This window comes from Marmota flaviventris, chromosome 1 (genome assembly GCF_047511675.1).
Source record: "Marmota flaviventris isolate mMarFla1 chromosome 1, mMarFla1.hap1, whole genome shotgun sequence".
NCBI lineage: Eukaryota > Metazoa > Chordata > Mammalia > Rodentia > Sciuridae > Marmota > Marmota flaviventris.
Genome location: NC_092498.1, coordinates 44,335,712 through 44,908,259, shown reverse-complemented (window position 1 = coordinate 44,908,259; position 572,548 = coordinate 44,335,712). Strand labels below are relative to the sequence as shown.

Here is a 572,548-nt window from a genome sequence, read left to right as displayed (position 1 = left end):
GCGTTCTCCAGGTCCCGTCCACGACACTCGAGGATAGGAGCACCGGCTCGAGCAGAACCAGCCCCCGCTGGAGCCTCAGGGACTCTCCTACGCACCAGGTTCTTCAGGACCCAGGACTTGGGACCCGCAGCCGCCCTCTTCCCGGAGTCTTCTTCCTCCTCTTTCCTGAGATCCTAACCTGGTTCGTGTTACATCTGCAAGGTGCATTTTGAAAAGGGAATGAAAATATGCCCCTCCTGTATCAAAATACAGCCTTAGAGAGCTGGAAAGTTCTGCGGCAATGTCTGATGCGCTTCCTCTGAGCTTCCTTTGCGTGTCAGAGGGAAGAACCAAGCTTTGTTAATTTCAGGCGTAGGTGAACTCCAAGTGTGGCAAAGACGCCTTATAAGTCGTATTTGCATATTTTTAAAAAATCTGCAAAAGGTAAGAGGAGATATTTCTTTGCCCATTACTTGCCCAGCATTTGTTCGTGGTCTGTCGCAAGTATTTCAGCAGAGCTGTGTTTTTTAGGCGGCTTTGTGTGTCTTAGAGACAATGACAAGCGGACAGTGTGTAAACTAACCCGCCCTCCTATAGATTTCCTAGTCTTGGCCTGCAAAACATCTTAACTAATACACTGAAAGGAATCCAGTCTTTGAAGCAAAGTAGTGTGTTCACTTTGACCTGACTGGGGAGGGGAGGGGGGGGGAGCTGTCTTGAACTCTCTGAGGGCATTTAGGTTTTCCTGGGCAGGCAGTCATCTGGGTGCCTTCTTTCCAAGTTTTCAGTGTGACGACTGTGTGCCTGGCTGCTGTTTTTTTTTGTTTTTGTTTTTTTTTTTTTAAAGAGACAGGCCTTGAATTCCTGAACCCTATTGTGTAAAAGCAAATGTACATTGAGTTTGAATTGAAAATTTCAAACAGAAGTAAAAATTTTGGCCTGATCATTTAAAGGCAAGAGTGTTTTTCTTGTGAATTATCTTATTGTTGACTTGTAATCACCCAAATATAGTACATATAAAACATGTATTCCATAATGCTACAAAGAGGAGAACATGCATTAAATTAAATAAATGTGTCCAGCAAGTTTTTATCTCTCTGTTTTATTTTTCAATGTCATCATTTTTCCTTATCTTAAAGTAAGTTTTAGAAACATTTTAATTTTATTATCTTAATTATAATAGGAAAAGAAGAGTGAAGATATAAAACAAATTGTATAAAGTTAGAGACCAGGAAAAAGCTTCAGTGTTTCTAACTCATAATCCCTTGCTTCAAATCCTGTGCCCACATTTTTTCTTCACCAGCATGACAAAAATTGAGGCTCTATCTTCACTATTGACTTTTCCCAGGTATGTGATTGAACTCACTCCATCTACTCTCCACCCCCACTGTTTGCTTTATAACTGCTAGTGTGACCCATCAAATATAAAACACACATTTTGAAATAAATTGCTAATCAGTTCCTCTTTGTTATCAACAAGCATGTGACAATAAAGAGATTAAGAATTAAGTTCCAAAGATTATAGAAGCTGACTAAGAGCTATGACTCAAGGAGACCCCACATATTTGTCAAGTAATCTCAAGAATAAATAAAATAGTGACAAGTTCTTACTATCTGCCAGGCATCATTTATATAAACCTTAAGACAACCATATAAATATGCGTTATTATCCCCAGTTTTCAATTCAAGAAACATATAAGAGAAGTTTAGTAAATGCCTACAACAGTAGAGTCAAGATTCAAACTCAGGTCTGACTCCAAACCATCTCTTCTATCAGTAATTTATTTCTAATCAAACAATCCTTCCTGTATTTATATATTTATATATTGTCACTTAGACCAGCCCATTTTTTTCTGCCCACATTAGTTTTATGAAGTCAAAACTCTAGCCCTGTTCAGCAATGAGACAGGAAAGCAGAAATCTCAAATAATTAGTCACTGGAGTTACATATTTTTGATGAATGACATTTAACTATAATATTTTATTTTAAGCATGTACATACATACATGCATAGAAAGACCCTAGGTTTTTATCACAAAGTATCCCAGTCTTAAGTTTGTTTGGTCAGAAAAAGACTTCACCATTCAGAACTTTAACATTACTAGAAGACCTGTCCAAATGAACTAATTGAGATATGATACTCAGGATTTGCATCTAGGAACATACCTAATGTAGTAATGCAAATGTATGTACCAGAAAAGTGTTCAAATAGGGCTGAAGGTCATGACTGAAATCCTAAACGTGGATCTCAGAGGAAATCAATAGGCCAGGTGAGGGTGGATGGTGGTAATAAGAAACAGAGAAATTCTTCTTTCCAAGTTACTCAAGTGCCAGCTCATATCATTTTATAACAATATTATAATAGCTTCCATTTGTTGGAAATTTGCCATATATGCTTGGCACAATGACAAATACACAGCATGATTTTCCTCTTTTAATCTTTATAAAACCTTTGTGGAACAGGTATTTTTGTTATCTATATACTGCAGATAAAGAGACTGAGGTACAAGAAGTTTATTAATTTTCCCAAGCAAGTTTCAGAGAATATAATGACAGAAGAAACTGGGGTTTGAACCTAGTTGATTGCCTGAGCACAAGCATTTAATGACTACATACATTTCTACAGAATTTCCTAATGCTTTAGGCAGCACTGACTTTAAATATACAAGAGTGAGAGGCCACGTGTTTGACATCATTTTAAAGATATGTTAGAAGCAAGCAAGGAAGGAGGAGGAAAAAGAAAGAGGAAAAAGGAAGAAGGGAGAGAGAGGGAAGGAAGGAGAAAGAGAAAGAAGAGGAGGAAGGAAGAAGAGGAAGGAGCAGAAGGGGGGAAAAGAAAGTAGACACCTATTTAGTACCTACTGTACATGCATCAATATGCAGGTGCTTCCTACAAAGGATCTCACTGTATGAAAGATTACAAGAGACAATCTTCCTTTCCCATATTGCTCACCTTACCAGATGATAGCTCAATTTTCTCCAGTAAAGATTATGAGAGTGAACTTTCACTACGCTCTATTTATTCATCATGTTCAATTTAATTTGAGAGTGTTCCTCAGATTCTCTCCTGAGTGAGCTGTAATAGTGTTAAGTGGGTAGCAACCAGGAGTGCACTAAAAACTAGAAAAGTAGAAGGAGGATGAAAATGTCACCTCACAGGGAAGAAAAGCTCATCAAAAGAGAGAAGGCAAGGCCTCATCAGCCTCATCTACATAGGCAGCATGATTATAAATTTATCTAAGCTGGACAGGTAGGAGCAGTCACAGCTATTCCACAGTATGCCACAAAAATAACAATGCATGTTACAGTCTTACAAAGATGTTTCAGGACCCAAAAGATGTGCCCTGGCCCATGAATAGGCCAGTTTCTCATTTACTTTTACTGCTTTCAATATTATGTTTGGTCTGACAAGTCTGTTTATAAGCACCTTCATAATACTATATATATATATATATATATATATATATATATATATATATATATATATATATATATCTTCTCTCCAACAACCTCCTTGAGACAGAAATAGTGCCTTGTTTTTCTTTTAACTTACACCTTATTTAGTAATTCAGTATATATAATCTTTTGGGTTACTGACCTAATGGTTGAAACGTCATCCTAAAGGGAAGGTCTGATGATGCTCTAGAGATGAGTCGTTGCTATTAGTCTCTTAGCAAGTGAGAGCATGGTGCTAGGGCAGATACACAGCAGGAGAGCATATCTCTACCCTTCAAAACTCAGAATCTATTCATGGTCATCAGAGCTTCTGGAGATGATAGCAGAATATAAAGAGAGGGTGGGTTTTAAGGCAAGAAAGAACTAGGTTCTCAATCCTGAAACCACAACTTATTTAGTTCTGTGATCTTGGGGATAATTTATATAAATTTTCTGTATCTCCATTTCTCTTTTCTGAAAATAAGGCCAATGATACACATCAAATAAATTATTGAATGGGAAGATTTTTATTATGTCAAGCACTATTGACATTTAGAATTGAACAATTCTTTGGATGTGGGGTTGTCCTATACATTTAGCAGCATCTCTAATTTCCAACCACTAGGTACTAGTAGAACCACCCCTACCCTCGAGTTGTGACAACCTATACTGTCTTCAGAGATTGACAAATACCCTGAGTAAGGGGATGAAAAATCACCTCTAGTTGAGAACTACAGGATAGAATTAGTTAAATGTGATATATTTAACAGGCATAAAGGGTTTAAAACCTAATAAGAATTCAACTAATGTTATAGATTATCATTATACATTATTAGTTGTAAATCAGAAAATAGTAGCATTGCAAAATGGAATGCTAGAGAAATCTGAACTCACTAACGGCTGTCAGAATTCTCAGGAACACTGGGCTTTTCTCATTCACTATGAAGTTATTTTCTTGTATTGAACTAGAAGAAAAAGGGGGTAAAGTCAAGTAACTAAGATAATTTTGATTTAGAGGCAAAATAATATACTATATGGTGGAAATATCCTTACTCCTTTTGCATTTAAATGACATTTGAAAACTCTCTTTAGGTTCCTCTAATTTTCAGCTCATCAACATTGGTATATTTGTAACAACTGTGTCCAGATGGAAATTGGCACCCTGATGGTTCCTCTGTAACTTAAAGGTAGTTCCATAAAGGAAATCTTAAAAAGCTGCACAAAATGGGGACTTTATTAGTGCCACTAATCACTGGAATAATTTTTGAACAACATCCTGAATGCAACTTTGCTATAAATGTAGAAGCTAACAAATATTCTGAGATTTCCTAAAGCTGCTGTTCATGAAATGTTTCATTATTTATATTGGTTCTCTTCTTATTTTCCTACTGAAGCTTTTTTAAAAACAAGATAATCTATAACACCAAATTAAATTTTCATTGGTGATATCATGCTGAAAGCCAGATGTTATCTGTAGAATTAAAATAATGGTTTCATAAATTTGATCCCTAAGAGAAGTGGTGGTGTCTTTCTTCAGGTGAGTTCTGTATTAATTGATATGCTACATCAAAGAGAAAGTTGCATTTAACAAGGCAATGGAGCACACTAAATAATAGATTATTTGCTTATTTATAACTTTTCTCTCTAAACAGGGTGCCAGATTTCATCTGGCCACAGTTGTAATCATAATAAAAACAGGTAACACAACATTTATTCTATAGTCATTTCTTACACCAACCTATTACAAAAAAATAAAACCCAAACAAGAATAGGATATGAATTCAGTTCCCCAAGGCAGGATTTGAGGCCTAAGAAGCTAGAATTTAAGGATTCACAGATTTAGGTTTTCCTTTTTGATCTGCTTTAATTACCCTGAATAGACAGAACCTAGGAGATATTGTTTTAGGGCATATTTATTGATCTCAAGTTCAATGTGATTGGTGCAACTACGGTGAATAATCCATATGGTCAAAAGGACAACCAGTTCCTCGTTCAGTGACTGGCCCCTCTGCATCAGTGGGTCTGACAAAGTGACTGGGATCTGCTCACTTCCAAGACTGCCAAGAAGCAACATTGACAAAAGCACTGACAAAATGATAACAAAACACCTTGGAATTCATATGTGTGTGTGTGTGTGTGTGTGTATATATAATATTTACATATTTATAAATATTATATATATTTATATAATATATATTTTCCCAAAACAAAGACAAGAAATATTTGAAAACATTTGAAAATTGCTTTCTGGAACGAAATCTATAATACCAAGGAAATAAAATTAAATTGATAAATTTGTATCCTGATTTTTATCTAAACAAATTTGACAGTTATGAAGTTTTAACTAAAAATTAGATATAATTTTACTAAAAGCAAATTTAGTATGGTGATATCTTTGCAAGAAAAAATTGTACATTGTTTACTTTTTTCTGTATAAATTGCATTATACACCTGGGCAGGGAGGAACCCTGCATATAAAAACAGCATCCCATTAAACAAACGAAAAAATTGAGGTACAAAAGGCTAAATGCCACATTCAAATTCAAAAAAGAACATGAATGTGAACAAGCCCAGTGGCGTGGCTCCAAAGCTAGACACTTAATCACTATGCTCTGCCTATAACAAGACCACATGGAATGGTTTTGTTTGTTTAACATGGAAGAGAGAGAGAGAAAGAGAGAGAGAGAGAGAGAGAGAGAGAGAGAGAGAATATCTCCCTTTTAGAATTTGTCTTATTGCTTCTCTGTGTAGGTGAAAACAAGACTTATTGCAAAGGAGGTTTTTCTTCTTTTTCTTCATTTCTTCTGACTTCATTGAGCGAACCCTTTTTATCAGAGGAATGGAAAGTAGGGACGTATCCAGGAAGAGTAAAAGAGGAATAAGGTCTTTGCTGTGACTTGACAAAATCTACTTCTTGTATTTCTTTTGAGGTTCAACATAGTAAGAATCTAATTTGATGAACTGAGATGATCCCAGTTGAAGTGTTCAAATAGAGAGACTAAGAACCACCAAGGAGAACACATCCTACCATGAGAGGAAAGATTTCATGCCATGATCTACTCCATGGTGGGAGATAGGTTGCTAGACTTTGTAGCTGAAACTGGAAGCTTGCCTTTACCCCACAGATCTTGGAGTGGGCTTCGGAAACTACAGTAGCACCTTTGGAAGTCCACTTATAAGGCAGTACTGACTGAAATTAAAACAGAATGAGAGAAACTGCTGTGACCTGTGCAGGGATCTGTTCCAACACTGTGCTAATGGTAGCAGTGACCCAGTATTCATTCAACTCTGTGGGAGGACCTATTTTCATCAGTGACACAATGCTGTAGTGACAGAAGCTCCTGCAGCAGAAAATGGGGTGGAGCATATGGCAATAAACTGGCCAGATTTTCCATAGTCTCCACTTCTCTGGTGTTTGGAAACAAATTACCCCTTTGGACTAGGAAAATCCCTGGGGGTTCTTGGACAATTGGGGGGTGAAGGAAATCCTTAAGAAAACATTTCTAGACTTCTTGCTAACTTCAATATTTAAATATTAAAAAGAGATATGACCATATCTGTACCCCAAGAAGTGGATGCATACATATGTGTGGATAAACACTGAAGAAGAAGAAAAGCCTTCTTGGATGTCTGATGATATCATCGTCTTATGACCTAAGTCTCTAAACTTTTAGAATATATATAATATATATTTTCAAAACAAAGACAAGATATGCATACTGTGAAATAGAGTGACTTTCTGATTCCATTCTGCAAATGTTTTCAGAAATCCTTTTATGCTCCAGCTCTGTGCCAGGCAGGGGACACAGTAAACAAGACAGAATTATGCTACAACTTCCAACAGTCTTTAGATCTAAATATGACTAATACTTTGAAAAAGAAAAGCATTAGTTGCCTGAGCCCAAAGGAAATTACCAGCATCAGTGTCTCTTTAATTTATTCTGGATTCAACCTGGCCCTGCAAAATTACATTAACTCCCTAGATCTCCTTTAGCTTTCTCTTCTGTTCCCCATCCCAGGCCTACATTCTTCTCCAATTCCTGGTTTTAGAATTGAATACCAAATGTTCACAGGCACCATTAAATGTAGTCACAAAAACACTCTATTTAGGAGGAAGTAAAATACAATAAACAAAAAATACTTTCATCAGGTAACTTTCAACAATGCTGTGAATCTTATGTATTTTGCCTAAATGTCCGAATTCTACTGCATTTCTTTTTCTAAATATTAAGAACATTATTTTTAAATGTAAAATGCAAAACAAAACATAATTTTTAGAACATATTTTGCCCCTACCCAAAAAAAGTCTAGAAGCCTCAATCCTGTTTTTTTAAAAGGACTCTGCAAACTCCCGCTCATCTCAGAGTCAGACTGAGGCATGTTAAGAGGAGCAACAGTAGGTTCATCAGCCTCTGTCAATGCACAGCCTTCTCCCAGAGCAAAGCAGGAACTCCACTCTGCTTGCCCCTCGTGTCAGACAACCTGCATGCCCTCAACACTAATGGGGAACAGAAACCTTGAACCTTTCTGCACCTGCATCGTGCTTGGCACTGTGGGAACCCAGCGACTGACAGCTCCCTGGAGGAGTGCCAAGCCATGGTGGAACATCCAGTCCCATGCTGCAGGCTCATGGCCAGCCACCAACCCAGCCACCAGCTGCGATTGCACTGCTCTGTTTTTCAAGACCCAATTTGGTCATGATGCTAATTGTCTTTAGGAATTTATTTTGTTTGTTACCTCTCAAATAATAAAGCAAACGACTCTTGGAAATTATTCTTCTCGTCTGAAATGTGGTGGGAAAAACAGTTTATTTGTTTATTACATTTTATCTTGCTTGTTTTCGGGAAAGTAAAGATGTAAAAAAAAACTATGCAAAATTTAGATTTAAACATCTGAGAAAAAAATATAGAACTCTACTTAATCAACTAAATGTGTTCTCATATAAACATGAATAGATTTGGAAATTTTAGCAATTTGAAAATATATTGTCTCCTGGCTAGCCTGGGTAACACAATGATATCCGGTCTCAAAAAAAAAAAAAATTGTCTATCTATCTATCTACATACACATATACATTGTCTATCAAACAACATGGCACAGAGCTTTAAAATTCTTCTGCAGAGTGTGAACTGAGGTTTTCTCAGTTGTAAAACCAGAAAACAAGAGCTTCTATTGCATAGGGTTGTAATGAAAATTGAGTTGACATAAAAGCTAAAAATTGAGCATGTTGACTGATATAGGTAAATGCTCAACAAATTGTGCAATTGTGTGTTTCAAATTTTCACATCCTCACATTAATGAGTCACTGAATGCTGAACTTACTCTTCCAATTATTTTTTTATTTTTATGGTAGAATTAAATAGGTATGGTAGAATTCTTTATGATTTTTAAATGCTTATTTTTTCAACTACTTTTATTTTTGTTTATTTACTTCCTTCAAAAACAAGGGAAAATAAAATTCAACAATAAGAATACAGCCCAATTAGAAAGCAAACAAAACATCTGAACAGACACCACCTCAAAGGAGATATACAGATGGCAAATAAGCATATGAAAAGATACTCTTCATCACTTGTCATTAGGGAATTGCAAATTACAACAACAATGAGATACCCTTACTTATCTTTTAGAAAGGTTGAGCTCCCATCCCCCCAAGAAAAACATTCCTTAATACCAATTGCTGGCAAGAGCCACTGTGAAATACAGTTTGGCAGTTTCTTACATAGCTAAATGTAGTCTTACTACTACAATATAACAGCCATGCTCCTAGGTATTTACCCAACTGATTTGAAAACTTTATGTCCACACAAAAATCTAAATGCAAATGTTTAGAGTAGCTTTATTCCTATTTGTCCCAAACGGGATGTAAACAAGATATACTTCAATCAGTGAATGAATAAACTGCTCCATCTATGTGACAGAATACTAACTTAGCAATAAAAAGGGATGAGCTATCAAGCCATGTAAAGACAAGATGTCCCACCCACAGCCTGTGCCAGCGGTGGAAATGGGGTTCCCCTGGGTGGAATGGGCTGGCTGCGCAATAAAAGCTAAGAAAAATAGAGCAAACAAGAAACCATAGACACAGAAAATATTTTCAGAAAGTGGGGTCAGAATAGGCTAGCCAATCACACCATGGAGCTTCCACACCAAAAAGAACAAAATGGAACCTGCACTTGCTTTATTTATATCAGGGAACATCAAAGGCCTTCCATAGAATGTTCTTTAGCAAAAAAGTAGTAGGCAGCCTATTCAGTTCCCTATGGGTTACTTCCATCTCCAGAGCTACTGTAAGAGATCTTCTTAGTAGAGCAGAGATAAAGGTCAAGTGCATTGGGCAATCTGTTGCATGGGGGGAGCCATGGGTAGTTCACAATGCCAAACCTAAAATCTCCCTGACTGCCATACCAAGTAAAGACCCTCAAGTAATTCACGGTGGCTTCCTGCAATGAACCTTACATATATATTGGTAATGAAAGAATCCAGCATGAAAAGTCTACATACTGTATGAATTTTATTATTTGTATTCTGGAAATGGCATAACTTCATAGAGAAGGTAAAAAGATAAGTGGTTGCCTGGAGATCAGGATGGGGAGAAGAAGGGTTAAATAGGTAACACATAAGGAATGTGATATTTTTAGGAAAACTATACTATATGATACTAACTGGATATGTGGCATTATGCCTTTGCTAAAGCCTATTGAACTACACAGCACAAATAACAATCTTTAATGTATGTGTATCAAAAAAATAATAATTTGGGACATCAGAGAAGTGAGGAACCCCAGGACAGAATTCAGAATGCAACAAAAGAATTTGTGTTATGAGTGTAACACTGAAAGAAGTGGAAGGGAAAGGTTCTGGTCTAAGCAACTTCGAAATGAATAATCTATGAAACTAAAGGTAAGAGAACCTACATGAGGACTATCCCAGTTGATAAAGGTGTATCACACAGGGTAATATTTTGAAATTACTATACACAATACCAGAAATAAAAAATCAAGTAGATGGTTGATGGTAGAAACCAGGTTTATCACTGTTGGAATAGGAAGCTATAGATAAGCGAAGGAAGAAACTAGAATGATCTATGTAGTACTAGATTAGAATTGGAGACACTACATAAATTCATATTTAACTTGATTAAAAAAAAAAAACAGATGACTTCCAATACCAAAAACCAAAGGCTGAATGTTCTCTCTGATATGCAGATGCTGACACCCAATGGTTGGGAGGTGTTCACTGGATTGGACAAAGGGGAGTGGGAGGTAAGGGAGGGAGGATGGGAATGGGAAAGACAGTATAATAAATCATGCATAACTTTCCCATGTTTATATATGAATACACGACCAGTGTAACTCCACATCATGTACAAGCAAACAAATGTGAAGTTATACTCCATGTATGTATGTCAAAATACATTCTATTGTCATGTATAACCAAAAAGAACAAATTAAAAAATAGAAAAAAGAAACAGATGGCTTTATAATGAAATATTTATAGAGTATATGTATGTACAGGTCAATATCCACACATATATCTTGTTCTGTCAACTGAAAAACCTAAAACTAATAATTTATCAGTGACAACCAGTAGACCACAATGCCCAGACCTTGGTTTCTAATACTGTTCTCCAATCAAAGGGACCATAGCTCCTTTCAGGACTGAAGCAGGAATATTCAAGTTGAGCCTAGAACATCTGGTATTGTCAGAAAGTAGGAAAGTAAGAAAATAAAAAACAATCAAAAAAAATTTTAAGGGATATTTCAAAGGAACCCAAGAACCATGTAAAAGTGACCATCCAATAACCAAAGCTGGAACAATTTGTACAATACAATAAATAATGTAATAACATAGCTTTTAATTATAACCCAAAGCATAAAATAGCTATCCAAGAGACAATAGTGACATAAATTATGATTAAATAAGTAAATGGAAGAGAATAAACTAATTTCTAGTACAAGAGAATTCTAAATAATTAAATAGGTACTGCACTATCAAAGAGATAAGACATCTGTCTGTCCCATTACTTAAGTGTGAGCTGCTTATGGTGATTTCCTTCCAAAGAGTACAGTACAGTACTAAGGATGTTGGAAGAAAAACTTTATGGTGGAGAAATTCAACACACTTCCTCTTCTAGGTTACCAAGAGCAACATGAACAGTAATAGGTCGTGTTGGTAGTATGCCTCCTCCATATGATGTGATAAAAATGGCTTTTGATCTTTATGGTCTTCCTATATTCAACTCCCATCTAATCATGATGAAAACATCAGACAAATGCCAATTGAAGAGTATTCTACAAAATATCTGAATAGATTTCCTCAAAACTGTCCAGGTCAGCAAAAATAAGGAAAGTCTGTGAAACAATCCAAGTTAAAGAAGTCTAAGGAGATATGAGGACTAAGTATAATGTGGTATCCTAGGAAAGATCTTGAATTAAGTAAGGACGTTAATTAATGTTAATATGTCAATATTGGTTCATTTATTATGACAATGTAATAGGGGAAACTGAGTGTGAGCTGTACAGGACCTCTCTTAATGTCTTCATAATTTTTCTGTAAGTCTGAAACTATTCTAAAATAAAATTCTTCTGTGGAAAACAAGGGAAATCATTTTATTGATCTTTGGCACATTTTCTATGCAACAAGAAATTAATATTTAAATCTTTAATAATATTTAATAATAATATCTCAAGCCAGGCAAGATCCCTTTGTTTCATTTTTGCAGTTTAAAAATTAATACTCTTCACATTTACATTTCTTAGTTAATTATTTCTCTTGCAAAGATGACATAGGATCTAGGGCTTAGAGCAGGGACTGCATAAAACTAGCTTCAAATTGGGTTACTCTGTGACCTTAAAAAACTTTCTATCCCCAGTGGGAAACATTTCATGTAAAAAAAAAAACACCCCCAGAACAACCAAACTGGTCTTCAGTTATTTTAAAAATCTGTAGTCATTATTCAGAAGATGGAATTCGTCAACCATGCCAAAATTTCAGGAAATATTAACTACTCACTGTAAAAGTTTTATGACTTATAAAATAACAGTGGACTTAGCCATTCTATTTTCATTGTATTCTGTAAAAAATATTTGAATTCTAGAAAAATATTGGTTTAAAAGAGACTTCCCTTTAAAGTTCTCTAAAAAAATTTTACCTAAATAATTGTATTCCATCTATGTGATTTCCATTTCTCCACTCTACACTCTTGTTCTTCTATATTTACCATTATTGACTTACAGTTTTAAATATTCAAGTAGGATTGGTACGAATTAACAAAGAGGTGTCATATTTTGCTGAAAGAGGGTAAATATGTTTTAAAAATAAAACTTTTTTTTTTTTTTTTTTTTTTTTACAACACATGTTTTTTTAGAAGGGTAGGGTTTACTGGGTAGTGAACCCAGAGACACTCAATCACTGAAACACATCCCAGCCACTTTTTTTTTTTTTTTTTTTTTTTTTTTTGAGACAGGGTCTCACCATCTTACTGCATTGCTGAGGCTGGCCTCAAACTTGCAATTCTCTTGCCTTAGCCTCCTGAGTCTCTGGGATTACAGAGACTTACACATGTGCCACTGTGCCTTGTTATTTTCCTTTAAATTATTAACAAGAGATCTTAAATTGTATAATACCTAGGAAATAATTTGCACTAGAAAATTCAACTGTCCCCTTAACATTACACAGATTTTTTTTTTTTTTTTTTTTTTGGCATTTAGCAAAGGTGACTTTGTGGTTGGTTCCCTTAAGTCCCAAGAGGTTCATACTACAGGGCAAAGGGTAAAGAAGGGAGGAATTAAGGAGCAATACCCTCTTCTTACTATGCTATAGTCAATAGGAGCCCAGCTGATGGGGTAGCTCTTATTACAAAGTTCAGATCAGAGATCAAGTCATTGAGCTGTGTTCATACCAGAACTCAAATGATTATCTGTGGTTGGCAGAAAGAGTAAAGGTTAAATTTTATAAGTGGAGTGTAATTTGAAATTTTGTTGGGCTTGAGTATGGAATTTCATGTAATTATCTATAAATATACATACTGGGTTTTATTTTGTGACATTGCACAGACATATTAAAAAGCTTATGGTATTTTAAAATAAAGAACTTTTAAATTCATGTTGAAATCTTTGTTGGCACTATGTTGTATATTTCATAACAACATAATTAACAGGATTTTATATAGAAATAGATGTGTATTTTCAGATACTGTTGACAAGACAAAGTCCCTATTCTCAAGGCGTTTCCAGTCATCATAAAAAGAGAAACAAATATATAAATACCTGTAATACAAGAAAGAATAAGATGAGGGCTCTCTAGAAATAAAAATAGCCACAAGAGTCAGTGGCACCAAAGACAATTTCCAATTAAGAATGTCTTCAAGAGACAATGATATTTAAGATAGATCTTGAAAGAAAGGGGTCATTGATAGGCAGAGAAAATGAGAAAGATATGATCAAAGTGAGGCAGACTTCAAGAACAACACTGCTATTGGTGAGTGAAAAGTAGAGGAGGAAGTAAATGTGGAAAATCAGACTGGGATTATATTGTTTGGAGTCACAAACAACAGGGTAAGGAGTCCTGTTCCTTCTATTGCTTGCAAAAGGAAGTCAATTCAAATACTCCTGGACTTGTGACGGGATCATATACAGATAAACCCATCATAAGCTGAAAATATTGTAAAACAGAAAAAAATTGCATTATTATACCCATCTGACTGAACATTAGAGCTTATCAATATGGTGCACTTAAAAGTACTGGATGTTAGAGAGAAATGATGGGAGAGGAGTGGAGGAATAGGGAGGATAGGAAGGGCAGCAGAATAGCATAGACATTATGATTGATGTATGTACATTCCATGTATGTATTATATGTCAAAATACATTCTGCTGTCATGTATGACTAAAAAAAATAAAAATAAATCGTATGGCAAAAAAAAAAAAAAAGTACTGAATGTTCACATTCATGATCTCATGAAGGTGATGGAGCTCATTGCTGGTACCCAACACCAAGAGAATATCAAAAACTTCATATCCCTAACATGAAAAAAAAAAGAAAAGCAAAATTTTAAATGCAATTTGTACTGAATATATTGTGTTTATATAATTGTAATGTCAAAAAAATTGTAAGTTGAATCATCATAAATATGAGACTGTATAGATTTTGAGTGAAGAAGGAACATTGTATTGCATTTTAGAAAGATGAAGTTGAAATAAAAAGGGGCAGTGGCCTAGTAGAACAGGAAGAGATTGTTTGCAAAATCAGTAAAGAGGTTGGGACAGCATTCCCAGGCTTGAAGCCTTCTTACTCTTTGCCTAACCAGAAAATTTTTATTTTTGTTCAGTCCTCAAGATCCCCTTTTTGTGTCCTCTCCCACTTATGTCCTAAGCTATAAGCATGTCTTCAGCAGGTGATCAGAGGAAGTTCTTTTTAGTTTAGTATTTTGAAGTACTCCTTATTGAGACCAATGGGATTCCTTATTAAAGGTAAAGCTTTGTGGCTGGAGGTTGTGGCTCAGTGGCAGTGTGCTTGCCTTGCATGCATGGGGCACTGGGTTCAATCCTCAGTACCACATAAATAAATAAAAATAAAGGTATGGTGTCCTACAACTAAAAAAAAAAAAAGGTAAAACTTTTTGTTCCCATTCTGTTTTACTCCCTTTCAAGAACTAGATCTTACCCTATCACGTAAGTTATTATTTAGAAAACTCAATACCCATTCATCATCTGGAGCATTTAGTCTAAGCAAATTAAGTGACATTATTTCTCCAGTTTGCTCAATAATGTGTTGAGTCACCCAAGTCAAGAGATTATTTTCATTGATTAAATTTAAATTAGAATTCCAAAGCCAACCCCACCAAAAAAAAAAAAAAAAAAAAAAAAACTACCAGAAGACTTCTAGAGCTGATAAACAATTTTAGTAAAGCAGCAGGACACAAGATCAATACACGTAAATTAATCACTTTGTATACTCCAATAACACACCTACTGAAAAAGAAAATAGGAAAACTATTTCATTCACAATGGACTCAAAAAAGTAATAAAATACTTAGGAATTAATCTAACAAAAGATGTGAAGGATCTCTACAATGAAAATTATAGAACACTTAGGAAAGAAATTGAAGAAGACCTTAGAAGATGGAAAGACCTCTTGTGTTCTTAGATAGGCAGAATCACTATTATTAAAATGGCCATACTACCAAAAACATCATACGGATTTAATGCAATCCCCAATTTACCAATTATGTTTTTCACAGAAATAGAAAAATCAATTCTAAAATTCATTTGGAAAAATAAGAGACTTAGAATAGCCAAAAGCAATCCTGAGCAAAAAGAATAATGCTGGAGACATCACAATACCAGATCTCAAAATATACTACAGAGCTATAGTAACAAAAACAGCATTGCACTGGCACCAAAACAGACATGAAAACCAATGGAATAGAATAGAAGACACAAAGATAAATCAACATAAATACAATTATCTGCCACTAGAGAAAGGTACCAAAAACACTCATTGTAGAAAAGATAGTATTTTTAACAAATGGTGCTGGGAAAACTGGAAATCTGTATGTAGAAGAATGAAACTTGACCTTCATCTCTCAACTTGCACAAAAGTCAACTCAAAGTGGATCAAAGACCTGGAGATTAGACCTGAACCTCTGCAACTGCTAGAAAAAAAAATGTAGGGACAACAAGCCAACATGTGGGCACACAAACTGACTTAAAATGACTCTTAAAGTATAATAAATAAAACCAAAAATCAATTAAAAAGTTGAATGGCATCAAATTAAAAAGCTTATTCACAGCAAAGGAAAGAATTAAGACATTAAAAGAGTGCCTATAGATTGGAAAAAGATCTTTTCCACCTGTTCCTCAGACAGGACATTAATATCCAGATTATATAAAGAACACAAGAAAACTTGACACCAAAAGCAAATAACCCAATTAATTAATGGGCAAAAGAACTAAAAAGACACTCCTCAAAAGAAGAAAATCAATGGGATAACAAAATATAAAAAACTGTCAACATCTCTCATAATCAGGAAAATACTTATCATAACTACACTGAGATTTTATCTCACTCTAGTCAGTATGGTAATTATCAAGAATAGAAATAAATAAGTGTTGGCCAGGAGGTTGGGAAAAAGGTACACTCATGCATTGTTGGTGAGACTACGAATTAGTGCAACCATTCTAGAACACGGTATGGAGATTTCTTGCACCACATGATCCAGAAATTCCACTCCTTGGAATATATCCAAAAGACCTAAAATTAGCTTACTACCATGATACAGCCACATCAACATTTATAGCAGCACAATTCACAATAGCCAAGCTATGGAACCAATTAGGTGCCCTTCAACAGAAGAATGGATAAAAAATACACAATGGAGTATTGCTTAACCATAAAGATAATGAAATTTTGATATTTTCTGGTAAATGGATAGAACTGGAAACTATCATGCTAAGTGAAGTCAGATTCAGAAAGCCAAAGGTCAAATGTATTCTCTGATATGTGGAAGCCAGTGCAAAATAAGAAGGAAGAAAAGAGAAAGGGAAAGGGAGAGGGGGGATTCCATCACAATAGAAGAAAGATTTGTGGACAAGATGAAAGGAACTGAGGGTGAGGGAGAAAGGACATCAGGAAAAGTGAAGAACAGAGGAATTAATCTAACCTAACTTTCATATGTACATATATGAGCATACCCAATGAATCTTAATTTCATCTACATTCAGAAGACACTAACAAAAAAAAATCTAAAAGTAAATAGCAGAAAGTAAATCAGTAAAGTAGAGAGAAGGGAATGGGGTTAAATACTAGGAACTGAATTTGAGCAAATTATATTCCATGCTTTTGAAATTATCTCAAAATGATTCCTAATGTTATGTATGACTAAAAAGGAACAATAGAGAAGATTATCACTTGAAGAATGAGATAGTTTTTCTATTTTCCTTTTGTTGAAAAATCCATTTTTTCAACTTTATATGATTCCCCAGGCTAGTTCAATAAATGGACTAAACTAATGGGGTCTGGTGGCCCATGCCTGTTATCTAAGTGACTTGGGAGCCTGAGGCAGGAAGATGAAAAGTCTGAGGCCAGACTGGGCAACTTTTGATACCTTGCCTCAAAACAGGATTTAAAAATGGCTGAGGGTTTAGCTCTGTGATAAAACAACCTGGGTTCAATCTCCAGTAACGCCACATAGTGAACTAAACTAAAAATAAGTATACGGCTTTATAATAATAACTCATATTTATGAAACACTTACTTTGTGATGACAATGTTCTTAGCACTATAAGTACCCTTCTGTGGGCTTTAAAAAAAAAGAAAAGAAAAAGAAAGATTCTTAAAGATAAGGTTTTCAATAAGAAGAGGAAAGAAGGAATTGCTAGTGTTTGGAGTAAATGTCAGGGAGATATATCTTTCCAGCTATGGAAACTATTCAATTTCTCCCTTCTCTTCTATTTCCACAACAATGGTATTATTCAAGAAGAAAAGTCAAGATCCATGTTGCCAGTTTACTTTTAATTTTACACAGATTACATGCAAACTGCCCTGAGCTGTTGAATTTCGGGATATATCATACTATCTAATGTTTTGAAAAGGATGTTTTATTATTGATTAAACAAATTTAAAGTTTTAAGAGAAAATATCTTAATATACCCACTAAAACTGTATTTAAACATTCCTATGGGATACACTATTGCAAAAGTGAAAAAAAAATCTATTGAATATCATTTGAGCTTCCTTCAGTTGTTTAAGAGACACATTACTTGGTTAATAAACTTCAAACCATGATTAAGAACTTTGCATGTTAAAATAGACAACCAATTTTCTATATTAAAATGTATATGGGCAGGGCATGGTGGTGTATACCTGTAATCCCAGCAACTCAGGAGGCTGAGGCAGTAGGATCAAAAGTTCAAAGTCAGCCTCAGCAACTTAATGAAGCCCTCAGTAACTTAGTGAGACCCTGTTTCAAAATGAAAAATAAATAAAAAGAACAAGGATGTGACTCAGTGGTCAAGAGAATCTGGCTTCAGTTCCTTGTACCAAAAAAAAAAAAAGTATATAGAAAATATTCACCTAAACTTATCCATAATTGAGCTAGAAAATATAAAAGGAAGGTATCTAATTAATAGACGTTACCTCAAATAAAATGGATATTTTAGACATCACTTCAAAATATAAAGAAGAGTCTGATTTTTTAAATGCAATTCTATTTATAAATTTAATTAAAAATTCAAGGTCTGGCAATAAAATTCCATGTTAAAGCACTTGTCTAGTATGCATAAAGTCCTGGGTTCAATCCCCAGAATGGCAAAAGACAAAAGAAAAAGAAATTCCAAGTGCTAATTTTTGGGGAGATTCAGTAATTAAACCAAGTGTATATGTAAGAAATTAAAATTTATGCTTAGATCAATTGTTTTCAAATTCATTAAAGATAAAACACAAAAATAATTACTTTGTAAATATTTCAGAGAAGTGTTTGAATCAACCCAGAGAAGAGGCCTTTTATTTGGTTCTCTTCCTTATCTGCCCTCTGCTGGCAACAAAGAATAGTGAAAAGTAAAGAAGATTTAGATGCAGTGTATTGTGAAAGCACATTCTGAACAAGATATATTTAGTGTCATAAAATTTTTTCATTAGGGACTGGGGATGTAACTCAAGTGGTAATGCGCTTGCCTGGCATGCGAAGGGCGCTGGGTTCCATCCTCAGCACCACATAAAATAAAGATGTTGGGAGGAGGGGCAGAGCAGAGCCACCGCACGGGCCTGCAAGGTGGGCAGACCTGCTACCGACCGGCAGAGCAGGCCCAGCGGCCTGCCGGTGCGGTAGACACATCGCCCCAATTGGAGGAAGGTCCCAGCTGCCGCCTACAAGGTAGGCAGACCCGCGTCCCGGAGAAGGGGCCCAGTGGCATGCCGGCCTAGTTGAAAGATCACCCCAGTTGGAGGAGGGGCACAGCCGCTGCCTGCACCTGCAAGGTAGGCAGACCTGCAAACTGGAGAACAGGCCCAGCGGCCTGACAGAGTCGTAGACAGATCATCCCTATTGGAGGAGGGGCCCAGCCATTGCCAGCAAGGTAGGCAGACCACGTGACTTGCAGAAGGGGCCCAGCAGCCCGCCGGCGAGATAGACAGATCACCCCAATTGGAGGAGGAGCACAGCTGCCGCCCGCCCCTGCAAGCGAGACTTTGCAACTATACAAGAGCAATATAAATATATAGGGGGAAAATTCAATAACACAACAGTTTCACCAAGCAGAAAGAAACGCGAGCAGTATGAAAAGACAAGGAAAGAAAGGACCACAAGCAATGCAGGTCAACTCAACTTTAGAAGAGATAATAGCTGCAGCAAATGGAATGTCAGATAAAGAATTCAGAATTTACATGATTCAGATGATCTGGAGTCTCAAGGAAGACATTAGACAGCAAAATCAGACAATGAAAGATCACTTCGACAATGAGTTACATAAACAAATCCAAGAAGCAAAAGATCAACTATATAGGGAGATAGAGGTTATAAAAAACAAACAAACAGAAATCCTAGAAATGCAGGAAGCAATAAACCAACTTAAAAACTCAAATTAGAATACTACCAGCAGAGTAGAACACTTAGAAGATAGAACATCAGACAATGAAGACAAAGTATTTCAACTTGAAAAGAACATAGACAGCTCAGCGAGACTGTTAAGAAACCATGAGCAGAACATCCAAGAAATTTGGGATAACATAAAGAGACCAAACTTAAGAGTCATTGGGATACCGGAAGGTATAGAGGTCCAAACCAAAGGAATGAGCAATCTGTTCAATGAAATAATAGGAGAAAACTTCCCAGACTTGAAGAATGAGACAGAATCCCAAATCCTAGAAGCCTACAGGACGCTGAATGTGCAAAATCATAAGAATTCCACACCTAGACACATTATAAAGAAGATGCCCAACATACAGAATAAGGAGAGAATTCTAAATGCTTCAAGAGAAAGGAAGCAGATTACATTTAGAGGTAAACCAATCAGGATAACAGCTGAACTTTCAACACAGACTCTGAAAGCTAGAAGATCCTGGAACAACATATTTCAAACACTGAAAGAAAATGGGTTCCAACCAAGAATTGTGTATCCAGCGAAATTAAGCTTCAGGATGGAAGAGGAAATTAAAACCTTTCACGATAAACAAAAGTTAAAAGAATTTGCAGCTAGAAAACCATCACTTCAAAACATCCTTGGCAAAACATTACAGGAAGAGGAAATGCAAAATAACAATGAAAACCAACAGTGGAAGGTAGTACAGTAAAGGAAAAAATAATCAAAGAGGAAAAACAATCCATGTTAAGTAACATAAATAAACAAATATGGCAGGAAGAACAATCCATATCTCAATAATAACCCTAAATGTTAATGGCTTAAACTCACCAATTAAGAGACACAGGCTAGTAGAATGGATCACAAAAAAAGACCCAACAATATGCTGCCTACAGAAGATGCATTTGATAGGAAAAGACATACATAGACTGAAGGTGAAAGGTTGGAAAAAATCATATCACTCATATGGACTTCAGAAACAAGCAGGAGTGTCCATACTCATATAAAATAAAATAGATTTCGAGCCAAAGTTAATCAAAAGGGATAAAGAGGGACACTACATACTGCTCAAGGGAACCATACACCAACAAGACATAACAATCATAAATATACATGCTCCTAACAATGGTGCAGCTATGTTTATCAAACAAACTCTTCTCAAGTTCAAGAGTCTAATAGACAAATAAATGATCTCACACTTCATCTCAAAATCCTAGAAAAAGAAGAGCAAATCAACAGCAAAAGAAGTAGAAGGCAAGAAATAATTAAAATCAGAGCTGAAATTAATGAAATCAAAACAAAAGAAACAATTGAAAAAATTGACAAAACTAAAAGTTGGTTCTTTGAAAAAATAAATAAGATCGACAGAGCCTTAGCCATGCTAACGAAGAGAAGAAGAGAGAGAACTCAAATTACTAGCATACGGGATGAAAAAGGCAATATCACAACAGACACTTCAGAAATACAGAAGATAATCAGAAATTATTTTGAATCCTTATACTCCAATAAAATAGAAGATAGTGAAGGCAGCGATAAATTTCTTAAGTCATATGATCTACCCAGATTGAGTCAGGAGGATATAGACAACCTAAACAGACCAATATCAATAGAGGAAATAGAAGAAGCCATCAAAACACTACCAACTAAGAAAAGCCCAGGACCGGATGGGTATACAGCAGAGTTTTACAAAACCTTTAAAGAAGAACTAATACCAATACTTTTCAAGCTATTCCAGGAAATAGAGAAAGAGAGAGAACTTCCAAATTCATTCTACAAGGCCAACATCACCCTGATTCCTAAACCAGACAAAGACACTTCAAAGAAAGAAAACTACAGACCAATATCTCTAATGAATCTAGATGCAAAAATCCTCAATAAAATTCTGGCGAATTGGATACAAAAACATATCAAAAAAATTGTGCACCATGATCAAGTAGGATTCATCCCTGGGATGCAAGGCTGGTTCAATATACGGAAATCAATAAATGTTATTCACCACATCAATAGACTTAAAGATAAGAACCATATGATCATATCGATAGATGCGGAAAAAGCATTCGACAAAGTACAGCATCCCTTCATGTTCAAAGCTCTAGAAAAACTAGGGAAAACAGGAACATACCTCAATATTGTAAAAGCTATCTATGCTAAGCCTCAGGCTAGCATCATTCTGAATGGAGAAAAATTGAAGGCATTCCCTCTAAAATGTGGAACAAGACAGGGATGCCCTCTCTCACCACTTCTGTTCAACATAGTTCTCAAAACACTGGCCAGAGCAATTAGACAGACGAAAGAAATTAAAGGCATAAAAATAGGAAGAGAAGAACTTAAATCATCACTATTTGCAGTTGACATGATTCTATACCTAGCAGACCCAAAAGGGTCTACAAAGGAACTATTAGAGCTAATAAATGAATTCAGCAAAGTGGCAGGATATAAAATCAACACGCATAAATCAAAGGCATTCCTGTATATCAGAGACAAATCCTCTGAAATGGAAATGAGGACAACCACTCCATTCATAATATCCTCAAAAAAAAATAAAATACTTGGGAATCAACCTAACAAAAGAGGTGAAAGACTTATACAATGAAAACTACAGAACCCTAAAGAGAGAAATAAGATTTTAGAATATGGAAAAATATACCCTGTTCATGAATAGGCAGAACCAACATCATCAAAATGGCGATATTACCAAAAGTTCTCTATAGATAAAATGCAATGCCAATCAAAATCCCAATGGCATTTCTTGTAGAAATAGATAAAGCAATCATGAAATTCGTATGGAAAAATAAAAGACTCAGAATAGCAAAAACAATGCTAAGCAGGAAGTGTGAATCAGGCGGTATAGCGATACCAGACTTCAAACTATACTACAGAGCAATAGTAACAAAAACAGCATGGTACTGGTACCAAAACAGGCGGGTGGACCAATGGTACAGAATAGAGGACACAGAAACCAATCCACATAATTACAACTATCTTATATTTGATAAAGGGGCTAAAAGCATGCAATGGAGGAAGGATAGCATCTTTAACAAATGGTGCTGGGAAAACTGGAAATCCATATGCAACAAAATGAAACTGAATCCCTTTCTCTCGCCATGCACCAAAGTTAATTCAAAATGGATCAAGGAGCTTGATATCAAATCAGAGACACGGCGTCTGATAGAAGAAAAAGTTGGCTACGATCTACATTCGGTGGGGTCGGGCTCCAAATTCCTCAATAGGACACCCATAGCACAAAAGTTAATAACTAGAATCAACAAATGGGACTTACTCAAACTAAAAAGTTTTTTCTCAGCAAAAGAAACAATAAGAGAGGTAAATAGGGAGCCTACATCCTGGGAACAAATCTTTACTCCTCACACTTCAGATAGAGCCTTAATATCCAGAGTATACAAAGAACTCAAAAAATTAGACAATAAGAGAACAAACAACCCAATCAACAAATGGGCCAAGGACGTGAACAGACACTTCTCAGAGGAGGACATACAGTCAATCAACAAGTACATGAAAAAATGCTCACCATCTCTAGCAGTCAGAGAAATGCAAATCAAAACCACCCTAAGATACCATCTCACTCCAGTAAGATTGGCAGCCATTAGGAAGTCAAACAACAACAAGTGCTGGCGAGGATGTGGGGAAAAGGGTACACTTGTACATTGCTGGTGGGACTGAAAATTGGTGCAGCCAATTTGGAAAGCAGTATGGAGATTTCTTGGAAAGCTGGGAATGGAACCACCATTGGACCCAGCTATTCCCCTTCTCGGTCTATTCCCTAAAGACCTAAAAAGAGCATGCTACAGGGACACTGCTACATCGATGTTCATAGCAGCACAATTCACAATAGCAAGACTGTGGAACCAACCTAGATGTCCTTCAATAGATGAATAGATAAAAAAAATGTGGCATCTATACACAATGGAGTATTACTCTGCATTAAAAAATGACAAAATCATAGAATTTTCAGGGAAATGGATGGCATTAGAGCAGATTATGCTAAGTGAAGCTAGCCAATCCCTAAAAAACAAATGCCAAATGTCTTCTTTGATATAAGGAGAGTAACTAAGAACAGAGTAGGGAGGAAGAGCCAACAATAAAAAATAAAAAAAAATAAAATTTCCATTCATCTATAATAAAAAGTTTAAAACTAAGCATTTAAATGTTTCTCAACAATTTCTTAACAATAATCTCTTAGATACCACATTTTATGAAAACTAGTTTTATTGGTTACTTAAAAGTTTGTAAGAAAATGAGGGAGAGGTGTTGAGGCAAGACACAGTATTTTAATAGTTTTATTTTATAAAGTAGAACTTTGAGTAATTGTAAATTCTATGTTGGAAATAAGCTGTAGACTTTGTTGTTATTGCTTGAAAGAAATGAAAACCTTATGAAAATTATTCATGTCAAGTATTTTTGCTATTCAAATGAATCTTTTGTTTCTTGAAATTAATTTTACATTACTTTTCACATTATAATAGGCAACATTTATTTCTTTTGTTTCTACAATGTTTTGTAAATACACAAAGTTGAGATAATTTTTTTCTAAGAGAATTCTCTTAGATGTATAACATCATGCCAAAATAGCTCTGTAGCTCTAATTTTTCAATGGTGCAAGAGTGTGAAAGATATCAATTTAACTCTAGAAAATGGATTTATACCTCATTAGTACCATGGAATGCTCATAAGATAGTTATTTTTTGGAGAGAGGGATTACTAGGGATTGAACCCGGGGGAACTTAACCACTGAGCTACATCCCCAGCCCTTTTTGTATTTTATTTAGAGACACGGTCTTGCTGGTTGCTTAGGACCTTGCTTAGTTGATGAGGCTGCCTTTAAACTTGCATTCCTTCTGCCTCAGCCTCCAGTGTTGCTGGGATTACAGGCATGAACCACCACACCCGGCTAATAAGACAGTTTTATGAACCCAAAGAAAGTGACCTCTGCACAAAAAATACCTTATATTTATTTATATGTATACAATAATTGAAATTAATTATAACCTGCATGTATTTGACTTTAAAGCTATGTTTGGAATTGTCACATAGAAATAGAACAGTGGTATATATGGAATTTTTTGACCTCCAAAAAATTTTTCAGAAACGTGTTTCATGTGATTCATTATTTATAGAACAAACAAGTCCTCAAAAGGGGGCTATTTGAATACTATTTAATATATTTTGGTGAGATAATACATCTTATTATACTTTGCTCTGACCTAGATTTATGGTCATGGCTTTTCTTACGTTCTTACAGTAGCCAGATGGATCAGATGTATGTAAATCATTAAATTGCCATGAGTAAAGAATAGATTTTCTGACGTTTCATAGGCTTATGCTGAGAATAGCAAAATAAAGAGAAAAACAGTTATGGTGAAATGGGATTACCATAAAACACCCATAAAATAAATGTAGGATTTTTTCCTGCTATTTTTAAGTCTGCAAAATACTGTGACAATTTTACATCATCTTCATTTCGCAGTTGTGAAAACTGAGGTTCAGGGATTTTAATTACCTTGGCCAGAATCACTATGTTTGCATGTTCACTGAATCTCTTTTGATCCATAGGTACCCAACTAATATTGCCTGACACTAAGTTACTAGCATTTGAGAAAAAACAAAGGAGGAATATTATGTTGTAAATATATTTTCTGTGCTTTAAATATTACCATTCCTTCAAAGTATCCATTTTCTAGAAAGGGTAGGTACATACTGGTTGAAGATACCTGTAAGAAACATAAAAGCCCTGTGAAACATATCTTAATTGATGTGTCCTCAAGAATCAGACTACAGGTTCTACTCAACATCATGGTGATGCATAAAATATACTGGTAGTTATGGTAGAGAAAGGGCTGAGGTTGAAGGACTGAACTGAATATTCAATCCTAAGAATACCCCAATATTCAATCCTAAGAATACCCCAAACATGAATAGGAATTAGCCAGGGAAATGAAGTGAAGGATATTGAGACAAGGCACAACAAAAGATGACTGTAGGCAACAGGTGACACTCAGCAATAGGTGAACACTGGTGGCTTCTTCTAATCTGGTAGGCTTGGGGAACAGGAGCCAGGCCACAACAGAGGGAAAGCAAGGAGAGGATGAGCAAAAACTAGGCAATGTTCCTCCACTTTTAATCCCCTGTGTCACACATTCCTTCTTCTTCTTGTTACCCTTGTGAGCTTATTCATATTACCTTGCTCATCCTCTCCTTGCTTTCTCTTAAACACACTAGATTCTCTCCTGTCCTAAGTCCTTTGCTCTAGCTGTTCCTTCTGTTCAAATAGTCTCCAAAGATATTCACTAGACTAATTCTTTCATGATTTTCATGTGTTTTCTCAAATCTTACCCTCTCAATAAGGCCTATCATGACCCTCGTATTTAATATTCCAAGCTGCTCCTTCACCATCTGGCACGCCCTTGTCTTCTTATTCTATACCTTTTAACACCTTTGAACATACTACAGTGTATTATTTGCTATTTATTATGTTTATCCCCTACTGAAATATAAGCTCTAATAGCAGACATTTATGTTTTATTCCCTGATGTATCTTAAGACCCTAGAAAAGTGCTTTAGGCAAGTTGACTAAAGTTGATGCCCATCACAAATGTCACTTCTGAGCCTGTACCTATCCTTTCAAGCTAGTAAAACATATGTAGCATCAATATGAATGACAAAGCCGTAGTTTATAGGGATCTAGTCCTATTTTTAGCTAACTCTCACTGTCACCCTCCTTACTATTATAGGGCTTGAATATCATGCATCAGCTGCCTCCCCACACCCTGGCCTAATCACCTTAGCCTCACAAATAAGTTTGGTCAGGTGCCTCATGGATTCCACCATTTTTTCTTTCTTCCCTTTCTACTTTCTTATGTTAAGTGATGGCACTTCTGCCAGTGATTCTGCATCTTCTGGACCAGGCTGCTGTTCCCATAGGAATTATGGCACTTATTTCACCACTTAGGCTTTGTCACTGAAGTTCATCCCTATGTTTCTAGATATTTAGCAACTATATATATATATATATATATATATATATATATATATATATATAGAGAGAGAGAGAGAGAGAGAGAGAGAGAGAGAGAGAGAGAAGAATGTCTTTATTGTGTAATACTTTGCTGGCCAGGCTTCCCAAATATTTCCTTACTTGTGAAACTTTGACAAGAATTATATCTTATTGAAAGAAACCATACCATTCTTTTCATCATTCCTGCCTTCTAGTCCATTTAGGATTATTTAAAGCATCTACTTATTGAACACTTTTATCAGCATCAGCTCAACTGCAATATATGTATTATTACCTTTTATATACTTAGAACAGCTTTGAGGAATGAGGGTAATTCTTGGTTTTATAGATAAGTTACCCAAGAGCAAACAGCTTAAATATTTACCAAGTGTCACATGACTAATGGTTACAGGGTGGAATTCACAGCCCAAACAATTGGGCTCTTTAGTAGATGTTGATGTACAACTAGCTTCATTTTATTCTGCTGGCAATTCCATCCTCCAGCTAATATGACTGTAGGCTGATAACTCAGAGAACTGCTACCTCCTGAGACTATGATTCCTCCCTTTCCCCCCAATATGTCTTAACCAATGACTGAATGACAGTGGGTTACAAAGGGCTGACTACTTGACTCAAGGTGGGGATAATTCTGTGGTTCAATTTGTGTTTAATGGTTTTCCTTTGGGATCAAAATAAAACTAATGTCTACCTGGGCAGCATACTTGCTTCTTCTGACCTATCCTACTTCTTCCACTTATCTTCTTCTGGGAGAGCAGCCAATAAATCTCTTGGACAAGAAAATCATATCAAATTTTCCTAGGGAATTTGACTTATGTAGACTCCTGATTCCATTTTTTAACCACTACAATACATTGCCTTCCTTTTTAAATTGAACCAAGCTTTATTCTCTTCTCTTTTTCCTTAGGATAAATTCCCCAGTTGTTCATGTAAATGAATAGTTCAATAAAGTGAATCCTAATGATGAATGCTTCTTATGATCAGCTTCATTTGATCTTAAACTATATTCTTTTCACTGAGACTATTTTAAAGTTGAACATGGATAAATTTTTGTAATCAGTCATGAAATTTGCTGGCTCAGGCATGTTCAGTGAAAATTTAAGAATATATTCCTCTGAAAAGTATTAGGTTTAATGTTTTGCATTTTTTGATAATAAAATTATATCACTAGAAATAAAATTTGAATACTTTCTGATAATAGAAAACTAGGTTCCATGAAATGGTATACATTTTCTCTATAACAGAGTATTAAGGGTCTTGCCTCTAAAATATAGTTTTTGTTAAGTAAATTGCATGTGCATCCAGAATTTAAAATGTATATAGAAATAAGGATATAATATAGAATGCCTGGCTTGCAATTGGAAACACCAAAGATTAAGAAACAAAATGATCTGCCTAGGTGGTATTATTTTTTCCAAACACACATTAATGTACTACCATTGACTGAAAATGGTACATCTTATCATTACAAATAACTTCTGTGTAATTGATCCACACAAAGCATTCCAGTGGGAGTCCTTGTTGATTACAGATTGTACATTTTTACTTCAAAAACAGGGAAGCAGGCAGAATTTGTAATGAATGGTGTAATTATTGAATATTTAAGTAAACATAATTTTGCTTGGGAATGAATAGTATGATTTACGTAATGGGAAGTCATGCCAACCAATCAACATGAGTTCAAGAAATGATAAATAACTATCTGAAAAAAAGAGGAACAAGTAGATGTAACTTATTAACATTAGAAAAAATACCTTTGACAGTCTCCCTTTCCTCTGCTGTGCCCCTCCAACCCCACACACAACACAAACCCACGTACACACACAAAAAAGAAACCCAACAACAACAACAAAAAAACCCCCTACACCTTAAAAAAGATAAACTAACTACAGGATTGGGGGAAGAAAAGCTTTGTTTTATTTAAAAATTACTTACTTATTAAAAAGAAGATTGTACTTGACTCCCACAGTAAATAGTGCTGATATGAGTTAGAATTTTTATAGACAAGGTACTCATATTAAATTTCTGAGTTAACAATTATGGTATACAAATGATTTTCGGATATGAAAAAATTAACAAAAAAGTTTTTAAATTCTGAAATGCTGGGAGAGAGAACTGAAGAGTTAAACTTTGGTATGATTAAGCATAAGATACATTATATGGCTCTAAAAAATCCATAAATAATGGCTAACATTTAAATTATCTTTATTTTTTGTGGTAAAAATACATAACACAGAATTTACCATTTTAACTATTTTAGGAGCATTAAGTACATTTCAGTGACCTTGAGTACCTTCACAATGTTGTACAATAATCTCCATCATGAATTTCCAAAAATTTTGTTTTCTAAACAGAAACTCTATCCATTTAACAACATCTCCTCACTCTTCTGCCTGCCAGCTCCTGGTAACCCCTATTCTTGACTAATCTAGTTACCTCTTATAAGTGGAATTATAAAATATTTGTCCTTTTGTGTCTGACTTATTTAATTAAGCAATGTTTTCAAGGTTAATTCATGTTGTAGCATGTATCAGAACTTCACTCCTTTTCATGGCTGAATAATATTATATGTACTTTTAAAAAAGAAAGTGTATAACATCAGACATGTACTATGTTGAGTATTTTTAAAAATTTTTTATTTGTTCTAATTAAACATGACAGTAATTCTATGATACATAATACATAAATGGAGTTTTATGTATTATGTTGAGTATTTTATGGTAAATATCTCATGTAATCCTCACAGAAACTAATATAGGAGATCTATTACCTCCAGTTTATAGATTAGAATACTGGGCCTAATTTAAGTGCATGCTTGAGTAAGTTGTATAAATAGGGTCTGAACTAGATCTATCTTGAGTGTCTACTTGTTTACTTTCACATTAGTCTTATGTCCTTTCTTGAAATACTCATATAATTTTGATCCCTGAACTTGAGAAAACACATAAAGCTGGAGTAGAAGGTGTAGAGAATGGCATCTTAGAGTAAACAAGAATTGAAGAATTTTGATGCTGTCATGTTATCAATAAATAATTTTTTTCTTTTTGGATAAATGAAGGTTGAAAGTGACAAAGATTGGATCCTGAATCCTTAAGGCTATGTTTAGGATAAACATAACCATATGAAACATAGAGATCTTCCCATAAAAATTTTCCTTACTACAAAAAGAATTGTTATATTATTTTAAAAGTAGAGATCATACAGAGTTAAAATAGAAATAGTTGTAAATAAAAGTTTATTCATGTATTTTATTAAGAGAAAAATAATTATGTTATGGGAGTTCAACCCTAAAAGTTTAGTTACCTATGCTAATAGGCAACTATACTGTCTCATATCACATACTATAGCTACACCTTTAAATTCAAATAAACTGGCTTAAAGGTTACCTATTATGGTTTCCATCTCCCTCAAAAATCCATCAATCTGTACTTTCACATTTCCAGTGAGAGAAGAACACATAATCTCCTGTTGTCATTGGATAATACAGTCATCCAATTATATGTGGAGACTATTTCTTCCTCCATTTACTTCTCAGGCTATGGTCTTACGTCTTTCACAAGACTATGGAGAATAAGTCAAATGTTTTCATCCCTATGGTAGCCTTTCAAATATTTGGAGACAACACCATGTTATTGCCAACTTTCTTTCTCTCTGCTCAAGATGATTAGCAGACAGGACTTGAAAGGCCAAAATGATAGAGAAGTAATGCCCAAATTAAACCCTTAAGATACTTGTAGATTTCCAAACAGCTACAAGCACTTTAACTGTAGAGGAAAAGATTAATCATGGGGACTTCATTAAAATTAAGAATTTCTTCACATAAGCAATACCATTAATAAAATGGAAATCCAACCCACAGAGGAGAAGAAAATATTTGCAGTATATTTTATCTCATAAAGGACTTGTATCTAGAATATGTGAAAAATTCCTAAAAGTCAATGAATAAGAAACACACATTATAACAGAAAATGAAATTAACTGAAAAAGTACTTTGTAAATAAATACATTTGGTTGCCAATAAACATAAAAATGTACTTAAAATCATTAATAATCAGAAAACCATTTTAAAACTATGAGATACTATTACCTAACACAATAGCTAATATTAAAACAAAGCAAAACAAATGCCTTGACAATTCTAAGTATTATCTTGGATGTGGAACAACTAGAACTCCCATATGTTCTTGATAAGATGTAAATTATGAGTTGATGCTAACACCTTTGAAAACTGTGACAATATTTACTAAAACTGAACATATGCAAATCTCATAACAAAGATTTTTTAACTTCTAGATAATCCCTAAAAAATGCAAAAACTGAATGATCCAAATATTGACAGAGTAGAATGGATAAATGTATCCACTGCATATAAACGATGGATTACTATGTAGAAATGAAATGACTACTTTTACATACAACAACATGGATGAATCTCACAAACATAAATTAAGCAAAAGAAGCCAGAAACTAAAGAGTTCATACTGTGATTTCACTTACTTGAAATTTAAAAACCAGCAAAACAAATCTATAGTCTTAGAAGTAAGAATAGTTCTTTTAGGGTAAATTAATGAGAAAAAAGTGACAGAAGGAAGGCTTCTGATTTGCTGGTATACTCTATTTCTTCATCTGGTAATAGTTACTTGGTTGCACCCTACATGCAAAAATTCATTAAAACACATACATATCAATCGGACACTTTTCTGTATATATATATATATAGTGGATAGGCACTCTTGGGTTAAATCCCTGGCATAAAAAAAAGTGAATTTTACAATGAAAAATAATTCCTACAATTTGGTCTAAAATATCAATTACTTAAATATGTTGCACTGCCATGTTGTACAATTAATGAGTCTGTATATTTATAATAAACACAATATAAAGATTTTGAAACTTATGCTATACTCAACAATTTAAATTTTGTAGCAAGAGAGTCTGAAAATATCAAGAGATTGTCATTTTCTCATCTTCTTCCCTTAGAAAAAGAATTCTAGGTCAGCCTTTTTAAGAATGAGAGTTGGCAATAAATGAGCCAATTACTGATCCAATTTGCATTATTCTGGGGTTTTATAATATATGCAAAATGCTCAATGTAGATTTAGCACATATGGAGCACTCAATCAAGACAGCTATTGTTAAATTATTTTTGAACTTGGTTTACACTATAGATTAATTTTGAGTTTGCTAATTACTTAAACATCAAAGTCTATCAAAAATGTTACCATTGTGAATCTCATGCTTGTGTAAATTTTGAAAATGTGTAGGAATTCCTGCCTTATTTTATTGTGGTAGAATTTGATCCATGTTTATCAGGATCTTTATGGATTGTGATTGATTTTCATTTTAAGCATTGGTGAAAAAGTTGTTCAGGGAGGATTCAAGCTAAAGACCTATAGACCATCCTTATTCTATCTTGGCTCACAGTGATCCAGTGATCAGACCCTTCTGGATGGTCATTCAATCAATTATAAATACTACTAATGGAACTTGTATTTGATCTACATTTACTTTGTCACTAAGAATGTAAAAATAAAATTGACATAAAAAAGCTCTCTAATGACATTTTTAGATGTTGTATCCTTATTTTAATTTGGACATTTGTGCGAATACCAAAATATTTCCAAATTCCATTTTTAAAAATCCAGTTCTAACTCATATAACTAGTAGGCTTCATGTATGAATATTTCTTCTAATATAAATAGTGTATGATGTGATGGCAAGGTAATGTGGTCTAATGAATTTTTTTATATTTTAAAGAGAGAGAGAGAGAGAGAGAGAGAGAGAGAAGAGAGAGAAAGAAAGGGAGAATGTTTTAATATTTATCTTTCAGTTTTTGGTGGACACAACATCTTTATTTATTTATTTATTTATTTATTATATATTAAAGGTTTATTTTTTTCATTTCATTTTATTTTATTTATATTTATTTATTTTTAAATTTGTATTGTTGGTTGTTCAAAACATTACATAGTTCTTGACATATCATATTTCACACTTTGATTCAAGTGGGTTATGAACTCCCATTTTTACCCCATATACAGATTGCAGAATCACATCGGTAACACATCCACTGATTTACATATTGCAATACTAGTGTCTGTTGTATTCTGCTGCCTTTCCTATCCTCTACTATTCCCCCCTTCCCTCCCCTCCCCTCCCCTCTTCTCTCTCTACCCCATCTACTGTAATTCATTTCTCCCCCTTGTATTATTTTTCCCTTTCCCTTCACTTCCTCTTGTATGTAATTTTGTATAATCCTGAGGCTCTCCTTCCATTTCCATGCAATTTCCCTTCTCTCTCCCTTTCCCTCCCACCTCTCATCCCTGTTTAATGTTAATCTTCTTCTCATGCTCTTCCTCCCTACTCTGTTCTTAGTTACTCTCCTTATATCAAAGAAGACATTTGGCATTTGTTTTTTAGGGATTGGCTAGCTTCACTTAGCATAATCTGCTCTAATGCCATCCATTTCCCTGAAAATTCTATGATTTTGTCATTTTTTAATGCAGAGTAATACTCCATTGTGTATAGATGCCACATTTTTTTTATCTATTCATCTATTGAAGGACATCTAGGTTGGTTCCACAGTCTTGCTATTGTGAATTGTGCTGCTATGAACATCGATGTAGCAGTGTCCCTGTAGCATGCTCTTTTTAGGTCTTTAGGGAATAGACCGAGAAGGGGAATAGCTGGGTCCAATGGTGGTTCCATTCCCAGCTTTCCAAGAAATCTCCATACTGCTTTCCAAATTGGCTGCACCAATTTTCAGTCCCACCAGCAATGTACAAGTGTACCCTTTTCCCCACATCCTCGCCAGCACTTGTTGTTGTTTGACTTCCTAATGGCTGCCAATCTTACTGGAGTGAGATGGTATCTTAGGGTGGTTTTGATTTGCATTTCTCTGACTGCTAGAGATGGTGAGCATTTTTTCATGTACTTGTTGATTGACTGTATGTCCTCCTCTGAGAAGTGTCTGTTCACGTCCTTGGCCCATTTGTTGATTGGGTTGTTTGTTCTCTTATTGTCTAATTTTTTGAGTTCTTTGTATACTCTGGATATTAAGGCTCTATCTGAAGTGTGAGGAGTAAAGATTTGTTCCCAGGATGTAGGCTCCCTATTTACCTCTCTTATTGTTTCTTTTGCTGAGAAAAAACTTTTTAGTTTGAGTAAGTCCCATTTGTTGATTCTAGTTATTAACTTTTGTGCTATGGGTGTCCTATTGAGGAATTTGGAGCCCGACCCCACCGAATGTAGATCGTAGCCAACTTTTTCTTCTATCAGACGCCGTGTCTCTGATTTGATATCAAGCTCCTTGATCCATTTTGAATTAACTTTGGTGCATGGCAAGAGAAAGGGATTCAGTTTCATTTTGTTGCATATGGATTTCCAGTTTTCCCAGCACCATTTGTTAAAGATGCTATCCTTCCTCCATTGCATGCTTTTAGCCCCTTTATCAAATATAAGATAGTTGTAGTTTTGTGGATTGGTTTCTGTGTCCTCTATTCTGTACCATTGGTCTACCCGCCTGTTTTGGTACCAGTACCATGCTGTTTTTGTTACTATTGCTCTGTATTATAGTTTGAAGTCTGGTATCGCTATACCGCCTGATTCACACTTCCTGCTTAGCATTGTTTTTGCTATTCTGGGTCTTTTATTTTTCCATATGAATTTCATGATTGCTTTCTCTATTTCTACAAGAAATGCCGTTGGGATTTTGATTGGCATTGCATTAAACCTATAGAGAACTTTTGGTAATATCGCCATTTTGATGATGTTAGTTCTGCCTATCCATGAACAGGGTATATTTTTCCATATTCTAAGATCTTCTTCTATTTCTCTCTTTAGGGTTCTGTAGTTTTCATTGTATAAGTCTTTCACCTCTTTTGTTAGGTTGATTCCCAAGTATTTTATTTTTTTTTTGAAGATATTGTGAATGGAGTGGTTGTCCTCATTTCCATTTCAGAGGATTTGTCTCTGATATACAGGAATGCCTTTGATTTATGCGTGTTGATTTTATATCCTGCCACTTTGCTGAATTCATTTATTAGCTCTAATAGTTTCTTTGTAGAGCCTTTTGGGTCTGCTAGGTATAGAATCATGTCAACTGCAAATAGTGATAATTTAAGTTCTTCTTTTCCTATTTTTATGCCTTTAATTTCTTTCGTCTGTCTAATTGCTCTGGCCAGTGTTTCGAGAACTATGTTGAACAGAAGTGGTGAGAGAGGGCATCCCTGGCTTGTTCCAGATTTTAGAGGGAATGCCTTCAATTTTTCTCCATTCAGAATGATGCTAGCCTGAGGCTTAGCATAGATTGCTTTTACAATATTGAGGTATGTTCCTGTTATCCATAGTTTTTCTAGAGTTTTGAACATAAAGGGATGCTGTACTTTGTCGAATGCTTTTTCCGCATCTATCGAGATGATCATATGGTTCTTATTTTTAAGTCTATTGATGTGGTGAATAACATTTATTGATTTCCGTATATTGAACCAGCCTTGCATCCCAGGGATGAATCCTACTTGATCATGGTGCACAATTTTTTTGATATTTTTTTGTATCCGATTCGCCAGAATTTTATTGAGGATTTTTGCATCTAGGTTCATTAGAGATATTGGTCTGTAGTTTTCTTTCTTTGAAGTGTCTTTGTCTGGTTTAGGAATCAGGGTGATGTTGGCCATGCAGAATGAATTTGGAAGTTCTCCCTCTTTCTCTATTTCCTGGAATAGCTTGAAAAATATTGGTATTAGTTCTTCTTTAAAGGTTTTGTAAAACTCTGCTGTATACCCATCCGGTCCTGGGCTTTTCATAGTTGGTAGTCTTTTGATGGCTTCTTCTATTTCCTCTATTGATATTGGTCTGTTTAGGTTGTCTATATCCTCCTGACTCAATCTGGGCAGATCATATTTTAAAATTTATCATAAAGGATATAAAGAGAACCCTATCACATTATTGGTGGAGATGTAAATTAGTATAGCAATCATGGAGAACGATATAGAAGTTCCTCAAAAAATTTAAAACAGAACTACCATAAAATCCAGAAATCCCACTCCTGGGTATATACCAAAAGAAAATGAAATCATTATGCCAAAGAGACCCCTATAGTCTCGTGTTTCATTTTTAGTACTATTCCCAGTATCCAAGAGATGAAAACAATTTACGTGTTCATCATCAACTGGTAAACAGATAAACAAAGTGCAGGACATATACCCAATGGAATACTAACAGAAATGATTGAAGTGAACCAATATAAGCTGTCAGACTTCTTTTAACATGAAAAAATAAACCATTTGTTTTTAAGTGAATAATATTGAATATTGTTTCTTGCAGCTAAAAGTATTCCTAACTGATACAGGGTTAATACATATAAAATGCGTGGAATAATCCCCAGCCATTGTAAATGCTAAATACATTTTAGCTACAAGTATTATAGCTGCCCCTTGGTATATAAGGAGGGCTGGTTCCAGAACTCCCTGGATCCAAAATTTGTGGGTGCTCAATTCCTTGATGAAAAATAGAATAATGTTTGCATAAAACAAATGAGAACCCTCCGATATACTTTAAATCATCTCTAAATTACTTATTTTCTCTAGTACAATAACAATGCTATATAAATAAGTTCTATGCCATATTGTTTGGAGAATGATGATGAGGAGAAAAGACTATACATGTTCAGCACAGAAGCAATTTTTAAAATTTAAAATTTCTATCTTTAGTTGGTTGAATCCGCAGATACAGAATGTGGTGATAGAGAACCAAATGAATTTTCCAGTTAATGACATAGTTAAGTTTTTAATTTTATTCATTAATCTGTGATATATATTAGTTTAATATCTTGTCTTATAATTTCAACAGTTATAATATTATTTAGAATACATTGTAAATACTTGATTGATTAATTTGATTTCTTGTAGCAAATAATTTGTCAAAAAGCCCATATTTTAGTATCTACTTTAATTCAAGAGCCAGTTGTATATTTGAGCTCTCCTTGGTGTTTATCAATACATTACTAATTTTAAAGTGTCCTGTATTCAAGAAAATTTTTGAAATAAGTTTTTAGAATTTCATTATTAGTTGCTTTTTAATCCAGTTTTTAAACTTGCAATTTTTTGCAGTGTTTCTCACCACAAGAATGCCTTTGTATTGATAAGCCATTTCTATTCCTCAGAGTCTACAATTATAATGTTGTGGTTAAATAAAGGTTAGCATAATCTTAAGGACTGTCTTCTACCATATGTATCTATAAGGCAGCAGGAGATACATTAAAAATATCAAAAGAAAATAATGAATAAAATGAAATAAAATTCTACAGACAGTAAAAAGTCTAAGAAGGTTGCCTTTACAAGTGAAGTAAATAAGTAAATATTTAGTTAATTCAAACAAGAAAGAAACAAAATCAAAGAAACTTATTCCACGAAACAATTCTTTCTAATTGTGAATCTTTATCTACCTTTCTATTTAACATCCATTTTAGAATTTAATTAACATCTTCTATATCATGAAGTCTAAATTGGTACACTTTTTTTTGGGGGGGAGGGTGGTACTGGGAAATGAACCACTAGGTACTTGAACACTTAACCATATTCCCAGCCTATTTTTTCCTTTTATTTAGACACTGGGTCTCACTGAGCTGCTTAGCATCTCGTTTTTGCTAAGGCTGGTTTGATCCTCCTTCCTCAGCTTCCCAAGCCACTGGAATTATAGGTGTGTGCCACCATGCCTGGCTCTAAATTTGTACTGTTACTTTCAATGCCCAATTTATCCTATGCATACATATTCAACTCTGCTTTTTCATCCATTTTCCACCATTGAACACAATCATCATTCTTCAAATTGTTTAGGTCTATAATTTGGATGTCATCCTGAACTCTCTTTCCCTATCATCCTACTTCTAACTTATTAGACATTATTATCTGCTATCTCTATAGAACATGCAAATATCCTGAATTTGACAAGTAGACTCCATTAGATAACTGACAGCCTGCTGCATCCTTCTTCAACAACCATTTTCAACTGTGAGCTCCCTACTAGAATATTTGAAGAAACAAACATAGCACAAACACTTTTATTAACTTGATTCTCCATACTGTATTACTTGATACCCTTAACCAACATCCATTTTCATGAATTCCAGGTGAATTTTTTCTACTTTACCGATTTAGCATGTGCTCTCATCTAAGAATATTCCTTAAAGAAGCAGATAAGAAGTCACTCTTGTTTTAATACCTTAACTTCAACATTCTAAGTACTTTTTACATTTTCTTATTAAAACTGCCCTAGACCCAACTCCTGAAATCTTTCTTTATATTAACTAATTCATGTGATTGGTATGCTTCTATACATATAGCCTTTTCTCCTTGCAAGCCAGTGATATTTTTTGTAATGGTAAATCAGATCCTTATTATTTCCCATCATATTAAGAGAGCAGAAAACATACATTGGAGAAAAGATAGCTTCTTCAACAAATGGTACTGGGAGAACTGGAAAGTCACATGCAGTAAAATGAAACTAAATCCTTATCTCTCACCATGCACAAAACTTAATTCAAAGTGGATCAAGGATCTAGAAATTAGAACAGAGACCCTGTGCCTAATAGAGGAAAAAGTAGGCCCAAATCATCATCATGTCTGATTAGGCCCTGACTTCCTTAACAAGACTACCAAAGCAAAAGAAATAAAATAAAAAAAATAATAAACGGGAAGGACTAAAACTAGAAAGCTTCTTCTCAGCAAAAGAAATAAATAATCAATGAGGTGAAGAGAAAGCCTACATTTTGGGAGCAAATTTTTGCCACATGCACATAGATGAAGCACTAATCTTCAGGATATATAAATAACTCAAAAAGATTAACACCAAAAACAAACAACCCAATCAATAAATGGGCTAAGGAGATGAACAGACACTTCTCAGAAGAAGATATACAAATATATGAAAAAAGTTCAAATCTCTAGTAATTATAGAAATGCAAATCAAAACTAAGAGTTCATCTCACGCCAGTCAGAATGGCAATTATCAAGAATACAAACAATAATAAGTGTTGGTAAGGATGTGGGGGGAAAGGAACATTTATACATTGCTGGTGGGAATGCAAATTGGTGCAACCAATCTTGAAGGTAGTATGGAGATTCCTTAGAAAACTTGGAATGGAACCACCATTTGAACCAGCTATCTCACTCCTCAGTCTATATCCAAAGGACTTAAAAACAACATACTATAGTAACACAGCCATATCAATGTTTATAGCAGCTCAATTCACAATAGCTAAACTGCAGAAGTAACCTAGATACCCTTCAATAGATGAATGGATAAAGAAACAGTGGTATATATATACAATGGAATATCACTCTGAATTAAAAGAGAATAAAATGATGGCATTTGCAGGTAAATGGATGGAGTTGGAGAATATCATTCTAAGTTAAGTAAGCCAATCCCCAAAAGCCAAAGGCTGAATGTTCTCTCTGATAAGTAGATGCTGATCCATAATTGGGGGGGGGGGTCATGGGAAAAATGGAGGAACTTTGATTAGGAAAAGGTGAGGAAGGGGGGGTATGGGGGCAGGAAAGATAGTGGAATGTTTTAATTACCCTAAGTACATGTATGACTGCACATATGATGAGACACTACATTGTGTACAGAGAATTGAAAAGTTGGGCCGCAATTGTGTACAATTAATCAAAATGCATTCTGCTGTCATATATATCTAATTAAAATAAATAAATAATTTTCTTTAAAAAAAAAAAAAGAATACATCTAAGAGAGGCCTTCCCTGAATTCCTATTTTAAATTTCCATTTGCCTCTATTACCCTCTATCCCCTTTACCTTGCTAATTTTGCTTAATAGAAATTATTACCTGATATTTAATATACTTATTCATTTGGTTCTCTGGCTAAACTATAAATATTCTGAGGTCAAGAATCTTACCTGTCTTCCTTACAATTTGTTCCCTGATGCCTAGAAAATACAGTAGCAGCACAGTAAGTATTCATGGACTCAACTAATGGTATATAATAAAAAGATATTAACATAAAAGATATTGCTTATCTTTTACCTTAATTGTCTTGAGAACATAAATTCTAATAATTGAAAAAATATGTATTTTTTGCCATTTTATGCCTGCAAAATTATCTCCAAATGAGAGAATTAACCCAACTGAAACTCATACCAGATTAAGATTTTAGGATTCCCATAGGATATTTTCAAAATTTTGAAAATAATACCATACATACTCCTATAGAAAATAAGAAAGAATTATGAAAATGTGATAAAACTGACAATAAGACAAGTTCCCATGAAATACAGCATCATCATTTGTTATGGCAAAATGAACTGTATTACCTAATCATCACTAATGTCTGAGTCAAAGCTTAAAAGTTAATAAAAAACAAACTCAAGAACTAGGAAAAGCCTAAATTTGAGTAACATTTACTCCTGTGTATAGCTGGTTTCTTGCCCTCTTTGTTCTACCAGTTTCCTGTCATCAGTGAACCAAGCAGAACACTGCAGTCTTTAATGTAGTGGGTAGGTGGTTTTCTGACCCATTCCAGGAAGTCACACTTGGGAAATTCCCAAATGTTTTCAGACAAAACCAAATTATCCATGTCTTATCTGTCCAGGAATAAAACTTGTGATTTACCTGTAAATGAATCACAGTTTATTCTGAGTCTGGTTTTCTAGTAAGAAGATGAAATCTTTGGAAAGGAGTGCTTCCCTCTACAGTGTGGGAATCAAAAAAATGGTACAAACAAGTATCCCCAAAGGACAGAGTGCTTACACTGGCATTACACTTTCTAAGTTAAACCTGAGCACAACTCTAGAACCAAACAACCTGTACAAATTCAGTTTATCCTACTTATCTGATCTTGGACAGTTTACATAACCTTTCTATACTTCTGTTCTCTTATCTGTAAAATGGAGAGATAATGGCATCTGAAAAAAGTATACTGAAAATTATATGAATTAGTGCATATAAAATGCTTAGTGGAGCATTAGAACACATGAAAGTACTGAACCTGCTGTGTCTTCATTTCCCCTTCTGTTACATTGTTTTGTTTTTTTGGTAGGGCTAGGGATTGAACCCATGGCCTTGTACATGGGAGACAAACACTCTACCCAACTGAACTATATCCCCAGCCCCCCTTCTGTTACATTGATACAGCATTTACTTCCATAGGATTCTGTGAAGTTAACTAAGTTAATATAGGTAAAGCCCTTAGGATATTAACTAAAATATAGGAAGCACTATAATATGAATATTATCATTATTATTGATATTATTTGGGTTATAATTCAGTGCAAAATTTTTGAAGCACTGATCTCTCCCTTATCTTCTGCTTATTTGATTACTATTTCTTAAGCCCCTTGTATTGCTCCCTTTCCTTTGGTGGCTTCCTAAAGGAATAGAGATCCCCATAAGGATATATTCCCAGACCCCAATCTCATCTTCTTTCTTTCTTGGTAATCATCACTTTAATATGTCATTGCCTTTTAGGGAGATGACTTCTTATGTGTAACCAACAGCCTAGGACTCTCTGAGGAACTCCACATTTATCTGGACATTAATGTTCCTTAAACATTCATGCTCTTGCCACCTCTTTATTATTTGTTATTTTATTATCTACTTTAACTTCTCTCCTCATCAGCCTTCACATCTAATTACCAAATCCTATTGATTATAATTCACAATAAATTTTGAATGCAACATCTCCTCTCCAGTTTTCCTGCCATTGCTCTATTTCCCAATTATAATAACCTTGTAATTGGACATGCTACCTCATAAAATCATGCTCTGAAATTAATACCACACATAATTCAGCATAAGATGGATATATATTATGACATGGGTCTTGGAAACATTATGCTAAGTGATATATATGGTATATTGAATTGAATAGTGTCATCCAAAAGTTCATGTCCACCTAGAAACTATAAATGAGACATTTGGAAATAGGGACATTGCAGATGTAATCAAGTTAAGATGTGGTTATGAAAGATTAGGGTAAATCCTATACACTAATCTATACCCTAATATCACTGGTATTCTTATAAGAGGGAATTTTTGATACACAGAGAATGCCATGTAAAAAGGGAAGCAGAAATTAAAGTGATGCATCTACAAGCCTGCCAAGGGTCTCCAGCAATCACCAGAAGCTAGAAAAAGACAAGAAAGTAAGTATCTTTCTCCGGAGCCCTCAGAAGAAGCATGGCACTGATGACACCTTGATTTCAGACTTCTACCTTCCAGAACAGTGAGAGAAAAAAATGTCTGATGTTATAAGCCATGTCATTTATGGTAATTTATATCAGTGGCCATAGGGAACAAACACAGATGATGTGGATATAAAACTTTTAATTACCCATTCATCAATTAGTGGATATTTGAGTTGTTTTCTGCTTTTGGAAAATATGAATAACGTTTCTATTAACATTCATGTAGATTTATGATCAATTTGAGTTAATTTTGTAAAAGGCATGAAGGTTATGTTGATATTCTTTTCATTTTTAACCTATGAATATTCAATTGCTCCAGCACTACTTTTTGAAATGACTATACCCTTCCTCCATTAAATTGATCTTGCATCTTTGTCCAATTAGCCATACTGTAATTGCATGGTGCCATTTCTAGGTTCTCCATTCTGTTCCATTGATCTGTATCACAAAGTCCTAAATCAAAAGCTACACATATCGAAATAAAGTACAGCAATTCCTCTTACTTCATTCTTCTTCAGAATTGTTTTAAGTATTCTAGTTCCTTTACCTTTCCATATAAGTTCTAGGATAATGTAATCTATATTTACAAAAGCTCTTGCTGGATAAATCCCAAGGTTTAAAAAAAATACTTGTATGTGGATAACTCCCAAATGCATATATGCAAGACAGGCTCTCTTGAGCTCTTTACCTCTAAACACCCACCTGACAATTACCCTTGGTTGTCTGGTTTTGAATTAATTTTGAGATGCTCATTATATTTTCAAGTTTATTCTGTTATCTTCCCTCATCATAGTAAATGATACCACTACTTATCCAGCTGTTCAAACCAAAAGACTTCTCTATAAAAAAGAATGTCTTTAAATTTTCTCTTTCTCTCTCTCTCTCTCTCACACACACACACACACACACACACACACACACATTTTCAGGACACATCTTTCATTAGCTTAAAAATGTTTCATTTATAAATAGCTCTTAACAGTAAAACCCAAACAAGGGGGAGAAATGAAGGTCAGTAGAGGGGGTAGAGAGAGAAGAGGGGTGGGGAGGGGAGGGGAGGGGGGATAGTAGAGGATAGGAAAGGTAGCAGAACACGACAGTCACTAGTATGGCAATATGTAAATCAATGGATGTGTAATTGATGTGATTCTGCAATCTGTATATGGGCTAAAAATGGGAGTTCATAACCCACTTGAAGCAAAGTGTGAAAGATGATATATCAAGAACTATGTAATGTTTTGAACAACCAACAATAAAAATAAAAATAATAAAAAAATAAATAAATAAATAAAACAACAGTAAAACCCAAACTCCTTACTTAAGGCGCACAAAGTCCTCTCATCTCACACTTCTCCCTTCATGAAGCTCCAAGAAAGGCAAGGATTAGGGTGCCCGAGATACAAAGTTTAAGGGGGCCCTCATTGCATTTACTGGTGAGTACATCCTTAAACTTTGCCCTTTGGGCCCTTATTTATCCACTATGTTTCTAAACCTGGATCTCAACTTTTCCCTGCCTTACAGACTTGCCTAGACATCTTTACTGCCAGGCAAGCTCTACTCTCTGGTTTTTTATGACTAACTAATCTTTGTCATTTGGGACCCTCTTCAAACTTAACTACCCTATCTAAACTTATAATAATAATAATAACAACAACAACAACAGCAGCAGCTAGGATTTATTAACCTTACATTGAGATGGGCCCTATTCCAAGCCTATTTACTTAATCTGATCTTCATAACAATTCTTTTTGGTGAAAATTATCAGCATCTCCATTTTACAGAAAAGTTAACTGGTACTGAGTCAGAAGCAAAGTAAATTGCTCAAGGGTTCACAGCTACAACTAATGATTCCACCAGGAAACAATCTAAGTAATTTGATTACAGAAACTGAGCAACACTAGTTTATTTTCTTTAAGGCCCTTACTATCTGGAAATCTAATTTATTTGCATACTGTCTGTCTCTCATTAAAATGTTAGCTCCACGAGGGAGCTTGGTTTGTCTGATGTTGTCTAGTCAAACCTAGGTGTGCCTGGCTATATCTAGTGATCCATAACATGTACTGAATTAATGCATTTAGAAAGACAAGTGTGAGCCCAAAAGAACTTACTTAAAACTACTTATCTTTGAGAATCCCTCAAGTAAATAATTTCAAAATTTTGTAACAAAGAATCTTCAAGGAAAAAAAATATACTGCTTAGAACTTTTTAAAGACCGGTGCAAGGCTACTTTCCTTTTAAATAACCTTGGTGCATAAATGTGCTCTATTCCCTGAAGAATCGACTTTTCTGTGGTGGCAAGATAATCAATGTGTTATCAACATTCCATCAAGAAGTTAGAAATGGAAAAGTTTTTGACCTCGGGCTTCTTTCACCTGAAGTTATTTGAATTATTTACTTCCTGTCCAGTTGTTTAAATTTTTTCATTCTTTCCAGCTCTTTGGATCCACTGTTCCCCTACACTCTTCATTCATGGCTGTTTTTTCCTCTGGGGCATCTATATTTCACAGCAGCCAAGTGTTCTCACGGTCTAAAGTTTCTAAATCTGAGATCAAGTGAAGTGTAAAGAATTCTTTGAAGCTTGGCGGCAGCGGCACAGGCTTATAATCCCAGGGGCTCAGGAGGCTGAGGCAGGAGGATCATGAGTTCAAAGCCTGCCTCAGCAAAAGTGAGGCACTAAGCAAATCAGTGAGACCCTCTCTCTAAATAAAATACAAAATAGTCCTGGGGACTTGGCTTAGTGGCTGAGCGCCCCCGAGTTCAATCCCTGGTACTCTCCTCCCCCACCGCAAAAAAAAAAAAAAAACTTTCTCCTGGCTCCTTGTTGGCTGGCATTTGTCTGAAGGCATCTTGAGCGTGGGTGGCGCACCAACAACACGAGTCCTCTCCCAGGGTATACACGTTTAACAGCAGGTTTGGCTGGGGGGATAGGAAGAGGATGGCGAACGACCAGGAAAGCCTGGTCGTCTTTGGCTCCAACCACAACTGGGCATTCCACGCCCAGCAAAAACTTTGTCAAACAAATACGAAATGGCGGGAGAATTCCTGAAAGGAATTGGAAGTTCTGGTCTGGATCCTGTCAGCCTGGCTGATCTGGCGGACACGCCAAGAGTTGCCACCCCCATCTCCACCCCTTTTCTCCCTTAGTCCGAGACCCCAAGGTGAAGTGTGGTCTGCGCGCAGATATGCGCCTGCGCCCAGAGGCCAAGGCGCTCGCGCGTGGCTCCTTCCCAACGCTTCCCGCGCATCCCTGTGCGCACACACTGCGCAGGCGCCGGAAGAGCGTCCAGGCGGGCATGGCGGCTGGCACTGCTGCGGGCCCCTTCCGGGGCCTGGCCGTGGCGGGCGGAGGCGAGAGTAGCGATAGCGAGGATGACGGCTGGGAGATTGGGTACCTCGACCGGGCATCCCAGGTAGCAGAGGAAACCTTGTGTCGACAGCAGCTGTTGTTGGCTCCTGGCTTTCGAAGGCTAGGCCCAGCCCGGGGAAACTTACTAACTTCCTTGCCCGTGTTTCCCTTTTTACCTGTGTTTCTAAATTGGGGAGTTTGAACCGAATCGAACCCGCACATTTTCCTTTTGTTCCCCAAATGTGGTTTTCATCGGATGCACTGCTTTGTCTTGTGGATGGAGCTTCTTGCTTGGGTTTGGACCTATCATTGTTCATTCCCTCTAAAGATAGTTTTAGACATGGAGTCTTCGCTGCTAATGTTATATGTCGACCAAAACCCTGACATACCGTGTACCTCATCAGACATTACAATTTCCTGATGTACTGGAAATGAAAAGATGTTTCATTTTGTGCTTTTTTTTTTTTTTTTTAGAAATTAAAAAGGCCGTTGCCTATAGAAGAAAAGAATGAAACGTTTAAGAAAGCATTGACCACTGGAGATATTTCCTTAGTGAAGGAACTCCTAGATTCTGGTGAGAGTTAAGGGGTAAAGTCAGCTGAACACAGTTTTCTAAGTTCACAAGCATTCCTGGTTTCAGGAGGCTTGTGTTGCTTTCCAACGAAAAAGCAACCAATAGTTAATACATCAGTTGTTCTTTTGAGTTCTGTCTGCCTTATTTTCTTTGCCCTTACATTGAGAGTGCCACCCTAATTAGCTTCCATCGGCTCTTCCACTTCGTTCAAGAAGTGATTTTTGTTTTTCAGCATTTACTTGGCTGTAATTTACATTTCTCAAGAATTGTTTCTATTTATATATTTTGTAGTTTTATGGTTTTTCCTCCTTCTGTATTTTTGTTGCGGTGGAATAAGGTCTGAGCTTAAAAAAATAATATTTAAACCTGGATATTTGTTCCAGTTTTATTGCCCACTCACTGTAGTTCCTTAGGAAAATTAAACTTTCTGTTTGTTTATGTAAAACATCAGAATTCTGTCCTGGGTTCCATTATACTCTCCTGTGAATTAAATATTTTAAAAATTACTTTCACATACAAATGTAAATTGTTGATTGTAATGGTTGAAATTATGCAAAGATATAGCAGGCATTTACCATCTAGTTATAGCTACAAAACATTCACACACAAAATAGATGAGACTGTATATAGCAAAATATTTTTATTCAGTGTTAGAGATGATACATGGTTTTTGTAGAAATTAAAACCTTTTGGAAACAAGTCAGATCCATCTTTGATTACTAACCATGAGAATGCATTTATAAAAAAGGGTTGTTGGGGGAAAGATAATTAAAATAAGATAACATGTAAATTAAGGGTATAGAACATATAAACAATATATAAATGTTAGTTATTATTCTTAGCAAATGAAAAAGATGTTTGATTTGGTGGACAGATGGTGGAACTTGGGTTTCTATTTGAAGAATGAACTTGAATGAAATTTGAATAAGGAGAAAGAGACCAGAATAACTAATATGACTATATGTATGGTGTTTGTAGTTTTGGATGGAGTAGAATAGGCAGAAATTTTTTTTTTTTAGAGAAGGAAATTTGTCCTGGGAATTGTGGGACTAGGCACAATGAAGGTGATGGAGGCTCTTGGAGGATTAGGACTGGATATGATTGGTAGCAAATATGGGTTTTTGAGTCTATTGAAAGAGCCTACCGCTAAGTTTTTAGTCAGTCATTTGAAATTTGGTTTTAATTATTAAAACTGAAAACATTTAAAAAAAAATATATAGGTATAAGGTAGAAAGATACCTTTTTGTCCCCACTCTCACCCCTATTACTGTTGGTTTTGGGGTATTTTACCCTGCTTCTCCTTATTTAACATTTTAAAAACTATTTCTGTTATTTTGCCTTTGAATTTATTTCATTTTTTTGAAACATATTTCAATACCATTGGAAAACTTTAATTAAAAGTGAAATCATGCTAGGCAAGATGGCACAATCCTGTAATCCCCGGGGCTCAGGAGGCTGAAGCAGAAGGATCATGAGTTCAAAGCCAGCCTCAGTAACCTAGCAATGACCTAAGCAACTCATTGAGACCCTGTCTCTAAATAAAATATACGAAAGGGCTGGGGATGTGGCTTAGCGGTTACGTGCCTCTGGGTTCAATCCCCAGTACAAAAAAAAAGTAACAGGCATTTACTAACATTTTTAGTTCTCCATGAAGTATTTTACATATTCAAGAAAGGTATAGAAACACCCTTCCACCCACACACACAGATGACCACTTTTCCTACAGTCGAGGTGTATTATTCCTATGAATTTTTATATTTTTATGATATATGTATATATCCATAAACAATGTAGTGTTATTTTGAATGTTTTTGAGTTATATAAGTATATTTTGTTATTCCTTTAAAATACCTGTTTTAAACACTATACCTAGAACTGAATAATTTAAATATTAGAGGTGATGATTGATAAGGATTTTTATACCAAAATGCATTATTTATTTTTGTTTCATGTCTTTTCCTTTTTCTACATTTACTATCACAATTCAAGCAGTACTATCAATAAGAAAAGAATGAAAAAACAATGATTTTTTTTCTGAACTCATCATATGCTTTCAGTTGTAGTAGTTTGAAGAAGAAAATTTGTTAAAGGTGACCAGTTGGGATAGCATTTTATGTAGGTACTAAGATGGTTAAGTATTATTTTCTCCCAGTGTTTTTCATTTACATTATACCAATTAAAGTGAGACAGTTGGGAATTGGAGATACATGGTTTCAGTGAGTTAATGTTTCAATAGAAAAAAGTGATCCCTGCCCCAAGTTTGTATTTTCTTGGTGATAGTCCCTTCATCTTTGCAAGTGGAATAATCTATAGCCACAGACTATAAAATCTGTAAATTATACAATGTTAAAGCCAAGTCCATATTCAGTGGTATTTCCACCTACAGGTATTCCTTTTTTGAAATAAAAATGTTGTTTTCCTTCTTGAGACTAGCAAATACTACTTAGGTTGAAGAGAGAGATTGCCAATCAATCTCTACGACCTTATAAAAAAGGTTTTACCTAAATGTAATGAATTGTGTTCATTACTTTATCCTTATATTACATCTTCTATGCTCTTCCCCAGTCCTATAACACTTCTTTCTTTTTTTTTTTGAGTGTGTATGTAACCAAACCAATCAGTATTATTAGGAAAATCATATAATTTCAAGGATTTTTATCATTAAGTATTTAAAGATTTGAAGGTCATCAGATTCTTGTCCTGGTTAGTATCTATCCCTAATTCCACTCTGAAACTTTATCCTACTCCTAAGGCCTGATATCTGTGAAGAGAATTCTAGCTCATTGATTATTATTCATTTTTCTAAGGTAGAACCTGATAGTAATTTTCAATTTGTTCTTTTTTTTCACCTTCTCAAAGTAATGTTAAATTCTGATGATACTACTTTTGAATATCCTTTAGTTATACAACCCCCCACCCCATCCTGCTCTCTCTCTCTCTCTCCTGTGCTTAGTTTGATGTTTGTAAGTTGGTCTCCCTGCATCCTGCCATTCTCAACAGTGATATATCTGTGTTGTCTTTATAATACCGATATAATGATGTTAATCCCTTGTTCACAAAGTATAGTTTGTATTTTCTAAAAGAGATTTCATAATGTATTTTCTAAAAGAGATTTCATAATGTAACCTATCTTTTTAACTTCATTTTTTTTATCTGATTACCTATGGGCAAGTTTTGTGTTGAAGGGGAAGTTAGGATGTCTTAGGGAAATTTGTGGTATTCACAATCTTGGATATTGCCCGAGTATAATATTCTAATCTAAAAGACATATTCCCTCCCTGAAACCTTCCCCAACTCCCCTAGAGAGAAAAAAGTGGCATAGAAAAACCTATTATACTATAAACTATTTTATATTTATATTTTATAAAACATTGGTCAGGTCAGGTCTCTTAGAATATAGCGTCTATAGTGAAACTAAAGTTAACAAATTTATTAGTCACAATATTACTATTTTTCTAGGACCATTATTACCAAGAAATCCTCTTCTAGAATAAACTATATGGTGTATTTCTCCATGCATATATATGTTACACACATTACAGTGAGGGTCTTCTTGCTATTGTTTTGTTTTTTTATGGTGAGACTTTCAAAACCTTGTTTTTGTGTTGACAGGCATTAGTGTAGATTCCAGCTTTCGATATGGATGGACTCCTTTGATGTATGCTGCTAGTGTTGCCAATGTAGAGATGGTTCGGGTCCTTTTGGACAGAGGTGCTAATGCAAGCTTTGATAAGGGTAAGATGTTTGAGATAACTTAACTGATTATGTCTACCATGAATCTTTGAATCCCAAGCAGCAATTAGGCAAGGGGGAATAAATTAAAGCAGTTTGGGAAAAAATCTTTCTGTTAGTTGAATTGGTTAAATAATATGCAAAGTCAAATTAGAAACCTATCCATTTTGAAAAAGTCTTTCCAAGAAGATAGATTCCAGATATGTATTTTTTAAATTACATATAGGTATGTACATCTAATTTCTGAAGTAGAAGGTTTGGCTATTTTTAAATAAAAAATACATTGAAAAAAATCAAAAGACTGCTATTTTTTTGGAAAAGTACCTGAAAATTAGTTTATGAAATTATAAACTTTGAATTATATCACTTGAAGTTGTTTCAAAAGTAGTTTATTAAATATATTTATTTCTGTTTTTCTTAGTAAATAATTCCCACTTGGTAGTTCTTTGAATACTCTTAAAGAACAAAAGTATACATGCAACTGGGCACTTTGGTGCATGACTGTAATCCTAGAGGCTTGGGAGGCTGAGACAAGAGGATTGAGAGTTCAGAGCCAGCCTCAGCAACAGTGTGGTGCTAAGCAACTCAGTAAAATCCTGTCTCTAAATAAAATACAGAATAGGGCTGGGGATGTAGCTCCATGGTTGAATGACCCTGACTTCAATCCTTAGCAGCCCCCTCCCTAAATAAATAAATAGATAAAAATTAAAAATAAATTTTAAAAAGTATATATGCAAATATAGTTTGTTATATTTATTTAATAAATCACTTTTTTGTTGTTGTTTTGTTTTGCAGTCCTGGTGATTAAAGTCAGGGTGCTCTACCACTGAGTTACATCCCAGTCCTTTATGTTTTTTATTTTGAGACAAAGTCTCACCACCTTGCCAAGGCTGGCCTCAAACTTGAGATTCTCTTGCCTCAGCCTCCAGGTCATTGGGATTACACACATTTGCCACTGTACCTGGCTTAACTTGTTTATAATAGGCCGTTGATTTTACTTCATAATTATTTTAGAATTGATTTTCACATTAGTTTTTTTTTGTATGTACATTAGATACTTGTAAAACTATAGCTGTCGTTTCTTCTTTATTTTACAAAAATCTTTCTTATTTTCATGATTAATCAGGTTTTTTATTTTGTTGTTAAAAATACCACTCAAAGCTATACTTAAGCTTGAGATTTTTAAAAGCATAGAAAATTTTCTGCTCAAAAACTTCTTTTTCTGCTTCTCTTCCTTGTAATCAGAGGAATACATACAGTTATAAGATACTTTCTATTTTTCTCAGAATGTACACATAAAGATTGTAGGTATTAATTTCAATTTACTTATAAATTATATCTAATGAGATATTAAGACATGACTTGACCCACAGTTTATCAGTGGCAGAGCTAGGAAAGATGATACTACCTTTGATTATCCTTTTGTTATACAACTTGTCATATGCTATGTTGTATGCTGTGTCATATGCTATGTCTAATATAAACCATATCTATGGTGACCTTTTTTGAATTACTGAGTTCTTAATTGAGAAGTGTTTTTTTTTTTTTTTCTTTTTAAATCTATCCTCTTTCCCATTGATGCCATAGGAGCCAAGGGAAGAACAGTTTTAGGGAACAAGGTGAGTTCAGACAGATCAAGAAGACAAAGATTAAATGTGGCAATTGTATCAGTTTCAATAGGAAGGTTATAAGCTAGATTTCAAGAACTGTCAAATGGGTGAGAAGAAGTGAAACCAGAGCGTACAGCTCGTTTTCCAGTCATAAGTTGAGGAAGGCAAATTTTAATCAACCAAAAACTGTTCATATTCAGGCAGTGTGGCACAGTCATGTGCCTCATCACTTGCTATTCTCTTGAGGAAATGGAATAGAGGAAGGAAGTTAAGAAATGCATTGTGCATATACTAAATGGGGATGAATGGGATTTATCCCTGATCTCTTGTTTTGGTGAATTAATCTTATGCATAAGATTTGGGAAGAGTTTGTAGAATTCTAGAGTGCAATAAACATATAGAATATTTTAAAGGTAAGGAAGTCAATTAGATATACTTCCTAAAGTATGAGGATATACTTCCTAAAGTATAAGGTTATTTCCTTGTTTTGTTATTCATTGTAGATAAGCAGACTATTTTGATAACTGCATGTTCTGCTCGTGGCTCTGAAGAACAGATCTTGAAGTGTGTAGAGCTGCTACTTTCAAGAAATGCTGATCCAAATGTAGCTTGTAGGTAAGAGCCTTACTGTTGGTTCAAAAATGTTGAAGATACTTTTCATTATCATCCTGTTAAACACTTCATAGTATGAATTTTTAAAAATCATAAACAGTGTTTGTTTACTTGGCCAAATAGTTGATGGATGAAATTAGGTCATAAGTTTCTAGTTCCAATTATATAAGAGTACCAAGAGAAGGGGATATCATAAAAATTGAACTTTTAACTTTTAGAGGAATATTATAGACATCTGGACTGAGAAGGACCAGTTGACATCAAACAATAGTTTTCTATTAATACACTCAAAAGAATATGATGATCAAGTTATAGAAGTAAAGCCTGTTAAGTACTTTCTCTGTTTAACAAGTTTTACACAAATACTGACAATATATTGAAAGTGTTTATATATGCCTAAGACTTCACCAATTAATTAGGTAATAATTTACATGTAATAGTGTCTAGATACATAGAAAATAATCTTGGATCTGTTGAAACATCTGTAATAATAAAAATGAATACTGTACATCTTTAGATAATTACCAGATGAAAACGATTTTGATCTAATTGGAGTGATTTCAAGGGTGGTCTTTGGCTGCCCAGGGGCCATTTGGCAATGTCCATTTGGCAATTTTTGCTTTTCATACCTGACAGACATTACCCACTGTGTTCAGTGGGTGATGTCAGATAGGCTGCTAAATATCCTGCAGTGTATGGGACAGCCCTCCAAAGAATAACCAATCCCAAAATGACAAAATTGAGAAACCCTGATTTAGTATGAAAAAGGCCAAGACTTATACAGTAGATAATCAATGTTTAAACAAATAAAGATTACAAAGAACTGAAAAAGATTCTATCTACATATTTTTAACACATCAATTCACAGAAATTTTTATTCTGTCATTTAATATATCCCTAATTAGGGCTGGGGTTATGACTTGGGAGTAGAGCTCATGCCTAGTTCTTATAAGACACTGGATTCAATTCTCAGCACCACATAAACAAACAAACAAAGGTATTGTGTCCATGTAAAACAAATAAAGGTATTGTGTCTATGTATAACTGAAAGATATTTTTTAAAAAAATTTAAAAAGATATCCCTAATTAGGTGTAACTTGCACCTTGAAATTGGGACATGTACTTCACTAGCTAAAGTACACTTCCAAATCTGTTGTGGTTTTGATTTATACCTTTTGAAGTGGCATAAGACTTGCTTTTCTGGGTTCAATGGAAAATTGGTTTTTGCTTGATGTATCTCAGATTTTAAAATTTCTTTTACTATTTTCCCCAAAGTATTATAGATAGTCAGGTCTTTGCCCTCTCACTTATACCATCTTCTAAATACTTAATATGAAGTTAAGTAAGCCAATGTCATAGGTTTTAGACTATTTGGCCTCTCAAGAACTAGATGGCATCTTTAAGATACATAGAATATATCTGGTAAAACAGATTACATTTGAATTAAAATGACACAAGATTAGTATCTCATACTAAAAACCTTAAAGCTATCATGCTGTAAGGCAATGTTAATGCTGAAAACCCTAGAAAAGCTAATGAACTTGAAAGAGCACAAGATTTAGATTGGTATGTACTCAACTAAAATAGATAATTTTATAGCATGGTTAAAGAAAGAAAGCTATGTATTTAATAGATATGAGAAATAACTTGAAAAGTCAACTTTCAGCTACTTTGTCTTCTTTAATGTTCAAAGCTTGAACCAATACAGTTACTGAATTGTGTTTTCTTTCTTGTCCAGAAAAGAAAATAAGTCATGGTAAATAGTGCTTTTTAAGCTGCAGATTTTATAAAGATAGTATTAATGAATATTCTGGGGTAGGCATAACATACATCCATATAAAAGGGAAAAAATCCTAGAGTACAGTGAAATTTGTGGGATTATATAGACAAATCATATTATTTTTATTTAGTTTCATGTAATATGTGCCAGAAGTTTTTTAGGGAACCATTATTTAGATGTGAGGGAGAAAAACATCTTTAGATTAATTTACTTTCATTCTGTTGACATATTCCCTTTTGTTGAGCAACTCTTTTGCTGAGAAAAATTACCTTTCAAGAAAAACAGCACAAGTAAAGAATTGGCCATAAAGTTTATAATTTTCATGAAAGCTACATGGTCATATACTTACTAGTTGCAAAAGACATTGAACACTAACTTTTTTTAAAAACTAAAATGAGACCCATAGTCTTTCTTCATAAAGTGAAAGTAAGAGCAGTGTTAGCAGTCAACCTCTAAACTAGGGACAGAAGTCCCAATTCTGATATGTAAAAGTAGCATGAAATTCTTCATTCTTGGAAATAGTTCAAAAGACAGGGTCTTAGTTTGTAGATAAATTGAAAGAAACAAAAGAGAAAGATTTATGTGTGTTAGGAACAAAAAGATAATTCTAGGAATTTGTAGATTTTGTAGTGAAAATGAGTTATTTGAATCAAATCACTTGATTCAGTTTGTACTAAAAGCTGGTAAATAGAAAAATAAAAATTAAGAGGAAGCTGTTGAATTTTTTATACTTAATTAGAAATTTTTCTGAGTGGTACTGAAAAAATTTTGTAATAGTTTACAATTTTTAAATTGTATATAATTTATATACATGAAATATTTATATTTTTATTGTTCAGCTAGATCCCTTTTGAATACTGCATACAGTTCTATAACTCACACCTTCTAATCTGTTGTTAAACTCACCAGTTGAATCAATAATTTGAGTTACTTTTTACTTTCTAGAACTGGTTTGCTTCTTTTTAAAATTGTGGTGTCACTTTATAGCTCATTTTTTCCCTGATACTATTTTCAAGCTTTAGATTATAATTTCTGTAGCCAAGCTTGGTGGCCATGCCTATAATCCCAATGGCTCAAGAGGTTGAGATAGGAGGATCTCGAGTTCTCAGCAAAAGTGAGGTGCTGAGTGACTCAGTGAGACCCAGTTTCTAAATAAAATGCAAAATAGGGCTGGGGATGTGGCTCAGTGGTTGAGTGCTCTTGGATTCAGTCCCCACTACATACTGCTTCCCCCCCAAAATTCTTTAATGTGATAAACATATCATTTAGATTGAGCATTTCCATTTCTGAAATCTGTTTGTTTCTGTTAGTAATGTTTATCATGCTCCTCATTCATGACTAGGTGCTAGTCATTAGGTTTAAAATATGCTTATAGGACTAATTATATGGCTTAGGAGGTTCTATGAGAGAGAATTTTGTATATTTTTAAAACATGTTTGGGGTATTATCAATCCAGGACTTGTATAATCTTAAATTTGGGATTGAAGTTCTGGACCATTTTGGAGTATACAACACGAAGAACTGATTTATCCTTAACCCTGGAGAAACAGACCCTTGAGTCTCAGCTTAATTTGTCTTTATGGTTTATCAAGCTTTCTACCTCCTATAGGCCCAGGGCTTTCAGTTTTGTTTCTCCTGATATAAAGGCCACCAAAATGAGCTTTCCATCCGAACTGGCAGATGTCCTCAGGGAAAAAACAACTGTGAATGTAACCTTCACCTCTCTGGCTTTTTGCTATCTAGATTTTGGTTCCTTGGTATCTTAGTTCTACAGTTTTCAAGAAATTGAAATTTGTTTTCATCCACCTCTTTTAGATGCTTTAAAATTTTGGTCCAAATTTTGATCTAACTTGCTATTACTAGAAGTAAAAATCAGTATTTTGGACATTTTTGAATTGTTTGTTTGTATTTTTTTGTGTGTGTGTCAACTCTGTTATTATTTGTTTTCTATGGAAACTTCTTTTTAAAATTTTTGTTTAAAATCTCTTTGGAAATAACATTAATTTAATACCTCACAATGGGCTTTCCATAATTTGTACATAGGTATCTAGCTTGTTCTTTTAATCTTATTTTCTTTTATTATTTTTATTTTCCCTCCTGTGGGACTAATGTTAAAGAACTGGCAACTTGAAATCCATTTTTAAGTTAAACTTGCTGGGACACAAATCACATCTTGTGTTTCTCTTAGATCTTTTTACAGAGGATACTTAGCATAGTATACTGTGTCAAGCCGATATGGTAATTTACTGGTTTATTTATTTTAGCTTTAGAATTTTTCTTTGAGGGCATTAGGTTTTTTGTTTTTAAATCAAACTTTTGTTGAATATTTTCTGTATACCAAGCCCCATGTTAATTGCTTTTAAATATTGTCTAAATAATTCTTATAACTCAGGGGTACAAGGTATGTTATTTGTACAGAACAGAAAATTTGTGCTCAAATATGTAAGTGCCTTTGATGTAGCAGAAGTTTGATAAGGATATTTACAATAATTTAATCCAAACAGCATCTTCCAATAGAATGTACTTATGTTTCCCATCTTTTCTACCTATATTTAGGAGTTCTCAACACAAACCAATTAAACAGCATGACTTTTTAATTGTTACAAAACACATATTTGTGTTAAGCTGCCTATATCTGAGTATTTTGTTTGTTTTTATTGTCTTTCTGTAAATTGTAGTAGGCAGTTGAATATTTTCATTTAAAAAGTCCACAAACTGAATAAGGAAGTATTGAACAGAGTAATGTTTTTACTTAATTTAGCTTAATCATATTCAGGCCTGAAAACAAAGTGTCCTTGATCAAGTTAATTGGAACTTGACATTTATGATGTTGTATGGACTTACCATTTCTTATTTTCTTTTTATATTGACAATGCAATAAAAAATGGTATTATAAGTTAAAATTTTGAGAAGGTCTATATTAGATTATTGAATACACAACATAATTTGAAACACTTCAATTGAGCCTGAAGAATGAAGTTGGCTTTCTTCTTGTTAGAGTAATAATAATATTTTAAAAATTGCATGTAATTAACATTTTTAGAGTTTTTGAGAGTTTGTTCTTCTTCCTCACTGAAACCTTGTATTAAAAAAGAGAGATTTCTTTTCATTTAGAAAGCAATTTTTCTAGCATAAGAGTTTGTTATATTCATATTGTTTAGTCATGAGATAAGAGTTTTGTAAAATGATATGACATTTTAATTTCAATAGATGTTTTATTACCATTGATAAGATAGCACATATTAACTAATGCCCAAGGTTTTGACGTAATAACTGTGTGGTTGTTAACTTATTGAATATTATTACCTGTTTTAATCAACAGAAGATTTCCTGGGAAAAATGTTGCTTTCTTTCTTAGAATATAAATTTGATTGTAAATGTCACTGGAGCAGCTTGGTAGATTTACAGTTTGGCTTTCAATACTAACTTGTTTTCTTTCTTTTTTTATTTTTTGTTCTTTTTATTTTTTAAATATATAATAACAGAATGCATTACAATTCTTATTACAGATATAGAGCACAATTTTTTATATCTTTGAATATAAAGTATGTTAATACTAACTTGTTTTCTAATTGTAGGTAAATATGTGATACGTCTTTCTTTTCAAAATACAGGCAGAAACATTCTTTTGGAAATAGTTTTTTAAAATAACTTGTTTAGAAAATATTACTGGAAAATGTCATTTATTTTGTGATTTTATTCTTGTCCTACTTAAATGTATAAATAGTCGATACATTTTGTCATACAATATTAAAATAATATGTAGTCCATGTGGTAAAGTGCGAGCTTTCCTTGACTAAACAAATTTCTTGAACTTTTATCTTAGAGATATCTGCTTTAATCAGTTTGGCCAGTGTTTTCATTCTCTTTTATTATTATTTTAAATTACATACACACACAGTTCTTTTCACTCAGAAATGTGTTTGGGATCTTTGTTAGTACTTAGTAGTATTTACATTCTTGTGTTGTATGGTAGTTTGAGTAATGTCTCATGAGTCGGATTGCCAAGGTTTGAATCCCTGCTTTATTATTTACTAGCACTGCAATTTGAGTTATTTATTTGTTCAGTTTATTTTTTATAATACAGACATAAAAATGTCACTCACTTCATAAAAGTGTTTGGTATTTAAAACAGTACCCAGTCACAGAGTAAGCCTTAAAATATTTGCCTTAACAAAGATGATGATGATATTCTTGATACATATTAATTCTGCAAAAGACTTGTAGAAATTAAAATGCTGAAAAATTTTGTACATTCAAAATTTTGCAAACGACATCCAAATAGTTGTCTAAAAAGTTTTTCCACTTTACACTGTGAACTATGTGAGAGAGCATCCATTATTATCCATTAATAATAAGTTAGTATTAACATACTTTATATTCAAAGATATAAAAAATTGTGCTCTATATGTGTAATAAGAATTGTAATGCATTCTGCTATTATATATGTTAAACTTTGTGGTTTTATCAGTCTGATGGATAAAAATGAGCCTGTGATGGTATAAGGTTTTTTTTGTTGTTGTTGTTGTTGTTTTTGGAGAGGGACTAATGAGCTACATCCCCATCCTGAGCATTTTTGTAGTTTTTATTTTCTAATTTTCAGTTCACTACAACATCTTTCCTTATATTACTAACTTTTTATATATAGTTTTTATAAATTGCCTATCAATCCCCTAATCTTTTTATTTACCTGTATTTTCCTTATGTGTTAGAACTGATTTTATCTTTGTTAGCAATTTTACATGTATGTAGTAACAACCTTGGTGTTCCATAGCATTAACGTGGCTGTTCATATACTTAGAAATCAGCTGGTGTTTTTAAAAGCAGAAAATGAACAGGACAAAGGTAAAAAAGTAAATTATTCTACTAAAATGAATTCCCTAAAGAATTATCTGTTGAAGGCAGGGAACTAGCATATGAGTTCATAATTTATTATTTATAAATTATCTAGATTTAGTATGTTGATCCTCAACAGTGTAATAATAATCAGAAGTTTTTGATGAGAATACAAAAAATAAACTTAATAAGCTTTAATAAAGTTATTTGTCCTTCATTTGTCATTTTTATATTGTTTTCCTAATTGTAAAATTATAGTATGAGAGTAAGAGTCATAATTTTTCATTATTAAGAAAAAACTGTAATTAGCTACCCTATATTTGGGTGGGCAGGGTACTGAGCCACGTCCCCAGCCCTCTTTTTTATTTTATTTAGAGACAGGGTCTCACTAAGTTGCTTAGTACCTTGCCATTGATGAGGCTGGCTCTGAACTCGTGATCCTCCTGCCTCAGTCTCCTGAACTGCTAAGATTACAGACATGTGCCACCATGCCTGGAAGTTACCCTATTTTAAAAAAATCAAAAATTATTTGTTTGTGCAGTATCTTGGTATCAGAAATTCATGCTCGAGATCCTGTTACTTATTCTTTTTATGACCTTGGCAATCTTGTGAAGCTCTGCAAACTTCTCAAGTTCTGGCATCCTTGTTTTTTCTCTTATACCTTTGTATAAGTCAGTTTTGGTATTTATAATTAAATTCCTAAGATAGACTGCTTACAAAGTAAAGAGGCTTATTTAGCTCACATCTTTGGAGGTTCAAGGATATGGCACCTGTATCATTTTACTTCTGGTAAGGACTTACGGAGTTCATGGCAGAAACAATGGTGGGAACGTGTGAAAGCAGGAGTCATATCTCACACAGAACCAGAGACTGGGTGAGGTGAGGCTTGGGCTTTTATTATAATCTTTTTATGAGAGCTAACCAGGGACACACAGAATACCTTTCAAGGGAATTCACCAGTTGACCCAAGGACCCCTCACTGTGCCTCACTTCTTAATGTTTTCACACCATCTCCTACCTCCACTTTGGAGACCACACTTTCCACACATAAACCTTTAGTGGACTTCCAAACTATATCCAAACCATAGCAACCTTCAGACATATTTTGTATTTTGCCAGATTTTATAGCTTTTTTCAGTGTTAGTTTAATAAAATGACTGATGGCTGGAAGTGGATTTCTAATTCCGAGCATTTTATCATTATCAATAATAGTTTATCATAATTATATCATTAATCTCCCAGATATGATTGTTTTAAGCAGATTAAAAAAGAGTACACAATACTGAAATGTACATAAATACAAATTAACTATTTTACCCTTAGATCAGAGAAATTACACCATTGTCAAGTAATGTTTTTCCCCTTGCCAGGTTGAGAGTTTTGTTTTTACTTTTCTTTGAATGCCCTCTAGTGGAGGTTTTATTGGAATAACCAAAAAGACTTTTTATTAAAGACTGTATCGTCCAGGAAAAAATTTAATTCTGGTTTTACATAATGTACCTAAATTTTCTTTTAAAACAACACTTTTTAAAAACTGTTAAGTAAAATTTTTAAGGAAACATGGTAGAGGAAGAAAAAGTTACTTAATATCACTAGCAAATTCAGCTGGTTTTTGTTAAACACTTAATATGTGTTAAGCCGTAGGGACAGAAAATGGAAGAGCCAGTCCCTGCTTCAAGAACTTGACAATACAGTAGAAAAGATTACTATAGAATAGGCATTTTCCACATAGTAAGACATCCATGTAATAGAGGATGTCTCAATGCACAGAAAGTAGGAAAGCTTAACGAAACTAGATAACAAGTGAAAGTTTCCTAAAAGCTAATTTCCCAGACTTTAGTTTTGGAGAATGAATAGGAGTTAAGTCAATTAAAAGATGGTATGAATGATTATTCAGGAGAGAGGAAGGGGGAAGTAGAGAAAGAGGAAAAATCATGTTTCTTTCAGGTAGTTTTAAATAGTACAACCAAAAATGGGTCAGAATTTGGCATTGGCTAGATAATTACCTCCCATAATCCAAGCTACAAAAAATAGGAATTTGATCCTGAAAGCTGTTGAACAATTTAAGAAGAATGAACTTATTAATGTTTTTTAAAGGTTATTCTGACAGCGGTGAATTGAAACCAGAAGATTATTGCACTTGCCAAAGCCATGGATTGTATATTCAGAATTGTAAACAGCAACTAATTTGCATGAATATGAGCAACACTGGTTTCATTGGCTCCACTGTACTTCAAAATAGAGTTTTTTAATTTTCATTTTTTTATTTAAAATTCTCACAATAAAAATTTCTATTACAATTTTGAAAAATTTTATTTTTCAAAATTTTAATGACTCTTATGCTGATAATTAAAAATAAAAAACTCTGTCTTGAAATACAGTAGAGCCAATGAAACCACTATTGCTCAGGTTCACATGGTTTTACTTGCTGCTTACAACAACTTCAAATACACATTTGGATGGTTTTCAGTTTTTTAGTGTTACACGAAAGTACTATGGAGAATGTTTTTGGCACCTTGCATGGATTTTTTGTTTTTTTTACAGAACACATAAAGTGAAATTACTGAGACAAAGGTTTATGCATATTAAACATTGTGAGAGGTGTTACTAAATTATCTTTTTAAAAAACATTTCTTTAGTTTTATTAAATTTTAAAAAATTTAGTATCTTTAGTTTTAGGTGGACACATTATTTTGTTTTAATGTGGTGCTGAGGATCGAACCCAGTGCCTCATGCATGCTACATGAGCGCTCTACCACTGAGCTACAACCCCAGCCCACTAAATTATCTTCAGAAAAAGTTGAGTAACTATCTGCAAGAGTAGTTGAGAGGCCATACATAGTGACAGCACTAGATATTTTCTTATGCTCTGTTTTACAATCTGATTTGCAAATAATGATGCCTCATTTTTTGCTTACATGCTTTTCAGTAATCTTTGATTAGTGTTAGACATTCTTGTTACATATTTATATTTGTGTATTAATTGCGCATATCTGTTGGGAGTTTATTTGGTGGTCCAAATGTATTTTACTTATTTACAAGATCTTTCTGTATATTTCATCTTACAGAATTTTTTATTGTTATATGTGAGGAAGATGCTGTTTCTAATTTGTTTTGTATGTATACTTTAAAAGAATTTTTATGTTGTGATTTTTATTCATCTTTTGAGAAAAAAAAATTTAGAGACCTAATTTCCAAAAAAAGTATCAGATGAAAATTTAACAAGTTACTTCTTTTAAACTTCCAAGGAACAGATTACACTAATTCTGTCTAAATAGTCCTAGAACATAAAAAACTAGAAGCCTTTCAGTTCCTTTTTTAATAAAGCAACAACACTGTTCTGAGACTCAATTTTAAAAATTATCTGTCCCCCAAAAAACAAATACATCAATCTCAGTTATAAACATAGATACAAAATCCTAAATCCTTAATGAAGTATCAGTAAATTTAATGTTATCAGTAAATTAAATTAATAATATACCATGATCAAATAAAATTCATGTCAACTATGGAAAAATGGTTCAATATTAGGGAAAATATTTTAGGTCAAGGTATTTTTTGTTAAGATAAGGAAGGTTACCATTATAATAGATGCCAAATGGCATTTTATGAAAGTTAAAAATCTATTTCAGATTTCTATTTTTATAACCTTCATAAAATTTGATTAGATGAATAGTTTTTTAATTTTATAAACATATATCTGAAGCCAAAACTAGTCATATGCTTAATGGAAAAACACTACCAGCACTTGCATTGATGTCAGGAACAAGAAAAGATTTTTATAAGCAGCCTTTGTTTTTGCTTTACCATTGTTTTAGGAAAGATTAAGCATTCTAGTTATGCAAAAAAAAAAAAAAAAAAAAAAAGAAAGAAAGAAAATGAAATGTAGTTAATAAAAATAACTAATAATGACAAAGTGGTTTTTTTGTGCCTGGTAGTTTTCTTACTGAACATTATTATTCATTATCACAGATTATGGTAGTATAAAAAATCATTGCCACAAGGGTAGAAAGTATTTTTTATGCATATGTGTAGAAACTGAGGCAATAAAAACTTAAGAAACATGCTTAATATTATTCACCCAAGAAAGGCTGAAAATTAGATTTGAACCTAGTATAAACCATAGTTTGTACTTTAAACCAGAAGTTGGCAGACTTCTAAAGCTTTATTGGAATACAGCTGTGCTGATTCATTTATGTCTTGTCTATGCCAATAGACATGTCATGCTAAAACAGCAAAGTTGAGTGGTTGTGGCATGCATATCCCAGTGTGTTCCACCAGCCCTAAAAGGTATACTCTCTTGCCTTTTACAGGAAAATTTTGCTGACCTCCAACTTATGACATTAAACTCTATTCCCTCAGATTAAGCCATTAGATCTTTTTTTTTAATTAGGAAAGAGAGTACAAAATTATAATTAAGATTATATTGATTATATATTTGGTAAACCCAAGATAATCAACTCAGAAACTGTTAGAAATAAAAAAGTATAAAATGAGATAGTTTTTTAATCCTAAACTTCAAATTTCATTTGGTTTTCAAATCACAAATAATGACCAGTTTGGGAACATAATGATAGTATAGATCCCATTCTAAAGAGCAAAACCAAATATGTAGATACAAGTGAACAACGAACATGAATGACATGAATGGAAAAGAAATAACTGATGAAAGAATCAGATGGGAACTCTGGCAGTATCTAAAAACTGCATTAGTAATAGGCAAAGTGAAGGTTAGTGACTTGAGTCTTCTGTATTTAGAGGATCTAAATGGTGGGTGTACAGCCATAAATCACTAAAATCTAGGCAAGGTAAGCATCATGAAATGAAACAGGGACAATAAATTCTACAAAAGATTGACTTAGATTAGTGAAAATAGAATCTAAAAAGGACTTTATTGCTCTGAGGAATAAAAGAGGGATTTGCCTTTACAAATAACAAATAGGGATTATGAAACAGGTACAGTGAATTATGAAAACCATTGTTGACTATTAAAACTAAATAAAATGAAAAATTGCAGAAGAGACTCAACTGAAGGGTGTATTAATGGACTAGAAACTAGATATGAAGAAATTGCCTAGAGTACAACACAGAGGGTAACACAAGGAAAAGGTAAAAGAAATGAAAAATCTTGGCAGAAACTCTAACATGTATCTAATAGGAGTTCCAGAAGAAGAAAATGGAAGGTATGCTGTATTTGAAGCAATAATGGTCAAGAATATTCCCAAACTGAAGACACAAATCCTTAGGGTTAAAAGATCTATTGTGCTCATGGCAAATTAATACACAAATAGATAGCATATACATTTTAATTTAAAATTACAATAAACACATGTCACAGTGAACTTCAAAATACCAAGAATAAAGCAAAATTCCTTAAAGTTGCTTACTAAAGAGACAGTTTACCTAACAAGACAATTTCTATACAGAAATTTCTATTGTATTTCACAATATAGAAGCTATATATGGAAGGAGACAAATAGTCTGAGAAATAAACTTGGGATCTGTAATTATATCTTTAGTCATATTAAATGTCATTCTGCCATTCAAGAGTAAGGGCAAAATAAAGACATTTTTGCGTATACATCTTAATGTAAAGTCATCATCTTGAGTAGAGGCACAGCTAACATTTTGAGTGCAGTTGTACTATGTGTTGCAGGATATTAAGAGCAAAGAAAAATATAATGTTTAATAGATTTTTTTTGTTAAGCATAGAGTCACCAGATTTTCAAGAGGAAAATGTAATGAGTAGTAAACCAGCAAAAACAGAAAAGAATTTTGTCAAGTATACCAGTCATTATACTAAATGTGAACGTAGTTGATTTATCACCTAAAAGACCGAGATATTGCCCTAAAAACAACAACAACAACAAAAAAAAATAGCTAAATCCTCATCATTAGAATGGTTGAAGAAAAAGAGTGTGAAAGTCACTTTGATATTAAACATTACTAGTGTTAAGTGAAGTAAAACAAAGGAAAATTTCTGATAACGATAAAAGTCAAAATTAATGAAAATACAACAAGCTAAAAAAAAGTTGTTAGAAGGAGCAAGCAGAACCAAATTGCAGTAGTTTGAAAAGAGTAAGACTTCTTTACATTGAATCTTTTTTTTAATATTTATTTTTTAGTTGTAGTCAGACACAATATCTTTCTTTATGTGGTGCTGAGGATTGAACCCAGGGCCTCGCACATGCTAGGCGAGTGCTCTACCACTGAGCCACAACCCAGCTTCTACATTGAATCTTAATAAAATGAAAATTAGCATTGAAAGAGTGTCAGTAGCACAAATAGTTACCATGTTACTTGAATAGATCAGTTAATATAATTTTTAAAAATTTTCCTGTGGAGTTAATGAAATTGTTACTTCATTAAACTTTAACAAGAAGGAAATACTAGAATTACTCTTTTTCCTTTCAGAATTGTCATGCAACATTATTGCTGGTTTCACTTAGACAGTATTAAAAAGTCAATTAATTTTGGATAAGCTAGACTGGATAGGATTTTGCTGTTCCATTTGATAAATTCAGCTTTTCTCAGTAGTCCGAAACCAGTGTAACATTGTTCCCCTGAAAAGGAACAACTTGGCATTTTTAAAGAGAATTAAGTGGACAAGATTAAAAGCATGGAAAACAATTATGAGGCTTTTACGATAATACAGGTCAGAGAAAGATGATATGGTTTGGACTACTGCCATGGCTAACAAGGTGATGAGACGTGCTCAGATGCAGAATATATTTTGAAGGTAGAGCCTGTAGGACCTCCTGATGACTTATATATGGAGTGATAGAGAAGACTCATTAATTAGTCCTGTGCCTGAGTAATGAATTTAATGATGGCTTAGTGAAATAGGAAAGATTTGAGGAGGTTACAGATTTGGGCTTTGTGAGGGGGATGTGGAATGGAGGAGAGACACCAGGAGGTCTCATTTAGATGTAGTAAAGAATTAGAATAATTAGTTGATTCATAATTTCATAAAAAGCATGTACTTTTTATGTTTGCTTAATTATCCAGAAAATCCTATCTTCACTTTATAAAAATGGTCTTTCTTAATAAAACAACTAGGTAGGGAACATTCAAGGTAAAGGAGGGAATGTTTTAAGTTAGCATATAGTTTAAAATAAGACAATCGAATTATACTAGGAAACAGAAGAAACAGATAAATGTGTGAATTGTTTTCTGCTATAAACATTGGTATGAAATAATCAAATTTAGAATATACCTAACACTAATAATCCTTATAGAGAAAATTTCTGTTTATAGGTATTGTAAGTAATAGGAATATCCAACATAAACTTTCTTAGATAAAAATGCAGAATTTTGAACTTATTTTATTTGTTGTTTTCTGAAGTTATTTGTTTGTAAATCAGATATTGAGGGGTGATTAAGGAAGATTGGTCCCAGAATATCAGATCCCCTTTGAAAATAGGCCATGCGTTAAATTCAACCCAAGTAGAACTGATAGAATATTCTAGTGTCCTTTTGAATAGGACTAAGCTGACTAACTTCCATGAGTAGTAGAGGGACTGAATTTCTAATTTTGGGAAATAATAAACTAAAGAGAAACCATTGTTCTCTCCCAGAAAGTACTTTTAAAAAATGTTAGGCATGCTAAATTATTGGACTGATCTCTTTCTTGATTGGAGTAAGCCTTCAACTCAGAATAAAATTATTTTAGTCTTAAATTAAAATAGAATCATAATAAGGATACATTAAAAAATAAGGGAAAGTTTTAAATTTTACATTTTTTGGCAATTTGCCAAATAAAATGTAATAAGCATTTAGAATGAGCAAATCCAGTGAAGTAGGAGCCTTATTTGTGTAATTCATCACTGTATCCCCAGCATAAGCATAGTGCAGGTAACCTAATAATTTCCTAGGTGAATATATAAATTAATAAATCATTAGAAAGTGTGGTTCAGTGATATTTTAATACTTTTCTTCACTAGAGGGTGCTGTGTTAGCATTCAGTACTTTAAGTGTCATCTCTTTTTTTATATTTACTTTTTGCTAGAAATTAAATTTTTAAATCACCTGACTTATTAAATACTTTTATGCCTTTTTTTGCTTTCAAAATAATACTGATAGTATTGTGTATAATTAAATTCATGAAATTGAGCAGTTGTTAATGGCAGTCTTAAAACAAATTTTCTTTTTTTCTTCCTCCTTAGAAGACTTATGACTCCTATAATGTATGCTGCACGGGATGGTCACCCTCAGGTTGTTGCTCTCCTTGTTGCACATGGAGCAGAAGTTAATGCCCAGGATGAGAATGGTTATGCTGTAAGGAACACTTTTACAATATTTCTTTTTAATTTTTGCTATTTTGTTATTATTGTTGATAATCTACAAAATAGATATTTGGTTGTTTTATTACAAAGAGGGTTTTTAAGAAGTAATAATTATAGAAGAGCTAGGATATTATCACTGGTGAAAAACAGCAACAAATGAATAGAAAAAAAGGAATTATTTGACTCTTGTAGTCATTATTCATGACAAAAGTTATAATGTACAACAAAACCTGGACTCTGAATATACTAAGGATTCTTTTTTTTGTAGAAAACATTTTGGTGATTGGCAAATAAATCATTTTGTTCCATAACAGTGCCTAACTTTAAAATATTATTTGGTTTTATAAAATCAGTGAATATTGCAATCTGCTTTGCAATTATAGCGTAGGAAGTATGTTTACATTACAATGTGGGAAATATGTTTATATTATATTGTTAAATGAAAAGATTGCATCATCCTGTTAATTAACCATTTTCTCTTTTTTATTGTGCCATTAATACTCTTGGAAACATTTTCTGTCTATCTCATGTACACTCCTTCTCTTTAAGCAATCCGCTTTTCCTCCCCTTATAGGCTTTAACATGGGCAGCACATCAAGGTCATAAAAATGTAGTTTTGAAGTTGCTTGAACTTGGAGCTAATAAAATGCTACAAACCAAAGATGGAAAGACACCAAGTGAGATTGCAAAAAGAAATAAACATCTTGAGGTAGCCATCTATATGTTAAAGTAATTTTTCTGTAGTATGTCACATTATCTTATGTAGAACTTTTATGTTATTTTGTTGGAATTCACAAGTGTAACAATAGTTTTTCAGATATTATTAAATGTATAAATAATTTTTTATCCAACCAATTAATATTTTTCTACTATTCATTTACTAAATTAAGACATTTATAATGTGATAAGTTATATAAAAAGATATTGCTCTTACTGTGTTGCTAGTAATGAAATTAGACTAACATTACAAACTGGTTTAGATTTTTTTAAAATTAACTTACATATTGCAACAGTAAAGTATCAAGATGGACTTAAAACATTGTTGTATAATTTTAATTTGTAGATGTTAGACAATTTAAACATTAAATCCTTTAAGCAACACTTATTCCTATATGTGTGACAAGCTATGTGGTAAAGTGATAACATACTCGGGTGTATGATCTGCTGTCATTCAGATTTTAAAACTCAATGATAAATATTTGCCATATATTAAATTAGTTTATGAATACAAACTTTTGGTTTATATATTAAAGCTTTAGCCAGAGGTCTGTACTTTCTAAGCATAGATCAAGTACAATACCATTGTAAATTAAGTTCAAGAGTTCATAACACTGAGATTCTGAATTTTAAAGTATATGAAATTCTGCAGGTTCTATCACATAATTGTCAGACCATGCCACTTACATTGCATGTAAAATAACTTTCATTAATTTTTGAGCAGTCTAATAAACATGCATATTATTTTCCAAATAAAATGTACATTTCTAAAATTATTCTAGAGTAGAGACTAATTGCTAAAGTCTTGCAAAATTTCAAAAAGAAAGCCCACAAGGTAGTGCATGCCTATAATCTCAGCAACTTGAAGGCTGAGGCAGGAGGATGGAGAGTTCAAAGGCAAGCACTGCAGATTATTAAGGCACTTAGCAATTCAGCAAGACCTTGTCTCTAAATAAAATATAAAAAGGACTAGGATGTGTCTCAGTGGTTAAGCACATCTGGGTTCAATCTCCAGTATTCTAAACAAAAAAAAAAAAAATAAATAAATCAAAAAGCTGTTTGCATTATTTCTTCTAACCTTTGAAAATTTGAAGACTAAAAATCGGTTTACTACATTAAATTTTGGGCAGATGATACTGAATTTGATATAATAATTAAGAGCGTCACAGGTTATATTGAATCATAAATCATTTATTAACATGAGATTTGATATTATATTTTGACTGATTACATGACATAGCCTTGAAGTTAGATTGTAAAACTAAGAGGTTAGATTGTAAAACTAAGAAATTTTACCACATTGCTTTGAGGTATATAGTTGGGATTTGTATATATTTAAGCAAGTTTATTGCTTCCTTCCCACTTAGCAATGTATTTCAAGTACTACCTTACTACTTAATCATTCTTAGTCATTTGTTAAAGTGGTGTTTTAGTTTTGTATTATGTATTACTAAAAATACTACTTTCTTTCTCTAATTTTACTATTTTGAATTAGTTAAAACTCTTTTCTGGTTATTTTAGGTCAAGAAAGCATTTACTTGATTTTATAAAAGTTAATTCTCAGGGCAACAGGTCATGAAAGTTCTGACCCTTACACCTTGCTAAAATTTTATTTTCCAGTTGAAAATTAATCATATGTCATTCGTTTTAAGTGCAATTGTAGTATATAAAAATATTAACTATATTTGACTAATTTGTGAATCTTTTCAGATCTTCAACTTTCTTTCGTTGACTTTAAATCCTTTGGAAGGAAAGCTTCAACAGCTAACTAAAGAAGAGACTATTTGTAAACTATTAACAGCAGATTCTGATAAGGAAAAAGATCACATATTTGGGTAACATATTTTAGTTCAATGGAATTCCTATACAGAAGTTAAAAATGCATGCTTTTACTACTTATAGTAAATGTGGTGACTTATTTAAGATATATGATATTTTAAACTTTGACAGGCATTTTTAAATATCACTTAGAAATGTCTGGATTTTAAGTGCATTGTTCTTCCTAATTTTAGACGGTTTTATTTATGTGTACTAATATTAATCATATAACGACTTTGGCTTTAAATGTAAACTTTTAGTAAAATACCAATAAAATTTATTTTAAGGGATTCATCTTCTGTGTTAGTATTCAAACTGTATTATCCCTTGCTTCTGAGTATTTTTAGCATATTACTCATTTTTTAAACTAAAACTAAAAATATTTTTTCCTGAATACTATTTTTTGGTATATGACCATAAACTATTCTTTACCCCATTTAAAGCTGATATTTAATTTTTACTTATCACAATTGAAGAGATTTTTACATGCATAAATTTTACAAGGAATATATGTTAATGAATATTTTCATTCTTAGGAAAGATGAACTACATTTTACCATCAGCATTTTCTCTCATATCTTTGTTTAGGAAACCCTGCTTTGGGTTGAGGGTGTAGCTCAGTGGTAGAGCACTTGCTTAGCCTGTTCAAAAATTCCTAGATTCAATATCCAACCCAAGGGTGGGCAGGAAGAATTAAGACTTGCTCATTCCTTTGATACATCATCAAATCTGGAGTGTAAATTTACAAATATATTCTATATAGACTCATTCTTACTATTCTATTTTTTTCTGTAAAATATAAGTATATATTTATTAGTTGTACATTTATGGTCTGTTCTGAAATTGACATTGCTATAAATATGTATAGTTCATACACAGCATTTGGAGATCTGGAAATATTTTTACATGGTCTTGGACTGGAACATATGACAGACTTATTAAAGGTGAGATTTTGGGTAAACTACAATGAGTTTTATATATATGTTGATTTGTTGTTTAACCTAACATTAAATTTCAGTTCATAAAGATACCTATGAATTAATGCTATACCTTTTCTGCATAATTTGCAATACATCTCATTTTAAACTTGTAGTAAGTATCCCCAAATTTTATTATTATAGATATTTAAATAAAGTTTATGCTGGTTGAATTTGACAATTTTTGCCAGCTAAGTCCTCTGTAAATATGTAAGCCATTTGTTTTTGAAGTTGCTGATTTTCTTGTATAGAACTCTAGAAGCATGATTTTAAACCAAACAAACCTGACATCAGATTCTTGCTCTGGTTATTGACTGAAATACGTTACTTAAACTTTTTTTTTTTCCTTAAGAACAGTAGTAGCTAACATAAGGTTTCTTGAAAGTTAAATTAGATCATATGCCAACCATTCCCTAGGTGCCGTAAGCATACATTGTGGATTTGAGTAGATGAGAATTACTGTGAGGATACTGAAGTAGTAAAGTAGTACTTAAAATAGATTCCCCTTAGGAGTGTGCACATTCTGTTCAGGTGTTTTAGAGTTGGGTTTTATTGAACAATTTTGAAACTTTTATCTATTTGGAGAACTCTTCAGTATAAATATAATTTCAATTCCATTTTATAGATTTGTTTTCATGTAAGCAGAATTGAAAAGTAATTTGAAAGTAATCATTTTTTTTGAATCTGGAATACTAGTTATATTTATACTTTTTTTAGTGAATATATACTATCTACCCAATAGTGTAGTTCTCTGTCTACATCTCTATCCCCTCTAGAAAGCTGGAAGTGGTTTAAGAGTACAGCAGTTAACTATCTTATGTACACTTACCTACTTTGCTTTTTACTATTTATATTGAAAGGTGATGGGGTTTTATTTTCCCTTTTCTACAGGAAAGGGATATAACTTTAAGACAACTTTTGACCATGAAAAAAGATGAATTTGCAAAGGTTAGTATCATTTTCAAAACTCCAGATATATTGATTTTTTTTTTTTAAATTGGGCCTCCTTTTATTTTCTGTTTCAAAAATTCTAGGGTTACAGACTGTGATTGATATTTTTTAGGTTCTTGATTAAATATGATTATGAGTAACCAATTCTAAAATCTGATTACAGTATTGTTACTTTAGAAACATTCAAAGACTTAAAGTTTTGGTTTTGTTCCTTCAGGTGGCCATGATATCTCAATTAAAACCAGTGTTTTATTTCCAAATGTGAATAGATTTGTAAAATAGACTTCTTAGAAATAAGAAGTATTTTTTAAATGTTTGTAGGCATAGGTATGTGTCTTCCAAATAGTACCACTATTGTTGGTCTTTCAAAACTATCAAGACATTATTTTGTTCATATATGAATGTACAACCAGTGGAACTCCACATCATATACCGCTACAAGAAGAGGATCCTAATTAGGATAAGTTATACTCCATGTATGTATAACATGTCAAAATATACTCTAGTGTCATGTATATCTAAAAATAATTTTTAAAAGACATTATTTGTTTTCACATCTAATAATATTAAGTAACAATTCAAAAGTAATGTGAGAAATATTAAAGATACTTTAATAGGCTATCTAAAAAGCAATGATTTTGTTCCCTGAACACATTAGAAACTTGAAATTATTAGTATCACTAAAAATCAAAACAAGCATACTACTTAAGTAAATCAACTTGTATCTTGTTGATTTGACCATTATGTATTAAAATCTAGTAATTGGATTTGTTAGTCTATTCCAACTATTATGTATTGCAAAAAAATTACTGTAATTAACGGTATGCCTAAATATTTTAATGATGTAAATATCCTCGTTAGTTACACAATCAAACCATGTTTTAGTATATTATTTTCTAATATGTCTGTTTTTCAGGATGCAAGTAGAAAACTTCTTTGATAATTTTGAAGATTAAATTATTCAAGTATAATTATCTTAACTACACCTTAAAATTATTTCTACTTAGAATGGAATTACCTCTAAAGATCAGCAGAAAATTCTGGCTGCTGTTAAAGAACTGGAGGTAGAAGAGATAAATTTTGGAGAGTTACCTGAAGTGGCAAAGTTGGAAATCAGGTAAAATTAACTTATCAATTTATATTGATATTATTTAGACTCAACTGTTCTTTTTTAGTTTAATTTTGATCATGTCTATGTCATTTGATTTGATAATAATATTTTCCCAAGGAAACAGATTTTGGAATATTCTTTGCTCAGAAATGGGATGCTGTGCTATTCCCGGTATAGTTCTTACTCCCTTTAAATTATTTTAGATGTCATACTGAAAAAATCAAAGTAGTGATAGTTTCTCTTATGTTAATAAGAAAGCATTTCTCATATGAGCATGTTCAGCCTTTACTATGTGAGAAATTGTTGTCAAGCTATAAATTTCATTTCCAATAATATAAATTTGTTAAACACTGATTGTTACTAATCCAAAATCTACTTTGAAAATAATATTTGATTTTATTAATAAATTTAGAGAATTAAATGTTTTTTAACTTAATGTTTGATTTTAAAATAATTGTAGATTCACATGATATTTCATTGATACACAAGGAGGTTCCATGCATCCTTCATGCAGTTTGACCCTCTGTTAATATCTTACATAACTGTAGTACAATATCAAAACCAGAATATTGACATTAGTGCAATCCAGAGTTTATTCATATTTTACCAGTTATACATGCTTTCATTTGTTTGTGTGTGTATATATAATTCTGTGTGATTATATCATATGTAGTTTCATGTAACCACTCTCAATACTTTTAATATCCCTATACCATAAACTTCCTTATCCAACCCCTTTACAGCGATGCTCATCCATTTCTCCATTTTTAACCCTGAGCAAATGATGATAATTTGTTATAATGATATTATTTCATGACTGTTATATAAATAGAACCATACAGTACATGTCTTCTTAAAATTGACTTCTTGCAATCATTGTTAAGTTTAGTCAATATTTTTGCATATATTAGTACAATAGTTTATTCCTTTTGTGAATGAGTAATATTCCGTGGTATGCATTTACCATAGTTTAACCATTTATCCATTGAAGGACATTTAATTAGATTTTAGAATCTGTTTATTCTATGCTATGAATATATATTTATAGGGCTGGGGTTGTGGCTCAGCGATATAGTGCTTGCCTGGCACACGTGAGGCCCTGGGTTTGATCCTCAACACCACATATAAATAAACAAATAAAATAAAGGTATTGAGTCCAACTACAACTAAAGAAATATTAATTATATATATATATACACATATATGTATATGTATATATACATTTATATTTATAAAATTCTTTTATAAAGTAAGTTTTCATTTCTCTGGATAAAATGTTCAGGAGGGCATTTTAAAGGTTGTATGGGAGCTATATATTTAGTTGTTTTTTTTAACTAATCAACTTTTTTTCCAAAATGTCAATATTCTCTTATATTCCCCAACTGTATATTAGTGATCCAGTTTCTCTGAATACTCATCAGCATTTGATGTAAGCACTAATTATTTTTAGCCATTTCTATATGTGTATAGTGACAGATCATTGTGATTTTATTTGCATTTACCTAAAGGGTAATCGTGTTGAACACCTTTTTGTGTCTTATTTGCCATCGGTGTATCCTTTTTGGTGAAATGTCTCTGTCTTTTGCCCAATTTATATTGGATTGATTGTTTTTTAATATTGATATTGGGGCGTAGTCTATATTCAAGTCTTTTGTTGGATATGTGCTAATTTTTTTTTAGCCTGTGATTTTTCTTTTCATTTTTCATAGAGCAAAACTTAAATCTTGAGGACTAGCTTATCACATTTTCCTCTTATAGATCATACTCTGGTGTCAAGTTTAAGAAATTAGGTTCTAAATTTTTTTCTAACCTTTTTTTCCCGGAAGTTTTAGTTTTATATTTAAGTCCATGGTACATTTTGAGTTCATTTTTGTGTTGGTACAATGCAGGCTGAAATTAATTTTGGGGCTATGGATGTCCATTTGTTCCAGCACTGTTAAAAATGTTATTCCTTCTGCAGATTTGGTTTTCATTATTTGTTAAAATTGAATTGGACTATTTGTATAGATTGTTCTGAGTCCTCTATTCTGGGTTCTTGCAGTGTCTATCCCTCTGTAAGTATAGATCGAGTATCTACTTTTATCTGAAATGCTTGGGATCATAAATATTTCAGATTTTGAAGTTTTTCGGATTTGGGAATATTTGCATAGACTATACCTGTTGAGCATCCCTAATTCAAAAATCCAAAGTGCTTAGAAATTTGATTCAGATTTCAGATTTTCCAATTAGAATAATCATGATGATACGGTATTGCTAACTGTATATAGTAAGTCTTAACATCAGGAAGAATGATTCATCTCATTTTATTCTTTCTCAAAATTGTCTTGGCAATCCAAAAACTTTTCTTTTCATATAAATATTTTAATTAAGCTCTTCTATGTCTACAAAACCTTTTTTGAAATTTTTATAGTAATTGTACTAATCCTACACAAAATTGAGAAGATATCTTAACTATGTTGAGTCTAGTAAATCCATGAACATAGATATCCCTACAAGTTTGAGATCTTCATTTCATCAACATTTTATAATTTTCATTACATAGGCATAAATCTAACAAACTCTGTACAAAATTTAAGCATTTTATTATCTTTAGAGCAATTGTTAATGGTATTGGATTTTTATTTGTTTCCACATGCGGTTTATTTCCATGCTCTGATTGTAAGTACTTTATCATTACTGAACTCACTTATTAGATATAGTTTTTTCTAGGTTCTTTGAGGTTTTCTACACAAATCATGTAGTCTGCAGAGAAATAGGTTAATTTCTTCATTTCCAATCTATATGCCTTTTATTTATTTTTCTTGCTTTATTATAGTGGACAGAACTTCCAGTATTTTGTTGAATAAGAGAGGTGAAAAGTGGGCATTCTTGCCTTGTTCTCATTCTTAAGGGAAAATCACTCCACTTTTTTACTATTAACTGTGATTTTAAATACATGGAGATTTTTGTAGTAACTCTTTATGAGAAAGAAAATTTAGCTCGGTTACTATTGTGAATTTTTTTTTATCATGAATGGTTGTTGAATTTTATCAAATGCTTTTTCTATGTCAATTGACATTGTTACACAGATTTTTTCTATAGTCATATAAATGTGGTAAATTGCTTTGTTGGATTTCTAATTATTGAACTAGCCTTTCATACCTGGTATTAATCCCATGTGGTATGGTATTTCTATGAATTGTTGAATTTAATTTTGTCAGTATTTTACTAAGAATTTTTGCATGTAAGTTCATGTGAAATATTGCTCTTTAGGTTTTATGCTTTGTCTAGTTTTGATATCAGAGTAATTGGACTTATAAAATGATGTAGGAAGTTTTTCTCCTTTTCCGAGTTTTCCGGAAAACTCTTCAGTAGGTTGTGTAGGATTAGTGTTAATTCTTTGTTAAACATTTTAATTGGATTTTTCCTGTGTAATCATCTGGTTCTAGTGAACTATTGAAGGAACTTTTTAATCATAAATTTAATTTCTTTAATGGTTATAGGACTATTCAATTTTCTCTCTTTCATCTTGGCTAGGTTTAGTAGTTTGTAGGTTTTGAGGAAATGGTTCATATCTTCTGATTGTTTGAATTTACCAGCATAAATTTGTTGCTAGTATTATTCCCTGAAATCCTTTTGATGACTGTGAGATCTGTTATAATACCCTATTTCATTCCCAGTGTTGGTGATTTATGTCTTCTATTTTTTATCTGTACTTGTCTTGCTAGAGGTTTATTAATTTTATAAAGAACCTATCTTTAATTTGAGTAATATTTTCTATTTTTAATTTTATTGATTTCTGCTATTATTGTTTTTTCCTTCTGCTTACTTTGATTTTTTTTTTTGCTCTTTTTCTAGATTCCTGAGGTATAAGTCTAGATTATTTATTTAAGACATTTTGGTTTTGCTTATGTGAGTATTTAGCCTTTTTCATTTCCCTCTCAGGACTTCTTTAATTGCATTACACAATTTTTAATGTTATATAGTCATTTTTATTCACTTCTATATATACTTTCATTTCCTTTGAGACTTCCTCTTAGATTCATGGATTTAAAAGTATGTCATGTGATCTCTATGTGTTTGGAGATTCTTGTTGTAGTTATTGATTTCCAGTTTGATTCCATTATAGTCAGAGGAAATGCTCTGTATGATTTCAAGGACTAAATAAGATTTTAAAGGTTTTGGCAGGTTGAGGCAAATTCCCCCAAACTTAATAGGATTATATTTAGTAAGGATAAATGAAGAGTTAAAAATTAACTATATTACTACAGGATGGGTTAGATATAACTAAATTCACCTGAAGAATCATCACAATTTTAGTGGATTACTAATTTATCTTGATAGTATCATATGCCTAGCCATGAAAAGCTATCACTCTTAGACTGCATTAATAAAAATATGATGTCCAGAATAAATAAGGTAATTGTTTCATTACACATAATACTTAACATCTGGAGGTTTTTGCTTATAGAAGGATTTAAACATAGACTAGAAAACCCATAAGGATTATTGTGCTTTAGATTATGATTATATATTTAGTAATTTTTGTAAAAATTTTTGTATATAGACATTCCCTATAGTAAAACACCTTGATTTTGGAATTCTAATAATCCATAATAATTGTTTTTCTTTTACCAAGTAATTTTTAGCTTCTCCTACTTAGCAACACTACCTGATAATCAAACTATGAGATTTTCTTTTTTTTATGGTATCTTTCGTCACTGTTTGGAGACTGCATACCAGATATGTTTTCCCTCATCTTCTGTTTCTCATTGTATGTGGTCACATTAATTACATCTTACCCAGTCTCTTTTACTTATGAGTGCTTCTCCTAATTCATTTTTTTTCTGTTGTTCTTTTAATAATTAGAAAATTTTCATCACCATTTCCCTTTTTGTTTGATCTGGGTCAAAAAATAACCATTATTATCCTGGTTACCCAAAGGCTAAAGTAGGAGGAACACAAATTGAGGCCAACCTCCTTAACTTAGTGAGGCCCCAAGTAAATTAGGGAGACTCTGTCTCAAAAAGGATGTAGCTCAGTGGTAGAGCTCCCCTAGGTATAATCTCCAGTACTAAAAACATAAATAATGACCATTATTACAGATACTACATATAGGAATAATGACTTGCAGAGGACAAATAAAAAATTTTTACCTCTAAAACTCTTAAAAGTGCCTAGAAGTAGCTAGACATGATTATAAGTCTGTAATCCCAGCTACTGGGAGGCTGAGACAGGAGGATCACAAGTTGGGTGCTAGCCTAGGTAACTATGTGAGACCCTGACTTAAATTGAAATTTTTTTTAAAAAATGAAATATATAGGTATATAGCTCCATGGTAGATGCTTGCCTAGCATGTAGAAAGCCCCGGGTTCAATCCCCAGAAGCCCCCATCCCTACCACAAACCCACATAAAGTGCCTACAAGTTCCCTTTAAGAAATCTTTACATTTTTCTGCTTCCTCAAGAGTCCTTTAATCTTGCCTTTAATACTAGGTTAGTATTATTTTCAATTTTTTTTAAAAATTGAAAGTATAGTAACAATTTTCCCTATTTATTATTTCAACATATTGCATTTTTATTTTCTCCCCAGAAATAATGTTATAACCTGGCCATATCATCATAATGACCTTCGGAACTTGTTGCATATGTTAGTCTTGTTCTTCATTGCCTGGGACCTAACTGTACAAATTTTATGGAATAAATTGATAGCCAATGAATTACAGTATTCTGTAAAATGTAACACTTAAAAATGGAACAGTATCATCACTAGGGCAGCCTGTCTAAAGCTAACATTATAACTGTTATAAACAAATGGATCTCCATTCCATTTTAGAATTTAGAGAAGTCTTTCAGGGAATAATTTATCTTATTCAGATTTCTTAAAAACTTTATTATGAAGTTTACCTGATAGACATTTCCCCTTCCTTAAAATGTATTGCAAAGAATTCCATTTTTGAAAACTTTAAAATCAGCAAACTTTGAATATGTTTGTTCATTTTCTTTACTTTTTTTCATTATTGTTTCTGTGAAGGAATATGCCAAGTTCTACAAACCAACTTGCAAATTAAATTTTCTGATATCATTTATTTGTATGCTGTCAGAGTTGCCAGTATGAATTTTCTTTGTGGGATTTAATAGACTTAAAGAATGTGCAGAATCCTGAATGGATCACTTATTAAAACTGCTGAATTTTTTAAAAAATAAAACTGGCAGACATATATTCCAGGAATTTGACCTTATTATTAAATCAAAGACTTTGTTTACATGCTGTTATGAAAAATGTTGTACTTCCCATTTGTTCAAAGTCATTCTTTAAAGAAGAAATTTGTCATTAAGTCATAAGAAAACTAACAGCAAGAAAAGTTGAATTGATTGATTATAATCTCTTGGTAATATGACCTCAACAATTTAGCTACTGATTTATTTTAAGATGCTTTTCTTGTATGGGTAAAATCTTTTACAATAATTTCTGTCCCAAGAATGTATATGCTTACTTCATTTACTTTTTTCTGCTTTAGTAGATTTGTAGAATAAAAAGGGCAATTTTAAAATGTTAGTAGCCATTCCACAGCAACTTTGAGATATTTTGAACAGAAACAATCAGTTTTCACATCTGAAATTTTTATCAATTTCTGCCCAGATCTTTCCTCTGAGCTCTGAGCTACCTGACATCCACTTGAATGTGTCAAGTTTCTCAGAATTATGGCTATTAAGAAACTGCTCCTTCTCCAAAAAGAAAAAAATCTACATAGATCCAAAATGTTACATGTAACATATTGTTCACCTCCATTGTTTATAAACATTCTAAGAAGTGAAGGGAGGAGAGAATGTGGAGGTAGGAGGATAATAGAATGAATCATACATTCTGACCCTTTGTGAATATATGATTACATGACCAGTGTAATTCTATATCATGTACAACCAGAAGAATGAGAAGTTATACTCCTTTTATGTATGATATGTCAAAATGCATTCTACTGTCATATATAACTAATTAGAACAAATAAAATATCTATACATTCTACAATTAAAACTAAATATTTAACATCCAAAAAGTAGTTGAATTAGATTACATCATATAATTATTTTTCTTATCAAGATTATTTTGAACCCTGGTGTCATGGAAAAATAGTTAAAATATAAGCATAAAAAGTATGATGTAAAAAACATGAAGTATAATGTCATTTGTGTACATTTCTAAGAACAGTACTGGAATAAAATGTATACTATAAAAAATATGGTACAATATTTTCCACTTATTATCAATTATTATCTTTGGATGGTAAAAATGTTGATGCTTTAAGCTTTTTCAGATATTCTACAATGAATATATAGTACCTAAATATAATAATTTTATTGTAGATTTTAATTTTATCTTAGTGCTTGACTTCAAATTTTAAATATGGACTATCATATTAGTCTACTTACATTGTGTTATAACAAATAACTTCTAAATCTCTGTCAGTTTTAACAGTGAAGTTTATTTCTTAGTTGTTAATGATCAGCTGCAGTGGCTTTCCACATTATTATTCTGAGAACATGATAAAGGAACAGTCCAGTTCTGTGATATGCTCTTTCTATGGCAAAGGGAAAAAAAGAAATAAACTAGACAATCAGCAGAACCAGTAGGTGACTTTTTAAGCTTCTGTTCAAAAGTTACAGTTACTTCCAGTTATATTTTATTTGACAAAGCAAGTCACGTGCCCAGGCTTCATGTTATGGGAACATAAAGTGTAATCCTCTGACAGGGATGGGTCTGGTTGTAGTTAGCTTAGTTAAAACACACACACACACACACACACAATCAAATAAGCCATACCTATGTTATATTTGCTTATTTTGAATTCTTTAAATAGGTGCAAAATTATTTGGGCTGTCATGCAAAGTTGTGTAGGTTATACAACGTATGGTTCTGATGGAGAGACACCATTCACATAGTATAAGATAAAAAATGGTACTCTGAAGATTTTGTTTTGTATGATTTGGCTGTCTATACTCAGTGGCCCTGAAAATTAGTCACAAGATAGGTATATATTTTCTTTACATTTATTAAAACTGTGGTTTTGCTAATAATATTATTTGCTTATTTTAACTGAGTTCCTATTGAGTTCCTTACTGTTTTTAGAATAAGAGCTGATAAATTAATATTCCCCATATATATCTGCAAATCATGTACCGGAATTATATAACTGATATCACTTGATACTTTGAATGGCAGTTCTCAATGGATCATAATTTCCTTGAGTTCATGAAATATATATGACATTAATGAATTACTTGTTGAGTAGTTATTCTTTTTATTTGATAGTAAACAAAATTTGCATATTTAAAGAGCACTAAGTTCTAAATTGTAAGTAGAAATAAATGTTACCTGGAAACAAAAATAAAGTAATTAGTGCTGTTGCTTGGGTAGAAGAAATGTCTTATATTCTTTAAGTTCTATATAAAGATCAGAAAGGAAATGGAATAAAAATTATATGTACTTTGAAAATACTTTTATAAATACTTTTTTTTGCTAAATAGTATAAATTTTTAATTTGCAATTTGCTTATTGAAAGCAACCATAAGGTCCTTTTCATTGTTGGTGATGAGTATGTGTGTGTGTGTGTACACCTATTATGTTCATAAAGTTTATATTTTATAAAACTTAATTTTTCAACCTAATTTTTTTCAAACTAAGAGATAAGACTTTTCCTAAATGAAAATATTATATACATTCTTGTAAGGTGTCTTAGAGAAAAGTTTGCTATTAGTTTCACTTAAGGCTGACCTTGCTTGCTTTGTATAACCTTTCCTCCCAGAAATGGTGTAAAAGAAACTTTATATAGTTTATATTGAAAGAATTCTACATCGAAAAATTTCTGTTTGGATTTAAAAGTATCATTTGGTCCTATAGCAATAGATTTTGTGTCCATTTTTATTTTAGTAGATACTATTAAAGCCTTCTCCAGAAAGGTCAGCTCATGAATTTGTCAATTCTTGATGTTAATGATCTACTTAATTCTTGTCATTTTGGTAGAATGTAGCATTTTGAATTCCCATTATTTATTATCTTTTCAATTTTTGTTTCTTTTTCTCTGAATGGGCTGTTCACATCCTTGACTAACTTATCTATTAAGTTGTGTATCTTTGTACTTTTCATTGTAAATTAGTTTGTTACTGAAACGTCAATAGTAGCATCTTCTCTTAGCCAAAATCAATGGCGTTACCTTATTTAATGTGCTTAACCTTTTCTTCTTGAAATCATCACCTTTACTGGAATTCATAATAACTTTTAACTCCTTATTTTCTTCTACTTCTAAAACTACTTTTCTTTTAATGTCTTTTTTTGTTCACTTCTATCAATTCTCCTCTCTTCATAGTATGCCCTTTTTCTCTGTCTTCTTTGTGACCATAATTTTGATTTCTGTTGTCCAAATCATTATGATTTGTTATTATGTTCACAAGAAAGCCTGAATTCCAATTAATGGTTAGTGAAAATAAAAATGTAATTTTTTTCCCCCACGGAATTCGCTGAACCTCTCTCTGAATTATATCTAACCTCAGGAGTCCGTAGACCTCAGGATAAATACCTTGCCAGACCTACATTATCTACTACATACTAGTGGTTGCCACCTGCCTGTCTTCATTATCATTGCAGTTATTAGCATAATTAAGTCTGCTTGAATGCCAGCTGTTTGCTAGACAAAATGCTTTATATTGCCTCCTGCAGTCCTCCTGAAAGTGCTGTTGTCACCATTCTAGAGATATGGAAACATTTGGCTTGAGATTAGGCTTGCTCAGGTTCATAAAGCTAGTAAGTATGGCAGCTGATTCCAAACAGGTTGACTCTTGATGCAAGAGTCCGTGCTCTTAATTATTATGCCACAGTGTTTTCTCTTCATCCCCTATTCTCCTCACCACCCATCCTTAAATTCAGTTCTCTGCTTAGCACCAACTTTCATTGAAAGCAAATAACTGAGAATTATCCTAGATTCTCCCTTTTATTTCACATGCAATCTATCATGAAATTTTTCAAATTATTATCTTAAAAGTTTGTTACCAAATTTTACCACTCAACCTCCTCCTTCCAATGAGGCTGTCAGATCCTTAGTTTAAGCTTTCCTTCATCATCTCTTAGATGTATCTTTCTATTAGTCTCCCAGCTATTCTCTCTAATTTGATTTTTGTGTTCCTTTAATCCACACCACTCTTTCAATAAACTTTCTTCTACAAAAGTCAGATTTTTTTACTTTCTTGTTTAAAATCATTTAATAACTCAATTATGGATATCTCAGTTGTAAACTAGCATTAACATTAGTGGTTGTTGGAGAGGATTGGAAGAAATAATGCATGTAAAAATAAGTAGTAGAGTATCTTCATATAGTAGATATTTTAGTATTGGTTCCTTCCTTCTTCCTATAAATAACAATTTTATAGTGTGTGTCTTCATTCATCTTGAAGTATGAGATCCTTATTATTGAAGACTTATTTTTTTCCTCTTTTTTAATTGGTGTAATTCAAGGCCTAATTCAGTTCCCAATACATATTACCTAATCTATTTTAAAGAATCTGTTAATTTTATAACTAGATATTTTTTTTGTATCTAGCACAATAGAAGGAAGTAAATTGCTCTTAAGTGATTTCTGTTTGTTTTCTTTCTTTAGTGGTGATGAATTCCTCAACTTTCTTCTGAAATTAAACAAACAGTGTGGCCATTTAATTACAGCTGTGCAGAATATCATTACTGAGTTACCTGTAAATTCTCATAAGGTATTATACCAAAATTATTAAGTGAAAAAAAGTATGAATACTGAAGAAAGTTCATGATAATTCAATAAAAATTACTGATCTGGTAAAATTATATCAGTTGTTCAATGTAATATCCAATTAAGTAAATTAGTTTAATATTATTCCTTTATGTACTGATTAATTGAAAAAATTTGTGTTCTCACCCTCAGGCAAAGGAAAATGAATCAGAAGAAAAATTAAACCAATCTATGTATTGAACTTCCCATTTGTTCTTAGAGTGGATTTAATTGTTTAAAATATAAAGTGACAGGAGACCCAAGTGAAAGTTGAAACAAAACAGTGTGTTGAGTGTTATTAAAAAACTATTATCAATATAAAGTTGTTTTAGTTCAGGGAGTTTTAGAGAGAAAGTGTAAGTGACCAGCTAAAGCAAACTTATTTTCTAGAGTTTTTCACATGATTAAGGTTTTAGATGTTTGTCTTAGTTAAAAAAAAAAAAATTAAATGCATTTGTTTTCCTATGATCTTATGTAATACTAGTATGGGAATCATTTCATGAAAGTTAAAAAACTTTCATGAGTTGATTTGTTCACCAGAAATATTATTACGTTAATTTCTGTGTTATATGTAACTATACTTAGGAAGTGCATTTAGCAATCTAACTATTTGCATAAAATTACTGATTGTTTATATAAAATTACTATTTATATAAAATTACTGACTTCTTTTTGGTGTCAGGATTTATCCTGAAAAACAATTCTTCTCAAATATATAATGTAATGTTTAGAAATTCTCTATAACCATTGTGCATGTAAAGTTAGATAAAGTTGTTTCCATTATTTAAAATGTAATTTTTGAAAATATTAACAGATAGTACTAGAATGGGCTTCTCCCCGGAATTTTACTTCAGTTTGTGAAGAACTTGTTAGTAATGTTGAAGATTTGAGTGAAGAAGTCTGCAAACTAAAAGACTTAATTCAGAAGGTATATACTTAACATTAAAAAGGGGAGTGGGTAATTATGGGAAATGTTTTACAACAAAAAATGCTTGACAATGGAACAGTTCTGATAAGAGTAACAAGTAGAATACTTAGACAAGTGGGAAAAGGACAATATTCAAAGTAAGAAATATACATGGAAAACAAATTTTGTTGGTCATTAAGGAAATGCATACTGAAGAAACAACATATCCTCCTCTTGTGTTTGATTAGCAAAGGAAAGGGTATCACTCCAGGGATATTCTTTCTAAGTGGAGTTTACCAGACTGACATTCTCAATGAAACTTGTAGCACACTTTTCAAAAATGGTCTGGAAAGATGTGCCAAAGACTCTAAAAATATTTCTTTCTTCAGTACTTATATAGTTGCAAAAAGGCCAAAATGAAATATAGCTCTGTTAATATAATGGTGGATGAAATATTTCTTCTATTGGCCAGACTTTCTATATTAACTTGTAATTTAACTTCTGTTTTTTAAAGAGTGTAGGTCTTTTGGGTTCTGTTTTTATATTCACATAGAAGTATATATCTGGTTTTACAGGCAGGTAATTTAAAGAAAATTAGCTATACCAAGATCTGAACTGCTAAAAATAGGAACCTTTATTGAAGGAGAAGAGAGTAAAGGAAAACATTTAGAGGCAACTAAGGAACTCATTTCTGAGTTCTTCATGTCTATTTAATAAATAAATTTTATTTCTATAATGCTTTTGGATGTATATTATGTGAAAGTTAGGTTATATATTAAATTTTACAGCTTCTACTTATAATTCATTCAACATGTTCACTAACAGTATATCAAAAAAGGTATTTTCCTCAGGCTGGGATTGTGGCTCAGTGATAGAGCACTGGGTTCTACTACTGTAGACACTGGGTTCAATTCTCAGCACCACATAAAAATTAAATAAATAAATAAATAGATAGATAGATAAAAGTCCATTGACAACTAAGAAAGATTTTTTTAAAGGTATTTTCCTCAAAATAAACTTTATACATGTTCCAGCTAGTTTTTCATTCTGACTATAACAATGTTTAATCAATAGGAGTCTTTTAAAAGTGGAATAAAAAAAGTTGTGAAGCAAATTTTCTACAAAATAATAGTGGGAAGAAGATATTTTAAATGGGGAAATAAGCAATAAATTTTATAATTTTCTGAGAAAATAACTCTTTAGTCATGAAAGAGGTATTTTAGAAGTTGTGTTCTGACTTTATTCATTCAGCTAACATAGGAGTGCCTGCTGTATGTCAGCCACCTGTTCTGCACAAGCTAGATAGAGCCTGAACTTGCTGACAACAAAAAATTATAGCACCATTCATATTCAATACCTCTAACTTATCTAGAAGAATATTTAACTTAACTTAATATTTTTTGGTGGGGATTCAAGGAAAATTTGGAAGGCTTTGTGTATAGAAACTTCACAAAGAATCAGGTTTTAATGTAGGAAATTCCCTAAGACATATTTGCCTCAAGGTTGGTTATTAATTTGGTTTCTCCAATTCAAAGTTACAAAGATGGAGTGGGTAAGTGGGGAGTGCATATGGAGTCCTGAGATAAAATTGGAAAGAGAGAACCAGAATTTTCTGAAATGAATGAAATTAAGAACCATGGCTTTAGAGACTTACTGACTTTAAAACATAGATAATACATTCAAGTACCATAAATTTTATTTTGATAAAGTGTACCTTTAAAGAAAATTTTCATCTTTCTTTGGCTACATAGAAGGCCTTTTTTTCTGTGACCTTCTCTATCTAGAATTTACAAATTTCTGTATAAGGACTAGCCTTAAGAACACACATTATTAAGGAAATGCATATAATAATAGCATATACAGTTCTCTAGGCAGGAAAATCTTAATTTTTGAGCAAGCTATGGATTTTTTTGAGATAAGTTTTCAAGTAGTAATTATCATAATGGGATTTGACTTAGGAATTATTATGGCTTCCAGGTTTGGAATATATTATTATGCTTGTTAAGTTTGTAACATTTCAAAATTTACCAATAATAACTGAAGGGGATTTTTAAAAAAAGAAACATGAGTTATCACAGATAAATCTATGGAAGTAACAAAGAGAGAGGGTGGGAGAGGTCAAGGCTAGACTTTAACACCACATCACTCTCTTTTGAACCAACACACTGACAGCTCCTGTCAGAAAGGGTCATTCTAAGTAATTGGTTAATAAAAGGAATGACTGTCTCAGGATTCAGTAAATGGAGCATCAGTGTCAAAAAGGAATCTGTTGCTGAATGAAGCCATTTGGAAGTTACACCAAGAATATAGTCTTAATGAGATTGGCATTGAAGTCTGTTTTTCTGCTATAAATTTAAAATTAATTTTGCAGGCTTTTAAAATTAAATATTTACACTGTAGAATTTAGAAGTCGTTATTTCTGCTGATGTTGAAAGTATTTATATCACCACTCCAGCACAGGATGTTTCTAGTAAATATCACTCTATAAATGTGCCTGATTCTTTTTATCTCAAGGATCTTTTGGTTTCTGCTTATTCTCTTCCTCCTGACCCATCCCCAGCAGCCATTTCTCCTTTCCTTTCTTTCTTCTCTTCCTTCCCTCCATTCTCCCTGCCTCCTGCCCTGTCTCCCTATTTCCCCGCTCCCACACTGCATGAGGCTTCTTTAACACATTATTTGTAAAAGGACCACTTCAGTTTTTGTTGACATTTGTTTCTGCAATTATATTTAAATAAAGTATTAAGTTTCTAGCATAAGCATCTGATCTTCCAGTTTTTGTTAAATTTCATCTATTGTAGGTTTGTTACAAGAATGGTTCACTCTTTTTAGGACATTAATTGGTATTTAATATGAAAGTAAATAAATATCAATTGTTATTCCTCACAGGTAAAATACAAACTTTAAGTTAACATTAAAGAAACTTTATCTCACAACTTAAAAACACCATTTTAAAATGTGATAATCTATGAAAGCATTTATTTTTAAAGTAAAACTAATAATTTACAGCAATGGGATAATGGTGAAAGACTGTCTTTCAAGATATGTGTTCACTTTAAATATTCATTAGAATCTTGAGTTGCCCCCCCCAAAATCAAGCAAATTAATATGGATCTATTTTTTCGGATCAAAAGATGTTTTATTTTCAGTTTATTGCATATTAACTCTTTTCTTTTTTCCATTCTAAATATTAGCTGCAAAATGAACGGGAAAATGATCCAACTCACATACCATTAATGGAAGAAGTATCTACATGGAAGAGTAGAATTTTGAAGAGGACAGCTATTACAATATGTGGTTTTGGGCTGATTCTTTTCATTTGCAAGCTAACTTTTCAGAGAAAATAACCCTAATGTTTGTTTTAAATTATGTCTGTATGTCTTATTCAAACTATCCTCATTTGCTTTTAATAACCATCTGTGGTACAACATAACTTCATTCTTTGCCTGCACTCCATAGGAAAATTATGATAATATGAAGCAGAGAGTTTTTCTTTAGAAAGTGATTTGTCAATTTGAGTTGTAAATATAGTTTATAATTTTGTTAATTTTGATCAAGCAGTAAATTACACATAATTCTTTAGTTTGAACATACGACTAAATCACATTCAAAATAAAAGTTTTATCTAATATTCTTTATATTTTAAAGTGTGTTCCTTTGTCATTGATAGTCTTAGAGAATTTGCAAAGAGTTCATAAGTCAGTAGCTTTATTTTAGTCCTTATTTACCTCTTCTATTACTACATAATAAGGAATTTCTTACTGCATTTTTTGAGATATTTTTAGGAAATTATTGATTTTAAAGGCATTTCAGAAAATGCAAAGGATGAAGGTAAAATGTCAAAACTTTTAATTATGGATTAAATATGTAGGAAAAATATTTCAAATGCAAAGTACAAAAGCAGAAAATCATAATAGTGTAAAAAGCACAAAGTACATTAGAATTTTTAATGGAAAATATTTCTGAAATATGACAAATTAGGTATAACATTCTGACAGATATTATGAAAGTAGAATATGGCATATATTTCTCATAATATAAGATGTATTTTATCATAATCAAAATATTGATATTCAGATTTTTTAAATGAAATTAATAAATTAATAAAAGGACAGGCACAATTTAGTAGGCAATATGGTATTTAAATCTTGCTTAATTTAGTGCCATACTTAAAACAGATGCATTTATTTGAAATTGCTTGAGAAGTAAACATCAAGCAAAGGGAGAGAATTCTTGAAAAAAATTCATGATTTTAACTCATATTTCCATAACTTTATTCTGAAAATGTAGAAATTGTACTGCTCAAAAGGAAACTGATTATACTGTAAAAAACTATGGGGAGGGGACTACCAGGGGTTTTCTTGGGGAGAGATGAGTAGATCAATATTTGAATGTCTATGATAAGGTCTTCATAAACATTTTATTTACTTCATAGTGTAGTGTCATGAGAAATATATTCCTATTTTATAGAAATTAAGTCTTAGAGACACCATTGAAGTAAATTGTTGAAATTCACACCACTAATAATAAAGCTGGGAGTTCAGTTTATACTGTTTAACTTTTAAAATCTCATGCTCTTTCCAGCATTCATTCATTCACTTAAATATTTACTGAACACTTCCCATGTACCATCCATTTTTTCAATGTTAGGAAATCAATGATCCCTGCCCTTGTAGAACTTACATTTTAATAGAAATAAACTACAAAGCATAAATACCATAAATGCTTTTTTAAAAAAAGTTATACAAGGTAAAACAGGAAAATACAAGATGAAGTTCGTATTTTAAATAACAGAAAGACCTCACAAATTTCAGATCTTTTGTGAAAAACAAAAGTTTACAAAGCAAGCCATACAGATATCTGGATAAATCCATTCAAGAACAGAAACTATCACTACAAGACCAAAGTGCTCCAGAAACCCAGAATGGCTAGAATCAAGTGAGTGAGTAAAGAAAATATTAACTCAGAAATAATAGGACACTGGATTGCTGGAACCTCTTAGTTTTAAATTAAGTGAGCTGAAAAACTATTGACAGATTTTGAATGAAGAATTAATAGGATCTGATGTATATTTTAAAAGGACCTCTACTACTGATATTTTAAAACAGACTAGGAACACAAAGTGTGGAAGCTATGGGGCTATTTAGAAGGTTACTACAATGAGTTAGCAATGGAAATAGTGAAATCAGTTGTGTTCAACACAGGTTTCTAAAGAACCAATAGGATTTACTTAGAAGCAAAAACCAATAACCAAGGATTACATTTTTTGGCTTGAACAATCAGAAGGATAAAACTGTGACTTACCAAGATAAGTCTCAGAGAAAGGCATAGCAATTAGAAGGGTAGAGAAGAGGTCTGAATAAACAGTAGAATACATTAGAAATTCAGGAGCGAGAACAGATTAAAACTAGGAATTTATAACTTCAAAAATATGGTAAATCTGAGTTAGATACAAGGGAATGATGTCGACAGAGAACTGAGCTTGACAGAGAACTGAACTCAGGGCACCAACATTCATAGGAGGGGAGACAGGAAGAACTGGGAAAGATTGAAGAGTGGCCAAATGAGGTCAGACAAAGGTCAACAACTTCAAGCTCATTGGCCAAATTCAGCCCAACAGGTGGTTGGCAGTATTAGTCACAGAGAAATATAAATTAAAAACCCAAGGAGATAAAGTAGTATTGATACAGAATAAAACTTATACATTGATAGTTAAACTGTAAATTAGTGAAAGCCATTTTTGAAAACTGGTGGTGTCTATTAAAACTTTTAAACATGTTTCCCTGATGAACCAACAGTACTAATCCTAAATATATGCTCTAGAAAAATGAATTGTACACATCCACAAAACACACGTATGAAAGTGTTCATAGTAAGCTTCTCAGTAGCCCAAAATTTCTAACCACCAAAACATTCTTCAGCAGAAGGGATAAATAACAATATTTATACAGTGGAATACTGCCTAGTGATAAAATAGAACAAACTGACTATATATAAAAACATGGGTGAATCTTATGAATTTGTTTTAAAAGCCAAACAAAATTTTGTACTATATGATTATTCCACTTATGTAGAGTCAAAATAGGTCAATCTTATTTATAAAAGTAGAAGTCAAAATATTAACTAGGACAGGAAGAAAGAATGCTGGAAATTTCTGTATCTCAATCTTGCTGGGAATTACTTGGGTATGTGCACAAAAATTCAGCAATACATACAATGTCTAAAATTATTAAGACTTAAAGGGATTTAAAAAAAACTGTTAAAAGGGGTTATGAAGCTTAGTAGAGTAGAAATAGGGGGAACAGGGAGGAGGGAAGGGGAAAAGGGGGCATTAGGGACTTGAATGGAGTAAATGAAATTTCATCATGTGTGATTATGTCAAAATGATCCCAGTCCTTATGTACAACTGTAATGCACCAATAAAAGCAAAAAATAAAACTTAAAATACCTGCACGATATCCTGAATTTGAAAACAAGTTTAAAAGGTAGGTATTATTATTTTTATTTTTTTATTAATATTGGGTTCATTTTGACATACTCATAGAACTATAGAATATAATTTTGCTCCAGGTCAGTTCCCAGTACTTCCCCTTTTCCTCCCCTCTCCCCTCTCCCCTCCCCTTCTTGACCTTTACTTATTGTTCCCTATTATTTTTTTAATTAGTGCAATATAGATATACATAATTTTGAAATGTACTATGGTATATTCATACATGTACATAGGATAGTTTGATCATGTTCTAAAATATACATACTATTGAAAAGAAAATACTAAATATGTTTTAAAGAGAAATGTAAAACATTGATCTACTATTAGCAAGGATAATTTCCCTAGGTATTTTGCTTAGGGTACTAAATATAGAATTAGAAGAGAATTGATATGAGCAAGTTCATCACATTTTTGATATACAACAAAGGCAAAGTTATAAAATATGAATAAAGGATATATCATAAGAATTTGTAAATTATAAATTAAAAATAGTAAATACTATGAAACTATGATCACATATATTTGGTTTTCTTTAGCTATACATGACGGTAGAGTATTTTGACATATTGGACATACGTGGAGTATATTTATTCTAATTAGGATCCTATTCTTGTGGTTATACATGTTGTAGAGTTACCCTGGTCGTGTATTCATATGCAAGGGTAAGAAAGTGATTTTCGATTAATTCTACTGTCTTTCATATTCCCCTCCCCACTCCCTTCCCTTCATTGTACTTTGTCTAATCCTGTGGACTTCTATTCTTCTCCTTTCCAACCTCCCTAGTTGTGAAATCCATAAAGCTGAGAGAATATTTGTATCCACAAAGCAGAGAGAGCTTGTGGCCTTTGTTTTTTTAGAATTGGCTTATTTCACTTAGCGTGATATTCTCCAGTTCCTTCCATTTACTGGCAAATGTCATAATTTCATTCTTTATGGCTGAGTATTATTTCATTGTGTGTCTATATACCACATTGTCTTTATCCATTCATCTGTTGAAGGGCACTTAGGTTAGTTCCATAGCTTGAGTATTGTAAAATGAACTGCTGTAAACATTGATGTGGCTGTGTCACTTGTATTATGCTGATTTTAAGTCCTTTTGGTATAAACCCAGGAGTGGTATAATTTAGTCAAATGGTGGTTCCATTACAAGTTTTCTAAGGAATCTCCATACTGCTTTCCATTACTGGTTGCACCAATTTGCAGTCCCATTAGCAATGTGTAAATGAACCTTTTCCGCACACCCTTGCCAACATTTATTGTTACTTGTATTCTTGATAATTGCCATTCTGACTGGAGTGATCTTATATTGTTAACTAATTTTTTTAAATAGCTTTCTTGAGATTATTCACCCATTTAGAGGGTAAAATTTATGACTCTTGGTATATTTGTTTTCTAGCTATAACCAAAACCAATTTTAGAACATTTTTATTATTGCAAAAAGAAGCACCTCTCCATCATGTATAACAAATTAGAATTTTAAAAAAAAGCACCTCACCATTTACTTCTCATTCCCAACTCTACCACACTATGCCTCCCAGCCCAGGGAACCACTAATCTTCTTTCTGTACAGAGTTACCTATTGTATACCTTTCACATCAATGAAATCATTGGATATGTGATCCTATATCCTTTAGATGTTCTTTAATTTCTCTCAAAAGTGTTCTATAGTTTTCAGAGTATACATTTTGCTTTTCTTTTGTTTTTGTGTTACTTTTTAATTTCATTTTCAGTTGATTGATTGCTACTCTGTGGAAATACAATCAATTTTTTCATATATATGTTGATTCCTTTGACCCTGCTGAGTTTGTTTATTCTTTTAAATAGTTTTTTTAGGAGCTGTCTTGGGATTTTCCATATGCAAGCTCATGTTTTCTACAAATAGACATAAAATTTTACTTCTTCTTTCCCAAACTTCATGTCTTTCATTATATTTTCTTGTCCAATTGCCCTGGCCTAGAACTTCCAATATAATATTAAATAGAAGTAGCAAGAACAGACATTGTTATCTTGTTCTTGATCTTAGAGGAAAAGCATTTAGTCTTTCACAATCCAGTATGATGCTAGCTGTGGGTTTTTCATAAATGTACTTAATAAGGTTCAGGAAGTTCTCTGTTTCTAGTCTGTTGAGTGTTTTTATCAGGAATGGGTGTTGAATTTTGCCATATGCTGTTCTGTATCTGTTCCCAACATATAGTTTTGTCCTTTTTTCTCTTGATCTGGTGTGTTACCGATCTTGAATTCCTGGAATAAGCTCCACTTGTCATGTGTTTAATCCTTTTAAAAATACTTCTGGATATGATTTGCTAGTACAGTCAAGCACCTTATATCAGCGTCTCAGTCAACAACTAACTGTATATGTGACAGTAGTCCCATAAGACTATACTGCCTTGTGAAGTCTTAGTTTGTGTAAATATACTCTATGTTTGCACAGTGACAAAATTTCCCAACAGTGCATTTCTCAGAAAGTATCACTATCATTAAGCAATGCATAAACTATTTTGTTGAGGATTTTTCTATTGATATTCATAAAGAATATTAGTCTGTAGTTTTTTATGATGTCTTTATCTGGTATTGGTAATACCTCATAGAATAAATTGAGAAATGTTTCTTTCTGTTTTGTGGGAAAGTTTGTGAATGATAGATATTAATTCCTGTTTAAATATTTGGAATACTTTGCCAATTAGGCTATCTGGGTTTGTGCTTTCCTTTGTGGCAAGTTTATGATTACTAATCATTGTCTTTACTTGTTTTGTCTTTTCAACTTTTGGGTTCTTCTTAAATCAGTTTCAGTAATTTGTGTCTTTCTAGGAGTTTTTCTATTTCAACTAAATTGCCTATTTTGTGAGATATATATATATATATATATATATATATATATATATATATATATATATATATATATAGAGAGAGAGAGAGAGAGAGAGAGAGAGAGAGAGAGAAAATTCTTTTGTTTCTATAGGTTGACAGTAATATTCCCTTTCATTTCTAATTTTAATAGTTTTCTTTCTTCTCTCCTGTCCTCTCCTCTCCATTCCTTTCTCTCTTTTTCCTCTGGGCCTGTCTGGCTGTTTCTCTATTTGTTGATCTTTTCATAAAACCAAGTTTTTGTTTTGTTGATTTTTTTTCTTTTGTTTTTCTATTCACTATCCTTAATTTCTGCTGCAGTCATACTCTTCTGCTTGCTTTGGGTTTAGTTTGCTCTTTTCAAATATCTCAAAGTAAAAATTTAGGTTGTTCATTTTGGGTAGTTGATCTTTTTAAGATTTGTTTTTGCAACCATAATTCTCCCTTCAAGTACTCATCTAGCTGCATCCCATAAGTTTCATTATTTTGTATTTTCATTTTCATCATCTGAAGATATTTTCTAATTTCCCTAGTGATGTCTTCTTTGACCCATTTGCTTTTTTTAGGATTATGTTGTTTAATTTCCACATTTGTTAATTTTCCAAATTTCTTTGTGTTATTAATTTTTTATTTTACTTTATTATGATTTTAAAAATGTCCTTTGTATGACTGTAGTCTTTTAAAATTTTCTGAGGATCATTTTATGCTCTATCTTATAGAATGTCCCATTTATGCTAAAAAAGAATGCATATTCTACCTTTGTTGGATGAAGTCTTTTATAGATATGTTAGGTGTAGTTTGTATACAATGTTGTTCAAGTCTTATTTCTAGGCGTATTCACCACAATTTAGCCACTTAGAAATGAAGGGGATAGCAGATGATGGTAGCCTGCCTCTTTGGATGAGACATGGTAACTCTCCTGGTTTGGGAACTGTCTTTGTCATATCCAACCAGAGTGAAACTTTGCCAAGTTGGCCTCATGGGGAGTGTAGGGAGGAACAGAGTAGGTAATGGCACAAATATTATGGTCTCATTGTTCTTATAGAATTTTAGTAGATTTTTTCTTAAATAAATGATTATTCATTTGTTCTGTGCCCTTTGGATACTTTCCAAAAACTTGAAATGGTTATATTTTTATGATTTCCTCTAGCTTTTCTTTTTTCTCTAAGGGATGTATCCATGGAACTCGTACTACCACCTTGACAGTGAAACCACTTAGCCAATATTTCTGAGGTATCTGCTTTATATTTAAATATAGTGCTGGATCCAGAACAGTGTGGAATATGCTTTTTTGAAATATGCCAGGTGCTGTGGCACATACCTGTAATCCCAGCAGCTCAGGAGGCTAAGGCAGGAGGTTTATGTGTTCAAAACCAACTTCAGCAACTTAGCAAGGCACTAAGCAACTTAGCAAGACCCTGTCTCTGAATAAAAATATAAAAAAGGGCTGGGGATTTGGCTCAGTGGTTACATTCCCTTAGGTTCAATTTCCAGTATAAAAAAAAAAAAACATAAACAGTTAGCTAAGTAAGCTTTAGGGTTAATACAATAGGATGTTGAAAGTTCTAAGAGCACTTTAGTTCTTTGGAAGCAAAAGGAAAAAAAAAAGACCACCTAAGTATAATTATTATATATTAGGTATAAATAAATAATGAACACTAAACCTATACTCTCAATTCTGAAAGGTTTTCTATAGAAGGTATTTCAACTAACATCTAAATTGTGAATGAATTTATTAAATGCGGAACAAGATACTTAAATGTTGGAAAGGGTATTACTCAAAAATGAAGCCACAATTTCAAGTACCAAAATCAAAACTGATATTGTTGTTGTTTTCATGAACATTTTTATAGGGCTTAAAAAAGCTTTTTTTGATCTTAACACTATGACGACAACTAATCTTTAAGAACCCAGATAACCATGATGACTTCTGTTTTGCACTCCAAGTTACTCTGTCACTGCTTAATAAATAATCATTTGTGCTCTGTGGGGGTGGAAATAGGGTGGGGATTTTCTTTTTGGCACATCCACTAGTGAGTAATACATTTATTTCAAGTGCCAATAAAAATGTTATACTGGACTTATATGACACATTTGTTAGTTACTAGAGAAACTAATTCTAAACTGTTTGAGAAAGGCTCTATTATATTTATCTATTTATCTACCTGTGAATTCAGATTATCTTATCTATATTTAAATGAACAAATTTTAATACTGTATGATATTTTTTGAAGGATAGAAAATAAAGAATAGCACCTTCTCAGGACTTACCTCAATAGATAGCATTTTTAAACTTTCCTTCTCAGCTGGTTTTTCATAATTGTTTACATAAATTTTCTTCCTTCCTGGTACCTTTCTAACACTTTAGTTTTTATATTGGTACATTATAATTATACATAAATAATTGGATTCACACTTTAATCAAAAGACAATAGTCAGTGTCTATGGTTGAATGCTGCCCCTCCCTTTCAACCCCTAATCTGCTCCTCACCTCTTCAACTAACAGTGAGATGGAGCAGAAAGTATCCTTGGTTCTATTAGCCCCATGATCACTAGATTGTACATTCTCTGGGTCTTTGTTTCCTCATCTATAAATCAGATGACCTCTCAAATTAAAGAAATCAGAATAATGCCACCTTTGGAAATGAAACCAAATTAGAGTTCCGAAATTAAAACACAACCATTAGGGAATTTAATTCTTAGACAAATTGAACCCCACATATGATTTTGCTATTGATTTGCACCTTTCGAGATTTTGTATTACTAGAGTTATTCTTAATGTTTGGTTATTCCTCCCCCCCCCCCTTTTTTTTTTTTTTTTTTGGTGCTGGGGATTGAACCCAGAGGTGCACTGAACTACATTGCCAGCCCTTTTCTATTTTTTATTTCAAAACAAGGTCATTCTGTGTTGCTACAGCCTTGCTAAATTGCTGAGGCTGGCCTTGAACTTGCAATCCTCCTGCTCAGCCACCAGAGTCACTGGGATTACATGAATGTGCCACTGTGCCTGCCTATTGCCATTATTTTTAAAATTTGGGTTAATTTACTTATAATAATGTTTCCATTCATTTAAACAATTACTAAGTATTTAGTGTGTCCAAGTGCTAAACCCATATTTTATATGAAATCAGAAAACTTGAGTAATTTTGCTCTTAAGAAAAGCAGAAGAATTAGCATTAAGAATGTAAAACTTTAAAGATAAATACCGTTTTGTAAGACTGTTTCATAGGAGAGTGGTTGAGGGGTCCTTTGTTTTATTCTGTTTTGTTTTTTAAAGTTTCCACAAAGTGTGGCCATAGATTTACTTATCTTTCCCTATGGGAGTAGGGTTCAATCTCAACCTACAACCCTCCTACAAAAACAGCTTTAACAAAGGAAAAATTGGCAAACTTTCCTATGTGTGAAATATTTTAGGGGAGATATAGGCCAGATGTAAAGACAGTTCTGCATCATGAATTCAAAGCTCATTTGATTAAACCAGTTTTTGGAGTTGCTTATTGTATAAGTTCTCCTGCCCACAATGCAAGTTATTAAAATGAAACACTTTGAATTTTCAGCAGTAATACAATTAACTGTATAGTTAGTAGTAATATTACAATGAATTGTCATGTTTGTAATTAATACATTAAAGCTAATTGGTTAGCTTTGCATGCCAAGATTGAACTTGAAATATGAAATGGAAAGTTAGTATGTAAAGTCCTTAAAATATTTTTTAGATAAAATAGGAATGACAGCATAGAATGAAAGAAAAATTATAGATTTTATTCTTAGTAAGGTTTACTGTAGTGGGTATGTTCTGTGGCTCCTAAATCTTCCTTTAGGAAGAAATGATACTTTCCCAGCTCCTGGGAATGCAGCCAGCAAATTGCCCCGACTGGTCAGCTCTCTTTGGGGATTTTTTGTGCTAAAGGGAGCTAAGTTCCCCCAAAGTACGTCCTATTCCCAAGAATGACGGGTCAACATAGATGTATAAAAGCCTACAGTTTCACAGGCCCTAAACTCTGAAAGACCATCCCACTTTAGAATGCCCAGTGGGGCTGGCCAAGGCCTTCTTGGAGACTGCATGATAACCCATCTTATTCTGCCTAATTCTGTTTCTTTCCCTTTTCTTGCATATGATTGCCCATGTGAGCCCTGCCCAATAAAGTTCCTTTATGCTAATATCCACCAGAATTTGCTTTCCAGGGAAACCAACTGTCACTAATCAACAGCATCCTTGTGTAAGTCACAAAATATATGTTAATAATTATTAATAGTTAATAATTATACTCTGTGAAACTTGGTTTCCTAATCTGAAAAATAAATATCATCATGAGCTCAGGTAGTTGTTAGAATGTTTCAGGCATAAATATAGAAGTTATAGAATTTTACAATTAATGTAAACTTGGGGCCTGATGGACCTGAATTCCAGTTTAAGTTCTGTCACCAACTAGCTTTAGAAAGCTACTCAAGCCCTCCAAATTTCTGCTTTGTCTCTATAAGAAAAGAATAAAAATAATCATACTAAAAACAATTACCTTTAACTGAACATTTACTATATGCCAGCTACTTACCTAATTTAGTAAAAACCTATATTCAAATAAACATATAATAAAATTTATAAAGATTGCTCTGGAGTTGTGGCTCAATGGTAGAGAATTTGCCTGGCATGTGTTGGGCCCTGAGTTCAATCCTCAGCACCGCACATAAATAAATAAAATAAAAGATCCATTTACAACTAAACAATATTTTTTTAAAAAATTGTAAGGATTAAGTGAACTAAGTATATAAAGGATTTTCTATAATACATGCCTTATGATATACATTGAATAAACAGTTTATAATTCACAATGTTATTATATAATAAAACATTTATTATTTTGTTATATAATAAAACATTTGTTACAACATATTGCACTAAAAATGATACTCTACATGAGAAGAGTCCATTTTTTCAAATTCCCAGGATCAACATTTTCTATAATGTTGTGACATTTAATTTAAAATATTTAAATTATCTAACCTGACACAGATGATGTATTCAGAATCCACAACAGTTAAAAGATCAAAGAATAAATTAATGAAAAAGACTGCCTTTATTTCCCCTCCCTTTTCAACAAATTGTATGCTAAATGCAAAGATGTGTAATCAATTGCAGAATAGAAACAGAAACTATTTGTCTATAAAACCTAGCTTATTGTACCATTTTGTGATAATAGAGAGAGCTAGATCTGTCATCACATGTCTACCCACATTTTACCTGCCTATTTTCCCCATTGATAAAATTTTGAGTTATATTTTACTTAGTCTTCTCAACAGTAATTAATTGTACCAACATACATATGTTTATACATATATATGACAGTTTCTTTGCCATATTTATCAGTGGAATAACCAGTTGTAGGACAAAAATATTTTTTATTCTTACTGATATTGCCAGATTATCTTCTGTTTGTCCCTTGAGAACTTTTCTCTAGAAAAGAAATCACACAGGGAGGCTGATTCTGTGAACAACATTAATGAGCCCTTCAGTTGCTGGTTGGATTTACCCAATGAGGAATGCCAGCAAAATATCCGATGGAAAGTATTGCCTGGTTATTTTTTCAGTTATTAATTTACCTTGTTCCCTCCCTGCAAGATTTCTTGGGCTATCTGTGGCCCTTAACTGAAGTGCAGTGCTCCTCTTCAGCAATCTCTGGGTTCCAGGAACCTTCACTCCTTCCCTTGTCCCTTTGGCCTGGGAGTGGTAAAGCTCCTCACCTCATACCTTCTTAAAGTCTCTTTGTAAATCAAACCTCCTTGAATTATCCTGCCATCTGTTACCAGGCAAGAGCCAGACTGCATCACTGTCATATTGCTCTTCAAGAGTCTTAGAATAATTTGTAGACCTACCTGAAGTACATGAATGTTCATTACCTTCACAGCATACCTCTTAGTATAACTCTTAGTATTAACTGCCTTAGTTTTTTCTCCTATATGATGGAACCAAAAAAGTTAATTTTTTGGTTTCATTTTGTACTTTTCTGATTACTAACGAGATGGAGCATCTCTATATTTATAGGCCATGTTTCCCTTGTAGTTTACTTTTTACTGTCACTTATTTTTCTACAGGATTGTTTTTAAATATTTGAAATTAATTAATCTGCTGTTACATGTGTTGGACTATCTTATCTACTGTATTTTATCTGTGTGTTCTTTGTTGCCTAAACTTTTAGGATATCTACAAATATTTTCTTCTGTTTTAAAGATGCTTTTCATATTTTTATTCTTAATAAATTTGAAAGTTATTTTTGTACACTGTGAAATACCAGTCCAATTGCTTTCTTTTTCTTATTGTGAACCAATTTTAATAGCACCAGCATTGAATAATACATCTTTTCTTCATTGATTCAAAATGGTGCTCATTGCCTACACCTAATTTCTAATGTACATCCAGATCTATTTCTGAATTTGGTATTTAATTCCATTATCTGTTTGCTGCCAATACCACACTATTTTAAGTACTGAGACTTTAGAAAATATCTCAATATCTAGTAGCATAATAGTAATTTAATACTATATTTAAATTGTTGATTGCTGGCTTAGAAATATGTTATTTCTTCATTTGATCTTGAATCCAGAAATGCTGCTCAATTACCTTAGTTATTTCAATAGTTCTGTACATTGATACTTTTAGGTTTTCTATGGAGATATTCACATTATCTGCAAATAAATATCATCTCTTTCTTTGCATTTCTTATATTTCTTATTTCCTTATTTTAAGATCTCAGTCCCATAATTTATTATGGATGTCCTCATTTCATTACTTTGAGGACTACTTCTACTATTTTATTATTATTAAATATGACACCCATTTATTATTAAATATCATATTCAGTATATTTTAGTATTAAATAATATTTTATTATTAGATACGATATTAGTTAAGAAAGTTTTTTTCTGTTGCTCTTACGTAAAGCAGTTTAAAAACAATCATGTAAACACTGAGTTAATAAAATATTCTTCATATTTCAAAATAATCACATTTTTCATTTTCATGTATTTATACTTTGAATTACATTGACAGAATTTTTTAAATGTTGGAGTATGCCTGAATTTCTTTATTATCATTCACATACATGGTTTAACAATATATAATTTTGATATTTACGTCTATAATCACAAATGAAATTGTTTCCATTCTTATATTGTCCTTGTGTAGGTTTTTTTTTTTTTTTTTTTTTTTGGAGGGGGTGTTTACCAGGGCACATAATTTTACCAGGGGGTGTTTACTCAAGGGCACTCAAACACTGAGCCACATCCCCAGTCCTATTTTGTATTTTATTTAGAGACAGGGTCTCACTGAGTTGCTTTTCGCCTCCCTGTTGCTGTGGCTGGCTTTGAACTCATGATCCTCCTGCCTCAGCCTCCCAAGCCACTGGGATTACAGGCAAGTACCACCACACCTGTCTCTTGTCTAGTTTTGTTATCAGGGTAACAGTTGCTGTATAAAAAATGAGCTGGGGTTCTCTTTTTATAAATCTTATTGAATCTGTAATTATTCTTTTTTCCTAGTATTACATGCCTTTTAAAATTTTTTTCCCTAGATGTTTCATGAAAAACTTGTCTATTTGATTAATCTTTTTTAAGAGCTAGCATTTGTGGAGTTTTTTTTTTTTTTTTTAACATTCTTAATGAATCCATTTCCAAATTTTATAAATTTATATTCTTTCTTATTTTCTTCCTTTTGCTTTCCTGAATTTATTCTTTGTTCTTTTTCTACTTTGAAAGGAGGTTTTGAGCTCATTATTTTACATTGTTCTTTTCTTACATAAGCAAAGCTAAAATTTTTCATCTAAATATTTTTAAATATATTCTAAATATATTTCTATTGTTTTTCCATTTAAAATATTTTATAATTCCTATTATGAATTCTCTTTTGATCAATGAATTATTTATAAATATTTGAAATTTTCTAAACCTGCCTTTTTGAAAAGTTCTCTTGTAACTAATTCATAGCTCCATTGAGTTTCAGCCTGAAAAATAGGGTTAATAAAAGAATAATTCTTTGGTTTTTGCTGAGATTAGTTTTATAGCTTTGTATATAATAAACTTTTTGTTAACTATATCATGCTCACTTTAACAGATAACATATTTTAAAATTCTTAAATACATGTTTTATAGCCATTAATCATATAAAATTGCTTGTTATTCAAATATTCCTATAGTCTTACTAATTTTTTGTCTTCATGCTCTATCAATATGTAGAATGTAAAAAATGACCACAAAATCTTCTGCCCCTGCCACCCACCCTACATTCATGCCCTTGCAATAAAATAGAAGGTACATTAAAAAAAGGAATCTCTTACTCTACCCCTGCATCTAGACAGGTATGGTTTTTTGTTCGTCTGTTCTTTGGTCAATGTCACATTAACAAACATGATGCAGCAAAGCCTTAAAAAAGCCTGTGTGCATTAGAATGTGTGTGCATTAGGGTTTATTCTCTTGCAGTTTGGCTGATCTTTCATTATATGAACTAGTTACAGTAAAGATGAACAGAAAAACTGCCCACTTGGACCAAATCTAAATTTAGACTAAGTCCAAATTTCTGACCCACAAAATAATAGTTAATGAATGATAGCATCTAAATTTTGGGGTGGTGTGTTATATAGCAACCACATACTGATTCAATCAATTACCAAGAGATATGGGTTAGCTTTTCTCACTAATATGTATTTGTCAGTATAATCTAGTATTTCTGTTTATTTTTGCTATGAAGATCTGAGACTACATTGTTGGAAATGTAAAATTATTTAAATTTATCTTCAGGAAAATTTTATTTTATTATTATGTGATCAACATTTTTTCTTCTAACATTTTGTCTTAAAATCTAATTTGCCTCATTCTATTATAGTTATAATTTTATTCTTTCTGTATCAAGTTCTAATATTTCCTTAAGTGTTATATAAGTAGTTTTAGAAGGAAACCTATCTACCAGCCTATGTATTTAAACAGAGATAAGAAGTTTAGCTTGTTTATGTTTATTGTGATTATTGGTCTATTTGCATTTATTTCTACCATCCCATAAGGTTTTTTTTTCTTTTTTTTTTTTTTTTTTTTTTTTTTTACTGGGGATTGAACCCAAAGGTGCTTAACCATTGAGCCACACCCCCAACCCCTTTTTGTATTTTATTTAGAAACAGGGTCTCACTGAGTTGTTAAGTGCCTGGTTAAATTGCTAAGGCTGGCTTTGAACTCAAATTACAGGCATGGGCCACTGCACCTGGCCTCCTTTTCTACCTTCTTTTCTCTGAACTTTTGAAGTTTTTTTATCCAACCTCTTCCTTTCCCCTATTGAACTATGAATTTACATCCTTTTAAATTCTTTTAGAGGTCACCCTTAACAGGGCAACAGTTGCTCTACATGAATTAAAATCTAAAGGGCAACAGTTGCTCTACATGAATTAAAAAGGAGGAAATGTTAACACTTACTCTTTTGTTTTACTTCACCTTAAGCATCTATTCATGTACTTATCAGTATATCATTTGAATGTCCTTTTTTGTGAATTGCCAATTCAAGTTTCTTCTACATTTTATAGTTAGTGTGTCTAGCTTTTTTTTTTTTAACTGATAGTTCTTTATGCAGGATAAAAGTCTTCCACTGATTATAGTATTGCAAAATATGTTCTCAGTCTGAGTCTTTTTCACTTTTTTAATGGTATCTTGAAAAAATTTCTTAATTTTGATTATGTTCAATATATTTCTCTGTCCTTTCATAATGTTTTTTAAGTTCTACTTAAGAAATTTTTGCTTATGTAAAGATCACTAAGGTATTGTCCTGTATTTTATTCTTGAAGCTTGATTGTTTCAGCTTTCACATCTAGGTTTATAATCTAGGTAGGGCTCAACATTAATGTCCTTCATTCAGATATCTAGTTGCTCTATGCCCAGATATCAAAAGAAACTTTCTTCTTTATTAAATTTCTTTGTGTTTTGCTGAAATTCAAGTTGGCACTATTTACATGGTATTTTTTTTATTCACTATTAGGTTTTGTTTGTCTATTTGACTATTCTTGCACCCTACCATCCTGCCCCAATTTTTACAGCTTTATAGTAAGCAACCTTGATATCTCCTAGCATAAATCTTCCAACTTAGTATATCTTCAAAACTTCCATGTTTGTTCTAAGCCTGTTGCATTTTCATATACATTTTAGAATCAATATCTGAGGAACTTTATCTCAACTTCGAATTTATTTGTTGACAAGTTCCTGGACTTCAAGCCAATAACATATTGGAATAGGACTTTGGTGGACTTAGAAGGGAAAGTGAGTGAGTTTATTTTACATGTGGAAAGAATCTGAATCGCTGTGTCCAAGGGGAAGCCTGGAAGATTCTATCTTCCAGAGATGACAACAATAATATTGTTATGTGCTCTTCTTTGGTGTTACCTTATTACTCCTATCAAGAAGTAGAGTCTATTTCTTACCCTCTTAAATATAGACAGGTCCTGTGACTGCTTTGATGAGATCCAAATGTAAGTTTTAAAGTAACCTGGCAATTTTTACTTTCTTTGTCTAAGGAGTTCAAACCAGCCTATAAGAAATCCAGGTGATGTAGAGGATCACAAGGCTGCCAGACATATGACTATAAAAGCAATATGGGCCCTCAGATTCAACTCTCAGATGAATCTAATCCTGACTAAAACCACTACAACTACATGAAGGATCCCATACATGAACCACCAAGCTGTCTAGGCAACCCACAAAACTGTGAAAGACAATAATTTTAGTTAGTTTTAAAAGCACGAAGTTTTGGGGTGGTTTGTTATTCAGCAATAGATAACTAGAACAATTACATATTTTACTTTTTATTGGTTACTTTGGAGATTATAACTAACTATACTCTTGAAATATATATGTCCATTACATCTATATTATGGATTCACAATGATGCTTTTATTTTCTTCAGTTCAAATATATTCTAACATCCCTTGAGGATTCTTTTATTCATAGATTATTAAAAATGCATTGTTAGGACTGGACATATAGCTCAGTGCTACATCACTTGCCTATCATGCATGAAGCTCTGGGTTCAATCCCTAGTAACACACACACACACACACACACACATACACACACACTGTTTAATATCCAAGGATGTGAAGATATTTCTTATCCTCATTCTCTTCTTGAATTCTCATTTAATTTTTTTATAACCCAAGAACATACCTTGGATATTGATTCTTTTAATTTGTTAAAGTTTATTTAATTACCTAGCATACAATCCAGCTTATTGAATATTTCATGTGCATTTAAAAAGAATGTACAGTCTACTATTGTAGAGCAAAGTGTTCTATAAATTTTGATTTAATTCATTTGGTTGATAATATTGTTGAATTATTTGACAACTTGATAACTTTTCTATCAATTATTACTGAGAGAGGAGTGTTAACATCTCCAATTAGAAATTGGTATTTTTTTCTTTCAGTCTTGTTAATATTTACTTCGTGTATTTTGAAGTTCTGCTGCTTAGTGTATACACATTTATTACTGTGTCTTCTTAGTGAATTGACCTTTTTCTGTCATTATGTCCCTCATTATCCTGCATAAATTTATAATTTTCAGCTCTTTTGATTAGTGTTGATACAAACACTAGTTAATCACACTAATCAAAATTTTATCATTTTCTGTCCTTCTCCTTTTTACCTACCTATATTGTTGCAATTTAAGTTAATTTCTTATAGGCAATATCTAGCTGAGTCTTGTGGTTTTAATCCATTCAGATCATCTCTTTTTAAATTGTTATGTTTGGACTATATGTGTTTAAACCATTTTGTTATTTGTTTGCTATTCATTCTCTTGGTTTTTCATCCATTCCACCTTTCTTATCTTCTTTTGGATTTGAATTTTTTGTTTCATTTTAATCTATTGATTTTTGCTCTCTTTTCATAGTTTTAAAGTGATTATTGTAGGAATTATGTTATTCATGCATAATTTTTACAGTCACTTAGAATTAACATTTTACCACGTCAAGTGAAATGTAGAAAGTTTTTACTGTGCAAATCCCTTTCCTTCCTCTTTATATTGTAGTTCCTCATGTACTATTTCTACATGCAAATGAAAACCCTATTAATGGATATTGCAATTTTTTTCTTCAACCATCAAAACAGTTTCAGAAACTAGAGAGAGCTCAAATAATATTATTATATTACCCATATACCTATCATTTCTCTTGCCATTTCTTCACTCAGATTCTTTAGGTTTCCTTTTTGTATCCTTCCCCTTCTTTCTGAATATTTCCATTAGCAATTCTTTTAGAACAGGATGGCTGACAGTGATTTCTCTTTGTTTTCCTTTACTTGAGAATGTCTTCATTTCATTTTCATTTATGAAGGAATTTTTTTACTGAATACAGAATTTGGAGCTAAAGGTTCTTTTCTTTCAGTGTTTTTAAAAAATGCTCTCCCACATTCTTCTGAACTCATTTAAACCATCATTCCCCTTTGTTTTTCATAAGTATTGCATTATTTGTCTTTTTCTGTTTACATAAGATGTTGTCTATGTCTTTAGTTTTTGGTAATTTTATTATGAGTCTTGGCATTGATTTCTTTGGGTTTATTCTGTTTAGGGTTTGTGAGCTCCCTCTCCCCTAGTACTGTTGATTGAACCCAGTAGCACTGTATAGCTGAATTAGTTTTTAGTTTTTTCTTTGAGACAAAGTCTTGCTAAGTTGCCCAAGGTGCCCTTAAATTTGCAAATCATACTACCTTAGCCTTCCATGTACCTGGGATTACAGACATATACCACCATGCCAGCTTTTCTGAACTTTTGAATCTGTAGTTTATGCCTTTGGCCAAATTTAGGAAGGCTTTAAGCATTATTTCTGAAATTATTTTCTTATTGAATGGACTATTTCTCCTCTCTTCCTAAGATTCAAATGAAATATTGTTTCATCTTGTTGTATCCCTGAGGTAATTTCTTTTTATTTTTTAAACTCTCTGTTAAGTTAGTTTCTATTTACTTGTCTTCAATTTAATTATTTCCTCTGTCATCTCAATTAACTCTATCAAGTGAAATAAGTGCTTCAGTTAGTGTATTTTTCAATTCTAAAATTTGTATGTTTCCTCTTTTCATCTTATATTTCTTTGCTGAGACTTTCTATTTCAAGAGTATTCATCCTTAGTTCCTGGAAAGTTTTAATATCTGCTTTGAAGTCTTTGAAAATTTCAACGTCTATTATCTAGGTAATAGTGTCTCTTGGTTATCTTATTTGAGTTGTGTATTCCTATTGTGTGTGTGTGTGTGTGTGAGTGTGTGCGCACGCGCACATGCATCAAGTAATTTTACTGTATCCTGGGCACTTGGAAAAGAATGTGAAGAGACTCTAGGTCTTGTTTAAATCTTACATGTGGGGAATGCTGATATTCTTGTTTTAGTGTGCCATCAACCCAGTTAAGAGTACAAATTCCCACCAGGCTCTGTAGGTTCTGGTTCTAGATCAGTTTTCAAATCCTTTCCAATGGTATCATGACTTTCTTATGTGCATAAAACCTAGTGGCTTATCCAGGACCTGGGTGGTGGTCTATCCTATAGTTCTATTCCCAAAGTCTTTGGTAGGATCTTCTGGCATATCCACATACACACAGCTTAAAGGGTAAGCACAGGAGTTCACATATAACTTTATGGGATTGTTTCCTAAAGATTCTAATTCCCCATGACTTCCTAGATACTTTTTCTGGTTCTCAAGGACTCCTCTTTGTCTTCTGGTTCTCAAGTGCTCCAGCCAGAAACTTTGGTTTTCATTATCTCACTGTGCCATATGTTTCCTGTAACTGTACACACATCTGGATACATGTTTAAAGAAAAATGAAAAAAAAAAGCCATGGAATTATGTACCACCTTCCTACAACCACAGTTTCCCTGGAGATTTTCCCATCTCTCAGAATGTTAGGCACCTGTAGATCCCTACTGCTGCCATTGTCACTGCTGCTAATATCAATACAGAAGGGTTGCAATGTAAAAGAATTGAAGGCAGGCAGGCAGAGGGTTTCTTCCACTCACTCTTTGCTAGTAACCCCTTTCCAAGTCCTTAAATCAAAACTAGTGTACTTCTCTATATACTTTTTCTATAGTTCTCTCTGTCTGTGCCAGGTTTCCACTTGAAAGTTTTGACTGCCTTGGGTCCAGGCTATAGGATCCCAGAGTAAAAACAAACTGGGAGACTCATTACCATTCCATAATACTAGGAATTTTAGTCTTCCCAATTCACCTGTTATTACCATTGTCTTTTCAGAGTCCTGAAAGAGCTTCTTCATGCATTCTGTCCAAGTTTTATGGTTATTTTCAGTAAGAGAGACAGTATAGAGTTTTCTTACTCTGTTTTACCTAGAATTGGAAGTCCCTGATGCTTTTTGTGCTAGTGATATATATTTTTCTTCTATACATTTTAAACTTCAAAAGATATTAAAATCATTGTTTTTACCATCAATATTATTTTATGTTTTTCTACAAATTTACCATTCCTAGTGTTCTTCATTCCTTCTTGCTATTCCATATTCCATCTGGGATCATTTTCCTTCATCCTATTTATTCATCTCTGCTAATAATGGATTTTCTCACCTTTTGTTTGAAAGCGTGTTTGTCTTCATTTGGGGAGGATCTTTATGATGAATATAGAAGTCAAGACTGGCAGTATCCCTTCCCCAAAATATTTATTTAGTCCTATTTTCTCTCTTCTCTTCTTCTAGATCTCCCATTATGTCAGATCTTTTCATTCTATCATACTAATCGTACTTTCTGTATTTTCAGTCCTTTAAATTCTCTCTGTTCATTAACCTGAATTAATATTGACATCTCTTCTGGATTACTAATCCACTATTCTGATTATAGGTAGATAGCACCCCAATCCATCTATCTAATTTGTAATTTCAGCCACTGTTTTCCTCCCTCTCCCCACTTCTGGATTCCAATTCTTTGTTAAAATTATATGCTCTTTTTAAAAATTTTTTGAATTTTAATTTTAGTTATTTTGATATATCTGATATAAATCAGAATTGTAAATTACTTATAGGTACATTTTTTTTTATTTTTCTGTCCCTTCCCCCCTGCCCCAGTCTTCTTTTTGGGATCCTTGGTTTGTTTAATTTGATGCTGGATATAATAGATCAAACTTTGAGGAACCCCTGAATGATGCTATGTTCTTCCAAGTGGCATTTTATTTTTTTTGGCTTACCCCATGGCTTACCTTGTTCTTATCTAGGCTTGGCATTAGATCTTGTTCAGGCTGTTCTTTCATTTTTGCCCCTATTCATGAAGCACAGTCCTAATTCCCTAGTTAAGAGGAAGCAGAAACAACAAAAGAATGCCATCTCATTTTCAAAGGACATTTTCACTGATTATATATTTCCATGTGGACTTTTTATTTAATTCATCATGTTAAAAATGTCATGTCATTGTCTTCTGACTTCCACTGTTGCTGATGAAAAGCCAGCTATAATTCATATTCTTGTTGCCTTGCATTTGATGTATCTTTCCAGCTTTAGATATTTTTCTCATCTCTGTTTTTTAAACTGTTTGATCATGAAGTGTGTAGGTGTGATATACTTTCAATTGAATCTTCATGGGGTTTTCTGACCTTCTTAAATCTACAAATTCATTTTCTGTCATACTGAATGAATTTGGGGATTATTTCTAGAAATGGATATTATTTGCTCTACTTTCTTTCCCTTTTTTCCTGGAATTCTGTGTGTGTGCATGTATGTGTGTGTGTGTGTTTGTTTGTGTGTGTGTGTGTGTGTGTGTGTGTGTGTGTGTGGTGTAGTGTGTATTAGGCTGATTGGTATTACACCACAGCAGATCTCTAAGATTCTATTTATTTAATTATTAATAAGTTTTCTCTCTGTTCTTCAAATTAAATACCATACTGTTAGAAGTACAGATTTTGTAAATTATTGTACTTTTTGTTCTAGGATTTTCTTGTTTCTTGTGACTTATATTTTTCTACTGAATTTTTTCCCTACTGTTCACTCTGACCATATTGTCTTTTAAATACCTGATCATGTTATAATAACTAATTTAAACTTCTTTCCTACCATTTCTTATATCCAGACCATCTCAGCCAGTTTCCATTGACTGCTTTCTCTTAAGTATTGATTACTTTCTTTTTTTCATATATCTAATAATTTTTATTGTAAATTAAACATGGTAGAAAGTCTGCAATATGTTTTTTGGTTTGTTTGTTTTGGTGTACTGAGACTCAAGCCAGTCCCTCACTCATACTACGCAAATGCTCTACCACTGAGCTATAAGCCTGTCCCACTATGTTGTTTTCTTTTAATAAGTATTTTATTCTTATATAATAAGTGTTTTATTCCCTTGACATGTCCAATTGTTCTTATTCTTTATTAGAACATGTGATATAAAGAAAAAATATTTTAAAATTTTGTTTGTTTTTTTTTTAATTGAAAACACTTTTTATTTTTTTAAAAGAGAGAGAGAATTTTTTAATATTTATTTTTCAGTTCTCGGAGGACACAACATCTTTGTTTGTATGTGGTGCTGAGGATCGAACCAGGGCCACACGCATGCCAGGTGAGCGCGCTACCGCTTGAGCCACATCCCCAGCCCAAAATTTTGTTCTAAGACACACTCTTTACACTAAAGCATGGTTTTTCTATCATCTCCCCCAAATCAGTAAAGTACTCAATGAGGTCTCTCTACCCTGCTAGGCTGTCATACAGTGTCTCTTAACACTGTATGACATGCAGCAAGCAATCTGTTAGGCATTACAAGGTCTTTCCATGATATGCAGCCCACTTCTTGCCCAAGGACTCATGCTGAACCTCCACGTAGGTGTCTGGAGCCCCACTTTTCATAGCTTTCTACTTGTAGAAATACTACTCTGCCAATTTCAGCTGTTTCAGCAGCCTCAAATTCTTCTCTCCTTCCTCAACTGAGACTACTGCTCAGCTTGCGTTCTACATCCCCCAAAACAAATGTGCTCTTTAGAAAAACCAAGACATATGATAGGATGTTATGGAGTTCACCTCATGTGTTCTCTTTCTCTTGAGGATCACAGCCATGTGGTGCCTACTCTACAATGCCTGAAAAGATATGCCTTGTAGAGTTTTGCCCAGTTTTACAGTTCTTTTCCTGTTGAACATATTAGATAACTGTTACTCTCTCAGAGCTGGAAACCATCGTTTTCAGTGCACATTAATTTAAATGCACACTTAAGATTTAAATGGCTGAAATTAGAACTTTTCCTTTGGTTTGTGAGTAGCTATACTGAAAGTCAGTACTTTCTTCCTACTGCGTTAGGAAGAAACCAGTTCAGAATGAAAGACAATTGACTATTTGGTTGAAGAAGTAACTCCATTTTTAAAGGGTGGAGATGGTTTGGTAGTAAATTAGTTCTCTTTCTCTGCCCTGGGAGATTGGACAAACAATGGATCTAACTAAGAAAATAGACTGACTCATTTGGCTGCAACACTATACTGAAGTTACAAGCAAACTAATATGAATCTAAAAAAAAATGGGTTCTATATACTGTAAGTGAATCTTATAGTCAATTCTGATATTTCTCATTGAAGAATAAATCATATATTAAATTCATAAAGAAACTCTAAATTCAGTCTTTCCTTACCTCATCATCTGCTATAGCTAGGCTGAAGTCATATGCAATTTGCTTCATTATTTATTAACTCTTCTTTAGACTGGAAGTTTCCATTGCAAAAGAAGTGAAGTTTGCTGTATCATTCTTTCTTCCTATTTTTTTGGAGCATTTCTCAACTACCTGTCCTAGTGAATACCCCATCTTCAAAAGATACAAAAGAGAACAGGTACAGATGAGAAGGGAACAAAGACTACTGGGTAGGAAGAGAAGTTGTATGGGGCTAAGTAATGGCTCATAAATGAATAGGGGTGGAGTAGGGAGGGAAATGGAATCACAGATCTGGAAGAGACAAGTCATCTGGTCCAGACTGCCTCTAGACAGGTCAGGAAGGGGTGTTTGGGTGGAACTTTTTTACATCTGGATTTAGATTTTCCTGAACTTTTTCAGTCTTTTGCCTTTTACCCAAACTGATTTCTTCTCTGTAAGACCTGTGGTAGTTCCCAGAACCACCTGCCCCAGGATGAAGTTCTTTGGAGCAGATTTAACTAGCTTTGAGAATGGTCCATTCTTTTTTCCAGGAGATCTGTTTCAGGTTTAGGTCATTCCATTGGCTTCCATCAACTGAAGGGCAGGTCTCCCTCAATAATTCCCTGAGCGGAAAGGAAGGGCTTCTCCGCTGATGGTAACGCTCCATGTATTTCTAACACCCCTGAGCTGTGAGGACATGATGTGCTGAGATGGGTGGAACTTCGAATTGGAGTTTCTAATAAAGTTTAAAAATTCATTCTCCATAAGAGAAGCATGTAGCTGCCTACCTTTCCCAACATACACATTCACACCCCTGCTTTATTCACTGCTAGAAGTGAAACTTTGGCAAATTATGGTTCCTGAGGGACCAACCATCTCTTCTCTTCGTCCCAGTGCCTGGATTCACGTCAAGAAACTGTGGAACGAAAGCAAGTGGAGGTAAATTTTAGCTTATTTCTCTGCTTCACAGAGGAAGGAGGCTCCTGAGCATCATCATAGAGGTACATAAGGTAATCCAGGTTAGTGCTATCGTGCCCCTCCCCCACCAGCATACACACGTACTGAGCAGAAACATGCCCATCTCCTGGCCCTCGCGACCAGCACAAACCGAGCAGAACTTCCCTTGGGTTGCAGCCCAGCGATATGGAGCGGCGTTGGCGCAGAGCCCTGCTCTTCCCCAGTCGTGGGTGGCGCGGTGCTTGTTTCCCTCCCCTCCCTTTCCGGACCCAAACTGGGATGTATCTGGGTCAGCCTGGGAGAGGCCGGACCTGCCAGGGACCGGAGTGGGGGAAGGGGGTGGCGATGACAGCATCTTTCAGGTTTTTGGCATCTCTGGGTTTTGCCTCCTCCAGGCCTCATCCCGCTAGCTCTGGGCTACAGCTGGCATTCTGAGGGTCCTGGCCCAAGAGGTGGGCGGGGTGGGGGAGCCCGCCCACCCCTGTGCTTCCTATCCGGACGCCCCCGCCCCAACCGGGGAACAATGAGGCACCACCGCCCTCACAGCCGCGCATACACACTCCATATTCCCTAGGGCACGCTCCCCAGGCGGGTGGTGGGTCCCCCGCCCCAGGAAAAGAGCAATGGAACAGTTCATGGCCGCTGCGAGTTCCTGGTCTTCCTTCCTTTCCGGTGATAAACGGCGGGGCTACAAGCCAGATGCTGTTCAAGATGCTCCACCCATGGGCCAAGCCCCCCTCTTGGCTCTACAGGGCTCAGGGGCCAGGGTCAAGGGTGCTTTCACCTCCTCAAGGCACCTGGGCTGAGCACCTGGGCAGTGGGAGGTGGAACTCAACCTGAGGCTTAGACCCCGTGAAGGCTTGGCTGTCTTAGGTCCTCCCTACGTGATCTTTTGCGCTTACAGCGCTGGGGAGGAGCTGGATGTGCGTAAAAAACCGCACCTTCCCCAGCGCTTTGGCCAAAACTGCTGGGTGAGGTCCCGAAGGTCAGGAACCCTCCCGGTTCCTCTCCCTGCGAGCTCCCAACACCGAGGAATCCAGACTATAGGTCTTCATTTCCCAGAGGCCCAGCCCCTCTATCCCCAATCTTGCCCCGCATAGAAAAGGCAGCTCCAAATTTACAAGTGCTCACTTCCTCCCAATGTCAAGGAGAAAAGAGAAGCAATTGGTTGGAAATCATCTCTGGGTTCTTAAATCCTCTACAGAGTAATGTCCTTTACCTCCCCTTCATTGGGGACTTGTTTGCCTTAGGGAAGCCTCGCCGATCTGGAAAGCACGTTTGGAGCCCACTGATGCTCTCTGGTAGGGAGCTTCCCTAAAGGTGCCTGTCTCCCCGGTGTTCTCAGCCACGCAGAGGTGTTCCTCCTCCCCTGCCTCCCCTCACCCCCAGACATCTTTTGCCATCATTTCATCCACCCCTGTACAAAGCTTGGTGCCCCCAGCCCCGCCTGGCGCAGCGCCCCCTCTCTGGGCTGCGCTCCGCGGGGAGAACGGACAGGGGCGCGCAGAGCTCTTGCACTGCCTGTGCTTGCTGTGCCTGGGGAATTGGGCTGTGGGCGAGGCGGCCCGGGCTGCCCTTTATCGCTCCCTGGGCTCGTCTTTTGAAACTTTATCAGGGAGTCTCGCCACTCGCAGCAGACGCGAGCGAGCAGGGGGCGGGGGCGCGGCGAGGCGCCGGCAGCCGTGACGAGGCGCTCCCGGCGCTGAGCGCTTCTGCTGGGGCACGCATGGCGCCCGCACACGGAGTCTGACCTGATGCGGACTCAAGGGGATTAATATGAACGCCCGTCTCGGTGGAATTTGGCTCTGGCTCCCTCTGCTCTTGACCTGGCTCACCCCTGAGGTCAGCTCTTCATGGTGGTAAGTCCATGCATATCAACGGGGAGTGGATTTTTGGGAAATGGGAGTGGGGACCACACTGGTCACACAGACCTCTCCAGTCGATGCTTCCCTGCAACCGTGGCAGTTGTGGATTCGGCCTGAGCCCCCACTGCTGCCCTCTTATTGCTCCCTCCTTCGCTTTTCTGGAAACCCATTTCGGTTTTGACAACTCCAAAGAATCACATGCCCCCTCGAATAAGATCCCTAATGTTTGATTATTTGGATACAGCTGAGCTAGCGACAGCAAAATCGGCCAATTTCTTATCTTAGCGAGTCTCTTGCTCTAGCAAAGGCGTGTGTGTGTGTGTGTGTGTGTGTGTGTGTACTTCATCTTGAAAACTACAACCTCCCCCCCTCATACCGCGTCCTAAAAAAACTGCCTTAAGATAAACCAATTCAGTCAGTCAAGGATTGTAGAGTCCAAAGCCTGTGATTTTGTGTTATTTCCCGTCCTTCCACATTCCTGATGTTTCACCCAGCAAGGCAGAAGAACATGTTGCTGCCTCCAGGTAGAGACTATCACCTTGATGCAAACTACTAACCCTAAGGTATCTAAGACATTATGCTGTTCAAAACTGTCACCTTGAGAGTCTTTTGTTGTTCAGTTGATATGCTGATCTGTGATTTATTTATTTTGCATAATGATGGAATGTTGAATGGTAACAGGTCTTAGCATCATTAAAAGTACTAGATTCCCGCCCCATCCAGACTCTTCCCTATCTTTCCACTTGCTGATCTTGGAAAGAGATGGAATTGAGAACTGTAACTTCCGTGCACCTGAAAGTTTCATAACAGACATTAAAATAATGATTCAGAAAGATTGGTTATCATGGGCTATTTTCTAGACTTTGGCAACAGTAAGGAATGTCAGCCAAATGAAATGCTAAAGAAGAGAACATTTTAGGAAGACACTGGAGCTCTTCAAAGGAGCAGGGAGAAGTACTGATGAGAAGGCGGTTCAATTCCTTTTTAAGCTCATTCTGAACACTAAGACATTTAGCCTTGACATTGCTGACATAGGATCAAAGATTGATTTATCAGACTGACCATTTTTCAATAAAATGACCATTTCTGTTTCCATGAGTGTATAAACATTATTTATTGCTCAGGCATTTTGTCACATTGTCTCTCAGCTGTCACTTATATATATTTTTTGGAAGTCACAGCTGTAACGATTTTATGATCATATAAAATAATGAAAATACAAGAAAAAGACATTCTCCTTGTTTGATCGCTTCAAAAGACACCTATGGCAGCTTGGGTTTATATAAAAGGTACCTTTCTAAACATTTCACAACTAATAGAGAACATCTGGGTAGAGATGATGATGTAATTTTTTGTTAAAGTTTCTTTTCAAAAAGTACTTTATGGAGCTATAACACTGTTTGCTTCTTCCAAACATTTAGTGTCCTTAATAACAATACAAAGAACTTTTTTTTCCCCTAGGTTTTCTATGCAAGCCAAAGAGAGCTAGAAAATGGTAATATTTAAAGAGTTTTTTTAGTAAGGAAAGAGTGGCATGTGTGTGAGCACAGTATGACATAAGAACCCAGCAGGTGTTGATTAGACAGATATAGACGGTTTATTAGACATTAGGTCAAATGAATAGAGCAAGGAGGTTTTAAAGATCAGCTTCTCCCAGAGCCAAGTCCAGACACACTGGTCACTGAGAGTAAAGCCTTCTTGGAAGAAGTTCTGATGTGTTCTTCCCAAGACACACTGCCTCTCCCCGACTCTGCTTTCAGCTTCCCAACTGCAGACCTTGCCTCTGTGACCCTGCCCTGAGCATCATCTGATGGTCCCTGCTTCCTGTCCAAGAGACAGTCACCACTTCATTTGGGGGTGTCTTCCACATCACTCACCACACTTCTCTTGCCTGCTTTCCTACTGATGATAATTAAGTAGTCCTTGCTTTTCAATATTACCAAAAGAATAAGGAATCCATATTTAAACCCTGATTTACTAGGGAACACTGAGCCTCGCCTAGCTGTTTATGTTGTGCTCACTTCTGTGTTGATCCCCCACAGGTACATGAGAGCTACAGGTGGTTCCTCCAGGGTGATGTGTGACAATGTGCCAGGCCTGGTGAGCCGCCAGCGGCAGCTGTGCCACCGACACCCAGATGTGATGCGTGCCATTGGCCTGGGTGTGGCTGAGTGGACAGCAGAGTGCCAGCACCAGTTCCGCCAGCACCGCTGGAACTGCAACACCCTGGATAGGGATCACAGCCTCTTCGGCAGGGTCCTGCTTCGAAGTAAGTTCATTCCCCACTCCTGCCTTAGCCCTGCTTCATGGACTTCTCCTTACACACCCCTGCCCTCACTTGGTCTTTCAAAGGTCCTGCTCATCTTTTTCTGCATCCTGTTTAGTCAGTTTGGTGCTGTCTAATTTTACAGATGAGGCCTGGAGAAATCAAGGAACTTGTCTAAAGCCTTATGGATGCCAGTCCTAATGTAGGAATAGAGTACCTCAGGCAATAGTCTTTTTACTCTTTATTATTTCAACCCTGCCTGTCCCTCCAGGTTCAGATTTTGTCTCCAGAAGGAAAGTGGCAGCCACAGGACTCTTTTCACTTCTGTCCTTAACTTTCAGAATTTGAACTTTCAGGATTTGAATTTTGAGCAGGTCAGGGTTGAATGCTCAAATCTTGTATTAGCCAAAGATTGTCATCATTACAAAAAATACATATTGAAAATGTCTTTTAGAAACAAAGACAAATCACACCTCACCACTTTTGATCTTTCAATTTGGCTACTCAGACTTGCATTGCTCTGTATCCAAATTAGACATTATTTTCAATAGGTTGTCTATTCCATAAGGGAAGAGACTAGCTTGTATTCCTGGTGCCTTGCTTGGAGCAATACACATTGTAGGCCCCACTCATTCATTACAGTGAATGACTGGATGAACTTGTAGTAAGCACCTGTTATTTTCCAGCTACATACAATTTTTTTTATGGAAGATCATGAATACATAAATTTATTTTTCCTTGGTAGGAAACTTAGACATTATCTAATTACAAAATAAACTTCTTCAGACTTCCAATATTGAAAGTAGCTCACTAGCTAGTACACAACCAGAGAACAAACACTAGATGCAAATCAGATTTTACATCTAAATTTACCCATCTATTAACCTGGCATTATGAGTATTCTCCAGGAAATAGCACAGATCATTTACTATTGGGAAATCAGACTGAAAACATGAAAGGTTACATGCAAACCCCAGCAAAAGGGAACTTTACACTTGTTTTTGCCCACCCCCACCCCCATTCCTAAGAAATTCATCTGGGCTGTGCACTTGGTAATGCTTAACACAGGGTGTTTCTATCATGTAATCATCACAGCCCCAGGGTTTTATGAGGCCAAATGCATAACTGAATGTCTCTAAAATCCCCCAAGGGCGTAGTACTCTCACTCTTAGAGTATCCCTAAAGTTAATTTACTGCGATATTCTGCAATTTTATTCTCTAGTTTAAGAACTATATTCTTCTGCATTCCTTTTGGAGTTTCGATATGACATCGCAAATTTTTGAAAGGATAATAGTAAATTTCAGCTTCATGGAATTTTAATACTTCACCTAGATTAGCTCACCAGTGAATCAATTGAAGTGCTAGGCCTTGTCAAAAAGAATTTGCAAATATCTAGAACAAGTCCTCTTGTAATATATTATTTTCAGGCTCTAAATGTTTAAGATGCATGAGATTTTTCATTTTCAAAGTGCTCCACAACCATTGTTCAATGATTTCTAATTGAATGCACTTCTTCTTTATAAAATGATCACTTCTCACTTTTAGATCCATTAAGATGTCTCTATATAAGAAAAAAAAAACAAAAACAAAAAAAAAAAAACCTTTCTATCACAAATCAGAGAAAGCAATTTTGATTTGTGATCCCAAAGATGGTATTTCTGCCAAAGCTGGGGATTCATTCATAAACTACTTTGTAGAGCTGCTGAGAGAGACAAGGTGAGAATTGGAGGCAATGATCTACTCTGACCTACTCTAAGGCCTCTGGAACACAAGAGACTTCAACTTGTGTCTCCTCCTTCAGAGGAGGCTAGATACTTTTCCAAAATACTCAGAACTTAGAACCTTCAGCCACAGAGTTTCTTTCCATTCTTCACTGAAGGCCAGACTCCTTTCCAGAATGTATGCAAACTTCTGTGACTGTCAATGAGGTTTTGTGTTGGTTGTGGGAGGACTGAATTTGGCCTAAAGCAGCTGATCTTGGAAATAATCATGAAATTCCAATGAGGCTATCCAAAGATTTTTTTTTACTATTAATTGCTTGGAGGGAAATTTACATCTAAGAGCTATGAAGAACTCTTCTCTGGAAACCTAAATGTGCTCCCAGATGAATAGGAAAGGCAAAGGGCAGCATCATTATAGGGAGAACATGAGAGTTACTAAAATATCCCATGACCATGGAAAATGGAGAACTTTCACCTCTTTTGCTGTAGAGAGCTAGAGTAAGATGAAACAATTTTTAGGAATATTTGTGATTTATTCTTTCAACAGACAGTTACTAGTCATGGGCAGAGAAAACCCAAACATTTTCTTAGAAGAATATACCTCCAGAAATCTAGAACAGGCCTCAAGAAACAAAAGGTGATTAGGTCTCATCCTTATAAATTAAAAAAAAAAAAAAAAACACCAAAACATCAGAACAAAAATTGTAAAACAGAGTAGAACAACCAACCCATGATCTTCCAGAAACTCCAGTTTCTAGTGTTTGTCTTACCAGGGAATAATCTCCCAACCCAAACAAAAACTGTGCCTATGCACTTAATAGACATTGTGTGATTTATCTTAACCCCCAAATAAGAGAAAATTCAATAGTGACACATGAGGAAGTACAAATATCACCATTTATATTTGGATTTTGTTGTGCTTTGTGATGGCCTTACAAAGAATCATTTTTTTCCCCTTAAGAAGAGGCCCAAGATCAAAATTTGTTTTGTTACAAAGCCAACTCTTGAAATGTGCTACTATTTCACACATAGCATTTTAGTGATTCATCCAAAACACTTAACTGAAAACATCTTAAGGCCATATCTACATCTGGAGGTAAAACGAAAAGTCGAGTCAATGTGCTAAATTTTTATTTAAATAAATAAAAAACCCTAACCATTTAGTAATATATTTGAGTAATAAATTATAAGATATTCAGAAAAGTGATAATTTTCCTTTTGTAATTATTTCTAAAATGTATCAGATTGTGATTTTTTTTTCCTTTTAACCAACAAGTTAACGTGATTTTTTGCAGGTTACGTGAGAATGAACTTTGTTCCTAGAAAGTATATCTCTAACTGCTTTTAAAATACTGTCTGGTCACTAATATAGGCTCATCTACAGCTTTCATTCCTTTCCCCTAAAAGACTACTTCCTAAGACTTCTTTTCTCCTTAAAAAAATAAGAACAGTGTTAAATATATATAGGAATTTCCCCCCATTAGTGTCTCTAAACATGGACACCATACTCTAAATACAAAACCAAACTTCAGAAGATAACTGGGGGTAACTATAAACAAGGTATTTTCCTAAACTTTAAAATGGATATAATACAAATTTTAAGTATTCAAAAGCTACTACCTGAATTAAGCCACATTTGCGTCTATTAGTCACCTTTTAAACACAACAACTCAGTTCCACTTAGAATATCTGCAATCCCTATAATGTGAGCTGAGACCCTTTAAAACAGCTCCCAGGACCATACATTCCTCTCTGGAGAACACAACCTGCTACCTATGGCAAATATTCCTCTAATTGATTTTACCTAGCTATAGGGCACGACGGATTCCTTTTTTGATGGTTAGAGGTTTGGGGGAGATATTTTCTGAAGGCTGAGGTAAGTGCCATTTAATAGGCTGTAGGTATGTTTTCCTTATTTTTAATAATGAGACTAGCAGAGCGAATATTGCAAGGGATGTATAATAAATTTTAGCACTGAATGACAAACGGAAACAAGTAGGGCTTCGATGCGAAAAGGTGGTTTGTTCTCCCAGCTGTGTGGTTCAAAAAGTCACACTCGTCTTGACATATTGAATCACCAAATGCTTCTCTGCTTTTTGCCTAGCATTGGCATTAGTTCATCCAGCTTCTATTTTGATTGTTAATATATTTGCTGCAGAACCATTAATAAAAAGGCATGCTAATAACAATGAAATACAGCTCCACTTGAAAAACGAGGTGCACACAGACCCTAAAGAGCCTTATATCTGTCACTATACCACAACACGGTGTTATGAGTTACTACAGATTATTAAAATAATTTAATGTAGTTATTGCACTGAAATATGTCCCTTTCAGCCTGTAAGTGAAAGTAGCCTGCTCTCTAATAAAGAACAATTCTAAGAAAGTACCCCAAAGGGTTCTTGCCCAAGTCTAATTATAAGCGGTAAATTTGTTTCCTTCCAGAAAAACCAAAGAAAAGCTTTTCACTCTCTTTTACCCAATACCAGTGATTAGTGCAGGTGTTCCAGAAGAAAGTAAATTCACCTTAATAGTTAGACATAGTATGTAACTCGAGGATATTGCATATTGCCTTCAACAATCTCTCAATTACTTGTGAAAGTTGATGTCAAGCCAAAGCTCTCCAGTGTTAACACCAGGGGCTGGTTACTGCCTGAATTCTCTTCCTACTTCAGCCCCCATTTCTTTGAATTCAGTATTTCAGTGTCTGTAATTTAAAAGCACATGGGTGTCCTCAGTAGGGCCTGGAGGTTTGGAAGGGTTTTGTTCAGATTTGTTTTGCCCGGGCTGACCTTGAACTCCTGGCATCCCAACTCAGCCTCTGGTGTAGCTGAGATAATCATGGGCCACCACACCCATCTCAGAAGGTTTTTGCCCCCAGGGAAGCTGTGATATCCTGAATACCAAATTACTGATTGAATGATAGAATTGTATAATTCACACTATATTTTATGAATGAAGAAACTAAGGCAAGAGATGCCACACTCCACTCTTCTAGGACATTTAGGGTTCAAGGTGAATGTTGGGCATGTATGCAGACAAAATTCATTAAAACCAGAAGCTGGGTGAGGCCTTCTTTATATATATATATATATATATATAATTTGTATTCAAGAAGAGTGTCCTGACAGATGTCTAAATTGAAGATGGAGATTATTCATATTTAAAAAGAGCCTTGGCTGTTTAAAAGTGTCCTTCCAGAATACCGGTACCTTCTGTTTAATGGCAGAGGATGTCGGAGGCCCATCGAGGATTAAAAAAGTCACCCACCATATGAAAGATATTCAGGACTAGTGCTCCCAGACCACTTTTAAGAAAAGCATTTTTGTTTCAGGTAGTCGGGAATCTGCCTTTGTTTACGCCATCTCCTCAGCTGGAGTTGTATTTGCCATCACCAGGGCCTGTAGCCAAGGAGAATTAAAATCCTGTTCCTGTGATCCCAAGAAGAAGGGAACCGCCAAGGACAGCAAGGGCACCTTCGACTGGGGTGGCTGCAGTGATAACATTGACTACGGGATCAAATTTGCCCGAGCATTTGTGGATGCCAAGGAAAAGAAGGGAAAGGATGCCAGAGCCCTGATGAATCTTCACAACAACAGAGCCGGCAGGAAGGTATGGGAATGCAGCCATGCTCATTCTGAGGACCACATGGTAGCATGAGTCACTTAAAGCTTATCTTAAGCTTTCCTAGAGAGATAAAATGCTGTGTAGTCACAACTTCCCACTACCCACCCCCCACCCCAGGCCAGAGCTGTTTGTCCTAAGGAAAACCACCAACAGGCTGAGAGATTCCCACCCACACCCCACCTTCTTTCCCATAGCTGATCTGAAGGAGTCCACCCATTGCTTTTGGCGTTATGTTGAGTTGAGGGTTTTATGATCCCTCTGGATACTATCATCAGGCAGTAGATATATTCTGTGGGTTAGGATGACAGTGCTTTCATTCCATATAGCAATGACACATCCAGTGTTTGTTTCTATGGGATGTCAAGATCCAGAGCATCTTCTCCTGCACTTATCATGAAAGTAATTCCTCAGGCATGGTTTGGTGGCTTCTTCTGGACTCAGGGATACTCTCTTTTAAAGCCAAACTCAACTCCAATTCATCAAAGTCCTACTAGGGACCAGAAACCCACTTCGTGGTTTCTGGTAAGAGGACCAGGGGAAGACATGTTCCCTATCCTTTTATCCTGACAAACCTCCTGGACTGTGTCCGGTCAGTAGTCACTCTCTAACACCTATTTGTTAGATGAGGAAACTGAGGCCCTCAAGGTGAGCTGATAGTAAAATCAGGACTAGAACTCAGGTTTTGACTTCTAGTCCAGGGATGCTTTGACCTAGAATTAAACCATTTCAATGCCAATATTCAAATCCATTTACAATCTATGTTTCTCTATGTGGTGGCTTGGCTAGAATCACAAAAGAATCTGGATACTGCATTTCAGGCCTTTGTGTAGAAGGCATAAACTGGCTGAACAAACAAATATTTGGTCAAAACCAATATAAAATAATCTGATTGCCAATGGGAAGAGATAACCATAATTTGTCTTTTATCAACACAACATAAAAATGTGCATGATATTAATATATAAAGAAAAATCAGCATAAAATTGAAAGGCCCCCAGGGGGAGCTTTAATAGGAAAAAGAATAGAAAAGAATGCAGATCTGTTTGGATGAAAACCTTTTTACTAGGCTCCTGGAGAGAACAAATCTCATTTAAAGGAAGTTGGAACGAAAGAATTCTTGCTTAGCAGATGGAGTAAAATGAGTGTGGCCTGAACTGTTTACAAATAGTAACTTTCTTGAACTTTGAAAATCAACATTCCTTATTTTCATGAATTTATGAACTTATAGTGATTACTGCCAAGAATATAGACTACGGTTGAGCAATCCTACAACTATTGGTAATTGCTGTTTGTGCAATGGTTTAGATAAAAAATAATTTGTATTGACCTTTGTTTTGACACTGATAGTGTATATACAAGTTATAAAGTGTGGTGTCTTTGATAGGAGTGTGCTGCTTAATTATTCAAACAGAGCATATAGTTAGATTTCTCTGTTTGGAAAGATAAAGGCATATGGTCTTGCATTGTATCCAAAAGAATCCTGACTTATCAAAATAAATGTTAATTTGTTGTAATAGGTCATTAGATAATGAGTGTTTCAACTCTTCAAGACAATAGGTCTTAGCTATTATATTCTAGGCCCTGAATAAACAGAACTTTTAATGTAAATCACATGATTGTTCACTGTGTAGAGGTGAACAGCTGTCAGACCTCAGATATTCTCCTGCCTACTCTGCAAAACTTAGGAGGCTACTTTTGATTGGAATAAAAATGCACATGCTGACTTTTTAAAATGTGGCTTTAATTAATGGTGGGTGGGCAGACTTTTTCAAGGAGATGCATGATGTCAGTGAATATGAACTTTAATGAGAGTAAATGTATCGAGATAAACATGCGTCTCTAATTCTCTTCTTGCGGTCATCAGACCCCCAGTTCCTACTCCCCCTTCGTACCAGCAGAAGGTCTGTGGAATCAAAATGAGAACAGGCTGGGCTTGTGTTTGAAGGCAGGCCTCCTGAGCTAGGCCTCCAACAGGCCCAGGCGGCAACATCAGTCCTTGTTTTTTTTTTTTTTTTTTTTTTCCCCCTTCACTTTCTTCTTCTTCTTTGTAGTTTTTAGTATTTTCCAAATTGCCCAATATGTACATCTTCTACTTTTCAAACTGGGAGTGGTGATGGTGGAGAGACCAACATATTTAAAAGAAGAGCCGTCTATTCCAAGATTGTTCTATTTGGCCAATGCTAAAAGTCGGAATTCAACATTGCCATTCATACCCGGACTTAATTCCCCCCAATACTTGAATGGTTTCATTTATTTATGACGGTGGCTGGTTAGAGCACCCTCATGTGTTTCTATGCCGTATCATCATTTAGATCCTCTGTGCTATAATATGGCTTAATTTAATCACATTTTCAGTGGAATTCATAACTTTTTTTTTTCTTCATGTTCTCTTGAGACTCATCTTTGATTGAGTCTAGTAATCCACTTCCAAATAGAACCAAAAAGATAAGTCTACCTGGTTTGAAATCACATACTCTTTCAAAAAGGAAATTCCACAGCTCCCCCCAGCTGTTCTAAAGAAGCCATGCTACAAAAACTTCCAAATTGTATCTTAAGGAAGGCTTAACTAAATTACAAGCAAATGTTACCTGGCCAATATCCACCACTTGTTCCCTTTCATGATTTTATAAAGGGCTTTTAAATTAGTCAAATCTTTCCTCTAAGATGAAATATCATAATTTCTTAAATTTCCCTAAGAGAATCTATACAAAAATAATCCATGTACCAAATCAAATACTGCCCATTTAATCACTCTAGAAATTTCCATGATAGTAAAAAAACAACATAAAAACATTTTCTCAATAAGTTTTCTTACTCTAGTGAAAACAGAAATAACATTTGAGATCAGACCCACTTTAATATTAATCTTGCAACACCAGCTCACTGAATTTCAGTTGTTTTTATATGAACTATAGAAAGGTAATGTGTGGGGCTATGAGAAGATAAGTGTAAGGCAAATGACACAGAAACTGGCCTATAGTAGGTGCTCAGTAAAAACTAATTCTTTTCCCATTATTGAAATGACGGTGGTTTGTAATTCAGGCAAGAAATCCCAGCACAAATCATTGTGAACTGCTACTTGGAATCAGTTTGATTGTTCCATCAGTCACTAGACTCATCTTATGTGCAATCCACACATTTATAAAAACAGGCAGATACTATTTTCTAATTTATAAAGTACCATCAAATGTTTTATGATAGGCTTTGCCCAAAACTCTTATAGGAATAAAAATAGCATTAGTAGTTCTACTTTTCAGATGAGAAATGGCTTTAGAGGGATGAAGTGAGTAACCCAGGGTCATATAATCATGAAATGTTGGACTTAGGGTTCAAACCCAATTGTGTTTGCCTGTGGGCACTCCTCTACATTTCTTTATTGTCTCCCTCCCTGGAGAATCTCTATGAAAAACAAACAGTATTTCTATATTTAATAAAAAGAAGAATAAACAGTAGCTGCTGCCCTTAAAAGGGGATTACTTTTTCCCCTTTATGTTTCTTCACATATTTTATAGAATGAATATCTATTCATGTTTAACAACAGGGGGAAACGTTGTTTAAAAGCTGAAAGAATTAACTGCTAGTCATTGTGAGCATGTGCAAAGCACCTTGGCCTTATTTGGAGGATTCACAGAATGTCAATTAATGGCACAGCAAGTTCTCGAGTGCTGTTCCTCTGTGTTGTTGGACTAAACTTGGCTCAACAGATAATTTTCTAAGGAATCACTTTGGGGAAGTCACTATTTTTGGTTCTAATACAGATGCAAAAAACAATGAGACAATGAAGCCCCTTACCACAGGAAACCAACTTTTAATCAGGGATACAAGTGCAGGGCAGTCACAAGGCAAACTATGCTACCTGGTATCATGGTAAAATCAGTTAGAGGGACAGTGAGCCAAGGAGACAAAGGATGTGTCACAAGAGAACTGGGTGTTTGAGCTGGAGATGAAGATTTCCCATGACTGAGACAGGGAAATGCTTTTCAGGCTAAGGGACTGCATGACAAAGGATGACAGTGGAGCAGAAAGTGCTTCATAAAGTTAGGAATGATGGGGGCTCAGGGGTGGTGGTCAAGACAGAGTTAAGGGGACTTGAAACATGATTCTCAGCCAACTCTGGAGAATCTGAAATACCATCTAGTGACATTTAGATGTCTCTGAAAAGGCAAGAGAAAGGCACTGCATCGTGAAGACTTAAATGCTCAAGTTCAATTTTTATGCAACTGTTGATTTCTCCGGAGTCCAGTTTGAAAGAGTAATAGAGAACAAAGTTCAAACCTTGTATCATATATTTGATTAATGACTTACAAAGTAGATCTACTAGGAAAATTGTGAAATTTCTATCTCCCTGAATTTCAGTTTTAGCCTTCAATATGATCTGATGTAGTAAGCTTCCTGGTGTTTATTAATAATCAGCATATGACACCTCTATTGATATTCATATTTAAAAATAATGGTTAATATTCTTATTGGTCACTCTACTCATTAGGAATTCTTAGCTACAGAAGTTATCTTAACTGAGACAGTATAGAGGGCAGGGCTCCGGAATCAGAAAACTAGCTCTGGTGTTGTGTAAAACCTTGGGCAAGTTACCCTAGTTAGGGTGCACAGATGCATCAGGTTTTAACAAGTCTAAAAGCTAGATACCAGTATTTTCCACATTTTGCATATGAAGAGACAGGGGTTTAATAGAGTGACCATAATTAGCAAATAAATTGACATGATCTAGAATTCTAATTTAACTGGCACCCTGTATTTTTTATGGGAGAAACTCATAGGAGGAGGGGCTGCAGAGTTTCTTCTTGCATGCTCTGCCCAAGAAGTACCCCCAAGGTCAATTCTTGGCAATAGTAGGGCCTCTGAGTGAGGCCCTCTTGTGTGCTGGGACAGAGCAGATAGTTCAAAGTTCCATCCACAAGAAATGCCTCCAAAGTAAACAGAAAATGAATATTGTACAAGATGTAAGTGCAACCTTACAGGCAAGGAAATCTGAGTTCTAATAAAGACTTCAAAGAGTAGATCCCTTGATACCACTTGAAATAACTAATAAAGAAGTAATGGGTCTGACCTCAGAGAACCAGAGTATGATTAAAAAGAAATATACTCTTAAAAGGTAAGGAATATCAATAGGAAATAAAATGATAAAACCACACTGGACTATAGAGCCAGGCTGCATTAACTTCCTATTCTTCCTAACCCTCCCTTCAATAATCTTGAACATCTTTATAGGCACAGATTGCATTTAGCAGATATATGTTTTCTGATTGGTCTCTTTAGTTTATAAAATCAATTCTGCCAGCTGGGCACAGTGGTGCATGCCTGTAATCCCAGCTGGTTGGGAGGCTGAGATAGAACTAAGTTCAATGCCAGTCTTAGCAGGTTAGCAAGACCCTAAGCAACTTAGGGAGATCCTGACTCAAAATTAAAAAAAAATAAATAAAATAAAATAAAGGGCTGGGGATGTGGCTCAGTTGTAAAAGTGCCCCTGGGTTAAATCTCCATTATGAAAAACAATCTGTTCTGCCAGCCTCATTCCTGTCCTGTCGGACCCCAAAAGAGTATATACTTGGTACTGTAGATCTTCATATATCATGTGAACAAAAACTAACCAGAAATAAAGTCCCCAAACAGGGAATAACTCTTAACAAAATTGTTACAGTTTCATGTAAAGTTCCAAATTAATGGAAAATGTTTCTTAGACCTGCCTCATTAGTCAATTAGAATTATTATATACGTGGTTAGTCAATGGTAATGTTCTTGAGTTTCACAAATATAAATTCCACACCTTATATTTTCTAGCTAAGCCCACCCACAGTCACTGTTTTTAAAGGATGACAGTGCTCAAGAAAGCACAATACTTTATTGAAGTTAATAAATGTTTGCATAAGCAAATCAACTGCACAGTTTGCTAATAAATACTCCTTGTTTTTCCAGTTCCAGAGCACGAATAGTTGAAGGGTATAAATTGGTCCAGTTTTCAATAACACCTATCTTAGAGATGTGGACCTGTCAAAAGGATTTAATTGTTAATAAATGTAGCTGGCTTTGAGCCAGCATCTGAAAATTAAATAATATATTTTTAATGTGTATTTCCCTCAGGAAATCTGATATGAGACCAGAAACATGTTAGCTGCTTTGTGGAATACACCCAACTGAAAAGTGAAGTACTAACACCTTTTCAAACACTGAAGTTCAACTAAATAGTGTAATTTAAACACACCATGTAAATATCTAAAATAAAAATAAATACTTTTTTTAAGAAAAGATCTAAAATAAATTCTAAATAGGAGTTCTAAGGCAAGGTCAGTTGTTACATTGGCAAATATTTCACACAATATAAAGTGGGTGGCCTGTTGCTCTTAGAAAAGAATTAGTATGTCACAGTACGGCATCCATAAACTCAGCCAAATGCAGGTACCTACTAGAAAAAAACTTCTTATGCTCTGCAAATAAGTTGAAGAAACACCCCAGAAGCTGTTTGGACTCAGTATTCAGAAAAGTTGACTTCGGAAACCATAATTTCATTCTTCTTGGGAGAAGTTTGTCTTTTTAACTGGCAAAGTAATTCTATTCAACAACATTTAAATAGGCAAACATATATACAAAATTATAGGACTCACTGAATTCTGGGAACATGAACATTGGGGGTTTGAGAACCCCAGTATGAGAAACACTAGAGAGTGAATTAGCATAGATTTTGGTGTTGGACAGTCTGTTTGACTTTTCTCTCTGCCTGAAGGCTTCTACTTCTAGGTGTTTCAGTATCCTTATCTGTAAAATGGGGATAGTAAGAATATATATTTTATGTGCTTGTGTGGATTAAATAAAATAGTGAATATAAAGTTCTTAGCATGGTTTGACATATGGTAACAACCTAATGAATGTCATGCCTCATTATTATACTTTGATAGTAATCTGGGGCAGAGAAATAGAAAATAGAATTATTCCACACAATAAATGCATTTCCTTCTTCCATAGATTTAAAACAACAATAACTTCCAGACTTCTGTCTCTGTGGTATGGGATAGTAATATCTAGAAGTTTTTTTTAAGGACTTTAAAAAGTTTATTTTTTAAGTTTTTAAAATTCTAACTGTGGAAAATAAGCTCTGCAGATCAAATGATTAAAATTCTCAAAATCAAAAACTTAAACAATCTGCTAGGATTTTAACATCAATAGAATTATGAGCCTATGGAAGAGTTTTTATTGAGAAAGGTTATACATAAAATTAAAATGGTTACTATGATGCTAGCCACAAAATGAAACCACTGTCCTTAGAAGTCATTAAATTAATTTTTTTAAAAGTGGTCATATCAAATGAGCATGTATGTGTTGACAGGATGTCACAATGTAGAAATTAGATGGGATTCAGGCATATAATGAAGGGATGGGTTGATTAAAAATTGTGCTTCCATATATGTGTGTATAGAAATGACACACTGAAGCCCATTAATTTGTACAAATAATATGCATTAATAAATAAATAAAAGAATTATGCTAGCCAGTTTGGTGATATGAAGAGCCAATGAGGACTTTGAGGGTTAAAGAGAGAAGTATAAGAAAAGTCTGAATGGAATCTTAATGCAACCTGCATTAATAGTTGAAGAAGAGCCAGGCATGGTGGTGCACACCTGTAATCTCAGTGGCTCGGGAGGCTGAGGCAGGAGGATCACGAGTTCAAAGCCAGCCTCAGCAAAAGTGAGGCACTAAGCAACTCAGTAAGACCCTGTCTCTAAATAAAATACAAAATATGGGGTGTGGCTCAGTGGTTGAGGGCCCCTGAGTTCAATCCCCGGTTCCCCGTCCCCTAAAAAAAAAAAGAGTTACAGAAGAATGCAGAACAAGAGACTTTTTAGGAAAGATTTCAGGAAGCAACATAGAAATCAGGACATAACTGTGCAGTGGGCTCTGCCCTAAGATTCTGAATGAAGCTTTCAGCCTTGCACATACTGGAGAGAGAAAGCATTGTAATTGATTCTTTTTGTGTTCTTTCTCTTTCTATTGTAAAAGCAGGTAGTTGCACATAGCAACCAGAGTAACAAATTGAGCAGTGCAGACAGGTATATCATGAAATGGGAACATTTTCTCCCCTCATAATCATCTCCTTCCAGAACGTCTCAAAGTGCAAACTGACTGAGGCTGTGGGCTAGACATATACACAGTTCCATCTCTCAAACCTCATTAAAATGATAGAAATGGGATAAAAATGGTTTAGATCAACAATGGAGAGAATGGTCAAAAAAATGAAAGAGCTCAACAAATTTCTGATACATGGAAAGCAAATGAAATTGTAAATGATAAAGAAGGATGGAGAAGTCACAGTCTAGAAGAATAAAAGCAGATGGGGAAAATCAGATGGGGCAGTAGTCACGGTGGGAGCCAAGAGGCCCTGAGAAAAATTCAGATATGCCTAAGTACCAGAGAGAAGCACAGACCTGAAAATTGAGATTAAATGAAAAATCCATACATGAAATCAGGTGCCCCATCTCCTCCCTTCTGCCCGTGAACAGAACTCCTAGAAATCTGGCTCGTGTGTGTGTGTGTGTGTGTGTGTGTGTGTGTGTGTCTGTATTACTGGGTAATGAACACAGGGGTACAACCACTGAGATACATCTCTAACCCTTTTTATTTTTAAGATAGGACCTAAGTTGCTGAGGCTGATTTTGAACTTGTGATCCTCCTGTCTCAGCCTCCTGAGTTGCTGGGATTACAGAAGTGGACTACATCTGGCCTAGCAAATCTGGCATTTTATCTCCCAGGCATGCTGTCTTTAAAATACCTCAATGTAGGGCCATGTATAGTGGTGCATACTGTAATTCCCAGCAACTAGGGAGGCTGAAGGAAGAGGATCACAAGTTTGAGGCTGGCATTAGCAATTCATCTCCTGTCATAAAATAAAAAATCAAAAAGAGATGTAGCTCAGTGGTTAAGTGCCCTTGGGTTCAATCCCTGGTATCAAAAAAAAAAGAGGGGGGCGGGGGCAAACCACAATACAACAAAATAGCTCCAGAGAAAACCAAATAAATCTCTCAAAAGTAAAACAAATATCTAAAAGAGTTTAAGGAGCTCCATAAACAACTCCCCCCATTTCTCACCTGAGTTTGAAACCAAGTACAAGAAAGTGGACAGATAGATGGCATGAACATGAGTTTCCCTACTCATTAAAAAATTGCACCAAAGACCTGAACAGACACTTCTCAGAGGAGGACATACAATCAATCAACAAGTACATGAAAAAATGCTCACCATCTCTAGCAGTCAGAGAAATGCAAATCAAAACCACCCTAAGATACCATCTCACTCCAGTAAGATTGGCAGCCATTATGAAGTCAAACAACAACAAGTGCTGGAGAGGATGTGGGGAAAAGGGTACTCTTGTACATTGCTGGTGGGACTGCAAACTGGTGCGGCCAATCTGGAAAGCAGTATGGAGATTCCTGGGAAGGCTGGGAATGGAACCACCATTTGACCCAGCTATTGCCCTTCTTGGACTTTTCCCTGAAGACCTTAAAAGAGCGTACTACAGGGATACTGCTACATCGATGTTCATAGCAGCACAATTCACAATTGCTAGACTGTGGAACCAACCCAGATGCCCTTCAATAGATGAATGGATAAAAAAAATGTGGCATTTATACACCATGGAGTATTACGCAGCACTAAAAAATGACAAAATCATAGAATTTGCAGGGAAATGGATGGCCCTAGAGCAGATTATGCTTAGTGAAGCTAGCCAATCCCTAAAAAACAAATACCAAATGTCTTCTTTGATATAATGAGAGCAACTAAGAACAGAGCAGGGAGGAAGAGCAGGAAGAAAAGATTAACATTAAACAGATACATGAGGTGGGATGGAAAGGGAGAGAAAAGGGAAATTGCATGGTAATGGAGGGAGACCCTCATTGTTATACAAAATTACATATAAGAGGTTGTGAGGGGAATGGGAAAATAAACAAGGAGAGATATGAATTACAGTGGATGGGGTAGAGAGAGAAGATGGGAGGGGAGGGAGGGGGGATGGTAGAGGATAGGAAAGGTAGCAGAATACAACAGTTACTAATAGGGCATTATGTAAAAATGTGGATGTGTAACCGATGTGATTCTGCAATCTGTATTTGGGGTAAAATTGGGAGTTCATAACCAACTTGAATCTAATGTATGAAATATGATATGTCAAGAGCTTTATAATGTTTTGAACAACCAATAAAAAAAAAATTGCACCAGAAGATGTGGCTTCAGCTTACAATGCTTCCTGGCTCCCACCAGAGCAAGGCTGACTCACATCCCTGTCATAGGCTGGGCACTGGAATCCCTGCAGGGGGCATGATGGTGGGAGCTGATCCCAACTCATCTTCTCTATAGGCTGGCAGGTCCCCAAAGAGCAGGAACCTGGATTCACATGCCTTACTCCTTCCTCTAAACTCACTAGCTGGACAAGTCACTTCTCCTCTGGGGAGAAGTGAGTAAGGGGGTGGAGAGAGCTGGAAATGTTGCTCTGGTGGAATTACTTCCTCAAGAGGCCAGAAAGAAAGTACTGGAAAAAATATGAGAAAAATTAAAAGAGAAATAGAGGATCAATTCAGAAGGCTTGACAAGTAACTAATTAGAAGGTCATAAAGAAAGACTTTTAAAAAGTGAAGGTGAGGAAAATACTAAAGAGAATGACTCCATGTTAACGGACCCGATAGTCCAGAATGAATAGCCCTGCTGAGTGTTAGGCAGGATTAATGGGAAAATAAAAAATTCCTGAGGTGTGATATTTCAGAACATGAAGAATAAAGGAAAGACTCCAGAAACTTTCATGGGGTTGGAGAGTAGGCAGATGCAAAGTGAAATGAAAACAAAAACAAATCTATTTTCAAAGAATCAACCAGACGTCACATTTCCCACCTGCAACACTAGAGGCCAAAGCTTTCCAAGTCTTGAGGGAAAATTATTTTTAATTCAGAATTCGATGTCCAGCCAAGCTAGTTAATCAAGTGTGAAGGCTGAATGAAGAGATCTTAGACATGAAAGATTCCAGAAAATGTGTCCACCACGTAACTTGAAGGAGTTACTCAAGAATGTGCTGGAGCAAATGGAAAGAATCAACCAAAATGCAGAAAACATGACATCCAGGACAGAGGGTGTCCAGTGATTTGGGGTCTCAGCCTCGGAGACTGTGTAGGTTGAAACAAGAGAATGAAGGATTGCGGAGTACCCTGGTAAATAAGGAGAAGAGATGGAGTACGTAGAATGATTGTGGGATGGAAAACATGAGTCTATAGTCAATACAACTGGTAGCAAGTAAGACTAGAAAACTCCAAATTCCACTCCAAGAACATCTTTCATTGACAGGTTGTGATATTGGATTAGAGATAATAAAATGCAGTCCTGACACAATACTATACTTGGCAGAGCAGTTAACAATATAGTCATCCCTCAATAACTATGGGAGATGGATTTCTGGATCCCCTGTGGATGCTCAATCCAAGCATGCTTAAATTCCTTATATAAAATGGTACAGTATTTGCATATCCTATACATATCTTCCCACATACTTTAAATCATTGCTAGATTACTTCCAATACCTAATAAAATGTCAATTATATGCAAATAGTTGTTATATTAGTGAATAATGACAAGAAAAATTCTGGACATGTTCAGTATAGACACAAACATCATCGGCCTAACTACATAGTACACAAACAAGAAGTGCTCAAACAATGTTCCCACAGTGAGTGCTGGAGAGAGACTGAAGATGTGTGAGACCACCGTGGGATGTGTCTACACATTTCTTCATTCCCCTGGGTTCAGCATAATGCTCTGAATATGCAAATTCAAATTTTGCTTTTTGAAACTTTCTGGTATTTTTTCCCAAATATTTTCAACCTACAGTTAGTTAATCCATAAATATGGAGGGTCTGCTGAATCATATAGATGTTACTGTTTTCCAGTTTTATAATCAACATCTAGAGATATTATAGGAGACTTAAGTATAGTTACAGAACAGAGGTTCCCTGCTTCTCCCACTCATTCTTTTATTGCCTAATAAAATGTCACCAGCCCCTCCATTGGTGGCTGTGAGTGGGAAGCTCCCACAAACCCTTACCTATTGCCTCCAGAGACTCCATGGTATCCCTCACACTGCAGCCTGCTTCTTTGCTGTGGCTCATCAACCCATTCATCCATCCATCAGTACTTACTTTGTACCCTCCCTGACCACCACCCATCTTTCATTCTCCCTACAATCTCTGCATTGTGGCACATCTTTCTTGGAGGTTCAGACATATTTGAAGCTTAGGTTAGGAAACAACTTCTAATTCAGTATCCAGTTTTCCCTGCTCCTGGATACATAGTGCCAGCCCCTGTCACAGGCCTTTCTCATTGCTCTAGCCTTCCCCAGGCCCTCAGAGTCCTGCCATGGTTCAGGGTTTCTTACCTTCTCTCCCAGCGTCCTGGGTTGTGACACAGTCAGGGCTGCAGATTAGAATCACCAGAGTATCTGCAGGTACTCTCCAGACCTGGGCCCCACGCTACCCAAGGTTCTGATTTACTCAATCTGTAGAGGGGCTGGAAATGATCCCTAGGTGATTTTTATGTGTAGCCAGGAATGCAAACCACTGCTCTGCTCTCTCCAGTTACCAGGGAACTGTCCTCAAATTCATGTAACTTTATTATGTGGAGTTCCCTCTCTTTCCAAATCATGCAGTCTCTCCTACAGCAGCCAGACTGTCAAAGAACTTTTCCCCTTCCTCTGTGTAGTCACACACAAATGCAGATCTTTAAAAAGTAGATAATACCACATATATTCTACATTTAGGTTTTATAACTTGAGTTCCTTCATACCTAGAAGACTGATCTATCTCATTATACAAAGACCATGTAATACTCCATTATTATGAAGCATATACCATAATTTACTTAGCCATTTTCCTATTGATGTATCCTATCTCATATCTCATATTTCCTATCTATCTCATATCTCAAATTATCTCATATTTTGCTATTGCTAATTATGCTGCAGTGAACATCCATATTGATGTGTATCCTTTGATATCTGTGCATGTATTTTCAGAGTGTAATTACTGGATCAAAGTTGTGTACATTTAAAATTTGGACAGGTGGGCCTGGTAGCTCAGTGGTAGAGCACTTGCATAGCATGTATAAGATTCTAGGTTTAATCCCAAAAATTAAAAGAAAAAAGAAAAAGAAGAAAAACAGATGGACATATTGCAAAACTGCTCTTATTTAGATGATGTATCAATGTATTATCCCACCAACAGTTTGTTAAAGTATATCTTTCCCCAGACTCTTACCCCATCAAATATTATTAATCATGTTTTACTATTTGCTAATTTGGTAGGCAAAATTAAAATAACAATGTTGTATAACAGTTTTCATTTCTGTGATTACCAGTGAATTGAACATATTTTTGTTAGTACTTTGTATTGTGAATTACCTGTCCAATGAATTTTTGATGACTATTAACTTGGAAAATACAATGTAATGTACTCCTACTTTCCTATTTCTCCTCCTACCACCATTATAACAGGCCTATCATATAATCCAGTCAATTCTTATTTCAAGAATAGAGGAAAGCATATTACATATAATTCAAAATTACAGAAAATCCCAATGTGATTTATATTAGGATTTTAAATGTGTTTTTAGAAATATAGATCTGGGAGTGAAGCATATCTGATTCACATCCTAGTCTTGCTTCTTTCTAGCTGACTCTAGGGATTTTACCTTCCTCCCTAAGCCATGATTTTCCTAACTGTAGAACGGGAATAATAACTTACTTTGCCTAATTGTTATAATGTGTGTATGCCCTTCAGGTGTGGACACTGGCACACAGGTAGTTGATAAATGGTTGCTATTGTAATATTGTTATAATGTTGGAATACTGGAATTCAATATTCATTAATTAGGAATCCTCATTGTGAGGTTCTTGGTCCCATATCTTACCCTTATCTCAACTACTCTGAAGCAGGACACCTAGATTTAGATCCCTTTCTCTCTGCTTCTCTGATTGAGCAGAGTTTTGTTCTCTTCAAGGCTAAGGGTTTTCATTTCAAGTCTGCAAATCAGTAAATAGAAGAGATGGAGGTAGCCTCTGATGTGACTGAGCACTGAACTGGCTATGTTAACAGTGTGGGCTGGAGATGTGACAAACCTATTTAGAGAAGTCATGACTCTCCCACAGGGTTAATTATCAGATAAAGCCCATCACTAATCCACAATCAAGAACTGATCTTGATACCAGGTGGAATACATTCAGTGCAAAGTTTCACACTTCAGTAACAAGGAAAACGGATTATCCTGTTATAAGAAGTTTGGAGGTAGGGCAGTTCCCAGCTGGAAACTGCTCCTTGAAAACATCCTCCAGAACCCAGTTCCTGACATCTTTCAAGACAGCATCTGCAGCTTATGGCCTCATCTTGCATTGACTGTCTTCATGTCCCAAGGAGGCTACCTCAAAGAACCACATTGAGAGACAGAAAAAATGCTTTTTCCCCCTTCTTTCTTACAAATTCCCTTAAGACTTCTTATGATATCATATTGGCCCAAATTGAATCATTGAATTTCCCATGCTGAGAAAAATCAGTGGCACGACAGTGAAATGACTGTTCTTGATTTAGGCCACCCTGAACAGAAAGAGACCATCTCTGGAATACATGGCTGCCTGATACCTGAACAAAACTGTTAGTAAGAAGGGAGGAGATGATGGTTACACAGATGACCAACAGAGCCTGGCACTGCCATGTGGGTTCCTAAGGCTTTATAAGGTGGACTTTGAGTATTTTGAGTTAATATGCAAATCCTTCAATTAATCATATAAAAATCAGCTTTGAAGTTTGCCATCTAGAAATTTAGTGTTACAAGGGGAGGGCAGTCATATTTACTGTCATTCTTAAAAGCAGGAGTATGACTTAGGAGTCAAGAACCTCATTTTCTAGGAATGCACTTAGAATAAGCATAGATGGACTCAACTCCAAAGCACTTGGCATGGAGTGGGTTTTGGGTGGTGCTATCCCAGGTCTTAGGAGGGAAGCTCCTGGGAAGAGGGGGGCCACGTGGGGCAGAAATAGGAGCCAGGAGGGCATTCCCAGGGTGTGTCTGTGCCTGAAGTATGCTGTCCAGGTCATCTGGTGAGCCTCATGCCAAATTCCTGGAATATAAAGATATGAGGAGAAGGACATGTGGGGGAGTGTAATTCCAGAGGAATTTCCCTCTGAGATACCCTTTAAAGACACTACATCTTTGTAACATGGAAAGCCAAGCTGGTGGAGTTCTTCCTGCTTATATCTCAGCTCTCAGGTGTAAGAGTACCACAGTCTATATTAAGAGGCAAAGCTGGAAACACCGTGTGAATGCCAAGGCCCACCTGGGAAGAGTGATCACATCATTCACAGATGAACAGCCTGGGTCCATTGAGGTGTCTGGCCTGTAATTACTCCACCAGCTCTTGAGTGTTTCAGACACATCTCCAGGCACATGAACAAACTGGAACTAACTTCCTGGAATGAATAGCATCCATGCACACCTGGTGGTTGTACTGTAGCCTTGTCAGAAGCTGAGTTTGCAGAAGAGCAAAATGAAGTCATGCATTAGGCCAAATTACCTGGAGCAAGGCTATCAGTGAATGGCAGCCTGGAATATTGAGGAGGGGTGGTGGGCAGTGGGGCATAAGTGAGCATGTGAGCTGCAGGGACTTTCACATGGGCTATATGCTAGAGCCACCCCTCTCATACCCCATACCTGGCCAATTATATTAAAATCTTAGGGAGAGGACAAAGAATGGTTGAATCTTCTGCTTGAGTTTAGGAATATTTACCTTAAGAGTTTGTTCAGACTAGCATTTTGGAGAATGCCTTCAGAGAAATTTCTGCTTCACTTGCCTATGCCCTCATCCCCCATATCCCTGGCTCAGGGATGCAAATTGCTCAGTGGGCAGGCTTCTCCTTTGTTCTGTTACTAAACAAAGACCAAAGCCACAGTCTGGAGAAATCTCCAGGACCAGGGGTCTCCCCCACAGCCCTTCTTTGCATCCTCTGTCTTTGGTCACAATTCCTAATCAGCAGTTTAATATTAATAGCTGTTTGAATGGTTAGTATTATAATAACTTGGGAAACATAAATTGGACAAGAGATCAGTGGTAACTAATGGGGGAGGAAAAGAATATCAATTTCAAGGTAGTAAGTTCTATGAGAAAGAGAACAAGAGGAGTTTTTAATCAGAAAGCATGTTCTTCAAAAACATTTTGAAGAAATTCATATTTGCATGTACTATGAATTTGGGAGACTTCGGAATCAGGATTTGCATCCAGCCATTCCACATCCCAGCACTAGAGCTTGGGCAATCATATTCCCTCCCTGATCCCTGGTTTTCTCATCTGTAAAATGGGAAGAGCAGTCTCAGGGCTCTTTTGATCATGGGTGCTGATACTCTCTTCATTTAGGTGAGCCAAGGACAGGGCAGGACAACTCTGACCAAATGGCTCTGGGGATGGTGCAGTGCTGCCACCTCATCCTGAGACCAAAGCAGAAACTTTCCTGGATAATGCTGGGGCCCACTCGCCCCTCCCCTCATACCTCACACCCACAGAAAAGGGGCCTTCATTTTAGGAGCCAGCCAAGATGGACTTGTCCCAATTTTCATTGCTTCCTCGTTAGGGAAAAATAGAGCAACCTCATCCCATGGTCTGAGCTGAATCACTTGGCGAGAGTTGAGGGATAATCTTCTTCACTTAATGTCAGCCCCAGTGCAGCCTGGCTCTGCCCTTTATTAACTATTTGCCTTCAGACAAGAGCTTTCTCCCTTCTTTCTTGTTCCTCCTCTGCAAAATGAAAATGTTAATATGGGACTGTCCTGACACCCAAGGTCATTGAGATACAGTGTGTTCTGCATTGTCACGGTGCCTGGAACACAAAGCACTCCATAAGTAGTAATGGTTATTATTATTATTGGGTTCTTGAAAGATGCAGACTTACAATTTCTTGACTAATTGGAGTACAGCTTGAGCATCCCTCATTTGAAAATCTGAAACTTGAAATACACCAAAATCTGAAACATTTTGAGCACTGATGTGACACCACGAATGGCAAAGTCTACACCTGACCAAATAGGACACAGTCAAACCACAGGTACACTAAAATATTATATAAAGCCCCCTTAAGCTATGTGTATAAGGTGTATATGAACATAAATGAATTTCATGTTTAGACTTGGGTCTATCCCCAAATATCTCATTATCTATCTGCAGATATTTCAAAATCTGAAAAAAAATGAATCCAAAATTCAGAATTTTTCTGATCCCAAGCATTTTGGATAAGGGATATTTACTTAATGGTAAAGGTATACATTTTAAAATAATAAAGCTACATTTATTTAGAAAATATTCTAATTCATTCCTGCACTCTTTAAACTGGTCACATACTCTATTAAATAGTGAACTTTTTTGTTACACTGATAGCCAGTACGATTAACATCTGAATCTTCCCTTCCCCTCCCTACCCACCACACCTGCCTGCTGCAGTCAGCACAGTGACAAGTGATACTCCAACATCTCCCAGTCATGAGCCCCAGGATCCAGCTCAGTTGCTTCCTGGTTGCTTCGAGATAGGAAAGCTGTGGCTCCCTTGAGGCCTCCTCCTTGAACCTGCCCCTGTCTCTCTGGCAGGCTGTGAAGCGGTTCCTGAAACAGGAGTGCAAATGTCATGGTGTGAGTGGCTCATGCACCCTGAGGACATGCTGGCTGGCCATGGCCGACTTCAGGAAGACAGGCGATTATCTCTGGAGGAAGTACAATGGAGCCATCCAGGTCGTCATGAACCAAGATGGCACTGGTTTCACTGTGGCTAACAAAAGGTTCAAGAAACCGACGAAAAATGACCTCGTGTATTTTGAGAATTCTCCGGACTACTGTATCAGGGACCGAGAGGCAGGTAAGTTCAAAAGAACTTTTTCAACCATCTATATTTTTAGTCTGACATTTCAGCCTGCTGCCTTTAGGTTCTAAGTTCATATTCTTTATAATTCCTATTGAAAATGCACAGAAAGCTTTCCCAGGCGACTCAAGAAACATGTCAATAATGTGCAGATTCTGGAGAAATGAGGACCCAACAAGAATGTACATGGCAAAAAGTCAAAATATGCAGATTAGCAAAATTTTCCAGCCTGGGCAAAATTCTAGTTAGTAGACTAAGACACCCTGTGTGTAGTACCCAGCATCTTTCATGTGATCCTCAAGCTTCAAGGAGGAAAGTTTTGCAAAGAATCTCTCCTCCCTGCTTACCACTCCCACCTCTATCACTATGGAAAAGGGCTTTAAATTTAGCCTCTTTTGAAGTTTGGCCTATTTCACATTCCCTTGCTCTTTTCAATATACTTAGAAGTTGCTAGTAAGAATTTATTCACATCTCTTGGCCATAATTGGTCAGTATGTAAGGGCTGTGTAAGAGTCACCTCATTTATTAAAGCCACACCCTTTCTAAAGGATGGCACCTTCTCCATCTTGAACTCACTCAGAGTGGGCTCTGTTAGCTTCAACATCACAGCTGTCCCCACCTGTCTGGTTATATACATGTGCATTCTCCGCCTCTCACTCCCTGGTCAACACTGAACTCCAGGCTTAGCACCTTCTTTGCAAAGAGTTCAGAGCAAAATAAGATTGAGTCAAAGAAGGAGGTTATGGGAGTCCACAGCCCACTTTGGCTTAGTTAATTTCTTGGTAGAAAACAAGGTATTTCAATATCAGGAAAAAAAATCCTCTGAATTCTTAGATTGCTTTTCATTCCAAAATAATTGCAACAGAAGCAATAAGAAAGCACAGGTGGCAGCTGGCTCCTAAAGTTAGATTGGCCAAGAGGCAAGATTACCTGGGAATACATAAAAAAGCTTTCGCCTCTTTCTTGCCCTAGAGTGATTGAATTTTTTTCAGATTGTGAGCTACTTCTCTATAGCATGGGAGCAGGTTTGTACATGCAGCCTATGGATTAATGACTGTTGAACACAGGGACCAGATGCTATGCCCCACTGCATTCCAGACCTATAACAAGTCATCCTACCTGTCAGGCCAAACTTTCAGCCAAATCACTATGAAACCTATGCTTTTAATCAGAATTGTCCTCAGGGTCTGCCTATAACTAGGTGTTTAACCTCTGCTTCCTTGAACAGGACATGAGAATGACGGTATCTTGATAATTTTAGTTCCTATGACTTGAATACTGTGTGCTGATTACTGGGTTAAGATCAATGTATGCATGGTCCTATTGAATCTGTGGAGCAGCCCTGTGACATTAGCACATTGGAACTTGTTACTGGAAAAAAAATGGATAAAAAGAGGGACACTCCTAGATAGTCAACACCGACCAAGAAATTCACAACTTAATTTTTTAAGTCAGATAAGCAGTCCTAGATATCATCGAGCCCATTGTACCGATAAGAAAAGTGAATGACATGCTCACAATCTCATGGATAGGAGAGGACAGATGTCTGGCCCCAGGCTGTGCTTTGACCCTGAAACCACATATGTGCCTCACCTATCTTCCATGCAGAAAGACTTTGCAAAGCAAAAAAATCTCATGTTGAATAACAGAGGACATGCCTGCTTCCAACATATCTTTTCTGGTTTTTTGGATTGAAGTTGTACTTGATGAATATTTGTTTACTGGATATTCAGTGAAATAAGGGTGAAATAAGGGCCAGACTTTTCTTTGTCCCACAGAGGTGATTCTGCATCTAATCCTTACTACCTTTTCAAATTACTAAATTATTCTTGCATACTTTGCTCTTTCTATTCCCTGCATTAAAATAAATTCTGTTTCTTGGTCTTAAAACAGCAGACATGTCTGTAGTACCCACCACATGCCGCTCTCACAGGGTGTCTGTAATGTTTTGTTATTATCCCATTTTATGGGAGAGGAAACTGAAGCTCCAAGAGACTAAGAATTTTGCCTAATGACTTGTAGTTAGTAAAAGGCTGAACAGGGACTGTCAGTCTGTCCTTTCTACCATTTTACTCTGCCTTCAGCCACATCAGGCACAGAATACATAGTTGCAGGGGCTTTCTGAGGAAAGCTACGTAATTTATTAACTCTTTTATTTTTATTCTATCTTAGACATTTTTAGCTTCTCTTACTTGGAAAGAAGTGAATTTTTTTAGTTTTTGGTTGGCGTTATAACTAGGAGCCACCCTGTTTTCCTCCTCTTCTCCCGCCTCCTTCTTTTCCTCATTTTCTTCGTATCCTTAATTAACCAGCTCCAATATACTGGAGATCAGATCTCCAGGAAGATTCCTAGATTATTTGTAAATTATCTGAACTAAAATCAATTAATACCTTCTTCAGCAGAGGGCAAGAAAAAGTTATCCATGTAAACCTTGCGATGTTTCTTTTTCATTCTGTTGACCACAGATGATAGTTCTAGTAAAAAGATGATTCAGAATGTTTCATATCATGTAGGCAAGAGTCCAGTTTGTTAAAATAATATTTTTTCTATCATTCACATTTGGAGTCCTATACACGTAGCCACAGGTAAGAGATGCTGATGTTCTCTGAGAAAGCCTCAACTCATTTGTCTGCTCAGAGGATGGTGTTTGGTTGTGTGACTGATGGCCTTCTAAAGATGAGGCTTCACTCTGGCTAGGACAAACTTCTGTGGTCAACACAGCTGGTCAACACAGTTCTAGAAGTTTTTGGTATGGAATCATCCTGAAGTACCTTCTAACCTCTGTTTGTTAGGGCATAGAGATGTGACAGAGAATTGTAAGACCTGGTTCTAACTCACAGTGGCTGTGGGAGCCTTTTCTTTCTGTGAAATGAAGGTGTTGGGTCAGTGCTGACGACTGGTCAGTCTACATTAAGGAACCACCCAGCTTATGTGAGCATGTTGAGAAGCACACACTGGGGGCCCCTCTGCCTGCACTAGAATCGCATTAGGAAGGATCTGTTTTCTAGTAAATGGAACTTTCCCATGTTCAAAATGGGTTACATTATGAGTTGTCAGGCTCAAAAACAGGTCAAATATTTGCAGTAAAATTTAACCTCAAGTAATATCCAATTTCTTTTTTAAATTTTATTTTTTTAACTATCATTTATTTTCCCTTCCCTACATTTTATCTCATACTATCCATTCTACTTTGTTGTTTTGTTTTGTTTCTTTTTAAATCATTCACATTTAATATCCAACTTCTTGAGCTCCTTCCACTTGCCCGCACTAGAAGCATAGTGGTGGTGAGCAGGTTGAATATCATCAAGTCATCTGTATTTGGAACTGATTGGTCTTACTCCTTGCTTCCTGCTCAAGTCACTCATGGGCAGACATGAGTCAGCCTGCTTTGTCAATTAGATCTGTGCTGTGGCTAAAGTAGATAAAGTCTTCAGATCTAGTCTACTATTTTCCATAATTAGGGTCTCTTGAAAGACTCATGAATCAGGGTCTGTTCCTGAGATTCTCCATGCTTTTCATATTTAAGCACATCTGAGTTTGAAAAATCAATGATTTAGACAGTGCATGATCCTGGTTTGCCTGTAAGTATTAGGGGAGAAGTCCAGTAAAACATTCTATTTTCTTGGAGTACCCATCTCTTAAAAGGGGGGATTTTTTTTCTTTATTTGAAGAGCTCTAAATAAACATCAGCCCCAAAATACCCCTGCCTTGGCTCACCCAGCATAAGAGGGTCATTCTTTTGCATTTGTGCCCTCCATGTTCAGAAAACCTCTTACACTGCAAGTAATTCATTAAAATGATTTTGGCCATCAAAGCATTCACTGGAATTAGCTTGACGTCCTGAAATGATGATACCAAGACTACAGAGAAGCATCACAGAGTGGAGACCCTGGGGTGTTTGTGGTATGCCCAGACTTCACTGGGATCCATGCTGGGAGCATGGGTTAATTCCCACTCAGAGGCAGGCCTGCATGACACACCTTACATGCATCTCCCTGACTCCTCACAGCACTCTCCTCCATTTCCAGAGAAGGAAAATGAGTCTCCAAGAAGTTATTTCACTTGCCCAAGATCATGTGGCCTGTAAGTGATGAACAAACAAAATACATAAAAATCAAAACAAAAATCCATACCTTTCTTGTTATACCATGTACCTTCAGAAATGTGGGTGGTGGTAGGTGGGAGCAGGGGTCCTCCTTAATAAAGAAGCATCTTGAGGACATAGGAATTTAATGAGGAGAGGTGCCCATAAAGTGATGAGGTCAACAGGGACCAGAATTAAGCACCCAGGTTGCCTTGAAATTTTTTTCAATTAGAAACCCTTTAAGTTTTTAACATCATTAGTGTCTTTAACTGTTCCTAAATAAGAGTAAGCCAAAATAAACAAATAAATAAATACCAAAGAACATATTATTGTGGCAATAATAATAAGCCATTTCCCCCTAGTCTTCAATTGAAAAAAGTGAAGGTTCTGATGGTCAACTATAAATATTCCTTCATGTAGCCCAGATTTGAAGAGTGGGAAACACCAAGTGTCGTGCATGTGACATTTTGCAGGCCAAACTGGAGGCCAGGTCTGGGAAGCAGGGCTTTCTGGGAGGAGTGTAGTTATCTACTCTGGTTATTGCCCCAGGCATCTGTAAATCAAAGAAACCCTTCAGTTAGAGATAGGTGCATCTCTAAGTAAGGAATGCTGCTATCCTCTCACAGAAAGCATCTGTACCTAATCACAGGCCACTTTCACTGTTTATGATGTAAAACCCTGACCTGGGTCAGAGGTCACCCTGAGGTCTCCTCTCCAACTATAGGAAACAAGCAGTCCTCCACTTCTTCTCCAGTCAAGTTCAAAAACACATGGAACTCAGCAGGTGTGCAACTTGTTGCCTGCTGAAAACCTGATACCTGGCTGACAGCTGCAGGCTGCGGATGGTGTAAGCTCTCACGTATCAATGTTTTTCCTACATAAATTATATTTGGCAAACAGAACTCAAAACCCATGAGAACCCAGTCCCAATCATGGTGTTCAGAGATTGGTGTTCTTCACATGCCTTGTGGTGCAGCCTGGTTTGCAAAAAAACTTGTCAATGCAGATTGTGGCCCATGAGCTGATTTAAAAGCAAGAACAACGTGTTAGTCCATGGGTAGACCCTACTTACATAGTAATATTTTCAATTTGCACCACTCCATCGTGGATCCCTCTTCACTGAATACATATTTATTGAGATTCTTCTATGTGCCAGACACAGAAGCCCCAGAAATGCAAAGAGGGGGAAGGCAGGATTGATCCTTACCCTCATGGCTTCATTGCTCTCATGGCTCTTATAGACAAGCCAGGCAGCAACCAGGCAAGGGGACACATTCTGGATGGTAAGGAATCCTCAAGCTTGGATAGAAAGGGTTGTTTCTTAGGCTTCAGTCCTTGATTCATTACTCTGCACAAGGTCTCACCTTGGAGTTGCCATTTGGCAACATAGAAATTAAGTTATTCATCTCTTTCTGATTTAAAACTTACAGAAATCATTGAGTTGATATCTGAAAGGCACCAAGACAGATCCAAAGAGAACTTGATGAAAAATATTTTGATGAAGCTCATAAGTCATTATTTTCATAGGTAATTTTTGATTGTTATTTAGTTAATACTAAACACTGTACATCCTCTTTTCAAACTCCTAAGTGCCTACAATATAATTATTCTTTCCCTCCTTAAAACGCTATTTTCTTGACTTTAATAACACCACACTCTTCTGATTTTCCTCCATCCCCAATAACTAGCCTTCCTCAATCTCAGTGTCTAATTTCTTCTTTTATACATCTACAGTTGGCAAATTTTACAAAGCTCAGTCTAAACACTCTTTCTTTGTGTGTACCTTCTTTTCTTAATTTATTTTTATTCTAATTTATTATATATGACAGCAGAATGTATTACAATTCATATTAAACATATAGAATACATTTTTTATATCTCTGGTTCTATACAAAGTTTATTCACACCATTCATGTCTTTATACACATACTTAGGGTAATGATATCTGTCTCATTCCAACATCTTTTCTACCTCCAACCCCCTCTTTCCCTTCCCACCCCTTTGCCCTATCTAGAGTTCATCTAATACTCCCATGCTTCCTCTCCCAACCCCACTATGAATCAGCCTCTTTATATCAGAGAAAACATTCAGCATTTGTTTTTTGGGGGATTAGTAACTTCACTTATCATTATATTCTCCAACTCCATCCATTTACCTGCAGATGCCATGATTTTATTCTCTTTTATTGCTGAGTAATATTCCATTGTGTATGTATACCACATTTTCTTTATCCATTCATCTACTGAAGGACATCTAGTTTGGTTCCACAGTTTAGCTATTGTGAATTGTGCTGCTATAAACAGTGATGTGGCTGCATCACTATAATATGCTCATTTATTGATTATTGATTTTAATTCTTGCACTTTAGGAGTCTTATTAAGGAAGTTGGGGCCTAAACCAACATGATAGAGTTTGGGGCCTACTCTTTCATGTGGCCTTCTCTATTCCTGTTGCTATCCCTGTCCTCATCTGTGTCCGGTAGCCTCACCCTGTATCCGTTCTCTCATCTGCAGCTTAAATTTCTCACACTTACATCAATTGGCTTCTGTTCAAAACTGAACTCCTGATTTGCCCAATTTTTGAAACTTATTTTCCCCTAGTCTTTCCCTTCTCAGGAAATGGCAATACCATTTACTCTGGTGGTCAAGTCACAAACCTGCAGGTTATTAGTTAAAGCCCCTTCTCTCTTTCCTCCATCACCAAATCTATCATGAGGACCTCTTAAAATGAATGCAGATTCCATCCTCTTCTCCATCTTCACTGCCATCCCCTTGGCCAAAACAGAGCTCAAGCTCTGTTCTTTCATTCACAGCATGTGCCACAGTGTTTAGTTAATTAGTTACCTCTCTGTTCCACTGGACTCCAGTGGGGATTCCATGATGACAGGAACTCTGTCTTATTCACTGAATCTCCATTACCTAGCATTGAATTGAAGGAATGGAAGTTATAAACAACATAGAATATTTCAACTAGATTACCCGGATTCTTAGGTATATTGGTGCAGCTTCATAGCCTAAAGATGGCTTGGTTTCTTTATAGGGAATTACAAAGCATGTCTTCTCATCACCTGATTACCTTTTCACACACAAATTTATAAAACTTCTCATTTACGTGAAAGTGTTAAATGAAAAATTTCCCTCATATTGAAGTGCATTAGTATGGCATTGATAGAGCTTCAGATATTGCTTGCTAGCTATTTCCCTGGTTGAGAAAAAAGGTCCCAAGTAAACACAGTAGCAAACTGTGCCTATTGCTTTTAGTGGCCATCAGATACTCAGTTAATTTACCCTTCATTTACTACTATCATTGGGATTGCTGGGTAGTTCATCTGATTTTATTGTTAACATAAGCAAAAAGAGTTTTTATGTCCATGCCATTTTATGTTATGAGGAGGATCTATAGAACTGTGTTCTTTTTCAAAATATAAATACTTAGAAGAATTATTCTAAGTATATGCTGAAACATACCTTAATTTGAATTGACAGTAGCAATCAGATTAAATTTGGGAAAACTGAAAAAAAAGTAACTTTTAAAAAAATGAAGAGTTCATTTTCTTATTTCTAACCCTTTGACCTAATTTTACTACTAACAATCAAGAATTTACCAAATAGATGTGGTTTGGGGATGGAAGGGTTAGGAAAAAACTAATTTCTAATTACCATATTAATGTGTTACAAACAAATGGATGATATTAATGTATATTAAATAATTAATTTGATTACTTCATTTAAACTTTCCCCACAAAATTAATTTTTCACTTGTAAATCTCTTCTTTAAACTTAGGTAAATTTTACTATATTAGGGATAGAGTCCAGCATTATGGATAAGGAGACTGTGTTGCTACAAATTGCTAACTATTGCTGTTTCTACTGATTAGTAATAGGGTAGCCATGGACAAATTAACTTCTCTGTGTCTCTTAAGATAAAGTACTTTATCTAGTGGTTTTTAAGGTTCTTATGATTCAATAACTAAATGAATTTTAATTCATTATACTCTGCTTACAATAATAGAACCTTAACTTGATGCCACAAACTCCCTTAAGTTATCATTCTGAATTTCTATCATTTAAAAACATGTGCCACATTTCTTTTATGTGTTCTCTATCTACTCAGAGCAGTCATTTGAAGAGACAAGGTTCTGCTTCCACCAGGTGCCTGAGGACTGGGCGATCACTCTCTGGAGAAGGGTACCCTCCCCTCCCTGGGCCAAAGGGAAGCCTGTTCTAGAGTTCTTAAGGAATTGTTTTTAGTTTAATAAATCAGCAAATATTTGTTGATAACCTGAGCATTATGCAGGATATAGAAGAAAGGATAAGATCCAGCCCTTGTTCTTGGGCAAACAAGATGCATGAGAAATAACCAAACATTTCCAGCCAATACTTGAGCCCAGTTGCAGGACACGGGCTTGAAGCAGACGGAGGTGCCCTATGGAAGACACTCCAGTAGGCCCAAATCTTGAAGCATAGGAAGACTTTCCGTGGAAAGGAGGGTGAGGAAAGCCAACATAGGAAATGAGAGTAACTCTTAAGGAGAAAGTCTTCATGGTTCCTTCAGTGGGACAGTGAGGAGATGGCCTGCTTAGAGGGTACAGGTAGGATAGAAAATAACTGTGGGTCGGGTGGGAATGCCAGATATGGAAAGCCTCACAAAGTCCTGCCATAGCATTAATTCCATTAAAAGATGTGCTAATTTAATGGGACAAGGTTTTCCTGTGCCAAACTTTTTCACATCATGAAAATCTTGAATAAAATCATCTGAGATAAGTGCAGATATCGTCTTGCCTAAGTAGCGTTAGCTGTGCAATCCTTAACGTGAGGAAGGGCAAACCTTGCAAGTAGATGAATGTGCGGTCTCTAACATTTGCTCAGTAACATTCCTTTGTTCCCTCAATAAATCTGTGTCATTACTGACAATGTGTAAGTCAACCAGAGGAGAAACAGCCTATTGGATGACAGGCTTAAGTGAATCTTGCTTTATGCCCTAATGGTCAACATATGGGCCTCTGTCAGCCTGAGTGGCAGGAATTTCCAAAGACATGGGCCTATCCAGAGAGAGAGAACACACACTAGAGCGCCCTTCCTCCAGGTCCCAGAGGTATGGGTCTGGGAACTATTAGCCAAAGCCCTCTGTTCCTCCTCTGCTGTCAGGAAGATGCATGTTGGTGGAGACAGAAATGTTTTTACACTGGGAACCCTGACTCCATTATTAATTTTATAGCTCTGGGGACTGTATGCTCGATTCTGTAAAGCTCCCTCGGCACTGCCTCACCAAAGTATGTTATGTGGTCCCTAACACATGTGATTTAGAAACTCAGACTCTTCTTCTCTTTCCCCTGGTGCCTATGTGAGCTCTTGAGTGAGTTGGGATGGGGACAGTATAGATGGGGAGGAGAAACATATATTTGGCCAGAAGCAGCTCCTTCCCCCAGCTGAGGCACTGGCAGACCTTCCAGAGTCCGCCTGGACCTGCACACTGAGTTTAGGTAGAAGATCTCAGTAATTGTTTGGGGTAAAGATGACAAGAGGGCAGTCTTTGTGTCTGGGGGTTGGGCTCTGTCCTGGGCCAGTCTCCAATGGGGGCATACTTCATAGCCAAAGCAATGGGATAGCATGGTACAATGCACCTCACACATGCAAATGCTCCAGACACTTTGGACCTCTACTTGTAAACAAAGAGGGAATAACTGGTGGACAAAGGGAAATAGAGGGCAGAGAATTTGAAAGAAGGAGAATGAAGGAAGATAAGAGGGCAGAAAGGAAAGGGTGAACTTCTATCCTACTCATTTTTGAAAATATGAAAACTTGCCCTTATAGGTTTAAGGCAGTTAGGTATAGCTGGGTTTCTATCCTCTGTGATTCCCATCATGGCCCAAATAGGGGAGTGAGTGACTCATTAAATATATGTTCATATATTATTGGGGGGGGGGGAATATCTAAAATTTTATATGTCCCAAACAAGTAGGCACATCATAAAACTCAGTGGCTCTCTTTCACCAAACACACATACACACACACACACACACACACACACACACACACACAATTTTGATTCTGATCTTTTATTTTAAGCATAATGGTGAAGCTCTCTGACAGGAGGTTGGTAAGACAGTGTAGACCTGCTGCTCTCAATAATAATGAGTCTTTGTTATGATTCCATTAAAGGAAACCAGTACAAGCAAATTTTATATAGATTCTGCACTCTAAAAATGCTCTTTTCAGAGTTTTGATGAAATGGATCTATGTTCTGCTAAAATGGCAGCAAGCATCCGAACTGCCCTTCTGCCCTATAGTTTGTCATTAGATCTAATGAGATCCATATCCCAAAGCAGGGCCAATTTGCAGACTATAGCCATGCATCCTCTCCTACTTCATAGACACCCTCCCCCTCCGCCTCAGCCCATTCCCTGGTATCCTGATACCTCAGGGGGGCCCATTAAGACTCCAGGCTGCGACTTCACCCTTTTTCCCACATCAGGGGCTCTCACTCCTCAAAAATCCTCTCTCATCTTGCTTCTCCTGGGCCCTCATTACACCCTGTGTGGGCAGCCAGCAGAGAGTGGCATGTCCAGATTCCCTGTGTTTCTCTGCATTTTCTAGCCGAGCACTGAACTACTGAGACATTTCATTGCCAGCCTTTGTTTCCTTTACTGAAACCACTTTTAACTTCAACCATGCCAGTGGTTATTGCTGTGTCTGCTCCTCTCTGAGTTCTGATGGTGTTGAGGTCACTTCACTGAGCAATCTCTCCGTTTAGAGTCCAGGCCAATTTCGTGCATTTGGGGAACCCATGAGCATTACACAAGACTGAGTGAGCACACCACTCAGACCTTGTTAGCCTTTGAGCCACTGTGGACTCAGGAATAAGACCCTGGAATCTCTTATCCCCCTAAGCCTCACAGCCCCAAAGGGGATAAATATTCTAACATATAGTAATATATTCATGCTTTGATATTGTAGATCAGTGGAAGTGAAGAATGTTTACTGGTGGGCAAGGTTTATGAACAAAACACAAAAAGCTAGAAATTTAGAATCACCTCTGTTACGCCAAGCAAAAGTCCTTTCTCACCTGTTGGGGCTCCCTCAAACCTATGATTTCAATTACCACTTCTAGATAAAAGTTTCCAAATCCACATCTCTATCCCAACCTCCCTCTTGAGTCCCAGACAGGGTTTTCAGTCATTTCTACCTGATAACCCACAGCCACGGCAATCTCAACATGCTGAAAATTTAAGCTCCTTATCTTTGCTCAAAGTTTGTTCCTTCCAGGCATTTCTCACCTTAGGGAATCCCCAGCATCAATATAGTCACCCAAGAAAGAACCTTAAAGTCACTCCTGATGCCTCTATCCCCCCATCCATCTGTTAGTCACCATGTCTTGTTGGTCCTGCCTCCTCAACTTCTGTTGTTCACTAACCTCTCCCATTGCACCACCACCCTCTCAAGCCAGCCTGCCTCGAGTCCCCCCAGAGCACTTGGTGGGTCCCTGCCCTGAGTCTGACCTGTTTCATGTCACTCAACCCCAGAACATTGATGATCCTTCTGAAACATGAATCATATAGTGTTGCCCTTTTTTTCAACACTATAATCATATAGTGTTGAAACCCTCAATAGAATTCCTTTGCCCTAGCCAGGCACAGTGCTACATGCCTGTAATCCCAGAGGCTGGGGAGGCTGAGGCAGGAGGATCATGAGTTCAAAGCCAGCCTCAGCAAAAGCAAGGTGCTAAGAAACTCAGTGAGACCCTGTCTTTAAATAAAATACAAAATAGGGCTGGGGATGTGACTCAGTGGTTGAGTGCCCTGAGTTCAATTCCGAGTAACCACTGCCTCCCACCCCCCCAAAAAAGAATTCCTTTGCCCTCAGGTTGAAGTTTAAACCCTTTCTGACATTACTCAAAGCCATTCACGGTAAGCCTCTTCTCACCTCTCCAACCTCAACTCTTGATTCTCTCCCCTTATGACATATTCTGGTCTGGGGAATACCTCTCTCCTCATTTGTTTCGGAGAGCTTTCCTGCTTTCCTGGCCTTGGCACATGTGGCCCTCCTCCTCCTCTCCACCGCCACCACCTTCTTGTTATTGAAATAGACCACACATGCAGGGATGTGCACATGCCGCACATACACATTTTCTCAAATGAACATACCCACGAACCTGTGCCCATGGGAATCAAGGAACAGAAGAGGCTCTGCATTCGAGAAGCCTCCCTCATCCTCCTTTTCTCTCTACCCTCCGAGAAATCACTAGCCTGACTTTGAATATCATTGACCAGTTTTCCCCATTTTTGTTCTTCATGTGCAAACCTAGTCTAAAATGAAAACCTTGTGTTCGATGTCTGTTGCTGTGTCACAGACTATGAAGGAACGTTATGGCCTGAACCAACCTTGAATCCTCAGCTTGGGCCTCAGCAGTGCTTGCAGCTGTGCCCTTTTTCATCCACTTCATTATCAAGTTTCTTGAACACTTGGCTCATAGGCTCTGCCCTCATGTCCTCTCCTCCCATTCGCTCTTCTACCACAACACTGTCTGGATCATCCACTGAAACTGTTCTCATCATATGGCACCAGTCATCTCTTGCTGTGGAGCCAGTTTCCAGTATTCCTATTTGACACCTCTACCTCCCCACCCCAAAATTCGGTAAATCACCAAGTTCTGGTGCTTCACCCTGTGGCCTGTCGGGTACTGGTCTACTTCTGTCCACACTCATTGTTTTTTGCCTAGACTGTGACCCAGCCTCAAGGTTTACCTCCCTGCCCCCAGCCATGCTTCCAGACTTACCATTCTGGTATGTTTTCCCTTAATTAAAAGTCTGGCCTAGCTTACCACCCACCAAGGAGTGAAGTACAAGCTGTAGCCAGGCATAAGCTTGCTGTTGCTCTAGTCTCCTTTTCTATGCTTTTTGCCTAAGAGGCATCCTGTTCCTTAGCACACTCATGAACTTGCCCTTGAATCTGCACTCTTGAGAGCTTGTCCTTGGAATTTCCTCTAGGACATTCTCTCTTATTCTGGGATGCCTTTCACCCTGTTTATTCCCTGCAAATCTTATCCTCTGCATCCTGTCTCTAATGCCACCTTTTCTGTAAAACCAAGCAGTTGAGGACCCTTTTTCTGGTCCTGTCTTCTACTATTAATACCAAAAATATAATTATTATAATATGGTTGGCCCATGGCCCCTTGAACATATGTTTTTTGGGGAAGCTAACAGTGCCTAACACATAGTAGGTACTCAATAAACACTTGCTAAGTGATTGGGTGGTTAACATTTATAGAGCACTTATGCCACACGCTTTTATACATTATCTTATTCCGTCCCCACACAAGCCTTTTGAGGAAGGAACTGCTTTTATCCCAGTTTTGCATGAGAGGAAACTGAAGCTTAATGAGATTAAGTAACTTGTCCACGATCACACAATATACGCATATCAGCTCTATGACTGAACTCTGAATTGTCCATGCTCTAAATAACCTCACTGTACCGTCTTTGAGCTTTGTCTGCTGTGCTACTTTGCACATGACTCTACTGTGGTTTTCAGTAGGCCCTGAGCAAATGAAACAATTTTCCAAACGTAGTGGAAGCATCTCTTCCCACACATTTGTCTTGCGCTGTGTTTTGAATCCTCTGAATATAAGAACTCGGTCCTATTTATTTTATTCCCTCCCTCCCCGCAAAACCCCAGGCAGCCAACACAGCATCTTACACATGTTTGTGTTCACTAAATGTTTATTGAATGAAATAATGGGTGTGCTGTTAAGAGGCAGCATTTGGCAGCGAGTCCTTTTTGCACAATCAGTGATTTTGAGGATCATCCTGATGGTTGTCCCCCAATCCAGGCCCAGCTGCTGCTGCTTCTAACCCTTTGCTTCTTCAGCATGATGTAGGTTTGGGGCCACCCCTGGCTGACCCACCCTCCACCCTGGCTCCGGCCCTCTGCCATCCTTCCTGTCCTCATGAAATTCCTCTGCCTGTCTTCCTGCTCTCGGCGGCTGATCAGGCAGAGTTGTTCTGCCCCCACCCCTGCTCTTCTTGACCCCACGCCCTGCTTGAACCCTACAGCTTCCCTGGTCACTCTGAACAGGCAGGGCAACATGACATTTATGTAGATAATTCTAACACAGAGCAGTTTGAGATAAACAGAGTGTCACGAGGCATTGTACAAATTGTGAAAAGGGAGACATTCCTGGTTCAGTGATGGAGCAACTGAACACAAGCTAAATCACCATGTTTTCCATCCTGATATAAGGGTTTTCCCCCCCCCCTAATAAGGAGTTTGGCTTCTCTAGTTTGTCAATTATTTATTATTGTTGATTGCAAGTAATAGAAATGGGAGCAGTTTAAGCTAAAAGGGAACAATTATTAGAAGAATACAGTCTCTAGGAACTCAAAGGTTGGAGACCAGCCAGGCCTCCAGGAGAAATGGAAGCAGAACCAGAAAATAGTCTAGCGTCAGGCAGTATTCTCTTTCCCTGTCCCATCTTTGCTATCTCTGTGTATTCACTTCATTCCTGTCTTTCTCTGGATCTCTGCTAGTCCACAGACCTCATCACAGAACATGATTGCCATGGAGGTAGTGACTATCAAAATCACACAGCCCCATGGAAATCTGCCTGATTAGCTGCACATGAGTCAGGTACGCACCCTTGGTCCACTCATCCAGTGCCAGTGAGGAGGGTAATGTTCAACATGGCTGCCGGGGTGCTGAGCTCCGTGAAAGAAATGGAAAGGGTCATTATTAGCTGAGAAAACTCTCCCAAAATGTCCACTAAACTTGGTTCTGCTGTTTGGTAATGCTATTGTAAAAGACTTATGTGTGTTTCCCCAGAAATAGAGCGAATTAAGAGGCTTTCTGTCTTTTTCATTCTTTTTCAGAAAGCGAATACATATAGATTACCATTTAGCAAACATTTCCCTGATTAGCAAAGATGACTTTCCACTCGTAATTCCTAACAGGTTTTTAATGCAGGTTCTGTTCTGTGAAGGCCATGAATCGTGGCCTCAACAGGTGCCTCCCACATGTCTCTGTAGCCTGCTTGATTGCCTAGGATGGGGGAGATAAACCTGGTCCCTCCCTCCCCAGGGTTTCACACAAATGATGTCTACTTCTCCCCACCAGCAACCAGAGTTCCAGTTTTTTTCTAATAAGCTTTTAGTGTAAGCAGGTCTGGGGAGGTGGATTTTCCTCCCTTTGTGGATTCTATACCCCTACAAATTTGGAAAGAACTAACCTTGGTCACTGCTTCTTTTAATATGGTTTGAGGTTGGGAGAGAGGGAATCAGGATCTGGCTTTGCCCACCCAATGATGCTTTTACCCAAGGCCAGGTAAAACTACTCTGAAATTCAGAGCTGAATTCAGGTTGCCCAAGGCAAACCCAAAGTTTCGTGACCCTCCTTCCTGAATTCTGTCCTCCTGGCCCCTGCAAGCTCCCTGCAGCTTCTGGAAATGATATGATCAGCTGCATGGACCCATAAAGCAGGGTTACAGCACCAGGCTGTGTAGAGGTGGGGCCGGGGCCCTGTACCAGAGGATGGACCTCCTGCTTCTCCTCCTGAGACATATTGTAATCCACTCAAACCCTTTCAATGACACCTCCCTGGGTTGTCTTCCAGGCTCCCTGGGTACAGCAGGCCGTGTGTGCAACCTGACTTCCAGAGGCATGGACAGCTGTGAAGTCATGTGCTGCGGCAGAGGCTATGACACCTCCCGCATCACCCGGATGACCAAGTGCGAGTGTAAGTTCCACTGGTGCTGCGCCGTGCGCTGTCAAGACTGCCTGGAAGCCCTGGATGTGCACACATGCAAGGCTCCCAAGAATGCCGACTGGACGACCTCCACATGACTCCAGAGGACCTCACTGTCCACCTTCCTTCCTGCAAGGACTCCATTGGATCTGCAAGGACACTGGACCTCTGGGTTGTTTCCGGGGGGATATTTCCTAAGGCATGTGGCCTTTGTCTCAACAGAAGTCTTTTCTCCCTTGCTGGGGCCTCCAGGACATAAAGTATATCCTATTCTGTCTGTCTTCCAGCATTCTGGGGTCACCTCTCTTCCTGGTAAGTTCTGTTTGGAAATGGCATGACAGGTTCTTAGAGAGGGAGAGCGATGGGCCCCAACCTCTGTCACCTAGACTCTTTCTCTTTTTTGAGCAGCTGTCCAGGGGCAAAGAGCGTCTCAAAGTAGCTTTCTCCGTGTCTTCCAATAAATGCTCACAGCTAAGAGATTCCATACTTCCCTCTGGGAAATGAGGAAAGTATAATCAACGGCCACCAAATTAACTTTAATTTTTGAAAAGACCAAGCAAAGCTTTTGTCTGATTGAGTAATGTCCGCAGCTACCATGCCCAGGGGTAATTGGCAATTGTTTGAAGAAAGGATGGCTTTCAATAAACTTCAGTTTTAAAATGCATACTTTTCAAGGCATTTATTGCCATATTAAACTCTGATGTAACAAAGTGGGAATGTGTATCCTTTGGTATGATGGTGTTTTGAATCTTCACAATAGCCAAATCCACAGAGAGTAATTGCTATGCATGACTGTCTCCTCCATATTAAAGAATCTTTAGAAATGAGACTTCACTAGGATCTGAAGGGAATTCATAGGAAGATGGACCATCCAGCCATATTCTGTAACTATTGGGTGAATATGGTGGGAAATAATTTAGTAAGTGGAATATCAGAAAAACGTATTTATGCAGATAAAGAAAGGGGAAATTCCTATTCGGTCTTATGCATCTGATCCATGGAATTTTGTAATTGAAACAACTTTGAGAATGAAAACTTCTGGAATGATATGACCAGCAAACCAAAATGCTGACAGAGAGGTTTCCAGAGCTAAGCCATTCCCAGAACAGCCTTTACCAGATGCCCAGGAGAAGTTGGCCACGTATGCTGAGGAGCATCGGCTAGTACCCATCACCCTTCAAGCACATTTTAAAGACCTGTCACTTTTAATTGTGTTCATTTGATGCTTACAAGATGATGTGATCCTGTAGCCTAAAGCAAATGACACATAGCCTTGCCTGTAAAGTCAGTAACCCTACTACATTACTGCAAACAAATCACAAGTTGGAAACTATATTTAAGGAACCCAACTGTAATTATGGGAACATCAATATGCAAATAGTGGTTAGCTTCTACCATCAGCCAAAAGATGACATTTAGGGAAAATTAAGAGGTTGCCTGTCCCATTTTTTATATTCAATGAAAGAAAGGTGAAATCTACAAAGCTGTTTCTCATTGCTTGGTGCAGTTTGGTTCTTGTTCTAATGTAGCTCTTTAAAAAGAGCTACATTAACAAGATGTTTCATTACGTATATCTGGTGTCAGATCATTGATGCTTGCTCATTCTTTCATGCTTTGGACTTTGTGTTTTTCTATCCTTGCTGTAGGTCATTTAGATGAAAACTTATGAAAAACAACCAACTGGACTACTTTGTTATAATTGGTATTTGATTCCTCTTAAAAAATGACTGAATCTGTCTCTTCTCCATCACTCCCAAGTCTCCAAGTTGGTTGTCTAATAAATTGTTCTTTCCTCTTTTTATTCTATAATAGATTCCCAGGGTGGGAAGAGTAGAACAGAACAATAGCTGCTATGACACAGAGTAGGGCAGGCCAGGCCAGAGGACAGCTGCCTGGCCTTCAGTTGTACTTAAGCATGGCATAGATGCCTTCATGACATTTCCATGGGGTCCCAAAGCCATAAGCTCGTCTTATTACCAGGTGATCTGTGAAATCGTAAATCCATGGGTATATTTAGGATGGGGGTGGAGAATCTTAGAGGACATGTCAGCTCTCCCTAGTTAGGGGAAACTGAAACCAAGAGAAATAAAGGAATCTCTACAAATGTTAGCCACTACCCCAGTGATCCATCACAAGTGGGACCACACTGTAAGGGGATTTGAGAAGGTCAAGCACGTTATCCAATCAATGAAACTAGTCTCTCTCAGAATTAACTCAGTGGACTCCAAGTAATTTTAGCTTCGAAGGGGATGCTCACTTTTTTTTTTTTTTATTCTTGGGATATTTAGATCTGATCTTATTTTCATGCTGAAATTCATCCCTCCTAAGATTAGCAAGGGGACTAGGCCTATCCATCCAACTGATCTACACAGATTGTCCCAGTATGTAGGGGAGAGTGTGGCAGTGCTTGCAAGGGGCAGTGGAGTCCTCATTGAGAAGGGCATAAGATGACAGTGAAATGTTTTTAATCTGCTTTTACTTCTGAAAGAGTACATTTATATTTAAAAGAGAAATTTAAGGTAAGTGAAGATAATTTAAAACTCATTTTCTTTAGGATTTGGTAGAGGATCAACATTCTAGGATTCTGAAATACATTAAATTCTTGATTACTTGATGCCTTGAAGTAATTTGTTTGGCACAAATTACCTCCAAAAAAGTAATAATAATGATGGGAAAATCCACCCAGTTCCAATTCCGCCCCCCTATAAAAGTTTTACTATAAATCAAAGTTTTCTAGATCCAAGATAACCCCTTTAGTTTTCCGTAATATCTGAATACATTTCTACAATAGATCTTGATTAGTTCACTGGCATTTTCTATAATCTGCATGTGACCCTGAGATTTAGCATATAAGTTCTGTCTCCAACAAATTTGCTTTACTGACTGGGTTTGTGGTGCTGACTGATATTTGTCTGTATTCTCAGAACAACAGTCTCTGTCAAGATACATTCTATTTACAGCATCCTGGAAGGCCCCTTACTGTCTGAAAGAGTACATGTACTGTCTTAAGAGGCTAGTCTGTCCTCTTGAATGGCTCAAGCTCACTCACAGAAGTTCCCAGTGCCACGGTCCCACCTTGCTCCACCTCTGTGCTCCCTTAGCACCAGACACGTTGCTGATGGAAGAGAGAGAGGCCTGGAGACCCCCATAACACTGGCTTATCCCATGTTACCAGTTGAAATAGACACCAGAGAAGAAGAATCTATCAAATGGCAATTTGATCTGGGTGGGACCAGATGATGGATGGGAGGGGACAGGTAGCTTTTGCCAAGTGAGCAGTGGAGCTCTGTGATCATGGGCAGTGGCATTTTCCACTCTTGTTGGTCACTCCCACCCTTCTTCCTGCGGTTGCTTCCCTGTCCCTGCCGCCCAGCACTTCCTTCCTCAGGCTCAGGGCCCCAAGCCATGACTCAGACCCTCCATCCCCGGTGTGTGGCTTTGCTCGAGGTGACCCATATTAATTTCAAGAGGTGTTTTGAAATTGTCAGAACTATATTCCCTTTTATTGGAATGTTTACAAAGCTTGGAAAGATTCAGGCATCGCGTTTCTAAGACAGTTACTTTAAAGCCAGAAAAATCCAGTTTCACATTGGGTGTTTGCATTGAGGGTTGGGGGTCCACATTAATTTAGCAAGGAGCCTCACCATCAGCTGTAAGAGACCTAACACAGGCTGTGTCAGAAGCGGTGACATGACCGTGCATGTGCTGTGCTTGATGGCATTTGCGGGCCAAGATCTTGTTATTATTTCTCAGTTATTAAAGGCTGGCCTGGGGCTAGTGTTGTTTCACTCAGATAAAAAACATTCATCTCCCTCTTGCCCGCTCTCAAAATAAAGACTCAGAAAAGCATCCAATGGACCAGAAACTTCTTTTGTGTCTATTTACTGTACTTGGTCCTGGGTTTCCTTGTCTTAAGAGCAAGAGTTGTACTGAACAAACAGACCCCGCCAATTCCAAAACTGGTAAACAGCTTTTGTCAGGCCGGTGCTGAACTTCTGAAAAGAAATCTGCTGGTGTGAGGCGATAGGTAAGGTGTGCTGATTTTGACCTCCTTACCTAAGCAGAGAAAATTTTCACTCATCCATGAGCATGTTCTTTACATTTTTCTGAGGATCAGCAAGGTGACAGGTGGTTTGCAAAGCCCAACATGATTATTATTTTTCTAAATCATACTTGTTCCAGCCCTGGCTGTTTTTGTCTCCCTGATATTCACATGGATTCCTGTTTAACCAAACCTCCCACTTCCACAAGCTAATAAAAGTGTCACGCAGATTGTACAAAGAACTATTGTTATTTACAAGTCTACATTTTCTGTGAAATCAAAACATAATAAAGTGAATTTTCAATGTTAACTTTGTTATTTTTAACTTGTGGTAGTCTTGCCAGACCTTCTGGTGAAAAAAAAATCCCTGTAGGTTATGGGAACTATTCCTTCGTCTTTTCTCAGGACCAACCTTCAAATAACTCCATCAAGAAACATCCTCAAGACTTACAGGGGAAACAATTAACTTACCTTATTGATAACTATTCTTGTGAGTGAATGGGGAAGGCTTAAATTCAAGATTGAGAATTATTCCAGATTTTCACTCTGTGTTTTCCTTTGGGTGCCGTCTGAGTGCTGACCCCCTCCCAGGGCTGGCATCCTGTGGCAGTGTTTGTAAACTCAGCATCTCTCCACAGCAGGTAGCCCACTCCTGTCACCTCCCTGAATTATTGCTTTCCCTACTGATGGCTGAAATGGCATTTTTTACAGCTTGATTAGAAACATACAAGATTCCTTCCCCCTTGGAGATCTGTGCATCCTCAATGCATAGGCTGCTTATTTTAAGCAAAAAAAGTTCAGAAAATGGAAATAAACTCTCCTTCAGCAGACAATCCCAAACTCCTTCCCTCTTCCCTAGTAAGCTATATTTTGGGGATGAATGACCTGATTTAGCAAGGCAGGTCCTGCACTCCAAGCATCCCAACATGTCCCCACGGTTAGGCTGCTCACTGTCCCTCTAGGACACTATCGTCCCTTCCAGAAACTCCCACGTCTATCTGTGTAATCAGAAAAAGAGGTGATTCATGTGTCTGTGTGTGTTTTTCAAAGAATATCCCCCCCAAATATTTGGCCATGAAATTTCCCTATTATCCCATCCATTGTGAAAGAGAGTTGTCTGGTGCAGTTTAATCCTAAACAGAAGCAACCATGGTCTTTGCCTATCAGATACCTGAAGCAACTACCTCAGCCCCCAGTTTTGACAACCAAAAATGTCTCCAGACATTGCCAAATGCCCCCCATGGAACCAATGGTCTCATTAAGACTTTGGATTAAGTCTTCAATTGAAACACAAGCCAGTTTCAGTTAGGAACTCCTCACTGGAATATTAGTGTAAAGGGATTTATATTTTCTCAGTATTAATGTATCAGGCCAGCTAGGAAGAAATCTTTTGGAAAATGTGCAATTGTAGAACTCCTTGGCATCATGGAGCAGAGCAAGAAGGATTGACTTGAAGCTCACTCAGGCCTACGTTGTATGTCCCTGGGGCCTGGGGAAGTATGAGGCTCCTGAGTTTCTGAGGAGGGCTTTTACCATAGGAAATCAAACAAACGATGGGAGGTTGATGAGGAGAAACAACAATGCGGTTTTAGAAGCTGGAGGCAGGATTCTTAGGAAATTTTCAATTTCACAATACTCAGTGGGAAAAAACAACAAAATCCCCAAGATGTCCAGGAAGGTGGAGGAGTGAGAGCATTCTTGTTCTGCATTAAATCACTGAATAATTCTGAGTTTTTCAGGACAGCAAGAGAGAGAGAGTAGTAATAAAGAGGAGACATTGCACAATGGAGAAAATCTGAGTTTCAAGCAAAGAGATAAGAGGTTCCAGCATAGGGTCATGATACCAGTTTCCCCTACCACAGGTAACCCCAGCCTTGTGTGGCTGATTCTTAGCAGGGGGAAGAAGTCAAAGAGCGGTCCCAAGTGAGCTGACAAAGCATGGGTCAGCACAGGCTGGAGGAAATCTGGAATGGGAGGAGAAAGCGATAGCCAGAACTTGGAGCAGATGACAACTGGCTTTTTACAGAAGGCCCCTGAAAGCCTGTCTTCTTTGACTTGGTAATTTTTCAGGGGCCAAATTAAATTCACATTATATGCTGCTCAAAGAAGTGAAGAGCAGTCAGTAACCACTTGGGTGAAAAAATAACTCGTGGCCTATTCCTGCATGGTGCTATCTAGCACCATATAACAACGTGATTAATAGCTGATCAGCATGGTCACTTTAACATTTTGACTATTTTTGGACTCAGGTTTGTAATTTCCAAGTAGTGACTGACCCTGTGAAAGCCCCTGTAATTGAATCATGGGCTCTGGATTTCCCCAGACAGTCCACCCAGTCCTATTTTAACAGCATCACAGGCTCTCCTAAGTTCCACAGACGAGAGGAATCACATTACTGCCCGTAAACCCAATTCAAATAATTAAATGACAGAGACGTATCCAGCATCCGCTCAGCCGAATTGCTCACAATGGTTACTGCAGCAGGCTGGCAGGCCTCACAAACCCATCTGTAAATGTTTAGGGGCTTTGTGTTACAGGTGGAGGTCCCACACCAGCCGAACAAGTATCAGGAAATACAGGCAACTAAATCTGAACTGGAGTCTCGGAAAGTCTACCCGCCCATATAAACTTTGGCATCTGCCCCTTGGTCATCATTCTCCAATAGTAAGGGAGGCCTTGAACTCGGAGTCGTCGTTTTGGAATCATGCTTAATCAAGACAAATATTCCCAGCCTCAGAGTACGACTAAGAGAAGGGAGTAAGGGTTTAATTTTCCTATATATTGCTGTAACTATAAACAATGCCTTATCTTCTCAACAATTCTCATGAAATAATAAGCACTCGTGTTTTTAAAAGTATTTACACCAGCCCTTGGAGATTTTATTAGAATCATGATTCACAGATGAGAAATTTTCCTTTTCTACGGAGTTCAGTAATGGGAGTAAGAATTACTCAGTAGACTGTCTACACAGACACATGAATCTGAATACTTGTCATCTAATCATCCATTGGTGAATTTCTTTTAATTTTTCCAAACTGACTAAATGATTGAGTCAAGATGATCCCTCTGCTTTGATTCCTGTAGATGGATAACTCAACAGTTTTTGAAAATTAGGTTGTTCTGACATGAAGATGTGACACTTGAACAGAACAGTGAAGTTACATGACATTTCCCCCTTCTGAGAGGGAGGATTTCTGGAATCACTGAATGTCACATTTGGAAGAAACTTTGTAGATAATTTATTCCAACCACTGAATTTTATTCATGAGAAAACAAAAGGGAAAAAAGAGAGAGAGAGAGAGAAAGAGAGAGACTTCATGGTTCGGACTGTGATGTAAGCAATACACTCTGAATCATCCTCAGGAAAGAACAGTTATTATTCATTCAATAAGTCTGTATTAGCATCTCCTATGAGTCAACCTCTGTGCTATGTCTTAGAAATACTGCAGGGACCAAGATGGACATGCCCTTGCCCAGAGTGTTTTGGAGGGCCACCACCTAGCACTTAACTTTCTATTTTATGAGCACTTTTATGTGTGTGATTGAACTTAGTGCCCAGAACCATTCTTAGATATGGATGTGATTAGCCCCATTTTTGAGTGGAGGCAAGTTTCAGAGATTTAGTAATTTGGCCCAGGTCATAGAAGCCTTTTCTAAGCTTCTAAGAGGCACAGCCCAGATTCAAGTGCATTGCCAAAGGATTTCTGTGATTTTTATTTAATTTATATGAAATCCAGATAGCAAATTATATGTAGATACACATAAAAAAGCCCACCAGGAAGTAGCTTTTGATTATATATATATACACACACACACACACATATATATATATATATATATATATATATATATATATATATATATATATATAATATTTATATTTTAATTGATAGCTAATAAAAACAGACACAATGGCAAAAAATTTATATTTTTAGTTGTAGTTGGACACAATACCTTTATTTATTTTTATGTGGTGCTGAGGATCGAACCCAGGGCCTCGCACTTGCTAGGCGAATGCTGTACCGCTGAGCCATAATCCCAGCCCTGATTATATTTTTTAAAAGGACTTTTATCTAAAATAAAGAGTTTTGAGGAACTCATAGAAAACCAGATTTTCGATCATGAGAAATCTACTTTCTGACATGTATATGTCCAATCTAATTGAAAATGGCTCTAAAATGTGATACATCATCTTAAACGTGATCTGAGTCTTGATTTATTTAAAAGTTCTCCATTCTAAATGCTTGATTACTCAAGTTGAATGAACATGTTAATAATTTTTAAAATATCTTTCATAAGTCTTTTTATAGACTAAGAATGGACATAGAGTTTTCTTAGCAACAATGCCTAGGAAATATTTTTTTTAGAATTGCATTCAAATGTAATAAGTATTTTTAAATATTTTAAAGGCACAAAGTATATGTAAATATGATACTAGCATTTATTAGCAATAATATTTTCACCTTTTTTGACATGAATTATGGATAGTCTTCCTTTCCAAAAAGCAACCTGGAAGGACTTGTAAACCCTGAGTAACAGGATATTGTTTCTAGGGATGACAGGTGATGCCTCCCTACCTTCTGATCCAAAAACAGTTCAGAAGGGCTGAAGTAATAGTGCAGAATCCCAGCATGACTTTCAGTTGACCTCCAATTGACTACTTGCTTTATTCTGGCTTTGTGTTTGGGATTATTTCTGATGGTGGCCAAGTTAGTAAACGAGAGATCTCTTCAGAAAATATGGGAATCAGGAATAAGTCCTTACATGAATCTCTGAGAAGTGTAGAGAGAGCCAAAGAGAGGATCTTTATCTAAATGGAATCTTAAATGAGGGGTCAGGGGAAAGGGTGGAGAATTTTTATTACAATTGTTCTAAAAGTATATGGAACAGATTTACACTCATGTTTATTCATGATTTTTAAAACAACTTTCCCCAGATATGCACTTTACTTTGTGAGAAAGCTGATAAGAAGTGTGAGATTATAGAGAAGATGGTACAATTAATAAATGAATACATAAACAAATAAACAAATAGATAAAATCTTAGGAGTTCAATCCTGCCTAGAATGTGATTAACTCTTTTGGAGCAATAAATAGAGTGAAATGACATCCAAAAGCAATTTTTCCATTTCTTGGACACCTAGCATTTTTTTTGTATAGGAACAATAACAGAGTCATATCCCTATGTAGATTGTGTTGACACCCATGAGGGGGGAAAATCACAATGCCATTTTCTTTTCATTGACTTTGAATGGGGCAAAAAATTCTTGCCTTTACCAATGCTGTCTGGTATTGAGAACTTCTCTTCCAAAAATTTCTTTTAAAATACAAGGATGTTATTCAGCTTTATCCATGAATTCAAGAATTGATTACTCACCATATATCTGGTACAACTTTCCATCAAACATTCCCTTCCAACCCCCACCCCCTTAAAAAAAACCCTCATGATACAATATATCTATGAATTCATCATAAGATCAAATAGGCACCCTTTTAAATGTGTACCTGCACTCTCCCAACCCCTGCTCTTGAATACAGGAATGCTTCAAAGGCCAAAAAAGAAGAGGAAGCTGACAAGTCAAGCCTTGATGGCCCAAGGGAGGTTCACTAATTTATCTAGAAGAATTGTGGTGCAGGAAATAAAGTCTTGGGCTTTCTTGAAGTAGAGAATTGACATTAGGATCTAACCTCTCATCTCCTTCTGCATAAAGTCACTGCGCTCAAAGGGATATACATTCAACAAATGAAAAATCTGATTAACAAGGAGCCATAGTCATACATCACTTAACAATGGAGATACATTTTGAGAAGTGAGCCATCAGGCAATTTTGTCATTAAGCAAGCATCATATGGTAAACTTATTAAACTAAGATGGCTGTGATGTCCCTAGGCAATATAATCTTATAGAGTCACTGTCATATATGTGGTTGACCAATGACTGAAATATTATATGGCACATCACTAGTTTCTTGTGAATTGGGATCGAGGTAGGGAAAATGTATCCTCTAGCAATTTGTAGCTACCAGACTCTTCTTACCTAGTTTGGTATTAGAATTTGCATAATTTTAATACTCCAGGAATTGCCTAGTCAAGAAGTTAGTGTTAGCCAGGCTCAGTGGCACACACTTATAATCCTAGCATCTCTGAAGACTGAGGCAGGAGGATAGCAAGTTCAAAGCTAGCCTCAGCAATTTAGTGAAGACCTAAGCAATTTAGCAAGACTCTGTCTCTAATAAAATATAAAAAAAGGAATGTGGCAGAGTGGTTAAGTGCCCATAGGTTCTATTCCTGGTACAAAAAGGAAAAAAATTAGTCTTTAAAAAAAAAAAAACAGAACAAGCCAGTCACCGTGGCGCATGCCAGTAATCCCAGCAGCTCGAGAGGCTGAGAAAGGTGAATTACGAGTTCAAAGCCAGCCTCAGCAATTTCGAGGTGCTAAGCCACTTAGTGAGATCCTGTCTCTAAATAAAATACAAAAGAGAGCTGGGGATGTGGCTCAGTGGCTGAGTGCCACTGAGTTCAGTCCCCAGTACCAAAAAAAAAAAAAAAGCAAAACAATTCTAGATTGAGATGCCTAGCAGAGGCAAGAGCAAGACCGCTTTGAAAGTCACAATTTCAACCAAGGTGAAGAAGATTTTTCAAATAAATCTTCACCAAACCCGAGTTCATAATCCAAAATAACAAAGAATACCACAAAAAGGCCACCATGATCAAGAGTCATAGACAGAACAAAACATAGAATGAGGCTCCCCAAAATATCAAATAATAAAATTCTAGACAATACAAATTAAGTGTTGAGGAATGATAAAAATGATAAACATGAATAAAGTACATGATCCTTATGAAAAAAAGATTAAATAAGATATTTGAAAAACAACTAAAAAGAACACCCAGAAGTTAAAAATATTACCATGATATTAAATCTCAGTGATTTTCTGTCTGTGGCAACAGCTGAGGAAGCATTGCTGCAGTCTGTCTTCCTGCTCCCATTCTGTCTAAGTAAGGCTCCCTAAGAGCACAAAGAACTGCAGAAGCTCATCTTTAAAGTTTGGACTTGAACATAATCAGTCAGAAACTAGAGAGCCATTGTAAGAACTGGGTTATTTTCACAGCATGCTAAGTAAAGAATCAAGCATTGAGCCCTCCAGAATCTTTGGGTTTCTTCTGTATTCTACTATAGTGCAAGAAGACAGTAGAATGTAATCGTACATAACTTTACTATGTTCACATATGAATGCATGACCAGTGAAACTCCACATCATGTACAACCACAAGAATGAGATCTAATTAGAATAAGTTATACTCCATGTATGTATAATATGTCAAAATGCGCTTTACTGCCATGTATATCTAAAAAGAACAAATAAAAAAAAATATTCAGTTACCAATGGAAGACAACACAAGGCAGAGGTGTTATGAAACCAGAGAAGCCTGTCTTAAAAAAGACTTCCAAAGCCGAGGTGTTCAGTGAACTCTCTGTTAGTGATATAAATTAGTATAGCCATTTTGGGAAAGAGTATGGAGGTTTCCAAAAGAACTAAAAATTGAATTACTATGTGATCCAGCAATCCTACTTCTGGATATATACATACCCAAAGGAATTAAGATCAGTATGTTGAAGAGATGTTTGAATTCCCATGTTTTTGGAAGCATTACTGATAGTAGCCAAGATACAGAATTAACCTATGGATCAATGGATGAATATCCTATCCTATCCACCAATGGATGAATAGATTTTTAAAATGGTGGTCTATATGTTGATGGTCCCCAACTTAACCATGGTTCAACTTCATAATGGTACAAAATTAATATATAATGAGTAGAAATCATGCTTCAAATGTTGAATTTTGACCTTTCCCCAGTCTAGCGATATGAAGTAGGATGCTCTTGTGTGATTCTTGATGGTAGCAGTGAGCATACCTCCTAGTCAGCCACTCAATCAGAAGAAAAAATACCTGATCCTCTATATTGCACTGTTTGCTAAGCTATGATGTTTGGTAGGTTAGTTGTAAATGCATTTTTGACCTCACAATATAAATTTATGATAGGTTTTTCAGGTCATAATCCTGTAGTAAATCAAGGAGCATCTATACACAATAGAATACCATTCAATCTTAAAAACAAACAAATAGGAAATTCTGTCATTTGCAACAACATGAATGAACCTAGAGGACACTATGTTAATTGAAATAAACTATGTACAGAGAGACCAATACCATATGTTCTCATTTATATATATTATCTTAGCCAACTTTCTGACACTATAACCAATACCTGAGATAAATCACCTTATAAAGAGAAAAAGGGTTATTTTGGTTCACAGTTTGGGGGTTATCAGCTAAAGATTGATTGGCCCCCATTGCTTTGGGGCCTATGGCAAGGTAGCAAATCACGGCAAAGAGGACATGGCCAAGCAAAATCACTCACCTCATGGCTGGGAAGTAAAAGAGAAGAAGAGGAAGGGGCTGGGGCCCTACTGTCCTTTTGAGGCATGCCCTAGTGACCTGCATACCTCCTACTAGGCAGTACCTCCTCAAGTTTCCACCACATCCAATAGCACCAAGCTTGGAACCAAGTTCTTAGTACTTGATCTCTTGAGGGACTCTTGAGATTCAAATACAGCTTATGTTGAATCTGATGAAGTTGAGCTCATGGTAGTGGAGATATGGTGGTTACCGGAGGCTGGAAGCTACAGCATGGAGAAGGAAAGGGAGAAGTTAGGTAACAGGTACAAAGGTTTAGTTAGGTAGGAGGAATAAGTGCTGGTGTTCAGTTATACCACTCAGTGACTATACTTAATACTTAATAATAATGTCTTATATATTTCAAAATAGCTACAAGAAGCTGGGCATGGTGGTACACTACTGCAATCCCAGTGGCTTAGAGGCTGAGGCAGGATGATTGTGAGTTCAAAGCCAGCCTCAGCAAAAGTGAGGTACTAAGCAACTCACTGAGACACTGTCTCTAAATAAAATACAAAATAGGGCTGGGGATGTGGCTCAGTGGTTGAGTGTTCCTGAGTTTAATCCCTGGTACCCCCTACCCATGGTAAATATTTAGGATAATAGTTATGCTATTTGGCCTGACTTGATTATTCACAATATATATGTGTATCAAAACAAAAATATACACCTATGTACCATAAATATGCACAAAACATAAAGATACATCTATGTACCTATACACCATAAATACACACAATTGCTATGTATCAATTAAAAACAAAACTAAGTTACCTATGAGAAAGGTATTTGTTTGTGGCATTTAGGAAGACCCTGAAGAACATCATGTAAAAGATTACTTTGAGCCATATGGACTAAAGTGATTGAAGTCATGTCTGATAGGCAGTGACAGGAAAGACTTTGCATTTAACATCTTTGGTGACCATAACACCTGGAAGTGAGAAACAATGAAATTTGTATATGTGCAATTAAATTTAGCTGATACTGAATTATTATTATTTTTTAAAATATTTATTTTTTAGACTTAGATGGACACAACACAATGCTTTTATTTTTATGTGGTGCTGAGGATTGAACCCTCCTGCCCGTGCTAGGCGAACGCTCTACCGCTGAGCCACAATCCCAGCCCCGATACTGAATTATTTTAAAAGTTAACCAGCAATTACTAAATTCTAGTAATAAAACAAAGTACAATTTAAAGTGTTGTCAATAGTATCAAGATAGAAAAGAAGTGATCAAATTTAAGTACTTTAAGGCTTTTTATATTGCTTAGAAGAACAGAAAGAATGATAAACTAACTTTAGACATTGTTTAATAAAAATAAATCTTAAGGTTTCCCCTAAAAACAAAATGCATAATTTCTTATCATGTAGAGAAATGAAAATTATTCTTAAAATTCTTCAATCAAGAGGAATTGCTGGAAGATGGCGGTGAGGGGAGTGCATTGCCCCCGTGTGCTGCTTCACTGTGTGGGAGTATGACAAGTCAGGACGGCTAAAGGCTATCTTTTTAGGAATTTCCAGCAATAGTGGGGTGCTCCGGAACCTGGAGGAAGGATTTCCATCGCACGAGGATCGGCTACGGGGACTCAAACGCGAGAGGTTTGTCGCACGGAGGGTAACACTGCTTATTCAGCAAATCGCCCTGTGGCTAGAGTCTGCAGCGCGCGCTGGGAAACGAGGAGATAGCGACGCAGGGATACAGTGCTGCAGTTTCTGCCAGCTGTGCAAGCACCGTACTCAGGGCTGAATTCTGGGTTCAAGACGGGGGAAGGAAGCGGTCCATCTCGGTTCTCCACACCGGTCAGACCACAGAGGAGGCCAGCGGCCACCATGTTGGAAAGCTGACGTCACCATCCCTGTTTTCGACTGACCGCAGCTCATTCAGCCATAGAACAGGTAATTTCAGGCTGCCGTTCACCTGTGGCTTGCAGACAGATTGCTCGGGCTCAGTGCCTGGGTGCTTCCTAGTGCCTGCTCTTATCGGAGCGAGCACCGAGCACGGGGCGGCCGAGTTCCGGCTCCCAGAACCGCCCTGGCCCAGGGCTGGGGAGCCTACGGAGACTGCTTCTTGGAGTCTGCTCTTATCAGAGCATACACCGAGCACGGAGCGGCCGAGTTACGGCTCCCGGAACTGCCCTGGCCCAGGGCTAGGAGCCCGCGGAAACTGCTTCTCGGTCCGGGTCCTGCTGAGGGCCGGTCAGGACTCACCCGTTGCTTTGGTTGCCCGGCAAGGGGAACGAAATGCTGCCATTCGCATAGGATACCAACATGGCAGAGATCTGATGTCATCAGAAAGCAGCGGAGGAGAGAACTTCATCAATACCAGCGGCGACAGAAACAGTTGGTCTCCTGGTAGGGGGGGTGAGGCACAGACACCTGAGTCTCTCTCGATTTGTCGTCGAGCCAGAGGGGAGGAGCCGGGCCGCTGCCAGCGCCCTGAGCAGGCCCAGCGGCTCGCCGGCGTGGTGACCGCATGACCCCAATTGGAGAGGGGGCGGAGCGGAACCGCCACCTGTGCCCGCAAGGTGGGCAGACCCGCGACCCAGTGGTACACGGGCGTGGTAGGAAGGGCAGGGCAGAGCCGCCACCCGCACTTGCAAGGTAAGCAGACCTGTGACAGACTGGCAGGTCAGACCCAGCGGCCTGCCAGCGTGGTACACACATCACCCCAACTGGAGTAGGGGCAGAGCAGATCCTTCGCCCACGCCCGGATCAGGCCCTGCCGGTGTGGTGGTCACGTGACCCCAATTGGAGTGGGGGAGGAGCGAAACCGCTACCCATGCCTGCAGGGTGAGCAGACCTGTGACCAACCTGCAGATCAGGCACAGTGGTCCGCAAGCATGGTAGGAGGGGCAGGGCAGAGCCGCCGCCCGCGCCTGCAAGGTAGGCAGACCTGCGACAGACCGGCGGATCAGGCCCAGGAGCCTGCCGGCGTGGTAGCAGAGTCGCCGCCCGTGCCAGGAACAGGCCCAGCGACCTGCCGGCGGGGTAGTCACGACACCCCAATTGGAGTAGGGGCAGAGCAGAGCCACCACTCATGCCCGAAAGGTGGGCAGATCTGCGACCGACCAGCGGGACAGGCCCAGTGGCCTGCCGGTACGACAGACACGTCACCCCATTTGGAGTAGGGGCAGAGTAGAGCCGCCGCCCGCGCCTGCAGGGTAGGCAAACCTGCAACCGACTGGCGGATCAGGCCCGGTGGCCTGCCGGCGTGGTACACTCGTCACCCCAACTGGAGTAGGGGCAGAACAGAGCCGCCGCCAGCGCCCAGAACAGGACAGTGACCTGCCGGCGTGGTAGTCAAAACACCCCAATTGGAATAAGGAGAGAGCAGAACCGCCGCCCGTGCCTGCAGGAAAGAAACGCAAGCAGTATGAAAAGACAAGGAAAGAAAGGACCACAAGCAATGCAGGTCAACACAACTTTAGAAGAGGTAACAGCTGCAGCAGATGGAATGTCAGATAAAGAATTCAGGATATACATGCTTCAGATGATCTGGAGTATCAAGGAAGACATTAGACAGCAAAATCAGACAATGAAAGATCACTTCGACAATGAATTACGCAAACAAATCCAGGAAGCAAAGGATCAACTTTACAGGGAGATAGAGGTTATAAAAAACAAACAAACAGAAATCCTAGAAATGCAGGAAGCAATAAAACAACTTAAAAACTCAATGGAGAATACTACCAGCAGAGTAGAACACTTAGAAGATAGAACATCAGACAATGAAGACAAAGTATTTCAACTGGAAAAGAACATAGACAGCTCAGCAAGACTGTTAAGAAACCATGAGCAGAACATCCAAGAAATATGGGATAACATTAAGAGACCAAACTTAAGAGTCATTGGGATACAGGAAGGTACAGAGCTCCAAAACAAAGGAATGAGCAGTCTATTCAATGAAATAATATGAGAAAACTTCCCAGACTTGAAGAATGAGACAGAATCCCAAATCCTAGAAGCCTACAGGACGCCGAAGGTGCAAAATCATAAGAGATCCACACCTAGACACATTATAATGAAGATGCCCAACATACAGAATAAGGAGAGAATTTTAAAAGCTACAAGAGAAAGGAAGCAGATCACATTTAGGGATAAGCCAATCAGGATAACAGCTGATCTTTCAACACAGACTCTGAAAGCTAGAAGATCCTGGAATAACATATTTCAAACACTGAAAGAAAATGGGTTCCAACCAAGAATTGTGTATCCAGCAAAATTAAGCTTCAGGATGGAAGATGAAATTAAAACCTTCCACGATAAACAAAATTTTAAAGAATTCGCAGCTAGAAAACCATCTCTTCAAAACATCCTCACCAAAACATTACAGGAAGAGGAAATGGAAAATAACAATGAAAACCAACAGTGGGAGGTAGGACAGTAAAGGGGGGGAAAATAATCAAAGAGGAAAACAAACCATGTTTAGTAACAGAAATAAACAAATATGGCTGGAAGAACAACCCATATCTCAATAATAACCCTAAATGTTAATGGCTTAAACTCACCAATTAAGAGACACAGGCTAGTAGAATGGATCACAAAACAAGACCCAACAATATGCTGCCTACAGGAGACGCATTTGATAGGAAAAGACATACATAGGCTGAAGGTGAAAGGTTGGGGAAAATCATATCACTCATATGGACTTCGGAAACAAGCAGGAGTGTCCATACTCATATCAAATAAAATAGATTTCAAGCCAAAGTTAATCAAAAGGGATAAAGAGGGACACTACATACTGCTTAAGGGAACCATACACCAACAAGACATAACAATCATAAATATTTATGCCCCAAACAATGGTGCAGCTATGTTCATCAAACAAACTCTTCTCAAGTTCAAGAGTCTAATAGACCACCATATAATAATCATGGGAGACTTCAACACACCTCTCTCGCCACTGGACAGATCTTCCAAACAAAAGTTGAATAAGGAAACTATAGAACTCAATAACACAATTAATAACCTAGACTTAATTGACATATATAGAATATACCACCCAACATCAAGCAGTTACACTTTTTTCTCAGCAGCCCATGGATCCTTCTCAAAAATAGATCATATATTATGTCACAGGGAAACTCTTAGACAATATAAAGGAGTAGAGATAATACCATGCATCTTATCTGATCATAATGGAATGAAACTGAAAATCAACGATAAAAGAAGGAAGGAAAAAGCATACATCACTTGGAGAATGAACAATAGGTTACTGAATGATCAATGGGTTATAGAAGATATCAAGGAGGAAATTAAAAAATTCTTAGAAATAAATGAAAACACAGACACAACATATCAGAATCTATGGGACACATTGAAAGCAGTTCTAAGAGGAAAATTCATTGCCTGGAGTTCATTCCTTAAAAAAAGAAAAAACCAACAAATAAATGATCTCACACTTCATCTCAAAATCCTTGAAAAAGAAGAGCAAAACAACAGCAAAAGAAGTAGAAGGCAAGAAATAATTAAAATCAGAGCTGAAATTAAAGAAATCAAAACAAAAGAAACAATTGAAAAAATTGACAAAACTAAAAGTTGGTTCTTTGAAAAAATAAACAAAATCGACAGACCCTTAGCGATGCTAGCGAAGAGAAGAAGAGAGAGAACTCAAATTACTAGCATACGGGATGAAAAAGGCAATATCACAACAGACACTTCAGAAATACAGAAGATAATCAAAAACCATTTTGAATCCTTATACTCCAATAAATTAGAAGATAGTGAAGGCATAGATAAATTTCTTAAGTCATATGATCTGCCCAGATTGAGTCAGGAGGATATAGACAACCTAAACAGACCAATATCAATTGAGGAAATAGAAGAAACCATCAAAAGACTACCAACTAAGAAAAGCCCAGGACCGGATGGGTATACAGCAGAGTTTTACAAAACCTTTAAAGAAGAACTAATACCAATACTTTTCAAGCTACTTCAGGAAATAGAAAAAGAGGGAGAACATCCAAATTCATTCTATGAGGCCAACATCACCCTGACACCTAAACCAGACAAAGACACTTCAAAGAAAGAAAACTACAGACCAATATCTCTAGTGAACCTAGATGCAAAAATCCTCAATAAAATTCTGGCGAATCGGATACAAAAACATATCAAAAAAATTGTGCACCATGATCAAGTAGGATTCATCCCTGGGATGCAAGGCTGGTTCAATATACGGAAATCAATAAATGTTATTCACCACATCAATAGACTTAAAAATAAGAACCATATGATCATCTCGATAGATGCGGAAAAAGCATTCGACAAAGTACAGCATCCCTTTATGTTCAAACCTCTAGAAAAACTAGGGATAACAGGAACATACCTCAATATTGTAAAAGCAATCTATGCTAAGCCTCAGGCTAGCATCATTCTGAATGGAGAAAAACTGAAGGCATTCCCTCTAAAATCTGGAACAAGCCAGGGATGCCCTCTCTTTCCACTTCTATTCAACATAGTTCTCGAAACACTGGCCAGAGCAATTAGACAGACGAAAGAAATTAAAGGCATAAAAATAGGAAAAGAAGAACTTAAATTATCACTATTTGCAGATGATATGATTCTATACCTAGCAGACCCAAAAGGCTCTACAAAGAAACTATTAGAGCTAATAAATGAATTCAGCAAAGTGGCAGGATATAAAATCAACACGCATAAATCAAAGGCATTCCTGTATATCAGCGACAAATCCTCTGAAATGGAAATGAGGACAACCACTCCATTCACAATATCTTCAAAAAAAAAAAATACTTGGGAATCAACCTAACAAAAGATGTGAAAGACTTATACAGTGAAAACTACAGAACCCTAAAGAGAGAAATAGAAGAAGATCTTAGAAGATGGAAAAATATACCCTGTTCATGGATAGGCAGAACTAACATCATCAAAATGGCGATATTACCAAAAGTTCTCTATAGGTTTAATGCAATGCCAATCAAAGTCCCAACGGCATTTCTTGTAGAAATAGAGAAAGCAATCATGAAATTCATATGGAAAAATAAAAGACCCAGAATAGCAAAAACAATGCTAAGCAGGAAGTGTGAATCAGGCGGTATAGCGATACCAGACTTCAAACTATAATACAGAGCAATAGTAACAAAAACAGCATGGTACTGGTACCAAAACAGGCGGGTGGACCAATGGTACAGAATAGAGGACACAGAAACCAATCCACAAAACTACAACTATCTTATATTTGATAAAGGGGCTAAAAGCATGCAACTGAGGAAGGATAGCATCTTCAACAAATGGTGCTGGGAAAACTGGAAATCCATATGCAACAAAATGAAACTGAATCCCTTTCTCTCGCCATGCACAAAAGTGAATTCAAAATGGATCAAGGAGCTTGATATCAAATCAGAGACACGCCGTCTGATAGAAGAAAAAGTTGGCTACGATCTACATTCGGTGGGGTCGGGCTCCAAATTCCTCAATAGGACACCCATAGAACAAAAGTTAATAACTAGAATCAACAAATGGGACTTACTCAAACTAAAAAGTTTTTTCTCAGCAAAAGAAACAATAAGAGAGGTAAATAGGGACCCTACACCCTGGGAACAAATCTTTACTCCTCACACTTCAGATGGAGCCCTAATATCCAGAGTATACAAAGAACTCAAAAAATTAGACAATAAGAGAACAAACAACCCAATCAACAAATGGGCCAAGGACCTGAACAGACACTTCTCAGAGGAGGACATACAGTCAATCAACAAGTACATGAAAAAATGCTCACCATCTCTAGCTGTCAGAGAAATGCAAATCAAAACCACCCTAAGATACCATCTGACTCCAGTAAGATTGGCAGCCATTAGGAAGTCAAACAACAACAAGTGCTGGCGAGGATGTGGGGAAAAGGGTACACTTGTACATTGCTGGTGGGACTGCAAATTGGTGCAGCCAATTTGGAAAGCAGTATGGAGATTTCTTGGAAAGCTGGGAATGGAGCCACCATTTGACCCAGCTATTCCCCTTCTTGGTCTATTCCCTAAAGACCTAAAAAGAGCATGCTACAGGGACACTGCTACATTGATGTTCATAGCAGCACAATTCACAATAGCAAGACTGTGGATCCAACCTAGATGCCCTTCAATAGACGAATGGATAAAAAAAATGTGGCATTTATACACAATGGAGTATTACTCTGCATTAAAAAATGACAAAATCATAGAATTTTCAGGGAAATGGATGGCATTAGAGCAGATTATGCTAAGTGAAGCTAGCCAATCCCTAAAAAACAAATGCCAAATGTCTTCTTTGATATAAGGAGAGTAACTAAAAACAGAGTAGGGACGAAGAGCATGAGAAGAAGATTAACATGTAACAGGGATGAGAGGTGGGAGGGAAAGGGAGAGAGAAGGGAAATTGCTTGGAAATGGAAGGAGACCCTCAGGGTTATACAGTGGAGGGGGTAGAGAGAGAGGAGGGGAGGGGAGGGGAGAGGTGGGGAGGGGGGATGGTGGAGGATGGGAAAGGCAGCGGAGCACAACAGACACTAGTATGGCAATATGTAAATCAATGGATGTGTAACTGATGTGATTCTGCAATCTGTGTATGGGGTGAAGGTGGGAGTTCATAACCCACTTGAATCAAAGTGTGGAATATGATATGTCAAGAAATTTGTAATGTTTTGAACAACCAACAATAAAAAATTTTAAAAAAAAATTCTTCAATCAATCTAAAAGGAGAGTGGATTTGCAGGTGTGGGTGGATGTGAGGAGAACTTACAGAAACTGGGGAAGTGGACTAGGATTTTATTACTTATATTAGAAACAAAAATACTTAGAAATAGCCAGGTACAGGGGCACGTATCTGTAATTCCAGCTACTTCAAAGGCTGAGGTGGGAGGATTTGTAAGTTTGAGGCCAATCTGCACAACTCAGAGAGACTCTGCCTCTAAATAAAAAATAAAAACGGCTGGGAATGTAGGTTAGAGACAAGAGTGTCCCTGGGTTCAATCCCCAGTACTATTGCCACCACAAGAAAAACAAACTAGAGGGGGCTGGGGTTGTGGCTTAGTGGTAGAGTGCTAGCCTAGCACGCATGAGGCACTGGGTTTGATCCTCAGCACCATATAAATGTAAAATAAAGATATTGTGTCCACTTAAACCTAAAAAAAATAAATATTAAAAAAACTAGAAATAAATAATAATGGCAGTGCAGGACTATAAGAAAAAGGCTATAAAGATTTAGTAAAGAAAATTAGAGACTTTGAATGGAAAGAAAACCATTAAAAATCTAGTATAAAATATCAATGTTTCACTAAAATTAATCTAACCTATAAAGCTACAATTTCAGTAAAAGATCAACTTACTGAAAGCAGGAAGTGTCTTCAAGTAAATCTTTAGGATCACATATATAATGAACCACCTATAAAAGCATCAGAAATTCACATTCTGAATAATTTCCTGTAGATAATGAAAAGGATCACAAAAGCCTACTGGTATCCAAGAGCTGGGTGTCTTAAAATACATAAATATTAACATGTTGCTAAGAATTTTCTTCCTCTATACTCTGTCCCTACTCCCATTACTAATGAATAACTGGAGCTTGAATTCTCTGATAACTGATGTAACCTTCTTTATCAGCTTTACACATTTTCCCCAATTTATTGCTTGTTCGCCCATATATTGCAATTACCAAAAGCCAGGATCACACACACCTCTCAATCTCCATCCCCCTTCCCTCTCAGCTACTTTTGCAAATTGTCCAAGAATCCCCAGGACTCTCTAAATCAAATGTGTCTGTGGGTAGTGTTGCTTCTGCTTTCACTAGGTTCCTTCATTCATTGCATAGGAGTCCCATGGAGTGGCAGGACTCTAGCTCAAAGATCAGGTTGGACAGCCCTGCTAATCTAGACCTCAAAACAACCCAAAGTTCACACTTTTGCCCCAGGTATAGATAGGTCCTATAGTTCTCACTCACATGGGCAGCCATTGTTCTCAGAGTGACAATATTTCCTGGTGATGGATGTAGGGGTTCGGTTCTTCAGTCTCACCTACCTACATGCTTGGTCAGAAGCTCTCCTTTCCCAGGAACCTCCATGCTTATTTGATGAGCCCAAATCCCTCAGAAGATTCTCTAAAAGGAATCCTCCTTTGAGGCCCTTGGGTCCTTTTATGCCAGCAGATATTTGTTAGGGCCACGCTCCTAAAAACAGCTTTCTCTAATTTCAACTCTTGGAAAGAAGAGGGTGGTGTCTCACACGCATTTGCAAACTGAAAAGCCACAGGAATTTTTAAAAGATTGTACTCTATCCTCTCCCTAGGGTAAGAAAGGTCTAGAAGTGCACTCGTATTAGAATAACTAAGTCTGGGTACACACATGTCTGCTCTCAGAAAGAAATTCTGCTCCAAAATGATTTGTGTCTTCATTTCTATGCTTAGTAGGTATCATACCAGATCCATTAGCTTAGGAAGCTGATCTGAGCCTCTCCTTTCAGTAAAATGTAGAAGGTCAGAGCAGGCTAATCCTACCATGACAACCAGAAAAAAAAATGAATTTGAAAAACGTAAAGGCACTCGAGAGTTATAGAAGCAATAAGAACAAGAAAACTTAAAATTCCAGGGAAGGGAGAGTCTTCCTATATGGACTCTTTCCTCACCATTTTCTCCCGTGGTTACCAATTTAGCCTGAGACTTGGGCCAAGAAAAGCGTGATCATGGAAGGTGAGTTTGATGTTTATTTCCATCATCCTAAGGAACAAGAGGTGACTTGAAGCCATTGATACAAAAAGTGATACAAACACACATACCCCACAGTTTAGCCTCAGGAAACAACTACAGAGAGGGGTAATGCTAATTTGGGGACAATGATGTGTATGCATGCTTCATACTCCACATGCTCACATCAGGCTTCTTGACATCAAGTCTGTGCTTCAGTAAGGGGATTCCAGTCCAGCTGGAATACTGTGGCATTGCTGGTGTACATCTGAAACATGTAGCATATGAATTGGGGTGACTAGCCCCTACTTCACCGTTACCTTTCAATAAACTATCTAATATGAGTCCTGTCCAACAGGAAGGTCTTGATAGTTTATGTCTGAAACACAACACTCACAGCATTTTGAAAGACAGAGAGAAGAAGGAGTTGTGGGTGAAAATGTGAGCAAATGGGGCCATTTGGTGAGTGAGCAGGTGAGACATGCTGGGATGTGATCTGCCCGTCCTCAGTATGCCTGCTTCTGGGTGCAACTTCTTTCTCATCTTGAGCTTCACAGCCTTCCAGGTGTGAGTTTTATATTTAAATACACTATATTTAGGTATAAATGGCACTTAAAAAACTCAAACTAACCATCCCTTCAGGGATGAGAGAAGGATAAGCAATGTTTTAACACTAGAGGAAAAACTTGAGTTGTGAGAGCAGAGATCCACCGTTTTCATATCATGATGGAATTTCAAGGGTTGTGTTGGTCAGACTTTTACATTAGTACCTACTATCTAGGTTAACTGGGGCTCTCTTGAACCACTCCAAAATTATGTACTACCCTTCCAGGAATCACAGTCATGAATATAATCTATCCATCTCAGAAAGCCCTATGGCACTCACCAGCAATTAGATACTGGCAGATTCTTGTGTTGGTTTTTTTAATTAAATTCCAGTTGAAAATCTGAATGTCTTCATTTGGGGTTGAAACTATGAAAATCTAAAATGCTCTACTGGGCTCTATGGTTGACCAGAGATCTTTTGTTTCCTGGCCTTTTTGTTTTGCAAGATGAAACTAGTAAACCAGTTCTGGGTGAGATCTCTTCTGCGGACAGCACTTAGACATCAGTAGAACTCCTTGGGGTCAGCTGAGAATATATATAAGCAGGCATTCACATAGATAACCAGAGCTGTTAGTCACAACAACCACAATTGCAACTACAACTACTACAACTACCACTGGTTCCCACTCACACTTTTCAACCCATCTCAAGACCTGCCCTGTACCACCTGCTCCATTCCCAGACCCTGCCCTTAGGGCCACTCTGGGTTGGGGGAAAGTTGGGACTTAGACTAATCGAATCAGACTTTCTAAAGATGGGCCAGATGTTGGAGCTTTTCTAAAGCTCCCTAGATGATTAGAATGTATACTGAATGTTGAGAATCATTGCTATCCATGATTCCAGCGACTCCTCTTAGCCATACTTGACTTCGATAAAGTCAAGTAGCTAGTGAATAACAATAGATTGGTTATAGAATCCAGTTCCCAGGGTTCATTTCAATCTTTTCCCCAACCACATAGCAGTTAACTCTCAATTAATTCTAAATCATCAATTAAAGATGAGAGAGCAGAGAATCCTATGTTCATGATGTGTTGTGGAAAAGGGGCCAAGCTGGGAGGCAGAGGCCAAATTTTAAAAGAAAAACACTCCAGAATGCCCACAATTTCCATTTCTGAAGGCAGTATCATTATTCTTTTAGTTATCTAGCTCCCCAAACTTCAGGATTATCATTGAATCCTACCCTTCATATAATACTTATGCCTAAGCATTTCCATTTATTCTTTCTTCCAAATACTTCTTCCCATCCCCCTTTTCTTCATTGGCACCACCTACCTCATTTCTAAGTTATTGTAAGTAACACACACTATGGCTTGCTAGCACTCGATTGTCCTCTCTTCCCCATAAATCAGTCTAAAATAGTTTCCACCATTTCAAGTCTTCCAAAATCTTCACTAGTTCCCATTGCCTGAAAGGTGCAAAGCCCTTACCCCTCCACAATGAAGCCCAAACTTGCCTTTCTAACTTCATTCCCCTCTAGTCCACACGCGTTGCTGCCCACATATACCAAGCACATTGTTAGTACACGCCAGGCATTTTGCTGTGGAAGGAGCTTTAAAATCAAATACTCAGTTCAGAATGGAGTTCAGACCCCATTCTGTGTGTCATGTACTGGGTAAGGTTGGAGAGTTACTTAACCTCTCTGAGCCACAGTTCTGCTGAGAGGATTAAGAGGTGAGTGGGTAAAATGATACAAAATAGGTTCATGGACCTGGTGGATAATGTTACTATTTTGCTTACCAATTTCTCTGAGTGTACCTGCCCCTGTTTCCATTCCTTCTTGGGCTGGGTATGGAGCTTGTCTCTGAGCTCAAACCACCCTTCTGTGCTGGGCGCTGGTTGCTGGCTGCTGGGCTGAAATTGCAAACCACATTTCTGTTTTGCCCCCAGCACCTTTGTAGGCTCTTTGAAAAGAGTTGCTGGAGGGGTCTGTAAGGCCAGAGAAAGAGGAAAAGAGGGCTCTCTCCTATCTATTGGATATTCCTGTCTGTGTTATTCCAATACCAGAAGCAGGTCCAGTTTACAGCAACCTCCTCCCCTAATCCCCACCAGCCTCTCTGTGGCTCTAACAGATGGACACCAGCACCATCTGGCTAGGGCCCCTCCATCAGCTCCAGAGACTTCGAATTTCCATATTTTAATAGTGCAACCTTTTCCTTTGTCCTCTACCTCTAGGGGAGGTAGCTACTTCATGTACTTCCTAACTCTGTGTACATCAAGATTACCTTTCTGTTTTCCAGTTACTGATTCCTTCTATTGATTTATCTTCGTTACTGTAAATAGTGTAGTGTTTCCTGGCTGAGCCTGCTGACAGCTTCCCAACATTTACCCTCTTCCAAGTTGAGCACACACCTCAGGTAAAGGCCTCCATGACCACTCCATCCTATTAAATGACAGACCCTCAGACTTACCACGGAGCTGGGAAGTATTTAGTAAGTAAACTTCTAATCTGACTCTCTTGCAGTGAAGAAGGTGTTACCAAAGTTAGCATCAAAATCATGAAGTCCACCTGGTTCTCTTGCCTAGCTTCCATGACAAGCTACCCACCTAGACCACTTGAAGCATCTCCTTAATTATTGCCTTAGGATATCACTTGACTGGAGCTGGTTAATATAGCTTCAGGAAGCTCTCTAAAGGAACACTACTGTGTGATTCACAGGTTCTGTCAAGTACTTGGTCTTGTATTTCAAACATCATGTGTGTGGGGGCATGGAGTGAGGACTCCAAATAAAGTTTGGTCAGTGAATTATTTAATTATTCCTGAACTTTGAACAGACAGAAAGGATGCCCATACCTCTCATATGTTCTAGATTATTGCTAGCAATGACCAACATCTGGATCCAATAACATCTTCGAGGCGTAGTTTTACAGCCTTCATGGATGCTGAAAGGTCTTCTGAGTTGTTTGCTCCTTAAATGCAACAAAACAGAAGCTTTCATACAATTTTCTAAGAATGCATAGTCTACAAATTAGACAGGAAGCACGTGTAAACTCATAGCAGTTTTATCAGGTGATGTTTCCTCATTGACAGGATTTAATATTTCAAGTTGTAAATAAAGTCTTAATGGGACAAACGTTTTGAAGAAAAAGTCTAGTTTTCAAATTCCCTTCCATAAATTTGGCTGTAATATAATAGTCTTAAATTATTCAAAGGGGAGCAACTGACCCAGTGAGATTTTTTTTCCCCCAGCAGTTTCTTGGGCAGTGTGTGGCTGTGACAGCCTGCCACAGGAACAGTGTTGAGGATTCAGGGAGTGTGACCTGATGTTGTCACAGTCCTCACCTTCCCTGCAGAACCTCAGCCTCTCTTCCCAAGAAGGTAGGTGCTGCCTTGGGATCAATTTGTAGAAACAAATTGTGTCAACACACAGCTGCTGGAGTGAAGACACAGGGGCCTGGAGGGATCTGAGGAGGGGGCTTCTCTTGCCAAGTGAGGAGCAAGCTTAGCTCGAGTTTACCTTTGGCCGGCTCTTCCTAATTTTTTTCCTATCGGTTTGGGAAATTTCATCGGAAATGAATTCGGGGCTCCAGTTAGACTGAAAGCTTATGTCTTTCTATGCTCTTTTCCTTTGCTTTCGAATTGTTGCCAGCCTCAGAACTTAGGGAGATTGTCCAATGGACCAGAAAAGCACAAGGAGAAAAGATTAAGCAAATATGTATTGAACTCCTTTGTGTGCCAGACACTGGGGGAAGCCCTGAAAAACTAGGGCCAAGGTTTCCAAATTGTCTTGCACATTAGAAATCACCTGAGGACCATTTTGTAAAAAGCTCAATGCTCAGGTTATATTCTGTAGCATTCAATCAGAATGTCTTGATGGAGCGATGGTTTCTAAGGATACCCCACATGATTTTAATGCACCATGAAGACTGGGACCCACTGGTCTAGAAGAAAGAAAGAGCTCAGCTCAGAGAGTGAACGGACTCACCCTCCTCTGGTTCCATAGCTCACCAACTGTGTTATCTTAAGAAGAAATTTAAACCTTTTGAGCCTCAAGTTTTTTTTCATTTCTAGTGGGGCTAGCAATCCCACTTTGAAGAGTTAAGGCAAATGTTAAATTAGGACAAAGAATATGTGTTAATCAAAAGTTGCTGTTAAAGAACTTGTAGACAGGAATCAAGATGATCACAATCTAAGCAAAGTAAATCAAGTGCTAAATGAAATACATGGTCTTAACCCATTTTCTGTTGCTCTACCTGAATACCATAGAATGGGTCATTTGTAAAGCTTAAAGGTTTATTTGGCTCACAGTCTTGAGGCTGGAAGTTCATGATTAGGTGACTGCATCTGCTGAAGTCTTTGTGTTGGTGGAGACTCCACTGCATCTGCTGAAGTCTTTGTGCTGGCAGAGTCCCAAGGCAGGGCAGAGCATCATGTGGAGAGACAGAGTATCCTACCTAGCTCAAGTGTCTCCCCTTCTTAAACAGCCACAGTCCCACTGGATTAGGGCTCCTCACAGCCTCATTTAACTTTAATTACCTCCAAGGAGCCCACTTCCAAACACCATAATTGACTTATTTCCTCCCTCTTTATACTTCAAGGTGCAGATTAAATTTCAGCTTCAGTTTTGGTGGGAACATTCAAGCTATAGCGTACCCTGAGGGAGACAAGAGGAACAACCCTTGTGCAGGGAGGATCAAAGAAGGCTTTGCAGGAGAGTGGCAGAGCAGAGATTTGGCAGAGCAGAGGAAAGCTCTACATCTCATGGCAGCCAGAAAGCAGAGAGTAAGGGGCCATGGACAAGAATATACCCTTCAAAATTATGCCCCCAGTGACACTTCCTCCCACTGGGCACTATATCCTAATAGCCCATTCAGCTTTAGACTCCATTGATGAGGTTAGTGTCCTCCTGGTCCAGTTACTTCCCAAGAGCCCCACCTTTGAAAACTACTGCCCTAGAGACCAAGCCTTCAACACATGAGCCTGTGGGGGACATTTCAGATCCAACCATAACATTATCTTTGTAGGAAATGCACACTGATGTATCAGGAGAACGGGCACAGTGTCAGCAACCAAATTTCAAAAACATGTTTCTGAGCTACAACTTCCAACTTTTCTGGAAGTTTGTGTTTGTTTCAAATGTTTAAAAAAAAACAAAATATAAAAATATTACTCTCTATGTTTTTCAAACATGGAGCTTTGTTTTAGAGTATATAATAGGTTGGATGGGGGACAGCCAACAAAGTATATTCGCAGCTTGGAATGTGACCTTAAATGAGAAAAGGGCCTTTGCATATATGATTAAGTTAAGGATATCTGGATGAGATCATCCTGGATTATCTTGATGATCCAATGACAAGTATTCTTATGAGCTGCACAGGAGGAGGCCTTGTGAGGATGGAGGCAAAGACTGGAACAATGTAGCCTCAAGCCAAGAACACGTGGAGTCACCAAAACTGGAAGAGGAGAAAGGATTCTCCCTAGGGTCTTTGGGGGTGGTGCCACCCTGTTGACACCTTGATTTGGGACCTCTAGAACTGTGAAATAATACACTTCTGTTGTTTTAAGTGACTCCATTTGTGGTAAATTTTTGCAATGCCCTAGGAAATTACTATAGAGACTTTTTCTCCTTTAACTTCATTGGAAGTAGAAAACTTGGTAAAGACTGAAAGAAATGTGTACTTTATATGTTCTCACCATTTTCATCTGTAGCAGCCAGAAGGGGGGCTTCACCCTCACAATGAGACTTGCTGCATGTCTGAGCAAATGACTTCATCAGGTCATGTACCTCCATATCATACTGCATCTGACACTCACCATAGACACTTAGGGTGCCCACATTCTCTGCTTGTCAGGACTCTTCCTAAAGCAGTGGTTCTTAGCCAGAAGTGGTTTAGACCTGGAGGAGATATGACAATTTCTGGAAACCTTTTTTGTTATCCTAACTGTGGGATAGGGTTAGTGGGTGGAGGTGATTATGTTGCTAAATGTCCTATAATGCTCAGGACAGTCCTTCACCACAAAGAAGTGCCTGGCCTAAAGTGCAATAGTGATGAGTGGAGAAAACCTATTCTAAAGAAAAACTTTCTTTCTATTAAGAACACTGAGAGTTGTCTGTCAGGATAAAAATAGAACAAGGAAGTAGGAGGATTCCACAAACCAATATGGATGATTTTTAAAACCCTATTATTGTGGTAAGCACAGATAATTTGAGATCTATCCTCTTACATTTTTAGGTGTGTAGTGCAGTATTATCAACTTTAAGCACAATGTTGTACAGCAGGTTTCTAGGATTAATCATCCTGTATGACTGAAACTTCATACCAGTGAAGAGCAACTCTCCACTTCCCCTCCCCTGCCCCTGGCAAGCACCATTCCCCTCTCTGCTTCTAACGTTTGACTATTTTAGATTCCTCATATGAATGGAATTGTGAAGTATTTGTCATTCAGTGATTAGCTTATTTCATTTAGCATTTCCCTAATGAGTATTATTAGCATTTCATAATACACGTGATTGATTGGTTATATGTGTATTTATGGGTTTATGAGTTTATTTCTGTATTTCTTATTCTGTTTCATTGGCTTATTAAGTCTGTCTTTATGCCAGTACCATACTGTTTTATTGAGTGTAGCTTTTTAATATATTGTGAAGTCAGGAGATATGATACCTTTGACTTTGTTCATCTTTTCAAGATTATTTTGGCTATTCAGAGTCTTTTTTGTGATATTTACTGAATTTTAGGTTTGTATTTTTTATTTAGTTAAAAAAATGCTATTGTAATTTTGATAAGGATTACATTGGTTCTGTAAATCTACAGGTAACAGGGACATTTTAACCATGAATATTGAGCTTTCCAATTTATGAACATAGATGTCTTTCCATTATTTCTGTCTTCTTAAATTTATTTCATCATTGTTTTATATGTTCAGTTTATTCCCATGTATTTTATTCCTTTTGATGCTACTGTAAATGGATTATTTTCTTCATTTCTCTCTTTGGATAGTTTGTTATCCTTCCAAACTCTTTATATGTCTTCCTTTTCCAGCAGTCTGGTTTACAGCAGGACATGCACTATGAAATGAGGTGTGGAGGAACAAGCAAAGGAGCTAGGATTACTCAGATTCCCAGCCTCAGACTACCCTTGGTCTTTACTATTTACACATGGAGAGACTTTTAAGACAGTAACTACTGTAGATTGGGCCTGAACACACCTGATGAAACATTTCAGTTCCATTTGCCAAACTACATTTTACAGAGGATGCTGCGTACTCCAGCCATAAACCCATGGGCTCAAGCTCTTTCATAATTCAGGCTGGGAAGAAAGCACATCTAGGACTCTCACTGCCTTCCTTCCCTCTGTTCTTCCTCCTCCTTCTGCTGGGCATTTGCTGACCTCCTCCAACACAAACACTATGCTAAACTTTGAGAATGCAAAGGTAAGTTCATGGTATGACAGGAGGACTACAAAAAGACCTTAAAATGTGAAGTTCTGAAGGTCATCACAATGGAATCAACAGAGGGAAATTTGGAGGAAAATCTTCCTATTCATGATAGGACAAATCAAATCAGATTTTGGGATTCATATCTTTTACAGGGGATATGGAGAAAACAACCTAGGGAGATAACAATGAAAACAATGAAACAAATACCTCAAAGCTTACCTTATCAGCCCGTCCTGTTACTTAAAACCACCTGTGGGTTAAGTGGAGCTCTAGATTTTTTAAAAATCCAGTATGTTTCTTAAATACCTCGTTATATTTTTTCAGAACTAAAAAACATCTAGAGATATTTTTCAAGGCAACTTTGCATGGGTCCTGAAAATCTACATACATGAAAACATTTGCTACTGAGACCCAAGAGGAACTTGTTGGTCTTCTATGGAAGCCCGAGAGTACCCTTGGGTTTGTCTGTGGATATAATCACAGTTGAACAAGGCACAGAAATTGAGGTCTGGAGCACCTGTCATGTCTCAATTTCTCTGTTCAGATTTGGCTCATGTAGGAAAAACAGACAAATTACTACAATAACCCTTTTGATTCATCTTTGGCTGAAGTGACCATGTTCATTGAGCAAATTTCATTTAAAACTTTCATTAAAACACCAATAGCAGGGCTGGGGTTGTGGCTCAGCAGTAGTGGGCTCACCTAGCATGTGCGAGGCCCTGGGTTCGATACTCAGCACCACATAAAAATAAAATAAACAAAATATTTTTTTAATAAAACCACCATTAGCTTGCCTATTTTTTAGAAACTATATTTTCTGAAGTCTAAGACCCTATGAGAATATGGGTAGAGATGCTCAATGGAGTTGAAAGGAAAAAGTGGGGTCCTTGGCAGCACTTGCATATGAAATCACAATAACTGTGCCATTTGAATAGCTGATACTCCTCTTGACAGCTACTGACTCATCAGAACTGGGGACAGCTCAGCTAATTGAAGTATCCGGTCTGTTCTCTTTGCCCTCAGGAACCTCTCTGATAAATAGCTCTTGACCAGCTCCTTATATGGCTACAGACAGCCCTAAGAGGCTGAGATGTATTTTGGACACAATCTGTTTCTCCTTTGTCAAAGGTCTCAGGCCTTCGGCTTTGCAACCAAGGGAGACAGCAGTGGGCTCCAGGGACACTTGTGTCTTGGTCCCTTTGCAGTCACTATTCTTCTGATGATTCCCCCTTATCTTGAAAAAGAGAGTGCCTGGGGCTCCTCACCCTGTGTTGGGCAAGGACTCTGATAATTTGAAAGAAAGTGTAAGGGGGAATCAAACCAGCAAAGTGGCATGGGAGAAAAGTGGCTCTTGACTTGTTCACCTTTTGAGAGCCTTTGTGGCCCATTGAGAATCATCACATAAGTCCCCTTGGACAGGACATGCAAGCTGTTTGATTTTGCTTGTTTACCACTCTTCTGAGCCACACCAGAGGGGAGAATTACAGGAATAGTCATGTGAGCGCTGCACCTGGGACTGCTCTGAGGACTTCCCCCCAGGGCTACGGACCTCACAGGATGAGCACATTGGAATTTTACTTGTTCACTGTTACATTCCCAGAGCTGGGTGAAACCCAATGTATAATGTATGTCGAGTGAATGAATGAAAGCAAAGAAGAAAAGTGGTGGCTCATTAGAGCTAGGATTCTGCAGCAAATGGAAATAAAAATGTGTTGTCACAGTAGGTTCTACTGAAGAGAGTAAAAAGATTGCATCCTACGAAATCCCTGGAACTGTCTTTTAATGATGCTATGACACAGATGCTTGAGAGCCTGCAAGCCACAGAGACAAAAACTACATGGCTGCATAAAACTCATTCTGATGTTAATGTTGTAGAGGGAAGGTATTGATTGCAGCCTTTTGTCATGATGGTTTCTGGCACCACTGCTCCCCATCTCTCCTAATCCATGTTGCTGCTCTTGTGCCAAACTGTTGCTGGCCAACAGAAGGCTACAAGGACTCCGTCAAAAGGTTCCCACTTCTGACCTTCTCTACAGAAAACTGGAGAAAGAATCAGGTAGACTTTTCTTACTGGAAAAGTGTACAGCAAAAAGAGGAAGAACTTCCAGGGAAAACAAGAAGCCAGAAATGAACGGACAACTCTCTCAGGCTCCACTCATGGCAGCCCATATTTAATGTGGAACTGTAACTGTGGAGTGAGAGCTATTCAGAAATGTATACCCAGGAGTGTAACGAGATGTAATATATGAACTGACTTCGGAGTAACATGTAATATACTTAACATAACATTGCAACCAGGGGAGCCATTTTTTAAGAATAGAACAATGAAGGAGAATAAATATCATTAATATAGAATGAGTGACGTGGGAGTTCCCAGTTAGCAAGGGATTTTCTCACTCTGACATCAGATTTTAATTGCACAGGGATCATCCTATTTGTCAGTAACCTGCTTTTAAAAAATGTAAAATATAATTTGTTAGATATTAGACTCAAAGGACTTAGGGTTGGTGGGAAGGCTCCTGAAAATGCAAGTTGGTGGGGTTTCCACTTAGTGTGGTCTCCAGGGGTGAATGGTCATTACTGATTGGTTGCCATAGTCAAAAAAGCTAGGGTTTTAACAGGCTCTCTCAGAAACAGCCATTGTATTTTTCTTAGGTGACTGGAGAGAGAAGGGAATACCCAGATTTTGACAGTTACCTTGATCCTTAATTTCTCCACTTTGTATTGGTATCCATGGGCAGGTAAAAGGTCCCTAAAATCCTCCTGTGGGGTCCATGACTAACAGTCATGGCCAGCATGAGGGGTCCTCCTAAGCAGACAGTAGTGGACACAAAGCACACAATGCCTGATTAGAAAGTACAGCAGCATTTCAGGCTGTGAGCAATCTGGGATTCTTCTCCAAATTCTATTTGGCAGGCCCCAATAGGGGCAGAATGGATGAGATGCTCAGACTCACCACATGTCTTGTTTGTGGAAACCTCCTTTTAATTCAGTGTTAGTCTAATCCAATGTTTTCCATAGTGAACATTGTGAGATGTTCAAAAGTATTTAGGAAAGAAGAGAGTGTTCTAGGATCTAATTTGGAGGAGAAGTGCTGAGTTAAGCAGGTTTTTTCATTATAGCACTTCTCATTTCTTTTGACATCAGGAATTTCCAAGAGAATGGGAAAGGCTGAAATGCAGCTCCCAAAAAACATTTCATTGGACATTTTTCAAAACTCAATGTGGGAAATACTGGTCTATGTTCATTACAGAATCCTCTTCCTGTTTCAAATCCATAGCGATACACTGGTTTTTATCCTTAAATCTTCTAATCTGAGAACATTAGTTCCAGATCTCCTATCAAAACACACATGATTTGAACATGAAAAAAAAATGAAGTCCACCTTGTCTTTTGAGGGCTGCTTAGGCTCTGCACCTTTCTGGGGTGGTGAGCGGCAGTGTCCCCTGGTGCACTTTTCCACAGTGCTAAAGGTCAGCTGAGGAGGATTCTGTTCCCAGCTGGAAAAAGGAGGTAGACATGGAGTTGGAGACTTGTGAGCAAGCATCCTGTGGCAAATGAACAGTGCCCAGATGCTCGGGAGTCCAACCCCAGCTCCTGGATCAGTCACAGTTCCACAGGGTTGATGACATCAGGCACTAGTTCACAGAGTCACTTGGAGGATTATGAATTACATACACGTGATGATGGGTTTTAGGTGTCAACCCAAGTGGGCCATGGGCTGCCCAGATTAAACATTATTTCTAAATGTATCTGTGAGGGTGTTTCCAGGTGAGATTAGCACCCAGATTGGATTCAGTTGATGGTCCCCCGGATGTGGGTGGCATCATCACACCTGTTGAAGAACTGAATAGAACAAAAGGTAGAACATGGAGGAATTTCCCTCCTTTTTCCTGCCAGTCTGCATGAGATAGGACATTTCATGTTCTCCAGCCCTTGAACTGGGAGTTACTCACTGGGTCCCCCAGTTGTCAGACTTTCAGACTCAGTTTGAATTACACCTCCAGCTTTCCTGGGTCTCCAACTTGCAGACCAAATAGGTGTGTGTGTGAGGAGGGAGTGTGCATGTGTGCTATTGGCCGTTTCTCTGAAGACTTCTGGCTAATATAGCAGAGTCATGTTTTTCATTCATGGTTCCTGGCTCTGACTCTTACTATTTGCTAAATGACTAGAATAATAAGCATTACTTCTGTTAAAGTATTTGGCTTTTTGTCCTTGGTTCCTGAAGCAGCTTCAGAACAGCCTGAGTGGTAAAAGTGAAAGACACTAGTGTCGGGATGAATGAGGCCTCAGAAAGCATAATCTCCCCCCATGACCTTCCCCTGCCTTCCTTTCACCTGCTCCTTTTTCTCTCCAAGGCAAGACACAGAAACTAGAATTTCTTTCTCCAAGGTCAGGAGCTAGCTATAAAGAAATTCTCTGACTCACCTTGTCTGATAAGAAATCATGAGACACCCCTGCCCCCTGCCACTCCACTTTAGAAGGGGCCTACAACATCCCTGGGAGGAAGGAGTGCTGCCCATAGAGGCCAAGAATAATCTAGACACAGAGGTCTTGCTGGGTTTCTCTACTCCTTTAGCATTAGATTATTAGCATTAGTCTATTAGCATTAGGTCATCCCCTTTTCTCAATCATATCTACATGGTTTTGCTAATGCAAGAAGTTTCCATCAAAAACCAAAAGGACAGGGTTTGGAGAGCTTCCGAACTGATGAACACTGAAGGCCTATGGGAAGGTGAACAAGACTTCCTTGTGGTCCATATGCTGGAAGGGTGGTGCCATCAAACTCCATGGGAACAGAAGACCCTGTGCTTGGAATCCTTCCAGATTTTGTCCTATGTGTGTCTTTATCTGGTTGCTTTATTCATATCCTTTAAAACATTTTAAGTGAGTCTTGTGAGATACTTTAGCAAATTACTTGAGCCTAAAGAGGGAGTTGTGGAAACCCCAACTGGTAGCTGGGAGGTCAGCAGTTCTGTAGTCCCAGGCTTTTGATTGGTGTCTGAAGTGAGGGCAGTCTTTGGGACTAAGGCCTCAACCTGCAAAATCTGCCACTATCTCCAGGTACAAACACCACAATTGGATTAGAGTAGAGAATGCCCAGCTGATGCTCAATGTAAAATTGCTTGCTGGTAGGGAAAAATCCTCATTTGACCTGGTCCCAGGAGTGAGCTATGTTATGAGTGTCTAGTACCCTCAGAATATCATACCGTGGAAATCAAATTCCTTGTGGTTCAGTGGAGGAGACAGACAGGTGAATATACAAAGTAAGCATCATGAAAAGTACTGCCATTTAAGGTGCAATTGGAAAGGCATGATGATATTTTTTGCACATAGGAGGTCCTCGATAATTTTAGTGAAGGAATGAGTGGACAAATGAATCTAATTTGCACTGAATGTGAAGGAGTTTATCTGATTTGTAGAGCAAATATTTTAGAGATGTTAATTCATGTTTGTTCTTGCATTTTTCCTTTTGCCATTTCAAGGAGGAGCCCAGAGTTTGCAATGTTTTGTTCCTGAAAGTCATCAGGCAGAAACAGCCTGAAAGAGTTTGTAGTTGGAGGGGCCTGTAGAGATGTCCTATGTGTCTGTGGGGAAGACATCAGAAGCTGAAAGGCAGCACCCAGACCTCAGAAGGGGGTGTCAGGAAACACATAGGGGGAACCTGGTCCCAGGGGAACACTGAGGTCCTATAGCTTGTGCATACCACTAAAGCAGGTAGCCAAGGGCATCAGAAATGCTATGAACCTGAACAATGCAATGTTTTTAGAAGCAACCAGGACATGGCCCTTCTGAATGCAGATCCAGTCTGGGGGTGGACAGAACCCTGCTCACAACTGAGATGAAATTCCCCTGGCTTAGTGGGATGGGGGCTCAGAGCAGAAAGCAGTGTTTTTAAAGAACATTTAAAAATTATTTTCCTTACACACTCTGTAAAACCCCTGTATTGCCCCTTCCCTGGACAAAAACACACTCTTGAGGCTTGCTTGCCTTTTAATGACAGTCAGTTGATAATATAATGCCACAACTTTCTTCCTAAGGTGGGTTACATACATGGTGGGACCTAAGGGCCTGTGGAACCCACTGGGAGTAAACATGACAGGAGACAAGATGGAGAAGAGGGGAAGAGAACTTGCTGCCTGTCTGCCGTCTCTGGTCCTGCTGGAGAGTTGTGGATATTACTCTGAAGGAGATAACTGAAGTCACCTGAAGGTCATCATCCCTCAAGCCTATGCAGCTATCCAGAACATTTCTGGTAGAGGTCCATTCCACCTCTACTTGGGCATTTTCATTTCAACTGTTTCTGTCTGCTCAGCCTTAGCCATCCCAAACCTCAAAACCCAGAATGGCAAGACTAGGTCCTTCAAGCATGGTTTAGACCTCCCAACCCCTAGCCCTCCAGACAGTTCAGCTCCTAGAACAACCAGCCCTAGCTGTCAGTACTGCAAAGCAGAATCAAAACGGCTTCTCCTTTTCAGTACTTACTAAAGGTGCCACTCACCTGCAGCTCTCAGCTCTTGGGGGGTGGGGGGACTCAGCATACAGGTTTGTTTCAGCTTGGTGAAGTGCATGTCATGAGCAATGAGAAAAATGAGGAGAATCCATCGAAGGAGCATAAACATGTCTTCAACACTTTGACAATGCCCTTAAATTTTCACATTTAAGATACAGTTTTTTTAAAAAACATAAAAAAAGGGATCAAAAGTTTACTTAGAAGTGACCTCTGGCTGTGAAGTAATAAGGTATATTGTGCTTTTATGTTTCCATTAGATTTTGTACAATAACATTAAAAACTCATTCCTTAAAGGCAGTAATAGAGAATCAATTATTAGGAAATACTCACATATGATCACTCCTTTAGGAAAAACAAAAACAGGAATTTCTAAATTTCTAGGGAAAAAAATGAAAAGGAGAATACTTCATAGTAAAATGTATGGAAAAATAAAGCTAATTTGTGTATTTTATCTATTCTGTATCTGTGGTAATTTTTAAATGTTCTTTAAAAATACCTCAGAAAACATTAGAGCCTTACACACACCTGTTTTTAGAATAAAATAAAAGTAAACCACAAGCTCATCTAAGAAAATTAGAAAGACTATACTTCTTATAGATAAGAGAAACTAGCATGCGCAAAAATATATAAAAACTGAAATTAATAAATCACATAAAAATAATTGTTGAATGCATTGGTAAATCAAAAACTTGTTTCTTTGAAAGAATAAAATAAAATTTGTGAGGTTAATTAAAAGTGAGAAAGAGGGAACAGCAAAAATACAATCAAGAATGAAAAAAAGAAAAATAACCACAGATACAGAATAGATTAAATACATAAATTATACATCCTGCTACTCTGTGGTAACAGTTAAATGCCTACAGAAAATGGTAATTTCCTAGAAAAACTAAGTAAGAAGTGAAAAATCTGCATAAACTGATCACTATAGCAGTTACAGAGAAATCTACTATTAACAAAGCAAAAATCAGAAGTTTTATGTCCAATTTTATCTAATTTGGAAATCAGATAATAATTTCAGGTTTATTAAAGGCCACATAAAAATAAAAAGGGCTCCCCAATTCATTGTAAAGTTGTAATGACTTTGATACTGGTAAGTACTGATAAAGAAGTTGAAAACAAACCTATAGATCATTGCATTTGGTCATACTGTATTATTTCCTATATATACTGGTAGATTCAATTTGCTTATATTAAATTAGAATGCTTGCATCTGTATCACCAAATACATATTAGTTATAAGTAAAGGACACTTACTTTCCTGTTGGAAGAGTCTTCATAGAAAAGCCCATCAGAAAAGATTTTGATACAGTTTCATGTAGAAATAGAAGCAGAAGGCAGACGGAGACTTGGATTCCAGTTGTCACCTCCATGAAAGTTGGGAACCCTGGACCTTGTGTAAAAACCATAAGAGCTTGCACCAAAAAACATCATCGTTTACACTTTTGCTGTTATTTTGTTTACTCTGGCTTTGTCTCTTCAGAGGTATATAAAACCTTCAAAATAAAAACAGCTTGAACACTGGTCCTTTGGGGCAAGAAAACATGACAGAACTAGAAGACAACAACCTCCATGGCATCCAGGCCCTGGGAGGCCAGCACTGCAAGTGAGTGAGTTATGGGTTTGCTCAAGAGTTGGGTGGAATGGTTGAAAAGGTAGTGGAAGGAAGGGAGAACGGATATAACGGTCTCTACCTGAAGAGCAATCTGGATTATGGGGTGAAGGTCTAATAAATTCATATAATTTGCTTCCCTCAAATTCAGAGATGTCCCCTTTCTCCTCATCTGATTGGCTCCACTTCTGGTCCATGGACTTCTCTTCTTCAGTGATCCCTCCTCTCACTCCCTTGCCTCTGTGTCTTCTCTCTGCTGCATCTGTTTTCTACCTGCACCCCTCCTATTCACTCTCTCTACCCCTTAAAGTCTAACTTCTGTCTCGGCTTCCCATGCAAGTCCAAATTATTAAATTCACTAGGCACATTTAAATCCTTGGCTTACATTTATTTGCTGCATTTCCTGTAATTTGGGGTTTCTATCAACAACTTGCTTTGGGCCATTGCCACTTCCCACAGCCTACAGCTCTCAAACCTTTCACTTAGGTCTTATCACAATCTGGAATTCTGGCTTAAACAGGCCAGAATCTCTTGTTTCCTCATCTATTAAATCATATTAAACATCATATTTAAATTATATTAAACAATTTCTTTTTCTTCTAGCTCTAAACTACAATTCTAAGCCTTCCTGGTCCTTTTCAGCTGCAGCCAATCTCTCTCCTCTAAAAAGATAAAAATGTTAGTACCCATCATGTACTACACCAATTCATTCACCCAATCATTTGAGCATCTACTCTGTCAAGTGCTTGTGCAGGAAGGAGAGGCCAAGAGTTCAACTAGGCAGATATGGCTGCTGCCCCCAAGAACAATATGACTGGTGTGTATATGGGATCAAGCTCTCACCGGAAATTTTCTTTGAGAGGAAAAGCAACCTGTATATTCCCATCAGGGCTTTGCTCAAAAAGGAAAAGTCTACCAAAGTATCAGAAGGCCACATGCTCCTCAATTTCTGCCCTGCTCTTGGGCAGAAACCAGGAACCAATCACAGGTCAGCTGGGAAAGAGCCTGGGTAGAGCTCCCTTGCACACCATTGACCATAACACAGTGTGGAAGGTTCAGGATTCTAAATAAAAGGGAAAACAAACTATGTAAAGGACAGTCCTTTTTTAAAGCACTGGATTCAGATTTTTAAATAGAAGTGCTTTTTACTTCAGTTAGAGGATTCCAGTTTATTTATTTTTCTTCTCTTGCTTAAGTAAAGCCAGATGCTCTGCAAGGTATGAATCATGTGGAAGGCTTTTTAAAGGTGGTGAGGACAAATGATAATTTTGGTTCAGATCACTAAAATGCTCAAAGAATGCTCATATTAAGCATCAGGAATGCAAACACAATTAAAAACTATGAAATGTCCTTATGGGAAAACCTTGGCAATGTAGGTAGTCAGGGTCTACAATAGATGGTTGAGTCTCATCAGAAGTTGCCTTTGCACAACTAGTTTTCAAACAGAGAACACAAAATGATTCCTGGAACTGCAGTGTTGAGTACTGTATAATAAGTAGAGTCTCTGAGCTAGAACCTATGAAGGCACATACCTCTGTTTCATTCATGCTCCCTGACATTGATTCTGGAAGGTTTTCGTGTGTGTGTGTGTGTGTGTGTGTGTCCATGGCCTATGAGGATATTTGATTTGGGGTTAGTAGTTTTGCCATTTCATTTTCTAATCTACCAGCTGTGATGGATTCTAAGGGCCTGCTGAGATGAGTTCCATCAGCAAAGGAAACCACAGGGTGGCATTTCAGTGGATCTGGGATCCAGGGAATTAATGTCAATCCACAGGTTTATGTGGAACACCAACACTTTTAGGGTTGGAAGGAATATATAAGAAGACACAACTGGTTGCTGCAATACACAAAAGTTTATTTTTTACTTTTTTCTTCTTTTCTGGAGGCAAAATAAAATAGAACTGAACATCAATGGATTTTGTACAACAAAAACAGCTTTTAATATGGAACAGACAGTCCATGAACATTTTAAAATCTCGGAATGGCTTCCCTTTTCAAAGTCATGCTTTCTTGCAGTCCACGAGGAGTTGGCACAGAAGAGCCAGTGGCAGCTAGCTGGGCGAGGAGGCTGAAGGATGGTGGTTCCCCTCAGATCCGCGTCAGCTGGTGCCACAGACTGGATGGGAGGATGCTTTCCACTTTCTCCATGACAAAGTTTAGGGGGGCAAACAAAGTGCTGAGGAACTGAAAAGAACACAAAGACCCAGGAGTCAGGGAGGCTTGTTCAAGATGACAGAAGGAACCTCTCCAACCCACGCCTGCATCTCAGGATGTTTCATCATTGTGGGGGGCTCACAGGCTGCAGTCATCTTCATGTTTACAGGAAACATCACACGCCAGTCAAAACTGCATTCCGGCCCCGCCCCAGCACTGGTAGATAAGCGGAGAAGTGTCTGCTGATGGCCTCCCTCCCAGGGAGCTGCCATGGCTCTGAGGTCCGGGATCTGCTAGCTGCCCATGTACATGATGGGTGTTATCAAACAAGAATGTCAAATGGGTAGCAAGTGGGCAGAGGAGTTAGAAAACAGTAACAATTTAGACCATCTGCTTGTCTAGCTGGGTGTAGAACTCATTTCAAATGAAAAAGACAATTAAAAAAAAAAGCAAATCTGTATGTCTATTGTTTTGAGATCCTGTTGAATCCCAAATCCCTGCAAGGCCCAGGTTTGTTTCTGAATGACCCACTTGGTGACATGCATCATGGGAGCCTGGGGAAGGCAGCAAGCTGCTATTCTATGAAGCACTTGTCCTTGTTCAAGGGGGCTGTTCTGAGTAATGCATCTTTGCAGACTCTTTCATTTGGTTACAAAATTCCTTTCTGCTTTTCATGTAGTGAATAATGCTCATTAGATGTGCTTTTAAGAAAGCCAAGCCGCTTTGCCTGAGACTCACTTGTCATAAGTCCATTCTGGTTATATTCTTGTAAAAAATCAACTTCATGGGTTAGATGGATTGGGGTGTGGCTCAGTGGTAGTTTTTGCTTAGCATGCATAAGGCCCTGGGTTTATTCCCAGTGCCAATTAAAAAAAAGGAATCAGCTTCATTCCACAAACCATCTAGCATCTGGCAGAAGTGCCCTGTTCTATTCAGGGAGGAGGAGAGGGATATTTGGATGGTTCTCTTGCCCTCTGTTCAGAGCCAAGGCACTCACTTTCTAGGGTTTAACACCTTGTTCTTTTACTATGAAGTCCTTTGTCCTAATTCCTTATCCTTAGCACAAAAATTTCCCATGCATGTGTAATGCAGGGGGTAAGTACATAAGCAGAGGGGAACGTGGTTTTGAGGGCACACAAGTTTAGCAGACAATGAATTCAGTGAAATTAAAATGGGTTCCTCTCCTGAGCACATGATCTATGGGTTGTAGGTCTTCCAAAAGAGGTATAGTGGATGAGTGTCCCAACTTCACTGGCCTCAGAAAAGACCTTCTTTAAAAAAAAAAAAAAAGAAAGGAAGGAAGAAAGAAAGGAAAGAAGGAAGGAAGGAAGGAAGGAGGGAAGGAAGGAAGGAAGGAAGGACCTTCTAGTTCTTGTGTTGTTGTTTTAAAGGACCTGTAACACATTATAGCTGGATCATCAAGTGTGAGATTTATAAAAGAAAACTCAAGATAGTCTCTCCAATTCATCTTTTACATCAACTAAAACTCAGGACAGTACTGAAGTTCTGAGTGAGATATAGAGGAGTCTAGGACAAAACCACCACTGTCAGGAGGCTCAAAGCTCAGTGGTAGAGGAGGGAAGGCCATTAGGATCTGAACAGAGCAAAGGAATAACCAAAGAGACTATGACAGCAATCACGACAGAAGGCCAGAGAAAGCACCAGGAGGGTTCAGAAGAGGGAGAGAAGCTTTCTGTGGAAAGGGTCAGGAAAAACTCTGTAAAGTGAGGCAAGTGAAATAGATTCTAATGGATGCTGGGAATGCCAAAAGATAGAGATGAGGTATGGATGTTAAGGACAGATATATGAGCACTGTAGGCCCTCTATGTTCAATCAACATCCAGAACAGAATTGAGAAAGCAACCAGTATGGCCAGAAGATAGTAACTGATTCTTTTTAGTTGGAATAGTTAATGGTGGAGTTCAAAAGTGACTAGAAGAATGCTGGGAAGTAATGGTATCAATGCCAGGCTGGATTTGTAGTCAGTGCTTGAGCAAAGGTAGGATGACTCTTTCCTCCAGTGGGAGTTACATTTATAGTGATTTCTGATAACTTTAAATTATCCTTGGTTGAGTGCACAGGCACTTGGGATGTTCACCCTGCAGGATGGACAATATCCCCTTCTCACTTAAGCTGGACTGGCCACCATGAATGCAGTTGGAAGGCATCATGGGGAACACTGGGCCCAGGAATGAGGAACCAGTGCTCAAGCTTCCTCTGAAAGTGTTTGTAAAATCCTGGTTATGAGAGGATAATGTGGAGCAAGACTACTGATCACATTAAACCAATATAACATTATAAGATTTTATATATACATAATTATATATGTGTATGTGACACATACACACATATAGAGAGAGACCACCGAGGCTCCGCAGACCACAGCATTTGCTTATAATGACTCCATAAAAAGGAGCTAAGTTCTAAAGTGGTATGGAAAAACCACTGACCACTGACAGGTGTTAGAAGATGGAGCTCAATAAACAAGGTGATATTGCTGCTGGTTATCATACCCTAAAGACTTGACCCAAACCAGATTTAGAACTGCTGAAGCTGTGATAGAGTGGGGAAGGAACTGCTGAATATAAGCATGAGCAGTGCAGTTAGATAAAAGGAAATGTCTATATGCTGGACAATTCTGCACACTAAAACGTGGGGGGTGTCAGGGAGCCTCACTTTGAGATAGAGAATGAAGGGAGATGATGTTACTAAACTGGTTCAAAATAAAGACCCCTTTTTTGTTTGTTTGCATCATTCTGGGCCCTGGACCTTATCTGAATTAAAACACACACACACACACACACACACACACACACACACACACACACGTAAAGCCTCTGAAAACCAAGAGGATGGCTTTACCCTGCTAGATGCCTACAGCTGCCTCCTCATCCCACATGCACAGCAAGATGCAGGGGTCCCTTCTTTCCTGGACCATACCTGCCTTTTTAACAAGGTTCTAGGAAAGAATGAAGCCCCACTGCCTCCAGTATATGTAATAATTTCTCTCTTGTGTGTCTAAAATGTTCTATCCTTGCGATAACTCAGAAAGGTTCCTTGGAGCTTTTTTCTAGAAAGCCTAGTTTACTCTCTTGTACAATCTAGTTGAGAGGCACCCCCCTGATTACTAAGCCATTTTCCTTCTTAGTGTACCTCTCCAGATCTCTCCCCACCCCATTTCCCACAAGGAAGAAGATAATGTGGAGAGGCAGAGGAAGCCACTAAGCCCTTTCTTTTTGTGACAGATCAAAGTCATTGGCTTTCATCAGGAGGTAGTAAAAAAAAAAAAAAAAAGTTTAGAGGAGCAAGTCCTGCTCCTCAGGATACCTTGGGATGTTTGAAAATTAATACTATTTGGAAAAAAAAAAAAAACAACCACCAATGCACAAAGAGAAACAGCAGTTTTACTTATAGACTTAAGGGAAATTTATTGCCTGAAAAGTTAAGTCTGAGTGAGGAAAACCAGGCAACCTGCAGCAGCCATCTATCTCAATGTCCAAAACTTCTGTCTAGAGGGCAGAGATACATGGTCAAAATTTTAACCAAAACGCTCCATAATTCAATCAGTGTCCTGTGGTGAGAAAAAGCAACTGAACTAATAAAAAAGAGAGAGTGACACTTCAATGGCCTGATCCTCCTTTCCCGAAACACCATTACTTAGAAGAAGGTCATGGCTTCCAACATGCTTCCTTAGCATTAGAAACGCCTCTGCTTATCTGAATAAATTCCAGGTGCCCTATTGCAAGCAGAAAATTGACATCTCACTGTAATCAATATCAGACTTCAAAGAGGTCAGGGCCTATAAGTGAAGATGAGCCAGAAGTCAGAGGGCTCAGGCTCTGGGAAGGAGAGAGACCAGAGGAGGAAAGGCAGGACCCTTGAGAGCAAAGGGGTCAGACTGCTGACCTTCCCACGTTCTGTGAGGAGCTGGGCTTGCAATGATAACTTATTTATATGAGCAACCTTATCTTGGTAACCAAACATTCTAGAAACAGTTAGCCCTAAGTCATTGAGGTAGATTAGATTAGGGAAAAGCCAGTTGAAGCCTCCTCTATTTCCCAGTGGCTTACACTTGGCTATGAGCTTCCTTACTGGCTGCGAGTCGGGTGTAAACACACTGGAGAGTTCTTTCTGTGTCTACTAAAAGTCATTATACCGGGACATTATCTCAGGAGAGGGCTGAGAAAATCACTTTCACAAGCTGCAAATGAGAGCAGGCAGCCTGTGGGGCAGGGCAGCTGTGATAACCTGTGGGTGTGGGGCAGGGGCTTCGGGAGGGGCCTGATGGAGTGACCAGGGTGAGATGTGGAGAAAACCTGAAAGGGGGGTGTTTAGGAATGGAGTGGGATTGTCTCATTCAGGCCATCCATCTTACTTTACCACCAAGTCTCTCCAGACATTTTGGAAATTGCTAGACCTGCATGAAGGGGAAGATGAATGTGATGATCCTCCAGGCAGAGGTTTAAAAGTAAACTTACCAAAATTACATTAAAAAATTCTGGGTAGTTGACCAAATTACTACACTTTGGGGGAATATAAAACAGGAGAACCCTAAAGGTAGATTTATGTTTGGTTCAATTACTAAATTCTAGAATCAAAACCAAAGTTTTGGAAGCTTAAATGAGGAAAGTAGCCTCTTGTCTAACATCTATCAGGAACTCAGTTCTCCAATATTCTGGAATACTGAGTACTTGCAGTAATTATAGTACTGTAGGACTGGACTGTTGTACAGCCACTCTAGAGAATATCCCGTCATATTTTATTAATTCTCTCCTTGCTTCACAATCCCCTTGATGGTTAAAATCATCTCAGTTTATTATATTACTCTTCATTCAATACTGTGATTCTCAGCTCTACTTGCACACCTGAATCACTTAGGGAGCATGTGACAACTCAGATGCCCATGCTGCTCTCAGGTCAATTAAGCAGGAGTTCCTGGGCAGTAGGTGGGGCAGGCATCAGCAATATTTAAGCTCTCTTAATGATTCCAAGACTCAGCTAGGCTGAACCCACTGATTCCTGGAAGGCCTTTGTCTGAACAGCTCTGAGAGCCTACAATACAGCTTCAAATAACTGCTCACAGGTTTGGCCTTCATGAGACTAGAGTACTTAGAAGGGAACATGGTCCTCAGTCCCCATCCTCAATGTCTGGCAGGGTATTTCTTCACAGTATAGACTCCTAGGTGTGAACATCAAGATTCTGAATGTTGGTGGTATGGATGGGTGAACTCTATGCATGTTAGAGGCTGAGAACCTTGGTACTGATCCCAAACTACTACCAAATGCTACTCATTATTTCAATGAGCAATACCAGAATGACTAAGATACTTTTACAAATATGTTTTTAAAATGTTTAAGGGAGAAATAGAAAAGGAGGAACATTTATTGCTTAATGCTGTAAATATATTCTCCCTTTACCTTTTACTAAGTTATACTCTAATTTTCTTAGTGTTTTGGCAACTACTTTTCCTCGAGGTTGGATGGGGAGTACGTGAAAATAATGCACAGCATAGGCCCATGAACAGAGAAACATCCAAGATGGCAGCCTGAGTGATACTGGGTTTAGAAATCACATCAGGTAGAGAAGACTTAAGGAAATTTAAAATAGTCTGCCTGGAGGAAATAGAAGGTAGTCAGTCAGAGGTTAAAGATGAATGAACAGACGAGCTATCCTAAGAATTTGCAAAAGGAAATAGACCTGCTTGACGTACTCTCTAAGGGCAGAATAGAAATAAAAGGTGGAAATTAAATGAAGGCAGACTTTAGTAGTATAATAAGGACCTCTGAATGATCCAACAATGAAATAGACTTATGTTCAGTAGCTGAGCTCCTCATGGCTAACAGTTCAAGATGAGTCTAGATGACTTCCTTTGGAGTTACTATTGAAAGCACTTCATTTAAAATCCCTTTCAAGCCTATGATTACAAGTATAAAGGAAGGGACAAAATATCAAGTAGCATCTGATTTTTACATTGATTTTTTTCCTGCAGAGACCACTACTGTTTATTTATTTAATAACCATTTGTTGAAAGCCTGCTATGTGCCATACTGTGCAAAGATTTGGGGACTCAGAGATGAGAAAGGCACAGTCCTGCTCACAAGGAGCACCCATTCTAAAGGGAGACGGGATTTCCCAACATATAGAACAGTAAATGTGATCATATAAGTTGTAGGATCATGAAGGGAAGACACCTTCACTCAGCTTAGGAGAAATTCAAAGAAAGCTGAGGATAAGAGAACGAAGAGGCATTTTTTTTAAGAGAGAATTTTTTTTAATATTTATTTTTTAGTTATCGGCGGACACAACATCTTTTGTTTGTATGTGGTGCTGAGGATCAAACCCAGGCTGCACACATGCCAGGCGAGCACATTACCACTTGAGCCACATCCTCAGCCCCATGAAGAGGCATTTGGTAGAGTAGACAGTGGGGTGGTGAGGGTGAATGGTATTCCCCATAACAAATAGCACGTGTGAAGGCACTGAGGTGCACAAGGGCCTGGTGCATCTGTGCATGGTAAATAATTCACTATGGCTGAAGAGCAGGTCTATCCAGTAATTAATTGGCAGGGATGAGATTGAAGAGGCAAGCAAGGTCCAGATGATAAAAGGCCCTGCATGTGTTGCTTGAGAACTGGGACTTTATCCTGAAGTAGGTAGGCAACCAACGGAGAAACTCAAGCAGAGAAGTAACATGCTTAGATTTGCAATTTAGCAAGATCATTCTTGGGTCAGTATGAAAGAGGATAAGACTGGAAGCAAGGAGCCCAGTTAAGACAATTAGAGACATCCAGGCAAAAGAACAAGGACCTGAACTATGAGAAATGCTGTAAGAGAGAAAGAAGGGAAGGAGAGGAGGTCAGGTACTGTCTGCCTGGTGGCTCAGGATGTTAGAACCCACAACCCACCCAGGTTGAAGGCTGAGCAGAACAGGAAGCAGGAAGTGAAAAAGGAAGGGCGTAGCAGGCTCCTGGAGGAGGTCAGGAATACAGGAGGGGGAGCAGTTTTGATGGCCGGGCAGGGTGATAAGTTCAGATTTGGAAATTGTGACAGTTAGGTGCCAGTGGGATTTCCAGTTCATCTTCAACACTCATGCAAATACTCCTGCAAATCCAGTCCCTGAACTCTGTTGAGCAGAAAATGTCAATCATCTGGAAAGGGATTAAATCAACCTAGCCCAGTTAGAGATAGTCCTGATTCCACTCGCCTTGAAATCTGAACGGAGTTCCAGGGAAATAACTGACACTCTTTTCCTATTCCCTCTGTTTGAAAACCATCTGTGGCACAATCAGGAACCTTACCCTCATGCATGAGCAGGATGCAATCATCAGTTTTCAACAAGGAAAAAGTGGCTGTCAGTGCAGGAAGCTTTTCTTATTAAAGCTCTACTCCATAGTCCTCCTTCAAGATTTTCACTGGATTTCCCTATTTCTCAATGTCCTGTCAGCATTTTAATACTGTATGCTTCCACACCCTCTCACGGTTCATTCCCAAACAAGTCAAAGGTCTGCAGACATTTAAAAAATACATTTAAATAATCTTTGTAAATGTAAATCTCATCCTTCACAAGGGTAGAGGCACAGTATCCAAGATTAGAACTAATGCCATTTAACATACACAAAACTAAGTAACGACCCCACCCACTTCTCATTTAATAGGATTTCCTAAATTATTTCATGTTTTTGTGCTTATGTATTATTTGGAAATCTATTTTGTGGAAGAAAGCAAGGCATGAATCAACAGTTACCTGTACTTCCCTCTGACCCTTAACCCTTTGGTTCCACTGGTGATAATGAAATTAAATAGTGAACTCTGCAGTTGGTAAACATTTCTGTGTGACAATCCCCCATTCCTCTTCTACTACCTCCCTCAGATTTCCCTGTCCATTCCCTGAGGCTTCCCTTTAGGCAAACACTCACAGCTTTTGCAAAGACCCCCATGAGTTCCGGGAACTGGTGTGTCAGGAGGGCCAGCATGGCTGTAAAGGAGCACAATCCAGCAGTGAAGAGAATAAAGAAGGGAAGCTCCTTCTTCGGGTAAACTGAGACTTCATGGAAAGCTGTGGAGAAGACCAGAGGGAATATTAGGGCTGGAGTAAAGAGCATCTTTGGGGAGTTCCTACCCGGTGGACTGACTATTCAGAGCTCTGGCTGAAACCCATGGGAAATGGAACAGATAGGACACCTGACAACCACAGGTCACAAAGGACCCAGCCTTTTGCTGCTCCAGCTGGAGGTACGACAGGGTTAATTTGGGGATAAAACACTCATGGACAAAAAAAAAAAGCAGCACTAACTATGTCTACTATAAAATATTCCTTTCTCAAAAGTGAACACAAATGAAATGACAAAACTTTATCTTAATTATCAAACATATATACATTGTACAAAGCCTTAGAAAGTCCAAAGTTAGCATACTGAAAAATACCCTGTCTACATTTTCAACTTGTATTTTTTAAGTTATTATAATGAGGCAATGTTAGTTTATCTTGTACTTTTCCTGGCACACTCTAAGTATGTCAGTGGAGAGTGCTGCCCTGATAGACACTTAGCAAGGACCTCACACACTGGCCTGTTCAACCTGCAAGGGGTGAGAGTCAAGGTTGCTAGGGTTATCTGACACAACCATAGAAGACTCCTGATTAATATACTTAGAACAATCACCGGAAAAAGAAAAAAAAAAAAAAAAAGCAAAACTGGTGTTCTTTAGAGTATCTTCATAACTTTTAAACTTCAAACACTATGTTTGAGGAAAACCAAACAGTTGTACAAAAGCCAAGAGAACCGACTCCCTCTTTCTACTCATTATGTGACTGCCTGTGACTGTCTGCATGGTGCAGTGCTGACCAGGGGAGGTATGGGCTATCTGCACGGAGGAGGAAGAACCAGCTGCCAGGGACCCTGGTGGAGGGGGCTGGGGAACTGCAGATGAACAACACTGCCCTCTAACCAAAAGGTTCCAAGTGGTCCATTCCCAGGGATATACAGATCTAAAGGCCATTCCTTGACCATTAGGCAGTTGTTACTCAGAGTCCTCAGCCACGCTGCTAAAAACTGAGGGTAGAGAGGATCAGGGAGGGACAAAGCACAGACAAGCATGCCTACCTGCATCTAGGTGGGTCAATCTGCTGGGATTCAAATATAGGGTAGAGGTGCACTTAGGGCCTAATGTGGCAATATTTTATTTATAATGTGCAAAATAAACAGCCCTCTTCCTATCCTCATCCTCAAAATTCAGCCCAAAGAAGATTTTGGAGGGAGACCAGACTTGAACTATGGCATTCAATTTAATAAATGTGAGCCATAATTTTCTATTTAAGGCTTATAAAGACCATCCCTATAAAGTTTCTTTTAAGAACTATAATCTTATTCTAATAGCTAATCCATCCCCATGGAAACTTAATTGGGCTCAATTAAAACATTAAAAAACATTGTACTTTTCAGAAAACCATCTTTTTTAGCAGAAAATGTAAACTTTAACAAGGATCTCCCTAAAGAGGGGAGTCAAAAGGTAAACTGTGGGCCCACAGCAGGGGATTTCTGAAATCAAATCTAATGTTGGGTGAGGCACCAGACACTTCTTACAATAAAACTTGGACAATGAGAAACACATCACTAACATCTCCAAATTCCCTAGGGAACAAATCTCACATTGGATCTGGCTGGCAAGGAAACATGTGAGGCCCTCCTGCCACTTCATTCTTGTAGCAACCACCATGTAGGAGATACATAGCTGGCATTTGAAAACTGACTGCACACCAGAGCTCCACAGCTACACCATTCCTCTGGGCAAGTGTCTATTTGTGTCATAATTATAATATACTGGCATAACCAGGATTGGTACAAGAGAGAAGGTGGCAGCAGAAAGGACAGAGAGGAGAGAAGAGCCAAAATTTGGAGATTATTATCCGAGGGGGAAAAATATGTCCTAAGTCAGGGCCACATAAAGAGCCTGGACATGATCTTTGTACACAGTATGATTTGATAATAACTATTTAGCTTGGATTGTCAAAACAATGCTGTATTACAGTAAACCAAAATAATACTTTCCACATGTGGTGCGGGTCATTAGCCTGCTGGCTTGTAAGGCACTCGAGGGCAGGGTTTTCCTTGTGAGCTTTCATACAGTGTTGAGGCTGCACGTGTGCCCTGCACATGTTAGCCAATTCATTCCATGCAATCCACGAGGTGCTCGCGGGAAATCCCTCTGGCCAAGAGCATTGCATCACCTCGGAAAGCACACCGCCCTGCCACCCGACTCCGCCTCTGGTGGTAGTGCCAGCATCCAAGGGCTGCCCTCCCATCCACAGCTCGTCTGCAGCTCCTTCTGAAGTCATCCCTTCCTCTTCCATCTCTAGCCTGCACAGACCATTCTGACCTGTGCCATGATGGACCAGCACAGTGGGTCTTGGTCCCACACAGGAGTTCTCTGTGCTCAGACCAATCTGCACATGATGCCTTCTTTTCTACATTTCAGTACTTTGGCGTCTATCCCTTTGATGACTGTGGAGAGACTTTGAGAGGCAGGAAGTCCAACCCACTCACATAATTCACTTTAATATATATGCTATCGAACAAGGCCAAGGGTTGGGAGAAAAGTAATAAAAAACAAAGAACATTATAAACATTTATCATTCCCACTTCTTCCCATCCCCACCTTTGGTCACACCACCTTCCCTGGCTGAAGAGAGGATTACAAAGAGGTGAAACTTACAGGGTAGCAGCTCCCGGTCTGCTGTTTCTGTGCAGATTGGGTATGGATAGAATAGGTGCCCCTTCTCCAAGGGATAAGGGATCATCCGAAAAGCTGAAAAGAAGAGACAATATGTTAGTTTAATGTTTGTCTCATAACTTCCCAGCTTCAAAAAGGACTTTTGAGCATTTTTACAATGGGAACACTCCTACAGGGAAGGCAAGACTTACCAAACTCTGAGTCATGTGCCAGATAAAATGTCAGAGATACACTATGATGTATTACTCACACATTAATCTTACACTATATATTCTGGGCAAACATCACAGAACAGGGTGGGGAGAGAGGTGCAGTGGGGGTAGGGAAGCCATCAATATCAATGCCTAGGGTCACATCATCTTTAAAATATTATAAAAATGTTATAAGCACTAATTCAATATAGCTCAGCCAATGGTAATAATGCAAACCTGGATTGAAATGCTTCCCCTAGAAGCAAATGTAGATTGACTTGTTGGAGCTTGTTACAGATGTACAAGTATGAAAGGCATTCTACCATGTCTATTTAAAAAATATGTCTAAGTGGATTAGAATTCCAACCAAGAGGGATAAAAACAAAAATCTAAAAATACATGACTTGGGAAGTATTTCTAAACTTTATGAAACTTTTAAATCTTCAATATCATGTGGGGAAAAATGCATCTGGAGAGATTGATTATCTGTATTTTGATGAAGTCAGGCCACCTAAATTCTGCTTTTGTGGCATCAGATGACATTAGGCCTCACACTGAATTATGGCTTTCCAATCAATCCATCCTTTCCCATTATCGAGTGTGTTATTCTCCCTGTTACAATGTCATCAGCATGTTAGTCTCACTGTTCCTATGAACATGGAGGTATTTTTTCTTTAACAGATGTCCTTTAACTCCAGCACATGGTAGATGTATAACATAAAAGCTGTACCCTACTCTCAGGATGTCAGATAACAATCCTGGCCTTCATGTGTGTCAGAGAGGAATGGTGGCAATATAGCAATATTTTTTGTTTCAAATGCCACATTTTAAGGAATTGTAGTTGTAGCTACATTCTCAGCTGTGTAATTACGAAAGCCTTCTTAAAATGCTGTCAATGTACATATTTATCTTTTGCATACTTATTTCAAACAGGAATCAGAAACAAAGAATGTTCTCCCTCACAAGAAATGACAAGGTCCCATTGTAACCAGCATCAGTGCACATATGGTATTTATTCTGGTGTCTGAATATTATTTAAAAGTAAAAACATTATGTATGTGATTCCAGCATTTGGAATGCAGTCAATCTACACCACAGTGGTATCACTGTGAGGTTACAGAACATTGCCACGGAGAATATAAATCACTATAAATGTGGGATTAGAGCTGAGCCAGTTTGCTGGCAGTTTGCTGAGGTAAAAATGTTATCAATTTTCCTCTCATAACAGAAACCTCTTAAACAGAGATTAAAACATTAAAAACACCCCAGACTTTAACTCTTCTTAAAATGAAGGGCTCAGCCTCGTTCAATCAGAACTTTCCTTTCACACAAACAAAGATGACTTTTGCCCATTAGAACAAGCAAGAGAAGAGGTTCCTTGCACAGGTTGTTAATATAGAATGATCATTTGAAGGAACTGGCATCTCTCTCAATAGAACCAGGCTTTCAAGAAGATGAAAACAAACCAAAACAAAACCCAAAAAAACAAAAAACCTTTTAGTGACTTTTATAGCGTAAGCTAAAAATCTCTTCTGGGAAGCACAGCTTTTACATTTAAACTATAGTACAGCAGGATCTTAATACCATTTCCCATAAATGATGGCTTCTCTGAAAGCATCCAACAAATGTGGAAAAACCTACAAGGAAGTTTTTTAAAATCCAGATTCTCCATGTGTAACCAGGCTGCTATAATTAAAGAATCTTTTCAGGTTCATATGATATAAATAAACCCTTAGTTTTCAAAGTGGCTATAAATTTGAATGTTAAATTTTATTCAAAATTGAAGTCAGTTTGTACTTCAGGGAACAATTTTTTAAATGAAATATAGGAGCACAAGATCTTGAGAGTGTTCAACCATAGAAATCTAATGGTTGGCTGGTGTCTTTCAGTCAAATGCTAAATGACTTTTTTTCTCCAGTACTTGGTGTGCACACAGAATTTTGTGCATTGATTTAGTCTTTATCTTCTTCTAATTGGTTCTCATCTTTTTTGGAGAGTGGAGGTATTGATTATATATATATATATAATTCAAAGAATAATGAATATCCATCCATCCATCCATCCATCCATCCATCCATCCATCCATCTACATGGCCTGCATTACGCTTCTACTCCCATGATCATAAAGATGTTTATGGTGCTCTTAAGATCTCTTTCTTATGTCAGTTGTCATTTACATTGATTTCATAAAATAATATTAAGGCTTTTGGCTTCACTAAACAAAAGCAAATACAATTTGTGCTTGCAATTCTATCCTTTACCCACCCTGCTGTGCAGGGTCCAACAAAGTGTGAGATAAGCAAGGGAGGTCTGGAGAGAGCCAGGAAGAGGCACTGCAAAAGCTCTGCCAGCCTCACCTCCCACTGCCTGGTCCTTTTCACAGTAAAGACATGCAACGGTTCCATGAGAGCCTCGTGGCTTTAGCCAAAAGTGTAGAAACTTTGCAAGTGCAGGAATTAAGAACACACTGATTTGTTGGTGTAAATAAGAATGACAAAAGGTCATTTGAACAGATCTGTTCTATAAATGACTTCAGACCTCCTAAAAATCTTTGAGAAAAGCCACACTTCAGAGAAACTACAAATACGCATGTATTTGGTTTAAAACAAAACAAAAACATCAAGGCTGTTCCAAGTTGATACAGGGCATATGGATGTCACTTCTGCATTTTCCTTTGTGTGCCATCCTCTCCTCCTACGTTGATCTCAGTTAAAGGGTTCAAATGAAGCTGAGATTTAGTTAATGAACACGTACTGTCCTCCACAATCAAGTCTGAGGCATGACACTGCTTTCTTCCATCCTTGACTAAATACATTTTCTAGGCTCCAAGCTTATCAGTGCTGTCCCAATCAGAGGTTGTCTACCAATACCAGTGAGGGAATCAATAGAACCAAAGAACCGACGGATGGATATGTGAACAAATTAATGACCTCTCACCCTACCCATCATATGGATGGGAATATAAGGTAAATTTTTGATCGTTTGTATATGTTACCTTGTCAAAGAGGATCTCAGAGAATTTTATACAGATTATTTGGAATAGAGAAAACTGAGTTTGAGTCCCAGTTCTACCTCTTATAATTGGTCACTTATCAAAATGTGAGTGCCTTCTTATGTAACCTACACACAGAGAGCCAAGAACACCCTGTCCCTGCACTCACAGAGTTCACGCCTGAGTGCGGGGAACTTGTTCCAATAAACTTCCAAGTAAATGCTACAGTTCCCATTGTGCTGAGGGCCCTGAAGAGGGACAGGCTGTGTGGCGCGTGTCTACATGGGAGCAACAGAGTGACATCTACAGGAACAGGACCTGACTCCACCAAAAAGTGCATGGCTCTAGGTGGGTCATTAATTGTTTCCTGTCTGTCTCTTCAGCTGTAAAATGAAAACACCACAGTCCTCACAAGTCTGGCAAATGAACTGAGGACAACAGCAGAGACGAGGTGGCTATACACAGTGCCTGGATGTGCAGCAAAGATGAGGCTTCTCTTTACCTTCCCTTCTCTACTAAACATAAAGTTTCTGTTTTCTGTGTTCAGTCACACTTGTTAATAAATAAAGATTCTGCTTGTTTGTTGACAATTATATGTACAAATGGTAGAAGAGAAAATTATCATCATTGATGTTCTACTTTTGACTGCAATGCAAATAACAACCATGAAGGCCAAGTGTTTTCATGAGGCATTTTGGTGCAGAAGTGAGGAAAAGTCAAAAGTCAAAAGCCTGATTTGTGATCCACAGTCTTTCACTTTAAAAGTGGAAGAAAACAGCCTTGGGAAAAGAATTTTTCCTTAGTTGGATTTAATGGTGCTCCATCCTAATTTTGAAGAAAAATTCTATGGTTTGATAGTGGACTTGCTAATCTTGTTAGCACCCCTCAGCTCTTTAACCCTCTGTTCCTACTTTCATGTTAGTACTGCATGTATCCACACTATCTCACTCTCTCTCTCCCCCCATACACACACACATACACACCCCCCCCACACACTTGTTTGTATGCACATGTGTGTGTGTACACATGTTAGTGTTTCTCACAAAGCATTTCAGAGTCTTTGTTGTCTTCCTATCCCCAAACACAATGCCTGACACATAAATGAAATAAATATTTGCTCAATAAGGAATGAATAAATTAATATACAATCAGGAAAATACCAAAGTCTCTTTAAAAGTTCAGGTAAAGCCAGGCACAGAAGCATTCACCTGCCTGCAGTTCCACCTACTGGGAAGACTAAGGCATGAGGATTGCTTGAGCCCAGAAGTTGAGGGTCAGCCTAGGCAACAGGGAGATCCTATCTCTTAAGAAAAATAAAAAAACAAATAAACAACTCAGGTATCTGAATACATTCAGTTTTGGAGGCTATCATGCTCACTGAGACAACCAGAAACCTCTTATTGTCAATATCTCTTATCCAATCAAGTTGACAATTCAGATTAACCATCACACTGACAAAAGGGAAGGAGCAAGCTGGCTGTGCTGGGCAGTGGGTGGGGAACTGGCTCAGGGTAAGCTAGCCGTGACCATTCATTCTTCCTCCCAAATTATAAAGTGTACAATGGATCTATTATGCTCCTCTTGAATCTACTGGGGGGCAGGGTGGGTCCTCTCTTTAGTAGTCCAAAAGGTGCCAGCCTTATGGAGGAAAGGTTTGCTTGGAGGAAATGCTTAAGAACCACATGTTACAGTGAGGGGTATTTGCCATTAGGTTCAAAGAGAATAAATTAGAATCACAGTCTCATCCTATGCTTCAACAATGGGCCATTTTCCCCTCTCAAAGGAAATACCCTGCCTTAGTCCCCCTAAAAAACACCATCTTCAAATCTTATACATTATTTAGTGGATATTTAGTGGATTCTTGGTGGGGGGACTTCAAAAAGAATATAATTGGTTAAGTGAAAAAAAGAAAGAAACAAAGGCTAAGTGATTTACCCCATGGCATACTAGTCTTCTGATATATAGAATGAGAAAATTAAAGTTCACAGTTGTGGTCAGGAGATGACCTGGCTTTATAAAATAAATAGAGTCAAAATAGAGCCTTGAAAAGATGACAGTAGGAGGGAGATAAGAGCACATCAGTATTTAATACAGGTGAAGCAGAAGATGTGCCATTTAAAACAGGACCCCATAAGGAGCAATACCATTGTAAATAAGACTGAGTTGAAATGAGACCCTTCATTCATATATGTTTTTTATATTCAGCTCATACTGGCAGGGGTGCGTGTGTTTGAGGATAACCAGAACCTGCAGTGTTTAAAATAAGCATAATTCAGATAAGGTGGCAGCTGTGTAATAATCCAAGAAACATTTTATAAAATCTTATAAATTAAAACTTTCCCCTTTCTTAATTATCTTGACTTTGAGGAACATATTGTGTAATTTCAGGGGCTGGTACAGTGATGAATCAAACATTTTGGAAACCTTTGAAATGCTGATGTATTTGTGATTGAGGATTCAGGATTTTTTTTCTTTAACTACCATATGTTTCAAACCCAAACAATCTCTGTTATACATTAGCAAGACTTTGGGGTTTTATCAAAAATAGGAGTTTTTTAGCTTGATTGATGGAAAACTCACTTAATTACACAGGATGACTAATGCTCTAACATAATAAATTCATTAACAAGCAAGAAACAAAACAACAAAAAACCCCACCACTACCTCTTAACCAACACTTTTAACCGACTGACTTTTTAAAAATTTCCAAAGAATAATCTGACTTTTTTAATGTTGAATCTGCTGAAATTGGGCAGTATTATCCTTCTCCCTATATTCTCTTTCTAATGAAAAATGGAAGTTGGGTGAGAGTTGAGGAATGGCTTTGAATTTCAGGATGAAGAAAAATATGATTCAGAGGACAAAACCTAGCTGATGAGGCTGAGATGTCAAGAGGCACCACCAAGTGGTGCGCTGGGAGAAGTGCGCCTCTTGGGCTCAGGCTCAGGATGCAGGCCAGGCCTGCAGACCTCCTGAGAGGGAGCTGGGGCAACTACTTTGAAGCCACCAAACTGGAGTGGGGTAGGCATTAAATGTCATCAGTGCTTTATGGTTTCCCAAAATTAGGTAAGTTAAGTAAATACTACTAAAGCAACTGAGTCAGAATTCTAATCCAAGTCCTCTAATTTAAAATACAGAACTCTGAACCTCTAATGTAATTCAGAATGAACACAGATCTAGAAGTGAGGTCAAGAGATTGCAGACAATTGTCTGGAGCTTGAGTGGTAATTCTTTCTTCTAAACTGCATGGCAAAAATGCCACAATGAGGTATATTGATTTATACAATTACTGTGTTAAGACTTAAAAAAAATTACTGACTACAAAAAAATTGCATGGCAGACCTATAGCTTTTTTTTTTCATAGTAACCAAGAGCACTTGTAATGAAAGATTATATTTCTAAAACTATAAAAATTATATTTCTAAGCATATATGTGTGTGTGTATATTATATATATATATATATATATATATATATATATATATATATATATATATGCTTGTTGAAAATACATATGCTTGTTGTAGGCAATTTGAAAGGTACAAATATTAAGGAAAAAAAAATCTTATCCACAACTCAGTAGTAACCACTTAAGACAGTTAAGTGTATTTATTTCCAGTCTCTTTCCTTTGTTTATACATATGTATTATTTATTTTATAAAATTTTGTCTCATTCTATATTGAAATGTTTAACTTAATATCAAACAAGAAAATATAATTTTATACAGAATGGTTAACTTTCTAAACACTAGAAGGGAACCAGCTGTCAGAAATATGCCCTAGACTGTAAGTAGTGATGTAAATTTAAATTGTGGGCTTTCTAGCAACTATCTCAGAATTGGCTGATCTTTGTATCCTTAACCTATTCAATGCAATGAAGGAAAAGTGAACCTGGGTTTACCTACTGGCCCTACCAACAGGACTTCAAGACCTTCAACAAGTGACTTTTTTTTTGGTGATGCTGGGGATTGAACTCAGGGCCTTGTGCATGGGAGGCAAGCACTCTACCAACTGAGCTATATCCCCAGCCTCAAATCACTCATCTCAATGATTCTTCTGCTTCTGAGAAATTGAGGTTGACATTTCTGTCCTGCCTAACTTAGAAGACTATCAGGAAGGGTAGGTGAAATGATGCAAATGCAAATCCTCTATAAATCACCCAGTTATACAAATGCTGCTTCAGTGTACATCCTCTGAAGCATTTAGCACATGGTAGGCATTCTCATGGTTCTCATTCTGAAGTCAGATGTCCTGGAAATCTTTGAAAACTGGCAGTTAACTGATTTTGGGTGGGATCACAGCTACCTGATTTTCACAGGAACTTTTTATTGATAAAGATCAAAGGTCAAATTTCCTTTTCCTATAGGTATGGTTTTCTTGACATACAGCTTATGCCTACAAGTTCGCCCCCCTCTTTTTATCCTAATAAAGCATTCTGCCAGTCTAAATTGAGGCAATCACACCTCCCTGATAGTATTCCTCTGCTTGATTTTGCAGATCCCTATGTCTATTCACATTTCCCTCAGTGTCACTATCATTCCCAGTTGATCCAGAGCACCTCCCCATCATTATTGGGTTACTAATTTACAAAGAGAATTTTCAGTTATTCCCCATAGGACTTTAATTTTTTATGATGATATCATTCCTAATACCATATCTTTATCACACCTTGCCTCACCCCTCTTTGGGCTCTTTTTACAGGGTTAAATTTAATCAATCAGATCAAATGCCAATCTCTAAATATGTTCTTATTTGGTAGACCAATTTCTCTATTTATCTTTTCCACAACTAACACTAGATAAGCCTTCTTGTATTCAAAACTGCTGAGCTTTTCAGGAGCTTTCTCATGTTTTGATAAAAAAATTCTTTTGTCCTTTTTGGTTAGAACACCTTAAGTGCAGCAAGTAGCCCAAGCCAGAGGGGATTGTGCATGTACCCACACACTTTTGGTGGAGTGTGCTGTTGTACATATCCAAATATGATTACTGGTGCTGACAAGATTACCTGAGTATGTTATTACACTTACCAATTAGGGGTGGCAACATTGGTAAACTCAACATCCATCAGGTTATAAATAGTAAAATACATAAGTGAACCCACTATTAATTCTCTAAAGAAATATGTCAAAACCACTAAATAAAAAACTTTCAATCTGCTTTGAGTCCCATCTCTCCAAAACTTATTTTTACTCAATCCCATTTTTCTCCCTGCTACCTCCCTTCCTACATCAAGATGGATTCTAGCTGGGCTATGGAAGGGCAGGAAAAGGAAGAAGATTATCAAAATGAAAATGGAAGCAGAAAAGATAAACAGACTGAAAAAGATTAAAAAGACACTTGTTTGTGAGGCAGATCAGAGCAGGGGTGAACTAGGGAAAAATTATCAAAAGATTCTAATATTTATCATTTTGTTTTCCTATGAGAGAAAAAAAATCATGGTACATGTTGTACTTGTTTTGCTTAAATTGATATTAGCAGAATTTTAATGCACATGTTGTCTAATAATCTTAGGGCTTTTCCTAAATTTACATTCTCCCAAACAGCCCCATTTATGACCATTTCTTCACTTTGTGTCCTTGCTTACATTACTGTCCTGGTCCATCAAGGCTCAGTCCAAATCTCATCTGATTCATAAGGTTACCCATGGCTGCTCCACCCTGGAGAAATCACCAGGCAGCTGCCACCTGCTGCTGGTCATTCCTCCCAACTCAACTACACACTTCTCCAGGACAAAGAGACTGTTTAACCTGCCAACAGAGCCTCCTCGCCTTACACAGAATGAATAATATCTGTAGGGAGCTTGTACTCAGACATATTTATTCCCCCACCAACATACCAGGAATATATTTATTATAACAATGCAACACTTCCCACCACACGCCAGAGTCCAGCAGCCTCTGCTCTTGTTCCAAAACATACCTGCCTTGCCCTTGCAGATGGCCAACCTAGCTACAGTGTAGAACTACTGTGGCTTTTATCCACCTCTCCTAGAAAAACCATCAAGAAATGGTAATCAGAGTCTAGCACAAGGCCTAATTCCATGCTAAAGATTTTATGATGTTAAGGAAATGTCCAAGTCTCCTAAGAAAGTTTTTAGGATAGTAGACTGGTTCTCCAGAACAGTCCAGATCTATTCAATCTATTGTATAAATTTGCCTTTCCAAGTCTGAAGAGTTATGTCATTGTTTGATGACACATACCCACCACTACTAGAGAACTGGAGCACCTAAGTAATTAACTGTCTTAGTGATGGGCCTTCATAGAAAACAGAGCAAGACATGCAAATCCTCATTATTCATTAGGAACACTTGGGGCAAAAACAGTTTTAGCACTTTTTCATGTTCTTAAAAAATGTTTCAAAGAAAGAAATTACTTACTGCCTTCCCACGTACAATGCAAAAGATTCAAAGCCCCTTCCACCCTCTTCCAGTGGGCGAGATGAAAGAATGCATATGCTATTGCTTCACTGTCTCCTCTCTTCAGGATATGTTCTGGGGGCAGGATTAAACTTTTCATTTCTAGTAGGTACTGAAATAAAAAAGTCAGGAGACAGATGTGTTAATACATAGTAATTTGGAATTCAATATTGAAATAGGTTGATTTCCCTAAAGCCACCATTTATAAGCATTTCATCAAACCTGCAATCTCATTACTACATTTGAAGGCAATTACTAAAACATCCAGCAATTCAAGGTTTGCTGACAGATGATTAGCCTTGTACTAGTTTCCTACAGTGAAGATCAGAGGCTTTCAGGCTAAGATACTCTAATCAAAGAAATAAATATAGACTCAAACAGCATAAAGGAAAATGTAGAAGACACAATAATTTGGTATAATTTTGTAACCAGAATGAAAATATATAAAATGGACACATGAAGGTCATGGAGTTTTTTGACTCATCAACAGCTCTAGAGATTGGGATTGACTAATACTGCCCATTATTTTTTTATTTTCTGTACAGATATGCCAAAGAGAAGGACTCTGTTCTTTGAAAACACCCATCCATACCTGCTGAGATACAGGAGACAGGAAGGGTGGCGGCCCGAGGGAAAGGTGCAGTAGACCCTAGACTGTGATGTTCTTTTAGATCCTCCCCTAAAGACTGGAGGGGTCTCAGCTTATACTTCTTCATTCCTATTTTCTACCAAGGAGGTGAGAAGGTAGGGAAAGAATGGGAATGAACTGGTATTCTTCCTGGGGGCTGAGAGAAGACTGAATTGCCATTTTTATTCTTTTGTATTTATTCTAGCATTGAAAAGGAAGCAAATTTAGGATATTTTGTATTTGCAAATGTAAACTACTCATCTGGCTGGCATCCTCCTGGTGCTGCATTCTTTTGTATTTTCTTTCCCTGATCCAGCCCCAAAACATCATGGCATGAATCTATGACCACCTCAGACAACCACCACTAGGCTTTAAAAAGGAGATCAGCAGACCACAGCGGAATCTGCTTAATTAACATGAGACAAATTCAACTAAAGGAAATGCCACAAAAGATATTTGAATTTTTTAATGTCAGAATCAATTGTCTGGATTTTTTTCTTTTCTTTCTCTTTCTTTCTTTGTCAATAGAAATTTATAAAAGAAGGATAGAGTAGAAGTGTAGAAGAGTCTTGATATGCGGAATGGGGATTATGATTCTACTATCAGCATTTTGTTGTCAACTAGCTGGGGATTTACACCCTTTGGGCATCACCCAGTTGCCTTTAAGCTTCCTCTCCTGTTGGCACATGTAGAGACTGTATAGGCCAGCAGGAGCTGCGAGGACATATTTGGACTTCTTGGGCAGCAATGGAAACATTTAAAATCTCGATCTGATATTACGAGAAACCTCTAAGCCTCTGGCCTCAAAGAAGAAAGATGAGGAAAGTAGGAGAAAGTTACCCAGAAAGAATCAAGAGAACAGTAATATGGCTGTCACCCCTAGTGGGTAGCTGGGATAGAAAATCCTCCTAGATAGAAAGACTTCACTACAATGACTGCTTTCCAGGATGGTCCATGAGAGGAATTTATCATATTGATGGCAACTCCTCATAGTATGTGTTCCAAAACCTTTGGGTCATTTTCCTTTTTTGACAAACCATTGCTTTCTTTCTGTATCTTGTTTTAAAATAGTACAGGACAAAAATCTTTTGGGAAATGTAATCGTAAGAGAGTTACCTAGCAGCAATCAAACTAGAACTGTATTTACAATGAATATAAATTACAATATAAATATAAATGGTAAAGTTTATGCTCAGAGATACCTGGCCATCTTCTTGTGATTTTGTTGCCTTAAAAGAAGCCATTATAATCTATATTGCTACTGTCAATGATGGTCTTAAAAGACTTCAAGGCTATGAGTCATGAGAAAGATATATAACTTGAAAGTACTACAAATTGTATTAACTGTTTTGAGTAAGTTAGAGAATGAAGATCACTTGTTTACCCTTAATAACAGAAAAACACATGAGAAGGAAAATTTCTTGTCTAATGAGAGCCCCAAATAACATTTAGATCTGTTTCTAATATTTTAATTATTTATAGCTACCCTGCCTATCAAATAAACAACCTTTAAAATAAGGATTATGCTGTATGAATTTTGAAACAAACCAAATATGAAAACAATTAGCTCAAGTGTCCCAAATGTACTGAAATCTCTTCAAGGCCCCTGAGAATCAGATGAGATTGACAGAAAAGGGGAAAGTAGAATGCCTTTTATTGCTATGATAAGGAAAGTTTCAAAATTGTTTCATTAGGTATTTTTTCTCTTGGTCTAAAGAACTTTGAGAAACAGAGGCAACTTGAAAATGGGCCTGGTATTCAAACACATCTGTGGGTTGCAAACAAACTAAGAGGAGGTAGAACAGGGAAAACTTTGTGGAGACAGGGTTCAGAAAATTACCGAAGCAGGGAGACTCTAGATCTGCACTGTCTCTGTTCTATATGGTAGTTTCTATCTATCATGTGTGGCCACTTAAACTAAAATCACACAAAACTTTTAAAATTCAGTCTTCCATCTCACTAACCATTCTTCATGTCTTCATGGGCTGCAGTTGGTAAATGACCACTGTATTGGACAATAGGGATCATTTCCCCTATTATGTAAAGTTCTTTTGGATAGCACTCCTGTAGACATTGGTTCCCAATCTTCAAATAACTGAACCTATTTTTAACATGAAAAAAGTGTACAGATTCCCATGATGGGACTTTGAGTGTAGCATCTACTAGTTGAAAAACACACAGTATGACAATAGCTACAATAAGGGTAACAAAACAAAAATCCATTTAAAAGCATTGCTGAGCACCAGAGCCTCTACAGACATTTGAAAAATAGTGGTGCACATGTGTACGAGACAGAGGGCTCTCTCAGCCGGCAGGCAGAGTGGGCTGCAGATGGCTTCAAGGACATTGTCCATAACCTGAATGCAAGCTGTGAGGTAATGTTTTGCTTCTCTAAGCTCTCTCTGATCTTTGATAAACATGCTTTTATACACCGCCTTATATTACGTCCTCCAAGTCTTTTTCTCGGCTGGATAAAGAACATGAACCTTGTCATCTTCATCTTAGTTTCTCCTACTGCACTTCCTAAAGTACCTTGCACATTGGGGAGTATATTCATATAAAAGGCAAATTAAATTGAAATCTTGCTTCCTAAGAATACTCTGAAAACGAGCATCCCTGACCCTGCCAGCCCACGGAGGCTGACCAAAGCAACTCACCAAGGAAACTTAGCTCTGCTGTCTCATTGTATCTATTTTATGGCTGAAATAGGTTATGCCTATAAAGGAGATTTATACTCCTTTAGAGTTCCAAACAGAATGTTGGCCCTAACCAAAGGATGAAGGCTAATAACAACAATGTGTTATGTTTTTGGCCAAGCTTAAAATGGCTGGCAAGATCAGTTCTCAACATGTGCAACATTTAAATTAGAAAGGCATGGAACAACATTTCACATCCTACTTGTCAAGAGAAAAATAAATGGAAGAGGGCAGATCCCTATCCACAAGTATGCAGAAATCAATTAGAATAACTGTAGCACACAAATCAGAGAACACGCTTTGCCTGTCTGCATTCACGACTTGGCTTCTACTAGCTAAGTGGCATTCTGCACTATCCTGCCGGCAGCCTGCCTCCAACTTCCTTCCCAAATTCTCAATCATGCTGACTGAAGTACAGTGCTTCTAAAGATTTCGGAAGCAACTTTTCAAAATCTATTTGTGTCAGAATCTAGTTCCTTATGCCTAATACAAGAGCATATAAAGCAGGATATACACTGAAGAGCAGAGGCTATGGTCTTACATTTGGAACAGCGACTGCTCACTGTGAGGAAAGCTGTAGAAGAGATGTGGCCCATCAGAGCCTACCCCAGGTGACAGTTAAGGTGTCTTTTGTTAAGGTCTCAAAATTGTAAAATAGTTTGAGTGAAAATGATTCCAAAATTATTCTTCTCAGAGATATTAATGTCCAGGAATTAATTTATGATTTCCAATGCCAATAACAGCACAAGTCATATGAAAATCATCAGCAATAATACAGCAAACAAAATGTGGAAGATCAGGATAATTAAATTACAGCACATTTAGATGATGGCTATCAAGTTACTCACAAAACCCAGTTGTGGAAAAATATTTGTTAACATGGAGAATGTTCATTATACACTGCTAAAGGAAAAAAAAATCAGTGTACTATAAAAAATATAGCAGGTTATTATTTTTGACAATAAAAATGTGTATTGGAAGGCCACAGATCAAAAGTTAATGGTGGCTAGATATTCAATTTTAGGGGAGATTAATTTCTTTTGTGTTCTTTCTGTGCTTCCTAAGTTTTCTATAACAAGCACTACTATTTTTTCCTCCATGTGTACATGTATATAGGTGTGTATGTATTTTTATGATACAAACCTATTTTCTAGACTTGCATCAAAAACACAAAAATTAAACCATACAACCAACAAAAAAGATAACCAGACATAGTAATTTTTTGCACATGTCAACAACTTGCTTTAACAAAAGATTCTAAATCCAAAAAACACATTTTTAAAAACATCAGTAAAGAGTTCAGAGAACAAAACTAGTACCATTTGGAAGATAGGCTATATATTCTCAACTTCAATGTTTGCCTACTCCAAAGGCTTAATAAAACGCACAAGTGGAATAAAATAAAAATATCACAAGTAACTGTGATGATCACAGCTCATGCTGTGATGGAGTATGAGGTGTATGTCCCAGAGGTCCCAGCCTCCTCACATCTGCCATATTCCACTGTGAACTGCTGTCTGGAATCCTGCTCTATCACATAGCTGTAAGACCCTGGACATGCTACTTAATTTCTTGGCACCTCTGTTTGTTCTTCTGTAAAAATGTGGTAACAAAAACAAACATCTTGTTGGTTCTGATTTTGAAGATTACATAATATATGTAAAAATGTAAAAAGTACCTGTACTTATGCATTTATGTATTCACTGAATGGTGGCTATTTTTGCTGACATACATACATACATACATACATACATAGAAAAAGAGAACAAAGAAATGCTCATATTATTATTGTAGAGGTGAGTTGTGTTTTTTGCATGTAGGTGCCCCAAAGATAATTGAGTCTTATTTCTACACATGAGCAGTTTTGCCATAATAACAGATTAGTTGAAGGGAACTGACTACAGGAGGTCAACTGGCCAATATGGAAATAAGCATAAGGTGCATCTGAATGACCAAATTAAACCTGGTGATCTGTAGCATCACTCAGGGGCCATATCACCACATACTTGCTTATTCCTGGTTTTCTCATGTATTCATGATTTGAAAAATATGAAAGTGCCCAAAGTATATCCCAAGGAAAGATATTGCAATGCCATGGTGTGGCCCAAGGACAGAAATATGGTGGTCCCTTTAGTGTATCCCCAGAGTATAAATAGGGGAACACCCACAGCTTACCCAAGGACACAGACATGGGAGTATGTAAAATGTATCTAAAGGACACAGATACAAGTGGTTCGGCGTACCCTGAGGACACCACTATGAGAACATGTACACTGTAGCCCAAGGGCAGAAATATGGGATTGCCACAGTGTGCTCCAAGGACACAGACATACAAGCATGCACAACATGCCCCAAGTATATGGATCCAGGAGCACCCACAGGGTACCTAAACGGCACAGACACGGGCACATGTGGTGTGCCCTCAAGGACACATAAGTGGGAGCACTCAAAATTTATGTCAGGAACATAAATATGCATCAGGTTAAGTCCTACTTTGATGGTTCGTGATCTTTGTGGGAGTGTTGGTGAGGTACAGAAGGAGGAAGAGAGCAAAAACAAGAGTGTGTGTAGTCAAGGAAACAATAAAATTCAACATGATGAGTGCCTGAGGAAGAGCACATTTAGCGGTTACAAAGCAAATGGAAGGCATTGTGTCTGAGAAAGCTTCACAGGAAAAAAAAAAAAGATATGAGTCAATCCAATTAAATGAACAAGACTTTACCCTGCGAAGATGGGGGAAGGAGCCATCTAGGCAAGAGCAAGGCTCAGCACTGACCCCAAAACTTCAAAAGGCATAATGTGGCTATAATCTGGTGAGCATGAGTAATAGCATGATAGCATCTGCCAACATTGGTTAAGTACTAACATATGCCAAGCATTGCCTCAGTGACTCTGAGAGGAACTGATATTATTCCCATTATGCAGATGGGAAAGTGAAGGTTTGGGGAAGTTAGGTAGATTTCCCTGGGCTGCACAGGGTACAAGTAACAAAAAGCCTTGGAACTCAGGCTTTCTACTGTTCTCCAAGGAAGGGAAACAAGAAAAACAGTCGAAAGGCTTCTGTGACTTGCTCCCTGAGTGTGCCCTTTACCTTGAGTTACTATGTAGTTTTCAAACTTTCAAAGACAGAATAAGTTGTACAAAGGAATTAAAAAGGCTATTAGAGTATGTGAATGTGATAAGAAATAAGACTGGGGTGTGTCCAGGGAGGACTTCAGAAAGGTCTTAGGAGAAACACTGCAGCAGCAATTGGGGAATGAGTTGATGTTCTGTGTGGTTTTGAAAGAAATGAGCGAGTTGTGTGTAAGAGCACCTGCAGGGAAGAGATGGGAATTAGCAAAGCCTTGGAAAGCTCCTGTCACACTCTGGGGAGAGGTGACAAAACCAAGTGGGAGGGGAAGGGACTTCCCAGGACTTAGCACCTGATGTGGGTGAGAGAATCTGGACTCAAGGTGACTGTGAAATTTTTAGCTTAGGAAATCAGAATAACATGAGTTCCTTGGCTGGGATACAGATTCCAGAGGGAAAAGAGGCTTAGCAGCAGGAAGTAACAAGGACAAAGAGCTTGCAGAACATCCCTGGAGAGAAGGTCTGGAGGCAGAAGGTCCAGGACTGTAGCATGAGAGACAGAAGGGAGAGACTCAGATATGGGTGTCTAGGCCAGAGTGGGGAGCGGGACTGTGGGAGCCCACAGGACCACCAAGGAGAGGGGAGCCAAGAGGAGAGGGCTCCTTCTAAGACCAACACGAAGAGGTGGGTAGGAGAGGAAAAGATGCAGGAGGATATTGCCCAGAGCTCAGGAGTGGCACTGAGAAGATGTCATGAAACTGAAATGTCCTCAAGATATGAAGTGGTCAGTGGCTGGGGGTTTGGCAAAGTAGAAGGGCATATGTTCAGCATGAGTGAGCCCCTGGGTTCAATCTCCAAGCAGAAAAACAAAAATAAAATAAAAGTGAGAGTTCAGTCAGACACTATGAAGAGATGAAATAGGATGAGGTTTGAGAAGTTGCCAAAGATGGGGTGGCCTCTGTGAGGATGGACTTGATGAGGGTGATCACGGCAGGAGTGGCATTGTCTTAGGTGACCTTTGCATGGGTACCTTTGATGGGAGCAACCGTAGCACTTTTTGTTAAAGAGACTTAGAAAATTTTTATTCCTGAGAAATGTGGCTTATAAACTGGTTTCTGTTCATTTTTCTCTGGGTCATATTTCTTCTACAATACATTCTCCTTACTCTAACCCAAAAAAGCCTTGGAACAAAATATGACTCAATTCACAGAAACTTATATTGAAATAATATTTCTGAAATGTGCCATTGATATACAATATCACAGATAATCTGCCAGGGTATTCTGAATTTCTTCTTCCACGCTTCAAGCATTTTTAAATGCTAAAACCCACTATACATTGTTTCCTAAATTGGATTAAAAAGCAATTTTATACTCTGTCAATCAGCTTTACCAAGATATAAGGGGAGGACTGCTTTAGTGTTTGCATGAAAGAAGAATTTCCATCACTATAACAATGTCCATTCGCATATACAATTACCAAGATGTTTTCCTCCACAAGTCTCTTGAAATCCCCATGAAATTTGAGTCTAGATTAACATTAGATGGGCCTTTTTTTAAAAAAAGTAAATTTTTAATGGGAATGCATTTCTGTCATAACATTCTTAATTCTTTCTATTTTCTCATAACTCTTCATACTTCCAGACTTATAATTTAAAAACTAAATATCTATTAGTTTAATTTTCTGACTGGCCCAGGCTGCCTTGCTGGTAAAATGAGTTTCAGGAGTGGGGCGGCCTCCTTCCCCCAGCAACCTCAGGGACTGCTGGGTGGGACCAGTGAGAAGAACACATGGCTCCATGGTTCTGGGATTTTAGTCAAGATTACAACAAAAGCTATCCTTCTGGGTGCTGGGGGGTTTTCTCCTTCACAGCTTCACCCACAACGCCCAGGCACCTCAAGGAGGAGCTGGTCCTGACCCCTCAGCCCTCTTCTCACTGGGGCCTTCTGTTCTAGGAGGGTCTCAGAGGATTGTGTTTTTGGTGGACTGTAGACATCTGTTATTTTCTAAACTGTATTCAGAGACACCTTGGATTGTTGGGCGCCATAGTTTGGATGTTAAATGTCTCTCAAAGGCCTACATGTTAAAGGTGTGGTTTCCCAACTCATGGTGCTATTGAGATGTAGTAGAACCTTTAAGAGTTTGGGCCTAGTAGAAGGGAGTTGGATTACCTGGTGCATGTCCTTGAAGGGGTTATTGAGACCCTGGCCCCTTCCTCTCCCTTTGCTTCTTGGCTGCCATGAGGTAAAGCAGCTTCCTCTTCCACATGCTCAAACCACGATGTGCTGACTTACCACACACAGGCCCCAAAACCATGGCCAACTGACCATGGATGGAAACCTCCAAAACTGAGCCAAAATGTTTTTCCTCCTTGTAAGCTGATTATCTCAGGTATTTTGTCAGAGTGATAGAAAGTTTACTACCATACTGGGCTCCCAGATATTTTATGCCAGTTTCAACCAGAGAAGTTCTACTATTATTTGATTTATTTATAAATAAAAGCAGTTCTAGTTTTATTTTAAACTGCTTTTATTTTTATGGGTTTTTAGAATCTAAAAATTACTTTTATTTTTGTGGGTGTTTAGAAGTGAAAACTACTGTGAGTGGTCTAAGCACAAGCTGGACCCCCACTGTCTGTGGGGACTGTGCTGGTAGAGAAGAGGACCTGGTACTTGGGAGCCCTTCTTGATGATACTGATTGGGTCAGACTTTCCTATTAGCCAAAAGTCAATTCTGAGAACCACCATGTCCAAGGTTTTCAGAGTTGAGCAAGAGATTTGGGCATTCTGTATACAGTCAGGACACACCCACAGTGCTGCACCCTTGGAGAATATTTGTGCAGCATGCACAGGACCTGGCCTCAGGAAACAAGAGAGTAGCCTGACCATTTACCTGAGCCCTGAGTGAGCTGGCTGTCTCCCTTCTATGAGGTCCTACAGCATAGTGCCTATCTCACAGGGATGCTGGCTGGTCTGTCTTCTCAATAACTGGACATTCCTATGGAGTATGGACCACATTGCAATCAGCGTCCCAATGCCTGATGCATCATAGGTACTAAATGTAGTGAATGCACTATTAGAAGGAAAAAAAGGACACTACTGCAGAATTGGACATCTTTAAAGAATGTGGAAGCTGATGGAAAGCAGCAGGAAGATTATCCCCTCCAGGGGCTGGGGCCGTGGCTCAGCAGTAGCACACTTGCCTGGCATGTGTGAGGCACTGGGTTTGATTTTCAGCACCACATATAAATACATAAATAAACTAAAGTCTATCAACAAATATATATATTCCCTTCCATGAGGAAATAAATTTGTGGAGATGGCTCCTGATTATTCTCTTGGAGGGAAGTGGTACCAGTTAAGTAAAAATAGTTCAAATATGCTATGGTTGATAGGAGACATAGAAAGGTGAGTTAGCTTCCAGCTGAGAGTAGAAAAAGAATTCATGTTCTCTGGTCTTGAGGCCTTTTCCCTCTAATAATAAGAATGGATACCAACTCGGAAAATATACGGACAGGAAGGAAAGGGCTGATGAGTGACTAAGGCTGGAAGACTCCAAAGTCAGTCCTGCTCTGAAAGAAGCATCTGATGACTTTCAGATGGGCCCCTAACTCTCTAAAACTCTAGGCATCTGAAGCCTCTGACCACATAGCTCACACTGGAGGAGATTTCCAAACTACCTCCATCTCTCCCTCTCACCCTGCTAATCCTGCCCTGAGATTGGCAGGGGAACATCATTCTAACAGCTTAATTCCAACTGGTAGAAGACCTCCTAGGAATAAAACAAATAACTGTTTGTCTTTTTACATGAGCCAAAGAAAGACTTGGGGAAGAGTCAGAACTTAACAGTAACTGGAAACACCTTGCTGGAGGAACTAATCACGATGAGTTCCAGAGTGTGTGTTAGGGTCTACTAAAATTGCTCTACAATCTTCTTACCTAGGAAGGGAAATTAAAGTTACATCATGGAAAGAAAGGCATGGCCTCAGCCTTCAGAGAGGGGAAAATGCTATGGATTGGATATGAAATGTTCCCCAAGGCCCGTGTGCTAAAGACTTGGTTCCCTGGTTTGGTGCTACTGGCAAGTGGTGGAAACTTCAAGAGGTAGGGCCTATTAGGAGGCCTTCAGGTCATTGGGGACATGCCCTTGGAGAGAATATTGAGACTCTGGGCACTTCTTTTTTCTCTTTGGCATCTCGGTCATGAGGTAAATGGTTTTCCCATGTGCTGCCAACCATGATGTGCTACCTTATCATTGGCCCAAATGGAGGAGGGCCAACTGATCATAAATTGAAACTTCCAAAACTGTGAGCCCGATAAACCTTTGTATTTGTTACAGTAACAGAAGGTGACTAACACATAGTAAAAGGGGTAATGAAGGTGAAAAAAGCAGCGATGATTGATTGATTGATTTTAGCAGTACTGACTATTGAACCCAGGGCCTCAAGCATGCTAGGCAAGTGTTCCACCACTGAGCTACATCTGTAGGAAGCAGAGATCCTTCCTGCAGCAACCTCATTCATACCTTCAATGGTCTTACAGGCCTGGTCTAACTGAGGAGGTATGGGGAGATAAGCAGAGGAGGAAGGGTCCTGAGATAGGAAAATTTCGTCTTATGCATGAAGTGTGATTCTGGGGTAGAGAACCTGGTGGGAGTAGGGTAGTACCATGCTCATAACAAGAATATAAACACCAAGCAGAAGTGGGCGCTGTTTAAGCAATGGACTTCCCAAGCAGCTATCAGGTGCTGAATTCCAAAAGATAATAGCTACAGCCAGAACATACTAAGACAAAATCTGGAGACCTGAAGGGACCTGAGATTACTCAAGGTCAGAGGTGCCTGTGGTACCAATGTTACATTCTCTGGTTGTCCTTCTGCAGATAAGAGTGGCCCCATAAATACCTGCTAATGCATTTCTAGGAATCCTCTATTTCCCCTACAGGCTGCAAGCAAAGAACTAGAGCTGAAAGGAAAGGGGAAGAGAGATGACAGCAGGGTGAACACATATTGAGCATGTCCTGGGTACATTACATGAGGTAATTGCATTTACTATCATTTGCACTATGAAACTATTACTTTAAAGTATTTTCCTAGTAATGACAGGAATTTTACATAATAGACTTAAGAATTTAGAAAAGAATAAACAAACACCAACAATTTTCCACCTCACTATTAGTGACAAATAAATTCAAATTAAAGGAACAAAATTCCATTGTATTTAACAACTTTATAAATGTTTGTTGTTGCTCTTCCTTCTTTTTAAAGCAAATTGCTCAATGTTAGTGATGAAATGGTGAAGGAGTTACCTATTCATGAAAGTGTAAACTGCTACAATTTCTTTCTTTCTCCTTCTTCTCCCTGCCCCACTTTCTCTCTCTCTGGAAAGCAATTTGGAATAAATACGGAGAGCTTAAGAGCCTTAAAGATATTCCACAAGTGTTTCAGTAATTTCTATTCTGCAAATCTACCCTAAGGACACAGTCCCAAGGCCTGAAAAATATATATATTTCTGCCCATAGAGGTTTACTTAGAAGTTGACCTGTTGTGTCAACCTGATGTCTATAGTGGAGGACTCCAGAAGTGAATCACTCCTCTTAACAAATGGTTCTGGAAAAATTGGGTATCCACATGTCAAAGAATAAAATTGTACCTATATCTTATACAACAAAAACAACTCAAAATATGTTAAAGACTTGAATGTAAGAGCTGAAACTATGAAACTCCTAGAAGAAAATGGGGAAAGCTTCACAACATTGGTCCTAGCATACAATACAAAAAGAACATGCCACAACACAAAAATAAAGTGGGACTACATCAAACTGAAAAAAAATTCTATGTAATAAAGGAACCAACCAACAGGATGAAAAGACAGCCTATGGAATGGGAGGACATTTTTTCAAGCCATTTATCTGACAAGTAGTTAATATCTAAAATATATAAGGAACTCTTAGAACTCAAGAACCAAAACCTTCAATAATCTAATTTTTAAAATAGGCAAAGGACTTACATAGCTATTTCTCCAAAGAAGACATACAAGTGGCCAACTGGCATAGAAAAAGATATTCAACATCACTAAATATCAGAGAAATGCACATCAAACCACAATAAGAAATTTTATCACATAACTGTTAGATGACCACTATGAATAAAAGAACAATTGTTGGTGAATATGTGGGGAACTTAGAACCCTTGTACAGTGTTGGTGGGAATGCAAAACAGTGAAATTCTTTTTAAAAAGTGTATAGAGGTTCCTCAAAAAATGAAAAATGGAACTACCCTATCACCCAGTAATCCCACTATTGGGTATTCATCCAAAAGAAGCAAGAATAGGATCTCAAAGCAATATTTTCATTGCCATGTTTACTACAACATCCAAGAGGTGGAAACAACCTAAATGTTCATGGACAGATGAATGGATATAGAAAATGTAATGGAAGTGCTGGGGTTGTGGCCCAGTGGTAGAGTGCTTGTCTAGCATGTGTGAGGCACTGGATTTGATCCTTAGCACCACATAAAAATAAATAAAATAAGGGCATTCTGTCCATCTACAACTACCAATTTTTTCAAAAAGAAAAAGATGTAATGGAATATTATTCAGCCTTAAAAAGAGGGCATCCTGCTCTATACTACCAATGAAGACTTGGAAGACATTACACTAAGTGAAATAAGCCAGTCACTAATACTGTAATTCTACCTATATGAGATATCTATAGTAGTCAAACTCCCTGAAGCAAAGTTAGAATAGTGGTTGCCAGGAGGTGGGATGAGAAGGAAATAGGATGTTGTTCAATGGGAATGGAGTTTTAGTCATGTAGGATGAAGAACTTCAAGAGATCTACTGTACAACAACATGCATAAGCTAACAGTACTGTATGCTAAGAAATTTAAGGGGTAGAATTCACATTACATGTTATTTTTATTTAACGCACACACACCCATCCCCCACCCCACGAAGTATCCAGAAAACATTTATAGAGACCATCTTTAAAAGAGTCAAAGGCACATAGACAGAAAGACTTTGGCTTTAATGTTAAGTTGGAGGATGATCTTTTTAGGTCAAAATCTCTAGAAATCTTATGATTCTCCCCAAGAAACCATACATATGTCCCTAATACCTACATAGTCCAAAGACTATACATTAATTTTTAAAATATGAAAATGTAAGCATTAAAATGCATAAAAAGACTAAAATAAAATTATTTTAAATATGAGTAGATCCTAGGATCATGAGTGATTTTTTTTAACATAAAAAGAAGTTGCTTTATGACACCAATATCGAGGGAAAAAGAGTATCTAATACTGACTATAACAAATACTTAGCCTCCATTTTTTTTTTTTTTTTTGGAAACTTGACAAAAAGTAAAGGTTTATCTTTGCCACCCTGAAGGAATTAATATAACATGCTCAAAAAAAAAATGTGCCTCCTCACAGGGAAGTGCTTGTGGTGTAGACATAGCACACCAATAACACGTAAGCACTATTTAATCAGGTCTGTATGAAATAATGAGTCACTGACAGAAATGTCTCCCTGACTCTGACCCAAGGGGAATCTCTAAATTGGCAGGTGAGGAAACATATTTGTGGGTAAAAAAAAAACCAACCCAAAATCCAATAAACTATAATACAAAGATGAAGATATTGAATTGAGAGTAGTTCCACATACATCCAGCACCACATGAGTAAATTTTTCTTTCAAAAGTGGAGAATACTCACTTTAAATAAAAATCTTCAGTTTTGTTTCCATTAAATGGGGGAAGAAAACCCTCTAAATAGGTTAAATATTTCTTTTTCATGAACTGTTTACTCAGTTCTTAAAAATTAACAGCATCAAGATCCTAAAACACACAACTGCCATTAAAAAAAAGGTAAACAGCAAGTGCATAATCATGGCAGTACAGCAAGAGACCACAGAGGAGAGAGAATAATTCTGATGATAAGGAAGGACAGGCTTCTTGGTGGTGACTTTAATGGTGGGGGAATGAGCAAAAGTGGGATTTCCCAGAGAAAACAAAGAGGGAAGAAGGGGAGGTTGCTTCTGCAAAGAAACAGAGTGTAGAAGGAGCTAGGAAAAATGAAACACAAGTTGGGTCAGAATATGAAGGGTCCCAAAGGACCCTCTAAGGCATAAAATGCATAAAAAAGCATTAAAATACCTTTTTCTGTGGGCGCTGCGGACACAGATGCAATGTTTTGGCAGGGGAGTTAACAATTGGATTTGTAAGGCTGAGTCCATGTGCCTGCTTCCTCCTTACTAATCTGCTATAACCTAAAACTTCAGAAATCTTAGTGGTTAGCATCTGACTGACTACTTTAAAGGCTCTCCTTCAGAATGGAGATGGGTGGCTATTCGCAAATGTTATTGATTCACCAGTGGCGTAGTGAGGAGCGACACTTACTCCCTACTCCTCATGTTTGCAGATGAAGAGAGTTCCTAGGAGTCACCCTCCTGGGTAAATAATAATGAGCACTGATGGTGAAATATTTCCAATATACCTTTGCTTAATGGGATACCAGATTAAACCATGCTGGAGAGCAATGGCAGGCAGTTCTCAGCTTCTCTATTGGATATTTATCCCTCAGTCTAAGTAGGCTGCAAAAAGAGCATGAAGATATTAAAAATAACTATGGAGGCCCAGGAGAATTCCCTGTGATAGATAAAAACAAGCCATGGACATGTTTACCATCTTGAAGAAACCTGGATTGTCCACAAGGAGTTGAATGCCTTGGAATGCAACATGCCTATCATCATTTGAAGGGTCAGGTCTAGGCTCTGCCCACTGGTAGGATCTGAGATGAAATGAAAGGTGATATTTAAGAGCAGATAACCCTGCTGCATGACCATGAGCAGGTTCTTTAACCTTTCTAACTTGTCCTCATTTTGTAATACGAATAATAGCAATGATATACTTTACCATGTTGTTATGAAAAGTAAATGAGAGGGCCTATGAGGTTCAGTACAGAAATCAATAATTAAAATATCATTATGAGGAGAGAGCTACGTTTAGGATGGGAAGGTGACCAAGATGGTCTTTAAGGTCTTTTTTTACACAAAGTGTAAAGCCTTCACTGATGTCTCATTAGACTTAAGGTTATTCTCTGCCTACAAGTCATCCAATGAATAGCAGAACATGTGTAAAGATGCCTAGAGCATCCTGTATACCATACCCATGCACCAGAGTTCTTGGGTAATTCCAAACAGATGAGGCCAGTGAATCACAAGGACCTTTCCCTGTGGCATGTGAACAGATGAAGAGATTTTTTTTTCCCCTTCCTATGATTACCAACAAAGCAAAGGGTATAAAATCAGTTTACCTAGGTACTCTGACTTCTCTACTTCCTGATTAGAAAATGGAGTGACATCAGATATTTGAAATGTTCTCAAAGAAATGATGTACATCTGAGATGGTAGAGATGCCCTGATCTGGTCACTTTGCACTATATGCATGCATTGAAATGCTTCACTGTACCCCATTAATATGTATAATTACTATGTGTCAATTAAAATATATATTAGTAAAAAATATTTGAAATGTTTCCATTTGTAGGATAATTCTGTTTTGCAGAAATGCCAACTGACTGTGCCAAATTCTTCCAGGAACTATTTCTAAGGGCCTTTTTATAACATTTTAGAGGCTCAATTAACCATTTCAGACCATTATCATAGGATAAAATGACTAATCAAAATATCTAACCAACAAGAATTATACAGATTTTCTATCTTGCACTTGGGATTCTTAGGTTCTAGTTAACATTATTGGAAAAGTTAAAACCTGGTTTCTAAACTTGAGGGGCCTCCAACAAATCAAGTATCAACTGTTTTAATAATTAACAGAAACATGGTCCAGTGTTTTTCAAGAATTTCAAATACATTATCTCACTTGATATTTATCACAGAAGACAGGCAGGGCTTATATTTTTATCTTAATTTGAAAGATGAGGGGAAACTTTTGAGCAGAAGTGCTAAGTCCAAGGTTTCATGTCTGATTAATAACAGCCAGAATCTGAACTCTTTTTTGCCTTAGAATTCAGAACTCTTCTGCTCAATAACTACTTCTAAAAGAGCCTTATTTATGCACATAGACTGGCTCTGTCATTATAGAATGGTATTCAATAAATATTGATGGATGACCTAAGTTTATTGTAACTCAGGACAATATTTTTATGATTAGTTTTAAATTTTAGTCAAAATTCAATAAGCATTTTTAGCTTAAGTAAAATATATGAATACATATTTATAGCACACTATATATAATACTTAAGTCTGCAAATATTTTGTGGGTTACTATCTGCTGGCAATAGAGTGGATAAATGCATCCTTCTGCAAATATGGCACTGTGCATGGCTCTTCAATTTCCTATTATGTGAAAAGATGACCTTGAGTAAAACCTCAGGAATGATATTAGATCACTTATCTCTGTCACTCTAGACACCAACAAAATAAATTACAGTAGGTAACTCCATAAATCATCTCAATATGCACATTCACACACACGCACATTCACACACACACACACACACACACACACACACACACACACACCTTTTGCTTAAGTACTGCAACAACACAAGTAAATAGCTGTCCTTGGTCATTTTTCTCCAGAAAGTTTTCATCAGACAGTTTTCTAAGAAAGTTAGGCCTTATGATACCCGATATGAATTGTAAGAATAGTTTCTTAGAAGTTAGGATGTGCTTAATGTCAAGAGATTGAAATTGACCCTAATCTAGATACCTACCACAGAGCAGGTACTCAAACACAGGTTAATAAAAAATACACATCCATCTCCTGATTCCATTAAAATCTACTTCAGAAAAAAATATGGGTAATACTGGGATTTACAAATTGATGAATCCTATGGTTAACAGCTAAGACAAGTATTCCTAACTACATATACCTAATAGAATGATATCACAAATCAAAATACTACATACTTTCAGGTTTTCCCTATTATTTTTTGCCAATACTGATTAATAACTATTTACTTACAAAGATTTGTCACATTAGTAAGTATTTTTACCAGTTTTATCCACAACAAAATTTATTTCCCAAGTTTGGTCTATGTAAGGTTATAACTGGTGTGAAATTCCTATCAAATGCATCAAACTCTTGGGAGCTTCACTTTTTTCTAATTTCAGACCTGTCCTGCCTAAAAAGGTCTATTTATATACCTTATTAGGTGAGGTCCAAAAATCAGTCCCAAGGTCTCTTGAGTGTAGCTTTTGCTTTAGAAAGAGACTTAATGCCTATAGACTCTACAGGACCTCAACACTTATTGGTTGCAATTCATTTTTTTAAAGCTGGGCATATTGGAGACATGACATGGTGTTAAGTGAACGCTTTCTCTGCTATCATAACGAGCTCCTGTGGGGATTGCACAGACTCACTTTTGGCACGTGAGGATTAAATTCCACAGCTCTGTGAATGGCCTCTACTGCATTCATCTCTGCTGTGCTCAGCCCCCGCCGAGATGCAGCCTCGGGAGAGAATCTGAAAAGCAGAAAGACAAACACCATCCAGTTGGGACCACTGCTTGGGCATCAATCCAGAAAGGCATCTACACATCAAGGGCCCATAAAACCATAGCGAGCCAATGGCATTAGCTCTCCAAACTTCCACTACATGGAACCTCTGAGTGACCCCTCAGATGGAGGCCAGCAAAAACCCCAGCAGAAGCAGAAAGCGTGCTTGCATCTAATAGAGGCAGGAATTGAATTCAGCTGTCAAGTCTCTCTGTCTAAATAGCTAATCTAAATTTTCTATGAAGTACCTGCTTAGGTGAGGGGTGGGGGAAGGACTGACAAGGGCAGATAGTGTAGGAAAAAGAGAAAACCAGGTTACAGAAGAGCGCACTTGGTTAAAAACAGAACTGGGGAGAATTTTAAAGGAGGCTCCCAACCCAATGTCAGTGCTGCGATGGAGGGTTAAGTCTTTGCAGCTTCAGCCGCAGGCGAGCCTGCTTGGGCCTTCCCGGCAGAGGGGGTGCATGCCCAAACTGCGGGCGAGACACCTGCCCAGTGAATGAAAAAAACCAGACCATGCAATCTCTTTCTCACCTCACACCCAGGGCTAACTCCAGAGCTGTGCTTGGCAGGCAGACACCACAGGGGAAGCTGTGACAACCCTGGCCCTGCCCTCCCAAGCTGGAGTCGCTGTGTAGGGAGAAAAGATGTTGCAGTAGGTACTGGCGATCTACAGGATAAAAAAGAATGAAAGAAAATTACTTCGGTCTTAAAGTGCACACACACTTAACAGCAAACCTGTCTGACACAGCAGAGGCTGTTTCCTGTTCTCTGCTTTTCAATGCGACAAGAGGAATTGTATCAGGGAAGTGGAAGCGTTTATGAACTCAAAAACAGTTAAGCCATCTCTACTCTTTCACCTGCCAGTCATCCCTGGATGTTTACAGAAATTCTACATGTCATAGTCACCTGCCTGAACAAAATGGGCACTGCCCCACTGAGATGGCATCTCAAAGGAAACAGACTCTGAGTGGGGAGCTGATGTGGAACTGATAAGGCAAAGACTGTGAGATGACATCCCCTAGGCCACACTGCATTATCCAGTCGTGGACTGCAGAATGAAGAGGACTATCCAAAAAAAGAAAAAAAAAAAAAAAAACAACAACAACAAAAGGACAGCATTTTTGTGTAAGTTCCAAGCAGGCCTTTTGGTATCTACTGTCTGACAAAAAGAAAAAAGTCACCTCAGAAGCACAGGCTTTCAATAATAAATCCTTCTTTAGGCAACCCACACCCTTACAATACCTGCGATACACATTTCCTCCTTCTAGTAGTGAAAGAAAAGATCAGCAGGATTTGGGAAATGCATGCTCATAAGCAGGAGTCTCATAGACTAGGAAACTTCCAGAGAAAGCCCTCAGAGGCAACACAGCTGAAGTCAGGGAGGCCATTGGTACCGCACCAGTCATTGCTCACTTACTTGTCAGAGACAGCTCTTGCTTTGAGCAAGGCAGCTGTGTAGCATATTGTTGCCGACTTTGGTAAGCTTATATCTGTTAGAGAAAAAAAAGCAGGAGCTCTTGTAAGTTTGCCGTAAAAACAACAAGGATTTTCAATACATGAGCATTTTAATCATGCCAATGCAATGAAGTACATATTAAGAATATTTTAATGCACACCTTACATAAGAACTTCAGTTCTTCCTTACTATAACAAAGTGGTACATGAAACTAAGGTAATTCTTATTTTTGTGAACAATTCATATTTCAAATTTGACTCTTTAGAAATCATCTTCTGCTTTTAAATATGCATTTTCTTTCATATGCTGAGTTTAAACAGAGAATATAAATACATAAATTTAATTATTACATGAATACCTGTGATATGAAAGGTAAATAGAAACCTTTTGTCAGTTATAAAAATTAATTTAACATGCATATGAAATACTAATATGAAGAAAAAAAAATATCTAAATTTTTAAAAACCTGCACAGCAAAATAAATTATCCTTCAGTGGTCAGATTTGAGCCAAATTTCCTTTGTATTAAATTTCAAGACGTTCATATTCAGTTTTTAATAGTGCTTATTGAAAACATAAAAGTCAAACTCAAGGAAATATGCCTATTTTTATATATATATATTTGCATTATATATTATATATATATATTTGCATTGTATATTATATATATATTTGCATTATATATAATTTTTGTGTGTATATATATATATATATATATATAGAGAGAGAGAGAGAGAGAGAGAGAGAGAGAGAGTATATATACATGGAATCTTTAGGGAAGGATAAAAGTTTTGCTCATTCATATCCCTGATAAACCTCCTTTCATGTGAAGTTGAATTTCCAACCAGAATAATAGTTCCTTTAAGTTTTTTAGAAAATCTCAGATAGAGTGGCGGGGGCAGGTAAGAGATTCAGATAACAAGTTGAAAAATAAAGTATAGGGTACAACTAAAAGTCTGACATAACTATCCTATGTACATATATGAGTACACCACAGCTAATCTCCACATCAGGTACAACCACAAGACTGGGACCCTAATTAGAACAAGCTATACTCCATATTTGTATAAATATATCAAAATATACTCTATTGTTGTGAGTAACTAAAAGGAACAAATAAAAAGAGTAGATCAACTCAAAGAGGGCAGTCCCTTTGGGGGATATATTTGTTCTTAAATAATAATCTGGGTTTTTTTCTTAAAATAGGATGAATTAGTATTTCTTTAGCACTTATAACCTAATTTATGCTCTGATATAGGAAGACGTTCTTAACTAAAAATAAAAAAAAAAAAATGTTATTTCCAGTTGCTGCAAAATTTACTGTCAGTTAGAGGAGCTCTTAACACCTGGAATGCCCTGTAAGTTTCTTCATAGAGCTGTTTTCAACTTAGAAAGGTTTATACTGCAGTAGGACTGAAAAGGAAAGGCCAAGAATTAGCTGATAGCAGCCTAAGGAAGGAACAACAAGTATTTACCATGAGGTCCAGCCTGAGAAATTTCTCTTTGTGGGAAATATTAGTGACAATGATAAAACACAATTATAGAAAATATTAAAGACAAGCATTGAGAGCAGATCTTGTGGCTGACTTAAATTCACTTGAATATTCTCTTCCATGATAATCAGGTAAATTATGTTTTCTTGCATTAGTGTGAGCCTGGTGATCAGCAAGAGGCTATGGGAGCTGCCCCTATAGCCTGTCTATTGTGTAATGTCAGAAAACTGCATGTGGGCAAGCTCATTGGTGATAAGAATAGCCTGTGGACATAATGATCTTTATTCTTATGATTTACGGAACTGAAAAGCTTCTTGTGACTCAACAGTAAGAATCCAATGTGTGTCATTTGACTGCAAACCTCTACATGTGAGAAGGTCCTCACCATCTTCTACATAAAGCACCCCTACATTAGCCTTGTGGAAGGATGGTTCTTTAAGACAAGATGGTCCTTCATCTTCTGATCAGCTCACTTAACATTATCAAGTTCCTTCTTTGCCACCGCTTTGTCTCCCTCCCCTAATGGGTTTCTGTAGTGCCATAAACAGACAAAGCCTTTGCAAGGTCATAGTACCAGCATAGAACTAAAGGAGAAAGAGGAGTTTGTAGTCTGAATCTCATAAGTTGTATTCAAGCAAAATTTCCCCAACACACACATACTACAGAGTGGTGTGAATGGTGCGCTTATGACCAAGAAAAGAATGTCAGGCTCAGAGGTTTGACTTGCTTTTCTAACATCTAAACACTTAGCAGCTTTCCAGTGTGGACAATCAATACCGGAAACATCTTATTTTCTAGGGTCTCTTAGTGATTGCTATTGAAAGCTAATTTTAAAAAACTGTATTTTTTATACATTTTATATATAAATAGTCTAAGTCCTGTTGCTGCCCTTCCTGGTATGATCCAGGGGTCAAGCTGGTACCTTTCTGTGTAGAGAGGACCACAGAAAACCCGAGGAAGGAGCTGAGGCTGCAACAATGATTATAATCCATTGAAAGTGGAAGAGCTAGACAGAGCCTCACCCAGTAAACTAAAGAAAACCTCTAGTTAATGAACAACTTCTCAATGAGGATAAAATTATGATTACCTAATCAACAGATAGACATTTTTAACCAGATGGAAATTCAGAAAAAAATATAACTGAAGTGTTCCAGCAAGGACTAGAGATGCCTAATCAAAGGAATCTTTAATCCAGAAATATACTCCACACTCTCATACAATGTAAATGTTCCTGTTCCATTTTTCTAGATGTAAATGTTCTATTGAACATTTGTACACATAGGGATAAGTAAAATATGATTATAAAAAATGAATTAATATTCATTTTTAGAAGAATTTATATGCAAAGTAGTAAAAAGACTGAAATAATATATACCAAATATCAATAATGAATTTTTTTTCTGAAAAATAGTATTCTAGGCAATTTTTTTCTACTGCTTTTTCTCTATTTCCAAAGCTTCCTGTGATTTACATATAATAACTGAATTTTTAAAGAATAATAATATGATGATGCTAGAAAGAAGAATTTTGTTCTATAAAATGACTGGAGCAAGCTCATGGGCAAATACACTGGTGAGCCAGACACAGTACAGACAATGGTATGAAGCACAGTCAGCCTGTAGATCTGTCAAGTACACCTAAACACCCCTGTGAAAGTCAGTGTGCGCCTTTGGCAGTGTGCCTGCCCCAGGACATCACCTCATTTACATATTTTAATTTAATTTCTGCCTAACATCCAAATCAGAGCCAGAAACTGATATGTGGCTTACTTTTAAGAAGAACCACATATACTACCTTCTAGGAGAATTAATTAAGATAGGCTGCTTGCCTTCTGAGCCCTACATCTTTTATTCCTACCCCACCTTTAGAAGGCTGAGACTTGATTATTGGTGCCTACTATAATTTTTTAAATTTTAATAATAATTTTTAAATTTATTATGTTCCATGCTCACAAGAATTTGTGAAGAAGTACCAAGAGACCTCTGAAGGCTTCACTCAAGTTCAGCTTCCCCCAGTAGTGAGATCTTATATAATTATAGTATAACATCAAAAAAAAAAAAGAAAAGAAACTATGATATTGGTATAGTACTTGAAGTAAACTACAGGTATTGATCATTTTTCACCATTTTTATATGTGTTCAAGGTGTATCTACATGCAATTCAATTTCATCCCATATTTAGATTCCTAGAACCACCACCACCAAGGTACAGAACAGTTGTATCACAAAGATACTTCCCTGTGCTTCCCCTTTATATCTGACCCTCCTTGAACTTCCTCCTGCATCCACTGATGACTCTAATCTGTTCTCTATATTCTTTTTTTTAATTGGTTTTTGACGTGCTGGGTTGAACCCATAACCTCGTGCATGCCAGCTAGGCAAATGCTCTAGCGCTGATACATCCCCAACCCTGTCCTCTACAGTTTTATCTGCCTGCCATGATTTCATGGCTTTTACCACTACCAAAACGAGTAAATGGTACAAAGAAGAAGGTAGCTTTCAGAAGTGATGAAAATGTTAGTATCAGAAGTTTTCAACAGAGAATAACAAATCACCTGCTTTCCAATACTGCCTGTAATGCGCTCAGACATTTTATTTTGAGGAAGACTCAATGATCATTGTAAGTAGTTAGCTTTGTATAAAAAAGCTCTTAACTCTGCAGTGTATTGTTGCCTTTTGCAAATGGCATTAAGCTGTGATTATTACCCACAAGTCTTAAGAATTATAATTCAGGCTAAGCGTACGCTCAGTGGTAGAGCACGTGCTTAGAATACTCAAGGCCCTGGTTCAATCCCCACAAAACAACACATTCACACACAAAGCTCAAGGAGGAAACAAAAGGAAAGGATATAAAGAAATATCACTTAATTCCATTATTCATTGCAGAAACAAGGAATGCTAAATAAATGTTTCTCACTTAAGCAAAGCTGATCTTCTAGCATTAGTTCAATTTCCCTTTTACTTCTTTGCCTGCTTGTGTTCATACAAGTCCTTTCATGAAGGGGAGAGAAATTTCCCCAAATGTGTTAGGAATGCAAAATCAAATTGTCATAAAAATCTTTCATTAAAAGGTACAATCCTGAACTTCACATAAATTAAATCAGAGAGTATGCATCTGTCAAGGTTTGGATATGAGGTGTCCCCCCAAATTCCTTGTGGCAATGCAAAAATGTTGGGAGGTGAAGTGATTTGATTGTGACAGCAGTAGCCTAATCAGTCCATCTTGGACTGACTTGTCCTCTTCCCTGTGGCTCGTCCCCCGCTTCCCCCTCTCTGCTTCCTAGTTACCATAAATGGAGAAGCGTTCCTCTACTAAGTCCTTCTGCCATGAAGTTCTGCCTCACCTTGAGTTCAGAGAAATTAACTTGACCAATCATGGACTAAACCTCTCGAACCATGAGCCAACATAAACTTTTCCTTCTTTAAATTGTTCCTGTCAGGTATTTTTGTTACAGAGACAAAAAACTGACAATACTCTTTTATATATGGCTTCTTTTACTCAGCTTGATATTTTGAGATTCAGCCATATATTCACATGTATCAGTACAGCATTCTTTTTCCTTGCTAAGTATTACTTCATTGTGTGGATATACTCATGTTTATCTATTCTCTTGGTAATGAATATTTGTATTATCTTCCAGGTTTAAGTTAGATGAATAAGGCTGCTGTGACCATTCTTGTGTAAGTTAAACAACAACAACAACAACATTTCACTTGTCTTGGATATGTAACTGGAAATGGAATTACTCGATCAAAAGGGAGATATTTGTTAAACTTCACTGGAAACTGCTCAACAGTATTCTAAAGTAGTTGCATGAAGTTTGGAAAACTAATATTTGATGATAGAGATCAGGAAAGTTGTTACTTCTGGGCTGTAGAGCAGTTATTGGCTGGAAGAGGGTATGAGGCAACCTTCTGAGATAGTGGAAAGTTCCATGTTTCATTCTGGGTGGTGGTCAGATGGGTGTATACATAAGTACAAAGTCATTTCTCTCTATACTTAAGACTTGTGCATTTTACAATATGTAATTTCTACCTCAATAATTTAAAAATAAACCCTACAACCCCGTATTCACCTGAAGCTGTCTTACCAGTTGACTCTCTGGAACAGTTTTCTGTTTATCATTCTGCCCCACTCCATTCTCTCTATGAATACTTATCCAGAATCACCAATTTGACCTTCTATTACAAAACATAATCCAATTATGTCTCAAGTCAGCCTTTCAAACATTAAGTGATTAAAATATCTCCTCTGTACCACTTTTTTTCCCTAGGATACCTCCAGCTCCTCAATTAACATATTTTTAAGAATTTCTCAACCTATTGTTGTTATTGGACAATGGGTGATTTTTAAAAATGAGAATTATAAATGTAAATAATATTTTAAGTCTCCTAAATCTGAATGGCACAGAGCTTAGAAGAAATGCGTAGTCTGAGGAGCTGTGGTAACTACACCTCTCTGAACACCAGCTAGGATAACCCCGATTTTGAGCAGCTGGGACCCCTCATTTGTTCCTATGATTCTGTGGCCATCAAAACCCTTCAGATTCAATCCAAGTTGATATCAGCCAAAATTTATTCTTTCTTCTTTCATGTAAACCATGAAAGTTTTCTGAAATTTTGAAAACCTATAGGCAAGATTTCACATTTGACTCCATTAAATTTTAAATTTTAAAATTATACCTTTATCATTAAATTCTGAGGGTTTCAGCACACCACTATAGCATATTTGTCATCTTTTTGATTGAGGCTACCACCAGCACCTCTGTACCATCTGTACATTTCACAAGCACACTTCCTCCCATATGATCAGTACCATCATCAAAATTGCTGCTAGTGGGCTGGGGTTGTGGCTCAGTGGTAGAATGCTCGCCTAGCACATGTGAGGCACTGGGTTCGATCCTTGGCACCACATAAAAATAAAAAATAAAGGTCACTATGTCCACCTACAACTAAAAACAAATATTTAAAAAAAAGTGCTGCTAGCATTCATCAAGGGTTCACTAAGGGGAAGTTACTGGTGTTTATCTCTTATACACATTATCCTATTCAATCCTCAGAGTAACCCTGTGAGATAGGGTTCCATAGTAGGGGATAAGGATGCATAGTATGGGTAAGAAATACGTAAATATCACACAGCTAGCATATGTGTGGTGTGTGTGTGTGTGTATATATATATAACTTGTCCACAGCACATTAACTGTGCTGTACTGTCTCCAAGTTCTGATTAAACAATAACAACAATGGTAATACCAAGAAAGAACCTGGGAAAAGGATTCTAGTGATCACCATCAATCTGCAACTATCTGCAATGATACATGTACAACTATTTATTAATTAGGTATTATGACCATATTGCTCCATGTTACCTCAAAGAATAGCATCAAAAATATTATCAAATGGTTTGTTTAAATAAAGATATAAACTCTTCTATGACATTCTTCCAATTTAGATTTTAAAATAGCTATTTAAACTAATAAGATACACTTTTAAGTACTACTGTGTAGACTCTAAATATTTTCACATCCCTTATCTCATCTGTGTTTATTTGCTAGAGCTTCTTTTGTACATTCATGTTGAATCTTTAATCACTTCCTTTTCTCTTAAGAATCCATAAACTATAGAAACATATTTTCTAGAATTTTGCTGGGATTTACTTATTTGCTGAAAATCTAAGAAATGAACCAAAGTATTGAAGGAAATGGAAAATAGAATGAATAGGTATAATACAATATTTTATGCTCCAAAGAATTAGACATTAGCCCAGGACAGCCATTGTCATTCCCTTCAATGTCTTTTTCTTTTTCAGATGAAGAAATACAAGCCTAGAGGAGCTAAGGGATATTCTTAAGAGCTACCAGCTAAACCCCTGTTCCTGGAGATCATGTCCTGCCCCTGTTGCCCCTGTCTAGGACTGCTAGTAATGACACTGGCTTTTACTTTCCCTGACATCTTTCTCATGCTTTCTTCTAGTTCTACTTGGCATGTGGGGGAACAGCTCTCAAGCTGTTCAAGCCTCAAGACTTACTTCCTCTGGACTTTCCTAAACACCTGTGTATAGGTTTTTGCCTCACTTGTATATACTGACTTAGCTACTTGTCATTCCGATGTTTTCACATACTTTAATCATTTGTACTTCTTTTGCATCTTTTCCACTGGGAGTAACCATAATTTCATCATTTAGAGTCTCCCATCTCTCCTGAACCATTTCCCAGTTAGAAAACAAACCTTTATATAGCCTATGTCAAATCATGTCAGCACATAGTAGGTTATATTTATTGAATCTCTATCTATAGGTTCATATTTATGTTTACTTTGAATTAATTAAAAAGAACATGGCTTTAGCTTTTTGTTGTTATTGGGTTTTGTTTGGGTTTAGATTCAAGGAACATATCTATGATTATTTTCCTTTTGTTTATGATTTCTATTAATCTCCACTAATAGTTCTTCTTTTTGTAGAAATTATATCCAGGGTGTTACTCATGGGCTTTGTTCACTTTATCAGGACCTGAAGTGTCAGCAAGGCCAAAGTTGATAGATGCTTTGTTTTAGCAAATGAAACTTGTAGATCTACCTTGACAGGCATTGATATCATGGACTTCACTGTTCAACTTCAACCTTTAATGTAAAGGATAGGTAAATACTCCACCTATTCCCCACCTTTCACATTTTTCCTCCTCATGACATTGTTACGACCCAGCAGAAGTATGTAGGTGTTGATGGATTACGTGGGCACTGGAAGCCTCTTACTCATGTCTTAGTTACTCCCCTGAAAGATTATCTGAGGTTTGTGCTGTGTCTACATCAGCCTCAATTTGCCGGAGTGAAGAGATCACCAGAGAGCAAATGAAAATAAGTGGTTATAGTTTAAAACAGAAAGTTTTCCTCACCCAGGAGACAAAAAAAAGTCTCAGCATTGGAATTCCTGTTTTTTGTTTAAAGAAGAAAAACCAAATTCTACTAACAATTTTATACTAGTGTTGGAAACCTTGCAAATCCTTCCCTCGATAAAACAGTGCTTCAAAACAGTGTCTGAAATCACCTCTGGGCCCTCTTCAATGTGCTCCAGTCTTTCAGGTCTGAGAGCTTTCACATTGTGTTGGACTCTCAACAACTTTGAGCCACACAAGGACAAATGTGAAGCCACAGTGCCACTCTAAATGTGCAGTCAGATTAAAGCCTTCCTTTGCTGAACGTGCTACCAGGTCTCTCAAAGGCCTTTAGAATTAAACTGGAGTTAGACTCAAAGTCCTTTGAGGTCTGGCCCCTAGTTAACTCACCTAAGGCATCTTCGTCCTACAGTATACCCATTCTCCATCTCTCTGCTCTGTGGGATTCAAGGAGTACCCCACGTAAGATACATCAATTGTTGTTATGGTGTAGACATGAAATGCCTCCCAAAAGTTCATATGTAAGACAATGCAAGACTGTTCAGAGGTGAAATGATTGGGTTACGAGAGTTTTAACTGCTGATGTGGATTAAATGGATGGTAATTGCAGGCAGGTAGGGTCTGGCTGGAGGAAGTAGGCCATTGGGGTGGTACCTTTGTGGTTTATATTTTGTCCCTAATGAGCAGAGCTCCTCCTTCTCTCTCTGCTTCCTGGCTGTCATGAACTGGCAGCTTTCTGCCATTACACCCTTCTACCATGATGTTCTGCCATACCTTGGGCCCAGAGCTACAGTCAGCCAACCATGGACTGAACCTCTGAAACTCTGAACCAAAATAAACTTTTCCTCTTTTAAAAGTTGTTCTTCTTAGGTGTTTGAGTCACAGTGACAAACAAACAAACAAACAAAAACTGACTAAAAAAAATTGTGCCCCTGAAATTCTAATGTGCTCTTTTGGCCTATGCATCTTCACTGTCTGGTTCAGTTCAGATAGCATCTCCTTTGGGAAGGTTTCTCTCACTTCCCCTTGCTGGGTGAGGCATCCCTTTATTCTTGGCTTAAAGTCGATCAAATTCCTTATACCTAGGGCAATTGTTCGTTCCCTTATTGGCTACTCCTACTTTCACGGTATACTTTAGGAGTAAATCTGTGTTTCTTTATCACTTTCAACCCACAACACAAAACAATGTTTAAACTATAATTAGTAGTCAGTGTTTGCTGAATGAAATCCTGAATAATGTACTAAAATCTCAAATCCCTTGATAGCGGCATCCTTCTATTTGGAAACAATTTAGCTCCTGGAAACCAAATTGGTCAGTGTTGTTGGGGGTTTTAAGAGAGAGTCAGAAATGCATTATTTCTCAACATGTGTTAACCACATTTGTCTTTGTGGAGTCCCAGCACAATGCACTGTGTTGGTGCACTAGTCTAGATGTTGGTTTGAAACAGCAGTGGAATACTTCCTTCCTGCAGTAGGAAGAAAAAAAATGTAAAAGCCGAAACAAGGTTGAAGAAAAGTAGAAGAATCTTTGGCTAGAACAAGGAAGGCCAGCCACACCTCTCCTTGCTCCTTAAGGACCCTTTATTGGAAGGATTCTGCTGCAAGTAAAGGTCATCATAGGGAGAATTCCTCTGTAGTTTTCAAAACTCATAAATGGCTCATAATAGCAAAAATCCAATGCAATAATCTTGGGGAAAAAACTTGTGGGGTAAAAGTTTAGATAGGATAAAACAATTTTTAGTGATTTTTTTCAGCTAAAAATTTCTTCAGTTCATCCAAACTGTAGCTTAAAATGAATTATTACTGTTCCTATGCATGAGATAAGTCAATTGAGGGTCAATTTTCATATCTATGTTTCTAAAATTTTTTCAGTGGTAGTTTCCAACAGATAAATAAATTTCAAACTTCTTCACAAATGAAGACACTATGCAATAGCGGCATGGACATCTACTGATTCAGTCATTGACCACAGATGCTCCAAATGACTACCCTATTACACAGAGGTCTGAGATTAAAGGACATAGGGCTTACTCTCAAAGAATTCTTTCTTTGAACTGGTTATAGCAAGTTCCTAACAGATACACTGCTTCATCTTCATCAAACACATCACTTGTGTTTGTGTGTGTGTGTGTGTCTAACATCTTTATCCATTAGCATGAAAACATGGTGACACATACTAGGTCATATCTATATCTGCATCCAGAAGCACCTTATAGTATCTTTAACATAAGGATTTGATAGATCTTTGATGGAATAATATGAAAAAAAAATCCTAGTTACTCTATGTAACCTTTTAGGATTGTAAAGTACCAAGTGCTGGTAGAATACCCCAAATTGAAAATCCAAAATCCAAAATGCTCCATTATCCAAAATGTTTTAAGCACCAAAGAAGTTTTGAATTATGGAGCATTTTGATGTCAGATGATCAACTATACAAACATTCCAAAATAAAAAACCAGAAAAACAAAAAACAACCTGCAAAATCGGAAATAGTTGTGGATCCAAGCATTTTGCATAAGGGATACTCAACATGTATCCCTTTTCTTGGCCAAGCAACAAATTGACCAGACATACTTGAAGTTCATGTTAGTCCAACACATGTGTCCTTCACAGATGCTTCTGGAACCATGAAAGAGACAAACAAAAATGGGGGCGGGGAATGAAGACAAAAGCGGCCCACCTCTTCTTCGTAACCTGTTTGTGGATTGTGATGTGCTGTTACTATTCCATTTTTTAATGTGGATGTGCTACATAAATTTCTCTCTTTACTCCTATTTATGATATTATGCAAAGAAGACAATAGAACTACAGAATCCCTTTGCCCCATGATCAAAAAATCAATTCAAGGCCCTCTTTCAACCAGAGGGGAAAATTCACTGAAAAAATAAAAAGGATTGACACACAAGAACCCAGAAAAAAAAATTGCCACCTGGGATTTTGATGATTCAATTCGGAAATTCTACATGACCTTAGTAATTTTGGTCAGGAGGAAGGGCAGGCTACACACGTTCAACTACACCCAGAAAATTTCATTGTATGCTACAAAGCCAAACACCAGATGTTATTGCAACTTTTGGACTGGATTGCCCATGGAGGTCTGTCAGAGGGCCCGCTTCTGTGGCTGGTGCCTTGAAGCCAAACACGGCAGTTTCTGTGGTGCTAATGGCTGGCTGGGGAGGAATGCTACCTTGGTAAATTAGGATAACTGGGCAATAAGGATTACTAAAGCCAACATAAATATACAGGGTTTGTGAATGTATCAACTATGTGAATTACAGATGTATGCATTCATGGAATGTCTTCTCCATCATGAGAGAAGTTTCCCATGCACACAGACCTCATTGAAATGACATTTGTCATCAGAACTCTTATAGTCCTTCACCTGACAGCCTATCATTTGCTTTAAAGTGACCTTTAAGGCTAGTCCTCTTGGCAGATCTACCTCTTGGTGTCCCAAACAGCAGAGTATTTAGCCCAAAGCTTTGAAGAGCTATCATTTCTCAGCAACTCATGATTATTTTCTTCTTAGAAGTAGCAATGTGGTTAATTTGCTCATCTTTTACCTAAGGATTATCTTCAAGCACATTCTTGATCTTTTAAATAACAGCAAGCCCAGAGAAGGGAGCTAGTCTAGGTTTAGAGCTGCTAAAAGGGATTGGCAGCACTCCAAACCTTTTTTTTTTGCAAATGTAGTCTAATTTTATAGTGAATGTTTCCAAAGTTGCTTGTGCCTGTGGCATCAAAATTCACATCTTACACTTGACCAAAAGACACTGTTTTGGAGGTGTGGGCAGCCTGACATGTAGAGTGCTGATTAATACAGATCTCATTCCCTGGTCTTCCTGACATCTCAAATCCCTCTATCCTTGCTTACTCCTCAAACATAAATGGAAAACAGACCAACAAAAAGACAGGGTATCCAGTGACCATTTCAGTGATGATAGTTAAATAACTTTTGCTGATTATAAGGCCTCAGGCCATGAAAAAGGTTTATGAAATTTTTACTTATAACTACATGCTTACTCTGCAAAACAATATCAGCAAAAAGCTTATTCTCTGAATAGTCTGAAAATAGGTTCCCTAATGGCTTTCTTTACAACTTCTGTTTTCAATATACTGTGATGAAAATATTTCCTCCAGTGTTAGAAACACACCCCATTCTAAAAAGTATACCCTTTGCATATGACCAGATGGCAGATAATAATGATAATTTAGGATGAACTTGATGGCATCAATAAAAATGGTATTGATATAGTTGTTGCATTTATATATATTCATGATAATAAAAAAAGACCAGCTGTTCCTTACAAAGAAGTTTTTGCCCCCAAATTTAGGACAATCACGAAATGATTTAATGGCATAAATATCCAAAAGAGCTTGGATCTCTATTTCCATTGGTGCAAATTACTCAAAGGCTGAAGTTGTTCTGAATGCAAAGAAATGATCTGTCTTTTGACCAGGAATAAAAATCCCTGGCATTTCTGTTTTCAGGTTTCCAAAAATTTAAGAATTAATGGAGATAAATTTAAGTATTTGAGTTCTTATGAAATATCAGTATGTATCTTATTAGACACTTGAAATGATTTTAAAAATAGGCCATGACACTGCCTTGTGGGGGAGAACAAAATTGGGCTCTTATTCTCACATTTCAACTGACATTTTGTGTATGGTTTTCTATTTTTTAATTAATTATTTATTTTAATTAGGTTTATATGACAGAAGAATGCATTTTGATTCATGTACACAATGGCAGCACAACTGTACATTTCTATGGCTGTACACAATGTGGTGTCTCACCATATGTGCACTCATACATGTACCTAGGGTAATGATGTCCATCTCATTCCACCATCTTTCCTGCTCCCATTTCCCCTCTCCATGCCTCCCTCCCTTTTGCCCCATCAAAATTCCTCCATTTTTCCCATGTTTCCCCTCAGTATGGATCAGCATCCACTAATCAGAACATTCAACCTTTGGTTTTGGGGGATTGGCTTACTTTGCTTAGCATGATATTTTCCACGCCCATCCATTTACCTGAAAATGCCATAATTTTATTATCTTTTAATGCTGAGTAATATTCCATTGTGTGTGTGTGTGTGTGTGTGTGTGTGTGTGTATATATATATATATATATATATATATATATATATATATACACACTATAGTTTCTTTATCCATTCATCTAGTGAAGGGCAACTAGGTTGCTTCCACAGTTTATCTATTGTGAATTGAGCTGCTATAAACATTGATGTGACTGCATTACTATAGTATGCTGGAATAGCTGGTTCCATTCCAAGTTTTCTAAGGAATCTCCATACTGCTGTCCAGTATGTTGCACCAATTTGAAGTCCTACCAGCAATGTATGAGTGTGCCTTTTCCCCCACATCCTCACCAACATTTATTGTTGTCTGTATTTTTGATAACTGCCATTCTGACTGGTGTGAGATGAAATCTTAGAGTAGTTTTGATTTGCATTTCTCAAATTACTAGAGATGTTGAACATTTTTTCATATATTTGTTGATTGAATGTATATCTTCTTCTGTGACGTGTCTGTTCAGTTCCTTAGCCCATTTATTGATTGGGATTTTTGTATTTTTGGTGTTAAGTTTTTTTTTAATTCTTTATATATCCTGGAGATTAGTGCTCTATCTGACATGCATGTGACAAAAATTTGCTCCCAAAATGTAGGCTTTCTCTTCACTTCATTGATTATTTCTTTTGTGGAGAAGAAGCTTTTTAGTTTGGGTCCGTCGCATTTATTAATTCTTTATTGTATTTCTTGTGCTTTAGGAAGTCTTGTTAAGGAAGTCAGATCCTAGGCTGATGTGATGAAGATTTGGGCCTACATTTTCCTCTACTAGGCATAAGGTCTCTGGTCTAATTCCAAACTCTTAAACCATTTACTTCTCTCAATATGTTTTATATTTTTCTGCTTAACCTATCTTTATTCAAGTTGTTGCTCCTGCCATGAATGCCTTCCAAGTTGTACTGGTATTTGTATTTGCAAATCTGCTTCAAGACTCAGAACTACTGCTATGTCATTAATGAAAACATCCCAGATCCTGATCTCACCTTCTTCCTCTTCTTTCTGTGCCCCATCAGGGTCAGAAATAATCTCACTTCTGCAATTCTAAGATAATCATTTTAAAAATATCCCTAATGTTATTTATCATATCCTATATTTGTTCAGAACATTTATGCATATTTAGTTCCCTGATAAGGTTAAAATCATCTTGAGACCAAGAACCATATTTTAATTGATTTATTCCACATATCGTTATGTATTTCTTAGTTTGAGGATATGCACTTATACAAAATAATATATGAATGAGTACATAACTAATAAAAGGGAATAGAAAGTATCCCTTTACTTTAATTGTAATAATACTGTAGGCTGAAATGGACAGTCTTTTAACATCACGGTTTAATTATAACTGTTTTTGTAGTCTTAAATTATCCACTATAACTGCTTTTAAGTTGCCTTGAGAAGATGTTATATCAAAGTAAGTGCTGGGGATTGAACCCAGAGCCTTGTGCATGCTAGACAAGCACTCTACCAACTGAGCTATGTCCCCAGCCCAGCTGGTTTTCTATTTTTTTTTTTTTTTTGTTTTGGTTTTTAAACCACAGAAGGTAATTTATATCTTGAAAAAAACTTTGTGGCTACAGACTTTACTAGAAGTATTTGTGCTTGTGTGTTCTTTTTTTATTAGTTGTTCAAAATATTACAAAGTTCTTGACATATCATATTTCGTACATTTGATTCAAGTGGATTATGAACTCCCATTTTTACCCTATATACATAATGCAGATTCACATCGGTTACACATCCACTTTTTTACCTACTGCCATACTAGTGTATGTTGTATTCTGCTGCCTTTCCTAACCTCTACTATCCCCCCTCCCCTCCCCTTCCATCCCCTCCCATCCCCTCCCTTCCCGTCTTCTCTCCCTACCCCATCTACTGTAATTCATTTCTCTTTTTTTCCCCCCTTTCCCCTCCCTTCCTCTTATATGTAATTTTGTGTAACAATGAGGGTCTCCTTCCTTTACCATGCAATTTCCCTTCTCTCTCTCTTTCCCTCCCCCCTCTCATCCCTGTTTAGTGGTGATCTTCTCATGCTCTTGAGATTGATCAAGAATCATGAGGTTCAGGAGTAGCAATCTGGGTTCTTTAGAGTAGCTAACAGTTTCTGAATTCTTAATTTGTATATCCCATGAAGTTCTAAATACTTACCAGGAATTAAACTACTTTAATCCTCCCAACAAATTATCAACTGTGGGATCTTGGGCAATTTGCTTAGCCTTTCCAAACCCTGATTTCATTTCTAGAGAACGAAAGAGAGGCTTAGAAGATTGATTTGTTTGAGTTCACTCAGTGAGGACTGGAAGGGCCAAGCAAGGACCCAGTCCACTTCCTCACCACTGGCCATGGCTTCTTTTTAGAATTAACCAGACAGGCAGAGCTGGATGCTCCCAAAGGTACCCTGTAGCCCTCACATTCACTTGCACCATGTGATTCTTCTAAAACTTAAATGCACAAATGATCATGAATAAGAAATGCATGAATCCTTTTCCAAGCTACCACTCTAATCTTTGAGACTGACCCTTCAAACTAGGTGGCCTATAAATGATTTTTGAAAAGCTCATAACAACTGCTACAATGGCTTCAAATGAAGGTTCTGATGAACTCATGATCTTGAAAACATTGCTATCTATCTCTATAACAAATGTATGACTGAAAAAAAGGGTGATAAATCACAAAATAAATGATCACTACACACCAACTTCCCTTTGTGAGAAAAGAAATCAAATACAAATTGACTGAAGATCGTTTCAGGAAAAAAAATAAGCAAAAAAAAAATGACATACATTCATTTCTTAAAGAACGATTAGAAAGAAATCTTACAAGACAATTTGGCATCACCAAAACTCTGCACAACAGCCCTAGACCACGTAATTCATGACTTTAAGGATGAGAGGGGCAGAGCATGTGGCTTCGGCAAGGCTTATGTTTATAGGAAACACATGGGATTTATAGCTGCTGGATCTGAATGTGAATCCCAGCCCTGCAGTTGTCTAGGAATGTGTGGTCTTGCAAGTTACTTCAACTTATAAACCTCAGTTTCTGCATCTGCTCAAAATGGAATTACTGCCTCATGGCAAGTTATTTGATGGTACAGATAATGCCTATGATATGCTTGGACATGAAAGTTTCTCAATAAATTGTAGCTAATAATAACAAGTACAATGGTATTGGTAATTTAAAAATATATATACTGTCAGCAGCAGAGAGAGTAGGTGCTGGTTAGTACCTCAACCTGGAGTGGACCCCTTGGTTTGTATCCTTGGCTCTCCTTTCCTCGTGGCATTCATATTGTATTTAACAATGATCTCAGTTGATCTCGTTTCTCTCATACCATCTACATGCCTTTACTTTAACATCTGAGGCTCTTCCTGAGAGCAAGGTACTTCTCAGCCACACCACAGCTAAAAAGTGGAGCTAACAAATAAACTTATGATGAGGATAAATGGGTTCATCTGTGAAAGCTTAAAATCATATATGACACAGACACATTATAAGAACCAATTAAATGCTAGAAAGTGCTGTTGCTGATGTTGTTGTAATCATTTGGTGAAGGTCATTATAGAACCAGGACCAACCACCTGGATAAAAACTGCCCCATATAATGTTGGTTAATAAATTGGAAATAGAAGAGTATGAAAATTCTTGGCAGTGAACAAGTAGTGTTTCAGACTAATGGCCAGAATAATAAAACACAAGATGTTATCTCAAGGGCAAAACCAAAATTAGGTTGCAGATTATAAGGAGGTTCAATCAATTAACCGGGTAATCCTAGTAGAGACCCAGGGTTTCCAAAGTGCTTCACTATAAGAGGAGTTTGAGAATATGAAAGATTTTGAGACTCAAAGCCAAATTTTTTTTAATGATAAAGAATAATGAGGCAAGGAGAGTACATATTGCTTCTCCCACCCCCCCCCAAAAAAAATCCTTTTTTCCCTGTGTCTTGCCATTTTTCTAAACCCTTTTTTTTTGCCAAGGTTAGAAAAATATCATTGATCCCACTGTGTCACTTCCCCACATACCACTTAAGACATTCAGCTACCTAAACAAATGCAATGAACAACTGCCATTCTTATAAATCTTCCAAGAAACAGCTATGCAACTAGAGAATCCTGGTTTGCAAAGATAACATATAATCCTGTTGCTTTGGGTGTGGCTTTTTGCAGAGGGATGTAGGGGCTGGAATTTAAACCACTGCCTCCAATATCTCAGAGATAAGAATGATGACACTTGAGCCAGGGTGAAGAACAGGGTGTCCCTACAAGCTGTCTGGCCTTCAAACCTTCTGAAGCACCTACTACTTTGCACAGGGCCCGATAAGAGGCCAGCAGCCCAGTCAAGATCCTTTGGGTCTCCAGAAAAAGTAACAGGGAGGAACTTGAAAGAACCCACTTCAGGGTATGGGATGAGGAACAAGAGGCATGTTTTTCAACAGTTGTGAGTGGTTGCAGTGCACCCCTCAAGAACAGTAACTTCAGCAGCCACTTCATTATATTTCTACTGTAAATGATACAGGCCTGAGCCAAGTCAGCACCAAAACTCCCTACAGAATTTAGTGGAGGTTAGGTCATCTGCACTCTATTGACAACTGCTGAACTGAAAACCTCTAACAAGGCATCTCAGCAACAGTATGTGGCCTGCCACTAATGAGGCTCTTTTTCCATGAATAATGAACAAGAACATCATCTCTGTTGCCAGGTACACAACATAAACAAAGCTCAACACAGGCCCTTGATATGGTGAGTTTGTCCATTTGCAACAAAGGAATTTTTCAAAGTGTGAGCCAAGTTTTAGTGGAGGGTGGGACAGGCTGTTGTAACAAATAATACGAACATATGTTATCAGAATCTAATAAATCAGCTTTTGGTTATTGTGGAACAGAGGCTGTGCGATGGGACACAGGGAGACAATGAATAGCTCCAAATGAGTTCATTTCTTTATTTTGCAATCAGTTTTATAACACAGGCTGATGATTTCTGTAATGAACTGAGATCTTCATGAAAGGACTCTTATGAGACGTGTGATCCCCAAGGCACTATTGGTTAAACCTTTATTTCTTACGCCTTGATATATCAGGCTGAGTACTGGTCAGCAATGGGATAGGAACACTGGAATCTTGTTGTGGCATCTGGAAAAGTGCACTGCCACCTGAACCCATGGACATGGGACTAGGTTTCTTTGGTATTAAAAGAAGCTTGGGCTTGGTTGTGGCTTAGTGGTAGAGCACTGACCTAGCATGTGTGAGGTACTAGGTTCAATCCTCAGCACCACATAAAAATAAATAAATAAAATAAAGATTCATTGACAACTAAAAAAGAATTAAAAGAAGAAGAAGAAGAAGAAGCTGCTGCTCAATGTGAGGGCACTGTGGCTACAAGAAAGCCCCTTAGTTTAGGCTCTCAATCTTAGACCACTGTTCAGCAGAACAGTAAAATTCCAGCACGTAAACAGAGAATAAAAGTGAGCTGACATGAAGGCCAAACAATCTTTATTTTGTATACTTTAAAGTGTTCCACAGATACTTTTCTTTTTCTAAAATCAGTTCCATACTAGGTAGCATTTATCTTCTTACACAGGGTGTTCATGTCCACATAGCAAAAAGATGCCATCACTGGCAGAGGGCATTTAGTTCCCACCAATTTAAGCAAGAATTTGAGCAAAACAAAAACAAAAAGTCTCAAAAGGCCTCAATTCGCTCAACTGTAAGGAAAACAGCTCCAACCCATTTCAGAGATTCCTTATGAAGAATTTTGTGAAATTTTATGAAAAATAAGACCTAAATGAAAGTTTGCCCTACATGCTTGACGAATTCCTGAGACTTTGTGATCTGAAAAATTCTTTAAATGAATTAAACATGCTTACTAAAGAAAGAATATCTTATAAAACAAAACAAAAAAGATTATGCAATATAAGTAACACTCCATAATATTCATTTTACATGCAAACACATTTATTTCAGGGAGAAAGTCAACAAAATAAGACAGAATAATATGAAGTTCTGCAGAGCTTCTAGTAGTTAGGTCATGACAGGTAATTATGCAGATAATTTTTTTGTATATGGTATTAAGAATTAAACCCAAGACTGCTTTATCCCTGAGATACACTCCTGGTCCTTTTTACTTTTTTGTTTTAAGACTGGGTCTCGCATAGTTACTGAGGCTGGCAGCAAACTTTCTATCCTCCTGCCTCAGCCTCCCAAGTCACTGTGATTATAGGCATGAGCCATTGTGCCTGACTTATGCAGATAATTTATGTACAAAGAATCAAATGGTGAGTTCACAAATAATGGTAATATGAACAGAAGAGTTTAAAATCTCTAGGACGTACCAGTTAATCTTCTGGTTTTTTAAGAACAGCAACCAGAATGGTGAAGAGACTTTAAAGCCCATTCTAAAAAAAGAAATGGGGATATTCTGCTAGTGAGGAAAAGACCTAGGGTAAAACAGACAGGATTTTATCTTCAAATATTTACTGAGCTGTCACAAGCACAAGGACTACTAGCCATTCTATATTGCTCCAGACGCTCAACATGACCAACAGGTAGTGCTCACAGGGAACCAATGTGGTGCCACAGCAAGACCTCTAACAGTCAGTGCTGTCCTAGACCTCTAACACTCTGCTGCCAGCACAGTGACTCCTGACCATGAAGGAATAAAGCAGAGTGAATATAATGACCTGCTGGGGAGAGAGCACCAGGGGAGTCTGTGGGGAGGGACGGAGAGGATTGGGCACAGGCCACATGATGTTTCTGCCCCTACTAAGCATGAATTTCTAAAGATTCTATAAAACACCATCATGAAACTGGAGGTAAAATTCTTTGAGAAGAGAATTACCTAGCTGCTATGCTACTTGAAATGATCCTTTCAGTTTAGTCACTGGGACATGTCAAGAAGAGAGCGAGTTCTCAAGAACATACAAACAGCCAAGGACTCACCATCATATTTTGCTAAGACTGCCTGAACGTCAGCATATGCTTGAAGTTCCAGAAGGGCTTCTAAAAGATTTTCATGGATGTTGAACATGCTCAGAAGAGGGAACTCCTTCATTAACTAGAAAAGAAGACACCAAGGAATATACAACATGATGTTTGGATATACACAGTGAAATGATTACTACAGTCAAAACATTTTAAGAAATAAATATTTCTCTTTTTAAAAACATTTTTAAACTTTGTTTTATTAGTTTACTTTTTCATATGGTGCTGAGGATCAAACCCAGTGCCTCACACGTACTAGGCAAGTGCTCTACCACTGAGCCACAACCCCAGCCCAAATTTTTAAAAATTTTTTGTACCAAGGCTTGAACCCAGGGTCTCATGCATGCTTGGCAAGTGCCCTACCACTGAACTTACATCCCCAGTCCTTTTCTTTTATTTTGAAACAGAGATCCACAAAGTTGCTGAGGCTGACCTGGAACTTTTGAGCCTCCTGACTCAGTTGCTAGGATTACAGACATGTACCACAGAATCAGGTTTCTTATTTTTTTAAAGCTATTACCGAAGCATAATATTTTTCTAGCATAAAAGTATAATTCATAATACTGGATTATAAGTTTTCATATTATTATGTTTTAAAACCCAAATAATTTTTTTCTATTTTTTTCCTGAAATTTTAGAAAAATGGAACTCTGGCTATAGTTTAATGTGCTTGTGTGTTTCTAGAGTTCAAACTCGGGGCACTACCATGGAGCTATACCCCTAGCCCAGAAAAATGGCAGGTTTGACTTTGTGAGACTCTACTTACAGTGAAGAAAATCCCAAAAAGAAAGATTTTCATAAAAAACTGAAGAAGATGGTCAATAATGACAAAATGTTATAGAGAAACCAAATAAGGTAAAAGCTAAAAAATAACTCACAGGCTTTCCCAGATCAGTGGTAAGCTTGTTAAAAGCAGTTTGGATGAAAGCCAGAGAACAGAAGGATAAAAAATCAGGCACTATTCTTTTGAGCATCCTGGGGGGCAAAGGTAAGGAGAAAAAAGTAGAAAAGTAGCTAGAAGGTGACACAGTTGAGAGAAAATTTATCAGTAGGGACAGGGGTGGTGGTCAAGAAGGAAGTTCACAAGTTCCTGCCTGGTGGCCTCAATAAAATAGGAGTCAAGATTGTCTTCTGAAACAGGGAGTACCTGGTGGGAAGAAGTTTAAAAATAGGAGTGAATTAGTGGCTAATCTAATTCACAAAGGAGAAGAATAATTATGTGAAAATATAAGGATGGTGAAGGCCATCTCCAGGACCCAAAGAATTGCAGACCATGAATTTACAGAGGCTACCACTGCCATGGTTGTTGAGTCCCAGCTAGCAGTGGTCAGCAGTCCAGTGACAGCAAGACATCTAATGATGACGTTGAGTGTGGGCAGACCAGATTAGGTTCCATGAAAAGTCAAGGAGCAAGAGAGTTGGCTGTAATGGTGAAACAATGGTTAAAGGAATGGCCCAAACCTTCTAGGTTAGATGGAGAAGAAGTGAGGTCCAAATGGAGTTAAAATAAATAAAATTAAACTTCATGGGAAAGCAAAGATAAAGAAGAAAGGACCAAGAATTTCAGAGTAAAATCTTATCTTAGAGAAAGGTATCTCATTGTAAAAGACGATCAGATCCTTCATAAAGCACTCGTATATTTATGCTCCTCCATTAATCTCCCAAATGGATCAACTGATTTCTACTATAAAGACTTCTAAACAATTGATGATTCTTTTTTATGTCAACATCTTTAAAGCAATTATGCTGAGAGAAAAACAGGCTAATCCACTGCCATGGAGGAACTAAGTGGATGCACTGCAGGGACTTCTTCCTTTATTAGGAACATTTACCATACTGTTTTGTTTTTGAAAGCCAAGAATCATTTACCATATCTTTAAAAATAAATAATTTTCTGGAACCCCAAAGAGCATCATATTACCAGTGAAAAACACCTATCAAAAGGATCATGTGTTCATGACTGACAGTCTGAACCCCACTGAGGGACCTGCAGTATTTTCATTGTTAGTAATGGAAGTGAATGAGATGACACCACGCATTGTTGCTGTTCTGCAACCAATAAAAGTATTTCTTGTTCTGGTTTTACTTTGATTCTGGCTGACATCACCCTTCAGTTTCTTTCTCGCTAACTAAAGTTTGTTAGAATGAAAGCTCTCTGCCACTCAGCAATTGGCAACACAATAAAGGCATTCTCTAAACTGCAACATTTAAACATTTAGTGGTCTTGACCAATTCCTCAGGTAACATCAAACTTCAAGGAAACCAATCACATTCTGTAATTTTAAAACTGTATTTCCAAATATTAGTTGCTAAAGATTAAAACTTGAGTTTTATTCAAACCCAGTCAGACCCTGTGCACCAATAGGGCAGTCTCAGATAGTCTAAACAGAACTTTTGTCAGGGCTTGAGTAGCTGCTCTTTCACCAGAAGCTTGGACAGAGTATACTGTGCTCCCCCAAAATAATCACCAATGAGAGGCTTTTAAACATGAGGAAGAGCACATGTTGGGGAGTAATCTAAGTCATATGACAATTTGGAGACTTAGCTTTCTTTATTTAACATAAACAAGATGGAAGAGTGAACCTTCTGCTACCTCTATCACTCTCCTTAGCCCTTTGTAATAATCTTAGAAAACAAGCCTATGCAGCACAATTCACAATAGCAAGACTGTGGAACCAACCTAGATGCCCTTCAATAGATGAATGGATAAAAAAATGTGGCATTTATACACAATGGAGTATTACTCTGCATTAAAAAATGACAAAATCATAGAATTTTCAGGGAAATGGATGGCATTAGAGCAGATTATGCTAAGTGAAGCTAGCCAATCCCTAAAAAACAAATGCCAAATGTCTTCTTTGATATAAGGAGAGTAACTAAGAACAGAGTAGGGTCGAAGAGCATGAGAAGAAGATTAACATTAAACAGGGATGAGAGGTGGGAGGGAAAGGGAGAGAGAAGGGAAATTGCATGGAAATGGAAGGAGACCCTCAGAGTTATACAAAAGTACATACAAGAGGAAGTGAGGGGAAAGGGAAAAATAATACAAGGGGGACAAATGAATGTCAGTAGAGGGGGCAGAGAGAGAAGAGGGGAGGGGAGGGGAGGGGGGATAGTAGAGGATAGGAAAGGCAGCAGAACACAACAGACACTAGTATGGCAATATGTAAATCAATGGATGTGTAACTGATGTGATTCTGCAATCTGTATATGGGGTAAAAATGGGAGCTCATAACCCACTTGAATCAAAGTGTGAAATATGATATATCAAGAACTATGTAATGTTTTGAACAACCAACAATAAAAAATTAAAAAAAAAAAAAGAAAACAAGCCTATGAATGCTCTCCTAGCCTGTTACCTCCCCGCTACACCACTCACTGTAGCAGCTCTCCCCACACCTCTTCTCCATCTACTGGTCCTGTCCCACAATATAGCTGACTCAAATCCCTCTTGTGGATACCCTCCAGTCCTCTTCTTGCTTGACCTCTGCACCATTTGACAGTTTGATGAGTTTTTCCTTGAAACTCTTGTCTCTCCTGGCTTCCTTGACACCATTTTTCTCCTGGGTTTTTCCGTACAGTACTTGAAGCTCCCCATCACCTGCTACTTAGGAGTAAATTGGTTTTCAGGTTATGTTCCATTTCCTCTTCTCATAAACAGCTGATGTCTAGAATTACTTTTGTATCCAGAGACTCAGTCTTTATGGGATGGCTCCCACATACCAACATCCTGCTCCAACCTCTCTACTAAGCTGAAGGATCAATTTATAAATGATCTTCCTGACAGGTCAACCCCTGTGTCCTTAAAGGCAACATACCTAACACTGAATTGATAACTTCTCCTTCTCTAGATTAACCCTTCAAACTTATTCTTCCTCTTTGGTATTTTCTATTTTGGAGAACAGTGCCGTTAATGTGCCTGTCACCCTCTTCTACAACACTACAACCACTTTAGAAGTCCCCCAAACACCTTAATTAATATGTAAAAAGTGCTGATATCTTTCATCAAGTTCATAGAAAGCTGTATATGAAAAAAAATTAAAAAGCCTTAAGAATCAGTACCGTCTTGTCTTTTCTCTGATGTGCCGCCAATAACTTAGCTTCTGGCTTTATACTTTGTCTAAATTGCTTAAGTAGCCACCTTAGTTGGCCTGCTTCAGGTTCACCTCTATTGATTAGCTCCTTGCTAATGCAGCAATATTCAAAGGTGAAGTGATTGGACTGTGAAAGCTGTAGCCTCTTCAGTCCATCCTAGTTTAAATGAATAGACTATAGGCAGGTGAGGCATGGCTAGAGTAGGTGAATCAGTGGGGGTGTGCCCTGGATGGATGCACCTTCTCTTCATCAGCCTATCTTCCTGGATGACATGAGATAAGCAGTTTTCCTCTGCCTCACCCTTGGGCCATGATGTTCTGCCTCATCTTGGGCCCAGAGCAATGGAGACTCTAGACTGAGACCTCTGAAACTGTGAGCCCCAAACACACTTTTCCTTCTCTAAATTGTTCTTGTTAGGGCATTTTGGTCATGGCAACACACAACCTCTTTCCTATCTACCCTTCACAATGCTATCGTAAAGGCTTCTAAATATACACACTAGATCAATCATGCCCTGGAGGGCCACAGCTGTCCCACTAGACTATAGATGTGGCTAGATCCATCACAAGGAAATAATCAGATGTGAATAAAAATTTACAAATACCTTGTTTATCACATTATTTCTAATAGAAAAAAATGCAAGCATCTTAAATCTTAACCAATTATTAGACACTAAATTATAATAAGATTCATCCTCTGGACTATTACATGTAGTCAGTAGAATTTCTCAAAGAACTTTTAATAGCATGCCCAGAAATGCTGGCAAACATTTAACATTAGAAAAAACAGGATACAAACTATGTTTTGCAATTAGATCATGCTTTTCTTATGTCTTTATGCATAAAACATACTTTGTTAGAAATATACTAAAAAGTTTTAACAGTGACTATTTATGGTTGGTGAGATTAAAGATGTTTTTTTATTTCTTCCATATTTTCTGTATGTTCTATTATTTTTAGAAGCCCTTTGCATACATTAGATACATTGAGGGGGGAGAGTGAATATTTTTTAAGAATACTGGCTTCATGTCAAATTCAGGATACAATCCAAAATCTTTTGCATGCAAACAGTCCTCCATGACCAGTCCCTGTCGGCCCCAGCAGCCTTATTTCAGTCACTTCATGCACACTCTGCTCCAACAATGGAAAAGCTTTCAGTTTCTTAAATGTGTCATCTTCACTAATGTTTCTATCTCCCAGTCCCCCAGCCTTGGAGCACTTTCCCTTCTTCCTCCTTAGTCAATCTGACCAACTCAACTTTTATGACTCCTTAACCTGCCCCCAACTATTGACCTTTTGCCCTCCATCTGCAAGCAAAGTGCGCCTGACTAAACTACCAGAGTCCTAGTCACAATAGTCTTCTGATCCACCTTCTTCATGAGTGGTCTGGTCAGGGACTGATCCATCATGGTGCTCTATACATACTTCATGAATGGAATGTTTTTTTTTTACATTCTATTCCTTTGGGGACATATTCTATGAGTGCTGCCACAGACCTACTTCAGGCTCTTAGGTTACATATCCCTGAACATGTTGTTCTCCTATTTACATCTTCCATTAACCACATCTTGGAAAAAGGTATAGCTAGAAACTGTAAGTTTTGACTCTACATACAGAAGAAATTTATTTCACAAAAGTGTAAGAAAATATTTACATATTTACATATTACATATTTACAGCTGCCTACATATGTAGTTGATGGTCTAGAGAAGTCCCTACCGCTGAAACTCTTTATGCAGAGAGTCCAGTCACAGGTCAAGGATATAGACCTTTCAAATCCTGTAATTCCAGAGTAAAAAAAAAAAAAAATCCCAGCTCCTAAGCACTATTTTAAGTCCCTTTCTCAGCTCAGTGCCAGATCCCTCTTGCCTCTCCAGTCTTCTGCAGGATTCAACTCTACCCTTGTCAGACCAGACTGTTACACACCATTCCTAGAATTCTTTCTACAGTTACTGGCCACTATGTTTTTGCTCAAGCTGATTTCACCACCTGGAATACCTTTTTCTCTCATTTACAAGGCAGCCTGTCAAAATCACCCCACCCTCCAAAGTACAGATCAAATGCCACCTCCTAAAGTCACAGCAGCATAGAAAGTGAGAGCCAGAAGAGCCCATGGAGATCATCCAAACACCCTCCTCACTTTACAGACAAGTTCTTCCCACCCCCGCCCCACCAAGACACAAGGAAGGCTGCAAATTCAAGTGATTCAGCCAAGGTTAATGCCGGGACAATGATTCAGCCCCAGTCATCAGCACTGCGTCCAACTTTCAACACATCAGACCCCTCCTCTCTGGACTGCCAAGTGCAGGAGAACTAAGCCACTTTGCTTATGCTTCTGATACAATACTTAAATATCTGCTTTGTACTGTGTTTACGTGGATTTAAGAAGTAGCTGTGTCAGGAAAAAACCCTGTATTCAGAGTTATTTCTGAGTTGAAATCCAACCTCTGCCACTTACTACCTGTGTGATTTTATAAAACTTACTCTGGTTTCCTAACCTCCTGGATCTCAGCTCATGTGGCCATCTTCTCAGGTTCTGTCTACCACCCACCCCACTCACACTGCCATTTTCTATAGCTTCTATTATCTTCTGAGATCATTTTATTTGTTTATGTGGCTGAATATTAGATAACCCAAAAGGCAAAACAGAGAAGAATTAAATAGAGAAATAACAGGCAGTAGTATTATTGGAGGGATCAACAAACATTTCTAAAAGGGTCAGGGAATAACTATTTTGTGGTTTTTTTAAGCCATATGGTATCTGCCGCAACTACTCAACACCAACATCATTGCTTGAAAGCAGCCATGGACAATATGTAAATGAATGAGCAAGGTTCTTCTCATAAAACTTTATTTACAGAAACAGGCAATGGGTTAGATTTAGCCCATACGTCTTGGTATGCCAACCCCTTATTCATAGGAATCAGATTCAAAAAACCAAAGAATTTTCATAAGAGTTTCATAGGGATAATGTACTTTTAAAACATACCATCTCTTACACATAGCTGGTTCAGTAGACTGTAGTACTATGGAAGAAAGCCCACACTAAGCCCAACCCAATCCCTTGCCCACCATTTAGCGTCTCTAAGGAGTGACACACTGAGATAAGCATTGAGTAGGAGGGACTGAATTTCTGTAAACGGGGGACTGAATAGATGAAATGGAGTCTACTCACATGAGCAGCAAAAAAAAAAAAAATGAGCTAGAACTGAACTTCTCTGAATGTGGACAAAACCGAGCAGTTCTGAGTGATGAAATACACTGCAAATATGACACCATTTAATCCAATTTTAAAATGCACATAAGACAAAACCACATGTAGTTTACGGGTATATATTATTAAAATGTATGAAAACAAGCTGAAGAAATAAACGCATTAGCACTATAGAGGAGGGAAAGGATGTGATGGTAGTCACAGGGAGGCTGTCACTTACCTATATTATTTCTGTTAATTGAAAAGAAGAGGAATGAAAATGTGCTAAATAAATAAATATTATCAGCTTATTACATGTAGTGTTATTTGTTTTTTAATTCTAGATAGTACAACTGTTATTTTTATGTTATTCTTTATATGCTTTTGTATTTTAAAAGTTTCTTCCTTAAAAATAGTAAGTTCATTAGATGTACTTTTCATGTGTGATTCCTCAGGTCATGAAGAGATCAATTTTCATGAGATGTAGAGTTGTTGTGTTTTCTGTCTTTTGAGGCAAAATTGTATATTCCCATTTGGGGTTTGACCGTATTGCTCCTAAAATTGTTGCTAGTATCTAAAACAAGATGTCTCTGACTAAAGAACATTTAGAGAATTTTCCCCAAAAATATTTTGGGGAAAATAATTTGTTTCAACAGGTTTTGACACACTGTATATGAATTCTATAATGATATCAAATTATTGTTAATATTACATGAATCAAAGCTTAGTAAGAGTTCTACTTTTTCATTCTGAGTTGCAGGGAGTAGGTTCATTACAGATTTGGTATAAGGAACTATGAAAATAACTATTTTATCATGAAGGATACTTCAGAGTTAAACTAACTATAAGTAAGTTTCTCCCTATCTAATCCTCAGCATTAAGATTGGGGTTAGGCATAGACAGACTAATAAATTTTTTTTTATCATAGAATTCCATCTTGTTTCTTACCCTAGAACCACATCAATGACCCCCATGCTCATTCTTTTCAAAATAAAAAGGAATGTATTTTTTATGGTTTAGATATGAGGTATCCCACAAATCTGTGTTAATGCGGGAGGTGAAATTATTAGATTATAAGAGTTGTAAGCTAATTGGTCCATTCTAATTTGACTGGACTAACTGGTGGTAACTGTAGGCAGGTGGGGCATGGCTGAAAGACATGGGTCACTGGGGGTGTGCCCTGAAAGGGTTCACTATCCTTGTGGCCCCTTCCTCTATCTCTCTACTTCCTGGCCTCCATGAATAGAGCAGCTTCCCTCTGCCAGGCCTTTCTGCTATGATGTTCTGCTTCACCTTGGACCCAGAGGAACAGAGTCAGTAAACCTTGGAGTAAATCTCTGAAGCTGAGAGCCAAAATAAACTTGCTCTCATTTAAGTTTTTTGGTCAGATATTTTGGTCAAAGTAATGCAGAAAGAGAAGTGGGGGAGAGAGAGAGTGTGTTTATCATGGGAGAGAAGACACATTTTGGAAGTCAAGAGCATGGCTACCTTTGCAATCAGATCTAGTTTTACGTTCCAGGATGGTGGAGTTTCTGAATCCTGGAGGATGACACCGACTTCACAAGGTACACATGGCTCCCACCCAGACACAGTATGGGGCCATTATCTTTATATGATGTTGACAAAGGTACAGTGCATTTTTGAAATATTATTTGTTTTGCCATGGTGTGACTAATTTCCTTTTTGTTTTTAGTTGCATAATACCATGCAGTATATCTCTACATGTTTATTTAAAAATAATGTATAAAAATGACTTGGTGACATAATTAGCCTTTCTATTAAGAAAAGACTACAGTTTCCATATCAAGCTTGAATGAAAGCATATAATAAATACAGAGGCCTGTTTTCTATAAGCTAAGTCATTCTAAATAAATCTTTAAACTCACTCACTATCTAGCATAGTTCTGTTTATTTATTGCTTGCTATCTTCTCCACACTGGAATTGCTTTCTCCTGGCAGCAAGAAATTTATATGCCCTGTTTTGCCCAAGTATTACAGTTTACGTAGAAGGAAAACACTAACTCTCCTATAATTCCTCTAATACCTATGGGGAAGAACATGGGATGGGCCAAGGATAGAATTTCAGTTTCAATTTTACATCATCTGGCTATTGTCAGTTCAAGTTTATTTCAATGGAAGAATTTGAGGCACTTCTGAGGTTAACATTTATGAGCTCAAATGGAGAGGGGGAGAGGAGAGTTAATTCACTGGATTTGAAATACTCTATGGACATAATTTAGAACTACAGTCTGTATGTTTTTTTCTCAGCTGACTTACAGGATGAAAACAACAGTTTAAAGCTTTCAAGTTTGATTTGTATCTATTTAAACATTTTATTAGTTTAGCTATTCATGTATTGTTCCTTGAGTGAGAAAAGCAATGGGAAAATTCTTACATATTTTAAGGAAGAGGTAATTAAAAGAGAGCCTTAGCCAGATTCCTACTGAGGTCAATGCAGCCTTAGCCTAATTAAAGTTTATAGAATTTGGCCTGTATTGTATTCAAACAGCAGATACTATTTTCTTATAGCCACAAGTTTGACATTATTTAATTACAGTTTCAGATAAAGGCATAAATAGAAAATAGAAAGGACACTCTATATTACTTGGTTGTTATTTTGTCAGTGATTTTTACTCTCACTATGGGACATAAAAGGGAAATACTTGCTTACATTAGAGTCCTCAGAGGCCCATGAGAGTTCCATTTACACAGATCACTACAAAATGCAGCCTTGAGAGGATTAAACACACTAATAAGAAAAGTCATTTTCAGAACTAATTCACAGGCAAATATTAAGCCACTTCTATTGAAAAGTAACAAATTCAATACCTGATTTGCATGGACAGTTAGTGAAATCACCAGTTAACTAGCGCTTCACTGAACTGACACATTATGTAAATGTATCCACTAACAAGAACTAAAGAACCCAACAAGGGTTGCATGCATGAAGATGATCTTAAGTGAGTTCTGTATTTTCCACAGATTCAAAAGATTATCTAAATAATTACCTACTTTTTCCTGTCAAAATTGTGTTCTACTTATTCCAGAAAGGTAATTTGCTTTAAAAATTTCAGTGAACAAGGCAAACTTTTTATTTACATAGCTCCTAACAAAAACACTTTCAGCACAAAACTTCCTTTCCGTTTGTTCCTCAATCAACTAAAGATAAAACAAGCACAACCCTGAGCAGAAGCTAGAAAATCTTCAGAGATTCTCTTCTTTGACCACTGCCTGCCTCAGTGACATTTTTTTAGCTTATATCTAAGAACTTTCCTTTCCAAAACTTTATCCATATTAGGGGGAAATTTCCCTGTTCCAAACTATGGCAAACTATAATGTCAGGATCCCTCAGAGGGAAAAAAAAAGAAGTGGCCTTTGTACTGTTTTGAGGAAAAGAAGGGTTAATACCCTCCTCAAAAACTGATGGGCAACACTTTGAGTACAACATTTCTGTCTCATATGAAATAGCTTAAAATAAGGCTGAAACAGCTGAAAATAGCCCTGAGATCATGAGCAAACCTGGACAATTTGATGCATATTTGAATAGCTTGGAAGCAGGCCATGAACAGGAGGACCATAAGCATCTTTCACTCTGTGATGACATGGCACTGCTCTCCTATTCCAGGAGTGGCCTCGGCAAGCAACTATACACACTGGCCAGCAATTACTGTCAGAAAAGACTATTCATGCCAAAGCCGCAATCATTGTGTTTGGCAAACATCCTTCCACGTTCACATGGGTAATGGTAAATACTCAATTCAGGAGATTAACTTATTAGTTATCCAGGGCAGAGTTAACAAATACTTTGGCAGACATATCACAACAGGGTCAGACTGAAAATGAGCTATAATGGAAGATTCATTCAGGGCAACAAAGGTGGGTACTCACCTGTGACACTCCTCTATAACCTGCACTGTAATCTCTTCTACTTACAGTGCTCTCCTTCCTCACCAGCCCTTCCCCCTGAGCCCTCCTGGAATCTGTGTCCACGATTACACATTCCCAACACATCTATACATTATTTGCAGAACACTAGCCTGAGTTCATCCATTCTTTTGCAGGTGTGGATCTCTGCCACAAACAAACCTTTATCTAGTAGGCAGATGTAGGCCTGACTTCTCCTGGTTCCCCAAAGAACACACATATCATTACTATTTAGCAATTGGGCACCAGTTCCTACTCCTTGGAAGCTCATGCCATGATGCAGTAGCCCCTGTGACCATTCATTGGCCATGTTTTCCACCAAGTAACACACACTGAAGATTTTGATACCTGGCTGTTTTCTTACTCTTGACCTTAAGACCCATTCTCAAAGTAGATGATTTCAGTCCATGTGGACATACTAACTAATAACCTAGACAGATGCTTTTTAAAACAAGACTCTCTCTCCTCTATAATTCAGCAACCCAAGGACATAGCCAAATTCCACAGCTTGACACTATCTAGATATGTCTCACCTAAAGTTCAAATATGCAGTGTTCTGGCCAGAATGTTCTGCTCTCCAACTATCTTACACTATTACTTCCACATTAGACTTCCTTCTCAAATTTTACTAAGATCACCAATGTCTTGCCCTTCTTATTCTTGTTTTTTGTTTTGTGTGTGTTTTTTGTTGTTGTTGTTTTGGTCCCTATCTTTTTCAGGCCACTCCCATTACTCTTAAAATTCTTTCTTCCTTTTGCTCTGGTAAGAGACCACTCTCTTGGTTTTACTCTTAGCTTTCTAGCAGTCCTTCTCAGAAGCCAGCAGATGCTCCTCTACCCCACCTCTCAATGCTAGAGACAACTGGGACCCACTCGTTAACTTTCTTTTTCTCTTCTCTTTCTCTCTACGAACATAATTTAGGAGTTCTAGAGCCATATCCAATTACTGTTCCAAAATCCCACCTGGAGATATAATAGGTATGTCAAACTTAACACAAGTCACACAGAATCCTGCTTTACCATTAGAAACCATTCCTTTCCTGTTCATCCTTCTTTTAGTAAACGGCATGACCTCCACCAAATTGAAAAGGCTAAACACTGCATGTCTAGGTTTTCCTGGATTATAATATTTCTTTTTTTTTCCAATCTACTTAGCAATTCTTTTTTCAAATAGTTATTGAGCAAGTAGTTATTGGGTGTGCTAGGCACTGGTCTACTGGAAAATGATAATAAATATACTTTAAAAAAAACTTTGCCCTCATGCAAGTAAAATTCCAGGGACAGAAAATGAAAAATTTAAAAAAAATGTATGGATTGCCAGATGGTGATAAATTGTGAGAAGAATGAATAAGGTAGGCACAGGGTTAGGGAAGGTGGTGTAGTGCAGGCAGATACAATTTTCAATAGAGCAACTGGGGAAGGCAAGACCACAAAGAAGATGGACACTCCTGTAGGAACTAGGTGCAGGAGCAAGTAAGAGAATTCCAGGGGAAGTTCCAGCCATGAGAAGGTGCTGAGCCTGGGAGTGAGGCTGGCAACCCAAGGTCAACAGACAGCAAGAAGGCCAGTGTAGCTGGAGGAGGCAAGGCAATGGGCCTTGACTGTGCAGGGCCTCACAGGCCACTGTTTGAGCTGAAACTCTAGGTGAGTCAAGAGACCACAGGAAGGTTTTATGTTGCTGAGCAACATTATCTAATGTATGTCTCAAATGGCTCCAGTCTAGCAACTAGGTGCAGTGTGGATGCAAGGGGCCATGAGTGGAAGTAGAAAGTTCAGTTAGTTGCCTTCTTGATATATCCCTATGTGTCAAAGAGATATCTTCTCTCTTGTCTCTTCTTACAAGGCATAACATATTATTTCTAAAAGGCCACATCTCCAAATATCATCACACCGGGGACTGACGCTCAACATGTAAATTTCAAAAGAAAACAGACATTCAAGCCATAGTGTTCCTCCTGTCAATCCTACCCTCCTGATTTGCTGGAATTCATCACTACTCCTAAGAACTTCATTGTCAGTGGTCCTCTCTCTTTTGTATGTGTGTTCAACTTTTCCTTTTCTTCTCAGTCTTTTCCCACTAATGTTTCACATGCTCAGGTCTCCAACTGCTTACAGTTCCTTTCTAGGTACCATAACCATTCGTTCTCTTTTCTTTTTCCATATAACTTACTGAAGAGCTGTCCACTACTCCAGTAGACACGTTACCTCATGTACAGGAGACAATGTGGTCTAAGTTGCATCCTTTACATCCTACTGATCTCGCATTTACCAAAAACCACCAGCTACTTCTTTGGAGTAAAATGTAACAAATGCTTTTCCTCATAACAAATATTGCTGAACACTGTGTAATGAGTCCTGGTCTAAGGACTGTTGCCATCACATGTATATTTTCCTTTCTGTGGCATGTGATACTGTTCCTCCCTCCTGAAACACCCTCTTGCTATAGTTTTCATAACACATTTTCCAGACTTTCTTCCCCTCTCTCTCTGGTCACTAGTTTTCAAGTCTCCTTTGACTGAATTATTCCGCACTGCTATCCTCTTCCTTGTTTTTTTACTGTATTTACTCTTCCTTCCATAATCTCACCCTCACTCATGACGATAATTACCTTCTACGCAGTCCTTACTGGAACTTCAGTACTGGAACTTCCTCCAGTACAGATCTCTCTCCAGACTGTATGTCCTACTGCCTACTAGACACTTTCATTTGGATGATTTGTACTTAAGGTAGCATGTCTTAAATTGAAATAATTCTCCCTATCCCCCAAACCAGCTTCTTCTTCTGCAATCTCAATCCCCACAAGGGCACCATAGTATCCTAGTTTCCCAGGCAGGAAATTCAGAAGTCACACCAAGGTCTCTTCTCCCTCTCTATTATGCAGCACTCAACACAGGAGGCAAAAACAAAAGAACCTTCCAGCTTCTCTCAAGTCTACCTCTTAAATATCTCAAATGGAAACAAGAATCCCCTTAGAGTTGTCCTACCGGACCCACTAACTGAAACCCAGAGTTCCTGTATGTGTTTCTCTATTGCTGAAAAGTAGAAGGCAAGGTTGATCATGAAAAATAAGAGTGTCAATTTCTATATCCAAAAGCACATATGTTGTGCTCTGGAAGCAGCATGAAAAGTCCTCAGACTTGTTAGAGAAAGACATTAAATAATTTCTCCCCTTAAAACCAATAATGAGTGAGAACACCAGGCAGAGTCAATTTATTAAGGAATAAATTCCGAGTCTACTTGCAAAATCTCTCTGAAATTCTCATCAGAGTAGTAAATGAAAACTCAGGCATAAGACTTAAAAATGAAGAGGGAACACTGAACAAATCTGTCTACCCCCTCCCTCCCACAAAAGCCTGTTGGAATGATAATAAGATGGCACACAAGGAGATAAGTATGTGTCTGCGATGAAAGCAGTGAAGGTGGTTGGGGAATGGCTGGCAGTCACTGAACCATAGATTTTAACAAATTTCTCCAAGATGAACTATAAATGGAACTTGATTAAACTACTGCAGAGGAAGCTGAAGAGGCTACAGCATTCTGAGAAGAGCCCCAGAGAGGCTGCATATTTGGAGTTGGAAGAAAGAGTGAAAGTGGGCTGCAGGGGAAACAACCACACTAATCAACATCTAACTACAGAGCAACTGGTTGAGGAGTTGAGTGGAAATGAATCTGCCTCTTTCCAGTTGGGAGGTGCTCACTAAACACACTGAAGGGGAAAGAGCTTTTCGTGTGGGGAATCCAAAGTTCATAGTCAAGTCTTCTTGTTTGGGCATCTAATAAAATGTGGGTTAGAAAATTCTGCCAATCTACTTCCAGTCTGGGTAGTCATCTATCCACTCATTCAATAAAAATTAATTGAGTGATATTTTCACTGAGCCTAAATGTTAAGAAGGAGCCAACCAAGTGAGGAGCTGGGGTAGAGAAATGCAGGGCTCTGAGAAAGGATTGAGCGTGGCATACTCAGAGAAGACCAATGTGGCTACAGCCTGATGAGTGGTAAACGGGAGACAGGGATGAGATCACAGGAGGGCCTGTAGGCTGTGTATAGTTTGCATTTTATTCTAAATGCAATGGTAAATCACTGAGGCTCTCAAAAAGAAAAGTAACACATTCTAATCTGAGTTTTTAAAAGTAGCTTAGATTACATACTAAGTTAATTATAGCATTTGGAAGAATTCATAGACATTGGTAAGATTATTAAGAAATATAAGCCTGGGGCTGGGGTGACGGCTCAGTGGTAGAGTGCTTGCCTAACATGTGTAGGGCACTAGATTCAAGTCTCAGCATTGCATATAAATACATTTAAAACAATAAAATAAAGGTCCACTAACAACTAAAAAAATTTAAAAAGTTTAAAAAAAAACAACGAAATACAAACCCAGATTATAATAAGTTGGGACCACTTGGAAGGCAGGCAGAAGAATAACACAAAAACTTTAAAAATCTTTCCAGTAGAAAAGAAGAAAGGGAAAGGGAAAATATGACATGTAAAAAAAATCAAAGAGACTAAAACAGTAATTATTGTTACTCTGGACAGAATAATAATGTCAACAAACAACAAATGGGGTAAGTGAAGCAACCCAAAGTACAAAAGCCTGAGATTTAAATAAAGAAAATATTCAGCAAATTTTTACAGATCAAAAAAATCTATCAAAAAGTTACAAATGGCCAGGCACAGCGGTGCATATCTGTAATCCCAGTGGCTCAGGAGGCTGAAGCAGGAGGATCACAAGTTCAAAGCCAGCTTCCGCAAAAGTAGGAACTAAGCTAAGCAACTCAGTGAGATCCTGTCTTTAAATAAAATACAAAATAGGGCTGTGGATGTGACTCAGTGGTTGAGTACCCCTGAGTTCAATCCCCAGTAACTCACAAAAAAAATAAGGGGGCAAGGCTGGGGTTGTGGCTCGGTGGGCATAATTACATATGCTTTTACAGTGTTGAGGTATGTTCCTACTATTCCTAGTTTTTCTAATGTTTTGCCTATCATGAATGAAGCACTGGGTTCAATCCCCAGCACCACATAAAAATAAATAAAATAAAAAATTGTGTCCATGTATTATACACACACACACACACACAAACACAAAGTTATAAATATAACTTGAGAGTATTATGTTAAACAAAATAAGTCAGACTTAGAAAGTCAAAGGTTGTATATTTCAATCATACATGGAAGCTACAGAGGAAAAAGGAAAAACAAAAAAAAAATATGGGGGGTGGTCTCATAAAAACAGAAGGGACACCAGTAGAGAAAGAGGACTAGGGAAGAGGAAGAAAGGAGGAAAGAAGAGATACTAGGGAACAAAATTGACCAAATTATATTATTATAGTGTATGCTTGCATGAATCTATAATAATGAATCCCACTGTTATGTATAATTCTAATGCACAAATAAAAAGTTTTTAAAATATTTATCACAAACTGATTTTTTAAAAGTTACAGAAAGCTTGATTTTAAAATTTGTAAAAAAGTATACCAAGCAAGTATGAATCCAAATAATATAGAGATATCAATCTTACCCCAACTTGAAAAAATTAAGGCAAAAAAGAACAAGGGACAAAGGAAGGATATTATATACTGTAAATAAAAATATATCAACAAGATCAATAAGACAGAATAATCACCAATATAAATACATCTAGTAACATAGACTCAAAATATAGAAAGCAACAAGTAATTGAGCATGGAAACAGGAGGGGACTACCTTATCTTTCTCAGAACTTCATAGAGAAAAGAGATAAAACAAGCCAAAATGCAGAAAATTTGAGAAGCATGATTAAAAAGCTCAAAGTAATAAATACATATATACTTTTATATCTAATGGGGAATGTATTCCTTTCAAACACAGTTTATAAAACTGACCTCATATTAGGCCTCCAAGGGAGCCCTCTCAAATCCCCCCATCAATATATAAGTCCTTTCAATATAATATGAAGAAATCAATTAAGACAAGAAGCTAAAACATGCTATATAGGATAAAATGAAATTACAAGTAAGAGAATAAAGAAGTGCTTAAAATCCAGAAGAGCTTAATGTGAACTTAAGAAATCAGTAAAAAGGAAACAAACACACAGAGGAGAGAAAGATGGGAAGGAGAAAAAAACTAATCAAACCTGAGGGGGAAAAACAGTAGAATTACAAACAAAAAGGTTAAGAAAATAATCCAAATCCTAATTCTTTGTAAAAGATTAATATAACAAACTCCTACCAAGATTAATAAGGGAAAATAAAGGTAATAAGAGGCAAATAAAATACAAAATGAAGAGCAAGAAAACAACTGTATGGTACTTTAAAACTATGAAATAACATCATGAAAAGCTATAATGAATTTGAAATAAATTTTAAAATGCATATATTAAGTATACAGAGTGCTAAAACTGAGATGATGGGCATAATTACATATTGCTTTTACAGCGTTAAGGTATATTCCTACCATTCTTAGTTTTTCTAATGTTTTGCTACTAATGAGAATTTAAACACTCCTACACAGCTCTTCTCAGCAGTAAAATGGCAGACACACTGAAATATCATATGTTCAGCAATCTGAAGATCCAGCAATTCCATTCCTGGGTTTCCATCCTATAGAAAGCTTCTCCATGTATGTCAGGATGTTCACTATACTGCTGCAGGGATAAAGGATAGATGGAAAAACCTGGGGTCCTCCACTAGGATAGACTCAGTAAAACACAACTTGGAACATGGAGGATAAAGCAGCAGTGAGAAGCTATGCACTAGACACCCACAGCAAAACCAGACAGACCTGAAAAATCGTGCTGAGTAAAAAGGTAAAATAGAGATCAATAGGTATGTAAATTAAACATACACACACACACACACACACACACCACTACATTATATATTTTGCAAGATATTGTAGTCATGGCTTCTGAGAAATTGATGAGGTTTCATCTCCCTGCAATTATAAGATCAAGTTGTACAGTAATTGAAGATCCTTACCCCCTGCGCTTTTAGAAGGGATTATATAAAATTCAGATGTCCTGTTACTTTCCTACTGTTCAATGATTTCCTCACTTCAACAAAATAAAAATTTTTTTAGGATCTAGAAGGTCAAAAAATCATCATTTAAGGTAAAAATGAAGAGCTATTTTCTCAAATATCGAGTGTTCAAAGCTGAATTCTTTTTTTCTTAGTTCTTTTAAAGGTATACATGACAACAGAATTTATTTTGACATAATTATAGAAGTGGGGAATTCTAGAATTGTTCTAATTCAGTCCCTAGAACTTCTCCTTCCCCTTTCTTTCTCCCTCCACCTGTTCTCTTATTCCCTTACCTCTATGCTACTTATCTTTCTGCTATTTATTTATAGTTTTTTTTATTAGTGTTGTGTGGATGTACATTGTGGTGAGATTCACTGTGATTAATTCATAAATGTACATAGGAAAAGTAGGTCAGATTCATTCCATTGTCTTTCTCTACCCCATCCTTCCTCGCTTGCCTTCATTCTCCCTTGTCTGTTCCACTGGTCTTTCTTAAATCCTTTTTTTTTTTTTTTTAATCTCCCTCCCCTTATTTTGGATTAGGTTCTACATATCAGAGAAAACATTCTCCAGTTCTATCCATTTTTCATCAAACATCATAAAGTTATTCTTTTTAATATATTTCATTATGTATATATACCACATTTTCTTTACCCATTCATCTGTTGAAGGGCATGTAGGTTGGGCATCATAGCTATTGTGAATTGTGCTGCTATAAACACTGATGTGGCTGCTTCACCTTAGTATGCTGATTTTTTTTTTTTTTTGAGAGAGAGAGAGAGAGAGAAAGAGAAAGAGAGAGAATTTTTTTTAATATTTATTTTTAGTTTTCGGTGGACACAACATATTTATTTTATTTTTATGTGGTGCTGAGGATCGAACCCAGTGCCCCGTACATGCCAGGCGAGCGCGCTACCACTTGAGCCACATCCCCAGCCCAGTATACTGATTTTAAATCAATATATACAGAGGAGTGAGACAGCTGGGTCATATGGTAGTTCTATTTCTAGTTTTCTGAGGAATCTCCCTATTGTTTTCCAGAATGGTTGCATCAATTTGCACTCCCACCAACAATGCATGATTGCACCTTTTTCCCCACATCCTACCAACATTTATTGTTATTTGTATTTTTAACAATTGCCATTCTGACTGGAGTGATGTGAAATCTCAGTGTAGTTTTAATTTGCATTTCTCCAACTGCTCAAGATGTTGAACATTTTTTCATATAGTTGTTGACCATTTGTATTTCTTCTTTTGAGAAGTGTCTGTTTAGTTGATAGTTTCTTTGCCCATTTATTGATTGAGTTATATTAATGGCCTATGTAAGGAGCAGCTGGCAAAGATTTTCTCCCATCCTGTTGGCTCTCTCTTCACACTCTTGATTGTTTCCTTTGCTGTAAAGAAGCTTTTTCAATTTGATGCAATCCCATTCATTGATTCTTCATTTTACTTCTTATGCTTTAGGAGTCTTGTTAAGGAAGTCAGTTACTGAGCCAACATGTTGAAATGTTAGATCTACATTTTCTACTAGCAGGTGCAGAGTTTCTGATCTAATTCTAGGTCTTTGATCCACTTTCAGCTGAGTTTTGTGCAGTGCAAAAGGGGTTAAATTTCATTCCACTACATATGGATTTCCAGTTTTCCCAGCACCATTTGTTCAAAAGGCTATCTTTTCTCCAGTGTATGTTTTTGGTACTTTTGTCTAGTATGAGATAACTGTATTTATATAGACTTATCTTTGTCTATTCTGTTTCATTTGTCTTCATGCCTGTTTTGGTGCTAATACCACTCTGTTTTTTGTTGTTTGTTTGTGTGTGTGTGTGTGTTGTTGTTGTTTTAACTGTAGCTCTGTAGTGTAATTTGTGATCTGGTATTGTGATGCCTCCTGCTTCACTTTTCTTTTAAGGATTGCTTTGGCTATTCTAGGCCTCTTATTTTTCAAATACATTTCATAATTGCTTTTTCTAGTTCTGTGAAGAACACCATTGGAATTTTAATAGCAATTGCACTGAATCTATGTAGTGCTTTTGGTAATATGACCATTTAACCATATTAATTTTGCCTATCCAAGAACATAGAAGGTCTTTCCATCTTCTAAGGTCTCCTTCAATTTCTTTCTTTAATATTCTATAGTTTTCATTGTAGAGGTCTTTCATCTCTTTTGTTAAATTGGTTCCCAAGTTTTTGTTGTTGTTGTTTTTAGTCTATCGTGAATGTTATAGTTTTTCTAATTTCTTTTTCAGCAGATTCCTCATTGGAATATTAGAACACAATTGAGTTATGCATGTTGGTCTTGTTTCCTGCAACTTTGCTGAATTTATTTATGAGCTTTAGAAGTCTTCTGGTGAAGTTTTGGGGTCTTGTAAATATATGATCATGTTATCAGCAAACAAATAACTTGAACTCTTCTTTTCCTGTTCATATCCCTTTAATTTCCTTCTGTTACCTAATTGCTCTGGCTAGAGTTTCAAAGACTATGTTGAATAGGAGAAGTACAAGTGGGCATCCTGTCCTGTTCCTCTTAAACCTAAATTCTTAACCTTTTTTCAAAAAAAAAAAAAAAAAACAAAAAACAAAAACAAAACCCTGTTTCACTGCAGGCTTCCTCATGTTAGCTAATAGAAATTCATTTCCTTCTTTCTAAGGCAAAATCCTTATAATCATTCTGATTTCTCTTTTTCCCATGCTGCATATTTGACTGATTAGCAAATCAGCCCTGCCTTCAAAATCTTATGTAGAATCTGATCATTTTGCACTACCTCCTCTGCTACCACCCTGGCCTGAGTCATCTTGGTCTCTTGCCAAGATGAATACAAGAGCCTTCTGATTGACCTCCCTGTTTTTCCCTTACCACAAAGTCAGAATTAAAACTTGTCATGTCACTCCTGTGTTCAAAACTTTGCAAGGCTCCTCATTCCACTAAGGGTAAAAGCTGAAGTCCTTACTATGATTCAAAGACCCTATATGATCTCTAAGCCCCTCTCCCTTCTCTCCCCTGGGCTTACTCTGCTTCATCCACTCAGGACTCCTTGGCTGGTGGGCAAACACTCCAGGTATACTCCTGTCTCAGAGTCTTTGAGCACATATTACATGACTTGCTTCCATGCCTCCTTTGGTCTTCGATTAAATGTTACCTTCTATGTCATTCATACCTGATCATCTGATTGAGAACTGTGACCTCTCTGGGCTCCCATTCTCTGATCACTGGCATTCCTCATTCTTATTCTGCTCTACTTTATCTAATTTATCACTTTCTAAAATATTATAAAAATACACTAATTATGTTTATTATTTTTTGTCTCTCCTCCTTGCTAGAATGTAAGCTAGGTGAGGGAATTGGTCTTTATTTTGTTCATTGATTACACCAACCACCTAAAATGGGAACTGACTTGGAGTGAAAACTCCATGTTTTTGTTGAATTAATGGATGAATGGAAGAATGGGGAGTGGTTTAGAACAAGTGGGCAACAAGACCAAAATCAATACTGTGAGGTAAAAAGGGAGAAAGAAGGTGTGGAATCAAAAAAGCAGTGGAGAGTCTAGAGCCACTGAATGAAACCAGGACAAAATTCTGAGAAGATAAAATACAGAACATCAGAAATGCAGAAGAACTAATTGTAAATAAAAGTGAGAAACAGAAGCCAGAGATCAGTACCTGGGAAAATAGTCCAAGAACAGGAGTTTGGAGGAAGGAAGTCACATCAATCTCTCAGATGCAGGCATCTGGCTAGAACCAGTGGTGGGCCAGCTACACAAACGGAAGGTTCTGGTTAGCAGTAAATGCTGCCCACCACATTGAAAAGACCCTGACTGTGACAGCTCAGGCTGTCAGTCACATAGTTACTATACCACAAAGAAAACTTTCATGTAATGACAATACCTTATGATAAACAAAACAGCAATGTTTTTAGTTAATACTCCCATACCCATCAGGAATTAACACCTGTCCTTCAGGATGCATACTGAACACAAGAATATAATTCTGACAAAACGTGGTTCATTGTTATTGATGTGTTTATCATGAAGCAAACCAACAATTGACAAATTCCTTACTTATTCTACTAAAGGGGCATAGATATTAAACACTTTTCCTTTCTATATGATATACTAATTGCCAGTAATTTATTCAATAAACTTAAACAAAAATATCAGGCAAACCCAGAAAAGCAAATCATAATGAAAAAAAAGAAGAAGACAACAGGGGTTCATATAAAGTCTAACTTTGAAGACGAGTGAGTTTTTTTGTACATAGCATTTACTTTCAAAATTCACTTTTTCTTTATTTGTACCTATGGCAAAGATAGAATCTAGAAATGTCAACATCCATTTCAGAAACAAATAAAATAATTAATATATGTTACTATATAGTTGGTCTTTAGTTTAATGATACATCTGGGTATCTTTAAAGCTTTGAAAGTAAGTTTGTTTAAGTGATACTTGATTATCTGGACATATTAAAGACCATCTTCCCACCTCTCATCTCACATAATGGGACTATACTCTTCCTTCAAAAGCCAACCTTAACAACTTCTAAATCAACTCATCAACCAAGATACTCATAATGACCCATAGCAATTTTAAGGAAAGAAACAAGAAATCTGTGCCCAAAAGAAATAATGCAACTAATGGAATAGAAAGGAGGAGGAAATAACAACACTAGAAAATTTAAGAATGAGGAAAAGAGACAAAAGGGCATAAAAATTTATCATCAAAATATTCATTTAAAATTCTCTTCAAAAAAGATCCTTTCACTTTTATAATAAGAGCAGAATTTCTGTTGTAAAATATTTCCTAAAATATGTTTCACACAAAATCTGGGAAGGGCATACTAACTCTCTATTACACATCATTGATTTTGTGAAGATTTAAACTCATGAACATAGTAGAACATAAGCCTGTCTCAATGTTTGGAAGGTTTTAATTAGTCCCAAAGGTTTATATTTTCTAAGTATGCTTTCGTTAGAAATGCTTCTTTTCACAAATCATTTGAAGGACATCCTCCAACAATTAATACTATTAAGTTATTTGCCAAAGGACAATCACTCACATCCCAGGATACCTCTGACAACCTAGAAGGAATATATTATAATGAACATCTACAATAATTTTCTAAGTAAAACTTATTTTAATTCATATTAATTTTAAAATAAATATTACTACTTTAAAGGGAGGTATAAAAACAGAATTAAACCAATAACAAGCATCATAATCAACAAGAAAGTTGGGACTTAAAGGTCACAAGTGCATCATTAACTAGGAATTTGCAAGGAACAGCTTAGATTTATCAACTCAAATATTTTACTGACTATCTCTATCAAAATGATACTGTTCTGGGTGATGGAAGGAACATACAGGAAAAATATGGTACCTGATTCAAGAAGCTCCAAATCTAGTGAGCTTCAGTTACCATTTTTAAAATTGGCTTTAAAAAACTCATTTTTCTCTGCTCATCCATCCCTAATCTAATCTCCCCTTATTGAACAGGGCCCACAAATAAGTGATTTGAGACAAAAATTGAAAATAAAAATAAAATAAGTGTGAAAAGAGGTCAAGGGAAATTTTTTTAAAACTTGTATGTTTTCTTGAGTATGGGAACCCCTTAGGAGATGCTCAGAAATTCAGCATCCCCATAAAGGCTTATTTCTTTCATGGAACAAAGATTTGTCAAAGATTTGTTAAATTTGATTTGTTAAAATTTCTTTCAAATCAACTTGGCGCAAAATCCTTACGTGATCAGATATGTATATGTATGAGCCAGTAAAGGTGGTGGAAGCAATAAGTGTTGACAATAATAATAAGTGATGCCATGTCAGAGAGATGGCATCATAGGAAGACAGGGCATTGTAACCACCTGATTCTTCAACTTGGTACAAAGAGCATAAATTATTCTTGTAATTTAACAGTATACCCTTGCTCTGTGTGAGTTAAATAAGACAGTATATGTAAATGTCTTAGCAGAATGTCTGGCACATAGCTATAATTGGTATATGTTATTGACAATAAGAACTGAAGCTCCTCTAGTTCTCGGTTGAAAATCCTGGAGAAGGAGATGAAAGTACTAAAAGGCACAACAAGCCCAAGGGTGGGGTAATTGACTGCAGCTTCCTCTGACTACTTTTTACAAAGAGCTAAGAGTAAGAACTCAAAATGAGAAGTTTGCAGTTGTAACTTTTACAGGCTTGGCTGATAATGGGTTGAACAAGGTCGAAGCATATGAAATATGGTTTTGCCTGACCTGATATAGCAGAGAAATTTTAGAAGGAATCAAAGTATATTCAGAGAATATCTATACATGTCCTGGGTTGAATTGTGTCCTCAGGATAGACATACTAACATCCAAAACCTCAGTATCCATCAATGTGACCTTATTTGGAAACTGGGTTTTGCAGACATAATTGAGTTAGGATAAGGTCATAAATCTAGTATGACTGGTACCCATATAAGAAGAGGAAAATTTGGACACACGGGTACACAGGGAAAACATCATGTGAAGACAGAGACAGAGACTGGAGTAATGTGTCTATCAGTTTGAAAAGGCCATAGATTGCCAACAACACTAGAAAAAGAATTCTTAGTTAGAGCCTTTGGAGGGAACGTGGCCCTGCCACACCTTGATGTTGGATTTTTAGCCTTAGTTTAACATGAGACAACAAATTTCTGTTGTTTAAATCACCCAGTTTGATATGGCAGCTCCAAGAAAGGAACACACCTGGTAATGTATCAGTCGCAGGTCTAGTTTAAATCTAAAATTTTAAGTGGGTGAAGTTTCCCTCACCATATCCATGTTTCCCTGTTTTGTCCCTATTTTATACCATTTTTGCATCCACTATTTTGCTCTTTTGAAAGTGTTCTCAGTTTTTATTTTTAAAAATTCAAGAGTTTTCTTATGCAAGTGACTCTCAAGGTCTGATTAGGGAACCATTGTGAGATCCTGACACTATTTCAGGTAGTTCTCAGATCAAAAATGTTACTACTGCTACTACTATTTTATAGAAATATATACACACATATATTTTCCTTTTTCACTCTATCTCATGAGTACACACAGGGGTACCCCCAGAGGCCACATGTCGGGTAAAAACACAATAGACTAAATCCAGAATCAGACATGAGACTCTATCTCCAATTTGATTCAATCAGACACTAAAGAGATTTCCAAAAACATAAAAGCAATGTTATTCCTCTAACTGAATTTTGTCTGAACCATATAGTTATTTTTCACACAAAAAATCATTTGTTAACAATTTGTAATTGTTATTTTAAAGTGAATAGATTTTCTAAAAATTCACAGTTTCAATTGCTAAAATAGTGAATAGAGATAATAAATTCAACCATACAAAAGTTTTGTAGTCCTCAGTAATTTTAAAGGTGTTCTAAGACCAAAAAGTTTAAGAAGCATTGGTCTATATTAGCATTGACTTTTTAATTGCAAAAGTAGAATCAAATTGTACCTAATGTTTACACTTTTCACTTGCCAATATAGCTTAGGCAATAATAGTTAAGAACAACAGCCACCATGAATCCTTACTACGCATGAAGCCCTATGTCAAATGTTTTGTATGTATTATTCCACTTAATCCCTATACCATTGCCAAGAGTTGAGTACTAAACCAGCACCTTGGGCCCTTTTGATGCAGGTGATTGACCATGCTCTCATGAGTGCTCACTACCTGTGTGACCCTGAGCGAGCACCAGAGAATTAAGAGTTTACATTTGTACAGCACTTACAACAATGTCTGGAACACAGTAAATACTACAGAAATGTTTGCCAGCATTTAGACGATGTTTAAAACTCTGAAACTGGATGTAGTTGCCCTGGATTGACCAGGGAACACTTCAAATTTTGGAAATTGAGAAGATGTGGAGACTAAGATTTTAGGAGAAGTAAAATAGCATAGCTTCCTAGAATAAAGTGGATAAATGATTCAAAAAGGGAGTGAGAACCTATATCAAATAGTAGGGCAGGATATGGAAAAAAGTAGTCCTACAGAGAAAGTGAAACAGGAAAGAAGCAAATGGCTCAGAGATCTGAAAAAAAAATGCAAAAAGCAAGGGAAACTGACTTTCAAAGGACCTGTAGATTTTAGGCAAATAAGGCAAATAATGAGCCAGAAGCAGGCTGGAGGAGCACGGGAGACTACTATCCTACATCAGACTCTTTCTCAGTCCTTTCATCAGGACCCCCACAAAACTTCCATGTGATTTACTCTTCTTGCCTTGAGATGCCTCTTTAGGGAATCCCATCTGGGCAAAAGCCTCCTCCTGGCAACCAGGCTGGGTAAGTCTTGGGATGCTTTGGAGGCCAGTGCCTGTACAAGGAGAAGTTCAGACTATACATGGATAAAAACCCAATGTCTGCCTAGAAACATATCTGCTCACCTCAGGATTCCCTAGACCAGTGGATCTTAATGGGAATGGATTTCCCCCCATAACCAGAGACATTTAGCAATGTCTGAAGACAACTGGGAAGTAACAGAGCCATGGGTTACCATTGGCATCTAGTAGGTACAGGCCAGGGATGCTGCTAAACAGCCTACGATGTGCAGAAGAGCCCCCCACAACAAGTGGAAAGTCAGTAGTGTTGTAGCTGAGAAACCCTGCTCTAGACAAAATGACTGGAGCTTTTGGGTTCTTTCATAGGGACTAACTATTCCATCCATACCAGCTAATCCATAGCTGGTCTGATAGGGAATGACCATAGTCTTCAGCCTTATGAATTCCATTTTGAACTACTCAAATAGGCTAGGGAAAGATACAGGAAAACTTGAAGCTACCTAACTGGTATGAGTTAAAAGGCAAAATAAATAAATAAATAAAAGTTGTATTCCTAATGTTAAGAAGGCAAAATCACCAAAGATTAGAAGAAACAAACTTTTCCTTACATTTAAAAAAGTAGAAAATGTGGTGTTCACTTCATTTTGAATAATCAACATCACCGGAAGTTTAAAAGCCAACATGCTTTCTTAGCTTTGCCCAGTGCCAGCAGTAAAGTACTTCAAGATTCTTGATAGCAAATGAAAGCTAATTAAAGTGGGGTTTTTTTAACATCTAGGGGATCCAAAATGATTAATGTATTGCTTTAGAAAATGAGAAGATGTGAATCCAGACACTATGGACTCAATGTGTGCTGACCTTATCAATATTTTATGGACAATATTAATATTTTATTTGAGCCATAGTATAGTCCTGAGTCATAGAAATGTAGGAAATTATGTACAACCACCTTCCCAGAATCCCCTTTCCTCTCTTTCAGAGTATCTCACCAACTAATGGTTTGACCTTCCTTAAGTGGTTTCCAGAGAAGTTTTTTTAAATGCAACTGCATTCTACATGGAAGGCATCTGACTCTCGAATTTCCATTTCCGCTTTAAAATCTGCTCTAGGAAATTTTAAGTCCATGTACATGGAGAGAGGATGGTTGTGTCATTTTTTTTAAATAATTTTTTAGTTTTAGATGGACACAATATCTTTTATTTATTTATTTGTTTGTTTGTGTATGTGGTGCTGAGGGTTGAACCCAGGGCCTCATAAGTGCAACGCAAGTGCTCTACCACTGAGCTACAACCCCATCCTGAGTATGACTGTGTCTTAATGAAAAATTAGATCCTGTGCTGAACACTTTATCAGCAGGCTGCCTGTAATCCATTGTGCTATTTTATCAGAGGAAGTTTTACAGCACGATGTTTCATGTGCATCTTGTTACAGGAGTGAACCCTCTGTGAAGCATGGCCCGCAACCTGAGCAGAGTCAGAATGTCAGGCCTGACTTGCAACTGTCTCCTATGAGGCTCACACAGCTGCAGCTTCTACAGGGAGACCACTCTCTGCTTCTGTTTGGGGTGCGAGGGTTGACAGAAGGAGTGGCAGAAGGAAAGAATACTTTGAATAGTTTTCTTCAAAACATATCATCATGTCTGACAGTGTCTCTCACTAGACTGTCACAACAGCAGGGGCCATATCTACTGGATACTCCAAAGAGAAAAGGAAACATGTATTGGTATTTTAGAAATATGTCAGGATGTTTTATAAATGAAATAAAAGAAGAACACGAATCAATATAGACACAAACAAGCATAAAATATGCATGCATTTGCATGAACACAGAGATAGAAAAAGCTAGAGGTTACTTCATTGAATGACTGATTCATTCAAGAAAAACAAGTCAGTTTGAGGTGAACAGCATTGCCACTTACCCTGGTCTAATCATTGCACATTGTATACATGTACTGAAATATCACAGTGTACCTCATAAATATGTACACTTATGTTGAGAGCCACAGCCGAAGGGGCCCTAGCAAACTTCCAGCTGATTGACTCACAGCGGCCCCAGCAAACTTCCAGCTGCCAGCTGATTGGCTCCTCTGCTGTGATGCTCATTGGGCTGTTTCCCCACCCCTTCAGACCACGGAGCTGCTCATTGGGGGACTCTTTTGGCTCTGCCCACGCGACCCAGCCAATCGGCCTCAAAAGCAGGAGGAGTGGGGGTTGAGAGGCTCGCCGGAAGCCGGTGGTGGCAGTTGGGCTCTGAGGGAATTCCTGAAGAGCTCGTGTGGTGCAGCATGTGTGTTCTAAAAATAAAGTTTGTTTCTGCTTGATAAGTGGCTCGTGAATTGTGCCCAGCCAGACTGTGGCATTTGGTGGCCCGTATGGGGATCAAACCCGCTTTTAAACAATTTTGCTCATCATTTGGCATTACTCATATAACAGGAATCCCATACAATCCATAGGGACAAGGCATAGTTGAAAGAGCTCATCAAACTATTAAAATGTACTTATTAAAGCAAAAAGAGGGAATTGGAAAGGGGTATATATCCCCCAATGATAAACTTAAAATAACCCTTTTTACTCTAAACTTTTTAAATTTGGATTCATCAGGGCTTAGTGCTGCGGAAAGGCATATGTGTCCAAAAAATGTACATAAGCCCAAGGTACTTTGGAAGGATATTCTAACAGGACAATGGAAAGGTCCTGACCCAGTGATTGTCTGGAGTCGGCGGTCTGTTTGTGTGTTTCCACAAGGAGAACAGCAGCCGATTTGGATTCCAGAGAGATTAACTAAAGCGATTTCTACAGACCAAAAATAAGATGATTTGGCTCAAATCCGTAACAGCTGATATCCAGAACTCCAGTTTGGCTATCCTTACATCTGCGACAGTGGTTCTTCCACATCTGGAGGCTAATGAAACCAGGATGCTTTTTTCAATATCTATGTTATTATTGCCCTTTCCCACATCATAAAGTTCTATTTTGTGTTTTGAGCTCATACAGACCTAGGTTAATGTTTTGCTGATCAGTTCTATTTTTTAACTATGGAATTTTTAAACATTGCAATGGAGATTTCACCTGTAAAAAGTTACAAGGCCTTTATTATTATGTTATGTGTTGTATGTATTATATTATGTGTACACACTTGTGTTTTGTGCTGTATGTTTGTATGTGCGTATGTCCATATATCATATATGATGAGGCTCATGAAAAAATGGATTCATTTTTTTTTTCTTATTCACGTGATTTAAATGGTTTAATTTAAATTGGATAAACAGGTGTTGAGGATTGTTTTAATATGTGAACAAAAAAGGAGGTTAACAGATCTGTTTGTTTACTTTCACCTTTCCTTTTCATTATATTTAATAATTCTGTTCAGGATAATGTAAATTGTTCAGAAAATTGTTTTCTTTTAGTGCCTGCTGGAATGTTACATAATTTTTTCTTTAGCCATTATTGCCAGAATTCCTATCTTCATCCCAGTGCCAGTGAAGTCAAAGATAAAACAAATCTACAGATTCTGCAATAGCTATCACTGAACTGATTGCAGAACTTGCCTGGACTATGTATCACTTGTATGCATTGTGAACTATCTGTTGGTGCAGCGGCTTGTGGTAGTGCTGGGGTATTTTTGCTGATGGTGTCATCAGTGGTACAATTTTTCCAAAAGGAGCCGTCAATTGGCTTGGTGTATCCTCCTCCCTTCTGCTTGTGATGGTCGTTCAGCTAAAATTTGGGGGCCAACAGAGGTGAGGCAAAAAACCTCACCCCCCCACTGGTACAAAGGCCTGTCCACAGGTGTGGCTGTATGCTGTACCAGTAGTCAATGACGGATAAGATCCAATTGCAGTGGTACCAACCTAAGACAGGAGGCTGACGCCTTGAGGTCAGCTCATCCGATGACGGGTAAGGACCATATGTAGTATTGGACAACCTAAGGCAGGCACAGTCCCTAAGCCACGTGCTTGTTGTTTAAACAGAGAGGGGGACACTTAAAAATACATTTAAAATGTTTTTTTAATTAAAAGAAGAAAGATATTAGAATTATCCCAAGATGTCCATCAGGCAAACAGGCAAGTAAATTATAGAACAGCTTAAAAAATAGAGGGAAAATATTTTAAGTATGCCTATTATATGCCAGGTGTTTTCACATTATCTTATTCAATTCTCCCTATCAATTGCTCTTTTAGATAAGAATCATCATCTCCAATTTATGGAAGACCAAATAAAAAGGCCATAAAAGGCACCTAAATTGCCCTGAGACACAAAGCCAGTAAAAAGCAAAGCTGAGATTCATATCCAGGTTTTTTGACTCTCTGCCCAGTGTTTCTTTCACTGCATCCCAGACTTTCTCCCAAAACCCATATTTGGACTAGGTCAATAAACAGAATTATAAAGTTATGTTAAATAAAAAACAAAACAGAAGATACATGGTAGATAGATATATTGATTTTAATCCTGAAATTTTATATGCATATACTGAAAATGATAAGCAGAATGAGACTGATAGAAATAACTGAAATTAAAGTAATCAGAACTCGGTTTTTCTCTGAGCTTATTTAAGGATAAAACAAATAAAATCACAAATATTTGATCCTCCATGTATGCCTGCTATTCTAAGTTAATAAGGTTAAAAAGAGGTAATAAGAAAGGTGGGCTGTGATTGTACAAGATTGAGAGAAACATCTTGTCCATCATAAAGTTCCCAGCTCCTGCAGAGCCAAAGTGGCTGTACCGTTTCTTAGTTATATCAAGGGATGGATATATCAAGGGATTTCACTTTGAGAGCAAGTTCATATTTGCAGAAATCTTTTTCTTAAAATTAGCTCATATGCTATATAACATTCTTTAAATTCTTTCTTCAATGAAAAGAATTTAATTCTGAGTGAGCATATATCATCTTCATAATCTTCCTCCTCTTGATGCTTTCCTCAGATTTGGGGGTTACACTGCTGCTTAACGGAGTGGGCAGACCCAAGCATGGTTCTCACCTGGGCCTTCATATTGTGCTGTAACTTGAAGAAATAACTAGGGAGGGCCTTGAGCACAAGTTTCCTCCTCCAAAGAGTATCTAAAAATTCCCATGAGACACTGCCCTTCCAGAGACAAGCTGAGAAAAGGCTCACTGATTTGCACAGTCATATGTGCAAGATGCCACTTTGATCTCACCCCATGGACAGAATTAGAGGATCTAAGTCTTCTAATTCAGGAACACAGTAGAAGGATGACATGTTGATCTAGGCTTTCTGAGATTGTTTTTTTTAAAAGGGAAATGGCTTAGAAATACCAGTGTCAGTTTCTTTGAGGAAAGTTTTTCTTTCTAACAACAACAAAATGGAAGTAAAGTTCTTTAACTTCTTTCCCTTAAAACTAGTTTTGTTTTCATAATAATAACCTCCCTGGATTCTCTTTTGTTCTCAAACTTTTACCTACTTTCATTTTTCTTGATTCTTATGTTGACTACAAGTAATAAAGTGCCCTTATTCTCAAGAATATAGGAAAATGCTTGAAATGACTACATAAGAACACACTCTGAACTTAACAATTTGAGCTATTTTCAAATCTTCCTCACCACTACACACAAAAAGAGTTAGTTAATTAAAATGGCTGATCTCTTACTGCTTGCCAGCTAGAGTCCCAAAGTTTTTTAATAAGGACATCTATTAATTTTTTAATGTGACAGTCACTACATTAAAAGCTTTGCATGAATTATTTCATTTGATTCTCAGAGTAATTTTAAGTTCTTTTGAAGACTGTTATTGTTATGTTATAGATGAGGAATAATGGCAAAGAACTGGAGTGACTTGTCTAAGGTCATTCATCCAGTCAGTTGGGAGCTGGTACAGGCACACAGGGACCCTCACACCATAACTGGCTGCCTCTGCTGGGTCCATTCAGTTGGCTCCCACAGCTCCCAGCCACACACACGGCCACTGACCCCAAACACAAATTCAAACTCACATCTCGCATCATTTTCACTGCTTCCCTGGTCCTCCCGAGCCTTCTGGCACACATCGCTAGCCTTCTTTTGATGTAGACCAAAACGTTGGTGTCTCGTCCTGAATAGGGAGATATAAAACACCAAAAATTTTAAAACAAGAGTTTCAGTTCAGCAGCAAGAAAAAAATGCAGACTCATTTACTTTGCCCTTAAAAAAAAACACCTCAGTGAGAAGAGACTGTGCCTGTGGCTTTTCCTTAGTGCCAGGAGCAATGACAACTTTGTTCACGTCAGGATGGAGACAGACTAAAGTCAAAGAACTCAGACTCTCAAAGGCCAAATCATCTTACTTGTTACCAAAATCCACGCTTTTGAGTTTTGATGCTGAATATTTGATAATAAATAAAATCTTCCGTCACATAGTGCTGAGAAAATTAACATACCCACATTGCATTCGGTTTACAAGCAAGAGTTCTACATACTTCCAGTATACATGCTTTTGTAAAAAATGCAAAAAAGGTGAATCCCAGGTTGCATCTTGATGAACTATTTTTTTTTTATTCTTGACATTTAGTCTGGAGAAGCCTCATGTTGAACTTCTGTTTCATATTATTCTTTCTCTAACACTAGTGACATCATAATCATCTCCAGGTCCCCAAAGCAGTCGATTTTAGATGACAATATAACACATTCCAGATATGACAATAGAGTATGCACCAAAATGAAAAACTACCCTAGTGTTGGAGAAAGCATTGACAAGTTAAATAGTTATAACAATAGTCACTAAAATGGCCCTTAAAAAGTACATTAACAACTTCTTGTCCTAATCTTTTATTTAATTATATGTCTTTTTGGATATGTTTCCAGACTAGTGAGAACATGCATATGCTTAATCCTCAATAAAATTACCGTGTTTGAGAAAAATATGACACACCTGCTATAGATTAAGTACATGTATAATATGCAGCTATTAAAAGATGTTAAGACCAAGTCTGAACATTTCAAATTTTAAACAATGAGATCAAGATGTGTGCTGAAAAACTGCCAAGGACCTACAAATTATTTTAAAGATGTGATTATATTTTTTGGATAGATTTAGGCAACAGGTTGAAAGGATTTAATTTAGAGGGAAAAAAAGAAAGAAAATTTCTTAAGTTGTATCACAGTTTATGTAATTTTACATATTAATTTCCATTTAGTTCATCAAATAGACATTTATTACATGTCTTCAAAAATGCAATGAGTTATACCTTTTTTAAAAAGTCAGATGTAGATGTTAATTAGAGACCTCATTAACATATATACTCACTGCAGAATAAAAAATTAAAACCTGTGTATTGGTGGATTTTATGTATGTGCAGACTGTAATGCAAGGATCTTACTGGCACCTTAGTCATAGAGACTAATACAGTCAGCACCTACAATAAATCCAAGTTCAATATTAACATTTAATTGTATAATCTCAAGTAGAAAGGAGGTACACTTCTATTCTCCAAATTGAAGGAGAGAGAAATGATGTGAGAAATTCCACCTTAAAGAAATAGTGTAAATTTTGGTAAAACCATACAAACTTTTCTCCCACAAGAATCACTGAATTTCTTTTTAAATAACCAAGAAAGATGAGACAGGTGCTTAGGGAATTTCAGAAATAATTTTCTTATTTCTATACTGTTCTTCCAAAATAACACTGGCTCTCAGTTTAGTGTACTAAAATGAAAGGATTCAGATTTTAAAGAGCTATCTTAAATAAAAGAATGTGTTGTTTTTAATGTAAAAACAGTTAACAATTAGGAACTCATGGGTCTTTCTGTCTACAAACCATCTCAAATTTTCTTAAATAAAATTTAAATGCTGATATAATTACCAATAACTGTTGTATTCTTAATGGGCCTATATCATCCCATACTATAGAAGACCTATAATATAAAAACTTTGATAACACTGACTTAAGTTTTGTTTCCAAACTTAAAGGTAAGAGAGAAGCAACTGACAAGCAGAAATATGTAAGAATTCTAGAGCGAAATAAGAATACTGTTAAAGTTTACTGACATCTATTTCTTGCATTGGGAGTCTACAGCCAAGACATTGAATGTGAATGTAAAGAGTAATGAAGCTAACTGTACTCTTATAAGAAGAAGAAAAAAAAAAAAAAACAAGAAAAGCAAAATCCAGAATTTGTCCTCATCTAGAAGAATCAAATTTTGAACTGCAATGAAATTTTGCTCTGATTAAACATTTGCAATTCTGATACCCCAATGCATCAGCCTGAAGGAAACCTTACTATGTTGGGCTTCATACTGGGATCCATGATGCTGTAGCTGCTGAGAACGCCGGTAACAGCCATCTCCAGCCTTCAGGGCCTGCTTAAACAGTTTTTCTGCTTCAGCAATGGTTGTTGCTTCCTCTTCAGCCAAGAGAATATAAGCAGTTGCACACCTGTCCATTTAGATAATAACCACCATCAATTACAAATCCAAGGACATGGTCACAGACTGGAGGAGTTCATGCAGAAGGGCAAGGAGTTACGCCAAAACATGCAGAGTGGCCAACTGGGTCATGCACCTGTTTGTAGCTGTTGACACAAAATAATGGCACGAAGGAAACGTCTATATTTTAGCTTGAGAGGAAGGATGCTTAGTGTTAGGAGCATGGGGCTCATATACGGACGCTGCCCCTTATTAGTGCGTCACTTTGGGCAAGTTATTACTCTGCCTCCCTGATGAAGGGTGATGTGGAATCTGTTGGTTCATTGTGAAGGTTAAATAAGGGGATTCATGTGAAGTGCTCATCAGTACAGTAGCCAGCATGTGGTTTGTGCTCAACAAATGTCAGCTACTAATGGTGAGGATAAGAGTTATTACTAAGTATCTCCTTCTGACACTAAAAGTTAGAGGTATTTCATTAAAGTTTACTTTTGTTTATTAAATGTAAATCCTCTTCAATTCAAGAATTTCATCAGAGTGAGAAATTCCTTAAATCAACTTACTCATTTATGAAAATAGTGCTTCAATGTCTCATAATAGCACTGATTTTTTTTTCTTCAGAAACTACTAGAAAAACCTACATATAGTGTATTGTTTCTAAAGAGCTTGAAATCTGACTCAGCCACAGTAGCTAAAAAGAGTTAAATCTCATGCCTTTGACTACTAGCTGCCATTTGTTGCTTGGTATATATTAAGCACTGTACCAGGTGCTTAACATGTATCATCTCATATAATCCTTTCAACAAACCTCTAAGGTAGGAAGCCAGAAAGGATATGCAATTAACTCATGAACAAGTGGGACTCTTGGATATTTAAACCTTCCAATCATACAAGGAACAACCCATTTCCAAGGAAGGGAATGTAGTAAGGAAATGGTGAGGCCAGAGCAGACCACTCAGGTCCTGATCTGCACCACACAGTCTCCCCTTTCTTCCCCACTGCCTCTTTGCAGCCATTTTCCTGCATATCTCCATCAGACCCCAAGAGACAAAATAAACATAAAGTAAGACCAAATGTTATTTTTACTATTAATTAACTGCCACAGCCAACTAGGAAAAGGAGCATGAACTTAACAGCTAATGTAAGGTTTGGGGTCACTAGTTAATCTCAGTCTTAAGGATAGGTCAGATAAGTTCCTTAGTCAACCCCTCTACTTTCAGGCAGGAACTATTAAGTTGGTTTTAAACTGAATGTGGTGAGGTAGGCGGAAAACAACGCCCAAGGGGATTAAAAAAAAAAAAAAAGCTGGATAACCAGTTACTATGGAGGGCAGCATATATGACTGAGAAAGAACAGGAATGATGCTGAAACTGTCCAGTGATTCACTGGAGAAAACAACTGGGGCAGGCATCAGAGGATATACTTAAGGCTTCAGATGCCGACATGTAAATATGGGTCAAGGGTAATGAAGTGAAAATTGAGCTTATAATACTGAGTGGTAGATAGAGCATCGGAGGAATTAGGTCTAAGGCTGCAGTGGGTGGGATGGGAACTCAAGAATGGTTGGGGCTAGCTTGATTGCTTCTCATATTTATATTTCAAACAGTATTCTTAGGAGGAGAGGCAGAGTAGAACTACTGGCCAAGAAACATACATCTATGTGGAAACTCATGAGTTTGGGGTAGAAACATGCTAAGAGCTTGTGAGTGAAGGAAAAAGGAGAGAGCAATAAAGTGCTAATGGTTGGGGAGTACAGAACAGACTGCTCAGCTCAATGGAAGAGGTAGATGATGCGTCCTGGTCACAACACAATACACAAACAGAAGCAAGAAAGTGTGGTGATGGGGGTGTCAACCATCCAGATGTCTGCTAGAAGTCTCATTTGGTTAGAAGTAGGGCACCCGACAGGTTCTTGACTTACTTTGGTAACAATTTTATCTCCCAGATGGTAGAGGAAGCAATTAGGGGAACTTCAACTCTGGACCTAATTCTGACCAAGAAGAAAAAAATAGTTGGTGAAATGGAAATCCATAGGAACATTCAGAGAGAGTTACTACGTCATTTTGGAGTTCAGGGTAATCAAAGAGGGGGAGGTAGACTTCAAAAAATTCAAAGAAAAGAGGCATGACTTAATGGCATGAGACTCAGAAGGAAAAATGGTTTAAGAGGATTAAGCAGCTTCCAAATGTAAAACTATATAACTACAATCACTAATGACTCTCGGGAAGAAAGGGGTGGCAAATAAGTAACCAAAACACAGCTTCACAGAGATGTCTCCCAGGTCAGAGTTTTTAAAGGACATGTAAAAAAAAAAGATGGAAAGAGGGCATGTAATGAAGGGTTGCAAGAGAGTGGAGTGAATTCATAAGAATAAAATCAGGAGTGCTAAAACTCCAAATTATCTGAGGCTTTGCCCCCACCAAATAAAAAGACAAAAAACACAAATGAACAAACCACTAACACACACACACACACAAAAAAAAAAAAAATAAAAAAAAAAAATAAAAACAGTTTTAAAATAACTAATACAATTATCTATTCCCTACTTTAAAATTAGATTTAAGGCCCCATCTCCATCCCCACTTCTCCAAAACCACAACAAAAAGCAACAGAAAAAGACAAACACCACCAGCAACACAGAGAAAGTTCATGCTTAACAGCAGTAGATACCAAAGAGAAAGCAGACACTCTCTCCCTCCCATCTTGCACCTGGCTTCTCTATCAAGGAGAATGTTTTTCAGACTGAAAAGGGGGAAAGAAATTAAACTCTAAAATGAGTAAAAAGATGTAAGATAGCAAATAACTGATCCATCTGAACAAACTTCTGTATTGGGATGGATGAATCCCAGGAAACCAACAGACCTTGCAGGCAGGCCATGGAATTGCTCCCTATGGATAGCTCCATAGGATAGAAATCACAAAGAATGGAGAGGCACTCGAAGATGAGATGACAAATGTAGTATAGCTTTTCAAAAAGGGGAAGAAGGCTTACTTCCCAAACTACAGAGAAGTAATTTGGAACAATATTCTCATTATTAAAGAGATGGTCTCCAAGCACATTAAAAAGAAAGCAGTAACTACTCGAAGCCAGCTTAAATTCCCTAAGAATAAATAAGTTGTTCTAACATCGTTTTTTGTAGTAGATTTATTATGAATTAAAGATCTACAGCTACAACTGGCATTAAGAGCAAATGGAAAATATGGGCTGAATCACAGTATAACTGGGTGGCTCAGTAATCGTTTGAATAATACCAAGAATGGTGACTCATGAAGATATAGACCTACAACATAGTTTCTATATGTCATGTCACAGGGTTCTACTCTTGGCCCTGATAGTTTGCTCAGAAACATGATGAAACACAGAAGGCAGGCATATCAAATTTGTAGATGACAAGAAAGTGGAAAGTAAATATGTTGCATGACAGAACCAGAAACCATCTAGATCAACTGATTACAATGGCAGAATTCCCAAGTCTCAAGTGAATCTATTTTTCTTTTCTCTTTAAGACCTCTGGAGAAGATTCTGTAACCTTCTTCAGAAAAATCATAAAATAGTTTAACAATGACCACTTGGCAAGGATAATCTCGAGGTGATTCAAGCACCAGATGGGTGGTTGAGCTAAGTGACCTTTAAGGTCTTTGCCAACCCTAAGTTTTTATGACTCTCACTTTAAGAATCTTTCTCATTTTCTGAGATCTCCAGAAGAGATTTCCCAGCCTTCCTTGGTAACCCATAGCATGTTAAACAACACCAAGGACAGCATTTCCTCTTATCTTTTGCCTTGATTGTAAAATAATTTTAATGTTATTTTTTTCACCTTATGACTTTATTATGTCTCCCCACTACTGGAAGTCCTACCTGGAAAATGTGATAGTACAGAGAAGCATTCTACATCTGGAAAAATTTCCCTTTCAAAATATTTTAGACATGTAAAGAACTGTATTTATTTTATCTGGTCACAACATCCCTAAAAGGATTTGATTCAGGGTCCTAAAACAAAGCTACTACACTGCTCTCTAAAATGACTAAAACCACCTCCACATGGCTATCCTTCATAAAAAGAAAACTTTATAAAATAATATCCCCCAAATAATCCTCCAATGTCATACACAGTTTAATGGAAGCATCCCATCAATGGGAACCAAATATATTAAGCAAAAGATGAAAGTTCCTCTTTAACAGCAAGATTTTCCCTCCACTTACTCATTTATCTCCAAGGCTTCATGGGCTGCAGAAATCCTAGCTTGGGGGTTTCTCTCTCTCCAGGCTTTCTGCATTACTATGTTAGAGAAAGAGGAAAAAAGCAAGTCAACCAGTACATATAATTAGGAAGATTCAATGCAGAACAACATAAAAATTAATAGCTTTCAGCTTAAAGTTACAAGAGACTTTCATTACCAATAGGGTCAGCCCAAATTTACAAAGTCACACAAATATATTCTAATTTTCTATTTCATTGCTGATACTGAACTTTTTTTGTGTGCTCATATAACTGTAAAACTAAATCTTATAGACTGAAAAAATCAAGAAAAGGCATCCTAACAGATTTTATTTCTTTTGCATATTAATATAATTTCTTGTTAAGAGAATACATATGATTTTACATATTTTAAAATGTCCATTGCTACTCATTTCTTCATTCTACTTAGATGCAAAATAACTTCTATCTGTCATTTTCCTACATACTTGCTACAGGATCTAGATATTAGAACATTCTGAAACCATTTGAAGAATTAGGAGTTGGGTCAGTAAGAAGTGCATTAGGCTTTTGCTTAACATGTGTATTTATTCCTCAATTTTGTCTGCAAATCTAGTTTCTATATGTCAAAGCAGTATGTGACTATATTGTAAGAAGCTTAATGTTTGGTAACCTTTATACTATGATGTTCCACCATGGCAAAGAGTAACTAAAAAACAAAGAATAATCATCTCCTTCCTTAATTTGTTTGATAAATTTGTATTCTATAAGTCAGTTTTTTTAAGGACATATAGAACTTTCTGTTTAAGAAGCTCTTGTTCACCTATTTACTTTGACTAAGCTTAGCAATACAAATTATATCAGCAGGATTATTTGTAACTTAAGCAGTGTAAAATACATGCTTAACCAAGTCTCTCTAGGAAGGAGAACACATACAGACTCTAGTAGGCAAGGCCACATCCCCACTCAAAATTAGGGGACTTAAATAGGCATTTAAGTTACTAAAATGTATTAATTAATCATTTAGATTCCATGAATCCCAACTTCTAGTTAGAATATCATCAAGGCAATATGACCATTCCATCTCAACCATGAATTTTATTAGCTTCAGGTAAGATTTACATGTTTTCAAAATTTACCCATCCAACTTTGATATATTTTTTAAAAATCATGTTCTAAATTATAATAAGCCTCATTTCTACATTGATACTTCATTGTAGATAAAGCTTTAAGCATTAGAATTCTAGGTTCTACTGTCAATCAGCAATTTAATATTTTATTTATTGGGCTTTTATAGAGCAGATATTCTAAAAGCAGAAACTATGGTTCTTAAACAAGCTGAAAAACCCTCCCTCCCAGTGACTATCTGAAGAATTTTCCATACTTGCATCTGCAGGACGCAGATGGTCCGAGTCACAAGTAAAGAACGTCTGATGGTCTTGCGCAGAAAGATTCATGTCATAGTAAGTCAGAGGCTCTCGTCCTGTTACCCAGGTGTACCTGTAAAGAGGAAGGAAGATAGCCAGACAGTTCTGAGGGAAGAAAGCAAGACCTATAAAATAGTAAGCTGCAGAGGAGTTGAAATATAAACCATTAACTTGTTATGATTTAAATTAAAATGGCTTTGCTAATGAAAAATTTTTAAAAACAATTTAAATCATCTTGTTCTTCCTTCAGGAATTATATAGCAGAAAAGAAGCAAACATTTCCCTCTCTATTTTTGCCTCAAAATTTTACTAGTCCTTGCTATTGAAAACCTTCCCTAATTAGTATTATGAATAGACATTTCCCCAAAGCTACGAAAATTCTGATTTGACTAATTTACTTCACTAAATTAAATTCCAACATAACCTGTCTGGTATCTTTATACCCATGTTCCAGGTAAGCTTAAAAATGTTTTGATTGTATAGTATAATACTGAAATGAATGACTGTAGTAGAAAATATACAAAACAATACATTTTTGTACATCATCTCAAATCCTGTGCTAACCTAATTATGAAACATAAAAATCAAAACATTTTAATATTTTTTTAAAAAATGGAAGCACTAAACACTGTAACATGACCCCTAAATGAACCAGTAAAAACATTTGCTGCTGTCTTTCCTCTCTGAACCAGACTCATTTGTTTCCCAAGCTGTCAAAATGCTTACCGATTATATTCAGCACCCCTAAATAAATTTAGTGGATTTCTCCATACTTTGCATTCTGAAACAAAGAGAAATATGAAAATGTTACACATAAGTTCAGTGACATTACAAGCTAATTAACTTGACAAAACACCCTTCCTGGTCATTTGATAAGATAATTTTATTTTCTATCCTTTACAGGGAAGCTATGTAGAAAAATTCTGACAGGTTAATCAGAAAATGTGGCTTAGGCAAGTTTCACCTAATCTTTCTGGGTCCAAACTTCCTCATTTGCCAAATGAAAGTACATGACAAAATCATCTAGTTCATAATTTCTATAGTTATTTTGAGAAACCTAAACAGATTCTATGAAATTATTTCTAAAATTATAAGCTAAAAGTACAGGAAGAAGTAACATGCCTTTCTCTTGTTCTAAAATATGTCTCACAATAACATCACACATTACAAACTAAATGTCAGCTCTAAAATATAATACACAGAGCTTTAAACTCCTAATTGAGATTTCATGACAATTCACCAGTTTGCTTTGCCTTCCTGGAAAGTAAGAAAATTAATGAAATTATGACTATTTTAGGGAAAATGCTGTAAAAAGAAATCATTTTAAAGCATTTTAATATCATTTACTTACTCAGATACACATGCTAATCATAACTGTAATATCTTTGTTGTTAGCTACTAAGAGATTGCACCTCTTGGTCAAGGACCACAGAAACTTATAACTACAGGGCTTTGACTTAGAAAATCAATCAGGAGCTTCAAGACAGTAAGTGTGTGACTACTAAGCTCCAATTTTTTAAAACACCCTGTGATTAAGACTTTCTATTGATCCATAATAATATATTTCTTTGGATGAATATGGTTTATTAGAAAATAAAAATATCTGTGTGTCTGTGTGTCTCTGTGTGTGAAAATTAATGAAAAACACACCCAAAGACATATGCACACAAAATTACTGCAGAAATCTAAAGAACATTAAAGACCACATGGTGATTACTTAGAGTTCTATCCTCAGTCCTTCACATCCAACATTGACCTTTCATCTATCCCATGGACATTGATGTGAGCACCAAGGGGTTATTGAGTAAAACATCAACTACAATACAGTGTGATAATGACAGGGCATAAAGCAGTATCATCTCAATAAATATTTTTTAAAATAGCGAATGAAGGGTATACACATAACAGAAACATGTGCTTTCATTTAAAGAAGATGCATTTACCTTTAAATCAGGCAGGATCCCACTTTAAATTTGCTTAATGTTTTTAAGTAATGACCCTAAATTTTTTATCATTTAGACTAACCTGCCATTTAGGAAATTATATTTCCTCACTTGGTGCAGTATCTCTGAATTTTGCTCTTGAAAAACTGAGATTTGTTGGCTGTCAGTTTATGTGGCACTAAATAGAAAATTATGTTTCCCTTAAATACTTATTTTTTCTTCAAACATACAGTCTCACAAAGGGGTCATGAACACACTGACTCCAGATCATGGCTAGAGACACACTGGTGAGCCAAACAACATGATCTCTGTCCTTCTGGCTGCTGTAACTCTTTGGACCTCACCACTGCCAACCTTTCCTCAGAAAAACTCTTTCATGATTCAAATTGCTCATCTCAAAGCCTCACAAGTATTTTAAGTTTGTGGTCAGCATATGGTAAACATACCCAGGGATGTATGTACAAGGATGCTCACAATAGAAAAATAGGGATATGTGGGAAGATGATTCCTCCCTATTGAATTTCATTGAAATATCAGTAAAATGGACTATGGCAAACAAATACATTATTATACAGCCTAGAAGGATAAACACTGTTCAAACAATATTTGGCAAATTAGAAAGAAAATTATCTTCAATTAAAGTTTCAAATCTATTATATATCAGATTAAATGTAAAGTATTTCTAAACAAAAATAATTCTAAAGATAAACTCTGTGTGTGTGTGTGCGTGTGCGTGTGTGTGTGTGTGTGTGTGTGTGTGTGTGTATTTAAAGTGTTCACTGAGCAGCATGTAGACATTATTTTTATTTAGGAAGTACCATTGTGTGGCCAGCAGGGGGTGCAGCAAACATTATGAAATACTGCTTTCATGACTTCTTGTTAGAGAACTGAACTTTAAAAAATCCTTGTTGACATTGGTGTCATGTGTATCCTGTATGCAGTTTTTTAACTGTCCCTGAAACTTAGAAATGAAGATATAAATAGCTGAAACAGATATACTCTGTTCAATGTTAAGAAAATATACATAATGTAGTACATAAGAAATATCTTCACAAATTAAAACCTTTAAATTGAAGATGCAGGACAGGTTACTTTCTTTTAAGAAACAAGCAATCTAGAGGTCATATATGAACATAGATCAAAGTTTTGCTTTAAATTAGACCAGTGCATCTTCTTTGTTGTTCTGTTCCATCATCTTATCTTTATTACAAAAGCTCTTAGTCTGGAATCAGTCTAGGGAACATGCCACATAAATATAAGGCTGTCTGATGTGGTTTAGTGATACAGACGAAGGGTGTAAATGCCAAACATATTAAAGTATGAAGATTTAAGAGAAGAAATTAAACTCAGATCTCCAAACAGGAAGAGTTTTTCCACATGAGGTCCTGTTTCTTATCTTATATGTACTTTGAGAAATGAATTCCTTATGTAAAATCAGATTTAGAATTTTACCTCCAAAAGAAATTTTACATTCTCCAATTTTCCATTAACATGCACATTTTCAGTGCCCTTGGAAAGCAATAAATGTTGGTTGGGACCCCAACAAGGGCTTACTAATGTCATTAATAGTTTAGTTATAAATAAGCCCCTGACACAAAAACATGCTTTCCACAGTTCCATCTGCAACGTCCATAGTACAATCTCTACCCACAACTGTTGGCAGAAATGTGTGACCACAATATGCATGCAAGAATACAATTCAAGAGAGATAAACGAGCAAGCATTGAAATAGCACCTGTTTAGTTTCCAATGTCTACAGAGCAGATTCATTCCTTTCTCAAAGTAGGACACATATAAGTTTTGGGGTGGGAGAGAAAGAACATCTAAAAATAATTCTTAGTATGATTAAGGACTTCTAAAAGCAAGCTTGCAGGAAAAGACTTACTTAGCAGGGTTAATTCCTACTAAAACTTTTCACTTCAATCATACTTACTTCATACTTTCTTATTCTTTATGCATTAACACTTGCACTAGGCCCTGACTTGCAAAAACAGATATAGCCAGGTGTGGTGGTGCCCGACTGTAATCCTAGGAAGTGAGGCTGAGGCAGGAGGGGGACAAGTTGAGGCCAGCCTCAGCAGCTAAGTGTTACCCTGTTCCAAAATAAAAAATAAGAAAAGGCTTGGGGTGTAGCTCAATGGTAGAGCACTCCCTGGAGTAAATCCCCAGTATTTAAAAAAAATGCAGATACAGCTTATGACTGTATCTGCATCTAGCCTGGGCAGGAAAGTACAAAGGGTACTGAGCCACTACCTGGCATCCCACCAAAAGAAGCTCTATAAAGCACTAAGTTTTCTGAAAGAACAACAGACTTTCCTCTTTGTCATTGTCCTCAAGAAAAAGAGGAAATCAATTCTCAAAAAAGACAAAAGGCTCAAAGTCATAGGACTTTTAATCACATGGAAAAAAACTAATTTTCTATGTCCAACTTAACTCTGAAACATTTTCTAAAATAAAAATAAATGATAGAGAGCTCCAATTCCTTCAGCTTTAAAACACATAAAATACTAATTCTAGCATAGGAAGATTTCCTTTTTTAATATCTTTTTTAGTTCATTATAGTTATACATAATAGTGAGATTCATTTTGAAAATCATGGAATATAATTTGCTTCATTTCAGTCCCAAGTACTCCTCTTACTTCCTCTCCTCCCTCCTCCATTTCCCTTCCTCTATTCCATTGCTCTTCCTTCTATTTTTTTTTTTTAATTGGTATTTTATAGACACACATAAAATGAAATTAACTGTGGTATACCCATATACATACATAACATAATTTGCTCAATTTCATTCTGCAGTTCCTCCTTCTTCCTGTACCTCCTCCCTTGCCCTCAATCCCCTTCAGCTACTCCACTGAATGGATAAAGAAAATATGGTATCTATACACAATGGAGTTTCACTCAGCCATGAAAAAGAATGAAATTTTGGCATTTGCTGGTAAGTGGATGGACCTGGTGAACATCATCCAAGTGAAATAGGCCAGACCCAGATAGTCAAGAGTCAAATGTTTTTTTCTCATCTGTAGAAACAAGAGCAAAATAAAGAGGAAAAGAGGAGAAGGGGACTCCATGAGTGGGACTAAAGAAAGATTTCTTATAATAAAAACTGACCACTTTTTTCCCCCAAATCTCAAATCTGACAATATTATAAACAGCAGTAGTAGTAATTTTTGTTAGAGTTATAAGCTTAATTGTGTTGATCCTTTCTACAAAAGGGCTTAAAATTACAAGTCATGTTTACCCTTTACCCAAATTAGTAAGAGGCATATGTTAGACCCCTTTTACAAAAGTAAATACTGAAAAGCCAGATAGTATCCCCAAGGTCCACAGCAAATAAGTTGAAAATGCCTGATGTCCAGACTCCTCAACTTTTACCTATGATAAGCAATAAAACTGTCAACCTGAAACACCATATTTGAAAATCCTGTGACTTCCTAATTAAATTTTCCATTAGAGGAATAGTTTTGAAAACTCCTCTGGGCAAATGTTAGTCACTTCAATAATACTGTTAAGCATTTTAGTTCTAAAGTACAATATCATTGGATGTACTCCAATCCTCAAATTAACCCAAGTTAATTTATGGCATGTGATTATGCCTGTATTCATTAGCTTCTAGTACCTCAGACATGAATACCCAATCCTTTGTATCATACAGATCAATTATAAGAAATCCTTAAGAGCAAAAGTCTTCATTTTTTAAAAAAAATGTTTTAAATATTTCACATTTCAAAATAATCATTTTGAAAAAATGATTAGAACTAAAGGCACAAAGTAACATATAGATAGCTTTCAATTCAACAAAATATGTTACTATTTCAAATTCTTTAATGAAATAAGCAAGGGTGTAAGTAAATACAAATTTTGAGCCCATTTTTATTGACCTACTTTATTCAAGATAGCATATTACTTTCTTCAAGAATATTACCAAGATGGTTAAATCTTTAATTTTATCTGTCATATATTTCTCACTGATCATTTCTGACCTAAGTCAATCCACTCTAATAATGTGGAAATTGTGAAATAAGTTCATTAAATAAAAATTTGCCAGCAGCTAAAACTATTTAGGATCTTTACCACTTAGCTAAAAATCTAATCTATAATAAAACATAAATTTTATTGGCAAAGATTTTTGAAAGCTTTAATCAGCATTGGCAAAGACAATTATTTTCAACAAATGTGATAAATTTTGTCTAGTACAAATTGAGTTTGTCTTCATTGAGATTACTAAAGAACAATCCCAAAGGTCATTGACACATGGCAATTTGCAATTTTGCAGAGGGAAATATTTGAAATGCAAGATTCAAATACATGGATGTAAAAGAGTGACTGAGCTAGCAAATAAGCCCAGCTGACCCCGCAGATACATCCTCATGTGCTTGTGGCATTTTCCTTCATCACGTTCACAGAGAACTCAGTTCATCCAGGAGACACTGCCAAACAGCTGTCCTCTGTCTTGATACTTCTGCATGGGCTTCATTTTATTTTCAAACTACATTTGTGATGTAGATATTATTTATTCCCATGTTTCCATATTGAGATACTCAGGCTTAGATATGTTAAATGACATGACCAAGATCACTCACTGTGAAAGTGATGGAGCCAGGATTAGGGCCACATCTGTATGACCTCAGAGGCTATGCTGTCAACCATTGGCCACTGAGCTCTTTTTAAAGATAAGTCAAGTCCAGGCTGGGGTTATAGCTCAGTGCTAGAGTGTTTACATAGAATGTAAGAGGCACTAGGTTAGCCCCTCAGCACCATGAATGAATAAATAAACAAACAAACAAGAGGTATTTTGTCCATCTACAACTAAAAAAAAAATTTTTTTAAACATTAGGTCCATGTCATTTCAGAAATAATGTCATGCATTATAGTACAGGGCTTTAATAACATGATTTTACTTGCTTAATAGTTACATTAAACCTCACTTTTATACCCAGGAGGGTGTGGAGAGGGTTACTTAAATTTTTCAGTTTAAGAACCTGGATTCTGAAGAAAGACTGTCCAGGATATAAGTCATGTGACTTTGGGCCCATGATTTCAGCTTCCCGAAGCAAAAAATGGAGATAATTACAGAACCTGCTTAATGGGGTTGTTGTAAGGATTAAGTGAAATAATATCATGTAAAGCTGATAGCAGGTACCAAGAGTGTTGGTTATTATTGGAACTATATGGCTTCCTAGGGAGAAAAATCGTTCATTCTGTTGTTATGACAGTTTAGGATCTATGAAGAACTTAATGAAGAAACTTCTATGGAGAGAAAAAAAATACATATCTATGAAGAGCTTAATATGTATTTTTTCTCTATATAGAAGTTTCTTCATATCCATTGCTTTGATTTATTACCTTTATTATATCAGTGCTGGAACTGCCTCTAGTGATATAATGAATTTAAAATTCAGAATATACATATTTATGTGGATTAGAATTATTTAGAATTCAGAATCATTAGAATATTTAGAATTTAAAATATCTATCTTATGAAAATTAAGTAAGATTAAAATGAGATAATTTGCGATAGGAAGCCAAATGACTATATCACAGTTTGTCCTAAGATCCAATTCTTTCCAAAATGCTATTAAAGTATTTCTGAGGATTTAAACTTGACTTTGGCAAGGATGCTTAAGTGCTAGAGCACCTTGTACTTTTTCCCAGCATCTGGAAGAAGGTGAATGCTGCAGATCTTTGTCTTCATGGCAACTTATTTGAGAAAAAGGTAAATTATCAAATAGATGCCTACATAAATCTCAATTCATAATGTTATTATGCTGCAAGAATCCCTTCCCTTCAGACAGAGCAGTCGTCCACATTTTAAATCCCTATGCATCATCAGCTCATAAACAGCACTGAATTAAGAAAAGGCAATGAGAAACATGGTATGATAGAAAGATGTATCAGCAGGGTTTATCAGAGACTATACATTTGAAAGAAAAAGAGCAGTTTACTTCTAAACTAAATAAAGCAAAGGAACGCATTAATAAATGTTAACTTTGTTAGACAAATGTTAGATAGTATTAGACAAATATTAGTAACCCAAACATCAAGAGGTGGGAAGACTGAGCCCAAAACATACTTAGACAAGGAAATTCTCATTTTTTGAAAGTAATTATTTAAATATCATTATAAAATCAGATCACCAATACTCTATTATACAGGAAATTAATGGAAATATGAAATGAATTGTAGGCACTCAATAAATAATAATGTAATTGAGTGATAATCAAAAGTTCATTCTTGCCAGATACAGACTAGATACAAATAAAACTGAGAATTCCCACAGTTATTATTGAATACATTTTTTAAATCTTTTTGTTTTATTTTTGAGACTGGGCTGCTCAGTGGTCTAGAATTCATAGGTACCAATAATGATCTTCCCAATGACTTGGGAATACAGGCGCCTGGCTGAATATATTTTTCAAAAGGGCTTAGGTTCTCCTTTATGAAGAATAGCACTGAGATTAACATAATGAATAAGTTTAATCAAGGCATCCACTAAGAAAGAGAGTGAAATTATAGTGGTAACAAGAAGAGTATGAACTCTTTATTACATTAAGGAATATCTAAAGATTTAAACTGGCTAAAGAGAAAGGAAGGACTTAAATGAAAATATAAATGTATTCACAAATGTATTCACTATAAAGAATGCCTTAAATAAGGATGTTTTCTTTTTCAATGTGATAATTTTCTGCAATGTTCTGTGTCACTCAAAGTGTACAGTAACTTGAGTCAGACAACAGCACCTTTAATCCGTGGGGCATTCACAGCAGATGAACAGTGGTAGTGATTATCCACAACTGCTTATGATGATTATGACTGAAAGATCTAGATTCCTCATTAGAAAAACAAGCCACATTTATTAGAGCAGCTGTTAAAGTAATAGTTTACTTTGCTCAGGTCTCTTTCCCTTTCTTTCACAAAGTAGATGAGTTTACAAAGTCCCAAAGAATTTTGTTACCTGGGTGGTGCCAACGCCCATACATGTATCCTTTGGAATGAAATAATGTGTACCGAAAGCTTCCTAGTACCTCTCAGGTGTCAAAATACCACCATTCAAAGTGTCTATTAAAAAGAGTATTGAATCAACATCGGCAACAAAATATATGTACAATGTTCCTCAATGGCTAGACAGTTATGAAATGTGGATTGAGCTGTTGAACAGAGAATGAAAAAAAATCTAGTCTAACTCTTCAACTTCTTTATCCTTCAGGTCTCAGAATTGGTGTCTTTGCCTTCAAGAAGCAATCTCCTTCTCCCAGTTTGGTCCGGGGCCTCCTTGTCTTCTACAGCACTGTATGCTTCCCTCTTACAATCAGAGCACTTATGGCTTTGTTTTCTTCAATAGGCAGAGTGTTCCACTGGGACAAGGACTGACTTTTCATAGTATTCGAAAGAGCCAATACAAAGAAAGGTTCTTACAAAGTACTTAGGAAATGTTTACAGAGTCAATGCAGAGACTCAGTTCAGAGTTGTATTCTTCCCTCTTGTTTTACAAGCAGAGAAAGCACAGATCCTCTTATCTTCTCATTGAAGTGCGAAGATATAATAGATGCTGTGCAAATGCTAAAGATATTAGAACATCTTAAAAATTACAATGCAGTCTGACAAGTGCTACTAAAGGAAAAAATATGAAGGATGAATAAAAGTAGAAAGTGTACACCTAGCAGATAAAGCTTCATAGGAGGTGTGACAGCTGATAGACAGTGATGGGTGAACCAACCCAGGAAAAAAACATTCTAGGCACAGGATCATGGGAAACATGGTGTGTACAAAAAATGAAGTGGCTTCAAGGTAGACACATGAGAAAGGGCATGGACTGTGACAGGTACCAAAGTTGGCAAGATAGATTAAAGCAGCTTGTGCTGTGTGTGCTAAGGAATCAGGGACAGGAGTTTACATTCAATGAAATGGGAACCAAGGCTTTTAAGCAAATGAGTAATCAGATCTAGTTAGACAAATTGTCATAAAAGAAAATGTATCCATTCACTAAAGTTTGAGAAACTACCAGTAATGATGTTGGTCTCTGGTTGAGTACACTGAAATAAATGACCACTAGCTAAAATAAATGGGAGAAAAAGTAAAATTAACAACATACACATTTCCTTTCCCTAGAATGCTTACACCCTACTTTTCTGATAGAGATTTGTCAAATCCTTCAGAAAATTAACTTCATATTTTCCTGAAGCTTAACCCTCAACAGATTCTTGGTATCTCATATTCATAATAATCTTGTAATAAGTTTTCCATACCTGAGACACTCTGCCTGTTGGAATCTGAGTCCCCATTGCTGGAGTTAGAATTGTTGGAGGAGTTGTTGTCAACCCCTCCCAGAAGGGGGCGCAAGTGGCTTACTGAGACTTGTTCAATGAACGATGTTCCGTATTTGCGAAAATACCACCATTCAAATATCTAGAATAGAAAAACAGTAAGGATATTTATATCTCTTTTTACCATTTATGATTTCTGTACATAAAATTTGTTTTCCAATTCTGTCCACCTTCCAAAAATTTACTTAGTTTATCCTAACAGTCAAAGATCTTAATAAAATTAATATACCAATAATATTGAAAGTTCACAAAGTGATTTTCTCTGCTGAAGTCTGGTTTTCAAAAAAGTTATGTAACTATAATCATGGATTAAAAATATTGTATTATTATCCAAAGTACATGTATGAAGACACGAATTGGTGTGGATATATTTTGTATACTACCAGAGATATGAAAAATTGTGCTCTATATGTATAATAAGAACTGTAATGTATTCCACTGTCATATATAAAGAAAAAATATTTTTTAAAAAAACTAAATAGCAGATCACTTTTAAATGTATGTGTATGTGATATGATTTTAAAAGCATGAGAGAGAGAACCCAAATTATAAAATTCAGAATAGCAGTTAATATTTAGCAAAGAGGGATGAACTTGAGGAATAGGGACACACAGCTTCAATGAATTGGTAATATTCTAGGTTTTAAGACTGGTTTGGGATTCTAGGGTCTTTGTGATTAAGCTTTACATCCTACACATGTTATATGTATTCTCATTTATGTACCAATATTTGCATATTTTTAAACCTTGGTTTGCACAATAATAAGGATCTGAAAATGGTAGGAGCCTTGGGAATTGTTCACAGAACTTAATAAATTTGTTTTACTTTTAATATTGAAATTAAAATAAAAATAACAAACACAAAAAAACATTGTTAAGATGTTCTATATTATTTTCCTCCAAATTAATATAATATTCAAATAATAAGATCACGTTAGCTGAAAGACAATGCCAGAAATGAATCCGAGTAAGCCACTTTTCAAAGTATAGCTCACTATAATTCCAATTTTGACATTTTATATTCATGCAAAACCATACTTTCCTAATTTTTTTTTTTTTTTTTGTCCCAGGGCATGAATCCAGAGACACTTAACCACTGAGCCACACATCCCCAGCCCTTTTTAACATTTTGAGACAGGATCTCACTGAGTTGCTTAGTGTCTCAGTAAGTTGCTGAGGCTGCTTTGAATTCTCGATCCTCCTGCTTCAGCCTCCCAAGCTACTGCAATTATAGGCATGCACCTGCCTGAATTTTTAAGAGAAGTCCCCCTCCTCCTTTTTAAAACAAGATCTTAGAGAAATGCTGGTTTTACTGAATAAAATAATAAGAGGCGGGTAGAGACAATGACCCACAACTATAGTCCCAGCTACCTGGCAGGAAGATCACTTGAAACTGAGGAGTTCAAGGCAAGCTTGGACAATATAATGAGACTCTGTCTCAAAAAAAAAAAAAATTAAAATATAAAAAGAGAATGAGAGGGCTGGGGATGTGGCTCAGTGGTAAAGTGCTTGCCTGGCATACATGAGGCCCTGCTTTCAAATCCCCAAGCATGAAAAAAAAAGAGAATGAGAGATCATTTCCTGTATGGATGTCACCCACCTGCTGAAATCAAGCAATGTCCCACTTGTTAAGAAGTATTTTTTTTTAAACGAAAAACAAAAACAAAAACCATTTGCTCTGTACCATTAATGTTTCTTAGTTCTGTAGGTATGAAGAATTGCAAAGCAGAAAAGAAGTAATGTTTATTAATAAAATGAAGGAACAAAGTTAGTTAGTTGACCAGGCTGAAGCCAGGACTTCCTAAGCTGCTACCACTCCATTACCTGCACCCCACCTCTATAGCCAATACTTCCTACCACTGAACAAAGCTGCTCCCTCTCATACTTGCCTCTCCTCCCTTTGACTGGGGACTTGGTCCTTAAGGAGTCAAATTTCTTTCTCAGAATTATTTATTAGAATCCCCTATATCTCAGAAACTTATAGAATAGCTATATTATATTTTAGTACTATAACATGGAAGGTACAATTAACATAGAATTAATTAATTTATCCTTACTTATTTTATAGAAACAGTATTTTGTTATTTGCTCTTGAATAACCTTTAGGCTATTATTTAAAAGCTGATGTTTTGTTGTACCAAAAATTTCTTAAAAGACAAAAAGAACATCTATGAATATGAGAAGAAAATATCAATAAGACCAAATGTTTCCAATCCTATAATAGGACATCTTGATTTAAATTCCAGGGAGTTATTCCTTCCAGCTATTTGAATTTTCACATGTTAAAACATTTAAGTAAACTGGGCACAGATGCACACACCTGTAATCGCAGCTACTTGGAAGGCTATGTCAGGAGGATTGCAAGTTTGAGGCCATCATAAGCAACTTAGAGAGGCCCTGTCTCAACATTTTTTAAAATGCGGTGGGTGTTAGAAATATAGCACAATGGTAGAGCACTTGCTGAGCATATATCCTAGCCCTGGTCCTGGGTTCAATCCTCAGTAAAACAAACATACACACACACACACACACACACACACACACACACACACAGTAACTTCTCTGGGCAAAGAAAGGGCAATAGTATGAAAGTTAAGAAGGGACAGGACCAATCTGTAATGTTTGAAATTCTAGGAATGAGAGATTTTGCTTGAAGGAAAAAAAAGTAAATTTAGAGACCATGGATCCATAAGGGAGTCCATAACCCCAGATGAGTTATTTAAATATCAGTTCCTTCAACTCTGAAGTAGAAATGATATTATTTATCCTCAAGGGTTCTCAATTTTCACACCAACCATATATATATATATATATATATATATATATATATATATATATATATATATATATATATATAAACTACTAAGTACCTGACACATAGTTGGTCCTCAAAAGCAACAGCAAAACTGCCATCTGTTGTCGCAATAATGTACATGCCTCCTATGGCCTATATACACGCACTGCTATGACACACCCTTTTTTTTGCCAGTCCATAGTACAGGTTTATACATCATTGTCTTGCTAGACTGTTAGAGGAAATCCCTGATTAATCATGGTGACAAAGAGTGCAGCTCACCATACAGTCCTGACCTTTCAACAAAGCCTTAAGGAAATCCACACTTTTTCTTCTATTAGAAGGGGAAGAAGACTCCAAAGAACCCAGGCCACTGGTCACAGAGCTAGCAGTGGCTCTCAATTGCTTGTAGGGAAGAGGCTTCTTTGCCCCAACTCTTTGCTCTGTTTTCTATGTCACACTACCAGGGCACCTGCCAGCACTTTATTTGCTCATTCCATTAGGCTCTACTAAGTGTTTCCAACCAGTCATGAGCTAAGTTCCAGGGTTACAAAAATCTGATCCCTGGTCCATGCCACAGACCAACAAATCCTCCCACAGGTTGCTCCTGGCATGCCTGTACTGGTCACAGAGAAAAAAAATGTTGAGATTCTTCAGATTTCTCAGTTCCTCTGGCAGAACCTCAGAATGTCAGTACTAAAACAAACCTTAAAGGACATGTAAAGAGTTCATTTACATTTGAGGAAAATATGTGAGAAAAAACTATCCATCAAGATGCAGACCTGACCAAATCACGCATCTAATTAAACAGCCTTGGCCTGGAGTTCCAGCTCTCTGCCATCACCTTATCAGGACTCTTTTTAGAATGTCTTTGCTTCATGTAAACAACACTGATAATTGTAGCCTACTATTTCCCTTTAAGTTCCCTCTGACACATTCTCTCTGTGCTTTGTTGTTATAAAAACCAATCCAGAAGTAGTCTATAAAGTGGTACTAGATAATTCATCGGAGGAGCAAATGACTCATTTAACTGGACATTTGCATTATAATAGAATAGACCTTTCACCCAGTATTTCTAATGCAGGAATTAATAGACCTTAGTAAAGACTGGGTTATTCAGGCAGCTGTGATGGGGAATAGAGGGTTTCTCAGGCTGTCATATTATATCAGGAGTATTGTCCTTGCTGTGCACAGGGGACACTAGTATAAAAAGGACCCCTGTCCTTCTGGGATTTGCTGAATAACTTGCAAAGGAAGATTTGAAACCTTCTGAAACTTCAAACCACATCTTATAATGTAAGGTCTTAGTATAACTATCTTCTCCTTATCCAGAAACACATCAGATTTTGGATGAGCACCTAGAACTATTTTAGAAAAACTACACCGATCCAAATGGGAATACAGTGTTATTTAATGAACACATTTGGTGTCACTTTGAATTCTTTTCCTTGATGCATACCTACAATGTGAACAGTAAAGCTCTCATAAACAAACTGAGGTTTTAAAAGTAGTTATTGGACAAGTTAGTAGCTTACTGGGCCTGCCACAGAGGAATAAAAAACCTTTCTAATCTGCCAGATAACCAAAAACTTAAATGTATGCATTTCATAGACTGAAAACCTTAATTTCTCCAGTACTGTTATTCTTACTCATGCTCCATTTGAAAACTTATACAGATCAAGTAATATAAGAATTAAAAAGTATCATCTGGGTTTGGCATTTGGGAAATCAACAGTGACCTACCAGCTAGTTTAAAGGTAAAAGGCCTTTAAATGAGAAAACTTGGTTTTGTGACTTGGTTGGTCCTATTGTTTCTCTGAAACTCAGTCTTCTCATGTATAAAATAAAGTCAGAGAAAGCACTCAACTAATTCTGGATGAGAGAAGGGAGAGAGGGATGATTAGAAGACCTGATGGTGGATGCTGGAAGGTTGACAGGATGATAAGGGTGGATGATAAGGGATGCTCTGGTTGATGTTATGGGATACTCTCTGAAGCAACAACAGAATCATGGGAAGTTTTGTGTTTATTTTGCTTGTTGAAAAAGAGGTTCACACATATTTGTGGAAGAGGAAAGAATTCAGTGAAAAGAGAAACTGAAGGTGGAAAAAGGTACAAATGACCAGGAGGCATAATGCCAAAGTCCCGGGAAGCATATTTGCCCTACCTCAAAAAGTAACCTACAATGGAAAGTGGGCAGTGATTTGAGCTGTTACACACGTAATAAGGCAACAAAGGGGGAGCTGGGGCTGTAGCCCAGGGGCAGAGCCTTTCCCTAGCATGTGTGAGGCACTGGCTTCGAGCCGTAGCACCACATAAAAATAAATAAATAAATAAAATAAAGGCATTTTTTCCATCTACAACTACAAAAATAATTTTTTTAAAGAAGGCAACAAAGGAGATAAAGTTGGATGACACTGATCTCTGAGGAGGTACAGCTACGGCTTATCTTCTGGGAATGAGGGACATGAGGGTAGAGTCAGAAATCGGAGGGTTGAGGAAGTGGTTTGGACCTATACCTTGCAGGGCAGGGCTTCAAGCCAGGGCCCAAGTAACATTTAAAACAAAGAGGTTTTTGACAAGGACCTAGTTACAAATGCCCAGTGATCACCTCCATTACTATTTGACAGAAGCTGAGAGGATGACCAAGGAGTACTGGAGCTTAGGGCAGAGATTCAGGTTTGTAGCCAGCAGAAGGTGCAAACTGGTTTCATTTTTACCTGCAAGAAGGGAACAAAAATCTGGCAAAGAAACATAAGCAAAGCATTTCCATCCATCATGCAGACTGCAAAATCTGAGTCTTCCCTGAAGATGCCTAGATTCTTCTCAACCAACAAGACTTCTTCCTTAGAACTGTGTGCTCTCTGCATACAACACGTCTTTTATGAGTCAGGGACTTTCCTAGACCCTACATCGCATTAAAAAATGCTTCAAGATTCCCACATAGCAGAACCTTAGTAATTCTACATCAATTCCAATAAATCTATGGGAAATGCAAAATGTCAAAGTCTGAAATTGGCTAACTGCTTCCTAAGAATTAACGTAGATGGTGATGTTGCAGGAGAATCTGCAAAGTGATGAGAGAGATGGATGTGGAAATAGGAAACTTTCTGGCAGTCTAATCTCAGACAGTAAGACTCCAGACTGACACCTGCTCCCAGTCTTCAAAGCACATCTAGTGGCAGTGTTTTTAGGAAGAAGGAGACCATCTGAGCTTGAATCAGATAAACAAAGGCAATTAGCATACATTATAGTAATATCTGTAAACATTTTAAATTTCTTTTCAAATTCTGAAATTTATTCTTCATATCCAGTGACTCTTTCAAAGTCCTATGTCTTTGAATATCTTTCAAAGAAAGACATTTCCTTCCTTCCTTCCTTCCTTCCTTCCTTCCTTCCTTCCTTCCTTCCTTCCTTCCTTCCTCCCTTCCTCCCTCCCTCCCTCCCTTCCTTCTGTGCTGGGGATGCACTTTACTATTGAGCTACATTCCACTCCTTTTTTATTTTGAGTCAGGGTCTCACTAGATTGCTGTGACTGGCCTTGAACACACAACCCACCTACCTTAACTTCCAAATTTGTTGAGATTACAGTTGTGTGTCACTGGCTAATGATGAACATAACTTTAAAATGAAATTTTAAATCTTCAGCTTCTCTATGTTTTGCTTAAGAATGCTGAATGGCTATCAAGTGGGTCTTGGCATTCTACTTCCCAGATGTTAATCAGACCCTTCTTAGCCACTGGTTAACCTAAACAGTTGTGGGTCTATGTGAAGAACTGGCATTCATGCCCTTCTATCCCCATTCCTGGCTACCTGTTGCAAAGGATTTACAAAAAGAGAAAAGAGGAAGGTGAGGCTCTCTTCGGTCAAAAACCAAGGATCTATCTCTACTTCAGTGTCTGCATGTTCACAAGATGATGTTTTTTCATTGTAGCATCCATTTCTGTGGTCTGATAGGGAAGATCACTCTCCTTGGGGTCATGGAAAACTGGAAGAAAGAACTGGGAGAAGCTGGCCTGTGTCACTTGCCCCAAGCCCTGCTAGCTCATGCTGTGGTGGGACCTTTCCTCTAGAAGGTTCCTCTTCTAGAGATTGTGATTCAAGTGGTGTTCAGAATCCATCATTTTAAACAAGCTCCCCAAATAATTCTGATGCAGTTAATTCGTTAATTCACTGGATCTTCTGTGTAATCAACACATATTCTTTGTATGTGCAGGGTATACAGTAGTACACAAAACCAGAAATATAGCCCCTGCGTTAGTGATACTTCTGATCTAGAAAGAAAGAGGATGGCATAAACAAAATAAAGTTGTAAATTGTGCTAAATGTTGTTCTATGTTCTAGACTGGCCAAATCTGACCTAATGCATGGCCAAATAGGAAAAAGAAAAGAAAAAAATTTCTCCTTGTGAGAAGGTTGTAGTCTTCCTTTTGGTCTCTTTCTTCTTTTTCTTTCCTTTTTATCTTTCTTCCTCAGCCCACTCCTCTCTTTTATATCTGCCTGGCCCATTTCTGTGGGCCTATTAAAATGAAAATATCAACTGCTACAACCTGCTACTACACACCTTCCTAAGCAACACTTTTATGAGGCTAAATGATGCTATAGCAAAGTGGTGGACACTTAAATTCTAGTCTACATTCTACCTTTACCTAGAAGGTAACCTGAGTAAGTAATTTCTGGATGCCTATTCCTTAGGTCTTTACTGGTTTATTGGATGGCTTCTGAGGGTTCCTGCCTCAGCCCCACACTTGAAGGGATTTCAAACCTCCACATTTGTGCTTGAATGTAATCTGAAAAACAAACAGGCAGTTTTGTCCCATCATCTGCCACTGATTTTTTCATCTTCCTCACTTCTGCCGAGGAAGTATCTAATGGTTGACTGGATCCATTGAAATGTTCCTCATAGACTGTGACAGGCATCTGTCTGCTTTCTCTGCCTGGCACTTGGTCTCCTGCAGAGATTCATTAGTTTTCATGGTGAACCCAAGAAATGAGCCTCAGTTTCTCTCACAACCTGCACATCCTGCTGCCACAGGGCTGCCGTAGCATCTCTTTCATACTACGGAACCAAGAGACAACACATTTCATAGTTGACAGAGCTCTAAGAGCCCTTCTAATCAAGTCTTTTTTATGCTTAGCTCCAGAATCTCTGTCATTTGGATGACTCATATTAAAATACTACTTGAAATGCAGGTCAAGTTCTTTAGATGGATGAAAAAGAGTTGAAAGGAGCTGTAACAATCTCCTAGCCTCACTTCCTTACTTAGGAACAGAACGCAAAATAGGGCATGGTCAGAGAGATCTGAATTCAGATATCACCATTTATCTGCTCTAAAACCTTGGTCAAATTACTTAATCATTGTGTCTGTTTATATTCAACACCATAAAGACACAGGTTACATCTACCATTTAGAATTTCAATGATAACTAAGCAAAATAATATATGCAAACCATTTAACACAATACCTGGCATAGAGTGGGAACTCAACACATGGACCTTTTGCTACAATTGATTCCTACCCAATTGTCTTTATCTCTTTTGCCACCCTCTTAAAAACAGACTTATTTTATATCAAATGCACGAACTTACTATTTTATTTGCTATTCTCATTTTCTTTCCTTTTTGTTCTTGATTCTGACTTTTAAAAATTATGCCTTGCATGACTTTTTTTAATAACTCTCTGTATTTAATGTATACATGCAAATCTCCTTTATTAACTTGTATATAGGCATGCTCCTATATACAAGTTTATAGGGATAAAGGGATCTATGTATAAATGTCAATTCAATATAAAGCAATTTCTCCATTTTACTGTCTTTTAAAAAAAAATTAAGAGGACCACTTTCCCTACCTATCCACCTTACCACTGTCAAAAGCAAAAAGGAAACACAGAAATGTTCTCCACTGAAATAAGTATAGCCTGAAGAGGCTTTTTCAAACAAGCGACATGTTCTTGCTAGCAGAAACAAGATTAAATTGGCAGGTTGGAGTGTGAGGACAGGTGCGGTTCCTGTGGCTGGAGCTGGTTGGGGACAGGAAAGATTGTGCCAAGCAGGCAGAGGGCAGCTTAAAGTCTGAAAGGGAGAGAGCTGCCTGGATGGTCACAGGAACCAAAAGAGAGGCATTAGAGAGGTGGTTTATGAAACTCACTACTGCATTTGGCTTGTGAAATGAGAGCTACCAGTGATATCTAATAAAATATACACTTACATTTAAATTTGTTAGTGTAAAAGAGAGCAGCATTTGCCAAATGAATTTTATTTTTATGTATATTTGTTCAGTTAGTTAACTTCTGCTACACAGATAAAATGTCAGGTTTTTACCTCTCTTCTCCTAAGACATCAGATGGTATGATAGTTCTGCCTCCAGCATAGGAATCCTGAGGTCCCTAAACAAGGAATTTCCCCTGAGGGGTATCCACTCACAGCAGGCTCTCAGAACATTGCTCAGGGGAGAGTAGTTAGGTAATTGTTTCCCCAGGGCCAGGAAACGAAGTGCTAAGCATTCTATGCATATAGCTATTTTGCAAAGCACCTGATCATTTACCTGGTGCTGCCTCTCCAGTAGAAAAGAATAGTGGCTGCATAGAAAACTCACCCTGGGTTCATTTCAGGGCCTAGTAAAGCTGAGTCAAAGGCTAGTGTCAAGAATCTCTAAAGCATGAGCTGAAAGTTATCAAGAGCTATTGCCACACACGGCAATTACTGTACTTTCAGTACAGGCCAGCAGTTTTGAGAAAGACCTTTAGAAATCTTCCTACAAGAGAGATTTTCCTCTACTCAAAGTTTCCCATCAGTCAGGAGTATCCTCTGCTTCCAGAAAACGCCTCAAGTCAATGTACCTAAGACAGCCTGATAGTGATGGTCCAGTTTCAGCAAGCTGCACCTCATGCTGGAGAATGCCTTGCCAGCTAGGTATGCTAGGGTGGCCACAGACACCATTGAGGGAAATCCAAAATCTCTTTATTGCTGAGGGGACTCTGTCATCCCTGGGTCAGAAGGAAAAAAATGACCACTAGGCCTGATGCACCAGAGTGAAAGAAAATATACCACATTGTGACAATTAATTTAGAGCCTATGATACAAAACCATGATATTGCTAGAATAAAAGCTGGGCCTGCATTTTTGCAGGAGGCTAGAAAAACAGTGGAAACAATCAGAAAGCCAGTAGTGACAGTGATAAAAGCACAGGTTGCTAGTGTGACTTAAGGCAGGTACACACTTTCCTATTCTACCCATTCAACTAACTTGTAAATAAAATGGAAACAACACTAGCACTTACCTTACTGTAGTGCTGGGAAGAGTAAATGGGTTCACATGGAAAGTGCTTTAGGTCAGCCCAAGAAGGCAAGGGTCTTAAATATCCCAAGAAGAAGAAGCACAAACTAAAGCCTACCTCACCACATCAGAAAGAGTTAGTGATTTCAGTATACAATTGTATCAAAATTAAAAAAAAAAAGTCACTTTGTTTTCTATTTGTTTAATAAAAAAATATTTTAAGATGTTTTAGGAAAAAATATTAAATATTTTTTAAAATATGACTACTCGAAGGGAGCTTGTAATACCTCTCCCATCCCCCCAAAATTAGATATGCTAAAAGATTGCCTTATTTTCAGAAGATACTTACTAAGAATTTGCCAAGCATGTAAAAACATTTTCTAAGTCTGAATTCTACTCAGTCTACTTAAGAAGACTAGTGGAACCAGATATAGTGGCACTCACATGTAATCCCAGCTATCAGGAAGCTGAGGCAGGTGTGTCTCAAGCTTTATGGTACCTCCCCTCACTTTGGGTTGGTTTTTGCAGCCAGTGCTGAGCTTTCTATTTGTATTTTCACTCATGTATCTATACTGAATGATTCTTGCTGATATTCTTCACATTCCTGGCTCAATAACATCAACTCTAAACATCTCATGTCCGAGTTCAGCGGTGCATGTGATAAAACACAGCAAGGTGAGCCTTAATATGCTGTCATCACAAATAGATGTTCCTACACACCTTCCCTTCCATCTTCCATCTGCTTGGAGCTTTCTTCCCTGTATCCCTGTCTCCAACTTTTTTCTCTGGTTCCTCATAAGCTCAAGTTTCTGAAATCCCATATTATTCTAGGTCCATTTGTGCTCTTTGCTCCACGTCTTTGTACCCTTCTGCTTGAAAACTTTTGTTTTCCTCTTTTTTGTCCATTTTTCTCAGCATCAACTCTGTAATATTTTTCTTGTGCCAGTTTCTATAATAATCAATAAAGGTTATGTGTATGAAAAAAAAAATCTATATGAAACTTCATTCTCCTTAAATAGCAATTATGTTAGAGAAGTTCCACCAAGTTTAGATGTATATACATTTGAGGTTACTAAAATGAACTATTAGATATAATTTTGCACACCTGCAACTATTGGAACAAAAGGATATGCATAATATTATATTACTTTTTGCCTTCTGGAGATTTTTTAAAAGGAGGCAATAAAGAAAGAAATGTAAATTTTGAGAGAGAGAAAAAAAAAACAAGAGAAAGGCAAAAAAAAAAAAAGCTTAGAATTGACACAATTTATTTAAATGCATTTAAAGAAACTGAGCTATGATCTATATTTCTACTGATGTTGATTATGTTCAATAATCCATTTTCATGAGGGTTATGGAAAAAATTTTCATTGAACTGAGTAGCATTAATTTTATAATTTCTTAAACATTAGAGTTTGACATAGATTTGTGCTTTCCCTGATTTTCTATTTTATTTACATTTGTTTTAACTTTTCAACAAAATTAACATATGATTGCACAAATACCATATCTCAAATATCTCAAAAGTATGTAACCTGGGTAGTAAAAATCTTAAGTCCATCCACTGAGCATTTACAAGTGTGCAAGATGATCACTGCAAACTGCTATTGTATATTCTTCCAAATTTTTTTCTTGTACACGTACTACCATATTTTAGTAATCAGTACATTTTTCAGTGGGAAGGATTGCATCACTTACCAAAATAAGCCCTGATATTAGTGAAGAAGTACCAGTCAGGGCCACGTAGAACTTCGGTGTTAATGTGTTCAAAAACATGCTCACTGAAAGAAAAAAAGAGAGAGAGAGAGAGAGAGAGAGAGAGAGAGAGAGAGAGAGAGAAGGAATATGTGAATATGTAAGTAAAACAAATCTCTTCTTTTTTCTTTCTGGTGAAATCACTTGTTTCTAACTACAAGAATTCTTAGAACTATACCAAAATCCCATTAAAATGGCAAACCATTACATAGGTCAGAAAACCCGGTGTTAAATTATACTTATGGCTGGAAAAAAGCTTTATGTAAGAAAAAAGAGCAACTTTTTAATTTCTATCTCCCCAAACTATTGTGCATGCTTTCCATGGATTCACAACTCCTAAAGGGTTTAATCAAAGTTGGTTACTGAAACTGTCAGTCAAAAGGGGAAGGTGCTCCTTTGTGTGTGTGTGGGACCTGAAAATCAGGGCCCTTGGCAAGACAACAAGCATTATTTCAACCTCAGAACAAACGGAATCAACTATATCAAAATGCTAAATAGTAATTAAAGACTATAGTATTATGATTATCCCTATGCAGGAATAGCAAATTGAAAAAGTTTGCAAATATCACTAAGTTTTTCCAACTTACTTAAAAGGTTGTTAGACTACTTAAGAAAATGATCAAGCTCAATTTAAAAAAAAAAAAAAAAGAGAGAGAGAGATGAAATAAAACCATTAAAAATGACCTTCCAGCTGGGTTTGTAGCTCAGTGGGAGAGCACATGCCTAACATGTGTGAGGCACTATGTTCAATTCTCAGCACTGCATATAAATAAAGATCCATTAACAATAAAAAATACTTTAAAAAAAATACTTTTAAAAAAATGATCTTCCTTCCAAGACTCTGTTCACACCAACTACAGAGTTAATCAGGTTACTCATTAACTGTATATTTTATAAATATATTTTAATTTATTGTCATTTTCTGTTAGATACTGCACAAAACTGATTATTTCCAAAACAATAACAGATATCATGTTTTTACAACAATATTCATATTTGTTTACTGCTTTTTTTGTGGAAAGAATCACATCCAATCTGATTTCACAATGAACTTCCTTAGAAGTAGGACTGCCCCAAGTTCAGCCCAGAAAGCAAAGTAATATCACCAAAATGAATGCAGATCCTACATTCATTCATTTAACAAATCCTTTTCTGTGTTTATGTATGAGAACATGGATAAAAAAAAAAAAAATGAAAGACTGAACCATAGTTCCCACCATCTAGAAGTCCACAATGCAGTTGGGAAACACACAAGTAAAGAAGTAACTGCTATAAAGTTTGATAAGTGCACAGACAGGCCCTATGCACAGGATGTTATAAAAACACATAAAAGAAATGCACCCCAGAGAGCAGGCCCAACGGCCTGCTGAGGGGCAGAGCCACCCCCCACCCCCCGCGCCTGCCAGGTAGGCGGAACTGTGACCACCAACAGAAAAGGCCCAGTGGCCCGCGGCGGGACAGAGCTTCCAATCACTCCTGCAAGGTAGGTGGGCCTGCGACCCACCAGCAGAAGAGGAACAGCGGCCTGCTGAGAGGCAGAGCCGCCCCCTCCCCCTGCGCCAGCAAGGTAGACAGAACTGTGACCACCCACAGAGCAGGCCCAGCGGCCTGCTGAGGGGCAGAGCCGCCCCCCACCCTCCGCGCCTGCCAGGTAGGCGGAACTGTGACCACCAACAGAAAAGGCCCTGTGGCCCGCGGAGGGACAGAGCTTCCAATCACTCCTGCAAGGTAGGCGGGCCTGCGACCCACCGGCAGAAGAGGAGCAGTGGCCTGCTGAGAGACAGAGCCGCCCCCTCCCCCTGCGCCGGCAAGGTAGAGGGAACTGTGACCACCCACAGAGCAAGCCCAGCGGCCTGCTGAGGGGCAGAGCCGCCCCCCACCCCCCGCGCCTGCCAAGTAGGAGGAACTGTGACCACCAACAGAAAAGGCCCAGTGGCCCGCGGCGGGACAGAGCTTCCAATCACTCCTGCAAGGTAGGCGGGCCTGCGACCCACCGGCAGAACAGGAGCAGCGGCCTACTGAGAGGCAGAGCCGCCCCCTCCCCCTGCGCCGGCAAGGTAGAGGGAACTGTGACCACCCACAGAGCAGGCCCAGCGGCCTGCTGAGGGGCAGAGCCGCCCCCCACCCCCCGCGCCTGCCAAGTAGGCGGAACTGTGACCACCGACAGAAAAGGCCCAGTGGCCCGCGGAGGGACAGAGCTTCCAATCACTCCTGCAAGGTAGGCGGGCCTGCGACCCACCGGCAGAACAGGAGCAGCAGCCTGCTGAGAGGCAGAGCCGCCCCCTCCCCCTGCGCCTGCAAGGTAGACGGAACTGTGACCACCATCAGAACAGGCCAGACCTGCAACCGACAGACAGAACAGGCCCAGTGGCCTGAGAAAGGGTAGAGCCGCCCCCCCCCCCCCGGCGCCTGCAAGGTAGGCGGACCTGCGACCCACTGGCAGAACAGCCCCAGAGGCCTGCAGAGGGGCAGTGCCGCTGCCTGCGCCTGCAAAGTAGGCAGAACTACGACCACCGACAGAACAAGCCTAGCGGCCCGCAGAGGGACAGAGCCGCCGCCCACGCCTGCAAGGTAGGCGGACCTGCTACCGAACGGCAGAGCAGGCCCAGCGGCCTGCTGGCGTGGTAGGCACATTGCCCCAATTGGAGGAGGGGCAGAGCCGCCGCCCGCGCCTGCGAAGGAGACTTTGCAATTATACAAGACCAATATAAATATATAGGGGGAAAATTCAATAGCACAACAGTTTCACCAAGTAGAAAGGAATGCGAACAGTATGAAGAGACAAGGAAAGAAAGGACCACAAGCAATGCAGGTCAACTCAACGTTAGAAGAGGTAATAGCTGCAGCAGATGGAATGTCAGATAAAGAATTCAGGATATACATGCTTCAGATGATCTGGAGTCTCAAGGAAGACATCAGACAGCAAAATCAGACAATGAAACATCACTTCAACAATGAGTTACATAAACAAATCCAAGAAGCAAAAGACCAACTATACAGGGAGATAGAGGTTATAAAAAACAAACAAACAGAAATCCTAGAAATGCAGGAAGCAATAAACCAACTTAAAAACTCAATTGAGAATACTACCAGCAGAGTAGAAAATTTAGAAGATAGAACATCAGACAATGAAGATAAAGTATTTCAACTTGAAAAGAACATAGACAGCTCAGCAAGACTGTTAAGAAACCATGAGCAGAACATCCAAGAAATATGGGATAACATCAAGAGACCAAATTTAAGAGGGGATATAGGAAGGGACAGAGTTTCAAACCAAAGGAATGAGCAATCTATTCAATGAAATAATACGAGAAAACTTCCCAGACTTGAAGAATGAGACAGAATCCCAAATCCTAGAAGCCTACAGGACGCCGAATGTGCAAAATCATAAGAGACCCACACCTAGACACATTATAATGAAGATGCCCAACATACAGAATAAGGAGAGAATTTTAAAAGCTACAAAAGAAAGGAAGCAGATTACATTTAGGGGTAAGCCAATCAGGATAACAGCTGATCTTTCAACACAGACTCTGAAAGCTAGAAGATCCTGGAATAACATATTTCAAACACTGAAAGAAAATGGGTTCCAACCAAGAATTGTGTTTCCAGCGAAATTAAGCTTCAGGATGGAAGATGAAATTAAAACCTTCCACGATAAACAAAAGTTAAAAGAATTTGCAGCTAGAAAACCATCTCTTCAAAACATCCTTGGCAAAACATTACAGGAAGAGGAAATGGAAAATAACAATGAAGACCAGTGGGAGGTAGGACAGTAAAGGGGGGGAAAATAATCAAAGAGGAAAACAAACCATGTTTAGTAACAGAAATAAACAAATATGGCTGGAAGAACAACCCATATCTCAATAATAACCCTAAATGTTAATGGCTTAAACTCACCAATCAAGAGACACAGGCTAGTAGAATGGATCACAAAACAAGACCCAACAATAAGCTGGCTACAGGAGACACATTTGATAGGAAAAGACATACATAGGCTGAAGGTGAAAGGTTGGGAAAAATAATATCACTCATATGGACTTCGGAAACAAGCAGGAGTGTCCATACTCATATCAAATAAAATAGATTTCAAGCCAAAGTTAATCAAAAGGGATAAAGAGGGACACTACATACTGCTCAAGGGAACCGTACACCAACAAGACATAACAATCATAAATATATATGCCCCAAACAATGGTGCAGCTATGTTCATCAAACAAACTCTTCTCAAGTTCAAGAGTCTAATAGACCACCATACAATAATCATGGGAGACTTCAACACACCTCTCTCGCCACTGGACAGATCTTCCAAACAAAAGTTGAATAAGGAAACTATAGAACTCAATAACACAATTAATAACCTAGACTTAATTGACATATATAGAATATACCACCCAACATCAAGCAGTTACACTTTTTTCTCAGCAGCACATGGATCCTTCTCAAAAATAGATCATATATTATGTCACAGGGAAACTCTTAGACAATATAAAGGAGTAGAGATAATACCATGCATCCTATCTGATCATAAAGGAATGGAACTGAAAATCAACGATAAAAGAAGGAAGGAAAAAGAATACATCACTTGGAGAATGAACAATAGGTTACTGAATGATCAATGGGTTATAGAAGACATCAAGGAGGAAATTAAAAAATTCTTAGAGATTAATGAAAACACAGACACAACATATCGGAATCTATGGGACACATTGAAAGCAGTTCTAAGAGGAAAATTCATTGCTTGGAGTTCATTCCTTAAAAAAAGAAAAAACCAACAAATAAATGATCTCATACTTCATCTCAAAATCCTTGAAAAAGAAGAGCAAAACAACAGCAAAAGAAGTAGAAGGCAAGAAATAATTAAAATCAGAGCTGAAATTAATGAAATCGAAACAAAAGAAACAATTGAAAAAATTGACAAAACTAAAAGTTGGTTCTTTGAAAAAATAAACAAAATCGACAGACCCTTAGCCATGCTAGCGAAGAGAAGAAGAGAGAGAACTCAAATTACTAGCATACAGGATGAAAAAGGCAATATCACAACAGACACTTCAGATATACAGAAGATAATCAAAAATTATTTTGAATCCTTATACTCCAATAAATTAGAAGATAGTGAAGGCATCGATTAATTTCTTAAGTCATATGATCTGCCCAGATTGAGTCAGGAGGATATAGACAACCTAAACAGACCAATATCAATTGAGGAAATAGAAGAAACCATCAAAAGACTACCAACTAAGAAAAGCCCAGGACCGGATGGGTATACAGCAGAGTTTTACAAAACCTTTAAAGAGGAACTAATACCAATACTTTTCAAGCTACTTCAGGAAATAGAAAAAGAGGGAGAACTTCCAAATTCATTCTACGAGGCCAACATCACCCTGATACCTAAACCAGACAAAGACACTTCATAGAAAGAAAACTACAGACCAATATCTCTAATGAACCTAGATGCAAAAATCCTCAATAAAATTCTGGAGAACCGGATACAAAAACATATCAAAAAAATTGTGCACCATGATCAAGTAGGATTCATCCCTGGGATGCAAGGCTGGTTCAATATACGGAAATCAATAAATGTTATTCACCACATCAATAGACTTAAAAATAAGAACCATATGATCATCTCGATAGATGCGGAAAAAGCATTCGACAAAGTACAGCATCCCTTTATGTTCAAAACTCTAGAAAAACTAGGGATAACAGGAACATACCTCAATATTGTAAAAGCAATCTATGCTAAGCCTCAGGCTAGCATCATTCTGAATGGAGAAAAATTGAAGGCATTCTCTCTAAAATCTGGAACAAGACAGGGATGCCCTCTCTCACCACTTCTGTTCAACATAGTTCTCGAAACACTGGCCAGAGCAATTAGACAGACGAAAGAAATTAAAGGCATCAAAATAGGAAAAGAAGAACTTAAATTATCACTATTTGCTGATGACATGATTCTATACCTAGCAGACCCAAAAGGGTCTACAAAGAAACTATTAGAGCTAGTAAATGAATTCAGCAAAGTGGCAGGATATAAAATCGACACGCATAAATCAAAGGCATTCCTGTATATCAGCAACACATCCTCTGAAATGGAAATGAGGACAACCACTCCATTCACAATATCCTCAAAAAAAATAAAATACTTGGGAATCAACCTAACAAAAGAGGTGAAAGACTTATACAATGAAAACTACAGAACCCTAAAGAGAGAAATAGAAGACGATCTTAGAAGATGGAAAAATATACCCTGTTCATGGATAGGCAGAACTAACATCATCAAAATGGCGATATTACCAAAAGTTCTCTATAGGTTTAATGCAATGCCAATCAAAATCCCAATGGCATTTCTTGTAGAAATAGAGAAAGCAATCATGAAATTCATATGGAAAAATAAGAGACCCAGAATAGCAAAAACAATGCTAAGCAGGAAGTGTGAATCAGGCGGTATAGCGATACCAGACTTCAAACTATACTACAGAGCAATAGTAACAAAAACAGCATGGTACTGGTACCAAAACAGGCGGGTGGACCAATGGTACAGAATAGAGGACACAGAAACCAATCCACAAAACTACAACTACCTTATATTTGATAAAAGGGCTAAAAGCATGCAATGGAGGAAGGATAGCATCTTCAACAAATGGTGCTGGGAAAACTGGAAATCCATATGCAACAAAATGAAACTGAATCCCTTTCTCTCGCCATGCACAAAAGTTAATTCAAAATGGATCAAGGAGCTTGATATCAAATCAGAGACACGCCGTCTGATAGAAGAAAAAGTTGGCTAAGATCTACATACTGTGGGGTCGGGCTCCAAATTCCTCAATAGGACACCCATAGCACAAAAGTTAATAACTAGAATCAACAAATGGGACTTACTCAAACTAAAAAGTTTTTTTCTCAGCAAAAGAAACAATAAGAGAGGTAAATAGAGAGCCTACATCCTGGGAACAAATCTTTACTCCTCACACTTCAGATAGAGCCCTAATATCCAGAGTATACAAAGAACTCAAAAAATTAGACAATAAGAGAACAAACAACTCAATCAACAAATGGGCCAAGGACCTGAACAGACACTTCTCAGAGGAAGACATACAATCAATCAACAAGTACATCTCTAGCAGTCAGAGAAATGCAAATCAAAACCACCCTAAGATACCATCTCACTCCAGTTAGATTGGCAGCCATTATGAAGTCAAACAACAACAAGTGCTGGCGAGGATGTGGGGAAAAGGGTACACTTGTACATTGCTGGTGGGACTGCAAATTGGTGCAGCCAATTTGGAAAGCAGTATGGAGATTTCTTGGAAAGCTGGGAATGGAGCCACCATTTGACCCAGCTATTCCCTTCTCGGTCTATTCCCTAAAGACCTAAAAAGAGCATGCTACAGGGACACTGCTACATTGATGTTCATAGCAGCACAATTCACAATAGCAAGACTGTGGAACCAACCTAGATGCCCTTCAATAGATGAATGGATAAAAAAAATGTGGCATTTATACACAATGGAGTATTACTCTGCATTAAAAAATGACAAAATCATAGAATTTACAGGGAAATGGATGGCATTAGAGCAGATTATGCTAAGTGAAGTTAGCCAATCCCTAAAAAACAAATGCCAAATATCTTCTTTGATATAAGGAGAGTAACTAAGAACAGAGTAGGGTCGAAGAGCATGAGAAGAAGATTAACATTAAACAGGGATGAGAGGTGGGAGGGAAAGGGAGAGAGAAGGGAAATTGCATGGAAATGGAAGGAGACCCTCCTGGTTATACAAAAGTACATACAAGAGGAAGTGAGGGGAAAGGGAAAAATAATACAAGGGGGACAAATGAATGTCAGTAGAGGGGGCAGAGAGAGAAGAGGCGAGGGGAGGGGAGGGGAGGGGGGATAGTAGAGGATAGGAAAGGCAGCAGAATACAACAGACACTAGTATGGCAATATGTAAATCAATGGATGTGTAACTGATGTGATTCTGCAATCTGTATATGGGGTAAAAATGGGAGCTCATAACCCACTTGAATCAAAGTGTGAAATATGATATATCAAGAATTATGTAATGTTTTGAACAGCCAACAATAAAAAAATTAAAGAAAAAAAAGAAAGAAATGCACCCCATGTACATGGGGTGAGGAGTGGTCAGGAAGTAGTCCGTGATAATGGTACATCTAAACTAAGTCCTATAATAAGCAGGAGTTAAACAAGCAGAAGGGTTAGAAAGGGGTACAAGAATACAATTTGAGCAGATGAAGGGACATAAGTACACAGGTGCTAAGGACAGAGTATGGACTTTCTAAGCAGATGCAAGTGTTATGGAGGGAAAGAGCTTGTGAGCAGTAGCCCCCTTGTGAAGATGGATGTGAAAGGGCATACTGATTCCATTTTGTTCTTGCTACTCAGCCATTCTCTCAATAAGCTCTCCTCTACCTGCACCCTCTCTTAAATGAAGGAATTTGATCATAGTCTGTCATTTGCAATCAAGAAACACTGGACAAACACAATGTCCTCAGTCAAGGCTCAGGTCTTGAACTGAAGGGACTCTGGGGAGTTGGAGAAAGGCATGAAAGAAGTGATCAGCCCAGAACTAGAAAAAGAAGAGGTAGGTACAGTTGAGGAGGTTTTGCTTGGCTACTAAAAAAAACCCCAAACTGTTATTTCCCATGCATAAATTAGTTAGGGTTAGGGTTAGGGAAGGAAGCAGGGTTGTAAAAAGGAAAAAAAATCAAAACAAAAGAAGTCCTAGAGTTTATAACTGCCAGTCTGAATTTGAGGTACCTAAAATTTTCTAAATTCCATTCTTCACACGATGAATGGCTTCACATTCTTCAGTATTTTTATGAAGTCACTAAAACTATATAATTTGTTATTCTGTAATTATGAACATTCATATCTATACTAGATACTTTTTAGTAGGTTTTGGGAAACTGAGCATAGAATTCAATTAAACCCTTTTCTAAAAGAAAAAAGATTTATTTTAGTAGCACTGCTGCTAACTTTTTAGTAACAAAGGTATAAAGAAATGGAAAGAATAGATTTCCTTCTGAAAATCACTGATCGATTGGAGGCAAAAATTCAAGAATTAATTGATAAAAAAATTTTAAAATGTACATTATTTGAGTTTTTAAAGGGACAAGAATACATATTTCATTATTTTGTTTTTCTTAAAGGTTATAGAGCAGAAGTAATTAATAATTAAAATGTACTGTTCTGTTAAATCTACTTACATAAAGTTGGTTGGAGCTAAAAGAAAGAATAGCATGCATGAAAAATAGAGACACCAACAGAGGATGAGAAAGCAATAATAGAAACATCTAAGAGTGGGAGGTGCCCGTTTAGTAACTTTTTAATGTTATAGTCTTCCTGGCTATTTTGGCTAAGACATAGCATTTGGCAATTCTGAACACAAATATCAAAACTCAGTACTTGTTATTGCAATCCATTTATCTATATATGCAAAATTTATGACAAGCTCTTCCACATATAGAGAATTTAATTCTCACCTCAACTCCATGAGGTCAATATTATTATTCACCTTATTTTGCAATTGGAGGCTGAACAAAGACCTTGATGCATGCCAGCCTACCCCCAAGTTCATGTTCATGGCACCACAACCAAAGAACAAAAGGAAAACAGTAAAAAGGAGGAAGCTCTAAACCAAGGTTGCTGGAAGATAAGCATTTTTAATGCTTTACTAATATTTACCTCTGACCTTTAAAGGTCAGTCCACGTGGATATTGTCATTTGTGGGTGAAACATCAGAATGGAAAGGCAGAAAGCCACCCTGAAGAGGGGGAGAATCCAGTTAAAGATCCCTCCATGAAATCAGTAGGACAGCAAACTACAGGATGGACTGTCCTTGCAGGATGGACTGTTCTAAACCAGGCACAGCTCGCCTCGGGGCATCAGGGTCACTAGCAATTGTCTTTGCAAGTATCTGAAAACCTTATAAAGTACCTAAAACCCAAACCAGAAAACTTTGAGAAAACAAATTCCTGAACTTTACAGACACATCAATGTCTCCTTCACACCTCTTGCGGCTAAGTAGAATAAATCAAAAAATGAATAGGCTAACACTATTCTAGCTTTGTGAAGAATAAATTCACAAAACTTTCCTAATGTCCTATTTCAGTACAGAAATAAAAATGGATAAATCATAAGGCTTTTTATTTGACCCAGAGAACCCTCCTAACAAAATATTATGTTCCTTATTTAAGAGCAGCCTCAGGGACTGCATCTCCTAGAGTCTAAAGATGCTAAACTCTACCTGGGCACAGTGTTCTCATTTAATCAGTGAGTAAATGTGAAAGAATTGAGTATGACTCTGAGAAGAAAGAAGCGAGGAGGAGTGGGTACATGGATCAAACATTAACTGACTTCTGTGGAATGGAGAAGAGAGCAGGTAGAAAGATAATACAACCAGGGTACTGTGGGAAGTGATCAATCACTCCAATAAGCAGAATTTGAATACAGGGGAATTAGAATAGAAAGAGGCTTACTCAGGAATCACATGGAATAGCCCTGTGAAGCCATGTCTCTGAGAAATCAGCCACCTTTCTGGTTTATGTGTATTTCATTCTTCTTTTTTATTTCAGCATCTTATGTTACCATAGTTGCAGAAAGTTGAAGAAACTGAGCTGAATGTGTAAATAATACAGTAATACTAGCAGCTGTCACACTAGCATTTACTGGGCACCTTTTAGGTGCCAAGCACTGTTTCTCAGACCATGGCCCAAAAAGTAAATTAATACATGGACTGTGATTGTCCTGATGCTAAACAAGGATGACCTACTAAACAAATGAAACAGCAGTTAATAGAATGACCTTTTAAAGGTATTCCAGGGCTGTGGATGTAGCTCAGTGATAGAATGCTTCCCTAGCATGCATGAGTTCCTAAGTTCAATCCTAAGCACTGAAGAAGAAAGGAAAAAAACAAACAAACAAACAAAAAAAACCCCACTAACTAGATTCTATTTGCTTGCAGGGCTAATAACCTTCCTCAGGGTGAATTTGAAGGCAGTCATTTTAAAAAGTAAAGAAATAATTGTCACTCAAGTTTACCATGTGATTTTAAATCTGATTGTTGGTTGCCTTACTACACATTGTGGGAACAATCAATTCAGCCATAAGCCACCTTGGACCATATGCAATCCTCCTTCTTAGTTTAAGTCCTTTGTGAATTCTGACATAGCCATATTAAAGCTTAATCCATAACCCAAGCATGCTGGTTTTAATTCCACATGATGAAAACTGAAGGTAATTACCTTCCAACCCTCAAAACTGGAACATTAAGACAGACTAAGAAAAATGGATGATCCATTCCATGCAAAGTAACATTTCTGATTTAGTTACAGATAGTATGAACATAGTCCCTTGACTACATAAAGCACGTAGAGTAGAAACCTAGTTATAAACTGTTTCCACAGATCTTCAAGTGGATTATGGACATAATTTAATATATCCTTTGCATTTCTCCATGGGGGGAAAGAGTAAATATCCTCTTCTTTGATTTCACTGTTCTTTCAACCTTGCTAACCTCTCTTTTCCATTAGATTCCACTAAGTAACGTTTCAAATTCACTTCTGCCCTTTTTAATGTACCAGAGGGCAAAAGAATGAAAAATGGAAGTTTAATGATATAGTTTATACACACTAATTTTGAGCAAATTTCCAAACTGCCCAGCTTTCAAATTAAAGAATTCACCCTCTTCCTCAAAATATCCATGTGACAGACAAATCCTGAGGTGCCCCCAGTGATCCCTACCCTCCTAGTATTCGTACCTTTACTTAACTCCTTCTCCTTGAGTATGGTTGGGACATAGGACTTGCTTCCAACAACCAGCTATGCAAAGTTCCATCTTGGTAACAGATATAGTAGAAATTCACCCTACTGGCTTAATTAAGTAGCCATGTGAAGAAACCCATGTAACAATGGACTGCAGCCTAAACAACAGCCAGTAAGAACCTAAAGTCCTTAATTTCACAACAGTGAGTTCTGCCAACAGCCTTAGTGAGCCTGGAAATAGATTCTCCCCTAGCTGAATTTGCAGACTCAAATCACAGCTTAGGTAATACCTTGATCATAATCTTATGAGACCCAGAGCAAAAAAAAAAAAAAAAACAGTTTATCTGTGCTGGACTCCTCACCCACAGAAACTGTGAGATGGTAAATGTGTATTGTTTCAAGATGCTACATTTGTGGTTGTTACACAGCAGTGTAAAATGGATGCAGTTACCAGCACAATGATTCATGAAAAATGAAAATCAACATGGGAATTTGATAATGCTGACCAACTACAATACGTGCAAAAAGGGTGGTAAGAAAAGCCAATTTGATGTGTGCCAAGAGTTTCTTTCTCAACTATTCACACACAGTAATAATAATAACAACAACAATAATAACTTCTAGCTCTGCCAGAGCATGTTATTCCACATACTGATATGTAATTCTCCTTAAAATTTTGCTATTGTTAAAACAGAGTTAAGAGAAACTTCTTTTTTAAATATAGAAATAAAATGTATTCATTATGCCCCAGTAAATGAGCTTGCCTCTATGCATATTTTAACAATATAATATTTGCATGTTTTTTTTGAGATTTTAATATTATTTTTTTATTTTTTTAAGACTTATGAATTGTTTATTTCTGGAGTTTTCTTTTTTTTAATTTTTATTATTAGTTGTTCAAAACATTACATAGTTCTTGACATATCATATTTCATACATTTGATTCAAGTGGGTTATGAACTCCCATTTTTACCCCGTATACAGATTGCAGAATCACATCAGTTACACATCCACTTTTTTACATATTGCCATACTAATGTCTGTTGTGTTGTTATACAAAATTACATATAAGAGGAAGTGAGGGGAAAGGGGAAAAAAACAAGGGGGAGAAATGAATTACAGTAGATGGGGTAGAGAGAGAAGATGGGAGGGGAGGGGAGGGGGATAGTAGAGGATAGGAAAGGCAGCAGAACACAACAGACACTATTCGCATGTTTTTAAAAGATCGATTGGACATCTGGGTAGAAAACAGCAGCTTAATAAGGATTAAAAGCACACCAGGAGCACTTTTGCTCATTTGTTGCTTTTGCTTTTCTTTCCTAGCTTTCGCCTTGGTCTCCTTGGGCTGATAAGGTCTTGAGCTGTTATGCATCACAATTCCCTTGATAAGTCCTATGGCATTTATCTTTGAAAGGGAAAAAAAAAAGAAAGCCTATTTTTAGACCCATTCCTGTGGCATGAAACCCTCATAAATCATTCTCTACTCTTCCCTCTACCCTTGATGTTACCTTGGCAATTTTACAAGTATCCTGTTTCTGCTTTATTGGGCATCTGGCTCTGCTGAGGAATGGAGCTGAGAACATCCTTTCTTTCCTTCCTCAACTGTGAACTGAGAAACTGTACTTGGTGCAAACTATACAGGTGTGAACAATACAATGTTCAAGCTTCATGTCGCCTATGTTTTGCTGGAGGCAGGCATCTGCAGTCCTTCCCTGTCATCATGAAGGACTGACCAAAGATTGGTGGACACAAGCCTTAACAGTCCTCAAGGACACCTGAAACATGTCAGATTACCTATTCCCTTTTATTTACAAGTAAGCTGATAATGAGGAACTCTATCCTGGTTAAGGATAGGAACAAGGCCTCTCTGTGCCTCATACTTTCAATCATTTATGTTTTGATTTAGGGTTGAAGACAATTTTATGAAATTTTTGTTTCTCATAAATTATTGAACATGAGAGAAAAAAAAACTCCAAAAATCTGTCTCTATGGAGGGAAAACCTTCCCATAATTATGCTGCAGAATGAGAGAGAGAAATCTTGCCAGGATAATGTACTCTGGGCACTGGGCACTTCTAGTCTACAAGCAGTCACACCAATTCTTCAATACCCAGCACAGAACCCGCACCAAAGAAGTACTCAGTTTTTGATGACTGCACAGGGACAGAGTTCTAGGTGAGCAAATCATAGCAACCACTTCCTTGACCTCTGATATAAACTTCATATGGAAATATAAACCTTGCAAAACTAAAAATTTCTGATGATAGAGACCTTTCTTTTGATGTGTGTGTGTGTGTGTGTGTGTGTGTGTGTGTGTGTGTGTTTATCCCCAAGGCGCAGTGTGAAATGCATATTAGGTAGACTCACTACTACTGCTTATCCATAAATAGAGAAGGAGGAATGGAGCTGAGAACATTCTTTAAATACTTTATGTTATCTTCATACAGCAAGACCTTGGCTATGCAGAACCCTTGGAAATTAGTCATTTGGGATAGTTAAGAATTTATCCTATTAAACACCAAAGATACATTTCTTTTTAAAGCAATTTTATAAGAATATATTTTTAAAATACATTACATAAATGACTGCAACCTTAAACAGAATATCTTGAACATGTTTACATCTTTAATTGGTAACTCTAACCCCTCCTACCACCCCCATAGTATTGGGGATTAAACCCAGGAGTACTTCACCACTGAGCTTCATCCATAGCCCTTTTTAATGTTTATTTTGAGACAGGATCTTGCTAAATTAGCGAGGTTAGCCTGAAACTTGAGATCCTTCTGCCTCAGTCTCCAGAGGTGCTGGGATTACAGGCATGCGTCACTGCACCCTCCTTAATTAATAACTCTTAAGTCATCTAAATGAATACAAACTTGGTACTGTGCTAGCAAGCAGCTATGTTTTCAAAAACTGTTGATGTACTCTAGGCTATTTCCCTCCAGAACTAAGTGATCCCAGACAGATGTGCTTTTTGAGTCTTTTCACACTACTTTTTGTTATCTGAGTTGCTAATCAAGTATTAGCTATTATTTTTTGTGCATTTCCACTTTCAACTGCTTTCTCTCCTTACTATGTTACTTAAAACCTGCTGCACTTTCAAGGACTCTGGTCATCAAAAGATATTTATATGTCAGACACTGTAAAATACTGGTGATATAAAGGTGTAAAATACCTAATCTTTGTCCTCAAGGAGCTCTGGGTTTTGTGGGAGATACAGAGATGAAGACAAATTAACAGGCACTTATGAGTGTTGCTCTGGAAAGATAGAGTCAGTATTCCACTTAACAGCCAGGGGCAGGGTGGGAGACAGAAGTCCATCAAGGAATGTTCCTTTCAGATGGACACCAAGCAGTTTCAAAAAAAAAAAAATATGCACTGGAACTATGTAAAATAAGAGCATCAGTGGATAATAAAAATGAAGTGCTCCTAGTGCTGAGTCTCTGACGTGTAACTGCACATGCTGCACATGTTGGCCTCCGTTGTTGTTGTTTTTCTTACTTTGTGCTTGGTGTTCTATAGAGTTGAAATGACAGATTGCCGAGTTCTTGAAAAGCTAGATTTCACTGGAATAAGTTACAATATGTGTGCTTCTAGAATGGATATAGAAAGCATATAAAAAAACACTCTCGGCTGGAGTATCCAAGAGGCTCGGCATGGCATCAGTGGTGCAAAATGTGCTGGCAGTTTCCCATAGACTTGAGAGGAATTTGATCACTAGGTTATCATTTTTTCCTCCTTTACTGGAAGTTACACAGAATAGCATTATAGAAATTTTCTTGGTTGGATTTAGGAAGATGACTTCTGCAAAGCTGAATGCAGAAATTCATTGCTTAATGTGCTGGAACAGAGATGACTACCTAAGAGTTCAAAATACTGGAAGCATTTTGCATGGAAATGGCTAAGTAAGGATAATAACAATAATGAAAATAATTAAATAACCATCAATATTCATAAACATCTCTATATATATTCTTTTTGGGGTCAGAGGGGTACTGGTGACGGAACCCAGGGTCTCTTTATCACTGAGCTATATCCCCCAATCCTTTTTATTTTGAGATATGGTCTCACTAAGTTGCTAAGATTGACCTTGAATTGTGATCCTCCCACCTCAGCCTCCTAAGTCACTGAAGTTATAGGAGTATGTCAACGTGCTCAGCAATAAAAGTTCTACATTTATTAATATTAGCTAGTTCATTAAATTATCCAAAATCTACTTAGCTTATAAAAATTAAAAGACAAGGGCTGTGGTTTTGGCTCCACTGAGAGTCTGCCTAGCAATGTAGCTAGGTTCTATCTCCACCACCAAAAAAAAACAAAAGAAAAAAAAGTATTAGATAGAGGTGGGGATGTGGCTCAAGCAGCAGCGCGCTCGCCTGGCATGCGTGTGGCCCAGGTTCAATCCTCAGCACCACAAACAAACAAAGATGTTGTGTCCGCTGAAAAACTAAAAAATATAAATATTAAAATATTCTCTCTCTCTCTCTCTCTCTCTCTCTCTCTCTCTCTTTAAAAAAAGTATAAGATAATTAACTAGACCCTGGGGACAGGATACAAGACGGTAATGAGATCTACCTTCTGTTTGAGAGGGTAAGTAAGATGCCCACATAAATAACAAGGCAAGAATATGGCACAGATAGGTACAAATAAAATGTAGAGGAAGCAAATATTACTTCCATCTAGGTGAATCAGAGAAGGCTTATGGATGGAATATTCTTCCTTCTAAGCTCTGAAATAAGAATAGTCTTTGAACTTGAGATTGGAAGGAGAAAAGAGAAGGCATGGCCTCCAGGTAAATAATACAGCATACACAAATATATCAAGTTAGAGAACAGGGTGGATGAGACTCAGTGGAAGAGAACACTAGCTCAAATGCCAGGCAAAGAAAAGTGGACTTAATGTAGCAGACAATGAGGAGCTACTCTCCATTCGTGAACAGAACCGTAACTAAGACAGATGTGTCTGGTAGTAATAGAGTAGTTTATAAAATGGGCACTTTAGGAATTATTTCAAAAGGAGTTCCCAGAGTAGGGAGTTGGGCATATCAGACTTTGCAGGGGTAAATTCAACAGGATGTGGCTCTTGACCATATGAGATCAAGAGTCTGGAGAATGTTGGTAAAATGTGGCCATGGTCAAACTGCCAGAGATTAGACATAGTGAGTAGTGGCAAAAGAACTAACTGCATAGGTTATTTCTACAGGAAGTCTGCAGGAAAGAAGAGAGTTAATCATAAAGTGTGTCTTCAGTTAAAAGAAATGCATCAAATGAGTTGGTAAATGAATTATGAATAAAACTCAAACCTTCACACCACTGAAACAAGGATAGCCCTTCAAAGAAATATAACAGTGGTTCATTCTCATGCCAAACTTTTTTAAAGATACATGTTTAACCACTAGAAACATGTCAATTGTCTCTGAAATTCTTCTTATACCTGCCTTTAAGAAAAACTAAAACATAATGAAGCACTTTAATTGACTTGATTTTTTAATCTGACTATTACACATTTATATATTCCTGTTTTAACAGCTGGGATTACATGACAAAACAAAAATAACTTTTTTCCAAAGTGTCTGTTCTGATTTTTGTGTTTTCTATTAGTTTACTTGCTTTGTTTTGAAACCCTCTGCTAACAGCTGAAGATTTTGCCTCAAAAGAAGATATTCTAGTCCAGAGAAGCAACTGCAGGCCATAGGATAGTAAAATTCAGATGTGATTCTAAGTCTGTTTTTTCTTTTCATTACCTTCTCCAAAGTTCAAAGACTAATTTCTCTTCTAGAAGAACACTGTCCCACAAAGGGAGGCCTGTTGGGAACCACATTAAAGCCATCTCCCTCTGGGTGAGAGTGTGCAGCCCACAGAGATAAGAAGCCACAGGAGAAACCACCACACAAGCGGCTTGAACTTGTGATCAGCGGCTCAAACTGCCTGGTGTCCAAAATAAGCCCTTGGCCCCATGATTTTCAATTCTAGTAACTATATTTGGCCTTGTATTTATACCAGAAGACAAGTTACTAGTCTAAAGAGCACCTAAAATTATCTCCCCAATTTCAAGGCTAGCAGTGAACTATTGGTGGTAAATCACAATTGCTCCTAGATTTATATAGTGTCTAATGGTGACCATTGATGGAAACTAGAGCACTGACAGTTTTGAAAGCTAATAAGCCATTTTCTAAAAATATCTTTAAAAAGATGCATCTAAATTCTAGATACTCTGTTATCCCTAATACAAATGCTACCAATCCTAATGGATGGCATTGTTCCCTCCTTAATCTCTATTTTTATTATCTCAAATGGTTTTCACACATTGTCATCCCTCATTGTGAATGATCCATTCATCCACCATGTAGAAAAAAAAGCATATAGTTAATTAATAATTTCCTAAAGCATATATCTATAGAACACAGGCTGTTTTCCTCCAAGTAGATCAGTTCTGGGTTAAAACCCAAGGTTATTGAAACCACAGTGGTAGGTTTGGATGAGTCAGTTAACCTTTTACCCAGAAATTCTATGCCACAAACTCAGAAGATAACTGACAAGCCATATTAGAGACAAGAATTTCCAGTGGAAGACAAGCATCAAATTACTATTAAAAAAAAAAATTAACTTTAAAAGAAGGTAGCATGAGTGGTTTTTATCGACTCTATGAAGAATGCCATTGGTATCACATTGAATTGTATGGAACTCCCGCTCCACATACATACACATACACACACAAATTAAAAGAGCCAAAGCAATCTTGAGGAAAAAAAAAAAAAAACAAAGCCAGGGGCATTGTACTGCCTGACTTCAAAAAGTAGTACAAAGCTAATATTCATCAAAACAACATGGCATTAATATAAAAACAGATATAGAGTCCAATGGAACAGAATAGAGACCCTAGAAATAAAGCCATATATTTACAGCCACCTTATTTTTAAAATTATTTATTTAGTCTAATTTGTTATACATGATGGCAGAATACAATTAATTTCATATTACACATATAGAGCACAATTTTTCACTGATTATACACAAAGTATTTTCCTACCATTCGTGTCTTCATACATGTACTTAGGGTAATGATGTCTAACTCATTCCACCATCATTCCTACCCCTGATTTTTTATGAAAACACCAAGAATATAGATTGGAGAAAAGAAAAACTCTTAAATGGTGCTGGAAAATTTACAGATAGCAGAATGAAAGTAGATTCCTATCTCTTACCAGAAAAAGTCAACTCAAAATGGATCAAAGACTTGAATGTACATCCTAAAACTATGAAACTACTAGACGAAAATATCAGGGAAATCACTTCATGACCTTGTCTGCGAAAGTTGGGTTCCCCCCACCTTCAGTACTGAGAATTGAACTCAGGGTTTCCTGCATGCTATGCACTACCCTGAGCTGCATCTTACCCTTTTTTACTTTATTTTGAGACTAAGTCTCACTAAATTGTCCATGCTCGCCTCACATCTATTATCTTCCTGCCTAAGCCTCCCAAGTCGCTGGAATAATTGGCACATGCCATTGCACCTGGCACCTATAAAGAGTTTTTTTGATATGATCTCAAAAGTATGATTATCAAAAGCAGAAAATTGACATATGGGATGGCACCAAACTAAAAAGCTTATGCATAGCAAAGAAACAATCAAAAGAGCAAAGAGACAACCTAAAAATGGGAAAAAGTATTTGTAAATCATACATCTGTTAAAGAGTTAATACCTACACTGTTTAAGGAATTCAATTCAACAGCAAAAATTTTTTTTTAAAAATTAAATAATTCAATTTGAAAATGGGCAATATACCTAAACAGACATTTCTCAAAAGAAGGCATAAAAATGGCCAACAGGTATATGAAAAAAATTTTCAACATCACTAATCATCAGGGAAATGTAAATCAAAACCACAGTGAAACAACATCTCACCTGATTCAAAATAGCCATTATCAAAAAGACAAAAAATAACATGTCTGGGACATGATTCAGACAAAGGGGAACCTCTACACTTTGGTGGAGATGTACATAAATATAACCACTATGGGACTGGGACTGTAGTTCAGTGGAAGAGTGCTTGCCTAGCTTTGTGTAAGGAACTGGGTTTGAGTCTCAGTACCACATACAAATAAATAAAATAAAGATCCATCAACAACTAAAAAATATTTTTAAAATATTAAAAAAATAGACTGGGGATATAGCTCAGTTGGTAGAGTGCTTGCCTCACATGTACAAGGCCCTGGGTTCGATCCCCAGCCCCACCAAAAAAAAAAAAAAAGAAGAAGGAAAAATAAATAAATGAATGAATATATATACATATATATATGTATGTATATGTGTGTGTGTGTGTATATATATATATATATATATATATATATATATATATGCAGTTTCCTCAAAAAATTAGAACTACCACTGTAGCTCAGTGATAGAATGCTTTCATAGCATTCATGAGGCCCTGGGTTCAATTCCTAGCATTCCAAAAAAAAAAAAAAAATGAATTTGGTGGGAATGAAGCTCAGAGGTAGAGCACTTGCCTAGAATATGTCAGGCCCCAAATTCAATTCCATCACTGCAAATAATAAAAAAGAAAAATATAGATCTATCATATGTGCTACTAATCCACTAGGCATACATTCAAGGACATGAAATCAGTATGTCAAAGTGACACCTGCATTCCCATATTCACTGCACACTATTTACAAGAAATGGAATCAATGCAAGTGTCTCTAAACTGATGAATGGATAATGAAACGTGATATATATATATATATATATATATATATATATATATATATATATATCAATCACATACATATACATACATACACATACACATACATACATACATATACATACACATACATACAATGGAACATTATTTGGCTGTAAAAACTGATGCAATCCTATCATTTGCAACAAAAGGGATAAACCCAGAGGACAAAATGTTGAGTGAAATAAGTCAAGCATGGAAAGACAAATCCCACACTACCTCACTTATATGTGGAATCTAAAAAGTAGATATCATAAAATTTCAGAGTAGAATGGTGGTTACCAAAGGATATGGAGAGAAGGAGGGGAGAGGAAAGGAGAAAGGATGGGCAATGAGTCCTAAGTGACAGGAGAAACAAGCTCTGGTGTGCTATTGCACAGTATGGTGACTATATATAATGATAATGTACTATATATTTTTAAAAAGAATATTCAATGTTTTCCCCATAAAGAAAAAATAGATATTTGAGGAAATAGCTAAGCTTAACCTGATTTGAACACCATGCAACATGCACAAGTATCAAAATATTGCACAATACCTCACAGATATGTATAATTTTATGTGTCAATTTCATATTTATAAATAAAATAACTCAATTTAAAATTTTCAAATATTTAATAGGGAAACAGGATTGCTTTTCAAGGTCATTTCCCAAAAACCATTTAAATACAGAAAAATGTTTAAAAATTATTCTTCCCCACTGCATTTCCACCAAAAAAAGAAAAACCATCACACACAGCACTCCTACTGATGATCTATACAGGCTAAATTTTTCTTAGATATGGTTGTTAGTACAAGTGGCTTAGGAGGCTGAGATAGGAGGATCACAAGTTCAAAGTCATTTAGAGAGGTCCCTAAGCAACTTAGCAAGATCCTATCTCAAAATAAAAAATAAAAAGGGCTAGGAATATTATTGGCTCAGTGGTTAAGAACCTTTTGGTTTAATCCTGGTACAAAAAAAAAAAAGTTGCTACTATAAAATCATGAAATCTAATAGATACAGAGATTAAAGTGCCAAGAAATATATAACATGATTACTTACTTACAAATCATGTAAGTGATTTGCAAAAAAGCCACCTTCGATATAATTCAGATAAACAAAGCATACACTGTGAGACAAGACATGACTAATATTTACTGAGCATCTATAGAGTTCCATTATGTGTCAGATCCTATTTTACATGTTTGAAATATATTCTTCATCATTTGATCTCCAATACAGCCCTGTAAATTTATCATGATTACCTACACTTACAAGAATGAAATTAAAGCATATTAAGCTAAAAGTCACATGACAGTTTTATTTTATATGTTGAGACAGGGTCTTGTTAAGTTGCTTAGGGGGACTCATTAAGTTGCTGAAAGGATGGAAACTTGATTTGAACATAGTTCTGCCTAGCCCCAAAGCCTGTACTTTTTCTTTTTTCCCCTAGACAAGTCTTTCTTTTGAGTGTATTTGAAGAGAGAAAACAAAAATGCCCAAGTTTCAGATTTGCTGTTGGAGATTCCCAATGTTCAATACCTCTTTTGAAATGACAATCTGGTACTTTAAGGCCAGGCTGTGTGCCTGGGTTCAGGGAACCCCCTGGGGTCTGAAAACAAGGGGCTGTCCCAAACCACAGTGCCTCAGTCTGGCTGGGCACAAATCACTAGCCACTGAATCAGGAACAAACTTTATTTTTAAACTGTAGGAAAACACTTCACACAGCTCCCAGGAATCGTCCTGAACGCCACGAGGCTTGTCCAGGAACCCCCAGCCGGAAATATCTCTCCCGGAAATCCCTCCTCCTGCACTTCCCCAACCAATGGGAACTCTCGGGGAATCCCCGGAAATCCCCACGAGAACTCCAAAATAGTGCGAGAACTCAAAAGTTGCGGCAGAGGCGGATAGTAATGCCCTGCCTGTCAATCAATACTGTTGGCAAAATGCCAGGGGCCATACAGACTCAGCCGTGGCTCTCAGCACCACAGCTTCAGTCTTGGGGCATGCAGTCCTTGCAATGACTTCCTCCTGAGAAGGGGGCAGGTTTAGAGGCTAATTACTGAGCCATGTTAATACCACACAAACCTCAAGCAGATGACTGTGACTCTCCCTCCGGGCTATCATTCATTTAGTAATGAAAGATGATGTCTACACATTCTGATGTTCATTTCTATTCTGTTATTCACTTATCTTACTATGTGTCAAGATAAAATCCAGGCCTGCACATGGACAGGCAGAACTATTTATCAGGACTTAATGCAGACATTGTAAGCTCTGGTTCCTTTCTCTGATTCTTTGTTAAACACCACTCATTCTTCTTTATTTAAAATTATCATGTGAACACGTTCTAATGCCATTTAATATACTCATAAAGCAAGATTTTTAACAATAATATTCCCTCTTGAAGATTTTATGTAATTTATGTAACCACTTCTGTTATTGGAAATTTAGGTTGTTTCTAACTTTTCGGATTTTTCCAATGCTATTATAAATGACAGTGACCAACCTTGTATTTAATGCTTTCATGTCATCTCAAATTATTTTCTTCAATTGGATTCTTAGAAATTATATCAATGAGTCAGTGGCTACAAGCATTTTAAAGTCTCAATTCATATCATCAGAACAGTTGTGCCACTGTCTATTCCAGCAGTGTTTGAGAGTGCCAGCTTCCTCAAAATGAGAAATTATTGACCCAAAGTAGGAAAAAAGAGAAAAGGGAGGGAGTGAGAGAAGACAAGACGGGAAGAAGGGAAGGTATTTCTTTAATTACTAGCTAGACTAAAATTTTTCATATTTACTTTCCCTGGTTTTTGCTCTCTAGAGAACTACTGATTCATGATTTATTTGCCTATTTTTTCTATTGGAATGTCACTGATCTATGAAAATATTTTCCTTGGTAAGTATGTTAACCTCTTATGAGTCAGAGTTGGTGTAATTTTCTCTAGGTTGTCTTTTCGTTTTCTTCCTGAGTTTTATTTTCAGAATTTGAACAGAACATTCTATATAAAACAGGGAGGAGAACATTACTCGAAGAAAACCACTAGGTTCAATTTGCTAGAAATAAAATGTGTTGCAATGTTCCTTTCTGCCTTCTAGCTGTCTTAATGCAAAAAGTGGAAGGGACAGTAAGTATCTGATGATGTGCTGAAAAACAAGACAAAATACACCGAGTTCTGCAATGCTCTCAGCAACTGTCTAGCAAATAGTGCTCACACATGTGCAAACCAGGAACACTGTTCATTACAGCAGGGAGGAGAAGAGAGGCATGTCATTACATGAGGTGGCATGACTACTTGTTTAAATGCCTTCTGAAAAGTGAAAATCAGACAGGCACAGAACATAGACACCATTAAAATGAGATATTTCTCAGACTTCCTCACAGGCAAAACCAGATTTGGAAACAAGAAAAATGTAACATGAGACACACCAACAGCTGCAGAGAAAAGAAAACAGGGCCCTAGCTGCAGAAAAGAAATATCAGGGAAAAAAACACTTGTGAACCACTGGGGAAGAGAATATTTTTAACATAAAATCTGCCTGTTTTAAGTATGAAATAACCTGTTTCTCTCCTATCACAAAGCACTAATGATTTGACATCCCCCCATTATAGAATGCCCCCCTTTATTCTTTTTCTTGCACAGAATTGGTATGTACCTGCCTCTTATTTTCTGACTATCTTAGGAACCATCATCATGAATGACATATGCATTACACAGATGGACACACCCAAATGAAAGAGAATTGGAACCTACTATTAGAAAACCAGGATTAGGCGGCGGGGGCGGGGGGGGAAGAATGATGACCGAAAATTAATTTGCTCCTATCACTTTTGATAAAGTAAAAACACAAGATATATTTTTATTCCCACCAAATCAGAAAATGACATACCACGGTTTCTGAAAGTTACAAAAACTTTTATATCTGCAATTTTTAAATGGCTAATAATTTACAATGGCACTGAAACTTGATTTCCTCCCATAAACAATAATAATAAAAACTGATAGTAAATATTAATGGAAACTTCAAAAAATAACCACCAATGTGTTAAATGCTTTATATTCATTGTCTTTATTAATTTTCACAACGTTATAAATGGTATTTCATGCCCATTTTTATAGATAAGGAGAGTGAAATTTAGATCACTCAAATCACTGGGCCCAGCTGTGCTTGCCTGTTGTATTCTCAGAAACTTCAGAGACTGAAGTGGATCACAACTTTGAGGCCACACTTGGCAATTTAGGGAAATCCTGTCTCAAAATTTAAAAAGGCTGAGGGTGTAGCTCAGTGGAAGTGTGGCCCTGGGTTCAAACAAACAAGCAACAACAAATACACTCAAGTCACTTGTACGAAGGCATAGAGCTGAAAAGTGGCAACCCCAGGATATAAATTCAGGCACAAGTGGCTCTGACACCTGAGTTTCTAAGTGCTGTCTAAAGGCTTCTTCCACTGGCTGGATCCCACAGTAGCTATCAGCACAAATATGTATTCACAGATGTGTCCAGCTGGATGATTCCTTTCCATCTGTCCTGCCCTCAGCAGTTCAATCCTCCTTTCTCTTACCTGGGTGATCACACCCCCAACCTGTCATCTTTGATGCCCTCTCCCAGAACTCAGTGTAACCCATCCTCGACACTGCCACCTTCAGCAGCTTCCTAACGCAGAAACTTAGGCACACCATAAGTGTACCTAAGGTATATTTTCGAAACTAATTCTCAAAGACAATATCATTCCTTTGGTCTTTGGAGATATTAGCAAAATCTCTAGATTTTGTAACCTGTGCTTAAACTAAATTTATGACATAGTGACATGGCAGAAACTACCATTTCTGCAGCTGAATTTAGAATCTCACACTCAAATTTTTGGTGGTGTGTGTGTTGCTAGGGATCAAACCCAGAGCCTTGGGACATTGTGAATCCACCATTGAGTTACACTCCCAGACCCTAGTATTTGGAAGTTTATGATGTTTTACCAAAAGGTTATCACCTCAACATACATTCTCAAATAATTCTTCAGCTTCCTTTTTTCCATTTATTATTATTCACCTATTACTATTATTTATTAATAAAGAGAAGATGGAGGAGGAAACAAGGCCAGGAATCTGGCACTCAATAACCTGTTTTACTGTGCTGCCTTGATATGCTTACAAAGAAATCTCCACACCTGGCCTAATTTGTGTGCTGAGCCAAAAACAAACACAAATGCTTCCTTTTTTCTTTGTTTCTTGAGAGTTGAGTTGAGGGAGTACACCTCCTTACATGTATATAATAGATAAGTCAATACATAATGTTATATAATCACATATAATGGGTAAAATATATATACCCCATACTCTTTGCTGAGTATTTTATATGTAATAGCCTTAATTTCTTAACAAGGTTGGGCATTTCCCTATTTCTATACTTATTTTGATCCCTCCATGGATCTTATTAAAATAGTAAAATAATAATGATAATGGAAGCTATCAATAAATAGTTGATAAATTCCTAACTTTATAACTTTTGTGCTGAAATATATCCCATCATTATATGTATGTGGTATTACAAATAGAGTAAGTGAATATTTAAACCAACATGCCAGATTCATCTTCAGGGATCAGTAAATTCCAACTTTCAGGCAAAATACAGTCTGCTGCCTGTGTTAGTAAATAAAGTTTTATAAACATAGCTATGCTCCTTAGTTTATGTGATTCTATGGTTTTATTCATGCTAAAACAGCAGAATTAAATAGTTGTGACAGTAACTGTATGGCGTGCAAAAGCTAAAGATGTTTACCATCTGGCCCTTTAGAGAGAGTTTGCTTACCCCTGGTTTACATTAAATAAAAGCAGAGCATCTCTAGTATTTTCTAATAAGGAACCTCTTAACATAGGGAAAATAAGTATGCATTCATATGGGGTGTTATGAGTCCCGTTTTGAAAGCAGTGTTAAATAACCATTTGTCCACCTTCAACCCTGCTGGGAATACATCTGTATTCCAATGATGCTGCCATTCTTCAAAAAATTTTAAATTTGGAGTGGCAGCCTGATACACTCTCTTTTCAATATTCTCAACTCTGATAAATATTAGTACTTCAAAGGAAGACTTTATTTTTGGTAACATAAAAATATTTTAAATGGCCCAAACTAGACACCAGCAGTGTTATCAAATTGGGTATTTCTGGGTTTTGTCACAAACTATGATTTTATATTAATGATGCTGTTATTATTATATAACTTGTGAAATGACTCAGACATTAACTGTGATGTTAAGTTTGTGTGTCAACTTGTCTAGGCTACAGTCCTGTTAATTTAATCAATAGTAAGTATTGTGTGAAGGTATTCTGTAGATGTGCTTAAAGTACACAATCAATTGACTTTAAAACTGTCCTAGACACTCTGGGGGAGCCTGACAGAGGTTTCACCTGCCCATAAGTTTCACCTTGTGCCCAAGAGTTCTATCCTGTCCTTCTTGATGGCCCGCCTTCCCCATTTCAGACTTGTATAGCCAGCCCCTACAATCATGTAAGTCAACTCCTCTCTCTCTCTACCCGAATATGTGTGTGTGAACATATATATTATTATATATTTTATTTTTTAATTTATGGTTTTTTATGGTTTGACAGGCTGAAAGAAAGGAGACAGAGATACAGATATAGATATAGAAATATTCTACAGGTTTTGTTTCTCCAGTGGATTTCTGATATACCAAGTCTGAAAATATTTCAAAATTAATTTTAGTTATCCTGCTACAAACATCATTTTAGAGAATACCAATCCGTTGGACAAACAGAACTACCTAGAAATGAAACTCATTACCTTGTGGTCATATTGCTATATTGTCACTGCTATTACATCCAGATTCATTTTTTTCAGCATGTCAAATCATAAATTAAAAAATAAAATCAAGCTAAACAAAAACTACTTGAAATTATAGAGTGCTGAAGGGTTATCTATATTATAAAAGATTTTAGGTCTCAGATAAGGTATAGTAAGTAGCAAGAAGATGAAGGAACTGATTCAAACCTCCACCACAGCTCTGTGCCAAATCACATTTAAAGTAATTTATATAAAAATATTGAAGTCTAAAGGAAATTATTAATATACTGAAATGTTTAATAAATTGTAGAGAGATGTCCAAATATTTCCACAATTCATTAAAATTGAAACACTCTTGGGCTAGGGATGTGGCTTGGTGGTACTGCACTAGCCTGGCGTGCATAAGGTCCTGCGTTTAATCCCCAACACTGCTAAACAAATGCTAAATTGCAACACTCAGATATGCCACGTACAGATTATTATCCTGGACTTAATGAGAATTAATAAGAATGGCATCTTCTATGGGCTCACTAAATAGCAGCTGTTATTTTATTCTGATCATGCAATTATTGCTTTAATCTACACTTGAGATAATAACTTTTACATTTTTCAAATTATGATCATTTTGGCTATTATTTTGAAACAAAACAACTAATTTACTTTCTCTTCCTAGAGTGAGGTCTGCTAAAAACAATAAAGAAATTTGAGACATCCTTGGATGTCATCATACAATCCATAAATGTGGACTTGACTGGTTTTCTTGGGAGGGGGGCGGTCTGTTTATTTGTTTGGTACTTGGGGTTGAACCCAGAGACACTCTACCACTGAGCTCCATCCTCAGTCCTTTTTTTAATTTTATTGAGACAGCATCTTGCTAAGCTGCTGAGGTTGGCCTTGAATTGGGGATCCCCCTGCCTCAATCTCCTGATTCATTGGGATTAGAGGCATGTACCACCACACCTGGCATACGTTTTTCACTATGGATTTGCATTTTGGTGTAACATGCATACTTCAAACAATGGATATTAATGACATAAGTAAAAGTGGTATTAAAATATGCACAACAGGCTTCCTCCCTGTAAATATGGTGATGTATTTTACAGTATTCGAACACTTTAAAACCAGAGTGTGTAAGGCTAAGATGTTACCTATTTAAAGTAAAATGCTGAATTTGGAATTTCTGATTTTGCTTGCTAAAGTCATTCTAAAAATCTGATGAGATCTTGTTCATCTTCTTATCAATCCCACAATTATGTACATAAAAACTGAGCACATTTTCACTGTTGTTTAAAAATCATGCACATCTAGGAATTAATTCTAAGTAGATAATACGGACACGTGCAACTTTTTATCTTCCAAGACATTTAGCAAAATATATCTATAAATATATTATTTGTAATAGCAAAAAACCAAAAAGCTACATATCTAAAAAGGAAAGTAGTTAAATATTACATAGGTATATATAATAGAATAATATGCAGCCAGTAAAAATCAAATTGCAAATCGCATAAGAAAATGATCACCTAATTTTAACTTAAAAACTACATAACTATCTGTACTTGGTACATAAACAGTTTCTGCAGCATAGCACAGAAAGAATTATATATATATATATATATATATACACACATTATATATTATATATACATATGCATACATATATATATACACACATACATTATATATATATTAAGCATTTCAGTAATGAAAAGTGATTTTTATTTTATTTCATTTTGAACCTTAAATTTTCTACTACATGTGGTAGTAGTTTTTTTGTTTGGTTTGGTTTGGTTTGATCCTGGGGATTAGGTCTTGCCTAGTTGCAGAGGTTGGCCTCAAATTTGCAATCCTCCTGCCTCAGCCTTCCAAGTCACTAAGAGTATAAGAATGTACCACCACACCTAACAGTGATACTATTTTTAATTAGGGGAGAAATGGTTTTAAAAGCATAAAATAAAACTAGAAACTAGAAAGTATTTATCTTTGAAGAACAGGATTACATTTTATAATTTTTTACATTCTTTAGTCTCAATTTTTTTGCATGCACATATTATTTACTTATTTTTACTTAATAACTGTCACATGCTATTTTTTACTTCAATAAATAAGTCATATTCTCCTTTTTTGTTTGTTTGTTTTTTTTTCCTTTTTCTTTGTGCACCACTGGAGACTGCAAACTCCAGATAAACTCAGGGACTCAGCTAGGCAAGCACTCTACCACTAAGTAACATCCCCCCTTTCTTTTGAGACAAGAATCTCACTAAATTGCTCAGGCTACCCTCAAACTTGTAATCTTCATGCTTCTGCTATTCCAGTAGTTAGTGATTATAAGCCTGTACCACCAGCCCAGCTTAACAAATCATTTTCTAAAGCAGGAATTTAGAGAATTTTTTAAAAGATTTCAAAAATAAATAAATAAGAAAAAGAAACAAAACAAAAAGAAAAAATTAAAATTTTTACAATAAATAAAATATTTCAATTTATTTAAGTTTAACACAAGATATTTTTTAAAAGTTGGTAGAATAATACCAACAGAAAAACAATACCTTCCTATCTCTTTTTCCATATCTTTTATTGGGCATTATAGTTGTACATACTGGTAGGATTTGTTGTTACACATTCTACATGCATACAATAAAACAATATAATTTGGCTAATATAATTCCCAGTATTTCCCTTCTCCTTCCCTTCCTCTCTCCTCCTCCTGTCTCTTTCCTCTACTCCACTGATTTTCTTGAGATTCCCTACCGCTACCTTTGTTTTCCTTTTTCCTTTCTAACTTCCACATGAGAGAAACCATATAATCCTTGACCTTCAGAGTTTCACTTAACATAATGTTCTTAAGATTCATCCATTTTCCTGCAAATAGCATAATTCCATTCTTTATGCTGAATAAAATTCCATTGTGTATATACACCACATTTTCTTTATGCATTCATCCATAGATGGACACCTAGGCTGGTTCCATAGTTTTGCTACAGTGAATCATGCTGAAAACCCTTCTATCTTAAGAAGTTTATCTAAGGAAACTAAAGAGAAAAAAAAAAAAAATATATATATATATATATATATATATATATATATCGTGTGTGTGTATCTGAATTCTACTTTTAGAAAAATGGTACATAAACACTGAGCAATTTTAATGTTTACAATGCTATAATCACAAAATCTTGTATGAAATTATTTATTTAATGCATTTGTGAATATATATATATATATATATATATATATATATATATATATGAATAAAACAGAGATTTATTAAAAAACATAAAAGCTGTTCTCAAGCCAGAGAAGAAAAGTCACTCAGGAAGCCAGCAACTGTGATATATATGGCAGGATGCAAGGAACAGCATAACCATCCCAAGCACTATCATCTTCCTTCACTGTTGCAGTGGGCTGGCATCATGTGTTAATTGCTGTATTACAGCTGATTATAAGGCAAATGAAACAGTAAGAGAGAATTCACCCTGAACAATTCACTAGGAGAGTGGACACTGATTGTCTTGAAATGTTTGCATATACTAATTCAAACTTCATTGCCCATAAAGACATTCATGCAAACACGACCCTTTGTTCTATTCTCTTTCAAGCTTTATAACAGTAGGACTGAAGCTGATGGAGAGCATGGATCTTGGTACCATGTAGCTGCCATTCAGCTCCTGCTGAGCATTAATTTCTAACCCTCACCCTGCATTCTAAGCAGCATTAAACTATTGCATAGTAACAAATTGATAACTATATAATGTTTGCATTAGAAAGAATGAAAGTGGCATGGTAACTTGGATTCACAATATTTATATGATAACTCAATAAATACATTTAATTTGTGACACCAGATGGCTGGATTAATTAACACATCTAAATCAGGAATATTCCCTAAAACTAAGGTTGTAAATCCATGATTATTGTGTTGAAATTCTTAACTTTTTCTATTCTATTTTTAAGCCACTGAAATGCCCTGCAGCATCTTCTCAACATCAACGAGCTACAAACTCTGTGTCAGTGTTGTATAACACTATTAAATTAACACTATAACTGGCTATAGCTAAGAATTCTTCACTTTATGGTTCAATTCCTTATAGCTACACTGATTCCTAGAACATTTCTAGGCGTCATTCATGCTCTTGCTTGAATCCACAGTTTTCTATCTCTGGGTCAATTTTTCTTCCAAGTATAAACTGAGGGATCTATACTATTAGGTCCTTTTCAGCTCTAAGATAAATGACCAAACCTCTAGTGACAAATTAGTACAGGATTAAAGCTAAAAATCTACACTTTTACAACTCATATCATAAAAGGCTAGTCTCACTATTAGAAATCAATGCCTTAGAAATCTTTTTTAAATTTTTTTTTAGAAATTGATGGACCTTTATTTTATTCATTTATTTGTATGCAGTGATGAGAATTGAACCCAGTGCCTCACAAATGCTAGGCAAGTGCTCTACCACTGAGCCACAACCTCAGCCTACCTTAGAAATCTTCATAAGAGAACTCAAACCTACAATGGTTTGAATGTCCCCTATAAAATCTAAAGTTTGATAACACGCATTTTGTTTTCTAATTTGCTGAAAATAAGGCAAAACCACATGCTGCCTATAATAATTATTACTTAATAATTATCATTTAATATTTATTTAATTTATTTAATTATTATTTAATAATTATTATTACTATCGCATATTATCCACTCTAAATGATGAAATGCCATGAGAATCTTACCTGGAGTTATTATAGCTTACATTACAATACTTTAAGCACAATGTCTACAACAGTATAAAAGAGTTGCAGAATTCCTAGTCTGACTCCTCTGGTCTGAGATAGTTCTTTAGGATCTTGAATAGATTTGTGTGCTAGCCAGACCTCAAAATAGATGTATATTTGACACTTCTTTTTCTAAAGGATTTTATAGACAATAGTGAGGCAATATTTATAAATCATTCAGAATTCCATATTTTGGAATATGTACACACACACACTTATTGGATTAGCTAAAGTCTGAATAATTATCAAACCCTAAATTGATAACATGGAAATGAAAAAAATCTACTTACAGTTTTGCCATGGATTTATCAAGATATTTTCTCTATCTTTGTTTGACAATCTATTTTTAAAAAGGTATGTTCTGAAATTCTCTCTTTACTTCTAAGGAGCATTAGGAGAAATATTTAATCATAAAAATCCTCTGCAATTCATGGAGCAACTGCTCCAGAAAACTCCAGGGCAGGGAGTTGCCCTTCTCTAGCTTTGTTCATATTGGCTCAGCCTTCAGCCAAGGGACAGGCTCTCTCCTGGGCAGGAGAAAGCACAGAGTGGAGGACAGCACAGAAACAACCCCACCCCTGGCTTCTCTCAGCAGGCTAAGGGAGTGGACTTCAGGGAAAACAATGGGCTGCAGAAGGAGACTGAACTTCTTAGTCTTCCAGTTAGTCCAGTCTGAGAATCTAACTGGATTAATTTGGGAGCAAAGTATTGTGTAACCCCTAATGATCAGGCTTCCTTTCTGCTCCATCTCCATCCACCTCCACCCTTTTAGATCTGTAGGTATGACTTCTATCACTGAACAGACTAAAATTGTCAGCATGATTGAGTTCAATGGACGTAAAACATATCATCAAAATAAAAAAATTATAATCTTTGAAGTATAGGTGCTTACTCATTCAAACTATGTGAAGAACACTAGTCATTTAAAATTTTTCAAGAATAGGATATATGTTAATAAATTTGCAAAGTATTTTAGAGTAATTATTTTCATCTTCATTTCTCAGAAAATTATTTAAGAAGGAGTATGAATTATTCTGACCTTATTAGTACACCATTGGTATCACCTTTACCACCAGGGGATAATTCTTAAATGTTCAGTTCCTTGGAATTGAACTAGAAAGAAGGAATTAACTGTACTCAAAAGTACTAAATTCTTCAATAACCTAAATTGTGTTTCTATCGATTGTTCAGCTGCAATGCTCATTAATTTTAAATCTTTCTATGGGATTGTGCATCTGTACCAAAAAAAAGTGCACAGGACATTATTCACCACAGCCCCTCTACTTACTGGTAAATGAACATGACACCCAACTACAGTTCAAGGTCTAAGGAGAAGCCAATCAAATCTAATTTTGCAGGGGATCTAACTCAAACACCATTGTGCATTTTGTTGACTAATGGTTCTTAAACTTTCCCTTATTTGATGTCACAATTTATAAAATTACTTATCTTTTCTTTGTACCAATCTGGGCCTGGCTATTCACAGATGTGTGTCATTTGCACTATCTTTTGTTAAACTAGTTAATAGTATGTTTGAAGGAAGGAGAAAAGTGGGCAGTTTGGATGTGGTTTTGTGTCAAAGCACTATCTATGAGAGGAAAAAGACCAGCCACCTACACTAGATATCAGGATAACTGTATATAAAAAAAAAATGTAGTAACATCTACTACTAAATCATTAGAGTATAAATTCACAGAATAGCCAATTGAAAGTCACTAGTGTCTTTTTTCTTAATTTTAGAAAGAATTAAGATCAAAAACTTAATCTACTAATAGACTGATGATAATTTTAACTATACTTTCACACAGTTCTTGGAATAATATTTTCTAAATTTTTAATGTCCTAAGAGAACATCACCCACATGAGATGAAAAATCTGAGGTTAGTTCCTGATTTATTCTTGGAAGCTGAGAAAGTATATATTTTCTTTGTTTATTTGCTTAACAAATACTTGTAGAGAGCTGGGCCAGGCACTGCTCTACATATTTCACAAATACTAGCTTATTGAATCCTCATAACTACCCTACTAAGTAATTACTACTATTGTCCCCATTTTACAGTTGGGGAAACAGGCACAGAAAACTTAGATGACTTACCAAAGTCAAACAACAAGACAGCAATAGAAACAGGATTTAAACCCAAGCAACTGGGATCTGGACTTTGTGCCCATAACCACGCACTGGCACTTTTCAGGATACCAGTTGCCAATACTGATTATTCAATAACTGTGGGCCTTCCTGAAGGATAAATACATAAAAACAAAAAGCAAACAAAATACCTATTCCTGTAAAATACAATAAGGTGTTTGTATCATTTATCTGAATGGAGTTTTACGTTACCATGTCCCAAAGTTCCTGTCTCTAAGATCATACATTCCCCCCCCAAAGCAGGTCAGGTTGTATGATACAGTAGTTTGCATTTTGACCTAGATAGGGTTCAATAGCTTATAGATTTCTCCCAGTTTTTATTACTGAGGGTTTTTTTCTTTCTTTCTTTCTTTTAGGGTGGTACTGGGGACTGAACTCAAGGATGTGGTACCACTGAGCCACACTACTATTCCTTTTTATTTTTTATCTTGAGAGGCTCTCACTAAATTGCTCAGGCTGGCCATAAACTTAGGATGTGCCTAACTCAGCTCCACACATTGCTGGGATTACAGGCATGTGCTACCATGCACAGCTATTACTAAATTTCTTCTGGTCCTGCCTGCAACCCCTGTACCCACCCAGGTCTCATTCCAGTAGCTTGCTTACTGTCACATTCATTTCAGATTTGTTCTGCAGAAACTAAAGCCCAGAATCTGAGTGACTGAAGCACAGTCTTAATGCCCCCTTGGTGAGTGGAAGCACAGCTTCCAGGACTTGAGAATTGCAAGCCTATGACTTTTGGATGTTGCCCTTTGCTTCAGACTCCTTTCTGCCCTGGTTTCTGTGTGCCCTTACTAGATCTCATGACTGCACACCACTTTGGACTCTGGAATAAGCTGACACATAACTTCATGTACATTTAAAGCCAAAGTAGCTAAAGTGGCTGCCATCTCTTCCCAACTCTGGTTCCTGCCCACCAGCCTTACTCTGATAGAAAGAATTAGCTCTGCCTGGCCATATCCCAAGAAGTGACAAATCAAACAAGCTCAATAGGTGGTAATTAAACTTCTGGCTCAAAAGCCCAGAATAGGTTGTCAATAAGACTTCTCAGTGGACCCCTGTCACTAAGTAAAGATGCAGTTTTACATTTAGTTTTAAAACTTGAACTCCCTCAAATAGGATTCTTAGAGAAAACAGTAAAGCATAAATGATGGCAAAAATAACCATTATTTCAAGAGGAAAATGGCAGTAAGTGCAAAATGGGATTCAGGGAGGACCTGGCACTTCTGAAACCAAACATCCCATTACCCAATGGATCATGACAACTTTATTTTGGTTTCTGAGCTGAATAGAAATGCTAACTCAACAATGGCACATGTCTCTCTCTCTCTCTCTCTCTCTCTCTCTCTCTCTCTCTCTCTCTTCTTGCTTTTCATTCTAGTCTAGAATCTTTAAGTAAGCCATTCAGAAGAGATGAAATGACATCAACTGAGGGAGAGGGTTGAATTAGGCTTCATAAAGAGGACTTTGGTCTGCAAAATGCAGATCTCACTCACTGATTCAAGAATGTACCAATATAAATATGACCATGCCCAATCCATATGGCTATCAAATAGTAACTAGAGAAATCTAGTAAATGTGAAGTTGAAAAAACTTTCCTCCGTGAAATGAGAATTATTCTGCTTATGACATTAGTATATATGCTCTCACTTTACAACTAGAAGGCTGTTGAATTAATCACTACGTGCATTAAATAAACCGTGGAAGACTATCATCCTCCTGGAAACCTCTCCTTCCTCACTGTCGTGCCACTCAGGATTTCTGTTAGTTTAACGACCAGCAGTAACCACAGCCATACAGACAATCAGGAGATTTTCTGGTTCACCAAAAGCAGACAATAAATTGCTACTAAAGAAAAGCAGATAGCATGGAGTTTAATATGTTCTGCCTCCAACGCCTTTCTCACAGGCCAAAGGTGCAAAATGATGATTCTTGAAGAATAAGCCTTCCACGAGGCTTCCCCAGTGATAACTTTCTGAACATCTGATGATCAGATCTTTATCCAGTGTGTTATTGGGTTACCCAGCTCCTCTAGCACCTAGTCACCTTGTCTATTTACCCCCAGAGTGCTCTAAAAACATTATTACTTTCTTTTTTAATACCTTTATTTAATTTATTTATTTTTATGTGATGCTGAGAATCGAACCCAGTGCCTCACAAGTGCTAGGCAAGCACTTTACCACCAAGCCACAACCCCAGTCCCCCAAAATTATTACTTTCTCAACAAACCATGACCTTAACAGGGTTGAAAAGCCCTGAACTCATCTTTATCAATCAGGTTTTCTAGGTCTTACCCTGGCATGGCCCACATGATGTCTTTTTCTTTTCTTTTCCCTGGTACTGGGGATTAAACATAGGTATACTTTACCACTGAGCTACATCCCCAGCCCTTTTTATTTTTTATTTTGAGACAGGGTATCTCTACATTATCCAGGCTGAAGATGGAATGAGATGGACATCATTACTCTAGGTACATATATGAAGACAATAATGGTGTGACTACTTTGTGAATAACCAGAGAAATGAAAAATTGTGCTCCATTTGTGTACTATGAATCAAAATGCATTCTGCTGTCACGTATAACAAATTAGAACAAATAAATAAATAAATTTAAAATAAATAAATAAATTATCCATGCTGGCCTCCTTCTTCCTGCCTCAGCCTCCTCCTCAATTGCTGGTATTACAGGCACACACCACCATGCAAGGCCCACATAGTATCTATTTTTTTTGGTGCTGTGATAGTGGTGATTGAACCTAGGAGTGTCTTACCCCTGAGTCATATCTCTGGCCCTTTTTATTTTTTATTTTGAGATAGGGTCCTATTTGTAATCTGGAATTTGTGATCTTCCTGCCTCAGTCTCCAGAGTCACTGTGATTACAGGTATGTCATAATAACTACTATCCCACATGGTGTCTTTGAAGAACCTGTTTAAGCTGGAAAAAATCTGGGATGACCTCTTCCCAAATGGAACTCCAAGTAATGGATGTTAATTTAATTGAGGAGGAACAACTTGAGAAATACTGGGTTAAAGTTGAAACATTTTTTAGCAGAGGATGTCTCTGAGGTTTGGAGTATACTAGAACTCTCTAGGAGGAGGGTATAAGACACAATTTGTTCGTTTAAAGGTAGAACCTTTAAGATTTTTTTTTAAATTGTGGTAAAATCCACATAATACAAAATTTACCACCTTAATAATTTCTAACTGTACAGTTTAGTAGTGTTAAATGCATTCATGCTGTTGTGCAATCAATCTCCAGAACTTTTTTATCTTGCAAAATGAAACTCTACACCCAGTAAACCACAATTCCCCATTTCCTCCTCCTACCAGCCTCTGGCAAACACTCTTAGAATATCTTTTGCAAGTAATAATTCACAAAACACACTTTGGAAAATGTTGCTTTATCACTCATAATCCATCCCCTTGTTTTACAGTTTAGAAAATGGGCCTGAAGATGTTAAGTAATTTGTCTAACATCACAATTAACAGCCAGATCTAGAAGTCAGACTACCAGACTTTCAGGTTGGCTGCTTCTGACAACACTAAGAGTAGAAAGCTTCTAATTATCCAGATATTTTTTTAAATTAAATAAATAAATAAACCATGCTGGCCTCCTTCTTCCTGCCTCAGCCTCCTCCTCAATTGCTGGTATTACAGGCACACACCACCATGCAAGGCCCACATAGTATCTATTTTTTTGGTGCTGTGGTAGTGATGATTGAACCTAGGAGTGTCTTACCCCTGAGTCATATCTCTGGCCCTTTTTATTTTTTATTTTGAGATAGGGTCCCATTTGTAATCTGGAATTTGTGATCTTCCTGCCTCTTCTAATTATCCAGATTCTATCATCATATGTTCTGAAGGTACTTGGTATCTATGAGGTCCATTTCAAAAATAGAAAAAAAGAAATTTTCCCCAAAGCCACACTAAGTCTATGATTCTCCAAACCAGAGTACCCAGAATATCAGGAAGCAACAACCTAAAACGTCAATGTCTTCCTGGAGCATCAATTTTACTTGATGGTTAGAATATTTATTCCAATTATATAAAATACATGTATGAAGATGTGAATTTGGTGTCAACATACCTTATATACATTCAGAGATATGATAAGTTATGGTATAATGGTGTATTAAGAATTGTAATGCAAAAATAAATAAATATTTTTTTATTTAAAAAAAAAGGATAACAGAAATCCTGAAAAAATAAAAGAAAATTTATTCCATATTAAAAAACTCATGGATAATACTGCAGGGTAATAAAAAAATCAATCTAATTTAAAAGGATTTCAAGGGGATCTTGCTTCCACAGTGAGCTGCCTAGTGCATACATTGCTATACAGAGAGCATAAGAAGTACTAAACCGAGGGGAAGTCACAGCTCAGGAAGGCACCTCGGTAATCCATGATCCAAACTGTGCTTTCACATGCACCTGGAGGGATCAGGACAATTTCTGAAGATCTTGGTGTGCTGTCTCTTGTGCCCACAGAAGAACAAGTTAGGAGACTTTTCCAGTAATAAAAATAACCAAAGAACATAAAAGGGGTGATATTATCTATTGCTAGACATCACGTTTAGGATGAAATGGGAGAATTGGTAACAAAGAAGAAAGGTTGAATCAAACTCCTAACCTGAGGGCCCACTGCAGGACAGCATTTAAATTTCAGTAGTTTCTCTTTCTACAAATTCTACATCCATAAAACCTATAAATTTATGCTGTACACCCATCTAAATTCATCTTTGCATTGTATTTATTAAAATTTAATTACATCTAACTATATTATAATTAGGAGTGAAAAAAATGCCCCCTGTCTGAAAATTATCCACAAAGGGAAGGCACAGTCTTTTCAAAATAATTTTGCAGAGGGAGGAGGATAAGTTATTTTCCTTTTAGATCTCTAAGTTTTTAGTTTTCATCTATATGCCACTGCCGATAAAATAAACTTCAGAAATTATCAACAGATTTTCAAATAAAAAATACATAGTAATAGTATTCTTCCATTTTAGCTGTGCTCAAGCAGCTGGCCAGAAGCAGCTGGCAATCTGAGAGCAGAATGCAGCTGAAGGAAGCCAAGTACCTCCTTGACCAGCATCACGTGCCAGGGCAAGGTCTGCTTCAGCTCCACTTGGCATTTTCTTTTAACCTGCTTCAAAAGATGCCTTCTCAGAATATCTGCATCAGTATGGTAATCCTGGCACTGGGTTCTGGGTATTCATTCTTCCCCAGCTGTTCTCTGTTTCACATTCTCTAAAATCAGGCTCCCTGTGCCAAAGTGAATGGCAAAATGGCACATTAGTTAAATACACAGAGAATGAGCACCATGTAAGGTAAGAGGCATGTGTCGTGAATTTTAATGTAACCCAACAATTCTAATCATTAGAATCCACTTGCTGTGATAACAGCACATGCAATAGGAGCGGTTCGCATTACATTAGTTGCTCACTGTACAAAAAGGGCTACAGTTAAACTTGGGGAAAGTTAAGATGCTCGAGTTATGGAGGGGGCCTTCATTTTTATGGTTAAAAACTCTGCATTTCCAACTCTTCAAGACAGTCAATTATTTCCAGGAGCACTTGTAAGTTCTCAAAATAAATCTGGATTTGTATTAGTTGAAGATATGTGACATATTGTAGAAGGGTAGTGGTAAAGCAGAAAACACACAGGATGAAATAGTTTGTAAGAAACTTAAAGTTGTTTTGAGTTGTTGCCAGTTCATTTGTAAGCAACCCACTCTATACTTCAGTAAGTGGAATAAAATAATAATAATAAAAAACAACAACAACAAAAACGTTCTTAGTTTTAGAGCAGAGCCACTCCTTATCCTGAAGTATAGAAAGAAAAGAAGACAACAGGAGAGAGAAAGGAAAGAATAAAAAAAAAAAAAAAAGAATAGTTAAAATGGGAAAGGAAAAAGAAAAAGTTGTAATTATTTACTTCAAATATGCATTCATGATGAGAATAGTGTCCTAAACTGTGGCTTCATAATATATGATGCTACCTTTGGCTATTTACAGCATAAATGAGATTTCAAAAGAGAACTCAACTGTCAGACCTGACAAATCTTTCTATTTAGATCTAAAAAAAAAAAAAAAAAGAGCTTTATTATTTGTAAGCATAAAACAGGAAAAAAAGCAGCTTTACCGGCCTTAAGGAAAATCCTGCCAGCTTAGCCAGCACCAGGTCTACCAATAATGTTGGACACCAAATGAAAGGTCACGGTGGAATTTAAGAATAATTAAGGGAAGCCTCCTTGCTAACACAGGCAAGGAAGAGCACTGGGAAGGGAATACACAAAGGGCCTGTTTAGGGCAGGACAAAGAACATCTCCTTGACCAAATTGAAGCCAGGCTCCTAGAATCCTCTTCCCAATGAGGCATTGACTTTTGGACCTCTGTGTTCATCTTTGCATTCACCCATTTTAGTAAGAATCCTGCTGAATCAGTTTAGCCATAATCTCCCACCCTGGATATTTGATCATCCTCAATATCTGATGAAATTTCTCATCCCCAACTTCGCCCCAGGTGATATCTGATCACCCTGGCCAACCTTTAATAAGAATCCGGTTCGGTCAGTTCATCCTATCCTCTTGGTAGTTCTTGGTCCACTGACCTTTCCTCCTCCCACACACACCACACCCCTTGGCTGTAAATCCCCATTTTTCTTGGTTGCATTCAAAACTGAGCCTAGTTCTTTACTGGCGTCTCTTTCTCCTTACTGCAATAGTCCTGAATGAAATCGGTTTTCAACGTTCTGTTGTTATTTTATGGTACTTGTGGGGATTGAACCCAGGCGCATTCAACCACTGAGCTTTATATTTTGTATTTTAAGATAGAGTTTTTATTTTAAGACAGGGTCTTGCTGTGTTGCCCAGGCTGGCCTCAGTGTTTTTACTGTTTTAAATACTCTTTAGCTCTAGTTTTCTTAGTCATAGTGCCACTCTAGAAAACAGTTTGGCGGTTCTTCAAAATGTTAAAAATAGAATTACCACATGACCCAGCAATTCCACTATTAGATACATAACCATGAGAACTGAAAAGGCATGTCCACACAAAAACTTGTGCAAACTCTTCACTCAAGTATTTTCATAAAGCCGTACAGTAAAAACAACCCAGAGTCTATCCACTGTTGAGTGGACAAATAATATATATTATTAGAATTCAATAAGAAAAAGCAGTGAAAATTTAAAAAAAGAAAAAGCAATGGAGCTTTGTCATACATGCTACAACATAAGTGGGCCTTTACATGCTAAAAGACCGAGGCTGCCACAAAAGGCTGCCTACTGCATGCTTCCATTTATGTAAAATTTTTAGAATAAGTAAATCCAGAGACAGAAAGCAGATTAGTATTTTCCAGGGAATGGTGGGAGAGGGAAATGGGAAGTGGTATATAGTTATTTTTGGAGTGATGAAAATATATTAAAATTAGATAGTGATGATGACTGCACAATTCTGAGAATATACTAAAAACCACTTAATTGTACCTTTTAAAAGGGTAGATTTTACTACATGTGAATTATTTTTTAACAAAGCTGTAATTTTTAAAAAGTCAGTGTTATGGGTTTATTTATTTAACATGTATCTATTGAGGGCCTACATATGTTGGGTACTGGGAATACAATAATACATAGACATAGATTGTCCTCCCCTGTCTTATAGAGGAAGCCCGGGTTTAAATCCTGGCTCACTGCTTGCTATAAACTGGAAAGTATTTTACTTCCTCATGTAAAGACAGGATTGAAGGCAGATGATTGGCAAACTAGAAGGGCTTGATAAATGTTATTATTAAATGAAAATAAAGGCAAATTATAAATGCCAAAAGAGAGAAAGAACATGAATAAAACAGGACCACTTAGATTGGGAAGTAAGAGAAGGTATTCTTTAGCTGAAATCTGACAGATAAATTGGAAGTTGTCAGAAGGAACTTGAAGAACCACAGACAAAGGAAAATACAAGTGCAAAGGTCCTGAAGCAATCACTGTTCAAATGAGGAAGAGATAAGCTGGAGCCAGGACATGCTGGATCTTTTATTTTGGATTCCCCTACAAGTGCTGTGGAAAGTCACTGAAAGTTATTAAGCAGAAGGATGACATGATACAAATTATATTTCAAAAAGATAACCAGCAACTCTGAGGGGAATGGCACATAGTCAGAGGGCTGCTGCTGTGTTGAAGGGAGAGAGAGTGACAACTTGCATTAGAGATGGCCCAACTTTGGTGGACACCCAGAAGAAAAAGCAAAGATTCAAGGCAGAACCCTGTGCTTTCCTGTTCTACATGCACAACCTGCACTGGCTAGAACACGGAAGTGGGAGTGAGCTGGTGCAGAACAAAGTGTACTGTAATAGACTTGAGCCAAAAAGCTCCAATTCCTGGTTCTGTTTCCAACAAGCTATGGGATCTTGGTGGCATATACATCCCTGCTGAGACTCAGTTCCTTGCCACTGTATTAGAGTATCAGCTCCACCTCACAGGGCTACTTAATCCTTAACTGACTTAAAGAACTACAGAGTTCCAGGCAGTGTGCTTTACACAACAGTGTAAGAGAAAGATACACCCAAAAGAAAAACAAAATTCACGCTGAATGTTTTTTTTCCCCATCAAGGTCAAAGTGTTTTCTTTCTTTATTTATTTTTCTGTTTTGTTTTAATAAATATGATCTAAGCTTTTCCATTCTACTGTGGATAGTAGAGAACACAGGAGGGTTAGTCTTCTGGTGCCCCGGCACCTGTTTGCTAGAAACCCTTACAGTTAACACCTGTATTAATCAAATTTACAGGAGGTCACTGGCTGGATTAAGTTCCAAACACACCATGTCACCAAGCTGACACTCAGTTTATCTGTCTGTACTTCCCAAGAATTGGGATTAGAGAAATTAGAGCCGAATTTCCCAAATAGGTCATTTTCAATTGGCACAAAAATGAAGGCCCATCTGTCTTCTATACACACACACACACACACACACACACACACACACACACACATTAACTTGAAATAACCTGATGTTAACCAGTCACTTATTTTTCTATTGTTCTGTCTCCCTATCTCTGTCTCACAAGGAAAGTAACTCTGAAATGATCAATTTACTTTTTGTCTTTATTTTTTGCTGCTTCTCTTCATCCCCTTTTCCCCCTGCTATAAAACCAACATCTACTGCTATACTCACCAGAATACTTTTTCTAATGTGTGAAATTAAGTGTTGCTCAATTCTAGAGTCAAAAACAAAGCCCATTAAGATCATGAAGCTAAATTCCTGTGTCCTTTGACACAGGGGAAGAGTTGGGGTAAAGATTCTCTCCCCTAGAAATGTCTCTGAGGAGTAAATGGTAGGAAGAGACAAACTTTTCCTTAAAAATCCACAGGCCAGGGAGTGTGTTACCCTAAAGAAGAGTGGTAAACCTCTGCTATAAAATAGGTTTCTGAAGCAACTGATCTCAGAAAATATTTTAGCAATGTTCAGAAGAAAACAATGTGGTTTACATGTTTTAAATTCTGCTGAGCCAGGCGCAGTGGTGCACACTTGTAAACCCAACTACTCAGGGGGCTGAGACAGGAGGATTGCAAGTTCAAAGTCAGCCTCAGCTTACTGTGGCCCTAAGCAACACAGTAAGACCCTGTCTCTAAATAAAATACAAAAAAAAAAAAAAAGGGGCTGAGGATGTGGTTCAGTGGTTAAGTGCTGCTGAGTTCAATCCCCAGTATCCCCCTCCCCCCCCAAAAAAAAAACCCTATGAAAATTAATAAATTATACCCAAATTGCACCTGCAAACCACAATACTTTTTTTCTTTTTCCTTTTCTTTTGGATCCTGGGGGTTGAACCCAAGGATGCTTAACCACTGAGCCACATCCCCAGCCATTTTTATTTTTTATTTTGAGACGGGATCTCACTAAGTTGGTTAGAGCCTCACTTAGTTGCTGAGGCAGGCCTTGAAATTTTAATCCTTCTGCCTCAACCTCCTGAATCCCTGGAATTACAGGTGTGCACCACTGTGCCTGGACCACAGTACTTTGGTCTTGCCACTAGAGAAGACATCATTACACAAATTAGAGCTACTACCTTTTCTGAAGTATGTTTACAGTTATGGCTCACTTGGGACTTTTCTCAAGTTAATTAAATAGTTATTAAAATAGCAAATTCTTCTGAGACTTTTCTGGAAGCCCCTGGCAGAAGCCTATAGGAAAGTAACTTTTTAATTACTTTGATAGCTCATTAATACCTTTTATAAAGAATTACATCACATTTTTTCTTAAAATTTTTTCTAAGAAAATATTAACTAAAGGAAAAGTGAAAGGTTGTATTTTTATTTACTACTATGTTAATGTAGAATAAGAAAAAGGAAAAAGCTTTTTCCATGTACATTATCCCATAAATTTTAATGTTTATCTTTAACAGAAAAGTAGAAACTTTTTTGCTGTTTAATGAAATGCCATAAGAAAAAAAAATCAAAGGTAGCAAAACACCTTTAAATTAATACCATATGACACTGTCATACCTTTACTGTAATTACTGAAGAAATATGAGAAATTTTAATTATGTCCCTGAGTAGGGACTTAATGTTCTCAAAATTATTGTACTTCAAGTCTTATATAAGAGCACTGATACAGATTAATATACATAATGCCTATTGGGAATTGCTTTAATGACACACACTGGCATTAAGTTATATCCCCTGGGTGGAGGAAACACTGGCAATAATTAGTATCCAAGACATTTTTCAAGTAGTAGGCATTTTTTAATCCAGTTTTCTTCCAAGAATCAAGTAAATTATGTTTCCATAGGAAAACAGAAGAAATCAAAAAATATTAGATGCAACTTTTTTTACATAAGTGTCAAAATAAAAAACAAAAATTCATGAAACCAAAAACTTTATCATTTTGAAAAATTTTAATCTTTGGGAAGGGAGGGAAGGAGGGAAGATATATTTGGAAATATATTTTACAATTCACATAAAATCACCATCAATATTATAAAAATGACCTTAAAATCCAAATTCCTTTCTCATTTAATTCTGAGATCAAAAGAAAACACAGTGTAAATACAAAAGTAAATACCAATGCAAAGAAGAAACAAAAAACAAACACCTAAGATTTGGTTTCCAGTTATATTTGATCCCCCCCGCATAGTGGGGATTTATCTCAGGGGCCCTTTACCACTGAGCCACATCCCCAACCCTTTTTGTTTTTTAGTTTGAGACAGGGTATCAATAAATTGCTAAGGCTGGCCCCAAATTTGCAATCCTCCTGCCTCAGCTTACGGAGTTGCTTGAATTATAGGTGTCTACCACCGCACATGGCTCCAAGCCTTTCTTTGATATGATTTTGATTTATGTGTTTTTTCTATCTCTAGTACAATGCTCCTATCACAGAATGCCTTTAAAATTTTTCTTTTAATATCAGTACAGATTAATGAAAGTCTCCACAATAGCCAAAAACAAGTGATTTCTTATTTTTTTTTCTTTTGATAGACACAAAAAACTAAAAGTTCTTGTATTTTGTGTTCCCCTACATCTGTATTATGGGAAATTAATGCACCAATAACTCTAACTGAAGTGACAAAACTTACCCATGGGTTCGCAGTGTGGGGTTACACAGAATAAGATATACTGGTTTGGTCACAAAGAGAGCTAGCCAGCTAAGGTCAGAATGCGCCATTTATTCCTTTGTCTCATCCTGAAATTCATCTAATGTTTAACAGAATATATAAACATAAACATTCACATAGTAAAATGGTAAATTTAATTTATTTATAAACTACTATAATCATTTTTGAAGAGACTGAACAAATTTGTAATATCCTAAAAAATGTGCTCTATTAAAAATATAAATTTTCTAGAAAAGGAAAAGAAAAAAGAATAAACACATGACCTGAACTGATATTGTTGCTAAGTATTCTAACAGAAGTCAAGTCATTAAAATAAATTCCACAAATTACTAAGAAAGTGTGATTGCATTTCAGATCACAATAAGCAAAAGATTAACAAACTACTACCTTCAAACAGTACTGACTCTGATCTCCATTACAGCAAATGTGCTCCAACTACAACAAGCTCTCTGCCTGGGATTTGTAAAAGTACAAAATAGGGTCCCTGCTGACAAGATTACCATGTGCTATCCCTCCAAAATTCCTATGTTAAAGTCCAAACCAATGTGATGGTATTTGGAGATGGGGCCTTGGAAGGCAATTAGAGAGAGGGAGGGCATGATGGGATTAGTGCTCTTATAAAAAGAGACACCAGAAAGCTTTTTTTCCCCTGACCTCATGTGAAGGCACAGGAAGTTTACTTTCTGCAAGTCAGGAAGAAAACCCTTTCCAGGGAACCAAATCAGCTGGCACCTTGATCTTAGACTTCCCAACCTCCATAACTTCTTCACAATGGGCCTCTCCATTTATGTAAGAAATAAATTCCCAGTGTTTGGGCCACTGAGTCTATAGTATTTTGTCATGGTGGACCCAGATGAATAATATGCCACCAAATCAGTGACAATTTATGCTTTTGAATCAGGACAAACCAGAAATACATTCTGAAAAAACGTGCTCATATTCTTAAGCTGTCTTACATATGAATTTTCCAAGCAACTATTAGTACAGCTACTGCTGATTATTCTTGTAGAGCAATGGCTGCACATTTGCTTTCAACTTCAGTGTCACCCTTAGTATCACTTCACACACATCATCTTCCCTTTCTGCTAGCTGTGGATTCAGACCTTCTGCTTACATTACTGATTCAATCTATATTCTCTTGTGCCTTTACAGATGTAAACAAAAGCTTTGACTAATGGCTTCTGGAAAGTAGAGCATTGACATGAATTTTTCTTATCACTTAGGGATTTAGATAATTACATACATCTACTCTAGGTATCTAATTATTTTACATGATAAATAATTTGCACCAATTACTTGTGAAAAACATCCTGAATTATTTCTACTACTCCCAACCCCACCCTTCATGCACAAATGTGTAAGGTTCAAAAAGTTTAATAAGCTAACCAGAGAAAAGGCTGGGCTAATAGGTAGAGTCTTGGGAGAACAGCCCACGTGGTGTAGTAGTCTTCAGAGCTGACAGGGGTGACTGGAACTGCAGGCAGAGAGCCAAATGGCCAGTGTATCTGATTCTCTGCATCACCCTTAACCTCGGGAACCTGAAACACTATGTGCTGAAGTTTCAATTCTACCATGATTCCACGATACTTTCAATTGGTTTCACAAGGGCAGGAATTAGATTTCCATTCCAATTTATTTACAGGAAATGCACTGTTACACTAAACATCATTTTAATTATTTTAAAAGACCCTGTAAGCTCTCATCTTGATAGAATTACTTTATTAACTATCAGCTTTCACACAAACTTACTATTCTTTTTTTTTTTTAGTTGTAGATGGACATTTATTTTTATATGGTGCTGAGGATCGAACCCAAGTGCCTCATAGGTCCTAGGCAAGCATTCTATTACTGAACTACAACCCCAGCCCATACTTACTATTATTGAAATCAAATCATGGGCTCTATTTAACATTATACATCTTCATATCTTTCATCATAATGACCTGATGAGATCTGTCATGTTAGTGTAACATTGCTTACACATCAGCTCCCTCACCATGAACATCGTGGTTCCTGATAATATTTTGTTATTATAGGAAGCAATACAGTCTGAGTATCATGTGTACCCAATTTGCTTGGGATAAAATCCTAGAGATAAAATTAACAGGCCAAAAGATTTGAGAATTTTTTTTAGTTATACATTATAATAGAATTTATTCTGACATAATTATAACATAATGGAATATAATTTGTTCTAATTCAGTCCCAATACTTCTCCTTTCCCTCCCTTCCTCCCACCACCCCCATTCCCTTTCCTCTCCTCTACTAATCTTTCTGCTATTTCTAGTTATTTTTTTAAATCAGTGTCTTGTGGATGTACATAATGGGTGGTATATTCATGTATGCAAGTTAGGTCAGATTCATATCACTGTCTTTATCCCATTCCTCCTCCCTCTCCTTCATTCCTTTATCTACTCCACTATCTTTTTTCCATTCTTTTTTTTTTCTTTTTTTTAATCTTCCCACTCCACCTTATTTTGGATTAGCTTTTGCATTTCAGATAAAACATTTGACCTTTGCCTTTTTATGACTGGCTTATTTCACTTAACATGATAGTTAAGAGGGTTTTTTTTAACCTTTATCTACAACTTGCTTTTTTATTCCCCAGTGGACTATACTGATTTTCCTCATGAGTGATGAATAAGCTTCTTCATTTCTTTATAAAATAGGAGTGTACAAATTTTACTATATTTTTGCTAAAATGAGTTGTTCTCTTTTATAAAGGGAAGGAGGATTATCTCAGTAATAATAAGACATCATATGTGTGATGCTGCAAATTCAAGCAAGATCTTTGGTCATGATTCATTTTACTTGTTGTAAATCCCCTTGTATAAATTACCTGTTTTGTCCATTAATACATAAAAGTCTCAACATTTGGAGGATAAAAATGAATAAGCAATGGTTCCATAAAAAATTTTAAAATTTAATTACAGTGTGACACAGAAATTCCAACTCTGGGTATATACCCCCAAAATTTAAAAGGGGTCTCAAAGTAATATTTGTATATTCATGTTTATAGTAGCAATATTTATAATAGCTAAAATGTGGAAGCAACCCAAGTGTCCATCAACAGATAAAGGGATAAGCAATATATGTTATATACACACAATGGTTTATCATTCTTCCATAAAAGGAAATCCTACCATATGGAATAACATAGGTGGACCTTGAGGACATTATGCTAAAATGAAATCAGCCAGTCACAGAAAGACAAATACTATATGATTCCATTTATATGAAGCAGAGAAGCAGAATCAGAGAGACAAAAAGTAGAACAGTAGTTTCAGGGAGGGCAGAATGGGGAATTGTCTAATGGGTACAGATTTTGTTTTATTATAAGATGACAAACTATGGAGATTGATGTTTTTGACAGCTGTATAACATTATGAATTCATTTAATACTATTACACTGTAAACTTTAAAATTATTAATATGGCAAATTTTATCACAATGAAAAATCCAAATTCATTTAGTTATATAATAAAAGATATTGATACAAGTATTTTAAAAATACTGCTACTCAGCTTCCCAATACCACTTCAGATCTTCCTTTCTGGATAACATATATTTATCATTTTAAGGGCTTATATACTGTTAAACCTATTTCTAGACTCAAGTATTGTTCCACAGGTCTGTGTTCATATGTTCTCATTATATTAACCACTGTTCTTTCTTTTCAGAAAGGTCCTTAGAAAGCCCCATGTTTATTTTTCCATTAGATCATCCTTTTAAGTTCCTCCCCCAAATCCCAGATTCATTTTGACCAAAACTGTGTTATATTTATAGATTAACTTGAAAAGTATTTATAAATTAAGATACCACATCTACACAGAAATGATGCTTTGTCTCTCAACACTTGTTTTCACCTTCAGGATGAAGAAGTCTTATCCATGCCTATTTCTTAATACTGCTGTATGAACAACTTCTCTGTAGTTCAATTTCCATGCCCAGCCTTTGTTTCAGTGGCCCATCATCTTTCTTAGCTGCAAATACGCACAAAAAGAGGTGCAGTTTGCCACAATCAGCTGCAATCATGAGAGGTAAAGGAGAATTCTAGCACTATGATTAAGAATGCTTTTCAATTCACTTGGGTTTGTAGCTATGCCTTCTCTGTATCTTCTGCTTCAACTGATTCTTCAGCTTCCAGGCCTAGTTGGACCCCCATTATCCACAGGCTTTGAATCTGAAACACCCAGTGTCCAGTTCTACCCAAGATCTGCCTCCAGCAGGCCCACCCTCCCTGTCCAGGCTGTTTGGCTACTGGGACCTTTCTTTAAACAACAATAGCAAAAAAATTCCTCTGCACTGCGTCAACTGGTTACACTAATCAAATGGGTACAAAATTTCAAAGTTAAATTTTAATATTTGAACAAATCCTAAAGATTGGTGGAAGTCTTAGGCCTAATGTCAGAAATGTATTAAAATATAAATTAAAGCTGGGCATAGTGGTACATGCCTATAATCCCAGTGACTGGGGAGACTAAGGCAGGAGGATTGCAAGTTCAAAGCCAGCCTTAGCAAAAGCAAGGTGCTAAGCAACTCAGTAAGATGCTGTCTCTAAATAAAATACAAAATTGGGATGGTGATATAGCTCAGTGGTCAAGTGCCCCTGAGTTCAATCCCTTGTACCCCTCCTTCACCCCCCAAAAAATAAATATAAATTAAAAATTAGATTTCATAGAAGTGCTTTTCAGATGTTCTGTGAATTTCACCACAATTAGTTAAGAAATCAAAGCAAATTCAGCCTTTCAGTGAAGAAGCACAAAGTTATTCATGAAAAAGCTCTCTATTAATAACCAACAGAAAAGATTTATAACAATTGGTACTAAACAAAATATATTTATTTTATATTTCACAAATCAACTTATTTTTATGCAAATCAATCATTAATTTCTGAAGACTTTTAAAGCTAATGCAAGTCAAGTGTTAATGTTTTGCTGGGAGATACTAAAAATTAAAAGTTATCATCAAACAAACTTTATGAAAAATAAATCTTCTTTTGGAAAAAGAAAATGTGTTATTGATTTTCCTGTCTTATTTAGATAAATAGCCTGATTGGCTAAAGAACAATCTATTCCACAAAAGAAAAAGCAGATGTGTTTCCAATTACTCATTTACACAAGTTAGTTCATATTTCTAAAAATGTTGATACCCACTTGCAAATATAACAATAATGAACTTAAAAATAAAACTTGCTGAAAAATGAGTTTGCCTCCTCATGATACCCATATAGATCAGGAATCTATGGATCAGGCACAAGAAACAGTCCTTATTCTAAATCAGGGCAGTCAAACCAACTAAGGTTCTGCAAAACATTCCACTCTAATAATTACTGTGCTGCCAGGCTTTACAGATGGTAATAGGACTTGAAAAAATAAGGGATTTTTTATGGACCTTTATTTTACTTATTTATTTGTATGTGGTGCTAAGAATCAAACCCAGTGTTCTACCACTGAACCACAACCCCAGCTCCAAAAATAAGAGATCTTGATGTTTAACGCAATTTATATTACAAATTGTTGATCTCAGAAAGTTATTGTGAAAGGCCTGTGTTCATATGCTATGTAGTGACAAAATTCAAGGTTCTCTTTTCCTGGGTATTCTGTAAAAAAGAAAAATAAACACCAATAAATAAGTTTCTTATACTATGCTCAAATTGATGATTTAGTATGGGTCTGAAATAGCCTAATATCTAGTTAATTTTAGAGGTCTTCAATTGTTTATCATTAGCTGTGTTTGCACATTTGAGGTCAACTGGTCAAGCATAAACATATGTATTATCATCTTTACATCATCACAGTGACCAAAATACCTGAGAAGACCAACTTAAAAGAGTAAAGTTTATTTTGGGTTCATGGTTTCAGAAGTTCAGTCCATGGTTGAACAACTTTATCACTTTGAGCCTGCAGTAAAGCAGAACACGATGATGGAAGGGTACAGCAGAGGAAAACTGTATACTTCTTGGAGACCAGGAAACAAAGAGAGAGGAGGAGGAGTCAGGAGCACAAAATACAATCCCTAAGAGTAGGCCACCTGCCAGCAGTCCTCTAATCATGCCCCATCTGCCCACATTTACTACAATTAGTCCATTCAAATTAGAATGGACTGGTTAATTACAGATGTAAAATCATTTTACATCTGAATATGCTTCAGTAATATAGGAGCTTTGGGAGGTCACCTCATATCCAAACCATCAACATAGTAATACTTAATTCAATCAAACAATCTGTTATTGGTAAAAGCCCTAACTCATAACATGGAAATAAATATTATATAACTCATGAGGCTTACTTATTAATTTTTGAAAATTAATATCATATTAACAACATGGAAAGAGCATCAACCATATCCAAAACATAAGGTTGAACACTGTGTGGAAAGCAACATAACAGAAAAAAACACTCCTAACCTAAGGAATAATAAATTTAATTTTATCCTAAGCCTGCTATTACTCACATAGGTAAAATAAAGTCACTTTGGAGCATATTAAAAACAAATAGATGAAGTCTATACCAGAACAATCAGACAACAGAAAGAAATAAACTTCAGCCAGCTGGGCACGGTGGTGCGTGTCTGTAATCCCAGCAGCTCAGGAGGTTGAGGAAGGAGGATTGCAAATTCAAGGCTGGCCTTGGCAACTTGGTGAGACCCCATCTCATAATAAAAAATAAAAAGGATAGGGGACATAGTTCAGTGATAGAGTACCCCTGTATTCAGTTCCTAGTACTGCAAGAGAGAAAAAGAAATAAAGGGCATATAAATTAGAAAGGGGGAAATCAAACAATAAAATTGTGTGTGTGTGTTTGTGTGTGTGTGCGCACAGAACAAATCTCAAACCTTCTACATGCTAGGCAAGCTCTCTACCACTGAGCTCCATCCCCACCCAGCTCAGCATGATCTTACATTTAGAATAACCTAAAGACTCCACTAAAAAATCTGTTAGAACTGACAAATTTCAGTTAAATAGAAGGATATGATATTAATATATAAAAATTACTAGGATTTTTACATACTAATAATGAACTAAATAAAAAAGAAATCAATAAAACAATTGCATTTATAATAGGGATTATTTTAAGAAAGTGAAAGAAGGGCTAGGATTATAGCTCAGTGGTAGAGCGCTTGCCTCACACACGTGAGGCCCTGGGTTCAATCCTTAGCACCACATAAAAGTAAATAAAGATATTGTATCTATCTTAAAAAAAGAGAGTGAAAGATATTTATAATAAAACTATAAAACAAAAAACTTTAAAAACTATTAAAACACTGGTAAAAGATATTGAAGAAAATACACAAAAAAATAAGAAGGCATCTCATGTTTATGAATTGGAAGATTAATATTGTTAAAATGTCCATACTGCACAAACCAATCTACAGATTTAATGCAATCCCCATTAAGGTATCAATGAGCCAAGCTTGCTGGTGCACACTCATAATCCCAGGGAGGCTGAGGCAGGAGTTCAAAGCCAGCCTCAGCAAAAGTGAGATACTAAGCAATTCAGTGAGACCCTTTCTCTAAATAAAATACAAAATAGGGCTGAGTGCCCTTAGTTCAATCCCCAGTGGCCCCCCACCCCCACACACACAAAAAAAAGATACCAAAGTTATTTTTTTCACAGAAATAGAAAAAAACAATCATAAAATTCACATGGAATAACAAAATACCCCAAATAGCCTAAGCAGTCTTGAGCAAAAAAGCACAAAGCTGGGGATATTATATTACCTGACTTCAAAACATACTAGCAGCAACCAAACAACATGGAACTGACATAAAAGCAAACACATAGAACAATGAAATAGAAAAGAGGCCAGAAAGAAAGCCACATATTTATAGTAAACTGATTTTTGCAAAAACACCAAAGCATACATTAGAGAACAGAAAATCTCTTCAATAAATGGTGCTGAAAAAATTATATATTTATATGCTAAAGAATGAACTAGATACCTATCTATCACTCTATTCAAAAATTAACAAAATGGATCAAAGAGGTAAATGTAAGATCTGAAACTATGAAATTACTAGAAAATAACATCAGGGAAACATAATAGGACATTGGTCTGGGAAAAGATTTTTTGGTATGACCCCGAAAATATAGGCAACAAAAGCAAAAACTAACAAATCAGATTATGCCAAACTCAAAAGCTCCTATATAACAAAGAAAACAATCAACAAAGTAAAGAGATATTCTAAAGAATGGGAGAAAATATCTGCAAACTACTAATCGGACAAGGATTAATATTCGGAATACATAAGAAACTAAATAGCAAAAACTAAATCCATAATCTGATTTTGAAATGGGCAAATTATTTGAATATACATCTCTCAAAAGAAGATATACAAATGGCCAAAGTACATGAAAAAATGATCAGCATCACTTATAATAGGAGAAATGCAAATCAAAACCACAATGAGATATCATCTCACCCCAGTCAGAATGGCTATTATTAAAAAGGAAAAAAAAATGATGGAGAGAATGTAGAGAAAAGGGAGCTCTCCTACACCACTGGTGGAAATGTAAATTAATACAGTCATAGAAAACAGTATGGAGTTGGCTCAAAAAATAAGAAATAGAACTACCATATGACCCAGCAATCCCACTGCTGAGTATATATACAAAGGAAATGAAATAAGTATGTTGAAGAGACCTCTGCACTCCCATGTTTACTGTATCACTATTTACTACAGACAAGATGTTGAATCAATTTAGGTGTTCATCAACAGATGGATAGAAAAAAAATGTAGTATATATATACACACAGTGTATTATTATTCGCCATGAAATGAAAACCTGTCATTTTCAGGAAATGGATGGAACTGGAGGACATTATGTTAAGTGAAATAAGTTAGGCACAGAAAGACTGCATGTTCTCACATGTGAATGATAAAAAGTTGATCTCATAGAAATAGTAAGTAGAATAGTGGCTACTTGAGGCTGGAAAGAGGAGAGAGCATGGTTCATGGATATACTGGAGCAGCTGGACAGGAATAACTTCTAATGTTCTTAGAAGCAGAGTAGAGTAACAATGGTCGGCAGGAGTTAATTGTATATTTCAAAATAGCTAGTAGAAAGGATTTTGAGTGTTCCCAGCATAGAGAAATGATAAATGTTTAAGGTGATAGACACATCAATTGCAGTGATTTGATCATTACTCACTATATACATGTATTAAAATACCACACTGTACCCCATAAATATGTTCAATTATGTGTCAATCTTTTTTAACTTTAGGAAAATGAGTCAAATTATTCTCTTTGAATATATTAGTAAGATAAATTAGGTAGTAAATACAGCTTTAAGAATGTTTATTAAAATATTTAAATCAGTTATACTTTGAAATAAGTACATTTTAGAGTCTCTATCTTTCAAATCATTAGAGAAAAGAAAATACAAAGAATCAATGGAGAGAAAAGGCCCAGTGGCCCGCGGAGGGGCAGAGTGCCAACCACTCCTGCAAGGTAGGCGGGCCTGCGACCCACCGGCAGAACAGGAGCAGCAGCCTGCTGAGAGGCAGAGCCGCCCACCCCCCCCCCGCGCCTGCAAGGTAAGCGGAACTGTGACCACCAACAGAACATACCAGACCTGCAACCGACAAACAGAAGAGGCCCGGTGGCCTGCGGAAGGGTAGAGCCACCCCCCCCCGCACCTGCAAGGTAGGCGGACCTGCGACCTACCAGCAGAACAGCCCCAGAGGCCTGCAGAGGGGCAGTGCCGCTGCCTGCGCCTGCAAAGTAGGCAGAACTGCGACCACCAACAGAACAAGCCTAGCGGCCCGCAGAGGGACAGAGCCACCACCCGCGCCTGCAAGGTAGGAGGACCTGCTACCAACCGGAAGAACAGGCCCAGCGGCCTGCCGGCGCGGTAAGCACATTGCCCCAATTGGAGGAGGGGCAGAGCCGCCACCCGTGCCTGCGACGGAGACTTCGCAACTATACAAGACCAATATAAATATATAGGGGGAAAATTCAATAGCACAAAGTTTCACCAAGCAGAAAGAAACACAAAGAGTATGAAGAGACAAGGAAAGAAAGGACCACAAGCAATGCAGGTCAACTCAACGTTAGAAGAGGTAATAGCTGCAGCAGATGGAATGTCAGATAAAGAATTCAGGATATACATGCTTCAGATGATCTGGAGTCTCAAGGAAGACATCAGACAGCAAAATCAGACAATGAAACATCACTTCAACAATGAGTTACATAAACAAATCCAAGAAGCAAAAGACCAACTATACAAGGAGATAGAGGTTATAAAAAACAAACAAACAGAAATCCTAGAAATGCAGGAAGCAATAAACCAACTTAAAAACTCAATGGAGAATACTACCAGCAGAGTAGAAAATTTAGAAGATAGAACATCAGACAATGAAGATAAAGTATTTCAACTTGAAAAGAACATAGACAGCTCAGCAAGACTGTTAAGAAACCATGAGCAGAACATCCAAGAAATATGGGATAACATAAAGAGACCAAATTTAAGAGTCATTGGGATATAGGAAGGGACAGAGTTTCAAACCAAAGGAATGAGCAATCTATTCAATGAAATAATACGAGAAAACTTCCCAGACTTGAAGAATGAGACAGAATCCCAAATCCTAGAAGCCTACAGGACGCCGAATGTGCAAAATCATAAGAGACCCACACCTAGACACATTATAATGAAGATGCCCAACATACAGAATAAGGAGAGAATTTTAAAAGCTACAAAAGAAAGGAAGCAGATTACATTTAGGGGTAAGCCAATCAGGATAACAGCTGATCTTTCAACACAGACTCTGAAAGCTAGAAGATCCTGGAATAACATATTTCAAACACTGAAAGAAAATGGGTTCCAACCAAGAATTGTGTTTCCAGCGAAATTAAGCTTCACGATGGAAGATGAAATTAAAACCTTCCACGATAAACAAAAGTTAAAAGAATTTGCAGCTAGAAAACCATCTCTTCAAAACATCCTTGGCAAAACATTACAGGAAGAGGAAATGGAAAATAACAATGAAGACCAGTGGGAGGTAGGACAGTAAAGGGGGGGAAAATAATCAAAGAGGAAAACAAACCATGTTTAGTAACAGAAATAAACAAATATGGCTGGAAGAACAACCCATATCTCAATAATAACCCTAAATGTTAATGGCTTAAACTCACCAATCAAGAGACACAGGCTAGTAGAATGGATCACAAAACAAGACCCAACAATAAGCTGGCTACAGGAGACACATTTGATAGGAAAAGACATACATAGGCTGAAGGTGAAAGGTTGGGAAAAATAATATCACTCATATGGACTTCGGAAACAAGCAGGAGTGTCCATACTCATATCAAATAAAATAGATTTCAAGCCAAAGTTAATCAAAAGGGATAAAGAGGGACACTACATACTGCTCAAGGGAACCGTACACCAACAAGACATAACAATCATAAATATATATGCCCCAAACAATGGTGCAGCTATGTTCATCAAACAAACTCTTCTCAAGTTCAAGAGTCTAATAGACCACCATACAATAATCATGGGAGACTTCAACACACCTCTCTCGCCACTGGACAGATCTTCCAAACAAAAGTTGAATAAGGAAACTATAGAACTCAATAACACAATTAATAACCTAGACTTAATTGACATATATAGAATATACCACCCAACATCAAGCAGTTACACTTTTTTCTCAGCAGCACATGGATCCTTCTCAAAAATAGATCATATATTATGTCACAGGGAAACTCTTAGACAATATAAAGGAGTAGAGATAATACCATGCATCCTATCTGATCATAAAGGAATGGAACTGAAAATCAACGATAAAAGAAGGAAGGAAAAAGAATACATCACTTGGAGAATGAACAATAGGTTACTGAATGATCAATGGGTTATAGAAGACATCAAGGAGGAAATTAAAAAATTCTTAGAGATTAATGAAAACACAGACACAACATATCGGAATCTATGGGACACATTGAAAGCAGTTCTAAGAGGAAAATTCATTGCTTGGAGTTCATTCCTTAAAAAAAGAAAAAACCAACAAATAAATGATCTCATACTTCATCTCAAAATCCTTGAAAAAGAAGAGCAAAACAACAGCAAAAGAAGTAGAAGGCAAGAAATAATGAAAATCAGAGCTGAAATTAATGAAATCGAAACAAAAGAAACAATTGAAAAAATTGACAAAACTAAAAGTTGGTTCTTTGAAAAAATAAACAAAATCGACAGACCCTTAGCCATGCTAGCGAAGAGAAGAAGAGAGAGAACTCAAATTACTAGCATACAGGATGAAAAAGGCAATATCACAACAGACACTTCAGATATACAGAAGATAATCAAAAATTATTTTGAATCCTTATACTCCAATAAATTAGAAGATAGTGAAGGCATCGATTAATTTCTTAAGTCATATGATCTGCCCAGATTGAATCAGGAGGATATAGACAACCTAAACAGACCAATATCAATTGAGGAAATAGAAGAAACAATCAAAGGACTACCAACTAAGAAAAGCCCAGGACCGGATGGGTATACAGCAGAGTTTTACAAAACCTTTAAAGAGGAACTAATACCAATACTTTTCAAGCTACTTCGGGAAATAGAAAAAGAGGGAGAACTTCCAAATTCATTCTACGAGGCCAACATCACCCTGATACCTAAACCAGACAAAGACACTTCAAAGAAAGAAAACTACAGACCAATATCTCTAATGAACCTAGATGCAAAAATCCTCAATAAAATTCTGGCCACTCGGATACAAAGGCACATCAAAAAAATTGTGCACCATGATCAAGTAGGATTCATCCCTGGGATGCAAGGCTGGTTCAATATAAGGAAATCAATAAATGTTATTCACCACATCAATAGACTTAAAAATAAGAACCATATGATCATCTCGATAGATGCGGAAAAAGCATTCGACAAAGTACAGCATCCCTTTATGTTCAAAACTCTAGAAAAACTAGGGATAACAGGAACATACCTCAATATTGTAAAAGCAATCTATGCTAAGCCTCAGGCTAGCATCATTCTGAATGGAGAAAAATTGAAGGCATTCCCTCTAAAATCTGGAACAAGACAGGGATGCCCTCTCTCACCACTTCTGTTCAACATAGTTCTCGAAACACTGGCCAGAGCAATTAGACAGACGAAAGAAATTAAAGGCATCAAAATAGGAAAAGAAGAACTTAAATTATCACTATTTGCAGATGACATGATTCTATACCTAGCAGACCCAAAAGGGTCTACAAAGAAACTATTAGAGCTAATAAATGAATTCAGCAAAGTGGCAGGATATAAAATCAACACGCATAAATCAAAGGCATTCCTGTATATCAGCGACAAATCCTCTGAAATGGAAATGAGGACAACCACTCCATTCACAATATCTTCAAAAAAAATAAAATACTTGGGAATCAACCTAACAAAAGAGGTGAAAGACTTATACAATGAAAACTACAGAACCCTAAAGAGAGAAATAGAAGAAGATCTTAGAAGATGGAAAAATATACCCTGTTCATGGATAGGCAGAACTAACATCATCAAAATGGCGATATTACCAAAAGTTCTCTATAGGTTTAATGCAATGCCAATCAAAATCCCAACGGCATTTCTTGTAGAAATAGAGAAAGCAATCATGAAATTCATATGGAAAAATAAAAGACCCAGAATAGCAAAAACAATGCTAAGCAGGAAGTGTGAATCAGGCGGTATAGCGATACCAGACTTCAAACTATATTACAGAGCAATAGTAACAAAAACAGCATGGTACTGGTACCAAAACAGGCGGGTGGACCAATGGTACAGAATAGAGGACACAGAAACCAATCCACAAAACTACAACTACCTTATATTTGATAAAGGGTCTAAAAGCATGCAATGGAGGAAGGATAGCATCTTCAACAAATGGTGCTGGGAAAACTGGAAATCCATATGCAACAAAATGAAACTGAATCCCTTTCTCTCGCCATGCACAAAAGTTAATTCAAAATGGATCAAGGAGCTTGATATCAAATCAGAGACGCGCCGTCTGATAGAAGAAAAAGTTGGCTACGATCTACAGTCGGTGGGGTCGGGCTCCAAATTCCTCAATAGGACACCCATAGCACAAAAGTTAATAACTAGAATCAACAAATGGGACTTACTCAAACTAAAAAGTTTTTTCTCAGCAAAAGATACAATAAGAGAGGTAAATAGAGAGCCTACATCCTGGGAACAAATCTTTACTCCTCACACTTCAGATAGAGCCCTAATATCCAGAGTATACAAAGAGCTCAAAAAATTAGACAATAAGAGAACAAACAAACCAATCAACAAATGGGCCAAGGACCTGAACAGACACTTCTCAGAGGAGGACATACAGTCAATCAACAAGTACATGAAAAAATGCTCACCATCTCTAGCAGTCAGAGAAATGCAAATCAAAACCACCCTAAGATACCATCTCACTCCAGTTAGATTGGCAGCCATTATGAAGTCAAACAACAACAAGTGCTGGCGAGGATGTGGGGAAAAGGGTACACTTGTACATTGCTGGTGGGACTGCAAATTGGTGCAGCCAATTTGGAAAGCAGTATGGAGATTTCTTGGAAAGCTGGGAATGGAGCCACCATTTGACCCAGCTATTCCCCTTCTCGGTCTATTCCCTAAAGACCTAAAAAGAGCATGCTACAGGGACACTGCTACATCGATGTTCATAGCAGCACAATTCACAATTGCTAGACTGTGGAACCAACCTAGATGCCCTTCAATGGATGAATGGATAAAAAAAATGTGGCATTTATACACAATGGAGTATTACTCTGCATTAAAAAATGACAAAATCATAGAATTTACAGGGAAATGGATGGCATTAGAGCAGATTATGCTAAGTGAAGCTAGCCAATCCCTAAAAAACAAATGTCAAATGTCTTCTTTGATATAAGGAGAGTAGCTAAGAACAGAGTAGGGTCGAAGAGCATGAGAAGAAGATTAACATTAAACAGGGATGAGAGGTGGGAGGGAAAGGGAGAGAGAAGGGAAAATGCATGGAAATGGAAGGAGACCCTCAGAGGTATACAAAAGTACATACAAGAGGAAGTGAGGGGAAGGGGAAAAATAATACAAGGGGGACAAACGAATGTCAGTAAAGGGGGCAGAGAGAGAAGAGGGGAGGGGAGGGGAGGGGAGGGGAGGGGAGGGGGGATAGTAGAGGATAGGAAAGACAGCAGAATACAACAGACACTAGTATGGCAATATGTAAATCAATGGATGTGTAACTGATGTGATTCTGCAATCTGTATATGGGGTAAAAATGGGAGCTCATAACCCACTTGAATCAAATTGTGAAATATGATATATCAAGAACTATGTAATGTTTTGAACAGCCAACAATAAAAAATAAAAAATAAAAAATAAAAAATAAAAATAAAATAAAATAAACATCCACAAGTTTTAGTGACAGAAGATGAGCAAATAAATAAACAAATAAATGAGGTAGAAGAAACAAACCACCCAGGGAGAACTTCAAAGGATGTAATATATAGATACCACACCCATGAAGTAGTACCTAATTCCCTACTGCTGAAGTGGGCTATGCTTAGAGACTTCCTTCCACAGAGTACAATGCAGAAAGAGTTCTGACCATAGGGAAGAAACAGTAACCCTAATACAGAAAACTAACACTACCTCAGCCAGGTAATCAGGGTAAATATCAACAGTGAGAAAACATGTTGAAATTATGTTTACTTGATGTGATGAAAATGGTTCTTTATCCTGTGGTATTCCTCATACAAATGTACAACTCTGGTCTCATAAGGGGGAAAAAAAATTAGACAAATTCCAATAAATGAACATTCCATAAAACATCTAACCAGTAATACTCAAAATTCAAGATCATTGAAAAGTCTGAGAAACTGTCACAGCCAAGAGGAGCCTAAGAGAACTACTAAATGTAAGGTGGTAATTTTTGATGGGACCCTGGAACAGAGAAAGAATGTTAAGTAAAAACTAAGGCAATCTAAATGACGTCGGGATTTTAGCTATTAAAAATGTCTCAATACTGGTTTATTAATTACAACAATATACCACATTAAAGTTAGGTATTAAGATGGGAAGTGATGTGGGATATATGTTAGGTATTAAGATGGGAAATGATGTGGGATATATGTACACTCTCCATATAAACAACTGCTGTGTAAATCTAAAGTTGTTCCAAAATAAAAGGTTTATTTAAAAAAAAAAAAAAAAAAAATGACCTTCCAGCTGGGTTTGTAGCTCAGTGGGAGAGCACATGCCTAACATGTGTGAGGCACTATGTTCAATTCTCAGCACTGCATATAAATAAAGATCCATTAACAATAAAAAATACTTTAAAAAAAATACTTTTAAAAAAATGATCTTCCTTCCAAGACTCTGTTCACACCAACTACAGAGTTAATCAGGTTACTCATTAACTGTATATTTTATAAATATATTTTAATTTATTGTCATTTTCTGTTAGATACTGCACAAAACTGATTATTTCCAAAACAATAACAGATATCATGTTTTTACAACAATATTCATATTTGTTTACTGCTTTTTTTGTGGAAAGAATCACATCCAATCTGATTTCACAATGAACTTCCTTAGAAGTAGGACTGCCCCAAGTTCAGCCCAGAAAGCAAAGTAATATCACCAAAATGAATGCAGATCCTACATTCATTCATTTAACAAATCCTTTTCTGTGTTTATGTATGAGAACATGGATAAAAAAAAAAAAAATGAAAGACTGAACCATAGTTCCCACCATCTAGAAGTCCACAATGCAGTTGGGAAACACACAAGTAAAGAAGTAACTGCTATAAAGTTTGATAAGTGCACAGACAGGCCCTATGCACAGGATGTTATAAAAACACATAAAAGAAATGCACCCCAGAGAGCAGGCCCAACGGCCTGCTGAGGGGCAGAGCCACCCCCCACCCCCCGCGCCTGCCAGGTAGGCGGAACTGTGACCACCAACAGAAAAGGCCCAGTGGCCCGCGGCGGGACAGAGCTTCCAATCACTCCTGCAAGGTAGGTGGGCCTGCGACCCACCAGCAGAAGAGGAACAGCGGCCTGCTGAGAGGCAGAGCCGCCCCCTCCCCCTGCGCCAGCAAGGTAGACAGAACTGTGACCACCCACAGAGCAGGCCCAGCGGCCTGCTGAGGGGCAGAGCCTCCCCCCACCCTCCGCGCCTGCCAGGTAGGCGGAACTGTGACCACCAACAGAAAAGGCCCTGTGGCCCGCGGAGGGACAGAGCTTCCAATCACTCCTGCAAGGTAGGCGGGCCTGCGACCCACCGGCAGAACAGGAGCAGCGGCCTGCTGAGAGGCAGAGCCGCCCCCTCCCCCTGCGCCTGCAAGGTAGACGGAACTGTGACCACCCACAGAGCAGGCCCAGCGGCCTGCTGAGGGGCAGAGCCGCCCCCCACCCCCCGCGCCTGCCAAGTAGGCGGAACTGTGACCACCGACAGAAAAGGCCCAGTGGCCCGCGGAGGGACAGAGCTTCCAATCACTCCTGCAAGGTAGGCGGGCCTGCGACCCACCGGCAGAACAGGAGCAGCAGCCTGCTGAGAGGCAGAGCCGCCCCCTCCCCCTGCGCCTGCAAGGTAGACGGAACTGTGACCACCATCAGAACAGGCCAGACCTGCAACCGACAGACAGAACAGGCCCAGTGGCCTGAGAAAGGGTAGAGCCGCCCCCCCCCCCGGCGCCTGCAAGGTAGGCGGACCTGCGACCCACTGGCAGAACAGCCCCAGAGGCCTGCAGAGGGGCAGTGCCGCTGCCTGCGCCTGCAAAGTAGGCAGAACTACGACCACCGACAGAACAAGCCTAGCGGCCCGCAGAGGGACAGAGCCGCCGCCCATGCCTGCAAGGTAGGCGGACCTGCTACCGAACGGCAGAGCAGGCCCAGCGGCCTGCTGGCGTGGTAGGCACATTGCCCCAATTGGAGGAGGGGCAGAGCCGCCGCCCGCGCCTGCGAAGGAGACTTTGCAATTATACAAGACCAATATAAATATATAGGGGGAAAATTCAATAGCACAACAGTTTCACCAAGTAGAAAGGAATGCGAACAGTATGAAGAGACAAGGAAAGAAAGGACCACAAGCAATGCAGGTCAACTCAACGTTAGAAGAGGTAATAGCTGCAGCAGATGGAATGTCAGATAAAGAATTCAGGATATACATGCTTCAGATGATCTGGAGTCTCAAGGAAGACATCAGACAGCAAAATCAGACAATGAAACATCACTTCAACAATGAGTTACATAAACAAATCCAAGAAGCAAAAGACCAACTATACAGGGAGATAGAGGTTATAAAAAACAAACAAACAGAAATCCTAGAAATGCAGGAAGCAATAAACCAACTTAAAAACTCAATTGAGAATACTACCAGCAGAGTAGAAAATTTAGAAGATAGAACATCAGACAATGAAGATAAAGTATTTCAACTTGAAAAGAACATAGACAGCTCAGCAAGACTGTTAAGAAACCATGAGCAGAACATCCAAGAAATATGGGATAACATCAAGAGACCAAATTTAAGAGTCATTGGGATACAGGAAGGGACAGAGTTTCAAACCAAAGGAATGAACAATCTATTCAATGAAATAATACGAGAAAACTTCCCAGACTTGAAGAATGAGACAGAATCCCAAATCCTAGAAGCCTACAGGACGCCGAATGTGCAAAATCATAAGAGATCCACACCTAGACACATTATAATGAAGATGCCCAACATACAGAATAAGGAGAGAATTTTAAAAGCTACAAGAGAAAGGAAGCAGATTACATTTAGGGGTAAGCCAATCAGGATAACAGCTGATCTTTCAACACAGACTCTGAAAGCTAGAAGATCCTGGAATAACATATTTCAAACACTGAAAGAAAATGGGTTCCAACCAAGAATTGTGTATCCAGCGAAATTAAGCTTCAGGATGGAAGATGAAATTAAAACCTTCCACGATAAACAAAAGTTAAAAGAATTTGCAGCTAGAAAACCATCTCTTCAAAACATCCTCGGCAAAACATTACAGGAGGAGGAAATGGAAAATAACAATGAAAACCAACAGTGGGAGGTAGGACAGTAAAGGGGGGAAAATAATCAAAGAGGAAAACAAACCATGTTTAGTAACAGAAATAAACAAATATGGCTGGAAGAACAACCCATATCTCAATAATAACCCTAAATGTTAATGGCTTAAACTCACCAATCAAGAGACACAGGCTAGTAGAATGGATCACAAAACAAGACCCAACAATAAGCTGGCTACAGGAGACACATTTGATAGGAAAAGACATACATAGGCTGAAGGTGAAAGGTTGGGAAAAATAATATCACTCATATGGACTTCGGAAACAAGCAGGAGTGTCCATACTCATATCAAATAAAATAGATTTCAAGCCAAAGTTAATCAAAAGGGATAAAGAGGGACACTACATACTGCTCAAGGGAACCGTACACCAACAAGACATAACAATCATAAATATATATGCCCCAAACAATGGTGCAGCTATGTTCATCAAACAAACTCTTCTCAAGTTCAAGAGTCTAATAGACCACCATACAATAATCATGGGAGACTTCAACACACCTCTCTCGCCACTGGACAGATCTTCCAAACAAAAGTTGAATAAGGAAACTATAGAACTCAATAACACAATTAATAACCTAGACTTAATTGACATATATAGAATATACTACCCAACATCAAGCAGTTACACTTTTTTCTCAGCAGCACATGGATCCTTCTCAAAAATAGATCACATATTATGTCACAGGGCAACTCTTAGACAATATAAAGGAGTAGAGATAATACCATGCATCTTATCTGATCATAATGGAATGAAACTGAAAATCAACGATAAAAGAAGGAAGGAAAAAGCATACATCATTTGGAGAATGAACAATAGGTTACTGAATGATCAATGGGTTATAGAAGACATCAAGGAGGAAATTAAAAAATTCTTAGAGATAAATGAAAACACAGACACAACATATCGGAATCTATGGGACACATTGAAAGCAGTTCTAAGAGGAAAATTCATTGATTGGATTTCATTCCTTAAAAAAAGAAAAAAACAACAAATAAATGATCTCAAACTTCATCGCAAAATCCTTGAAAAAGAAGAGCAAAACAACAGCAAAAGAAGTAGAAGGCAAGAAATAATGAAAATCAGAGCTGAAATTAATGAAATCGAAACAAAAGAAACAATTGAAAAAATTGACAAAACTAAAAGTTGGTTCTTTGAAAAAATAAACAAAATCGACAGACCCTTAGCCATGCTAGCAAAGAGAAGAAGAGAGAGAACTCAAATTACTAGCATATGGGATGAAAAAGGCAATATCACAACAGACAATTCAGAAATACAGAAGATAATCAAAAATTATTTTGAATCCTTATACTCCAATAAATTAGAAGATAATGAAGGCATAGATAAATTTCTTAAGTCATATGATCTGCCCAGATTGAGTCAGGAAGATATAGACAACCTAAACAGACCAATATCAATTGAGGAAATAGAAGAAACCATCAAAAGACTACCAACTAAGAAAAGCCCAGGACCGGATGGGTATACAGTAGAGTTTTACAAAACCTTTAAAGAGGAACTAATACCAATACTTTTCAAGCTACTTCAGGAAATAGAAAAAGAGGGAGAACTTCCAAATTCATTCTATGAGGCCAACATCACCCTGATACCTAAACCAGACAAAGACACTTCAAAGAAAGAAAACTACAGACCAATATCTCTAATGAACCTAGATGCAAAAATCCTCAATAAAATTCTGGCGAACCGGATAAAAAACATATCAAAAAAATTGTGCACCATGATCAAGTAGGATTCATCCCTGGGATGCAAGGCTGGTTCAATATACGGAAATCAATAAATGTTATTCACCACATCAATAGACTTAAAAATAAGAAGAACCATATGATCATCTCGATAGATGCGGAAAAAGCATTCGACAAAGTACAGCATCCGTTTATGTTCAAAACTCTAGAAAAACTAGGGATAACAGGAACATAACTCAATATTGTAAAAGCAATCTATGCTAAGCCTCAGGCTAGCATCATTCTGAATGGAGAAAAACTGAAGGCATTCCCTCTAAAATCTGGAACAAGACAGGGATGCCCTCTCTCACCACTTCTGTTCAACATAGTTCTCGAAACACTGGCCAGAGCAATTAGACAGACGAAAGAAATTAAAGGCATCAAAATAGGAAAAGAAGAACTTAAATTATCACTATTTGCTGATGACATGATTCTATACCTAGCAGACCCAAAAGTGTCTACAAAGAAACTATCAGAGCTAATAAATGAATTCAGCAAAGTGGCAGGATATAAAATCAACACGCATAAATCAAAGGCATTCCTGTATATCAGCGACAAATCCTCTGAAATGGAAATGAAGACAACCACTCCATTCACAATATCTTCAAAAAAAAAAAAATAAAATACTTGGGAATCAACCTAACAAAAGAGGTGAAAGACTTATACAATGAAAACTACAGAACCCTAAAGAGAGAAATAGAAGAAGATCTTAGAAGATGGAAAAATATACCCTGTTCATGGATAGGCAGAACTAACATCATCAAAATGGCGATATTACCAAAAGTTCTCTATAGGTTTAATGCAATGCCAATCAAAATCCCAATGGCATTTCTTGTAGAAATAGAGAAAGCAATCATGAAATTCATATGGAAAAATAAAAGACCCAGAATAGCAAAAACAATGCTAAGCAGGAAGTGTGAATCAGGCGGTATAGCGATACCAGACTTCAAACTATACTACAGAGCAATAGTAACAAAAACAGCATGGTACTGGTACCAAAACAGGCAGGTGGACCAATGGTACAGAATAGAGGACACAGAAACCAATCCACAAAACTACAACTACCTTATATTTGATAAAGGGTCTAAAAGCATGCAATGGAGGAAGGATAGCATCTTCAACAAATGGTGCTGGGAAAACTGGAAATCCATATGCAACAAAATGAAACTGAATCCCTTTCTCTCGCCATGCACAAAAGTTAATTCAAAATGGATCAAGGAGCTTGATATCAAATCAGAGACACGCCGTCTGATAGAAGAAAAAGTTGGCTACGATCTACATACTGTGGGGTCGGGCTCCAAATTCCTCAATAGGACCCCATAGCACAAAAGTTAATAACTAGAATCAACAAATGGGACTTACTCAAACTAAAAAGTTTTTTCTCAGCAAAAGAAACAATAAGAGAGGTTAATAGGGAGCCTACATCCTGGGAACAAATCTTTACTCCTCACACTTCAGATAGAGCCCTAATATCCAGAGTATACAAAGAACTCAAAAAATTAGACAATAAAATAACAAACAACCCAATCAACAAATGGGCCAAGGACCTGAACAGACACTTCTCAGAGGAGGACATACAATCAGTCAACAAATACATGAAAAAATGCTCACCATCTCTAGCAGTCAGAGAAATGCAAATCAAAACCACCCTAAGATACCATCTCACTCCAGTTAGATTGGCAGCCATTATGAAGTCAAACAACAACAAGTGCTGGCAAGGATGTGGGGAAAAGGGTACACTTGTACATTGCTGGTGGGACTGCAAATTGGTGCAGCCAATTTGGAAAGCAGTATGGAGATTTCTTGGAAAGCTGGGAATGGAGCCACCATTTGACCCAGCTATTCCCCTTCTCGGTCTATTCCCTAAAGACCTAAAAAGAGCATGCTACAGGGACACTGCTACATCGATGTTCATAGCAGCACAATTCACAATAGCTAGACTGTGGAACCAACCTAGATGCCCTTCAATAGACGAATGGATAAAAAAAAAGTGGCATTTATACACAATGGAGTATTACTCTGCATTAAAAAATGACAAAATCATAGAATTTGCAGGGAAATGGATGGCATTAGAGCAGATTATGCTAAGTGAAGCTAGCCTATCCCTAAAAAACAAATGCCAAATGTCTTCTTTGATATAAGGAGAGTAACTAAGAACAGAGTAGGGTTGAAGAGAATGAGAAGAAGATTAACATTAAACAGGGATGAGAGGTGGGAGGGAAAGGGAGAGAGAAGGGAAATTGCATGGAAATGGAAGGAGATCCTCAGGGTTATACAAAAGTACATACAAGAGGAAGTGAGGGGAAAGGGAAAAATAATACAAGGGGGACAAATGAATGACAGTAGAGGGGGCAGAGAGAGAAGAGGGGAGGGGAGGGGAGGGGGGATAGTAGAGGATAGGAAAGGCAGCAGAACACAACAGACACTAGTATGGCAATATGTAAATCAATGGATATGTAACTGATGTGATTCTGCAATCTGTATATGGGGTAAAAATGGGAGCTCATAACCCACTTGAATCAAAGTGTGAAATATGATATATCAAGAACTATGTAATGTTTTGAATAACCAACAATAAAAAATTAAAAAAAAAAGAATCAATGGAGGGCTGGAGTTGTAGCTCAGTGGAAGCGTGCTTGCCTAGCATGTGTGAGGCACTGGGTTCGAGTCTCAGCACCCCATACAAATAAATAAAATAAATAAATGTCCACCAACAACTAAAAAAAATAAAGCTATATATATATATATATATATATATATGAAAGAGTCAATGGAAAGTAAATCTACAGCTTTAGATCATCTAAAAGTAGATAAGATCCTTCTTTTTCTTCATTTCAGATACTGAGGGCAAGATCACAGTACCTTATAATATGTCACCAAAACCCTCCTCCAGGGAGATGACCCTGAGGTAGAACATTCTTTGTATACAAAAAGTACTTTCAACTTACACTTTATTCTATTTTACCTCATTTAATTTCATGTAACACTCATAACTCTGAGCAAGAAGCATATTCATCAGTAATGTATGGAAATATTTTTTCACCTGGTTACAACCATTTCAATTTTCCCTTCTCACCTGATTCATTTAGCTGGACAAAAAGTCCTGCTCCAATTTAAATAGAAGGAAGAAGATCAGAAATGAGAAGACACAGAACTTACCCAAATACAGTCATAGAAAATACATCTAATATTTTATGGATAAATAAATTCCCAAGCAAATTGGGACCTAGAAAGGCTAAGTACAGTGAAGTGACTAGGGCATAGGCCCCTGGTCACAACAATAAGAGAGCAAATTCTGGATCCAGCAAAGACAAACGGGGTGATCTGGGATTACTCACTCAATTTCTCTTTATCTTAGTTTCTTCAAATACAAATTAGGAAATAACCACAGTACCTAAGTTTCACAGAGCGTTAAATCAATTAAATTTCTCCTTTGAGACAGGCATGTTGGTACATTCCTGAAATCCCAGCTAATCTGGAAGCTGAAGCAGGAAGATCTCAAGTTCAAGAAAGAGGCCATCTCAAAATAAAAATTTTAAAGGGCAATGGATTTAGCTCAGTACTACAGCATTTACCTAGCATGCAAAAGGACCTGGGTTCAATTCTCAGGATAGCACCCCCCCATAAAATTATTCCTTAATGTAATGAATTACTTTTTAGTAATTGAACAAAAATATTTTACTATTACTTACTATTATTCATAATTATAATCCAAGGCAGGCTGGGGATATAGCTCAGTTGTTAGAGTGCTTGCGCTTGCCTTGCATGCACAAGGCCCTGGGTTCGATCACCAGCACCAAAAAAAAAAAAAAAAAAAAATGCCCAAGGCCATGTCATTAATATGAAATTAATAAGAAATGAAGTAAAAAGGTTAACTCCAGACCAATGAATGCAGGTCTGGGTTTCCTGTGCTACATCATAACTAAATATAATAACTAATATTCCTAATTCATCTCCTTGTCCTTATATCTAGCCCAAATTTATTAATCTTTACATAGAAATTCATGAAATGGTTGTATTGCTAAAATCCAAATTTATTTGTGTGCTGTAGTCTCCTGAAATGTTCAGCAGAGTTTTATAAGTAACATTCATCAGAAATACTGGATGGTTTTGTTGTTTGTTTGTTTTTAAGAACTAGTATACCAGGGAAATGTTCACATAAAAACACAGTAGGCATAACTGTTTTGATTATCCTTAAAGACATATTTACCAAATTACCAAAGGAACCAATTGAAACCAAAACCACAACATGCTATCCTGGCCTACATCTGGAACACAGCACATTAATAGTAGACTGCACGTGGATAAAGGAATAGCCAGGTAAAACTAAATTCACTTATATTCTGTGTTAGTGGTGTTCCTTTAAGATGAAGAGGGAAACACAAGAAGAATAAATGTCAGTTGGGTGGACTGACAGCCCAGCTCCACTCACCTCTACCTTTGGCAAATGGTACACATCCTGTCTCAGGCGGAGCAGTGGGCTAGGATTATAATGCACCTGCACAGCAGAAGCTGAGGACAAGCCTGACAATTCCAAGAAAAGAAGGAGCCAATGGAGAGACACAGCCATACTGAGCAGGCCTCCACTTCACTCTGTTCTTTTGCCTTTCTTTTTAGAGCTTCAAGATGAAGATAATCCCCAAAGGGGTGTTATACACAAGTCTTAAAATATGTAGAGGGTGCTCAGAGTGTGGGGGAAAGCTAGTGACGATTGAAGCGATCTACAACTTCACTTTGTACATCATCACTCTCTCTAATCATAAGTAAGAAGCTCTCTTCCTTTTCATGTAATTATTTTCCTTTAACCCTAAACTAAGAGGGTCACCTCACCATCTAGTCAGTTGCTGTAACTTGGAAGGTGCTCAATGAACAGTTGTTGACTGAATAGATAGCTAGAAGGAGGTGAAACTTGAGGGATTGCTACAGTGGAGGATTCAGCTGAGATAAAGTACTGCAGACTTGGAAGCCCAAAACTATGGCAAGAGAATTATGCCTGTCTCTCCCTAATTCTAGTTGGTGCTACAAGGCAAGGGCCAGAAGTGCTAGCAACAAATGAAAATACTTAAAAGTTTCAAAGGACTAAGGCAAAGATTCCCACAAGTGACAGTGCTGAGCGCTCTAACAGGGGGAGTCCATGTTTGTCTTTGGTACCTCTTGGAGCATGAAAGCACTATAGGAGGTAAGAGTTCAGAAATTTCTTGCCAGGAGACTATGTTCCTTGCTGCAGTTGTTCTGATGACCAAATCATTCTTCTAAAGCTGTCTAAGGAAAACAGTGGCTTTGCCAATTGTTCTGGTTTGATTAGAAGATTTAGTTGCTTTTATTAAAACACTGTGCTCTGTTAAAAAAAAAAAAAAGTCCGATTTTCCCCTTAAACATACTTTATATACAGAGTTACAAAAAATTGTTCTGTATATGTGCAATAAGGAGTGTAATGCATTCCACTATTGTCATGTATTTAATAAATAAATAAATAGAAATTAAAATTTCTTTACAAGGAACAGAAAATAACTTAAATGCTCAACAACAGGAATAACTAAGTACTCCATGTCGTGGAATATTACATGGTCAATTAAAATGCTGACTTTGAATATGAGTCAATAAGATATGGGAAAGAGTCACAAACAAAATATTAAGAAAACAAATTGAAGCTACAAAATTGCATATCAAATAAAAAGCATAACAGTAGATTTTTTAAAAGACTAGAAGATTACTTCTTGGTATTAGGATTACAAGGGGTTGTATATCTTTCTTTCTAATTTGTCTACCATAAAGATACTTTATTCATAACTAAAAACAATGTGTTATTTTAAAAAAATAAGATCTAATGAGAATAATCTCTCTCTTCAAGAAGTAACTGCCAATGTTAGGCTGAAAGTTGCAATGCGGAACCTTCAAAGTCCTTTATGGTTGTTCATATGGGGAAAAAAATCAGCTGAAACCAAAACACATCAATCAATCTGTTTAGTTTCCTATAAATAAGCTGCAGGTGTTGGTAGAACAGGTCCTGGAGCAAAGATAACCTTTCTAGTTAAATTACACATCTTCAAAAAAGAGAGTGACCCTGATGTAAATTAATTATGGCCCTTGAAATTGTACCATAGTAATAAATGACAGAGGTGTTTAAAAAAAAAAAAAACTTTCCTATGAAATATTCTGAGAAACCAGATTAAAATCATAAGGCCTTGGACACTAACACTTTTGCTTGAGAATACTGCATAAATTATTGAAGACACAGAGACTGCACTGTGTTCAAAGAGTCTGCAGCAAATGAAAAGCTTTTATTTTGGTAAAAAGCAAGAGAATAGGAATTAAAACATGTGGGTGGCTAGACTCTGCTCAGGGCTGCCAATCTCCAAACTTCCTTTGGCCTTTATTGTATGTCATTCTCTATCTGCTTCAGATAATTCCCTATGTCGGTTAATGGGACTCCCACCCACCCCGTTCCTCAAGCTAGAAACTTGGCAGTCATCCCTGATTTATCTGTCTTCCTCCCTCCCCACATCCAACCCAACAAGCCCTGCCAGTTCTACTACCAAATACATCCTGAACTCATCCTCATCCCTCCGTGTGCACCCAAACACCCAGTCCAAGCCACCATCACTTCTCATCTTGCCAAGATCCTCCCAACTGATCTCCAGGTTCCATTCCTGCTCTATACCTCTAACCCACTTTTCATACATTAGAAACACTGGACCTAATTGAGTTTCAGAACCCTATAGTGACTCACTACTTCAGAATAAAATCCAAATTCCATGCCATGGAGGTGAACCCCTCCCCTGCGTGATCTGGCCCTGGCCTGCTTTCCAGCCTTGCTCACCATTTGCAGTGCTGTTCCCCTTTCTGAAGGAGCCACAGCCAAGCCCTTCCCCTCTTCAGAGCCTCTGCACTGGCTGAACCCCTGCCAACATTCTCCCTCACCAGGCTGCCTTCCTGGAATCCTGCACAGAACTCTCAGGTTCTCAGAAAGGCTTTCTCTTTCCTCCTTAACAGTGTTAAGAGATAACTTATCCTTGATCTTTGTACCTTGCTAGGTAAATAAGTGGGTTTTTTTTTTTTTGGGGGGGGGGGTGTTGTTGTTTGTTTGTTTGTTTTTTGCTGTCTGCTTTATCCATTAAACTATAAGCTCCAAGAGGACAGAAACAATTTCCATCTTTTTCACTACAGTTTCTTTAAAAGCTAAACACAGTATGTTTAATGAATGGAAGTATATTTTGTTTCATCTGTAATTTGTGATATTTTTACTATAATGTATAATAATAAGAGCAAGACAGAGAAAATAAATCCCTGACTTCCAAGTGGTTTTCTTTAATTGTTTACTTCTGCATATGATCTCTTAGTGTGCCTTCTCAGACCAGTTTCTAGAATAAAAATTTGGCATGAAGATTTATAACCAGGAAAAATATGCCCAGCTTCCAATACCTGTTATTAAGCTAGCTAAACGGTCCTCAGATGTCACAGGCTTCATATTACATGTATCTAACCCAGATCCTTTAATTATTGCCAGCCTAGGTAGTTTTCTGACAACCTACAGAGTACAAACTCCAGACATTAAGTCAGTAAAATTGTATTGCAACTGGACATGCACATGGTTTAAAATTTTCTTCAAGGATTCTCTAAACATAATTCTGCCACAAGGACACCATCACAGGGACTTGAAGACAGCTTGTGGGTGAGACTCAGTTAGTGCAATCAAACGCTTCACTTGGTAAAACCTCTCCCTATCCCATGTCATAAACATTAAGATTGTCACTACTTATAATCAAATTGTTCTGATAAAACATAACTCTCAGATTCCAAGTTTCACTGCAGTAATAACCATTTCTAAACACTATTCATCTATTCATTTATATGTTTAAAATTTTCAACTTGTCACCAAAGACAAGGCTCCATTGGAGAGGGGAGGGGGGGCGGGAGATGAGTAACAAATCATTCTAAAGGAAACCAACAAGGAAACACAAAAACAAATGGCATGCTTAATTTCTTTTTTTTTTTTTAAATTCTATTTATCCAATGCAATTTAGCTCTAGACCACACAGTGCAAAGGGAACTTTGTTGTAATGACATATTTAGTTTGTGTTTAATATGTTTTGTGCACGTTGTCATTATATCCTCATGGCAACTCTGTTAGGTTGGTACCAAGATTTTTCTCTATTTCCTAGATAAAGAAGAGGCTCAGGGAGGTAAGTAACTTGGCAAAGATAAACCTCAAGAAAGTAGCAGGGCAAGGTTTTAAACCCATTAAATCTATGCATTTAATGATTACTCTATAGCAATAAATACTTGAAAGAGTGCTTCATCCACAGAGCATTTCTTAGGTTTCAACTGGACTTTTCTCAGATAATACTACTCATTCTTTCATTTTCAAATCTGAAGTCAATAGGAAATTTCCATTGCCATTATAGCTCAAATCACCATTAAGTCAGTAAGTCAAGAAATGCTTAATTAGTGGTGATATACTGTAGGTCCTGTTCTAGGCATTGATAAAGCAAGGAAGAAGAACAGAAGTCCCAGTTCTGGTAGAGCAACTCGAACACAGCACTTGGGATGACAGGCGGCACTTTGGGAAGCAGTGCGCAATGATCAACCACATTCCCAAGAAAGACTAAGAAAGGCTTCACAAAAGTAACAACACATGAGCTGGGACCAAAGGAGAAGCATGGATTCCCTAGGCAAAAAGGGGAAGAAAAAGCATTTCAGTTAGAGGAAAAACACTTTACAGAGGTGTGAAACTGCAAGCATATGGCCTTTTGGGTGACAAGCAAGACTAAAGAAGAGCTGGAGTTGGCAGTACTGCAGAGGAGAGGAAAAATAAGGCTCACCAAACAGACTGTAGATTGGGAAGGGTCTTGAATGCCATTATGAGGAAAGGGGTATACCCTCCAGGTGAGGCAATGGGGAGCTGATAGCAGAGCAGTAGGCAAAGGATGGTTAAAAAGCAGTGACTGATACAGGTTTGACTATTCCTTATGCCACTTACATAAGGGTAGCTTTCAGCAAGGTGCAAAATCTCCCCGAATCGGTTTCCTCATCTGCAAAACACAGACAACTTATTCCTCAGGGGGCTGAATAATGGAATGCATAATAGTAAATGAACGCATGCAACTGCTCAACACATGCTGGTTCCTTTCATCACTGGGAGTTAGTTAGAACTTCTCTGCAACTAGATTTTCTTTGAAAACTTGAAAGCAGTGGATGGTCCCTACATCTCTCACTTTTAGCACACAGACTGATACCTGTATGTGAATAAACTTATTCATTCCACGGCTTTTACTGGTCAGCAACAATGTGCCAGGTCTTGGCATAAGTGCTATGCATACAAGAATGAGCCAGGCAAACAAAAATCTCTAACCTTAAGGAAATTTAGGTTGAAAGTGAGTGGGTAAAAGGCGGGGAACACAGACAAGCCATGTTAATAAATAAATTATACATTCTCTTAGAAGGTGATAGATTGGGCAGGGGAAATTCAACAAGAAAGATGAAGAGTGCCAATGAGCAGGGTGATCAGGGGAGGCCTCACATAAAATGTACCATTTGCTCAAAGACTTGAAGGAAATGAGGGAGTGAGATTTGCAGATATGGATTGAGAGCATTCCAGGAAGAGGAAGAAAGAAGTGCAAAGACCCTAAGGCAGCAGGGTGCCTTCTGTGTTCAGAATGGCAAGAAGGCTTGTGGCCAGAGCAGGTTAGGAAGAAGAAATATAATGGGAGTAAGATCAGAGAGGAAACAGGGCCAGGTCCTTTAGGAAAGCTATTAGAGAGTTCAAGTAAGAAGAGTGTGGGAATGTGAAAAGTTTTCTCTGGTTGATGAATAGATTGTTGGTAAATCAGGCAACGGACGCTTCAGGGAGCAATGGCAGAGGCATTGGTGATATATTTTGCAGGTAAGGCCAATAAGACTTCTTGACACAGTGAACGTGAAGCGTAAGAACTGAAGGAGTCGTGGAAGACTTCAAGAATTCTAGCCTGAGTAACCAAAAGGATAAAGTAGTGCAAGCCTCAAAAGGAATTGACTTTTAAGTAGTGGGTGGGGGAGGTATCAGAAATCAGTTTGGAGATTTGTTCAACTTGTTGTATTTATGGGCCATCCAAGTGGAGATGTCCACTAGACCACTGGATGAACAGGTCTGAGGTTGACAGGAGAGGACTGGAGTAGACCAGGCACGTCTAAACTAGAGACATAAATTCAGAAGATGCCTGCACATAAGTGGTACCTAGAGGGGCAAGTATAGATGAGTAAATAAACATTAACTCTGAAGCAGGGAGTCCTAGGTTTGACTCTATTACTAACACAGTTCTGTGACCTTAGATACTTCTTTTAAAACTTCTGAATTCATTTTCTCTGGTATGAAATGAGATAATAAGACCTACATTAAGGGTTAACTGAATTAATTATACAAAGCATGTAGATGGTGCCTGATACATGTTAAACTCTCAATTGTCCTGACTTTATCAGGTTTTTAAGCAAATTAGTGATATTATCAAATTTGTTTTATTCGAAAAATAAATCCCTCTCTCTCCTCTTTCATCCACCTCACTCTCTCTTTCACCAAAATTAATCACTTCATCAGATATGTAAATCAAAACCCAAAAATTTTTTTCTCTACTTTATAAACCTAAGGGGAAAAAAAGACATCTGAGAGAGAAGGAAAGGGAAGAGGTAAGTACCATCCCAGGGCTATGTACTATGAAAGAACAATGTATATTGAAAACTAAATAATGGGGCTGGGTTGGGACTTAGTGGTAGAGCACTTGCCTTGCATGTGTGAGGCACTAGATTCGGTCCTCAGCAGCACATAAAAATAAATAAATAAAATAAATGTATAAAAAAATGGTGTAGAAAATCACTTCCTCAAGTTGGGAGAGAAGATCAGCCTCCCTTTACACTTCACTCATGAAAGATTTAATCAGTTGAAGGCAGTTAAGAGTATAGCAAGTACTGCCCTCTTCTGAGAAGTCCTGTAGACGTAGGCATGTAAGGAGTCATCACAGAAGTAACAAATATTCCTTGACCTGAAAATTAAATTTGTCTCAAACATATGACTTCTTCAAATAACAGAATAAAATTCTGTTAGGCTACAATGGAAAAACTGAAAAGGAACAGACACATATGTCCCAGCAACACACACAAATGCTTGCTTCCTTAGTCATTGTTTTTATCGACACCAATTTCAAACAACAACTCCAAGACTATAAACCAGAAATAATTTGTCTTTATTCTTCCACTGGGAGATGAAGTTAAAATAAAAAATCACTAAGACTGAATACATTTTCCTCCTCTAAACTGTATAATCAGATAGGAGAAAGTAGAGAACCAGAAAATAGGAAGGGGTTCCAAAGATTACATGTGTTTTGTGACGAGTCAGTGAAAACTCAATCTTGAATGTCTATTTAATTCTTTTTAAACTACTACACTAATTCTTAATTTTTTTTTTTTTTTTTTTTTTTTTTTTTTTTTGCCAGTACTGGGGGTTGACCCCAGGTCTTTGCACATGAAAGGCAAGTGCTCTATCACTGAGCTACACTCCCATCCCAACACTAACTCTAATAAAACAAAAGGGTAAATTGTGTGTTGAAGTGGTGGTTCAAAACATTATTTTTCCTACCCCTAAACAGTTATATTGAAAACTTCAAAAATAAAACAAGAATTACTTACTAGTTACCATCATGATGAACAAATTTTAACAGAGCAGATCTACTAAGCTAAAAATATATTATGTAACATAGACCCTATAGATTATGCCAATCTCATTTAAACCTTTAATGCAAGAATTTTTCCCTAAAAAAAGAAAGAAAAGTCTATTATTGGATTAAAGATTCAAAAGTTTAAAAAAGTATAAAAATACTAGGGAAGAAATATGGGAAGTTTATATATATATATATATATATATATATATTTTTTTTTTTTTTTTTTTTTTTTTTTTAATTTGGAGAAGGGAAGGCCTTTGACAACAAGACACAAAACAATAGCCATACATAAAAATTTATAATTCTGACTATGTAAATGCTAAAGTAAATGCCTACAGGAGACAAAAATACCATAAAGACAAATGACAAATTGTAATAATTTATTTACAAAACATATGACAGCAAAAAAGATTAATCTTCAAAATATAAAGTAAGTTTCTGTCATCAGTAAAAAAACAATTTTAAAATAAAACTGTAAACCAATATTACATATTGCTAAATATGTCTAATAAAATATGTGTTCAACCTCATTTCTAATTAAAGAAACAAGTTAAAATAAGAAGTTATTGGGGCTGGAGTTGTAGCTCAGTGGTAGAGCACTTACCTAGCATGTGTGAAGCAATGGGTTCAATCCTCAGCACCATATAAATATAAATAAATAAAATAAAGGGGGCTAGGGTTGTGGCTCAGAGGTAGAGCGCTATCATGCATGAGGCACTGGATTCGATCCTCAATACCACATAAAAATAAAATACAGATATTGTGTCCACCTATAACTAAAAAAAAGTAAAATAAAAATTAAAGGTACTGTGCCATTTACATTTTTTAAAAAATAAGAAGTTATTTTCAACCCTCAATCTAAAAAAAGATTACAATTATTAAATTCTATCATGCTTGCTGCATACGATTAGCTTCATTTTGTAGGTAAATTATCATCCTAAAATGACATAGTTATAAAATGGGAGAATTGCCATTTTAAAGCATGTTTGTTGGAAGTGAGGTATAGCAGTCATTGTCATACATTAATGATAACAATGTTTTATCAAAGACTCTTGGAGGAAAATGTCCTATAAAGAACTCAAGGACCCCAAAATACTTCGTGGTTTTTCCTGTTTGTGAGAATATCACCTCCTTTATTATTAAAATGAAGATATGCCTAAGTCTTGTGCCCCTTTTAAGAGACAAGTCACAAGTCCCCCCCCCCCAAAAAAAAAAAAAAAAAAAACCTGCATGCACACTAGTTAAATATTGTGTTTCAATGTCCATCTCTATCCCAAATAGGGTCAAATCCAAGGTTGGATGTCACAAGGTTCCCATCCCCTTCATTATGACTACACTGATGTCCCACAGAAACCAGACTCCAGGACATGGCAGAGTACTGTGTACATACAGCACTGCCAAAGAAACCATAAAGTTTCTGAGATCCAGATTAGCTAGACAATTGATGAATCCCTCCTGACAATCATGCCACAATGTCTGGCTATTTGTTTATTTATTTATGGTACAAGGAAATGAACCCGGGGGCACTCAGCCACTGAACCACATCCCCAGCCCTTTAAATTTTTTGAGAGAAGGTTATTAGTAAGTTGCTTAGAGCCTTGCTAAATTACTGAGGCTGGCTTTGAACTTAAGGGCCTCCTGCCTCAGCCTCTCAAGCCGCTAGAATTACAGGCCTGTAATATTTAATTGGAAATACAGAGAGAAATTCTTCATAATCTCTCCACTGGTGTTTTATACTTACTTTCCTTTTCATTTTAATTAAAAATCAAGTTACAATTTAGTCATTTGGGTAGGGAATGACCTCAGCTATCTCTGCCATGTTCCAATTAATCAGTCCCACATCTTGGCACCAGAATCCAGGGGACTCCTCCCCATAAATCAGTGTCAAGGTGAGCCAATGAGGAGTGTGCTGGGGAAGGAGAAGCCAACAATCTATGGGGGCAGAGAGGCCCAGCTGCATCTATCTAAGAAGCATGAGGCTGGGGAAGTGGCACGGTGTAAACTAAAGGACTACTTTGGAGAATAATTTAGCAATATTCACCAAAATTCTAAATTCATAAACTGATCTATCAATTCCATGTATGCAAATATATTCACAAACTGAAAACAAACTAATCGTCCATCAACAGAGCACTATTTAAATTATGGTATAGTCACGTAAAGGACTACTATGAAGCCATTTTTTTTAAAAAAGCAACACAATTAATCTAAATAGCATTCTTTACATTTTGGGGGTTTGGGTTTTTTTTTTCTTTTTATCATACTGGGAACTGAACCCAAGGCCTTGGGCTTGCACACTGAGCTGCACCCCAGCCCATTTTTAAATTTTATTTTGAGACAGGGTCTTGCTAAATTCCTGAGGCAGACCTGGAATTTGTGATTCTGTTCCCTCAGCCTCTAGAGTAACTAGGATCATAGGCCTATGCCACTGCACTTGACTTCAATGGTGACTGACCTCTACACCTTTTTTTTAACACATGACTAAAACAACAAACACAAGAAATATAAAAGTATAGGTTGTAAACTCTCAATCAGGTAAAATTAAAAGGGGAAAAAATATACGTGGGTATTTATTATGCAAGAATATTTCTGGGAGTTATATAAGGTCACTCATCTCCCTGGGCTGGTAACTGTTTTCTTCTGTCTTCAAAGTCAGAAAAGGTAGGTTGAGGTCTCATATATTACTCTGACTCCTTCTTATGTCTTCCTCTTCCACAGTTAAAAACCCTTGTGATTATATGAAGCCCACCTGAATGATCCATAATTATCTTCGTATTTTAAAGTAGGTCCATTAGCAACCTTAATGCCATCTGGTTTGTATTTTAATTTCCCTGTCATTCAGTGCACATATCCATAGGTTCGAGTGATTAAGAAATGGATCTATGATTTGAACATCCCCTCCAAAATTCATGTTGAAATTTATAGCCATTGTAACTGTTGAGAGAAGGACCTTTAAGAGATGATCAGGTCTTGGGGGCTCTGTCTTCATGAATGGGTTAATGTCATTATCACCCTATCATGGGTGTTACTGTGTGAGTGCCCTATAAAGTCATAAGCTGGCACCATCCTCTCTCTGTCTCCAGTACTCATTGTCCCCATTCCTTCTACCTTCTTCCACGGGGAGACACAGAATGAAAGTTCTCCCCAGAATGTGGATCCTTAGTCTTGAACTTCCCAGACTTCAGAACCATGAGCAGAATAAACTTTGAATGCTTTTTATTTACCCAGGCTATGGTACTCTGTTATAGCAGCAGAAAACAGACTAAGACAGGGACCATTATTCAGTCTACCAGAAGTTTGGGTATGCCGTTTAGGAAAAAGGACTTTATTTTTCTTTAAAACAAAATATGCTTTATTAAAATAGTTCACACAACTATTTTGGGAAAGCAGTAGTAAATATATGCAGAAAGAAGCATTTATGTAAAGAAAAGTGATTTAATATATGAATATTGAAGAAGATACATGTCAAAAGTAATAATACAATGAGAAACAACATACAGGAAAACACATGGAAAAGAGGAAACATTCCAATCAAATAACTGTTCCCAGTAGCAACCACTTTGTGGATCTTTGTCCTCTGTTAATAATTCTTTAAAAGTATTCATACGACTGTCTTTACAGCTGCTTTACAAGTCTTCATTCTTTGCTAATATTAATTATTTTAAAATATCCATGCTACTGTAATAACTCTGGCTAACTTATGTCTATAGCATGATTCCTTGGTACATAAATATTTCTAGGCTTCACTGGAAGATAAAAGCAGAACACCCTAGTAAAGACAGAATTCTCAGTTAAAAAAAAATCAATCAGTGTGCTACTAAAATTATATTCATCCTCAGTGTAAAAGATGAATATGCAATAAAGAGTCAATCCTGCATTGCAGGATGACACATTTGTAAACTCCTTAAGTGGAAATCAGTAATACTCTTGCAGAGACATTGCTCAGCCTTTCTTCTACATGTTTGCAGCCTTCACATCATAAGACAGATACAGCACAGAGAGCTGTTTCTCAGAGAAATACTAAACATTCCAGAAAGCATCTTCTACAAATGGTAACTTTGAATCAATCCAGAGAAAAAGGATGGATAGAGTGAAGGGAACAGAAAGAAGGGGTGGGGGGAATCGGATAAGGTTTGGTGGTGGGATGTGTATGTGTGTGTTTCCATGGAACAAATCCTATAAAATAAAATTAGAGAAGAATATTTTTCAAGACATTAGATTAATTCAAGTTAACTATAAGCCCTTTGGGGAATGACACTTTTGCATAGGCTATTTTAAATGTAAATATGAAAGTCTAAATATATCAGCAACCTATTCTGCAAATGATAGTTTTTCCCTAGAGGAACTGGCATCAATCAGCACTTCATAGTGACAAACAGGTACACATAAACCCACTGGTAAAGAAATAAACTGTCACTAAATTAAGACCCCAATATTTAAAATAAATAAAGTTTACCCAAGGTCATTCCCCACAGACTTATTGTAAACCAATTTTCTCAGTACAAAGTGCTACCCAAAGAGGGGATTTACATGCTTCGAGTAAATACAATTACTTACTAATTGATAGCATGAGCCCCAAATAAACTTTTCATCCTCTTAGCTGCTCTTTTCAGGTAGTTTGGTCACAGTGATGCAAAATCTGACTAACTCACATTCATTCACCCATAAATCAACTTTATAGGCTGGGTATTGTCCTTAATTAAAAGATTATATAGTTGCCAAAGATCACTAATCCAGTAAAGGGTAGAACCAAGATTCAATCCCAAGTCTGTGTTGCTCCAAAATTCAGTCTTCTTTTTTTTTCTCACTTCCTTTTTTGTTATTTGTATTGTTTGAGATTTCTATAATGAAAATTAATTCTCATGTGTCAAGGACATAATTACTTTGGACATACACTAAAATGATTAACATGGTTTGGTGTTCTAAAGAATAGCTCTTACCCTATCCTTGAGAAAACAAAATGTTATAAGGTGTCAACCAGTGTGCAATAAGAGTAAATATATATGAGAGAGAGAAAAAAAATTAAATCTGGAATCTGGTCTACATAGATCAATTTAGGAACAGGAAATGAACAGGTCTTCCAAGGAAGCTTTGAAAAGATCATCAGAAACAATGATGAATTCAATAGCATGAATTACCAAAAATTATTTTTGAAAGTTATATTAGATGAGAGAGAGAGAGAGAATGAGAGAGAGAGAGAGAGAGATATCATTGGGTATATTTCATTTAACAATATAATAATAGAAAGTCTAGCCCTTTCCCCTGTCCCCCAGTCTTTCTGTTTAATCATGCAACCTACCTCAACATCTCCACACTGAGCACAATGATGTTCTAACGTAGCCCTTGATCCTAGATAAACTGACACTAATGTCCTCAGAAAGCATTCCACAGTAAATTGTTTTCCATGACATCCATTTGCCATTGAGTAGGTAACTTAAATGTTGGGAAGAGATGAGCTAAACCATGTCAGATATTGGATTCAATTTTATCTAGAAATAATTTTATGAAATTCAAGATGATGCAATTTGCCTTATTGCTAAGTCCCATTTGATCCCTCCCTCACACATTCAGAAGCATTGTCTATCAGTAAAAGCATTTGGGGATCCTTAAAAACAACAGGAAAGTAAAACACAGCATGCTGAATATATAATATATAATGGGTAACAGTTATTTTAATAGCTTTATGAAAATAGAATAAAATCATATATTTCTACCATCCACAGTAGGAGAATTTGAAAAACAAAATCTCAGCATGCAATTATCTTTACACTAACACAAACTGCCTACTCTTTGTAGGTGATTTTAGAGGCTAGGGTGAACCTTGTGCCAGTCTTTTGCCATTGCTCCTGTTTTGTTCCTCCTTTGATCTATTACATTTGAGTACCTTCTTAGTTTAAATGGCATCACAAAGTCTTTCCTCTGTACCTTGAAAATGGCTGTCCTCAGAAAGCTTTTGTAGTCAGACTGCATTAAAGGCATAACTTAAAAATACAATGCTTCATATTTTCATATAAAATACAAGGTCACAGGACCTACTCCCCAATACCAGATTCTCCTAATCACCAGCATAAAATACTAACATTTGAGGGAAATCTGCTTCACAAAACATGATTCAAGCAATTGCTCCAGCTGCCCATGCAACCTCCATGGCAGCTGTTCAGGGCAGAGGTGCTCATTCCCCTGTTATTTCCAACATTCCTAGAGCAAGAATTGTGGGCCCAACAATGGCTTTTAAATTGGGTTAAAAGAAGGAAACTTACTATGAAGTGACATGTTAAATTTTGTTAAGAGTATAAAACAGCTGAGAGTGGTGGGGCATGCCTGTAATCCCAGTAGCTTGAGAGGCTGAGACAGATGATCATGTGTTCGAAGCCAGCCTCAGCAATGGCAAGGTACTAAACAACTCAGTGAGACCCTGTCTCTAAATAAAATACAAAATAGGGCTGGGGATGTGGCTCAGTGGTCAAGTGCCCCTGAGTTCAATCTCCAGTAGCCACCCCCCAAAAAAGAATATGAAACAGGTCTTTAGTCTGAACTATTAGAAAGAAAAACTGACATTATTATCATGCCTACTCATACCCCTAGGAAAGGATATGAAACTGAGTTTGGATTGAAAGATTCAAGCATTTGCCCTCCAAATGTGAAACATTTAAACCCAAAACAGGCAGCCAAACCAAAGGTATATAAATATTGTACATGGTTCCTCCAATGATAGGCCACTGTCCTCTTCTCTGAAAGAGGGCAGCTTACATGATTATGCTCACTTATGGAAAACAGTGTCTGGACAGAAAACAAACAGTACAAAGCCTAGCACAATTGGTATTCAGCCTTATTCCTACTATCAATTCTTAACAGCAAGCAGAAGTCCAGTCAGCTGAGAGCAAAATACCCACTAATATCCTGTCCAGATTAACCAATCCACTGATAAATGATAAATGCCATGTTATCCTTTACTCCAGACATGATTCTCTTTGGGGCCTCACACAATACAATTGATAAAATACTCTGCATCATTTAGACTCATTTCCAATCATTTGTATCAGCAACTTGACTGCCTGCAGAGTAGCTCACTGATAGGGAAGTGGTTTTAACGGCATGAAAGGCAAAAGAGAAATTTTAGTGTTTCAGAAGTGGGAGGTTCTAATAAAACACAGGAAAGTCAAGTCTCAACACTTGAAATGAACCTCGCAAACAGTAATAAACAATTCCCAGGGAGATCTATTAAACAACAAGTACTATTTTACTTGTCAGCCGGGGACCTCTAAAAATATACTCTGGTATCTCAGGTTTAGAATGCTAATATCATAAGAAACTTCTACAATGGGTTATAAAATAGCTGTATACTCTGTGTTTGCTTCTCAAGAATTCCCAATCATCTGATTTTTCATTTTAATTAGTAACAAATATTTATTGATTCATAATAGATTCTGAACTACTGAAATCTTTGGAGATTGGCTATTCTACAAAGAATTTCCTCTTTTCAAACAAACAAAAACAGACAAACAAGATTAACCCTAATTTTTGAAGCTAAAAATTAGAGTACATTCAATGTCAAAAATAAATAAAAGAAAGAAAGAAAGAAAAGAAAAGAAATTGTTTTTGTGGTACTAAGGATTGGACCCAGGATCTCATACATGCTATACAAGTGCCTTTCCACTGAATTACATCTCCAACCCATAACTCAGTTTTATCTACTTAAAAATGTCAAAGAGGGAAAGACAGTAGAATGAATCAGACATAACTTTTCTATGTACATATATGAACATAAAAGCAATGTAACTCCACATCATGTACAACCACAAAAATGGGAAGATATACTCCATGTATTAATTATATGTTAAAATACATGCTACTGTCAAGTACAACTAAAAACAACAAATTTTTTAAAAGTCATAGAAAATCTTTAAAATATTCATGAAAAAAAGTAATTCCTGCTGGCTACAGTGGATAGAATGTAGATATTTCCCTTATTAAAAATGAAAAAGCCTAAGAATCAACTTTCTATAAAGAGAAAGGTCTAATAACTATGAAACAGATTGACTCAGTTAAAATTTCTATTATGTGTGTTCTTTACTTTAAGCAAATTAGATGAAACAAATAAAATTTGAATTTGCAGATGAATTATTTGCTTTTTAAAGAAGTATGTCCCTCAAAAAAAAAAAAAACACTAAAAATAGAAGATGTTGCTTTCATTCATTTGAAATAGTCTAGTGGCAAAAGGAATCAATGTACAATTTCAGGAAACAAAGGCGAGACATACTCTGCATCCCTGAATTATTGTCCCATTCTGACACTACACACAGCTGGTATTATGCAGACTCCAACTTCCTCAATAAGAGAGGCTGGAAAAAGACAATGTAACACTGAAAAACAAACAAACTATAGTCAGGTGTGAGGCTGATGATTTCCCATCAGATGAAGACCCAAGGACTCAGGGATCTAGGGATTTCATATAAAAACAAGAAATGGGGGGAAAGCACCAGCTCAGTCTGCCACTAGTGTAAAGCCTAAAAGAAACAAACAAAAAGTAAACTCAGAGGTATATCCCTCCTTACATGAAGATAACTCTGTTCATCCCAATTAAAAATCAAGAAAAGTTTATCAAGTTCTTCTGGAAAAAAAAAAAGCCACTTAATCCATCTAAATTGAGGCTAAACAATGCAAAGCAAGCTACAATATCTATATCAAAGTACCATAAATCTTTTTAAAATAATATTCATGTTTTAAGATAATCTAACAAAAATATGAACATATAAACAAGGAAGCAGCTATTTATATTGAGAAGGATTCTCTTTAAATATCAAGTTTGAAATAAGTTAAGATGATATCATTATAAAGGTATGAATTCTACTCACATTTTCAGACATTTTTCAGAATAAAGAGAATACTCACATTGTGTTTAATTAAGACACTCTGAGAGTTGAAATTTAGTTGTTAAATGATGTAAAGGATAAAATCTAGACCCACGGATACCCTCCCCTGAACACATCATAGACTTTCATATAGCAAATGAATCAATAGACAACTTAGTTAAATATTAATTCTGGAGGTTACTAACCTAAGTAAACTCAAGTCCTAGAAAAAACACAGTGCAATGAAAGGCAGTAACATAAATGACAAATATAATAATTATAAGATTAAGAATGATTAAGAATTCATTGACCCTTTTCTAGGTAAGTAACATTTTAAGGCATTTAAAATTCAAAATAGAGCCATACATAGTACTATTTGTATTTTCACCTGAGAAAGGAAAAAAAAAAAAAGTACTAGTTAATTAATCTACCCATGATTGTATAGCTAGAAGAATAAGGATTCCAGATCAGAAAATCTGACTCTGGCCTTATCTGACTCTAGATCTTATAACCCAGAAGCCATGTTCCCTCCATTATAAAGCACAACAGGATATTTTTTAAATGCAGAGGGGGTTTTCTTTTATTTTGTTTGTTTTGGTAAGAGGCAGTGAATGGGAGGAAAGGTGTTAGAGGGGGAATGATGTTGGAAAAAAAATTTTGAGAGTAATTGTTCTGTTTAAAAGAGGTGTTTATGGGGCTGGGGATGTGGCTCAAGCGGTAGCACGCTCGCCTGGCATGCGTGTGGCCCGGGTTCGATCCTCAGCACCACATACAAACAGAGATGTTGTGTCCGCTGAAAACTAAAAACTAAATATTAAAATTCTCTCTCTCTCTCTCTCTCTCTCTCTCTCTCTCATCACTCTCTCTTTAAAAAAAAAAAAAAGAGGTGTTTATGATGGCAATTAGAGAATGAAGTTAAAAAAAAAAAAAAAGGCTGAGAACTGCCTTGGGAAAACCAGGAAAGTTTGTTAATAACTAGTACTGAGATGACCAGCAAAGAGTAAAAGAATGGTTAAGATATGAATAGCTGAAAACAGGGCAGACCTAAATAGAAGTCCTGGCATGAGAAAAGGCACTCAGGAAAAAGCAGACCATTCTGTTTGGCTGCAGTATACATACAGAGTAGTAGTGGGAGTTAAGGCAGGATGGGAAAGCTGGGACCATATGGTGGCTGGCCTTGAACACCCAGATGAAGAGTTTATATTTAGTTCAAAAGGCCATGAAGCCTCAGAGTGTTCTAAACAGGTGTTGGGCATTGAGGAACATGATCTGCAAGCTAACTGACACAAAAGAATATATATGGAATTACACAATGCCATATATATTAAGGCCATGACAAAACTAACTTTAAACTAGTTTAAAATTAATGGCTGCCTGGTGGGGAGGGAAACTGTTTGGAAAGGGTACAAGGGAACTTTCTGAACTGACAGAAATGTTCTATATTTTGCTTTGAGTTGTGCTCTCAAAATTCTGTATCAAAACTCAAATGATTGAATATCTTTGTATTTTACTGTATGTCAGTTATATATCAAGAAAGAAAGAAAGCCAGCTAGTTCACCTTATGGAATAGACCTGGGTATGAAGGCAGGATAGCTACAGAGAAAAGCTAAGGTGACTATCACAGAAACTCAGAATGATAATACCTGAAGAAACAAGAGAACTGATAATATATAAATATATATGTGCAATATTGATTATTCAAATCAATATTGATATAGAGTATATTTGCATGAATTGTAATTTCATTTACCATGTCCCCTTAGAATGGAAGATGCCAGATGGCAGGAACCAAACTTAATATTTTGCATTTAAACCAATTTTTTCCTTTCCTATTTGTATGTCTTTGATGCTACTGTTCCTATACTAACTTATATTCTGGTTTATATCAAATTCACACATTATGCTGATGATACTACTATGTAAGGTGTTTCTGCTATGGAAAACTTTAAAAATCATTACATTTCCAGTTTCTTATCATGGGACATTAAGGGCTTAACACTGTGCCTTTTTCACTTAATCATTACAGTGCTCCCATGAGGTTAACAATTACCCCCATTTTACAAAAGCATAAACTGAAACTAAGAGATAAGATGCTCAAGACAACATAATAAAATTAGGCCCCCTCATCTGCCTGACTCAAAACCCAGCTACTTAAACACTGTGCTATATATTTATACTAAAAATAACTTGCAAAGTAGGCCTGGGACTAAATCAGAAAAGGGTGAGAAAGCACAAATGAACTCATAACCCATTAAGTATATTTATCCCTGTAGCTTTCAAAACACTACATTAGGTAATCAGGGTTATTTATTATAGGATTACCATTTTCAAGCATCTAAAACAAGAGTGGATGGCTTTGATATTAGTATCTTTTTAAGCACTGAAAAATATGTTTAAATATTTATATTTATAGTACATATACATAAAATGCAACATTAGATCATTAAATCTAGTAAATGGGGCTTCATGAAGTTTGAGAACTTAGAAAATTATTACAAGTCATGTCAAATAATTAGAAAAGATTCTTTAAAAGATGAATTCAAGTTCTATCTAATTTTTAAAGGTGACAAATGTCATCTCAAATCCATTTTAAGAAAGAGATTGGGCTTCAAATATCTTGAAATCATGAGGATCCATAGATTTGTCAGATTCTTAAAAGAGTTGGTAATCCAAGGGCTGCGGGTATAGCTCAGTTGGTAGAGTGTTTGCCTTGAATGCACAAGGCCCTGGGTTCAATAGCCAGCACCACCCAAAAAAATAGAGTTGATAACCCAACAGTTTAAGAAGAGGAGAAATCCTAATTCTGAATGTGAAACCTACCAAATTCAGATTTCTCTGATTAAAGAAATGTGAATATTTAGGCAAGAACTGGAGGGAAGTATACATAAACAAATTAAAGTAGTTATCCTAAGATATAACAAAAAAGAGGAAGACTCTAGATAGGGCAGATGGGACAAACTCTAGATAGGGCAGAGGGGGGAAGGGAGGGGGCATGGGGCAATTAAAGATGGTGGAATGTGATGATCATTACTATCCAAAGTACATGTATGAAGACATGAATTGGTGTGAATATACTATGTATACAACCAGATATGAAAAATTATGCTCTATAAATGTAATAAGAATTGTAATGCATTCTGCTGTCATATATAAATTTTAAAAAATAATAAAAACTTTAAAAAAAAGAGGAAGAAAGAAAGAATCCATCCTGTTGAAAGAACAAATGTTTCAGGGTCTTACAAGCAACATTTACATGATATTCTACTCTGATTAAATATTCTTTTATCAATCTAAAACAAATTAGCTATTCTGTAATTTCATAACTGCTTTTACCATTGCTAAAAGAAACTAAAACCTAAATGAAAGAACAAACATACCATGTTCGTGAATTGGAAGACTCGGATATTGTTAAAATGTCAACTCTCCCCCAAATACATTGCCATGTACGTTAAATACACTTTTAATCAAAATCCCAGCAGGACTTTCTTTATAATCAAGAAAATTAGAAAGTTTATAAGGCTATGAAAGCATCAAGTATGGCCAAAAGTATATTCAAAGAGAACAGATTTGTAAGGCTTACACAATTTGATTTCAAAAGTGATCATACAACTATAGCAATTAAGATTATGGTGTCAGCCTAAACACATCGATCTCTGGAATAAAATGGAAAGATAAAAAATACAGGATCAATTAATTTTCTTATAAAGTTGCCAATTCAATAAGGAAAGGACAGTCTTCTCAAAAAATGGTGCTAAAACAAGCAAATATTCCTCTGGTGGGAAAAAATATGAACATCCATCCTTACTTCATATTGTACACATAAATTTACTCAAGATGATTCACAGTATACAAAAAAGCAAAACGTAGAACATTTGGAAGAAATGAAAAAATCTTCACAATCTTAAAGTAGGCAAAATTTTTTACATAGTACAGAAGCTGATAACCTGAACTTCTTTAAAATAAAAACATCATTAAAGAAAATAAAAAGGAAAGCTATAGACTATAAGAAAATATGATCAATACATATATCTGATGAGTGGCTTATATAAAAATATATGAAGAACTCAACAATAAGAAGATAATCTAATTTTTAAAAGAGGTAAATTATTTAAATAGGTGCTTCATCAAAGAAGATGCACAAATGACCAATAATTACATGAAAAAATGCTGAACGTCTTTAAGAATAAGAAAAACAATAAAATCACAATATGCCACTACACACCTACTAAACTGCAAAGATTGGAAAGAGAGATGACGGCAAATATTGGCAAGTAAAACAACTTAACTCCTATCATTGCTGGTGGGAATGTAAAATAGTTATAATTACTTTGGAATATGGTTTGACAGTTTCTTAACAATTGCATTTTGGGTATGCAATTGTTGAGAATGAGAAATGAAAACATATGTTCACATAAAGAATTAGACATGAGTGTTCAGACAGTTTTATTTGTAAGAACTCAAAACAGGAATTAACAGCATCAACAAATAGATGGATGAACCCAGTACATTATTTGTGCAATCCAGCAATAAAAAGAACTGAACTATCAACAACCACAACAAATAGCTGAAAACATTATGCTAAACAAAACAAGTCTAACAAAAGTATTACATATTGTATAGCCCATTTATCTGAACTTCTAGATAGAGAAGATAGAGATAGACTATAGAAGGGCACAAGAGAACGTCTTAGGGTGACAGAAAAATATTTTACCTTGATTGTAATGATATGGTGGCCATTTGAGTAAATACATTTGTCAAGAAATTCATCAAACTTTACAAATGAAAGTGGATACTTTTTATCATATATAAATTGTTCATCAATAAAGCTATTTCAAAAAAACGGTTTATCTTATCATAGTCTCATATTTTACAAACCAAATTGTTTTCCTTGATTCATGTGTATTGGTATCCAAAAAAAAAAAAAAAAAGTCTCTTACCTGCCTTACCTGGTGGGAAACATAGAGTTGTAGTATCACTACCGTGTTCTCTCCCCTCACTGCCTCACCTTGTGGCCCAGATAAACTTAGATTTCTTGGAAGACTTTTTATTCTCTTATCTCAAGGTTTCATAATACTTTATTCCCATTCAATAAATATCTGAGGAATTGAATCAAATAGATATTCAGAAGCTATCTTAATTTTGTCAGCTAACATTATTGTGAGAACAGATGAGAACTGAAGACTCAAATACCCTCAGGTTTTATTTTTTTCTTTCACTCACTTTTAGCAGAACCTTTTCTAACAAAATATTATATTATACATAAGTCCAATAATATATAAAATATACATACATTTGTAAGTTCAAATTTATAATTTTTAATACTAAAGTTAATCACTGAAAAATAAAAGCTCATGTATCAGCACTTCCAATATATCAAAAACAGTTATTTATAATATGTCAATGTGTGTCTTTGTCTTTCAGATTTTTAGCAATTAAAAATAAAATTTAAATCAAACACCAAGAGAGAACAATGATCAGCAAACTAAGATCCATGGGCCAGTCTGCTCATCATTTGGTTTTTATGTGGCCCTGATGCTAAGATTGCTGGTGTTTTGTTTTTTACATTTAAAATGATTAGAACAAATAAAAAAAGAAAAGTAACATTTTGATATGTAAAAATTATATGAAATTCAAAATTTAGTGTCCATAGTTGTGTTTTATTGGAACACAACCACACTCATTTATCTTTGCCTACTTTCGTACTACAATAGCAGAGTTGAGTAACTGCAAAGAAAACAGTATACAAATCTAAATATGTTCTGGCCCTTTATAGTAAAAGTTTGCAGATCTCTGATTTAGAGAATCTCAGTAGCATCTCTGAAGAACCAACTTCATGGAGCAAACTTTGGAAACTACTATATTTTCCAAAGATGGTCACTATGATATTTTCCATATTACATGCTCTTCTGTAATGTGACCTTGCCACTCCCTCACCACAAGAAGGGATCTAATTCCCTTCCTTTGAATCTGGCTCATCTCAGTGATTTAGATAGCCTATAATATAATATGGTATAAGGGACTTCTGAGACTTCTAAGACTAGATCATAAGGAACTGTGCAGTTTCTATCTAGGACTCTTGGATTACTCCAGTCATGGGATATTTCCCCCAAGAACCTAGCACCATGCTTTCTAAAGGGTGAAGGATGAAGAAGCCGAGGATAGGCATGTCTTGCCTACGAGTCCATTGAGCACCAAGACAATAAACAGCCAGTCCCAACTGACAGCCAGGAGCCAGAGCTGCCCAGGACCTTCAGTTCAGATAAGCCTTTAAGATGACTCCTGTACCAATAGAAATCTGACTAAACTGCATAAAAGACACTTTATGAGAACTATTTGCAATGCCTAGACAACCCAAAGAAAGATAATACATACTTGTTTTAAGCCCACTAAGTTTAGGGGCAGTTTGTTTTACAGTAAAAGATAACTGAATTACCAATATACTAAAACAAATTTAGAAAAGTTTCCATCAAGAAATTCCAGATTTCAGAAGCAAGGCCTGGCTTCGACCATCCATATGTACCTCCAAGCCAGACCCCACCAAAAACTCTCCCTAGAGGTAACCAGGGGTGAGGAAGTAGTACATACTCCAATGGAGTCACTGTAACTTCCAAATTTATATGCATTCCCATCATGCCTGCTATTACCCAAAATATGCCAAAAAAAAAAAAAAAAAAAAAAACATGAATCTTGTTCTAAAACTCTCATGAAGAAAGAGAAAATAAGTTTTATAATTCCTGGAATTACTTCAAGATTGCAAACAAACAATTCTCAGTTTTTGTGGTTATATATAAATTGATGATTAAAGAAACTCATTACCATTATTTAACCTTTAAAAACAATAAGTGAACTTAGATCAGACATGGTCAAATTATCAATGTATGGCAAATATAATATATAGCAGCAAATTTGAGCTTAGTAATAAAAGCTCATATTCTATTATTCTGTTTGTGTCACCTGCTCCTGTTCTAAAGAATGATAAGTTAAGAGTTTTTCACTGATATGTTTTTGACATACTAGTAATGTGTGATAAATTCCTTAGCCTAGAAAATTTTATTAAATTCAGTATAACCCCCTACAAGCACATCATATTTTCAATGATATTACCTTAATCCGTAGCAGATTCAAATTTTAAAGAATGAGTTCTTGATAAGGGCAATTACTCTGCTAAGTTCTAGAGTTACATCTTAAACTGGTGTAAATTTCCAGACAGGTGGCAGCTCTGAATCATTAACCCATTGGCACTACTGAGAACCATAATGTAAAACAAATTATGTTACATCTAAAGGGACATTTCTGGAGTACATAAGATTCCTAATTTGTTCCTTAATTAAGTTTTTGTAAGTTTATTTAAATACTCATGTATGCAACTCTTAAACTGACATGAAAATATTTGTACTGTCAAGTATTTTAAGTGGAGAACATTCTAACTTTTAGTGACTTAAGCCATTTCTGCAAGAGTGCTTCAACCAATTAGTGATGCCTATCACAGGAGCAACCAAAAGTGAGAAATATTCTGGGCATTTGCCAATCCTGATCCATTTCATTCAGTTCTTTGCAGTGTCCCCCTTCAAAGATCTCCATGATGGAACTTCCAGTCTCCCCTTGTTTAGCCAATCTTTCCCACTATTAGATGGGACTCTCCCTTGATAAGCTCGTCCCTACTGCAGATGTCCTGGTTCCACAAGGCCAATTCCCCTAATGCCAAAAGTCCATTCAATAAGCCAGACTTTGAGCTTAGATGGTCAGGTGGCCAAATCCTGGTAATGTGTGATAGAGTCACAATTTGAATCCAAGTAACTGAGGGCCAGAGTCTCTGTACTAAGTCACTCCTTCTGACATTTCTACAACATGCATTAAATTTGATCTGTGTTTTACAATTCAAATATACCTGAATGCATTACTAAATCAAATTAAAAGAGTAAAAATCTTACAAATTTCACACAGTAAATATGATTTTTAACTAAAAAAAGTTTGCATATATTCTAATTAAAAACATACTAACCAAGTATGTTAATTAATGCTTTATATTCATTAGGGAAAATGAAGAGAAATCAATCAATACTCTTAAAAAGCAACAAATAAAAAATGATTGTATGGTTTGTACTCTAGGGTCCCATATAGTCTTGTATTAAAAGTTTAATATTTGAACATAATTTAGTGCATTTACCATTATTAATGCTTTAAAAGTATACATAATTAGTGACTTTTCTAGCTCAGAATCCATAACAACAATGAGTGCTATTCACATCCTGTGAAACTCCATGGGGATTCTATAGGGAACACTTCCATATATGGTAATTTTCCCTGATAGACTCTCACAATTTATTCAGGATATGAATCTGGTCCACTGTGACAATGAAAACAACAAACTACTGAAAACACATATATAATTTTTGCTGAACCAACTACAGACTAACAAATAAGGAGGTAAGCACTGAAGTGAAACTAAGAAACCACTGGATATTTTTATTATACTTTTTGTACAACTGAAATAAGTATATAAATATCCAGAAGAAAAAAATTATTCCTGTCTTGGTTTTAAATATTCCCTAGAGTCTAAAAATTACAATGTCAACTATTAACAGACAAAAGAGTCAAAAAGGAAATTTCACATCAGAACTTAAATTGACACAAAATATGAAAGAGTAAGACAAGTGAAAAATACTATATTGGCTTTAACTCCCACAGTTTCCTGTATGACCATGTCCCTACAAAAAATCCCTGTAATTCATAGTTATTTTTTCATATTTGTGACTTACAGCAGTCTGTGGTACTTTATTTACCCAAAGTCATACAATAATAATATTTTCCTTTTACATACAATCCTCTAAGTGTAGAGTTAGACAGCAGTTTGGGTGTACACACTCTTCTATTTTTTGCTTTAAATCGGTTTAAAACATCTAGAAATCCAATATAGCTAAAAATACTCACACAACATTAAAGTCGTTAGAAAGGAAAATAGCTGGTATCTCTAAATTATCTAGTTTCATATGACAAATTAGATAAAAAGGAAAACAAAATATAGTAGTAAAATGCCAAAAACATTAACATCAGAAACAGCAGATTCTGACATGATTTAATAAAAATCAGGTATTTATATTGAAAAATGGTCCAATTGTAAATAGTCATTTTTTCTTTTTGTTTTTAACCAGTTGTTTTTTGTTTTTTGTATTTTGTTTTGTATATTTTTTGTACATTGGGGATCCAACAAGGGCTCTTTGCCACTGAGCTATATCAGCAGCCCTTTTAATTTTTTATTTTGAAGCAGGGTCTCACTAAACTGCCAAGGCCAGCCTTGAACTTGCATTCCTCCTGCATCAGCTTCTAAAATCTCCAGGATTACAGGTGTGGGCCATTACCACCTGGCCTGACTAGCCGTTTTTGAATAACCATCATCACTATTCACATCAATTCATAGCCATTACACCAAAACAATAAGTCCAAGTCTAATCTCACTTGTGACAAATTGTCAAGAAAGGTCCTGAAATGTACATAAAACAGTATAACTCTTCAAGAGATGCCTGTTTAATTATAGTATCCTAGGGACCTAATATTGCTAAAGTATGTTCATTTGACTATCTCTCACACAATGGCTCAAAATTTGAGACTCTACCTTGTTCTTGGCAACACAATATCATACTCAGTATTAAAACCGACAAGCTGTCAATTCCAACTTGAAGCACTTACCAGTAATGAAAATAAAATGCAAGAGTGAAATCTCTAGTGGCCATCACAGACAAATCACATGGGGCATGTCCCTCCAATCCTTCCCAGATTCTGGCTACCTATCCCAAGTTATGTAGGGATCCAAAAGATGGCAAGGAAGACACATGAACCAGCCACATCAAACCTAAAGAGAACTGATCTCCTTACATGCCCATCATTTTCCCATGTATGCTAATCTCCCCGGGTGGGTCTTTCACTAACTACCACTTTGTTTTTGCTTGGATGATTCTTCCCCTTTCTCTAGATGTTCTAGATGTTCTCTTTAGTCTATTACAACCATAACAAAATCTTGTGAAGAGGGATTAATGATGCAGTTTGCTCCAAGGACGCCCTGTTTCTCCATAGGGAAGGGATTTCTCTCCTCACTGGTCTAATAAGGCAAGTGCTATGGAAGACACAATAATGTGTTAGACCAGGGCACAATTCCCAGCACAGCACATCTTAAATAGAATCTTTCAATGGTACCCTTGAGAAATGACACAGTTAAACATGGGAAAGAAGGGAAAAGGAGAAATGCGCCCAGTAAGTGTGAACTGAATAAAAGCTCATCATAAATATTAAAGTTTTTATTCTGTGGAGAATAACTAGCTTTATGAGGGAGGATGTAACCCAATGGCAGCACTACAAAACTAGTTTTCTTTGCTCCACAAAAATAAAAGATGAACATTTGTTTAAGAGGGAGATTTTTTTTTTATTTTGAACAACTGATTGATTTTAAAAAATATATAAGCTATCATTAAAACAAAATGAGTATCCCAAAATGTATTTTTTGTACTATTTATTTGGTACTGGGGATTGAACCCAGGGGTGCTCCACCACCGAGCTACATCCCAGCTCTTTCTGTTTTTATTTTGAGACAAGGTCTTGCTAAATTGCCTAGGTTAGCCTCAAACTTGAGATGTTCCTTCCTGCCTCATCCTCCCTAGTCACTGGGATTACAGGTATGTGCCACTATGCCCAGCTCCAAATCTGCCTTTTTTAAATTTTTTTTTTTTTTAGTTGTAGTAGGATATAATACCTTTATTTTATTAATTTATTTTTATTTGGTGCTGAAGATCAAACCTAGCACTTCACATGTGCTAGGCAACCCCAGCCCCACACATCTGCATTTTAATAATAATTTTCCTCAATAAAACTTTAATGAATAGCTCCTCTTATACCTAAATTACTCGTACCTCAGAAACTAAAATTGCATTTCCTCAAAGCAGATAAACAGAAGATACATTACTCTCATTTTTACACATGGAAAATTTTAATAAAGAAAATGTTCAATGAAATAAAGCAAGATGGTGACAGAGTTAGAGAACACCTCAGAGTTACTACACTTTCCACTTTATAATGATTAGTCTACAATTACTACAGTTGACTTTCATTTCAAAATGAGGCCAAAATAGATTGTAGCCAATCTATACAACTACAGGAGAATAAGATCCACTAAGTCAAAGAGATAAAACTGGTACTGTTGGGGCTTGGGCTGTGGCTCAGATGTAGCGCACTTGCCTGGCATGTGTGAGGCACTGGATTCAATTCTCAGCACCACATATAAAAATAAATAAAATAAAGGTCTAACAACAACTAATTAAAAAATAAAACCTGGTACTGTTAAAGGCAGCAACTAAAATGATGTTAGACATAAAAGAACCCTTAATTAATTCTGTTGCCAGATCTATATAAGTCTTTAACATTGATGAACTAAGATATATTCCTTTAAAAGCTTTATTTTTTTAGTTTTTAAAATTTTTGGTTGTGTTTTGGGTAGTTATTTAAGTCAAGCAACATTATTTCAGTGAGACAGACATAATAATGTGACTTCTAAGCTACTGCAAATTTCTGACTTCAAAAATCTGAAACATAAAATCAATTTAATTAATCCAATATTTGAAAGTGAAGACATTTCCATCTCATAGGCAAAGAGCAAGGAGGAAAAATAAAATTTAAAAAAGCCATTTATGACACGAAGCTATGTCATCAAAAGTCAAAATGGTAGTTACCTCTTGGCAAAGAAGGGAAGTAATATAGACGAGGAAAGGCCATAGGCACATTTCCTGGTAAAATGGAAAGGAGCTGGGTAGTGGATCTACAGGTGTGAACCTGGGCACAAATGCACTGAGCAGCAAGCACAATTAGACTCACCATGCATTTGCTCATAAACCATACCTCAATTTGAAGAGTAGAAGCATTCACTACAAGTAAAATGCTACAATCAGAAACGAAGGATAAAAATCACAAAATTTTTGGAAAAGTCAGAAAAAAATTAACGTTTCCAGAACCTCCCATAAATTACACACAGGTTGGATGGTTAAACAGGTATTTCTTATGATGGTTTAGGAAGAACACCGTAAGTGGTTTGGGAGACCCCTTCTAAACTAACCAGAATTTCAAATGTGACTGTTTTTCTGCATATTCTAAATATAGATAGTTTCAAGCTTTTAAAATAACCTCCACAAGTTGGAAATCAAAAGCTTAGAAAGCTATGCCTCAAAACACAAAGAAAATCTACTTGTCTCAACTCTGAGCACTTTAACCCAAGTTAAGTCTAAAGAAAGCAGGCCATTTTCAACCTTTTATGTTCCTTAACAGAATGAATCTACCTATGTATGGGTTTCTAGAGACAAGTAAGCAATTTAAAAAAAAAAAAAAAAAAAACCTAATATTCAGTAAAAGCAAAAAATGTCGAAAACCTGTGTGATAGTATTCTGTCCTCTGAATGGTATTCTGTTCTGTTTAGTAATGTGTGGTAGCTATGGACACCAAAAGCAGCCAGAAATTTTCAAATATACCATATAGAGTATAGACGCTATTATCAAAAGATCAAGTTTGATGATCAAGAAAGGCTGTATTTTTGCTTGGTAAAACAGGCCAGACAGTCCAAGAACCCAAAGACTCCCACACTGAGTTTCAACTTCCATTTTCAGCTAAAATAATTAATATTAAAATAACAGGACTAATTTTCCTTTAGTATTCAGAATAGATATTTCTGTCCATATCTAGAGTCCTACTTAAGTAAAATTCCATGACTGAAATGAAACTGGGAGATGGTTACTGACACTTAATGATCTATTTCTATTTCCTGAATGACAATAATTCCAAATTTACCAGTAAGTAAATTTAAAAATTATTTTTAAGTTATTAGGAAATAATACTATCACCTGATGAATAAAACATTACATCTCACTATTATTTTGTCTTAAACTTGATTAGGCAATGTGGTAGTTTCAGAGATGGGAAGCTTCTACAATGAAATGACAAAATTAACCTGTAAAAGAGTCGATCAAGAAACAAAAGAATTGAGGAGTACTAGCTCTCAAATGCTACTATTCTCCAACAATCATCAGCTATGCAAATTGTAACACTGACACCTGAGATCAAAAAGTAAAGGTCAAATTACAAATTCAAAATAAATAGATGTCCTAAATTTCCTGCCTTAACCCTCTTTCCCCTGCAAAGCCAGAGTGGTGCCAGTGTTTGACGTTCTAGCCCAGCAGGTTGAGTCTCCATAGACATTCTTAACTATAACCTTTGCTTATAGATGATGAAAAAATACCGTGCAGAGCCTGTACAACTGCATTGACAAGTAACATTATTCTATACCCAACATTAAATAATCATCAAATGGGTTGGTAATAATTTTTAAAAACCAACTTTAGGTGTCTATAACTGTTATCCAAGCTCAGCCCATTGTGCAGGGCCTGCTCTGCACCAAAGCAATTTCACTGTATAAGTTTTAAGACAGATATGATGCTGCTGGATTGTGCTGCCAGGCAAAATATCAAAACTGAAGCCACTGTAGGAAAAATCCACCTTAAAAATAAAGGTATTTCTTATTCTTTTGTAATATACACATAACATTTACTCTTATGTTTTTATAGACTTATAAAAAGGAAGAGTGTAAAATAATACCTTTTTCTCTCCTCAGATGAAAATTGTAAGCCCTTCTTCCCAGTCTTATAAACACTATCATCTCAGATCCTTCCAGCATCTATTTTAGGGTTTAAGCATCATTATGGGTCCACAAACAATAGATCAGTGACAGGCCTGATCCCATCAATTAGCACGTTCCAGGGAGGCTGCCTGGATCCTATCTTGTTACCTCCCTCTTGGAGGCCTGGTTTTGAGCACAGTGACATCCCTAACCTTAAGAATGAATAACCCAGTTAAGGGGAGTCCCTTCTCTGAGACCAGTTCCTCTATAATTAGAGCCAAAATACAAATGGTGTTAATGACCTAAGGTAAATTGGTATGAACTCCAAGCCAATGAAACCATGACAGCAAGCAGATTTCTCAAAAGCAGAGAAGTGGAATCCATTTACTTACATGAAGATTCAGTGCCAAACATGGCTGGCTCCAGAAGCTGCTTTTTAAAAAATTAGAAGAATGAGGGGGGAAAAAAAGGAAGGAAGAAAATCAAGGAGAGTGTGGTTGTGAGTGGAGAGATGAGCTGGCTACACAGCAGGGGTCATGAAGCCAGACAATGCAGTCCGAGCTGTGTCCAGCTGCCAGATTCAGGATTCAGTTTTCAGTTTTCTCCCGTGTGATTGAAAAGCATGGTCTCCTACAGCACCCAAAACCGAAAGGCAGCTTTTGAAAATCCACCAGGCAAAGGAAAGCCGACGTGGCTCTTCTGGGATGCGGTGAGGCAGGACTAGGTAGGAGCAGGGGCAGGACTGGGAGCAGCAGCAACAGCGGATACTGCAATCCTCAGCCCTGCCGTAGCAGTAAGACAATAGCAGGGCTTATGCATACGCTGGATGACGTCAGGGACACTGCACAGACTGACTGCGCGGCTTGAGCCAGAGGCTCCAAGGGCTTCAGGGAGCAGTGTGATTCAAAGGGGAATTCCTTCGTCATAAAATGCACAACACCAAAAACCACATATACATTCCCCTCCTAAGGAGCTCTTCATCCCTGTGATGCTATACAGTAAGAGATCTCAAAGAAATTTAAACACTAGCTTTACAGAAACTAACCACACAGATATGCAGATCAGGGTTCTTGATTTTATTGCAGCAAACCAAACTTTTCAAGGGAATTAAGAATATCAGAAATGAGGGGGGTGGGAATCCACCTTTTAAAAGCAATTACAGAAAAGTTCAAAGTTATTTTCTCTAAACTTAAGGTAGATTAACAAATCAAGGATTATACACTCAATCACAAAGAAATGGAAATATGCATACTACTGCACACATATTCTGGGAATTTACATGCACTTTATAAATGTACCAAAAAATAACTCTGTAAGTGCTCTAAGCACTGCTTGGCATACAATGAGCACTCAAATGCTAGCAATTACATTATCACTTATTTTGCAACTATTATTCATATGTGAAAACCACTGCTCTAGAAATACACTTATACTCATATATTTCTCCTATCTTGTTTTTTTGCCTTATTTTTCTTAATTTTGCCTTATGAGAATTACAGTCAATTTTCAGAAAAATCCAGATGTTTTAAGTTTATGTGCACATACCTGTATATTATAGCTGTGTATTGGTGGGCATTTGTGATATATATATATATATATATATATATATATATATATATATATATATATATATATATTAATCTACTCACACAAAGAGACAATTGATAACTTTCTCTTGACTCACTGAAAAAATAAAAGTTTTCTTGCATTATCATATTATTAGAAACCTGTATGAAAAACATACATAACATACTAGAAGATACAAACTTTCATTAGAATGTTTATTCAACACAAGCAAGGAAAGAAGTTTTAATGTTTTAAAAATACTGTAATGCACAAAATGTATGAGTATGTGTGTGCATATGTATATAATCATATATCCCCCACTTTTAAATCATACACAGCAGGAAGTTCAAGAGTTTAAGTCTCCTCTCTACCCATTCATTCAAGGTATATACCTTTTCCAATAATTTCTTTTTTTACAAAGATCTGTCAATATAAAAAGTTTTCAAACATTAAACTGAGATATGAATATAGAATTTAAAATTATCAAACGTGATGATCATTATTATCCAAAGTACATGTATGAAGACACAAATTGGTGTGAGTATACTATGTATGCAATTTTTCAATATGAAAAATTGAGCTCTGTATATGTAATAAGAATTGTAATGCATTCTGCTGTTATATATAAATAAAAATAAATAAATAAATTTTTTTTTAATTAACCATCTAAAAATATCATCAGTAGTTTTTCTGGTCAGTATGTGTAGCTCTATCTCATGAAGAAAGTGTGATGATGCTATATAAATTACAGAACAAACCTCTGTTATAAAAAAGAATAACAATAGCTAGTATTTACTTTATGCTGAGCACTATTCAGGGAACTTCACATGTATTAACTAATTTAATCTTTATAAACAAACCTATGAGATAGATATCACTCTTATCCACATTTGACAGATGGTTGAATAATTTGCCAAGGTATTATGGTTTTGATGTGAGGTGTCCCCTCAGAAGCTTGCATGGGAGATAATGCAAGAGGTTCAAAGGAGAAATGATTGGTTTGTGAGAGTCTTAACCTAATCAGTGTTTTAATCCCCTGATAGGAATTGAGTGGTAACTGAAGTGGTAGGGTGTGGCTGGAGGAAGTGGGAATTGGGGGGCATGGCTTTGGCATGTAGAGATCTCCCTCTCTGCTTTCTGATCATCATGTGAGCTGCTTCCCTCTGCCACACACTCTGTCATGATGCTCAGCCTCAACTCAAGCCCCAAGGAATGGAGCCTGCTGTCCATGGGCTGAGACCTCTGAAACCATGAGCCCCCGAATAAACTTTTCATCTTCTGCAATTGTTCTTGCTGGATCTTTAAGTCACAGCAGCGAAAAAGCTGACTAAAATGCAAGGTAATGCAGATGGTAAATGACATGCTGGGATTCAAACCCAGGCAGTCCGATTCCAAAGCAAGGCTCTGAACCACTCTGCCACAAAATCTCTTGAAAAATGAATAAATAACTGACAAAATTATATGGCATTTTAAAGACTCAACTGTAATAAAGAGAAATGAAAATGTAAAGGGGAAAAAATCCTTAAAAGAGAAATGTCACCAAAGAAAACTAAAAGTGACAGAAATTTTTTTTAAAAAAACTGCAGTGTTAATAAAATTGAAAATTAATAAAAATACACCCCTCTAAAAATAATCAGTCAAGTCAATACAAAGGGGGAATATAATAATAGTGTTTAGATGTAACTGTAGGAAGTGGGAAATTCAAAATGTTTGAATCTTAAAGCCAGGAAATTATCTTATGGAAGTTGTCTTTTATTTTTATTAATTATTTTTCCAGGGGGAAAAAAATCTCTTTTAAACTGCATATAAGAGATTGTATGTGAATACTCACTCAGTGGATGGATGTGGACATCAGAAAAGGGAAAGGAAAAGGAGAATAAGAGAATGATCCCTAGGTAGGAGGCATTCTCCAGCAGAGGCCACAATCTATTTGCAAAAAAGCTTTTACTAACCCATTCACATTGCTCTTTTTTTAACTCATTCATGATGGTGCATATATGAACATGAAAATGCATTTTCCTGAGAGCCTATATTTTCTTTGTGGCATAGACTTCTAAGAGTAAGTTAAAAGATGCAATACTCTTTTCAAGAAGTCTACTTTTCAACAACTAGAAACAGAATCAATATGCTAAAAAACATAAGGCACCTCACTTGCCAATAACACTAGACACAAATCATAGGAGTCATCCTATGAAGGCTTCTGCATACTGAAAGCCTGAGGTATTTATAAATACTTTAGAAGGTCTATATCCATATCACTAAAGACCCATAGTGGACAAACATGGTTCCAGAAATTTAGTTTTTTCTCCAATTCTCTCCTCTAGTCAGTTCAGAAAACAACACAAATTTTAAGAAAATTGCCTAAGGAAAATGTATTGAAGGAGCAGGGCAGGGTGGCACATACCTGTAATCCCAGCAGCTGGGGGGGGCTGAGACAGGAGGATGGCAAGTTTAAAGCCAGCCTCAGCAATGGCAAGGTGCTAAGCAACTCAGTGAGACCCTGTCTCTAAATAAATACAAACTAGGGCTAGGGATGTGGCTCAGTGGATGAGTGCCCCTGAATTCAATGAATGAATGGAAGGAAGGAAGGAAGGAAGGAAGGAAGGAAGGAAGGAAGGAAGGAAGGAAGGAAGGAAATGTAATGAAGGAAAATGAAGGAGGAATAAAGCTGATCTAAAGTCCCTCACCATTCTGTCTTCAAAAATATTCCTAAACCAATGTGATCTTTGGATCCATTCTGTCTAATTGTCCCTGCATATGACCTTGCCCTTCCATTCATAAAGACAGTACTCTTAATTTCAGGATAACTTTAGCAATGAAAGAAAAGATTAACATTCATACTAATTTAGTGGTCAAGATAACTGTAAAATTAGAAAGCTATTAGTGAAAATCTTAAATTTAACAGTCACTTTTAAAGGAAATCCCATTCATGCATTCACTCAACAACTATTTTCTGGGAGCCTTCTGTTCATATTCTACAAGTGTAGCCACAAACTCACTCCCTTCCCCATGAAGGTTATGCTCTAGAGGGTAGGGCAGACAGAAGACAGACAAATATGTAACTTGTAAAGTGGATGTATATATTAGGGAGAAAGAGGAATTAGAAGAATGTGAATGACTCAACAAGAGGGTTGCTTTAGGTAAAACTGTCAGGTAGGGCCCTAAAATGGTGACATTTCAACAGAGACGTGAAACAGTGAGGTTAAACCACATGAATAACCTGGAAACAACATGAAAGGAAGAGTATGGAAAAGGCCAAAAAGAGGAGTATTTGAGGACACTAATATTTTTTTTACAATAAATCTATTCTTTTTTTAACTTAATTTTATTTATTTATATGTGGGACTGAGGATCGAACCCAGGGCCTTGCACGTGCAAGGCGAGCGCTCTACTGCTGAGCCATAACTCCAGCCCCAATAAATCTATTCTTGACTCATCAAATATCAGCTTTCTATTGGAAAGTATCTTCTTTAGTGCTATGATGATGCCATTAGTACAAAAACCGTTGTACTGAATTGTGCTGACTACAGAATAAATTTTCTTTTCTAATCTAAAATAATTTATTCTCCCATGAACTAAAAACATGAATTCTTCACTTCAAAGTTTAATAGACTAAAAAATAACTATATTTGCAAATGCATTCATGTTTATAAAAAACACTATATAAGATTATTCAAAATAGCTTCCTACCATACCTCACAGCTAATTTAATCAATGTACTTATGAATGTGGCAAAAACTTAAACCACATATTCTCTCTACAGCACACACAACAAATTTTAAAAGTGTTATATCTATGCATTTCTCTAAAGTCACTTACTTTGTTCACATTAAAGTTTTTATTTTCTTAATATTCCTGTTGATATCTGTTTGTTAAAGTTGTATATCTTAAAATATCAACTATTCATATATATAGTATTAGTTAAAAAGACAGAAGTGTTTTAATGGCAATATATAAGCAATTAAAAATGAAAGAACTAATCAATGACTGTTATTTGGGGGGAAAGGTAAAAATTTATTATGAAAAACATACTCATTGCTGAGCATAGTGGTGTAGGCTTGTAATCCCAGTAGTTCGGGAGGCTGAGGCAGAAGGATCGTGAGTTCAAAGCCAGCCTCAGGAATTTAGTGAGACCCTAAGCAACTCAATGAGACCCTGTCTCTAAATAAAATATTTTTTAAATGGGGAGGGAGGATTGGGGATGTGGCTCAGTGGTAAAGTGCCCCTGGGTTCAATCCCACTACCAAAAACAAAAAGTAAATATTCACAGGAAAACTATTCAGTAGAATTTTACAAATTTGATTTCTTTATATCTGGTTTCAAGTGTGTTCTTTCATGCTTCAAACTTCTAAAAGTAGGTAAAGTTAATTGCCCCAAATAGATTTGTATAAATCTATAACATCCTGCTTTAAGCCCTTCTCTGAAAGAAGTGTGTGTGTGTGTGTGTGTGTGTGTGTACGCTCTTTTCCTTTTAATAGGATTTTTTGTTCCACAATTCTGAAACAAAACTTACTGTGTGTATATTTAATATTTAATTCCCTGTAAGTTACTTATCCTAAATTAATCACAATTTGTATGCAATGGATTCATAGTAAGGAATAAATTGGTATATATTTTTAAAGTACACAAAAACCAATATAATTTTAAATACAAATTCAAATATTATAATTTAAGTCATTCTATATAGGCAGAATATATTTTAAATTACATTTTACCTGTATAATCCATAATGAATCAGTAAACAGGAACCCGTGTATTTTCCAAAGTGCAACTCTATCAGCCACAAAATGAACTGGCTCCCTGGACAGGCAAACTACTCTGGGAACGCCTCCCACCATGTGACACCAAGCTTACCACATTTCTTATCTCCAGCAACCACTGTGGCTTTCCTCCTTTTGACTGTTCTTTCAAAGTCATCCTTAGAAAAAAGTCTGTTTCATTTGTTCCCATTTCATCCCTGTATTATAAGGTTAAAACACTAGGGGGAAAAAATTCTTGTAGTTATCTAAATTAAAAAGAAGGTATTCATGTGTCATCCCACTTCTCAGGGTTATGAAGCTACACAGCCTGAAGGAGTCAGTGTCCAAATTCTTAGTCAGAATTTTGTTGTTCTGTTCATTCATGAGTACAGAGGCATACTTGATTTATTTGAAATGCACTTGATTAAATTGAAAACAAATCTAATAAAGGTAATGAAAAAACAATTCCTTGAAGTCTACCTAAAACCTTAACCTCCAAGCCATATATCAAAGTCATGAAACAGATATCAGCTGGAAAGGACATGTGGTCATTATTGAACAGACTCTATGTGTTGTAATCTTCAATGTCACATTGCCAAATACCCAAAGCCATCTTTTGCTTCACTGCCAACTGTTCTGATCTTGAGTATGTCCCAGCTAAAACTTTAAATTAACAATGGCTACTTCATCTTGGTACAACACTGCACCTCAACAAAGAATAAGATATAAATAAATAAAATGTTTCTCAATATTCCTTTTTTTTTCAAGCAACCTGAATGTTTGGACAATTTCCAAGTTAGAACTATTAAGCTACCAAATGGCAACTACATTGTAGAAGATATGGAACTGGCTGTTTGGAATGGTTCTGTTGGAGTAGTGGGGTGTTTTGTTCTGTTTTGCTTTTATTTTTGCTTTCCCTCCCACCAAATATGTTTCTCCAAAGGGTAATTATAAAGTTGACAGTACTTTAAAAATATGACTTGAAATCCAATATGATATCAAAAGCATGTTGTACAGAAATCTATAAATACTGAGCTAAATATTATTAACAGATTCCCTCCAATAATTTTGTCAGTCATCTAGTCATTGCTTCACTGCAACAGCAGAGCCCATCACACACCCACTCTGTGAAGTCAAAAGCTGTTAATTCTCCTCAATGTCTCCTGTCACTGCTGCTAAAAAGGCCCATCTCATTTTTTTCTCTTTACCTTGCCTTGTGTATAAATCGGGAAGCTTTTTATGAGCTGATAAAGTTTATTCCTGGTAATTAAGGTGTGCAAATTGTTAAAAAATTAACATCATGATTGTTATAAAACAGTAAGCTTAAAATACCCACAAATAACTATTTGAATTTCCACAAAGCTTACAAGTATGTGGAAGCATTGATTGCCATTATCAGATGTCACATGAAATGACATTTTGTGGCTTTTACAATTTAGTACTATTGGCATGGATTTTTAAAGTCCTTATCTAATTATTCAAGTAGTATTATTTTTAGTGATTTTATTCTTTCATATTCGATCATTCTTGTTTAAATCACAGATAGTTTAAGGAAATTCATATTATTAACAGCAAGAAAATAATGAAAAAAATCTGAGTTGGAAAGACAGATGGGGGCTGGGGATGTGGCTCAGTGGTAGACTGCTTACCTGGAAAGCATGAGGCCCTGGGTTCAATCCCCAGTCCAAAAAAAAAAAAAAAAAAAGAGGAAAGACAGATGGGTAGATAGATATAAAACCTATAATACAACCTACTTACAGTGAAGTGATTTACCATAGTTCAGAAATCCAACAGAATGGTTAAAAGCCAGGTTTTGAGTCAGACAGAGAAGATTCCAATCTCACCTTAGACATTTATTATCTGTTAAGCAAGTTTTAAAATCTCTCTGAGCCTTAGTATACTCATAAGTTGACAAAGGGCCTCAATCAATGCCTGGAAATAATAACTATAATATGTAGATACAACTTTGTGTGCACCAGGAATTATTCTAACTTATATATTAACTTATGTAACATTTACAATAGCCCCATAAAGTATATTCCCATTTTATAGATGAGAAAAGTAAGGAATAGAAAATCAGTAACTTAACTTGCCTATAGTCACACACTATAATTAACAGAGCCAGGATTCAACCCAAGTAGCCTAGCTCAAAGTCCTTGTGCTTAACCACTGTACAGCACTGCCTCTAGATGATCAATAAATGGAGTACATGATCAATAAATGGAAGCAAAAAAAGGAAAATCATTCAAAACTCTAGGTTCAATCTTCCCAGTAAAACTGACCTATAGCTTGCCAAATATTTCAATTCAAGTCTATAAAAATTATCTTTATGCTACTTTCAATTCTAACCTATGGAAAAATTAGAAAGGCAGAATAAAAGAAATAATGTTTAAAGTCACTATAATAGCTTAAAATGAGAGTTACATTAGCCACATAAGCAGAAATAAATACTCAGGGACAAAAAGTGATAACTATAAAAGGATCTATAGTACTCACTGCACACCCAACAAATACCAAGTCCTTTTCTACTCAGTTCTCCAGATGTCACGGTAGATATTGCTGGCCTGGACACTATGAATACTTTGGGCAGGTTCATCTCACTAAAACTTCAAAGCTTGCTCAGAGAGCCTTCAACCAGAACCCCCTGATCATCTCCTCAAGGATCTTTTCTATTTCCATGTCACCCTCAGCAAATGTGACTTGCTAATGTGCCTAGATGCCTCCTCCCAATCACATCATAGTCCTCCCAAACTGTATAACAATTTATCTAGTCAGAGGTTCTTCCCGAGTCACCATTTCTGGCTTATGGGCCAGGGGCCACTGTTGTAACTACAATTTACTGAGTCATCAAAGGTTATAATAAGTGCACACTACACCCCCTAAACCCCATCCCAGATTCCTACTACAATTTCAATCTTCGTGATCTAACAAGGAAGAGGTACCCTTATTGAATCAAGAGACCTGGGGTCTAACCAACACTGCTGTTCATTACCACTCTGGTCTGAGATAAGTCCTGTGTCTGTTCCTTCACTGGTGAGATGAGGAGGCTAAACAGGATGATCCCTAAAATCCAATCTAATTCTAATGAGCTAGAGTTCTACTTCAAACCCATTATAGCTGGATGAGAAAACTCAAGTAACTCCATTCCTACTTAGCTAGTCTGTACTGTCCCTTCTATATTGTTAGAGCTTTTGAAACAGTCGTCTCACAGGTGGGATATCACAATACCAGATGTATTGTGCTACTCCAGGGCACTTATGTTGAATGCTGAAGTTCACAGGAAACCTCTTCTTGTTCACAGACACACTGTTCCTTTCTAGACAGGTCCCAGGTAAATAAGCATGAGAATGAGTAGAAAAATACACACTCATAAAACACAACTAAAAATAGCTGTTGGAGGCCTTGCCTGCTGGCGGGTTCATGGCCTTGTGGATCACAGCTCTTAGGACCACGCAGCGTTGATGCCAGTAATGAAGTTTGTGATGGAGACCCTCCTTGCAGGACTTGAGACAGCCAGACAAGGAGTGCCCACCATTCTGTAGTGACAGCTCCAGGGCAGAGATACAGCTCTCCTCCCTTTGCCCTGCATGGCTTTCCTACCCGAAGTAGTTTCTGACACTTGAGTCCATGGCTCTTGACCCTACCCAGAGGAGGAGAAGAGCACAGCTCCCTTCTCACTCTTCCATCTTAGCTCTGAAAATTGTAAATTTACCATAATAACTTACATTCCCAGTCCATACAATAACTCACTTTGCTATTCAAGGTTTAAAAACCCCAGGGCTAAATTACAAAAGCTCACCCTGTTTTTTTCACATTTGAGAAATAATATGGGATTTCCTCTCTAGTCTTGATTCTCACTTTCATGAGCATGTTAGAGCTAAGCCAAATGCCTTAAGGGTATGCCTCATCCCACTTCCCTTTACCGATGAAATTAGAACAAACTTTATCTAAGACATCTCATCTTGCCTTTCTTCATCTTGCCTTTCTCCCAGGCTTCTTACCACCCACTCCAGCTTGATCTGGCCTCAGCATTTCCTTTCCACACTCTGTCATTCTTCATTGACCTTGCTTACTGCACCAGAGGCTATCCCAACCTGTGAGAAGGCACCACTGTAAAAAGGATTTTCTGCAAAAAGAAAATTCCTACAGAGTTAGCCCAACTCCTCCCATTAGTGAGCTCTACTGCCCATTACTCAAAAATTTAAGTGAAGACAGATGAACATCCAGCACCAACCAGATAACAAAACAGATCTATGATATGAGGAGGTAATTCAACTGCTCACCTCAATGCCATGACCCAGACCAGTGCTATCTGATCTCTATGCAAAGAACCAAGTCACAGACTCATCCTCAGCACACCAAGTTATACTGTAATATTATGTGCATGTATTAATATGTAACAACAAATCCCACTATTATATATAATAATGATTCACACACAAAAAAAAAAAATCATCCCTAATGGGCACAAAATCACAGTTATAAGCAAAGGCACAAGTATTATCTGATAAAAGATCTGCTTTACCAAACACCAAATCTTCAGACAAGGGCTCTTTCTGGATGAACAACATCTATTTATTATGATTTTAAAACATGGTGGAAGAATCCAAGGCTGTCAGTGGTCACAAAGCACAAACCTTTATTACAAAGTAGCAAGGCAGGCCTCTCTTCCTTCATGGGCCTCAAGGGAACTGACACAAAGTAACCACAGCTGGAAGGAGTGGGAAGCAACTTTCATAAGAGGTAAAGTATAATATTCTAACCATTAATATTTTTACTGTATCAAAGATAATTATAAAAAGACATTATTTTAAGTATTTAAAGCTAACCATTAAAAAAACAACACACTATCTTAATGTAAAATTAGGAATTATGAGAAACATGACTAAAGTTACTAAAATGTCTTATAAAATATAAAAGATTAATATATTTTCTTCCTACTAATAGAAATGCAACAATAAATATGTTTACTCAGTCTATACTCTGACAGTAAAAGTCATATACATTTGAATCAATACTCTAGTGTGAATATAAGAGTCCAAATCCAGGTTTCTATAACCAACAGGGAGGTATGCAAGCCAGACAGATCCCTCTGTAGAAAAGCTTCTTGAGGCAAACCAAAGACCTTTCTGTATGCTCTTTGATCTGTTCGCCTGGTTGGCAAAAAGAACCACTGGAAAATAAGCAAAGGAAGTCATGAAAAATAATCATGAATGGACTACTGTGGGTGTCCCAGAGACAAAAACAGTGGAGAAATTCTTCAAGAAACATGGTAGTATCCAGCTAGAGTTCTAGGTAAGCAAAGAAGGTCACAGATTTCCATGATACTCCAAAACGTAAATTATTCTTGCTATTTTACAGGAATTGGAAAACTCTTTCTTCAAAGGGCCAAACTGTAAATATTTTATATTTTGTGGTGCCATCAGTTTCTATCACAACTATCAAACTCTGCTATTTTAATCCAAAAGTAGCCATAAGCAATATATATGTGAATAAATATAGAAATGTTCTAATAAAACTTTATAGTCTCCAAAACTGAATTTCTTATCATTTTCACATATCACAAAATATTATTCTCCTTTTGAATTTTCCTAACCATTTAAAACTATTTAGAAAACATTCCCAGCTTACAAACCATACAAAAATGAGCAGCCCATGAATAGTTTGCGAACTTCTGTTCTATCATTGTTACTGTAGTTGGTTTGAACTTTCTCTGAAAGAGTAATAATCTTCAATTAGATCTCTGCCATTGACTAGACTAACAAACTTAATGGATTCCATTAACTGATGGACCAGGACTGGTAACTCAAGAAAACTTACATTCCAAGTCCTTTCATTTCTTGTGATACTGTGAGAACACCTGGTCCTGACAGCCCACACTAACTTGTTCCTTCCCTATCTCACATTTACAGTATGAAACACAAGCAATAGTAAGTTTGGTATGAAAAACTAAAAAACTGCTTCTGTTCACTAACATGGGTGAAAAAGAATTCTTGAGAAGTAAGAAATTAAAGATCAGGCTGGAGATATAGCTCAGTTGGTAGAATGCTTGCCTCATATGTACAAGGTCCTGGGTTCAATCCCCAGCACCACAAAAATAGAAAGAAATTAAAGATTACATCCTAAATGCACAGTTAACTACTTGGTAGGTGTTTCAGGACAGAACCTCATTTATGAAATTATAAAGTTTAGATTATTTCTGAGGTATAGTCCTAAAATACAACAATTTGGTAATGAGCTACACTGATCTTGATATCAGACCCAGCTCATTGGAGGGTTTCAGCATATTTCTACCAAAGTTCACGTGGATGACATTTTCACTTCTCATTATACTTCAGATAAGAGGCAGATAATTTCCTCTTTGTTCTTCCATCTTTAACCTTTTGAAAGGCCATTGAAAAATCTCTTTCTGACCAGGACAACTACTATTTTCTTAGAAATAACCCAGCCTTAACATAGTAAAGTATAATACTTGGTGAATGTTTTTAGAGACAGATATTTGTGCCTGCCAAATGGCAGCAGCTTCCCTACAACAAAAACAAAAAGTCAAGTCTTTCACTTTCACCAAAATTTGTCTTCAGAACTGCTTCATTTTTCCACAATAATCACACTCTTGACCTATATAAACCACACTGCATATGTCTGATTCTAGAATCAAACAGTCCTGGACTTCGTCCCTGGTGCTGTTCCATATCAATTGAAAATTATTCTCCTTTCAGCCTCAGTTTCTCCATCTGTAGAACAGGGATGCTACATTTGGTATAGGTTGAGCATCCATAATCTAAAAATTTGAAATCTGCAATGCTTGAAAATTCAAAGCATTTTTAGAGTACAAATGACACTCTGGAATGGAAAATTTTACACCTGGACTCATGAAAGTCAAAATGCAGGTGTACTAAAAATATTGTATAAATTTATCTTCAAGCTATGTGAATGAGGTATATATGAAATATCAACAATTTTTGTGTCTAGATTTCTCTATCCCCAAGATATGCCATTATAAATATGCAATATTCCAAAATCTGAAAAAAATCTGAAAATTAAAACACTTGGTCACAAGCATTTCAGATAAGGGATGGTCAACTTGTAGAAATGGAGGTGATATATATATATAAAAAAAGAGTATATAACTATTGATGTGTGAAGACATCTGCAGCATATTATTGGGTAGAAAAAATAATTTATAAATAGAAATAATATGGCTATATTATGGAGTTTTTTAAAGAGCGGATAATAAAAAAATAAAATAGAAATTTTGTATATGTTATGACATGTAAGAACCTCGAGGACATTATGGCTGTTTTGAGATAAACCATTATGAAATAAATTAGTCACACAAAGACATGACCCCATTTATATGAGGTACCCAATATAGACAAATTCATAGAGACAAAAAATAGAATGTCAGTTGCCAGAGGCTGGGGAAAGAGAAAAATGAGAAATTGTTGTTTAGTTGACATAGAACTTCAGTTTTATAAAATAAGAGTCCTGAAGATTGGCTGCACAGCAATGTGAAGATACTTAAAACTAATGAACTGTGCTCTTAAAAATGGTTAAGAGGACCAGGTTTGGTGGCACACACCCAAAATACCAGCTACTCAAGAAGCTGAGGCAGAAGGATCACAAGTTCAAGGCCTGCCTGGGCAACTCAGTGAAACCCTGTCTCAAAGTAAAAAATAAAAAGGGGGTAGGGATGTAGCTTAGTGGCAGAGTGCTTACCTAGCATAGATGAAGCTCCCGGCTCCATCGCAGCACTGAAAAAAAAAATGGTTAACAGGATAAATCTTATGTATATTTGACCACAATTAAGCTTCTACACAGCAAAAGAAACAAGAGCTTAAAGTACAAGCCTACAGACTGGGAGAAAATCTTTGTCACCTGCTCCTCTGGTAGGGCATTAATATCCAGAATAAATAAAGAATTACAAAACTGGACACCAAAAAAACAAACAGCCCAATTAATAAATAGGCACAAATAATTAACAGACACTTCTCAAAAGAAGAAATGTAACTGGCCAACAAATATATGAAAAAAAAAATGTTCAACATCTCTAGCAATGAGGGAAATGCAAATCAAAACTACACTGACATTTCATCTCACTCCAGTCAGAATGATAATTATCAAGAACACAAGTAACAATAAATGCTAGTGAGGATGTGAGGGAAAAGATAAACTCATAAGTTGTTGGTGGGACTGCAAATTAGTGTAACCACTCTGAAAAGCAGTATGGAGATTTCTCAAAAAACTAGGAAAGGAACCATATGATTCAGCTATCCCACTGCTTGGTATATATATCCAAAAGATCCAAAATCAGCATACTGTAGTGATATATGAATATCAATATTTATAGCAGTGAAATTCACAATAGCTAAGTTGTGGAATGGATAAAGAAAATATGGTGTATATATACAATGGAATATTACTGAGCCATAATTAATGAAATTATGACATTTTTCTGGTAAATGTATGGAACTGGAGACTATCATGCTAAGTGGAATAAGCCAATCCGAAAAAGTCAAAGGTCAATTTCTTTTTTTTCCCCCTGATCTGTGGAAGCTAGACCAAAATAAAGAAAGAGAGAGAGAGAAAGAAAAGGAAAAGTGGGGGCGGGGGTGGAGGCAGATTCCATCAAAATAGAAAAAAAGACCAATGGACTAGATGAAAGAGAATAAAGGGAAATAAATAAAAAGAAATAAAGGGAAAGGAGAAGGGAGGGGATAAGGGAAGAACAGAGGAATGAATCTGACCTAACTTTCCTACATACATACATGAATGTACCACAGTGAGTCTATCATGTAAATCCACAAGACACTAACCAAAAAAAATCTGAGTAAATAACAGGAAGATCAGTAGAGGAAAGACAACAGGGAGAGGGAGGAGAGAAGGGAAAGAGGAAATACCAAGGACTGAATTCAAGTAAATTATATTTCATACTTTTTTAAATTATGTAAAAATAAATTCTAGGGCGCTAGAAATATAGCTCAGTTGGTAGAGTGCTTGCCTCACTATACACAAGGCCCTGGGTTTGATCCCCCCCGCCCAGCACCGCAAAAAAAATGAAATAAAAAATAAATCCTAATGTTATGTATGACTAAAAAGAAACAATAAAAATCAAAATAAAAAAGAAATTTTAAAAATAAATGAATTTTTTAAAAATGTAAACTATACAGTCAATATTTCTGACAGTAGAATTGCTGATGGTTTTCACTTTGGACTTTATATTAATTTCTTCATTATTACAAAAGCAACACAAGCTCACTATGAAAAGCACTCTGCCCACCTTAAAGAGGAAAAAAAGCATTATCATTTTAAGCCTAAAAGCTGTGAAATCTAGTAGCTAAAGAACAAATTAGTCTCAAAATACATTAAGACTACTATAACCAGAAACTATATATTTAGAATCAGAAAAACTAGCTAAAAGAATTATAAAAGGATAAAGGCTTAGCAAAGATTAGGTATATTTTTGTTCTTAAATTTGTTAAAATGTTAATTTTAAATGGCAGTTATGCAAAGTTTATACAAATTTGTTGTAAATAAAAACATTATATAGCATAAATAATTAAAATTTTATATTTACTCTTATGCCTAGTGATGCTTATTGAGTGAATAAATGAACAAGCTTGAGTAAAAAGCAACTTAAATATTAGAAAACACAGGAATCATTCAGAATAGATGACTATGTTATTCAACTACCCACTGATGACAGTACCTTAAAACACAAGGGAGATGAGTAGGATTTGAAAAAGTTAATGGCTGAAATTTTAAAAGTTAAGATGTAAGTAAGAGGGTGACATACTCACAATAGCTGCCCTCCTTCAAAAGCTTTATTATTTCCAATAAACATGGACACTTCTTTAAAAAGGTACACTGGCTCTACTTATAAACGGACCATGAAAAAGACGAGATGGGGAAAGTACTAGGATTAAAGCAAGATCTCTCTTTGGATCCTTGTTTAGGCAACTGTTGTGCCTCGGCTTTCTGACACAAGAAAGAGGCTGCCCTGAAGTTCACATGGAGATAATGAAAAAAGTACCCTGTAAATGGAAAAATGTCAGGAGTTGGTATTGCTTATTATTATAAATTAAGCTACAATTATTGACTTTCTTAAATAATAAAACATCTTGGGTTAGGGATATAGCTCAGTTGATAGTGTTTGTCTCATATACACAAGGCCCTGGATTCAATCCTCAGCACCACAAAAATAATAGTGATAATAATAATAATAATAGTAATAATGATAATAATAATGAATCATGTCTATGTATAATCAATGTATTTATATCAAACAAACAAAATACATAAGCTTTTTGAATATTAAAATGCCTGATTAAAGTCAGAGGATCTCCTTCAGGGGAACCATTCTTTCAAAAGTAACTCCATCTTCTCAATTCTATTCTGATTCTTTTCCCAGGACATCCCTGCCCCCTCTTTCTACTTAGCAGAGACACGTCCTACATACTTTTCATGAGCATAATTTATTTTTGTATTGATGTCTGGGAATTCAGAAGCACACTGGATCTTAAAACAGTCCTCCATGTTAGTCACTGTTTCCATAGCCCATGAGTACTTAGGAGGAAGTGTAATGTGCAAAGAAGGAACTGAATCTCATGGGACCTCTCAGTAATGTCCGTTAACATTTCATGAAAAATTTGACACGTAGCTTTATGAAAACTGAAAATGTTTTTATATTAACAGTAACAACCAATGTGAACACAGAGAGGAAAACGAGTCATTTATGACTTACTTTAGACAGGAGATAACTGAAAGGGAAGTGGGTTGACACTGGGGCAATCAATGATTTGTAGATTTTACTACTTTATCCAGTGTTAAAATAATATTGGATTTTATGTTCATGTAATATGACTTCCTAACATCAAAAACTTGTTCTCATAATAAGTTGTAAGTAAATGATGATACATGAGATGGAAGTGTTTCAAATTATTTTAACAGCATTACAATGTATTAACAAACACATCCCACTTCAGTAAAATTATATCCAACAGCATTTCCTTAAGATGTAAAAGATGAGCCAGGGACAGTGGTGCAGGACTGTAATCCCAGGGACTTGGAAGGCTGAGAAAGGAGAATTGCAAGTTCAAGGCCAGCCTCAGCAACTAAGCAAGATTCTCAGCAACTTAGCAAGACCCTGTCTCAAAAAAAGGAAGATACTAGGAATGTGTGCATTTTTTCTTTTAAAAGCATACATTAAGAGAGATGATATCATAATGAACAAAACACAAAGGGCAGTGAACTTCCAGGCATTATATAGCAGCAACATATTTAAATATAGCCATGTTTCAAAAATAGCTGGAAAGGAAAACATAAAACATGACAATTTCCCACACACTACCTAAAGCACTCCTAACTTCACTTAAATCGTCCTTATAGCAGTACAGATTAAAGGGTTGGGGCTGGGACTCAGTGGTAGGTTTGATCCTCAGCACCACATAAAAATAAAATAAAGGATTGTGTCCATGTACAAGTAAAACATAAATATTTTTTTAAATACAAATTAAAGTGCTATAAAGGTTTCATTCTACCCAATATATTCCAGGAAAGGTAAGTTATCTTTTAATCATTTCTACAACTTACACATTTTTGGCTTATGTACTTTTTTGGGAGGGTGGAGGTTACCAGGGATTGAACTCAGGGGCATTTAACCACTCAGCTACATTGTCAGCCCTTTCTATTATTATTTTTTACTTTGAGACAAGGTCTTGCTAAGTTGCTGAGGCTGACCTCGAATTTGCAAGCTTTCTGCCTCAGATTCTGGAGTTGCTTGCATTACAAGCATGCACCACTATGCCCAATGCATACTAATTTTAAATTATACTAATATCACTTATCTCTAAAGAATTGCAAGCTAAAAATAAGGGTTTATAGATATTTTTAAACATCAGATATAAAGTTTAAGTACATTAAATGTTAAATATAAAAATAAGCATAAAAAGAAAAAAAAACATGTTTTATTTCTATAATCAAAAGTCTATTTTCAGGGAGAAGGGAGCATGGGAGGAATAGACAAACTCTAGATAGGGCAGAGGGGTGGGAGGAGAAGGGAGGAGACATGGGGTTAGAAATGATGGTGGAATGTGATGAATATTATTATCCAAAGTACATATATGAAGACATGAATTGGTGTAAATATACTTTGTATACAACCAGAGATATGAAAAATTGTGCTCTATATGTGTAATAAGAATTGTAATGCATTCTGCTGTCACATAATTTTTTTTTAAAAGTCTATTTTCACTCATCACTAGAATCTATGCCTATACATTTATACCGTAGTACTGAAATGAACTACCAAAAGAAATGCCTCCATCTGCAGGCACTGACTGCAAATTCAAAAGTTCAAAAATTCAAAAAATGCCTACCTTTCAAGAGTTCAAAAAATATGTCTATACACTATTCAATTGTTTTCAACATAGACAACATATCTCTGAATAGTTAGGAGATTAAACAAGCTGAATATTTCATCCTTTCTCTCCAGAGTCTTGCCCATGATGAAACACTAAAATTCTGAGCCAAGCGGTTAATACAAAAGCAAGGTCAAAGACATCTTGAGCTTCCTCCCTAAACCTCTGATTACCATTGCCTAGGAAATCACTCTAAAGTATTGGGGGTTTTCCTCCATAAATTAACAATGTTTCAATATACACAGGTCATTTTACATTTGGATCAAGTTATTCTGTCAAAAATATATTACCTATACTACTCAGTTTTCATATGAATGTAAAGAAACTTAAGAAAAAAGAATGAACCCCAATAGGATTGATAGTAGGATACCATAATCAGTCTCTTCAATTTGAAAAGTAGACAACTGACAATAGCGGCAGTATCATTTTGAGATCATGACCTCAGAGTTGTAGAGGCAATTAAAAATGAAAGAGAGATCTCTAAATAGATTATCGTCACCCTGCAAATACACCCTCCATGTAATGTTGTCAGATTAGCAACAATTGCAGCCTACAGACAACCCATTCAATCAAACTCCTTCCTCAGAAACTATTTTTTGAAGCCCACACAAAGGGGGAAAAAAGGCATATTCTAAAATAACTAATTCAATAGATGCATCTGATTATTATAAACAACAGAACAGATTTTATGTCATTATAGATTTGCACAATTTTTTTTCATTCAATGGTTCACAGTGATAGGATTCTGCCTTTAAAACACACACACACACACACACACACACACACAGCCACTACTATAACCCTCAGAAAACTAACAAAGATTCTATATATCTGATTAATTTAAAATAGATTATACTGAAAACCTCCCATGCTATTACCTGAGGTTAATTAATGAAATTTATAAACATAAACAAATACTGCATTAAAATCAATCAGAAACCTGAAATTACAAAATAAAACAAAATAAATAAATAAAATAAAGGCATTGTGTTCATCTAAAAAAAAAGATTTTAATTGATCTCCAGCTAAAATTACTTAGACAAGTGTTTCTGAATACTTTTATTATGATTTGTCCTCAGGTATAACAGATATATCTAATTGTATTTAAATATGTCCTCTTAGAACAAGATAAGCATCTTGCAGTTACTATGATATTGATGGAAAAATAAGTAAAATGGAGCAAAATGGTCACCTTTCCCTTTTTAAATATACTTCCTGAAATGAATTTGTGCAATAACAATCTAGCAGCCATAATTACCACAAAAATATCTTTAAAAGGAAGTAACACAAGACTATTAAAAATGGTCTCTGGTCAAATGAGTTACAAAAGGTATACTATCTTCCAAGTTTGGCCCAGGGACAATCTTGAAGGCTTGTAAAGTCTGTTAACAGCCCATGTGGATCTCTTTGGAAAGTATCATTATCTGATCCCTGCAAATTTATCACCTAACTACTGTCCTTTTAATAACTCACAGGAACATAAAGCCTCTCCTTCCAGCTCATTTACCAAGTGGCCAGTTCCTTTCTAGGCAGATATCTGTGCACCGGGAAACTACTCAACTGTACCTAGGATTGGTAGCTTTCTACTGTGTTCTTTGAAGAAGATGCCTTTAAACTTGGAAATGTGTACATGGTCTACATAGTATAAAGGCAGTTTGACTGATCCGTCTTCTAACAGGAAGGTGAATGCTGCTAGGGTGAGATTCCAGCTCACATGATGAGACCTCCTCCTTTGTTTCCTTCAACTGCAGCATAACAGTGTTTCAGTGGTTCCGAGGATTTATATGCACACTAGACAAGGTTCCAGGTTCACTGTGGCTGCTCTAAACAAATACCAATAGCTTCTTCAGCATCTTTCAACGTTAACTTTGAAATGTTCTACTATCTGCGTGGTGCTGGGATAAAGTCCTAGATTCACAATACCCCAAGCTTTCTGCAGAAAACCCTCATGTCCAGAGCTTTGAAGAATGTCTACCAAATATAGGAGTTTTTCAGAAAAGAGCTAATCCTTTGAATTCTAAGATTTCTAAGTTTTAATAAAACACTTACTTTCAAAAATAAAATAAAATAAAAAGTCAATGGAACTTCTCAAAGAGGCACTATAGATATTTTAAGAAGAATATAATTACAACTAGCCTTCCTAGCCCACAGGCACTAAAGCCCCATAGCAAAACCTGTCACTGTGACAACACAAAGCTCACAGGCATGCTTCCATATGGCTTCTGGTGGCCTCTGGGCTGCCCTCCCAACCTTCATATATATTTCACTACTTCTTAAGTCACACAAATCTCAGAAGCAGCCTCTCTTTATAATGCAAATATTTTACAGACTACAGAATTAACTGCAAATGCAAATGACGGTGATATGGAATACAGGAATAACACCTAAAGGGACTATGAAGCAAGCTTCTTGAAAAAGTCCCAAAGGTCATTCTGCTTTTTGGCCAGTTATTGAACTTAGTTCAAATTCAAATTTAGTTCTTCATTTACACCAGTCACAAAGTAAACAGACACTGTGTTACAGAATATTTCCATTAATGCAAAAAGTTCTCTTGGACAGCACTGCCCTAAGGCTTCCTGAGCATATGACCTGCCTCCTCATTTGAGAGTGGTCCACTGCAAAGACCGAATTCTTCAGTGGCCATAACAGAGAGTACTTAGGTAATCCACAGTTATCTCCAAATTTTTTTTTAACAACTGGCTTTGGAACAAAACTCCAAACACAAGCAACATTAGAAACAGAAAATTTAATATTAGAACAAGTTGTTCTGTATCCACATAATGGATCAATTCCCTCACAATAGCTCCTAAATAAACTGTTCTATAAGATAATGTTAATTGGTGCAGGTAAGAACAGTAATGAGCCTTACCTCTCTTTTTTCCCTAGATATCACCTACTAAGGGCCAAACTTTGTTTTTTAATACAGGAAGACCTTCCCATGACTTTGTGTAGCTTTTCTTTTAATATTTATTTTTTAGGTGTAGATGGATACCACACAATGCCTTTATTTTTATGTGGTGCTGAGGATTGAACCCGGCCTGTGCTAGGCGAGGGCTCTACCACTGAGCCACAATTCCAGCCCATCTGTGTAGCTTTCTGAAGCCACAGAGATACAGGTGACTATTTGCTCATCCCAAATTCAGGACTGCCCCATCTTCATCTGTCACTGTATACACTTCATCACTTCAGTCTGTTGTTCACACATATAACACATCTTGGAATTGTGCCCACGAAGAAGCCCAGAAATCTGTACTCCAAGTATCTAAGATGCTTAGTATATAAACTCATTTAAAAGCATTTGATAAGTCTATAGAAGTATTTTTCTACCTCTATACTATTTGAAGCTCTAAGGAGGAGGAAGAGATTTTCTTGTAATTTCTTGTAAACCAGAGTTCTCCAATCTGGAGCACCAAAGTTTATTAACAAACTTACTACTTTAAAAGGGAGGGTGTGGAGATTCCAACCTCTAGTAATTTGGAAGGAGGTATATCACAAGCATGCCTGAGTTCCATCCCTGTCCCACACAAACTGACAAGCTCTGAAACCCCAGGCAGAAGGTATTGTGAGTTGAGATTCTCATCTGTAAAATGAGGAAAAAGATACTTATGCAAAGTGCTTAGCACATGGTAGGAGCACAAAGTACTTTGCTAATATTACTTTTACCCTTGCTCTTCCTCCTGCCTAAAATACTTGTCCCCTGACAGTGCACAGAGCCTGCTCCTTCTCTTTCTTTAGGTCTCTTTTCTTAAGAGTCACCTCCTAAGTGAGGCCTTCCCTGCCTCTTCAAGCTCAGTACATGCCCTGGTTATCCTCTTCACTGCCCTCTGTTTAGTTTCTTCCTGCTGCTTCTCTCAATCTATGAAGAATTCGTTTATTAACTCAGTTCTTCATTATCAGTTTTTCCTATCAGAACATCAGTTCCATGAGGACAGTATATCCTGGAAGAACAGCATAGTTCTTCCATCAAATAAAAAGTCAATGGTACTTTTTAAAGAGACATATAGTAAATGCTCAATAAATAGTTGACAGATGAATGACTGAGTAAATGAATATACTGGATTAAACAAAGTTAACTGTGCCTCCCTGCAGGACGTAAACTTTTGCAGGCAAATTTGCCTTTGACTCTCCAAGAGGGCCATAGGATAAGTGGTATTTCTCCAAATTAATGGATATTAGAACCCCTTGCTTGTGGAACATCTCCAGAACTAATGTTTTATGGGACACAAATTTGAAGGAAAAATCAGTTATAGATACCCATTCAATTTTGTACTAGAAAGTACAAATAATATTCAAATGTCATCTAGGGATTTTATCCATATACCTTGGCAAAAGGGAGTTACTCATTTGTACTGTGAGGAAATATTGAAATATCTAAATCATATCAAGTGATGCTCAAAGATCAATAAAGACTAATGGGCCTATTCAGAAATGGTAACTAATGGACTGGAGGAGAGAACATAATAAAGATTTCATACCTGCCTGCTTAAGGAGAGATTATATCTATAAAAACAAGCCTGATAAGGTGAAGTGGAACTAACAAGCACACATTCTCTCTCCACAAAAGCCATCAGGGGTTTGGCTCAATTTCCAAACAATGTTTCCCAAAATGCATTACCACACATTTGGACATAAGACTCAAACATAAGGACCTAAGAATGTGCAGACTAGAAACCCAAAAGTGGAAGACATTTGTTCAAGCAGTGGTAGGAACCCAAGTTCCAGTTTAATCCTCTAAGGTCACTAAGAAATTTACATATCAGAGATCAAAAATTGGCAGCCCACAGGTTATACCCAGCTCTCAGATGTGTTTTATTAAGCCCATACTATATTTAATATTTTTAATTAGTTGCTGACATTTGTAAATTGTAGGGCTTTATAAATGAAAAGTTAGAAGAATCCTGAGACAATCTACATTCCCCCACTGCAGCAACTGATTAGAATTAATACAGTCCTGCATTTCACTCACCTACCGACCTCCTACCACAAGCATTTGAGTTTGCTACTCTTCAAAGTCATCACCCATGCCAGGAGCTAAATACCAGCAGTGATGAAGAAGCAGCATAGTCAACCCAGTACATGACATGGTGCCATGCCACTCGTGACCTTCTATAAAACACTTTCCTCTCACTCAAGTGCTGTGTCCTGGGACTCCCAATCAAATGCCAGCCCTTACCACTTAAGGCTTAGATGTTACCTTCCTGCCCATTCATGCCACCTCTAGGAAGGGTTCATTAATCTCACTTGGCAGTTTACACTGGTGATAAACATCATCATAATAATGCCATTCATTTGTGGTAGGCTATTTTTTAAAAAGACTTAGGACAAAGTCTTTTTAAATATATATATAACCACAAATCCACCCCAAGTTAGAGAGGGTTAATATTGCTATTGCTAACTTGTCAAAATAAATTTAGACATGAAGAAACTATGTTGTCTCACAAGTTAGGACAGAGCCAGGACTAGTATCCAGATCTCTTGGAAGAGTGGATCTTTCCTCTCTTTCAACTACCCTCCAGATTCTGTCATGTGTATTTTTAGGGTCCTAGCAGAAAGCAGATCCCACACAAAAATTAGAATACTTTGAGGAGAATTTTAGTAAAGGAGCTACTTACACAGCAAGTGTGAAAAAGGTTTGGTGGAGAGTCCCAGCCAGATGACTCACTCCCCTACTCCCTCCCACCTCCTACCAGCTCCTTCCCGTTGACTATATGCTACCAGAAGTGAGAGGCAAGATGGATGACTGCAGGAGTCAGTACTGGCACTTTCCAGGGCAGGACACAGAGCTGGAAAAGGGTGAGATATGAATCTGAAAGAGCAAACAGAAGATGACTGGTTCATCATCCAGTCATTTATTTAAAGGGACAAAAAATATAACATATATTGCCAGCATCAGTTTTCCAACAGAAACCACTGCTAAATCTTCCTGTTCCACAACTGCATACTTACTTCTTTTTTCCATTGTGGTACCTAGATAGATCTCCATGTCAAAATACTCCATCTAATGCCATACTGAATTCGTTTTTAAGTCTTAAGCATACAAATATCACCAAAGGCTTTTTAAATCTAAAAATATTGTGTCCATTGGTTTCTGCTTGTTTGAAGGTAAATATATCCTCTCAGATACATCCAGTAGATTCTATTATAAAAATCAGGCTAACCCCCCCAATATACCCCACCCAAGAGTCACAGTTGCTTCTTTAGTCAATGATTCTACTATTTATTATGTATAAAAATCACTAGTCAATAGGAGTTTACATACTTTGGCAAACAATTATATCTAGAAGTTTCTTTGATACTTGGGAAAATATCTTTTTTGTTTGTTTGTTTTCTGGGTTTGTTTTTTTTTTTTTTTTTTAAGAGTTGACATGTTTTTCAATTTTAAACTGACATATAAAATATATTTCAAAATGTTGATTTATTTTTGTTAGTTTGTTTTATGCTAAGGATTAAACCCAGGGCCTTGTGCACACTAAGCATAAAACATCCTCCAAACTGTTTACCTCAGAAGAAAATTTAAAATCTTGAAGACATTATGCTAAATTAAATAATTCAGTCATAAGAGGAATCATATTGTCTGACCGTTCTTACATGAGGCTCCTAGAGTAGTCCAGTTCATTGGGACAGTAAGCAGAATGGTGTTGTCAAGGGCTGGGAAGAAGACTGAGCTTCAGTTGGAGAAGTTGAAAAGTTTGGGAGGTGGGTGGTAGTGATGGTTGTACAACATGAGTGTACTCAGTACTACAGAACTGTAAACTTAAAAATGGTTTAGATGGTAAAAGTTACATTATATATATTTTACCATAATTAAAAACCTAGAAATTAGGCCTCTATCTCCTAATACCTATATTACAGTAAGGAAAAAATTGATATGCTTGTCATCTGCTTTTCTATCTGCAAATGTTTTACAACATAATCAAAGGGTACTACCATTCCTTAGCTAAATTTCTGTCTTCAAATACATTTAAAACTACTCTTATTGCTGGTTTTGAAGTTTCTACATGGTAAACTCCATTTAATCTCTGATTCTTCTATAAACTCCTCTCCCTAGTTTCATTCTGAAAATAAAAACTTATGTGATCCCTCAGAAACAGTCTTTAGATCATTATGTGATCTTCCACGCCAAACACTGCTGCTTCAAAGATGATTAGGTGTTCCCAAGGAGCTCAGTTAGTGGAGGATACTAATGTGGCTGGAGGACTGGGGTTGTGGAGCGTTTGCCTAGCATGTGCAAGGTTCTGGGTTTGATCCTCAGCACTACATAAAAATAAGTAAATAAATAAAATAAAGATACTGAGTCCAACTACAACTAAAAAAAAAATTTAAAAAAAACATGGCTGGATAACATTGCTGCTTTCCCAAATCTAAGCAGGTAGACAGCCCTGTTTATTGCCTCAAAGGAAGCATTTATAAGGGTATAAAAAATAATAGCCTAAGATCCTTACAGGCTTTTTCAAAACAAAAGATAATTATAATAGCTAAAAGTCCAATTGGAAACCGCCCATATTCATCAACAATAGGATGAATAAATAAATTGTGATCATACAATGAAGTACTGGAATGAACAAACTATTGATACAACATCAATGCAAATGAACAAACTATTGATACAAATTCACAGATGAAACTTAATATAATGTTGAGGTAAGGAAAACTGGAGAAAAATACATTGTGCACTTATTCCATTTATATAAAATGCAAAACTAATGCATAATATAGAAAACCAGAGAGTAGTAGTAGCCTTTGAAAAAAGGCTTGGGTAAGTGTTAGTGAATAGGGAAAAGTATGAGGAAAACCTCTGGCATGCTGCTATGCTCAATTTCTTAATCTGGGACTCAATGACGTGGGTATGTCATTTTGTGAAAATTCATCAAGCTGCAAACTTACGAATTCTTTTCTGTATTAGTGTTATATTCAATTAAACATCTAAAAAATCTGCTCTCATTTTGAAGGGAAAGAGACAGATGTAAAGTATATAGAATTTCAGGTGATAAGTGTACTAAAGAAAAACCAAAGCAAGGAAAGAGAATAGGGAATACCAGGGTATACAGATGAGTATGGGAGGGAACTTATAATTATAAAGGTCAAGGAAGGCTTAACTGAGAAGGTGAGTTTTGATTAGAAGCCTGGAAAGGAGTACGGGTGTGAGCCTTGAAGATTTCTAGGGAAGAGTGCAGAATAGATCTGTGCTTGCATGCTGCTATTTATATAACACAGAGGGGGAAAAAAAAAGTTCACCCATTTTCTACCTTCCTTTCTTTCTTTCTTTTCTTTTTTTTTTTAGTGGAGTTATAGAAACCTAAGTCATTTTAACCTTTTTTAAAAGGTAGTTTCCCCATGTGTACACAAAACAGAACAAAACAAAACCAGACTACTAAGCTCTAGAGGAAGGGGACTCTTGGGTACACTCAGAACTAACATGTTGAACAAAAGTAGAAGGGTAAAGTTCATCCAATCTAGAAAGAAACTGGCTTAAGATGGATGAAGAAGAACTTGGAAGAGAATTTAATCATTTTCACTTATTTGCTCATTCAATAGAGAAATCAAAGGTTAAATGCTAACCCATCTCCTCACCCCTAAGGACCCACATACAGTTTTCTACTCATCAAGGAAAACCAGACACATGAGGATATTTCCAAGCAGAAGAGATAGTGTGGGGGTGGGGGCAAACAAAATGCTTTTTTCTTTAAAAATAAATGTGGACAATATAGAGACTATAAAAACAGAAAAGGAAATTTTACAAAAAGAACCTTGGAGAAGCAAGAGAAGATACTACATCCTGGGAACAAGAGTAGATGCTGTTTTCTTAAAAGGTAGGTGAGAGAATTGTACACTTCAATGGGTAAATTTTTTGGTAATATAAAAGATGCCTCATGGGGCTAGGGATATAGCTCAGTTGGTAGAGTGCCTGCCTCACATGCACAAGGCCCTGGGTTCCATCCCCAGAACCATACACACACACACACACACACACATAAAGCCTCAATGAGGAGAGTGAGGCTATTGCTAAATTTCTAGAATGCAGCCTGTCCAGAAGACTGGGCCCCAGAGCTGTGCTGTGCAAAAGGGAAGCCACAGCTAGGTGTGATTACTGAGCAGCTGAAATCTGACAAATCCAAGAGAAGACATATTATAAGTATAAAGTACACGTTGGATTTCAAAGTTTTAGTACAAAAAAAGAGTGTAAATCTCATAAATAACCAGTATGAGTTGAGCGTCTCTAATCCAAAAATTTAAAAATCAAAATACTCAAAATATTGAAGGATTCTGAGTGCTGGCACAAGCCCACAAAGTGGAAAATTCCATATCTGATCTCACACGACTGGTCACAGCCAAAATGTAGGCACACTAAAAATATTATATGAAATTGCCTTCAGGCTATGGACATTAAGGTATATATGAAACATATATCAATTTTGTGTTTAGACTTGGGTCCCAACACCAAGATATCAAGATATTTCATTTCATATATGTAAATATTTTAAAATCTTTTTTTAAATCCTAAATCCAAAATACTTTTAGTCCCAAGCATTTCTGATAAAAGATATTCAACTTGCAATAATTTTTCTTTATATTTAGTACACTTTGAAATAATGGTATTTTTGCTATATTGGGTTATATATATAAACGATATTGCCAAAATCAATTTCACCTGGTTCTTTTTACTTTGTTAATGTATCTTCTAAAAAGTTAAAATTTTGTGTGTGGCTTGTATACCATGTTTCTATTTGATAACATCATACTTTATTATAATTTATTATCCACCATTTTTGTGTCCCTTAGGAAGCTTACAATAGAGTAAATCATCAGTGAGTATTCAGTGAATAAATAAATAATGTTTTCATACTATTTATCTCCAAGACTGTCATTTTTAACATGAGCATTTTAGAAGTACATCTTGAGGCAAAGTAGTCAATTCAAGGAATGATGGTCATTCTTGTCCTTCGTCAAGGATGAGAAGTATGTTATGTATCCTTTAGAGATAATGATTTATTCCTTGCATACTTGATTACAATATAATAGTTTTTAATGACTCGCCTCAATTATTTCAATAGCTATAACAGATATTTCAAAAATCAAGAAATGAAAAACTGCTTCATCTTTTACAGAGTGCCCTCTAGTGCTCATAATAATATTAGAATACATTGTCCACAAAGATCAATTTGCTTTATAGTGAAAATTAAAATAAATTTAACTCTAAAACCTACAGCTCACAATATGTTAAATGACTCAGGAAAACATAATAAAACCTAAATTCTGAAGAGGGGTCTGTGTTCACAAGCTTCATCAGGGTAGGCCTCTAGGCTGATTCACGGAACAGCTGGTGGAAGCCACCAATTGGGACCAGATGTAACCTTCTTCTGATTGGAATATCTAGAGTTATTAAAAATCTCAGTGCACAGCTAAGGTACAGAATATGTTCTGACATACATATGAAGAGCAACCTGACTGCTACAGAGGTCTTGGAGGTTGAAAATGGCACTTGAATTATACTGAGCCTGTGTGTTGAGGATAAGATGTACCATCAGCACAGGACTTATTACAAAGACAGAACTACTCACCAAAGGACTGTCCCTGTAGAAGAGGAACAGAAACCCATCTCTAAAAAAAGAGAAAAATTATTCATAGTGTTAGGAATGGCTAGGTAATTTTCAGAAAATAAGAAATAGTGTAGTTACAGTACATGATTCCAGGTAGTAGAGAGAGATCCACTCCAGAAGTAAATGAAACTCTAGTGACAGGTTCTGTCTGAGCAAGTAGTAAGGTCAGTAATGTCTGTGCCTGTGGGCCTCTCTCTCTTTCTCTCTTCCCCAAACCTCCACTTTCCTCTCCTCCTTTTCCCCTCCCCATATCTATCTATCTATCTTTTCCCCCACCCCCTTTCTCAAACTGAGTGCCAAGAGCAATCTTACAGGAATTTGATATGATGAATTTTAGTGAGTGGTACAGAGTCGGAACCAAACCAGAGGCCACTTGCCAGAACAAGAATATGGGACTAAGCACAGAACATTATTGAAAAAGGAGTTTTATTGCGACAGCTTTGAATAGCTAGGACAGATGCCACAACAGGCCTGAAGGCCAAGGAGGCTGCGTGCCAGGAGGCACACTCCCCGGGAGCCTACTCCTGCAGATGGACTCCTGTACCTCAACTACATCTCGCTTCATGGGGAATCTGTTAGCTGGCAAAAGATGGAAAATACCAGTCCCATTTAGAGGTCTCTAAATCTAACATACAAACACTCATTCATAGTTTAAACCCCTTCTTTGGACTAAAAACAGTGAGGAAGGGAGATTTTTCAAGTAATAGATTTTCTCCCTTTGTCTGCAAGAAAATAAGGCACAGGATCAGACTTTATATAAATTCCTGGGCTCTGGCTAGTGTCCTGCTAAAAAAGTAAGGACTTGAAAGGAGTCTGGCTGAGGAGTCTGGCTGGAGATCAGAAGATAACATATTTATATGTGTGATTCTCACTAAAAGGTCTGACTAAGAAATTCTTAATTACCCCTCTCAACTTCCTCTGCAGGTGCTTTCTCTTTTTCCCAACTTTTTTGGGTTGGAAAGCCCCAAAAGGCAATGAAACCTTCTTATGTATACTTTCTCCTTCCATAAGCACATCTACTCCTATGACATCAAATACTCCTATAAACTCATGTATCCAAAATTTGTTCTCTCTACCTCCAACCCATACCCCTTGCTATCTCAGTTTGAATGTCTGAATATCTCCAACTTAACACATGTAAATCCAGTCTTCCCCCAAAGCCTGCCTCCCCGCCAACATTAGCTTTCCCCATCTCATCTGATACTAATAAGGATTGGGACATGGATGCTCATGCTCTCACAGTCTCTTTAGCAGGGTTAAAAAGAAAAAGAAAAGAAAAAATTAAGTAGCTTGAATTCATTCACTATGAAAACTATTTTATTCCAAGAAGACTATTCATCATTTCCTGCTACCTAGATCCCTGAAGACATTCTACATTTGTCATTTCTGAAATCTAATTCTTCAGTTTTTCATTAGATTCAAAATTTTTTCACTTGTTCTTAGTCAGAGTCAGTTCCTGTTGCTTGAAAACCAACTCCTCACCCTATCTAACCACCAGCTCTCAATTGACTGACTCTGCTTTGCTAGGACCAACTCTCAATTTGTCACTAACCCCTGTCCCCTATCCTCATTTTCCATTTAAATTAGAATGAATAAGCAGAGTCACCCCATTTTCTACTATAATAGCTCTTAAGTTTAAACATAAACATATTTACTTTTTAAAAATGAGAAATATTAATGATATTATTGTATTCCTTTTTTTTTTTGAGAGGTACATAAAGTTGGGCCTAGATTAACTCATGAGTTTGTTAGAACTATTAAAATAATAAAGCAAGTTGTAGGCCCACATACTGTCTTGTCGATTTTTCAATGTAATCAGAAAACCTTAGCAGATAATTCACACTCAGACATTCTAATAGTGAATAATCAGCGTCATATATAATTCAGTGCCCAGAACTGTTCTGAGTGCTATTTGATAAATTCTAAAAATTAAAATTGTATTTCACCAAAGTTTGGTTCACAAACTGGTCATGTCAGCTCTTCATAGAAAACACAGTGAGTAGAAAATCTCTTAACAGGTTTCCCCTGCAGCTCATCTAAAATAGTCCTGTGCAACAAATTCTGAAGATCCTTTCCTCTCATTCTACACAATCCCTACCATAGTAACTAACCTCAGTTAAACACAGTTAATCATTCCTAAATTCATGAATGGGAGAGACCATCTTTTATCTATGTATTACCATGTTAGGTAGCTTGGTGTTTACAGGATTTCATCAGGTACAGAAAATGCTGCACATTTTTTCACAGTCATTATAGTTCAAAATGAGAGGCACTGAATTATATATGACGCTGATTATCCATTATTAGAATGTCTGAGTGTGAATTAATTGTCTCCTAAGGTTTTCTGACTACATTGAAAAATCGACAAGGCAGTATGTGGGCTTACAACTTGCTTTATTATTTTAATAGTTCTAACAAACTCATGAGTTAATCTAGGCCCAACTTTATGTACCTCTCAAAAAAAAGGAATACAATAATTTCATTAATTTTTCTCATTTTTAAACTAAAGGGCATTAAGTAAACACAATGATCTAAAAGAACTGTAAAATTCTCATCTAAATGCTCCCCTTACCCTATAATTTAACCTTAAAATATCTCATCCACAGGGTATGTATGAATATCAATACCAATATGCAATCCTACTGCTTTTCCCCAAATAATGTAACTTTGTATAGAAAAGCCTCGCAAATACAGGGACAAGCACCATCTAGTGGCAAAAAGAATTACTCTGAATAAACTGTTAACCACCACTGACTGAAGAAGAGGCCATTGAAAACTACCTATCTACCAAAAATCCAAATCATGAACAGTGTTGCACAGAGTCCAATTTTATTAACAAATTTAATAATTATGCAGCTACTGAATCAAGGGTAGCACCATTTTTGTTGTTGTTGTTGTTAATTTTTGGTTTGGGATACCAGGGATTAAACTCAGGGGCACTACCACATCCCTAGCCCTATTTTGTATTTTACTAGAAACAGGGTCTCACTAAGTTGCTTAGCACCTCGCTAAATTACTGAGGCTGGCTTTGAACTCACAATCCTCCTGCCTCAACCTCCAGAGCCACTGGGATTACAGGCGTGCGCCACCGTGCCCCACCAACACCGGTTTTTATGAAATACCCAACAACGAATAGTGGTTGGGATAGTGCATTTCAACTGTCTTAACATCCTTTTGTGAACTTCTTCAAGTGCAAGCAAACAAATGATACCCATACTGAGCACCCGATCTGCCACTTGTGGGAGCATATTTACATAAGCTGTACCTCACAGAAAATCAGTAAAGAAGTAATTAAAATCCCCTGTGTGAAAGTTAAGAAAAGTGACCCTAAGATATTAAACAACTTATGTAACACAGACATTAAATGATGAAGTTACCTCTCATCTATTAGTGGGTACTTGAAAAAAATGAGAGAACAAATAATATAATAGTTGAAGTATCTACAAAATCACTGAGCACTGAGTTTAGGCCATAAATAACAGACTCCAACATGGATAAGAAAGATATGATATTAGATAATAATCTCTCAGACTTAGAAATCACCATATACTAGTTTAAGGAGACAGAGCCCATCCTGTCCTAAACATGGCAAGGTGTAGTGAAAAGATCATGGACTTTGCTATCAGACCCAAGAACAAACCAGGGCTGGCAAACTAATGTTAACTGACATCAGGGCCTCTTGGGTGATAGAGCATAGTGCTGGGGCTAGGCACACAAATGTGTCCACAAGAGACATACCCAGTTCTCACAGAGCCTACAAGTCCTGTCCCTGAATTTCTTGCAGACTAGTGCAGAAGCTGACAACCAGTGGTTCTTCTACCACACAGGGAGAGGCTGCTTAATCTATAACCTATTCCAGGCAAAAAAGGAGAAATTTCCTGAAACTGAAAAAACAAAGACCCCCTTCAAAACAAGAGAAGCCTTTATAAATTAGTTATCCAAACTTTAAAAAATTTCTTCTCTCTCCGGCACAAACACAGACACAAATACAATCCACAGAGAGAGAGAAAAAAAAAATGTGTGCAATGTGGAGCTCACATTCAGAATGATGTTTCCTGCATGCTCTTTGTAACAAGGTCCAATTCTTCATGTCCTTACATATTCACAGAATTATGTCAAAAGTACCTTAGGAATCAAGGCTATAAGAAAAAGGTGAAGGAATAGCTTAATGAAAGAGGACATGACTTTTAGGAGTCAAAAAGAGACTGCTATTGAAATCCCCCGGGTCTGCAGTAATTGATTAATGGATTATTTAGATTTTCAAAAAAAGAAAGGAAGGGAAGTAGAAATAGATGATAAAAGTTGGGTCTCCCTCTGCTGGGCACAGTGGCACATGCCTGTAATCCCAGTGGCTCAGGAGGCGGAGGCAGGAGGATTGAGAGTTCAAAGCCAGCCTCAGCAATTTATCCAGGTGCTAAGCAACTCAGTGAGACCCTATCTCTAAATACAATACAAAATTGGGCTGGGGATGTGGTTCAGTGGTTGAGTGCCCCCCCCAATACCTCTCTCTCCCCCCAAAAAAGTGGTCTCCCTCATCTTCTTTCTCTTTCCCTTCCTAACTAATTCAGTTCTTGAGCCATATTTGGGGCCAACTAAGATAAACATCTATTCTGGAGTACAACACAGAGAGGGGTGGAGAGCAGGGTAAGAGGGCATCTACACATGGAGCAGCCCTGCCTCAGATGTTAGAGCCCAAGTAGATTCTGAAGATAAGATTGGAATTTGAGATATTAACATGAACTCATAATTTCAAGACAAAAAGGAAAATAAGAGCTAGATACAAAAAGAATTTACAAATAAAATATTCATATGTCTATATATGTTTTATACTCCCTTGCTCTGTCCCCTGAGAGGATTAGGAGCAGCAACTCCCAAATGGCAATAAGTATATCTTGTGATCTAAAACAGCACAGAGATGCACACCTATAATCCCAGAAAGCTAAGGTCCTAAGCAATTTAACAAGACCCTGTCTCAAAGTATAAAAAATTAACAGGGCTAGGGGGGCTGAGGCTGTGGCTCAGCGGTAGAGCGTTCGCCTAGCATGTGCAAGGCGCTGGGTTCGATCCTCAGCACCATATATAAATAAATAAAATAAAAGTATGAAAAAAATCACATCAATCTTTAAAGAAAAAATTAACAGGGCTGGGGATGTAGCTCATGGTAAAACACCCCTGGGTTCAATCACCAACACCAAAAAATAAATAAGTAACAGGAAAAAGGGAGCCTTGGAGAGAAATGGCTGATTCCAAGACTGGAATAGGTTCTTAAGTATAAGAAGTTGAACATCTTAGAAAGTAGTCAAGTTCTTAAAGAATGATGGGATAGGTCAAGAGAATGCAGACATCAGATTACAGAGGCTCCTGCAGGATAAAATATGAGATAATTTATCAAAATAATAATGAAACAACAAGTCCACAGAATAAAATAGGAAACTAAGAATCCAAAGTGGTTAAAGAATTAAAGAATACATTAAAACCTGATGAAGAAATTACATAGTTTAAAAGTGCCTCCTCAGAAATATTTCTTGTCATGAAAGTCAAGGAAAGACTGAGGAACTAATCCAGACTAAAGGAGTCTAGAGAGACATAGCAACCAAATAAATGCAAGATAGTATTATAGACTGGATTATTTTCCTATAAATTATTGAAACCACTAGTGAAACTTGAACAGGATCTGAGAATTAGATGGTGGTACTGTACCAATTTCTGATTAATAATTAATTTCTCATTTTCATGGTTGTACTGTGGTTGCGTAAGAATGTCCTTGTTTATAGGGAACACACACCAAAGTTTTTCAGAGTAATAGAGCACCAACCACATCATCAATGTATTCTCAAATGGCCCTGGAAAAAAACAGTAGCAAAACTGCAATAAATTTCTTTAAATTTGAGATTACCTTAAAATAAAAATTTTGAGTCAGGACTACTAGATGGTCCTTCATATAAACTGTCCGTTGCTTCTTGTGACCAACATCAAATAAAAGAGCTCACGTTACACAGGAACATGCACTGAGAGTAAAAGACCCAGGGAACCTCAGAGCCCAGGGGCTGACAGACCCGGATGTATCATAATGTAGCAATAAAACTATGGAGGGAAAGGTGAAGGCTCTCAGGAACCACAGGACAAGGAGATGATGGAGACATCTGGTTATGTGGGGGTATTTAGGACCTGAGGTATTTGAAATAATCTGTATTCAGGTAAACTAAAGAAAGGCATATAAATTGCAGATAAATCATCTGACCTCCATGATAACAAAAGTGAAGAATTTTTTAAACGATTAAGAATATAAGCCTGAAGGAAAGTACTGAGCTTCAAGCTAGAATGGTTCACTGGTACTAATGGTAAAGGCCTAAGACATTAGGTTTAGATGTCTTTATTTTATTTGCTAGGCAACAGAAAGATATTAAAGGATTTGAAAGCAATATCCTAGTTGCCGGGAAGATTAGAAGAGATTAGAGGCAGGAAGATCAGTTGGGAGATTACTGTAATAAGATTATGAGGGCTGAAATAAAGGCAGAAGAGAAATTGAAAAGAGATCATGAGACACTATCAATTTGACAAGATTTTCTAACTAAACATGTAAAAGAAAGAATAGAAAATGATTATTATGAACTGTGAAAATGAAGGATCCTTTAGCAAAATTAAGTTCTACCAGGAAGAAGAGAAAAATGTGAAGTCAGTGAACTGAATCAACAAAGTGATCCTTTGTTAACAATAAAATATTCTTCATTATTATCCTACCCACATCTTTGTAAACATCACTTTTATTAAATTCTCCTAAATTACCAGCTTGGAAGTATGATCCGTTTCCTTCTAGGACCTTCATTAACAGTTCTCTATCTTTATCAGCCATAATTACCTCCATAACAAATATTAAAGCTTTTCATTTCCCCCACTATTCTCATGAAAAGTTTCAGCCCAGAGCCTTTTTTCTAGAATCCAACTGGTCCATTTTATCTTTGTTTTCTTCCGTTATCTTTCAGGATGCAGAAATTAAAATACCAGAAGTGGGATACATCTTCACCAGCCCCAGTAGAAACTGGTGTCCCTGGGGAAAGGAGATATGAGGACATCAGAAAAGCTTTCACCTGTATATTATTAAGTAACCTCTCCCTTATTCTAGTAAGAGACATATTCCATACACTCTGGCCCAGCCATCATAACTCATGGTTCCTTTCCTTGAAGATGTCTGCCAAAGGCCCATAAGTTACCTATCTTACCAAAGGATGTGAGGCTGGCCAGAAGGGGCCAGAGAATGGCTCAGGTAAGCTACTGGCATTAGTGAACTAACCTTTCCCTGATTACCTGACAGGATAAAATTTATTGATGTTGAAGAATAAAGCAAGTAACTAATGACTAGCTATCTAAGAGAATCCTAGTATGCCCAACCAACCCACTGAAATTGTGGCCTCAAGATTCAAACTCCATTACCATACAGAATATGAATGTAAGTCAGCTATGCTCCAGATTAAAATCACCTATTTAGAATGAAACAGGGATGTTCACCCTGATTTAGCAGCAGTAAAGACAATGGTGCAAAGGAGTTGGATTTTAGGGATGGAAATGCACCAAAACTGACCTTGAGAGTTTTAGAAATCCCACTATAAATTCAAAGCATCACACAGAAAATATCCTAACATCTGGAGTATCAAGTCATAAGAGAATATGCTGTTCTAGCCCGATGAAATATACCAGCCCCTGACACAGAGGAGGCCTTTTTCCTATCTGTGAGAGAAACAGACTCCTTAAGGATACAGAAGAGACCTTCTCTGGCAACATGGTGCCCCTTGATTCCTACAGAAGCCAATAGCACCTCTGAAAAGCCCTGCCTCTTATCCATATTCTTCTTTCTGAAGGATGGTTCCTGCCTAGGAGCTGCTAGAACCAAAAAGTAGAATCAAAAAGTAGTCATTATTTCCTTTTGTGACAGAAATGGCACAAATGTTGGTATGTGTGTAGATGCCATCATCTTGCCGACAAGCTGACAAGGAGAATTCAAACTGATGTTCTCCCTAGAATTTCAATCCATCAAGCCACTAACCCTAGTCCTAGTCCATAGTTCTAGGGTTTTTGTGATGGAGAAGAATAAAGATGAACAGAGAACTCAACCTGAGTAGCATCATCAGACTTGAGAGGGTAGGAGGAGGGAAATGGCTTACTGCAGAGGAGTTGAGTCAATATTTGTGATAAATTACTAAAGCAGTTCAAATCAGGATGGCAAAAGCCCAGCTGACCAAGAATAGGAGAGATAACTGAGAGCAATAGTTTATGAGAAGCAGAAGACAAAATGGGCCACTAGAACTGTTGCTCGGGTTATAAAACTTATGGTCTTATGATATAGCTGTGGAGAATAAAATTCCTGTTTTTTTGTTTTTTTTTTTTTTTTTTTGGTATGTAGAGCCAATATTTCTTTTGAAATACTCCCATCCTAGAAATGACCTATGAGACCCTAGAATAAATGAGATGATATTCACAAGGCAAAAATAATTCTGTAGTGCCTTTTGCATTCTCACCCTGCTCTCACCTGGATGGTGCTCTTCAGTTAGAACTGCCTCTATATCAGAGGAGTGCCAGTAAATAAGGAGTTTATTTCCCAGAGAAATGCATAGAAATTCATGTACTGAAACTAACAATATCCACATATTTTGGTATAGAGTCATGTTTTCAAAGAGGAAATCTGGACTACAATTCCTATACTTCACTTACTAAATGGGTTTAGTAAAATTAGACTACTGAGAAGTGGGAAGAAAATTATGAATGCATCCTGTCTACAGAATGAGAGTTTAGAACAAATGGGCCTTTCATGAATAGAGTCTAGACATTTTAATGATTCTCAGAATATCTGACACATGTAAGCAAAAGGAAAATAGAAATGAGTTGGTAGTTAAAGTTTGTAACTAATTATACTTATAAAAAACTCAAATTCCAAATTTTTATTTTTGTCACAAAAAGTTCATCATTCTCACTACCTGACTTCATAGTGGAGGAAAAAAATAATCTTTTAAAACGAATACATTTTATTTTAGGACATGAAATTGGAAATGGAAATGAAAATAAAAATATGTCATTTGACACCCACTAATCTAACAAACAAAAATGATAAAATCTGGTAACATCAAGAGTTGGTGAAGATGTTGAAAAATAGGAATTTGTATATGTTACAGATAGAATATATAACAGTAATATCATTGTGGTAAACTGAATCATTATTCATAATGTTGACATCTTCCCTGTATTAGCATTATAATCCACATCTTTGCCAAATGATTTTGCAATATCACCCACTACAATGAGCACAGCATATTTCCCTACCCCACATATGTTGACTTGGCTATGTAACTTGCTCTGGCCTATGCAGTTGAGCCAGTTCTAGGCGTGACACACATGAGGTTTTACGTATTTTCACCTATGTTCTTTTGCTTCTGCAATTTCCCATAAGAAGAACTTGTCCTGACTAGTTGTTTGTCCAAGAGAATAAGAGAAATGGAGTGGACCTGAACCCAACCTCAATCAAATTTGTAGACTGGAACCCAGAATCTGGAGTTTAGAATCCAGTCCAGCTTATCTGATTTGCAATATCCCACAAACTAATAGGGAAAAATAAATACTTATTGCTTTAAACCACTATATTGAAGCATTTTGTTTGTTTGTTTAATGTGACATTACTGTAGCACTGCATGACTGATGAGCCATTCTGTAAAGCTATCTGGCAATACCTAATAAAATAGAAGATGTTCATACAGCCCAGAAATGGACATTTCCACATATGTGCACTAAAGCAGTGATTCTCAGATCTAACAAACACTTTCTTTTATAAACAGATCATTTTAAACACACATTTTTTTTGTACTTTAACAAACTTAATCGTTCAATCCCCACACATTTTTTTTTCAAAATCAACACAATATCCTAGATACAATATAAAAAAGTTATGAACAGAAAATCATGTGTCATAAGATCAGGACTAGGATGAGGTATACAAGGTGCTTATGGTGCAAAATTTAAGCACTGAAATTGAACTTGCAGGACCCTAAGAGTCTCTCCTTAAATTTTGTAGCAAGGCAACCTCACTTGTCTTACTTCATCCTGGCCCTAATTAAAACAATTTAATTGTATTAAAAATACAAATTCTGCCAGGAGCAGTGGCGCACACCTGTAATTCCAGTGCTCGGGAAGCTAAGGCAGGAGGATTGTGAGTTCAAAGCCAGCCTCAGCAACGGCAAGGTGCTGAGCAACTCAGTGAGAGCTTGTCTCTAAATAAAATACAAAATAGGGCTGGGGATGTGGTTCACTGGTTGAGTGTCCCTGAGTTCAATCCCTGGTACTCCCCCCCCCCAAAAAAATGCAAATACTTTTGTGACTTTATGAAGTAGACAGATATTTGTACCCATGAGTCACCATGAATGCAAACCCTAAAAATGCAGACTGATACAGGTGTATTAGAGACTCAGATACTATGAATGGTATTGCTTGTGAAGTCATGAGTTTCCAAAATGGTAAATTCTCAGTAAAGTTCTGAACAAAGTAAAGTCTTCCCTAAACTAGCATGATGGTTTTAATTCATAAAAACAACAGCTCATACCCAAAAAACATACCAAAATTGATGAAGATTCTCTACCCATGAGGAGGGTGAAAGCTGAATATAAAAACAAACAATAACCACACCATATATAAAAACAGACCTCTGGCCCACAACCTGCAACAATCAGTCTAGAAGGCCAAACCACAATATTATGAACTCAATGTTGTTTCTCCCCCAGATTCATACATTGAAATCTAAGCTCTAAGTGTGATCATATTTAGAGGTGAGGGACTCCGGGAAGCAGGCCTTCACCAGACACCAGATCTGCCAGCACTTGATCTTGGACTTGCCAACTTCTGGAACTGACTAATAAATGTATGTTAAACCCCCCAATCTGGAGCTGTGCATGGTGGCACACTCCTGTAATCCAGCAGCTCAGGAAGCTGAGACAGGAAGATTGTGAGTTCAAACCCAGCCTCAACAAAGGAGGTGCAGAGCAACTCAGTGAGACCATGTCTCTTAATAAAATATAAAATAGGGCTGAGGATGTGGCTCAGTGGTTGAGTACTACTGAGTTCAATCCTCAGTACAAAAAAAAAAAAACTACCTAAATTATTAGAGCAGCCTGATCTGACTAAGCACACAACTTTTGTATTAATCAATACCTCTGTGGTGTTCCTCCCAAAGACCAACAGTTCCAGAAAAATATAAAAAAAAAAAAATCTCAACTAAGGGAGAGTCTACAGATATCTTGACCAATATACCAGTCAAGGTCATCAAAATCAGAGAAAGTACTGAAAGCTGCCACAGCCAAGAGGAGTCTAAGGAGACATGACTATTATATTAAGTGTAATGTGGTATTTTAGAATAATACAAGGACATTAGATAAAAATTAAGAAAATCTGAATAAAGTATGAACTTCAGTTAATAATAATGTACAAATATTTGTCTGTTAATTGTAACTACAATACCATATGGTAAGTGCCATCTTACATACCACATAAGATGTTAATAAGGGAGTATAAAGTACATGAAAACAGAAAATATATTACTGCCATAATTTTTTCTGCAAATCTGAAAGTATTACAAAAATATAGTTTAATTTTAAAAGGAGAAAACATTTACATGAAAAGTTTATTAAAGTTATTATAAAGTTAACATACTTTAAATATTGGTTGTGTGCTACCTGGTTATTATTATTTCCTATCCTTTTTGTGCAGTGTGTGGTGCTAGAGATTAAACCCAACAGCACTTATCACTGAGCTACACCCACAGTCCTTTTGGTATTTTATTTTTGAGACAGGGTTTCACTAAGTTACCCAGGCCAGCCTCCAACTTGTAAGCCTTCTACCTCAGAAATCCCAAGTTGCAGGAATTAGAGGCATGTGCCACCACACCCAGCTCCAATCCTTTTCTATATAAGTAATGGATCAGAGTTTCAATTATTATTTATCTTGAAAAATGAATTCCAACTTAAGACCAACAGATTATACCTTTTCTTCCTTTTCTACCCTCCTGTCAAACACATGGCAGTTTTCTGAAGGCATCAAGGGTTTTCACATTCCCACATTCACCAACAGCCTGGGAATTTCTACAGCGAAATGCAACTCAATAACTACCACCGTAAATTTAAAGCTTTCTCTCATCTCCTTCTTTAGTACTGTTTGAGTCCTTTTTGCTCTACACATTATATTTTGGACTAGAGTTGGCGGTGTATTTTTCCTCTTTCCTTTTATGCTAAATACCTAAAAATACTGAGGACAGAGACCATGTCTTGGTCATCATTCCACTCCTCCACATCCACATCAAGTACTATGACTTTCTAATAGTATGACTCAATGAATTTATTAGCTGATGGTAAGAAACTAGAAATGCAACGTAAAAAGTCCTTTTCTACAGTACAAAAAAATCAATAAAACAAGGTTTGTGCAGAGATTAGTGATTTGGCTTTGAAATGACCCTGAGGTTTAAGAAGTTCCAGAAAAATCATGACAGTAGGCACAGAGTATAAAGAGATAACCAGTCAAGTTAGAAAATATAATAAAAACTTCCTCATTCTGACCAGAAATGGAGCTCCTGCTGCCTCACGTCTTATACTTCTCAGAATTGAAGGAAAATAGAAAATATACAGAGGAAAAATATGTAAGCAAGTATGAAAAAGGAGAACAGAAGCATTTTTTGTCTCTTTTAATTGATTTTTTAAAAAATAAATGACGGAATGCATTACAATTCTTATTACACATATACAGCAAAATTTTTCATATCTCTGGTTTTATATATAAAGTATGTTGACACCAATTTGTGTCTTCATACATGTACTTTGAATAATGATGTCTATCACATTGCACCATCCTTGCTAATCCCCTGCCCCCTCTCTTTCCCTCCCACTCCTCTGCCCTATCTAGAATTCACCTATTCCCCCCATGTTCCCCCTCCCTACCCCATTATGAGTCAGCCTCCTTATATCAGAGAAAACATTCGGCATTTGTTTTTTTGGGATTGGCTAACTTCACTTAGCATTATCTTCTCCAACGCCATCCATTTACCTGCAAATGTCATGATTTTATTCTCTTTTATTGCTGAGTAAAATTCCATTGTGTACATATGCCACATTTTTTTTAATCCATTCATCCACTGAAGGGCATCTAGGTTGGCTCCACAGTTTAGCTATTGTGAATTGTGTTGCTATAAACATTGATGTGGCTATGTCCCTGTAGTATGCTGTTTTTAAGTCTTTTGGGTATAGACCAAGGAGAGGGTAGCTGGGTCAAATGGTGGTTCCATTCCCAGATTTCCAAGGAATCTCCATACTGCTTTCCATATTGGCTGCACCAATTTGTAGTCCCACCAGCAATGTACACTAGAGTGTATCTTTTTCCTCACATCCTCACCAACACTTATTGTTGTTTGTCTTCATAATAGCTGCCATTCTGACTGGAATGAGATGATATCTTAGAGTAGTTTTTTTTTTTTTTAGTTGTTGATGAACCTTTATTTTATTTATTTGTATGTAGTGCTGAGAATCGAACCCAGTGCCTCACGCATGCTAGGCAAGCGCGTTACCACTGAGCCATAATCGCAGCCCCTTAAAGTAGTTTTGATTTGCATTTCTCTAATTGCTATAGATGATGAACACCAGAGATTTTGCGTTTAATAGAAGAAGTAGGCCCTAATCTTCATCATGTGGGATTAGGCCCCAACTTCCTTAATAAGACTCCTATAGCACAAGAATTAAAATCAAGATTCAATAAATCGGATGGAGTCAAACTAAAAAGTTTCTTCTCAGCCAAAGAAACAATCTGTGAGGTGAATAAACAGCCTACATTCTGGGAGCAAATTTTTACCCCTCACACATTAGACAGAGCACTAATCTCTAGGATATATAAAGAACTCAATAAACTAAGTACCAAAACAACAAATAACCCAATCAACAAATGGGCCAAGGACTTGAACAGACACATCTCAGAAGAGGATATACAATCAATCAACAAATATATGAACAGAAGCATTTTTTAAAAACTATCAATCCAGAAACTAACTCAAGAGAAACAGCTGATTGGGTCATAGAACAAAGTTGGGATTACAGAATCAGCAGCAACAGAGGGCTATAACTAAATATCTTCAACGTGCTGAGCAAGCAGATGATCACTGGGGCCTTGCTCCTCTTTCTCAGTTAGTCTTCATAACAATTCCAGGAGATGCTTACTATTATTATCCTCAGGTATAAACAAGGTATCTAGTATTAAGATCATAAAACTCATAAATGAGCCCTCACCTTGTGCTAAAATGTGGTAAGAGCACCATCAATTTCATTACAGATAAGTTTATTTATTTATTTATTTATTTGGTAAGTGGATTGAACCTAGTATTGCTTTACCACTAAGCCACATCCACAGCCCTTTTTATATTTTATTTTGAGACAGGGTCTCACTAAATTGCTGAAGACCTCACTAAATTGCTGAGGCTGATACCAAATTTGTGATAATCCTGCCGCAGCTTCTTGAGTTGCTGGGATTACAGGTGTGCTCCACCATGCCCAGCTAGGTCATAATTTTAAAGTGGAAAATCTGGATATAATTAGCAGAAAGACCCAATGGGACTTGACCAGCTGGGCCTGCAGTCCTGGCCTGCCCCCAGGACAATGACTATACAGACTCCCTGAAGACATTCTTTCATGTCCCAACAGCAGGAATCAGTGGGAAGAGGAGACAGAGGTCCTAAACACCAGGAGCCAGAAGTGACAGTAGTGCAGCTGGAACACTTACACGGAAGGTGAGCATCAGGGACCACCATTGGGGTAGGCAAGTGCTGCTTGGGCCCTCCAGAATGGAGGATTGTAATTATGTATTCATATTCATAGTCCTACTCCTCTAGGCAAGTATAGCCTGAGAAACCCAGACTGAGTTGCTTTGTGATTAGTGGGTGAAAAAAGAAAAAGAAAGAAATTCTTAAAGTGAATCGTCTGATATTTTACAATACTTTATGCCATCCACCATAGGTGGTTTAATTTCCTAACATCTATCTTATTTATAAAAGTAACATATGATGCATTCATTGTTGTTGATTTGAGAATTGTATGATCATGTTTTGAAAACATTACTATATCCTTCTGTAACAAATCTAGGACAAGGACTCACAGGCACACCATGCTGCTGCAAGAAGCAATAGTTACTTGTTCTCCAGGGGCTCTAAGAAAAGGACGAAAGCAATGTGCCAGGACTAGGAGAGAACTGTTTTCATTTAATGCAAAGTGGAAACATCATTTCATAGACAATTGGGCTTCCTGCCTATGAGGTTATCTGAACTTTGCCTAAACTAATTAAAACTTCCAATAAATAAATTGATTTGAAAGGACTGACACTATTTACCTGCAATTTTCAATCTTCTGACTGACTAATCAATGCTAAAAAGAGATTTCCATAAAGCCAAGTATCAAAAGTATTCACATGTTTTTAATGAAACATGTTACAGAAATCATAAATGGCTGCAACAAAAAAGCAAAATTCCCCAGGTATGGTGACGCACACCTGGAATCCCAGCAGCTTGGAAGGATGAGGCAGGAAGATCATGAGTTCAAAGCCGGCCTCAGCAAAAGCAAGGCACTAGGTCCTGTCTCTAAATAAAATACAAAATAGGGATGGGGATGTGGCTCAGTGGTTGAGTGCCCCTGAGTTCAATCCCCAGTCCCCACCACCACCAAAAAAGCATAATTCACTAAAAAGGTACTGTCATAATGTTTATATAATTTTATATATTATTTTCCTTTTGCAGGTGCTACAAACAAGACTTTTAAAGGACTTTATATTTTACTTCTAAAAGCTTTTTATTTTTTCTAATTTTTTTAAATTTTTTTTAGTTGCTAGGCATCAAATGCAGGGCCTCATGCATGCTAAACAAGTATACTTCCATTGAGCCCCCATATTTTACATGTAAATCATATTTATATCTAGAAATTGAGCTGGGCACTAAACCATGGGTGCCCTTAATATTCAAGAAATAGTAGGGAAAAAGCCCTGGCCTATGACCACTGATACACAACTTCTTTCCCCTACTAATCACTATACTTAAAGACATCATTTAAGTTTTCTCTTTGGACTGAGCAATAATAAATCTTTATTTTGTCTTAACAGCTCACCAGTCCACGAAAGCTTTGAATATAGATCTCCAGTCCAAACAGCATGTTTTATCTCTTTACTCTTCTCTATCACATTTATTCACATGGCAAAACTAAAAATGCTCACTTTTAAGAATCATAGATCCTTTAACTGTTCTTTAAAAGCTTACAGAAATTGTTACATTATTTTCTGTAGTAAGCAATAAAAAATAGGTCAATGTAAAAACCAACTATTTATAGGAATACTTTTATAATCCAAACTAATTAATGTCTACAAATATTTTCTCAAACTTCATTGATGTTATATTGTCATCCAGTCTGGGCTTTCCCTCTAAAAATAGAATCTGTTCAAATAATGTAAGAGCAAGAAAAAGTTTTTCTTAGGATGGTGACTTTATAATTGATTAGATTTGCCATAAGATTTGTAAAGATACATTTTAGATTTATTTTATAATAATACATACATAACTTCCAGTTTAGGGGGAAAACAATTGAGAAGCTAGTTTCTAATGTTTAAAATTCCATTTTTGCCTCTTACACTTCATATCTCAAATGTAAGGGTACAACTTAAAACATCCCTTTCTCAAAGAGTCATTACAAACAAACATTTCTGCAACATATGTAAGAAAAAAATTTCTCTCTGAAACATAATGTCAAGTTGAGCCTGAACTTAAGTATAATTTGTTTAGTTTTGTTTAAAAATAAAAGATATCAATGAGGATAATTCTACACATACAATAAAACACACACACACACACACACACACACACACACACACACATACACCAACCCCAGTCCTCAGGAAAAGTGCAAACCAGGTCATACCAATTCTTACTATGTAACACTTTACAAATCTAAATAAACATCATAGAAAAAGAACCAATTGAGTCAAGTGGGTGTAATAAATTGCAAAACACCCCAACAGCATTATTTTATTTGTTCTATTAGGAATATTCAATAAACAGCACCTATCAAATAAATGAGAAAGATGAATTTTGAAAGGGGAGTAAAATTTCTTATTCCCAAGACAAGTAGACTTACCAAAGGAAGGAACTGTATGAACTTTTCTTGTGTCTATTTACTAATAAAATACTGACTTTGTAGCCACACCAAATACCTCTAAAGAACAAAACTCCAGACCCAAACTGCTTATGTGTAAAAATTACTTCATTTTTAAAGACTATTTTATTCTTCAAAGTGTTTCTACTGTTTCTGCTATTTTAAATTGTTAAGCTTTTTTTTTTTTAAATAGCAAAACAAATATGTCTTGTTCCCTGACCTAAACATTCCTTTAAAGTCCTTTAACTCTGCACAGGCTTACTCAAAACTTCTAAAAAGATGGATACTTACCCAGAGCTTTTACAAGATTTGGAGATCAACTTCAGAAACAAAGTTAGAGTTCTCCACAGAGTAAGAGTATAACTAGCACAATTCCAGTTTCCTAAAATTCAGAGGGCAAAAATACTCCTCAGATAAACGTTGCCTTATTTTGCACCAAAATTACACAGTGATTCCTCTAGCTACAGCCATGGCTAACAAAACACTGCTGGAACTAGCTGGGCCTCCTCACTTTCTTATTTTAGCTCAGTACGTAGTGCAGGAATGCCTGCTATATTTAAATGATGGGTAAGAGGAACACATGAGCAACTGTCCTGCTCCACTGTAACATCAAAAACACTTCATTACACATTTTCTCTCTTCTGGAAGATGCAAAACCCATTATAGGCATCTTCACAATGACATTTCAAGTACAGTAAGGATGTGTACAATAGACATTCAGTAGTGTGGTTACGATCAATAACCCATTGTCCTGATTATTGAAATCTGAGAAATCCAGATTTCCAGCATAAGAGATACCATTATCTATTTTAAGCTGTCATTTCACTGTGAGATGCAAGCCTATAGAATACAAGAGTTTAGAGAAATAAGCTACCAGAGTGCCTTGGATTTATATAGCATTTTGCAGTCTCCAAAGCACTTTCTCAATCATTTAACCATCTTCTATGAAGCTACATTCTAATCAAAAGACCAATTCTCTCACCAAGCTGGAAGGCAACATACATTCAAATGATGCCTAAGCATGTGCTTATGGCTGTTTAAGTTGTGGTATTTGCGCATTTGCACACTGTCAATTCCATTTTAGACCCACATCTGGGCAACCACTGAGCTACTGTGACCCATCTCTCCAGTCATGTTTACACCACACCATCCCTTCATCCCCTTAGTGTTTTCTCCATTAGTTGCTTCTCTGGCAATCACCTCTTCTGAACACAGCTCTTTCTTTTTCTCCCTTATTATTGAACATTTGCCCAATTACCTCAGGAGAATCATCTTGAGTTTTAGTTGTCAAACAAATGATAATAGTGCTGAGTATTAACAATATCCCTGTGAACTAAGAGGAAGGAGAAACTTAGGTGGTGAAGTGAAACAAGTAATGGACCACTAGTGCCATCTATCTTGGAAAGCCTTGGGTACGTCCAGTCTGAGCTGTGTGCCATCTTGTCATGTATTGCCACTAGGCAACAACATTTGATAGAAATACAAAGATGAGAAAGTTACAATCCTTGCTCTCTAGCTCTTTAGAGTATACTGAGGAAATCTTCCCTTCTAAAGGTACTGTAAAAGTCTCCACCAAGTTCTCATCCTCATTTATAAATTAAGCTGCTTTCGCACTGAAATACTTCCCCCCACCCTACTGAAATACTTTTAATGTGTTTACTTGTATTGTTAGGATAACTAGTATTATAACAGTACTCATTTTTTTTGCAGGTGGAGTTAAACAATTTTTTTTTTTTTTACTTTATTTGTTTATGTGATGCTGAGGATTGAATCCAGGGCCTCTCATATGCTAGGTGAGCACTCTACCACTGAACCACAACCCCAGCCCCTCATTTTGTTTTGAACAATTTTTATTCCACACATACAAAAAAGAATATCAGCTATATTAAGGATATTAACAGACTTTTGTGAGCAATTCCAAGGAGTCTATGGATCAATGATAAAGCAGGCAGCACAGTGCCTGACTCATAAAGGTTAATTCCTCATCCCTCCCTAGTTCCAATCAACAGTTTACACTCAATTTATTTATTTGTTTGTTTATTTATTTATTTATTTTTAATTTTATTTTGGTGGTGGTACTAGAGATTGAACCGAGGACCTCATGCATGTCAGGCCACATCCCCAACCCCAAACTTGTTTCTAAGATGTGACTTCTATGTACAGTCCTTGTTCTAAGGAAACAAAATACATTTGGAGACATCAGCAAACAAGACAACATATTAGAAGACACTAAATGTTCAACATGGAAAACAAGTACAGAAACTTGGAAGAATATAACTGACATGAGATTGTGTATCCAAATAATAACTGACAGTAGTAATAGAGCTATAGTTTATTTTTCTTAATAGACAAAAAAATATTTTGTAAAGAAATATTTCAGTAAAACTGGCTATAAAGCAAATTTATATAATATCAAAAACTATTTTTACTCTAGCTTCTCTTATAACCTTAGAAATGAGTGCTAAAGTTAGGAGAGGGGACAGGCAAATCCATGAACTTAAAATGGTGCTAAATTATTTCTAGCCACATTATGTTTCTGTAAGTTATGTTTCATTGTGCCTGCCAATATTGTTCTGAAAAAATTTCCCAACTAAATATTTCTTCTACTCCCTCTTCTCCACATAGGCAATTTTTTTTTCTTGCATTGGTAGAAAGTACAAGGTGTGTCACACAAATTGGCTCCCAAAGCCAGTAATTTTCAACATTCTTTATATTAAATTTATAATATGGACCAGAAGAATATCTTTTCTTAAATTCTTCCCCAAAGAACACATCAAATGTATTAATATTCTGAAACATGAGTAAACATGCATAATTTTACTCAGTAAACACAATTCTTGACTTCATAAGAAATTACTACATGGTAAATTTCCAAATCATTTCTAAAGGACAGTTCCACTGCTGAGTCACCACAACCAACTGGCATAATTTTCATTCATTTAATGATTACAAACTCAGCATGTGTTAAGCCAAAATACACTCTTTTCTAGATCCTAAGAAAGACAAGACCTACTCTCATGGAGTTTACAAGGACATGGAGACAATGCAAAATTAACAAATAAGCCAGAATTACTTTTAACAGTGTTTGGTGCTATACAGAAAATTCAAACCTGGTGAGATGTCAGTGACATAATGGCCATTTTAGGTAGGGTTAGTAGGGAAAGTCTCTAAAGAAACGAATTTGAGCAGAGATGTGAATGGCAAGTAGACTGCCATTCCAAATCAATTGGAAAAGCCTTCTGGGTAGAGGGTACAGCTGGTGCAAAGTCAGGAACAAGCTAGGGATGTTAAAAAAGGAATCCCAGCTGGTATGGGATATCATGATCGGAGAAAAGAGAAGTTTAGATTCAAAGAGTAGGATGATCATTACACTTTGTAAGCCAGGGTAATATATCTATATTTTATTTTCTGTGCAATGGAAAGCCATTTAAGGAAGCCACATAAAATGTGGAATTTTATTCAATAATTAGAGTCAAAACTGGGAGAAAAAATACATATATAGTCCATGTATTTGATTGCTACTATACCTGTACTCAATGGAATTCATCCCAAGACACCAACATGAAATCTTGGAGTAAAAAAAAATCTTTAGGAATATAAAGTTTCATTTTAAATAGATACATAAACTGGGAAGCTGAGAAAAAGACATCATACAGATTGCTTCATTAATGACTAAACGAAATACTCCAACAGTAAGTAAAGGCAACTAAGGTATATGAAATACATTGTAAACTCAAAACTGACATTAATCAGAAAATTGTCCTTTTCTGTGTCCACAAACTGGACCACCATGAATGAGATATATATGACCCACCATAGAATTGAGCCTCTGACCTCAATTAAAAGTGACAATTTAGTTGGAGCATATGCCCAGTAATATGTTTGATCAATTCTGGTGTTCCAATCCCAAATCACTTTGCATATTATAACTTGAGAGATTTATTCATCCAGTGAATGATAAAGACCTATTATTGGCAGATGCAGTGGCACACACCTATAATTCCAGTGCTTGGGAAGTTAAGGCAGGAGGATCGTGAGTTCAAAGCAAGCCTCAGCAAATGAGGCACTAAGCAACTCAGTGAGATCCTATCTCTAAATAAAATACAAAACAGGGCTGGGGGTGTGGCTCAGTGGTTGAGTGCCCCTGGATTCAGAGCCCGGTACCAATAATAATAATAAAAATAATAATAATAATAATAATAATACAATCATTTTCAACAGGGAAACAAAACTGAGCTGTAGCTAATATGATTCAACAATGCAGGAGAATTGCTTCTGTATTTATCATCTTAATTTAAAATGCAAACATATTTTATAATATAAACAACTTTTAGCCTAAGCCAAGATATTATATCATGCATTTGTTTCCCAAAAGAAATGACATAGAATTTCAAATATCTTTGAAATTTCTAGAAACAAAATTGAAAAATCATTTAAACTGCTTGGTGAAAAATGGCAAAAGTGAATATTTTTAAGAAACAGTGTGTCATGCAAAGTGTTTTAAATACAACTCTAAAACCTTAGAACATAGGTTATAAGAGAAAGTGCCATCAACATCAAAGAATAAAGTTATGCTATTTTTTAAGATAAATCTATCATTTTTCTGAATAATAACTTCATGACTACCCTAATCTATAATTAATTTTCTGCTTTCTAGAAAAGCATTGTCTTATGATATTAATTCACTTGAAATCTTACAAGTAATACAACTAAGGGTTTTTTTTTAATTAGGTTAAAAGTTCATTCTATTTTCAGTAGTAAATCATAAAATTATATTAACACTCTCCTATCCAACTTAAAGGCTGAGCATCAAAAATCAATTATCAAAGCTAATCAGTGTAGAGCTACTCCTAATATGTTTATTTTCTCCTTTCTTTTTATAATTCATTTTTCATAAGATATGGTTGCCTTTGCAAAGTTTTCTGTGTGTGACCTAACAGAATACTATGAAATTCTTGGAACTGTATTCCTACTCTAAATAGTTTTGGCTCAGCAGTGAAGATCAAGCAAACCCAGTGGTAAGAGCAGGGAAGTAGTATAATGAAACTAAACTACACCTTAAAAAGAACCACTTAAATATTTTTTACTTAGAAAACTACATGTGAGCTAAAAACAGGTATGCTTGTTCACTAAGGTCCTTTCCCTTTATTGTTTTAAATGAAATTTCACAATTCATGGTTCTCTGGATCTGAACTTCATTTTCACATCTTTGTGTCTTTGGAGAAAGTTCATCCATCTCTATCTCAGATTCAGTACTAGAATTCTCTCACCCTTCCCGGTTCAGTTCCAGGGAAATTTCCACTGGGTTGTCCTCCTCCACCTTACATTATGGAAACTTGTACTCATGTTATAAACTCCTTATTTTTAGCCTGAGTTTTACAAACATCCTTCTCATCATAGTACCAGCCACAGTTCCTATGCATAGGAGGCATTCGAGAATTATTTTTTTTCAATTTAAAGTTAAGCACAATTGCTACAAAACAGTCATATAAAGTTAAAAATATTAAAATTGCCATAGATTGGGGCTGGGATTGTGGTTCAGTGGTAGACTGCTCACCTAGCACGGGCGGGACCCGGGTTCGATCCTCAGCACCACATAAAAATAAAGGCATTGTGTTGTGTCTATCTACACCTATAAATAAATAAATAAATATTTTTTAAAAAATTGCCATAGATAATCAAGATATTAAGAAGAACACACCAAGTTGATCTAAGAACAACTCAGAACATTTTTACTAGATTCCACCCCTACAGGTGCAGAGCAGTTTCTGCATCACAGAAGCCCTGGCTCCTATCTCATAGCTCTGCCTCACTGTGATGGTGTGGGAGGCCTGTGTCACCTGCAGATCACCTAAAAGCAGTTCTAGATTCACAGCCTTTCCAAGAACATACTTGCCTTCATCATAGGAAGAACAAGGACCACAATGCTAAAGAGCAAAATTAATCCTGTCAGACCCATTGAGATCTCCCTGCAGAGTGAAGTTTGACCAGAGGAAGACAGTCTCTACCTCACCTAGAGGAGGAGCTAGCTAGTGAGTTCTTCTCTGAGCCTTCCTGCTCAAGAACTTTCAGAAACTTGTTCCTAAACAGAAGGGAAACTAGCAAGAGAAAGAAGAAATTAAGTTGACAGCAAACTTTTGGCAGTTTTTCTAACTTCCAGCTTCTCACTTTAATTTAAAAGGGAAAAAACTGGGCATGGTGATGCATGCCTACAATCCCAGCAACTCAGGAAGCTAAGGTAGGAGGATTACAAATTCAAGGCCAGCCCCAGCAATTTAGCAAGGCCATGTCTCAAAATAAAATAATAAAAAGGGCTTAGGATGTAGCTTAGTAGTGAAGTGCCCCTGGGATAAATCCCCCATACCAAAAATATAAAAAGTAAATAAAATAAAAGGGAAGAAAAAGGCCTCCAATATCTGTCACTGACTTTTGAAAAACCTAATCTTTTCTGAAATGGTTTAGTCTTAATTTTACATTCTCAATACAAAGTCTCCTTCTTCCTTTATATTGTCATAGAAATATCAGAGAGGTGAGTGTTCTCTGTGTGCTTCTCCTTTTATCTTCATTTATGACGAAAATGTGCAAGAAACCACACAGGAAACAGAAGTCGGGCATCACTGGGAAAGAGACCCAGGCTCACTCTATTATTTGTCTTGCCCAATGGCCTGTCCATCTTCAAAGTGTCTCTACCTCTTATATACCTAGATAAGAATTGCTCCTACCCAAACTGACAAAGTATCAGTGAGAAATGCTAGATTTAATATTGCTGGAATAAAATGCAACAATTTTCTTCTTTAAAAACTGCACCCTTTCTCAGTAAATATTTTGCTTATTGGTTTTTCTGTATAAAACTGGCATGTGGCACTTGTGGGCTCATCCGCACATACATGCACAGATGATAATTTAACTTAATTTAAGCAAAATTTTAAAATTTGAATGTGTATTCGTGAGAAAAATTCACATTTAAAACTTTTTACAATTAATTTTCAGGAAGAAAAAAATTCAATGCATTTACCAATAAATGCATGATATATCTACTCAAATAACTTCTTAAAAGTTATTTGGGGCTTGAAAGTGATATATTTGCCTGAAGCAAGGAAGACAATATTATATGACAAGTAGCCACCCTAAAGAATGAAAAATCAGAAAGCCAGGGTCTCTAGAATGACTGGATCCAGTGGGCTAAGCAGTATCTATGTAAATAGGAAGAGGATTCTTGGGTACAGAATCCTACAGATAGTATCCTCTGAGGGATACAATCCAAGGGACAGTATGAAACAAATGTAAACAGGAAAGAGTTCAACTTAATCAAGATGCTGAAGGTTAGTATCTTAAATGAACAAGTCCTAACTGGATGCATTGTTGCAAGTGTTTAAAAAGTGTTTTCTCAAAGGAGCCATACACAAGAAGATGAATTTCCAGACCTAGACTTCCAGAGTATGTAAATCACTCGCTGGGAGATACAGGTGTTAATACTTATCTATGTCCATACATAATTCAGAACTACAGGAATTTCCCCTGGGAAATTAAAGGGTGGTGGCTGTTGTTTTAAGAAACGCCCATCTATCTTGAATCCACGATTATTTTCACATTTCAAGGATTGTAACACTTCCTTTGAAATACTTTGTTTCTGCATTGTCTCTGGAGTGTTACTGTTGGCATAGTCTTGTCTGTAGTGGCTGTCTATCGATTCAGCTCCAAGTTTGTTAGCACTGTCCTAGTTGCTTCTGCACTGAAGACCGTGGCCACGAGACACGCGGGAAGCACCGGGTTAGCCAGTGGAGCTTTGGGGGAGAGACCAGTGGCGATCTTTTAAAACCTCAACTGGGACCATCGGAAATTCCAGATCTCCTGTCCCACCTGGTGTCCCTTCCACATTCCGTTTGGTGACTTGACACGTCATCGGAGCTCCTGTGAACACCTGCGGGAATCCCTCGCCCTGCCTACATCAGAGCAACTACTCTGCGGGGCTCCGCTCGCGGCGGGCGCGTCCCGGAGGCCCGCTCCCCACCGGGCAGCGGTCGGCCCACTCCAGCCGGACAGGACCGAGCTTCTGACGTTCAGCGCCCGCCTCGGTCTGACACTGAGGCCCCGCGGTTCGGACGCAGCCGCCAGACGGGAAGCCGTCCCGGGAAGTCCCTCGCTCCCGACGTCCGTCCTCCCGGGTGTCCAGCCAACCCGCCAGGAGATCGCGGCCGGAGGTCGGACCGGGCCGCGGTGCCGTCGTGGCCGGCCGGGCCCGCCAGGCGGCGTCACTCCTCCTCCGCCTCCCGCGGGCCCCGGAAGGCCGCCGGCCGCCACCTGAGGCGCCGCGTCCCGGGCGGGCGGCCGCCGGCGTCCGGTGCGCGGGCCCCGGCGCGGCCCCGAGCGCGCGCCCGGCCGCCCGCCCCCGCCGGCCGCGGCCCCGCGCGAGTTGCACTAACTTTCCCGGGCGGGGGAGGGGCGAGCGCGGGCCCCGCTGTCCCGGCCTTACCTGTGCTCAAGTTGTCGTTGATTTTCAAGGGCACCCGCAGGATGTAGACCAGGAAGAGCACGATGAAGAACCACACGGTGCACAGATAAGTCCAGGACCAAACCATGCAGGACTTGAGCTGCTCTAGAAAGCCCGTGGCCGCTTCAGCCATTTTTCAGCGCTGCTCTCTGCTGCCGCGGCTCTCGGTGTCTGCCGGGATGATTCACCGGCCCCGAGGCGCCGCTCGCGCTGCCGCCGCCGCCGCGGCCCGGGCGCCCCCGAGCCCGCCCGCCGCCGGGGACGCGGGAAATCGCGCGGGCCGCGGCGCGCTCGCCGTCCCGGCTCCAGCCTCCTGGCTAACTCTCTGTAGGCCCCTACAAGTGGCTTGCGTGGAGCGATCACGTGGCCCCCTGCCCCGCGTTGGGATGCCTTTTATATTTATTATACTCAAATTTGGAAAGACAGGCCCAGGGAAGCGCTGAAGGAAACTCGACGTAGTAATAAGCCACAGACGTTGAGCGCTTACTATACGTCAGGCAGAGTTCCCCCTTTGTATAATCTCAGTTAATCCCTATAACAGTTCACACTATTATCCTTCTTGGATAGACAGAGAAACTGAGGCTCATAACTGTCCCCATGTTTTACCCAAGGTCGAGCCCAAACCCCAATTGCAATCATAAGTTCCAGAACCAAGGTATTAGACCAAATGCACTATTTCTTTCTCGCAAGACTCCAGCTCAGAGGGATGAATGAACCCAGGACACTTAGAGTCTTAAGAGCTGTGTTCTTGTCACCAATTAGTAGGTCTGAAGTCGCTGATTAGCAAGATTTTTTGGTTAACAGACGCTATTTACCTTTGTTCTGTCTCTTTTGAAGCAGCATAGGGAGGGAGTTTCCAAAGAAACATTGACAAGATGAATATCCTCCAGGTTTTGTGTTTTGTTATTTTTGTTTTGGGGTTTTGTTTTTCTTTTGTTGTTGTTGTTATTGTTTTGTTTTCTTTTTTTCCGGTAACAATTAAAATGACTCTTAGCTTGTTTGTTTTTTTAATTGATTTTATTTTTTTAAATACACGACAGTGGAATGCATTACAATTCTTATTACACACATAGAGCATAATTTTTCATATCTCTGTTTATATACAAAGTAGGTCGACACCCATTAGCTTGTTTTTAATATAAACAATTCTCTGTGATAATTTTGGCTTTTCCTGAACCTACTATTTTAAACAAAAAAAAATTATGAAAAATGTCACCTGTGCTGAATTGTATTTATTTTATAAAAGTTTCCTGAAATTTTCAAGTCTGTTTATGTCCATAAATTATTTGACTTTCTATATGTTAGATGTCAATGAAGCATTTGCTGGTTTTTCCCATCACACAGCTGTGGCCAAGGCAGATTAAGAAATCTGAGCATACAGCAAAGTATTCATAAATTTTGTGTTGCTTATGTTGGAGTTCAGAAAGCAATACCTCAAAGTATAGCACTTTGGAGGCTGGGGCTGGGGCTCAGCGATAGTGCACTTGCCTGGCATGTGTGTGAGGCACTGAGTTTGATTCTCAGCACCACATATAAATAAAGGTCTATCAACAACTAAAAAATAAAACTATTTTTTTTAAAAAAGCACTTTGGCTGCTTTGGTGTGCTGATTACTTCAGTCAGAAGGAATTGGAAAGGCCTCAGAAGTAAGGTCTTTCTGACCTCTCATCCATCTGCCTCCAGACCCTATTTTTTCCCCAAAGCAAAGTGAGTCATAGAAACCAGAATTCCCCTTCTTGAAGGTGCATCATAAAAGCTAGAACTACTCTCCTTCAAAGTCTGCCATAAAACCTAGAAAGGTGTCGCAATGGGCAAAGTGCGACACCTGCAGTCGAGGGGAGAAATAAAGAGTGTCCAGGCACTGCTACTCTTTTCAATGTTTTATTCACTCAAATCACTTAATACAATTTTATTCTATAGGTTCTTAATCAAGGAATGACAATTCTTAATGCTGGGCATTGCAACAAACATAATCAAACCATTCAAAGCAATCAAACCATTCAAAGCAAACCATTCTAAGTTAACTCAGCACTGCAAACACACTTAATCATGTCATTTCCTCTGCATGCTAGCATTAAGTGCTAGATTTCAAAGTCTTAAGTCTTTGGTCTCAAGTCCAGCAGATGCACACTCACTCAGACCATGGTGATCAGGTCAGAAACCAACAGAGGCTTCTCCTGGGGTGGAATTGACAGTTAGCTGAGGAGATGGTCATAATGAGAAGTCCTTTTCTCACCAAAGTCAAGAGGCTGCTGTAGAGTTTGAGAGCAGTGAGGACGACACAGAGGATCACGCAGATGAGAAGAGTTGGGATGTCAGTCTAGACCTTAGGCTTGTGTGCATCAGTGTCCACTGGCTGAACATCTGTTCATTTGCTCCAATATTTATATTAAATTTTAGGAGCTTCTGCTCACCCTTTGTGTCCCTATCAGCTGTTACCAGGCTTCTTAGTGACATCATTCATTCTTAGAGAGGACATATGGTCTGGTGATTTCTGCCCTGATATCATACTTCTGACTCTTATCAAGTTTAGAACAAATGACATGTGACTTCATCATCTTACCAGGGTTGTGGAAAGTGACTTGCTTTTATCAGGCTATGCCTGATTGACATGTTGGAGGGCTTGGTGACTTGCCTGGTGAGACTGCAGGGTTTTTTTTAAGAAGAAGTTTTATAATGGAGTTGCTTAGGCTAAGGCCCAAGGCCATCCTTACAAAACATCATCCCCTCCCTTCTTCTTAGAGACCCTCATACTAAAGGGGTCCTGCCCGGTACCTCCAGAGGAAGAAAGGTATAATATACAGAGAAGCAAAAAGAATTCAAACAAAGGGCTTGCTGGGGCTCTCATTCAATCTATTACCATTACATCATATTCTTTTTTCCAATCATGTCCAAATGACTGTCCATTCTTCCTCAAACCTGAGCATAAAAAATAGAGTTTTCCTGAGTCATTGGGTCTTCATTTCTGAAGGCTCTGTGTAGTGTAAAACTTTAGTTAAATATATTTGTTATTTTTTTCTCTTGTTAAGCTGTTCCACAGGAGTGTTGGGGGCCACCCTTATGATGTGTGAGGAAAGGTATTGCACTTTTCCGTCACAACACCCAGTTGTAGTTTCCTCCACAACAAAATCAGCTCGTTTAACCTTTTATGTGCAGGTCCTATTTCTGGCATAATAGAACTACTCATATTTTCACAAATTCCTTCCTCACTCTCAGCTCCTGTTTCCTCCACACATTTTATCTACCACAGTGAGACACAGGCCAAGATAAGAAAAATTGGCACAAAAATACTTTTTTGTAGTTATTTATGGCAGCACCCTACCAAATGATTTTTGCATCTAAAAATTATGCCCAGAATCTTAGTAGAATAAAACAACATGAGTATATTTCCTGTAATGATTAACTAACCTACCAGAATCTCTGCAATTCACAAAACTAGATATTGTCTGATCAATTTAAATGAACATCCAGAGGACCTAAATTTTTGCTGTCAATAAACCTCAGTGAAGGGACATGAATATGACTCAGCTGAACCACAATTTTCCAATTGTCTGCTAGGTGTGCCTGGTGGGGGGGGTCAGTCTTCTATTGCTCATCATTGCTTCTTCCTGGTATGCAGTCAGCCAAGGGGGTTGAAGACATACCTTTATGCTTCAACACAGCAGTGAGGAAGCATGAGCTCTTCTAAGCTGGCTACTTCAGTATGGCTGGAGAGCAGATTCTATGCAGAATGGCATAAAGACCGATAAATCTAACCTGATTTTTCAAGGGCTTTGTAGAGATGCTAATAATTTATTCTCTTTATTTGGTATTGCCCACACCAGTGGAAGGGACCAATCCAAAGATGTACATATATGAGGATTTAATAAGTACTAATGAAGTGCAAATGACAGGCCTTGGTGATGGTGACGGTTCATTTTAGGTGTCAGTTTGGATTAAAGAATACTTAGAAGCATGGTAAGGCATTACTTTGGGATGTGTCTCTGAAGGTATTTCTATAAGCACAAAGGTGCTTGAAGTGAATTCCTGGTCAGGGAACCAAAACTGTAAGCATAAAGAACAGAGGCAGCCAGGTATGGTGGGGCACGCCTATAATCCCAGTGGATCAGGAGGCTGAGGCAGGAAGATCAAGTGTCCAAAGCCAGTCTCAGCAAAAAGCGAAATGCTAAGCAACTCAGTGAGACCTTGTCTCTAAATAAAATACAAACTAGGGCTGGCTATGAGGCTCTGTGGTTGAGTGCCCCTGAGTTCAATCCCTGGTACCAAAAAAAAAAAAAAAAAAAAAGGAATGAGGCAGGAAGCTGACCTGGGATCAACAAGCTCTTCTTTGTTGATCAGAGGAGCCTATCAAACAGCTGAGGGACTTAAAACAATCTTGGACCAAAACAAGTGTTTTATAGGATTCATTTAGGGTGGGGCAGGAAGGTAATTCCTGGGATTTATTAGGGCTAACTGATCCATTAGGATAGGATAGGATGATAGGTAGGGAAATTCCTAGGGTATATTGTATTGGAGTCAGCAGATCAATTAGGGCAGGGAGTCAGGTGCCAGTCAGGTGCCAATTCCTTTATGTTCTCCAGCAGTCTTCCCTCTAGCTGAGGACTGAGCCTTTAAGTGACCAAACCTCCTATGTGACATGGACAAGGTGGGTGGGAGAATGGCTATAGATAGTGGAAATGTTCTGGGGCCTATTTTCCTTGTCTTTCAATTTCTAGGAAAATTGGTGTGTGACTGTAAGGATGGCCTTAGGCCTTAGCCTAAGCAACTCCATTTTAAAACTCCAGTTTAAAACCTGCAGTTTCACCAGGCACACCTTCAGAGCCCTCCAGTATGGCCCTCAGGCACAAACAAGTCACTTCTCCCCACCCTGACAAACTCAGAGTGAAGTCTCTGGCATATTGCCCTTACTCTGATAAGAGCAAGAAGCAAGAAAATCAGGGTGAGGAACCCCAGACCAGATACTTTAACCTCAGGATGAATGATGTCACTGAGAAATTCAGTAGCAGCTGATAGGGACTGAAAAGGGGGTCAGAAGCCCAAAAATTTAGAATAAATGATGGAGCAAATGAACAGATATTCAGCAAGCCGACAATGATGCACACAAGCCTGAGAGCCCGATGAGGACCTAGACCTACGTGCCAACTCTTCTCATCTGCCTGTTCCTCTGTGTTGTTCTCATCACTCTCAAACTCTACAGCAGCCTCTTGACTCTGGTGAGAAAAAGACTTCTCCCTAAGACCTTCTCCTCTGTCAACTCCACTCCAGAAGAAGCCTGTTTTGTTCCTGATCTGATCACTATGGTCTGAGTGAGTGTGCATCTACTGGACTTAGATCCTGAGGCTTGAGACTTTTGATCTGACACTTGAGCTTAGTATGCAGAGGGAATGTCTGTCGTGAGCCTGTCATGATTAAGTATGTTTGCGGTGCTTGGAATTACTCTAGATTTGTGAATTATGTCTATTGCAGTGCCTAGCATTAAGGAGTGTCATTTTCTTGATTAAGAACCTATAGAGTGAAATTGTATTGAGTGATTTGAGTGAATAAAGCATCGAAAAGGGCAGAAGCACATGGACATTCTTTATTTCTCCCCCTCTACTGCATAAGTCAGAACTTTTGCCTATCGCAACAGTGACTGAGTGGACTAGGTGGGGAATTTCCATCTTCAATGTGGGTAAGCATCATCCAGGGGCCCAGAGAGAAAGAAGAATGTGTCTGACTCCTAGAGCTTCATTTTTCCCTGGACATGAAATCTCCATGTTCCTGAGCCTTCAGACTCCAGGGCTGACACAGGCACCACCCTCTCCAGGTTCTCAGTCTCCATAACTATGTGAACAAATTTCCCAGTAAATCCCCCCTCACCTCTCCCAGTGGGATGGCCCACAATCACCCCAAGCTTACCACATCCAGAACAGAGCTCTTTGCTTCTCACCCTACCTCACCTGCTTCTCCTTCTAGAGTACTTCAGGGAACCACTTTTCTGGCTTCCCAGTTTAGAAATGGGAAGATCATCTCACCCAGGTCTGTCCCTTTCATGCATCTCCTTTTCCCTGCATTTACCTGGGCGTCAAGACTCAGATGTATCCCTTTGCTCTGTTCAGTCACAGCTTTTAGTAATAGCCTGATCATCATTCATAAAAAATAAAGCAGGGGGCTGGGGATATACCTCAGTTGGTAGAGTGCTTGCCTCACATGCACAAGGCCCTGTGTTCCATCCACAGCACCATAAAAAAAAAAAAAAAAAATGAAGCAGTGGGCTCCCTGCCAACACCACGGCCACCATGTTGCCAGAGTCCACCTAAAGGCTGAATCTAGATGTGCAAAGGGCCTTTTGCAGGGAATTTTACCCATCATTCCCCTCTTTTAGTAAATTGAGTCCTTTAGTGTTAAGTAATTTTTATTATTGTTCATGGTTTTAGTCCTCTTTACCAACAAATAGTGCTGTGTTTGGCACAAGGTACATGTTCAATAAATACTGAGAGCTTTAAGAATGAATGAAAAATCAATGAAATAAAAAGAAATTCCAAATCTTATATTCTACAGACAGACACAAAGAAGAACACTATTAAGTAGATTTAACTCAGTGTGTGAGACCCTGGGTTTGAGCTCCAACACCAAAAAACAAACAAACAAACAAACAAAAAAACCTCAGGAGTAAAGTAAAATTTAAGATTTGGTCTTTCATAATATGGTAAACTTTTTTTTTTTTTTTTTTTTGGGTACCAGAGATTGAACTCAGGGGCACTTGACCACTGAGCCATATCCGCAGTCCTATTTTGTATTTTATTTAGAGAAAGTGTCTCATTAAGTTGCTTAGTGCCTCGCCATTGCTGAGGCTGGCTTTGAATTTGGGATCCTGCTGTCTCAGCTTCCAGAGCTGCTGGGATTACTGGCGTGCCCCACCTTGCCCAGATTGGTAAGCTTTTTTGAATGGTTCTTTTGGGAGGTATAATCACATTTGAATTGGATGCTAGGAGTTAAAGGATCATTAACTTATGGGAATGATGTCAAAATAATATGTTCCTAAATTCCTTTTACATTGGCTTATATACAGTCAGACAATGTGTAACAACACTGCGAGCAGTAATAAACTTCATATATGAGAGTGGTCCAATAAGATTATATCACCTAGTGATATCAGAATCATCTTAGTCTGTGTAAGTACACTTTATAATGTTTGTTTGCACAAGGATAAAATTGTCTAATTGCATATGGCTATATTAAAATGCATATCTTATTCTCATAAAATATATGAGCTGAATAAGAAACCAATACTATTAACAAAGGACTTCAAAAGTTCCTTAAATGTATTTTCTTTTGTTTCTCATATTGTAAGTGGTGTTTGAAAGCACCCATGCGATTCAGGTCTTCAGTTTTATACTTTGTTTTAAATTTAATAATCTATTTTTTGTAAATGATATTCAGGGTTCATTGGAGATTTAAACTCAAGGACCTGTATGTATAAGGTTAAAGGAGCTGATTTTCTTACGAAGGAAACTGCAACTATGTATTGATTTTTTGAAAAATCTCACCCATTAATTAATTGGTCAATTTCCTATGTTCATAGGTTATATCCAACCTAAATGGTTATCCTTATTTAGTGACTTACCTAGAACTGAACAAGTACAAATCCAACCTGGTTTAGTTCTGAGAACCAGTAAAAGCAGAAAAACAGGTTTGGATGAGGATTTGCCATTTCTAATTTTTTCAAGTCAACATACTCTCCAAAGAGTACTGAACAGATGGAATTTCAGCTATTAGTATATAGTTGAAAAGATTCTTTAGATAACATAAGGCCTGGGGAGAAATTCCTTAAGAAATAATTCTGCATGTATACATAATAATGCATTTTGATAAACAATAAGCACATACATTTTAAACACAGTGAACGATTCGATTTACATGGCTAAGTTTAGAAATTATATGATGAGTGATAATTATATTTACCTTTTGTCTCCCCATGCCTAAAAAAGATATCTTAGTTAAGTTATATAAAGCCTTTCCCAGACAAGCCAATACTTAGTGACATTTCTTAGCATCCTGATTTGTTTTAAAAATCAGAATTATTTTAATAAGTTTTGTCAGTATACAGAATAATTCTGATGCAAGAATGCACAAATAGATCAGGCCTTGTATAAAGAATTCGAAGACAACATAATCCCATCTTCTCACAGTCAATGGACAGTCATTCCTTATTTTCAAACAAAACAAAACAAAACAAAAAACACTGGGGTTGTGGCTCAGAGGTAGAGTGCTTGCCTAATATGCAGGAGGCACTGGATTTGATTCTCAGCACCACACAAAAATAAAAATAAAAATAAAGATATTGTGTTCATCTATAACTAAAAAACAAATATTAAAAAAACATAATTTAAGATTCCTTTGAAAAGAAGTAGAGAAATCAACAGAGCCTTTCCCTTTACACTGCTAATATATAATAAGAAGGTATAACCAAAAGCTCAGTCCTTGTCCCCAAAGCGAATTAATGCCAATTTAATCATGAGGACATGGTTTTAGGAAAAAAAGAAAAATTTGTTTTATTGCTTTGCTAGCAAAGGAGAAACACAGGGGACTCCTGTCCCATAGGCTGTGATTTTGCCCATCAGGAGGAATGGGGGTGGGGGTGGGGGTGGGGGAGGATTTTAAAGAAGCTCTTCAAAGGCTGCATTCCAAGTGTGCCCTGGCAGGGGGTCCTAAGGCACCCTGATGGTTGTTAGGATTCACTTTTCACTTTTTAATTTGGGGATTATTCACTTCCCAGGTCCTCTGGCAGATATCTCCTTCCTGTGGAGTACAGATAACTAGGGTAATCTTGTTCCCTGCCCCCAGGTTAGGGAAGGGGAGAGGGACAAGAAGAAAGGAAAACATGTCCCTTTTAAAAATAAGCCTCAGAACTACATTCAAAGGGTAAAGTAGACCACTGTTACAAAGGGACTAGAAGAAGATGAAAGGGATTTTTTTTAAATCTTAGAGATAGCAGAGATAGCAGATATGTTCAACAAAAATATCAGAAATTTATCTAAAGGAATGCTTTAAAGTTCTGTTTGGTCCATTGTATCTGAGGCTGAATAATCCTAAGAGTTCAAAATATTACCCACTTCCTTTACTTATTTATTCTTTACTATGGCACTCAATCTCTTTTACTCTTGAGAAGATACTCTAAATCGGATTAATCCTTCTGTTGCACACTAAATAGTGTGGAAATGTAATAATATCCTTTTAAAAAAATTTTGACAATCAAATCCAAGAGTTATTTTTATTATAGCACTTTTTTTTCAAAATTATCTCTTTTTTAAAATTTTTTATTGTTGGTTGTTCAAAACATTACATAGTTCTTGATATATCATATTTCACACTTTGATTCAAGTGGGTTATGAACTCCCATTTTTACCCCATATACAGATTGCAGAATCACATCAGTTACACATCCAATGATTTACATATTGCTATACTAGTGTCTGTTGTATTCTGCTGCCTTTCCTATCCTCTACTATCCCCCCTCCCCTCCCCTCCCCTCCCCTCCCCTCTTCTCTCTCTACCCCCTCTACTGTCATTCATTTCTGCCCCTTGTATTATTTTCCCCTCACTTCCTCTTGTATGAAAATTTTGTATAATCCTGAGGGTCTCCTTCCATTTCCATGCAATTTCCCTTCTCTCTCCCTTTCCCTTCCACCTCTCATCCCAGTTTAATGTTAATCTTCTTCTCATGCTCTTCGTCCCTACTCGGTTCTTAGTTACTCTCCTTATATCAAAGAAGACATTTGGCATTTGTTTTTTAGGGATTGGCTAGCTTCACTTAGCATAATCTGCTCTAATGCCATCCATTTCCCTGCAAATTCTATGATTTTGTCATTTTTTAATGCAGAGTAATACTCCATTGTGTATAAATGCCACATTTTTTAATCCATTCGTCTATTGAAGGGCATCTAGGTTGGTTCCACAGTCTTGCTATTGTGAATTGTGCTGCTAGGAACATCGATGTAGCAGTGTCCCTGTAGCATGCTCTTTTTAGGTCTTTAGGGAATAGACCAAGAAGGGGAATAGCTGGGTCAAATGGTGGTTCCATTCCCAGCTTTCCAAGAAATCTCCATACTGCTTTCCAAATTGGCTGCACCAATTTGCAGTCCCACCAGCAATGTACAAGTGTACCCTTTTCCCCACATCCTTGCCAGCACTTGTTGTTGTTTGACTTCATAATGGCTGCCAATCTTACTGGAGTGAGATGGTACCTTAGGGTGGTTTTGATTTGCATTTCTCTGACTGCTAGAGATGGTGAGCATTTTTTCATGTACATGTTGATTGATTGTATGTCCTCCTCTGAGAAGTGTCTGTTCAGGTCCTTGGCCCATTTGTTGATTGGGTTATTTGTTCTCTTATTGTCTAAATTTGAGTTCTTTGTATACTCTGGATATTAGGGCTCTATCTGAAGTGTGAAGAGTAAAGATTTGTTCCCAGGATGTAGGCTCCCTATTTACCTCTCTTATTGCTTCTTTTGCTGAGAAAAAACCTTTTAGTTTGAGTAAGTCCCATTTGTTGATTCTAGTTATTAACTTTTGTGCTATGGGTGTCCTATTGAGGAATTTGGAGCCCGACCCCACAGTATGTAGATCGTAGCCAACTTTTTCTTCTATCAGACGGCGTGTCTCTGATTTGATATCATTTTGATCCATTTTGAATTAACTTTTGTGCATGGCGAGAGAAAGGGATTCAGTTTCATTTTGTTGCATATGGATTTCCAGTTTTCCCAGCACCATTTGTTGAAGATGCTATCCTTCCTCCATTGCATGCTTTTAGACCCTTTATCAAATATAAGATAGTTGTAGTTTTGTGGATTGGTTTCTGTGTCCTCTATTCTGTACCATTGGTCCACCCGCCTGTTTTGGTACCAGTACCATGCTGTTTTTGTTACTATTGCTCTGTAAGATAGTTTGAAGTCTGGTATCGCTATACCACCTGATTCACACTTCCTGCTTAGCATTGTTTTTGCTATTCTGGGTCTTTTATTTTTCCATATGAATTTCATGATTGCTTTCTCTATTTCTACAAGAAATGCCGTTGGGATTTTGATTGGCATTGCATTAAACCTATAGAGAACTTTTGGTAATATCGCCATTTTGATGATGTTAGTTCTGCCTATCCATGAACAGGGTATATTTTTCCATCTTCTAAGATTTTCTTCTATTTCTCTCTTTAGGGTTCTGTAGTTTTCATTGTATAAGTCTTTCACCTCTTTTGTTAGGTTGATTCCCAAGTATTTTATTTTTTTTTGAAGATATTGTGAATGGAGTGGTTGTCCTCATTTCCATTTCAGAGGATTTGTCGCTGATATACAGGAATGCCTTTGATTTATGCGTGTTGATTTTATATCCTGCCACTTTGCTGAATTCATTTATTAGCTCTAATAGTTTCTTTGTAGACCCTTTTGGGTCTGCTAGGTATAGAATCATGTCATCTGCAAATAGTGATAATTTAAGTTCTTCTTTTCCTATTTTGATGCCTTTAATTTCTTTCGTCTGTCTAATTGCTCTGGCCAGTGTTTCGAGAACTATGTTGAACAGAAGTGGTGAGAGAGGGCATCCCTGTCTTGTTCCAGATTTTAGAGGGAATACCTTCAATTTTTCTCCATTCAGAATGATGCTAGCCTGAGGCTTAGCATAGATTGCTTTTACAATATTGAGGTATGTTCCTGTTATCCCTAGTTTTTCTAGAGTTTTGAACATAAAGGGATGCTGTACTTTGTCGAATGCTTTTTCCGCATCTATCGAGATGATCATATGGTTCTTATTTTTAAGTCTATTGATGTGGTGAATAACATTTATTGATTTCCTTATATTGAACCAGCCTTGCATCCCAGGGATGAATCCTACTTGATCATGGTGCACAATTTTTTTGATATGTTTTTTTTATCCGAGTGGCCAGAATTTTATTGAGGATTTTTGCATCTAGGTTCATTAGAGATATTGGTCTGTAGTTTTCTTTCTTTGAAGTGTCTTTGTCTGGTTTAGGTATCAGGGTGATGTTGGCCTCGTAGAATGAATTTGGAAGTTCTCCCTCTTTTTCTATTTCCCGAAGTAGCTTGAAAAGTATTGGTATTAGTTCCTCTTTAAAGGCTTTGTAAAACTCTACTGTATACCCATCCGGTCCTGGGCTTTTCTTAGTTGGTAGTCTTTTGATGGTTTCTTCTATTTCTTCAATTGATATTGGTCTGTTTAGGTTGTCTATATCCTCCTGACTCAATCTGGGCAGATCATATGACTTAAGAAATTTATCTATGCCTTCACTATCTTCTAATTTATTGGAGTATAAGGATTCAAAATAGTTTTTGATTATCTTCTGTATTTCTGAAGTGTCTGTTGTGATATTGCCTCTTTCATCCCATATGTTAGTGATTTGAGTTCTCTCTCTTCTTCTCTTCGCTAGCATGGCTAAGGGTCTGTCGATTTTGTTTATTTTTTCAAAGAACCAACTTTTAGTTTTGTCAATTTTTTCAATTGTTTCTTTTGTTTCGATTTCATTAATTTCAGCTCTGATTTTCATTATTTCTTGCCTTCTACTTCTTTTGCTGTTGTTTTGCTCTTCTTTTTCAAGGATTTTGAGATGAAGTGTGAGATCATTTATTTGTTGGTTTTTTCTTTTTTTAAGGAATGAACTCCAAGCAATGAATTTTCCTCTTAGAACTGCTTTCAATGTGTCCCATAGATTCCGATATGTTGTGTCTGTGTTTTCATTAATCTCTAAGAATTTTTTAATTTCCTCCTTGATGTCTTCTATAACCCATTGATCATTCAGTAACCTATTGTTCATTCTCCAAGTGATGTATTCTTTTTCCTTTCTTCTTTTATCGTTGATTTTCAGTTCCATTCCATTATGATCAGATAGGATGCATGGTATTATCTCTACTCCTTTATATTGTCTAAGAGTTGCCCTGTGACATAATATATGATCTATTTTTGAGAAGGATCCATGGGCTGCTGAGAAAAAAGTGTAACTGCTTGATGTTGGGTGGTATATTCTATATATGTCAATTAAGTCTAGGTTATTAATTGTATTATTGAGTTCTATAGTTTCCTTATTCAACTTTTGTTTGGAAGATCTGTCCAGTGGCGAGAGAGGTGTGTTGAAGTCTCCCATGATTATTGTATGGTGGTCTATTAGACTCTTGAACTTGAGAAGAGTTTGTTTGACGAACATAGCTGCACCATTGTTTGGGGCATAAATATTTATGATTGTTATGTCTTGTTGGTGTATGGTTCCCTTAAGCAGTATGTAGTGTCCCTCTTTATCCCTTTTGATTAACTTTGGCTTGAAATCTATTTTATTTGATATGAGTATGGACACTCCTGCTTGTTTCCGAAGTCCATATGAGTGATATGATTTTTCCCAACCTTTCACCTTCAGCCTATGTATGTCTTTTCCTATCAAATGTGTCTCTTGTAGGCAGCATATTGTTGGGTCTTGTTTTGTGATCCATTCTACTAGCCTGTGTCTCTTAATTGGTGAGTTTAAGCCATTAACATTTAGGGTTATTATTGAGATATGGGTTGTTCTTCCAGCCATATTTGTTTATTTCTGTTACTAAACATGGTTTGTTTTCCTCTTTGATTATTTTCCCCCCCTTTACTGTCCTACCTCCCACTGTTGGTTTTCATTGTTATTTTCCATTTCCTCCTCCTGTAATGTTTTGGCGAGGATGTTTTGAAGAGATGGTTTTCTAGCTGCAAATTCTTTAAAATTTTGTTTATCGTGGAAGGTTTTAATTTCATCTTCCATCCTGAAGCTTAATTTCGCTGGATACACAATTCTTGGTTGGAACCCATTTTCTTTCAGTGTTTGAAATATGTTATTCCAGGATCTTCTAGCTTTCAGAGTCTGTGTTGAAAGATCAGCTGTTATCCTGATTGGCTTACCCCTAAATGTAATCTGCTTCCTTTCTCTTGTAGCTTTTAAAATTCTCTCCTTATTCTGTATGTTGGGCATCTTCATTATAATGTGTCTAGGTGTGGATCTCTTATGATTTTGCACATTCGGCGTCCTGTAGGCTTCTAGGATTTGGGATTCTGTCTCATTCTTCAAGTCTGGGAAATTTTCTCGTATTATTTCATTGAATAGATTGCTCGCTCATTCCTTTGGTTTGAAACTCTATCCTTTCCTGTATCCCAATGACTCTTAAATTTGGTCTCTTTATGTTATCCCATATTTCTTGGATGTTCTGCTCATGGTTTCTTAACAGTCTTGCTGAGCTGTCTATGTTCTTTTCCAGTTGAAATACTTTGTCTTCATTGTCTGATGTTCTATCTTCTAAGTGTTCTACTCTGCTGGTAGTATTCTCCATTGAGTTTTTAAGTTGGTTTATTGCTTCCTGCATTTCTAGGATTTCTGTTTGTTTGTTTTTTATAACCTCTATCTCCCTGTATAGTTGATCTTTTGCTTCTTGTATTTGTTTATGTAATTCATTGTTGAAGTGATCTTTCATTGTCTGATTTTGCTGTCTGATGTCTTCCTTGAGACTCCAGATCATCTGAAGCATGTATATCCTGAATTCTTTATCTGACATTCCATCTGCTGCAGATATTACCTCTTCTAACGTTGAGTTGAACTGCATTGCTTGTGGTCCTTTCTTTCCTTGTCTCTTCATACTGTTCGCGTTTCTCTCTGCTTGGTGAAACTGTTGTGCTATTGAATTTTCCCCCTATATATTTATATTGCTCTTGTATAGTTGCAAAGTTTCCCTCGCAGGAGCACGTGGCAGCTCTGCCCCTCCTCCAATTGGGGCAATGTGCCTACCACGCCGGCAGCCCGCTGGGCCTGTTCTGCCGGTCGGTAGCAGGTCCGCCTACGTTGGAGGCGCAGGCAGCGGCTCTGCCCCTCTGTGGGCCGCTAGGCTTTTTCTGTTGGTGGTCGCAGTTCTGCCTACTTTGCAGGCGCGGGCAGCGGCACTGCCCTCTGCAGGCCGCTGGGCCTGTTCTGCAAGTGGGTCGCAGGTCCACCTACCTTGCAGGCGCAGGGGTGCGGGGCGGCTCTACCCTTCCGCAGGCCGCTGGGCCTGTTCTGTCGGTTGCAGGTCTGGCCTGTTCTGTTGGTGGTCGCAGGCCCGCCTACCTTGCAGGCGCGTGGGTCAGCTCTGCCCCTCCGCGGAATTCTGGGCCTGTTCTGCCGGTGGTCACAGTTCCGCCTACCTTGCAGGCGCGGGGCGAGGGGACGGCTCTGCCCCTCAGCAGGCCGCTGGCCCTGTTCTGTGGGTGGTCACATCTCTGCCCACCTTGGAGGTGCGGGGGGAGGGGGCGGCTCTGCCCCTCAGCAGGCCGCTGGGCCTGTTCTGCTGGTGGGTCGCAGGCCCGCCTACCTTGCAGGCGTGGTTGGCAGCTCTGCCCCTCTGCGGGCCATTGGGCCTTTTCCATCGGTGGTCACAGTTCCGCCTACCCTGCAGGCGCGGGGGGAGGGGGCGGCTCTGCCCCTCAGCAGGCCGCTGCGCCTGTTCTGCCGGTGGGTCGCAGGCCCGCCTACCTTGCAGGCGTGGTTGGCAGCTCTCTATTATAGCACTTTTAATCAAAATAAAAGTCTATTGTTGAAAATACTTTGAATATGTAAAATATCATCAGCTATCTCAATTTTATTACTTTATTTTAAAATTTATTTATTTATTTATTATTCTTTTTAGTCTTACATGAATAGAATTTATTTTGACATGTGCTACATACATGGAGTATAATTTCCAATTCTTGTGTTTGTACATAAGGCAGTTTGACTGGTTGTATGTTCATGTATGAACATAGGAAAACTATGTGTGATTCATTCTACTGTCTTTCAGTTTAGTTGGGCAGTGTCTTTGATCTCTAAACTCTCCATACCCAGACATGCCTCAGTTCTCCTAATAAATGCAAATTCTCTTAATTCCCTTATCTCTCCACTGTGCTCATGTAGGGACTGCTCTGGCTGGTGCCTCTGGCTGCAGCCGTGGCTGTGGTGCTGGGCATTTCTTCCTTATTTTATTATATCCAATCTTATATCCAAAGAAGTCTGCAATCTTCTTTGAGTATCCAATATTAAATTTCAGAAAAGTCCCTCACCCTTTTGTTTTTAGTTCACCCACCTTGCTGAGAAGCTGCCTGTCTGCTTTCTTGGTTTCACACCATGGAGCAGCCAGGAAAGAGACCTTCTCTATTCCACTATCTTGAAACGAACAGTCTTATTATTTTATTTTAAAACTGTTTGATTTTGGTCCATAACTGGGGTGGGATTTCAGAAAACAGAGTCACATCTAGATATCTTATTGCTAAAATGACATGATTTCAAAAATATTCAGCCCTAGTGATAATCATCATATAAAATAATTCAAGTACAAAAATAACAGGCTGTCTATTCCCCTCCCACATGCATACTATGTTATTTTGCGATTTTGGCTTCACATTTCAGGTTCATGTACACAAACCTCCAAAGCACAAGACAGAAGTTTCATTTTGTTTTGCTTGTTTGCTGCCATACTGGGGATTTAACTTACCCCCAGCCCTTATTATTTTTCACTTTGAGTAAAGGTTCTCACTAGGTGGCTGAGGCTGGCCTTGAACTTGTGATTGTCCTGCTTCAGCCTCCAGAGCTGCTGGAATGACAAGTGTGCACCACCACACCTGGCATCATGGAACAGATTTGGATACATAATTAAACAATCTTTTACATTAAAACAATAATAAATCCAATTAGACTATGTTACAGAATTATCAGTAGAAATAAGAAAAATCTGATAGCTGTGACATGAGTGAAGCTCATTTTTTTGACATAGAGCATTTATTCTTTTTTTTATCTTTTTGATTTTTAATTTTAATTTGTTATATATGACAACAGAACGTATTACATTCATATTACACATATAGAGCACAATTTTTCATATCTCTGTACACAAAGTAGAGTCACACCATTCGTGTCTTCATACATGTACTTAGGATAATGATGACCATCGCATTCTACCATCTTTCCTACCCCAATGCCCCCTTCCTTCCCCTCCCTCCCCTTTCCCCCTTTGCTTTATCTAGAGTTTATTTAATCTTCCCCCTCACCCTGCAGCATGTTATGGATTGGCATCCTTAAATCAGAGAAATCATTCAGGATTTGGTTTTAGGGATTAGCTAATTTCACTTAGCATTATATTCTCCATTTCCATCCATTTACCTGCAAATGCCATGATTTTATTCTCTTTTAATGCTGAATAATATTCCATTGTGTTCATACACCACATTTTCTTTATCCATTCATTTACTGAGGGGCATCTAGGATGGTTCCACAGTTTAGCTATCGTGAATTGTGCTGCTATAAACACTGATATGGCTGTGTCCCTGTAGTAGGATGTTTTTAAGTCTTTTGAGTATAGACCTAGGAGGAGTGGCATAGCTGGGTCAAACCACTGTTCCATTCTCAGTTTTCCAAGGATTCTCCATAGTGCTTTCCATATTGGCTGCACCAATTTGTAGATGCACCAGCAATGTATGAGTGTGCATTTTTCCCCACATCCTCGTCAACACTTACTGTTGTTTGTATTCTTAATAGCTGCCATTCTGACTGGAGTGAGATGAAATCTTAGAGTAGTTTTGATTTGCATTTCTCTAATTGCTAGAGATGGCGAACATTTTTTCATATATTTGTTGATTGATTGTATATCTTCTTCTGAGAAGTGTCTACTCAGTTCCTTGGCCCATTTATTGATTGGGCTATTTGTTTTTTTGTTTGTTTGTTTTGTTTTTGTGTGTGTGTTTTTTTTTTTTTTTTGTTTTTTTTTTGGTGTTAGGATTTTTGAGTTCTTTATATATTCTACATATTAGTGTAGAGCATTTATTCTTAAATTTCTTTTTTTTTCCATATTTTTATTGGTCAAGCGTAGTGTGCATTCTGGTGGGATTTGTTGTTACATATTTGTATACGCACACAATATAACACTATAATTTGGCCACTATAATTCCCCAGTATTTTTCCTTTTCTATATCTCCCTTCAATTTTTATGAGATCACCTCCCATCTTCATTTCATCCCCTTTTTCTCTCTAGTTTTCAAAATGAGAGAAAACATAAGACCCTTGCCCTTCTGAGTTTGGATTATTCCCTTAACCTAATGTTCTCAAATTCTATCCATTTTCCTGCAAATGACATAATTTTACTTTTCTTTATGGCTGCTATTCTTAAATTTCTAAAAATTGATTTTATTCTTTTAAGCAAGATAAATTCCCTTATATTTTACTGATTATAATTTTGTTCTAATTTCTGACATGTAGGACTGAGGTGTGAAAATTTCACAATTATCTGGCATATTTGGCAGAAACCTATTTTTTTAAAAAAGGAAGGATTAAAAAACCAAAGTATTTTTATCTCAAAGTGAATTTCAGGCTAATATTAAATAATGCATTTCCTACTCCATCATCATTTAGCTGTATATCTAATATTAAATCTAACCTCTTTAGCTTACATTGGGAAATTTATCTCAGATTTTTATTTATTCTGCATTTCAATGCCATTAGCTAAATTTAGCATCTTGTGCACATTTAAATATAATGGGTTCTATCTTCTTGTTAATTATAAAAGTTAGTGAATATGATTATGATTGAAGCTGTGGCTTCTCTTGAGTTTTTTTTTCCTCCCCCTCAAAATTATCTTTATAATACTATTTATAGTACAATTTTGTCTCTTTGAGCAAGTGTATTGTTCATCCTTTGTGCTGAAGAGGTCTATAAAACCAAGCCAATTTGAATTAACTTGTCAAGCATGACTGATAGGAAAAACTATAGCAAATAATTTCCTATAGTCTAGATTTAATTACCGCACTTCTGTATCTTGTATGCATTGCATATTACACTTTTATTCTGAAAGAAAGTCATTTATTTTGGGATATCATATTTAGACACATTTATTTAGTATTCTTCATAGTTTTGTTCATTGTTCATTTGTTAGGTCCCTTTGTGGATTCAGCACAGGTTTTGTGTCCTGAATTAAATTGAAATAGATATGTCGAGTTGGAAAGGAGAATGAGTATGGTTGTTGTTTGATATTTTAACCTCTCAATGAGTTGATTTTCTAGACTTACGACATAGAAGCCCTATGTGTTTTTCGTGGTGACATATCTCAGTTTGAGGTGGAAGTATCCAACAGAACCTTTAGCTAGTTTTCTATCACTAAGAATATTCTAATAAAGATTTAGCTGACCACCCAGCCTCATCTGTAAATTAGGACTAACAATAGCCTGTTTTATCATGTCAGAAGGGATTCTTAGAGAAGGTATGGAGTTGAATGACCATTTCATCCTGGTTTGTTGGAACTTGCCCAGTTTTTAAACTGAAAATCTCTTCCCTGTGACCACCTGTCACAGTTGGGCTAAATGACCTGCGAGTTTTGCTTTAAGTCTTAAGTCTTTAAGATACAGGGCCTACCCCAGGCAAAACTTGAAGGAAGTTTATTTTCTCTACCTCCTACTGGGCTTTCTGTACTTTTCAGCTGCTGCAGGACTTTTCTTCCTTCCTTGTCTACTTTCAAAATCTGCTCTCACAATTATTTTTGCATAAATAATTTATACCAGCCCACAGAGTTATTCTTCTAAGTACTATTAACAGATAACAGATATCAGAGCCACAAAACCAAATAATCCTTCTCAAGTTTTTCCAGGCATCAGCATATTTGGGGAGTCAAGAGACTCATAGCAAACCTTAATATACTGACAAATTCAATTCCATCATATAAGGTCAGAATAAATATGAGTATATATTCTACATCTGCAAATTTTAAAATCACAACTAAGAACATGTATCCATAAAAAAGCAGATAACCTCCCCACTCCACCCTGCAAGAAATCTACGCTTTGCTGTTTCTTTCATTTCTAATTTACTACTTATTCGTCTGTTTTATTGTTCTACTAAGACTCCAGAAAGCAAATACATGTCACATGGCACTTAATGACGGGATATGTTCTGAGAACTACATTGTTAGGTGATTTTGTTGTTATACAAACATCATAGAATGCACTTACACAATCTAAGATGCCCCTATATCATTAGGTGATATAACCTTTGGGGACATCATCCCACTCATGGTACATGGTTGACTGAGACATCATTACATGGTGTGTGAGTGTAATAGCATTGAGCAAAGGTTTAAATGAAAAGCATGGGAAAGAAGCAACTTTGACAAAATAATTCTCTTTCTCACAAATTAAGATTGCCATTTTAATTTTGTCCACAAAACACCTGAATTCCAAGAAATTATAGGTGGAGAACACTGGGGTAAGCAAATGAAATTCCAAATTCAGACACTAACTATGCACTGGTGGGGTTTCAATCATGATATTGTAGAAGCAACATGGAATTTAGTAAGTAAATCACTACTTAGTAAGTAAATACTTATAAGTATGGTCTCCAAACTTTGGCCAGCAATATAAAAAAATTTCAATCTTACTCCCAAAGTATGTAAATCTGTTTAGTTACACGTTTGATGCACAATACCAATATACTATGTACACAATGAACAGTATGTAGGCATTTAATGCATGAGTTAAACATAAACACAAGTTTTAGCATTGCCACCCTGCACCCTGTGGATTATCTATGTGCTGCTAGACTGCCTACACCTACTTTAAAGATGAGCAATATGGGGAAATTACTGTCATTTCATGATTGCCAGACTCCCATAAATCATATGACTCCATTGCTTCCTACAGCTGCTAAATCTAAAATGACTTTGGATGGAGACCAAGTATTCATCTCTATCGATCTTTTAAGGGAAAATCCAAAATTTATGAACTTAAATCATTCTACCCTGCAGAAACACTTAACTATGCATTACCAAAATGACATGTCACCCCCTGAGACAATTTTACATTTTACTCTCAAAGTCTTCATCTTTCCATTGGCTAAGAAAGAGTCAGTGAAAATTTGCTGTGAGGCATAACCCTTCAGAGAATCAAGTTTTCCTGGTCAACTGCAACTTGTCTATGTTAGTTTTTTCTAAGATCACCATAGCAAATGACCATAACCTCTTTCCTCTGAACTCTAGCTGCCTTGGTCTCCCCAGACTCTCAGCATTGTCTCCTCCATTCAGGGTTCTTCTTGGTCTGTGCCTCAATCTGCCCTCAACACAGTGGGGCCTGGAAACTCTCTCAGGAGTGCTCACTTGTTTCCCATCTCTTAGGGATCACTGTGTTTTACTATCTTATGTCCAGGGTCTTGAAAATCGTTGTTCCTTGTATTCTGTCCATTTCACTGTTGTTTCAGGTGTGACAGTAAATGGAGCAACAGTCCATTAAAATGCCCCCCAAATAATGATAACATTTACAAATTGGTTGAATCTTTTAAGATACATAAAAATTAAATATTTTACTGACTTGAAAGAGGTGAGAAGCTGATTTCAGAAGGTTTTTTTTTTTTTTTTTTTTTTGGACGGGATAGCTTTTGGGTCTGGGTAGAATTTGGACTTAAAGAAAGGGCATACAAGTTACAGGGATATGAAGTACAATGTAATGAGTAATTCAGTGGAGGGGTAAATGGGAGTGAAAGTGAGCATCATGGTATGAATAGTTTTGTGAAATTATTTCTAGGAATAAATAACGTATATTAGAAAGTATTCTTGTTTTATGGATGAAATGATCTATGATCAATGCTTCACATGGTGGAAGCTCAGTATCCTGTACTGCATTGATGAGAGGTGGTGGGGGACCTTTTGAAGATGTGGGATCTAGTGGGAATATTTAACTATCTGGAGGTGCTGCCCTTGGAAGGGATTAAGGTAGCTCTCATGGGATCCTAAGTGCATTCTTGAGAGGAAGTAGTTATAAAAGAACAAGATTGGCTCCTCTCTAGCTTCCTATCTTGCCATGTGATTGTTCCTGCAAGCCCTTCTGGCATGATACTCTTTGTCATGTGGCCCTTGCCAAAGCCAATGCCTCTTTCATTTGTAAGATGTCCAACCTCACATATTTTGTTATAGCAACGGAAAGTGAATGAACATACATTTCAAACAATACTTTATGGGCTACTTGCTCTACAAGTATGCTACCTTCTGTTCCATTTAGTTCATTCACTCACCAGGGATTTGGTGTTCTAGATGAGCTCCACATGGGTGAACAAAAGAAAGATTCCCTGCCCTAAGGGAGCTTACAACCAAGGACAGGTGGGGAGGAGGAGGATGGGAAAGAAGGAAGACAGGAAATAATAATCAAGATATAGTCACACTCTTCATATCTTCATCACTTTCTAAGAAAATCTTTACATTTCTTTCACATGAGCCTATAAAGTAAATGGATTAACTTACTGAGTGTCTTGTGTGTCAGCCTGTTTTATTTATTTATTTATTATATTCATGGGTGTCCTGAGGGGGTGGAACAAGTTGATTTTAAAGAGCACCAAATAAAAATAAACTGGACACTGTTAGGTATATGTTTAGGGTGCAATGTTATGTTATGTTATGCTGCAGATAAATAGGGCTTTATAAGAGAATAAGTAGGTTGTGCTAATTGGTAGGTATGTTATGACTGAGTAGTTCTACTCAGAGGGCTTCTAACTTGAAATTTGCTGAACATTTAGTAAGGGAAGGGACATAATGGGCTTTTTTTTTTCTCATGAATTTATACAACTTGGTGAAAACAAACAATGCCCATATGTACAAAAAAAAAAAAAAGTTCTCAAAGGAGGAATTTAATTTTCATGGGCCATCTTTTTGAGACCAAAAATCTGAAGGCAATGTTGCCCTTCTGGACATTTAACACTGTGGAATGTGCCTTTTTATACAATGGGTGTCTTTAAGGTTTAAACTAGGTTATAGAAATAAAGAAAAAGTTCTACTTTTTTTCTTCCCTTTCCTTCCTTCCCTCCCTCCCTCTCTTCCTTTCTCTCTCCCTCCGCCCCCTCTTTCTTTTTTATCAATTAGAGGTGGTTAATAAGAGGATCCAGGGAGGAAGTGAGAATAATGTCAGCAGCTCTCATGAAACTCACCCACTCCCCCAGTTGCTACCTTGGGGACTTCATGGAGGCTGTTCCCTTGTAGAAATACTCTTCACTGCATTTCCCCCCCACTCCTTCCTCTGAGTTTACATGCCATCAATTTACTGAGGACTTTCCCTTGTTTTCTTTTTGGTTGTAGACACTGTTAGGTGCAGGACAGGCTGAGTAAGCTGTCTGCAGGGCATGCCAAACAAAGTTAGCTGCAGGATGACCTGGCCTCTCAAACCCTCTGTCTGGTTCTTTATCAACTATTTGCTTCAAGCCCAAATGCCCAAGCCCCCGCTCAATGCTGAACATTCAACCCCCTGCTCAAGGCCAACCACGTAACCCCCCTTGTGCCAACAAGGCAGCTTGCAGACCCAGAGACCTCATCCCAGAGACCTCATTCGATTTGGGCTATAAAAACTCCCTCCTGCTGGGCCCCTCTCTCTCTTGCTATTTCTCTTGCTTTCTCTGTCTCTGTCTCTGTCTCTGTCTCTGTCTCTCTCTCTCTCTCTCTCTCTCTTCTCTTCTCTTTCTCTCTTTCTCCTCTTTTTCACTGCTGTAATAAAGATCTCTTGGTTGCTCTGAGTGTTGTGGTCACTTTCCTTTCATTGGTGCCGAAAACCCAGGAGAGGGTTAAACCCCACTTTTGGGTCCCTCTTCCTTCAGAAGTGCCACTCACTGGACAGCCTGAACCCATTTTCTGGACCGCCAGAACTACATCCACCACTGGCCTTCGATTGGTGAGTTTCCCCTTCCTGGAGTCCTAAACCCAATGGTGGTGTCAGGAGGATTTGACCTTTTATTGTCCGGCAAACCTCTTTGCCCACCTGCGGGGAGGAAAACACCCCACCACAGCCTCAGCCTTCAAGGCTATGGTGGCCCTCAGGGACTCCTTCCTAGGGCAGATTAGACTCCTGGGTTCAAAATTATTCCCCTTCTCCTTCCCAGCTGGTAGTTTACCAACATAGGCTTTGTAGGTCTCCCCCAAAGGACTGTGTAACCTCCAGTGACACACAACAGAGAACTGAACATCACACCCCACCCAGACCTTCATGGTCTTGGTAGCTCTCCTAAAATCCTAGTCCTCACACTTTCAAGACTCGGCTGCTAGAGAGATGCTTACCCTCCCCTTCCTCCCTCTTCCCCTGTCTCTCTCTTTCCCCTCTTTCCGGCCCTGGGAGTATCCGGCCTCTCCAGGAGGGGTCCCGAAAAGCCTTGGCCAAGGTCTCCCACGGCTCCGGCTCCTTCCAGGACGAGTGCTTTGACTGTCAGGATTTGGTGACGACCAATCTCTGCAGCTCGAACCTGCCACTAAGGCACTCCTGATTTTTGGCTCTAGCGGGGATGCCCCTTTTGCCAGTAAATCAGTTTCCTCCTTCTCTCTTATACTATCTTTGCGTCTCCTTCCCTCTCCCTTATACTACGTTTGCGTCTCCTTCCTTCTCCCCTATACTACGTTTGCGTCCTCTTCCCTCCTCCTTATACTACATTTGCGTCCTCTTCCCTCCTCCTTATACTACATCTGCGACATGGGTAATGTGTCCTCTCTGCCGGCCGACTCTCCCCTACAATGCCTCTTGGATAACCTCAAAACCCTCTCCTTGACACCAGACATCAAACCCAAAAAATTGATCAAATATAGCACCCAAGCCTGGCCCACTTATCCCTTAGACAACCAAAGCAGATGGCCCCCTTTTGGGTCCCTAGATCCCTCCATTCTAAGGGATCTCTACAATTACTGTGAGCATTCGAAAAAATGGGTAGAGATCGCTTATGTCCAGGCTTTCTTCTTGCTCCGTTCCAATCCTGCTCTCTGTACCTCTTGCAAACCTCTACAAATTCTTCTAGCCTACAAACCAACCCCCCCTACCACCGATCCCCCAACTTTCTCCTCCTCCGGACTCATCCACTACTTTAACCCTGCTGATGAACCTCCACCCTATCGTCCTGCTCAAATAGGTCCGGCAAACCTCTTTGCCCACCTGCGGGGAGGTAAACACCCCACCACAGCCTCAGCCTTCAAGGCTATGGTGGCCCTCAGGGACTCCTTCCTAGGGCAGATTAGACTCCTGGGTTCAAAATTATTCCCCTTCCCCTTCCCCTTCCCAGCTGGTAGTTTACCAACATTTGGCTCTGGCCCTCTGAGTCAGTCTGAAATCCAAGGGAACAGGGAACTTTTCTAAAGAGCTTTGCAACTCTAGGTCACATAACTTCCTGATCAGGGAGATTATTGAGACCACTGGAGAATGAAAAGCCAATCAGTGCATTTGTTATGAAGAGGAGGGTCATCGGAGAAGGGAGACATCTCTGATGCTTCCAAGGGAAGCCACATGGTCAAGCAAGACCTGGACCCATCCTAGCACAAATGGCACTAGCAGAACTAAGAAGCTGTTCTCAAGTTCCCCCACGAGCACCCCTTATGGGAACTCGGCTGACTCTTAACAATAGATAGAAACAAAGTCAATTTTGACCAGCTTGATCTTAAACACCTACCAAAAACACTTAAGCCAAAACACAGTCATTCCTGGGGGTAATGAAGGACAAAGTACAGCTAGAAAAGAGGAAACAGCAACTAGGCCAACAGGCTCCATGGGGAATGTTCAGTCAAGTATGGCCTTGGCTTCTCCCACTTGCAGGACCCCTATTAGTCCTCTTTATGTTTTTCCTAATAAGACCATGTCTATTAAATTGCCTACAGAAGTTCCTGCAAGATCAGATACACAAATTCACCAACCAGTCAGTCAATCAACCACTTCTTTAAGACTACCAGCCCCTGATGCCCAAGACAGACACCTACGACTCATGACCAACTCCTCTAGCTTCAGAGACTCTGCCCCCACCTAAAACCCTCCCTAACCCCTTTTCCAGATTTTACAACCCCTCTTTCACTTCCTAGGAATGAGAACTACTCTCCAGCAGGTCCACTCTGCTTGTTCTGTCTGCTCTACAGCATCTCCATAAGGAAACATCAAACCTACACTCCCCACACATCAGATGAGGAGTCACCAGCCAGACTGGTAGATCAACTCCACCCACATGCCTAGGCACAATAAGCTTCACTACCTACTCACTTTGGTTGATACTTTTCAGGTTGGATAGATGCCTTCCCTACATCCAGGGAAATTGCTGACACCATTGCCTCCATCCTCATTGAGGGGATCATTCCCAGGTTCGAACTTCCCGCCTCCATCCAGTGAGACAATGGTCCAGTTCTCACATCTCAGGTTGTTCTAGTCTCCAAAGGCCTCAACATCACTTGGAGGCTCCACATCTCCCACCAACCCCAATCCTTGGGTAAGGTTGAGAGACCTAATGGCATTCTCAAGGACCATCTCACTAAACTTGCTATTGAACTTAGGCTCTCCTGACCCAATCTCCTGCCGTTGGCCCTCACCTAAATTCAGGCAGCCCCAAGGGCCCCCTCAGGCTTAGCCCCTTTGAGCAATTCTATGGATGCCCTTTCTTAACCACCCAAAGCTTTCTAATCACTCCTCCTCCCCTTGGGTCCTACCTGTCCTATCTCACACTTCTACGCAAACTCCTAAGGGAACATGCAGACCAGTGCCTTCCTGCACCATTCATTGCCTCATCCCCATCACAACCACAAACTGAATTGGACCTTCTTCAACTGGGTGACGCAGTCTTACTTCCAGAATTACATTCTCAATCATTGTAACCTCGCTGGACAGGACCCCATACAGTCATACTTACTACCCCAATGGTGACCAAGCTTTTAGACACTCCCCCTGGTACTGTCTCCTGCCTTAAAAAAGGCACCTGTTCCAAATGTCCAGTCCTGGACTTCCACCATGCGCACTAAACTCAAAAATTTTTGCCAACTCTCTTCTTTTTTATTAATCATTAATCTCTCTCAAGTTTCTATCCCAACCACAGATGGCGCTTTAACATCCAAGCAACATGGCACCAGGATGACACCACCCACTCTCAGTTTATGAGTCAAGGTGATTGCCCTTCCACTGGCTGCAATTGGGCTGTCACCCTTAACATTACTGGATTCAACCAAGCCACCTCTAATATTTCCTAGAGTCCCTGCTACAGGACCAGTGGCTGATACCAAGAATCTCCTCCATCCAGGACTGTTTTGATGCCATCAACGACTGTGGCTTCAAGGAACTTTTGTGGACTTTACCCCTACCGAAGTAGTTGTCTGTAGCCACTGAGTGTTATTTCTGGCTGCCCTGGTGTTCTCAGACCTGTCTCCCGAACATTCCTCGACTTCTCCTTCTAGGTCCAACACCGCCTACCATTAAGCAGGAAGTAGCCAGAGGACTTTACACCGTCCCCCATGTCACTTAGAAAAACAAAAAGGGAGGAATGTTAGGTGCAGGACAGGCTGAGTAAGCTGTCTGCAGGGCATGCCAAACAAAGTTAGCTGCAGGATGACCTGGCCTCTCAAACCCTCTGTCTGGTTCTTTATCAACTATTTGCTTCAAGCCCAAACGCCCAAGCCCCCGCTCAAGGCTGAACATTCAACCCCCTGCTCAAGGCCAACCACGTAACCCCCCTTGTGCCAACAAGGCAGCTTGCAGACCCAGAGACCTCATCCCAGAGACCTCATTCGATTTGGGCTATAAAAACTCCCTCCTGCCAGGCCCCTCTCTCTCTTGCTATTTCTCTTGCTTTCTCTCTCTCTTTCTCTTTCTCTCTTTTCTCCTCTGTTGCACTGCTGCAATAAAGATCTCTTGGTTGCTCTGAGTGTTGTGGTCACTTTTGTTTCAGACACAATACCTTTATTTTATTTATTTATTTTTATGTGGTGCTGAGGATCAAACCCAGGGCCTCACACATGCCAGGAAAGCACTCTACCACTGAGCCCCAGCCCCAGCCCTGTTTTATTTTCTTATTATATACTTTTCACTGCCTGACTTCTTGTTTTTGTTAACTTGTTTAGTGCCACTAGTGGGTAAGGGTCTTACTATCTCATTCATTGCTGGATTCCTAAGTTGTCCAGAACCAGGAGGAATTCAAGAAGAGTTTGTTAAGTAAATGAATTATGCTGAAAATAATTTAATAGTGGAGGTCTGTGAGTTTTTATTTCCTATAAAATCTCTAGAGAGTATTCAGGTCAGGAAACACTGGATTGTGGGGCCATGAACCTACTTAAATTGTATGAAGAAGTATGTGGGTAGGTGGTGAAAGAGAGAAAGTGCGTGTGCAATGTGTAGATATGAAAGCATTATTCTGGGAAGAGAAATCATAACTTTCTTCAGATCTCCAAATAAGCTGCTGACCAAAAACAGTTGAGTTACTACTCTTGCCTTGAATGTATTCAAACGTTCTACAAATGTTTGTTAGCAATAACCGAACTTATGGCTAAATGTTTGCACATTCTCAGCATTCTTTTCTTGGATGCTAACCATGTAGTTTCCTTCCCAACATCCCTCTGCTGAGTATTAGCCAAGTTTGACAAACCTAGGTATTCTAGAGGGTGAGATACAGTGTCCTAGCCTCTCCCCAACGCCCGCTCCCAACATCTCCATAAACTGATTAGCCTGAAGTGAGAACAGTGCCATCTGTTGGTGTCTCTCAGGAACTACAACCACATCTATTCTGGTGAAAATTTCAGAAAAATCTCATCCCACTCAAATGTATGCTCAGAATCTCAAACTGTTTTTTTCTTTTTAAAATATACTTTTATGGTTGTTTATGGACCTTTATTTTATTTATTTATATTCACTGAGAATCAAACCTTTCCACCACTGAGCCAAAACCCCAGCCTCCATTTTTCCTTTCAAGCAGATATTTTGAAATGCTTAGTCAGTCATGTAGTGATAACATCTCTGACCACAAAAGATGCCAAACACAAAATTAATAGGTAAAAGGCTGATGAAGGGACCATATGTCACCATTGTTAACAGGTTCTTTTGTGAATATTTTTCTATAGAATATTGAATACATTCTGAAGTCAGAAATATTTAAATGTTTTGGGAGGAGAAACATGTCAATCTTTTGCTTTGTGATTTTTTTGTTTTGTATGTTTTTTTTTTTTTTGAAAGTTATTCTTTAACTCCAGAAGTATTAGTACCAAAATGTCCATCATTCTATTTGGCTAGACCTTAAATCCCATTTGGATTTTTTTTCTTTTTATATATCTGATGAGATGGGTTGAGGGGAAGAGTAAGGCTCTTTCTTTTAAGATTAGTTTAAGCTTCAAGTGACAAGAAATAAAATAGCAGTGACTTAAACAAAATAGAAGCTTAATTCCCTCTCTGGTAAAAATCCAGATAGATGGTTCCTGCTGGCACGGGATCCAATGTGTGAAGCATTGGGTTGAAACACCATTTGTGCCTGAATGTAATGGCTCAAGGTGGGGCATCAGTTTCCAGCATAGGGTAGAGAAAGAAGGAAAGGAGAAGGGAATGCAGGAGTTCTGACCCTGAGGAAAGACCCTGAAGGCTCCCTTCAATACATTCACTTTTCCCAACAGCCAGAACTGAGCCTAGCTCTAAGGAAGATGGAAAATGTCACTAATATTCTGAGAAGGCTGATGAGCAGCTAAAAATAGAGATTCAAGAAGCAACTACAAGTTTCTGTCATGGCTTATCCCTTTGACCTATCTGAATGCACCCTTCTTAATACACCAAGAATAGTGTATTTACTCCTTTCCAAAGGATATACCACCAAAGACCCATTCTTTTCCTTCAGTCAGCTCTCAGTCCCAGATACCTGGGTGAATACACAATTCTCTTTACCACGAACAAACGAATCGCCAGCGAACTATGAATGAAAATGTTATCTGCCCCAACACACTCAATATATAATGAAGGTGTAGAAATGGAATGATTACAATTCATAAATGGAACACAATGAAAGTGACACATTATCATAGCTTATTAAATACCACTCTGCATGGGTGCAGTTGGACAGGAGAAATAACTTCTAACATCCTGTCACACAGCAGGATAACTGTGGTTGACAACAATTAATTGGGCATTTCTAAATAGCTAGTAGAGAGGATTTTGAATGTTCCCAGCATAAAGAAATGATTAATGGTTGAGGTGACAGGTATGCTAATTACTCTGATCTGAGCCCAACACATTGTATACATGTAATGAAATGTCACATAATACCTCATAAATATATAGTTACTATATGTCAATTACAGTAAAAATGAATTTCAAGGTCTCTACTCTGGCAGTTAATTTCCTTGGTTAACCCATGGAAAAGTCCTGTGTTTCTGCTCTCCATGAAGAACTCCTTGTAATTTCCTGGGGAATTTTCTCCATTGTCTATTATCCTTCCTGGCTACAATTGGGGCTGCACAGCTTTCAAAGCTTACTGTAGTTGACCATGGTGACCCCAATGTAGCAGTTTTTCCAGAATAGTTCTGGTTTACACTTTCTATTTCAATGCAATGGTTAAAAACTTTTTCCTCAAACAAATTGTGGTTATTGGGTAATAAATTAGTGATTCCATTCCTGAATTAAATTCCAAAGAAATTGAATTTTGCCAACAATCACTTGACCTTAGAAGAATCCAATTCTCAGATGAGATATCATCTTGATTTTAGCTTGGTGAGGCCTGGAACAGAGGACCCAGCTAACAATGTGAATGGACCCTTGGAAATTGAGATAAACTTATATTTTGTTTTTCTTTTTTTGGGGGGGGGGAGTGGGTACCAGAGATTGACCTCAGGGGCACTCAACCACTGAGCCACATCCCCAGCCCTATTTTGTATTTTTAGTTTTTTTAGTGCCTCACCATTGCTGAGGTTGGCTTTGAACTTGTGATCCTCCTGCCTCAGCCTCCTGAGCTGCTGGGGATAAACTTATTTTAAAACATTAATTTTGTGGTCATTTGCTACACAACAACAGAAAACTAATAGACCTTCTCAGACGATGGACTTGGGTCTAAAGCCAATATGCTTAGTGTATTTTCATCCCTGCCTTCAACCTTATGTCCTGTTAGTATTATCATTCTGAATCTGCAGTTAGTTACAAGTGAGAACCAACAATCCTGACAGGTTCAGTGGATTTGGTAACATTTCTGAATTAGTAATTAGTACATGGCAACCCTTGTAAAATTTGATGTTGTAAGGAACTGAATTGGGCTCAGAAGTCTGCTCCCACCTTCCAGACACTTCACAATAGCTGTTAAGGCCCTCTACCTCAGTTTGTAGATTAGCCATCTTCAGCCTGAGGGCACAGGTGACCATTCTAAATCTTTCCAGTTGTTAAAGCTGAGTTAATTTACTTTCCAAGGTATTTGAGGTTAGAATTCATGTCTTGTCATTGCCAACCAAGGGATACCAACTTTCCAGCCTGCAATATGTATGCTTTACTGAATTCCCCTAGTCACTGGGGACAATACTTGCTTCTTCTAATGGGTAATTTTGGATGTCAGAAGGTTTAGAAGAGATCACTGGTATTTAGTGCCCAGGGGCAGAGGTGAGAGCAGTGGTGACATAGGGCTCATAGAGCAGACAGCATTCTAGCATATCACACTGTACTCCAAGGTCAGCAGGACCCTGTTCACACACACTGTAGCCAAAGCCACACTTTAGGGTTTATTATTCACAGGACCTCCCTTCAGGACAAATTCTGTGCAGGATGAGAGGCAGAAGTAATAAAAAACCAAAACCCAAACCAACCTAAAACAGCAGTGACTTAAACAAGTTATGTTTATTCCTCAATAAATGTCCCACCAGTCAGTCTGAGACCACCAGGGCTGCTAGGATGTTAGGACTCAGGTGTTAAAGGATCACTTTTCAGATTTATTGTGTTGCAGGAACTAATCTGACATTAGGAAAAAATGAGCAATTTGTTATATAAGTTGGCAAATGTTTTCCCCTGTGGATGTTTTTATTTTTTTTAAATGCTTATTTTTTAGTTGTAGTTGGAAACAATCCTTTTATTTTATTTATTTATTTTTTTATGTGGTGCAGAGGATAGAACCCAGGCCTCGCGTGTGCTAGGCGAGTGCTCTTCCACTGAGCCACAACCCCAGCCCGGATGGTTTATCTTTAAAAAAAAATTTTTTTTTTTTTTGTAGTTGTAGAGGGGGTACTAGGTTTTATCAAATTCTACAGTAGTATTTACTGAGAAGATTTACATGTCTTTCTTCTTTACTATACTAACGTAGCTTTAAGATGCACTGCTAGATTTTCCAACAAGAAATAATTATTGCAGTCCAGGGATAAATTACACTTGGCCACAATGTAGTATTCTTGGTTATTGATAGGTTAAGAAATTTTGCTATCAACTTTACAAGGAAATTTCATCAGTCTTTTTAAAAATTTTTGACACTATTTTAAAACTTTTGCTACACTTTTTCTTACCACCTAGAATAATTCCTGTAACACAGAAAATTATCTAAATACAGAAACAGATAAAATTCACTATAAGACATATGAATTTAGTGACTTTTTCAAAAGGTATTGGAAAATTTTCTCTTCAATTTAGTATATGGATATGAACTTTGCCACTTTTCTACCTAAGTCAGGTTTTATATCTATTTCATGAAGTTCTAAATGTGAGCCTAAGTTATAATTTTTAAGTGAAAAATAGGCATAATAAAAAAGTGAGAATGTTGAAAGGAACACCTGTATACATATCAACCAGTTTAAGAAACTCCCAGAGGTGCAATCAAATCTCTGTGCCATTCCCAAATCCCACTCTTTATTATGTCCCCCTCACATTTATTATCTGGATTTGGCTTTGTAGTCCATTACAAGTTTTATACATTTGATCTATATAAAATGATAAAAACAAATATATTATCTTACACATTTTTAAACACAATATCCTAGTGTACCTTCCATAACTTGCTTTTCTCAACATTTTTGTAGTATGTTTCTATATGAAGCTCTGAAATATGAGTTCTCAAAAGTTCTATGCTATGCAATAGAACAATCCACACTATGTGCATTCATTCTTCATTGCCAGATATTTAGATTGGCTTAAGGTTTTTTGACATTTCTAGTACCTTCAATGGAATTTATTTCCTTTTTCCTCCATAAAGTCCCAGTGAGGAAAAAAGTTACCGTACATGGGCAGGATTTTCTTTTCTTGGCTTTCCTCCTTATTTTCCTCATTTTTTACTTTGCTTTTTCATCAACTGAGATGCTTTCAGGGCCTGAAACACTCGTCAGAACCCTGATCCTCCATATTTTACTGTTGGAAAAGAACTAAAAAGTCTTCCCAAGTGCTTAATTTATACCTAGGAGAGCTGCAACTTCAGTTCCTGGGTATTTCCTTTGGGTATTATTTTGGGAAACAGGAGGCAAGCGCTCACTTTTCTAGGTAAAAGTCTGGGAAGACAGGTATCTGTATTCAGAATCAGTACAGCTTTTGCTAGGTAGGCAAGTTAGCACCACACAACATGAAGACAAAGATGAAGATAAGTTTCTACAGTTCAGTGAGCAAGACTGGGGTATTCTTTTAGTAAGAGAACTGCTTGGAAATTTATTTGGCTAAAAAGACTGGGCATTTTACAAATTTTCCTAAGAACCCATTATTCTAAGAAACAACAATTTTATTTCCTTCACAGTCTTCTTTTAATCTATAAATCAGAGTTCAATTCCATGTAGTCCTACAAGCTAATGAATGGAGATTTGTTGCTACAATGAGGGGCTGATAAGGCATCTGTGATACATATTTTCTAGTCAGTCTGTGTAGAAGAAATGTTTGTTCTCTGATTCAGTTACAATGCACACAAATGAAAATTGAATTAAATTAATATACACTGTTAGGTTATACCAAAACTAGGGATAAAAAATCTTAGTATCTCATTAGCCACATTATAGATTATAAGAACACTTATATTTTTAACTTTATTCTGAGTAATTTCATTTTGTACTGTGGTGTTTTAACAACTCAGATTTAATTTTTTTTTTTAATTTTTTAGTTGTAGTTGGACACAATGACTTTATTTTTATGTGGTGCTGAGGATCGGAACCAGGGCCCCACACATGCTAGGTGAGTGCTCTATCGTTGAGCCACAACCCCAGCCCGCAGATTTAGTTTTCAACTGGATGTTTTTTGATTTCTGACATCTCTATTCTAGGAGCCTGTTATCTGTATTCTGATGCTTTACTGATATATGAGGGGATCTCCTGCCTACCAGTTACATGCATACTTAAAAAAAATATATTAGTGTGCTCAAGTAGAGCTTAAAACTCATCCTTTCCAGAAAACCTTCCTTGGCTAGACACCTTAGGTAAGTAAGGTTTGAAGAATCTTAAAATCTTTTTGTTTTGTTTTTGATGGTGGTGGAGGGGGAGGGGTTTACCATGGATAGAACTCAGGGGCATTCAACCACTGAACCACATTCCCAGCCCTAGTTTGTATTTTATTTAGAGACAGGGTTGCTTAGCGCCTTGCTTTTTGCTGAGGCTGGCTTTGAACTCACAATCCTGCCACTGGGATTACAGGTGTGCACCACTGTAACTATAACCACCTTGAATCTTAAAATAAACATGTCCTTCAATGTATTATTTGTGTCTCTACTTCCTAAGTAGATTCAAAGTGAGCTAAAAAAACTGACTCCCTCAACCAGCAAGCTGACTTACCCATTCCCTGCAATGTGCCTTATGAGTTCCAGCCTTTTCCATATATGTTGTGATGAGGAAAAGACTGGAAAATGCTGCTACAGGTCCATGACAAATTTAGACTCCTTTAAGAAACAGTTTCATATTTTCATAACTTTATAATTCCTAGAATAGTCCTTTGGATATAGTCTGATTAATCTTAAATGACACGACATTGAATTCTGTTATCTACAAGACCTTAAAAGTTTAATTGGCCCTTTTAAGTTTAATTGGTAAATACTTATATATTCTTCAATAGCTAGCACTCCTGGCCAATCATACAGTAAAGCTTTTGCATAATACCCAAAATGTCCAATTTGCAGATGACAAAACAAAAAGTGTATCTTTAAAAAGCTCTGAGTTTTTCAAGTACCAAAATTTAGACGATTTTGTGATTCTGTGATTCTGCTTTGAAATAATCCACCATAAGGGAACAGAAAGACACATTCTTCTTGGGATGTTTTATAACATGCATCCATTATAAAGCCTGAGTCAACTGTTGGCTAAATATGCTTTTATATTTTATACTCAATACCTGGCCAATGCTCAGTGTGAAGATCTTTTGAAAGCATCTTCCATTTTCCAAAGCTTTCAGTGTGGTATTAAAAGTCTAAATAATTTTAAACATAGAAAAGGCTATTAAAATGCTAGAAACACCTGTCTATAGTTATCCTTAACTAACTTACTAAGAATTTCACTTTTTAGGAATTTGTAAGAAATCAGAATTTCCAGGACACATTTCTATTAAAAGGTCTTGTCCCCTAAATTTTAGTTTCCAAAAATCCCAAACAACGAAAAGCCTCATGAACATATATACCACATATTTGCATAACTTATAATAATAAACATTAATGAAACATAGTATATCCAGGTAAAGATGGGAACTGATTTACATTTTTTGACTTCGCAATGGTGTGAAAGCCGTACCCACACAACTAATTTGTTGTTCACTTTTGTACAGGGTTCAATAAACTACAAGGTATTCAGTATTTTAATATAGAACAGGCATGTTTTAGATGACTTTGTTCAAATGTAGACTAGTGGAAGTGTTCTGGCCATGTTTAAGGTAAACCATATTAAGCTATGATGTCTGAAAGGTTAAATGTATTAAATGCATTTGGACTCTCCAACATTTTCAGCTTCTAATGGTTGGTTCATTGAGGCTGTAACCCCACTGTAAGTCAAGGAGCATCTGTATAGTCTGGAAAAATAGCACTCATGTCAGAACACTTATATTTTACAGAATATTTGATTTCAGTATTCAGAAATGATCTCTCCAACCTGAGGCTTTGAGGTTTTCTGCATTCTTATTCTCCTTCGCTCAGTTATTACTCTAATACCTCAAAAATCTCAATCTTAAGCACACCACTATCAATTTCTCTGTTTCTAGTGCCCCAATCTTAACATACCAATAATCCATCAAGTGTGCCACATTTTCATTAGCCTTCTTCTCCTTGCAATGTTCTCACTTCCTTGCTTAACCCAACTTAAATTCCATAGGCCATCGCTGGAACTCTGTATCCCTCTTCATGAATTCAGTCACTACTGTCAAAACAGCCTAGGTTGAATTCAATTCAAGCACTCTATGCCTGCTCTTATGCAGCTTTAAACCAATTATCACTAATGGAGGAGTCTTTCATCTTGGCTATCAAACTGTTTCCCAGGCTCATTCTCTCTCCCATTCTTTTAACCCAGAGCATTCTTTTGCTTCCTGTTACCTGCTACATGGTATTTCCCCTTGAAATCTAAAACCAAGCTGCTAACCAGATCCCTGCCCCAAACCCCTACCTGCTCCTTCCAGAATCTTCCCCAATTTCTCAAGCCTCAAACACCCTCATCTATTCTCTTTATTTCATGTTCAACAATCATGCTCTTAGCAAATCTAGCTGTTTCATCTACCACTTCACCACTTCTATAACCACCTCGGTCCACAACAGCAGTCTCTTTCAACAGCACTACTGCAGTAGCCTCCTCCTTGTTCTGCTTCTGCTCCCACACCTCAGCCTATTCAACATAGTAGCCTTTAGGGTTCCTATTAAAACCATATTCCTGAACTTCATTCATCTTTTACTGTAATAAAATGTGATTCATAGCCTATAAAATGCTAGTCTACTGAGCAACCATTATTTTGGCATGTGTTCTGAATTACTTTTGATAATTCTACCTTTCACATGCAAATCTTAAAAAACAGCTGCTTATTTTCAAGAATGTCTTCCACATTATAAAACAGCCAAAATAATTGGCCTCCATATAAATCCACAATAATCCAAGTGATACAACCAAGCTTCAATACAGATTTACCTGGTATCTATAGTTCAGAATTGTTTTCAAATTTTTGAGAGTATCTTTTAAAATGAGCAGATAATTAATGCTATCAATTCATTATTCCTTGGGCATCCCAATATGCCCAAACTTCTAAACTAAAGAGAAAATTAGCCCCAGATGTCATAATTTCATATTATATTCTCAGTGCTTTCAAAGTCCAAGTGATTTTAAAAAGAAATTAAATAACATGCTTTGAGAGAATTTTAAAAAATCTATACAACTCAAGCTAATGAAATATTTTATTATACATAATAAAAGTGGTGTTTTGTTGTTTTTTTTAAAAAAAACATTTCCAGGCCCAGACATCTGTAGGAGTATGTGAAGAATGGATTCCACTCCAGTATAAGCATTAAAACTCTACTGAAAGAACCCATAAATCCACCCAACTCCTTATAGTAAATACTAACACTTACCACAGGCTTAAAATTCCTGTGGTATCAGTAAATCTATTTTTTAAAATATTACAAACATGCTCATGATGCATAGGAAGATGGAAAAACTTAAGACTGCACACTATATGTACTCCCAGATTTTTTAAGTTACAATGAATTGAGAATTACAATATCCAAAGAAAATATTTCAAAATAGTATAGGACTCACTGGTGATTTTGTACTCAAATAAATAGGAAAATTTTCATTTTAATGTCACATTGAATTTCAGTACTTTTCAATCCAAGGAAAAAAAAATAAACTGAGACATGGTCATGAGTTCAGGATTATATATATTACAATTTGCCTTGTTATAATACATTTGTGGCTTTATGATAAAAATAACTCAGGGACATACGGAATTCAAGCTAATTTGCGTAACTGTCACAAGAAAAAAAGCATTAGATGCATTTCTGAAGTAAGTATTCTCATTTAATTTCAGAATCTCAAAATAGCAATAGACCTTGGCCTTGTTTAAAAAAAGTTTAGTTAAACACTAAGCTAGCTAAATAACCTTACTGAAAGGTTTAACACAATTGATATAGAAAATGCTTTTTCTTTAATCTCAATCTTACATAAGTGGAAGAGGTGAGGGGAAGGGAAGGTAGACAATTTCTTTAGCAGCATATATGGCTAAGTCTATCAACCACCTTAAACTAGAATGTCCATTATTGACCCCATTAAAAAGAATTGGGCTAATATCAAAAGTTACCCATTTCATAAGCCAAAAGACAATTTTAGGGTTACAGTAAGTAAAATATTTTTGAAATACTTCAAAAACTTTTAACCATAAACTAGAGGAATCATCTTTTCATTGTAAGAAAGAAAGGAAATAATAACAGAAAGTAAAGGACACTTAAACTAAACTCATTTTCAGCCCTCTTCGAACAAAAAAAAAGAAAAATAATGGTTGATTAGCTAAGCTTTGTGCTCTAACCAAACTAATTAATTACAGTGATTTTAAATGGCAATAGCCCATGTTGACTGGGCAGCTTGACAGTTCTGAATACTTTTGCAACAATTTTTTTTTTTAAAACGCAAAGACACTAAAATGATCCGGTCATGCAATGTTCATCTTATGCATTCTGCATCTCTTTGCCAATCTTGTAGCTAAGAATCTTGTTCCAATCAATCTTAGTACGTGTAACTGGCAACTGTCGACGTAAGGCTTTGAAAGTAGTGTCCGACATTGTCTGATAATTCTCACTGATGGCAGTCTATGAAAAACAGTAGTCAGAAGTTTAAAACAAATGAAATGAACAAAACAATGTATAACACATTAATGTTTTCATAACAATCTTTATTTAAGCAGCCTATTTCACTGCTCACAGTCAAATAAAAAAATCCCAATATGGTTTTATTAAAAGCTGTTTATAACCATTTACAAGAAGCTTATAATCATTTTAAATAATTTAATTTAAAGAAATGAAATTATAAATTAGATTTAATACTTGTTCTCATTTTAAATCTATTTTATTATTTAATTCAGAACAACTTATGAATGACTGTTTACAAGGGGTAGGAACTTATCTAATTACAAATTAAATGCTTAAATTCAAGTGTGTAGTTTAGAAACTGATAAATAATGTAAATGGTAGAGTATAAAATCAAATGTGATCTAAAGCAGATTACAAACAGTTCAAATAGTTTAAGGAACATCTCTTAAAATTAGAAATCTTGGCATACTTGACCCACACTCAGAAATTTCAGTTAGCTAAAGTTGAGGCTTATTATTTTTAAAATTTTACAAATTTTATAAAATTTAATTGAATTTAATTTATTTCCCACTCTTTTTGGCTCTACTTTTACAAGTCTGCCCTTGTACTCAAAGCAAACACACAAGAAGATGACTGTATTTCATATGGTAAAAAAATGAAAAAACTCAGGAGTATGGTTGAAATTAAAATTTCAATGCCATTCATAAGTGAAAATACATTATACTTTTAAAAATCATACCTGGTATTCATTTTCTGCAGCTTCTACAATCTTTATAAATTCTTTTGCTGTCTGCATCTCACTCTGAATAAAAAATATAACAAAAAGTAAATGAAACAGCAATTTAAAACTAAGACACTATTATGTTTAAATATATGCATGGTTAATAAAATATTACAATTTAATAAATAACACAGATGAAGATGGTAACAAGTAAAAGGAAAACTGTATGATCAATTACTCTAAGTCCAAGGGGAACCTGGCAAAAGTATTTTAAAAGTCCACAGAATGAGCCTGGTATCTACATTTAACTTATTAAAATAAGTTAAATCTTAATAATGTACACTGATGAAAATTCAAGTGTAATATTTAAGATGCAATCCAATAGACAACCTTTATAGGTAAGAAATTAGACACAGATTTCTAACTAATGACTATCTTTACCTAAATACTGTTATCTACTAAGCAATGTTTATCGCTAAAATAATATACAAAACTATTAATCTGGAAGTGCATATCTTAAAGTTTAAAGTGAACTTATTTTACCATCTAAATATTTTCTGAAAAAATTTTTAACATGCCAGTATTTGGTTTTGCTTACCTTTTTCCTAATTTTAAAGTCAAGAGAAATCTACATTTTTTAAAAATGTAAAATTCATTGGTACCTTTGTTTATATTTTATGTGTGTGCATGAGTATCTAAATACATTACATAAATATATGTGTGAAAATGAGATAAATTTTTCTCTTTCCTAAAATAATAAAACAAAACCTACATACAATGAAGTTAAAAAAAAAAAAAATTACTAAGACTCAGAACCAACATAATAGCCAAGGTAATCACTATGACCAACTCTTATAATCCCATAGTCTACAATTTTCTGAACAAATCTCTCTTAGGAAGAATTTTTCCCTAACATCACACTCCCAAAGAAGACAATACCAAGTGCTCTTGTTATGCAAAGAACATGACATGTGGGCTGGGGTTTTGGCTCAGTGGCAGAGCGCTCGCTTCGCAAGCATGAGGCACTGGGTTAGATCCTCAGTACCACATAAAATCTTACAGAAGTTAGGTTTCTTTCCCTAGCAGACTTTGCAACCAGAATAGTACCTAGCACAATTGTAGAAACCATCTAAATACTGTAGAATTTTTTAAAACATACAGCATCTTTGTCTGGGGTAGTATCCACTCTATCCCAGAGTTAAAACTTTCTTAAAATTAAAAATAACTTTTCTTTATTGTTTATTTGCTAATTTTTGTACACTGGCAATTAATGTTTATACTAAAGTGGTATTTTTATATATGAACACAAACATTTATGGACAAATGTCACCTTAATGTTATATTCTCAATATCTTTGGGGTAAAAAAAAAAATTCACAAGAAAACAGTTCTATATTCCACAGAAAGAATAACATAACATACAATGCAGTTTAAAAATTAGGGACAGGATCACATACCTAAATGTAAGCACTAACACTATAAAACTCTAGAAGAAAATGAAGCAAACCTTTATGACCTTGGGTTACGCAATGGTTTCTAGTAATATATATCAAAAGCACAAATAATAAAAGAAAAATGAGACTATATACATACTACATTTCTGTTCTGCAAATTATACCACTAAGAAAGTAAAAAGAGTAATATTCCAATGTGTATATATATACCACAGTTTCTTTATCCATTCATCTATCAAAGGGCTTCTAGGATGGTTCCACAGTTAGTTATTGTGAATTGAGCTGCTACAAACATTGATGTGGCTCTGTCACTACAGCATGATGATTTTAAGAACTTTGGGTATAGACTGAGGAGTGGGATAGCTGGGTCAAATGGTGGTTCCATTCCAAGTTTTCTAAAAAATCTCCATACTGCTTTTCAGATTGGTTGCACCAATTTGCAGTACACAATGGAATATTACTCAGCATTAAGAGAATAAGATTATGGTATTTGCAGGTAAATGGATGGGGCTGGAGAATATCATGCTAAGCAAAGTAAGCCAATCCCCAAAAGCCAAAGAGAATGTTCTCTCTGTTAAGTGGATGCTGATCCATAATTGGGGGGGGGGGGCATGAGAAGAATGGAGGAACTTTGGGGAAAGGGGAGGGAGGAGAGGGGATGGGTCATAGAGGCAGGAAAGATGGTCGAATGAGATAGACATCATTACCCTAGGTACACATATGACTACACATATGGTGCAACGCTATATCATATACATCCAAAGAAATGAAAAGTTGTGCTGCATTTGTTTACAATGAATCTAAATGCATTCTGCTGTCATAGATATCTAATTTGAATAAATAAATAAATTAATTAAATAATTTTAATAAGGAAGTAAAAAGAGCTGGGCGTAGTGGGTCCTGCCTGTAATCCCAATGGTTCAGGAGGCTGAGACAAGAGAATCAAAGCCATTCTCAGCAACGGTGAGGCGCTATGGAACTCAGTGAGAGCCTTTCTCTAAATAAAATACAAAATAGGGCTGGAGATGTGGCTCAGTGGTCTAGTGTCCCTTAGTTCAATCCCTGTTACAAAAAACAAGAAGGAAAAAGACAACACACAAAAGGGTGAAAATGTTTACACAACACATGTCTGATCCCAGATCCGTATCCAGAATATATAGACAGCTGCAACTAAATAATAAAACCAGAAATAACCAGTTAAGAAATGGGCAAAGGAACTAACCAGACATTCTCCAAAGACATACAAATGGTTAGTAAATACATGAAAAAATGTTCAACATCATTAGCCACCAGGAAAATGCAAAGAGAAACCACAATAAGATACTACTTCATACTGACTAGGATAGCTATAATGAAAAAGACAAGTTTTCACCAGGATGTGGAAAAATGGGAATCCTCATACACTGCTTGGAACCGTAAAATGGTGCAGCTACTCAGGAAAAGTCTGGAAAGTCTTCAAAATACTAAATACAGTTACCACACAATCCAACAATTCCACACCTATGTATATACTAAAGAAAAACAAAAAACAAATGTCTATACTAAAAACAGTACACGAATGTTCATAGTAGCAAAAAGTAAAAATATAATAGAAGTGTCTATCAACTGATGAATGGCTAAAAGGTATATACCAGTAATAGGAAAGAATGAAGTATCATCCAACAAGGATGAACATTGAAAATGTGCTAAGTGAAAGAAGCCAGTCACACAATACTGCATATTATTTTATGACTGCATTCATATAAAATGTCCAAAATAGGCAAGTCTGTAAATCAGAAAATAGATTAGTAGATGCTTAGGGCTGGGCTGGGCTTAGGATTAGGGCTGGGGAGAAAGGGATAGAGGGCTTCTTTATAGGAATATGAAAATGTTCTAAAATTAATTTGCAGTAATTGTTGACTAACTGTTAATCTAAAAGCACTGAATTTTATATTTTAAAAGCATGAATTCAATGGTGTGTGTTATATCTCAACAAAGCTGCTTAAAAAATGTTAGGTACAGAATTATGATTACCACCTTTAATCTATTTGAAAAACAGAATCAGAAAAGAAAATATTATGAAAATGTTAGTTCTGAAACTCCTCTAGTTTTACAAAAGATATTGTTTTCATTTTCCTGTGAAATTATACTTACAGACACTGTTAGGTAATCTTGTATATCTTTATGACTCACTAGCTGAACGTTACCATCTTCATAATAATGAACCTATTAGAAAAAGAAATTACACACAACACATTATAGGAACCATCAAGATCCTCATGGCTTCAGCAATTATATCAATGTAGACTGAATACATGCCAGCTCTAGTCCAGACTTCTCTGTGGAGCTCCAGACCTTTGGAACTCTAGCAAGACTTTTCCTGTCCTCAGTCTACATTTTCCTGCATTTAGGCAAGTGAATAATTTCCACTGACCTGTCTGCCAGATACTTTTGCCTCAAAGCTGTTCTAATGGTACCAAAATCCAAGATGTCCAAAATTGAATTCAAATTATTCCCTTCAAAATATTGCTTCTCTTTTAATTATTTACTCATATTAACTAATCCTCAATCAGGCAAGCTTTTTTAATGTTATTGTTTAATGAATGAGGAAACAAACAAAAGGAACTTAAATGACTTCCTCATATCATACAAATAATAACTGGCAGATCTGGGGATTCAAACTCATATGATTTTGAATTTCACGCTCTTGGCTTCTATTCTCTGTTTCCTCAGGCACAGGTCCCAAGACACAAAGGCAATGGGTCTAAGATTAGAAATGTATACTAGAGTCAGACGACAGAGCCGCAATATGATTCATCTTTATTCTTTCACAGCTCTTGGCATAATTACTTTCATGACAGTTGATCAACAAATGTATTGAACAAATTAGTGAACTAAAACAGAAAAAGATCAGCCTGTAATAGTTATCAAATGTTCTATATAAACATTTAAGTTCACATTAAGAGTCAAAGAATTCACTTCTAGTGAACCTCAGGTAAGAAGCCAAATATGATGAGTACAGGAGACATTTATAAAATATATGTAATATGATTATACATTGTAATATATAGTTATATAGCCACAGAAATTTTAATATTATACTTCACCTAACTCCACTAAACTGAGATGACAGAAGAGTACAACTCAAACTCAGAAGACGCTTAGATGAACAAATTGTATGAAGAGCAGACCAAATGGCAGCATCTAATTTTAGCTGTGTTTTAGAATCTGTCAGCTATCCTTGCAGATTTTTCATGACTAGGGAATGAACTGCAAGATTATTTAAAAGATTTAAACAGAACTACTTAGTTTTATCACTGTGCAAAAAAGAAAAATCTGGAAAAGACATTTGGTATACTATGAAAATGTAAACTCATGAATTAGTTGTTTCTTTGTTCAGAACATGCCAGACATCAGAAACTTGTTGTTTCATACCTGAATTTTCAAGATGCCAACCACTTGAGTGGTTGATGAAGGAGTGATTGTAAACTTCCACTCTGACCTCCAACGACCATTCCTTAAAAATAAAAACAGCAGCTGTAAATAAGGCAGGGAAAATAATTTGAATCAATATTAAGTTTCAGATTTAAATTCAATGCTACAGTGTGAGAGTACTGGGGGATAGGTGCTGGACATTCACTTTTAATCACTGAAATATTCAAAAGAATCAAAAGGTTAAGTTCAGCTATAAGATATTTAATTTAATCTTCACCCTATGATAAAAAAGGACCTACAAAATAAATATCATTTCAGAATTTTAAAGCTAAGACTTGAAATATAATTCAAACTAAATCATATTATGCTATTTCTTGATTAAAAATTTTAATTTGCTTGTTCAACTGAATCACTTATGCTTTAATTATGAATAAAATGAGGGCACACACCTATAATTCCAGAGACCTAGAAGGTTGAGGTAGAAAGAACACAAATTTGGGGCAAAGCTGGGCTACTTAGGGAGTTTCTGTTTCAAAAATTTAATTTTTTTTTTTTTAAAAGAGCTGGGATGTAGCTCAGTGGCAGAGTGCCCCTGGGTTCAATTCCCAGTACTAAGGGAGAGAGAATAAAATAAATAAATGTTACAGTACCAGAGTTTTTCATACATATAAATTAGAGCAGTTTAACATCTCCTAAATTATACAAAGTACCAAATAATTTTTAAGAAGTGACTAGAAAATGTCATACACATTCATAGTAAGAAACAGAAAATGTAAACATGTATACTATCTCTAGCAGTGAATTTCATCTTATTTTTCTGATAGTCTTTTCATAGCAACTCTTTTTTCACCTTTATTTGCTCTTTGCACACACAAGACATTCTGATATGCAAATTAATACCTGTTAGCTTTTTTCTAAAATAGTCATAGTGTTAGTGAATTACCATACTGGATTTTGCTATAAAAATTATTTCTGGGCTCCTTTTAATATTTTTGTAGTTTACCCAATCATAATGTTTGTTGAATGACAGTACTCTCTTACCTAGAGTTAACACCTAACAGTCGAAAGTTTATATATATATTTTAAGTTGTTGATAGACATTTATTTATTCATATGTGGTGCTGAGAATTGAACCCAGTGCCTCACGCATGCCAGGCAAGTGCACTACCGCTGAGCCATAGCACCAGCCCCCACTCCAAAGTTTTATTATAACAATGTATATGTTCTACAAAATAAGAGAATTTTCTTATGTGTCTTGATTTTGAACAGCACATTCAAGAACATTCAAAGCAGCTTGATAGAAAAAGACCCTAGGTCTGTTCACTTTGTTTCAAGATTCCAAAAGAAGTTATTCTTTTTATTTAGGTATCAATACCAAGCAACTAGTAAGTTCTAAACATATACATTACTAATTATAATGACAAGATACATACATCATTATTGATTATGAAAAGAAAGGGGAAAAAAAAAGGAATTCCAGTCCAAGTAATAATGGTAACAATTTGAGAACCAGTTCAAAACTCTTCCAGAGACACTGAGAGTGCCCCTTCAGCAATGGAGTAAGTGGCCAAGTCTTTAATATTTTGCACCTCTCTTACAAATATGCATTCTTTCAATAAACATTTATTAAGCCCTAATACCACTAAACACTTAGGAAATAGTAGAGAATAAGGAGAGAAGGTCTCTAGTGAAATCCAAGAAACACCCAAGACTAGTTTCTTCTAATTTTTATTTTACCTACATTTTAGGTAAAATGAAGTTTCTTTGTATCTAAATACCTAGATTCCATGAGATTAATGTGCCATGACATTTAGTACTTTGGAAAACCATAATTTACTTCTCCAAAAAGTGAAAATCACTTTTAACTTCAATGATACAATGCTCATAGTGGTGATTCAGGTAACATCAACAATATGGGGGGCTTGGAGTGGGGGTAAAATAGTGCAAATAAAATGCCAAGAGACATTTTCTTCACTTTGTATATGCAAAAACTCAAGACTTCGTTTCCCCTCTAATTAATAATTTATTATAACATCTTCAACAGATTTTATTAAAGTAAGACAATAACAAGAATTTTCCTTTAACAGTACTTCAATCTCAATAAGATTGATTTTATTATGTATTTCCTGACACAATGTATTAATAATGATTTTGCAAAGCCTTATGCTTTAGGATTCTGCTAGATTAATACTACATGTTTACAGAGCTAAAATAGAGAAACTACATTTATATCAAGTCCATGAAAGTAATTTTGTATGCCAGTATCTTTAGGAAAGTGCATGTTGTCATTAAGGCATATGTTTACATACAGAAATGATATGGAAATAATTTTCCTTCTGTGATGCTGGATCTGCATTTCTCCAAATATTCTTGATTAATCTTGTAACCTTGCATTTATGTCTGACATAGTTAAGTACGGGGGCACCTTCGGGCCAAGGTCCAAACTAGTCCATTGAGGTTACTGACACCCTCAACAGCACCACCAATGAACTTGGCTAATAAGTTACAGAATAATATACTTAAAAGGTAAACATTATGACTATTTACTCTTATAATTTCAGCATGTATTAATGAAAAAAGTAAAGACTTCATTCAATTCTGAACTTGTAAAGTCTTGGAGGAAAAACTCAATCCTGGAACAGGGAGTATATCAGAAATAAGTCTAATAATAAAAAAGGTCACCAACTTTTCAAATATCTGAGCTTAACAGGACAAGTAGTACTGTTAGGGGCTAGATTCTATAAGGAATAACTGAATTATTTGTATGCAAAATTACAAGGCATATTTTTGTAATTTTACTTCCCCACACTGGCCAACCGAACACAAAGCAATCCCAATAAAAACATCTGCTTCAGAGGCCCCAGATTCACAACAGAATGGTTCTTCACTTTATAACTGCTTGTCTCCTCCCCACATAAGTTTCATTCAGGAACACCCACTTCACAGAATGAGCATATGGGCCTGCCAATTGGGCTGCTTATACGCACACATGCTCCCTTAGGGTGCTGCCTGCTACTCTCCAAAAACACTATGCTCTCCCACATTCTTTTCACTGAATGTCAACAGATTTACTGCTACCTTTAATGATTAGGTCCTTTGTGGAGCCAGTATAGGCTGAAGTTTTATACCATGTATATACTGTTTTTAGTCAATCATATACAAAAAGGTACAGCCCAGATCATTAAACCAAGAACTCCCAACAATATAATCAATACCAAAATTTCTCCAATTACACAAAATTTTAACTTACCAAAAGTTTTTTGCTTGGAACTGATGGCTTTCTATGCATGCAATAATGGTTTGCTGTCCATCTATTTTTTTACCATACACCTTATGAGGAAAGAAAATAAGAACAAGAGAGAATTTAGGACCACAAAATGCTCAACTTTAAACATGCATAAAATATTTAAAATTGTAAAGCACTCTGGCAAAAACACACAAAAGGATATAAAGTAAGTCCTCATTCTAACATAGTAACTAGAAAAACAAGTTCTCAAAAATGCACACCAAATCAAATTATCAGTGGATCACAAATGAGCTCAAATTTATGGGGCAAAACTAAATGTACTATATTCATAAGTGTCCATTAGATCTATCATGTTTTCATTCCAAACACAGGGATCATAAGAAACTAGATAATACATTTCAACATATAGATACCAATATAGCTATTTCCACAAGTAAAAACTGGACCTAATTTGTGATTATCATTTTTGTTTACTTCACAATCTTAGAGGGTACCACTTCTTGAGTCATTTTTAAAAGTACCGAGATAAGGGTAAGATAAGGGTACTTACAGACAAGAAAGATCATTAAGAGAATGTCTGGGATGTATAATGCTATTATTTCACCTATGCTACTTTCAAAGTAATAATGTGTGTGTTTCAATTCCCCCAGTAAAAATGATGGCTCTCAAACTCAGCCACTCTCTTACTCTTGCTGAGATATTCTTCCAAAATAATTCTAATCAAGTTATGATTCAAAGAATTTTAAATATTATTTTAGTTATGTTGTTTTTCTTAAATAATCATTGACAGTAAATACTTAGGCAGATTATATGAATTCAGTACTAACCAGGAAACTTCTATGAGAGAAATGGGGTGCTACTGGTAATATTAAAAATTATGTTGGGAAAGCAGGTATGAAACACAGCATATGGTCCCTTTAGGTTGAAGAGGCAAACTGAGGCTAAGCCTACTCAGCTCTGTAAGTCATGTTTAGATGCCTAGACTCTAATTAAATAAAATGGGAAATCTCTATAAAGGATTTCAAGCAGGGGGGTTTCATAATCTGATTTGCATTTAAAAAAAAATCACTATAGCTATAGAGAAGATCACTGAAGCACAAACTGGGTGCTTAATAATAGCCTGTCTTGGTACAGTCTTATGAAAGTTCACAAGCAAACAAAAAAGCACTAATTTCTACACATTTCATCCTAAAAACATAAACAGGCTAAACCTATGAAAGAAGCACATCAAAAAGTAAGAAATTTGACTGTAATATACTTGAGGACACGATTCCATTTTCTTTCTTTCTTTTAAATTTTTTTAGTTGTATATGTACATAATACCTTTATTTATTTTTTTGTGGTGCTGAGTATTTAACCCAGTGCCTCACATGTGCTAGGCAAGCACTCTGCCACTAAACCACAATCCCAGCCCCATGATTCCACTTTCAATTAATTTTATTTATTCAAAAATTCTGTAAATTAGTGAAAATAAATTTGACTTAATGTAAGTGAGTCATGAACATGAGATTAAAGAATCTCATGTTTAATCAATGTGTTAGAATTTCTATAGGGATTTGATTCGAGGTACAATGCATTTTCTATTTTTCGATATAATAATACAGTAGTTTTTTGGAAAAAATAGTAAAATTCCTAGGAATTGCTACTTCATCACATTTGCGTAAGATAAAATTTAAAAAGCTGCCCACGATGACTTACAGTGCAGACCCCATTTGGGTAATGTTCTTTTACATAAGCTCGCAGAGCAGTTTCTACTGAAGTTCTCCATGATTCAATTGCATTTTCTGCTTCGTAAGGTCTTGGATCAGTTGCTTCCTTTCTTAGGTGATCAAATTTGAAACAGATTCTGTTTTTTGGATCCAAAAACTTTCCATTTCCCAAGTCACCATGTTCTGTTATCAATACCTTCAATAAGGAAATAAATTTAGGAAAAAAGTATTTAAAATAATATTTAAGTACTGATACACACTAGTATACATTTGCTTAAAATTTTCCCTTAAAAAACTATAAAACAATTTTACTCAAAGTGACTGGTTTCACACATGGTACAACTGTTAATACTTCAAATTAGTAAACTGTAAAAACAATGTCATTCAGAGTAGATCAGATTTTTCTTCCAACATAACATCTAGCAAAAATATGCATCCTCTAGTACACTGCTGGAATCAAGCTTTTCCTTTGAAAACTAGTTTATTATTTCTGATATCAGACTCCATTTCCTCAAAACTAAGGAACCAGTGATCACCTTCAATCAGAGAGGTTACAAGAAGGGTTGTAGTCCAGTGAAGAAGCTCTTCAGTACATTGTCCTATCCTGTTGTGGGGCCCACAGTCTCACCTGCTCTCATGTATATGCTTCTGCTTCTTATAAACTAATCACTGTGGTTATTTTTAATTAACTTTCAAATTTTTAAAAACATAACTTACCTATTTATGTACATTTAGATTATACATGCACAAATTTAATATTCTGTGTTTTAATTTTTGAAAATTTTCCTTCACTTACAACTTTCCCATTCTTTCACATTTTACCTATGTCAGGACTTCTTCATTCCTGATGCAAATCATGCTAACAGCACAGAATGCATCGTTCTAAAATTTTTCATGATCATGAAATCCTACATACATAAATATATACATATATTTACAAAAGCATACATACATGATTTTTTGGTCATTATTTTATAAGAATGAAATAAAAATGTACACACACAAACACACTGCTCTGCATTTGGCTTTTTTTAAAAAAACATAAACATCTTATAGAAATCTTCCAAGTCTGTGATAACACTTCTCACCATTCTTTTTTTCTTTTTGTGGTGCTGGGGATAGAACCCAGGGCCTTATGCATGTGAGGCAAGCACAATGCCAAATGAGCTGTATACCCAGCCCCTTACCATTCTTTTTAATGATTGTATAATATCCCAATGATGAGGACTTAACAATTTATTCAGCCAATTTCCCACTGATTATCATCATTTTATTTCTAGATATTCTATTTTCTTCTTTTTTTAAATTTTTAGTTGCTGATTGACCTTTATTTATTTACTCATATGTGGTGCTGAACCCAGTGCTTCACACATGCTAGGCAAGTGCTCTACCAACTGAGCCACGACCCTAGTCCAAGATATTCTATTTTCTTAAAGGAGAGAAAGGCCACATTAAAAAATTGTGAAACAAATATTGTTGTGCATATTTTTATGTGCTAATGTTTTTATTTCCATTGGATGTATTTTTTAATTTAAAACTGTGACCAACACATACTAAATGTATATATTTACTGGGTACAGAGTGATATTTTCAACCGTGTGCAATGATTACATCAGGATAACTGGCATATCTATTACTTCAAGCATTTATCATTGCTATGTGTTGAGAACATTCAAAACCCATCCTCTTAGCTATTTTAATATATATTTAACTATTGTCAACCACAGTTATCTTACTATGTGCTAAGAATATTCTTCTATTGGATAGATTACCAGCAACGGTGGTGAGAAGAGCAGTTAAGGGGTTTATACATTTTTAATAGACATTATCACCATCAATAGGCATTATAGCTCTTTTAGTTGTCTAATAAGTATAATTTTAATTTCATTTTCTGAATGACGGCTGTAGATCTAAACACTGTTTTATCTTTGTGGGCCATGTGCTCTTCGGTAAATAAATATTCTTTAATACTTATCTGGTTTTCTTTTCTCTATATCAGTTTGTAAGAACTGCTTAATGTAGAACACAATTTTTCATATCTCTGGCTCCATTTAGAGTATGCTCTATATGTGTAATAAGAATTTTAATGCATCCTGCTGTCATTTATTTTAAAAAATCAATAAAAAAAGAAAAAAAACATTGCTTAATGTATCTGTTTCAGTATACAATTTAAAAAAATTTATATGTTGCAAAATACCCATCTTTGAGTTTTTGAGTTTATAGTCTTATTTAACATGGTCTTCTTCCCTTATATTGCACATGCTGACTTTCAGATCTCCTAAAATTTTCATCATTATACAATTTTTTAATCCATTTGAAATTTAACTTTGTATATTGTGTAAGACAGAGGTTCAACTTAACTTTGTTTCTGGCAGAAATCAGTTGTGCTGATATCTGTATAAAACTTTCATATATTCATGTATCAAATTCTGGTTCTCCATGCCACTTTATTGGCTTATTCATCCACTATGTATAAAAACACAGTGACTTGACTTTACACTGGTTTTAAAATATCTTCTGCTACCTAGTAAGGCAATTCTCCAATTCTCCTTCATTGTCCTTACTGTTCTCTTGTACATTTTTCTTGATTATTTCAAGCATGTATTTTTTTCATATAAAATTTTGGAAAATACTAATTAAAAAAAAAACTGATCAGTAGTCTAATGCAAATTGTACCATATTAATTTATTATTAATTTTTAAAAGTTTCTAAGAATGAAATGCCAATGTGCCTTTCTACTGTCCAGATATTAGTTTTATGTTTTCATGAAAACAACTACTATTTTCTTCACACTACTGTATGTTTCTTGTTAAGTTTATTTCTTAATGTAAAATTCATAACATTATTTTAAGTGAAATTAACTGTCCAATCCCATCTCCACTGTGTAGGTTTAGGTACTTACCTACTGCAACAGAGGACAGCTAATGTACTTTGTATGTAGTACTTACCTTAAATCCAATCATCTCATCAAGGTTTTTTTGGTTGAGGGTTATACTACTACAGACTCTGGGTACCCTTAAACATATCACCATAGAGATTTCTTTTCTAAGCTTTATAAGTTCTGATTCTCTTGTTTTATTTGGTATACCTTAATTTATGATAAATGATAACTGTAATAAGTAGGTATAATTAGTTAATTTTTAATTTTAAATTGTTTTAATGTTTATAGTTTATAATATTTACTATTGGTTTCTGTTAAACAACTATATTTTAACAGGTTTTATTCTATTTCTACTTTTACTTAGGGTTTTTTTGTTTTGTTTTGGCGAAGATACCAGAGATTTAACTTGGGGCAATTAACAATACAGCCACACCCCCAGCCCTATTCTGTATTTTATTTAGAAACAGGGTCTCACTGAGTTGCCTAATACCTCACTTTTGCTGAGGCTGGCTTTGAACTCATGATCCTTCTGCCTCAGCCTCCTGAGTTGCTGGGATTACTTTTAATAAGAAATGGTTTCTTGGGCTGGGGATGTGGCTCAAGCAGTAACGTGCTCGCTTGGCATGTGCGGGGTGCTGGGTTCGATCCTCAGCACCACATGAAAATAAAGTAAAGATGTTGTGTCCACTGAAAACTGAAAAAAAATTATATTAAAAAATTCTCTCTCTTCTCTATCTTAAAAAAAAAAAAAAGAAATGGTTTCTGAGTTTTTCAAATCTTTTTCATTATCTACTGATACCAGATTTTTCTCTGTTAATACATAAGACCAAAATACTGCCTTCCATGGAACCATTCTCACATTCCTAAAAAAAGTATTTAGTTTTGCTATGTTATTCTTTTTGATATATTTCTAGATCCTACATATTCAAAGTTTTAAAATCTCGTCACATGTAAAATTAGTATACAATTAAACTTTTTATATTTTTTAAGTATTAAAATTATGCTATATTTATAAAAAGATTTTGGAAGTTTTCCAGCATTTAAAAAGAATGTACTCTCTATTCTGCAAATTTCCTTTTAGGGATTTATCTCAATAAAAAAAAACATATGTCAATGTGACCAGTGGTTCAAAGATTCAAGGCAACAATATTTACAATAGTTAAAAAAAAAGAGGATAAAAAACCAAAACCTCCAGAGAATTCAGGCAATTGATATAATAAAGTAAATATGGAGTTATACATTTGTGTAATCACACATGTACATTTTTACACAAGCTTAAGTTTCTCTTCAGTTACAGGCATTCTCCATCTCACTTTCCCCCTGAAACTATGAGACTATGTATTATATAATGAATAATATCAAACACAAACTCTCACATAATTAGCCACTTAAGGGCTTTCTTTTATCTTCCTTCTTAACTACTTATCTTATATTCTATCATTTCCTTCCTCATATGGTTTTATATAAATTGTATTTCGAATAAGCATGACATGATTCAACACTATAATAATCACTAAATTATTAGTAATTCTAAAAAAAAACTAGTGACCTTTTGTGGCTTTTCTTAACTTAATTCTAACTTGCATTTTCAAATAAAAACATTTAATAATTACTAAATGCTAAATTACTCACATGAAGAACTGTAGATTTCTAGAGCAACCAAATTATGACATAAATCTTATTAATACATATTCTAGATTTTGGATTAATAAAGGATTGATATTTTTTCCATAAAAAACAAGAAAGTAGATTTAAAACAATTATTTTCTAAAATCTTAAATGCATTACAACTAAGTATTTCTAAAAGGAACTGTCTGCTAATATTAGTCTCAAAAAAAAACAAAAACAGAAGTTAATTTTAAATTATTTTGTCAATAAGTGCCTATGATTAAAATGAATATTTTATTTTATCTTTAAGCATACACCACTTTATAATTCTCACATGTCACTGGAGTTGTTTAAACCAAACAAGGATTAGCCAGATTCTATGTTTATATTAAACATACCTGATCTTCATAACCTTCAATTTTTACTGGAGTAAACTGGTCCAAGTTATACTGTGCAAATGCACTAAAAAAGAAAAAGGGCCAATTATTTAAAATTACGTATCTAATGCTTCTTAAAATGATAGTTAAACAATTCACCTCTCAATAAAATTCTGCTACATGGCAAGATTAATACAATTATAATTCTCTATTATAAATATTAACTAACTAGAAATATATCATAGATACAGCTATTTTAAAAACTGCTATCCAGCTTCCAATGTTAGCAACATAAAATTATATCAGGGGGCTGGGGTTGTAGCTCAGTGGTAGAGTGCTTGTCTCGCACATGTGAGGCACTGGGTTAGATCCTCAGCACCACATAAAAATAAATGAATAAATAAATATATTATGTCCATCTACAACTAAAAATATATTTTTAAAAATTACATCAGAAAGTATAACTGGCCTTTTCATTAAAAATCCTGAAAGTAAAGATTAGCTATCTATAAAATACATAGCTACTTATTCAAGTACTGTATATATTTAAAAAACCAGGAAACGAACTACAGATTGTGAAAATCAGCACCAAAGGGTTTTCAATTAAATAAGAGAGATAACGGATGAACATACCGGTAACACAAAGTAGAAAGTACCATAAGAGAATTACCAATAATGCTCTGTAAAATGGTGTGTGTAATTTTAACATTCTGTTAACACAAGAGTAAGAAGACAACTGGGACAATGTCACAGTGAATGTGATACTGACAAATGGGCTTGAAATAATTGGGTCTGTCCCATTTTGTAGATGTTGGAGGGATGGGTAAGAAAAGAGTATTTCAATTAGTGGGACCAGTATGAGCAAAATGCCTAGAAGCCAATCAGGTTCAACATCATAGGATTTTTAACACCACAGAAAACACCAACCTCAGAGCACTAGGCACAGAGCAGGCCTTCAGTGACATTTACTAAACTGAAGTGCCTTGAATGGATGATGGAATGATTATTTGGGAGGCAAAGCAGCATCACAGAAATTTTTTGAGAAAGAAAAACACAGAAGTACTTCTGAAGATTAATCTGGCAGTAGTGTGTATGATGAATTAGGCAGTAGAGCAACTACAGCTGGAAAGAGCAGTTAGGTTTTCCCAGACGTCCATGTTAGAAGTGCAGAGGATGAGCAAGGAAATGGTGACCATCTGAATTCAACATTAAAGTCTCTATCTCTACTCTCATACAAAGAAAGAATAATACATTATCAGATAATTTTGTCATACATAGGAAAAACTTAATAGTATGAAAAATTATCCAAAAAATGATATAAAGATCATACTTATTTTGAGGGCTTGGGGATATAGCTCAGTTGGTAGAATGCTTGCCTAGCATGCACAAGTCTCTGGGTTCAATCCCCAGAATCTCCCTACCCCCGCCAAAAAAGATCATATTTATTCCATTAAATCTAAGATATTGAGAATTTTAAAATTTATGAATGCCTCTCAAAAGTTTTTTAGCCAATTATTCACTGTATTAGCTCTTAAGCCTCCCCTAGAAAGAACTGTTTAACTGAGCAAAGCACTACTGATAAGTTAACAAAGAGACTAGTAAATATAAAAATAGCAACCCAGAATTAAATTAGTAACTATCAAATACCTGATATTTCATGTCGAAAAAAGATGGGGGTAAATATATAAGTGCATGGAGAAGGAGGGAGAAGGAAGTTGTTCACCTCTTATTTTCTTAATTCTGTAAATCTGTAATTTTCCTAAGAATTGCCTCAACGTAGCCAAGCAATTACTAATTACTGCCCATAACATCAAATTCCATCCACCTCTAACTTGGGGGGAGTGGGTAAAGGAAGAAAAGGGAAACTAGTATTAGAAATAATGAATATGAAATAAGTAGAATTATATCTTACACGCATAAAGCAAATTAAATTATGACAATTATGCTACAATGCAAAATGTACTCACTAATCTAATAGAATTTCTGGGTTTTGTTCCAATCCTACCATTAGCTAAAATGGGCCCCATCATCTATAACAGCAATTATCATTATCTTAGACTAGATGACTTCCAAAGTCTCTCTGTTGAGAAAACTCCATGTACCCATTCATCATTCACTCAGTAGCCCCTACAACCATGCAAATATTTACTGAGCTCTTATTACTATGTGCTAAGCATTCTACTAGACATAGTGACAACAAAGGTCTCCCAGCTCTTCCTATAGTTTACATCCTTTGCTATTATTCATCAGACCACATCTGATACTTTCCCTCAGCTTAGCTACACCATTTTCCTTATTTAATATTAAAATCTTATTTTAAAACATTTTTAAATAAAACTTTAAAAATTTCTTTATCTCTATAAGCCTTTGATATGCCTCTATTATTATATTTTATTTAACTTGGACTGTTATTAGACATATCTGACTCTGGAAAAATCTCTGAAAGGCTTATTTATCTTATCATCACAGTGAAGTCTGGCATTCTTTTGTCTTTGAATAAAAGGCTATTTCAGGGTGTTTCAAAGTATTCTAGATTTGACAGTAGTAAGTCTAATTTTACTTTGAATCACAGAGAGTTTGTGCCCTTTAGTAAAGATGTCCTGTTAGAATCACTCTAAAGAATAACAGCCTTTTTTCCTTCCCTCACAAAAAGATAAAGAGAGGGAAAAGGAAAAAAAGATTAAAAGAGATGAAGTCCAAAGATAACGCCATTAGGATTAGAATTGCCCACTTCTTTGAATCATGCAAAAATTCAGTAAACATTTATGTGTTAGAGACTATTTTCAGTATTTATAGATGAATAAAATAAACTCCCAAACCTCATAGATATAGAAATCTACTAGGGTCAAACATATAATAAAATTAAATATACATAAAAATTAAGGCAATTACCATTTCAAAAATAATTTACCAAATTTTGCAAATGTCAAATTTAGTAGCAAATGATTTATATAAGACCACTGGCCAAACATACCATAAATACAGAATTTTATATTATAGTTGAGTCTCTAAGTCCCTTTGTGATCAAAAATATTTCTCCTAGAGTCTAGTACATACATATTGCACATGTTTGAACTTGATGTACAAACACCTATGTCAGGGATTAGTGCTTAAAAATCACTTTTAAAACATCTTTTCTTTCTCCAAGTCACTTTAGTTATGTTACTATAATATGAAATACTTACTGGGCTGCTCCTTCCCTGAGAAGATTATCATTATTAAGCAGTAACCGAACATCTATAAAACAAACATTATGTTTTTTATATTATTATGTTTTGTTTGAAAACTATAAGGAATGCAGATAGTTTTAGTTATGTGCTAACACCCCCACCAATAGAAAGCAAGATCAAATATCACTGTAATGACCAAAAATATTCACAAAATACACACCGTAGTATTTTAACAAAATAAAACCGTTTTCTTAGGAAATAGAAGAAGGAATTAAATAGAAATACATACAATTTTGTACTCTTTTAATAGTTGATACAGGAAGTTTGGAACGTATTATCAAAGAACTAAAGTAGAGATAAGCTACATCAGAAAAGTGGTGTGATAAGATCTGCAGAAAAGACAGGACTATGCCTCTTAACTTGACAACACAACAATCAGTTTCAAATAAATTTTCTCTATTAAAAAAAAAAGTGATTAAGTAACAGTTTGTGACCAGAGTCCAGATGCAGATATTTCTGTTCTTTTATAGCTAATGTTCAAGGAACAAATGAATAATTATATTTTCTTTGACTAGTAAGTCAAATCATTAGATTTCCCTTTAACTGGTTCTTAAGTCAGTCCTAATTTTAGACTCAACTATTATTACATAGACATTTGGCTTTTAATCATTAAAATATAAATTCAAAAATAATATTTTTATTAGGAAAATCCAAGCACTTCATAAAACATTAAAGAAAAATCATACGGTTTCACCAAAAACAAAAAGCCTTCTAGTCTAGCCTTGGTATATTTTCTTTCATTATTTTTCTCAAGTACTTGGCTCTTACATAGTTGTTATTTTAAAGTACATAAAACAAGGTATCTTAATTTTTTCATTAAATGAAAATACAAAGAAATAACATATTTCACATTAAGAAACTGGTTAAATAAAAGATGAACAGGCTATAGTTATACACATTGTAAAACTGGGCAGCCATTAAGATGCTGCATAAAAAATTTAAAATACAGACATTTACAATTATGTATATTTTTTATCCCAAAAAGCAAACTGAGAAGTTCTATTAAATATGATTTTATGTTCAATATTTTAAATATAATACTTTACAACAGTGATATCTCATGATAGTTATGTCTTTTCTAGTTTTAGTGGGAAAATAATTTAAAAGTAGAAATCTATTCAATCCAGTTAGTTGTACTTTGAAAAAAAAAAAAAAAAAAGAGCATGTTTTTAATGAGGAGAGTATAGAAGAAAGGAAAACCTAACAAGAATTAAAATAAAATAAAATTTTACTCTTAAGGAAGGAATTAGGCTATAATTCTAAGCCAGGCTACCCATTAGAACCACAGGGTAGTGGGTAGAGGCTTTAAAAAAATAGTCAAAATAAATAATAAAATAAAGATTTTGGAGCCCAAGCCCAGACCTACCAATCAGTTTTTAAGAATGAAAGAAGACCAGAAATCTATCTTTCTATTATTCTAACGTAACAAGCCTAAGGAAAAAGCATTTTGGAACTGAACTGATATTTATTACTTCATAATTCTAAAATTGTTTGCTTCTCTTGGAATCATTCTGATTCCACATTTTCAATGAAAATAAACAAATTGATGCAAGACTTCTCCTTTAAAGTTAATTTCTTTTTAACTTTAAAATATCCCCTAAGTTAAAATTTATTAGATAATTCTATATCTTACTTCTACTTCACAGCTCACTCTCCACTCTAGACCTATTTAATGCCTCATCCTAAATGCCTAAATTTATGGGAACTCAACACAGACATATCAATTCAATGTCAATTTCAAATGAGGCTTAGAAAAGTAATTCTCAGAACTCATAAGTTCTTTTAGGACCTTCCTGATTAAAAAATATGTAGGGTCTTTAATTCAAGATAAGAACAGTATTTGACAAATCTTTCTTAAAATTATAATTTATTCTTGACTCTGAACTATAGGGGAGTTTGTGAGCTACTGACTTCAGTACAGTTTCACCATTATCTACTGAAGTCTCTCCTCTGCTTAGGTTCAAATGTGGCCTATAACTTTAACTCAGGAGCAGACTGTTTAAAAATGTAGCTCAAAAGCCATGTGTAAATTCACCTTTAAGACATGGTGAAAAGGCCAAAATATATATAAAGTGTATGTAGAAAGCATTTATATAAAGTAGGAATAATAGCATATTTATAATACTTGCTGCAACTTTCTCTTTTAACTGCGTAAGTAAAGTTTTGTGGGCTGGGGATGTGCCTCAGTGGTTCAGCATTTGCCAAGCCCACACAAAGCCTAGCACCGCAAAAAAAAAAAAAAAAAGAAAAAGTTTTGCAAGGAGCTCTCTGTAGGCCATTATTCTGGTGATTCTTACAATCTTGTCATTCTTACTGCTAAAGAGCAGCTGCTATCAAAGTCTGTATAGCAACCAGAAGATTATCTAGACTTTTAAACTTGTGATCCATAGGTAAATAATTATGAAAATGTTTGCTAATGAAGTCTAAAGAAAGGGATACTGTGAAATGATTTATAATATACAATTAAAATAACAAAACTTTTGACATGTGCTACCATCTTCTATGCATGATGAAAATGGCTCCCCACCCCCTTTTTACTGGCTGTTTGTATTGCTCTAATAGGTTTTTCTCAAAAAGAAATACAAAACTGTACTCCATAATTTAAAAAAAAAAGTTAAAATGAAAAATTCTATTGTCTTTCTTCCTTAAATGATCTATTCAACGAACATTAATTGTGTGTGTTTATAGTTTTGCTTAAAAACAATTTACCAAAAAAGATGTTCCTTTCCCAGAATAAGGTTATATTCTACTCAGTAACTAGTATAAAGTTTATTTTATCCTTTAAAAAGGGTTAATATGTTCAAACAAAATTATCACATATATCATATGTACATTATATCTAGCCATTAAAAAATTCAGATTAACAAAACTTCATTGTAAATCAGAAAACAGACTTTTCTACACTATCTTTAGCTTATTTTGGTGATTATGCTTAAAAAGATAGAAAAACAGCGCTTTTTTTATATATCAAGACTTAATGTTACAAGTTAAACACTCACCATTAAAAACTTCATTAAATTCTCCAGGAGGGGCATGAATGATGAATTTTGCTGCTATACGTACCTAAAATAAAAGTGAAGATATAAATATACCATAGCACACATCTCTGCTGAAATGACCCAAAATCATACAAAATTATACAACTTTAAAGTTTTACTGAAAATGATAAGAAGATTTTCACAGTGATACTTCTCCACCCAAACACTTTAAAAGTAATTTCCTATTACTGTTTTAATTATCTAATATACAACCACAACATAGGCTGAATGTAGATAAAATAATTCAGTGAAGTTAAGGATTAAAAGATGCCAACAGATAAACATTTTCTTACAGTTGATTTTATTTCTTTTTAAACTAAAGTGAAAAAAAAACCCAGAAAATCTTTATGTGTGAAGAAATGCGCATTATGTATGCTAAAGAAATCTAACATACCTATGGATCTATAAAATCACAAATTCATGAAAATATGGAGAGAAATCAGGGAAGAAGGTTTAACAAAAAGTTTAATATGAGACCTGACTAGTTCTCAGGAAATTCTAGTTCAAAGATAAATAAGAAAAAATTTCAACAGGTGTACTGACAGGCCTATTTTAAAAGAATAAAGCCAATTTTGACAAAGAGTTTAAAACTTAACGAAAATGCTTCTGAGATGTTAAAGGACATGCCAACATTACCGTTTAGTGAAGGAGCTTATTATATAAAGACTGTGAAGGAGTAAAATCAAGGCAACTAGAATAGCCAAAACAATTTTGAAAAAGAACAAAACTGAGAACCACAATACAAGCATCAAGATAGTTTGGGTTTAATGAAAGGAGAGACAATTAACAGAAAAGAATTCAAAGTCCAAAAATATGTACATCTATATGCAGTGAAATGATTGCTGATAAAGGTGGAAAAGCAATTTACTGGAGGAAGGACATATTTTCAACAAATGATATTGGGATAATTAGATATTCGTGAGCAGAAGAAAAAACCTCAACCTAAACTTCACATTTTATACAAAAATTAACTTTAAGTGGATCATAGTTTTAAATGTAAAACAGAATTAAAATAAATGAAAAAAAATACAACCTGAAAAAATCTTAGTGATCTAATAATCTTAGTAAAAAAATTTTAGACATAATGCCAAAATTGTGGTTTATTAAAAAAACTGATAAGCAAGAATTCACTAAAATTAAAAACTTTTGCTCTGTCAAGGACTTGCACTATTAAAAGAATGAAAAAACAAGCTGCAAATTGAAAAAAAAGTATAGGTACAGCATTCTTAATCTGAAAAAATTTTGTATTTTCTATAAAATAGTTATTTTATACATATATATGTATAATAATATAAATGTTATATAAAATGGTAATCCATCATGGATAATTACTACATGATACTACATGATGATTACTACATAATCAAATGGGGTTTATCCCAGGAAATTAAGGGTAATCTTGCAACTTAAAATATATTTTATATAAAATATATATGATATTTCTTACAAAGGTAAGCACATACCATAAGATACAATGATCAATCCCACTCCAAGTATTGTTGCAAGTCATGGGCTGTGTGTGTGAGCTGGGCGCATTTGAGCATATGAGGGGACTGGTCTGGCATTACATGCTTTGGGGGCTGTGCGACACATGTGTGCCTTTCCTCTTGCTCTGCCTGTTATCCCACACAGCACCTGAGATGGATGTGGCTTTCCAAATGTTAATCAACCTGCTGACCATAAGACATCACCAAGCAAGACTCCACCCTCCAAAACCCAATCCCTTGCCTTAATTGGGTGGGAAATTCTATGAATAGCTTCTCTCCAATAGGGGGGTTTCAGGTGTGTTCTCTCTCTCTCTTGCCTCTTGTCTCCCTTACTCCCCTTTCCTTCTAGCATGGGAGCTGAAACCTGAGGTCTCAGAGCTGTCCCTGAACCCCCAAAAAGGTATTTCTCTGTTTGTGTGGTTTTTAGTTGCCAGCCCGGAAGCTGGCGACAAAGTATCTTCCCTACAGAATTAAAAGCTCACATTCATGCAAAAATTTATTCATAATTGCTCAAAACTAGAAACATCTTATAATCCAAATATCCATAAAATGGGTAAATGTACCAATTTACTGGTACATCTACACAACAGAATACTACTTAATAATAACAGGGAACTATTAATACTTGCAACAACTGGAATGAATCTTACAAGCATTGTGCTGAGTGAAATAAACCAATCTCAAAAGGTTATGTAGTCATAGTATAGGATTCCATTTTTATAATAATTTCAAATAAACAATATTACAGATACTTCTCAACTTACAATGGGGGTATGCCTTACAATGGGGGTATCATTTTAGATAGCACTTTTTGTGGAATAGCATAGACCACAAGTGATAATAAAGTATTTTGGAAATAAAAGATATATTCAAAGTAATATCATAAATATTAGTAAACTATATGAGCACTAAGAAAAAAATAATTTCTGCCCATCAGATGTCTGAGGTTACACTAAAGTATTACAAAAGTTATTACTCAAACTTTTGGGGGGTGATTTTTCTTACTAAATTTTAAAACAACAACAAAAAAGAGCATTCTACAATTCATGCAATAAATCAGTGAGTAAAAGTAACCTATAGAATAAAATAAGAATCTGTGAGTCAATACTTACCTAATAAAATAAATGAGCAAATAGGGGAAATAGAAGGCTCTTCATTACAACAGAATGCCAATTAACAATTGTAGAAGGAATGTATGAATAAGAAAATCACTTTGAGTAACCAACCACCTTAGTAATTCTGGTAGGCCAAAATCAATGGATGCCAAATTTGTAGGCAAAATTATAAAACTACAACAGGATATTTACATGGTTTGTAAGCATCTTTCAATGTGTTAACTACAAAGGAATAAATACTAATTTTATATTGAGGTGTACTGCAACCACACCTTTACAAAGTAATGAAAGGTATCAATAGTAATAAGAAAATCAGACATTATTTGCTTTCTGAGAGATACACAGAGAACACATCAATTCTGTGAAACTCCTGCAGAAAATTCATAGACTGAATCTAATCAGGAAACATCAAACAAATCAAAATGAGGGGCAGTCTACAAAATAACTAGTCTGAACTCTTCAAAAGAGTTAAGGTCACAAAAGACAAACAATGCTGAAAAACTGCTCCAGATTAAAGACGAGAGACAATACACAAAATTCAATTAGATTCTGGTTTGAGTTCTATATCAAAAGAGGAGGAGGAGAGGGGAAAAGAAAATGAAAGAAAGAAAAAGAAAACATTACTAATTATAGTGATAATAGGATCTGTAGATTTATATAATAGTATTGTCTAAATGTTTAAATTCTCAAAAGTTTAATAACTGTCCTGTAGTTATATAAAATAATGCCCTAAACAATAAAGTATTTAGAGATTAGGGAAAACATTTTTTCTTCAGAAGCTGTGTAGGTTTTCTCCTTAAATTTTTCTAACTTTAGGGCTGGGGTTGTGGCTCAAGTGGTAGAGTGCTAGCCTAGCACATGTGAGGCACTGGGTTTGATCCTCAGTGCCATATTAAAATAAAAGAAAGATATTGTATCCACCTAAAACTAAAAAGTAAATATTTTTAAAAACTTTCTTTTTTCTAACTTTAAACACGTGGACAAATAAAACATTCTAGTACTAATTTGTTAAAATAACCTGTTCTCCCCCATTTGATTAAAAAAATCTCATATATTCAGCACTATTTTCAAAACGTGTTACTTTTTTTTCAGTCAGGAATATGAAAAGCACATTACTTTTTTTTTTTTTTTTTTGATGGTGCTAGGGATTGAACCCAAGGCCTTGTGCATGCTAGGCAAAAACTATTACCAACTGAACTATACCCCCAGCCCTTACTACAGTTTAATAAATTTCGAAAAATCTTTCTGAAAACCATCTAAAGAATTTAATGGTCATCATTCAGGTAGCAAATCTAGAATGTTTCTTCCTCAAGTAAATTCTATTTCAATTATATGAGCAGAATAGACACTGAAGAAGAGATCTAGAGCTGGGCGTGGTGGCACACACCTGCAATCCCAGCAGCTCGGGAGGCTGAGACAGGAGGATCATGAATTCAAAGCCAGCCTCAGCAATCGCGACACACTAAGCAACTAAGTGAGACCCTGTCTCTAAATAACAAACTAGGGCTGGGGATGTGGCTCAATGGTTCAGTAGCCCCAGGTTCAATCCTCGTTACCAAAAACAAAAAAAAAAAAAAAGAGAGAGAGAAAGAGACAGACAGACGCTATCACAGTATTTAGTAGAGGTCTTGATGAACACTAAGAAAATATCAATGTAAGTAATGTGAAAGCAAGTTAATATTCTATTTCTCTTTTCCAAAACTTATTTAAAAACTTTCACCAGTTACCTCAGTAAGTAATGAATAATTCATATTTATGCACAAAAATTCTAGTAGGGTTATTTAGGCACTGCTGTAATTCTCAATGAGCCATTGTCTCTTTAAAACCAAGTCAAGCAAATTTGGATAACAGGATTCTAATTATCTGAGTTCTGGTAAATCAAAATATGATCCTATCACTTTTGTTTAAAAACTATTTCAATCAATTTAAGATTTTGGAGACTTAGAAACAAATTATTTTCATATATAGAGTATATAATAATGACTTTGTGTATTCACTTTACTGAGACAAATGGGTGATTTTTTTCATATTTCATTTTTGTTTAATTTCCTTTTTAAAAAACTGGCTAACTTTCCAGCCCTTTTGCTTCCAGATTCCTCAAAGTTTAGCACTGATTCAGTCTGGGAAGAAAAAGAAAAACAGAGAGTGAGAACCCAGTGTCACATCTCAGGGCTTAGCCTGATGCCTTGCAAATAGCAAAGTCTCAAAACACAATCTCCCTTGGAGACAGGTAACGTATTGCTTCTTTCCCATGCTCAGCAGTTAGTAATTATGACCATGTGTTGTAAAAAAAAAACAGTATTTCAATGTAATGAACATTTTCAGAGTTATCACTACTGGAATTCTGTGTGCACACTATTCATTTTCAAATAACCTATATTCAAAAGTGCAAAACCTTATACTAATATAAAGCAAGCATTATGGCATAATGGTTTAGAGTACCATCCCTGGAGTCAGATTGACCAGGATGGGTTTCCACCTCTACTACTCATTAGCTATGTGACCTTGCATTAATAAATAATATTAGCTACTATTATTGGCAGTAAAAGGAGACAGTAAATTCACTTGCATGTTAGCTTCTTTGTGCCCTACAGTGACACAAGTGTGGCTTATGTCTATGCTTTTACGAAGTCTGCAGGGCATTCACTTTCCATATACCAATATCCCTTCCCCTTCCATTTGACCTGCTCATCTCAAACACTGGTGATAGCTACACAGGAGAAAAAGCTGAACTCCTAGTTACATGGTAACTATGTGCCACTAAAATTTGGATTTTTATCTAAGTCAAAGCAAATGACCTCTAGCCAAATATTATTTTTTTTAAACTTCATAAACCTCAATTTTATGGAATGAACCAAGGGTCTCTCAATTTTTAAAAAGGTAAACTAAGGGAAATAAAATGTGTCATTATTTCTTAATTTTTTAAAAAACCCTTGGCTCTGTTAGATTAAAATATTGCCTACAGGGGCTGGGGATGTGGCTCAAGCGGTAGCGCGCTTGCCTGGCATGCGTGCGGCCAGGGTTCGATCCTCAGCACCACATACAAACAAAGATGTCATGTCCGCTGAAAACTAAAAAATAAATATTAAAATCCTCTCTCTTTAAAAAAAATATTGCCTACAAGTATTCTTTGACACAGCTATTATTATTATTAATTTATGGAAGTGGAAACAGTGATCCAGAATTGGGATTTAAATGAAGTCTTCAGATAAAGTCCAGGGATTTTTACATAGCTGCCTCTCAACACAGAACAGTATTCTTATGATCTGTCAAAAGACAGGCTGGGGACAAAAGAAATCTTTGGATAATCTTACTTGCTTCCATTGCTTATATTACCACCACAGGATAGCTCTCAAATCCTATTGCAGTCTCCCAAAACCAAGATCCGTTTTCCTAACTATAATTATCTATTACAAATCTTCATTTAATTGCTTCAAAGATATTTTGGACTGTTAACCCAAATCTAGTCTTTTCTGTTCTTGAAATTATTGGCACCGCCTTAAAAAAAAAATTACTGCACATTTCCCCCTCTCTTCCACAGTCACACAATGAATGTTTCTTGCTCAAATATAACCCCCTTTTCTCACTCTATTCCATTCACATTCAGGTACTGTTGTTAGACGCTTGATATACTCCTTACAAAGATGCCCTTCAACGAGTCTCACCCCTCTCCAAAATTTACTTTCCACTTTCCCCACAGACTGATATTTTTAAATGCAAGGTCCAATGTTCCTTCCCTGCTTAAAAATCACCCAATGGTTCCCCACTGCAGCAAAATGATGCCCTTTGTATGACACACAAGGCTCTTCCAAAGCTGTAAAATCTGTTAACAGCACAAGCTCTTAAGTAAGACTGCATGGGTTCAGACTACAGCTGTTCCACTCCTTACAACCTGTATACCCTAAGCAAACAAAACTATTTCCTGTCTTACAGAAAGTGAGATAACATTCTTGGACAAGGGCTTAGCACAGAGTAAGCACTTGAACAATAACTTATTGCCCTTATTCTTTCTGTCATTTTCTAGCTCCTTCAATATATCCACTCTTTCCCACATACACACAGTACGAGAACCTTACCGCTCCAGTCAGTTTCTCAAACAAGGGCTCTTGTTTTTCACACCTCCATACCACTTCATGTATATGATCTGGCCACCTTTTATGTACTGTGATAAAATTGCACACAGCAGTAGAATATCTTAACCTTTGCAAATTATCAGAAGAAATGGTCATAAAGAAAAGGAAACTCTCATAATATTAAAAATATCCTGATAAATCATTCATTATTGTAGTATTAGTGATACTTTCGATAAGAGTATTACTGAGATGTATGGTCTAAGGCCTAAAATTAAGGCCCTCTATATGTCTTGAATAGTAAGTTCCCCTCTTTGCTCTGCTTCCACAGATAAGGTCTCTAAGCCAAACAAGCTGCTTATCACAAGGAACAGACACAGTTCTTGCTTATGCCTCAGGAGTAGGCTTCTGCCAGTCCAGTGAATTACTCAAACCAATCAAAACATCCCTCAGGAACCAGGGGTCACCCCACCTTCTTGCTACTACAAAGCGTACCTCCCACAGTCCATTTTTTCACTCTTCCCAAGTGCAACACCTATGTGGCCCAGCATAGTGCTGTGTCCCCTTTCACTAAGCTTTCAAGTATATGTTATTAATAAACTGCTGTCAATCTCTTTAGCAGGAAATGGAATTCTCATCAAAGTGGCTTATAGAAAGCTGACCAAAAAATATATATTTATTTATTTTTTAATTTTAAAATCTTGAGCAACTGAAGAAAGAGGAGATGAAAGTACAAAAAGCAGACAACACAGCTGGGAGAATTAGCACATGCCTGTAATTCCAACAACTCTGGAGGCTGAAGCAGGAAGATTGCAAGTTTGAGACGGGCCTTAGCTACTTAGTGAGACCTTGTCTCAAAATAAAAAAATCAAAAGGGAATAGTTCAGTGGTAAAGCACAGATGGGTTTAATCCCCAGTACCAAAAAAAAAAAGACAACATGTGCACAGGACCACATGCATATATACCACAAACAAAAGCCATCAGAAACCATGAAATTTGGAGGCAAACAGTCGTGTACTATCCATTAGTTCAAAGGTATACTATATGGGAAATATGTATACTAAAAATGAATGTTTATCTTAAATTCAAATGAGTCAGACATTGTATTTTATCTCAGATCACTACCTACAAGCTCTGTAATGTCCACATGTTGAACATCATGACACATGACACATCTCCTCTGTGATCAAAGAGATATTAGGGTAGGAATTTCCCAAATAAGGATGTCTGTCAGAGTCACCAGAAAAGCTTTAGGAAAAAAAACACATTCCCAAGCTCCATTCCAAACCTACCAAATCAATCTCCCAAACTAGGACCTAAAAATCTATACTTTGAATCTAGGTGATTCTGATAGGAAACCAGATACTGCACTCATGCCCTATAGGGGATTACATATGGAAAATTTGAGGTTTGGTCTTACAACAGAGAAAGAAATCACAGGTTTCACTTGATTCTTAAGGAATGTTCACTAAAAGGAGTCACTACCTTACAAACTGGTAGTAAAGTTAAAAGAGCTATTACTCGCTTTTCTACTTTCTATACTGAGACTTATTTGAAGTTGTTTCCCACAACTCTCTAAAAATTGTTTATGCCTTGTTGAGAGTTACAAGTAAACTAAGAACAGAAAAAAATTTTTTTGAACTTTATGCTATTTAAATAGGTTATGACCAAGTGATTGCTACTGAATGTATGTGTTATAAACTAATCTATTTTAATGAGTAAACTGAAGAGTGGTAATGTGTCTTAGTAATTTTTTCTTAACAAATTTTCTTTTATAATTCTCATTTTGAATGGTAATGAAAAATAGAGCCCAAGGACTTAACCTAAATATAGGTCATCTATTTAACTCAAAATCAATTCTTCTTTAAAGATGTTTCATCATTTATTTAAAACATTTAGAAACCCATGAACCCAAAGTAGGCTGAAATGAGAAAGAAAAGGTTATATAAACTGTTCTTTTCTTCAATTTTTTCTCTCCTTTGAATCATTTACCTCAGGGAGGAAATACCCCTAAATTTTCAGTCTTTAAAAAAAAAAAAAAAAAAATCCTGGGCTGGGATTGTGGCTCAGTGGCAGAGCACTTGCCTTGCATGTACGAGACATTGGGTTCAATCCTCAGCACCAAATAAAAACAAATAAATAAAATAATGGTATTATGTCCATCTACAATTAAAAATTTATTTTAAGAAAAATCCTTAAAATAAAATAGGAAAAACTGTTCTTTCTCTACCTAATTTTTTCAAGAATAATTTGTACTTCGGTCAACATTTATTGAGCACCTATTACAATAAGACTTAACCCCACATTGCATGTTCAAATATTCAAGTCATCTGGGAAGTATTTTTGTTGTAGTTTACAAAAAAATACACTTATGGCCTCACCCATGAGTGGAGCCTGTGTGTCTATGTTCGTAGATAAAGTCTCCAGTTGATTTTACTTGCAGCCAGAATTGAAAACATCTAATCTTACATATGCTAGGAACTCTAATGGAATTACAGAGATGACTAAGACACAGGGCCTGGCTCTGAACACAGGAAATAAGAACACCAGAAAAATCTATTCTAATTGCTAAATGGTCAAACAAAGGTAGGTACAAACTGCTAAGGGAGCTGAGACAGGTCAGGATACAAAAGAAGACCTGGGAAGTCTTTGGGTCTGGGTACTTAAGGATAAGTAGTTTACAATGCAGACAAGAATGACAGGTCACTTCTGAAAGAGGGAAAACAAACATACTTTTCATTTTCAGACCCTGGTAATCTGCTTTTCTCCCTCCTTACTCCAAAGCCTGGTAAAACTGTTCTCTTAAATGCCACTGATGCCCCTCAGTCCACTACTTACAGAATATGCCTTATCTACACCAGTTTTCCCATCCATAAAGTGGAAAATACAAGGTTATTGTGACAATCGAGAGCTAAAGTTCCTGGCATGTAGTGGATAAAATTTGTTTCCTGTCACTTTCTCTTAATTCCAAAGGTGTTTTTCAACCTCATAGTCCTTCTGGGCACTGCTCTTTCTCAAAAGCATCTTTGCAAACTCTGACTCTGTTCTGAGTGTGCAACATTTCTACTCAAGGGTCACTCTTACCCTTTTTGTCTCTCTTCTCCGCTGACCCCTCAAAGTCAAGTCATGATGAATTTTTCTACCCAAAAGTCTGAAACTGAAATGCTCAAAAATGTGAATTCCGACATGATGCCACAGTGGAAAATTCCACACCATGAAATTCTGTTCCAAGCACAAAATTTAAAAATATGACCTTCTGGTTATATGTACACGGTATATATAAAACACACATAAATTTCATGTTTAGACTTGGGTTCCATCCCCAAGATAGCTACATACAAGTATACCAAAATCAAAAAATCTGAAATCTGGATCACTTGTGATCCTAGGTATTTCTAATAAGGGACATCCAACCTGTATTTGGTAAATGAATGAATGTAAAGGTAAACGGTTATCCCAAGTTATTTCCATTGATTTTTTTTTTCAAGAGAAACACTGAACATTTTAAAATGTGATAGAAAAGTTCTCAGCCATTAGAGTCATAGTTGAACATAAATAAGTGTCTATGAGAAAGAATGTAAAGATTGTATATCTAACATTCAAAATAAAATCTATGAAATTCTTTTTTGAACCAAATCTATGAATGTTGTTTTTATTGGTCCTCCCACCACCCCAGTACCAAAGACTAAAACTAGGGCTTCCTGTTTGCTAGGCAAACACTCTACCACTGAGCTATATCTCTGCTCCTTTTTAGTTTTGAGACAGGGTCTCTCTACATTGCTCAGGCTAATCTTGAAGTTGTGATCCTCCTGCTTCAGCCTCCCAAGTAGTTAGGATTATGCATATGTACCACCATGCCAGGCTCTATGGTATTTTTGGAACCTGTTGGAAGAGTAGTCTTTACAAAACAAAGATCTATTTTCTTCAATATACAAAAATCTCCTGCAATAAATTATCACTTCCAGGGATTGATTAGGCTTTTGGGTCAGAGTATAAAATCCAGGTCAGGTTTTGCTATTGGGCTTTTCAATCATTTTTTGGTACTCTGCTCCAAGCATTTTTATATCTGCATTATTACACTAAAATGCGATATTCTATCTATGGAGTTACCTTTATTCTATGTAAAAATGGTTCCCAAATGCACTGAAATGTACTATAAATCTGCCTTAATGTGCCAAATCTGAAAAATTCACTAATGTTATGGCTGTCACCAAGTTCCTATCTACAGTAGGTATTTGTGAAATAACAATTCTTCTACTGAAGGAAATTAGGAATGAATACATCCTAAATTAATAGTTTACTGGTTGAGTTTACCCCTTGGTTAATAGGAATACTACTAATTTTATATTAATTATGATGAAATATAAAGGCAGCCTATATTGTTTTAACACATCAAGTTATATTGATATAACTGAAGAAAGTTGTATTTGTATAGTGAAGGAAAAGTATATCAACTGCCTAAAAAGAATATTTACCATTTGAACCCTGGCCAATATCACCTGTACCTCAAAGAGCACCAGGAACTTCATTTTAAATCTTTAAATTCTATAACAATATGTAAGAATGAAAAATTTAGGCACAATAGATTTTTCCTTTGAAAACCTAACATTATATGCATTACTACTTTTATGTTCATAAAATTTACCATCCTCTCTTTTCTTCTTCTTGGTAATGGGTTATTGAACTCAGTGCTTTACCAATGAGCTACATCCTCAGCCCCTGCTCTTTTTTTTTTTTTTTTTTTAATTTTGAGACAGAGTCTTGCTAAATTACTTAGGGTCTCACTAAGTTGCTGAAGCTGGCTTTGAACTTGCAATCCTCCTGCCCCAGCCTCCAGAGCTGGTGGTATTACAGGCATATGCCACCACACTTAGCTCCATTCCCTCTCTCTCCCCCTCTTTTTTTTGGGGGGGGTGGGAGGTACCAGGGATTGAACTCAGGGGCACTGGACCACTGAGCCACATCCACAGCCCTCGTTTGTATTTTATTTAGAGACAGGGTCTCACTGAGTTGCTCAGTGCCTCACTTTTGCTGAGACTGGCTTGGAACTCATGATCATCTTGCCTCAGCCTCCCAAGCTGCTGGGATTACAGACAGGCCTGCGTCACTGCAGCATTTTCTCTTAATTCTGCGAATCCATGGTTTCTATGTTCATTTACTCATTGAACTGTTCTACTTTATCACATGCTGAATAATGATAGATGCCAAAAAAATGACATTATTTCTGTACTTAGGGATTCCAAGAGAAAAGGTGAAAAAAGAACTATTAAGCAAAACTGTATTTAATATTAATGATGTGTTATAGAGTTCAGAAGAGAGATTAAATAGGCCATGTGATCTGAGCTAAATCTTGAGGGTTGAGTAAAATGTTCATCTTTCCAAAAAAAGGAGACAGACCTGAGAGCAGTACCAATACTCCAAAAGGGATGAGAAGCCAGGATCAGAGAAAAACATCTACCACTTATCAGTGTGCTGCCAATATGCCAGGCACTACTGATAATCAGTTAAATGGAGAAGGCATTTACTATTATAATGTCCTTGAATTTCAGAGGAGACTGAGGCTGACATAATTCATTCAAGCTGCTACAAGTAGACCAGTATTTAGATGTCTGAATGTATTGAAAATGTCAGAACAATTGAGATTAGAATGGAATACAAAGCCATTAATACTATTTAAAGAGTTGGGCTTCCCGGTAAAGGAATGGAGGATCTATTCACTAAAAATTTGAGAGTAGAGAACCAATATATTAAAGTACAGATTAGATATAGGTAGCTGAGGGGTTTAGTCTAGAAACTGCAATTAAAAACCTAACAATAACAAATATAACAGAAAGGAAACAAAAGTTGTGACACATTTCTAACCCCTCTTTTGTTCCTTTATTTTCCTTCCTTTACTGTTGTCATATTGTCACATAACAGGTACAATCAATTTCCATTCTGTATGCACAATGAAGTATTGTCACCAAATAATCTGGTCAACTGATAGGTAGTAAACCAAATATTAACACAAATGAATTAACTTTCCAAGCAAGAAATAATTTGTATAAGGCATTATTTTTTTTACAATGAAGTGGCAAAATACAGATTATAAAGTACAGGAAAAACAAAAAGTTAAAACAAAGCTGAAGTTTAAAGTCCTAGATGAATGCAACAATAGAAATAAAGAGAAAAATGAGCAGGAGAAGATAGATTTCTGCTTTCCTTTGAGTAGAGGAAAAATGAAGGAAGATTATAAATTTACTTTGAGGTAGCTCCATTTGAAAATATCTAGTTAACCATCTCCTATAAACACGTCAGCAGATTAAAATGTCAGTGCTCAGGAGAAGACTTAGAGCTAGAGCTAAGTACCTGAGACACATTTCCAAAGGCATAATAGTTGAATCTATAGGAGTGGGTTATTTGGGGGATAAGGGATGGGGAAAGGAAGAAGAAGAAAAAAGGAAGAGCTTTTCCCATCAGTGACTATCTTCCTTCTGGAAAGTTTGGTAATGGTTCTTTTCTTTCTTTCTTTCTTTTTTATTTTTTGTAGTTGTAGATGGACAGAATGCCTTTATTTTATTTGTTAATTGTTATGTTGTGCTGAGGGTCGAACCCAGTGCCTCACATGTATTAGGCAAGCGCTTTGCCACTGATAGCCCTAGCCCGATAATGGTTCTTTTCATTTGAGTGTTACACCAAAATTTCATGTTATTTCCAATTCACAAAAATGCTTTAGCATACCATATGGCTGACCCAGGAATGGAAAACGTGAATTGCTTTTCGCCTCGAGTTTCCATTACAATGTAAAAAAAATCTGTGGGATACAGTACAATTAATTAATTTAAAGAACTTCATTGTGCTTCTTCAGTTAAAGTTATTTCCTATTAATCCAGTTTGTTGGTTTCATAGTGGTAATCCTCAAAAAGCATCTGCATACAAGTTGTAAAAGCAAAGCTATAATTCTAGGTTAATTCCTAAAATACTTTCCACCATAGGGCATACATGAAAATATATCAGAAGCATAAAGCACTTAAATGTGTTAACAATAAACTAACCCAACACTATTTAATGTCAGGTGTGTAAAATTTTTATTTAAAAAATAAAAAAAGAAAAACTTTTTTTCTTTTTCAAAATACACTGTCGAAGGCTGGGGTTGCAGCTCAGTTTCAGAGTGCTTGCACAGCATGCATGAGGTACTGGGTTCGATCCTTAGCACCACATAAAAACAAATAAATAAAACAAAGGTATTGTGTCCATCTACAACTTAAAAAAAATTAAAAAATACAATATAAGCTGTCAACAAATTAAAAACCAACATACAAAACCAGAAGAGTCCTAAAATCAATTTTGCTTAAGGAAGCATAAGAACAAGAACCTTAGATTTGGATTCAGACAAATTTGCGTTTAAATTCCATCTCTGCTACTTCCTAGCTAGGTGTCCTTGGGTGAATTACTTAAAGCTTTTAAACCTGATTTTAAAAAAATTAAGTAACAAATGTATCTGTCTAACTGAGCCAGGCATACACATGATTGTAGCACACATCTTAACAGCTTCTTTCCTTATATCTGCAATCTATAATGGAAATTTCAAAAGCTTAAAAGTACTAAAAGCTTATTTTTTGAAAATTAAAAATGAGACAGCATGAAGTGTAATACAATTTAAGTATTAGTTCAAAAATATCGTCTCTAAACTCTCTCCATTTCTGATCCTAAACCCAACATCCTCCTCCCAAAAGATTAAAATAATACCTAAATATAAAGTGACAAGAATGTTAAAATTTCACTTAAATGGTTACTTGAATTTAACCCAAACTTTGGTCAGTGTTTTTAAGATTAGAAAATAGTGATAAAATCTTCTGTAAAATATCTATATTCTTACAAAACTTCAAATTTAAAAAAAAAAAATCAAAATTAAATTTAGACTTTTCATTCATTTACTCATAGAATATTATATTAGTAGACAAAGACAACACCTCTTCATGAAGCTTAATGTCCTGAGTGCCAGATAATATATAATCTTCTATCTCATTTTGAAAAAAAAAAATTATTTTAGGCCTTTCAACACACTGGCATGTCTATATCAGCTACCATGCTGAATATACTCACCTCAGGTTTCAAGATACTTGAGATACTAATAACCACTTAAGAACCTTAGGGAAAAAAATGACACTCTCTTTCTAAAACTTCTTAGCACTGCTTAATTTTAAGTATGTTTATGTATGTACCCACTCGTATACATTTTCAGCTACCAACTTGTGGCTCTACACATGTGAATACTGCAAAGCGACTTTGGAGGATATAGGGATCTACCTACCTATTTGGTCTTTGGATTTCAGAGAACTATACAGTACAAAACGGGGAGAAAAAAAAAAAAGACTTCCAAAAATGAAGATGAGGTTGACTTCCGCACGCTCACATCAGGAAGGAAAAAGAACTTTACATTCAGGTGCAAGAACACAGAATATAAAAACAGAGGGCTCTAACTGAAATCTCCTTAAGCGACACTGGCATTTCCTAAACACCATAATATAACTGTACATGTTTCTTATATGACTGTACTGTTTCAGATCTTAAAAAATGAAGCACTGTTAAATTAAGAGTCTGGATATCTCCAAAACTGTAGCTATCATGATATATTCATGTCAGTTACTTCTCAGTTTAAAAAAAAAAAAAAGTCAAGGTCCTTTCCAAGAAATATTCAAAATCTGCAGAATTCCTCCCTTCCACCTTACCCACCTCCCGGGTATGGAGCCTTCAAAGTTGCCAAAGGAAACCAGCAAATAAAAGAGAACTACTTCAGTGATAAGATTTCTAATTTTAAATGTCTTAGAACTTGAGTCGTTTATCTGGTTCCAATGCTGTCACTTCATCTAACACACAGTAAAAGGAGTTGCACCATCTCCTCTCTTTAGAAGTCCTACAAGACCGGGTGCTGCTACCAAATCGGCCCCCAGGGGGACAAATGCCATCCTGGGCAGAAAACAGATATGGGAGTGGGGGGATCTCTATGTGAACAACTCTACTACCTTCCAGGGAACATGGGAACTGCAAAGCTTACAGCAAAAGCCAAAAAAGAAGAAAGAAAAAAAAAAGACGGCCGTGTGTGTGTTTGGAAGGACGGAAGGTAGAGACCTCCACGGGAAAGGAAACACCCTAGAGAATCAGGAAACGAAGCACTTCTTTTTGGGGAGGGGAATAAGGCGGCAGAAGTGAAGGTCTGCTTCCTAAGCGATTTTTTCCCTCGCCGGGCCACACTCCCAGGCCAGGCCGCTGGGCAGGGTACTGCCCTTGGGCCGCTCGGGGCCAGGTCACAGCCCCTCCAAGGTCTCCAGTCTCTAGCACAGGGCCAGGGACCTTAGGAGGTCCCCCGCGGCCGCCGCCCGCGCCCCCGCCCCCGCCCGCCGCGCAGGCCCGCGGCCGTCCGCTCGCTCCCGCTTCCTATTTTCGGAACACACACCCTACAAGGAGCGGAGTTAGCAGGCCTGAAAGAGACCTGCCCCCGCGCGGGGCCTCGGGTGACTGACAGGGGCAGGCACTCGGGCGCAACCAGGCGGGAGGAAGGGCACCGAGTGCATAGCCAGTGCCCTTCCCTGGAGGCCAGACTCAGGGCCCATATGACGCGGTGCTGCTGGCTCCACCGGATCGGCTCCGCCGCCCCCGCTGCTCTTACCTTCTCCTCATCAGACAACTGCTCCTCCAGATCCGCCATCTTCCTTCTGGCGACAAACCGTGGCGGCGGCGGCAGCGGCCACCTGACTTCCCCCTTTTCGTGCGGTCCTCCGCGCCGCGCGCCCCCGCCAAGGGAGGGGCCCGTCGCCCAAGCTGCCGCGCACGCGCCCCTAGAGCCCCGCCTCCCCCGCCCGGCCTTCGGGGATGGCTCGGCTGTGCGGTGCGCGTGCGCGGCGCCGGGAGGGGGCGGTGTCTGCTACCCGCCTGCTGCAGGCTTGTCAGCATCCTGAGTATAGGGTTCTCTCCTAACTGATGACCAGATGGACCCAGTCTGTGATGAGTACGTTCTGAGCCTTTGATTATGTTCCCACCAAGGCCTGAACTCTGCCAGCTGAAATGTGAAAAGCTGAACCAATTTAAAACAGTTTAAATATAGGAAAAATACTCAGCTTTAATTAAAATATGCACACACACAACCTAGTCCATAATTGTGAGATTGCTCTTGATATATTCATTTATTCATCCAACAAATACTTATTGGTCTTTTATTATGTACCCGTCACAGGTTAGTCTCTGGGGATATACAATGTTGAAAACAAACAAAAAACAGAAATCGTAATGAAGCTAACTCTATTCATTAAACAAACATTGAGCACTTAGGGAAAACATTGTACTATTGCAGGGAAATACAATATAATGTTAGACATAGAGCCTACCCTCCTGAATCGGCTTGCCAGATTATATTTAGGACACCTAAGAGATTTTGCACACAAACAATTAATATTTTAAATTACAAGTATTTTTCCATGAAGCACTTGAGAGATATTAAGCCATTATCATTTCAAATTTTACTGGCTGTCCTTTATTTGCTAAGTTTGGCAACTACCACTGAGGCTTCAAGTTTACAAGAGGATAAAGTTGTTGTCAAAACTATATATGTGAATCAACTGGAAATTTGTTAAAGTGAAGTTGCTAATTTGATAGGGTTGAGATGGGACTGGAGAATCTGCATTCCTGACAAGCTCCAGGTTAGGCCAATGCTACTGGTCTTAAGACCACACTTTAAGAAGCAAGGCTTTAGATGGAAGTCAAGACTTTATTCAGTAGAAAATAAGAGGCTGTTGAAAACATTTGAACCGTGATATGACTTTATCAGGAATATGTCCAGCAGGACGAATTTGACAGCTGCATATAATTGACATGTAAGAATACCTTAAAGAGTTCAAATAACTATTCAGGTGCAAGACACTATTATTAAGTAATTTTCTGAGTGTTCATTTGGAGAGAGAACAGGAAGAGGAAGCATGCTGACACATGCAGGAAAAAGCAGGTATCCTGTTGAAGTTAGATGTTGTGAAGAAGACATGAAAGATAATAAACCACATTGTTCAAGGGCCTCACTGGATATAAATCAATACCATGTTTACTCTTTTACAGTTTACAAGTCATTGCTTTGTTGATTTCTCATTGTAACTTCATGAAGTAAGGTACTTATTTGTATTATTACACCCATTTTACAGAAGAAAAACTGAGGCTAAATGATTTGTCCAGTGCTACAAAACTTCTAAGAGATCAAGCTGGGATTGGAATAATTCAGTCTATATCTCATATTCTTTCCACTACAAGATTTTCTTTCTCCCTCTTTAAAGTCTAGGCACGCTCCACCAAATAAAATTTGAGTGAAGATGATTTCTCTGCCATCCCATCCATTCAGTTTACAGTACCTGCTGCATCAATGTATTCCTGGGTTTTAGGCTTTTTCCTCCAATTATATTTTTATTTTTACTCAGTGACACCTAATGTGTCACTGTGTAATATATACAGTGGGTACTCAGTAAATGTTGTTGCTTGATTAACTGGCTGCTCTGTTTCTCTAAAAACCTTACCCAAATATGGTAATGTTTTGCAATAATTTGAGTCATAGATGTTTATACTTGTAACCTTGGTGATACTTTACATATGGTTCCCATAGTGATACAAACAGCAATTATGTTTAATTTCTGATAACCCTTTCAGTAACCTCCCAATACCGCCCTCTTGATAAAATTTAAAGGAATTATAGAATTTACATAACCTGGAAAGATTTCAAGCAGTCACACAAAATAGTTATAAATATTGAAATGCTCATCATATGACTGTAAGGAGAAATGCACCAGTATTCTTGATAATCAGTTATTTTTAAATGAAAAACTAAAAACAAAATTTCCTCTTACACACAATTCTACATAAGAGAGAATTTCTATCCTTTTCTTATTTGATCTCCAGACTCACCTTCCTCCTACTTATTAATGGTGTGTGATCTTGGGTTTTCCATTTAAGTACACCAGACCTGATCTTTTCTTTAGGTTCTTTTCTTTTTCCTTTTTCTGGTTTTTTGTTATTGTCTTATTCTTTGGTAATATTTCTTTTTAAGTTACAAGTATACATGTCAATCTATTTTCCTGTGCATGTGCTCTATGTTCTCAACTATCACTTCAAACTTGTCAAGATCAGAAGTTACCTACTTCCATTTACTTTTTTTTTTTTTTTCCAGCACTGAACCAGGAAACTTTTTGTTCAGGAACTGAACCCAGGACCTTGCACATGAAAGCACTCCATCACTGAGCTATACCCCACGCCTCTGGTTTTGTAGAATCACAATCCTAGGGTACTCTAGTTGAAGCCTCTCATTTTACATGTAAATGAGTCTTAGGTAAGTGACTTGGTAACAACTAAGCATCTTGCTGATATTATTTAAGAACCCAAATGCATGCATCACTGAAACACAGAAAGCTATTTACACATCTTTACACATAATATTGTCTATCTAATACATCTGTTAAAGTTTTTTGGAATTCTTTTTTTTTTTTTTTTTTGACAGTGCTAACGATTAAACCCAGGGGCTGGTACATCCTAAGCAAGTGCTCTGAGTGTTCTATCACTGAGTTTTATCTCCAGCCCCTTTTTCTTTTTGAAGCAGTAAGCTGGCTTGGAATTTGCAATCCTCCTGCCTCAACCTCTTGAATAGCTAATACTGGAGGCATGCACCACTGTGATTACAAGCATACATCACCATGTCTCTTTCTGAAATGTTTTTTGGCACCTATCTATTCTTAAAATTCTGTCCAGTCAATCATTTTCTTTGAACCTATCATTAAGTTCTATAGCTAGAGCTAGTAATTTTTTCTTTAAGATTTCCATAGAAACTTTTTCATTGATTTTTGCCATGTACCTTAGTGATGAGGCATACAGATTTTATAATCAGTAAGTCCTGGGTTCTAATCTTTGTTCAGCTCCAACTAACCCTCAGTTATTTATTCTGGAAACTTCTGCTTCTTCATCTTTATATTGGGGGTAATGGTACCTCCCTCATAGGGATGTCCTAAGGATTTAATGAGATCATGCAGATAAAATACTTAGCACCCAGCATAAGCATTACTAAAGGTCTCAATAAATGTTAGCTATTATCATCTTATTATAATAACAATCTGCTCTTGGAGGACATGGCCTATCTCTTAATTAGCTGTCTGGCACATATAGTGTTTGGCACAAAAGTACTTAGAAAAGGCTTTGTTGGAACACTTACTGATTGACTCTTTCATTTCGCATACTGAATTGGGAACTGAAAATTTGAGCTAATGATCTATATGGGGACTTAGAAATTGTCCTAAAATGTAGCTTGGGGACTCTAGAGTAGGAGAGCAAGCAATTTTCCTAGAAACTCCAAAATCATACAAATAACTCGTACTCCTTATAACTCCACATACAGTCGCCCCTTAAATATCTCTCTAATTGACTTTTTACTGTTTAATTGGTTTGTCCCTATAAATTCTAGGCTGCAGCATCTTTACACAATGTCCCAAATGAAATGAAATATACACTAAAGTATTGTCCAAGGTTGATCCTTCAGAGTGAGGCAAAGAAATACCATTGCTTGTATTTATTTCCATTTAATTATTTGGATTTTTGTTGCAAAATATATTGAGTACACAAAAAAAGCATAGGTACCCCTTCCAAATCCAATTCCTTTCATTCTTCCCACGAGTAACAATTAAACTGAAACTTGTGCTTATTATTTGCATGCATGTTGATTCTTTTCAAACCAAGAACCTTCCTTTTTCTCTTTTATGTCCATCAAGTGTGGTATTCAGTTTAAAGTATATCTATAAAATGCAAAAAATAGTTTTGTGATTTCTGATATAGTTTTATATACAACATGAATAGAAGACATTAATTAGGCAAATTACTGGCAAAACAAACAAACAAACAAACAAAATCCCACCTCCCTCTGTAGCAATGTAAATTGTAGTACATGAATGAAAAGACTTTTGACCTGGACAGCAACACTTTGCACAGATTTGCTGGTAGGAAGTGAAAAGATAGGTTGAATATCTTTAATTTTTACCCATAATGTCTGATAATAATTTTAACTCTTATTTGGACTCAGTAATAGCACTGTGACAGCAAAATGAGATTGTCATCTATCTTTCCCCAAGCCACACTAATCTCCTATTAAAATAGAATTTCTCTAGCTGAGGTCTAGTCCAGAGAACTGCAGCAGCATCTGTCCGAGTTTCTTCCTCTCAGTTCTTTCAGAATGTCACAGTCGGAAGTGCTAACATTGCTGTCCTTCTCTTTGACATTGACCTTCATCACCTCTGCAGCTCTAGCTATCCTATCAGATATCTTCTATTGTAGCTCTGGCACCTTTCCTAGTACTCTGCTCCCAGGATGGAGGGCTCCATGCTTATATCACCTTGTTTTCTCCTTCTTGTAACTTTAGCTGTGTACATCACAGGTAAGTGCTGGGCCATCAAAGTCACTGTCCTAGGCTGTGTATTAGGGCACCCAGTTTTCCACAGTCTTCTCTTGCAAGCTGCTTCTGGTGAGTAGAGCTGAAGGGGACACCATGAGTGTTATAACCAAATAACCTCAGAACACTTTTTACTATTTCAGTGTTTCATTGCTTTCCACCTTCACTTTATAGTACCCACAATTGTTCTTTGTAGTACTCCCCTTGTGCTACAGGGCTGCTTTGCCAGCAAGCACACAACTGTAAGTTTGGCTTCTCTGGGGCAGATCTTACCGGCAATTGTCAGATGCTGGAATTAAAACAAAACAAAACAAAAAACAAGTAAGTATCTTTGCCTCAGGATGGGAAAGCTCTGAGGTATAAATTGCAATTCGGATTTCTATTTAGGGAGAAAGCCAATCTCAACTTTGCTTTTCCCCCCAACCCTAGGAGAAACTGAGATATTATAAAAAATTATCAGATAAAGAACACGGGAATAGCAATAAAATTCAGGGTGGACTGTGTACCTGAGGACTTTGGGGGTCCAGCTTGGGAATAGAAGACCAGTTGTCAAACTTGAAAGCATCTCCTCCGTATTGGAATAGCTTTGAAAATGAGCCCCCAAGTGCTGATTTTTGAAGGATTGTAACTTACTTTTGCCTCAGATTATCCCTATGAATAAAGAAGAATAGAAAGATCAAAGCCAGGAACTCATCTGAATAAGCCTTGACACCTTGCAGAGGGGGAGGAGAGAGAATTGCAAACCATAGGACAGGATCCACGTCCTAAAGTGACTTACATTCTGATTGTGAAAGGCTAGAAATTCATTGCATAAAAAGATGACCTATAAAGGAATAAGTGGTAAATGCCAAATAAACGGCACAAATGATAAATGTTTTCTTTATATGAAATGAGACTGACCTGCCCAACTGGCTCTGGGAACGGCCCCGCCCGCCCGGCTCAGGAGGCGACGTGAAGGGACTCTAACCAAGCCTTTATGAAATAGCGAACTGGGAACTAAAACCAGAGATTGAGTCAGACCAGAGACAAGCCAATCCCACCCCTCCCTTCGGACACTCCGGCAAGGAGCCAGGGGCCTGCCATAGCAGAGAGGGGAAGTCACCAAAGTTCGGCCAATGAGATTCCTTCCCAGCGGAATCTACTTTAGCAGGTGTGTGACTCCCATCCACATCAGACACAAACAACCGGGAAACTTCAAAAATCTCTCTGTGGGCATGACCGTAAGAGCCAAGGGACTCCCGACCCCCAACTCCCCCTACTGCCAGTGACGTGGGCGTGACTGTAGGGGCGGAGGGAAGCAGAGAAGACTCCCCACCCCCAACTCCCCCAACCGCCAACTGAGAGGGCGTGACGGTAGGGGCGAAGGGAAACAGAGGACACTCCAGACCCCCAACCCCTCCTACCGCCAGTGGAGTGGTCGTGATTGTAGGGGCTGAGGGAAGCAGAGGGGATCCTCGACCCCCAACTCCCATTACCACCAGTGGCGACACCCAAGGTCTTAGCCGCCAGCTTCCGAGGGCGTGCCCACCAAAGGGGTCCGGAAAAATTAAACTATTGACTCCCAGACCACAGCTCCACAGCACTGGGGCTTAGATGAATGACAGAGAGAGTACTCAGTCGTTCGGGAAATAGGGCACGCGGTGGGGCTGAAAGTGTAACCAGATCCTTGGGGAACCGCCTCCGGTGAGCAGGACCTGGCTGGCTGGCAGGAGGAAGGGGAGGAGGGGCCGTAGAAGTGAAACGGCTCTGGACCAACAGGATTGAGAGACTCCCAGGAGCCGCCTTACAGGGATTGCTGTCGACACTTTGAGGGCAAAACTCAGCTCGGAGGGCACAGCTCTGCCTACGGGAAGAGAAGAAAATGGATCTCTAAGACCTAATTTTATTTTATTTTATTTTTTCTCCCCCCTTTTCCCTCTTTCTTTCACCTTTCAAGTTTTATTGTACTTTCCATTCTCTTCTATGCTATCTATCTCCCTCTCCTTCTTTCTTTTCAAGAGCACCTTCCTTCCCCTTCCCCCCAACTTTCATCCCAAGCATTACGTCCTCCATTACGTGTAATTGTCTAAATGCAAATAGGTGAATGTTTTGAGGCTGTCTATAGGGCTCCTAAATACCTAGCTACTACCAACACCCTGATCCAATCGATGGTTAGTATCCCCCTTCAGTAGAGCAACCTTCTAAAGTAACCAAGACATACTAACCCTTATACCTTCACAGCACCTAACCTAAAGTCCTAAGAACAAACAACAGATCATTATATGCATACAGAATCCGGAAGCCCTTTATAAATTGAATGAATCAACTCTAAAGTACAATAAAGCCCAACATCTCTAGGCATAATCTCCCACCACAAAGGAGAGACAACAGAGATATACAAAGCCAAAACAAATGTATAGGAGAAAGCAGTTACAAAGCAGTCAAACAGAGCTGGAAAGTAACGTGAACAACATGAAAAAACAAGGGAAAAAAGGATTACAGATAATGCAGGACAACTTAAATCTACAGGAGGACCTAGAAGCATCAGAAACATGGACAGGGAAAGAAATCAAGGCATACCTAACTCAGATGGAAGTCCAAACATTGAAAGTATATTTTGAAAACGAACTAAACAAACAAATTCAAACTACAAAGAATGAGCTTTACCAGGAGATAGAGATCTCAAAAAAAAAAAAAAAAACCAAACAGTAATCCTAGAAATGCAAGAAACCATAAACCAGATTAAAAACTCTAAGGAGAATATTACAAATAGACTAGATCAAGTAGAAGTCAGAACATCAGATAATGAAGACAAAGTTTATCAACTTGAAAAGAATATAGTCAACACAGAAAAGATGATTAAATCTCATGAGCAATCTATCCAAGAGATATGGGATCTCATCAAAAAACCAAATTTGAGAGTCATTGGGATAGAAGAAGGCACAGAGGTTCAAACCAAAGGAATGGACAACTTATTAAATGAAATAATCCTAGAAAACTTCCCAGAGATGAAAGATGGAATGGATTGCCAAATCCTGGAAGCCCACAGGACCCCAAACATCCAAAACTGTAATAGACCAACTCCAAGACATATAATTATGAAGATAGCCAACATACAGAACAAGGAGAGAATATTAAAAGCTATGAGAGAAAGGAGGCAGATTACAGTCAGGGGTAAACCAATTAGGTTAACGATGGATTTTTCATCACAGACTTTGAAAGCGAGAAGATCCTGGAACAATGTATTTCAAACGCTGAAAAATAATGGATTCCAACCAAGAATACTGTATCCAGCAAAATTAAGCTTCAGATTTGACAATGAAATTAAAATCTTTCACGATAAACAAAAGCTAAAAGAATTCACAGCCAGAAAACCAGCACTGCAAAGCATTTTGGGCAAAATTAAAAAGAAGAGGAATGGAAAAATAGTGCCCAAAACTAACAGCGGGAGGTATCTCAGTAAAGGGGGAGGAAAATAACCAAAAAGTAAAAACTAGCCAAACTAAAATAAATAAATAAATAAATAAATAAATAAATAAACATGACTGGAAGTACAAATCATATTTCAATTGTAACCTTAAATGTTAATGGACTAAACTCACCAATCAAGAGACACAAGCTAGTAACATGGATCAAAAAAACAAATCCAACAATATGCTGCCTTTAGGAGACTCATATGATAGGAAAAGACATACACAGGCTGAAGGTGAAAGGTTGGGAAAAATCATACCACTCACATGGCCCTCGGAAGCAAGCAGGAGTGGCCATACTCATATCGAATAAAATCAACTTCAAACATAAGTTAATCAAAAGGGATAAAGAAGGACACTATATCCTGTTAAAAGGAACCATCCACCAACAAGACATAACAATTATCAATTTGTATGCACCAAACAATGGTGCGGCACTGTTCATAAAACAAACTCTCCTCAAGTTCAAGAGTCAAATAGACCACAACACAATAATTATGGGTGACTTCAACACACTGCTCTCGCCATTAGACAGATCCTCCAGACAAAAGCTGAATAAAGAAACTATAGAACTCAATGATACAATCAATAACCTAGACTTAACTGACATATATAGAATATATCAACCATCATCAAGTGGATACATGTTCTTCTCAGCAGCACATGGATCTTACTCAAAGATAGATCATATATTATGCCATAGGGCAACTCTTAGTAAATATAAAGGTGTGGAGATAATACCATGCACTATATCTGATCATAATGGAATGAAACTGAAAATCAATGATAAAAGAAGGAAGGAAAAATCCTGCATCACATGGAAAATAAACAATATGTTACTGAATGATCAATGGGTTACAGAAGACATAAAGGAGGAAATCAAAAAATTCTTAGAGATAAACGACAATTCAGACACAACATACTGGAATCTATGGGACACGATGAAAGCAGTTTTAAGAGGGAAATTCATTTCCTGGAGTTCATTCATCAAAAAAAGAAAAAAACCAACAAATAAATGAACTCACACTACATCTCAAAACCCTAGAAAAGGAAGAGCAAAACAACAGCAAATATAGCAGAACACAAGAAATAATTAAAATCAGAGTGGAAATCAACGAAATTGAAACAAAAAAAACCATTGAAAAAATTGATAAAACTAAAAGTTGGTTCTTTGAAAAAATAAATAAGATCGAGCAGACCCTTAGCCATGCTAACGAAGAGAAGAAGAGAGAAAACTCAAACTGCTAACATACAGGATGAAAAAGGCAATATCACAACAGACGCTACAGAAATACAGAAGATAATTAGAAAGTATTTTGAAACCCTATATTCTAATAAAATAGAAGACAGTGAAGATATCGATAAATTTCTTAAGTCATATGATCTGCCCAGATTGAGTCAGGAAGACACACACAATTTAAACAGACCAATAACAAAGGAAGAAATAGAAGAAGCCATCAAAAGACTACCAACCAAGAAAAGCCCTGGACCGGATGGGTATACAGCGGAGTTTTACAAAACCTTCAAAGAAGAATTAATACCAATACTTTTCAAGCTATTTCAAGAAATAGAAAAAGAAGGAGCTCTTCCAAATTCATTCTATGAGGCCAACATCACCCTGATCCCAAAACCAGACAAAGACATTTCAAAGAAAGAAAACTACAGACCAATATCTCTAATGAACATAGATCCAAAAATTCTCAATAAAATCCTGGCGAATCGAATACAAAAGCATATAAAAAAAAATTGTGCACCATGATCAAGTAGGATTCATCCCTGGGATGCAAGGTTGGTTCAATATACGGAAATCAATAAATGTTATTCACCACATCAATAGACTTAAAGATAAGAACCATATGATCGCCTCGATAGATGCAGAAAAAGCATTCGACAAAGTACAGCATCCTTTTACGTTCAAAACACTAGAAAAACTAGGGATAACAGGAACTTACCTCAACATTGTAAAAGCTATATATGCTAAGCCTCAGGCTAGCATCATTCTAAATGGAGAAAAACTGAAGGCATTCCCGCTAAAATCTGGAACATGACAGGGATGCCCTCTCTCACCACTTCTATTTAATTTAGTCCTTGAAATACTAGCCAGAGCAATTAGACAGACAAAAGAAATTAAAGGTATAAAAATAGGAAAAGAAGAACTTAAAATATCACTATTTGCGGACGACATGATCCTATACTTAGAAGACCCAAAAGGGTCCACAAAGAAACTACTAGAACTAATAAATGAATTCAGCAAAGTGGCAGGATATAAAATCAACATGCATAAATCAAAGGCATTCCTGTATATCAGCAACAAAACTTCTGAAATGGAAATGAGGAAAACCACCCCATTCACAATATCCTCAAAAAAAATAAAATACTTGGGAATCAACCTAACAAAAAAGGTGAAAGATTTATACAATGAAAACTACAGAACCCTAAAGAGAGAGATAGAAGAAGATCTTAGAAGATGGAAAAATGTACCCTGTTCATGGATAGGTAGAACCAACATCATCAAAATGGCGATATTACCCAAAGTTCTCTACAGGTTCAATGCAATGCCAATCAAAATCCCAATGGCATTTCTTGTAGAAATAGATAAAGCTATCATGAAATTCATATGGAAAAACAAAAGACCCAGAATAGCAAAAGCAATTCTAAGCAGGAAGTGTGAATCAGGCGGTATAGCGATACCAGATTTCAAACTATACTACAAAGCAATAGTAACAAAAATAGCATGGTACTGGTACCAAAACAGGCAGGTGGACCAATGGTACAGAATAGAGGACACAGAGACCAATCCACAAAATTACAACTTTCTTATATTTGATAAAGGGGCTAAAAGCATGCAATGGGGAAAGGATAGCATCTTCAACAAATGGTGCTGGGAAAACTGGAAATCCATATGCAACAAAATGAAGCTGAACCCCTTTCTCTCGCCATGCACAAAAGTTAACTCAAAATGGATCAAAGAGCTTGATATCAAATCATAGACTCTGCGCCTGATAGAAGAAAAAGTTGGCTCCGATCTACATATTGTGGGGTCGGGCTCCAAATTCCTTAATAGGACGCCCATAGCCCAAGAGTTAAATACAAGAATAAACAAATGGGACTTACTTAAACTAAAAAGTTTTTTCTCAGCAAGAGAAACAATAAGAGAGGTAAATAGGGAGCCTACATCCTGGGAACAAATTTTTACTCCTCACACTTCAGATAGAGCCCTAATATCCAGAATATACAAAGAACTCAAAAAATTAAACAATAAGATAACAAATAACCCTATCAACAAATGGGCCAAGGACCTGAACAGACACTTCTCAGAGGAGGACATACAATCAATCAATAAGTACATGAAAAAATGCTCACCATCTCTAGCAGTCAGAGAAATGCAAATCAAAACCACCCTAAGATACCATCTCACTCCAGTAAGATTGGCAGCCATTATGAAGTCAAACAACAGTAAGTGCTGGCGAGGATGTGGGGAAAAGGGTACACTTGTACATTGCTGGTGGGACTGCAAATTGTTGCGGCCAATATGGAAAGCAGTATGGAGATTCCTGGGAAAGCTGGGAATGGAACCACCATTTGACCCAGCTATCGCCCTTCTCGGTCTATTCCCTGAGGACCTTAAAAGAGCATGCTATAGGGATACTGCCACATCAATGATCATAGCAGCACAATTCACAATAGCTAGACTCTGGAATCAACCTAGATGCCCTTCAATAGATGAATGGATTAAAAACAAAATGTGGCATTTATACACAATGGAGTATTACGCAGCACTAAAAAACAACAAAATCATGGAATTTGCAGGGAAATGGATGGCATTAGAGCAGATTATGCTAAGTGAAGCTAGCCAATCCTTAAAAAACAAATGTCAAATGTCTTCTTTGATATAAAGAGAGCAACTAAGAACAGAACAGGGAGGAAGAGCATGAGGAAAAGATTAACATTAAACAGAGACAAGTGGGGGGAGAGAAAGGGAGAGAGAAGGGAAACTGTATGGAAATGGAAGGAGATCCTCATTGTTACACAAAATTACATATAAGAGTTTGTAAGGGGAAAGGGGAAAAAAAACAAGGGAGAGAACTGAATAACAGCAGATGGGGTAGAGAGGGAAGATGAGAGGGAAGGGGAGGGGGGATAGTAGGGGATAGGAAAGGTAGCAGAATACAACAGTCACTAATATGGCATTATGTAAAAATGTGGATGTGTAACCGATGTGATTCTGCAACTTGTATTTGGGGTAAAAATGGGAGTTCATAACCCACTTGAATCAAATGCATGAAAGATGATATGTCATGAGCTTTGTAATGTTTTGAACAACCAATAAAAAAAAAAAAAGAAATGAGACTGAAACAATGAATGACAAGGGAAATAACACTTGTAAATTCAACTTGCATGAATTCTGTTTTATCTGCTATACCTGATCTCGTGTCTAGTGTGAACTTAAAGCATAGTATAATTTTAAACTACTAATATTTATTTAAATCTAATTTTTATACATCCAGGGAAAATCTAAATTCTAAAGTATATATGTGATTATTTCCATGAGTTTATATGCCACTTTTTATGTGAGTAGGCTTATTTTAGGAAATAGATTCTTACTTTCACAGTATTTGACATAATACGACAAAGTAAAAGATTAATGTATAGCAAAAAACATATTAAAAAACACTGCTTTGAGTGATACTGAAGAAGGGGATTTCTGCATCTTGGGAGGGCAATTTCCTTTTATAAGAAGGCATATTTTCAATCTAACATGTTTGTATTTCAACTCTTGGGGATTATGCAATTTCTGTCTATTATTTAAATCCTCCAGATCCTCAAGTCATTTGAGAAGCAGTAGTAATATCTACCTGATTTGTGTTTTGAGAGGATAAAATGATATAAAATGTTGAACATTCTATAAATATATAAAATGTTGCTATTTTTAATCTATAGAATGATGGAAAATTGAGTTCAATTCATTCACATTTGCTGTGACAGGTAAAATGAATAAATAAAATATTTTTACAAATATCTAACCTTTCAATTAAATTAAGTATTAAAAAGCATTTCCCCTAATTTTGCTTTTTGACCTTGTTTTGTGCTGTAATTGCTCTGGATAAAAGCCTTTATAAAATAGAAGGAAGAGTATGCAGCTTGAAATACTCAAATTTCAGGTATTTTTTTTCCCTTTCAAAAATCCATTGATCTTGGACAAGTCTCTTAACTTTGATATTTAATTCAAAGATATATGTGAAGCTTTCATGAAGTAATATATGAAAGGTGCTTAGTAAAATAACAAATCCTGGAATGAGAAGAAATAGTAAAATACATTACACCTTGTGACTTTAGTATTCTGTCACTCATCTTCCTTCAGGTTGCATCTCTGGTGCACTCTATTCTAATAATCAATGAACCAGTTACTCAAAGAAGATTTATTGTGCTTGTGCTCTGTACCTTCAATCTGCTAGACCTTGGAGAAGTAGTAATGAACACAATAGACATGGCCCCTGCCTTTATGGAGCTGGTTATTTAGAGAAGAAAAAAAAAATAGTAAGCACATGTTCTCTCAAATAACTACGTAATTACAATTTAGTTGTAAGAGTGGTGAAGGCAATATATGGGGTGGTCTGAGTGTATAGGTTGGGGAGGTAATTCTTAATGGTCTTTCATGTGTCTGCACATATAGCAAGCAGGCTGAACTTCCCTTTGTTATGAATTACCTCTCCTAAGGAAGTTTGCAAAGCAAATAGTCTTCAAAGATAATACTTCCCTCCAGAACAAAGCACGTGTTCATGCTTATAGGTGTTTGACTAAGTAGTTGAGTTTTACTTGGGATGATTGGACTTTGCCCTTCTATGATTCTCATCTTGTTTTGCAGGGAACCCCCAGAGCAGAACACCTCACCTCCTTTCAGAAGGGGAAGGGCCTGGCAAGGAGTAATTTAGAAACCATGAAGGGGAGGAGAGCAGGTTTTCCTTTCATTTGCTGCTCAGACATCTCCTTAATTCCTGCTTTTGGCATGGTATTTCCACCTTTAACTATGCATGGTATCCATCATCCCAAATGTCTTTACTAGAGGGAAAGAACTTCCAGACTTGTACCGGGGTAGGGAAGGGACAGATGGACACTCAGCAGCACAAGTAGGGAAGGGGATCTGAGGCTCACCTGGCTTCCCAATCTACACCTTGACCTCCTAATCTGGGGCCCCACTTTACCCTCATCTCCAAAGGTACTTGATGCTATCAAGTTGTGGACTCTGGAGTCTCCTGGTTGGTGCTTTCACACCACCAGTTTGGGACTTGGTTTTTGGAGGTCTCCAGTGCACTATGATCCTCCATCTTCTTTCTAGACTGACATTTCGGTAGCCTTGCCTCCTTTCCCTTTTCTCATGTTGTTTGTTTTTATTTTAAAATTTTCCTTCTATTGGGTTTCATAGGGAAGAAAAAGTCAGACGTGTGTTCACCAAATTTACCAATCCCTTAGTATACCATAGCTGGAAGGAACCCCCAGTTTTGTTTTCATGGGTGCAATATCTTATGACTGTAAGCACATTCAGAGGTTTTTGTGTTTTTAAGTTTTCTAAAACACTGTAATTTTCAAAACACAAATCTAATAGCATCACCTTACTTCTACTTCAGTGACATCCTTCATATATATATGAATGTATAATTTTGCAGTAGAGTATTGATTTGTTTAATTGAGTGTTAATTTGTTTAAAATTAAAAATGAGTTGAATACTTCTTGGTCAGGATTCTACTCTCCACTTTACCTTATGTTCTGCCAATCCTTCTTTTCCTACTGTAGTCATTTCACACATTATTTGCCACCCCCTCCCCCAGTATTCAAGTCATTTACCTCTGTCCTGTGTGTTTTGGCATGCCCAGCTCACCTTTCACCACACCTCCCTCATGTTTTCAACTCTACTATATAGCCTTCTTTTGGTTCTCTGTAAGCCCTTTGGTCACTGGATAATGTGTTAGGTTAAAATAGTTTATGCTTTTCCAGGAACCAATAAGATATTTTCATTAGTTGAGTGTTGCAGATAAAAGCAAACACTAAACTAAGCTAGAAAAATAAAGAAACCATCATTTGTGCAACGATTTGCCTGAGTCTTTATTTAAAGATTTAGGCTTTTTTTTTTTTTTTGGTACCAGGGATTAAGCTCAGGGGCACTTGACCAACTAAGCCACATCCCCAGCCCTATTTCGTTACTTACTTCGAGACAGGGTCTCACTGAGTTGCTTAGCACCTTGCTTTTGCTGCAGCTAGCTTTGAACTCTGGATACTCCTGCCTCAATCTCCTGAGCTGCTGGAATTACAGGTATGCACCACTGTGCCCAGCTACACATTTAGGCTTTTTGTTAAAAGTACAGCAAGAAGCAAGTCATAAATGCTTCAAAGCAGCAATATAAGATTGTGAAGCTTTCTCCTTAAGCACTTTGATAAGTAAGCCAGGTTGCTATACCTGTAAAATCTGAAAAATAAATATGGAAGGTAGAAATGTTATGGGTTTATATAAATTAAACTTCAATTTGGGATAGTTTAACGAATATCAATTTAGTACTTCATCACTCTGTAAAAGTGTATTTATGGGATTAGATATCTTAAAGTTTTAACTCCCTTATTCAATTGTACAATATGAAAGTAAATATTCATTTGTTTTGTATTTACAACAAAAACCTGGTAGTCACTCTCAATACGAAGAAAAGGTCAATAAATTGTAAATCAATTATGTTATGTGTATTACAATTATGCCATATTTCATAAACTTAAGAACTTTAAGAGTCATAATATTAGAATTTTAACTAATAGAATGATTAACCTTGAAATGGTTCACACACACATATACACAAAGACATATACAATTTATCACATATTTTGTAACAAATACAAGTAACAAATCTGAGACATGATACATAAAAATAAGCTCTGAAACTAGTTACTACAATCAGTAACTCTAAATTAGACCAAATTCTTATCCACATGAGCTTTTGAGAGAACATTAGGGTGTCTCTGAAATCCCTCCCTACTTTCCTGTCTTCGGCTATTTTCTGTTGCTATAATGAGATACCTGATACTGGATACTTTATGAAGAACAGAGGTTTATTAACTCATAGTTCTATAGGTTGGGAAGTCCAAAAGCATGGCACAATATCTAGTTGGCATCTGGCAGGGGCCTTCCTGCTAAAAGTTGCCTCCTTCATATATGGGAGGGAAACCTGGGGATACAGAGAAAGCCTGCTTTTATGATGAAGTCAGTCCTGTGGTAGCCCATTAATTAATGGCAATTCATGAAGTGATTATTCCATTCATAGGGTAGAGCCTTCACAACCAGATTACCTCTTAAAGGCCTCACTTCCCAGTACTGCCATAATGACAACCAAATTTCAACATGATTTTTTTTTTCCCCTCTAGAAATCAATGAATTGGGTTGGTGCACTACAAATATTTGGAACCTTCAGACGTCACATTCTAACAAGGAAAACACATAGAAGGGCCTCATCTGTAGGTAACTTTCTTGGTGAGAAAGAGCACACTTACTACACCAGTGATGGGAATTGAGAGTAGGTTTTCATTTTGCATATCACCTAAACAGAGCATCTTTCTTAAAAAAAAAAAAAAAAAAAGTTAAAAGTGGGGAGATCAAAAAAGTACTGCAGGGTGCTAAGATTTTAAAATTTGTTTTCAGCGCTAGAAAGGAAAGCACCATCAAGACACAGAAGAAATTTAAATGCATAATACAAAGTGAAAGAAGCCACTCTGAAAAGACTAACAAATTAACTAAACAATTTCTATGTTACTTATGATTTTTAGTTATGAAGGTCAGAGACAAACTCAAGTTACTTTGGTTCTGAGGTATTTATTCCATGGAAACTGGAAAATTAACAAAGATAAGCCTCTCAGTTAGGTAATGGAGATATCAAGAAAAGGAACTGTCCAGGTCTCAGTAGAAAAATAAGAACCTGAGGAGTCTATCTGAGCGTCTTAGAGACCAGACTGCCTTCAGGACCTGCTAGACCATTCCAGACAGGCACAGGGCAGGTCATACACCTAGGATGCATGATCCCCTCATCAATCTCTACTCAACTTCTTTCTGTCCTTGCTACTACCACTTTTAAAGCTATAAGTCAATTAATTCACGCCTACTCCTTGTCCCACCACTTTTTCAGTTGTCCGGAAAAAATAAATAAATAAATGAATAAAAAAGAAAAATCAGAAAGGACTTGGGTGGAGAGAAATACGTCCCAATCAACTGGTCTCTTCTTATTAATTCTATTAGGGGCTTTAAAGGATTTTGCTCTTTCAAGCTGACTACTGACTTTCTATTTTTTTGTGTGTTCAATTCAAAGTTGCAATAAAGAGACTTTGGTAGAATTAGTAACTATCATCTGTACTGGGCAAAGATCTCATTATATAACTTCTTAGTCCACTCTTAGGTGATTTCCTTGGGTCAAATCAGATGTATTTTTCTTGATGAATTAATTATAAATGAAATTAATAAATGAAACCAGTTATGAAGTGATATTGTGATTTTTTTTCATTACCAGGGATTGAATGGAGGGGCACAGCCATGCTAGCCAAGAGCTCTACCTCTGAACTCCATCCCCTGAAATATTGTTGATATTCAAAATATGTCTTTGTGTTTGAAAAGGTTGGAAACTACAATACTATATATCATACTGTTTCGTTGTTGGTAATCTGTAAATATCTCTAACAGTTTTGAAAGCTAAAATTATCTATGAAGATGAATATCCTATTTCTAGAAACTAATTGATAATATACATCATTTGCCTTTCATTAATAAGTGATAATGGTGATTTTCACCTTGGGTAATAATTATATTGTCCCTTTTTAAAAACACAAAAGCATATTTTCAAAAAAATATAATTTTATATTTTAAAGCCGTTTAAAATTGAGTGAAAGGTAGAGATTTCCTCTACATCCTCTCCTCCCATTCACAAATTGCCTACTCCATTATCAATATCCTCACGAGAGTGCTACATTTGTTACAATTGGTGAACCTACCATGACAGGTCATTATCACCCAGAGTCCATAGTTTACATTAGGATTCAGTCTTGGTTTCATATGTTCTATGGGCTTGGACAAATGTTTAATCATGTGTATTTACCATGACAATAAACTGCAAAATATTGCTGCCCTCAAATGCTCTCCAAAACTATTTATCCCTCTCTCTCCCTAGTCCTTTGCCACTGATCTTTTCACTATCTCCATAGTTTTACTTTTTCTAGAATTGCCTTTTCTAGGTGAAATCATACATTGGGCAACCTTTTCAGATTGTCTTCTTTCGCTTAGTATTATGCATGTAAATTTCCTCTGTGTCTTTTTATGGCTTGATAGTGCTTTCCTTTTTAGCACTGAATAATAGCACTGAGTAATATTCCACCATTTAGATGTACCAATGCTTATGCATTTACACTCTGAGGGACATCTTGGTTGCTTCCCAAGTTTTGGAAATTATGAATAAAACTGCTGTAAACATAAGTGTGCAGGTCTTTGTGTGGACATGTTTTCAACTCCATTGGGTAATTACTAAGGAGTGCCATTGCTGGATCCCATGATAAGAGTATGATTATTTGTACAAGAAACTAGTAAGCTGTCTTTCCAAAATGGCTTTGTCATTTTGCATTGCCACCAGCAATAAATGAGAGTTCCTGTTGCCCCACATCCTTGTCAGCATTTGGTGTTTTCAGTGTTCTAGATTTTGGCCATTCTGATGGGTATTCAGCTGAATCTTAATGTTGTTTCACTTTGTATTTCCCTGATAACATATGATGTGGGACTTCCTTTCGTATACTTGTTTGTCATCTATGTGTTTTTGGTGATGTGTGTTTTAAGGTCTTGGTCCTTTTTAAAATTGAGCTGTCTTCTTATTATTAAGTTCGAGGCCTACTTTTCAAAATATAAATCTAGAAAAAAATTTTTTTTTTGCCCTGATACAATTCTGTTAAAATCATTCATAGGATCCTGAGCCTCCTGATTAATTCTAGCGCTCTGAGAAATGTAAGAAATTTCAAGGCACATTTTAATTAAGTTTAATTTTCTCTTGCCCACAGATATTCCATTTCTAGTGCTATGAGAATACTTGGGTTTTGCTTTCACTTCTCTTATAGAGGTGATAATGAGGGTGAAAGATGAGAAAAAAAAATTCTTGCATACTTGCATGACCTCTGGGATAGTTCAATCTTCTACTTACGAAAATACAAAATTTACTTTCGTTAATGTTAGTGAAAAAGTAAGAGAGAAGGAAAAGGAGTAGTTAAAAAGTTATGAAACCCTATTGATGCCACATTTAATAGTGTAAATCAAGGCAACAGCTCCCCAGGAGTGAAGTATCTCGCAGTGGGGTATGTAATGAGGGCTAATCCAGGACCCAAACAGTGGTCAGCCTGTAGTGGCTCAGGAGTACTCATTGTAACTCAAATTTGTATGCAAATCAAGCAGGCAGCTCTGGCAGATCTATGAAGGGAACAAAAAATGGTGACTTACAAGTCACAAAGAAGATTTCATAAAAATGATCCTGCGTTTCGCTGTGCTTGTTTTCACATTTAAAATATGAGTGTGAGATAAAGAGGCAATTTTGAGGAAGCTGAGATTCTGTGTAATCAGGACTCACATACTTCTTCTTCTTTTTTTTTTTTTTGCCAATTTGAAATTGTTTTCATGAGTGTCCAGAGCCTACAGGAAGAAGTAAAAGACCTTCTGGGAGTTTTCTTTGACTAAGCTGCAGGACCCTGGAACCCTGGGGTGGGGGACACTGGGGGAATAGAGAGGAAAGAAGACTGAGCAGAAAGAGGAAAAGGGAGCACTCACCCCAGCCCCACGTGGCTCACAGAAAAGGGAAACTGGGTTTCCCAGGCTGAGCAAGTGAAACTGCAAAGGAACTGAGGTCTGCAGAAGTGCCAGCACTCTGAAAGATCTTGAGTCTTAGGTTGATACAAATCTGACAGACTGCAAGTCCATGGTCAAACCAGAGAAGCAGTCTCTGGACCCAAATCCAAGATGCAGAGTAAAGGGTAGGAGAACATTGGAATCAAAATGGTCATTAAAATGAATTCTTGGTCAAGCACCCAAGAAAGGGATCCCTGATTGTACTTTACAGTTTATCTTTAAAAAGGGTTTGCTTTTGAAGCGGAGCTGTAGCTCAGTAGTGGAGCATGAGCTTAGCATGCACAAGGCCAAGGCCGTGTGTGATTCCATAGCTTAAGGTGTAAGTGGAAAGGTAAGCAGCTCAGAGAGTGTTTGGGGGGAAATGAGTAGCATTCAATTTACTTGGGTCAAAACACTTGTGCCCTAAAACTATTCCATACTGCTACCACTTCTTCAGTATTTTGTATTTTCTTATGCCTTATTTTACTTGACTTGTATCAAACAAATTTCAGATAATTTCCTTTCTTCCAAATATTCCTGTCCTACTTTTTTTTTCCTTATAAGGAGCTTTAGAAATGATCTACACTGGCTGTTTCCAACCCTCACTGCAATTTAGAATTACTGGAATGGGTACAGTCTGGTTGAAGGAAGATTCTTCA

At 36.8% G+C, this 572,548-nt stretch overlaps 4 protein-coding genes and 1 non-coding gene across 12 annotated transcripts; 2 read left to right on the top strand and 3 right to left on the bottom strand.

Moving 5' to 3' along the window:
* The first annotated feature begins 45,511 nt into the window (after positions 1-45,511).
* Asz1 (ankyrin repeat, SAM and basic leucine zipper domain containing 1) lies at positions 45,512-87,801 on the top strand. Of its 2 annotated transcripts, XM_027926424.3 has the most exons (13): positions 45,512-45,636; positions 46,047-46,146; positions 49,759-49,881; positions 51,992-52,103; positions 66,882-66,993; positions 67,576-67,710; positions 69,429-69,553; positions 70,405-70,480; positions 71,405-71,461; positions 72,472-72,581; positions 83,203-83,308; positions 84,158-84,271; positions 87,442-87,801. In XM_027926424.3, the coding sequence occupies exons 1-13, from the start codon at positions 45,520-45,522 to the stop codon at positions 87,592-87,594; spliced, it is 1,440 nt and encodes a 479-aa protein (XP_027782225.3). In that variant the 5' UTR covers positions 45,512-45,519; the 3' UTR covers positions 87,595-87,801. The 2 variants fall into 2 exon arrangements, with proteins under 2 accessions (XP_027782225.3, XP_071463766.1); XM_071607665.1 differs by lacking the exon at positions 46,047-46,146 and having other exon boundaries at positions 45,569-45,636.
* Positions 87,802-113,829: 26,028 nt separating this feature from the next.
* On the top strand, positions 113,830-156,075 carry Wnt2 (Wnt family member 2). The gene is made up of 5 exons (XM_027926423.3): positions 113,830-113,996; positions 116,045-116,271; positions 121,325-121,602; positions 139,280-139,544; positions 155,236-156,075. Exons 1-5 carry the CDS (start codon positions 113,914-113,916, stop codon positions 155,463-155,465), a joined length of 1,083 nt encoding a protein of 360 aa, XP_027782224.1. The 5' UTR covers positions 113,830-113,913; the 3' UTR covers positions 155,466-156,075.
* A 40,398-nt stretch (positions 156,076-196,473) lies between these two features.
* On the bottom strand, positions 196,474-475,521 carry St7 (suppression of tumorigenicity 7). 7 transcript variants are annotated; one of them, XM_071612738.1, is made up of 17 exons: positions 475,291-475,360; positions 434,325-434,359; positions 319,432-319,514; positions 307,586-307,745; positions 298,125-298,179; positions 297,356-297,471; positions 295,977-296,052; positions 293,694-293,762; positions 291,631-291,785; positions 289,371-289,468; positions 256,896-257,010; positions 236,454-236,526; positions 234,899-235,001; positions 217,084-217,234; positions 207,508-207,600; positions 204,714-204,853; positions 196,474-196,826 (listed from the first exon to the last, which is right to left on the bottom strand). In XM_071612738.1, the coding sequence occupies exons 2-17, from the start codon at positions 434,350-434,352 to the stop codon at positions 196,731-196,733; spliced, it is 1,611 nt and encodes a 536-aa protein (XP_071468839.1). In that variant the 5' UTR covers positions 434,353-434,359; positions 475,291-475,360; the 3' UTR covers positions 196,474-196,730. The 7 variants fall into 7 exon arrangements, with proteins under 7 accessions (XP_071468839.1, XP_071468832.1, XP_071468830.1 ...); XM_071612731.1 differs by lacking the exon at positions 434,325-434,359 and having other exon boundaries at positions 217,099-217,234; positions 475,291-475,519; XM_071612729.1 differs by lacking the exon at positions 434,325-434,359 and having other exon boundaries at positions 475,291-475,516.
* On the bottom strand, positions 214,661-214,733 carry Trnag-ccc (transfer RNA glycine (anticodon CCC)). Its single transcript has one exon. It is a non-coding gene; the product is annotated as a tRNA-Gly (tRNA).
* A 36,825-nt stretch (positions 475,522-512,346) lies between the features above and the next one.
* On the bottom strand, positions 512,347-551,927 carry Capza2 (capping actin protein of muscle Z-line subunit alpha 2). Its single transcript, XM_027926332.2, has 10 exons — positions 551,772-551,927; positions 535,411-535,474; positions 532,367-532,418; positions 529,203-529,266; positions 524,305-524,511; positions 522,610-522,689; positions 519,360-519,441; positions 518,079-518,150; positions 514,511-514,573; positions 512,347-513,771 (listed from the first exon to the last, which is right to left on the bottom strand). Exons 1-10 carry the CDS (start codon positions 551,808-551,810, stop codon positions 513,631-513,633), a joined length of 864 nt encoding a protein of 287 aa, XP_027782133.1. The 5' UTR covers positions 551,811-551,927; the 3' UTR covers positions 512,347-513,630.
* Between the last annotated feature and the right edge of the window lie 20,621 nt (positions 551,928-572,548).

Coding starts and splice junctions, on each gene's coding strand:
- Asz1 (XM_027926424.3), top strand. CDS start 45,520: ATGGCGGCTGGCACTGCTGCGGGCCCCTTCCGGGGCCTGGCCGTGGCG. Junction 45,637..46,046: donor ACCTCGACCGGGCATCCCAG/GTAGCAGAGGAA, acceptor TTTTTTTTTTAG/AAATTAAAAAGGCCGTTGCC. Junction 52,104..66,881: donor GATCCAAATGTAGCTTGTAG/GTAAGAGCCTTA, acceptor CTTCCTCCTTAG/AAGACTTATGACTCCTATAA.
- Wnt2 (XM_027926423.3), top strand. CDS start 113,914: ATGAACGCCCGTCTCGGTGGAATTTGGCTCTGGCTCCCTCTGCTCTTG. Junction 116,272..121,324: donor CGGCAGGGTCCTGCTTCGAA/GTAAGTTCATTC, acceptor TTTTTGTTTCAG/GTAGTCGGGAATCTGCCTTT. Junction 121,603..139,279: donor ACAACAGAGCCGGCAGGAAG/GTATGGGAATGC, acceptor TCTCTCTGGCAG/GCTGTGAAGCGGTTCCTGAA.
- St7 (XM_071612748.1), bottom strand. CDS start 475,441: ATGGCTGAAGCGGCCACGGGCTTTCTAGAGCAGCTCAAGTCCTGCATG. Junction 257,011..289,370: donor CAGTGAAAATGATGCGAGAT/GTGAGTTTGAAT, acceptor CTTCTTTTCTAG/TTAATGAAGGAGTTCCCTCT. Junction 217,235..234,898: donor TTAATCCTCACGTGCCAAAA/GTGAGTCTGTGC, acceptor TTTTTATTTCAG/TACCTACTAGAAATGAAAAG.
- Capza2 (XM_027926332.2), bottom strand. CDS start 551,810: ATGGCGGATCTGGAGGAGCAGTTGTCTGATGAGGAGAAG. Junction 519,442..522,609: donor TTCCAAGCAAAAAACTTTTG/GTAAGTTAAAAT, acceptor TTTATTTTTAAG/GAATGGTCGTTGGAGGTCAG. Junction 514,574..518,078: donor AAGATTACCTAACAGTGTCT/GTAAGTATAATT, acceptor TTTTTTATTCAG/AGTGAGATGCAGACAGCAAA.